The sequence below is a fragment of the Balearica regulorum genome, chromosome 26 (assembly GCF_011004875.1).
Source record: "Balearica regulorum gibbericeps isolate bBalReg1 chromosome 26, bBalReg1.pri, whole genome shotgun sequence".
Taxonomy (NCBI): domain Eukaryota; kingdom Metazoa; phylum Chordata; class Aves; order Gruiformes; family Gruidae; genus Balearica; species Balearica regulorum.
In genome coordinates, this window is record NC_046209.1 from 4109361 (window position 1) to 4587178 (window position 477818).

Consider the following 477818-nt stretch of genomic DNA (forward strand, 5'->3'; position numbering starts at 1 on the left):
GCCATAGCAAGATTCCCCTGCAGCCCGTGGTGAAGACCATGGTGAAGCAGGCTGTCCCCCTGCAGCCCATGGAGGGAGGATGAGGGGGTGTAGCGATTCCACCTGCAGCCCGTGGAGGACCCCACGCCGGAGCAGGTGGAGACACCTGAAGGAGGCTGTGACCCCGTGGGAAGCCCGCGCTGGAGCAAGCTCCTGGCAGGACCTGTGGATCCGTGGAGAGAGGAGCCCACGCCAGAGCAGGTTTGCTGACAGGACTTGTGACCCCGTGGGGGACCCACGCTGGAGCAGTCTGCTCCTGAAGGTCTGCACCCCGTGGAGGAGACTCACGTTGGAGAAGGCCGTGAAGGACTGTCTCCCATGAGAGGGACCCCACGCTGGAGCGGGGGAACAATGAGTCCTCCCCCTGAGGATGAAGAAGCAGCAGAAACACCGCGTGAGGAACTGACCGTAACCCCCACTCCCCGTCCCCCTGTGCCGCTGGGGGGGGCGGAGGTTGAAGCCGGGAGTGAAGTGGAGCCCGGGAAGATGGGAGGGGTGGGGGGAGGTGTTTTTAAGATTTGGTTTTATTTCTCATTCCTCTACTCTGTTTTGCTTAGTAATAAATAAGATGAATTCCCTCTCTAAGTTCCATCTGTTTTGCTCGTGATGGTAATTAGAGAATGATCTCTCCCTGTCCTTATCTCGACCCGTAAGGTTTTTTTTTTCATTGTACCTTTTCTCCCCTGTCTAATGAAAGAGGGGAGTGATAGAGCGGTTCTGGTGGGCACCTGGCCCTCAGCCAGGGTCAACCCACCACACTGAGCCATAGGTATGTTAAAAAATATAGAATAGTTTATTTACAGGGTGACCAGTTTTCAGACTTGAAAAGCAAGATGCTTTTTTCAGTAGCACAAAGGGGCCAGATGGGATCCAGGAGGTGAGCAACGGGTCCTGGGAGTTCAGTTGTTTCAGAAGCCATAACCAGTTTGGAGGGCTGTGGCAGTGCAAGGGGGGATGTACACTGTGCTCTGTGCTCAACAGGCACGTGGCAGTGCCTTGGGCTGTGAGCGCTGCGGCTGGCAGGGTGTGAGGAGGACAAAGCAGTGGCACTGTGCCTCCAGGAGTGAGCAGCACACCAGCTGCTTCCTGCCCTAAGCCAAGGGGAAGGGGACTGGATGGCTCCCTGTCCTGTGTCCCACCCCATGTAAAGCCTCACCAGAAATGTGTACTCGGCAGTTTCCAGCAAAAGAATTGTTTTGTAAGGGAACTGAAAAAATCTGGGTCTGCTGGAGCCAATGCAGTTCATCCTTAGTGCGTCTGGTAGGCATTAAGCTCTGAGGTCCTGGGATAGTTTTGGAAGTGGGTAAGAAGGAACTATAATACTGCCTGTACTGTCCTGTGCTGGGTCAGGCTGGAGGTGTAAATCATGGCAGGCTGTTTGGAGACACAAGGCACAGCTGAGTGCCCTTGTCTGCTGTGACAGCATCGTCTCCCAGGTTCTTAGTTCTGGAACTACTTGAGAAACCAGAGGTTTTAAGAGGTTAAAGCAAAAATTCACAAAGAGCCTTTCCAGGTCCCATGCAGGAAGGGTGTGTGTTCAGGATTAGAGAGGGAAACTCAGGGAAGAGTTTCTTTTGCCTTGTCCTCTGTCTCTGGTCCATTTTCTGTCTTGGTAGCAATACTGTAGTAGTAGGAGCGGATGATGTTTTCCACAGAAATAAATCCTGGACGCTCTTCCCATCTGCAAGGGCAGAAAGGAACAAATAGAGTCAACAGAAGGGACAAAAGTGGATTGATGCAACGAGAACATACCAAGCATAGAAAAACCTGGGGGAGAACAGCAGCCTGGTTGTACCAGGACTTATGAGGGCAGCTGAGACTTTTCTGGGATGGAGAGGTGGAAAGGCACAGAGGCTCTGATATCTTTCAGTGTTGGTACAGACAAATGGAGGAGTATGATAAAGAAATAGGTGCATCATTCATCATAGACTGGGGAATGAGACCAAGGCAGAAGACACCATTTGCTTTGTGTTGCCACCATCCAGACCATGTGTGCTGTTCTGATGGACCTGCCACCCAGCAAAGAGTCGAGCTAGTGAAAGCCTCACCTGTAAGTCCAGCATTTCTGCATGAGAGCATACATTTCTGCTGGGCAGTCCGTGGGGCACTCCATGCGCTTCCCTTGCTCTATGAAGCTGATGACCTCTGGGCCTTTCATTTTCTAGGATAGGATCAAGTGGGAAAATGCTTTAATGTTTTTGAAGCTGGAAACAGGGTTAGAAGAGACAGATTAGAGCTGAGCCTGGGGTAATTCTTTGGATCCATGCACCACACACCCCGTACAGTCACCGCTTTCAACCCCGGCACCCAGCAGCAACGTCTTGCATTGCACCAGCCCAGCCTGCAGACCCCATCCCAAGCCTGGGCAGAGCAGTGGCTGAGCAACTGATTTTTCAGCTCTGCAAGTAAACTGAAGGATCAAAGAGAAGAACTGCTTTGATTCAAACCCAAATGAATTTGTTTTGTTTTGTTTCTTCTCCCTTAAATGAAGCCAAAGCTGCAGAATCCAAACAGTCTAATTTGTGCCTTTTGTAAAGTGGAAGTAAGCCTGTCTCCTTTCCCCTTTGTTCAACAGTGCGAAGAGCACTCACTCAAGGAAACAGAAATTGTAGTTTCAGTGTGTGTCAGCCTGTTATAGAGTGGTAGACTAGACTGTGGCATCCATCTGTGATGGACCCAGCTCTGCCTTACCTTGTACGGTTTCTGCCCATAGCTGAAGGCCTCCCACATGGTCACGCCGTAGCTCCACACGTCGCTCTTGCTGGAGAACTTGTGATAGAGGATGCACTCTGGGGCATACCATTTCAAGGGCCACTTTCCTGCTGTCCTGGCCTGTAGCAAAGCAGAGAGGATCATTTCCACTCTGAGACACAGACTGCTCTGAGCTGAACCAGGGTTCTGCTTTGCTAAATTTTTTTGTCATATGCAATCCCACACTGCTGAAAAAAAAATCCCCTTGCCCTGGGCTAGGAGCTCCAGGTCCCAAGCCTTGAGCCCTAAGCCCTGAGCCCCATGGTGCCATCCTCCTCCTTGCACCCCAGTCCTGGGGCTCAGCACGGTCATGCACTGGCACACGCTGCTGGGAAGATCAGCCCTGGCTCACTCTTCATCACCTTCTCTTCCCTGCTCTCTGCTCTGGCTCCTCTCCTGTGTCCTCTCTCCTATCTTCCCACTGCAGTGCATCCCCCTCCCTGCCTCTGCATCTGTCTGAATTTCCTCCTTGCTGCCTGGACCTTTGCAAAGCCCCTTTTAATGTCACAGCATTGAGGTCAGCCAGGATGTGATGTGGTCATACAGCAGGGCTCCTGGGAAGACCCCAGGGCCTCTACACCTGGGGGTCTCAGTCCTCCAACCAGGAGGGCTCCTGCCCTATCTGGATCCTTTGCTGTACTTACAGCTACTTACCTTGTAGTAGCTGTCATCAGCTCCAAGAGCCTTGGAGAGTCCAAAGTCACTGATTTTGGCATAATGCTGGTTGACCAGCAGGACATTTCTGGCTGCCAGGTCTCTGTGGACAAAGTTTTTTTCCTCCAAGTACTTCATCCCCATGGATACTTGGTGCATCAGCTCCACAATATTGGGGACACTAATCTCGTCTCTGGGGAAAATGAAAGGACAATGCAATAATAAAGGACCTGCCATTACTCTGTAGACCACAGTCCCCTCCAAGCTTTCTAGCTGCAAGTGAGGATGACACCTCTGCTTCAGAAGCATCAGTCCCTCTAATCTCCCATGAAAAGACATCTCTTTCTGCTGTTATCAGCTTCCCTCTACCTACAAAGCCATGCTCCCCTAGCAGAAGAGAGTTTGATGAGAAGTGCAGAAAATCAACCAGCCACAATTTATTCAGTACTCACTTCTTGGAAGCCAAGAACTTGTTGAGTGGCCCTCCAGAAGCCATCTCCATCACAAGCATCAGGGACTCTGCCTCACAGACCCCAATCATGCGGACAATGTAGGGGTTGTCCAGCTGATGCATGATCTGGGCTTCCTTCATCATTTCATCCTTCACTGTTTTCTCATTGTTGTTCTTCAGCACCTTTATGGCCACATCAATCTGCTTCCTGCACAGGACGCAAGAGGAACACACATGGGATCAACTAAGCAGCTGGACTCATGTATCACAGCCAGGAATGAAAACCACTTCTCATGTGGTACTGTTTGCTCTCTCAATGGATATCTCAGTAGCCTGTTTTGGCAGACCCTTGCAAAAACACTGGCATCTCAGGCCTGCTAGAAGGACAAAGAGAAAAGGATCACCTCACCCTTGTAAGTGTAGACCAGTATTTGCCATCTATAGATCTGAAGGTGCATCACCTCACACACTGAGATCTGCATCATCATTGCTGTATTTCAAGGGGGAAATTCAGGCACAAAGTGGGCAAAGGCCATCTTTGTGGACTCACAGACAACCAGTGACAGAGCCAAGGATCACACATCTCCTCAAGTCTCACTCCTTTGCCCTGACGTGGACCAAGATGACCTCAGAAGCATTGACTTGCTCCTCTGAGCCCAGCAAATGCCTTCAGAAGTGGTAGTCTCATGCCCAGGAGTGTGCAGTGCAGATTACACTCTCAGGGCAATGAGGCTGTCACTGAAAGGTCATCACTGACTTTCCAGAGTATCTCTTATACCTCCACCCCATTATCACTTTAGGGTCCCTCTAGCTAGAAACAGGATAGCTGGGGACACCTCTGAGCTCAGCCTGGAGCACCTTCCTCCTGCTTGGTCAGCATCCGTCAGGGTAGCACTCACTTTCTCATTTTGTAGACTCCTTTCTTGACGCAGCCAAAGTTTCCTGCCCCCAGTTCCACTTCATCAATCATCAGGTGGTCCCTCTTCAGGAAAAGCTTCTTATCCTTCAGTTCTTCGGGGTCACTGTACGGGCTCTCGTAGACACTCGTGTCCATGGGTAGCAGGCGTGACTTTCCTGCACCTGCCCAAGAGATACAGGTTTTTATAGCTGTAACCAACATATCGTTCCCCATCCCTCTGTCCCTCACTGGTTGGGAAGTTTTTCTCTAGTCTCTTGGCCAATCCTCCTTCAAGCTCCAGCACTCAAGCCTCCCTCCTGGGCATCTCCCTTCCTTTCACAACCCATGGCTTCTCCTAGTTACAGCTGCTGGAGGAGCCAGGATGGGGAGAGGTGTTTGCGCATTCCCACTCCACGCATTAGACCCTGCGGGACCTGGGCACGTGCATGGCTTCACCCCACTGCAATGTAACTACACACACTGAGTATTTGGAAGGCAGGATGGAAGATGGGGAACAGGACAGGGCTTGATTTACTGGGTGCCAGGTGTGGGCAAACAGTTTTGCAATATTGTTGTCTCAGGGCCCTGAAATGAATGGGATGCTCCTTGGGTGCCTTTGTAAGAAAGAGGCTTTGTAGCACAGCTCTTTGACCAGAAGGTGATACAGATGTGTCAGGTGACCCCTGTGGTTCCTGTGGCATCCCCAGGTCCTGTTAGGGCTTTCAAAGATGCTCACCTACAGGCTCTGGTGTGTATCCGTCTGCATTGAGAGGCCCAAGGTTTCTCTGGAAAAGAAACGGGGATAAAGTGGATCCTGAGGTGGGCACAAGAGATTGGAGTGGCATCAAGATGACTTTTCCCTTCCAGTCCTGGCTGGCAGGTACCCCCACTGCAGCTGCACAGCAGGGATCAGACCCTGGGGGGATTCCCTGTGATGGCGCCTGAACGCAGCATCGCCCCTCAGTAATCCAGCCTGTGGGCTGTGCAGGGTGAGGTGCTGAGGGCTCTGGGTTTGCCTGAGCAGTGAGGGGCATGCACACGGGGCTACATTTTGCTCTCTGCTCCCTCTGCTTTCCCCATCCCAAAGTCTCCTGCAGCAGCAGGAGTCATCCCAGCCAAGTCTCTGCAGATTGTTTTGAGACACGGAGCGAAGGCAAGGCTGGAGGCAGCTCAGCTTGCAGCCAGCCTACCTACCTGCCCGAAGAGCGGCCTCCACAAGCACACATGGATGCTGTATACAGTCACCATCCCAAAAGCAGGCAGCGCCAAAGCAGTACGGTACACATTTTTCCAGCACAGCTTTGAACGCCAGTGCTGCTTGCAGCAGAGTTGCCACAACATGGAATCCTACCACAGCTTGTGAAAGCTCTCTGAGAAGATGGGTGAATGCTCAGGCCTTTATTTAGCCTCCGCTGGGCTCTGGGATGGGCTGCTCGTCTAGCCCAAACTAGCTGGTTTCAACACCGCTCGGCACACGGAGCAGTAACGGAGCGCAGACGTACCCCGAGGCCAGGGACTCAGAGGGAGCACAAAGACCTGGCTGGTGGCCAGTGACCAGCAGCAAGGCTGAGTGTTCCCAGAATCCGACCATGTCTTCCTCGCTCCTGCCTGGCAAGGAGGGCAGGGGGGAGAGGGCTCCCTGAGGACAGGCCCACATGTTGCGAGGAGCACAGTATGAATGGAAACCATTTTCAGCTCTAATGGTAGCTGTGCCCAGCTATTCCTTGTCGCCATCCAAGCTGGAAAGGGGACAACACTGCAGCTGGGCTTAATATATTCCATTTGAGTTATTGCCTTTTAGAGAACAGCAGAGTTTGATCAGCGAGCTTGAAATGCAATAACATTAAACCACTGAGGTACCAATAAAACAGACCCTCCCCAAAACTTACGCTCACGGAAGGGTGGGTTGGTGGAACCGGTGCTGCAGATGCTGTGAATCAGGAGAGAGAAGTTGTTATTAGGAGTCTGCCTATGCCCCAAGCAGGATCAGAGCACCAGTCCTTGAAGGACTGTGTGGATGCCTGGGTTTGATCCCCCCACCACCACCCCCAAAGGCCAGTTTCCACAGTTTTAGCCAAAAAAAGGTGTGGAAATGTGCCTGGATGTGGGCATTATTCCCAGAGCAGCCTTCAGAGGAGGTGCAGACCCACTGGAGAGACCTACAGTCTCCATCAGTCCCAGAGCAGGGACTACCTGAGCTGTACCCCAGAGCCCCCTGCCCCAGAGAAGGGGGGTCCCACGGGCAGGCTCTGAAGTGACATTTGTGATACTTGGGCCAGGACAAAGTCACCCATGGACCTGAACTGACCCACCAGGAGCCAGACTTGCAGGGCATGTTGTTTCCTGCTGCCTAAGAAGCAGGTCACTTTTCCAGAAGCCATTTGTTTGGCACCAGAAGTCCCTAATCCATTTGGAGCACTGATTCCCCAATCTGCTCCTGTCTATGGGCCACCCTGGGCCAGGCCTGGAGAGTGGCCACTTTCAGCAGGCAACGTGATGTGAGACTTGTCCAGTTTACCAGAGGAGTTCTCCATTCCCTCACCACCAGGGTCTGAGCAAGGTTGGAAGGCAGGTATGGCACTGAGAGATGTCGGCTCACCTGGCATGTTGGGGTTGGGGCAGGTTTCCTTCAGGTAGAAAATCAGCCCATCTGGTTTGAGTTTTAGGTACTCCACCAACTAGGAAAGGAAGCGGAGGAAAAAGAGATTATTGCAAGGAGAAGATAATCTTTTTTTGCAGCAGCTTGTGTGGCTTATGGTAATGATTTCTCTCAGATCTATGGCAGACAGGGACATAACTATTTCTTTCTCTCCTATCCTTGCACTCGGGGATCATCTAGAGCAAGCACTTGCATACCTAGATATCTGCCAGAGCTGGGAAGAACTTGGGAAGTTAGATAAGGACCAAAGAAAGACAAAAGAAAAATCTCCAGTAGGAGAGCTGGGTAAGGCATTTTCAGTGTAATGTTATTGTTGTCCCAGCCAGAAAGATTTTTAAGTCATGTTGTGTCTGATAAAGCCTGAGAGAAATCTTGTACTTTTCCAGAGGAACCTCAGGGTAAGCTCTGGGATCCCGAGCAGTTTTTCACTGCAGCAACCACCAGTTCGAGCACAGTGGGGACCTGACTCTGGCTGGAGACAACCAGCCCAGGCCCTGGCCATCGGACTGCAGGGGAGATGAAGCTTTCTCCTCCACTTCTGCCTGGCTCAGATTTCATCTGCAAGGGAGATGAAGCTTTCTCCTCCACTTCTGCCTGGCTCAGATTTCATCTGCAATTGGGAGCCTGGCACAGTTCTGTTTCCATAAAAATGCCCCAAAGCCTTTGTTTTCAATCAAATTCAGAGTGAAAACAGTCCTGAGAATTTGAGAAATTCAGCAAAACAGAGTTACCATCGCCCAGACAGTCCTGCCCAGGAGGAAGCGCTGGTATGCGTTCCCTAGACAGGTCCGAGGTGTGTGCCATGGGGCAGAGCCAGGTTCTGGGGGGGTCTGTGACTCCCCAGCAGTGCCAAGAGTTTGTGGACCATGTGTCACATTCCCTAAAACCTTGGTCCACCCTCGTGAGGACTGCTGGGACGTTACAGCTGTCTCCACTTCCCAAAGCCCCTGACTCTCAGGCGTGGTAGGATGCGTCTCCTGGCAGTTGGATCTTCAGTCATGTAAAGATTTTGGCAGCTGGATCAAGACTTCTGGCCTCCCCCTACTCTTTGCACAGAAATCAGTCGCTTGGAAAAGAAAGTGGCAATCTGCACACAACAGTTTTGCTGGTCCAGGAGCAGTGTGGGGGACGCAAGGGAGGAACAGCCTGGGATGAGCAATCTCATCGGGGCTTGCTGCAGGCAGAGGTCCAAGGCGCAGGCTGTGGCTGAATGTGTGAGGTTTGCTGATGGGGTGCAAGTGTAATTAATGTAACCATCTCAAGTATCCTGGCTTAAAGCTAGAAGTTAAAAGCACTAATCCTCCTGTTTCCTTGGAGAGGCACCAGACTGGTGTAAGGCATGAAGGCAGTGGTAAAGGCAGCACCATTTCAGAGCTGCCGTGATATCCCAGACTTAGATCTACTCAGCTAGGACTGCACAGAAATGAATGCAATGAGTTGAGCTGATAGACAGCCAGACCCAGGGAATGTAAGGGTTGTCTGGAAGGGGCTACAACCACCCACGAACAGTCTTAAAGCCTTTAAAGCTCCACATGGCCTTTCCTGTGCCTCAAGGCATCGGCAGCTATAACAAGGGAAAAGTGCCTTCACTTTATTAGGACACCAGTGATCAGCATCCCACAGTACGGTACCTGCCATAGCGTGTCGAACTTGGTCCCCTCGGGGATGGAGTACTTGCCGGACTTGTCCTGGTCTATCCGATAGTGATACACTGTTTTGCCATAGACGAGGGAGAGGGCGTAGGCACCGTTTTCCTTCCTTTCTCTCAGCCTGGTAGGGAGGAGAACTAGTAAAAGCAACTCTAGGTTTTGCCCTGCAAATTATCATGGCTGCAGCGGTGGTGGGACACTGGGTGGGCATTTGGTAAGGTGACCCTGCACCCCACTGCTGGAATTGCCACCTTCACGACACCCTTCTGCGGAGGGTGAGGAGGGACCCTTCACCTTTGCTCTCTTGCCCCTCTCCTCCGTCCTCTCCAGCCAATTCTTTCTTTCCCTAACTAATTCAGGATTTAATTAAATGAAGGGCTATCTCATCTCAGCAGAGATACAGACCAAATGCTTTCTCCTGTATTTTATGGGCCATACATTGTGTACATGTCCGTGTTAAATGTTTTCACCCACTGAACCCTATATCTCATATCATCCAGTCCATTAACTTCATAGAGATATCAAAACATGAGAAACAAATAAAGCTCAAGATTGGCTCTTCATGGAGGCCAGACACTGTCTGGACAATAATAGGTTTGGGGTGTCAGAGTCTGTCTTTGAAAGATCTGTAACCACAGACTGACCATATTCAGCTAAACCTCCTCTCAGGAACTATCATGTGAAACAAATAACTACAGGGTAGTGGAGATGGGGAACTGGTAAAACGTACAGGGATCACAGCATCTGCCAGGGTCTTGCATACTCACAGGAACTTCCCATCAGGTTGTGCCCCAGAGTACAGCCTCCGTTCAGCTTCATCCCGGGCGATGTTGCCATGGTACCAGGGCATCCTCTCATGGGCTGTGGTGGCAATGAGCTTCTCCACCTGTGGAGCCTGGCTTATGATGGCCTGTTCCAGTGCATCCCCCTGGAAGAGAGTGAGAAATAAGACCTCCTGCCCCTCTGCTGCATTGTTGCACGGCTTCAGCACAGTTTATTCTGTACCCTTTTGGGCAAACGACACGGGAAACTTGGAAGGTCTTTTAATTGAAGAGCTCATGGCCTTAATCATGCCTAGTGGATTGAATTCTGTTCTGCTGCAGAGCAGAATTACTTGCTTATCTAAATTGGTCCCAACCCTCGAATCCAGCTGAAGTCCATTGATTTGCTGGTGAGGGAAGAGAGAAGTCATCATGTTCGTATGGAAGATCTTGACGTCAGACTTGTGCGGTGTCTTTCAGCATCGCATTCCTGGGAGAGCAGGACCTCTTTGTGGTGCCTCTGCCTTCCTGGATGCTCACTGTCCCCAGGCACTACAACTTGTCAAGAGCAGTGCAGTCTGGAAATCTTGTGGGAGACCCTAAATTAATTTTACTGGCCTCACACATTTTATAAAGAACTGTAGTTTTTCTTTTGCCAGTAGGTGGCAATGTCCTTTGTGCTATCTACCAGTGTCCACAGAGCAGCTTCAAGGAGAAACCCTACAGATACTCATTCTGTTCAGGACCTTTGGTCTAAAACAGGCCAAATTTAGAGATCTTTCATAGAAAGGCTCCATAAAGAGAATGCCTGAGCCATCATTCTGCAAGGACTTGGAAGTGTCTGAGTAGCCACTCTTGAGGTGACAGCAGGTAGGAGGAAATCAATTATGTGGCTGCTAGTGTGAACATTTACAGAGTTTTGCCTTATACGTATATTATATATATTCCAGTCTGCAATAAAATGCAGGAACCTGTCTGTAGCTATTGTTAAATTTAAATAACAGCCAGACCTTATCCAGTACCCAGTACCTCAGTCTCACCTCCACTGATTTCAAAGCGCAAGGAAAACCTGAGCAAGAACTTAAGTCTGGTTTCATTACGTCTTCAGCACAATGTTACGGATGCACAGGCACCCCACATGGAGAGCAATGGTCTAACTGCAGCGAGCATCCCATGTGCTGCAGAGGAGCAAACAGCACATGGGGAAATGTTTGCAAAGTGGGCAGAGAGCTCCAATGCCCCGCAGAGCAGATGCAACATGAGCTGTTCAGAGGAAGAGTCTGAAGGCTTGGGAAGATGTTTAGACCTGCTTCTGAAGAAGAAACTGGAAGAGAGAGAGATTTAAGACTGCAGGCTCTGAGGACAAGGACCTTGCTTTACCATGCGGTAAGAGGGGGGTGACAGCAACAGAGGAGGTCAGGGCAGCAAGCGGCAGTAACCCCCGGGGAGCACTCTTTGCACAGTCCCACACCACCTTTGGCAATGGCCAGTACCTCTAGCTTCCACGTCTGCCGGACATATTCGCGCACCATATTATCCCTCATGCTGTCGAAGACGCCGGGCTGAGGCTCCACGCCACTAGGGCGGTTGCAAGGCTTGCGGAGGGTGCAGCAGAGCCCGTCAGCATCCTTGGAGTAAAACTCACAGAGCTCCTCTGGCCCACAGTGCGCTTTGCCCCCCGCAATGGCGTAGGTCCCGTTCATCTGGCGCTCAATGGCGTAATGGTAAAACTGCAGGTTGTAGACCATGGAGAGGACATATCCGCCCAGACTGCGCAGGCATTGCCGCAGTAGGAACAGGCCATCCGCCATCCCCGCCAGCTTGAGGTACTCCTCCGCTTCTGACCTGGCAATGCTGCCGTAGTAAAAGGGCAGGTGAGCAGCAGCATCGGGCATCTCTGCACGCTTATCGGGACGGCTTGGGCCAGCTCACACGCTGCTGGTGCTCGATCTGGAAGAAAGAAGCAAAATTCTTCACTGACACATAATTTTGTAAAAAGATTTGATTGGAATTCAGACTTGTCTGCCTAGAGGTTCTTCAGCCCACAGCTAACTATCTGTAGCATCATTTCAAACATCACATGGAGAGTAGCAGTGGGTGCACTCATATCCCCAGCTAGAGAATCCCACGGTGATTCCTCTATGCCATCCTGAATGCAGGTAGAGAGTGTAAGTAAAAATCCACCTGATCTTGATTTAAAGATTTCAAGCAATAGAGAATGCACCAAATCCTACAGTGAATTGTTCCAATGGTTAATTGCCTTCACTATTAAAAATGTGCTTCTTACACCCATCCCAAAGTTTTTAGCTTTGACTTCCTACCATTTTCTCTCCACCCCTCCTCACAATAAAAGGAAATTCTTTTTCCTCTCTGAATAGATTAGTTTTGCCGTGATGGTATGTAAGGCCAAAGTCTTAAATGGAATAAGATTAAAACATGAGATGGACATTAAAAGTCTAAAAAATATTTAGATACACAATTGCACCAAACACAGCAAAAGGAGATAAACCTAAGTGCTTCTGGGCAGACATTAACCGTCAGTTGAACAAAAAGAAACTTTCCTCTAACTGTATCTTGAAAAATGTTATGGATTTCTTCCCACAACACCTGACTCTGGCTGGTTTCTGAATCTGGCCGATACTCTGATCCCGTTTGGCCGCTCCTATTTCTACATCGTGCACACGCTCTAGAGAAAGCCAGAGCTCAGATGTAGTCAGCCATCACCGCACAGTGAGTTTAAGCCCGCTGTCGAGCTGCAACATGCAAGCATTACTGGAGCCCGCTGCTCAGAAAAGCCTAAAACCAGAAACGAACCTACCGCCGTGCTGCTGCAGCACCAGCTTGTGGTGGGAATCCAGCGAGAAATGGCGCTTTGTTGACTGAGTCACTGCAGAGCCCCTTCTGCCAAAGAGTTATAGGTCTTGTATAGAATCATCTAAAAATCCCACCCACAAACAGAAGCCAATTTCCGGTGATTAATGGAAACATTATCATATTTGAAGGGTCTCATTTGTTCCCTGGAGCCCGATCTTTGATTTCGTCATTGCGCACATGCTGACCCCGAAAAGATCAGAGTGTTTGTCTCCATCTGCGTTTCCCACAAAAGTGTCACTCGTGTTCAGAATAAAGAAAACACTTCGTCCAGCGTGCTGGGTATTTGCCCTGATTCTTCCCAACGTAACTCTCATTTCTGAACATGATGGGAGAAGTTGCCGCCCGACGCGTTGGGCCCACTGTGATCTTCCAGGAGTGGATGGAGCTGTGCCGGGGCTGGTGGTCAGTCCTGCTCTGTCTCACCCAGCAGCACAGCGACAGGGCTGCCTCCTGCCAGCCGCTGGGACCGCTGGAGCTGGGAAGGGCTTGGCTGGATGTGCGCTCGGCATCGGTAGGAATGGGATAGGGTTCAGGAGGAAACTGCTCAGGGGAAACCATTCTGCTGTGTGCACCCTGCTCTGCTCAGCCTACAGCAGCAAAGAGTCATGAGGAGAGCCTACAACAGCAAAGAGCCATGAGGAGATGGATTTATGGCAACCAGATTCTTCTCTACCTGTTTGTTTGTTGTGTTCATTAAGCCCAGAAATGGCCCTGATGAGAACAGGAAGGGAGAGCAGGCTCCGCCGAGGAGGCGTTTTAGCCGAGGCAGGAAACCACAACAGGAAGCCGTCAGTGGCGTTTGCAGCTTTGGGTGCGGGACTAGCGTAAACCGTATCAGACACAGCACAAATAAACCTGACTTGTGGAGCCCCTTTCATCAAATTCATCAAATGAAGCAAAGTGGGGTCTCAGCAGACCTGCCTGTCTGGGACACAGAAGGCAAATGAAAACACGCTAAAATGAAAGCTAAAACCCTAACTGGAGTCAATGCTGGAAACCAAAGCAAATGTCCTAATCCCTTGATGCCTCCAGGCATCAAAGCAGCCCAGACACTGGACAGATGCATCCCCCAGCTTCAGCTCCTGAGATGAGATGACTGCCAGGTCTTCCCGACCTCAGCCTGGTCCCAGGGGAGGGCAGGTCCCAGGAAGGTGGGTTGAAGGAAGTGAGAAGCGAGGATTGCAAGTCTTGGTTTTGACTGCAGAGTCAGGCTCATGAATCACGTTCACGAGTCAAGGATGAGGAAGTGCTGAGTGGGCAGTGGAAGGTCGGCCTTCTTCATGTGCTAGTAATTTCCACTACCTACCTGGGATAAATAGTGATTAGGTACAAGAACGCTGCATCCAAAAGTGCTGATTTCCTTTTCTGGAAAGTTCAGGACCAGAACATCACAGCAAGTGGAACACGTTTGACAATTGTTCAGACAGGTGAAAATGAGATGGCAGAAGCCATTGATCACCACTGAGCTCCCACAAAGTTTCCAGCTGCCTACACAGGCAATTCTGTTATAAACAGACTGTTTTTTCTCTCCGAGTGCAGGGCTGAGAGTCAAGAAAGCCTCACGGAGATACAAGAGTGAACCCAGGGATCAGAAGTTGGTTCAGGCCATGCCACCTATTTCACACAATCCTTGCTGCCACAAATGAACCCTATTAGCTGCTCTTGAAAAAAACTTCTAAGTCCCCAGGCATGAGGAAAAGTCACCCCCTGAAGCCTGAGAGTAGATTGGAACAGGATGATTTTCAGCCTCTCTAAAGCTCTTGCTTTAAGAAAGTTTGTCCTGCCATCCTGGTTTTTTCTATAGCCCAAATGCCAGCCCAGGGTCTTCTGGGCATAGCTATGCTCCTCTTCCAAACTACAACTCTGTTCCTTAGCACTGCCCCTGGGTGCACCTGAGCAACCCTGACTTAACCTCAACAGACCTGCACAAACCTCATACAACTTTGTCTTCCCACGCTGTAAAATGCAGAGGAGTATGAGAACCAATTTCATGAATTGCTTTTACAAACATAACAAACTAGCGTCTGGAAGAAGCTGTGCAAGGGACCCTCTGCCACTATTAATTTCAAGCAGCAGGATCTGATTTTTCCTTAATCTCTGTCCCTTGGGCTGCAGTGACCCAGATGCTGGATGTCTGGGTGTTCCCCCCAGGTTAGCAACAGCCCTCAGGGAGAACGGCGATAAAACCAGGGCTCCTGCGATAATGGTCATGTTTGCAAGTTGGCGTTATGACGTGAAGATGCACTGAAAAAAAGCAACACCCACGTAAAAAGTAGTCGGATTTGTGCACCATGACACACAGGAAAGCCAGGCAGGAAGCTATTGAGATGTCAGTCAATCAGATCTATATATAGCCGGCCACTTGCTCTTACTTAGATCAGACAAAAACCATCAGGAACTGGTTTGATTTTAGAATTTCTCAGAACAGCAGAACCACTTTGTGTGAACGCAGCGCCAGTCCCCGAGAGCAGCAGGGTGCACCGATGAAACCGGAGGAGGCACTGACAAACTTTAGCATCCTGTTAGGACCATATTCTCTGCATCATTGTCCTGGCAGCAATAATCCCTTGTAAAACAGCCCTGGCTGGCTGGACTGTCCCTTTAAGGTGACTGGGTCAGCCCGAGGTAGAGGAGGGACCTGCCTGGGACAGACCGGGGAGGCAGCAGAAAGGGCTGGAGGATGGCAACCAGCCTGGGGGGTATAAAAGGGGCTCACCGGAGGGGGGGGTGTGCTTTGGAGGTGGTGGAAGGAGTTGCTGCTGAGGTTTGTGCTGGCGATGTGGGGAGGGGTGTTTTTACCAGTTCTCTGAAAGGTGTTTACTCGGGAATGGGGGGAGGTAACTAAGAGCTGCCATGGTAAATGTGCCCGTGGCATTGCTGAAAGAGGAGGTCAGCCTGTTTGATGGGGGTTGGGGTGTCTGAGCTCTTCTGGGGGTCACTTCTGCTGCCTCCCAGGGCTGGGGGGGGTGAGCCGTGGTGTAGGCAGCTGGGTGGGTGCTGATGGGGGGGAGCAGCCCAGCCTTGGGGTCTGCCTGCCCTGCAGGCAGGAGTGCTGGGTGGGTGAAGGCAGGGGGGTGAGGGGCACTGGCTCTCTCCTGAGCTCCTCACTGGCCTGTGCTGCCTCCTTGTCTCCTCCTGGTGTGAACTGGCCTCTTTGGCCGCTTTATGGGAAGGAAAGATGCTTCTCATGGTGCTTTGCCTAAGCCCACCTGCAGCTAATGCAGGAATAAATGTGCTTTCTTATGGTGCTGTTTACAGCCCTCTCTTCAGTGCTTTAGGAGGGCACTGAGTAAGGGTTTGTACCCAAGGTTATCTCAACCTTCCTGTTGATGGAGCTCTGCTGGTCCCCATGCAGGGGCAGCTGGCTGGAGGAGCAGGGCTGAGCAGGGCTGTGGCACAGTGAAGGGGTAGGCAGGATTTAGAAGTTGAGCAGGGTGTGAGGTGCAGAGGGGGATGGCAGAAATCAGAGCAAGTCTCAATCAGCAGCTGGTTCCCTCTGTAGCTGGGCATGTACCAGGGACCTTCTGGTTTCCCCAGGGCTGTCCCCCATCCCATCCCCTGGATTGTTTTCTGTTGTTCCTGATTTGATCTGAGAACTAAATTTACAGTGGAGAGCCTGGTTGAAGATGTGAAGGGATGAAAAATGTCCACAGTGGAAGTTCCCTTTCCAAGTCATTCTTCCCAGGGGTAGCTGGCACTGTGCAAGAGGATGAACTGAAGAGCTCATCCATGGAGATCAGACACATGTGGTTTTGTTTAAATCTTGTAACAAAAGGCTTGAAATAAATTTGATTCAACTTGAAATGCTTCATAGTTCAAAGAAAAACCTGAAAAACTTAACTTTGGATTGGCCTGACTACATTCTTCTAATTGTTCTTGATTAATGTTTTATTTTTATTTATGTACTCCATGGCAGTTCTTCCCAAGATTTCCTCATGAGCACTTACATTCCTGGCTATAACTGCTTTCCTAATTTCCCTGCTGACTACTCATTAAAACCTCAGCTACCCAACCATTTATTAACACTTGAATTATGTGTGAGTGGGAGTTTATGAAAGTGTGAGCCCATTTATGTTTGTACTCATAAACAGTGTGCCTTCTGCTTGCATGTGAAGATAATAATCTTTTCTACTTCTCGGTGAGTATTACTAAGTCCTGCCTGAAATGGTTGTGCTTACAGAAACTCCACAGAAAAACCTACCTGATTTCACTAAGGACCTTGTCTGCTCTTGCTGTCCTTGAAGCGAGTAGGTAAGTGCAAGCTGCCCCTCTGCTGCCTGTGCATCCCAGGCCAGGTGCAGAAATGCTTCATACACCTTCTCCCCCTTTGAAGTGGAACATGGGAGCTGTTTGGCCCCAAGGACAGTCCACAGTCCTTTTTGAAGAAAAAAAATGTTAAATTCCACAGCAGCACTTGCAAAGCCCACAGAGGGACCTGGTGCTCCTGTGGTGCACTTGGTATGAAGACTCCGAACAGTGCCAGGACTGTACCAGACACAGCCTTTGAGAAAAGCTGGTCCTGTGGAGATCAGTACCCCTCTTCTAAGCCCTTGGCCAGAGACCTAGTGCCACCCCATCACAGTATTACTGGAGATCAAAATTAGAGGGGATGGTTCTGCTCAAATGCTTGTGGCCTTGGTCTTACGGTACGTGTATCCTAGAAGTAGCCATTGCTCACCCAGTGGCAGGGCTAATGGGTGACTGGTTTTCTGTGCCTCCTTCCACCCAGGGTCTGACCTAGCCAGGCTGCCTTGTGTCCCCACAGTTCTGGTAAAACACCTGGTTGCACAAGCCGGTGTGCTCTTGCTTGCTGTTAGTGTTTGAGGGGTCAATGATGCACGTTACTCACAGCCCTTCCTGCAGAGCCAGCCTGTGCCCAGAGGCTCAGGAGTTGCCATGTGTCACCTCTGCTCCCATCTTGCAGCTCTGATTATTCTTTCTTGCTGCTCTGCTTTGACTTGGCCACTCTGAACCTGCCTGGGTGGGTAAGGGTGCTCATCCTTCTCAAAAGGGAGAAATGGTGCAATAGAGCATGGAAAATTGATGACATGCTTGTTTGGTGCAGTCAGATGGCAATAAAGGCCTGAATTCATTCATATCCTGCTGGGGACTTGTTTTCCTTCTGTGGTTATTTGTCAAATGCTAATGAGCGGAAGCAATTTTCTCCTCTAGCTTTGAGAGCAGGAGACGGGGAGGGGGCTGGGGAGGGAGAAGGCCACCTGCGTGGGGGCCTGGTTGGTACAACTATCTGCCTTTTGTGCAAGCCGTTGTTTTAACGGCTGGGATTGCCTTCTTCCCAGAAAGCAGTTTTCTGGTGTTACCCTGCTTCCTCTAAGTTTTTCACTGATGCTTGTGAGCCTGCAATGCAGCTCCCGCAGGGGTAGTAGGAGAGGTCTTGGTCCTTTCCTGCAAGAGACTGGGCAGATATTTCTGCAGTGCCATAGCAGGGGAGTCAAATGGGCAGGGCACAGTCCCTTGAGGCAAAGCACAGTGAGAACACGGCAGTAGGAAGTACAAATGGGTCTCTGAAACATGCAGATGGTGCGTTACTACTTCTGGATTAACACAGGTGAATCGCTGTATGCACGGACTTGTTTCCTATTTACATGTGGTCATACCCATGGTGTATCACATGCTCTTTCTAGCAGAGTGCACTGTTTCTTTGTAAAACCTTATCGTCTGGTGGTACACTGCTTGGGGAGCGTGGATGGAAAAGATACAACCAACCACGCGATCTCAGTGTGCTCCTCCGCACCCAAGGAGTGTGGCACAGAGCAATGCGAGTGGCTGCTCTTTCTCTGCTTGGCGCTGGGTGATCGCTGGCCATGGAGCTGACTCTAGTTCTGTAGGAGTTTGGGTAAATACTTGGTTCTTTCCCTAAGGAAAGGGATATTAGTTATTTATCTAGTGCTTTTCTTCCATGAAAAGATCCCTGGGCAAGTGTTTATCCTAGGTAGGAGCCTGGCAAACCCTGATAAATCAGAATGTAAAGAACCATATTTTTCCTAAAATGCTGCAATGAGTGGCACAGAGCAGCGTCCGTTTCATGGCAGCTCTGGAATAGGTGGGCTGCTGGGGTCCACGAGCAGGGTGACGCTGCTGTGTGATGGGGTAAAGCAAAGTCGCTGTGCTATCCTAAGGGAGCGTGTGCTCATCTGTTGCATGTGGATTTAGTTTGGAAGGCTGTGAAAACACCCTGCTGATCCTTTGTAGAGCCACTGAAAACACTCCTGGCTCCGGACCCATTGATCCTGAACAGCTTTTAATTAGGGTCTAACGTACATAATTAAACACAGTAGGTGCTATTTCCTCCCTGGTATCCCTGAGTGCTCTTGTGGTCTGATAACTCAGCTATGGGTCATCGGTCTGAGCAAACATGCCAAGATGTTTGTCCTGGGGATGAGTGAGCACAGAGCTTGGCCCTGCCACCGAGGTGGAGCTGATCTTGACAACCAACCAGAGAGAAGGGTCAGTACTCCACCTGGATCCTCTGGGGTTTGGGTCTAGCAGATGGTTTTATGGAGCCAATGGCAGAAAACTGCAGTAACTTCTGTGTATCTCGAAGGGCTCTCTGTTTATGCTTGCTTCTACCTGGCTTCCCTGTATTATCTTGTGAAGGGCTTTTGCTGAAATAACAACTTAGCACACAACATCATGGATCTAGAGACCTGCCGGTACAGCGCGTTTGGGGGGGATTGGTGGTGAGACCATGGCTCGAGTCCTTTCCTTGGCACTACTAGGAGTAGTGCAGCCCTCACAGGGCGCAGTAAAGGTGGCACGAGGGCTTTAAGCCGCATCGGTGCGAGAGCATTGACTGTGATGAATCTTACTGGAAATAAGTTTGTGTCCTGCACTGGCTTGGGTTCTTGTGATGGTGCTGAGTGGGGACCTTCTCTGGAAGGATCGAAACCTGCTGAGCAGGTTCGATGCTGCTCTGAATGATGTGCCCTTCCCACCTCTGCCCCCCCCTCCCCTCCCTGCTCTGGGTGGTGAAGTGGCTGACAACTCTATTTCCAACCACAGAATGACAGTGTTTTTGTTACGTAAACATCTGCATTTATGGTTTGCCTTTGCCATTTAAAGATAAATTTAATAGCTGAGCTTAAAGTTTAGCAGCATGTATTTTTTGTGATGCCTAGAGACTCCCTGGAAGATCACAGCCAGTGTCTGCACTGCATAGGGGTGTGCAGGCTTTGTCCTGAAAAGCCCAGGAAGAAGAAAAGAGGAGGAGGAGGAAGAGATAGAGGCAAACTGAGGAGAGGAGGACTTTTGTGTGTGCAATTGCAATCAGGTCGGGTGCAGAGCTCCAAAATCTTGTTCCTTGGCTTCCCGGTGTGCCAGGGCTCTGCAGCCACTGAGGTGTGATGCCTTCCTGATGGGGCACTGACTTGTACTATACTTGGTAGGGTGCTGGGTTATCAGGTCTACTGGTGGGGGGAGACAAGCTCTCTGGAAGTAACACTGGGGGGTTGCCAACCTTCAGTTAAGAGTTCCTCTTAAAGGCCTCATACGAGTTAAAACCTGATTCAGTGAAAATACATTGCATTGGAGGTTTCAGCTAGTGCTGCTGGTCAGGTTTCAGTCCTTTAATCATTCTGCCTTAATTTAGCCTTGAGAGGAAACAGTTACTGTCTCTATCAGTAACATCTCTCTTCTCGGCATGGGCTCTCCTCTGCCTTGGTCATTGGGCCGTTTCATACGGTAGATACTGTCAAACATTGATTGGTCTGTCCCTACGTGGTTTCTCCTCTGTCTACTCTACCAGATGTATTTTTAAGGTATTCTCACTCTGGACAATATCTCTAGGCAGATGTGCCACTTCATAAGCTTATTCTGGTCTGTAGTCCTACTCTGAAGCCACCCCTGGAGCTCTGCAAGACCCTCTCAGAGAGGAGGAGGCCAGGGAGGATGGAGATGGGGAAGCAGACAGTTGCCCTTCAAGCCAGTACTGAGCTGGGTTGTACTGGTGTTGTGTCAGTGGCATGTGTTGGTCACCTGAGCTTCAGCCTGGACAGAGGATTCCACGTACCCTGAAGCTGCTCCATAACTGTACACAGCCCCTGGATAGGGGGTTCTGCTTGGGGGCATGTTGGGTGTATGTTACCGCTCACATGTACAGAGCTGGCATTGCTGCAGCAGCTTTCCCAACATCTCCGAAGCAGATGTTGGAGATGGTTCACCCTCATCTTCCAGTGCAGCTACCTCCAACATGGGACACAGCAGCTCTTGTGCCTGAAACAGTGCTGGAAAAGGTTGTCCCCTCACTAGAGGGGATGTAGGCAGGCCGAGTATAAATATCCAACTCGGAAGTTGGCTGAGACACCAAAGCAACCTCTCTGTGCTGGCAGTAAGTGCCGTGGGCTCTAACGGTCATGAGTCACAGGGTTTCTCAGTCTCACTTTGAAAGCCCAGGCAAAGGGGGCTAGCAGCAGATCCAAACATGACAAAATGAATGCATTGGGCATCTGGCATTCACCACCAGCACTGCAGCCGTAGTGCTGGCTTTTATAGACAAATATTACTGCAAGTAGAGCGGGTGAAAGCTGCTGCCAGGTGGGGAAGAGGCTGGCAGAGCGCTGGGTGCACTCTTTGCTCCTCAGACGTACGAAGATGAGTTTTGTTTACATGGGACAGATTAAAACAGTTCCTGCAGTTTAAAAAATAAAATAAATACCACCCACGTGGTTCAGTACCAGTGGCGAACGTGACCCCAGCACCTTGGTTTACTTATTTCAGTAGGTGATTTAATACTAGACGTGTTGGAAACTTTGCAAGTTCAGGAGAGAGCAATGAAAGTGATCAAGGGCCTGACGGGACCGATTAACAAGCACAGCTCTTAGGGATGGAGTATGCACACTAGTTGTTGATCAAGGGTGATGGGGGAAAATTTGAGAGCAAGGTAGAAGTATCTAAAGAGCATGATCATATTTGAGAGAGGAAAAGCTGTTTTGGATGTGCTAATAAGACGGTATGGGGATAAAGGAGAAGATATTAATCAGTGGAAAGTAAGTCTGGTTATCAAGAAACATCTTCTAACAAGAAGATCCATCAGGATGTGGAACAAGGGAAATAGTGGAAGCCACTTAACACTGGATCAGAAAATGTACTGTAGGGAACAATCCTAGAGGAAGAAATTGGGATGAGCTAATAGGAGTTTCCCATATCTAATTTCTGCAATTCTGAGTTCCATTAAGGAAAATAAACTTTCAAGTTCTTTCTCTGGCCAATGTAATTTCCAGTTCAGTCAATGTTCCGTGAAAAACACTGAATGCAGAAGCATTTTGCTTCTGCTGCTGATATTTTTGGTGGCGTTTTGTTGAACATCAGTGTCTGAAATGAGAATGAAGTCCTCTACTTGCTTGCAGACTAGGGTTACGTGCACAGCAGTAAATATTTTCCTGCACACTTTCATAATATGGCTCAGTGATCAGCTACGTGATGACTCGGGTGAAAAAATAGCTCATTCTCCATGGTCTGCTAAGTTCTTAGCTTTTGTCCTTTCTGTGCTTTCAATGGGAGGTTGCATTAATCAATGTCTACCTGTGCTCAGTCTGTTCTTACCATGGCCACAATGCACCAACCAGCTTCCTTAACTTTTCCACCAAGCAAAACTAACTTTGAACTAACCTTGCACCTGAACATCCTGTTGCAAGCACTCATCCTCTTTTTTTTTTTTTTTTTTTTTCCCTCTTGGATGCAAGACACTACAACAAGCAGCAGAGGGTTAACTCTGTCTTACAGAAAACCTTCTGGTCACTTAGCTTCTGCTTCACCCTCTTGCAACCTCCCTCTGTCAGCTGGATGTGTGGGATGCCAATAACCCATCACAACAAATTCTCCAAGGAAAACATTGTGGCCGAAGGAACAGAGCTTTGTGTTGCAGTGCCCTCAGGACTGCTGGATTGCATCCAGCCATGGTGGGACAAGCTGGATGTTTCCTCCTGGCAGTTGTTCCGGGCACTGCCAGCAGAATTGTTGCTTCATAGCGGGTGTGTCATGGCAGCAACAATTAGTTGCGAAGAGGGTTTTCTTCTGCGCTCACAGAGACGGAGTAGAAATCCTTCCACGTCCCAGGGAAGCCAGGGCACTGGCTGCTGTGCCGGGCATGTCCTGCCCTGCGTGAGCCCAGCTGAGTTCCCCAAAATGCCCAGTGCCGTTTAACCCCGCCCTGGTAATGTGATTTTGGGGAGATGCAGGCAATGCTGAACACCCCTGAAAATTTTGCCTCTGGCACCTACCACCACGTTTTGCTGTGGCTGTAGGGCTTTTCTCTAGATTATTGTCTGTTCCTGCATCAAAATTACATTCCTCAGGGCAGTGTCTGCTGGCTCCTTTCCCAGCTCAGACACAGCGCTGGAGTCTGTGCCGCCGTACCCATCTGCACAGTTTGACTCGGCAAGACCCATGCCGATACCCTCCCATCTCATCACTTGATGTGATAATGGCTACAGGACCTTGAACATCTGACGTAGATCTGAGGAAGATGCTTCTTCCACTGGTTTGTAGAAATGTGCGTAATCTCACACTCCTCCCTAGGCTGTATTAACTTAATAAAATAAGGCTCTAGTTGTCATATAATAGTTATGCTGGGTACTCTGCCACCTTAGCTCTGCAGGTGAAAGATTATAATCTTCTCAGATAAGAAGTGAGGGGCAAACCATATGCGTGTGTCTTCACAAGTAATCTTCAGGATCTGCACAAACATCTTACGGGAAAAGGTTCATGATTTTCACTCAAAAAAAGAAAAAAAAAAAAATTTTGCTAACTTTCCACCTGCTCTGTGGGTCTCAACAACTTCTTAGATTCCGGTGTGATCTGCTCCGGAGCCGCACACTGGGAGTTTTCTAATGAGATGGAGAAGAGGCAGGTAGGAGCGGGATAGCAGAGGAGCAAGGAAAAAACGGAGTAATTCTTCACTGTCCCAACCTATCAAACTTTATGACTTAATAGGCTTCTGCTGAGGAATTATTTAGAAGCTTTTCAGACGCACAAATAAGTTGTTTTTTTAAAAGATGACTTTAAGGGTTTAAAATACTCAGCTGGCTTCAGTCCCCTTTTTGGCCAAAATGAGAGAGAACCTGGCTAAATGCGGTTCTGTTAGGGAGCTCAGATGCAGAAGGACTTTCTCAGAGATTTGAGTCAATGACTGATAGATGATGGGTTTGGTATCTCGTCCAGCTTTGTCTCTGCCATCTGCTTTTCTGTCCCGTTAATTGTTGACAGGCAGCAACAACTCTAAGTGCTTGGGGAGAGTGACTTTTCTTGGTCAGATCCTCATAAAATAAGGCTTGAGACTTCACTAATATTATCCAGGTGCTTGAGTACTCGGTGGATAACGTAACCCCAAAAATGGCAGCTCGGTTGTTCTGTTGCTCAGCCGTTTCTGCTTTGCAGTTTTGCAGCTCATCGCGGCGCTGCCTGACCTGGGACCCTTCCAGCAGCCCCAGGCAGAATCCAGCGTGTCCCATCGACTCCATCCTGCTGCAGCGCTAGTGGAGCTCTGAGCATCCCTGCCAATGCTCCGGGCAGATGAACTGGAAGGCTCCGTGTTCTGCTTTGGGCTTTTAACTCTTGCGACAGATGATTTTTCTCAGTATGCGTCCGGGAAGGCTTTAAAATTGCTCGTCTGCTTTGTAACCTTGCTGCGCTTCGGTGCTCTCAGCTGGAAAACCTGGCAGGTAGCAAGGGATTCTCCTAAGAGCTGGGACTGTTCCCTGTCCCTTCAAAGGCTTTACGCCGCGTTTTGTCCAGGGTGAGGAGAACTTTAGTCGTTGAAAATGTGCTGATGGTGAATATGCTCTGCACCCATGTGCCACTTTTCAATTCCTCTCTATTTCTAGGCAGCTGAGGGATGACGTTGATGATCCCTCTCCTGCAGATGAGGAAGCTGAGGGAGGCAGAAGAGCTCACAGCACAGTAGTGCCTTGGGCTGGAGTTCTCCCAAGTGACGTGCTTGCTGTTGCATTATGCTGCTTATCACAGTAAGCACATTGCATCTCTAGATGATCTAGGATGGGTCTGGAAAAAATAGTCAGTTTGCCATCTTTATGCATGCTTTATTATGGCCAGTGGGGCTCAGAACTGAAGCTTCTTGTGCTGCTTTAAAATACTGTGGAATTTTCAGAAAAATACAGTGTTATCTAAAGCCTCTTCCCCCATTTATTGTGCCATGCCCCTAAACCTGTTTGAGTTATTAACTTGCTGCAACAATCGTGTGTTGCCTTGTCCTCTCAGGGGCACCCAGGAGATGAAGCGATTGCTTTCTGATGTACTTTAGGATCATCTTAATAAAAAGAGCTATGTACATGTCCCAAGGTGCAAGTGACGGGTCTTACCTACAGTTTCAACTTCTATAGCATTCATACCGTGCGGCTTATGTACATCTGTCCCTGCTAAAGTAATTCTGGCAGCTGAGAGAAGTTTATAAACCTTCCTGCCATCCCTTCAGGTCCGGAGTAGCTATGCGTTTGCTAAATAGCTTCAGTCTTGTGAGGCTGTGTTTTTTGCACGCTCAGGAGTAGCGTCCCAGTACTGGGTTGCCGCACAGGATCCCTGCGTTCTGCTGCATCTGCAGAAGGTCCGGGGTGAATCCGCTGCTCAGCTCATGCAGGGTCCCGCTAATGGCATGGAAAAGTGTTTAGTAGCTGTGGCTGCCTTTAACACCCATTGCCTGCAAACATGCTGCATTAATATCGCGCTGGCTGACCGCAGCCAGATGTTTCCAGTCCCTAAGCCAGCTCAGGTATCTGTGCGCAGTGAGCGTAGTGCAGAGGCAGCGCTCGTCAGCAGAACTGCAGAAAATCAGGCACCCGATCCTGTTGGAAGCCAAAGCCTGTTACACAGGCTGGTTTGGGGCTTCAGTCCTCTGTGACTTAGAAACTAGGTCTTTGGCTAAGCTGCCCTGGTATGAACTGGGAGATGATAGCAATTAGCAGCCCTGCTCCTTTGAAGAGTCAGAAGCAGTTCGAGGTCATGCTTTACTAGGGTCTTTGCTGTGTTAGGTGATGAATTTGAGGTCCTCACACTTGCTACTCCCTAAAATAGCCACAGGGAAGTGGGAGATGGTCCTCGTATTGCCCTGGGGCATGTTTAACATCCCAGGAAATATCTTCCCAGCTCCATGGAAAAGGGCCAGAGCACTATACTGTGCTACACTGTGTTTGATCGGAGCCAAGGGCGCTGCACGGGCAGACCCGGCAGCTCCTGGGCTTTAAGGTTATTATCTCGGCAAATAAAGTAGAAAGACAGCTCAGAGCCTAACAGGCATCTACAACGCGACAGGAAAGTTTCCTGAGCATCACTTGTTCTGTCTGGAGTTTTAAAAGACAGAAGGTGAATTTGGGCTTGAAATCTAATCTGTTACAGGGAGGGGAATTCTGCAAGGTCCAGCTGAGCTTCCAGAAATGCAGGTGTAAAATAGTGTCCTGATGGTTAGGGACAGTCTCGATAGGTCTTCATCAGAGTGGGAGCGCAAACGTTGCCTCATCACTGCTGTTCAGGATTTCTTTGAACGCTATTTCAAAGCAGAGTGAGACTGTTCCTTTACTGGTGTGTGTTATGAGGATTAAACGTTAACTTCAGACTGTGCAGGATTTACAGGGTGGTCGTAGGAAATTCCTGAAGAGAAAAATTAATACAGCTGAAGGCAGGGGAAGCTAAAGACTTGAACTTCACCAGCTCTGCTCTTCTTGCAAAAGCTTATTAGCTCTGAAAGGTAAGTATGTGTTTGCATGTGACCAGCATGCGTTTGGGCACAGCGTGCGACTTGCAAGTGGTAGTGGAAGTTTGCATTCACAATCAGTCATTTCCTATGCAAAAAGCTCTGTTCTGAGTGTTGAAATGTTCCACTAACAGGCAGCTTGCTATCTCTACTTTCCAAATATAAAACTGAGGCAGAGATAAATAATGGGCTAGATCTGCACAGGGCTTTTTGGTTTGGGTTTGTTTGGGGTTTTTTTTTTTTAAATAATAGCAGCAAAGGCTTTTTGTTCCAATTATTTGAATAGGATTTAGGGAAGTAGAGTTATCGAAGGCCTTAGTTCATGTTTATCCTTATAGCCTCCCTTACAGAGGCTGTAACTTTGCTGGCTCTGTATGGAGTTTGTAGAAAGCTGCCCATGTCCTTCATGGCCCCTGGTACCTGTCTTACGTTCTGGGCTCTCTCCAGCCTGGCCCCGGTCTCTGCTCTGCCCGTTCAATTCCAGACCCAGCAGGGCATCTCCTGGCACCTCTGGGGAATATTACGAGACTAATTAAGCACATTCAGTGATCAGCACTGTGTTTAAAAATGTATATTCCTGTAATGGTGAGGAAGGAACTAAACAGTTGTTATACTTTAATTCCTAACCTTGTCTGTTTGATACAGCCCATCTAATGCTACCGTGTGAGTTAGCAGAGATTCCTGGGAAAGCAAGTGCTAAACAAAGTGTGTGGGGCTTTAACTTGATAACACTACCTGTACTTTTGTGTATTTCCAACCCTCCAGATTAATTTTCTGCATTCCCCCGTGATAGTGCTGGCCCTATAACAGCTCCTTCATGCATCTTTATGTTCCCAGTCATGTTACTCAACTCAGACCCGCACAGTTGTTAGAAGTGGGAAAAAAAAAAAAAAAAAATCCCAGTAGCATCCTTTGCCACTGGCATCTCTACTTTGGTGCTGCCGGTCCCACCTGCCCGGGGTTCGTGCAAGTCAAAGCTTGGCTTAACTGACACGTCTGCCCTTTCTGACCACGTTGGCCCTCTCAGGCTTTCGCTGCTCAAGCCAAGTTTTATGAAGCTGGTTGCGTGGGCTCAGATCGCATGCAGAGCCTGGTGCTCCAAGGGTTTTCTGCTCTCTGTGAAGCCAGTTGCCTTGCAGGGCACTATAGAGGCTGGGGCATGATCCTCACTATCCAAGAATTCTCCAGAAACCCTCTTTCTGGTTAAGGTCTTAATGGGAATTAACTTTTTAAAAAGACAGTAAACACCCACATGCATATACATGTGGATTCTAAGTACTGCTGCAGAATCTTCCATTGTTTCTTTAGGAAATCCCATTCCCAGGAGCATCAGCAAGCTTTTCAGAGACTTGAGCCTCTTCTCAAGAGGAAAAAGGATGATGAAAAAGGTTGATGAAAAAGGTTGAAAATACAAAAATCATAAATATATTGGAAAGCATAACCTTGTAGATCAGTTTGTTCATCCCCCTGCCAGTGAAGGAGCCTTCTGCCTGATCCCTTCTCCAGTCCCCTCTCCAGTTCTGCCCATGTGATGGGTTTCCCTTGCATCCCTGCGGCGTTTGTTCCACAGTCTAATAGGTCTGCCCATTAGGAAATGTTTTCTGAGGTTTAATCTCAATTTTCCTTTGTTCTACTTTATTCCATAACACCACGGACTGTGCTTGAATTGATGGGACTTGGAACTGTGCCTGTTTTCACAGCAAAGTGCAGAGCAGTAACAGACGAGATGACAAAGAAAGGAGAGGAAGTAAATGTGAGTTTGCCAGAGGCCTCTGTTTTTGAGTTTTCTTGCTGCTATATTTGTCAGTAGGAAGTTTCTGAAGTCCTTCTTCAGTATTTGGAGCATTATTCAGCAGGTGCCAGGTATCCTACGTCTTCCCACATTGCCACTGAGGCTCGCAGGCAGTTTAAAGAGAAACTTCCAGAGGAGACAAATTTTGATGTCACGTCCAGAGGTGAAGGGAAGGGAATGGCTGGCCCTGAATATTGGACCACAGCCATCATTTCAGCATCTTCTGACCTATCTAATTCCCCCTCAACTTCAAAAAGAATATGATGCCCCCTAATTTACACCATTTTTTTTCCCAAAGCAACAGAGTAATTGGTAGAAAAGCCAGAGCGGTCACACAATTAACTAATCTGGGCCTATTAACACCAACATTTCACAGGATCTCCCCTGCTTCCACTAAACCCCCAGTGCTACCAGGGTGTGCAGAAAGGTACGAGACAAGGAACAAAGCAGCCATGTCGCGTAACAGCTACCGAAGATACCGACAGCAAAAAAAGTACCTCTTACCTGGTTTGCAGATGGGCAAGATGTCTTGTCAGGGCTTCGTTACAGCAATTTTGAAGAAAGGGAAAAAGGGGAAAAATATTTGTCGGCGAGTGAGAAATGTGTCGGTTTTTGGAAGATGGGAGGGGAACGGGCAACACCATCCAGTGAGCTGTCTGGCATTCGCTAACCTCCGTTTGCTGGTTTCTTTGAAATGTGACCTATTTCCTTGTTGCACAGGAAAGGAAAGAAGAGAAAATAAAAGCTGTGTAGCTCTGAAGAGTGAAAGAGCTCTGAGACCTGAGTGCCAGGGCATGGGTCTTCTATGGAAGAAAACAAATCAGAGGAAGGTGGTGAAGAGCTGTCATTTAAAGAAAGGTGTTGGGGGAAGACACTGCTTGGAGAGCAAAGCTCTCTTCTTGCCCATTGAACAGATGGGGAAGTGAGGCTTTTGGCACAAGTATCTCTGCCATGCCAGCGTACGTCCCCTGGAAGTCACAAGGGCGTAAGAAGAGCTTGGTTTCTTTGGATTTTCCACATCCAGGCCAGAGGCTGCTGAGAAGGGCCCTCTGCGTAGGGCTGCTTTGGAGTTGTGGTTTGTGATGGTCAAGACCTAGGCTCAGTAACCCAAGAAGCCTCTCCTAGCCTGTTTTTTCTGCCTAGCCTGCTTTCTGATTAGCTCTTCGTAGTGCCAAATGGCCATCAGACTAACAGCTAGGCTGGGAACCACCCAACACCAGTCCCACCACACGGTGCTTATTTTTGGCAGGATTTTCAGCTGCTCCTCAGGGTCACGTCTACCTTTCCAGAGGGGAAAAGTTTCCATGTTTCATCACCAGCCATGGTAAACAGCTCGCCGCAACCTGACAGCTCGTGATCTTGGAAGAGATGGGTAAAGGGTTAGCGTTCAGGGCCAGCTCTTGGTGACTGGGGAGAGGCTACCGCGCCATGACTTCTTTCTGCTGAATGCAAAGAGAGGTGCCCTAACAAGATGGGTGGGGAATCCTGAACCATCTTGCCGTTGCAGGCAGACTCTGCTGTGGAAGAAGTTGGGAGAAGAGCCCTGATTGTGGTAGGTTGAGCTTGCTGGTGTCCAAGACTGGAATGAGAACATGCGGTAATAAGGTTAGATACGCAAAATGCAAGCTATCCTTGAGCATTACTCGACTGTATGGCCTTTAATTGCCAAATCCACCTTGAGGAGCCCTTTGTTTACACTTTGACATGGAGCTGTACCTGGCGTTTACTCAGAAATCCATGTTAAAGGTTTTTCCAAGGACAACGTGAGATGCCAAGATAGATGGGATGAGTCACTTAGGCAGTTTACAACAGTGAAAATGCAGCATCCCAACGCACCCAACCTTGCAGTGCGAGCAGAGAGCTCTCAATCCTGAGCCCCCAGCAAGGCTCACCTGCATGTTTGTCCTTTGCCCAAAATCCCCACAAAGTTTAGGTGATGTACGATGATCTTAGTAATTGCTTTTTGATGGCTGTACTTTATAAGCTAGCGGTGGCTCCTTCAAGCTGGAGTTACAAGTTCAGGAGACACCAAGCCAATTTTGTCTAACACCTGGCATTAATTAAACTGAGTTTTACTGTTGGGCAATTAGTTTGCATGTCTCTAGCAGAAAAACAAAAACATTTGTTTACAGCTGGTTTCACTTGCAGGTTCTCAACCTGCAGTATTTGGGCTACAAAGAAAGTGGAGTAGTTTGTTTATTACAGCAGTAGCTAAAAGGCTGACTGGAGTGTTGTTGTGTTGGGTACTGTACAACCATAAAAAGGGTTAGTCTGTGGCCAAGTAGCTAGTCCCAACATGGACTTGGGGCCAGGCTGTGATGTAGAGCCAGAGCTGGGAACTTTGCCCAGGCCGTGCAGTTTAGACATAGCAAGAGAGAGAAATTTTTGTTTTATGTACAAAATGGTTATACAAAATTACCCCATCGGGCCTCAGCATCGCTCGCTATGTGTTTTAATGGCAACCAGGACAGAGTTTGCAGCCTTACAAGCCTTAAAATATGCGCTGGCCTCAGTGTCGTGCAAGCTGGAGCTGCAGCTGGGCACGCTGGATGCATTTGGGCCTTGGCCAGCACCGCCGAGAACTGACGGCACCAAGTTTGCCTGGAAACGTTGCTCTTTGTGCTTCCCCAGGGTTCCGTGCATCATCCCTGCAGGGTTTCTACCAGCCTGGTGCTGAGCCTGGACCTTGCAGGATCGGAGCGTGCAGCCTCTGCCATGTGTAGCCACAGGAGGGTGCAGTGTCACTGGGCTGCTGAGCGTCGGGGACTGGGTCCTGGTGCTGTGCTGAGCACCGGGCTCCCCTCCGTCCCAGGAGGGAGCGAGGGTGCGGGAGAGCTGGAGGGGAGAGGGTTTCAAGCATCTTCTGGAAATGCATCATCATCTCCTTATCCTAGAAAGAGAGGAAGCAACCGGTTGGCAGTGTTTGGTGTTGGAAATGAATCGTAGTGGCTGTCTGCCTGTGAAACGCCTTTTATTCAGGCAGAGTCCAATACCCTCTGCCTTTTTTCTGTGAGTATCTGGTCCCTTTACCTTTCTTCTTTTTCTGGGCTTTTGTGTACGTGATGGAAGTCTTGGCTTGGGAAGGTGTGTGCAGCTCCAAGGTGGCTGCATCATCCCTTCAGAGACAGGTCCAGGCTGGATTTAAGACTTGGGTTTTGAGCTGAGGAATTTGCATGGCCTGGTACGAGAGGGTCCTCAGAGCAGTTCTGCTTTTGGGTCCAGGGCTGGGGGCTTGGCCCCAAGCACACAGATTGTCTGTCCTTGTACGTCAGGAGTCTCGAACACTGTATTTACCATGCAGGAGGGACTGCAGACCCTGCACATCAGGGAAAAGCAAGTTTCCCTGAGAAAGGAGAGGGACAGGCAGCACCGAGCCGCTCACCGCTGAGCAAGGAAGATGGGCGTCTGCAGCCTCTTCGTTACGCACCGAGTGTGTTTGGAGACGAGCTTCAGCAGACAGAAAGCCCTTGGTATGGCACCGGGCCACGCTTTGAGCAATTAGTGTTTCCCTGGCCAGAAGCAGCACCATTCAATTAACCCCCAAATACTTTGTTTAGTTGCTCTTTTATGTATGTGCTGTGGGGGCTCAGACAATGGCTCGCACGGCCTGGGGAGGAAGGAAACCATTCCTTCCACCCAGCCAGGGAACCGGCCAAAAGTCCAGCCCAGCAGTTGCAATCCCTTTGAACTTAATTTTCAAACGGAGAGCCAGGCCGTTCCAGTCTGAATGCCCATAAGGAAGAGTGGCCCTTGTCCTTGTGTGGGGTGTCCCGGGGCAGCGCTGGGAGTGGGGGCTGTGAACTCCCACCGTCAGACATCTTCTGGGAGCAAAGGATGTTTTCCCTTGTTTTCTCAGGGCTGTTAGGATGAGCGTGCCTACCAGCCGGCACTGAATGCTTGGAGACCAGCAGAGGCTCAGGGGGTCCCTCCTGGGCATCTCCTGGCCAGGTCATGCTGCTGCACCACCCAAGGAGTGGAGTTCCAATAAGGGTTTACACAGATTCATGGAAGAAAATGAATTATGGCTGTTAAATGCAAAGATACAGCTTCTGGCTTAGGTTCAGCCCTGCACTTAGTTTACTGAGCACAGAGGATGTAGGAGGAGATACCGCGAAAAGTACCACAGCTTTTTCTGAATCCCTTTTCTTAGGCATCCCGTGGCCAGCATCCGATTAGGACATAGGGCTGGCCAGGCCTTTGGCTCTTCCTTTCTCCATTCCCATCTAATGGCCAGAAGGTTACGGACTAGGGCTGGGTCAGCCTGGGTGGCACCCAGGACCATCACCAAAAGCCCTGACTGCTCAGCCCTGCCCCAGGGCCGGATCCTGTGCATTGGACAATGTATGTCCCTAGAAGGGTCACAGCAGGATGCATAGCCCGGAGGGGCTGGCTGTCCTCCATGCCACGCTTCACAGGGCTGCGCACCCTCTAGCCCCCTCCCAGAGTCCCCCCTTGCAACCCGCACCTGGGCTCAGGGGTCTCGCGTTCAGGGAGCTTGGTCTAAGACTTAGCGTACATCTTTCCCCGGCAGCTTTTCACCCCCTTACGCTTCATTCGAATCCTCTTATACTAAAAGGCACCTTGGTGATGATTTTGGGGTCTCTCTGTCCCCATTGATGGGCTCAGGCTGGAGGTGCTGCCGTCCTTTCCCCGTCTCCTTCCCCAGGGCCCCTCTCTGTGACCAGAGAAAAGCAGGGCGGCGCGCGGCCATTTGGAAGGGCCTGGTTTTTTATAATATCTGCAGAATTGCCAGGTAATTCTCTCTTTACGAAGGCTCATGTATTCAGCTTTCTAATCTCAAAGACTACTTCAGAAGGAAGAAGGAAATGAGCTCCTGCCCTTTATTACTGCTTATTGTTTTATGTGTCCTGAGAGGGCTTTGTTTTTAAACAAGCAGTCTTTTATTATTTGCAATGTTTATTCTTTATTTTAGAAATGTATTGTCCTCTGTGGGACACTCCACAGTGGCAGCAGAACAAGAGAAATTACGGCATCACAAAAGCCAGCAGGGCGAAAATGATGTAACTCGGGAGGGAATGGACTTCTTAAAACATTAGCAAATTCTTGAGGGCTTTTTTTCAATTTAAAGCCAATACTTAACATTACTGTAGAGCACAGCTGCCTTTAAGGCCATTTCATCAGACGCACATTGGCTTTTTAAAAGCATTTTGAAAGCTACGGTTAAAATGAAGGATGAGAGTGTTGTTCGTTGTTGGGGGGGGGGGGGAACCCAAAAAACCCCAAACCAAAAATCCTGGCTCGCTTTATCTGTCTGCCGTCTGCCACCGTCAGCATGACCTCTTTGCTTTATCGCTTTTATTGGGATGTTTTATCGGCCAGGGAGCCGCCTGCATCGCCTGTGGGGCTCCGCGCAGAACCGGGGCTGCCCGCAGAAGGTTGCTGCCTGCTCCTTTGCAGAACGGCTTAGCCGATTAGTTTTATACTGTTGCAGGCAAGACCTGCCTTCTGCACTGATGTCAGCAGTCAGGGCGGGACTTTTTTACAGCCTTGTGGGTTTGGGGATTTTTTTTTTTTATTTTTTTTTGGATAATCCTGGCAAAATTCCTGAGCAAAGGGGTTTTTTTTTCTTTTTTTCTTTTTTTTTTTTTTTTTGAGCAGTCCCTATACATGCTGCCTCTGAGCCGCTCTCTTATTACTGCTCACTTCCTGAAAGGAGACTTTTTAGCAAAGCCTCTAGCTCCAGCGCTGCCTGGGTCTGACAGAAGAAGCTTATTGAGGAAGGCGACATAAACCCTCAGCCTGGAAACTTTCTGACACGCGCAGGACTGAGGGGGAGAGAGAAGCTTTTGGCTGCTGCTGGGAAAAAGGAAGAAAAAAAAAAAAAAGAAGCTCAAGGAATTAAAAGGGGAAAAAGAAGAAAGAAGGGAAAACACTAGAAAAGGTAAAACACTCTTTAAAATAATTTTTCCAGGGAAGACTCTTTGAGGTTGGAGTGGGGTGGTCTGGGGTGGAGGGAACGCAAATGTTCTTTGAAATCAGAACTGTCTCCCTGGAGAAGGAATGAGCCCGAAGAGCCTTGCACGCTGGAAAAACATTTATGAGAATGAAAACCATGTTCACCCTTCTCCAACATTCAGAGTTTCCATAAAAACGCAGGGTTGTGTTTCAAAGTGTCTGCAGACAGCAGGAGTCAGGCATCCGCGCTCGCGCGCTGTCTCCCTTGCCTCCCCCTATCCCCACACCACTTCACTTTTTTTTTTTTATTGCATCGAGCCATCTGATCGCATGTTTGCTGGACTAAAATATAATTCTCTTATGCAGAGCTGCTGTGGGTGAAACTCTCAATTACAGAAAGCAACAGCTATAATCCCCGTTGCAGAATTCTACGTTCTTTGCTGTCTCCATTCCTGAGAATAAACACATATTGTGCTCCCTCTTTCGCTGTCTCTCTCCATCTTCAGGAGCTGCCAATGCCTCTTTCTCTGCCGTACAATGCGGTCAGAGGATTGTAAACTGTCTGCCCTGAAAAAGTTGCAATGTCATTAGCTTCGTGTGCATCACCAGGCATTTGGCCCCGTTGCACTAATATATTTCTTTGCTTTGATTATGTTTTAAAGGTGTTTTTTTTTTAAAAAAAAAAAAAAGAACATGTTATTTTAAACATCAAAGTAAATATTAGTGATGGTGAAATGCCAGAAGATTATCTCATTAGAGCTGAAGGAGCTGTGCTATAAATAGAAGGGGATTTATAAAATAACGGTGGCAAATATCTTCCAGAGGGGAAGAACCAAACCAAGACGGAGGCTGGCCGGAGCTGCGCTCCAGGGCAGGTACCTGCTTCAGCGCCAGCCGCAGCTGTGCGGCAAAATTTAAAATTTCAAACGGAGGCTCGTTTTTTGGGGACTTTTCTGGTCTAGCGTATAGGGATGTAAACCTCAGTGCATTTGTTTTCCTGGTTTAGTCCACGCCAATACCCATATTGGCTGGAGATAGCTCGGCCCCACCAGAGATCTGTTTCTTATTCTGTTCATTAATATTCTCGTTAGCAGACCTCATGTGGTGACAGCATGCGATCTAGTGCATGATGGGTGATAGGAGGAAGATTTTTTGAAGTCTTTGTTCGCTTCTGGTCTCCCTGGCGCTGCAGACGGTAGAAGGGGAAACGCTTTGTCGGGCACCCAGGTAATGCCTCAGCTGGCGCAGAGGTGTTCCCTCTACTCTGCTCACCATAGCCTTGCCCGGGCTAGTCTGAAATGCCTTCGTCAGCGAGGCTTCCTCCGGTTCTTGGGAGGTTGTTCCAGTGTCACAAAGTTTCTCCATATATGGAACGTGCCGAGCGCTCCGGTTGCTCCATCCTCGGCTTCCCGTTGTTCCTGCTTCGCCCCACGGCAGCACCCTCTCCTTTCCATCTCCTCCTTAGCTCCCTAAAAGCGCTCGTCAGTGCATCTCCAGTTGCATTCCCCGAGCAGCTGCTTGTTGGGTGGAATGGGAAAGGTCCTGTCATCTCCTGTAAATCATGCTTTTCCCAGATAAGACTCGGGGGCTGAACTGTTTCATTTGGCAGAGGAAGACCCTGATAAGCCTCGACTGAGCGAGCAGTCGATGGGGTGAAGCGTAGCCCTAAGGGAAGGTATTGCCTGCTCAACATAAACAGTGTCTGCTCGTGATGCGAGAGGCCTTTTAAGTACCAGCACGCAAACCTGTAATGTGAGAGGCTCTCTTATCACCCGTGGCTCAAGGCCACCCAGACGCTGTTACGGGGAGGAGTGAGCGTGCTTATCACATGAAGCCCTGGTCCAGAGACGGCGTGGGCTCAGCTGCCGGGAGGAGCAGCTCCGCGGAGGGCTTTTCAGCACAGGTTGCATCAGGCCCACCCAGGGGATGACTCTGTTCGAGAGCTTATCTAAAGCTTATCTGAAACCCCCAACTCCAAAAACCACTTTTCTTGCCAAGTTTCCAGCAATTAGTTCATTCTAAGCCAGAAACACTGCAGGATGTGTTTGTCACGTCCTGTCCTGCCTAGATCTCAAGTTAACACAAATGAACTTAAACAGAATTTGGACCAAATTTGTCAAGTTTTCAGAAACAATTCACTAGTGACTCGGATGACGTCAGCTCAGATGTGCTGAAGATATGCCAGTCGAAAAGATCTTTGCTGGACCCCACCGCCGTACGAAGTGTTTGCAGGGCGAGTAGTTACAAACATTTCCTGGGAATCTGTAAGCAGGTCAGATCTCCCGCAGCGACTAGGGAGGGAGAAACATGGAAAACCACCAGCCTGGGTACAGATTCATTTTTCAACACTGAAGGAGGTTTTAAAGGGACACCATCAAAGCAAATCTTCCCACCTCCCTTACTGTGAGTGCCTTAAATTAAGTCTGCAACCAATTCAAGAATCGGGAGATTGTCCACCGAGAAGCTCTGCCAAAATATTTTAGTTCCATGTGACTTCAGCGGAGCGATGTCAGTGGCACGTGTTAAGTGCAGGGTCTCTCATCCGGCTGCTCCGTTGTTGCTACTCTCTTACCTTCTGCATTCTTCTAGAATGGGAAGAGAAATCCTTGGGGTATGCCATGGCTGTCCATTCGGTCTCTTTATGCTTCTTTTTATCATCCCAACTCACCGTGGTTGTTACTGTGTTTCCTACTCTTCCATTATAGCTTCATTTTTAAAGGAAAAATGGGTTAAAATGAATCTGTTTCTGTGCAGTTCTGCAAATTGTTCTGAACTCAAACATCCATAAACCTTGGTTCCTGCTGAGCTGAACTCACGGGTGAAATCCTGGCCCCTGCTGTGGGAGTTGTGCCACGACTTCGCCCTGAAGCGGTTTCAGTCAAAACCATAGTGCAAATGATGAGTTCGGTCTTATCGGGGTTAGCGTTCTCCATTCCCTGGCCATGAATGAAGGCAGCTCCTCTGTGGCCGGGCACAGATAAATAAATGTACTCGATGGCCTTTGGGCTGCAGCTTCCTCGTTAGGAAGCCACACGTGCTTGCGAGTCAGCGTATTTTCTGTTGCACCCTGCCATACCCCATCAAATCCAAACCATCTGGGCCATATGTTTCCCTGAAGAGAGAACCTGCGGGGAGGGGGAAAAGGGCCCATAAACTCTCTGCACAGCAGATCTCATGGAGCTCGCTTAAGGGAGCCGGAGGAGCCTGGAAACGATCTGCAGATCCTCCGGAACTGTAAGGGCTGGAGGGAATCCACAGCCCGATGCGGTCTGCAAGACTTCATCCCACTGCAGAGCTCCCCTAGCACATTCCTCCGTGGTAATGCGTCTTGGGGTCTGTGGGTGCTCGCTGTCGTGGTCACGCTGCCTTGCACGAGGGGGGCCCCCGTGCTGTCGCACAGACTGCCTGCTCGCCTGTGGCCAGATCACTTCTCCGTTTGCTTTGGTTTGGCCTGCTGTGAAGCAAAGCCAGCAGCATTCTCCTGTTCACGGGGAGGCTGCAGGGACGGCAGCAGCAGCCGTCGGTGTGGGAGAGAAGCGGGGCTGCGGGTTTGTGTTCTGGGGCTCTCGGTGCCCTGGCAGGCTGGGTGCTGCCTGCACGTCTGCGAGGGGGCGGGGGGTCTTGGTCCCGAGGCGCTGGAAGCGCACAGCCGAGCAGGCACCGAGGCAGCTAGATCAGATCAGGAAGAGCCACCTCTCTGGCCAAGCAGGGCTCCTCTCCCTTTTCCTGTGTCACCACGATGCAGCCGCTTCTCTGAAAGGATACCTTTATGGTTCTGATTTCCTGAAAGGACAGTGAGGTCCAAACTTTGCTGCTTTAGGGTCCCGCTCCCGAGCTCACTGCGTTTCCTCCGAGCCACTTCTGTACGTGACCTTGTGAGACAGCCTGGGTTTGTGACCCAAACCTGATCTAATGTGAAAGTTAACCCTGTTCTGATAGCGGGGTGGGATCACAGATCCCCTCAAATCCCTTACAACCTCAGTTATTCCTTGATTCCGTCCAGCAGGACCAAATCAGCAATGGGTGCTGGAGACAGGCCATGCTCTGGATCCCTTCCCCTGTCCAGGACTGTGCTATTGCCAGCTGCGGCGTTAGATGCTGCTGTGCCGCAGCCGTGCTGCGCCGTGGTGGTGGTAGAAGGCACTGCTGACCTCTGCTCACTGCAGGTCCCACGCAGTGCTTCTCGCAGCCCTTCTGGGTACCAGGAGTCACCTCAGATGCTCTCCTTGAGAAGCTCGGTGGGACTCTTGTCTCTCTAGCGTCAGCGTACAAGTCTGTGCTGTACCACGGATGCATGCGGTGGGGCGGGCGATGGGAGGGGGCTGTAGTGGGGTCCTGCCCTCTAGCACAGCGCTTCAGTCTGGTACCCGCACCCATCTTTGGTGGAGGGTCCCAGCACAGGTACAGCACTACAGATGTTTGGGGTATGGCCCCGCCCTAAGGCCGGGTTGAGGAAAAAGTGAGATTTCAGATGTCACGCTTGGTGTGTGAGCTGTGACAGGCCTTTGTAAGGTATAACGGCACAAAACGTGCTACCGCCTGAACTGGGACAAACAGCACGACTCTTCCTCACGCCAGATCCCTCCTGGAGAGAGCCGGTGGCGGTTATGCAGGTGAGCAGAGCTCAGTGTTGGCACAGGAGGGTGTTTGTCTTTATGCAACCCCAGGGCTCGGTGCCTTGCATTGCTGTGTTGTGTAAGCACAAAGACTGCTGAAGGGCTGCTGCAGGAGCCAGCTCTGCCAGGATGCAGATGGCTGCGCTGGGCTGCGTCTGCCTCTGCTTCCCTGCCTGCTCAGAGGTGTGAGTGCTTTCTGAGAGCCTGGGGCAGTTTTCTGGCGTCCCGAGTACAGCAGAAGAGCCGTGTTGGTCCACGCTGGTGCAGGGGGAGCAGGAGGAGCACAGGGAGGGAGCTGCTTGCATGGAGGCCCAGGAGATCTGGATTCTCTCCTGGCCGCACTGAACCCCACAGAGAGAAGGGGTATTTTTAGGAAGGCAGAAGGTAGTCATGCAGACAGGGAGATGCCAAATACAAAAATAGCATTTGCGCATGGCATATCCATGAGGTATCGGTGGGTGCACGATGGCACGCAGGCAGCGCGTGCAGAGGGGTGTGTGGGTACCAAACGTAGATATGCCATCAGGTAGCGTGTATCCTCGTACAGCTGGTGTGCGTCCTCGTGCACAGCAGCACACTAACAGCTGTAGTTATGGGCTGCATGCGTGTGGATGGCATGTGCATACCTACATACACGTGTATAGTTGGCAGGGGCGCTGTATGGTAGGTGACATGTACCTTCTTTTCCTGACTGCTCGGTCGTCTTTTTAATTCTGCTGTTTTGTGCATGGCTGAAGCCAGCAAGGAGAGTGGTGGCAGGGGGCCAGCAAGTCTGGGTCACATGGAGTGGCTCCAAACTATTGCATAAATCCCGTCTGAAAGTGGACCTGCATGAGAACTGGTGGAGTCATCTCCTTAAAGCAAAAGAAGTCCAAGGCTGGGAGCATTGGGTTGCTCGGTAGCCACCTTATAAGTCTGGCTGAAGTTGACTGGTCTAGCAGCTAGATTTGGGCTCAGCCCTGGGGCTCGCACTGCCCCATGCTGAACCACCCCTCCCTGATGATGATATGAGCTGGCATTTCTCTTGTGCTTTCCTGTTGAGGACCTCCAAGCATTTTACCACACTTAGAGAAACGCAGTGACCCCAGCTTTCCAGATAGGGCCAGATCCTTATGTAACAGAGAGATAGTATTTCCAGAAAGCAAAGCAGTCGGTGTCAGAGAGAGGTCGGTGCTCCCAGCTCTCCACTCGTATGCCCTCGCTTTGTCATGGGTTTCTTTTGCCCCTTTGCTGGTGAAATTACCCTCCTAGATTTTGGAGAGGAGCAAGGGGGGTAATTCAGTTCTTTCCTCACTAAGATTGCACTGAATAGACTTGACCGTAAAACAATTCTCGTGTTTTTTTTTTAAAAAAAATACTCCCACACAGTACTGGAGTGAGCCCAAACCCCTGTGAAGCTTGCTTGTACAAAGGGATCAAGGGTGTGCCCGGCTGGAGCACAGCAGGGCCCGGCGTGGAGCGCGGCAGTGAGCCTGTAGGAGGGAGCTGGTGGTCCGAAGGCAGCGGAGGGGTGTTCCCCTGTTCACCCAGACCGGTACCTGGTGCTGGCAGAGGGACGGAGACCCCGGCTCAGACCCCTCGCCTCTCGGGTTCAGACTGGCAGCGTCGGTCTGGATTTCCCACATTGCTGGGGAGCACCTTTGTATGGGGTTGGATCTTATTTTAACTGTGCAAAAGCAGCATTTCTTCTCTGGGCAAACTCTAAATTTGACCCCGCAGTTGCTGGGATGGGTGTCTGCAAAGAACTGCTCTTAGGGTGAGATGAAACAGCCTTTACCAGCAAAGCGGGCTGCAGGGAGCTTCGTAGGTCCCCTCGCAGCCAGGCGGACGTCAGCAAGAAAGGGAAGGGCAAAGCCCTTGTCCTTTACTCCAGCGTGGGCTTGATAACAGGAGCAACCAGAGAGGTGGCAAGGGGATCCTAAAGGGTTGCTGTGGAGCAGTGTAGGCAGAAACTATCCCATGGCTGGAGGCTGCTGTTTTCTGGTGAGCAGTGATAACTACGTGTTTCTAATTCTTTGCTTGCCATGCCCCCAGAGAGGCCAGGCTTGGAGCAGCAAAGCAGATTAAGGTTCAAGCTCTTGTTTTCAGTTCTGCAGACCTGTGACTTTAACCCATTTTTCGCGTTCTGCAGCCAACGCTCCTAGCAGTGAGCTGCTGATTAGTTAATGCTGATTTTTCTGGTTTTAACCCATAATGCTCATAACTCTAGAGCTGAGAAATGACTTCCCAGTGGAAGTCCTGTCATGCTGGCAGGATGACTGCAAAAAGGCTTCTGCCATCTGCAACTCAGCATGTTTTCAACTTAACAGTCCAGCCAAATATTTTGTCAGGAATATCAGGACGGTCTCTTGCTGAAAGCCGGGGAGGTCTCGGGAAGCTTTGCATCCACCCGCATGCTCACCGCCCGCCCAGCCTCTCACCCCGTGCCGCAGGAGGTGCAGCACAGCGGGGTGCGGGGGGGAGCAGTGCTGTTTACTCTGTCCTCGGGAACGTGTAGGAACCTGCCGGGACCTGGGGTGTTGACTGCGCACACATGAAACGCCCGCCACCCCAGGGGAGCGCAGCGGGCCAGCAGCCCCCGGCCAGCAGCAAGCGCACAGCTGCATCGGCAACCTGGCGCCCCGAGGGAGGGAGCTGCCTATTGCCGTAACCCGGGGTGCGCAGAGCCGAGGTGATGAGGAGGAGGGAGGCAGAAATGGTGAGAAGTGATTTGGGAATGGTTTCAAGGAAAGGAGGCAGGAGAGTTGTCAGTGGCTTTCCTCATCCCCCTCTGCCCTTCCCTTCCCCTCCTTATACTGCAAAAGGTGAGGAGAGGCCAGAGGTGCTGGTGGAGATGGGAGAGCTGGTGGTACAGAGAGCGGCTGGGTGCAGTGGGGGGGCGAGCAAGGAGGTGTCCCCTTTGGCCATGAACTGCAGACAGACCCTGTCCGTGCCTGGCTGTAAGGGCTGAGCTCTGATATTGCTTGCTATGGTAGTAACTGGTGAACATTGCCCGCTCCTCTGATCTGGACCAAGAAGCCCGCTAAATTAGGCGTGCAGATAGGCTACATGGAAGTTGATGTTTGATGGGCTTGGTTGAAAGTGCGAGAAAACAGCTAATTTTCTTTGAAGAGTCTGGTATGTGGGGTTTTTTATATCTGGCCGGAGCCATCTGACTGTGTTTTCTTATGCTGAAAAGGCTGGCCTGGGTCACTGCGGGTGGCTTTCTGCTAGCTGCCTTCAGATGAGTGCTGGAGACCCTGGTGCCAGAGGTGGCCACTGGCATGTGCAGCTCTCTGCGAGGCTGACCACACAAAGGTGCCATTGAGTTGTCTCTGCAGACCCGGGCAGAGCTACCTTTGGCCGCTGCATGGCACAGCTCACCAGGGCTTTTGCTTTTAAGCTGTTCCAGTCCCAATTAAATGATTTCCTCGTGCTTTTTGCGAGCCCCCTGTCCCATGTGCTCGCAGGGGGATGGAGATGGGGCCGGTGGTCTCGGTGTCCCCTTGCTCTGACAGCACTCATCTCTGCGGGTCGGGCAGCAACAGGCACGTGGCAGTTTTCTGTCTCCTGAGCAGAGCACCATAGGCTAAAACCAGTACAGTCCCTGGAGACCATGCGGAGGAGCTGGCCTTCTGCCTTGCAGCAGCATTTGGGAAGCAGATTTCAGCCGAGAGTTTACAGCCAAAACTTGTAGGCCTCCATGAAGCAGTGACAGCAGGTGAGAAGGGGGCTATTTTTTTCAGAAAACATGGTGATTTTAGGATCAGCATCCATAAGCTACAAGCACTGCCAGGTTTGCTGTGTGGCCACAGTGGGCAGCTGTGAGAATGGGCAGTAGGTAACAGCCCAATGCACAGAGCAGGGAGTCCATGCAGGTAGTGGGTGAGTGAGAAATCTGGTGATGCTACTGCCAAGTGTCCCACCATGGCACTGGCATGGCCCGGGAGCCACACATCCCAGCACCCTGCGGTCCCCACTGTATTTAGCTTGGTTTCCAAAGAAAATAAGGCCTGTAGAGCAAGCTGTGTGTTTGCAGCTCTTGCCCCCTCCCCAGTGAGAACTTTTGAACTGGTAGGACAATTTCAAGTTGGAGTGGATGGAGGAGCAGAAATCTCTACGACGCTGTGTTTGCTGTGGACAGTGGCCACGTAGCTGCCGTCCTGTGGGGTCTGAAGTCCCACTCAGCCCCTTGGTCAGGAGGAAGTTGGAGCCAAAGCTGGCTGAGTTGTGGGACATGGTGTTGCGATAACCACGGCGTGGCTGGAAAGTGCCAGCACCCAGTTTTACAGAAGAAAGAAGTGACCGTGAGGGCCGGTGACTTTCCTTCGTTAATGCCATTGCTAATTGTGCAGCCCAAAAACACAGTTCGGGGTGAAGTGGTGTGGCCGTGGGGTGCTGGTCTCGCTGCTCTCGCTGCTCGCAGGCGCTGCATGGCGGGAAGATGTCAGTGGAAGGGCCGGGGGCTGGAGGGGTACGCTGCAAGTATTTCCTCCCACCAGAGAAAGCTGGAAGCAGAAGTCTGTGTTTGTATTTATTTCTCTCTCAAAAAAGGGAAAAGGACACCTGAGCTCATAATTTGCAAAAGTTGGATGAGAAACCTGGAAGCCGCTGGGCCCTGCATCTTTAAAAGCAGTTAAATTCCTCTTCTCTGCACTAGGAGGCACCTTGAACCTTCCTCTTGGCCCCGAGCAGAGCCCATCTGCTTCCTATTACCTTCCCATAAAGCTGTCTCCCTGGCCAAAAAGCCGGGCTTTCAGGGAATTCTGTCTGCAGCCCCGATGTTGAAATTAGTAACAGTTGTCATCTGTTTTTCTTTTTTTCCTCTTCTCTTTGCTTTATTCCAGCTTGAATTTTAACCCCCCCTCCCCAACCTCTCCCCCTGCTTCTCGCGTGTTTTTGGTGTGGGAAGAGGCGACCTCGAAGCTGCCGGCAGCATCGGCCCCCACTCCCCTCGTCCCCGCCGCCGCCTCCTCGCGCAGGCGGCCCGGCCCACGGGTTCACGCGGCGAAAGCCACCTTGGCGCAGGGAGCGGGGAGCGTCAGCCACTCGCGGGGCGTCTGCCAAGGACAACGAATTCCTCGGGAAGGAGCAAATCAGAACCGGCCCAAGCGAGGGAGGCACGAGACTGGAGAGGTCACCTCGTGCCCCGGGTCTCCCTGCGGCCCCTCCATCCTGTCCCGCGAGACCCTGGCATCCCGCTGCCCCCCGCACAGGCCTGGGCTCTTCGGGCTTGTCGGTGCCTGCCGGTCTCTGCCGCTCAGAAAGCAAAATCTGAAAACTGAGGTTATGGAAAACTTTATACACGCTCCTCCAGCTCTCTCCTCCTTGTTACGGATCCTTCCTTGCAGGAGACGGGCTCCTCGGGGTCTCGGAAGTGAAGCGCCGCTGGGAAGGGGCCATGTTTTCCTTGCTGTGTGTGGGGAGGAATCAAAGCCGGGCCCTTCCCCCAGCCCAGTTTACGGGAATTTTGCAGCTGTAATTCCTGACATGTGCTGCTCCAAACGTGCCTCCTTCCCTGCCGAGGTCGGGGCTGTGGGGTCTGGGCGCCTGCAGCTCCCTCCCAGCCCCTGCTCTGGGGGAGGCCGAGGAGCCGGGACTGAGGGGAAGGGCAGAGGGGAGACGAGGGCACTGGCCGCGACTGCCGCAGCTCAGGGTCACGGGGAGGCGGAGGAAGTAATGACAACCTTGAGGAAGCGGGTTCAACAGCTGGAAAACAAGAAAAATTAGTAGTGCGAAGCTCAGGAGAAAATATACTTCAGCTGAGCGGCTTTCTCTCCGCAGACCTTGGAGCCGTGACAGGATTTAAAAGCTGGAATCCTGAGCTTTAATAGATGCTGAAAAATGCTGACTTAGGAGAGGGCCACAGCACGCCCGGCTTTCGTTTCGCCGTCTCCCTTTTCCCATTCACTTCCCGCAGGGAGCAGGCACAGAGCAGCTCACAGCTGCAGCAGCGCTTGGCCGTGCGTTGCCGCAGCCCCAGCTCTGCCCTCTCTGCACCGCAGCCAGGGGAGGTGACGCTACGAAGGACGCTGTCACCAGGTGGGCATGACCTCATGGACCCGCAGCGCTGAGCTCAGCATCCTTGTGTCGTGGTGGGAGAGGGCAGGAGTAGTCCCGCCAACCCTCTCGCCTCCACTGCCTGCTTCCCTTTACCTGTTGCTGGTGAGCGGAGCAGTCCAAGATGAGATTTAGACAGTTTTTCCCCAGTCAGGCAGTTTATTCTCACGCTGATGACGTGCGTAGTCTTTGAGGCCGCTGGCGTGGGTGTTGTGTCCAGGCTTTGCAGAAACCAACCTGGCAAGTGGCACCAGACGTGACTGGGAAGACCATCCCAAGGCCTTGCTGATGGTCTTTGGCCCTTTTTAACTGTAAATAAAACATAAAAAATATATGTAAATAAACAGTTAAAAATCTTAACATTTAAAATACGAAACTCCAAATTGTGATTTAAAGATGCACGATTAATCCTCCCAGCGGCTAAGGAAAAATCATTAACATATTTAGATTAATTATTAGGGCAGGAATCTCTGTAGTCTCTGGTGACGAGTGTTATTCCAAGCCCCTGCAGCACAAATGATATGAACTGCATAGTAAAGATGGGAAAACAGAAGTAGAAATAAATTGCAGACTCCCCTGGGGACGTGACGTGAAGGGGAGCACGGACTCTCCTGCCCTGCGCTCTTGCCAGTAGTTAGTCTTTGCTATTTAAAACACGCAAGAGCAGAGCGAGACAAGGGTTAAAGACGTTATTCCAAGTGCTTCCTTACTGGGATGAGGACCACACACATGCCATGGCTATTGACACCTTTGCAAAAAGCACCATCATCTTCCCAGCAGCTCAGGAGCATCCGTCCTGCCTTTCCCTGCTCCAGCACCGTCTGGTGCTGTGCGAGTCATTGCTGTATCACCGGTCTGAAGTCAGACTTCAGTATGTATTTATCTGTCACCTTTGCAGGAGCATTTGCGTTTTGCTGTGGGGCTGCTCTCAAGCAGAGCATCGCTGTTCAGATATTTGGGATTCTCCAGGCGGTAGTTAGGTATTCGTTGCATACGTCATCTAATCGCTGGATAGAAACAAAACCCACAGACTTTATGCAACTCTCCAGCGCTATGTGAGTTTTGTATAATTGCCTCAGACTGAGTGGAAATTATCTGCAAGCCAAAAATCTTTCACTGAAGCAATTAGCGAATCATTTTAAATAACAAATACAATTGGAATCTCACAATCCATTTGTGGATAGAGCTGAGGGTAAGGGTAAGTTCACTGAATGTGTCCTTTGTTTTCAATCACTTTTTTAAGTTTAGCCAATACACTCTGAGAGCAAGTGCGCTTCTCTCAGTGCAGTGACGGTCATTAAAGTGCATTTTAAAGCCAGGGGAAGTGGAGTCGAAAGGATTTCTAGGTTGCTGCTCACTACCACCCCACCAATGCTTTTATTTTGTGCTGTCCTTTAAGAGATCAGGTAACTGAGATCAGGTCACTGTTCAGTTTGCGCTTCCTCGTGGGCATTGCCGCAGGACAAAGGGTTCCCGTTCATTCTTTCCTCTGGTATAAGATATATATATACACACCAGACCTTTAGTGCTGCTGTCAGAGTGGTGCAGGGGCTGCGCTGGGAGCAGAGTTCACTCCCGGGAGAGCAGCTGGGGGTGCAGCGTCCCTGTAGCAGGATAACGCGGCTTTCTGATGCTGTGAGCTGAAGCGGTTGATTATGTTTGTGTTCACTTCCTGTCCTTTTCTCCCCTTTTTCCTTCTTTCTTTCCATCTCACTCTTCCCTTCTCTAAGATCAGGCTTACCTCATTCACCCTGCACACCGTTTTCTCCCTTGTGTCCTCCTCCATCCTTTGTTTCCCCTCTGCCGTTCACTCATCCCCGCTCTCTCCTCTGCAGGGGCGATGCCGCCGAGAGCCTGCGGTTCGAATTAGCCCATGCTGACCCCGCTGCGCTGGCCCGGGCACAGCACGCTGCAAAGACACCGTCAGCCTTGCTGCTTTGGGGAGAGCACGGAGCGGCTGAGGATGCCTGCGGAGGGACCGAGGACTCCTGTCTCTACATAAGGGGTGGCCGAGGGAGAGACATGTTGGGACAGTGCCCTTTCAGCTGGCACAATACTCCCTGCACTGAGACAAGCATCGCTAACCATGGCAATAGCTTGGAGGCTTCTCACATGGACTGTCATCTTCACTGCGGCTGTGTGCAACTTTCCTGGTTACACGTTCCAGTCACAAGGTAGGGATTGACGTGGGGATGGGAGTTTGATCCACCCACCTCCGCTGGCAGAAACCCTAATGCTGGCCCCGGGGGAGGTATTAGGGAAATGTTGTGCTAGGGAGTAGGTGGAGACACCCCAAACTCTGCTCTGCTTGCTGTACAGAGCTCCTCCTGCTGAATTTGCAGGTGTTTTCTGTTGACCTCTGAGGAAAGGATGTGTTTTGCTCTCAGATGTTACGCTCCTTGACTTTTTGCAGGATTCAGAGCGGTAGGGTCTGTGTAAAATGAGAGCCACGTACAGGCTTAGAAAGCAAAGGGGATATGGTAGCAATAGAGGAAGAAGGTCCCCTTCCACTCGGGTGGAGTGGCGCATCCTCGGATGAATAGAGGCTTTGTTAGGAGGAGGGTGGTGTGTGTGTGCAGCCAGCCGGTGTGCTTGTGAGCAGTCCTGTGCGTGTGCGGGGAGAGGTCTCTGCTGGAGCATAGAAATACAGCCGAGCCTGGACAGATGTGCGCTGCTGGAAGAGCAGTTTTAGTTTCTGCACACGTGTTTCTGTGCTACCATTAGTAAACGGTCAAACCTGCTCAGGCGTGAGCACTTTGTACCTGTTTTGTACGTCTGTGTGCTTCTAATGGGCTTGTGTTTAAATACAGAGCCGCACATGCAAGTGACTGCAAGGAAAGCAGAATGTGAGTCTCTTGTACATAGGTTTGTGCCTCTGTACATGATTTTATTCCAGTCCAATGGACTGGAAAGTGAGGTGGACTGCCTTGTACCCAGCCTAGAGTACAAATACAGCATGGGCAGGTAACACAGGGTAGTTAAATTGCTTAATACTAATTTGCTTTTGGGACCATTTCTTAAGAGGCAACATAAACGCTCCCATCAGGCACTAGAGGTAAGAAGAAAGGGTTAGAAAGGGCTCCAAAATTAGACATCTGTGCAAGGTGTTAAAACCTCAGCTACGTACTTACACAGCCATAATCCTGAAATATCACATGTGCCCCGATTAATTGCAATAGGACCAAAGCTGGCGATGTACCCGGACTGTCGAGTAGTGCAATGCCATCAAGCTGTAGTTACGATGGCTGTGAGTTGTCTTGCGAAGCAGAACTGAGAAGAGGAACAAAGGCAACCGAAAGCCACACGCCGTCCTGGGTCTGAATGCCGTCTCGTTGCTAAACGTGGGGCACTGCTGTACTGCAGCTTGCGCTGGGTGAAAGGAGAGGCAGTCAGACGCAGAGCAGCGTGCTGTGCAGGCGCTGTGCAATGTGCAAGGTTACACAGGCAGATTTTCTTGAATCTGAAACAAACACGGTTTCTGGTCCTTTTCGCCAAAGCCTCTGGCAATGCCTGGGGTGACTGTTCTGGGCCTCCCGCGTCCGTCAGTTCACACCTCTCTCCATCTGCAGCACCGCGTTCACAGCGCAGAGACGCTCTGACGAGGACTTCGCTGCCAGATCGCCTCCATCCTGACTCACAGCAGCTCAGATCCTCCCTCGCTCATGAGTCCCTGCACCGTTTGCTAATACACCTCGCTCTAAACCCGAGGGCTCACCAAAATTACGGTTAATGCATTTGTGCTCTCCCGGATACTGGCTTCCCCTGAGCAGGACTGGGGGATGAGTCTCAGGCCGTGATGTTGCTGGGAGCATGGTGCCGTGGGAGCACCAAGCCAGGGATTGCAGCCTGTCCCCTGTCCGTTCCCAAGGGTCAGGCTGCCCCATGGGCCCCTCTTGCTGTCAGAGCACTTTTTTAGGCTCCCTGCATCCGGAACGGTTGGCGTCAGGCTATTGATGTTACTCAACACTTCACCACGCTGCTGAGATAATAAGTACATAATCCTCACAACACCCTTTCAAGAGGGTGAAACGCTGTTATCTCCTCTTAGCAGTTGGAGGCACGGAGAATAAAGGCCAGTGTTTTCAACAAGCCACTGATTTTGACCAAGGGACTTGCTCCAGTTAGCAGTGGAGCAGGATCCACGTGCCCTATGTGCGCAGCTCCAGATCGGTGTATTTATTTTATGCAGGAAAAAGATTAAGGTATCATAGTCATAAGCTGTAATTATCTTTGTGGGAAATAGCAGCCCAGCGTTGAAGGGCTCTTCAAGCCAGCAGAGATGTAACGAGATTCAGATGTAACGTGTACACTCGGGCTGCAGTTTTTAACAGCGCAGGGAGCAGCAGCTGAAACAATTGACTGAGGATTCAGCACATGCCCACTATTGCTGACTGGTTTTTAATCAAAAGGAAATTTTCTGCTAGTGCGTTAGTTTAACCATAGTTTAAATAGATTAGATGTTCTCCATTTTATAGAACGTTAGATGAGGCTAATCTCACTGCTTCCAGCTCACATGTAAACCGATGGACCCTCGGAGGATGTAGTAGGACTGACACAATGACAGGGCAGCCTGAAGCTGTGGGATCCCGTAGTGTTTTCCACAGCCATCCCTTAGGAATCGTGTCTGGGCTGCAGCTGGGGTTCCTCTTTGCTCTGGTGACAAGACCAGACCAAACATCTGCTTCCTTTTCATCCTTTAAGCAGCTCTCTAATGAGAGAGGCAATGGGGACCATACAAGGAGGGAACAAAATCCTCCGTCCTCCATTTTCACCTTCCCTCTCTTCTTCTTTTTGTTCAGCTTAGCCCTCTACCTCCCCTGTGCCCTTTCCCTTCCTCTGCTGCCCCTGCCCCTGCCCCTGCAAACGTTGTTCCCTTTCCACCAAAAATGGGGCAGCGAGGAACCTCTCCCCACACCCCATCCTTCCTGGTTCCCAGCTTTCTCCCTTGCCCTCTCCTGGGAGGTCTGTGGTCTTCCAAGGGTGCCCAGTGTCCCGTAGAGCCATGGACAGGTTTTCCTGGAGAAAGGCTTTTTATAGCACCTCTTCTGAAGCAGTTTGACAGCTCTCTGGAAACACCAGGCTGCTTATCACTGGTGCAAACCCTTCTGATACAGTGGGTATGGTACCGCACACTTCAGGCCAAGATCTATTAATACAGCGTGAAGTGGCTGAGGGGGCCAAGGGAACGTGATGGCTTTTGAGGAAGGAAGGAAGGAAGGAAGGGCCAACAGTGCTGTTCTTGATGCTGAGAGCTCCTAGTATAGTCTGTAGTATGGGGAGCATGGCCAAGGCAGGGATGAGCAAATAAGGGAACATCTGTGATGTTGGGTGGAATACACAGGGTTAGGGAGATCTTAATCTCTTAGAGCCCAATCTAATCTTTCACATTTTTAGAGGAGAGGAAGGAGCCAGCTGTAACACTGGACCTCTTCCTTACGCTGAAAGTCTCTCTTCGTTATTTTTTCCCATTTTTGTGGCATCCCCACTCTAAAGCATCACCTCCTAAAACATTCATGTGATGCAGAGCACTGCTCTTAGATCTTTCTTCCTGTGCCTCAGTTTCCAGAGTGACATCTCTGAGGATGCACGGTGACTGGCCCTACGGCAAAAGCAGATTTTCACACACACTCTCACCCCCAGGCTCTGGACACATTTTTTTTCCTCCTGGACATACATTGCAGGTCAGGATCAGAGACCACAGCACAGGGTCCCAGGCCCTTTCTAGCCACTGCGTGCGCAAACCTCCTTCCGAGTCACTATTTTGCAAGACCACGTGGGCTGCAGAGAAGGAAAAACAAGACACTTCCGACAGCAATTTTTTCTAAGCCTGAGGTCATTGCTTAAGTGCAAATAGTCACTCTTGTTTGCCTGGCTGCATCACACGCAAGGCGGTGTGGTGCAGGGGAAGCTGGAGCACAGGAAGTTAGAAAACTAATAATTATTTCTGGCTTGTCGAGGCAAGGGAGAGATGCCAGAAGTGCTTATGGTTTGGAAGGATGGGAGCTAACCCCTAAACCCAGCTGGTGGGAAGGACTGTCCCATTACTGGTGGCCAAGGAAACCACTCTGTCAGGCTCCCACACTGGAAAACACACTAGAGGAAAAGGAAACTTTCCAGTGCTGCCATGTGGTAAGAGTGTAATTTGGAGTCCAAATTTATGATGGCTGGGAAGGCTTTGAAGATGGGTGCTGTGGAGCCAGGCGAAATGCAGCCACTGTGGAGCAGCCTGGCCTCTCCTGTTTGCTCAGGAAACAACTACAAATAGGATGCAGAAAGCATGCTAAGAATATTCCAGAGTGAAAAGAGGGCAAATCCTCTCCCACTCCATGAGCAAACCTCCAGCCACGAGGGGTTCGGAAGAACACGCTGTGATGGGGGGGGCTATCTTGTCCAGTGCGTGATTTTTTACATCTTCTGCTGAAGCCTCTGGTACTGACGGCTGTCAGACACAGCTAGACCTCCAGTCAGATCCAGTCTGGCAGTCCCTGGGACATTTTGCTTGGAAAATGAGAAATTCTGTTGAGTTTGCAGAGTGCCAATTTCTTTGACAGCCAAAAGTGTTGCTTTACCGTGTGAGTGCAGGCAGACGTTTTAGACAGTGACCTTGTCAGACCACATTTCCTCAGTGGTACAAGACAGGCTCAAAAATTCAAGTGCCCCAAGAGAAGGTGCTTAGCCAAGCTGAGGCAGTAAAAAGCACCAGGCTGGTGAGCTGGGAAAGCAGGATCATGTCATAGATAGAAACCTCCCTGGGGAATTGGGATGTCTGGCTTTTTTTTTTTTTTTCTTGCTGCCTTTTTAGCACAGCTGGGGAATTCTGGTTACCCTCTTTCTTATTCTGATTGCAAGATTGGCATTGCAAGGACATCATTGTCTTTGTGCCTCTTAGGAGGATGCCCAGTAGCTAATGCAGTAATGCAGCTGTGATCAGGGAGGCTGGTACAGTGCTGCTGCTTTGCAAGTTATCAAAGCAGAATTAGCAGCTCCACGTAGCAGCTGTAGATGTTCTGAAGAACCCCCTCAGTTCCTTAGCAAAACTGTCATCTCCTGAGACATTGTCACCTCAAGGTTTGTTCTGGCTGGTTTTGAAGAGACGTTATTTGTTAGCTTTGTTACTGAAAGGATCCAGGTTAAAATAACCCTCCAAACCATAGAGTGTGACTCTGCACAACCTGGAGTCCCTCTGTGCAGTGGAGATGGAGATATGGGGAATAGTCCGGGTATATAGTCAGAATCTGGGTGTCCTGAATAGCTCCTTGGACCAGTCTGTTCCTCTCCATCACCTGCAGAGGAAGAAGATTGCGCTCCATAGGCTCAAGGTCCATTGATACCCCAGGGCTCCATAGGCTGAGGGTCTTTGGGAATGTCCTCTGGATCCTGCAGCTTGGACAAGAGCAGTCCCTGCGTCAGGACCCTGTCCCTCTGCCTTGTGCTGGCTGCCGCTCAGTTGTGCTCAGGCGCAGCTGGGACCATGCTGAGGTCGCTGGGTGTTTTGCTCTGACTCTCTTTGCAGAATGTCATTCCTCCTGTGTTTGCTTTCCCTCCTCAGAGGAGTTCCTCTCCAGCCTCGATCACTATGAAATTGCATTCCCAATCCAAGTGGACCAAAACGGGGATTTCCTCACCTTTGACGTGAGAAGCCAGCTGAAGCAACGCCCTCGGCGCAGTCTGGGCTCCTTGCCCTACGAGCCATCTGAGCAGCAGGTTTTCTACAAAGTCTCTGCCCACCGAACCCAGTTCCTCCTCAACCTGACACTGCACTCCAACCTGCTGGCTGAGCACTTCACTGTCGAATACTGGAAGCGAGATGGTATGGACTGGCAACACGATTTCCATGAAGATTGCCACTATGCGGGCCACTTGCAGGATCGGTACCTGAACTCAAAAGTCGCCATCAGCAACTGCAATGGACTGGTGAGTCTCTGTTTTGCCCAGCCAAGGTCAATCTTAACAACTAGAGCTGCCCGTAAAGTAGAGCTGATTGCAGCCTCTTCGATCTTTGCTGTAGAAGCACAAGCTGGTTTGAGTTCCAGCAGGTGGGTCCATGGTGGTGGGAAAGGCATGGGGTTGGCGTCAAGCAAGAATATTGCACCCTGGCACTGAAAGTCAGCTGAGGGCGAAGGTGGCCGCATCTCTTTACATCTGTAAGGGTTCCTGGTCCGTGTTTGGCTTGTAGTCCAGTTTCTACAAAAGTCAGTGAGCATTTTTCCATTGATTTTAATTGGAATGGAATAATCCAGGCCCTAGACCATTATTCTGGCTCTCACAGAACTCTCCCCTCCACTTCCAACAGCAACAGCAAAAGGTATGTTTTGCATGTGCTAGTGAGAAAGAAATGCAGGAGGGCAGGAATTTCACAGCACAACTGGGAATGTCAAAAATGCATTCGGATCCTTACAATTGCATATACATTCCTGGGGCTCCCAGTCATTTCTGTCCAAATTTCGGGAGCTCAAAATGTGACTTTTAGGGGAAGTCAGTGAAATAATCAGTGTTTTTCGATATGAAAGAGAGAATGCCAAAAGGGGACAAGATGGCATTCCTCAAAACCAGCAAGGCTGCTGCAAGGAGGGTGGGAATGATTGATTTTGCATGTCCTCACAGCTAGGATTAGACATCATGGTCTTAAATATCGGCAAGAAAGCTTCATGGCAGACATAAGTGATAGGGATAGCTGAGCTCTGGACTAGATGGCTTGGAGAGTGCGTGGCCTCTGCATCGTTGGAGATCTTTAAGAACAGGCCAGACAAATGCCTCTCAAAAACACTCCAGGTATGATTCATTAGCTCTTCCAGCATTGGGAATAGACTAAGGACTTCCATCCTTATTTTTCTGTGAGTTTCTGATGTTTCTGGCTCACAGAGCACATTTCATGACCTGCCAGATGGAGGGATGGAGCAAACATACCCTGTTAGTGAATCCCAAGGATGATGGCTCCCTTGGAGGGGTAACATTTAGAAGACGACTCTGTAGGCCAGATTCATATTTATGATACGGCCCCACCTCTTAGCAGTATTCTGGCAGTGTGGAAGAGCTTCCAAATGGGAATGAATTCATGTTTGATTTATTGCTAAATTACACTGCCAGAACAGTGCTGTGGGTTATTAACAGAAATGAGAATCTGACTCGTTATATCATAGAGTCTAATGTTTCTATCTCACAGCCAAAAATCAGAGCTGCATAAACTTTCGGTTCCCTAGTTAGCCCTTTGTTTAGATATGGGAACTCTGCTGAAGTCCTGGATGGTTTAGTGGTGTTCACAAAAGCACTGAAGGGTGAACTGGATGCTGCTGGCTCAGAAGGGATTCAGCGTTAGCCACTTAGAGGGCAGCAAGTCCAGGGCAAGCAATGGCCCAGCAGCCCTCGCACCAGGATAATTTAGTCCACAAGCTGTGTGTAGCTCTGGAGAGATACCAGGGACTGTCTGGAGGAAAATGCAGCCAAGCACAAAGGGCTGGAGGATCATCCAACAACCTTTCCTTTTCCTGAATTCTGTCCTTCTGCCCTGGAGAGCTAGGACATCAGCAAGGAGGGGAGAGGAGGTCTCCTGGGTTAGTGAGCATGATAGGGTCAGGAATTTGGATGAGGAGACTGGTGGGTTTTAGCTGACAGAGTGGAGGCTGTACTTGCCACCGGAGAACATCTGTTGCAGAGCTCTGGCTGATCAGTGACAGCCAATGCACTCGTGCCATCCCTCAGCCGTGGACACTTCCAGGCAGGCATTGGTCTGCTTTGGGGGGGACAGAAAAGGGTCTCCCATTGCTGAGGTCTCAAGGTTCAGGTTTAAGCTGGCACGCGCCAAGGGGGGACTGCACACGATGACCCACGTTTGCACAGACCTGACTCACTGATGATGCAAAGGGGGTTGTGTGTTGTGATGTTGAATGGGCACAAGCAGGGACTGGTTGCTAATTATGGGGTGAGCTGTGCATGAGGAGGAGGGAAAGGCACAACTGCATCCACAGAAGTATCCAACACAAAGCTGTGAAAACAGGTAACAAGCCCCAAGCCATTCTCCTGTCCTCAAACTCCCACATCCCTGAGCAATTTCTGTGTCTGCGAGGTGTACTGCTGTAAACCGCTTTGTTATCAAACACCCATGACATAGCTCACACCTTACAGCACCCCAGCTTTGGACTGCCAATATCAGGCCATGCTCCCATAGACTTGTCTTCCCTGCCATGCATGCTGTCACCCCGGCCGGAGAGCAGGCAGGCAGCGTGGCTCACCCCACCACCTCCCGTGGAGGGCACGCTGTGCTGCGCTTCAGGCTGAGCCGGGGGGAAGTCACAGAGGTTTAAGTTGTCAGAAGCACAGAGCAGAATGGTCCATTTTCCAAAACACGCAGAGCTGTGAGCTGCCAGCAGGGCCAAGCACAAAGCAGCTGGAGCCCGCGGGGAGAAGCCCGGGCAGCTTTGCCTCAGCCTGGCCAGGAGCTGAAATCCCTGTTTTAAGCAAAGCCACGTTTCATCCCACTGGCTGCATGAGATCCCAAGGACCCGTGTGCTAACATAAAAAACAATCACAGCGAGGAGGAAACAACTTTAGGAGAGAAATGCCACTCTCTTACTTCTTGTGTCAGAGCTCATCAAAGGACAGTCTAAAGGCCAGATTTTCAGCCCTGTGTGTCTGTGCTGAAATCGTTCTTTCATCTGAAAAGCCCTCCGGAAGTCAGCGTGAACGTTAAGTGCTTGGAGCAAGGCAGATGGCCCCGCTGCTGAGGCTAACGTCGAGCTGCTCGTGTGTATGTACGAGGAGGTGGAAGAGCTGAATTGCAGTATGTGGCTGTGCTTTTCTGAAGTGTGATTATAAGCTAATAGCATAAACCATCCTTGCTCTGCAGATGACCTGGGTGAATCATAGACAGGATATCCAGTTTAGCTCCCCCACAAACCACAGGGATCTCTCTAAGGGCTTCTCGCCACCCCCTTTCAACAGGCTTGTGTCACGTCCAGTGCCCAGACCTCAGAGCTCGGTCTCTGGGGTCAGCAATGGAGCAGTTTTCAGACTCCTGTGATAGCCGAGCTTCGTTGCCGAAGGATGCCAGGCAGGCAGTGGAGCCTCCTGCCTCTTGCGCTCTGCGGAGGCTCCAGGTTTAAGTAGGAACAATCCTTTTCTAGTAGTACATGGATTTTGGGCAGGACATGCTCTGCCCTCCGCTGCTCTGCCCCAAGCCGGTGGTGACCTCCTTCTCCCCGTCCCACAAAGCCAGCAGCCAGCTGGCTTCGCAGGCCGACACTCGGCTTTCCGCCGAAGCCCTCGCCAGGCTAACCTTACAGTACCTCACTTGTGTTTGAAAAGGTGGAGTCAAGCCAAAAGCAACAGAGCCTGGTGCAGGAGGAAATCCCCCGGCACTCTGGAGATGGGGACTTCGCTGTGCACACACTGCCCCGATTCAGCTTTCCTGGCGGGGAGGGAGAGGGGGAGAAACCTATTTCGGAGGCAGCATCCACCCCAGAGAGGCTCTCCCCTACGAATGCCCAGCAATAACGCTGTTACGCTGGTGGTGCCTTCCATGCTCTGTGTGAGGACCTGAAGATGTTTTACAGAGACCTGATTCCCTGCTCCCCGTCCCGGCAGATCAGGGCTCCTCTCCCCATTGCATAGAGGGGAGCTGGTACAGTGCTGTGACATCCGAAGGACAACCCCGGTGCAGAGCTGATGGCAGGACCAGGGGTGTCTCTGCACCCAGAGCTATGCTTGCGCACAGGAAGTGGGAGGACAGCCAGGTAACGCAGGTCTTAAAATTTTGTGATGCTTCTTGTCCTGTTTGAGCAATGTCTGGCATGTTTCTGTGCCTCGGTAGCTTGCTGGTAAAGTTCAGCTGATAGCACACCCATGTTAGGTGAGATTCAATGCCAGGAGAGAGATGTTAAAGCAACAGAGCTTCTGCTCGTCTCGTGTTGGGCTGCCAGAAGCTTTGTAGGTTGCTCAGACCTTTTAGGTAGAGGGAAGGCTTTCTGTGAGGTAGGACTGGTTGCAGAGGAGAGATCTTGCAAGCACCTGGTGAGTTTGGCTGCTCATCCTGCTGGGTCTGCTGCTGCTGGGCATCGCTGTCACACGAGTGGGTCCACTTGCAGACAGCGAAGTCTAGGCTCACAGCTGAGATTCTTTCAGTCAAAGAATAAAATAAAAGTGAACAACAAAATGACCTGACTAGCTAAATAAACAAGTAAGGGAGCAGAAACAAGATCATCTGGCTGAGGTGTAAAAGGGGCAGCAATGCCTGCCGGGCACAACGCAGGTTTCAGGCTGCAGACAAAGGTCGTGGCTCCTGCTGGCTGCCTGACTGCCAATCGGACCGCAGAGTTTAAAGATTCAGTGTGTTTCTCAAAAGCCTCTGAACATCTACACTTCTCTGCAGCTCTGTACCTGGGTTTCCCAGTTGGTGGTAAGGGTCCTGAGCTGCTTTCAGAGGATCTTAGGTGAGGCTGAAAAGCACAGGAGGCAGATCTCGCTGCTGAGTTGTGCTGCTGTTTGAAGGTATGGTATTTAGGATCCCACAGACAGCTCTCAGTTAGACTGAGTGGGTGGAATAGGAAACAACTTATTCATAATTTTGCAAGGAAAGACTGATTTCCAGAGGACTTTAGTGAACACAGATGTCCCAAGGCATCCATGACCATCTGGCTTGGTTTTTTCTGGCCTGTAGGTTCACACAGTTCAGTGTTTGCGTGTAAATGAAGGATTCCTTCACATTCTCAAAAGTATTTGTCAGCCCCCAGAAATTCAGTGGTTAATCATCAGAAAGCTCATTACGAGAAGCCACCGGTATGTCACCCAGTTCTCTCCCTACCTCTTTTATTGTCTCTTTCCTTCTGCAGCATGGGGTGATCGTCGCAGATGAGGAGGAATATTTCATTGAACCGCTGAGCCCAGGAGCCAATGTCAGCACAGGGAGTGAGGGCAAGGGCAGCCCCCACGTCGTGTACAAGCGATCGTCTCTCCAGTACCCACACATGGATGCAGCCTGCGGCGTGCTAGGTATCTGTACCCACCAACACATCCTCAATCCATCCTGGGGCAGGCTGGGAAAGTCCAGGTAGACTGGGCTTTGAAGGTCCACACCGCCCTGTGTGGCAAAGAACCAAATTTATCTCTGGTGTTTAAGAAAGTTTTCTGTAGTTACTTTTACCCATGTTAAGGATTTCTTGTGGCCTGGTCTCTGGACAGCTCTTGTACTCTCTTCTTCTCAGCAGGGCTTTTAAATTGTAAATAGAGCGTGCAATAGAAGAGGAAAAAAAAAAAAACAAAAACAACCTCTTATTGTTCCTAAGAAAATCCTCCCAGATTTGGCCAATTTACAAGGTATTGAGAAATTGTAGCTTATGCATGCACAGCAGAGACTTGTCTTTGGATTTTAGTCACTGAAGATGGTGTCCACGTTGAGATACATCTGCTGCTGTTAGAGACCAAGTGCAAAGATGCCTTGTAGGGTGGGATGTGGGATCTGGTTAGTCACAGTGGGCTCTGGGAGATGTTGATTCAGAATGGCAATTGCACATCTACCTCATTTCTACACTTACAGGCCTTTGACTTCCTAAAGGATTCTCACAAGTCTGCCCTGGCCTGTCCCCACATGCCTGTGCCCTTGCTAGCAGTTGTTCTGTGTCCCAGAGACTCGCTGAAATCCCTGGCTCTGGTCAATGTGCAGTTCCTCCACCTACCCAAAATGCTGCATGCGCACAGGGTGCTGCTCCCTCGGTTTACAGAGCCTTCCCCTGGCTCTGTAGGGATGAGAGGAGATGCCATCCCTGCAGAGGGGCCAGCTCACATTTTATGGATTAGAGTTTGTAGATGCAGAAGCAGAGCTGTTCCCAGATGCTTCTGGCAGGTTTGTGTGTCACTTCAGGATGTTCATCCAGTGCCCTGCTGGTGACACTTGACCAGATGAGGAGTCACTACTGGAAGGGATGGAGCCTTTGGAGATACCGGGGCACTACCTGCCTGCTCTGAGCAGGCTCCGAGTGTCCCCAGACCTGCCAGCATCTCTGCAGACAACCTGTGCTTGTCTGGCCTAGGTCGTCCTGTCCCAGCTCCCAAAGTCATGGTGGCCGAAGCGCCAGCAGGCTGCCCTTCTGCTGACTCTTTGCCACATTCCCCGGCTTCCAGACGAAAGTTAGCCTGTTCCCAGTTGGTTCTTGGAAAGCAAAGACCAGGCACTGGGAGCCACCGGCCAAATACAGTTCAGAACAACCACAGTCCCTCGCTGTGGGGCTGCCTGTGATCTGCCCATCTTCCCCGTCTTGCTGGATGTTTGATGAGCCAGCATCAGAGCAGAGGAGGAGGATTCAGCTGGCTCTCCTGACAGGGTAGGAGAGTGGTTGTAATCCCCCCAGTCAGCTCTCCTGCCCTGTGGTGGTCTCCAGGCCGTGGGTTTGGAGCTCGTGGCTCTGCTGGGGACATCTTTAGGGTCGAGTCAGTAGCACTTGAAGCCTGGAGCAAAGTCCTACGATCCTGCTGCTGCCGCTTTGGAGGCTGCAGCCATTTCTGTGGAGGAAAAGCCAAGTCCTTAATTCAGGTCCTGGCAGGAAAAGGAAAGAGGAAATGATCTGCAATGGCTTTATTTTGAGAGTATGTCTGTGTAGTTTCTAAATCCACACCACTCTTCCCTGTGACAGAGCGGAGGTGATGAAGTGCATGGGGCTGCAGCAGCAGGACGGGTGCGTGCCTCCACCTGCGGTGTGTGGGCAGCAGGCAGGAGGGCAGGCAGGAGGGCAGGCAGGATGCCAGTGGGGCTGGCAGGAGCACGGGGCCAGCCCTGGGCTGCAGCAGGAAGAGCTCAGCAGATCCAGCTGATGGCAGTGGGGCATTTGCTGGGTCTGTGCGTAGTGCGTAAAGAGCCTCACGGTGGCCTTTTCTTCCCTGAAACCGAGCTCACGCTGCCTGCACCTCACCCCTGTGTGCTGCTGAATTGGCGCTGGAGGGCAACAGAAAAATCTCTTTCCCTCCTCAGATGAGAAGCCCTGGAAGGGGAGGCACTGGTGGCTGCGGACGCTGAAGCCCTCCCCTCTGAAGCCGTCGGGCAACCACAGCCAGCGAGGCCAGCTGCCCCTCAAGAGATCTGTCAGCACGGAGCGCTACGTGGAGACCCTGGTGGTGGCCGATAAAATGATGGTGGGGTACCATGGGCGGCGGGACATAGAGCAGTACATCTTGGCCATCATGAATATTGTAAGTGTTATAACCACATCATGAACCTTGGGGGACCCCAGGGGCTCACAGGCCCAGCAGCAGAGAGCAAGTAGGACTAAATCCTGTTCTTCACCCCGAATGTCTGGGTTTGGCAGAGGGTGCCATGTGCTTTTCCTGCAAGAAGACAAGCAGGATGGAGGGAATGCAGTGGGGAAATCGGATCTGTTCCAGGATGGCAGTGGCTTCTTCCCCAGCCCCAGAGCAAGATGTTTGGGTCAAAAATCCTGACATGCTGCCTCTGCTCCTGAGCAGCGATACTCCGGAGCCTGCAGGGACTCTGTTGTATAGTGGAGGCACTGTAGGAGAGGTAAACTCTGGCCCATCTGACCGTGCTAAAGGCCGGATCTGGTCTGGGGAAACAAAGCCCTTTCTTTGAACAGCATCTCTCATCTCAAATTAGCATTGCAAATAGAGCCAGCCAAGCTGAGAAACACATGGGAAAGCATAAGGACAGTGAGCTCTCACGCCTGGGGGGCTGATCAGCATGAGGGGTAGGAAGAAATACCCTTGCTCTTCCATACCATGCTGCTGCATCTCTGGGTTACTGCAGAGGAGCTTCCTCTGCAGCATCACATTTGGGTCATTGCTGGCAGCAGGATACCAGGCGAGATGCATTTACAGCCTGAATTGGCCGTGCTGAATCCTCCTGTGAGGTGAGATAGGCTTGGAAGTTATCCATCAAGCTGCTGAAAGCCCCTCTGTGATGGCTCTTTGTCCTGTCCTCTGCAGGATCTCTTTTCATGGCTTGCTCTGTTTGCATTTCTAAAGCAGATGCCAGATTTTAAAACAATACCATTTCTAACTGTTTCATCTGCTGTAAAACACCCATCGTGTGGCGGCAGATTTCTGAGAGATGCTGTGTCCTTCCCTGCCGATGGGCTGTCAGCAAAGCTGTGGCTGCGTAACGCCAGGACCGTGGGACTTCCCCACCTGAGGTCCAGGCAAGGAGCGGGTTCTGCAGGATGTCAGCTTCACTCCTTGAATCTCCCCAGAAGGACACAGCAAGGTCTGAAGATGGTTTAGGAGGCTCTGCAATCCAAGTGGTGATGTGGAGTCCCATATCCATTTCTGCTTTCTGAGAAAAAATTGTGTTCAGACCCTGCAGCCCACACAGACAAAGCAGCCCTGTTTCCCTCCACTGGGTGCCCAGCACGTACCAACCGATTGCGTCACTCAGCCAGTGAGCTCATTTTTAAGACTCGTCTTTTCTTGTTTCTTGGAGGTCAGGTTGCCAAACTTTTCCAGGACTCGAGTCTGGGCAATATAGTCAATATCCTGGTGACCCGGCTGATTCTCCTCACTGAGGATCAGGTAAGGTGGGCTTTGCCAAGCTGCTTCCGTCATGTGTCTGCACTGCCTTTGTGGGTCTGTGTGTCCCCTGGGAGGTCCCCCCAGTGCAGTCTGCTGGGTGCACCACATCCTCTCAATGGCAGCTGGGGACTAGGTTTAGGCTGAGGAGAGCTCTGGGACTCTGAGGACTGTTTCTAGTGGCTTTAGGGAGCTTTAAGTAGTTTCAGTACTCCTAAAATCTTGCTTCCCTATAGCCTCCGTGAAAAAGTGGGGTCATCTGGACTGGTGTCAGTGCTCTGCTGGTATGGGAATAGGCAGTAACTTCATATCAGAGCTTTTTTGGGAACACGTCATATTGCTTCCATTCCAGCCCACACTGGAGATTAACCACCACGCCGGGAAATCCCTGGACAGCTTCTGCAAGTGGCAGAAGTCCATTGTGAACAGGAATGGCAATGGGAATGCTATCCCCGAGAATGGCATAGCCAACCACGACACCGCAGTGCTGATCACCAGGTAAGGCTGATCCCGGCCCTGGCAACACTGTCCTCATGGGGGGTTGTCCTCGGTGCAGCTGTCCTCTGTCTCTATCCAAGTGGTTCATCCGAGGCTTCCTTCCCATACGTTCCCCCACGAGCTGCCTGGCAGCGGCTGTCCCTCAGGCTGGCAACTTGCCAGTTGGACTTGATGATCTTAAAGGTCTTTTCCAACCTAAACGATTCTATGATCCCCTTGCAGCGATGCAGATTATTGCAGTTCAGATAGTTATCGTCCTCCAGTGTCTTCCCTAAGGCTTTGTTGTGCTGTCAAGGAGCTTAGTTTGCAGCCACGGGTATTTGTGCACCAAAAGTCAATGGCACGGTGTGTACGGCGGTGTTGGATGTATGTGGGAACCCACCTTGGAGTCATGGAGCGTCGGGCATCCTACTGACAGCCCCATCTGCCCCCACTGTGAAAGATGGAGAAGATACAAGTGGGACCTGAGTGTCATGACAGTGACAGCGTGCCTCCAGCCAGTACGGGATCTGGCTCACTGCATTTTAGGTGCCTACACGTAGGGCTGACCTCTCTCCTTGGTAGCTGAGGGACACCCTTGAAGAAGTGACTTCATCCCAACTCCCTTAGGACAAGGGCAGTCCTGCCCCAGCTGGGTCTCTCTGCTCCTGTAACAACGGTCAACAGCTTAACCTGGATGCTGAATTAGACCTCCAGAGCTGGGTGAAGGGGTCTGAACCTTCACACACAGGACAAGTAACCCCCATCAGAATAGATGGAACAGCAGAGGGTACGGGAGGGATGGCTGGAAGGACAGACGGATAGTCGGAAGGAGAGCAGATGCAGACAGGACGACAGGGACAGTGGAAGGAACAGAGGGGCGGCTGGAAGGACAGAGGATGTTGGAGGGAGAGTTGAAAGGGCAGAGGGGATGGAGGGTGCTAAGAGGCAGCTCAGCTGCCAGCTGTGCCAACCCTGCTTGGGCAGAGGGGCAGCATCCTGGGGAGAAGCCAAAGGCAAACCCAAGATTTGTCTGCACCTTTTTTTTCTCCCTCTTGCGGAGCAGAAGAAAGTCCTAAAATGAAAGTCCTGAAATGAAAGGGGAGTCTCCAAGTGGGAGCCGGTTTCGTTGGCACCATGTGCCACTCTCCTGCTCCAGTTCCCAGCAGTGGCAGGAGCCGCACGCAGCCTGGCACATCCCTCCTGGGACACTCGGGAGATGAGACCCTGCAAGCACCAGGGGAGGAGAGAGTGAAAAGCCCCTCGGCCCCAGCTTCACCCTCCCGAGGCTGCAGCATCTACTTTTCCTCCTTTCCCACCACACGTGCCGCTGGCTGCGAGTTCTTCAGCCTCCCACCAGATGTTTGAGTTAACCCAAAGCGGCTCGCCGGGCCAGCCACGCCAGGCTTGGACAGCACCAGCGCATCCGGCCCCATCTCTAATAAATTCCTCGTCTCCCGATAACATCTTGCTGAGCTGCGGGCTTTTTTCTCTTGCAGGGACGTGTCAAACTAGAGCCTCCGAAGGCTTTAACGGTATTCACTCAAAACAAAGCAACAAATGTTTTTCACTCACTCAGTTTCCTGCCAGGGGTTTGGACACTTCCATAGAGCGCCAGGGGCCAAAAGGACAGGAGCCATCACCAGGAACACATTACACTTAACCCATCATGTGCTATCAGCTTGCTTCTTCCCTGCTCTCATCCCCATGGGGCCACCAGGGTGAGCGGCGTTGAATGGTCCTGCTCGCCGTGCGGGCGTTCCCCAAACCCGCACCATGGTCAGCATCCTCTGTGCTCTGAGCCCAGCTCGCACTCAGGTTGAAATGCACCTCGGGGCTCAGGAGCAACACCCTAGCCCAGCTCTGGGGCACCCCAGCCCAGCTGCTGCCGGTCCTCCCGCCTGCCCTACATGGATTTGAGTGTTAGCCTCACCTTTTTCAGCCCAGATTTTGCAAAGACCCAGATGTCTGGGGAGTCTCACCTTCTGGAGGAAGTATTTGAACAGAGGCAGGGAGGGCATGCAGCTCGTCTCCACAATTAATTGATAATATTCACTCTCTGACCCAAACTGGTCTCTTCTGGAGCTGCTACCGCATCCCAGTGAGAGGGTGCTGCATTTCAATTTGGAGGAGATTTTACTTTACTGTCCTCATTTAGCTTTTCCTTGTACGCGGCTAACGATGTGCGAACAGTCGATTCCTTGATGCAATGGCTGGAAGTTGAGGCCAGGAACGGAGGGAAGAGTCATCTTGAATCAACCCATATTGAATTTGTTTGGAAAATTCTCAGCAAAGAACTAAACTGAAAAAAATATATTAAAAAAATCACTTTAGCATTTTAGTGAAACCACAGTGGGTTTTGAAATAGAACAGGTTTTCAAACTGAAGGTTTTTTCCCTTGTTTTTAAAAAAAAGTAAATCAGAATTACATATTTGATTGATACGATATGCTGCAAGGGACCAGAGGTTGCAGACAGGAGGCTGGCCTTGTCCTCTTCCACCCTGCGCTGCTGGGGCAGATTCCTGAGCCCGCTGCCTCCCAGGAGAGAAGTGTCTGGCTCCTGGGAGTGCACCAGATGCTAGTGAGCAGAGCTGGACCACCAACCCAAACCTAAAGAGCTTCAGGGCTGGAACAGTGTTGTCCCTGCTGACTTACCACGTTTCATCAAAACCAAACCCCTGACCCTGCTCAGCACTGCCACGTAGTTAAGGGACAGGAGCTATCATTAAAATCCACTGGGAGTCTCAGCCTGGGGAAAGTGAGTGTTGTACAATATGGATCAAAGGCATTTTACCTGTTACAGTTGGTACTTTCCATTCTAGAAGTGTCGCATGAGCCATGTGGGTGGTTTTGAAGAAGTCTTTTGGATGTGAACGCATCGGTAAAATGGAGATGCACTTGTGAAAGATTTTGGAGCCGCCAAAATTGTAAGTGTTCTTAATGCTGCCTTCTCTTCTTTGCAGATATGACATTTGCATCTACAAGAATAAACCCTGCGGCACCCTGGGTAGGTAGGATTTTGCTGCCCCTTCGGCTGCACTTCTCACCAACACGCGCGTCCTGGGGAGCGTCGTGGGGGAGGGCTGCACGCGGGAAAGTGCTTGCCCAACACTACTGCAAGCACCGGCAGCAGAGCCAGGAACAGCCCCGTGGTTTCCAGCCTGCTCAACCATGTAGCCTCCTTACTTCTGTAAATACTAAAAGCAGCAACCCAGAGGACAGATGGGCTCTGGAACACTTCTCCATTATATCCCTGGGTTGGGTCCAGCCTGATGATTAAGAACCGTTCGCATCTAGGGCTGGTCCATAGCCTAGTGGAGTATTCCTGGCTTAGCAGAGAGAAATAAGACTTTTTTGTGATGACTATAAAGGGAGTTCTTTATTTAAACTGCTAGACGCAGACAGACCCTGCAGCCCTCTCTGGCTGTAGATCCTAATTTGTCTTGCCCTGGTCTAGACTAAGCAGTCAGGGAGGGATTACTGCTCTGAATCATTGCAGTTAAAAAGGGAAAGTTTGTGGATCTCCGACCTGATGCGGCTGCAGACGAGGTGCCTGGTTGGGAGGTTGAGGCTGGAGGTGCTGTGACAGCTCAACTCGTTCCTTTAACAGAGACTGTTCCTTCCCTGGCCCGGTGCAGTGGGCACAGCCCGTGGTGGTGGCACAGTGTCTGGGCAGAGGGTTGAGGGAATCCACTGCCACGATCCAAGGGGGATTTCTACATGATCCAGCCTTCCAGATGGAGTCAGGCTAGATTCCTGATCATGGTGGGTGTCAGCCAGAACCAAGTGTGGACAATGAGGTTGGATCTTGGCTCACTCAGTTTTCCTGGCTGTCCTGGCTGGGTTCGGATGCCCAAGTGCTGGTGAAGCTGATCTCAGGTTCCTCCACCAGCAGTGCCAGTGTCATGACAAGGACTGCTCCCCTCTGCACACAGTTTGGGGTTTGGATATGAAATTCCAAGGATTTTGATGCATTCATAGCATTTCTAAGACTGTCATTGTTGAATTCATTGACAGTGCTGAGTGACCACTTGCCCACAGCCCGTAAGAGCCCTGGGTCCATCCCAAAGCCCAGCAGGCTGTGCCCAGTGTTAGTGAGTGTGAAACACATCACTTAGTCCCCAGATACCACCCATGTCCCCTGCAAATGCTTTGTGCTGACCCTCTGTGACAGGTCTATCTGGCTTCCCTAGGCCTGGCCCCCGTCGGCGGGATGTGCGAACGAGAACGAAGCTGCAGCATCAACGAGGACATTGGCTTGGCCACAGCCTTCACCATTGCCCACGAGATCGGCCACACGTGAGTACTGTGCCAGAAGAGTCCCTGGGAGTGGCCATCACAGGGAAGGGCCCCTACACGGTTGTTCCTGCCAACAGGAGCTGAAAAACCCTTCCTACGGATGATCCAGATGTGTCAAAAGTGCTGCAGCTGATCATCTCTCTATTGACTTGGCGATGCTTTCTAGGTTTGGCATGAATCATGATGGGGTCGGCAACAGCTGCGGCTCCCGTGGGCAAGAAACGGCCAAGCTCATGGCTGCTCACATCACCATGAAGACCAACCCGTTTGTATGGTCCACATGCAGCAGGGATTACATCACCAGCTTCCTGGAGTAAGGAATCCATCTCACCTTGCCCTTCCTTCTACCTCGCAACCAGTACACACCTCCAACCTCTCACAGTCACTTGTGAGGAGTGGGTAAAGCCAAAGAAAAGCCCCCAAAGTATACAACCCATGCACCTTCTGTCTTGTCTCTCAGCACCTCATCCTATCCCAAGAGGCACGTGCTTTCCTTCCTTCCTTTTGACTTTCCCATGATTTGCTTGCCTGCTGAAGATACTAACCCCATTTACCTTGCAGCTGTGAGATGTTTATTTAGGTTCCCCACTTCCAGAAATTTCACAAATGTGTCAGTAGCTTCTGGTGGCATTTGGACATTTCTGAAGTTCAGCCAGGAATTGCAGGGAAGGGTTGGTGTGCTGGGGAAGGAGGATCTGGAGACAGGACAGGGTCTGCATGGTCTGGGCAGCTTCTCCAGACACTAAGGGGAGTTTTCAGTTGTGAACAGGCAATGTAAGAGAGAGGTTTTTGAATTTTTCCAAAGCATCTTTAGAATCCTAGAATCATAGAATCAGTTTGGTTGGAAAAGACCTTTAAGATCATCAAGTCCAACCATTAACCTCACACAGCCAGTCCAGCCACTAAACCACATTTCTAAGCACCACATCTACGCATCTTTTAAATCCCTCCAGGGATGGTGACCCACCACTGCCCTGGGCAGCCTGTTGCAGTGCTTGAAAACCCTTTGGGTGAAGGCATTGTTTCCTAATATCCAATCTAAACCTCCCCTGGCACAACTTGAGGCCGTTTCCATTTGTCCTATCACTTGTTGCCTGGGAGAAGAGACCGACCCCACCTGGCTCCAGCCTCCTTTCAGGCAGTTGTAGAGAGCGATCAGGTCTCCCCTCAGCCTCCTTCTCTCCAGGCTAATTAGGATTCAGGAGAAGGGATTTGGGCTCCGAAGTCCCAGAGTTTCGGTATTGTCACCTTGCCTGAGTCGTGCCTCTGCAGCATGAAGGAGCTTCTCATCCAGGGTTCAGACAGCCCTTAGGGATTTTATCACAAAACGAGCGGTCAGAATCAATTTAGGTGAGGTTTTTGGTAGGATGCAGACACTACCTAATAGAAGGACTGGGTAGGGCTTGAGTCACAACTGGAAGAAGCAAGTGTGCGGGGTCACTGTGGTGGGAAGTCCCTGGGGAGTCTGAATACCAGACCTCTACCGGAGACGCTGCTGTTGTAACGCTGCGAGAGGGCAGCCAAGGCAAGCCTTCGCGAGGGGCCACTGCCTGCCCCTCTGTCCTGCAACGCTTGGCCAAACCCCACAGCTGGCAGCTCACATTTGGCCGCAGCAAAACCTGTCCCCCTTGCTCTTGACCCCCGTTCGTGCACCGCAAGCGAGGCACGTTGCACGGACAGCGCCGGGAGAGCGCCGAGGCAGAGGCTGCCTTGTCTGTCCTCAGGTAACCCCGAGGTCTTGGCCAGGCTGGCAGAGGACGGCAAGTTGATGTCGGCCCTCTCCACGGTTTGTCCTGGCTGCCCCCGCCTGAGCGCAGCCCCGGGAATCTCTGCCGGGATGGGGCTGTGCAAGACCCAGGGACACAGGGCCAGGGGAGTGGTGACAGGGGCCGTGATTTAGGGAGAGCTTAGAGAGCAGCAAGGAAGGGGGAGGGAAAGGCGTGTTTCTTGCAAAATTTGGACGCTCCTACAAAGCTCTGGCATGCAGAAGGACAGGCTTGGAGAGCAGGAGCTCTCCGTGCTCAGCACCTCCGGTTGCTCTCAGCTGGGGCTCTGCAGTCGTGGGCTGGGAGGGCAGCTCCTCCACCTACCGACCGCCCTGGGCGTTCTGTCTGCTGGACCCAGGACCTGTTGGGACAATGAGGGGCTGGCCATAGCCTGCAAAACCCTCAGACTGAAACTCCTAGAGTTACCTAGGAACAAGCATGTGCTTCCCAGCCCCGAGAGCACAGATAGAAAGACTTCAGAGCACTTTCTCAGTACCGATTTTGCCCAGAGGAGGCTGGTAGAGTTATCTCCCCAAGCAGCCAAGCCTGTGTGGAGCTGGGAGTGCCTGCTGCTGGTCCTCCACCACAATGCTCTCCTGTGAGCCTTTCTGAGCTCTGATTCTCATCTCTTCTTTCCAGCTCCGGGATGGGATTATGCCTGAACAACGCCCCTCCCAAGCAAGACTTTATCTACCCAACGGTGGCTCCAGGACAGGCCTACGATGCAGACGAGCAGTGCCGTTTCCAGTACGGAGTTAAATCTCGCCAGTGTAAATACGGGGTAGAGAGCCTTCCTGCTTTACTATCGGTTCCCAGGGGGTGGAGGACAGGGGCTACAAGGGCAAAGGGGCCATGGGGCCGTTCCTCTGCTGCCCACATCGCTTTGCTGTCCTGCTTCAAATGAAGGGCACTGGTACCTTCCCTGTGAGTTTTTTGCCTTGCGTCCCTGTGCGAGGACAGAGGAGGTGGTTTCCCATCAACAAAGGTTGACCCCAGCTCAGTTTTGATCAGATTATTCCCATGGGAAGAGATCTCTTGCCCCTGTCTGATACCTTGGCTGCTGCTGGACCCCAAGGGTTGCAGCTGAAAGCCAAGCTGCAGTCCCCTCATCCAGACTCCTCTCTCAGCAGGGGTTTATACACAGACATGTTTTTCATAATCCTTACTAGAAGTCATTACACTGCTTGCACAAACTTAGGAGGACAAACTTTCTTCCAGGTGAGCTGGGTTGATGCGCTGTAGGTCCGTATGTGGGACAGCTGCGCACCTAAGTCCCTCTTGCCACCCCGCTGCCATCCCCAGATTTTTGAATGCAGGAAACCACTGAAAGGGAAGGTTGTTTCAGGAGAAAAGATCTCAGCCTGACGTTTTGTTGTTCTTAACGTACTGGATGTTGCCAGCTATCTGAGCATAGTGATGAGGGGGAAGTGTCTGCACTAAAGGGCTAATAGAACTCCTTAATGCATCCACTTTTGCCTAGAGAAAACAGAGGAGCCAGCAGTGAGCTCCACGGGCTGCCGTGTTGCCTGATGAACACACGTGCACGTGTACTCACCCCAGTCCAAGCCCTGGAAAGCTGTGAAGGAGGAAACACGTCAGATCGGGGTTCAATTTCTCTTGCAACCATGTAAATCCCAGCCCAATGCTGCCATTGAAGCGACCAGATGTGAACCAGTTTATCACCCTGAGTGTTCATCTATTTAGTATGGTTGAACACAAAAGCTGGTCTCACCAGCTCATCTTGGTGAACAAAAGGGCAAAGCTTGGCTTTCCCTGGTCTTGTGCTGTCTTTCGACATGGCCCGGGGCCCAGAGCCTGCTGGACATGGGGCAGATGTGGTCTCATGAGAAGCCCAGAGCCTCAGCAGGAGAAGTCTGGGTCCAAATACCGTGGTCGTGATATCTGATGTCAGGTGCTACCAACTGCGGTCTGGGTCCCTCAGCTGAGCCAGAGGCAGTGGAATGGAAACTTTCCACGTTTACATGCCTGTTTCCCAGCTAATTTTTAACTTAGGCAGACACTTCCTGTATATATAAAGTATCACAAAAGCACAAGATGTCTTTGTGATGAGCCTTCTAGCCCAGCCTGTCTCACATGGTGTTTGGGAGAAACCCAAAGTGCGTAAGGGCTCAAGTGCGTGCAGATAAATCTGGGTAAACGTGTGAGTCCACCCATCTGGTGCCCCGTATAAACAGAGTCCAGAGTGATGGCACAAACACGGCGGGATTCCTTCCCCGTGCCAGTACGGAGCAGATGATTAATAGATGTGATGAGGGCAGAGTGAGCAGATGTCACTGGTTGAGGCTGGGAAGTGCTCTCCCTTGGTGACAAAGAGAGAAGAGACTGTACAGGAGCTCCTGCTTCCCAATAGTTCTACTGACTCTCCAAGACCACTATGGAGGGTTAGATGCCTTTTGAAGATAGGAGAGAATTTCTCCTTTCACTGCTTAAAGCCAGCTGCAGCTGGACTTTGGCAAAGTAGTCGGGAACCGAAATCCCTTTGCATCTCAGAGCTGCGATCCTCGCTGCAGACTCCGCAGTATTTCCCTTTGCCAGCTCGCCCTGTATCTCTCTGCTATCGCAACCCTCGGAACAGGAGGGTAGCAGAGAAATCCCGGGCTCGTCTTTTCATCCCTCTTGGTATTCCCAGTTGGTGAATCAGTTTGTCCTGCGGGGGTATGGGTTACTGTTTAGAGCACAGCCCTTGGCGGGTGGAGGAATGCCTTGCTGGAAGGCTGAACCAAGCCCGGAGGTGTGACGAACAGGCTGATACCTAACCGGAGGCAGGCAGCCGCGGGACCTGTCTTGTGGGTCATGCTGCCGTAGAGGCAGGCAGGAGGCCAGGCCGTCGCTGTGCCGACACTGGAGCATGCAGCGCAGAGCGCACCGGGTCCTTCACCCATGCTGTGGCATTGATGCGCACCGACGGTGGCACCGGCGTGTGCAGGGAGCATGTTAGCAGGAGCCAGGAGCACTTTAACAGCAGCAGTGGCTGTTCGGGCTCTGCTCTCACATCTCGAGAGAGTTTCCTTCATTGACACTGTGAACCTGCTTAATACTTTCAAGTATGACCTAAGTCACAGCAAGCTGCTCTCTGAAAAGCAGCAAGGCCTGTTTCGGTGGGAATAGGAGCAGGATGATGACCTGACAGGAAACTCAGGTCTGGTTTTCAGGTGTTGCTTTGCAGTTTACAGGTGTTGAAGTCCAGCCTGGTTGATTTAGTGGCAGAGCAGGTTCAAAGGGCCTGGATTTAGCAGCTGTGACAACTGCAGAGTCTCTGTCACGGGCCTAACTTTTGGGTGGGCTCTGTAACAGCCAAGGGCAACTCTTTGTTTGCTGGTGCTCTGAGAGGTCAGGGGGGGTTGAAGCTTGGAATCTGCAGCTCAGGAAACCTCCTGGAAAGAGATCTGGAGTCCTCATCCCAGTATAACTCCACAGACCCAGCTGCAGCTAGCAGAGACAGAGAGCAGAAGTGGCACTTCTGGAGCTGCTCAAGGTCTAGCTCAGCATCTGTCGTTATTTGCATTATTCTGGAAACAGCTCTAAATCTTCCAGAGGAGTCTTCCCTTTAGGACCGTTAGGCTGGCTGGAGACTGCCAGTACACACAGTGGTCACCTGCAGTGAATTCCTGTAGCAGGAGATGACAGATGTGCTGTGTCGATGCTCCCGGGGAATCTCAGCTTCCCGCAGAGGCCGATCCGGACCCACGTGGTGTAGGGACGCTCATGGCAGGTGCTAGGAATGGACCCTTGTGCTCAGCCTCCGCTGCACAGACCCAAAAAAGAGAAGATCCCTCAGCCCTGGGGAGACGGGTCAGGTGGAGCGCAGCGGGATTGGCTCGGGGCTCCCCGGGATGTCCAAGGATATGTGTCCTCTGCGGCACAAAGACCAGGTTTGGCCGCGCAGGCTGGCGGGGCAGCCGGCTCCGGCACCTGAGCGCAGCGGAACCTTCAAATCCAGAGAACCCCTGCTGCAGGAGAAGTGCTTAGGCTTAGTCCAGAGACGGGGGTGAGCTGTCAGTGTCTTTGGGGTGACTGCAGCTGGTAACACCTTGCAAGATTTTGTCTCATTTTCCCCCCACCATGCTGCGAACACTCCTGTCCCTGTGTCCCAGCACAGCTGGTGCTTCTCAAGCACACCGGCGTGCTGCTGCCCCAGCCTCACAGGCCCTAGCACAAGCGAATCCTAATCTTGCCTTTATTTCTTTGTCTCTTTCTTCCTCCTCCCCCTCTCTCCCCCAAAACCTCTCTCTTTGCAGGAAGTCTGCAGTGAGTTATGGTGTCTGAGTAAAAGCAACCGCTGCATAACCAACAGCATCCCTGCTGCTGAGGGGACCATATGCCAAACCAACACCATTGAAAAGGGGGTAAGGAAGCCCGGGGCACCGTAGCGAGTTGACAGTGAGTGGTTCAACCCCTCTTCCAGCAATAACTGGGATTATTGTTTGCGTTGGTGAACACGGAGTTGATTTAAGAGCACCCACCAGCCTGTCCTCCCCTGCCTCCCAGAGCCACCCCTACCCTCCCCGCCAGCACGGAAGGAGGCTGGGATGTGCCAAGGAGCCCAGAGGCCCGTAATCACCCCGAAGTACAGATCATCTTGCTGGAAATGGAGACTGTGAAGTCCCTGCTCCAGTGAGCTGCTTGGTCTCGCCTAGGAGGCGCAGTAAGGTGACATCAAACTGTGGCGTATGCTTTAGATGAACTTCTTGTTCTCAGCTCTGCTGAGGTCTCCTGGCTGTCCTGAGAAAAGGGATTTTTTTGCCCCTGTTTCCCCAGGAGGGACAATGGGTTTGTAATATGCTTTCAGAGGAACTTGTGAAAAATTGCCTCGCAAGGCTAGATATGATGAAACCTTCATTTTTTAGACTCAGCTGAGAGACAAGGGTAGGATTTTTCATGACCACATATTTTGAAAGTGAATTTTGTCTTGATTGTTCATATCGCTTCATTCCCTGCACCTCCTACACACATTTGTGCCAATATAAAGTGAGTGTGTACCCCTGTTAAAACAAAGTGTCTTTGCAAACTGAATAATAATTGGGACAATGGAGAATCAGGGCTGGGACGTTCTCCATTAAATGGACATGTGGTTTTCCACTAGAGGAAAACTAATTCCCAAGAAATTCAGAATAATTTCAAATCCTTAAGAAGCTGGAGAAGCTGATGTGCAGGAAAGAGGGTGGCTTTGACAAATGCATTATTCTTTGCCAGTCATCTTAGTTCTGCTGGAAATTAGATTGAAAAGGAATAGGCAGCTCCTGGGGCTGAACATCTCTGCTGCTGGAGATTCACCATATACAATGGCAATTTTTTTCTACTAGTCATCTTTTTTTACCAGCTTTTCCCACTTCTAAATATCTCTTTTTTCCCCCACACTTCCTAGTTGTTTTTAAACCAGGGTTCTTCAAAAGTCCTAAGAGAAGTGAAGTGAGAAGCGGTCACAGCCCCCAGGACTCATGGGAACTATTCCCAGTGAAGATACTGACTCGATTTGAACCCCCAGTTACCTTCCTGTGCTTCTCTTCATCCCTCGGTACCAATTCATGCTTCAGAAGTGATTTGATACCCTTGGGTGAAAGAAGATCCACCTTTGTATTACGTTTCTACACCTTCCCTACCTGGCGGGCCCTGCGCTCGCCAGCCGGGTGAGCCCTCAGACCTCAACGCTTGGCTCGAGCGGCTCCCTGAGGTCTGCCCTGGCTTCTCCCTTTCTAACTGGGAAGGATCAGGGCGTAGAAGGTATTTAAGCTATGCGAGATTAAAGGAGAGAGAGATGGTGAGTTTTTGTGCTCTGCCACCCAGCTGGGGAAGCAGTCAGCGGGAAGAGTGAGCCAAGCTGTACTGGATGGTGGCCATGCCCGCATCCCAGACCTCTGGTTGTTTCCTCCTCCCAAATTCTCCATGATTTTTAACTGATCCCTCGTGGTTGTTACAGCTTCACCTGTGTTACCCTAAGAACCCACAGTGGGTGACTTCAGGTCCGGATCTGGTGATAGTTTCTGCTGCTCTAGGGGTGCCCCCAGCAGCCCGGCTGCTCAGACAGCAGATTCACTGTCTTGCTGGCTCCTTCCCTGTCAAAAATGATTTGTTTTGATTTTCTTTTATCTCTTTTTTTTTCTTTTCTTTATAATTTCCATTAATTAAGCACTTTTTACGCAGGTTGTGGTCAGCGCACCCTGTGAGGATGCCTTTCATTATGCATCCTCCCTCCCCACATGCCCCTGACTCGTATCTGATCTTGCAGCCGGCACCTGCCCATGCTTGCCGCAAGAAAGCGAGCTGGGCTGTGCTCCTCGCAGCCAGGGCACGAGGGCAGAGCCCATCACTGATGCTCTCGGGAGCCCTGAGCAAACGTGGAGGGGTTTGCAGGGGCTGGGCAAGCTCCTGGGTCCTTCCTGCAAAAGCACCAGCCCCGGTACCTCCAATCTGGAGCATCAGCAGCGACACCAGAAAGGCTGCGCCTGCAGAGCGTCTCCTCCGCATGGGATTGCACCTTTAGAAAGGCGCCGGTGTGCAAAGAGGTGGCTAGCTGAGTGTCCTGGGAGGCCGTGGTTCGTTTTTCCCTGCCGACTGTGCTGCCCATGGAGAGCCTGGCTCAGAAGGAGCCGGGAGAGGCCATACCAGCAGCTCCAGGGTGGGTTATCAGTCCCTGGAAGGAGCACACAGCAGTTTCTTCCTTCCTGGGATTATCTCAGCCCCCAAGGCACAGTGTCCGGCACCGTGCCCAGAGAACGGCAGCAGGTCTGGCAGTGTCCAACTCCTTGCATCACTGTTGACTCCAGGGGGTGCAGGATGCTTTCCAGGTCCAAGGGAAATATTTCGTAGGCAAGTTTCCATGAGCATCTGTCACCCAACAGGACGGGGACAGGCGGATTCTTTAAGGATCCTCAGCAGAACAATGACATGACAACGTTATTACAATCAAAACTTTAATTTAACCTGGACCCTTTGCAGATCGGGTCATCTTGACACATTAACCACAACCTGAGCTCCCAGTAAACATACAAAATTCACTCTGTCCGGGGAGGAATCAGCTGGTGGTGGAGGCCTCCACGTCCCCCAGGGATCCTGGCCCTACCACCCAGCAGCAGCAGCTCCTGTCCGAGTCCCACCTGGGACTTGCTGCTGTGTGCTTTTATAAGGCGGTGAGGTGTGTGTGCTCTTACATGTTCCCTGTTCACAATGTGTGTCACCCTGATTGACCCAGTCATCCGAGACCCCTGCACAGGAGAAGTGGGGAAGCGACCAACTTGTCCGTGGCCACCTGCCCCACAGGATTGGGGCACCAGGGGTTGGGAGCGGGGGGACTGGTCGCAGCATTCCTGAGAGCCCCAAGTACGCAGCATGCACAGGTGGTGACACTGTGACTCGGAGGAGAGGGTGCCTGGGGGGAGGCAAATGCCCTCTGCAAAAACTTGATTCCCAGGCCAGCGCAGCTCCGAGTTCAGGTTTCACAGGATCCAGCCAGCCCGGAACAGGCTACCGTGTCCGAAGGAGGCTGGGGAGCACTCTGAGAGGAGAACACCATGTGCTCAGGGTGTTTGAAGCTCTGTCTTTCCCCAGTGGTGCTACAAGAGGGAGTGTGTGCCTTTCGGCACCCGACCGGAGGGCGTGGACGGTGCCTGGGGAGCCTGGTCATCCTGGGGAGAGTGCAGCAGGACATGCGGCGGAGGCGTATCATCATCCATTCGCCACTGCGACAGCCCGCGGTAAGTCTACATGCACATGGCCATGTCAGCGTTGCCCTGCCTTGTCCTGGCTGCACGGTATCGCTGTTCGGGTCCGTGGGGAAGGCGGCAGCCAGGTGCCCGTGCAGCTCTGCGCTCAGTTCCTGGAAGGGTCTCGGCTCCTGCATGCAAATCCCATCTCCTGTTTTCACAACAGCTCGGTACTCTTGCCCTTGGTGTTGGGTCCGCAGCCATAGACCCAAAGTCACTTGGACAACTCCACTGTTGTGGAGCTGAGCATGTGAGGTCTGCTGGGGGGCTGCGCTTCTGCAGTAGCCTCTCCAGGCAGGATCCGTCCTTGCAGCGGGGCAGGGTTGGGAAGAGCCATGATGCTCCTGCAAACTTGGGCAGCCGCCTACCACAAATGCAGCTCACTGTCCCGAACTGGTTCTCCCATCTCGTTCCTGGTTTCGCAGGCCCACAATCGGAGGGAAGTACTGCCTGGGGGAGCGGAAGCGGTACCGGTCCTGCAACACCGACGTGAGTATCGCTGGGCTTGGGAGACGAGCGGCGGTGGGCTAGCAGGGCTTTGCCGGTGGGGCGGGCAGCGCTGTGTTGGGGATCAGCCCTCTCCCTGCAGCCGTGGGACCCACGGGAGAAGGAAGCAGGGTGGGATGGGGGCGAACCGTGCTGTGCCGGCCGCGATCCCACAGTAGGGAAAGTCAAGCAGGATGATGCACGTCTGCGCCGGCTGCGAGCTGGCTCCAAGGGCGGGTGGATGGCACATACCTGTGGGGCTTCGGCATCAAGAAGGAGCCCGAAAACATAACGAGGCAAAGGAGGAGAGATCAGAGGCTTCCAGCGCTGACATGACAGCGATTGCCTCTCGCACGTTGCAAGTGCAAGCCTGGTCAGGTGAGAGACACTCACAAAACATGCTGCAGCTTCCCAGGGCTGAGGGTTAAACGTCAAGGGGAGCAAAGAGAAGGGTGTGCTGCAGGGAAGCTCAGTGAAGCTTTGGACCTAGGAAATAGTAACTTTAACATCCACAGGCTGGTAGTGAGGAAATAGATGGCTCCTCACTGCTTCCCCTGGGCTTTGCACCCCGCTTTTAAAGGATTGCTCACAAGAGCAAGTGTTGCATCTACGGACAGACCAGCTGGGGCCCAATGTCTTATGCTGTATAGTCTTCAAAGTGTTTAGCTTTGCAGGAAGGATGGGCCTGCCGTACTGTAACAGTGTCCAGTTGTCAGGGCTGTTGTCCGTCTCCTCAAAGGGCAGGTGTCCTCCTCCCCGTAGCAGCTCCTGCCCTCCTAGCAGATAAGGCAAGCTGCTCTCGCCAACGCACTGATCGCTGGCTGTGTGGCTGCAGGACTGCCCGCCGGGCTCCCAGGACTTCCGAGAGCTGCAGTGTGCTGAATTCGATAACGTCCCCTTCCGAGGGAAGTACTACACCTGGAAGACGTACCGTGGAGGTGAGTGCTGGGTCTGGGCTGAGCATCCCTTGGCTCAGGCAGAACTGGAGCAGGGCCATGCAGGGCTTTGGTCTCCCCTGCTCTCTGCAGGGACAATTCTCATGGTCCAAGTGGCCTGGTGGGCACACTCTCTGTCCCGGGGGCATGCTGCCTCTCCCTCGCATGACTGCGGATTGGCGTGCATCGCTCCAGGCGGCTGCCCACAGTGCTGGCCCGTGACCATCCTGCTGTGCCCTGGGCCACTTACTTACCCCTGTGCAATTGCTCTTTAACTTCATCACTCTGCTAGAAAGAATTCCAGCAGCATCAGAGCTGCTCAACTTCTTTCCTCGAGTCTTAAGTGCTGAGTGAGCAAAGAGGAAGACAGACAAGAGAAGGGAGTCGCTAGTGCCTGGTACCACCTGATGGGGAGAAAACAGGGCAGCGCTCCCTGCGCAGGCAGGTAAAGCTTCCAGTTCCTGCACGTGCAAAAGGGAGGTGAACCTGTGGATCCTTCAAAGAGCTCCACTCTTCCCGAGGGCAGTCCTCCTGTGTCCTGCAGAAGTGTCTAGCGAGGAGAGGGGGCAGGAGGAGGCCTCTGTGGCAGAAATCTCTTAATAATGCGAAAGAACAGCACGTCTCCTTCATGTAGTTAATGAACTTGACTGGGGAAATCCTTCGCAGCTGTGTAAATAAGGACACCTCCCAGCGGGGCTCCTGCAGCTGGAGCAGATGTGCTGAGGCTGCAGGGGATGGATCAATAAAAATGTAATAAAATTGCAAAGCAGTAAGTCACACAAAGACCCCAAGGGATCCCAAGGTGGCTGACAGCCCCGCAGGCTGGATCTGCCCTCACTTGGACCTCTCTCTTCCCCAGGCATGGCCCAGTGGTTTGAGTCTAGAGGACGGTTGACCAGTTCTTGAATTGAAATCTGGCTCTGACACTGATTTTTGCTTTGGCTTTCAAAAAACCCCCTTCTCTCTCTGCTTCAGCTTCTTCTTCCATAAAATAAGGTGATGAAACCCATCCTGTACCCAGGAGGCTGTGAGCATTGGCACCTTTGATCATGTGAGCTCCCTGTCTCATCTCTCCAGGTTGGCCATGGGTAATGGTCATGACGAGCCGTGTTGTTTAGCAGTTATGGTTCATTTATTCAGTGTCACAGGGATTCACTGTCTTCCTTTGCGGTGGTCCAGGTAGGGAAACTGATGCACGTTCACACGAGTAGAGAGGTGCTGGAAGCTGCAGCTCCTCAGCCCGTTCTGGCAGCCAGGAGAGCGCCCATCTCCCAGCTCTCAAGAAATCGTGTGTGCTGACACCCGCCTGCTGGGGAGCTGTCAGCCAGTGACTCCTGATGGGATTAGCAGGATTAGCTCTTTGTGGCACAGGCTGTCCACACCAGACCCTCAGGTCAGCTGGGACCGTGGAGGTAGTAAGGCGTCATCACTGTTCCCCCCTCAGCTACAAACATATTTTCCTGAGTCTGGGCAATCTGGCAGGATTGGGGAGACGTGATTGCGGCCAGGTACATAAAGGGGACTTCTAAGAAAGATGGAGACAGACTTTTTACCAAGGCCTGTAGTGGCAGCACAAGGGACAACAGTCTCAAACTGAAAGAGGGTAGGTTTAGAGTGGATATAAGGAAGAAACGGTGTACGATGAGAGTGGTGAGGCACTGGCAGAGGTTGCCCAGAGAAGCTGTGGATGCCCCATCCCTGGCAGTGTTCAAGGCCAGGTTGGATGGGGCTTTGGGCAACCTGGGCTAGTGGAGGGTGTCCCTGCCCATGGCGGGGGAGCACGTTGGTCTTTGAAGGTCCCTTGCAACTCAAACCCCTCTGTGGTTCTATGACTGTGACTTTGGCAGCACAGGTACTCACCTCTTCGCTTGCCTGCAGGATTTTGTGATACTCGGTGTTGTTTGGGTGTCAGAGACACATCCCGGGGGGAGGCAGGGAACATTCCTCGCACCTCCACCCTCTCCTCCATGTCCTAGATCAGAATCCCAGGAAACGGCCTCTCTTGTCTTCCCCGTGCCACGGCTGTTTTGCTCTCAGGACCCATGTTTTCCCCTGCAGCCCCAGTGCCAGCAGTCCTGCCCTACCCCAGCACTGGGAAGGCAATGAGGGCTGGCCATCATCTCCCTCACTCCCTCCTGGGCTCTTCCAGTGGTGCCCAGAGAGCTCTGGGGTGACGTGTGTCAGTCCTTCCCTCCCTCCTGGCACAAGCAGCCCCCCCAGGATCCATCCTTGTTGGTGGCCTCGTCCTCAGGCAGTCTGCCCTCCGGCTGGTAGCAAATCTGCTCTTCAGATTGCTTTTGGGCATGTGTCCCCGCTCTGGGAGACATTCACCACCCTGACCCTCTGCTGAGCCTTGTCCCCCGCTCAGCTCCGCCACTGCCTTCGGCACCGCACCCTTGAGCCACCCCCCCCTTGCCGAAAGGTGCGGTGGTGCAGGGGTGCCTGTGCCATTTGCCCATCAGACATTCAGGGAAATATCCCAGGTATGGAGCACCCCCACCCTGAGGACAAGGAGTACCCCACTGGCTTGGATAGGGGAGGGCACTGATCCCACAGGGAATTTGGGAAGGGAAAGAGCCACTCGCTGAAAGCCTGATGCCGGCCGCTGGGTCAGTGGGTTTTGCGTGGGGCCAGTTTGGCGTGTTTTCCTGGCAGTGATTTATAACGGTCGCGGAGCCCAGACCCCAGGATCGCAAGACATAGGCCCAGCGAGAAGCGCTGAGCTCAGCCTTTCGGAGCTCAACAGTCAGCAGATACCTCATGAAATGCGGCTTTAATTGTTTGTTTATTTTGCTTTATTTGCTTAGTTATTCATTTAGCTCTTGGCGGATGCAAGACCCAGGGGAGAGTGGAAGCGGCTCACGGGGCTGGGAGAGGGATGGGGAGGAGCAGGGGCTTGCAGAAAACAGGAGATTGCTCATCATAAATTGTAATGGGCTTTAATTCCTCTATGGGACAGGGCAGGCAAGAGGAACAAAACATCCTCTGAGGCACCACGTAGCCAACTGAAAATATTCCATTCTATTTTAATAGCTATATTAAATATTAAAAGGAGTACCCGCAGCAGACTCAGCCCAAAGTGAAGGGCGGGCGGCTCTCTGTGGGCCGATGCGTGGCCGGGGGGTTCGCCTCTCTGGGGGTGGAGGGGCTAGGAACCGTGCCGTGTTTATGGCAGACCCTGTGCTCTTCCACGCTGTATGGTCTGATCTGCTGCTCGTTTCCCAGTCGATTAGTAACATCCACCAGGCAGTGGGCAGGCTGAGGAGGTCCAACTCATTCTGGGGAAGCAGGGTCTTCTCCCACGGTGGTGGCCCCACCGTGCGCAGGTGACAACGGGCACCGCAGAGCCTCTCCTGCCTCTCTGCTGCCAAATGTCCCACGGGGCTTGTGCTGAGGGTCCCGCTCATGCCCTGCGGATGCGGGTATCGCTGGGCAGCAGTGAGCCAGCCTGGGAGGATGCAGACCACTGCCTTGCTCTGCCGGGCTTAAGGCTCCCACCCCAAAAAGCACAGCTCCCACCAAACCGTTCCCACGCTGGGAGAGGAGAGGCTGGACCCTGGTTGCTGGTGAAAATATAGTCCTTAATTCCCATCTCCAGGAATGCCAAGGCATGTCGTGCTGTTTCTGGGGTCCAAAACTCACCCTGGCCATGTTGCTGCTGTGGGAACACGCAGTTGTCACTGGTCTAGGGCTTTAGAAAGGTGCCTTTTTAAGGAACCACCTTGCACTAGGGCTCTTGGGTAAAGCTCCAAACTGAGACTGCGTTTGCTGTTCAGTGTCTGTGCCCTGACATTTGTGATCCAGTCCATCCCCAGCTGGATACCAGTAAGGCCCAGCTGCCTCCAGTTCACCCTTTTTCTCCTCTCAGAGACACTTGCCTTCACAGCCTGCCTGGCCTGTGGCACCAAAAAGCTCCCCAGGATGCCGTGGGCAGGGCTGGAGGGATGCAGCAGAGAGCCTGGAGATGGGGCAGCCCTTCGCTCCCGGCCGGCTCTCCCACTGTAGCATCGCCCAGCACGACCCTCCATTGCTGAGATCCCAGGATTTCGGTCAGTGGAAGCATCACCTGAGGATTTCAGCTCTTCCTGGCCTGACTAAAACCTGTCTGTGCCATGGCCACCCCCAGGGGTGGGATGAGGCGATGCCCAGACTCCCCCTCCAGTACCTCTTGGCTGGCTGAGTACTGGGAAAAGTCCAGTTCCCGACAGACGCTGGGCAGTGATACCCGCCCCTCCTTTCCTCTGATCGCTGGGAGCGTGACCTGGCTGCCAGCGGCAAATCCTGCCTGGAAATTGTCACCAGGGAGGGAGTGTTGGGGACGTCCTGAGCTCAGGTAGCCCAGTGATGGGCTGCAACCAGGGCAACGTTCCCAGCATGGAGGGCTTGCTGTCTTCTACACACTTTCCTACATCTCTGCTGATCTCACTTTGAAAGAAGGTTTCTTTCTTTGAAAGAATTGTTAAGGATTTAAGTATATGTGCACACATGAATCCTGCTGGGCTCCAGCAAGGGAAGGGCAATGAGGAAACCCCCATGAACACCCCCGGGTCTGTGATGAGCTGAGGTCATGGACTTGCACCATTTTTGCAGCCCTTTAACAAAGTCAGGGCAAAGGAAGAAATTTGGCTTCCTGCCACCAATCCCCAATCTTTTATTTTCCCTCTTTTCTTTCTTTTTTTTTTTTTTTTTCTTCCTGCTTGTTATGTTTTTCATTCCAGTTTTCCCCACGGGCTCCTCTTTTGAGGCCGTGACGATTACACTCGGAACTACTGGAGGGTGCTGGGCGCCAGCCTGGGCATGGGACAGCAGTGGTGAGGAGTTATGATAGAAAGGAGGATCCCTGCAGCTGATTCAGAGCTGTTAAAATGGAGCCAAGGCTGGGAGAGAGGCAGAAACAGGCGGTGGCAGGGGATGGCTGCCCACCAGGGAACTGCAGTGGGTCTTGCTTTTCCCTGTAGCTGGAGACAAGGCAGGGAATAAGGAGCACGTGTAAATAGCTTAGCAAACCCATTTGAGAGCCCTGAAATGAAACCCCAAGTTTCTGGCTCTTTCTCGGCTCTGCTTCATTGCGTAGCCTGCCCTGCACTCCAGTGACGGCAGCGGAGAGCGCGGCCTTAGAGAGTTACACGCAGGCAGGGACAAAGGGTCCCGTGCAGCCGACGGAGCATACCGCTGTGCTGCCAGGGGCAAGGCCACCGCCAGGAGAGATGCTCCCGAACCAGCAAGCAAGCACTGGCTAAATCACAGATATGTCTTGGGAAGACCCGCACAAGCCCTTCTACCAGTCTGGTGGGACGGTTGCATGCATGCAGTTGCTGGTGGAGCTCGATGGCATGGCCTCTCCAAGCTGGGGTCACAGCTCACAGGCAGCATGGGTCCCTCGTGACTCAGGTTTTCTTACCTTGCTGGTGACATCTTGCACCTGAGGTCTGGCAGGACAGACCTGGGGCCCAGGCACGCAGTGGCAAGATGGCTGTGAATTTTCGAGGTCATGTTTGCGCTGTCACCCTCAGTGGCCCTGGTGCTCCGTCGCTGGGCTGGGGAGAGCCCGGGGTGCTGTGGACGGGGTTGTCTGTCCAGAAGGAGGGTTGATCAAACACCTTCTCCAGGGGCTTGCCCAGACATCCTGCTTGACAGCATGCCTTCAAGGAGCTGAATTCCCCTCTCGTGTCTCCTCCTGTTCCTCCCTCTCCTGGCTTTGCTCTTTCTTCTCTCCAGCTGCATTCAGGTGCTCCCAGGCACAGCTGGGCCACCCCTCCCCTCCATCTGCACCTTTGATGTGCTGTATCGAGTTGCAAGTTTTAAAGATTTCAGTTTCTCCTGACCTAGGTGCTTCCCAGCTCTGGCGTGCAGCTCGTGACTGTTGCTGGTGCCTGCAGGAGCAAACTGCCACAGCTCAGGCATGCATCTCTCTGCCAGGGTCATGTGGGCTGTTGGATCTCCTTAGGGTGCTCAGGAAAGGCAGAAAATGCCACAATCTGCACCAGCATTTGATAAAATCCAATGACAGGAGGCAGGAAACTGCTCTGCTCAGGTGTCCTCTTCCATAACCAGTCCCACGACCTGCTCCCAGGCACCGTAAGCCAATATGCTGATATCCAGTCTCTGTTCCTTAGATGGTGCTTTGGCAAGGGGTGTTGGGAAAGCAGGTATTTGAGCTATAACTTGGTCATCCTTCCCTTTCATCCTTGCACTGCTGTCATTGTCTTTGCTGTGAAGGACTCAGCATCTACCAGCCTTGAGCAGAAAGAAATGGTTGGTCTGGCCTAGTAACTGATCTAGGAGCTGAAAAACTTTGTTGCTCTGGTCTAGTAGCTGAAAAACCTTGGACAAGTCACTTAAGAGCTTCTGCCTCAGTTTGTCTGTCTGTAAAATGGGCACAAGGGTGTCAGCCCTTGTAAAGTGCCAAGTGACCCAGGAGTGACCGACACCAGGTAAGAACAAGTGAGTTTGTTTCCTTCCCTGTCACACACTGGCTGTGTTTCCCAGGCTGTGCAGAAGGGACAGTCGCTCACCATGTGTCAGTGTCTAGTTCAAGGGTCTTGACTCGATGCTGATCGATAAAGAGGGTTCCTGAGTCCCTCTGCTCAGCATGGACACCTGCCTGGGCCCCTGGAGCTGTGCGGTGGGCCAGGCGCAGGTTGGAGGTGTGGGGAGGCCAAGGGTAAAAGGCAGCCGTTATCCATCTCTGGCTCTGCACGTCTTTCCTCTCTCTCCTTGGTGGCATCGTTTGAACCTCCGCTTCTTTCCCAGGGGGTGTGAAAGCCTGTTCCCTCAACTGCCTGGCCGAGGGTTTCAACTTCTACACAGAGCGAGCCGCGGCCGTGGTGGACGGGACACCGTGCCGGCAGGACTCCAACGACATCTGTGTCAACGGGGAGTGCAAGGTGCTGCCGGGGTCTGGGACGGACTCGGGACAGGAAGGCAAGGGCAGACCCCCGGACAGAGGAGCACTGCCCTCCACGTGCCCACACGGACATGGGCATCCCTCTGCCCGGGCAACCGGTTCCCCCGTGGGAGCAGGAGCACATCCACCTCTTTGCCTGTGCCCATCCGCTCTCCATGCACTGGCTGCCACATTGGCCTGCGTTAGCGATGGGTCTCTGCATTTACAGCCCGTGTAGTTCCAGGCACTTGGTATTTCCCTTGAAATGGGACCTGGAGGGCTATAAAAGGTTTAATTCTAAGAAAGCGCCATGGGAGTGGCACATGTCCCCCAGCCCGCAGGCAGGCAGGCTCCCTCTGTCTGTCTCCCTTCCTGTGCCTGTGGGCTCTCGGTCTCTGTGGGGCTGTGGAACAAAAGGGGGATCGCACCACAGGTAGCCACAGCCACGCCGGTGTCCTGCTTGCTAGCCCGCATACTGTGGCAGCGGGGCAGAGCCAGAGGCTTCACGTGGGCTCGCTACCACACTGCAGGGACACGGGTCCCCTTGGGCTGCTGCAGCTCCCCCAGCTCAGTGCAAGCACCGTAACCTCTGCCTGTGCCCCCCAGCCTTGGAGAGAGACCCCCCCCCGCCAAGGCTGTCCCTGGAGAGGGGGGGCAGAAAGGTGGGGCTGGGCAGAGGAGATGTTACTGAGCACTGCCTGGTGTACAGTGCAACGGAGGGGAGTGAGGTGGAGCCCAGGGGAGTTCCCCGCTCCCCAAGATGCTGCAGGTCAGGTGTCGGGAGGACACAGCCCCACCAGGATGGCTAATTCCCTGCTGCTTCTTCCTCCAGCACGTGGGCTGCGACCGTGTCCTGGGCTCTGATTCAAAGGAGGACAAGTGTCGTGTGTGTGGGGGAGACGGCAGCTCCTGTGAGACCGTTGAGGGCATCTTCAACCAGTCCCTGCCGGAGGGAGGTAGGGAGCAAGCGGCCAGGCCAGCACAGCTGGTGTCACCCACCCTCGAGTCCTCGGCTTCACCTGCTCTTGGGGATGTGCAGGACAGGCAGGGACATTTCCCAGGGAAACACCCCAAAGGGTAGGACCAGGCTGCAAGCAGAGAGCAAATCGCTCCTGTTCACTGCCCGCGCCGTGACTCAGCCACCGCTGGCACCTGAGTCCCTGGCACAGAGCACCAAGCTCCTTCCCTGCTCCCCTGCCCTGACGCCAGGCTGTGGAGATGCCCATGGAGATCCCAGCTCCACAGCACCTCCCCAGCACAGCCAGTCCCATCACGACCAGTCCCATCGCAAGAGCCCGCGCTACCAAGTAAGCAAGCCACGGTCCTTGTGGGCCATAGCGCTTTTTCCGTTTAATTGCAGTGGGTGGCTGAACGAACACCTCTGCACTGCCAGCACCTTGTTCAGTGTTTAACCCACGGGTGACAGGGTGGCACACAGCCCCATCCAGGTCATGGCAGGGTTGGCTCCGGGCTCGGAGGCTGAGCATCACTGCTCACCAGCCCTGGGTTGTCTCACAGGTTACGAAGAGGTGATCCAGATTCCCAAGGGCTCTGTCCACATCGACATCCGGGAGCTGAACCTCTCCATCAACTACCTAGGTGAGATGGGGCTGGAGGACACTGAAATCCCAGCCAGACACCCCTTGGTCTGCCATTTCCCTGCGGTTAAATGGGGCGTGGGAAAGGCCCAGCATGGAAAACTCCCACCGCAGCAGAGGATGGGGTTGGGGGTCCCAGCGTGGGGTTGGGGGCCGAGGAAGGCAGCAGGGCCTGCTGGCAGGGCGGCGTGTCCTAGGCCAGCGTGGACCATGTCAGTGTGGCACACGCAGCCTGTCTTGCTGCGGCGTTGCCTTCATCCTGTGCTCACTGTTCAGCAGCGTAACCCTGAGCAAACCCCACACCCCGCTGTTCCTGGCACTGTCTGTGGCTCCTTGGCATTCCCCCCTCCGCCAGCATGTTGGGCTGGGGATTAAAAATAGACCTGCTCACATTTTCCTTGGGCTTAATTTTCCAGCCAGACTCTGGCTGGTTTTTATAACGGGCTTTTTTCTTTCCCCTTGTCTTCTCTTTCTGTCCTCCAAGCAATGGACATTGATTGTGGAGAGGTGGACAGGGGTGCTCACTGCTGGCTTGCTGCCCGGTGCCTCTGCACTGGCTCTCCAGGAGCTGGAGCCTTCCCAGATGCCGGCAGTGGTGGGAGGTGGCAGCCGGGCTCTCCTGGCAGCATCCCTCCAGGCCAGCTCCCTTTGCTGGGTTTGGGGATGCCGACATCCCTCTCTGCCTGGCCCAGGTATCCTGGGGACTCCTCAAGTCCATCCAAACTGGATTCCTGCGCACTGGAGGCACAGCCCAAGCTCGTATCTCTTATCGACTGCTGCCATCAGTCTCTCCCACTCCAGGATCTGTCCCTGCACCTCAGTGGGAGGGGAGGGAGCATCCTCCATCCTCATCAGTACCAAGCATCCTCCCTGCTCCAGAGCATCATGGCAATGAGGTCGTTGCCAGCAGCGAGGGCAGGAGTGACGCAGAGCCGGACGCCAGCGCGGTGCTGGTGGCAGGGAGCGAGCAGGGAGAGCGTGGGAATGGGAGCGGGAAGGAGCAAGCGAGCCGATCTCCCTCTAGCGACTCACTCGGGCAACCACAGCCAGGCTCCTGGGGACCAGCCTCCCCCAGTAGCCCCAGCAGCCAAGACCCAGTTTGCACAGCCGGAGTTGAACCTGGCTCCATGGCCACAGCTCCTCACGCTGCCAGGTGTCCCCATCAGCACCCTGGGCAGCTGGCAGAGCTCCCTGCAGGATCAGCCTTCCACCCTGAGGTGGCAGGCGGGCTGAGACGAGATGATGGGTGCATTAGTCCTTCCTCTGCTAGTGACTTTCTGTGGGACCCTGACCCAGGCACCCACCTATTCCCTCCCTGTAAAATGAGGCTGGTGATATTTACCCTCCGCTGTGGCAGTGCTCTGAGCCTGGCAGATGAGAAGCGCCCAGCCGAAGCCGGATCCGGGTGCCTTCAGCCTTTCTGCTAACCCTTGCTCCCCCGTTCTTACAGCGCTGAGAGGGGAGAGCGGCGAGTATTACATCAATGGGAAGCTCTCCATCGACCCCCCGCGGCGCTTTGACATCGCAGGCACAACATTCCACTACAGGAGATCCCCAGAGGAGCCTGAGTCCCTGGAGGCCTTGGGACCCACCAATGTCACCCTCTTTGTCATGGTTGGTAACACAGTTCCTTCAAAACCCCACCTAGGCTGGGCTAAAGAGACCTTGCTGTGACTACATAGGAATTGGAGCTAATCAGCCCCTGTCCTTGCTGTCTGGAGTAAAGGGGCACAGAGATCAGAGGTAAATTGGGCTAAATTCTCAGGTCTCCCTCCCTAATCTGCCAGGCTTTGGAACAATTCAATCTTTAAGTGCACGGGAGCTTGTCCTCTGATTGTGTCACCTTCATGCCTGCACCACTGTCATCACTGGTGGCTGCCATGTCAAAGCTGGAAGGGACTGGAACGGGAAAGGGGGGGGAAAATTTCAGCTGCCCTGGATTTTAGGGAGCACGCTGAGGTTGTGGGGTGCCATCTGGATGGTCACAACCATGCTGGACTTCGATGGCACTGATGCCTCGGTGGTGCCTTTCTCCGCAGGTCCTTGTGCGGACGGAGCTGCAGGGGATCCGGTACAAGTTCAACGCACCCATCGGCAGAGATGCCTCGAACCAGTATTCCTGGCACTACACCCCGTGGACCAAATGCTCAGTGCTGTGTGCAGGGGGTGAGGTTTGGCCCCGTGTTGCCTGGGGGACACACTCGTGTCTGCACTCCTGTGACTCTCACGCACTGCGTCTGGGCCACAGGAGTCGGCACACGGACATTTGCATCTGCTTTGCTCTGAAGGAGCTCTCAGATTTCTACATATTCCCACCCTGCACCCAGCCACATGCAAACTGGTGTCAGTCAGCACGTTCTTGTGGGCAGAGGGTCAGGGCAAACAGCCTGGATGCCGTTCTTCGGCTGGACCGCGGGTCTAGGCGGTCCAGGTGTTAGAAGGTGGCATGAGATGCTTGGAATTCATTTACTGGTGCGATGCAGGACAGGTTAGCTGACTGCAGCAGCCCCTCTGGCCTTCAGATCGACACATCTGTGAACTGAAACACCTCTGTCGCTTCCCTGAATCCCTTGGGCTGGTTCCCGTGGGGATTGACAGAAAGGTTTGTGCCGTGTCTCGTGGCTCTGGAGAACCTGGCTGCGAGTCACTGAGCTGGTATTCAGAAGAAGAGGTGGTTTCCAAAGCAAGGCTTAATCGTGTTCCCTGTTTCAAGCTAGGGGTGCTGACCCGGTCCTAGGCCTCAACAAAGCGTTGCCCCCTCTTGTTCCAGCTGTTCCCCCCAGTGCTGCCCAGTGTCACAAGGTCAAGGTTAGAACAGGTTTATCTGAGGATGAAATCCTTGGAACACTTCAATCCTCCATCCTCTGCAAACTCTGCCGGGTCCTGCCCTGGCTGGTGAGCCTTCACCCATTCCATTTTTATTCTGGAGATGTTAGAGGCAAAGGAGGCCTTGATAATGAATAGAGAAGTAGGTTCAGGTGTGACAAGGTGCAGTGGCAAGTGGTTGCCCCGTCGCATTGCCCACGCAGGAGCAGAGCTGTGGGGCTCGTCCCTGCAGCCTGGTTCAGGGCGAGCTCCAGGGTCCTCCTCTCTTCCCCCTTGCCTCTTTTTCTTGGCAGGCAGCCAGATCCAATCTGTGGTATGCAAGAAACTTGCCGATGGCTCAACTGTCTTCAACCATTTCTGTAGCCCTGAAACCAAAATGCCAGAGCGGCAGAGGCCGTGCAATACTGAACCGTGCCCCCCGGCGTGAGTACTGTGGCTTGGAGCGGATCAAAGGGAATGTGGGTGGAAAAGTCAGCGTGGAGGAGAGTGAAACTCCTCCCTCTCTGCCATTCCCAACTCAGCGTCCCCTGCCACAGTCCCCGGGGGTGACACTACCTGGCTGGAGCGGCTCTGCTGGGGAGGGGGAACATGTGCCGAGCGTATGGTGCGTTGGCCGAGGATGGCGTCCGTAGCGTGGCCTCCTCCCTGCGCTGCCGTGCTACTTACAGAAAGGAGCCCTGCCCATCTGGTCCTTTGGTGCAGAGCAGATACTCAGCGCAGTCCCTCAGAAATTGTCCCAGCCCCTCCCTGGCTGGCCCTTGCCCCTCTCTTGAAGGGAAAAGGGAGATGTGGAGGAACCCTGTGGTTCATCCTGAGCTGCCTGGGAGGCTGCGGGCAGAGTAGGAGTAGGGCTGTGTACAGGAGTATGGGGACGAGCATGGACCACCGTGCTCCTCGCAAGCTTTGCTCTTTTACCTGTCTGCAGCTGGGTGATTGGGAACTGGTCTGAATGCAGCCGAAGTTGCAACGAAGGCGTCCGCACACGCAGCGTCTTCTGCAAGCGTAAGATCTCTGCCACCGAGGAGAAGACCTTGGATGATGCTTCTTGCACCCATCCACGGCCAAAGATGCTCGAGCCTTGCAATAACCAGACGTGCCCTCCAGAGTGGGTCGCCCTGGACTGGTCTGAGGTAATTGCTTAACATCAGCGCTCACCTCTCCGATGGCACCGGTCCTTAGGAGGACAGTGTCAATGATTAGGCCAGAGCATCGGTGATGGCTGCTGGCCATGGAGAGCGTTACGTGGGAAATGGCCTTGCAGCTCAGGAGACAGGCAAGGTGGGAGCACTGGTGAGGAGGGCCAGAGCTGCCTCTCTCTGCTCTGCGCCGTGCATCCTGACCGTCTGTGTCCTCTCTTGGCAGTGCACCCCAAGCTGCGGGCCAGGTTTCCGCCACCGCATTGTCCTCTGCAAGAGCGGTGACCACAGCACAACGCTGCCCACCTCCCAGTGCTACGAAGGCTCCAAGCCCCCGACCAGCATGAGGTGCAACCTGCGGCGCTGCCCACCGCCGCGCTGGGTGACTGGCGAGTGGGGAGAGGTAGGGACAATCCTTTCCTTGGGGTTATTGAAGGAGAAGACTCTGCCTCCTCAGCCCCTCCAAGCCTAGTGCACACGAGGCTTTTACCTGCTAGCACAACCCAATGTGGCCACCACAACTATCTGGGGGGCGGCAGGACTCCATGACAGTGTTCTTTGCCCCCTCCTTGGCTCAGGAGAACATTGTGACGGTGGCCCGAGTGCACAGCTGACCCAGGGAATCTCCCAGGCTTAGCAGGGCCCCACAGAAGTTGTTGAAGGGACCCCATGGGTGTCTGGGGGGCAGCGGAGCCGTGAGGACGGGGAGCAGTGCTGTGCAGTGGGAGCGATGGGCTGCAGAGTTGGGCCGGGCCGGCTGCAAGCCACGCCATGGCTGGTCCACCTACCACAGCCCAGCCCGGCACCCGCAGCGAGGTGATGCTGACAGTCCTCCTTTCCCTCTGACACCCTCAAGCTGCAGGGTGACGTCGGGGTGCAGGCGGCCTGGGAAAGGCCGGTGATTTAGGGCTGGATGGAGGGACCCTCGCTGAGTCCTGGAGGTTCAGAAGCAGGGCTGCAGTGCTCAGCCATGCTGGCGAGGTCCCTGCAGCTGCTGGTGAGGGAAGGGACGGCTGCACCCAGCACATTTGCACCTCCTAAGAACCGGCCATGCCCTCTCCCCCCACATTATTAAAGCCATGGCGGCCGCTGCAGCTCTGTACTGTGCTGTTTCTCGGCAGTGCTCTGCGCAGTGTGGCCTTGGCCAGCAAAGAAGATCCGTCCAGTGCCTGGCTCACACCGGGCAGCTGTCCAGTGACTGCGTGGAGACCCTGCAGCCGCCCGGCATGCAGCAGTGCGAGACCAAGTGTGAATCGGGACCTACGGACAACCCTGATGGTGAGGGAGACGGGGTGGGGCTGAGGAGGGAAACGCGGAGCGCTGCCGGCCTCGGGGGCCGCGCGGTGCAGGGGCGCTGGAGCTCTAGGTGCTGTGCCGTGGGGTGAGGCTCTTGTGGGGAGACCTGGTGCTGTCCCCTCCGGTCCCAGGGCAAACTGGCACGCCGTGACCCTGAGAAATGGAGTAACTGCACCTTGGCAAAGAGAGGATTTCAGTAGCGAGGTTCTCAGTGGCTTCTTCAGCACGGCTGCATCTTGCTGCTTCCCGGCAAACAGCGCCCCAGAAGCTGTGCCCCCCCCCCAGGAGCTGTGGCCCCCCCTCCAGGAGCTGTGCCCCCCCCCAGGAGCTGTGCCCCCCCAGGAGCTGTGCATCAGGGTGCAAAAGGAGCTTGCAGAGGGCTGGTTAGAAGTCCCCCCTGGGGCTCCCCAGCCCTGAGGCAACTGTAACCCTCCTTCCCTCTGTCGCCCATCCAGAGTGCAAGGATGTGAACAAGGTGGCGTACTGCCCGCTCGTCCTGAAGTTCAAGTTCTGCAGCCGGACCTACTTCCGACAGATGTGCTGTAAAACATGCCAGGGGCACTAGGGACACAGCGTGACCCCCGTGGGAAAACTGGAAGGCAAAAGCTACGCCGGAGGGCCACTGAGACGTGCCCTTCCTCTCCGACCTGGGAATCTCCCCTGGGTCCAACACAGACACTGGTCGTGCTTCCGGTGGGAGCCGGCGTCACCCAAACCCGTCCCCCCAAAGACATGCACCCTTCGCCCCCGAGCTTCACAATGGCAGGTTCCCAGTTAAACCACTGCCAGCCGCTGCAGACACCACCACAGCCCAGTGCGACAGGAGCCGGTCGATGAGTGGTGGGAGAGGGAGAAGCTGGGCAGAGCGCGGCAGCAGGGACATTACTTGAAATTCTGACATTGTTATTTATTAGTAGCAGACCCAGGTCCTGCAGGCGCTGAGACAGCCACCGAAGCGGCACTGCTCGCCCTGCTCTTGCCTCGTCCTGTTCCATGCCCGTGTCCCGAGGGCATCGTGGGGCATCGTGGTCCGCAGTGGGGCATCCCCGGGGAGGCTGAGGGCACCGGGGGCTCCTGCCTTTCCCTTGGGGATCCCCGGGGAGACAGGGAGGAGGTTTCAGGTACCACAGGTGACAAGCGTGGCTTGTGGCTTCTGGGCGATGGATGAAGATGAGCAGCTGTTGGGAGTGGGGTTGGAGCAGGAATGTTGTTTTCTTGTTTGCATCCTGTCACCTGCAGGGACATGCAGCAGGGGACAGAGAGCAGGTCACTCAGTGAGCAGAGCGGTGACACCAGTTTAACTGGGAGAGGGGGTTATCCAAACTCTCTTAACAACCTACTTTGATTGGGGTGTCCCCCTATTTTTCCTTAAAGCCCTTGTCACTATTATGACCCTTTTTATTCCAGAGACACCACGAAGCACGAGCTGAGGTCAGGTCCGAGGCGTGCTCAGGGTTGCAGCCACTTATCGGGCATTGAGGACGTGCTGGACTGTAGGAAACAAAGCAAAGGAGGATGCAGAACGAGAACTGTCTTGGTCACAGTGTCCCCATTACCAAGGCATGACTCAGGACCAGTCTGCCTGGTCCTGGCACAGCCTTCCCCAGTGAACGCCACAGCCTCCGCGGCTGCTTTGCCTCCAGAGGTGCTTTACTTCCAAAGGTGCTTTGCCTCCAAAAGGTGCTTTGCCTCCAAAGGCAGCCTCACCACCTGCCGCTGTGGCCTCGGGGTGCCGGTCGCAGTGCCACCCACTCCTCTGCCCTCAGGGGACCTTCAGTGATGGGAAAAGAGCAAGCTTGAAATTCCTCCAGGTCACCTCCTGGCCAAATCTGGGCCGACACGTCTTCTCCATGGGCCACCACAGCCTGCGGAGGAGACCTGAATTTCCAATCTACAAAGCATGTGCTTTTTCTTATCGTCGTCGTTGTCGTCGTTGTTGTTGTTGTTATTTTCAGGCCTTTCTGCATCACGAAGGTGGGAAATCTTGTCCAAAGCCATGTTCTGTTCCCCTTGGGGGTCATCCCTAGGGTGCAGGGAGGCGGAGAGCCCTCATTCCCCAGAGCAGACCCCTCCGCCCTGCCAGCCCTCACGTCTCACTCTGCCATCTGTATCTTTACCCGCTCGTCAGCCGAGCGCAGCTTCTCTGGTGCTCAGCAAATCCCGTTTGGCTGTCGAGCGGGCACTCATTTGTCTTCCTTCCTGGTGCAATGCTCCGTTCTGACATTTTGGGGAGAGGAGGGGGTGTTTTCACCTTTTTATATAGAGATATATATAATGAAAAATGTTTAACGTACTAACTCTGAGGAGGAGCGACGTAACAGCATGATTCATAATAAAGGAGTAGCTACGATCCCGGGCGCAGCTTCTGGTCCCAGTCTTGTTTCTCGAGCAGCAAGCCTGGGCTCTGGGCAGCCCCACACCACGATGCTCCTTGTGCTTGTGCTGAAGGAGGGGTTTGGGCAGCAGGGGAATGTTTTTTCCTTGCAGCCTAGGTGACCGGAGTGGGTCAGAGAGGTGGAGATTTGCCCAGAGCTGCTGCGTGGCACATGGGACCAGGCTTGCCCTTGGCAGACCCCTTGTAGGTTGACTCCGCACCCCGGGGGCACCCAGATCCCGTATTGGTAATGCAGGGTTGGGATTTTAGGCGGGTAGGGGGGGCGGTTGGTTGAAGATCTACGGGTCTGTGAACTGAAACACCTCTGTCGCTTCCCTGAATCCCTTGGGCTGGTTCCCGTGGGGATTGACACAAAGGTTTGCGCCGTGTCGGTGGCTCTGGAGAACCAGAGGACAGACTCTTGAGCAGGGCCTGTAGCGATAGGACAAGGGGTCATGTTTTAAACTAAAAGAAGGGAGATTCAGACTATATATAAGGAAGAAATTTTTTTACGCTGAGGGTGGTGAAACACAGGTTGCCCAGAGAGGTGGGAGATGCTCCATCCCTGGAAATGTTCAAGGTCAGGTTGGATGGGGCTCCGAGCAACCTGCTCCAGCTGGAGATGTCCCTGCTCGTGGCAGAGGTTGCAGTACCATCGCAATGAGCCAGGGCTTGCACAGGTATGTTTGCACACCAGGGCTTTTGCATGAAGACTGGTTGGTGTGTGTGCAGCGTTTGCAGGAGAACTGGCTTTGCAGTCACGGTCGGGACACCACCACATGTGTCCCGCTCGCAGCTCCAGCGATGGTCTTTCTGAAATTACTTCAGCCCCTTTGTAGCCAAAATGTTTCCTCAAATGTGGCCTTCTATATTCAAGAGACCTGAAAAAAAAGCAGCAACCACAAGAATCTTGCTCCTAAAAGCACCTTAAAGCAGAGCATCCCCCAGCACTGACTGGCTGCCCCTGGAAGGGGGCACATCAAACTGTCACCTTGGGGTGGGGGGAAAGGCTTTGTGGAGGCTCTGAGCATCCCTGCTGGACTCTACCCAGCGTCCACCCACTTACCCAGGTTGGTGGCCCCCCACACCAGTAGCACCCATCTGCAGCAGGGGTGGGGTCACCCTGGGCAGGGCCATCCCAAGCCCCCCCCCCAGCCGCCGAGAGCCACCCTCATCCTCCCCACCCGCGGCAAACCGGCAGAAAATGAGGAAGTGGGAGGAGGAAAAAAAATTAGTTGCAATTTGTAGTCGCAGCAGAAACACAAAAGCAAAGTGCTTCAGGATGGCCCTGGGCCCTCGGTGACAGGAGCCCCCAGCGCCCCGTCCTTGGGGGCAAGACGCAGGGACACCATGGTGAGTGCAAGCGGGGCCCTCGCTGGGCTCCCCCCACCCTGTCTCCCTCGGGCACCCTGGGGATGTCACCCTCTCTTCCTGCCCCCTCAGGGCTCTCTCAGCCCTGTCCTCTCCAGCACCCATCGTGGGCCCTTGCTGCTTTCCGGGAGGTGCCAGGAACCAGCTTGATGTCCCCACCGGAGAGGGGACGGCTCTGCCCAGGCTTGGGGATGGGGAGCGGAGCTGGGGCTGGGTGAGGCACCGGTGCAGGGCACAGCGGGGATGGGTGCCGGGTGCTCGGTGCAGGGTCGGTGCCCCCAGGAGCGCTGACCCGAGCAGGATGGAGCGCAGCGGGCAGGGATGCCAGGCTGACACACAGTGTGTTTGATTTTGCCATCACTGGCGCGGTACCCACAGGAGAACCCTTGTGTTCCTCTTGGCCCAACTTCCCACCAGCGCTTCTGTTTTCAGCGCTCGTGGTGCCGGCAGGGTGTGGGCAGAGCGTGGTACAGGCAGAGTGCAGCGGGGTGGCAGGGCTGCGGGGTCAGCCGTACCCCCAGGCTAGCTCAAGCCAGGAAGGACCCTCTGGATGGTGGTGTCCAGGGTCGGACCTTGCACCCAGGCACGTACAGGGACCAGGGCCTGCTGAAAAGACAGTGGCCAGAGCTGGAAGTTGAGCTGGAGGCAGAAGAGGAAGATGAAAGCTCTGAAAATGAAGGAGATGCTTAGGCACGGAGTAAGGGTCTGCACGGTGTGGCCGCAGCCCATGGCTCTGCTCCCTCCATGCCTCGGAGTGATGCTGTCCCCAGACATTTCCGCTAAGTCAGGAAGGAGGTGGTGGCCAGGCTGAACCAGAGCCTTCTCCCACCCGCAGTCGCGGTTGCCATCTCTGAGAGGGTGCTGAGATGCTGTCCCCCACAAGATGCAAAGGCCGTCCCCTCCTCCGCCACTCAAGACCCAAAGACATTGTGGCTTCACGAAGGGTCATGGGGCCACGCAGCCACAACCCTGACCACTGCCAGGGCCCGGCCTCCACCCCCAAAACACCCGGGCAAACACCCCGGCCCCAAACCCTGCTTGTGCCTGGGAGCTGGCAGGGCTGTGAGAGCGATGCAACACCTCGCGCTGCTCTTCTCAGCTTCCGGTGGTTTAAGGTGTTGGCTGCATCTGGCCTTGCCCTGTCTCCAGAAAAAAGGTGCCCCCTTGGGCTACGTCCACTCCCCGCTCAGGGCCTGCAGGATGTTTTTGGCAGCTCAGACCAGAGCTTTGAAGAAAAACAGATGATGTTTTGCAAGCTGCAGGGCCGGTCCCCTCCCTGCCTCAGCGATCCTATCGTGAGCACCGGGTGCACGTGCAGCCCTGGGCACAGGCGGTGGCTGCGGCGGTGACGGTCTCCGTCCCACAGCCCTCAGCTGGGGCGTTCCTGGGGGTCCTGATGGGGCTCCCCACCGCACGCACCCGTCGTGCATGGGACCACCGGCAGAGCAAAGTCATTTGTGCGAAGTGGCTGCAAACTGCACCTGGCAGCTGGGCCAGGGGCTGCTGAAAGTTGCTCCCTGCTCGGCTTGAGGATGAAATGGTCTCACGGAGGCATTTGGTCCAGGCCACCCATCAGTCCCCTTCCTGGGGGACCCCCGCGGATGCGGCTGTCGAGCTGCTGCTCTCTGGCTTATCCCTCTCTTTGGCCTGGAACAGAGAAGGTGACTGAGGAACCACTGCCCTGAACCTCTGAAAGCAAATTCAGTTTGTGTCCCCCGTCCCGGCAGCAGTGCTGCCTGCAGCCCCCATTCCGCGAGGGTTTGCTGGGCGCTGAGCTCAGGCAATGCTGCGGTTTCGAGGAGGGTCATTCCTCCTCATCCTCCCTGCAAGGCTTTTACCCAGCTTAGTGAGCTGGGGCCCCGTGAACCCCACCGTGCCACCCCTTGGGATGTGCTGAGGAAAGCCGGGCAGAATTTCTGCTCCCAGAAACAGGGCAGATACAACCACGGCCCTGCAGATATCCGGCCAAAACCTTCATTTCGAGTAAGCCGGTGTTTTCCCTGCAGCTGTGCTGCATCAGGTGCCCTCGCTGGGCCAGGAAAGCACCTAACCTGTGCCCAGAGGAAGAGGAGGTGTCACGAAGGCACACGCTGTTGACAGTTCTGAGCAGTCGTTTGACTGAAGGAGAAACTCCGGGCGTCAGCTCAGTGGCGATGAGCTTGCAATACAGGAAATGTTCATATTTGCCTTAATTTGGTGCCATAACCAGCTTTGCAAGCCCAGGATGCCTGTGCTGGAGCGCTCGGGGCGATGGAGGCAGGGGATGGGGAACTGAGGTGGGGGGGTCCCCGCAGGCTCCTCCCAGCCCACTCCTCTCCACCTGAAGCACGAGGTTTTGGCCAGGTTGGGTTGAAGCTGGGAAGCTCCCAGAGTCACCGACAGCTCCCTGGGTGACAGCACGGTGACCGGGAGTGACTGACTGAGCGTTTTTCCAGGTGGCCTTTCTAGGGGCTTGTTAGGATGGAGGGGAGAAAGAGAAGGGGAAGGCAAGAAAAAGGCCCATAAGCAACAACCGAGAGGAAGAGGAGAAGCTCCCTGTGTGGTTTCAGGCTGCGTGAGCAGCCCCGATACCCCCTGGGCCCCCTGAGCCGACCCAGGTCCGTGCATCCCGAGGGAAGGTGGTGGGACAACGGAGCCAAAAGCCCCTCCGCCGGCTGGGGGGGCTTGAGTTGCACTTGGGGTTCAGAGGGGCATGGATGGTATTTTGATTTCAAAGCCCAGCAGCCCAGCGGGGAGGGAGGCAGCCGGAGGGGAGCAGCACGATGCTGCCAAGCTCCTCGGCACTCCATGGCGATCTCTCCGTCCCCCACCGTGACGGTGCTGGGTTGTGCCGAGCATCTGAGGGTGGGTGCAGGGGGCTGCGGGCAGCCTGTGAAAATCAGGGGCAGACGTGAGGGTGTGAAGACATCGAGGTCCGGAGGCCTGAAATCTTGAAAGCCAGCAGGAAAATGAAGCAAAAGGGGAAGAGAAGAAAAGGGAAATGGAAGGAGTAAGAGGCCAGGGGCGATGAGGGGGGAGGAGAAGTGAAATCGGTATCAGCGGCACCAGGGTGAAAGCGGAACCGCAGGGGCTGCAGGATGGGTGCAGAGGAGCTACGGACAGGTCTGGATGGGGCGTCCCCTCCTGGGCACTGTGCAGGGGCTGCAGGGGCACCACGGCTCTGTTCAGCAAGTTTCCTCTGCAGCGTGGACGACGGGGTCCTTCGAGTAGTTTTCCTTTTGTACGGTGAAATCTTACGCTCCCCTCCCAGCCCGGGGCTGGGTTTAGCCCCACAAGGGTTTAAATCACAGCCCACAGTTTTTCTGCTGCCCCACGGCCCCCGGAGGACAGAGTCGAGTGAGTGGGGGGGCGGCTGGAAAACGGGTGCTGACACCTCCCTGGGCAGAAAGGAAAGGGTGATGGGGGCACAGCCACACCTCTGCCCTGGTGCAAAGGGGATGCGAGGGCACAGAGGATGCTCAGTGCCGGGGATGCCCCCACCAGCTGCAGTTTTTGCCCTTTCCCTGAGTTATTTTTGCTGCTCCTTTGACTCATAAGCAGAGTCTGTGCAGCAATTGCTTCGTTAGTTCTTCGTTACCTCCGCAACAAGCAGGGGTGATGTTACAAACGTGCGCGCAGGCCGTCAGCACCCCGTCTGCTCCTCTCCGGGGTTCCAGACCTGCGGTGATGCAGGATCTGGCCAGAGGGATGGGGCAAGCGCAGGTGCAGCGGTGCTGGGATCAGCTCTCTGCACTACCAAAGGTCCCTGGTTTGGAGCCACAGCTCAGCGGGGGGAGCCAGGGCCAGATCCAGGCCTGGACCCGCTGGCAGCAGTGGTGGCCCCGGCGCAGTCGCTGTGGCCCTCTCCCCGCAGGGCAGCAAGGAGCGCTTCCACTGGCAGAGCCACAATGTCAAGCAGAGCGGCGTGGACGACATGGTCCTGCTCTCCAAGATCGCCGAGGAGGCCATCGTGGAGAATCTCAAGAAGCGTTTTATGGATGATTACATCTTTGTATCCTTGCCGGGGCAGCGGGACAGGGCCGGGGAGCGGCCAGGCTGTGCTCCAAGGCTTGGCCGGGGTGTGGGCCGAACCGGGGCTGCCCCAATGCTCACACCGTGTCCCATCTCCGCACTGTGGTGAGACAAGATTGGGATCGGCTGGGGGAATGCTGCCATTCCCGAGCTGAGTCGCGCTCAGCAGAGACACTGCAGCCGTGACCTCCATCCTGCCGTGCCCAGCACCTGCTTTGGTCCTTTGCAGCCACAAAGCCTTAAGCAAAGAGCACGGAGCAAAGCCCCTCATCTGCTGTCTCCCACTGCTCCTGCACTCTGTAGACCCGCCTGCCTCTGCCAAGGGGGCCGCACCCCAGTGGCACCAGTGGCCATCGGCCCCTGTTGCTGTCACCCAACCCCTCCGATGCCCACAGAGCACCCTGGCTGCTCTGCACCCGCGGCAAATCCAAGCAAACCCCGGAGGGAGCGGGAGCAGCCCTGCAGATGCAGAGAGGACGTGCCACCCCTTACTCTCCACCGGCATCAGGCCACGTGGGACACCACGAAGCCAGCACAGGGTGCAAAGCTCCCACCCTGCCCGGCATTGTCCCCACTGCGTCATCCCCCAGCCCAGAGGCTTTTGCAGTTGCTGGCTCCCAGCGCAGAGCTGACGCTGCCGAGCACCGTGCATGAAGCCGGGCGGCCCTCGGGCTCCGCGGTGCGGATGGGGAGGTGTCCCCGCGCCCACGATTCGAGGCGCCGAGCGTTGCTCACCCCACACCTGCTCGGGGACACAGCCAACTCAGTGCCCCGGCACCATCGCACACGTTTCGCCTGCGCCCTGGCTCCGGTGGGCGGCCAGGTCTGGCAGGGAGAGAACAAAAATCCCTCGAGCAGGGCACGGCGCGGGCTCGGGTGGCAGTGGGGCTGAGCCGGGGGTTGAGCCGCTCGCTCACACCGCTGTGAGAGGCTGTGGTTTCCCTGAAGATGCAGCTCTGTCCTTACAAGGCGATGCTCTGTCCCGGGCCGGCGGTGACGCAGCCATCCTCCCCACTCTTTCGGCAGCCCTGGGGCTTTAAATGTGTTTAGGTGTTAGGCTTGGGGTTGGCTTTTTTTTTTTTTTTTTTGAGGAAAAAAGTACCCCACGCAGACTCTTTCTTCCTTTTTTTTTATGCTGCTGTGTGCAGGGCCCCCCTCTAGCCATGACTCAACACCCTGCGCTTCTGCATTTCCCAGAAAAGCCCCTCTCTTCCTGCCCTTCGGCTGCTCTTCCCCCACCCCTGCTGTTAGTGGGCTGAAAATAGGACATCGAGGGCTCGGGGTAACCCCACTGGCACCGCTCCGTCCCCCACCTCCATCTCCCCAGGTGCCGGGGGCTCGTCCCCATCCTGCTGCTGCATTTCCAGGCGCAGAGCCCCACTTTTCCATTCCCCTGCCCACACCCGGGGTACTTGTGAATGCTGCAGGCAAGGGCCGAGGGAGGTGAAGTGGCCAGGTGGACGAGGAAAGGCAGGAGCCAGTGATTTCTCTCATCTCCATGCCTCAGTTTCCCTGGCCGTAACATGGAGATGGTCTCCTGCTGCAAAAGCCGTGGATGGAGCATGAACAGCTGAGCAGAAGGCGAATGCCGGGAGGCTGCGAGATGCTAGAAATGCAGGTTTTGGAGCCGATCCTCAGGCAGAGGCCAGGGAGCTGAGGGGATGCTCCTGCTGTACCCTGTGCCAGCCACACTGTGGGGGACACCCCAGAGTTGAGGGACCAAAGGACCGGGACCCATGGCCAGGAGAGCACCAAGTTGTGGCAGCAGCTCTGCCTGCACCCAAGCTGACGCAAGCTGCACCAGAGAGGCAGGGACCCCCCACCACCTTCCTGCCACCGCTCACGCTGACGCTGCCTCCTGACGCAGCAAGTGGGGCAAGGAAAGGGGGAGGGCACATGGAAAGGACACATGGACCTTAACCTGCCGCTCAGACCTACATCGGACCGGTGCTCATTTCCGTCAACCCCTTCAAGCAGATGCCATACTTCACTGACCGGGAGATCGAGCTGTACCAGGGGGCGGTGAGGCTGCTGTGCTGACCGGAGGGGTTGGCCAGGGGAGAAATGAACCCCTGGTTTAATTTGGTGTGCAACACCTCGGAGGGTGTCCCATGAGTGTCGCCATCCTCCCTAGCGCTTTGGGTGCTGCAGGGTTCAGCGCTCCCAAACGCATTGATGGAGAGTCAGTAACGAGACTCAGGAGCAGATCCACATTCCTGGGAAATTCAGCTCATAAATACACACCAAAGCCACCCAAACATGGTAAAATCCAGCCCGAGCGATTCGCTCTGCTACTACGAGCTTCCCAAGGAGGAGGGGAGAGTCAAAAAAACATCTGACGTGCTGCTGATTGTGGCAAGAGATTAATTCCCCATCCCTGCTGTGTGCCGCTGCCTTGTGCAATGCGTGGGCAGAGTTAAGGGGGCTTCGGGGAGGGGGCTTGGGGCGGGGGGCTGATGGCTGCTCTGTGCTCAGTGCTACTGTCCTTGTCCCCCGTTTAGGCTCAGTATGAAAATCCCCCCCACATCTACGCCCTGACCGATAACATGTACCGCAACATGATGATCGATGCGGAGAACCAGTGCGTCATCATCAGGTAGGGGTACGTGGGGTGCAGACAGGGACACCGTGCCACCGGTCTGGGGCCAGCTGCCCCCATCACCCCTTCTCTCCACACCCTGGGGCGTCCCAGCTAAACACAGTGGCCGGGCAGTGGAGGGAGGTGGCCGAAGCCCGATGGTGGGTCCTGAGGGACCCAGTGGGTCAGGGTGCCTGGGGGGAACCATGAGCACCAGCCGGGCTGCGACCGCATTGTCCCAGGCAGGGACTGAGCCTTGTGCAATGCATTTTTCCGGCTGAGTGTTGCAAGGGAAATGGTCAGGATGTGGGGCAAGGCCAGAGACTTCCCCTTGAGCTCCCACGTCTCCCTCCTCCCCTCCAAAATCCAGCAACAAGAAATCCAACGTCTCCTCCTGGAGCAGCTCCTCACCCACCTTTGGTCTGGCCCCAGTTACATCTGAGATCATCCCCAGAGCACCCGGGCAGCCCCGTCCCCTGCCATCGCCCCCCAGCCCTGTGCCACCATCCCACCCCAAAGGACCTCGGGACGGGTGTCTCCAGCAGGGCCGTTTCATGTCTCCTCTGCTCTCACATTTGCACAGCGGAGAAAGCGGGGCCGGGAAAACGGTGGCAGCAAAATACATCATGGGCTACATCTCCAAAGTGTCCGGGGGTGGCGAGAAAGTACAGGTATGGCTGCCCCCCTCCACCGCCACGCACCGCTTCACCTCCCAACCGCTCCCCACCGCCCCGGCCCCCCGCTCCCCTCATCTGATCATGGCACACGGAGCAGCCCTGGCTCCAGGGCTGGGGACACACCAAGTGCCAGGTCTGTCCTCAGCCCCGAGGCGGGTCTGCTGCAGCGGGACGTAGGCGTGCGGCCCCCCCTGCTCAGCCGCGTCCCCTCCTCTGCCCCCAGCACGTGAAGGACATCATCCTGCAGTCCAACCCGCTGCTGGAAGCCTTCGGGAATGCCAAAACTGTCCGGAACAACAACTCTAGCCGCTTTGTAAGTCACCGGGGCAGGCGCAGAGCGTCAGCGCCGTGGCCAGGATCCATCCCAGAAATGCTTCTAGCGTGGTGGGACAAGAGGGAGAGAAGCCAGGGCCAGGGAGAGCGAGGAGTCCTGCCGCCATGGCCACGGCTCTGAGCTGGAGATGTGCTGGCGCAGGGGAAGTACTTTGAGATCCAGTTCAGCCGGGGCGGTGAACCCGACGGGGGGAAGATTTCCAACTTTCTGCTGGAGAAGTCGCGGGTGGTGAGCCAGAACGAGTGTGAGAGGAATTTCCACATCTACTACCAGGTACGGGGCGGGGGGTGTGTGGGAGCCAACCAGGCTCCTGAGGGGCCCAGGGGCCACGTAACCACGTAACAGCCTCCATTTCTCTCCCAGCTCATCGAAGGGGCGTCCCAAGAGCAGCGGCAGAACCTGGGGATCATGAACCCAGATTATTACTATTACCTGAACCAGTCGGACACGTACCAGGTGGACGGCACAGATGACCGCAGCGACTTCCATGAGACCATGGTGAGTGCCTGGGAGGGGAAGTCCCCAAAGGCGGCTGTGGCCGCAGCAGGGGCTGACGGGCTTCCCGCACCCGCAGAATGCCATGCAGGTCATCGGCATCCGGGGCGAGGACCAGCAGCTGGTGCTGCAGATCGTGGCGGGGATCCTCCATCTGGGAAACATCAGCTTTCGGGAGGAAGGCAACTACGCCCGTGTGGAAAATGCTGACTGTGAGTAGCTGACCCTTCCCTGCTCCAGGGGGGCGAGTGGGGATGTTTGCAGAGACCCTTGGAAATGAATTGCAAACTCTCCGTAGCACAAATTCCTTGGCAGAGGAGATAGGCGGCATCAGCATCTTCCCCGCGTCAGACATGGGGAAACTGAGGCAATGAGCAAGTGACACAGCCAGAGCTAAATTCACAGGGGGACGGATGACAGGAGTCACTTGCTGTGATTTAGCAGAGGGAGGACCACGTCCCACATCCCCAGTCACTGCCCTGCTGCTATCCTTTTGCACTTGGCTGGGGTTAGGGGGTCTGGCAGTGGCTGCAGGCAGCGTGCTGGGGGCATACGGGGAGCAAGCAGCCCTGACTGTGCCCCCTGCCCTCTGCCCAGCCCTGGCCTTCCCTGCCTACCTGCTGGGGATCGACCAGGACCGCCTCAACGAGAAGGTCACCAGCAGGAAAATGGACAGCAAGTGGGGCGGCCGCTCCGAATCCATCACTGTCACCCTCAACGTGGAGCAGGCAGCTTACACCCGGGACGCCCTGGCTAAGGGGCTCTACTCACGCGTCTTCGACTTCCTCGTGGAGGTGCGTGGTCCTGGTGGGCTGGGCTGAGCGCGGCCACAGCACGGAGGGGATGCTCGCCATCCACGTCCTGCGTGCAGCCGGCTGCACCGCCGTACGCCCCGACGAAGGTGGCGAGCCCCGTCTCTCCCTGCAGTCTATCAACCGGGCTATGCAGAAGCCATACGAGGAGTACAGCATCGGGGTGCTGGACATCTACGGCTTTGAAATATTCCAGGTATGTGTGGCTTCGGTGCAGGAGCCCAGCTGGAGCAGCGGGCTGTGAGCAGTCAATGGCCCCAGGAAGGGTCCCAGGAGCAGAAGGCTCTGGTCTTTGGGGTCCCCCCCCGATGCAATGAGAGGAGCAGAAGCCAACTCAGCCCCATCTTCTCTTTCATGTTTTGTCCCTTTGCAGAAAAATGGCTTCGAGCAATTCTGCATTAACTTCGTGAACGAGAAGCTGCAGCAGATCTTCATAGAGCTGACCCTGAAGGCAGAGCAGGTACGAGGGGGCTGGGGGGGGGCTGCGCCAATTCCCCAATTCCCAACACCCTGTACACCCACCGCCAGCCAGTCCTGGCACCGCAGCCGGAGCCGGGGGGGGGGGCCGCGGCATATCCCACAGGTCATGGGCCCACCTGGCTCTCCCTGCGCTTCCCCAGGAGGAATACGTGCAGGAGGGGATCAAGTGGACCCAGATCCAGTATTTCAACAACAAGGTGGTGTGTGACCTGATAGAGAACAAGCTGGTGAGTGGGGTCCCCTCCTCTGGGGGAGGCTTTTCTGGGGAGCCGAGACACCCAGGGATGCAGGTGTTGGATGGGCTGGGTGCTGTCAGGGAAGGGGAGGGGCCGAAGCCGGTCCTGCCGGGGAGCATCCTTGGGAGAGCAGCAGCTCTGCATCCTTAACCTAAGCTGTGGTTCAGCATGAAGAAGCTTTGACCAGTGAAGGGAACTTGAGCGCAGCCAGATGCAGGATTGGAGCTTTGGACACCCATGGCTTCACTCTCCCTCTCCCAGAACCCCCCTGGGATCATGAGCGTTCTGGACGACGTCTGTGCCACCATGCACGCCACCGGCGAGGGAGCGGACCAGACCCTGCTGCAGAAGCTGCAGGCGGCCGTGGGCACCCACGAGCACTTCAACAGCTGGAACTCGGGTTTCATCATCCACCACTACGCAGGCAAGGTACGGCACCCCACACCCTGCACCCTGCACCCCACGGCCCTGGCTGCTGCCGCATGGGGCTGAGCTCCCCCCCATGCCCCCAGGTCTCCTACGACGTGAACGGCTTCTGCGAGCGCAACCGGGACGTGCTCTTCACCGACCTGATCGAGCTCATGCAGAGCAGCGAATAGTGAGTCCTGGCAGTGCTGTGGTCCTGGGAGCCACCCCAAAAAGGCTGGGGCAGAGGGCAGCGTCCTCAACACCTAGACCATAACGCTTTGCTGGTCCTGCCTCTGCTGCAGCCACAGCTCGGGGTGCTCAGCATCCTGCGTTGCCCCGCCAGCACCGGCGGCATCCCCCCGCCGAGCGCAGCAGCACCTGGGGCTGCAGGTGTGGGCAGAGGGGTGCTCACCCACCGGCACCGATCCTGCTCAGCCTGGGGCAGTCAAGGGGAGGGACGGGCTGAGCTGTGGTGCAGGATTTCCCAGCAGCAGAAAGCAGAGCTGGAGCTGGTTCCAGCTCAGCACGTGCTGAGCTTGGGGAGCCCGGCGGCTCTCACCCGGGGACTGTCACCTGCCTTTCAGTGGTTTCATCAGGATGCTTTTCCCAGAAAAACTTGATTCTGACAAAAAAGGACGACCAACCACTGCGGGCTCCAAAATCAAGGTACGTCCCGGAGGCTGCAGGACAGTAGCTGCCTGTGAGGCAGCAGCAGGGTGATGGGCTCCCACCAATGCTCTTAACACTACAGAGGTCAATCCTTGAAACAGAAACAGGCTAACGACCTGGTGAACACGCTAATGAAGTGCACGCCACACTACATCCGCTGCATCAAGCCCAATGAGACCAAGAAACCCCGGGACTGGGAGGAGAGCAGGTAGCAGAGTCCCCTCGGGATGTATCAGGGAGCCCACAGACCCTGGGGAACGGGACCCAGCTGTCCTCCAAAAACCGCACCCCTGGGCTGGTCCCTCTGTGCTGCCCACAGACCCAGGGGAGCACGAGGCCGGTGCTGAGGAGTGTGCGGACGCACACCCCACCACCACCTGCATCACCCAGAGGCTCCACCTGAGCCCCAACGAGCTCCCACGTGTGCACAAATGAGAGCATCCTCGTGCAAAGTGGCGGTTGAGGGGCCGGGGCAGGTCCCCCCACTGACCTGCCATCCCCCACCAAGCGTGTCCCTCCCGGCTCCGCAGGGTGAAGCACCAAGTCGAGTACCTGGGGCTGAAGGAGAACATTCGGGTGCGCCGGGCAGGTTTTGCCTATCGCCGCCTCTTCCACAAATTCCTGCAACGGTGAGCGACCACCGGGACGGGGCGGGGGGTGGTGGGTCCCCGCAGCCCGGCCACGACTCACCTTCCCTGCCCCGGCAGCTACGCCATCCTCACCCCCGAGACGTGGCCGTCCTGGCGCGGGGATGAGCGGCAAGGGGTGCAGCACTTGCTGCGCTCCGTCAACATGGACCCGGACCAGTACCAGATGGGTCGGAGCAAGGTGTTTGTCAAGAACCCCGAATCGGTATGTGGCCCAGCCCTGCCCCTCGCCCCGCAGCCCAGTGTGTCCCCCCCCCCCCAGGGGTGGTGTACACAGCCAAGCATCACTTTGGGCAACGGCAGGGAGGATTTGGGGTGCCAACGTCTGGGACAAGCGATGCAGCGCAGGGGCTGGGTGGCCTCTGGCCAGCTGGGCTCAGCACCCCATGTTTCCCCCAGCTTTTCCTCCTCGAAGAGATGCGGGAGCGGAAATTCGACGGCTTCGCCCGGGTGATCCAGAAGGCCTGGCGCCGGCACATCGCCATCCGGAAGTATGAGCAGATGCGAGAAGAGGGTAAGGACGGGGACACCGGCACCCCCGCACCCCTCGTAGGGTGCCCTTTGCTGGGGACAGCCCAGCTGCCAGAGCAGCAGGAGAGTGGCAGCCCAGCTCCTAATTGTGGCAGTAACGAGGAGAGGGGTGAGGAGGGACCAGAGCGTGAGATGCCCGGGGTCTTTTCCTACATCTTAAAGGAGGACATGGATTTCTCTGCCTCACTCTGCATTTCACTGCCTGCAAGGGGATGGAGAGGAGTAGCTGAGAGGCAGCGTTTGCAGAGGGATGGGAAAGGCCAGTGGTCACTGCCTGACCCCATCGCGGGTGTTTTCCCACCCTCCCAAGGGTGCAGTGAAAAATCAAGGGGGGAAAGCCAGAAAGCAGCCAGGTCTCTCCCTCCCTCCCACAGCACAAGGTTTTTTGAAGGCAATTAATGTGTTTCGAAGCCAGCCAAGCTTAAGCAGCTTGGATTCCTCCCATGACATAAAATGAGCCCCACTTCTTGCTGCCATGATCCGTGTGACGGTTCCCACGGCTCCCACAGCCAGTTTGGGAGGGCAGGCGCTGTCTGGGCAGGCTGAAGGCTGAGCCCTGTCCAACCGGCATCGCTTTGGGGTCCCACGCAGCCTCCAACATCCTCTACAACTTCAAAGAGCGGAGGAGGAACAGCATTAACAGGAATTTCGTGGGCGATTACCTGGGCATGGAGGAGCGGCCAGAGCTGCGCCAGTTCCTGGCCAAGAGGGAGCGGATAGACTTCGCGGACTCCATCACTAAGTACGACCGGAGGTTCAAGGTACGTGGACCCACCTGGGGCTTGGGACAGGCCAAGCCGTGACTTGTGGTGGCTGCCCTTGGGTGGGATGTGTGTGCGGGGCTTGTGCCCCCTAAAAACACCCCCTCATCCCCTGCTCCTGGCCTTTCCCAGCCCATCAAGCGGGACTTCATCCTCACCCCCAAGTACTTCTACCTGATCGGGCGGGAGAAGGTGAAGAAAGGTCCTGAGAAGGGGCAGATCAAGGAGGTGCTCAAGAAGAAGGTGGAGCTCCAGGCGGTGAGCGGCGTCTCGCTGAGGTGCGTCCCTTAGCACGGGTTCCACGGGGCCGGGCTTCGCCCATCAGCTCCACCAGCCGCAGACGGGGCTTTGGAGGCTTCCAGCTAAATCACCCTCCAAATTTACTCGGGGTGGACCCAGGCCCAGCGGGGTGTCCCGGTTCCCCCCGCCCCACGCCGGCTGGCAACAGCCCTGCCCCCGCTGACGCCCCCGCACCGGGGTTGCTCCCCCAGCACCAGGCAGGATGATTTCTTCATCCTCCACGAGAACGATGCCGACAATTTTCTTGAATCCATCTTCAAGACGGAGCTGATCAGCCTGCTGTGCAAACGCTACGAGGAGCTCACCCGCACCAAGCTGCGCCTCTCCTTCAAGGACACGTAAGGATGGAGGCCAGGAGAGGTGACAAAGCAGGACAGGCTCCTGTCCCCGTGGCCTCACGGCCTCTCTCTCCCCCCAGACTACAGTTTCGGGTGAAGAAGGAGGGCTGGGGCGGCGGCGGCACCCGCAACGTCACCTTCATCAGAGGACAGGGCGACGTGGCCACCCTCAAAGCCGGAGGCAAAACCCTTACGGTCAGCATCGGGGATGGGCTCCCCAGGAACGCCAGTGAGTGCCGGGGCACCGGGGGGGGGCGGGCATGGACACAGGAGCGCCAGGACCGCAGGGCACAGCCGGAGGCCTGGGGACATCGGGGTGAGGCAGCGTGCTCCCCAGCCCTGCGGGGTTTGCGTTTCACCCAGGAGGGACCGGCTTCTGTTTGGGTGATAGGGCGGCACTGGGCATTTTGGGGAAAAGGGCGGTCGGGTGCAGACTGTGGGGGTCAGCTCCAAGGACCGTCACCTAACGGGGGGCTTGTGTCCCCCCAGAGCCCACGAGGAAGGGTGTGACGCAGAGCAAAGGTGGCAGCAGGTGTCCGGCACCCTCCCGAAGCGCCCCACCGGCACCCAGAGGTGAGGAGGGCAGTGCTGAGGGGGTGCTGGGGAGGGGGGACCCCCAGCCTGTGTCCAGCCAGCGCTGCGCTCCCGGGGGGTGCAGGCTGAGCATAGGCCCCCTGTAATGCCGGGGGGGCTCTTCCAGGCGCCTGCAGGAACGGGGCACCCCAGTTCCCGCACGGTGACAGCCGGACTCAGCGGGACACCTACACGACACCCCAGAAGCGGGCGCGGGGGCCGCCGGCCGCAGCGTTGCCCGCCCGAAATGCCAGCCGCCAGCAGAAGACGCGGCCCCCGTCCGAGCAGAACATGGATTTCCTCAACGTGCCTGACCAGGGGGTGGCTGGGTAAGTCCCGGACTGGTGCCTGTGTGTCCCCTCCCGCCCCATCCTCCCCCCCACTGCCACCAGCCCCAGGAGATGCTCTTTCCCCTCCGAGCCGCTCAGCTGTCCGACCGAGCAACAGCCCGTCCAGGTTCGGGCAACCCAGCCTTGCTGGCAGGACAGCACCTCCCAGGCTCCTCACATCCCAGTTTTCCCAGTCCCCGCGCTGGGAGGACCCAAGCGGGCTGCGCCATTGATGGGGCAGAGCAGGATGGGAAGGAGGGTGCAGCGCATCCCACACCCTCCCGCTCGCCCCACTGTGAACACCGTTTCTCCGCCCCTCCCGTAGCATGCAGCGCCGGCGAAGCCTGAGCCAGCGGCCGCCACCGGCCAGGCATCCCAAGCCGCAGCCCAAGGCGGCGGTGCCGCGTTGCCAGGCACTCTACCAGTACGTTGGGCAGGACGTGGACGAGCTCAGCTTCAACGTTGGGGACATCATCGACGTCCTGCTGGAAGGTACTGCCGGGCTCCCGCCCTGCCCCCCTTCTCGCTGCTGTGCCCTGTGGCAGCACGACGATGACCCAGGTCTTTTTTTTTTCCCCCTTCCCAGATACCTCTGGCTGGTGGAAAGGCCGGCTGCACGGCAAGGAGGGGCTTTTCCCTGGGAATTACGTGCAGAAGATCTGAGCTGGGCGCAGCGGCCGCGTGGCCGGAGGCAAGGAAGTGGTTGCCATCCTCCCACTCCACCTCTGTCGAGGCCGTGCCAAAGGGGCCGGCGGCAGCTCCACGGCAGTTAGCCACGACACTGGCGTTGACCGAGCGCTTCCTTGCGAGCCCCCCTGGCCTGTGGTGGCTACCGGGCTGTGCCAGTGCCAGCCACCGAACCCTGCAGCTGCTTTAGCTGGTGGTCTGCCTGCAGCAAGGACCGGCTCTTTGCTGCTTGTTTGTACCCTGGGAATGGAACTGCTCCGGTGATTCTGCGTTATAAACAGGATTATTGTTAATAATTATAGCAAATAATCAGACTCAGCAAATCTGATTCTGACTCAAAAAAATGAACCCAGAGTTTGTATGTCACCCTGGTGCTGGCCCGTGGCTCCCGCTGGCCCTGTGACAAGAGCCCCGCACCCACGTGTCCCCAGGTGGGGACATGGGCAGACGCGCGTTGGAGGCAGCCCCGTCCCCCCCCACGTCGAACCCTCCAGAAGATGCTGAATCCAGAAACCCAACACCGCCAGGAACTCGGCTCAGCAGTCTGCACAGCCCGGCACGACTCTGGACCGCTCGGCACAGCCGGGAGCTGCCAGGGCAGCGGCGAGGCACAGCAGGGCAGCGGGGTGCAGCAGGACAGGGACGCCATCGCCGTTCCCGGATTTCCCACAGGAAAAGCTGTGAGGATCGCTTAGCCAAAGCCCACCGAGCTGTAGCACCTCTTTCTGAGGGTGGTCGGAAGGCTGCTGGGGGGTCCTCTGGTTTGCAGGGCGGGGGGGGGGGGGTGTCTCACCCATGGGGTGACAGGGATGGGGTGGAAACCGCCATCCTCGGCTGCACCGGCTCTGGGGTTCGGAGACCGTCTCTGCCCTGACCCCGGGACAACGGCGCAGCCAGGGCGGGGTGGGGGCTGAGTTTGTCCCGGGTTTGTCCCGGGAGGTTTGCAGCAGGGAGAGGGATGAACGATGCCGACATGTTGGGGCTCATCCTGCCTGCCGCCCCCCCCTGCCGCTCGCTTCCCCGCTGGGCCCTGCGCCGGGCAGCCGGAGGAAGTGACGACAGCCTGCTCCTGCCTCAGCCTCGCATCCCAGCCCTCCTCTTCCTCCCTCCCCCAGCCCCCAGCGGGGTTGCCCTCCCAGGCAGGCAGACGCCCCTGCTCCAGAGGCAGGGGGCTATAGAGGGGCGCGGGGCACCCCGTTTCCTCCAGGGTGGGGACAGCACAGGGCAGGAGGCTGCTGGGATGTGAAGCCCTCCACAGCCCCACGCTGCAAACCGTGACTGGGCCTCCCCATCACGGGTTTGTACAACCCCTGCGGTCCTTGGGGTGATTTTTCCTGTAAATCACAGGTTTTTAAGAGTCTTTGCATGGCAGAGATTTGGAGGGGGGGGGGGACGACAGATAGAGCCGCTGGTTTTATTTTAATGACAAGAATTGGCTTTGGAAACTGGGGATTAGGGAAACTCCTTTTCTTGGAGCTTGGGGGCATGGGGGGGCGGCGGGGGGGCAGCACCCCAGCAGTGGGTGCTGTGCAGGTGGGATGCTGCCGCTCAGCCCTGCCGGCAGGTGGGAGCTGCACCCACTCAGGCACTCACTGGGGTGCTCCGAGGGGCTCCGGGTGCTCCGAGGGGCTCCAGGGTCTCTGGGGGGCTTGGGGTTCTTCTGAGGGGCTTCGGTTGCTCCGAGGGTCCTGGGAGGCTCCAAGGGGCTTGGTCTGCTCTGAGGGGCCATGCGTGATCTGATGGGCTTGGGACGTTCCCAGGAGTCCAGGGTGCTCCAAGGAACTCGGGGTGTTCAGAGCACCCTGGGATGCTCTAAGGGGTCCAAGGCTTCCCAGGGGGCTCAGGCTGCTCTGAGGACCACAGGACGCTCAGAGGGCCCCAGGGTACTCTGAAGGCTCCCAGATTCTTCCAAGACCCCGAGATGCTCTGAAAACCCCCAGGATGCTCCAAGGGTCCACGATGCTCCAAGGGTCCAAGATGCTCCGAAGGCCCCGGGATGCTCCGAGGCCCCCGGGATGCTCCGAGGCCCCTGGGATGCTCCGAGGCCCCTGGGATGCTCCAAAGGCCCCGGGATGCTCCGAGGCCCCCGGGATGCTCCAGCCGCCCGCAGGCTCTGGGGTGCGGAGCGCTGCCCGCAGCCCGGGGGGGGGGGGGGGGGGGCCCGGGGGGGGCTGTGAAAACACCCGGGAAAACCCGCCGGTGACACCGGGGCAGGGCCGGGCCGGGTGGGCCAGCCCCCTCCTGCGGCCCCCGCCCCCTCTTCCGCACCGCTCCTTCCTCCTCCCCCCCCCCCCCTCCTCCTCCTCCTCCTCCTCCTCCTCCTCCTCCTCCTCCTCCCCGTCCTCCCCCTCCTCCCCCCCCCCGCTCTCGCGACAGCTCGCGCAGAAAATGGCCCCGCGGCCCCGCCGCCGCTGATGTTCGCTCCGGGCGGCGCCGGCCCCGCTGCAGCCCCGGTACGTGCGGGGGGACGGGACCGGATGGGACCGGGGGCAGCAGCACCGGGCACCGGGAGGGGGGGGGGGGGGATCGGGGCCAGCGGGGGACCTGGGGGGGGGGGGGGGTGTACGGGCACCGGGGGGTGTACCGGCACCGGGGGCAGCGGCCGTACCGGGGGGGGTACCGGGGCTTTGGAGGGCCCTGGGGCCTGCGGGGCGAGGGGGGGGGCTCCGGGCAAAGCCACCCTGCCCGTGGGGGGGGCACCAGCCGTGGGACTGCTGCCCGCGGGGGGGTCCAAGTTATGGGGGCCGCTACCCGTAGGGCGACTAGCCAGGGAGGGTGTTAGCCATGGCCGGTTATTACCCACAGGGGCTAGTAGCCATGCGTGTATTACCTATGGGGGTCTACTAGCCACGGAAAACCTTAGCCGTGGGGGTACTCCCCATGGGGGGCCGCTAGCCATGGGGGTTCCTGCCTATGGGGCTAGTAGCACAGGGACAGCTAGCCACGGGAGCTGTTAGCCCCCGGTCTTTGCGGGCGTGCGTGGCCCGTGAGAACGCTGGGACCCGCTTCAGCACCCCAAGCATCCCGGGGTTGCGCCCGCCGCCGGGGTCTCCCCACAGTCGCTCCATCTTCCCACACACGTGGGAGTCGCTTTGTTGCTGTCAGGGGCTGGGGGATGCGGCTGCTTGTCCGCTGCCGGAGCGAAAGGGCTCCCACGCCTCGGCCACGGTGGCCGCTTGGCAGGGCCACACGGTCACGGGCGGCTTCGTCCGGGCTCAGGGAGGAAGGTCCGTCCACCCCAGATGGCTCCCTAAAGGAAAAAGGGTTTTTTCCAGCTGAAGAGCTGATGTAGCTCGGCGGATCACGGCGTTATCTGACTGTCTAACCCGCTACCAGCTGTGGGCAGCCAGGTAAAGGTGGGCACCAGGACGGCGCGGGGACGTGGGGAAATGGCAGCCCGGCTCTTGCCCATTCGCGTGCCCCCCTTGGAGCAAGCTGGGGGATGGCAGGGAACCCCCCGGCCTGCCGAGGGTGGCTCTGCGGGGAAGGCCAAAAGAAGAGATGTTTCCCAAGGAACCGCCAAAGGGCCTCGCTTGAGCTGCCCCGAGTCCGCCCCGGGGACGCGGCACAGTGGCTGTGCGGGGGTCTGTGTGCTTGCCCCCTCGGATGCCCGTGCTGCCACCGGCAGCGACGAAGTTCTGGGTGGGCTCTGCGGGGCTCTCCGGGCAGGTTTTCTGAGCTGGAAAGCAAGGAGCCTGCCCTCGGAGTGAGGCGGGGGGGCAAAAACATTGAGGCAGCAGCTTTGCTCCGGCCCAAGTTGGGATTCGGGCACCCGCGTTGCAGTGGGCATTGCAAATCCCGGGGCTGCTGGGCGGCATCTTCCTCCCTTCCCCAGCTCCCGCAGGGCTCCCTGCGATGTCCGAAGGCACCGGGAGAATTCGCAACGTGTGTTTTAATTTACGACACGCATTTTAACCCCATGACCGGTGGCCGAAGCGCGTGTCAGGATGGACGGGGGGGGGGCTCGCCGCGCCAGCAGGAGCCCGTGCTGCTGTCACAGCCTGCGCTTCCTCCCTCCGCGCCGCTCGCGCTCGCCGGCTGAGCGATCACATGAGCCCCTTGTTCAGAGCCTTTGTCTCTCATCTCCTACGCCGAGGAGCTGCGTTTCAGGAAGCTTTTGCCAACCTCTGGCCATAGACCGCGCGGAAATGCTCCGATAGGATTATTTGTCCCGTTTATCCTCCCGGGGTGGGTTTGTAAAAAAGTCTTCTGTGCTTGGCGATATGAATAAACCCCCTGGTTCATTTGAGGGAGATGAGCTGTATTAATTATTAATTGAATCAGCACCAGAGGCTGCTCTGGGCGACCGGTAGCTGCAAACCCTCTTGCTCACCCCTGTCGCTGTCAGCCCCCCGAAAGGATTTTTCCGGGGTCCCTGTTGACTGCAGGGGCCGGAGTGAGGGAGTTTGGTGCCAGCAGGTTTTCAGGGAGACCGAACCTGTGACAGGAAAACCCTGCGGAAAGCGACACCAAATTTGCGGTGTCCGGGATTCGAGTTTCCAGGACAGGGTTTGCTCCGGTGCTGGGGTGGGGGGGGGGGGGGGTCACATCTCCGGTGGCCACGTGAGGTCACTGGGGTTGGGGACAGCGGCAGGTCAGTGGCACCTGGGTCAGAGCATCGTGCTCAGGGTTGCAGAACGGAGGGTCCTAGAGAATGAAAAGTGTCGGGCACCGTCCCAGAGGAGGTGACAAACGACAGCAAAGTGATGTGGGTGCCGCTGGCTCCCCAAAACCCGGGGCCTGGGCCGAGCATACGGTGATGCTGCGGTGCTGCCGTCATGTCCGCTGCCGAAAACGTGCCCACGTTGAACAGCTTTGCTCCGGCGGGCCGTTGGCGGGACGTCGGCGAGGCGGGCGCAGGCGTGTTGCAGGCACGCTGACTGCAGTGAGGCGCACCCACATCCATCCCTCCTGTACCCACCAGACCTGCCCCTTAGCATCTGCTCAAGAGGCATTTTCCCAGCTTTTCCGGAGAAAAATCAGGTTAAAACGCGTCTCTGGGGTACAGCCTACAACTGGGAAAGGGAGGACGGCATCAGACAGCGCATCCAAGAGGGAGGGGAGGGAGGTTTCAGCACGAGCTGTGACGTCTGAAGGTGCTGCCGGGTTTGACCCTGAAGCACCGGAGGTCCCTGCCCCAGGAGCCAACAGCCCTGCTGCGATGCTGCCAAGGAAGAATTGCCCAGTTTTTTTGAAAAATGGACTTGAAAACAATTGCCTGTGCTCCTGCTGAGCTCTTGGTGCGGCAGGCACAGGCATCCCGCTCCCCTACGGCCTCATCCGGATGCCGTCAGAGACCATCGGTCCCCTGGGGCCTCTCAGCAGCCCCCAGGGACCGGTGGTGGCATCGAGGATTGATCCGGAGTCGGCATTTCCAGCGGGGAAGCGGGGACCTGGGGAGGTTCGCTACAACCTCGAGGACTTGTGCTACCAGGAAATGCTCCGGCAGCACCGAAGCTCCGCGGCATTGGGGACGGCCACCGAAACGTGGCGGTGCCGCGCGGCTGCCGCACACGGGGCTGAGCAGGAAGCCGCAGCCCTGCCTCGACCCTTTTAGTGCCTTCTCCCTCAAGAGAAGATTCCTGAGACTTTTTTTGCCAGCAAAACTGCATTTCCCCCTCCTGATAAAACAAAAGTGCCATCAAAGCTGCCGTGAACTTTCGGCGCGGTGTTTACGCCTGTTCCCCTCACCGTGCCGCTTCGTGCAGGGCGAGTGAACCGACCCGTCCAGCCAGGGCTTGAATTTCCCCTCCTGGGACACGATCAGCCCTTGGCCCTGCCCCAAACCGCCCCCCAACTCTGAAGCCAACCCCCCCCCCCTCCAGCCAGTCCCAGTCTTGGCGCAGGTTGCATCCTGCGGCGCGGGCAGAAGCTGCCAGGCTGAGAAAACAACAAACACCCCCCCCACACACACACACACACACACAATGCAACCCCCAAACAAAGCCGTAAGCCTGGGGGCAGCTGGAGAAATAATCCTGCACGGATTTTCCCCCCCCCGCCTCGGCTGAGTTACTGCCCGCGGGGTTGCAATCCCAGTGCCGCCAGTTGGTGCAGTAAACCAAAGACCCCGCCGCGCACGGCCGGCCAGGAGCCGAGCCGGAGCAGAAAAGCTGGGAAAACACCTTCTGAGCAGATGCTAACGGGCAGGTGCGGTGAGGCCAGGCGGGACAGATGTGGCCGATCCCCAGGGCCATTTGTATCGGGAGCCACGGAGCTCCTGGGGACACATTAACCCTCTAACCAACTGCAGACGCGCGTGTTGCAGCCACTCCGCAGCCCCAGCGCTGATGGTGGTATTATTATTATTATTATTATTATTTATTGTTTTCTTTTTAACTTTGACATTAGGACACCATGGAGAACTCTCCCAAAGTGAGGGACTTTTGGGATGCTTTTTCCTGGGAGTTAGCGTTTGGCGTTTGCGTGGCAAAGCCAAGAGTCTCCATGAGGCCGAGCCATTTTAATTTTGGGGAACGGCTGATGTAGTTTGTGTGAAGGACCCATCCCCACACGCCCATCAGCTGGGCATCAGGCCCTGCTGCTGATGCTCCTGGTCGTGCAATGCTCCTCTTGGCTGGAAAACCCTTCGAAACTGAGGGGGGGGGGGTGTGGGGGGAGCATCCAGCGAGACCCCCAGCAGAGCCAGGAGCAGGAGAGGCTGGAAGAGCCCCTGCGGTCCCCGCTCCCGTGGCGCCTGGGCAGGGAGGGGGGGGGCCCTGTGGTTTTGGGGGTGATTTTTGGTGCTGGACCTTACCCCAACGTGGGAGCGTGGCGATGCGTGAGGCAGGCTGTGGCGGGTGGGGGTTTATGGAGCACCCCCGGGGCAGGAGCAGCGGGAAGGGCTGGCCATGGCTCTGGCTTCGAAGCCCGGCTGCTGGTCCCCATGGGGGGGGGGGGGCGCCACGCGCGAAGCCCCCAGCGCAAAGGGCTGCCGTCGCAGCGCGGACCCCCCCTGCAGAGATGCTGCAAAGCCCCTGTGAAGCTGGGACCTCCTGCCAGCATGTCCAGGGAGGTCCCCGGGCGGGAGGGTCTGTCCCGCTGCCACGGGGCACCGAGGAGGAGGAGGAGGAGGAGGAGGAGGAGGAGGAGGAGGAGGAGGAGGAGGAGGAGGAGGAGGAGGAGGAGGAGGAGGAGGCAGTCGACGTCATTCCGCACCGGGCTTTAACCTCTTGCCCTTGTGCTCGGTGTAGCATCACCAGGAGAAGACGCTGTCGACAGCGCACACCTCGCCCCTTGCCCACCGTCGGCCAGGCCATGAAGACGGAGAAGGACGAGGCCGTGTCCACCTTCTCCCTGGGGGGTAAATACGCTGGAGAGGGGGCAGGTGAGTCCCCTGTGCCACGGGGCGGGGGGGCAGCGAGAGGCATCGGGCAGGACGGGGGGGAGAAGCCTTTGCTCGGGGTGCCGTCAGGTCCCTTTGGCCAAATCCCACCCCAGAGGGGTGGCTGGGAACACCCTGAGGGTGCGCACAGGTGTGTGCACGGGTGCGCACGTGGCATCACGCAGCGTTCACGACACCAGCGGGCTTTGCCTTCCTACCAGCGGCTTTTTCTAGCGGAGCGACCCTCCCGTCTCTTAACACCCTGAGGGCTCCTGCCAGTCAGACACCCCCCGCCCCGTTGCCCGCACCCCAGTTTGTAAGGGGTAGGAAGGAGGGCGGAGAGGGACGTGGTTTAGGCAGGGGCTGAGCCTCGTCGCTGCCCACGCTGCCTGCTCTGCCCGCGACGGCTGGCGCCTGCTGCCTAACGGCCTCTCCCCGGCAGGTTGCAGCGAAGCGGCTCTGCCGGGCGGCCCGATGCCGGTGGCGGGGAGCGGAGGGACCCCAGCCCAGGACCTGCGGCCGCTGAAACGCAGACCTGTCCCAGGTGAGCCGAGCCCCAGCCCTACCCCGGGAAGGTGACAACGGGCAGGGATGAGGCCAACAGATCTGTCTCCTTCCAGGGAAGCACTACCAGTGCTCGAGCTACGGCTGCAAACAAGCCTTCCCCAGCATGCAGGAGCTGATGGACCACCTGAAGGTCCACTACAGACCCACGCAGTCCCTTGAGGGTAAGGCCCGGGACGCCCTGCATCGGTCCAGAGTGCCCTTTTTTGGCTGGGAGGTGGCAAAGCAGGGCTCGAAGCTGAGGCAGCACCGGTGGTGGTGCCTCTACCTCCAGGAGATGCTCCGTGGCGCCGGATGGGAGCGGGGAGAGCGTGGGAGGTGCTGGAGACCCACTGGTGGGGCTGCCCCCCAGCCCCAGGGGACGCAGCACAGCCGGGCTGCGGCTGAATCTCTGCCCTATTTCTTTGCTCAGGCAAAACCTTCCAGTGCCCCACGCTGGGCTGCACGGAGACCTTCCCCAGCATGCAGGACCTCATGGCCCACATGAAGGTGCACTACAAGCCAAACCGCTACTTCAAGTGAGTCCCGCTGGTCCCCGGCCCCATCCCGCACCTCCTGCAGACACCTCCTACGACACGGCCTATCTGGGGGCACGCGGCAGCTCCCAAACAGCCCCGAGCGCGTCGGCTCCCACCTTTGCAGACCCCCCCCCCCCCAATCTCAGTGGCAGACCCCCCCCCGGGCTGGGCTGGGGCGAGGGGGGGGGTGTGGGGGGTGATGCAGAGGGGAGCGCTGATGCTGACGCCGCTTCCCCGGCCCCGCAGGTGTGAGAACTGCATGCTGCGCTTCCGGACGCACCGCTCCCTCTTCAAGCACCTGCACGTCTGCTCCGACAGCGCCAGCAGCCCCGCGCCGCCCCCCAAAGCCGACAAGCCCGTCCTGCCTGCTACCTCTGCCCTGGAGAAGGAGCCCCCAGCCAAACCGCCCGAGGGGCTGCCCAAGCTCCCAAGCGTTATTCGGCCCCCGGAGAAGGAAGCCGTTCTCCCCGGTGTGGACACTGCCCCGGCGGCCCCCGCTGCGCTCCCCACCAGCCTCCCCGAGCTGCCCGGCTCGCTGGAGGCGCTGCCGCTGGTCTCGCCGGCCCCCCACCCCTTCCCGCTGCTGGAGCCCAGCCTTTTCGGGCCGTCGTCCTTGACTCGGTTCTCGGGGCCGCCCCCCTCCTCGGTGCCGGGGCCGTTCCTGTCCTACGTGCACCCTTCACCCTACAGCTTGCCCCAGCCCCCGGCGCAGCATCGCCTCCGGCCCTACGTGCCGGGCCACGGCCCCCCCGTCTCCAACGCCGTCTGGAAGAAAAGCCAAGGTGAGCACGCGGGGCCGTTCGGGCAAACCTTCTTCTGCTCCTGCCTTGACCAGCAGCTCCCAGAGGAGGACCCACCATCGGCCAGCCAAGGATCCCCCCTCCTCCCAGCCCCGCGCGGGGCCGCTCTGGCCCCCCCCCAGCCCCATCCCACCTCTGCCTCCCCCCCCCCCACTCCATCCCACGCGCAGGGATGCTCAATTGGAGAAAGCACCAGCAACCACCAAATACAAGTCTCCAAATTTTCCCGGCACTGCTGCTCCCCGACGTGCTGGGGGTGCGAGGCGGGGGGCCGGGCCAGGCCTGCCCCCCCTATGATGTGTCATTCCCCCCCCCCGAGGGAGGGGAAGACCTAATGCTTGTCTTGCCCCTCGATTCCCTCCGCAGGTGTGAGTGTCAGCCCACTCCTCCCATGCTTTGGCTCAGGAGTGACTGCAGGTTAGTTTGGCACCTACTGGTTGGGGCTGCTTTCTGTCACTGGGGGGGGGGGGGGCGGGGGGCGGCGGGGGGGGGCCGCAGGGAACGGGAGAGGCCCCATGTGGCGCCGCGATGCTCCCCGGGGAGCAGAGTTGGGAGGGCAGGCTCCCTCGTCGTCAGGAGCCGCGCGGAGAGGGGACGCTGCCCAGGTAGGCTCGGAGACGGGGGTTCACCAGCTGCACACACACACACACACCCCCCCCGCCCCCAGAACTGCCAAGCCTGGTTCCTCTGGCGTCCACGGGCGCAAACAGCAGGCGACGGAGCTGCAGCGGCTGCTTGGGCTCAAGGCCCCCCCCCCCAGTCCCCCCGGCCCCAAGGGGCCCCAAGGAGCCCTTTGCTCCATGGGGTGCAGAGAGGCGATGGGCAAAGGGGGCACAGCCTCACTCCCTGCTCCCGGATTTGGGGTCCTCCCCCCCCCCCGTGGGGAGGGGACCTCTGTGCATGTGGGGCTTGGAGCAGGGGTCTCCTGCCCCTCTAGCACCGGCCGATCTGAGCCCCGTGGCACCCAGCACGATGCAGCCGGCACCCGGGGCCAGCTGCCCTGCACCCTGTTGCTGCCGCTTCGCATGGCTCCCGTGGCCGGGGGGCCGGCGGGCGAGCGTTGTGCTTCCCTCCTCGCCCGTCCTTGCAGGGCACTCCTCCAACAGCCGCATCGTGTGGGAGCACACGCGGGGCCGTTACACCTGCATGCAGTGCCCCTACTCCACCGCCTCGCGGGAGGAGATGACCCTGCACATCGAGGACCACCGCAAGAACCCCCCGCCGCCCGGGCGCCTGGACACAGAGATCGGTACGGCCCAGGGGGGGTGTGTGCGGTGGGAGGGAGCCCGACTGCGGGGATACCCACGGGGAGCGGGCATGGACAACGCGTACCCCGCTGTCTCGGATGGGGGTGACCGGCTGCTGGGGTGGGCACCGGGCTCCAGCTCCTGGCTGCCCAGCCTGCAGCGATGCCCCGGGGGGGCGGGGGGGGTGTCTGTGTGTCCTCCCCACTGCCGGGAGCTGGTCCCCAGGGAGCCTCCTGCGGGAGCCGGGGTGCGAGGGGCTCGGCTGCAGTGCTGATGGCTCTCTTCCGTCTCCCTCCAGATTTTGGGGTGGGCCTCACCACCTTCCACACCAAGCTGACGTCGGAGATGGAGAACTCCCTGTACTCCCAGCTCTGATGTCCTCAGCTCCCACGGGACTGCTCCTGCGCCTCCCCATCCCTCCCCGCAGTCGGGCAGGGGGCACCGCACAGCCCCATGCCACCACGCTGGGACAGGGACCCCTTCCTGGGTAGCGGGTGCATCCCCCCAAGCCCCAGCACGGGCTGGCAGAGGGACGGATGTTTTGTTCTCTTGAATTTCTAGCCTCCCTTTTATTTTTGGAAATTCTAAGCACCCAGAACCCTGCGTCTCCCTCCCCCTTAAGGTTTCGTTGCTTCAGCTCCAGGGGCTCTCGGGGGAGCCCGGTAGGTTGCTCAGGAGTTAGTGGACTTCTCTGGAATGAGGTCTCAAACCAATAAATGGGAATTGTACAGGAGCAGCGGCTGGGAGAGCCTCTGTCTGTCCCTGCGGCAGCTGGGGGTGATGGGGTGCCTCAAAGCAGGGGGGGGGGTGTGTCAACACATCCCAACCATGAAGGGCTCCTGAGAAGCAAAGTCAGAGTCTCTGCCAGCTGCACCCTAGCACCCAGACTGGGCACCCAAACCAGGACCTCAGCCCCCTCCTGCAGCACCTGGATGGCCTCGCTGCCTGGGTGCCCCCCCCCCACCCCCCCCAATCACCAGAGGCTGGGATGCCAGGAGGCTACTCGGCAGCAAGTAGAGAATTGGGGCCCCTGCACCACCCCAATGGCTTCTCCATGGTCTGGTCTCCAGCCCTGGGGGGGGGGCTGCAAAACTCCCCCCACCACCACCACCACCCCCCGCACCCTCCGTGGGAGCCAAGCAGCCGTGCGTTCCCACCCCGGGGCTCCCCAGGGCCTGCTTCACCCGCGCAGGTGCCCGCCCCATCCCAGCAAGGTGAAAAGTTTGTTCCAAACTGGTTTGAGCGAAGGCGTGCTGCTACACGCCAGTGCCCACGCCGCCTCGCCGGCTGAGTGCCCGCTGCCGCCGGAGCGAGGGACAGGAGTGCCGGCACGCTGCTGCTCTGCACCCCAGGGCCGGGTGCTCCCGCCAGCCCCAGGAGGGGACGCACCCCAGGGGACCTTATTTTCCTCCCCCCGGCCAGCTCAGCCCTGGCTCTCGCCGCTGGAGCTGCCCCTTTCCCAGCCTCATTCACCCCAGAGCGCGGGTCCCGGCCCTGCACGCAGCCCCAGCGCGGGGATGCCAAGCAGGGTTTGGGGGGGGCACGGAGCAGAGCCCCAGCGCCCACAGCTCTGCCCCACGACGGCAGCTCCGGAGGGGCCGAGGGCAGCCTGGCCAGGGGCCACGTGCCTTCCTCCCGCTGCGGTCCCGCATCACGGGCGAGCAGCGTCGCCCACCACCACAGTTCATCCCCTCCTGCGTCTCTCCGCTGGGCAACCTCGCCGTGCTGCCTTCCCGTGCCGCGACGCCTGCCCCAGCCCACCGGCGGGGACTGTGTCCCAGGGGAGTCACCGGCCCCGGAAAAGGACAGTGAGAAATTGGGGGAAGTGGAGAGCCAGCCGGACGGACAGAGCGGGTCGGACAGACTGAGCTGCAGCTCCAGCACCGCTGCCTTCGTGCACGGGAGCAAGCGGGAGGGCTCCCCGCTGCAGCAGGGCGGCCCCGCAGCCACCCTCTGGGTGGGGAGGGGGTGGCCAGGCTGCATTTGAAAAGGGGGGGCCCCTCACCCGTGGGGATAGGGCTGCACAGGCAGCACCGGGGTGCAGCAGCTCCCCGAGCCGGATGGAGAGCAGCCGCAGCACTGCCTCTGCCTCTGGTCCACGGAGGGCTTGGGGGTGCCCCCCCCCCCCATCCAGCACAGACCCCCCCCCAACATCCCAGGCCCTGAGCAGAGGATAAACGCGCTGAAGTGAGAAGCCTGAGCTGAAGCCCCCGGCTGCTGAGACCCAATGGAGCAGCAACTCCGTACAGACCCAGAGCAGGACCGCGCAGCCCCAGCAAGGCAAGGGACCCCTCCAGCCGCCGGCGAGGCAGGGGCACCGTGGCATTAGGCACAGCCTGGACCCCTCCTGCCCAGCAGGCACAGGCACCTGCCCTCACCCCCCCTCCCCGCCTTGTGTTCGTACCCTGAACACCCAGCTTCCTCCTCCAGGGCAGGACGTAAGTGCCCACCCTAAAACCCAGCAGCGGGGCCCTTCCCCAGCCTCTCCCCGACCCCATGGAGCTGCGGTCACCTCCGAAGGCAGAGCGTGCAACACAGCCGGGGCTGCACCGTCCTGCGGCCACATTCGTGCCAGCGTTCCCCCACATCAGGATGGTCTGTGCCACCCCAGAGCCCCCGCTCTGTCCCCGTCCCCACAAGCAGCCCTGACGTTCCCCAAATGAGCCCCAGCAACTCATCCGCACTTACCGAGCGTCCACCCAGCTGGGGGCTCAGAGCCAGCCCCGGCCACGCTGGGGGCACAGGACAATCACCGCTCCCAGAAGAGATTCAAGATAAAAAACCGTCCCGAAACTTCCAGCCAGCATTCCTGCAGGCTGGCTGCAGCTCAGACATTCCTAGAGCAGAGGCAGCAAAGACAACGTTCATTGCAATGGATTTTTAAAAACTGAAGTCTTTATTAAAAGTTTTATCCAAATTTTGTAACAAAAGATACAAAAGGGCTGGAGATCCTTATTTCTGGGACTAGTCTGACCAATCAAAACCTGACAGTTACTAGGCTAATATAAAATCCATACAATCTGCTAAAAATGCAGGGAAAAATTAGAAGTAACTGCTGCTCTGAAACTTCTTTTAAAAATTCCTTTAACATTTATAAGTTACTCAGTTTGCATTTTACAGGACTAGTTCTTCTCCGAATGGTTACAGCTACTGTACAATGCAAGAGACAACAGCAAGAACAGAACAAAGCAACAGAAACTCGGATGTGCCGCAACGCACACCGCTCCTCCGAAGGAACCGCTGCCGAGTCTCGCCTCCGAGCGCCGGGTGCCGACAGATTGCCCAGAGCAACCACCGGGAACGCCACAAAGTGCCAGTGCGTCTACACCCGGGGAGAGCCTCAGCAGCAGGAGGAACAGCAGTTACTCCAGCCCCAGCACAGCTCTCTGGCACCGAGCAGTTACCATCCCTCGGATGCCACGGGGGCCGGTTCTCCGCACAAGCCAACGGATGCGCCGGCTGCACGGTAGAGGAAGGGTGGGCGAGGGGTCAGAAACCCTCCGGCAGAGAGCTACACCTGGCTGAACCCCCCCCTCTCCTCCTTCCAGCCACCGCAGGGTAGGGGGGACGCACGCTCTGCAGCACCGTCTGTGCTCCTGCAGAGCGTAAACACGAGTGGGAGAGAACTGGATTTCTGATCGATGCACTTCTCCACGCCGAAAAGGAAAGAGGAGGAGGACGCGTACACCAGGCTAGCGCTGAGGCAACTGTCCAGAGCTGGAACTGGCTAGCAGAAGGACCCTGAGAATATATAGGCTAACACGGTCTCCCGGGGAACGCCGAGTTAGGTGCATCACAGTGATACTGGTTGAACGTGTTCTGTACAGTGCGAAATGGAGTTTGACGGAAGTGCAGTATCCCTTAACCTGCTATTTCCTATCTCTTCCTAAAGGCAGAGGCTGCTGCGGGGTGACGAGAAGCCTCGTCACAGCAAAGACGCTCACAGCCGCAAAAACCAGACTTACTTGGGCTATCCAAGTGAAAGTTAACAGGTGGCCACCGGGAAAAATATTCCAGTTTATAAAAAAAAAAAAAAAAATAGGAAAGCAAATGCAGGGCTACTGCAAGGTGCATCGTCAGAGGGACCAAGGTCTCGCAAGCAGCTGACCCCCCCCTCCCCAAGACCCCAGGCACCCCACATCCCCAGCACTAAAGTATCTTCAAGCATCTCCAGAGATCACATCAGATTATTTCTGATCAGAGAGACCTCAGCGATCATTCGCTTCGAGTCCATTTAGCTGAACCAGATTCGCACCCACTGCTCAGGATGGCTCAAGCGTCTTCAGAAAGCTGGTCTGAGGGCATGCGGATAGCAAACACGCCTTCTTTGCTGTCAGGCGAGCGGGAGCTCTGGGTCCAGTGTGGCAAGGCTGATTTCAGACACGAAAGATACCCTAGGAGGAAAGTAATTTTTTTTTTTTTTTTTTTTTTTTTTTTTTTTTTTTTGCAAACTGCTGCACAAACCACAGAACGGAGAAAGCCTTTGGTCATGAGATACTTGTGAGAAAGTGAGCCTTGTATGGAAGATTCCCCTGAATGCCTACAGTATTCTACATCTTAAAAAAATATATTGTGGACGCTGCAGCCATACAAAGGGGGGAGGAGTGGGAGACGGGGATTTACAGTCTCACATAGACACAACGGGGAGGTTAAGACAAGCACAGTCATAGTCTGTAAAACTGATTGGCTCGCTCGGATCAGTCATCCTCATCATCCTCTTCGTCTTCTGGATCTTCCTCTCCTTCATCCTCTAGATTTCGTTTTCTCTTTTCCCCTCGCGGAAGGTCTGCAAAAAGAGGCGAAGCGTGAAGCTCTGTTCAGTCTTGCGGAACAGCATTTGAACTGTGGCTCCAAGCCGCGTCAGCCACAGTTTGCTGGTGAACAAGCACAGACTAGACTGGCACCATTACAGAGCGGAGATCCACCCTGCCCAGTTTCGTGTGGCACCCAGAAAAGCCTGGACTAGCAGGAGACATTAACTATTTTCTATGCCCTCCCAAGCATCCCACATTTCAACAGCCGCTTGAAACCAGGCTTTTTTTTGTTGAGCATGCCCAAAAACATAGTATCTGCAGAATTCAGTCGCTTCTAACCAAGCTCACAGAAGATCATTTGAGGTCATGGCACCAGCCACTATATTCTGTCAACGTTCATTCGGGTGTTTATAGTTTGTTATAACCGGAGAAGCCCGGACTCAGGACTACCCTCCCCTCGACAGCCGAGAGGAGAGGAACACGTCTCTCCAAAAGCAATTCCGCCTCTGCGACCGAAGCCCTGCTCCTGCACAGACCATCAGTTCAAGCTACTTAGAACTGGGTTTCTAGGCAATTTCTCTCTCTAATATTTGGCAGACTTACCCAGCTTGGTTGGTATTAGCAGGCACTGAAGCCTGTTTGCCCATCACCACCATGTGACCCCTCGTTTAACCACTATTCAATAATCAGCTCAGGCATAAGCAAGAGCTTCAGCGGTGCCCGTAAGAAGAAACGCTGCGCTTCTATCAGGGAAAAGCTGCAGGCAACAGCAGCACTGCACTGAAGCTTGGGAAGCTCTACAAAAACAGCAAACGCGTGAGACGTGAGGCAGCTTTGCAAAGCCTTAGTTTGTCAGGATTCCACTCACCATCATCAGCTTCGTCTTCTTCATCATCCTCACCGTCTTCCTCTTCATCTTCCTCCTGGAGTCAAAACAAGATGTTTTGTTGCAAAAACCACAATTCCATGAGCAAGGTGTAATTCCACAGCGATATTTTCCTTCCCCTCTGCTCCTGCCCCACACTCCAGCCTCAGGGCGGCAGGTACAAGCCGAGCAGGGAGAAGCCGTCTGTTCCTAAACAGCTTCTTGCACCCCTGCGAGGGGGGCTGTGCGGCGTTCTCACTTGAAGCCACGGGAAGTACCAGGCCAAGCAATAAACAAGTCTGAACTGGCAAAGCCTGCGGACCACGAGTCAAAAGGCGTACGGGCAAAGCCAGAGTGCGTGGCGGCACTCCTCAGATCTGCCGCCAAAGAGGCGCCTCTCACATCTGGTCAGATGGGTCACCAGGGACAAAGGCATCACCAAACAAGGCAACGTGGTGCTGCAGATTTATACCGATGCCAGAAAGCCTCACCTCATCATCTACTCCGTCCTCCTCCTCTTCACCTTCCAGATCATCATCTTCATCTTCCTCATCATCAATGACTTCTTCATCCAAATCATCTTCCTCGTCATCATCATCCTCTTCCTCACCTTCTACCAAAAGAAGAGGGAGCTAAGCGTTACGGTTCCCAAATACTACTCCCAGCCAGTACGGTCGCACCTCCAACGCCAGCGTAACGCGAGCAGCGGGCAGGAAATCACAGAGAACAAGGATGCGCAAGGAGCACCACCGAGTCTCATTTCTTACACAGCCTGCCAAAGGAGGGAGTGGGCTTATCCAGACAGCCCCTACTTTGGTGGCAAATTATAGTCGCCATTTATTTAGCAACATGACCACGCAGAAGGGGAAAAGGGGTTGTTCCCCAACAAAAAAAACCAAGAGGAGAAAATCCTTACCTTCCCCATTCTCGTACTCATCTTCCAGTCCGTCTCCATCTGCTTCAGGGTCCGAGTCAGGGGCTTCCCGGTCATCAGCATCAAATCCGTCTAGGTAGGTGAGCTGGGGCAGAAGGGTGAACACGCTCTCCCGGTAGTTGATGAGCATTGTCACCTCACAGTTGAAGAGGTCCAGACTATGGAGGTTTGGCAACTTTTTCTGCAAAGATCAATTCGTCAGATTATTTACAAGTTGCCAGTGTTTGAAGATCAGGCAGTCATCAGAGGACAGACGGTTTGCTGCCCAGATCTAGCACAGAAATGTCTTTGCATGCATTATTTGCACCACGTGCTCCTCAGACGGACAGGAGTTATTGCTCTTGCTAACTGCAGGCAAAGAAGATTTCTTTTCAGCTCCTCTGTCCTAGTTTTTCCCTCCTTGGAGTCAGCTCCCTGTGAAATCATTTGCAAATCTTACTCCCTTCTGAATGGGATGGGCAAGAAGCACAGAAAGCCCAGCTCCCTCAGCAGGGGGGATCACTCAGCCGGACTCATCCTGCCCAAAACATTAGGCAAAAAACCCGAGAGCACAAGGCAGGGAGAACCGCTGACTGCACGTGCGTGCCTTTCGGCACAGCCACAGCAGCTCTCCTGCTCAGGCCATCGCACCGTGCACCAGGTCGAGTGAAGGAGTAAAACAGTTTCAAGCTCTTTCGGGGATGGGGAGGGGCGGGGTATGGAGGGACCAAAGGCAACAGCTACTCAGGCGAATGCCCTAGATCAGACCTGTCAGCTACAGAGCCAGGACTACAAGGAAGAGCCTTCTTTGGGACAGTTCAGATGCAACAGGAACCCCCTGCAACGCATGCTGTGACAGCACCCAGGGCGAGAGGGTCCCAGCCCAGCACAACAGCACCTTTGGGCTGATGCAACCGACACCCTCGCTGGCGTCCAAGCAACTCGTCTCCATGACACCCCAGGTGCCACCTACCTCAAACTGCATCCGACCCATTAACGGTCCTTTCTCAGATGGACTCTGAGCACTGCATCCACAGTTTTACTCATCCAGCCCAATTTCATGCTTCTTTTAGCAACTGGCTGCTGGTTTTCCAGACAGAGGAGCCATTAACTATTAGCCCAGCCTCAAATTGGACCCACTCATCTGTTCCCATCAGAACCACGAAGTGCTGTTGGAACAGTTACCAAGACGTTGGACTTCTTCTGCACAGACACACTCCCCAAAAGGAACGACGTCATCCCTGAGATTCCAGCACAGCCTTCTACTCACCAAGGGCTCCAGAGTATTGATGTCTTTGATCTTGTTGCCACTTAGATTCAAGTGTGTCAGGTTAGGAGTTCTCTCTGCTAGAACTTCAAGGCCACCAGAAATCCTGTTATCACTCAGCTCCAGCTGCCAGGAGGGAATATCACATGGTCACAAAGTGTCTCTCAACTTATGACTTGGGGAATAAAACTACCCTGAGAACTGGACTACAACGGGCACCCAAGTTCCAGACCCGGTTCGTTAGACCACGCCACAGAGCAGCAGTACAAGTTTTCCTTTGAAACCCCTTTCCTGCGGTAACGCGGCACTCCCAGCCACCTCCGTACTGCAGCACAGAGGGGTACGTGCGCTAAAATCCAGAATATTTATGATGTTACTGAAGCTTCTGACAGTAGCACAAGAGCAAAAGCAAGAGAGAAAGGATGCTAAACATATAACGGGCTCAAGAACATTTTGTTGCCTACTAAAAAACAGTGTCACTTGCTCAGGTTGTAAGCTGCAGAGAAAAAAGCAAAATCAAATGGCCTTTTTCTGGCAAATGCAGGAAAAACAATCATCACCAGGGACAGGGGAACAGAAGTCTTAGAGCAAAAACTGCTGGAGATGGGACCACAGGACTGACTCACCTTCCGGAGTTTGTTAAGTTTGGGGAGATTGGAGACCGACAGCAAGTTGATGTTGATCATGCTGAGGAACTCCAGGTTCTCGAAATCTGAGGAGAGACCAACGACCTTCCCATCGTCCGAACGGCAGTTATCAAGAACCAGCTCCTTCACCTGCCAACAGAGACGCCCAGCAGCTGTCAGCACACCCGGCTAAGTCTCACCTCGAGTCTGTCAAGCTGCCATCAGGCAGAGTGACCAACGCTTCAAAGCGGCAGGCGTGTGTCAGACGGTCCTCCTTACTTGGATTCAAAATCTTAAAGCCAAGTAACTTTTGCGAGGGCACAAGCTGAGAATCCCTCGTGGTGGTGAAGGCTTCACCCATCAAGGGCAAGCCGCGCAACCCACGACCCTGTGGCTCCAACCAAGGTCTACCTTCTCCACTAAGAACCATTAAGCGGTTGAACCATGAGGTTGCATCAAAACATTTCATGCACAAGACACCAAAAAGCTTTCAGAAAGTCACGCTTCTTGTTCAAGAGGCCAAACAAGGTCATCTGGTCTGGTTTTGTCCCCTCCAACTTTCTCCCCCACGCCACTGGGGTGCTGGAAAACCTGCCTCCAGAGGATTTTTCCTTGTGACAGTCTCCACGAAGAGGTGACACATCTGCCTTGGCAGGTCTCTAGACAGATGAGCTCAACCTCAGGCTCATAGTGCAGGACCACTGATGGCATCTAATATTTTGCCCAGCACAGACTACGCACACAGAAGCCATCGCTACCCGGTAATTCAGCACAGAAATCAACCCCCTGTGGCAACAGGGCCGTGAAACATCAGCTCAGAACCGTCCGTCCCCCCCCCCGGCCAGGCAGCTGGAGGATAAGCATACCTGGCATTCCCCTCTCCCCTAAAACCAGGTGAGCCCTCAAGCCCCAGCTCTCACAGGCCACTTCCAAAACTTGCTTTTACCCCACACATAGTTCACAGCAAGACACAAAAAAAAAAAAAAAAAATCAGCCTTGGCCAGAAGGCTCGTGATGCTCTCCAAATTCCTCCTTCGCAGCACTCCCACTTCACCTCTCTCGCTCAGATCAGCCAACTATTAGGGAATCATTTTAAAATCACTTTGCTTTACCAGCAGCAGTTTCAGGGCCGCCACGCCACCTTGGCGGCACCAAGCTCCGAAGAAATTAACTCTCAAAAGAGGCATCGCTGGTCAGGCCTCTGAGTTGAGCAGCAAACAGGCTCAGCCAGGAGTTTTCTCGCTGAGATTTTGCTCCCAGCGCCCCAGACGAGCCTCAAGCACGCTCTGACCCTGCTCAGCTCTGCAGCGCGCCGGTCGCTCCAGTCCCTGGTGTCAAACTAGAGGAGCCCCGCAGCTCGCAGCCTCACACGGACGCTTCTGCTCCTCAAACCGCTCTCATCCTGCAAATCCCTTTGCCATCCGCAAAGCGTCTTTAATCTCTACCAAAAGCTCCACTTTAAACCCATTTCCCTCACGCTCCCCGCTTGGTTTTAAGCTGCCCACGGCAGCACGCTGCCACGACACGGCGACCCGTCCCCGAGGCGAGTGACAGTCACCAGCTATCTCCCTGCGCGGCGGGAGCGGGGCCGCCCGCCTGGCCCAGATAAGGGCCGCCCGCCTTTCCGAGGGGCAGCCCGCTCCGGGAGCGCAACCCTGAGGGAAGGTTCGAAGCCGCGGGCCCGGCCCCATGGCGGCCGGCTGAGGGGAGCAGGCGGCTCCGCTTCCCCCGCCGGGCCGGACGGCGAGTTGAGGGGAGACGGCAGCGGCGGGGCCCGGGGACCCTCAAGCCCCTTCCTCCGGCGAGGGGGTGCCGCAGCTCCGCTCTTCGTGCCCGCGCCCCGGTACCCTGTTCCCCGCCCCGGGGCTCCGGGGAAGGCGGGAGGCCCCGCTCGGCCTCGCACCGCCGGAACACCCGGTGCCCGCCCGGCGCTGAGCCGGCTCTGACAGCGCGGCAGCCGCAGTCCCCCGCGGCGGGGGCGAGCCCCGGGCCCGGCCCGTCGCCCCCGGCCCGAGCAGGCCCCGCGGGGAGCCCAGGCCCCCGGCGGGGCGGGGCGGGCCGGGGCAGGCCCGGGCGGCCGCTAACATGGCCGAACCGCCATGGCTGCGCGGGGCCGCACCGGCCTTGCTCGGCGGCCTCAGCGCGGGCCAGAGACGGCGCGGCGCGGCCCGGCCGCCCCCGCCCCTCCGCCCCCCGCCTTCTGCTTCGGGCCGGACCGGGCCCGGCCGCCGCCACCGCCCCGGGCCGGGCCCCGCCGCGCACGTGCGCGCCGCCATGCCGGGAGGGGGTGGGGGGAGGGCAGCCCCGCCGCCGTGCTCCGCCCCCCCCAACTGCCTCCCGCCTCCCCCCCCCCCCCGCCCCGCCTCAACCCGGCCACCCCCTCGCCGCTCAGGACCCCCGGGCGACCCCCTCTCCCCCTCTTCCCCCCCCCACCGCCGCCCCGGCAGCACGTGCCCGCCCGGTTCCCCCGGCCCCCGCCAACGCGCTCATAGGGCCGCGGTACCTCGCCCGGCTTCTTGTTGCGCAGCTCCAGCGTCAGCCGCTTTTTCATCTCCATCCTCCCGCCGCCGCCGCCGCTCCGAGCTCCCCGCTCCGCTCCGTCCCGCCGCCCCGCCCCGCTCCCGCTCCCGCCGCCTCCCGCCCGAGCCCGCGCGCGCCGCCGCCGCCGCCGCCCCGGCAGAGGAAGGCGCCAACGGCAACAAAGGCGGCGCGCGCCGCGACCCCTGCCGGCCGCGCGCAGCGCCGCGCCCCCCACCTCCCCCCCCCCGCCCCACCACCACCACCGGCAGCGCCCCCTGTCGGTCCCGCCGCGGCAGCGCTGAGCCCGGGGAGGCCGCGAGCTGGGGGGTCCCGCGGGGCAGAGCCCGGGGCCGGGGGTCAGACAGCACGGTCCCGTCCCCGGCACCACGGTCCCGTCCCAGGCACCACGTCCCCATCCCCAGCACCATGTCCCCATCCCCAGACACCACATCCCCATGCCCTGCACCACGTCCCCATCCCCAGCACCACGGTCCTATCCCCTGGCACCATGTTTGTCCCCATCCCCGACACCACAGTCCCATCCCCAGACACCACAGTCCCATCCCCAGACACCACGTCCCCATCCCCAGCACCACGGTCCCATCCCCAGCACCACGTCCCCGTCCCCAGACACCACGGTCCCATCCCCAGCACCACGGTCCTATCCCCTGGCACCATGTTTGTCCCCATCCCCAGCACCACGTCCCCATCCCCAGCACCACGGTCCCATCCCCAGTCACCATGTCCCCAGACACCACATCCCCATGCCCTGCACCATGTCCCCATCCCCAGCACAACAGTCCCATCCCCAGCACCACAGTCCTATCCCCTGGCACCATGTTTGTCCCCATCCCCAGACACCACGGTCCCATCCCCATGCCAGGCCTCCTCTTTCGGCTGCTGCCGACGCTACGCCTGCCAGCGGTGCCGCAGCCGGGGAGCCTGATAAAGCCGGGGTGTGGGTCAGGCTTTCTGCCGCAGGAAGGACGAGATAAGATAACCAGGGGAACTCCCTCACTACCACGAGGGTTACGACGATGTTTTTCCCTTCCCTCATCTGACGGGCAGCCCGCAGAGGCCAACGGCTCGCCCTGGCCGGGGCCACGCTCCGGGTGCCAACACCGTGAGCCGGGAATCCTGCCGTCATGAGATGGGGCGAGGTGAGGGTGAGATGGGCCAGGTGAGGGTGAGATGGGCCAGGTGAGGGTGAGATGGGCCAGGTGAGGGTGAGATGGGGCCAGGTGAGGGTGAGATGGGCCAGGTGAGGGTGAGCGGGGCCAGGTGAGGGTGAGATGGGCCAGGTGAGGGTGAGATGGGCCAGGTGAGGGTGAGATGGGCGAGGTGAGGGTGAGATGGGGCGAGGTGAGGGTGAGATGGGCCAGGTGAGGGTGAGATGGGCCAGGTGAGGGTAAGCGGGGCCAGGTGAGGGTGAGATGGGCGAGGTGAGGGTGAGATGGGGCGAGGTGAGGGTGAGATGGGCCAGGTGAGGGTGAGATGGGGCGAGGTGAGGGTGAGATGGGCCAGGTGAGGGTGAGATGGGCGAGGTGAGGGTGAGATGGGCCAGGTGAGGGTGAGATGGGCGAGGTGAGGGTGAGATGGGCGAGGTGAGGGTGAGATGGGCCAGGTGAGGGTGAGATGGGGCGAGGTGAGGGTGAGATGGGCCAGGTGAGGGTGAGATGGGGCGAGGTGAGGGTGAGATGGGGCGAGGTGAGGGTGAGCGGGGCCAGGTGAGGGTGAGATGGGGCGAGGTGAGGGTGAGATGGGCCAGGTGAGGGTGAGCGGGGCCAGGTGAGGGTGAGATGGGGCGAGGTGAGGGTGAGATGGGCCAGGTGAGGGTGAGATGGGCCAGGTGAGGGTGAGATGGGGCGAGGTGAGGGTGAGATGGGCCAGGTGAGGGTGAGATGGGCCAGGTGAGGGTGAGATGGGCGAGGTGAGGGTGAGCGGGGCCAGGTGAGGGTGAGATGGGCCAGGTGAGGGTGAGATGGGCCAGGTGAGGGTGAGATGGGCCAGGTGAGGGTGAGCGGGGCGGCCGCAGCCTGTGAGTTCGTGGCTGCGGGAGCGCCTGGCCCAGGAGGTGCTGTCAGACCCAGCTGCGTGTAAAGGGTGCGATGGAGCTGGCGGGACTCGCTGCACGGGGCTCCGGGAAGGTCCCCCACCATGACGCGGTGCCACCGTTCCCGAGGACCTCGCGCAGGAGGAGGATTCCTGCAGGATGGGGGTACTGCTGGCCATGACTTCATTAAAAATTATCTTAAAAAATATCCAGCGAAATCTCTCTGATCAATGAGCAAGCCTCCGAGTAAACAGGAACACGAGGGCTCGCAGGACCAGCCTCGCCGTCCCTCATTGTCCCCTCTGGCAGCAGGCCACCGCCTTGCCTTGTATGGGAGGAAATGGCTTTCTGGTACAGTGCTGGTAATTTTTGCCAGTTGGCTCTAACGTGAACCTTATTTGATTAGGAGAAGCAGCAGAGGGGTTTAAGCTCCAAAAGGGCCAAACCCAGGGTCTGTTTAGGGTTTGGGGGTTTTTTTTAAGAGCAGATAAGGGACATCTACATGAAGCAAAACTGCATTTAACATCGGTGCATTTTTTTTGCGTCTATGTGATCTCCTCCACTCCCTCCCTGATCCCGGCTCAGCTTCTGAAGCGCAGCTGCATGCCGGAGAGCTGCCGGTGTTCTGCCGTGGGGCGAGCAGGCCGCGGCGCACCTCGCCGGTCACCCCTCTCCTCCGTGTGCACATAAGGAGCTCCCCCCCCCCCCCAAAAAAAAAACCAGGCCCAGCAGGGAGGTTGTGTGGAGGTTGGGGGCACTAAGAGCAGCCCCGGGCTGGGACGGGTCCAGCCACAGGGCCCACAGCATCCTCTTACTGCCCTGTCTGGGTTAGTCACGTCCCCACGGGTGAAGCAGCGAGTGGGTCGTAGAATCACAGAATCATTTAGGTTGGAAAAGACTTTTAAGATCACGGGAGTCCGACCGTAGCAGGGTCCCTCCTTTGTGGGGTGAACCCAGGTTCATCTGGCCTTTTTCTGCTCCATCGAGACCTTCCCCAGGTGGTGACGAGCAGGTCCCAGCACCCCAGGGGGTCCCCGGATCTGCCCCCTCCGAGGCACCACGCACACCCACACCCCCACCCTCCCCCGGCTGGTTACAGCAGCAGGTTCTGCAGGGCAGAGCAGCTGGGAGATGAGCCGAGAGGTTCCCCGTCCCCCCCCCCTTGCTGATCTGCATTTGTTTTAAGGTCTCTTTCATGAGGCTCGTTTCCTGTTCTTTGTAGAAAACAATGCTCCCCCCCCTTCCCCGCCCGTCCCAGGGTGGTTTTATCTCCCCTCCCGTGGGCTGCAACTCCCTCGGGAACTGAGCTTCGTGTTTGTCCTAAAACACAAAACCCTGCTCTGATTTAACCGAATCGATTTTAAAGCTGCCTCTGGTATTTGATGTCTGCTAGATGCATTTAAACCGATCTAGATTTTCTATCTTCGGGCAGATTAACGCGAAGCTGGTAATTTACTGGGCGAGCGACGGCAACTGGAAGGCTGGACGGTAAATGCTGACATGGGTTGAAAAGCAGGGCTGCAGCTTTATCACGCAAGCTGGAGCACAGATGCTCGGAATAACGTATTATCTGTCCGTTATACAACACAATATTAGCCGCTTGCTTTTTGCGCTGCTTTAACTGCTTCGTTCCTCCTGAGAGCAAATCCCGTATAACGTCCGCCGCAAGGACCTTCTCACCACACTGTACTTTCCCCTCCTCAAAACAGGGACAAGCTTCCCCCCCCCCCCCCCGATCTCCTGGTGGCTGTAGATCCCCAGCAGCGGGTCCTGCTGGGACATACTGGGATGCGGTTGCAGGAGAGCGATGGGGTCACCAAATCAGCTGCACCAGCTTCTCCTGCGGGAGCCAGGAGCTGCACAACCCCGCAACGAGAGCTTGTCCCTGCACGGCTGAGCTGTCCCACCAAAGGTGACTTGCTCCAGAGAATTTCAGGGCGGTTTGGGGATATCCAGTGATCTCCTCAAGCTGGAAGATGCGGTCAGGCAATATCACTGAAGATTTACAAGCCAGTGAGGCATCGATTAGGAGACCAAAACAAACCAGTGCCCACCTGCACCTCAACAACCCCCCCAAGGAGGAGGCGCATGAGGTGAACACAGTCCTCGGTAGCCTTCAGAAGAAATTCCCGTGATTTCTGTTTGTTTGATTTCGCTGGTAGAAATCAGGAATCTAAAACTCGCAGGACCTGATGTGTTGGGGTCCCGGGCACCTCCTCTTCCTCCGGTTCCCCCACCGGGCCGGGCCGCTGCAGAACTGCTCCGGTGCCGGCAGAGGGAAGCATCCCCCCGGCGATGAGGGCAGCAGAGCCCCGGCAGCTCGGCCAGAGCCCCTGGGGGCGGGGGGGGGGGGGGGCTGGAACCGGGTCCTGAGGGGTCCTGGGGAGCACCCGGTGGGGGGCAAACACCTCTGCAGAAGGAGAGCTGGAGTTCTCGAGGTGAACCGAAGTGGTTCTGATCTGGGGTAAAGCCAGCGCTGGTGCCTCCCGCCTGGGCTTTGCAACCCGCGTTCACGTGACGGCCGAACAGCTTTCCGTATTTTTGGGGCAAGACGGAGGCGCCCAAAGGGTTTGGATGGCACCAACCTCCCTCCGAGCATCTAGCAGAAGTGTCTGAAACAGGAGTTGTTGTCTGGGGGCTCCCGAAAGGCAGGAGGGAGAAGGAGGCAGAGTTTGCCTCTGACCTGAACGGTCTTCCTGAGAGTCCGCAGGATTAGTACCCAAGCAGAGAAAGACGCATGGGGCTGGCACTCCAGTTTACGCACCGCGTTTCCCCAGCGTAGGATAAAGTCACGATTCTCTCATATTTGCAGTGGTGATCCTCTTCACGGTGCGGCGGGGATATCGGCCTGTCTCCCTTGAGGGCTCTGCACAGCTGGGTCCTTGCAAGCTGTGTAGTTTGCACCTTAATAATTTATCAGCCAGTCAGGGGTTGAAAAAGAAAATCCAGCCATTTGCCCTGGAACTTACCTGTCGTGTCCTGTCCTGGTTTAAAACACCCAGGCAGCAGTCAGGTTCCTTCGGACTCTCGGAATACGGCGTTCGTTATCCCAGTCCAGGGGCTCCTCAGCCCGGGATGGTTTGTTCTCCCTGCTCTGCAGTAATTAGCTTTGCCCTGCGGTAATTAGCTGTGGATACTGGCATCTTTACACAGCGTAGAACAACACCCAGCTCCTATCTCAAAGAGGATCTAGAGGCATCTTGCAGATCGCTATTCCAACTTTCCAGGAGGGGAGCTGAGCCGTGTAGCGGGGAAGGTATTTCTCCACCATCACACTGGAGAGATCCAGCGGCCTTCGGACCAACAAATACGCTCAGCATCGTTTCCATCGCAATCAGTGCCTTGGAAACGCAGGGTGGGAATGGGTCCAGCTACCGCCCCCAGGAGAAGAGAGAGAGGCAGGGGGGGGTTGTACCTGGGGTGGGATTTGGGGAGATGGGGCGGCCTTCGGCCAGGCGGGCACTGTCCGCGCCTCACCCCGCACGAGGAGTTAGCACCTCCAAGCTGCCCCAGCAGCTCCTGACTGTTTGCAGTACTTAGTTAAAAAAAAAAGAAGGAGCGCGGCGGATAATTACTGTTTTTCCCAACTCTGCAATGTCTCCCAGGTGGACCGAGCAATAACAACGCCAGGAACTACAATCACGGCTATTACTGCTTTGTGCTACCGCAGGATTTTGGATCCCCTATAAAGGAGCCAAGACCCAGAGAGACCACAGAGAAAACCTGTCCCAAAGAGCTTACAAAAGGCACGTGGCGCCGGCGGGAAACGGACTTCAGGTGCCTCAGGCCCCAAGATGCACCCCTGATGTTAGGGGTAATAACGCCGTGTCTGTTGGGACGGACACCGCCAGGGAACCCTGTGAAACACCCTTCATACCTCGCCAAGAGCTGCGGCGGATGCTTCAGTCCACAAGGACTTGCGAGACGCAAGCAAACGGGCTTGAGGTCTGCGTGTAGGATTCTCAAATGCCACCACTTTTTGGTTTCGATCTCAAAAATGCACGGTTGAAACAATACCCGCCTCCTCCTTTGGAATATCACCAAGGTCATGTCCTGTCCCTGCACCATTTTCCAGCCACCTGGATTATGCTTTTACTGCTTCAGGTCTCAGCCAGCTCATGATATTTCTGTGCAGCGTGGGCACCGATGGGTGAACCCTGAGGTCTTTCCCTTCCCTAGCCCAGGCTTACACACCTCGCTACCCACCCCCCAAACTCCGATGCTGCAAAACTTCCCGCCTCCAGGCTTAAAAATCCTGCCCCTCCACCTATTTGTCTTGTCTGGAGAATTTCTGTGAACGGGTAGGGGAAAAATCAGGATTTCCCAGTTTGTTATCACACTGTCGCTCAGTCAGAGCTGCACTTGCTCCTAATTTGCAAAGTTTGTGCTAATATTCTGGTTACTCGCAGGAGTGACATCGCAATAAGAGCATCCCCGGACAAACTGGAGTTCCTCCTCATCACCTCCGCGATGGCAGAGCATGAGGAGGGCTGCTGTGCTCCGCTCACTCTCTGCAGTGAGATTTCAGGACACGAAAGTAGGATTTGGGAAACACTGCTCTGGGAAACAGTCCCGCAGGTGCCACGGGGAGAGGCACACTGTGGGTGGGATGGCTCCGTCTCCCGGTTCCCATCCCAGTTTCCCAGTCTCAACAACGGGGCTGTGCTGGGGAGATAGGCAAGGACCCAGCCTGGAGGTCGGGTTCCCAGAGCAGCCGCCTCCTCCTCCATCCCTGACCGTTGTGCAACCCTCTCGCCCTCCCTGCGAAGGGTGTGAGCAGAAACCCTCGCAGACGGGTGCTGCTCGGGGTGCAGCCGAGCTTGGGAAACAGCTCCGCACCAGCACCGAAGCACCGGAGAGCCCTGCGGGCTCCCTGCTTCGCGCCATGCCGTGCAACGCGCGTGCTCCAGCCTCACGTGCCCCAGCCGCGGCTGAACGACGGCACGGCGTTGGGCCCTCGCACGCCCTGCGTGCTTTCCGAGATGGGATGGGGCAGCCGGATCAGGCCAGAGGGAGGCAGGGCTGATTTTACACCTCAGAGGCATTTCGGAACCAAACTCAGCCCTGATGTAAGCAGGAAGTCAAGTGAATTGCACCAACCCAGGGCAATTTTTGGGCCCTTCAGATTTACCTCCGAGTTGCCTGCAGACTCTTAAACTCTCAGGACTAGTTGGTGGTATTATTTAGAGATGGTTTTCAGTCCCTCTGTGTTCCCAGGAAAAGCTGGAAATTAAAAAAGCAAACAACATAGTCAAAAAACGGGGAGTTATTAAATGAATAAAGGAAATGTCCGTGCTGGTGAGGGCCAGCATGGGAAGGGATGGATGTTCAATGGAAGGTGCGTTCCCAACGAGCTTCTCCCCAGCGTTTGGCCTGTCGGTTGCCGGTGTTTGGTGACCGCCAGCAGTGTCCCTGTGGCAGCCACTTGCCAACAGATCAGCGCTGGCACAACCCACGGCACAACCCATGGCAAACGGCATCAGGAGCTTCCTACAGGACGTGCACGGAGCAGGAGCCATCTTCAGGGACGCATCCGGCTCTGCATTAAGGCCACCAAGAGCGGGATCTGCAGGACGGCGGCGTGGTCATGACGTGAACGTGTTTTATCGTGCAGGCAGCCGTGCTCACGCCATCGCCTGGGCACGGGCACAGGCAGAGGCTGTTAAATAGCTCGCGGGAAGACACAAGCATTGCTTGTTATCTGTCGGGGTTGAGTCTGAATCGCAAAGCGTGCTCTCTGCTATGGGGGGATCTCATTGCTTTTGGAAATAAGAGGGAGGTTTGTGCCAGGCGGTGGTTGCAGGGAGGGTGGAGAGGGTTTTCCTCGTGGTCTCGGAGCCCAGGCACCAATCTGAGAATGAGGAGAGTGGGACACGGCCCCTGCACGCACTCCTGACAGATCTGCTCCGTGGCGGCTAGTGGCATTTCTGTGCCCTTCGCAGGCTGTGCTATTTCAGGTCACAAACTCTTCCAAGAGGTTTTTAGTGGTGCTTCTAAGTGTCACCGTGTCCTCATTATAACAACCCCTCTTCTCTGCCCGTGAGGCACTCACATCAAATTTGTTTTCAAAATATTGTTAAATATTTGTCTCCCTTTATTTTTGTAGGCAAACAGAGGTTTCAAAGCATCTGGGATGGGATGTGCTTCTTCGAATAGAGATGGGAAACGAGACAAAGCAGGGGAATGTTCACCAGGAACAACTGGGGTGGGACAGGGAGGCTGTGGGAAGATGCAGCGAAGGGGCCTGGAGGATGGGAGCAGGGATTAACTACCTGGGATTTCCCACTCCAGAAGTGATCCAGCTGGAGGACACCCAATGCAGCCACCAGGCAGCAAATAGGCAAAAGGAGGTACTTTTTCACCGAGCACATAATTAAAGTGGACCTCATTGCCATAGGATATGACTTCAAGAAATAACCTTTAAAAGCTTGAGATAAGTGTATGCAGGATTGGTCTGTTCTGACCGGTTAAACGTGATGGTCCAGGACCTCCAGCTAAGGAAGTATTAAGTCACTGACCACCAGAAGATGGGGCAGGATTATTTCCTGTTTGCCTGCCGCCTTATATTCCTTCCAACAGACCGATACTGCCACGGACAGGGTCAGAGGCAAACCTGTGATCTGCCTTCTTAGGTGCTTACAGAGTTTTAACGAAGGCATTCGTTCCTCAGGCTTTACCCCATCCTTCACCATGGAGCTTCTCCCTTCCCAAAACAGAGACAGCAGCTCCTGCTTTCTGCCCAGTGGGGAGCGGAGAGTAAAGATGGGCCCGGGGGGGTTCCCCCTTGAGTACTCAGAGACAGCCCTGGATGAAGAAGCTTCTGGTTCCCAGGGCTTATCGCAGGCTCTGCTACTAAGTCTCTCGCAGACCTTGCACAAACCATCGCCGTTTCCTGCCAAAGCTTTGCGCCACTCTGAGAAAGGATTGCAACGGTAGATAAACACGTCTACCTGGGTGCAAAGCAGTGTCAGCTTCTGCCGGCTGTGATGTACAGCTGCAGGCTCAGCCCAAGCAAAGAGGAACTTTCTCTTCGTCTCCTTCCATTTTCACATCTCTTCGTAGTCAGGATTCCCGCAAGGAAGAAAGGGTGAAAAGCTGCGAGATGCAGGGGTTTGATTTGGCAAGAGGTGCCTCCCTGCTCTGCGTCTGCTGAATTCGAAACCCTCCGAGACTCGAGGCCGCCTTCGCTGTGCCTGTGGCCCGCACCTAAGTGCGACAGCACCGCTTGTGCTGTTACAGCCCTGCCAAGAATAAGGTGATTTTTCTCTCTCCTGATCTAGAGAGTTTATATTGTCATCTGCAAGAAGGGGAGAGTGAGCAAAGTCCCTGCACACCCAGCAGCTCCTGCTGAGTTACGTAAGCCAAAGTCTCTGCAGCGTATACACGACTGCACCGAGAAGCGCATGTGACAGATGACAGCACTGAGAGAACTTCCTTTAATTATTACTGTTACTGCTGTTACTATTAGCAATTAAGGCATTTGTTTTAAACCTGTCTGTATTTCAAAACAAGCATGGGGTGGTCAGATTGGCAAAGAATATTAGGTTGACTGGTATGGCGTCTTGCCTAGAGTAAAGATAACAGAGTGCCTGGGTGATTGCTCAATGATGATGGATTGGTGGGGAATTTCTCCTGGACCCTGAGACAAACCCTCTGGGGCCTGGCAAGGCTTGTGCTCTGCTCCTCTGGAGGCTGACTTGCACAAGTACCGGGGCCACGATGTTGTAAAGAGCAGGTGTTTCAGACATTTGAGGCTTTAAAGCCACACCTCGCGTGGGGTGCAATCTGTCTTTGCTGTTGCTACTGATGCTTTTTGGTTGCCTAGAGCCCCTGCCCTACCTGGTGAAGAAACGCAGATTTTTACAGCTCTGCAGACGTGAATAAGAACGGGTACATTGCTCCCGGTGGGCTATAGAGCAGCAACGGAGACGAATGCTTTCATCTGGCTGCGTAAAGCACATTCAGCTTTAACACGTCTCCTGCTGCTCTTATTATTTCTTCCAGACCGCAGTTTGCTAAACAGCTTCCAAACCAAGCAGAGGACACGATTCCTGCTCTGTGGAGCCACGAGTGACGGGGATTATCTAACTGTTCAGCGTTAGCAAGGCTCCCAGGTCATCTGCCTGTGGTTTTATACCTGGAAGCACGAAACTGCAGCCCTGGAGCTAAAGTCATGTACCAAAAGCAAAGCGCTGGGCAGCAGGATGGAGCCTGTCCGGGTTGCTCCAGGGCCTTCGTGGACACAGGCAGAGTGATGCAGAGGGCACTGGTGATCCAAAATGCCTAGGTTCCCTTCCCGACTCACTGTGAGAACGGAGCTAAGTCGTTTAGTGTCCTTCCACCCCAGGGCTCTGACTCACGCTTGCTGAGCAAACAGCAGCGGGGATGTGGGATGCCAGCTCTCCCACCTCACCCTCCCTGTCCGGCTGTTTGTTACTGCCCCTCTGCCGAGAGCCGCAGCCCCACGCCAGCCAAGGCAATAAATAAAGACACGTGCCTTTGAGCCACAGATTCTCCAAATGGGCTTCAAAAAAACCGACTCCCCCATCATCAGCAGTTCAGGTAAAGCCTCCGTCTGAGGTGCCATAGGACAAGGGAGGGTAGGACCAGCCTCAAGTTAAGCATCTGGCTTCTCCCACGTTTGCCTGCCAGGGTCCTCACTTCCCTGTTTTTGTGCTCCTCGCCACGGCGTGTGAGCACAAAACGCTTGCAGTTGGGTCCTGAGGCTGCGGGCTCAGCTCCTGTGAAAGCCCTTGCCCGTTCCACTGCCCGCTCTCAGCTGTCTCGGTGCAATACCCTCGGGCTCTGCTGCCCACCCGAGGGATGACAGAGGGGCAGAGGAGCCGGGATGAGGTTCTCCAGACTAAGCAAGTGCCATATCACAAAGCCTGGGATGTTGCCTGGGATGTGGGATAGTACAAGATGGCATCAGTCCCAGAGAGCGGGAAGGGAAGAGCTAAGGGAAGAGGATGAGGAACAAATCTGGTCCATGAGATTTCCCTGCAGATCCTGGTGCAGAAGTGACACAGCTGAACGAGCCAAGATGCCACGTGTTAGAAGAAAGGTGGAGGGCAGGCAGCAAGTCTCAGCGAGGAGATGAGGACTTTGGGTGAAACTTTGAGAGAAAGAAGTCTCAGTTCCGGGGAGGATTAGGGGAGTCTCTCTGTAACTTTCACATGAAGCCCAGAAAGCTTCACCCCTGGGCTGCCTGGGCACCCCCATCTCCCCAGCCCACCCCCAAGTCAGCATCCGCAGCATCCCAGGCCCTTCTGACCACAGGCAGGAGGATGTAACCATTAGGAGGAGCCAGGAAGGAGGACTCACCGGGAAATCAGCCTCTCTCTTCATGACCTGAATGCTACTTATTGATGAATCAGGGAAGATGCGGATTTGTGACATCCTCCCCAGTTATTCACTGCGTGGCACAGGATATACCAGTGATTCTTGGGTGCGCTGCTCATGTCAAGGATGCCAGAGGTTTTGGGATGGGAAAACTCATTCTTTTCAAAGATATTCATATATATTTCATATATGTGATTGCATCATGTGTCTGGGCAATGATCTGTCTTATTTTCAAATCCACCTCTGCCACCTTCCCTGGCTGACACTGTTCCTCACCTGCCTCTCTTTGCAGCGGGATGGGCAAGTCACCACTTGCTTCTCACTGAGATCCCCTGGGGAACCAGGCACGTTTTTTCAGCGTGTGAACTCAGCCTCCTATTCATACAGTCCGTTCAGGAGTTGTAAGCGAACAAGAAGCAAATTCACCCCAGACTTCCTCAACGCGGACACCGCAGTGCAGCCATTCGAGGAGCGAGAGCAGCTCGCTGGGGATCGCCTCTGAGCTTCTGCTTCAAGCCGCATCGTCTGTCCTCGAAAGACACCCAGCCTTGACTTAGTTGCACGTAACGGAGGCTCCGCCATGTTGTAATATAAGCAGCTTCAGTGGTTAATTACCCTCTCATTTCAAAATGCATGTGGATTTGTGAGGCTTTTGTAAGCCCTGATATCTTTAGGAGGTGTCACACAGCTCAGGTCACCCAGATATGCTCCTTTTTATAGAAGTATCAAAATAAATGGCTAAGCTTCCCAAAGAGCCAGTCCCCAGGGCAAATCTGAAGTGGCACGGCAAAGGCTGCTGTTTGATCCCTGCTCTTCAGGGACATGGACATGGGACAGGGACGCCTTGGATCTTGGTCTGACCCTGCCCTGTGATGCTGAATGTGGTGTCTCCCCTGCTCCAACAGGAAGAACTGACCAAATAATAAGCTTTTAGGTTTAAGAAAGCAACACATTTCTTCTTTTCCCGACCCTACGTGGAGGAAAAAATGTTGATTTTGAGGAAAAGTTTAATTGCTGCCAATGGGATTCAGGAGGAAAATGTTTGTAAAGCAGTCACCCTAAAGGGTCCTAATCAGCCAGTTCTTTAACTAAGTAACAAAGTAAACTAGCTAGAAGTGTGATTTGGTAATAAATTTATTTGTGATAATAAAACAGTAGTTGGGGAAGAGTTGAAAAGGGGCTCAAATTTAACCCCTGAAAACAAGGCGTTTTTTGGTGAAAACGGTTTTATTATATTTTAGCCACCTCTGCAAGGGAGGCTGTATGGATCAGTCCCTCCCCTGGGAAAAACAAGGTTAGGATTGGGGTGTGTGCGCCTGCGCAGGTGACCTGCCTAGGGGCACACTGATGATTTCAGACTGCATTTCTACCCACTCTTCCAACCTTTCCAGCTCACGCTTCTCTGCCCTCCCTCTCTGCCCCTGCCCATTTGGGTGCACAGATATAAACCCTCCGGCCAATATGTTTCCTTTGGGGGACTGGAAGATTTGCCTGGAGGGTTCGCATGGCTCTTGTCTCATCCCAACGCTTTCCCTAGAGACGGAGCAAGGGTATTTCCTGGCAGCTGCTCCCGGTGAGCTCACACCGTGGGCACTCCTTCGGAGCTAGAGCGGCAGGGCAGGTTACTGCTCCAGCTTTGCTAGAAACCTTGGAGCTCCCGACGCTTCGCCTCACCGCGTGGAAGTAGTGCTGGTCCGTCTCAAGGGAACACAGGTAAGCCAGGCTAGGATGAGAGGTGAGCAGCAAGTCAGCAGCCGCTGGGCGCTCTGGTCACTGCTTTGATTTTTCTGTTGCCGCCTTCTTCTTCTGTCTTGTGTCTCCTCCATCCCTTCACCATCTCTTGACTGAGGTCTGCTCAGCTAGGAGATGGGATTTACCACCTTGGGTCTGATTCTTTTTTTACCCTTCGCAACCACCTGCATCGCTGCAAAAGCATAATGCAGAGCACCAGGGATGAGGAGAGAATCCCTGTGGTGCGAATGAGCACATGGAAACCCAAGATCTTGAAGAGTCAGACCTCAAACCAATCTGCCTGCCATCTATTTTATTTTTCTTCTGTAGCTGTGATCTCACCTGCTCTGGGGAACCTGCTAGCCTGGATTAAAGGCAGGGCATCATTAACCTGCAACTGTAAAAGAATGGTGGAGGTTTATCCACAAGTCAGTTTATCTGGTTGGAGCAGGAGGTTACAGAAGAGCTGGTCTGTATTAGAGTTACACTCCTGTGTTTTCTCCCTTTGAACTTCTTCTTGGGAAGAGAAGCAGAGGAAGCTGTGGTAGCTTCACACCACTGCACACCTACAGTAACTGCTGACCTCGGCGGGGTTGCTCAGCTGACACTGTGTAGACAGGGACTTGACTCTCTCCGCAAGAACATGATCAACTGATGAGTGGCTTTAAGATAAACTTCCCTTCCTTGCGTTAGACAGCTGAAAGGATTTTCAAAGAAAAGCAAGGTCTGTTTTCCACCCCTTACTACCAGTGCCTCGGGAGCTCAGAGATGCTACTGAAGTGTTTGGTGTCACCTCGGTACCTGCTCATTCTGCAGAGCTAGAGAAGCACAGCCGGATGGGTTAGTTCAACACTGCAATAAAGTCCAGGGACTTAACTGCTTAGCTCCAGGGAATTTCTGTGGCTCTCGTGTACCAAATACTCAGCTGCTAGGGTCTGGATGGTGCTTCCAAACACCTCTAAAGTTGGCATCCATCTGTCAGCTTCTAAAATAGCTCCAAAGTCTTAAGGATCTGAAACAAAATATGCCCAACCGAAAACTTGATCAGAACTTTTACTTTTTCATGTGAATAAAAGCGGGCTGAGAAATGATGCTCACACTGAGGATAGGAAAGTCTTTAGCATGGGGAAGAAAAACAGGCAAAAGGTTAGATTGTTTTTAGATTCCCACCTGTAACTGCAGCTTCTGCCACTACCAGAGGCCAGGCTGGGGACCTGGCAATGAGGAGCCCACTCAAGGTGTGAAGCTCTGGTGCCTTTCGCTGGGAAACCAGGACAGAGCTTGCACGAGAGCACATTCAAAGTGAAATCACTGCCAGTGCCTTTGCTCTGTGCCCCCAGGACTCTGGTCTGTGCTGGTGCTCCAGGGCTGAGCTTGCATAAGGTGAGCTCCAGCCCTCAGGAAGATGCTGAGAAACGACTAAGGAGAACAGAGCCAATGAGCAGCAAACCCTGTGGAGTTGTCCACTCCCAAAAGGTAGCTCACAGCCCACAAAGTAGAGGGAAGTCCTCTTGACAGAAAGATCTGAGTCATAAAGAAAGTGAAGAGAAGGGAGAAGGCAGGGTGACAAGGACAGGGCTGAAATGGGGAAGCACCGCGTGGCAGCGACGACCCCCGATGAGAGGTGTTAATGCCATGGATGGGGCTGCGGCAACCATTCCCAGGCTTAGAGTTCAAGAACATTCCCTGGGGCGATTTGTCACTCCTGCGTCGTGGAGAGAGAGGAGGAAATATTCTGCAAGATGATGCATGCTGGGAAAAGGATGAGTCTTTCATAGGAGGGTAAGGATGCTGTGCTTGAGCAGGCTGGTGTAACGTGAGCGTGCGTGTGTGTGCAAGAGGCAGGCAGGCAGGGTGCGCTTTTCCGCTCTCCCTCGAGGTGTGCAGCACACTCCTTCCCCACGTGCAAAACTAACCCGCTCCTCTCCCTTTTGCAAAGGTGGCCCGACAATGCCGAGCATATTTTCCTACCAAAGCGCCGAAGTCGACTGGTGCGAAGGCAACTTTGAGCGCTCGACGATCATTGCGGAGTACTACAACACCGTGAGTGAGGGCGCATCCGAAGGGCAGGCTGGGGCACGAAGGCAGCCAGCTCCGGGCACCCAGGAGCTGCTTTTGGGAGACAAGATGGGACAACCTTATTTTCCTTCCTCCTGCTCCCTCCTTTGAACTTCCTGGTGTTGGATGGTGCTGGTATGGGGAACATTTTCTGAGTTTCAGGTAAATCACGGGACTTTTACTGCTTACAACAGCCAGTTGCTCACAAAGCGAGCTGGGGTCAGGGGTACTTCTGGCACGTGTGGGGCTGAGTTCCCAGTGAGAAAACTCTGGCGGTGCTCCTTAGCCCAGATTTGTGAGATCCTGTTATACCAGTCCTGCAGCTCTCCTGCCAACTGGGGTAAGTCCCACACAGGGCTCATATATTCCAGCTAAATGTACAGGAGTGGCAAAATAAGAGACAGCACTTGCATGAACCGTGTCAGGCAGGTTGGGAATCTGGAACTCAAGAGAGAGGAAAGCTGATGCATGAGCCAATTTCACCTCCTGTGATCCTTTATAATTCAGGCTCCATCCAGCGCCAGTCCCTTGACTGCAGCCTCCTGGCTTAAGCATGGCTGGAAGCATCCCTATCTGTCTGCAGAGGACTCGGTAGACAACCAGTCTTTGCAAGCGTGTCTGTCTACCTCAGTGCAATTACAGGCTAGCAGGGGTGTAAGGCATGTGGATTTACAACCTTCCAAAGGCCTTGTTTACAACTTTTGGCAATTACTGTCTAACACTAGAAGTTCTTGTTCTCATGGAAATGTCTCTTCCTCTTTTTTTTTAACAGCATTTCCTGCTTTTAATAAATTGCCTATAATAACGATAATTCTTTCACCCGAGTCCCACAGCTCCCCGGCTGTAATTGCCCCACCAGGGTCTCAGAGGAGGGATGCTCAGGCTGTATACAGTCACTCCTCTTTGAGACAGTGAACAAACAGAGCTCTGCCAGTCCAGACCAAATCCTGCTTCCCTCTGGCACCCAGCTGACTGTTGCCTGTTTACCGGCACTGCATCCCTGTCGGATGGGCTCAGAGCTGCGGAGCAAGGCATAATGAGCAAGGAGGTACAGAAATCACTTACAGTCAGATCAGCATTTCAAATGTAGCTGGAGATGCCAATGCCTCTGTGTTTTGAAGTGTCACTGGCAACGCTGGAGAAGGGTTGATTTTCACGAAGAGCAGGAAGTCTGAAAGTTATGTTTTTAATCAGAATTCATTCTGGGAGATAAATTTGCCTAACCTCCTCGTTTAGTACATAGGCAAAATTTTTCAAATGTGTTGTTGGAGCTGAGACCCCATTATCACCAGGATCCTGATTTACACCCAGACTGTCAAAGGCTCAGGATCCTTAACACACCAAGAAGTATCTCAGGAGCTCTCCAAAAGCACTTACGTGTCTAACTTCTCTGCGGCACACTGCTAGACCCCAGTTGGTGTGGCCAGATGCATAACTGTGTTTTTTAGGACCCAAAGCCCTCTAATTCCCATAAAATGTTAAGTCTTAGCTGCCTAGGTTGCTTTGTGGCACAGGTTTCTAAATTATGTGGCTATTCCTGAAAATCTTACCCAGGTGCCTAGTTCTGGGCTGAGGTCCCTGCTAGCCACAGCCATCTCCCATGTTTCCATACTACGCCACCTTCGAGGCACCGGGCTTGTCGGCATGAATTTTCACTGGGCAGGACTGAAACACAGCTTTCCTCCAGGAGAGGAAAACTCCAACGCATGTTTCAGCACAAATGGAAACTAGTGCAATACCAAGGAACTCGGAGAGATGTGGGCAGAGCAAACCCCGCAGGATTTTTTTCCCGTGATTAAACTAGCCCTTGTTTCCATATGTGAACACAGGGCACCTCTTTCCCGGCAGAGAAAGAGCTTTTTTTGGTCCCTGCACTGATCTCCTTCTTGTCAGGCTTGCTTTTACCAGTCCACGGGGCTCAGCAGAGTGCCTGTGCAGGTGGAGGGTACCGCTTACGCAGTTTCTGTCTTTAAGATGCAATTCCTGTTTAGAGAAAGCAGCAGAGATCTAAACCTGCCTTGGCAGCTGCCTGCATCAGTGCTGCATGTGATGTCCTGTCCAAAGAAGGGGAGACAAAAGAGCAAACCCTCCTAAGAAATGCTGCTATCTGAGCATCCGACAACAGCCCCAAAGGCTGCACCGTGCTCAGGGCCAGACCTCATAACCAAAACTGGGCAGGAGCATCACTTAGATGGGCATCACCCCCCCATCAGCCTGCACACGCTGGCTGGCATTGCCTGGCTCTCACCCCTTGCAGCAGCACCAGGGGACCCTCTTCATGCTCTGGGCTCTCCCGCAGGATCAGGCTCCTTGTGATGAGCCTTACAGCGGGGACTATAGAAATCGGACCAGACTGAGATCCCCTGCTTTCCCTCCTGGCTGGCAGGATGTTGCAGATCCAGCTGGGGCTCAGGGCACTATCTCAGATGTGATCCTAACAGCCTGGATCTCTTTCTCTTCTCTCCTCCATTCATTTGTTCCCCATATTCAGATTGCTTCCTCCCTGCGGCAAGCCTTATGGGCCTTATCTCTCAGGTCTGCCCTGAGATAATTATATCAATATTGACTTCAGTGTCAGTTTGCCAGAGTTTTAGACTAGCTGGGAATCCAGCCAGCTCCCACCCGAGACTCCTGCACCACTAAATCAGCAGGGCTTCCTAATGGAGCATCCTTTTCAACGTCTTCTTCCCAACACTGCCCGGGGCTCAAGCCAGGGTAGTTTTGTGCCAGGAGCAGCAATGCGCTGCTGAGAATTCCTCTGTGCCAGCCTCACTCTCTCTCAGGTCTGCTTGGGTTGGATGCTTTTTATTAGAAATAAGCACCAAGGGTATGAGCAAAGAATGTAAACAGTACCTTTAAGTACCTAATAATACGTGGTGACTCGTGATTGGATGCAGTTCAGCAGCAAAGCGCTAACTATTTATAGTGACTCAGTGACCCAGAAATTTATTGTCTTCTGGCTGTTCTTAGGATAAAAGTACTGTGCGGCATGAGGGTCATCAGTCAGGGACTTTTCTTTCTACCCTCAGTTCTTTCCTGAAATGACTGATCCAGGATGCTGGCAATGACACCCAAAGCCTCAGCAGTCTCTCTGGCAAAGCAGCAGGAGTTCTGACACTGCCGTATATCCAGAGCTCCCAGATCAGTGGAGATAAGCTCAACTGCATGTGCAAATTACCTAGATACGCCCAGAGAAGCACTCACTTTCAGAGTGTGTCAGAGCCGTGGCGTGCGCCCTGGCCCTCCGCACGGGCTCAGTAACCCTGCGGCATTGCAGACACATCGCTTTCTCGCCCGCCCGGAAAGTCCCGTGCAGGAGTACGGCAGCTCCTTGCCCCGCGCTCTGCAAACACTAGCCAAAAAGCTGTTTCCTACCTCAAAGCACTGGCGTGACATTGTGATGTCAGGACACAAAGCATCATCTTCTGCTACCCAGGTCTGGCTGTTAGGAACTTGCTATACGGGTCTGGAGAGCCTCCGAGGTATTCCGTTCTGTCTTTGACCCTGTGGGCTCTTCTGTCAGCTAAAGCTGGTTCGCTGGCCTTTAAGTGAATGAATGCATTCCAATGAGTCTTGCAGAAATCTCCTTTCACTGCAGAAAATGACTGTCTTGAGTAAAGACTAGCACATGCCTTGGCTGCTATTGCGCTGTTGCCGTGCTCACGGAGCCAGGCAGAGCTCTGCAAACCAGCATCTCCCCTCCCAGTTCGTATTGGGAGGCTTGTTCTCACCCTGTCATGGATGGAGATGAAACAAGTTCTCTGTAGGTCTCCATCTTAGGCTGCAAAGTGCCAAGCTGCAGAAGCCCTGGGGCCTTTCCCATGATCCTGCTAATGCACCAGGATTAGAGCCATGTCTCGCTTTTCTCCTAGTGAAAGAAGTAAATACCAGTATAGGTGGGCTTGGTGTAGGCACCTGGAGTGATAACTCACGCTTGTTAGGAAGCTGGACATTGCTGTGAGCTCACACAGTGGAAAACCACAGGGCTGAGTCACTCTCACAGGTCAAATCTCATCTCAGCTCCATCACCACTCTCTTATCTCCGGGCAGAGGGAGGTGGTGCCTCCTGGCCAGTACAACCCAGCTAGCTGTAAGTAGGAGCCATGCTGGGGGGACTCGGAGTGAGCAGAGACTCTGGAAAAAACTTCCTAATGGGAGTAGTGGGAGCAAAACCCTCCTAACCACATCTGAGATGGAGCTTACCACATCCTAGAGGGACGATGTAAGACAGCACTTACAAGTGAGGGCTTGGATCCAATGACTGATGAAGACCCTGTGTCCCCCACAGATGCGGTTTTGTAGCTGCTCTCCCCTAAGCTCTGAGTTTGGCTGCTCTGCAAGGAATCACTCTATCTTTTCGACCCTATTGGCACGGTTCCCCTGATTATCCCTCCCCTCTGATATCTCATCTTGCACATCTCATACTGAATTAATGAAGCGATAACATTGCTATCGTGTAATTAATGGCACTGTCGCAATGCCCACTGCAGCAGGGATTCAGACCTCTCCATAGGCAATCTCAGAGTCTTGCATTTCCTCACTTTGACGTGCATGCTGATGCTTGCATACTGTTGCCTTTTCTACGAGACTTTTCTCTCTTCTTGCTATCCCTGCTTGTCTTCCAAAAGCCTCTTTAACCATTTCACAGGAAAAGAAAAGTTTGCAAAACAGTTGTTACTTTAACACCGGGGTTGGTTTCTCGATCGTTTCCGAACAGTTTGACCTCAAGTGTGCAAGTGGGACCAGCACTTCTCTTTTCATAGCTGGAATGGCAGCAGGCCTGGATTTGGCTCTAAGCACCTATAGAAAACCAATACATTTGGCGTGAGAATTGCTGTTAACAGGAGCATCAACTTGTTTCATGAAAGCCTTAGTAAAATTCAAGATTAATCTCCAGGTGTTAAAGGGAATAGAGACCTTACCTTAAGCGTGAATCGTGTTTCCCTCTGCAATATGAGGGGGTGTGTTTCATACATATGACAACATCCCTGTGATTTGCAGCCCTGTTACCATAAGCTTGAATCCCATGGGACATCGCAAGCCAAGCGTCGATTTTGCAGTTTACCTGGTGCTGAGGGGTGAGACTCCAGCTGGGGAGGTCAGATTCCAGGCTTGGGGTCTGGGTCAGCATCTAGCTGGACGATGAAAGGAAAAGGATTGACAGGATGAGATAAAAGTCACCGTGGTGGCTTACCAAATGGCATATTAGCAGATGGCTCTGCCCTGCTCATCCAAAGCCCCAAAGAGCTGTCTGGCAGCTGTCTCTCTAATACGTAGCACCGCAGTCCCAACTTTTCATAAGCAAGAAAGACTTTCCCTGGGCAGGCTGTGCTTCCCCATGATAGCCCTTTACCGAGTTTGCAATATCAGGTGAAAAAGCCAGGGTAAGACCCATAGAGGGTGAGGATTATTTCAAACTTCCCTCCTCTGCAGCTGCAGGGTGGAGTGCGCTTGACCCAGCAGACACGTCCAGGCTTTGGGCGCTCGCTGCTCCTCCCCAGCACCCACATTTCACCCATCAGCATCTGCCATTTCCCGAAGCACTGGCACCTTCAACCGCTCCAGACAGCAGCAACAGGCTGAGCCCCAGTACCATCCCCTCCTCCCCAGGCAAATCAAAGTCTGTCAACGAAGCGATTTTGCAGAGTTGGAAATCAGGGCAGAATAATTTCACGGCATTCATTTGCCAGTCATGTTTAAAGGAAGTTTATGACTTCATTTAATTACTAGTGTCCAGAGTACCTTTCCCCCCCCAGGCCAGGTGGCTTCACACATGACTCTACAGGATGTCACCTCAATTCTGTTCCCACCTACCAACGTCCGTCCTGCTTGTCCTGCTGCTCTCCACCGCACCCACTCCCAGTTAACGATGGTTTTCCTGCCTGTGGCTCGCTGATGTAGCCCAGCTCCTCACACCCACCCAGCCCCTCACTGGTGCAGAACCCATCTGGGGAGTTTTTGGCAGGTCTGGGTTGACCTGAGAGGGAGACGGCTGCAAACAGAAGAGCTTTGGCAGCTTGCTTGAAGAAACTGGGCAACTGAAGCTAAACCATCACCCAAAAGGGGCACACCAGCTTACCCTGGGCTTGCTGGCCCAGATGTCTGCAGCCATTGCTGTCACAGCAATAGCTGCCCTTCCAGTTCCAGCCTCGCTTCTCGAGAAACGCCTCTGCCCTCTCCCTGTGCCAAGAGTGACACCTGCCTCCACGCAATGCTTTCCACTAGAGATCAGTATCCTCTTTGCACATGGAGATACTGAGGCACGTGTTGGGATGGGACTTGCCTGAAATCATGCAATAAGCTAAATGTGCCTCTTGTTTTTCAGATCAGCAATGTAAGCTTCTTTGTCCTTTCTCCTGCTCTGCTCTACCTGAACCGGCAGTACTGTCAGCAACGCGCCTTGCCCTTGTATTTTGTCTCTGGCCTGCTCTTCTGCGTAGGTGGGTGCCAAGGTTGTGAGAAGATCAGACAGGTTGCCAGAGCACCCAACTGTTCATTCATGATACCTTTGGCTTTAGAGGCTGGTTCTTAGTGGCCAAAGCACGGGGGCAAGCTGGGGTAGGAAACCAGCCACGTCTGTTTGAAGCCCTGCAGCTCGTGGTTCCTGCTGGCCGTGGAGGCACAGCTTCCAGCCCACTAAATCCCTGTGGTGCTGTGTGGACTGACTCACTGAAGTCTCCATTAACGCCAAGGTCCATGCCCTGCTCTTCAGGAACAGTGTGTCTTTAGGAATGGCCCCCAGGAACTTCCAAGGGCTTGTGCGAGGATGGAGCTTTGCTGACACAAGCTGTCCTCGGTCCTTGCAGGTATTTTCTCCATGTACTTTCACATGACCCTGAGCTATGTGGGACAACTCTTGGATGAGCTCTCCATCCTCTGGACGCTGGCTGTGGCATATTCCTTTTGGTACCCAAAGGTTTACTTCCCCAGGTGCATCAAGAGCAGGTATGACTCAGAGGGACATACGGTTGCAGGCTCTGAGGGGAGGGATGGGACATTGGCATCGATGCTCCCCTGCAAGGGGTCAGCATTGAAGTTACTGCAGTTTGCTTTGGGATCAGACCCTCCATCACTCAGCGGTGGATGTGCTGACAGAGGAAGAGTAAGAAACTCTCCCAGGGGAAAGGGTTGTGCTGGGCTCCTGTCGACTGGAGCTGTTTGTCTTTGCTAAACTGCGGAGGAAAATTTGCATGGAGAATTTCAGAATTAATTAGGAAATTAAATGTTCCTGAGCGCTGACATTCAATTACCCATGCTGTCAAACTGTCATAGCATCCCCTGCCATCCACAGAGAGCTTTCCCTGAAGGCTGATGGGGTTTCCCATAGGACAAGCTGGTGCATTTCAAAGGTTGTTTGCAGAAGGGCTGGGGGAGCTCAGCAGAAAGGATGGGGAGATGGGGTGAGCATGGATCAGCAGAAACAGGAACCCAGCAGGGCTTTGCTCAAAGGATGGTCCCACCCTGGCAGGTTTGCTGGAGCCCTCTGAGACAGCCCTGCTAGAAGCCTTGCAAAGGCTTGCTCCAAGTCTGCTCTTCCCATGCCAAAGACGAGGTCACCAGGAGTTCACTGCGGAGGCATGGTTGGGGGAGAGGGGAAGGGACTTGGGAAGGGATTTGCATGTGAAAGGCCCCTCAGCCCTATTGTTGTTCAGTCAGCCCAAATCTGCATGTTTGCACGGCTCAAGCCCCTGCCTGCCACTGCTGGGACTCCTGCTTTGCAGCCCTTCCCTGTGCAAAGCTCCTGATGCCTCTCCATGGCATCACCACCAAAGGCACAAGTTACCTTCCGGGCTGTGTTCCCCGCTCTGTCATGGACTAACTGGGGGACTTTTGGCAAATTACAGATGTAGAGTTACCTCAGCCTTCCTGCCAGGACCACTGCAGAGACTGAGGTCAGCCATGTGCAAACAGATTGGAGGTGCTGGAGAAAGATTCCCTCTCTCAGTCAATGAGCAGGACCTCTCCCATCCTTATCCTTCCATAGTGTGAACCTAGGGGGGAACTGACGCTCACTCCCAACTCCCTTTAGGAAGCATTTCTTCTGGTTGAGTGGTGTCACCACCGTGATCAGTACCTTGATGTCCTTCGTCAAACCAGCCTTCAATGCCTACGCGCTCAACTGCATCGCCTTCCACCTCCTGTACCTGACGTGGTGTGAGCTGAAAAAGTAAGAGAGGGGGCTGAGAGGAGTTATCTTCAGGTCCATTGCACGCTCCTGGCAGGTTCACACGTGGCAGAGTCTCTGTGCACAACAGTGAATGGAGCCCAAGACTTATCAGTCACATATTGGACCATCAGTTCTGCAAAGATTTGGGGGGGGGACCCAGGAAAAGGCACAGGCAGGACTGTGGGCACTGGGGTACAAGAAAGCCATCTGGCCCAGGTGCTATGCAGAATGGGGACAATCCATGGGACAAGTGTGCATCTTCTCCTCCCCAACTGCCATCTCTGCAGCTCTTTCCCCTTTGTGGGGGATTTGGGAAGCAGTGTGGCGTTGGGAGTACCCCCCCAGGATCTGGGGAGAAAGACAGGAATGCCCTTGCATCTCCTAGCATTATCCTCATCCACAGAAGGTCAGAAACCCCTCTACAGAGCCACACTTCTCCAGTTCTTGTGATCTGATGAATACTCTCCGGAAGAAACTTGCTGGGTTTTGCTCTGTTGCATTAGCACTTGCAAACAGGAACCGGCCCTCTTTAAAACTCTCTTTCCTTCCAACACAATACTCCGCTCCCTCTCCCTCACTGTGTCTTCCAGGTGCAATGACAAAAGGGTTCACCGGATGGCTGCAGCCATGGTCGTGTGGTGGGCCCTGGCCATCAGCAGCTGGATAAGCGACAGGTGGCTCTGCGGGCTCTGGCAGGCAATCAACTTCCCCTACTTCCACAGCTTCTGGTAAGGGCTCCAGCACGGAGGCAGGAACCCCAGCCCAAACATTTCAGGAGCTGAAGGGCCACAGCTAAGGGGAGATGGCAGCAGGGATGTGACACTCGTTGAGGGAGCAGTCACATCTCTGGCCAACCCTCTCCTCCTTTCCTCTGTCGTTATTGATGCTGCTCCTCACCCTGGCCCCAGCCCAAGGATTTGGTCCTACTCACTGCTTAATATCCCTTACCTCCTCTGTGCTAGCCAAACGGTGTTTTGCAAGTGAAATTGTTCTAAAAGTCCCTCCAGGTAAGCATCTTGCTTTCAAAGGGCTGCATCTGCTCCCAGGAAGCTGCATGAAGTGCTACGTTTTTTGAGTTAATAGCCAAATTGAAAGACAGCAATTTGCTTGGGCAAGACATTTAGTGCTTGCCCGAGTGTGGCTGTAAGTGCTGCACACAAGGCACATTCTCAGATTCATCCTCACAAATCGCTGGGATGACTGGGACAGATACCCAGTGCTGCTGGGCTAGGCCAGGCGGGGTGGAATGGGTGGTTTGGTTTGGGGCTTAAGTCCCCTATATCACCCCGTCCCCTCTGCGCAAGGAATTGCCCCCATGCCAGCTTACAGAGCTCCGCCAGGATTTCCCCACAGGCACAAACCCTGCAGGACCCGGCACTCCCTGCAGCCCTCGTGGATCACGGGATTGGGACCTTTGCCTGCCACTGCCGTACCCCTGGGCTCCAGCCTCACGGTGGCAATGCCAGCTGCACACTGCTACAAGGTGCAGGAGGAGCAGATGGAGTTACTCCTGTCCAACACACGTTGGCTTTTTTTGTTTCCTTCCCAGGCATGTGCTGATAGCCATGTCCCTCCTATACTGCTGCCCACTGGTCATCTACTTTGACGTCAACTACGAGATGCCGTCATTCAAGCCAAAGCTCGGATATTGGCCCAGCGACTCTTGGCCTGTTGTGGTGCCTTACATTGCTCTGGAGGAACCCCACAAGCAGTGCTAGAGCCGGTTGCCCTCAGGCATCCCTCGGGCACGGGGTGCGCGATGCACAAGTGTGCGTCTGTGTGGGGAACACCTCGGCTGCGCGCCTGTTCCTCGGACAAGGGCAATGTGGCTAGTGGAAGGGGCAGGGAGCAGCTGAGGCCTCGTGACGCCGGGCATGAAGCAGGGTGGGAGCCCACAGGTGCCTTGGAAGATTCTGCCCAGACTGGCGTCCAGGGAACCAAAGATCTCCTCCTCTAGCAGATCCCCACTGAGAAGGGGAGGGAGATGGTGCTTCTTCTGTGTCTTCTGCGTTAGTCAAGCGGCCGCACCCCTTGCTGACAAGGGCACAGCGGAGAACACAGAAGCCAAACTGGTGACAGATGGGTTTGTTGGGGCTGCTCTAATTATTATTATTAATTTTATTTATTGATGTATGTGGTCTTGCTCAGGAGAGCTGTGCATTAAAGCTATGGACACTGACTTACACTGAGCCCCTTTCTTTCCTCTGACTGTACCACATCCCCCATTATCTGCAGTCACTCCCGCAGACAGAATGGCCAAAGCTCTCTCTGACATGGAGAAACCTATTTATAAAGAGAAATCCTCCAGAGTGACAGCCCAAAAGAGTCTCTGCTGACCCTGGGGTAGAGCACCCCAGGACCTCCCCCTTCTTCAACCGCCAGCGGCCCTTGTTCCCCCCCCCCAGCTCTGACAGTCTCCAATGTGTAACTTGGAGACTCCTCTGCTTACTGAAAAGGCTGGCTGGTGGCAGAGAGTGAGGTAAGGAGTCCATACATTAGATAAACACGTCGGTACCTTTGCAAGAACAAAGAGAAGATGTAAAGCCTCAGAGAATGACCACTGCTGTGCCGCGGGTACAGAGCGATGCTTTCCAGGTTCTCCCCACAGTGTAACAGCAAAAAAGTTGCTCTCACGGCCACGGGACGTGTCTTGTTCTCAGAGTGATGAGTTGAACCATGTCGTGGGTCTGGGTCCTCACACAACCAGCGGGGACTGTCTCTGGAGAGCACCAAGAGGCTGGCAGAGCGGCTGAGGTCGGCTCCCTGCAACACAGCCAGTACAAGGTAATGTCACTCCAGGGACCGCGGGCTTTTGGGGCCCTGTGAGCAAAGCAAAAGCAGAAGCCCTCTGGGCTTAACCTCTGAGGCAGAAGATGCTGCACAGCGTGCCACGCAGAGCCCGTGCCGTGGCCCTCCCGTGGCCGCTGCTGCCTTGTGGGTCCCTCTGCAATGGTCCCCAGAGCCACTAGATGGCAAATTTGGCTCATGAACCCCGAGCAATATTTCATCTTGGGAAAGGGATGCCTTGCACAAGGACTGCACCCCCAGGCCGGGTCCCCCTGCCTTCTCCATCCCCCCTGCACCGGGGTCAGACGCCTCTCTGCCAGCATGGCCACCGATGAGACACCCGCGCAAGGTGCAGGACAAGGGGGACTCAGAGCTGCAGCCTTTGTACGCCCTTGTCTCCCCGTGCCGGTGGCCATCTCCTCCTCCGTTTGCCCCTTTGTCTCTCCCGCATGCCATCACTCTTGCCTCTCTCCCCATCACCCCTTCTCCCTTTTGCTGACCCTCCCCGTTTCACTCCCTCTTGCTCTCCCCCCCCCCCGCCTCACCCCTTCCCCGGCCCATCACATTCTTCTACAGCCTATTAATAACTTCTGGGCAATTGCACCGGGTCCCCGCTGGGCTCAGCCCCTCCGTCGGCACGGCCCTGCGCAGCCACTGAGCACGCCGGCAGCAAGTTCAAAAGTGCAGCGGGGCTTTCACAGCCCCTCTCCCCGTCAGGGGGTGGAGGAGGCCGCTCGCAAAGAAAAGGCCGCGTTGCCAGGGAGCCTGGCACAGGAAAAGGGGGTCACCTTCACCTCCGAGGGGACCGCCGGAGATGGACAGGCGCCAACAACCCTGCGGACCGGAGATGCCGAGAGAGTCGCGAAGGGATGGAGGCTGGGGCGTGGGCGAGGAGGGCTAATGGCCGCCTCCGATCGCGGAGATGGTGTGATGCTTGGTGGAGAAACTCAGCGGCAAAACCTCCCGTGCCGTATGGTAATAAGGGAGGTGTCGCGGGCGCCGCTGCCTTGAGAACAATGTTGCTGCAGTTGAGTGACTGTAACAGGCCCTGATGACAACCGGGGCCGCGTTAAAAATGCCTATTCAAGCAGATCAAGACACTGAGAGGCCTCGTGGGGATCTGAAACCCTCAGGGATTTCTGGACGAAGCCAGAAGCTGAATCCCCAGCCCTGGGAACCTGGGGGGAAAAAAAAGAAAAAGAAAGAGAGAAAAGAAAAGAAACCCACAAAGCCGCTTTAAAAGGACTGCAGCGCCCGAGGCAGGGCCTCCTGCTCCAAGCAGGGTTGTAGCCTGAGAGAGCGAAGCAGCCCTGACACCAGTGCGTGATTCTGCTCTGGGTGTCCCCGGGGCTGCACGGGGTTATATGAGCCTGGGGTCATATCTCTGAAAGGTCCCCGAGCTGCTGGGGATGGTCTTTCCTTCCTGCCAGCGAGCCATGGCTCCAGCTTGCGGGGTGCAGCCTGCACCGCAGGGCTGGCAAACAACCCCATAAAAACGAGCGGGGCCGTCAAAGGGACGAGCCAGGGCATTTTCACCTTGAGCTGGAAGGGGCACTGCAGGGATGACCAGCACGCTGAACTGGTAAAGCTGGGAGCCCTCAGAGGGCGAAAGGCAACAGTGGCCCCTTCTCGACTCCCCAGGCCATGGGGAGCTCTGACGGTACCTTCTGCACCGGGACCCCCGGCCGCGTGAGTGCCTCTGCGGGTCTAACCGGCCAGCTCGCCCTGCAGAGCAACACAGGAAAACAGGCAGGAAGAGCTGCAAACCCCACGCTCAGGGATCTGAGTTAGGCCTGGTCAAAATTAAACGTTTCCTTATTTTTGCCAGATGAGGCTTAACCCGGATCATTTCCCTGATTTGGTTCGCCATGTGGCTGCCTAAACCACAAGAAAAGAGGCAAGAGAAGGAGCTGGAATGAGGAAGAGGATAGAGGCTGCTGCTTTCAACTGATGCCAGATTAAAGAGGTTATGAAACAATGGCATCGGTTGACTCTATTTGGTGCGATTGCAACACAAATGAAATAATAATGTTGATAACGCACCAGTCCTGCAGCATCAAGGATTAACACTTACCTGTTCTGCTGCACCGAATTGCCTCCTTACAGATTTACACCGCAGGATTTGGCTCACAGACTGGAAACTTTTCAAGGCAGAGTGATTTATCTGTAAAGGACATTGCACATTCATAGACCTGCATAAATAATGCAAAAGTAATTAATAATAACCCGGTCTCTGCTCTTAACAATGCCAGGAGAAGAAATTGCTTCACTGGAGTGTCTCTTATGCCTTTTGCAAAAGATCTTTATTTGTTAACTGTCTCAAAGAGAAAGGAAGATAATAGTTTTGAACACAGAACGGATTTTGCTAGGTCCTGGGATTTTATTGCCAGCCTGGCAATCTTTACGATTGATTTAAAGACCCCTCTGCTGGAGTCATGTTAAAACAACATTGATTCAGCTTTGATTTTTTTTTTTTTTAGTTTTAATTTCCTAGCTCTGCAGTCAAAAGTTTGAAACCATGAACACAAAGGGCTAAGAAACCCAGGAAGGAAAGGGACAAGCTCCAAGAATTATTACCTCTAAAAGTCTTGCCCTTTCAACTCAAAGTGCTACTTCTGAGGTTTAACACAGCATTTCCAACTCAAGGGCTGGCAATTCTGTTACACCCACCTCACAACTGCTAGGAAAGCTGTTTCATCTTCCCCCCCCCTCCCCAACTCTTTTACCTACATCCTTGCTATCCACTTTTCATATAAGACAAAATTAGCTGTAGGGACATAAACAAATGCCAGGATTTTCCAGATATCGATGGCTGTTCTGGACAGATGAAAGGTTTCAGGTCCTGATTAGCTGAAAGTAGTATTTTGGCGAATACTCTGTCACCGTGTTTGCAGCAATCAGGGTCCTGAGGTCCCCTGCCTACGTCTTTCTGTGTTAGCTCACACGGTGGCTGCACACATAATCAGGGCCGGTTTTGGCCAGCGATCATAGCGGAGACGTGGGTAAAAGTCGCTTCTCAGTAAGGAGAAGCACGGCCGTTACAGGGCCAAATAAACCAGTTGACAAAAACCAATTTTTAATCAAAAGATCAACTGATCTCTTCAGCTGTTTCTATAAACCCCCATGATTTGGTTCCACTTCGTAAGACATTCTCACTGCTGTTTTCAGAAGAAAAACAAGGAGTTCGCATATGTCTGACAAAGTGGTTCAAATAACTTCAATTCTCCAGTAATGGCTGCTATCAAAATACCTAAAATGGAAGGATTAATTTTTCTGTGCCTTCACATTACAGCTCAGAACGTGGTTTCAATTAGGACTGTTCTCCACTTTTTACTTATTCACTTGCTATGAACATTCAGTCACTTGGATCCCAATTCATGAGCTCACTTAAGCACATGTTTTCTTATAAATGTGTTTAAACATAAAACTGAATCGTGTTGTTCTCCTGAAATAGCGCACTTAGTGTCTCAACCATTTAACAAAAGGCAAAGATTTATCTGAAATGCTGAAGTATTCACCAAAAGCAACATTCAGTTGTGCATCAGGTTATAAAATTCACAATCCGCAATCGATGCTGCATTGATTTAGATAGGCTTTCCGTAAGAGACCAGCTGTCTCAGTTCACTAAAATGCTTAAGCATATGTTTAATTTTAAGAATATGAATAATTCCATTTATATCAATGGCACTTGCTTACACTTAAGAATATACTTTGCTGGGCTGGAGCCAGAAATAGTGCCATGTAATGCCAATAAAGTGCAAACTGCAATATTTCTCTAAGTGCTTTCTGGGATCAATTTAAAAACTAATCAATGAAGAACTGTAATGTGAAAATGCAGAAATTAATATATGTGAGATTTTGCTGTTTACTATCCTAATATTGCCAAGTATTAACATCCACCAGAGCGCTGCCAAGTGAAATCAAAACCAAATCTGTGAAACAGAGCAAAAATGGCAACAAGTTGAATTTGTTATTCATCATGAATCATCCTATCAGACTTAAAGATTTACTCATGTAACATTGAATAACGTTTGCCATCCTTACAGAAAGACATACATATAGATTGAAGTCAGGGTCTGACCCCATTTGTACCATGCCCAGTGCATATGAACTCTGTTCAGCCCAGAGACCCAGTCCAGTCCGGAGTGGATGCTTGAAAGAGAGAACAGGATCCGGTGTGTAACAGCAGAACAGTGCCTTGAACGAGGATGATTTTAATGATCAAAATATCAGAGAGCCAGAGATCATTTAATGATCAAAATATCAGAGGGTCACTAAAAACATGATTTTGCTCTCCTGCTTACTGTGACTTACCTTCCACAAAACTCTGCGAATTGCTCTGTTACGAGCAATTTCCAGGCACCAACCACTTTAGCTATTTGTATTTGTTCTCCTAAATCTACTCATCACGAGTCTAACAGTACTGACGTTGCCAGTGACCTACATGGACCTGGGACATACCCCTTATTCCCCTACCATGGCATCATCATATAAACAGCTACATATCCATATGCAAATGATTGCTGTTTTCAAGCTGTTCATGAGCGACCTTATACACTGCCCATACGGTACAGGAATATGTTTTCCACATATGTCAGATGTTTCATGACACATTTCACGCATCTATTTAAAATAGATTTCGTAGCGTATAAAAATGCACAGGCAATGGAAGAAAATGGCCCGCATCTGCAATGTTTACATAATGCATTTCAAAATTTTATTAAATGTGTCCAAATTGATTGTATTCTTCATCTATCTAAGATATTGATGGCATATCAAATGGCTGTGTAATGAATTAACTCATGAGCATGTATTACACACCTTATTTTGATGCCTGAGTAACAAAGGGAAAGAATTTGTTACAGCTCTGCCTCCACAGTGACAATTCTCAATTCTCCCGGCGTCAGTCAAAACGGTATTTTTGTGTGTGTGTGCGTGTCGCTTTATATTCCAACCTGGTTCTCTTGAAACTGTCCTGGCTGGGCCTTTATGCAACAAAATCAAACTCCAAGGCATTTGAGACACGCCACAATGCTAAGATATGACTCTGCTGCAATCAGATGCATTTTTGTCTCACAGGTAGCGATATCGGCAATAACGATTAAGTTTCAGTGGGACAAATTTCAGCATGGTAGGGCCAGCCAAATTTCCTGAGTCACAGGCAAGTTTGCATAGCCCATACTGCAGCATGGGGGATTATCTGAACTGCTATCGTACCTGAGCGAGGTAGATTAGGGGTGGTTTGCATACATTTACATATGTGGCAACCCCGCCTTCAGTTGCTGTATAGACAGGTGAAAGCTCATTTCCTATCATCCCAGCAAAACAGCTTAGTTTTGCTGGAATCTGTCATGAGAATAGCCGACCCAGAATCCACAGAAAATCAGAAATTCACACTAATTTCAATGTTACAGGCTCTGAAACATTGCTCCGCCAGCTCTGGGATGTCTGACAATCTGCTCTGAGTAGGGAGAGGATCGAACCACCAGGTTGGGTATATGCTGATGTTGGAAACGGCCAGTTGCTCTGAAAACGACCAAGCTGACTTACTGGGGCTGGAAATAGCAGAAACATCAGTCCCAAGAGGAGAAGGCACCACATAATGTGAGCCAGAGCTCAGGATGCTCAGAAACACAGCAAGTATGAGTGTGCAGCCACCGGGCTGCTACATTAGAGCCCTAGGAAACTCCAAACACTGGGAATGCCCTGGAAGATGTTATATCTCACAGTATATTTATCTGGGATAGCAATTCCTGCTTGCTTTGTGGGCCCTTCTATCCAGAAAACAATTCAGAGCAGGCTTTATGGTGCTGGTCAGACTCCTCTACTGAACTCCTCCTGCCACGTCCTATTTTTCAAGCTATTTTTTTCCCCCATCTGGTATTTTTCAGTGGTCTAAAGCTTATCCTGTCTAGGGTGACAGTCACCAGTCGAAGGTGGCCTCTCTCTGAGCATGCAGATGAGCACCTTTCCGTGACTTTGGCATCAACCAAAAGAAGCCCCATGCAAAGTAGACACAAATTTCAGCAGTGAATCTCATTCCCTCCTATTATACCATGATTGTGTTTGCTCCAATGGGCACATAAGGTGCCTGGGCCCGTCTTCTCCAGCCTGCACTTCTGCCAGCAGCTCGTATTCAGTGTTGGACAAATCCAGCCTGTGAAACGCTCTTCGTGGCAGGTCCAGCCGGCTGGCGGGTTTGGCACGACACAGACCGTTACATCACTTGGCCAAACCTGACCTCTCTCTGTAGAGTACAAGAGAAAGGTACTGTCATCCGACGGCTGCTCAATAACCCGGCGAAACGAATTGATAGGTGTCAATTCAGCCTGCAGTGGACCAGTAGCTACATAATAATGCCAAGCTCACCTTTGGTGTTAATGAGGCCCCTTCATTAACAGCCTTGAGCAGAGGGGTCAGGGACTGAATAGAGACAGACTCCTTTCTCACCCAGAAAGCTGGTCCTTCTCATTCAGAATTGAAGCACGTTGGCGGGGCAGTTTGAGGACGCTTGTGCTGCCCATGTTGCATCTGCAAGGGACATGACGTATTTGTGACTATTCATCTAGCTCTTTTCACCAGCGCTAAATACACAGAAAGAATAAAATAAATTCTCATTGTGTTCCTGCTTACTAAGAAAATTTTCCCTCTTCCTTCTGGTTTGGAGGGTTATTGTACGTTAAAAGCCTTTTGCATTTTTCAGTAGCTATAGTACGCTGTAATTTAGATTTTCCTCAGGCACAAAAGAACTTAGTTAAGCTAAACTGTATTACAGTGTGGGTTGTTGTTTTTTTTTTTCTACTAAAAGTCCTTCATTAATAAGAGAACTAAAGAATTTCCAAGCTGTCTGTAATTTTTCCCAGATGCAGCTAGTAGTTGCTAGGAGTATCTTTTTGGCAATCGGTTTTTGGCTATTAACAATCTGGACTTTCGCTATACTACCCTGGTGTTAAATATACGCCACAAATACTGTAGCGTGGAGTGTGAATTGGAGAAGGAGGGGAAGGCAGAGAACAGGCAAAGCAAAATCATTCTTAGAAGAATAAATATTACTAGGATTAACAGCTGATTTGAACGAACCTGCTTCCCTGCAGAGAACCCAGTGCTGATTAGCAAACCAGGAGCACTGCTACACCAGAACAAGCATCGCTGCAGAACTAACTCTCTCCCTCTCACTCACAGCTTCTCTCTCCATCGCTACCTGTTCTGTTTTCTCCCTGGCAGCTGACACAGACAAGTCCTGCAGTGAGCTTGTGCCATGAACTAAAGACAACAAAGGCCACAGACAATAATACGCAAACCAAAGCAACACCCAGCTCCCCTCGGTGCCGCCAGAGAAACCAAATGCTGTCTTGACTTCAGGTTCAGGACATTTTCTGAGGCTGTACGTAAGGACTGTTGATTGCAAAGTTATGGGAAGTACCAGGAGAAACATACCTGCCCCTTATTATGTAAAATATCATCAGTTCTTTGTTTCAAGTGCAGGTATGTTCATCTTGGAAACACCACAGAGTATTTGGCTTATTGAATGTGCTTCATGAAAGTAGACAAAGATCACTATAACCATTTTGCAGCTGATAAGAGAAGGCGATGAAGTGATTTACACATGCCCAGGAGAGAACTTAGGGGTCTTTCCACTCAGTCAGGTTGCATACAGGCACAAAGTGGAGGCATATATTTTCTCAGAGAAACCCTGCTCAAATGCAAGATTTGTGTCTTAATCTTTAAGTCTGTGGGACTATTAAAAGATCATAATTTTTCTACACCGCCTGACCCTTTAAGTGCTGGAGACAGCCTTGCTTGTTGGCTGGCCGGTGTCCATGCCCCTCAAAGCACAGACTGACCCCAAAACTTGTGGGCAGTTCAGAGTGAAAAAAGAGAAGATGCAACTAAATCAGTAATGAGAAAATAATAACGAATGATGACAAACAGTGAAACAAACGTGTTTCTCCCGGGATAGGAAGGGCAAGCCACAAACACACAGGGGCGTGCATATAAACCGACGATAGGGCCTTACAGCGGACGTACAGCCAGCCATCCCGATGAGTGATGCTAAGGCTACAGGGAAGTACTTTTGCTGCAAAAGGCTGGCGAGGAAGCAATTTGGGCACCTTGGGTTGCACGGCAGTTGGGATTGTCACGGGGGGGGGCTGTGTGTGCTCGGGGCTCAATGTTGTCGTTCCCCCCAGAGAGGGGGAGCTGAGGAGGGAGGAGAGGTGCCTCAAGGAGCAGTTCTGACGGCTGTTGCCTGCTCCCCAGACGGAACCTCGGAGAAGCTGGAGGAGCCTCCGTGGCGGTTCAGTGCCTGCCGACCAGTCCTCTCCAAGGAGGGGTCTGTGGATGCCTGAGCGTGGGCTGCGCTGTCCCAACTCGCACATGATGTGACTTTCCCCACCAAAGCGCTGAGACTCATCTCCTCCCAAACACCCCAGTCATCACCTCCGTCGCTCACGCTCCCCAAGACCAGCCAGGTTTGGCCTGTGAAGCAGCCATGGTGGGTAAGGCAGGAAAGAGAAAGGTTGCGTTGTACCTTCCCAGGACTGTACCTTAGCCTGCGCTAGGGGAAACACCTCAGAAATCTTTCCCATCCCTGGGTTTACCTGGGCAAGGCAGGGTCAAGTGCAGTGCAAAGTCTTTTTTCCACTTTATTTTCCACCATCCCCAACTCTCAGGGGACAGAACCAGTCCTTGGCATAGTCCCCTACCGTGGGCCAAGCCAGATTAAACACACACCTTTCAGTCCAAGACAAGGATCTTGGAAACAAGGCGCTGGAAAGAAAAATAAAAAGCCCAAACAAAAATTAGGGAGAGCTGTCATGTTTCATTTGCATATTTGAATATGCAAATAAGATCTGTTTCTTATCCATTGGCACTGGCCCTACTGTAGATGGCAGCAACACAGCAGATCTCTGCCAGCATAGAGTGCCACAAAGAAAGACGCTAATTGGATTTGCAGACGCTTATTGCAAAACCCAGAAGTTGCTGGAATAGATATAAAGAAACAGGAGCTCAGCCCACGGCTGCCTTGGGTGCGAAGGCGCTCAGCTGACAGCTCGTTAGCTTGAGACGTCCCTACAAAATTAGAAGTTTGGAGGAGCCTGGATGGCTGCTGGCTCCACCATCCCCAGCGCTACCCGGCACCTGAAACGCCCCACGCGATCCCATAGAGCCTGGCAAATTTTCTACCCTTGGCTGCGGTGGGTTTTGGTGGTGGTTTTTTTTTTTGGAGCTTGAAAATAAAATCAGGGGAAAGCTTGATCAGTCGCTGGGCTGGAAACTGTTCAGAACCGGGAACTGCTAGTGGGGCAAAAGCTGGTTGTAGGAATTTCTGTCCTTGAGTATTTTCGCAGTTGGATGTAAAGAGCTACCCCAGCACATTTTAAATTAATCCATTCACGGTACTTGTCCCAGCGCAGAGCCCTGAAGTGCTGGCTTGGAGCAGGTGTCAATACAATGATGTGCTTACTCTGAACGCGGCACCTCAACTTCTTCAACGTAGTTTAATGGCCACGTCGGACTGCCCACCTGAGGTGCTGGGGAAGCTGAGGCAAAAATAAAGGCAGAGAAATACTGTCATCGATGGGAATTAAAATATAAAGCAAATTCTAATGATGTTTCAGAGGAAGTAACAAAGGGAACAGTTCAGCATCTTGTGTGTCTGAGCAACATCTCCAGCACAAGGAGGAAACTCAACAGAGCAAGAGTGGAGTCAAACTTGGGAAAGATGGAGACACTTCCAGAAAAGATTCAGGCCTGGGAGCGTGTAACCACCAAGGACTGTGATGAGGCTGTGAGTGAATGGCTAGGATTGGGAGTTAGAAAATAAAAGATTTAGACCTAAGAGTCACGTGCATGGGAATAATGTCCACAACTAAGGATACCAATGAGAACTCCCAGAGAAAGAGGCCCTGTCTCAAGGGAGAAGAAAGGGGACTGTCCAAGGAGATGTCTCTTGGGACTGCATCAGACAGAAACATGGAAAATTAAAACCGGAGCACCTAAAAGGATCCAAATCGGGCTCTTTTTTGTTGTTGTTGTTGTTAACTGAAGCGATTAAGCATTTCGCTTTACTAATATCCTCTATCAGGTTGATGAGGTAAACTGGCTCTTTAGAACGATTTGGGAACCGATTAATCCTTGCCTGTGGCTATCAGTTAGCGGCACACACAGCGTTATTGGCTAACACACATTTTTCTGCTGCCTTACAGAGATCAACAAACTATTTCAAACAAGAAACTTGCACGAAGAAAAATTCTGCCTCGCATCTAAAAGAAAATTCGCTCAGAAACAGTCACAAATTGCACTTTGTAACGGCAGTCCCGCGTTAATTTAAGGCTCACAAAATCGAGCGCAATAACTTGTCATTTAGAGCCTTAAGAAAAGGTAAACAAAACCCCGCTTTTCAGATGCAAATGTCACGCTCGGAGTCAGCAGCGGTGCTGAGAAAACCGCGTTTGCAGGGCGGGCGGCTTTTAATGATGCCTCCGCCGCAGCCAGCAGCTCCTTTCTCAGCCAGGACAGTGACCTCCGGGCTCGTCACCCAGCTGAGCCCGGGGCCGATAACCACCGAAGGAATCCCTGGGTGCATTTGCATTGTAAATACCGCACCCCCCCCCCCCCGCCGGTACAGACCAGAAAATGAGATATTGTTTCCCCTGCCGCGAACACCCCTCTCCCCCGTCGTCTCCATCGCGGCACGGAAGGCGCCGCTGGGCGGGCAGGGCGGGCGGCCCGCGGGGCCCGGGCCGGAGGGCGGCGGCGGAGGCGGGGGGGGAGAACCGGGCGGCGGGGGGAAGAAGGCGGGGGGGAACGCGGGATCGTGAGAGAAACAGCGGGAGAATGAGGGGAAGGTGAGGGACAAAGAGGGAAAATGAGAGAAACCGAGGAAATGGGAACTGAGAGAAAATGAGGGGGAAATGAGGGAAACAGAGGGAAAATTAGGGAGACTGGGGGGGGGGGGAAGGTGGGAGAATGAGGGGGGGAATTGAAAATGAGGGGAAAATGAGGGAAACAGAGGGGAAAATTAGGGAGACTGAGGGGGGGGGAAGGTGGGAGAATGAGGGGGGGAATTGAAAATGAGGGGGAAATGAGGGACACTGAAGGAAAAACGTGGGAGAATGACGGGGGGTAATCGAAAGTGGGGGAAAATGAGTGAGGCTTGAAGGGAAAAATTGAAAATGAGAGGAAAATGTAGGAGACTGAGGGGGGAATTGAAAATGAGGGGGAAATGAGGGAGACTGAGGGGGAAATGAGAGAAACAGAGGGAAAATGAGGGGGAAATTAGGGAAACCGAGGGCGAAAATTGAAACTGAGAGAAAATGAGGGCAAAATGAGGGAGAGCAAGGGAAAAATGACAGAGACAAGGGAGAATGAAGGAGAGGGAGGGAACGTGGGAGAAAATGGGAGAAACTGAGGAGAAATGAGGGATAAAGAGAAAAAAAAAGGAGAGGCATTGAGGGAAAATGGACAGCGAGGGGGAAAATGAGACCGAGGGGAAATGAAGGGGGAAGAGATGGAGGGAAATGAGAAGGAAGGAGAGGGGCTGAGGGAGAACAAGGAGAACCGAGGGCCAGCAGAGCCGCGGCTTCCTCCACAGCCAGGGCTCAGCCCTGCCCAGCCATTCTGGACTGTCCGCTGTATTGGGAGCTGTGGTTTCCCTTGTTCTCAGCTCATTTGTGTAGGAAATTAATAAACGGGTGAGATTCGCTGCCGCCAGCGGCGGGGAAGCGTGGGCCGAGGGAGGGAAAAGGGGCGGGTTGGTACAGCGGGGCGCACAACAAGGCCCAAGCGCTCGATGCCGGTGCCGGTTGGCGGCCGTGCTGGGAGGCTGGGGACGGGCCCGGGAAAGGCGCCCGGGAACGGAGCGCGGGCCCGGCCACGCCACAGGACACGAACGCGCCGCAGCGCCGCGCCCGCCGCGGGGAAAAGGGGGCGGGGGGGGGGGGACAAGGGGGGCAGCGAAGCCCCGCTCCCTCCCACTCCCCGCTTGACCCAGCGCGGGCCACGCCTCTAGCCCCGCCCCCTCGTCAGCTCGCCGCCGTCGATTGGACGTAGCGGCTGCCCATCAGACGGAGGCGGGGTAGGCCGGCGGCGCTCGGGCGGAAGCCCCGCCTCCAGGCGTGAGACGACGCAGCTATTGGCGGCGGGCGGGTGCCTCTCTGGTGGCGTCGGTTTCCGGTTCCGCGGGGCGGGCGCCGGGGGGTGGCGGGGCTGCTGCCTGTGAGTGACACACAATGAGGCGAGCGGCGGCGGCGGGGCCGTGAGGGGCCGCGACCGAGGAGGCGGCGGCCGAGGCGGCGGGGAGGGGGGTGGGGGGGACGGAGAGCGGCTGCGCTCGTAGAGGGGGGGAAGAGAAGGGGGAGAAGAGACCCCCCCCCGCCGACCGGTCAGCGAAACCGCCGCGGCGGGACCGAGCGGGCGAGCGGGGCCCGCGGCGCTGAGCCCAGCCATGGACAATCAGGTGAGGGGAACGGCGGCTCCCGCCCTGCCGCGCCGCCGTGGGGGTGGGGCCCCTCGGAGCTGCCGCCCCTCCCCCCCCGCGCGGGGGGCACGCGTGGGGAGGGGCCGGGGCCCCCCCCCCTGCACGGGGAGGGGGGGGGGGGGCTGCACTGGGTGGGCCCCCATCCTGGAGGAGGATGGGGGGGGGGGGGGGGGGTTGATTCCCCCCGGCGGGGTTGGGGGGCATCGCCCCCCCGCTCTGAGCAGGCACACCCCCCTTTTTTGGGGAGGGGTGATGCTCGGCTCTCGCCCCTTCATGGGCGGCCGCGCTGCAGCCTCGCCCGCGGCGGGGGGTGGCAGCAGCAGCAGCAGCATTTCCCGCAAATTCCTGCCCGGGCTCATTTACAGGGAGGGGTGGTGCCGGCGGTACTCCCCCCCCCCCCCCCCCCCCCCCCAGCCGCGGTGCAAGGGGTTAATGCCACCGAGAGAGTTATGACCGCTCCGGGGAGGCGGTGGGAAGCCGGCCGTTAGCGGACGGGTCGCTGCGGTGCTGCAGCGGGTGGGGATGGAGGCTGGAAGTTTACCTGAGGTGATCTGGAGCCGGCTGGCTCAGGCCTTTTGTGTGCCAGTGCATGCGAGCTGGGAACAGGTTACCTACGAGCCTGAGGTTCAGGAGGTGAGCCCCGCTATCCTTGGAATAATTATCCGAAGGAGAGCGAATGGAAACTCGTTATGGCTTTCAGGCAATTAGCACATCAAACAAAAAAACCAGAGCAGCCTTCAGAATGTTTATTGAGAAGTTGAAAAGCGGACTCCTTTGTATCATTACAAATTGTTTGAATAGGATCCTGGTTTCCCTTTGTTGAGAGACACGCTTGGGGGAAAAAAAAAAAAAGAAACCCTCCATTTTCAGTGGAGCAACTTTGGATGTTTGTTATGTTAGGAGATCTTATTTTCAAATGTGTTTCAACTTCTGTCTTAATTCATAGCGATTGTTAATTGGACCGATATGTGAGAAGTATAGCAAGTACAACTTTCACTCTCAGTTAAACAGTTCTCTTTTATGTTTAATTTCGTTCTCTTCCACATAGTCCCATCTGTTTCTCAGCTAAAACTCCTCAGCCGTTTCAAGTAGAATGGCAAATTTTGTAGACTGACAGTCATTTGCACCTCTCTGGAGAGGGGTAGTAACTGGCAACAGTAGCACGATTTAAAGGGTAATTATGGAATCGATAACGTGAAGCTGCAGAGCAGACTGGATCAGTTGATGTGAACACTGTGGGAAGGATCCCAGATAAAGCCGGCCTGCAAGCACCTTCCTCTGCAAACTTGGGATTTAGGCAGACAGTCTCCACAAAATGGTCTTCCACCGTAGGAGAGAGTGCTGTGCTTTGAGTGAAACACACCTTGCCTTTTTTCTTATTCCTTAATGTGACATGAAAGAACAGATGGCCGTGTAACTTCATTTTTAGTGCAGGAGGGAGATGGAGCCAGTGTAGATAAGCCCTACAGCACAGGACGAGAAAAAATGGCCTGCCAAGAGAACTTGCAGAGGAAGGTAACCTAAAGAAATGTTGTAGTGATACAGGTGAAGCAATTAATTAGATGAGTTTGTCCCTCAGTCTTGGAATTGATGTGTTGGATGGCAGCTGATGGTATTTTGCTATAAAGATAACCGCCTGAAAGACTGTGTTAAGGCTTATAGTTGAAATTAGAACTGGACTGCAATATGGGAGGTCGAGCTTTGATGTCTGGTACTCTGCAGACCTCCTGTGTGATCTTTTTACAAAGAAAAGAATACTGAGATTGAGTGACTTATGCTTTTTCAGAAAGTATTAACCATACTCTGAAAAATCACATTCCCATGAAATGTCAGGTTGGATATGCAAAATATTTTTTGAGCATTAATCATGGTTATACTCCTTGTTGCAGTTCCTTAATGGGAAAATGAGGATAATACTTCTAAATGTTTGTCTAGAGCTCAGGAAGCTTTCTCTTTCCATGTTCATTGTCTAACATCAGTTTGGCTCTGCGTCCACCTGTAATACAGGTAATGACAAATAATGTTGCCTCTCCCAGTGGTAATTGAGAACTGCCAGAAACAACAAGACGCTTATTTTCAAGTCTTAGGTGATGAAGGGGGCATAAGGACTAAAAACTACCCCGTTTTTAATGAGCTTCCAGTTGCCGAAGCTGGGTTTTGATGGGTGTAGTTTGAGATTGCTAATCTGGTTTGTATAACATATATTCACAAAACTAGTAAGTAGTTGGATAGCTTAGGTTTATTCCCTGTCTCTACAAATCTTGCCCTAAGATTTGCTTGCTTTAACTTGTGTCTGAACCGTGTTGGCCTTTCCTCTGTTACGTTTGTTTAATTCATTTGCTTTCTTCTGACTGTGAAGTCTGCGATAATATGTGGATCTTCACAATTAATTTAATCTGTTTTTTAAGGCATTTACTGGGATTTTTGTGCTTTGAGTGAGACACTGAATACACCTTCTCTGTTAGCCAGTGATTAGAGTAGGATTCGGGAGTGCAAATCAGAATTAAGTCATTTTAGTGTTGGATATTGTGCAGACATGCTACATGTTAACTTGGTCTTTCAAAGTGCGTTAATATATTTAAAAGAATGCAAGGAGCATCATAATTTTATTCTAATGGATTACGTATTCTAGAGAATATCATAAACCACCAATGATCTAATTTTTCCTGTTTTAAGATTAGTTTTCTGTCAGTGCTTTGAATTCTGTAAGCTGTGAACAGCAAGTTCTGTCTCTGACAATTCCTAGAAATAAAGATTCCACAATTAGGACTTTGCTGACAATTTAGTTGATAAGTGAAGCAGATAAACCTATCCCGCTTCTAAAGCTGTTTTCCCTGCATTGCTAATATTAGGAAGAAAATAGGTATGAAATGGGTGGTAGGAGCTATTTTTATGATACCTTTTCTGTTGACAACACTGTAGTTTGTGGAATTAGACTAATCTCTCTGTGGAAGCTGTTGTATTCCTCCCTGGCGGTGATCTAGCGTCTTCTGTCTGAGGGGCTCAGCGTTCTGCATAATGTGTAAGCTGTTTCATTTTGCTTATGGTCTTACCTCTGTCCTAAAACAGTGCACGGTTCAAGTAAAATTGGAGCTGGGGCACCGAGCCCAACTGCGGAAAAAGCCCACCACCGAAGGGTTTACTCATGACTGGATGGTGTTTGTCCGTGGCCCGGAGCAGTGCGACATCCAGCATTTTGTGGAAAGGGTGGTCTTTCGGCTACACGAGAGCTTCCCAAAACCTAAGCGAGGTGAGTGTCGTTTTGAAGGTGTGTTATTAGGTCTTCTCTGTATGAAAGAGCATTGTGCAAGTCAAGGTTGTCTTGGACTGTCACTTTTCTGTAAAATATCGTCTTAAAGAGGAGCAAAATGTACGTTGTGTGCACTTCAGCTTTAACCTTTACTGTCTTTGTTTGAGGAAGGTCAGGGAGAATGGGACCTTTCTTCCGATGAAAGGGCTGGCTCCTTTTATTTAAGCATTAGTACATGCAGGTTCGCAAGACACTTAGTGATAGCAGAAGATAATTCATGTTACAAAACGGGAAAGATGGGTTTGATTTGATACTATTCACCAACACAAGCTGGCAGTGTGTGATTGGTGAGAGATGCTCGTATACGTACTGGAGCATGTAGGCTTTTGCGTCGGTCATTAAGTAGCCATCAGGATTTTTGCAATTTCTAGTCTCTGGTGCCGGTTCAGGTAGCATTAAACCCAGCAGAAATCAATGGTGCCAAAGGTGTGGTGGTCTTTTTTGCCACTGGCTGTACGTTTCAGCTGCATGTATGTGCGCAAGCACTGTGCAGTCAGCGTGGTTGGCGAGAGTATACAAATTGTAGTGTTATTGTCTGCTGGATCTGTTCATCGCTCTTTCTGACTGTGCAGCAACATGAACCTTATTCTTGGCACGGGGCAGCAGGAATGCACAGTTGAGGTGGAGGAGCAGGAATTGCCCTTTTCAGCAGCAGCAAAGACTTAGATCTGCTTAAGATTGTGTGACTGCATCTGCAGTATTGTTACGGCGTGTTACGAGGGATGCTGGCTGCCTGAGAGTATTGCTGTAAATTACTTCCTAATGCGCGTTCTTTGAAATGTTTCTTTGGAAGTCTGCTGGTCACGCAGGATGTCTTAGGATTACCTGCTACGTTGGTTATTTGTGGGAGTCCACAGTGGAAAGTAACTCAAAGGTGTTCAGCTCATAAGGATGTAAGTCTAGTCTGTATGTTAATATCTCCTTCAAACTGATGTAGTAAAACTGATGTATGATAAGCAAGTGCAATACTGAGCTGAAAGCTAATTTATAGAATAAAAGTTACAATCCGCTGTGCTACAATTCTTGTCATCTGGTGTAATTACTTTATACAAACCACTGCATTGGGATAGTAAGTGGTCTTTGCCACTCAGTTGCCGTATTATCTGCCTTTAAAGAGAGTTTTTTCTGATCTCTGGGCTTTGCATGCTTTCCCTAAGCTTGCTCATAATGCCAGCTTGCTTTTGACCAAAGCGTGTCTGGGTTGTACAGAAACGGTGTGGCAGATGCATACTATTTCTAGATTTGTTTGAAGGGTTTCTTCGGATGGTTCGCTCTTAGTTGGAGCAAAATCTACTGGTGAAGGTAGGCTTGTGCTGCTAGCAGATTGCTTGTGTACTAATTTTAATTTGTTAGAATAGAGCGGCAAAGGAACAAAGGCTGCTTGGCAGATAGTCTTAAGATTCCTGCTGCCGTATCGACACTGTTCTTTGGTTTGGGGCTTTTTCACCTAAATGATAGGGTTCTTGGATGAAATTCAAGTGAAAGCAAGTCTAAAGATTTTTATTATTTTTAGATATGCTATTTTTCACAGTTGAATTTTGAGTACTGCTTGCTAGCACCTTAATGATGGTAAAAGTGCTTAGAGCTGGGGATAATATATCTACATTAAAGGAAAATAATTTGTGTGCTTTTTAGGTTTGAGGTACTGTTTCCTAATCATATTAATTACTTGGAATTCTTTAGAGAAAGTAAAAAGATTTGCACTGATTTTCCCTAATTACTTAATTGACTTTATTTATATATATTGTGCATAAATTTTATATGCAAGTGCATCCAGTTCCTGAGAGGAGAATATCTGCGTTGGTCTCACGTTTCTTCTGGCAGCTGTTACGTATAGCTATGTCGTGGCCAAATAAATGAGCCTAGAATCCTTCGAGTCGGCTGTCACCGTACTGAAACGCATTGGTAGATGACAGGAAGGATTCAGTAGCATGAAGATACAACGGGTAGCGGGACGGGGAAACTGAGGCAGGAAGCAGGTAGATTATTTTCTTAGAAGCGATTAACTTTTGTAATCGGTGTTTCTGCAGTAGGCAGCACCGTGACCTTAGCGGCAAACTGGTTAGGCTTTCTCCGTTTCCTTGTACGTGAAATAAATAGCAGTGCTTACCTGCCCTTCGGGTTTGTTATGAGGTTTGGATGAAGCAGCTTGTAGTATGGCTGTTATGTAATTATGAAGATCCAGCATTGCAGGAGTGCATTTCAAGGGAAAAAAAAACCCCAAAACCAAACCTGCTCGCATGGTACCATATTTTGATTAATAAATATAGGCATCAAAGTAAATGTTACTTTTTCTGTACTGTTCAAATTCCCACCTTTTGGGTCTTCGCCTTTTTTGGCAAGGCAGCTTTAATTGGCAGTTTGCATTGTTGTGGAACAGCGGAGAAATGTAATTGTATCTCACTGCAAAAGGGGGGGAAGAATCTCACAGAGACTCTGGCATGGAATGTTTTATGTTTCCTTTCCATGGGAGGAGCTAAGAACAGATTTTCATGTTCTTAACTAAGCCTGTGACCACCATCTTATTTTGTATGTTTTTTCCCCTCACAAAGGTCAGTTTTAAATGTGTCCTGAGGTTGTCAGAGGCCCATTTCTCATCTTGCAACTCCTTTTTTGGCTCAGATTAAGTTTCATTCTCCTCAAAGTTAACATTTCTCTGTTCTCTTTTTCAGTGTGCAAGGAGCCCCCTTACAAAGTGGAGGAGTCTGGCTATGCAGGCTTCATTATGCCCATTGAAGTGTACTTCAAAAATAAGGTAGAATCTGATTTCTGGTCTTCTAATTGTTTTGAGCTGTGCCAGAGCCTGAAACTGCCTGACATAAAGACTCTAAATTATGTGACTGTTTTATGTGTGTGTTTTTTATTAGTCTAATAAATAGAATTTAACTGGGAGTTGGAAGCTCCTACCGGACTTCAAAAGAAAGCTTTTGGCAGAAATGGAATTGTATAGAAAGGTAATATCAGGACAGTGTGGTGGTCCTAGAGATTGTGAACAGAGATTGTACCTCTTGTAACGAGCTTCTCTAGTGTGGATAATATTAAAGCAGTTTAAAGTATTGTATGCAAACAGAGAATTAAATAAACATAAAACACTGATTTTTGTAAACATTTGTAAATACCGTGTTGACTGGCAATATATTAAAAAATCCTTTTTTTTTTTTATTAATCTTATTAAATTAACTGTACAGGTATAAAATTTGTATAGGCCCAAGACAAATGTGAATATATACAGGTGTTTACAGCTATGTTAAAGATATTGTTGTTCTGATTCAGTACTCTTCCAAAAAGAAAATGGTAAATATTTTAAATCCTAAGATGCAATGCCAACAAGTGTATGAAAGTTAAAATTTGGGATTTATTGCTTGCTTTACCACAGAGATCACATGCTGCTTGAAGAATGTTATGACAATAGAGATTTGGGCATTTGCATTCATATTAACTCAGTTTCAGTTAAGTTGTTTTGTTAAACATAGATACTGAATCTTTCTGGTTTGGATTGCTACTTAAATTAAAAAAAAATCTGCTTATTATCCCTAAGAGGGAGCCTAGATAAACTAAAATTTGACCATTAAGCCACATCTCTCTAATATATACTCTTACCCTCCAAGCACAAGCCATTACCCAGGTTTTGTTGACAGCAGACCACATATAACCACCTAATTCTCTTTAGCTTCCCAGCATCCTTTCCGTTGTACCTCCCACAAACGTATCTGTCTATCGTTTCCTTCTTGCCCCAGCCTAGCACAGTATACTCTCCCGGCAGTGTCATTTGTGAATAATTAACGGTTTAGGTTGGTTTTTTGGCCTACCACATTGCTCTTACTCCAGTTTATGAGTCTGAGTAATAAGCCAAATAATGAGACTGAACCACACGAAGACTTGTCTTTTAAACCTGGGAACGTTTTGCCCACAACTTTCTTTTGGGTGGGTGGAGTAAGCCAAAAGGATGTGAAGAGAAATGGCAGTTAGAGGGTAAGGGATGAAAGTTGTTGATAGAAGCAGCTTTTTTGGCAAACACTGAAAACTACGACTTGAATGCAAAAAAAACCCCAAAACCTCAAAAGCTTAAAAGTAGTTTGACTTCTGGTGGCTTTTCTGAGGTTTTGGATGGAAATCAGGAAACTCTTCATCTGCGCTCTATGTTGGCTTAATTCAAGTTCAAAATCTACCTTTACATTCCTGACCAAAAAAAAAAGTCAACTTCTCCATGCCGATTTCTTGTAAGGGGAATCTCAAATTACTGTGATGGGTGAACTATGTTTTTCTTTCTGCTCTTACCTTTTGTCTTTCCTTCCTTTCTTCACCTAGTCTTTTCACACACTTGCCTTTTCCCTGCAGGTCTCTGATGGCTTTGTCTTTCACAAATCCTCTCAGATCTTTCTCTCTCATTTCTACCTCTCCTGTATTTTTTTTTTTGTTGGTGCACTTGTTTGCTCTGACCTCTGCATTCGTATGCTTTTTTTCCTCTCTGTCCCTTACAGTCGTATGCCCCTCACAGAATATGGAACTGACAGCTTTTCTGAATATAACTTGGTTTCACACCCACTGGGGTCATCACTTCTCATTGTTTATCTAGAAACACGTGACTGCATAGTTGTTCTTTCTAGCATTAGGGATAGGATGGCTTTTATAAATAAGGGAAATAGGTGGTCTCTGTTCTTAGTGGAAACAATGGAAGTAGCAGTTAATTTAGGAAAAGGCGGTTTGTTTTTGGCATTTTGGTCTTTAGAAACATGAAAAATTAATAGGGAAAAAGGTTTAGTTGCAGACTTGTTTTCAAAACTACAAATCTTCAAAATACACATCTCTGCCCTGTTTTTTTAGATGCATGCATTACGGAGAAGTTCTTTTCCACTTTTAAGCTGATTGAGAAATCGACTAATTAAGGAGTTTTGGGCAGCACCCCCCATTATTAAATTGGGGCAAGTGGTGGTTGGGGGAAAACACGATAGCTTCTGCCTTCCAGCATGTCATTTGAACGTGTTCCTAGGTTCAACCAGGAACTTCAAATACGTGAGCGATACTGAAGTTTTTTGAAATTTTCGTTTACTACTTAAAAGTAAATTTTCAGTCCTTATGTCAGGAAATGTTCTCTACACATTTGGAAGTTAAGCCTGCTACTTATGATTGCTGGAAGCTTAGAAGCTGCCTGAGGATGTGAAAAATTTGGCTCCTCTGACCACTCTTGCCTGGTGATAATGCCATCTTGAAATATTAAGAGCTTTGATTATTTTCAGTAAGTGGAGTTGGAGGAAATGTAAGAGGTAAATACTTCTGCAAAGATAGAAATGCAAACACAAAAGGTAAGCAAAAACTGGGATATAGTAGAAATTAAAAAGATTGGGAAAGAGGAGGAATGGCAGAGGCTTAGAACCCAGCCTATTTTCTCCTGCATTAAAGAATGTGACATTAAAGCACCAAATAAAAAAAAAAAGCCTTCGCTACTTTGAAGACCATATGTTCACTCTGAGCTCTGTAAACCTGTTGACTGTGGTGGGCATCAGCTGTTGTGTGTGGAGCATATATTGTTCTGAATTTGCCTGAATTGATTACAGCATTTGGGACTCATCCTTGAATAACTCTTTTCAAGTAGATGTTATGGATTGATTCTGGGATTGAGTAGAAAACGCTGTTTGGTAGGTGGCTGGGCAGGAGGAGTCGGGTGGGTCTTTCTGGCCATATGCTCCCTACATTCTAGCACGTTTTTGTTGATTTGTGTCCTCTCAGTTGAAACAAGAGTTGCAAAGGCTTTGGGATTTGTTTATCGATGCATATTTAGCTTTGTGAAGGTGAGAAGAGAAAGGATTTAAAGAGGGAGCGAGCTAATCTGTGGAGCTTGATCTTTGCCATGGTTGGCTGAATTTTTTTTTTCCACAGTTTAAGCCTCCTTTCTTAGTCGTTTCCTTTCCCTGTTCTAATTTGTTACTAGGATGATAAATAGTGGTTGTCAGAGCCAGTGTACTCTTTGCTTTGGCTAAAGAAACATGGGCCTGTTCACTGCTCAGGAACAGTTTTACTAAGAATGGTTTAAGAATGTTTTTAATGAACTTCATCAGGGATTTTTTTTAAGGCAACTTTACATATAACTGGCCGTTAACTCTTTGTGTTGGACCACTCTCTTTTTGTTGTCTGTTTGGAGTAGGAGAGTCAGTGCTCTTGGCCTCGCTGAAGCTTTTCGTGCCTTTCTGTCAGACAAGGAAGTGTCAACAGAGAATTAAAAAAGGTGCAAGGGCCCGTTCTTATCCTCTACGAACACAGTTATGCCTTGTTGGCATGTGCTTGTCCTTCCTGTGCTGTAATTCAGTTCCTCAATACATAGGTGCGTTGCCATGTCATTTGAGTTACAGAAGATTTATTCTGAATATTGCTGTGAGCCTGGACAGTTTGTGTATCAGCTTTCTAGAGAGCTGCAGTGATCTATACAGGCCACAGGACTTGCGGTCTCATTTGATATTGGTGGCCTGCTAGAGCCTTTGCCTCTGTAACTGAACCTGAAAAACAAACGGCGGGGTCTCAGCGGGTTGAATGATAAAGCTTTTGAAAGCACAGTTGACTAATGATAGCGGATCATTTGGGATTGTTGGACTGAAAATGTTAGTATGCTATTTTTGGTTTTAAATCCTTTGTGTTCCTTCCTGTAATGAGGGCTGCTGTTAGTGGCTTCTGGTGCTTGAATCAATACAAACTGGGTACAATAAATGTGTTGCTGTTTTTCTACTGCTCTTCCCCTTCCCTCTCCCCCACTCAATTTCAAAAGTCTTGAGGCTTTTTTCATGGCTTCATTGTTGTCTCCAAATACATCTCTCACAGTGGTATACATTGTAATCTGGAGGCTGTAAGACAGGTATGATTTTGGTACTCGTCCCCTGTTACCTTTTTTGCATCCTAATCGAATTGGATCAATGTGCTTCCCCCCCGCCCTCCCCCCAAAGCTAAAGGTCTGGTATACTTTCATGCTATGCCGATACAAGGCAGATGATGTTAATGCACCATGGATAAGATGCTGTACTGAAGTCTGTTTAAAAATACTACCTCCCAATTTCAGTGCTAGAGATAAAAGGCTTCCAGTATTTACATAATGGTTACATGTAACTTGGGCATTTTCTATTACTGAAAAGGGAGATAAGCAAAGAAGCGGAGAAATCAGTTCGATTTTTCCAGTTAGGTTCAAATTAAAAACATGTATCTTTTGCAGAAGGGGTAATATTTATAGGTGTGATGTATAAAATACATAGAAAAATATTGGAGAAGGGAAAAATTATTTGTGTTTCAAAGTAGGAACTCAGTGGAGATGTATGTGGGCTGCACATATGGCAGGGCAGGTGAAATGGGAGATCAGTTAGAACTACGTGTCAGGACTGTGTCGTCAGGAAGGTATCGGCTTGTGAAACACGCCTAAGGAAGGTTGCTGAAGAGCCCGTGTTTGTGTGAGACATTTGATTTTTTACTTAAGAAATGGCTTTGTTATTGGGCCAGGGTCTGCACAGGTTTGAGGAAAGGAAGAGTAGGTTTAGCCTGTTAATATTTACTCAGTGTTGGTGAAAGTTGTGGAAGGAGGAGTAAAACGTGTAGTTTTGTCTAGCTCTAAGTGGAAGCATTTCTGCTCACATTTTTTTAGGTCTGTTCTTGCATTGTCTTACCAAATCTGCATCACTTTTTGTGCTTCGGATGAGTGATGAATCTTCTTTTACATTTTTCTGTCATAAATGAATACATATTATCAGTTTACCCATTCTTCTATCGGAGCAGGCTGTTTTCCTGGCCAAAACACCCAGGCTGTGTGTTTCAGTAGCCGTTCAATGTGGCACAATAGATTGCAGTGCCTGGCAAGGAAACCCTGTTGAACGTAGCAGCTTTACTAGCCACGCCAGCATCATATCACATGTTTGTAAGAGCTAGTAGATGATTAAATGCTCGTCTTTGAGCTGTGGGTCTATTTTCCTAATTTTCAAAGTGATAGGCTTCAAACAGGGGAATGCTGTTCTCTGTTGTTTTACTTAACCCTGTAGAATCTCAAAAAAGCTAAGGGTGTTTCATGGACTTGTTAGCAGAGTGTAACATAAGGCTACTTGCTTCAAAAAAATGAATATTGGGCTATTCACTTTTAAACGTCCTGTCTGGAAGTGAGGTGGAAGACTAGTCAAACGGGTTGTGCAGGCCTGGAAAGGGGGTTTCATTTATACAGACGTTATGCACCGGTTACGGATAAATGACTCTGTCAGGCTGGATCTATGGCAAAAGGGAAGTAGTGTTAGATGTTGTAGTTATTGAATAACCATGAGTCTGCTTCCTTGGTGTGCTAGATTTTTGTAGATAATTTTGTTTTATGGCTTTCTAAAAGTGATTTATGAGCTTTATGCGCACGCTACCAGTGAAATTCTTCTGATTTGTGTTAAGTGGCAAAGGGCACACCCTGCCTTAAAAACAGGACAAGGAAATTTTAACAAAAGACTTTGAAAAATTCCTTCTCTTAAGAAAAGTGCCAGAAGAATTTTAACCCATTACTTCAGAACCCAGAAGAAAAATAAAGCAACTTCAGTGTTCGTAAGAGTGCAGTGGCAGTCAATGCAGACAGGAAGCTGGAAAACAGTAAAAATAAAGCGTAATGTCCTCAGTGTTGGAAACTGGAGGTGGAGTAGGGGGATTCACTGTATGGAGGGAAATTTACTGCGGCTGCAAATAAAAGCTTGGCCCCAGCTTTGTGGTACACGCTTCTAGTTTACTTCTCTGGCATCCTGAGATTTAAGGGGCAGATATAAACTGAGTTTCTAAGGTGACTTGCTGAGAGATCCCATACCAGGTTAACCATTGTGTGTCCAAACTGACAATTGGATTTTAATCTGAATAACCAAAATATCTACCTGTTAGAAATGGATGTGATCCATCCTTTCTAAAGCCTTTTGTGGAAGTAAAGCTCTTTAGAAAGTTTATGGTCTGGCAGAGCAACAAAATATCCACAAAGTAAGTCTCTCCCTTTTCAGTTTTACTTTTTGACATCAAGGGTTGAGTACCAGAAGGTGGAATCATCTCAGAGTTAAGCCTGGCTTGCACGTATAGTTGCTACTGAAGCAGGAGTACGTAAAGTGGTGGTACAGTATGAAAACAGAGTGCCCGGACCTAAGCTCAGAGGGTGAGAAAGCACCTACACTCTGTTGCAACGCCAGGCAGCGGGATGTGTAGATCCCAAGGTGGTGTTTAGAAAAGCTTTGAAGTGTGGCACTGTGGATTCAGAGTGGCTTTCCATTTAAAGCTAGATGATGTGTAGGTCCAGGCCCATTGAGAAAGATTTTCCTTAGTTTTCTTTTTTTTTTTTTCTTTTTTTCCTTCCCCCCCCCCCTTCCCCTTGATGGTTGTTTGGAGGGAAGAACCTTTTAGGGAGGACCGGATGGGTTAAGCTTTAGAGTGTCTTGAGCTGTAATCATTAGCTGTCAGTGAAGGCAGTAAAGGAAAGAATGTTTATTTGCAGCTTTTTGCTTTGAGACTTTTGTACTCTTTCTTTTAGGAGTGCTGTAATCTTAACTATTCACTTGGGGCAGGGGGCTTCTGATGGCCTGAGCTGATACAAAGGATATTTTAATGATCATGGTACTTGGCTAGGGCTCGGTTCCCAGGGTGGTTGTGATCTCTGAGTTGGAGAAAAGTCACATTGAAAAACTGTCTTAATTTTACAAAAAGTGGAAGCTCGTCAACAGAGGTACAATAATTATTTCGAGGTTCTCTGACGCTTTTAAGTCTGTATAAAAAAAAAAAAAGGGGGGGGATACCAAAGATAAAAGGGAAATGAATTTGCTGCCCCTTTCCTGCTCCGAAAGCAAACAGGCAAATGACAAAGCAGAGCTCTGATAATGTGATGGCATAACAGCTTTTGACTGAATCCTGCTTTGCTAATATATCCAAGATCAATTTATTCTGTGTTGTAAACCAGGAAAAGCATTTTTAGAAACAATTCTTAGGCCACATTTGGATTTCTATTCATCCTTCATTTAAGTTTATTAGACTTTGAGGGACCCTCTACAGCTGCTGTTTTAACTCTAGCGTAAGCACACCCATGCAGAGCTCACTAATGATTCAGTTAATGAGAATGGTTGTAGCAAAAGAGGAAAATGACGATGCAGTGTATTTTACAAGTACTTTTCTTCTTACCATTCATCTGTTTTAGTAGACATTGAACCCTTTCAAGTGTGCGTGGATTCTTCAGGACTTTTCCAAAAGAGGGTCTGAAGACCCTCATGTTGGTGGCATGTTCTTGGGAGACAATTCTATTGTATGTGTCTGCTTAGATGTCTGCCTTCCCCTGTTTAGGGAGTTAGGACCCAAGACCTCGACTCCCAGGTGAGCTTAGGGTACTGATTTTGTTGTAAACCAGGTGTGGTTACTACACTTTGTATTATTAGAGGTATAGTTTGTACAAGAAAAGGCTTCTTTAGCATTGTTAGTATCCACCAAGCAAACAGCAGGAATCAGTGTGGTCTGAAGTCGTTTGATGCTTCAACCTATTTTCAGCAAATCTAATGGCTTGGGCTGGAAGCCTGCGGCGTCTGTTCCCATACAACAGTGCAACTACACCAGGAAATCAAGCTGCTGGATATGAATTGTGGAAAAGACTGCTGTGCAGCTGCTTGATGTCGCACATTGAATGAGGCATGTGGGATGCATTCATGTAAATACTGAATGTACTGTAAGGCTCCGTGTGGTTTGCAGGAGCGTCTCTTTTGCCACATTTTGAATTTTCATCTTGAAATGCAGAATCCCAGATAATACCAGAAAATGTCACCTTGATATTTGTAATACATAAGTAGCATGCAATATCTGCAAAGAGATTTCTTCCATTCTGTACTGCAAATGCAGAATGTTCGCTGTGCTTCTGTAGCAGGTGGAACAAAACCAGTGAGGCGCAGATGATCCCCAACATGCATACAAACTCCGGATTTCTTCAGTCAAAGTGCCATTGGAAAGTTCAAAAGCCTAGGATATCTTCCCATTCAGCCCCTGCAATATGCATATTGAAAAGGATTTTACAAAACAAGTCATCCTTTTACCATTGCGTTTAATCTTTTCTCGGTACCCACAGAGATCCTGTGAGTTCAGAAGTTGTTCCTTCCCTAAATAAAGGATTATACTTTTCTTAATATTGATACTTATAGTTCAGTTGCTTCCCAAAGCAGATAGGATCTGAATTTCAGTGAAAACAGAATAGTGGGTAAAGCCTGTGAATTTGCTTTCCTAGGATGGCTTGAACGGCTTTAAATAGAGAATTGTCAGTCAGTATCCTTGTCCATGCGTTTCTTTTGCAGTGAAAAGCCATGCCTGAGTTTCTTCTGAACAGTATGTTAACTTCAGGCACTTTAGGCACAAATAATTTATTTCCGAGCTCTCTGATCTCATGATGAAAAACTCTGTGAATGCAGCACTTAGTGGTTTATTTGGGATTTTCAGGAATGACTATTTGAACCCCCTGCCTTAGTGTGCTTGCCGAACTTCTTCCGTTTTCCCAAAGTCTTTCTTGTTTTTAGGAGGAGCCGAAAAAGGTTTGTTTCACATACGACCTGTTCTTAAATTTGGAGGGAAATCCACCCGTGAACCACCTTCGATGTGAGAAACTGACTTTCAACAACCCCACCAAGGAATTCAGACGCAAACTCATTAGGGCTGGAGGGGTAAGTGCCAAAGGGATTGGAGATTTGAAGAGGTTCTGCTAAAATGGATAACGATCTCGTTTTGCTCTGGGGTTTCTTTTCAGCTGCAGCCCAGCAGGCTGCAGTTTTCCACGTTCATCTAAAGGATGACCCAGCCAATTTTTACTTCTGGTTATACGACTGCAGCACTTGAAGCAGAACTAAACCATTGCTGGTGTGATTGGTGGCACTTCATTTTCAATTTAAATGTGACTGTTAATATCAAAGCACTAAAACCCCTCTGGAAATGGAGATCATCTGTGGATGTTGCATGCTGTCCATCAGGCAGTTACAGATACCTGTGGCCTTCCTGTGTCAGTATAGAAAAGCTCAAGAAAAGGGAGAGGCTTCCAGTCTGTTCCTTACTCATTTTTGCTATAGGAAAGCTTAATACTGAAGCTTCCTTGTCAGTAAGCGTCCTCTAAACCTGCGGTTGGCTGCTTGTGGCTTAGATAATAAAAGATTAGGGAAAAGTTTTAGAATATAGAGTGAAAATGGGTGTGGGAGGAAAAAACAGATATACTCTTGAAGGCATGGTAAGATATGGGTGGCTACAGTGGATGAACTCTTACTTCTGGGAAGGTCATATGTGGTGATAGACTAAAGAAATTATCTTCAAATAGCTACAAGATGTAGGCAAACTAGTACAACCACAAAGTGCATGAAGTTTTTAGCCAGACAGAGCATGTCATGACTGTATTCTGAGACACCCCCATATATAGTAATGTATAATTATGTTCTGTTCAAGGACTTTATTCAAGATGGTCCTAATTGCTAGCAAAATTTTCTTCTGAAGAAGAAAAAATGTGTTTCTAGCCTGAAAAAGTGAAAAAGTTGTGGGTAAATCTCAGGAGTGACAAGTGGCTTTTCTGTATTGGGCACAAAGAGGAAGGTGCTTATTTCAGCCAAAGGATGGCTAGAACATAATTTGCTTTCTAGGATTTTCATAGTACATTATTGTATACCTTATGTATTGAGGCCTTTCATGTGTCAGTCACTTTTGATGCTGTTCATCTAGTGGAAATTTTCAACAGGATTATTCTGACAGAAAATATAGGGGAGGTAAGAAGGAAAGTGTTGCATGGAGCTTGGCGTTTCATGTTACGATCTTGTCAAGGGAGAGACCCAAGGCCTCCTTTTTTTTTTTTCCTTCCCTGAATGAGTGAATTCAGCTTTTCCTAAATTGAAGTCTTGCTCATTCCTTCCAGATTTGTCTTCCTACCCTTTTGCAGGATAAGAGCATTTGCAGCAGAACACTCAGTTCTTGTCCAGAGCTTTATTGCCTGCTTGTGCTCAGAATATTGGAGTTCCCTTTGGGAAAGATACTTGATATTGAATGTTGCCTTTCATTTTTTTGTGGTTTAAATGTTCTGTATTTGAGGGGTTGCCTTGAAACTAAGCACTACCTAGACAGTATCTTTTTATGGCCTTTAAGTAGGGGAAAAAACATCCAAAACATGAATAATAGGGTGTTAATTGAGCAAGTGACTTAACATAATCATGTGTTAATAGTCCGTGCAGCTTTAGTCATACATAATTTTTCTTCTCTTTATTACTAGGTGATGGTAATGCCAGAAGGAGCAGAAACTGTTTCAAGGCCAAGTCCTGATTATCCAATGTTACCCACAATACCACTCTCTGCCTTCTCTGATCCCAAGAAGACCAAACCATCCCATGGGTCAAAGGTCAGTGAGAAATGCTTTTGCGTCATCCTGAGGTGAAGAAGTTTTTTAGGGCTTGCTACTGAGAGCTTGTTTAGCAGCTGTTTCTGGCTTCTAATTCTGAAAACGTCATCCTTGTGCTCTGTAGTTCGCTAGTTAATGGTCTGGAACTTATCATAATGGATGAGGAGCTGACCGAGAGCCTATGGGTCAGGATTAAAGGGAGGGCGGGGGCAGGGGACATCATAGCGGGGGTCTGCTACAGGCCACTTGACCAGGGGAACTGAGCAGATGAAGCTCTCTACAGGCAGATAAGAGCAGCCTCACACTCACAAGCCCTGGTCCTTATGGGGGACTTCAGCCACCCCGACATCTGTTGGAGGGACAGCGCAGCAGAGTGCAAGCAATCCAGGAAGTTCTTGGAGTGTGTTGATGACAACTTTCTCCTCCAAGTGATAGAGGAGCCCGCGAGGAGAGGTGCCATGCTGGACTTTATTCTCACCGATAAGGAGGGCCTGGTAGGGGACGTCAAGCTCAAGGGCAGCCTTGGCTGCAGTGACCACAAAATGGTGGAATTCAGGATTCTCAGGGCAGCGAGGAGGGCGTGCAGCAAGCTCACTACCCTGGACTTCAGGAGAGCAGACTTTGGCCTCTTCAGGGATCTGCTTGGTAGAATACCATGAGACAAAGCCCTGGAAGGAAGAGGGGCCCAAGACAGCTGGCTAATATTCAAGGGTCACCTCCTCCAAGCTCAGGAGCGATGCATCCCAACAAAGAGGAAGTCAAGCAAAAACACCAAGAGGCCCCCATGGATGAACAAACAGCTCCTTGGCAAAGTCAAACAAAAAAAGGAAGCCTACAGAGGGTGGAAGCAAGGGCAGGTAGCCTGGGAGAAATACAGAGGAACTGTCCGAGCAGCCAGGGATCAGGTTAGGAGGAAAGCCAAAGTCCTGATAGAAATTAGTCTGGCCAGGGATGTCAAGGACAACAAGAAGAGCTTCTATAGGATAAAAGGAGGATGAGGGAAAATGTGGGTCCCCTCCAGAATGAAGCAGGTGACCTGGTTACCCAGGGTATGGAGAAGGCTGAGGTACTCAACAACTTCTTTGCCTCAGTCTTCAAAGCAAATGCTTGAGTCACACTGCCCAGGTCACAGAAGGCAGGGACTGGGAGAATGCAGAACCGCCCACTGCAGGAGAAGATCAGGTTCGAGAATATCTAAGGAACCTGAAGGTGCACAAGTTCATGGGACCTGATGAGTTGCATCCACGGGTCTTGAGGGAACTGACGGATGAAGTGGCCAGGCCACTCTCCATCATATTTGAGAAGTCCTGGCAGTTCGGCGAAGAGGGGAAACATAACCCCCGTTTTTAAGAAGGGAAAAAAGGAAGACCCAGGGAACTACAGGCCAGTCAGTCTCACCTCCATGCCTGGCAAGATTATGGAGCAGACCCTCCTGGAGACTATGCTCAGGCACATGGAAAATAAGGAGGTGATTGGTGACAGCCAACATGGTTTCACTAAGGGCAAATCGTGCCTGACAAATTTGGTGACCTTCTATCATGGGGTTACAGTGTTGGTTGATAAGGGAAGGACAACTGATGTCATCCACCTGGACTTGTGCAAGGCATTTGACACTGTCCCACATGACATACTTGTGTCTAAATTGGAGAGACACGGATTCGATGGATGGACCACTCGGTGGATAAGGAATTGGCTGGATGGTCGCACTCAAAGAGTTGTGGTCAACGGCTCAATGTCCAAGTGGAGAACGGTGACGAGTGGTGTTCCTCAGGGGTCAATACTGGGACCAGCACTGTTCAACATCTTTGTCAGCAACATGGACAATGGAAACGAATGCACCCTCAGCAGGTTTGCTGACGACACCAAGCTGTGTGGTGTGGTCGATACGCTGGAGGGAAGGGATGCCGTCCAGAGGGACCTTGACAGGCTGGAGAGGTGGGCCCATGTGAACCGCATGAAGTTCAACAAGGCCAAGTGTAAGGTCCTGCACGTGGGTCGGCGCAATCCCAAGCACGACTATAGGCTGGGCGAGGAATGGATTGAAAGCAGCCCCGAGGAGAAGGACTTGGGGATGTTGGTGGATGAGAAGCTCAACATGAGCTGGCAGTGTGCACTTGCAGCCCAGAAAGCCAACCATGTCCTGGGCTGCATCAAAAGAGGTGTGACCAGCAGGTCGAGGGAGGTGATCCTGCCCCTCTACTCGGCTCTTGTGAGACCCCACCTGGAGTACTGCATCCAGCTCTGGGGGCCCCAGTACAGGAGAGACATGGAGCTGTTGGAGCGAGTCCAGAGGAGGCCACGAAGCTGATCAGAGGGCTGGAGCACCTCTCCTGTGAGGACAGGCTGAGAGAGTTGGGATTGTTCAGCCTGGAGAAAAGGCGGCTCCGGGGAGATCTAACTGCGGCTGACCAGTACCTGAAGGGGCCTACAGGAAAGATGGGGAGGGCCTGTTTATCAGGGAGTGTAGTGACAGGACAAGGGGGAATGGGTTTAAGCTGAAGGAGGGTCGATTTAGATTAGATGTTAGAAAGAAATTCTTTACTGTTAGAGTGGTGAGGTACTGGAACAGGTTGCTCAGAGAGGTTGTGGATGCCCCATCCCTGGAAGTGTTTAAGACCAGGTTGGATGAGGCTTTGGGCAACGTGGTCTAGTGGAGGGTGTCCCTGCCCACAGCAGGGGGTTGGAACTAGATGATCTTTGAGGTCCCTTCCAACCCAAACCATTCTATGATTCTATAATTTAGGAGGCCTTTTTATGATTTGTTAGACTTCTCCACAGGGAAATTTTGAAAAGAAAATTAAATGTCCAAGACTGGGATTTCTTTGGTGAGCCATATCTTCCTCCTGATCTGCTATAGCACATAAAGTTGACTGAAATCCTCTCTGATTGTTCTGACTTGTATCGTTGATGCTGAGGATGAGTGAGGTGGATCTTTTGCTGCCTGTCATGTAAAGCTGTACTCTTAAGTCCTTGCATCTCTTTGCAACAAGGCTGAGTAGAGAGTCAGAACTTCCCCTATCATTAGGACTATGTAGGGTAGTGGTGTAAAGACCTTCTGGTAGAAGGTCCAGAACATTAAAATATGCTGGCCAAACTAGTGATTTCAAGATTTGATGTTTGCATCTAGCAGTATCTAGTTCTTGAGACTTCAGAAGAAGTTTAAGTTTTCTTTTTTTCACTTATCTGATGAAGCTATTTTTATGTAATTCTACATAGGAGAAACAATCCACAGGCAATGTGTTTTGAAGCAGATTACACGCGCTTTATCAGCCGGAACAGTCACAAATATTAACAGCAGTTCAATTTATGCTGTAATTCAGTTTTGATATCCATTTTGTTCAGGGCTCTGAACACTTCTGGCACTTTGGTCATGTCTTCTGATGTTGATGTTATGAAACAGAATAAAGATGACTTGTCTGTCAGTGGCTGATTTAATTTTGGTCAGGAATTAAGCATTAGAAAACAGAGACAGCAGAAGTAAAGGGCTCTGACACATGCACTGGTGAAAATTGCCAGTAGCTATAGAGACGATAGTCTCCTGCTTTTCCCTTTCTCAGGTTGCCATCAGAGATGCGTGTGTGTTTGCATGTCTGCCTGTCCAGGTCATACTCCGGTGTCTCCCAAGACCCGCTTCTCTAAAGTGTTTTGACTTCATGTATAATTTGCAAAGGGAAGTACTCCTTTGCTTTCACACATACCTGACTCTTGAGATAGGCAGGGTTCTAAGGAGTGGTGCCTTAAAGCTCTTATTAGAGGTGATAAAATGCCTGCTGATAGCAGAGAGTTTGGCGCTCTTATGGTTGTGGGGACATGCAGTATGTTTGTCAAGTTGCTGTGTTGTTGAGGTGGCGAGTTGGGGGCTAAGCTGCAAACATAACTTGCATTTGCCATGGGCGTGATTTAACCTTAAAACTTGCTTTAGTTGCTGGTTTGTTGGGGTTTTTTCCCCAAGATGTGGTATGAAGTATAACTTTGTGTAACACAGCCTGAGTAGGTTTCCTCTTATCTGGCTACAGATATTAACCTTGCAGATTAAATCAGAACTGAACACTGTGGATGTTTATAGACCTCCTTTTATTGATGATGGAAAGGAACAGGCATTTGTGAAACACATTTCATCCTGTCCTAATGTAGATGTTTAAGTGCCTACTGTCAATCTCTGTCCATCAGCTTTTGGGAAATCTAGATGTCTACCTCAGAGGTAGATAAGTACATTAGGCGTGTGTGGGTGGATGTCTACGTGAAACAAATGCTTCAATGTGATTTATGAAAATGTGTTTTATAATTCTGTGCAGAGCTTCAGTTTCATACCTAGCTTGCATGTTTCTGTTGCGGAATTTTAGGATGCAAACAAGGAAAGTAGCAAGGCATCTAAGCCGCACAAGGTAACCAAGGAGCACAGAGAGAGGCCAAGAAAAGACTCTGAGAGTAAAAACTCCTCCAAAGACCTTGAAAGAGAACAAAACAAGCCTTTGAAGGACTCCTCCAGAAAACCAACTGAGAACAAACTGCCTAAGGAGGAGAAGGCACCTCCAAAAGCTGCTTTCAAGGAACCAAAACTGGCCGTGAAGGAGACCAAACTGGAGAACACTTCTCCAAAGGGTGGGCCACAGCCGGAGTTAAAGTCTTCCAGCAAGAGGCCCTCCAACGTGGAGTCACCAAAGCCTAGTGCCAAAAAACAAAAAAAGAGTAGCTCCAAAGGGGTAAAGAATATCCTAGGGACATCTCCCAGAACCTCGTCTTCCTCATATCCAGAGAAGAAACAAACCAAGGAGAAGATGAATGCCAAAGTGGAAAAGGTAAAATCTGAAAGTGAGGCCAAGGAGATCAAAAAGCCTGTGGAAATGGAGGAGTCAAATTCGGAGGATGAAACTTCTTTCAAGTCAGAGGTGAGTAGGGATTTGTCCTTTACCAGAATTTTTAAGCATGCTGCTTAAATCCCTGCATGAAAAAGATGTTAAAAAATTGTCCCTTAAATAAGATAGAGAACCAGACTGGCAAATGCTTAGGCTGGGTTGTATCTCAAAACTATTTTTTGAAAATCCTGTCAGTATTAATTGTTACTGCTAACCTGGTTTGCCTCCTGTTTCAGATATGCAGTTCTATTTAGGTTTATCTGCTGGCAGAATTACCTAAAAGTCAGAGTTTAAGGTTATGATGTTCATCTCTTGCAATAACGTTTGTAGTCCTAGAGTATAGTGGGTGTAGATACACTTTGTACCTGCCTATAATAACATAATGGTTTTGAATGTCATCTTAATTCAGAAAAGGAAGAAATCATTTCCATTGTGTTTCTGAAAAACACAGTATTAAAATGTAAATAAAACCCCCTATTCCTGACATGGTCTGTAAGAAATGTGCCATTGGCTAAAGCTCAAAATAGAACCACACGCCACAAGACCTAAGTAAGTTGCGTTGTAAAACATAAAACAAGTGATGTTATTGTACTGCTATTTTTAAAAGCCATCTAAATATTTTTATCCTTTTTACAACTAAGAACATTTCTCATCCTCTGTCTTCTAAAAATTGTTTTCCAAAAGAAGGCAAAAAATAAAAAAAGGGAAAGATACAACTTAAATCCAAACTCTCACTGTGTTTTGCTTGCATATTTTGTATTTGCTATAAAGAAGCCATATCTCCTAATAGAATTCACAGGATATCAGGTGAACTTTTGAATTGCTTCCTACTGACCACTTTTAGAAAGATCTGCTTTACTAGAATAAATCTTCTAGGGACAATTCATATTATGATTTAATCACCACCATGATACAGTAAGTATTGATGTGTTCATTTCAGAAAGGATTTTTTTTTTGAAAGCTTCCCAGTAGAAGAGTTTATTGGGGAAGTGTTAATTCAAGTTACTCCACAAAGATGTTTTTTTTTCCAGACTGATTAAAGGTGTAGCTTGTGCATTAAAAAGAGGCAGCTCCTCTCCACTCTTCACCTTATACCTGAAGTGCGTCAGTGTGTAGCAAGCCCGTTGTTTCTGTACCAGATACGTGGCCCTCACTGCGAGCTTCTGTACTCTGCTGGTGTCTGTTAGGTCCTGAGTGTCTTGTACTTCATTCTTTCTTAGGTGTCATCCATCCCCTTGGGACTTGCCGTGCAGCTGATAGTGCTGTTTAGAGTGTTCCGTGAAACCACAAACTGTGGTTGTGGTTCCACAGCGGCTGCGGCAGTCCTGTCCTGCCACACACACCCCCCCCCCAGCTCTTTATGCTTCCGTGTCCTCTCTTGCACCAATTCTTGTGTCTGTTGGATGCTTGACAGAGGTATTTGAGTGCTAGCCCAGAAGGAGGGTAGGAATACTCAGTGCGATGGAGGGGGAACTGCGGCAGCCGCCAGTCACATCAGCTTAGGTTTCTGTGGAACTTGAAGCTTAAGGGTGTAACTGCATAATGCATTGACATCAGCAGAGGAGACCGAGTTCCTTTTCCACCCTGGGGGTTCTTTTTGCTCCCAGTGCTGCAGTTTGCTACTCCATCGTTCGTACTGGTACAGCTGTTTGTGGATCTGTGTGGTAAGCCACATCACTAAAGCGAATGAACAGCTGGAGGTGGACCGGGGCCCGGAAACTCTTAAATCAGCTTTGCTGCTGCAGCCAACGTTATTGTGCAACACGCTCTGAGGCTGCAACTCCACGATTGCTTTGAGTTGACATCTTTGCAGGCTGCTGTTGAAAGGAACAGTCCTGCTCTCATTTGTACTGCTGGCCTGAGAGCTCGTGTGACTTCGCAATGGGCTAGAGGAGTTTCTCCTTCCGTTTCAGCTCCTACTGAAAGTTAGTCATCCGTCCTTTTTTTTTTTTTTTTTTTTTGCCTCCTCCTTTTTTTCCTTTCCCCCATCGAGTCCAGATCCCTGAACTGGCCTCATGCTTGGCTGCCTAAATGCTAGTGCTGACAAAAGGGAGAGGCTGAGATGTGAGGGCAGGCTTGCTTTTTTCCATTGTCGGCATGTGCTTTTGTCATATCACGGTGACAGTAACTGTGCAGAGCGTATCCAGCTGTGTGCCTCCTGAACGGTTGAAATAGCTGATAGGGTTAATGGCAAAAGGAGAGACAGGGAGTCTGAACAACTTCCAACTTGTGCTTCTTAGGTCCTGTTAAGTCATTTTAAGGCAATACCTGCCAGATTATCAGGAGTAAAGGATGATGGGATTAAACTGTGGGTAAAATACAAGAGGTGTGCTCCCATATCTTGAGAATATTGCTCTTTGTTTTCTTGTTGTAATTTTTCTAAAAAAATTGGGCTGCTGCAATGTGCCAATACATTAGATATTGGCATTGTTAAATTATTCTCCTTTGCTGAATAATTTACAAGGGTCGTGATACCCCTTTTTGACATTTTTCCCTGCCTTCTTACAGATGAATAAATGAAAGTCTAACAATACTTGGGTGATTAAATTCTAGGGAAGGGTGGTATAGGGATGAAAGTCATGCCACTGCTTTCGCTTATTAATGTCGAAAGCTGCTGATGTGCCTCGTTCTACCTGTTTATAGTATTAACGCTTTCTGTAATAAAGTTTATTGATCAGTGGGAATGTGTGATTTTTCTAGCATTGGGATTTGGTAATGGAAGCAATAGGTGGATTCCCAGGGATGGTGCAAGGACATCGAAATGCTAAATTTCCAGAGAATTACTTTTAAAAAAGCAAGATAATATTACAGGACATCGAGAATCTCAAAACTAGATTCTACTGAATAACAAAAAAACCCCTTTAAGATACTGTAGAAGTCCCTGCTGCTCTTGGGGATGAAACAGTTGATTTAACCTTCGCTGCCACCTCGTGGTCCTTTAAGCTAAAGCATGTGATTGCTATACCACACCTGGATCTATATTTAAAAAAACCCCATACATAGCACAGAAGCTTTGTTTCTGGATGCTGTTATTCGCAGCAGTTTATTATATCTTTTTATTCACTCTTACTACAGCATCTCCTGGCATTTCTGCTGGATACTGACAGTCGGTGGAGTTGGTTTCACAAGAGTTTAGCTGGCTTCTGTTATGTTTTCACAGTAAGGTGGAGACAGCATGTGGATCACTCCAATTGGTGTAGAAACAGCTGATTTGAGGGTATAGTAATAAATTAGAAGTAATTTTGGAGTCAAGTGAGCTAGTTAGGATAGACATACTTTCCATGTTTAATGATCAGTACGAGGTGTTCAGGGGAATGTTTGTGGGTTACAATAAAAACACTTTTTAAGAGGGCTTTGCTAATTGTTCTAGGCTGTATGCTAGTCATCCTTCACATTTCAAAGTAAGGGTTTTTTCACTTTGACATTTTTCAGATGCTGCATTTCATCACTTGTGGCTATTTGAAACTAGTGGCGTGAAGGGTTTTGGTGGGAGCTGTTGATGTTGCTGCCCAGGAGTGCTGAGCTACAGCATGCCAAAGTTTTTCATAAACGTTGCTTTTATCCACCTTGCATTTTGTATGTTTTCTGTAGTTCCAAGGACTGCATTCAGTTATGTATGATGTTGTAGAGTGTTCAAATGCTTCTGTCTCACTGTGCTTTGTGCTCTGCGCTGGTTTTCTGGATTAGAAAGGTTAAGATTCTTTTTCTTTTTTCCCTTTTATGGGGGGTTAAGTCTGTCCAGTCCAGCCCTTCCAACTCCAGCTCCAGCTCCGACTCCAGCTCTGACTCTGATTTCGAGCCATCTCAGAACCACAGTCAAGGTGTGTTGCAAGAAATAAAAATTGTTAAACTCTTCCTTGCATAACCTGAAAGGCTCATTAGATCTGTTTTCCCAGCACCATATATAAGGTTAATGTGGTTTCTTGTGTGCAACCATGTGTTGAAGCTGTGACGCTTCAGCAAGAAAAGGCGATAATGTTATAGTGTAATCATGAACAAGTATTTTTCTTGTTTTGACAGTGAATTTATGAGTAGGGTATCTCTCTGGATTTGGTTCTTTCCCTGTTGACTTTGGTTTCTGCCTCGGTTTATAAGTGTGTTTGCTGCTGCTTGATCTATAGTGTCACCAGAATATTTCTTCTCCAATTTCATATATACTTTATTAAAAATTATAAATGTGACATTCATCACTTTGCCAGTGCATAACATAGCTTCTTTTTCAGCTTCATCCACTGATAATCCAAAGAGATACACTGTGGCAATAGTAAATATTCTAACCTCAGCAAATGCTGTGTTGCTACAAATACTGTCTCAAGAGATGTTTAAAATAGTCCCCAAATGTGTGAAAAATGTGTCCTTTTGTTTTCATTTCAGAAGAGAGTGGGAGGATTTGGGAGCGGGTAGGGGAACTTTACAGCAGTTATGGGGTTTGTCAACTCCGCTTGAGTTTTGAGGCTAGAATGCAGCATCTTTTAGCAATATCCTTGTGCAAAATTAAAATACCAGTGACATCTTAGTGAAGAATCTTGATGTATCTTAATGATAACTAATCCAGTTTGGATCAGATAGCTCAGATGGGGTTTTGCATGTGTCCTAGTGTTGAATTGCTTTCTCCCCTCTGATCCCAGGCCCGCTGCGCTCCATGGTGGAAGATCTGCAGTCAGAGGAGTCGGATGATGATGACAGCTCCTCTGGAGAAGAGGCAGCAGTCAAAGCAAACCCAGTCAGCCGGGATTCCAGGTGGTAACAAATCGGGAAGAAAGATGTTTGTTGTCTTTTTGTCCTCCACGTTTGGTATTTTTGTGTGCCTTCCGTTTGGAGGGAGGGATCAAAGTGATGGGGCTGCGCGGAGAGGAAAGTGTGAGACAAGGAGAGAAGGGGCAGATGTGTGGAGTACTTAGCACAGGGTAGGGACACAGAGTCCGTGAAAACAGCAGGGTGAGAACAGAATTAGATGAGTAGAGATCACCAGAGCTCAAAGAGAAGAAGCCACTGGGAAGTGTGTGTGTTGAGCTTGCAGGTGTTGGTGACTGAGCCCTGTAAAATAGTCACCTAATTGTCATCTTCAGATCTCTGCTGAGCTGAACGGTGTGTGGCACCTTTGATCTGCAGAGATTAGAGAAGTGTTCTGGAGGCTGTCAGCATGTGTGCTCTTCTTACTGCGTTTTACCGATACAAAACTGGGAAATCTTAGTCTTTGCTGTTAGTGTGTGCTGACAGTTGGTTACTTGACTCCTAAGGGACTTGGTTAACAGCTGTTTCCTGCTTTAGTCAATGGAAGTAGTTGAATTTCATTCTTCTGTCCTCAGGAAAGGCTGTTGTCTCAGGCTGAATATTTGAAACCAAATGCTTGGCCCAGATTGCAGCTGCAAATTTCAAATGGTGCTTGTGTTTACCAAAAACAAACAAAAAAAAAATCTGTTGTTGCACTCTGTCATTATCAACTAAACAGGAATGGAGACAGTTTGAAGGATGGGATTTTTTTATACCTTTAGGGGATAGGTAACAAACAGTTTTTTCAAGCTCATCAAAAGTAGGATACCTGCTATAATACATCTGTAGGGCCACAAGAAGAATGAGAATAAACAGGAAATCTCAAAGGTCACAAAATACATTTTTCTGCGTGTGTTCTCAGGGGAGGCGTTGGTAAGCGTCTTGCACAGGTACTCGGTGATCTTGGAATTAATCCTCAAAATGATCAGTTGCTTGTTTGTGAAAATCAGCTGTTGTTGTAGAACAACTCAGTTGTTCTAAGGGGACTTTTGTATGAAAGAGTTGAACTGCTAGCTGTAATGCATAAACTAAAACTTCCTACTCCACCTGCCCAGGGAATGGAAAATGGCAAAGGTGACATCAGCTGGGGAAAAAAGAGATTCTTGGAAACTACAGACCGAGAGTTTCTCCCAGACAATTTAGTAGTCTAGAATAAAGAAGAGAATTTCACTTAACTCTGTGTGGTTCAGGTGACAGCTAAGTAAGTTTCCTGTTACCTAGTGGTGCTAATTCTCTGCTGCTTGTTTTTCAGACTGAGCCTTAGTGACAGCGACAGCGATAACAGTGCAGATTCCTGCCTGCCAAGTCGAGAGCCACCTCCTGGTCAGAAACTGCCCCCAGCAAATAATAAGGTACAGCATCCTACATGCCCATACCATGCTACTTTCCGCCACTCCTGGTTCCTGCATTCTGTGCAGTCCGTGGCGTTAGTTCTGTTTTGCACCAAATTTCCCCTATTTCACCGTCTTCATCAGACGGGTAATTTCTCTCTGTTCGCTGCTCTGCATCCAAACCATTAAACCACCATGTTGTCTGAACTAATTTTGGTCCCTAATGTTGATTTGTTTTACCCTCAGGCATCTGGAAGAAAAAGCCCAGAGTCTTGTAACAAGCCAGAGAAGATCCTGAAGAAGGGAACATATGACAAGGTATGTTTGAGGATTTACGTATCGTAGAACTGTTGGATATTCACTAATGTTTCTGTGTGGAAAAGAATTTGAAGCAGCCTAGCTTGTTCACATTGTTCTGAGTATAGTGAAAAACAGATGTTGAAAGGACAGAATTTGGAGAGTGACACTGCAGAAATTGTGTATGTTAAATAGATGGACCCCCAGGTTGTCTCCATATGCAAAACGTTAAAAATTATTCTATTTGTTTGCCCTTTGTGTGAACCAATGATCTGGCCGCTGCTGCAGTGCTGACTGCCTCTTCATTAAAAGGCTGTTTTCGTCTGGTCTTTGATCTTACAAATGAAAGATTGTTGGATGCTCTGCTTTGCTGGTTTAGTTGAAACCTTTGTTCAATGAAATTCCCTTCTTTCTTGCCTCCGAGGAAAGCAGAGCAGTGTACATGGCCAACTCGCAAGCAAATAGCCAAACCCAAGTTGTCCAGCAAGATCTCCCACTGTGACTTTTTCATAAAGAATTCAATCAAGTGGGAACTTAATACTTCTCCTTAGCCTAATCATTGAGGGCTTTACAGTAATCAGAGAATCAGTCTGTAGCTCTCACTTGTGTGTGTTAATACTTTTTCAACAGAATACAGCACAGGTTTATGACGATCTAGGAGATACTCACATCCGAGTCTCCTACTAGCTACAAAATCTTCCACGGTTAGCCATAGCTGAGATGGCTTATCTGGGGCAAGGTCTGGAGGGAATAATATCTTTTATTAGATTCCTTAATATAGATAGAAGGGGACACCCTTGAGACCCATTGAAGAGAGGGCCTAAAATACCATCAGCTTTTCTGCCTGTCACAGGTTTTATAAAAGATGCTAGCTCTCACAGCAAGCACAGCATGCAGTACTGTTTGGGTGTTTTATTAGGAAAAAGGCTTTTTTCTGCATGAATGTGCTGGGGAGGGGGGTATATTTCCCAAATGTTTTGGGAGGAGTTTGGGATTTTTTTAATTTTTTTTTTTTGTCTTGGTACAATTACTTAAATGAGTTCGGTTCTCCTGAGACAGACATGAACAACTCTGGGACAGCTTTACACATTAAGAATCTGTCCCCTGTGAGCAATAGTGTGCCAACAAAAACTTGTCTTGTTGGCTGCTTAAATAAAAAATAAGAAAAGAAAAAAGCCATCCTGATATAAGAACAATTAAAATGTTGAGCTTGTAAACAATCCTGCATTTCCCATTGTGGTATATGTAAAACTAACTGGCAATAGACGGCATTCAAATAATTTTTTTTCCTTACCTTAACACAAATCGTTGTTCAGTAGATTGCTGGGGTGTTGGTCACTGAGCATTGATGCAGGTATTTTTAGGTAATTGAAGAACTCTCACTGAAGTTCAGTGAGCTGAATTTCATCTTGTTGAGGCCCTCTAAGCACAAAGGTTCTGACCTCTTCTTAAAGCTGGTTACATGTGTGTGTTTGATGGTGTCATGAAATAGTCTTGCTGACGATCTTCAGACCATCCGTATGTACATGAAGTCTTTAGTCCCCCAGTACTTGATAAGGACGGAGGAGGCAGTGAAAAATTTGGAATAGGAACATGTCTGAAAGGGCCTTGTGTTCCTCTGACATTCGCTAGGAGAATCACTTTGGCAGTCATACAAACAGGCCACATATGTCACTATTTCTGTTCATGCCTCCTTTACAGGCCTACACTGATGAATTAGTGGAGCTTCACAGGCGACTAATGGCACTACGAGAGCGCAATGTGCTACAGCAGGTAGAGATCATTTTGTCGGCTTTCTGGCAAGCTGTTGTCCTCTGGTAATGTTCGTGTCCAAGGATCTCAGCCAGACCCCTTTGATGCTTGACCTTTCGCTGCCTCTCCTTCGTTTGCTTTGAAAGCAAAGATACTTAGAAAAAACTAAAATCAGATGTGCATGCAGTGTTTGTGTTAGAAAAGTTGCAGAGGTGTGGTTTGTGCGTCCTTCCTCAGCCATCCTGGTAGTGGTCCCAAAGCTGGGCTCTTTCGGTCTAACCGAAAAGGAAAGAAATGTGCCCGCGTTGCTTTCTGGACTGAGCTAGTCAGGCGTGCGGGAGGAGCTGGTTTGCTTTTTTGGGAGAGGATTCCCTTCGTGTTGTGAGACATTCTCATCTCTGAGGCTGTTCCAAAGGGATGAGAAAAGGACTGGCTGGGTTGCTCTGTGTCTGCTGGCCTTTCTGCTGTACTTAATCTTTACAGGGTCTCTGTATACATCCTTGCTTGTCTCCTTTCTGTACAGATTGTAAATCTCATTGAGGAAACCGGGCATTTTAATGTTACCAACACAACCTTTGACTTTGACCTCTTCTCCTTGGATGAGACGACCGTCCGTAAGCTGCAGAGCTACTTGGAAGCAGTAGCGACATGACGCTTGGCCTTAGAAGCAGGCTGCTTTTGAAACCAGAAATCCCGTTTATTGGTACCAGGAAATGAACCCGTGGAACTAGGCCTTCTTATTCTCTTGATTCACCCGAAGCACTGCCTTAGAGAACAGCCATGCTCTATGAATGCACAGCCAGCTGCACTTTCTTGTAGGCTTCAAACAAGCACCCATATTGCTGAGTCTGTCCTCCCTAGCTTCATAAGTATGCTTGGGCACAGGTCCTGAGTAGAGCAAAAGACGTGCTGCACTTAGCTGCACAGTGTGACCTTTTTGGTTTTACTTTCAAGTAACTGTGTTTTAAGAGCACATTTTCAGGCGTCTCTGAGATCTGAAGAAGTGTGGATGATGTTTTCTTCACCAAATCTAGGGACCAGCCTGCCTGCGGAGAGCTCTAGCGAGTCCCGTTTCCTCCAGCTCTGTGAAGAAGCGTTCGTGCTGCGTAAGCGAGATTGGCTTTTACAAAGCTAGCCTAGAGACTGATGACCCAGGAGGCTTCCCAGGGGTCCTGCTGGTCCACTGCAGAGCAAAGCGGCCAGATTCCAGTTTTGATCACTTGCAAGTTAGTTCTGCCGCGGTTTGGTACAGAGCACTGCTGTAGTTTTGGCTCCTGATTCCTACAGGGCATCATTCCACACGCAGGACCTTCAGCTTCCTGCAGAGACAGTTTGTGCTCTTTGAAGAGGCCTCTAGAATCTGCTGTCTCCCGCTGGGGTTTTGAGATGTCGTGTTTGTTGATCTGAGCTCCTAAACAAAGTCTCACTCCTTTCAGTCTGCTTTAACTGTAATAGGACTACAAAACTGTAAGCTGTATATTTTATATATATATTATATATATGTATGTACTGTATGTATAAGAAGGGCCTAGTTGGGTCTTATGATCTTAAGGGTGTGTTTTTCTGTTATGTTTTTTAATGGCTATGGCAGGGGAAGGGCGCTTAATAAGATTTGACTTGTTTGTTAAAATGCCTCTTGCGGACAATTTTTAGTGTATGAAAGCTGAACAGCAATCTTCAAAGCATTTTGTGCTCTGGAAGGGACTCACCTGTCGTCTTTTCATTTGTCAGTGTTTAATAACTTTGCCAAAATACGTGATTGGTTTTTGTTCTATGTTCTCAAAGAGGAATCTCCTACAGTGGCCCCTATAGTAGTGGCTGTACTTTGGGAAAACCAAAACAAGGGAGAATTTTATCTTGGGACACACCTGGAAAACGCTGATGTAAAAACCAAGTGAGGTCTGGTTTGTTTCTTCTTCCTCCCTCTCCCGCCCCACTGCCTGCTCGAGAAATGGCAGGAAACAGTGAACACTAATCCAGAATCTTTTATATGTTTCTAGTTAAACTAGTATTGACTTCCAAGTGTTGTCTAGGTGGCTGTGAGGAAAGTCCTGTAGCTTTTGTCAAAACTGTATTACACTCCTGTTCCCTAAATTCAGGTGGTTTGGTTTTGGTTTTTTTTTGTTTTGTTGTGTTGTGTTTTTTTGTTTTTTGGGGTTTTTTTTTTAAGAATTGCTCGGTTTTTCCAATCAGTGTGTAAGCTTTTGCCAAATGTTAAGTGGGCTGCCAGCAGCAAGGAGGAGAGCAGCGGTCCAGAGGAGCCCTCTGCTCACGAGTGGACCTCCCGTATCTGTGAAAGCCCCGTGTGGGAGCTCTGGGGGGTGGTATCACTCCAGGGTTTGCCGTCCCTTCTCCATGATGAAATTGCAGTCCCTTGTTTTGGGTTACCCTTTTCTTTATCATGGAAATGTTGCAACTAATCAACTGAAGTGGCAATATGATGATAAGCTTGTTTGAGTTGGGTCATGTTGACCCGATTCCCGTTAATTTTGTCTTTGTACCATCTTTCATGTGTCGTGTGTGTGTGTGTGTGTATATATATATATATAAAAAAAAAAATCAAGCTCATGCCAGGTGCAAACCCTGTCACGACAGTGATCTCGGCTGTTTTCTTTCTTGATGGACAATGCCAAGCCTGGATAGAAACCCTGTGAGCAAATGTAGACTGAGAAGGCAGAGGACAGCAGGAAGAGGAGGAGCTGCAGTTCTGTCTTGGTTGGCAGTGGGATGCACCGCGGCGGAGGATGGCAGACGTAGTCCACGAGTGTCACAGATTCGCCCGCGTGCGGTGTTAGGCGCGGTGGGTACGTGCGAACTACTCGTGGTCTCTGTTGGGTCTGTGGCATGGAGGAGGCAAGCCTTGTGCGGTCACTACGGCCCCAAACTTGGCTCCCTGGGTGTGCGGAGTGGCCCTGGCACACGGTGCCTCCCGCACGTGGCCCCCAGTGACGGGTGGGGTTGGTGACATCGTCCCGTCCCTGAAGCAGTGGTGGTGGCCAGCCTGAGACCTCCCGAGGTCTTTGCCTCCTCTCTCCACCCGATTAACTTACTCCCGCAGCCATCGCATCCGTGTCGCCCATCCTGGCAGCGTTTCTCCTGGGACTGTGAGTAGCCTCCAGAGTTACCCCGTGAGGGATCGGAGGCGTTGCCTCCCTTCTGCCTCCTCCTCCTCCTCGTGCGAAGCTCTGACCGGTCACGCTGCTCCCAGCCAGTCCAAGAACACGTGTGGGACGGTGTTCCTGAACTTGGCTGGAAGTGTCCGGGGCTCCCGCCTGCGGCTGTGGCATCGTCCTGTCCTGGAACCGACTTTGTTCGTGAAGTCTAATGAGCATTGGTAGGAATTTTGTTTGGTTTTTATAATAAGTATTTTACACATGGATTTTTTTAGACTGTTTATAATCTCCTTGAAAACCTGAAATAGGATTGTTCCCCCAGCAATAGTTCTTTTCCATTGTGTGCACATGCTGATTTGTTACTAAAAGGTTTCTTGCAAGTACTTAGTTGTTCTACAGAGTTGTTGTTTTTTGGGGTATGTGGTAGCGTCGGGGACCACAGGAGGAATGACTCTGCAAACAAAGAATGGTCAAATTTGGGCCTCATCTTGTGTCCCCTTCTAGTTACATATGAACGAGTTCCCTGTGTAGATTCTCTATAGGCTGGCTGAATGCTGTTCTGAACATGCCGTGTACAGGTATTTGTGGATAAAGTGTTTTGTTCTTGTGTCACTCTTGAGAGCATGGATGGATTATTGTACTATAGGAAGGAGGTGGCAGTGCTGCCGTCGGCATTGCTTCAGGTCTTCGAGGATGTGTAGTAGCTTGCATTGTTTAAAAAAAAAAGGAAAAAAAAAATATCCAAAATTGACTTCTAGCCATAATGGTTTTTCCAAGGAAAATGGACAGAACTCTGTTACTTTTCAGTGTCCTTCATCTCGGTACTGAAGGCACGAACAAGTGCTGATCAGTCTGAAGGCTTTCAGAGTTGCTTTGAATTGAATCGTGTTGGAGGTGAGATCAGGACACAGCTTTTCCTTTGTCCTTGGCCTTCGTATTAAAGGGCAAAAGAGGGGTCAGGAATATTTTCCTGTTGTCTTGGTCTGCGTATGTATTAAGCCTTGAGGCTTTGATTACTGACATTTACTATTAAAAAAAAAATAAAAATGAAAAAAAAAAAAAAGGATAGTAAGGCTGGCTGGATCCCAAAACACCAGCTGAGGAATCTTGGACGGAGGTAACGAGACTGGCTGTGCTGTGGTCAGGCTGAATACATGGAAGTGCAATGATTTTGCCACCAGTTCTATTGCTCTGTGCGGTGGTAGCATCAGAACTAGCAAAGCGATTGATGCAACAATCCAGAAGCAGTTTTTTTGTCAGATCTTGACATGTATTTGATGGTGAGAGAGGTTTAAACTTCCCTTACGGAGCTTGCCCTGTCGCGGTCTCTGCTTGCGGAGACCCGAGTCACTCTGGTTCTGCACGTTTCAGCTGACGCGGTGGCGAAAGCACTGGAGCGTGGGCACCGTTCTCAGACGAAGCTTCTCTCTGCTAGCCCAGGTGCCCGGCACTCACTAGTTGGCACGCTCGTGTTGATGCTGTAGACAACCATTGTGCACCTTGTACGAGTATTACTCCTAAAAACGACAAAAATCCATCGGTATTGCTTTCCGGGGGGGGGGGGGGACGTGAAACAGCCATCAAAAACTGACAAGATGAGTTTGCACTCCTAAAGAAAAATGTAAGTACTTCAACTTCTAGATAATTTTTAATTGTATTTCTGCCTAGAGCCGAGGTATTAAATACCTTGTCACTTGAGGATTTTAAAAGTTGTGTTGGGAAATGAATTCTTCACTCAGCTGTAAGAAATTCAGCTGGCCCAAGACTAACTTCAAGATTAAAAAAAAAAAACATGTTTGTAATACGTTACAGGATTGTTTGTCCTGAATTTTAAACTTTTTGTTAAATTTGTGGAACCATGGAAGAATTTTCTAGAAAAAGTGAAATAAAGTAAGATGGAAAAGTAAAACTTCAAGCGTTTTTTTTTTTTGGTTGTTGTATTGCTTCTCCACGGACAGCAAGGAGGCTTTCCTGCAGCGCCTTGTTACGGAGAGTGTTTTCCCTTAGAACCGAGAAGCCAGCAAGGCAGTCGGCTGCTCGGCCGCTCTGCCAGCCCCCTGCCTGCAGGCAGCACAACATGAAGGAAAAGGAAACGTGTTTTTTTAGTGCGGTCAGTCTGGGGGATGACTCCGATAATACAATGGAGTTTTAAGTTGGTTGGTTAAATCCTGCTGCAGCTTCACCTTTGGGTCCCCTGCACCTACCAGCAGTGGCAGGAAAGAGCGGTGAGCGGTAGGTGGAGCAGAGGTTTGCCCGAGGTGGGTGCAAGTGTTCCCTCTGCTCCCCTGGGGGCTGAAGAAGATGGTTGGGACTTGTCCCAACCCAAGAAGAGCAAGGGCAGAGCCCTGGCCCAGGCATTCCTCAGCCGCCAGCTGTGAGCGTTGTTCCCTGCAGTGTTTTGTACACACAGGTCTCCTCCCTCAATGCCGATAATGATCAAGGAGTCTCTGGCTGCAGCTCTCCCCCGATAATGAACCTTTTTGCTGCTCACTGCCCTGTCGCCTTGGACCCTGACCCTTATTTTGCAGAAATTACTGGTGGTAAGAGACACAAACTGCAGAGTTTATTTATTAATTAGGCATTTCTCTGACCATTGGGGACACTTCCAATTCATACAGCTGAGAACACAGACACTTGCACGAGATCAGCAGCAGTTACAATAGTGCATCGCTCACCCTTCCATACGGGGCTGTAGGCACACGCGCAAGTGGAATTTCACTGCACCCAGAGCAAGTACAAAGGTTTAGGTTTAAACCCCGCCTAAGGTGCCCAGTTCCACGTTAACACCCACCACAGCGAGGTTCCAAGAGGGAGCAGTGCTGGAGATACAGAGCTGCTGCTGCACTAGTTGCATTATTAATGGCCCAGCTCCTGCTTCCCCTCACAGGCGCTGGCTGCTGCTCCTCCTTCGGCCATGGGCTGCTGCCCAGAACCACCGCTGTTCAGGGAACAATTTCTAGTTTGAGATTTTACGTTTCCAAGCACTCCTTCAGTTGCTGTTGGGAGGAGCAGTCCAGTCCCTCCAGGTGCTGGGCAGACCCATCTCACCCCTGCAGAACCATTTAGAGACTTCCAGGAGCAGCTGGTACCAGGAGAAGGCTCCTGCGTGTCCCACACTCCAGGAATTCAACATCAAGGGCCTTTACAGTTGCCGGAAGGGTCACAGACCTTCAAAAGAACCAACCTTTGAACAACTGGGTTCCTAAAGCCGTCTCCTCTCTACCAGTGCAGGTACAAAGCCTCAGCCCCCTGCTCCAGTGTCCCCCTCGGGAAGCTCCGGGCAACATTTCGATGATTGAACTACAGCCAGATGTCACGCAGCCTCAGAAATAATCCCTTTGCATAAAACACTTCTCACACCGCAGGCTGGGTATACTATTAATAACAATAAAATTTATGGCTTCATTATAACTCAAGAAGATAAAACACTCAAAAATATTGCACAAACCAACCCAGCAAACATGAGGTTCCACGCACACACGGAGCCAGGGTGTGCGGTCACGCAGCATTCGTTGTCGTTGACAGCAGACAGTTTGTGGGTAAAGAGATTTAAAATAATTCAGATGTCATCAGCATGCAGTTAAATGTGCATCGGGGGAGTGAAGTACACCGCTATAAAAAGAAAATCTGCCTTTCTCCCCTCAGCAGGAGAATTGCAGTTCCCAATTGTTTTACATTCAGCCCAGGAAAAGAAAACTTTGGTTAAAACATAACTTGTACAATGGATTTATGGTAAACATTGTATCGCCCTTATAAAAATGGAAAGACAAAAAACACGAAGCAGAGCTATTCAGGAATACCTCAGCATTACAACAGACACAGGAAGACACCGGGCACAAACATGCTCACCACGCTGCAGTACGAGGGCCGAGAACCGTACAGTTAAGCGATTCAGAAGGGCTGCGGGATGACCGAGCCTCATTTATTTCAGCAGAACCGGGGAATCATCCTCTAGGCTTGCTTCAGTCCACGGCACGAAGCCTCCGAGCTACTGCCGAAGAGCGTTCTCCGTTGCAGGAGGTGCGTCCGTGTTGGCGTAAAACTGAGCGATTTGGTCTTTGTACTTCTGTGCCACCACAGATCTCTTCAGTTTCATTGTTGGGCCTGCAGGAAAAACACAGCACGCTGTTTTAATGGTGGTGGTGCTACAGCTGGTGTCGGTTTTGAGACAGAAATCGGTGTTAGAGTGAAGCAGCCTGGAGGAGGAACATGAACAGACCCGGACTTCTAAATTACTCTGATGATTACTAAAACCTCCCCCCCCCGCCTTCCCCTGTGCATAGGAACAGCACAACCACCCTGCAAGAGACATCGCAGAACCGAGGGTGAGCGCTGCTCAGCTCAGCGGAAGTGGGAATTCATCCCACCCTCCCCAAAACTACAAGGTGGAAAAGCCACAGCGAGGAAGGGCCAGGGATAGCTCTGTGCGTCAGGGGCCCTGGGTGTGCTGGCTGGTCAACGTGCAGGGAAGGGGTGACGAGGTGACCCCCCCAAACACCCCACCCACCACTTACCAAGCTCCCCACCAACAAGAGAAAAGTCCTTCTCCAGAAGAACCCACTTCTGGACTTTCTGAGCATTTGAGACAGCTCGCTCATTGACCGCTGAAATTCCCTTCTGGATGGCTGCATAGACAGCCTTGTCTTTGCTGCTGAGGATTTCGGAGACTTTGGTCGCCTTGCTGCCCAGCTTTTGACAGTATTCGATAGCTTCTGCAGTGAGATCATCTCCTGGCTCACCAGTTTCCACATCCACGTTGCACTGGGAGACAAGTTCAAACAGGTAACTTCATATTGCTCAACACTCGACTCCTGTCATACTAACAAGCCTCACAGCCATGGGAAGCTGCCCCATCTCCTTCCCCACCCCAGTACCAATTGTCCAATTAATCAACCACTGCAATTTTCAGAGGCTTGATGCAACCACTGCTTCAAATGAAAACACCTGGAGGCAAAAAGCAGATGAAACCCCTCTGGATCCGCACACTCTGCAGCTGGGTCGATACCAAGGAACAAGCTGGGTACAGAGCTCATCCTCCACCATCCCCCTGTGCTATCCCAAGTAAGTCGATCACTTTTCTCTGGACCACAGTTTATTTCCTTACGTCCCAGAGCAGCAGAAGGGGCCTGTCGGAAGCCACCACACGTGGCACCCGTGACGAGCACAGCACCACCACCTCCAGGGCCTGGCTCCAGGGCGAGGAGGCTGGCAGTCAGTCTTGCTAACGAGCAATTACAGCAATTAATTACCACCATCGTGAAAAACCACCAGCCTGGGAGGTCTCTGGACAGAAGTCAGTGCAGGCCACCACAGATGCATCACTGTGGAGTTTAAAGCAGGTGTCTTAAAAAGAAATCACTGACAACCCCGTCCTCTCCAGACTGCTCTGGGAGCTACTAAATGGACAAGCAAAGCAGAAGGGTTTCTTTTGTCAATCATCTCCCTTGTAGCTCTTTTACTTTTTATTTCTGCCCTATGTGGTACAGAGAGAAACAGTTGCCCTGAACAGAAGAACCCAATTGTCTGATCAAGTGGCAGTGCTTGTTTTTCTGTAGTTCCAACTGCTGTTTGCAACTCAGCTACAACGAGTCATACTCCACGATGCCTCCCGTCTCTACAAGACACTGTAAAAACGCGTAACAATTATCTTCCCCACTGGAATTAAATACATTCAGCAATATCAGTGGGTCCCCATCCTGTTTTCCATTACCTTTAGTGTTAGAAGCATAGCAAGGAATTTTGCTTTGTCTCCAACCAACATTGCATTGCTGATGATGGGAACAGCTTCTTTCACAGCATCCTCGATTGGGACGGGAGGAACGTTCTCACCCCCTGCAGTGATGATGAGCTCTGGAAAACAGTCAAAGCTTGATTAATTCTTAGACCTTGCCCCACTTCCTTCACAAATAACTTCAGAGCTCCTTTGTGTCTACTGGATCAATACCGAGTCTGTCCGCCGAGAGCCAGAGAAGGCAGCAAACCAGGACGACTCCAGTCAGGCCAGGAAAGGCGGGACCGAGGTGTGCAGCAACCAGCAGTGCAAAAGCTGCTTTAACACTCTGGAGATGGCTGCAGCTTGGGAACACGGGGCGCGGCGTACGAGCGCCTCAGTACCCAGCCGCAGTCACCTCAGACTCTTTAAGGTGTGTGAGTTGGTACCCAAGTTGTTCAGAAACCGAAGTAAAAAATTTGCTGAGGCAAAGCAGAGTGTTTGAAGTTAGGCAGTGCGATGTGGAGCAGAGGAGAGCCTGCCTGGCTTGGCCATCTCTCATAGATTTCTTAGAGCAGCTCCTCTGCGTGACTGTTTATCTCTGTTTGATGATTGAAGTCTTGCATGAAATTGGGTTTGTTTGGGGTTGGTCAAAGCCGTGTCCCAAGAACCACATTGCTGCAAGGTGTTTGCACAACTGTGCTAAGCTGTTGTTTTCTCTTGGAGGTAACCAGCAAAGCTAGCTGGAACTGGAGGGAGCTGGTGGTACCCGCAGCTGGACCTGGACCAGCACCGTGAAACAAGCCAACAAAGCATTTACTGCTGAAATCAGAGGATTTCTTCCTTGCTCTGCAAACACACAGTGGTTTCAGAGGTCATTCCTCTCCTCCCATCACACAGCATGTCACACACTCAGTGGCAGGACACACTGCGGCTGTAGTCACATTCAAAACTTCAAGAGAAGCATTTTAAACCTCCTTCTGTGCAAGCCACAGCCACGTAACTAGCAGGGTGCAAAGACATCGTATCACAGTACTGCGTAACCTCAAGACAACAAAGTCAGGGGACGCGTTACCTTTAATCCTGCCAGTGATGTAGAGGAATCCATCTTTATCATGCTTGCCAAGGTCACCTGAATGCAGCCAGCCGTCTTCATCAATCGCCTCTTTGGTTTTTTCTTCCATGTTCAAGTAGCCCATGAAGATGTGCCTTCCCGAGAAGCAGATCTCCCCAGTGCCATCTCCATCTGGCTTATGAATCAGTGTCCGGCAGCCTGTGACTTCCTTTCCACAGCTTAAAGAAAACACAAACAAACCATGGCTTTTTTTTTTTTTAAATTCACCAGCTGAGCCGCAGTGACATTATAGCAGCACCCTCTCAAGCTAAAGTGTTTGAACAAAGCCAGGCAGCTTTTTATTACAACTGCTTCAGCAAGGAACTTACAAACTCAAAAGGCATGTGCTTATGTAAGGAGAACTACAGAAGTTGTTACTGCAGAGGGATCAGTGCTCACACAACCTGGTGTTTTCCACTCATTGTTCTCAAACACCTGAGCTTTGAATTAGAAGATTTATGTCCTTGGCAGCAAACTTCTACTGATGGTGGCATTCACTCTGCAGACTGAACCCATGGGGACTGAACGAGCCGTTCAAAGCAACGGCACGGTCTTACTGCGTTTATTCGTTTGACATTAAAGTGAACTGTAGGCTAGAGTTACTAATTCCTCCTTCTCCCTATCAATCCCTTGCTTCCTCCTCAGTTCCTAGAGAATCCAGGTCAAGTTAAATTTAACTAACACCGCTGTTGCCCTTGGCAGATCTCTTCATCTGCAAGATGTGGCCAAAGCCACCGGCTCCCTGGCGGCTTTTTTACTGGCAGCAGAACTCTGGGGATGAGGATGGAGATGCCAGATGCAAGAGAAACATTTAAGCAACTCTTCCTCCCAGAAAGATATTTACCTGGTAAGCTTGAAAGCGTGAGGTAGAGAGATTGTGTGAGGCCCAGAGCTCTCGCTCATGCCGTACAGCTCAAACACAGGAATGTTCAGACTTAAAAAAAATTCCAGCGTCTCTCTGGTAATGGGAGCAGCCCCCGTGTAGCACTTTGTGCACCGGTCCAGCCCAATGGCCTTTCGCACTTTCTTGTACACCAAGTGCTTGGCCAAGCAGAAGTTCACTGGGACTTCGGAATACCTGTAAGAGAAAAATGGTTACAAGCTCTCACTCACCAAGTAAAACTTTTCCCCCTTCCTCCTTTCATCTTCAACCTATTTTACTTTATTCAGTAAAAAAATAATGATTCCCCCTCCAGCCCTTGCTGCTCACCCTCTGGTCCAAGCCCTACGTTTGGCTTTTACTGTCCATAAGTCTGGCCTATTACATGGGACATAATTCCTGATCCAATAGTAAAGTTCTCCTAATATTTGTGGCATTCCTTACATGCAGTTCATAATTACCCATTCATCCGCTTCAGGTTTGTCTGCAGCCCGACTCCCTTGGCCCACGACGCCACTTTTCTTCTGAACGCTGACGACTTTGTGCCTATGGATTTCATTTTTTCTTCCATTTTTTCCCAAACACGAGGAACTCCCAGAAAAGCAGTTGGTCTCACTTCCCGCAGGGTGTCTACCAAGGTGCCCTGAGCGAAGCAGAATTTAATACAGCTTTTCAAACGTGCGTCACTATAGGCTTCACGTCAGCACTGGTCACTAGCCGAGGTTTAGGACTCTGCCATCAATTTTTGGGGAATTGCTCCTTTTCGACTGCCACCAAGAGAAAGGAACCCTGGGAGCATCGAAATGCCGCAGTGGTTTTGAGAAGACAGCAAGGGTCGATGCTTTCGGTGCCAACGCTGACACAGTGCCAAGAGAAGAATTGTTCTCAGGACACAGATTTAATGGTGGTGGCATTTTGCAACGTGGACAGAGCAAATACAAAGCCATTGCTCAACCAAGCTGTTGGGGCGGAGAACTGGTGTCAGGTGAGACACCAAGAAGCTCCTAGTTGTGAAGTGCTTGGTCAGCTCATCCCAGCTTGCAATACGGAGTCAAAAGGCAAAGGTCAGAGTGGCTATTCTCGTCAAACCAACAGACCCTTAAACAGGTCACTCCACAAATAAACCAAGTGAGCACAGCTTTCAGAATCATGAGATAAGTCAACCACCTTTGTTTTAAAGCACCCACCCCAGCTACAAGCAGGGGGATGGGTGTAGAATTGTTATTATCTTCTGGTTTTACCTTTAATGCATCTGGCTGAGCAAAGAAAACTTGCACACCGAATGTCATTGCCGACCAAATATCTGACATCTGTGCCGCGATATGACTGAGGGGCAGGTAGCTGACCACCAGTTCCTGCTTTACTTTAGCATCTGCCAGCATTATGAAACGCCCTGCTGCCGATGCCGTCCACGTCAACTGTAACGAGAACCCACACCAGTATGAAGCGACAGCTCTTCCGAGCAGGCTCAACACAGAACACGCAGCTCAAACAAGTCTCCAACCTCCCGTGATCCTACCAGGCATGTTTTTCAGCTGATCTCTACCCTCCCTCAGCACCCACCCAAGGTCATGGTTCTCAGAACGGGCATTTATACAAAAAGATACTTACGTTGTCATGACTGAGCATTACTCCCTTGGGCTGTCCAGTTGTCCCCGAGGTATATATTAGCGTACAGCACTGGTTAGGCTTCTGCGACTCAATGATTTCACGGAGCTGCATATCTGGGACGTCTCTGCCAAGGTCCATGAACTCACTCCACTGTATACAGAAGAGAAGAGCTCAGTCACTTTGTAGGCTATCACTCACATGCCAAATTAAACCCTTTCCATGAGGAGAAGGAAACCATCTCCTATGTCCAAACCTCTGGCAGAATCTGGAAGAGGTTGTAAACATGCCCTGTCAGCCCCGCACTGTTTTCTGGCTGCCACAGGAGGGATAGTGAGAAGCAGAAAAGGAGACTGATCCACCCCAAGAAGCTTACTAGCTCTGCAGCAACCCTGGTATTCGCTGGGAGCGCCAAGCTGGAGTAACTGTGGGACCCGAGGCTGCCTTGCAGAGGTTGGCACGCTAACACCCTCCCTTGCAACGTGGATTATCGAGGTCTGAACAACAGCAAACATCTACTGCTTCAGCAAGGCGAGCAATCCCTCACTAAAACCAACACAAGCTCACATGATGACCGTCCCATGGGAGGCGATGGTTGCTTGCAAACAATCAGCTGAACACAGCCAGTATTTACAAGCCACTAAGATGCCCAGTACTTACAGAGTACAGATTTGGTCTCTTCTCTTTTAGCTCTTCCCCATACAGGATAATAGCTTTCAGATGAGGTAGTTTATGCTGAATCTGTGTTAAGAAGGGAGATTCATGAGAAGGAGCAAATCCTGCTTGTCCCTTTTAAGCTAAAGGAACCCACCACTTAACATGCTACTGCTACTTGTCATATTAAGTAAAGCTGAGAGCATCTCATCTGTGTTACTGAAAGAGAACAGGGAAGCCTCGGTAGAGACAGTAATCATTTGGACTGGGACACTGCCAGACAACCTAGGGGATGCTCAATTGTTCGTTTTGGCTTCTTGTATTTTTAAGCTCGAGGCTTTGCTGAGCTGCAGAACCACCATTTAACCTCTCGTGAGATTCAGCACTAATGACTACTCATCTGGCTTGAGCAGGGAGCACGCCAAGGAGGCTCGATCAGTTCACCTCCGCTTTCAGATCCAGCATTTCCCTCAGGCATTGCCCTCCCACGGCATTTCCCCTCTCACATCTGTCAATAGGATGCTGTAGATTCCAGCCATTTAAAAAGTGTATTTACTTCTAAGATTTTCTGCAGCTGTTTATGGTTTTCCACAACCAGAACGTTAGCACTACAGTTCTCTGCTACATAATGACAGGCCTCGGGAGAGTTTGTAGTGTAGATACCAACAGCAAGTCCACTACAAAAGAAAAAGGGGAAAAAAAAAACAGAAAAGCAAAACACAGAATTAGAGGATAAGCAGAGTTGCTGGCACAAGTCAGACCATTGCAAACTTTAACAGAGGAAAAACTTTAGGAAGAATGTACCATAAAACAACAACAAAAAGCAGAGGGCTTAATTCCAAGAGCAAAGGCTCAGTTCTGGGGCATGGGAAATGTCAGAATGGTGTAAGGGACCAAAATGGCTCAGGTGGAAGAAGGCTATCAAAATCCAGTTCTGTGATTCGCTGGCATTTCCCATCATATTTTTAATCACAGTGTAAGAAAGCATGCTTTTGGATTAACCTACTGTTCATATTATTTTTAAGAGAACCACCTGGCTAAAAAAAAAATTGTCTCATTAATTCATCATGAATTAAAGAGAAGATTTAGCTTCTAGCTATCTTCATTAAATTCAAAATATAAGCAGGTGGTTTTGGTTTGGGTTTTTGTGGTTTTGTTGTGTTTTTTTAAATCAACAACTGCTTCTTACATGAATACTGATATTACTATCTGAACGCTAAAGCAAAGGGTACGTCAAGAGACAACACTCATTCTTACCCTGCAAGGATAGCGCCAATGTCAGCAATAAACCACTCTGCAGAATTAAATCCCAAGATGCACACTCCATGGAAACGCTCTAGTCCCAGCTGAAAACAAGAGATGAGATTACAGCAATCTTGTTTTTCCTTTGAAGAATGCTTAGAGTTAATTTACAGATCTCTGCCATGAGCACAATGTAAAGGGAAAAGTTCATGCTATTACATACAGTAATTCACATCAAAAAACTTCCCAAGACCTAATAAACCAGTTAAGTTTCACAGCAGACACTGTCTCAATTTATCAGTAGTCAGGGGAAAAAAAAAAAAGGATTTGCTTAGGTCTGCACTCGATATGACCAGCTCACTGATGCTAAGGGTATTATAAAACTGCAGTCCAGGGAGTTATCAGTTCCCTTTGGGCTGGGAATGAGAAGGTAAGAGGTGAAGTTAGACAACACCTACTGAGACATTTAGTAATTTAGTACAAGTTAGATATGTCAGATGTCAGTAATGACAAGAGCAACAAGCTCCAGTGACACTTTGCTATGAAATTCCAGCTGCTGAAGTCCCAGTTTTCACATCTCCTTCAGCCAGTCCCTGGTTTTTGTCGCAGAGTGGAAGGATGCAGACTGGAAGGTCCCACCGTAGGAATAAAAACCGAGTGGCCTTAACTTCAAGAAATAAGACTTTATAATTGTAACAGGAACTCCATGGAATGTTGGTTTCTCTCTCTGAGTACAGGCAAAAGGCTCAGCCACTTTGGACATTTAAGTCCAATTCAGAAGCATCCCCTCCAGTTTTTTCTTAAAAAGAGCAAAATTTACATGCCTCAGGAGGGGCCCTGTCCAGGTTTGCCACATACCTCAAACACCTTGCTTTAAGCATTTCCCTACGCGCTTTTTTCCAGTTGAAAGTGGAAGCAACTTGCAAGACATTCAAACAAAACCACTGTGGTAATTACCAAGCTGTTCACGGCACGCTCGGGTATTTCCCTGTCACTTTAAGACTCACCTACACTCAGAGAATTTGCAGGTTTGAGATAGAGTTGACCACAGCCATTTCAGCAGTTAAACTAAACATGAAAGAGGAGCAGAATTCAACAAAAACTTACCTTCAGAAAGCTTTTCGCTGCTTTCCAGCACTCATCATAGTACATCTTGTATGTTAGTTTTATCCACTGGCCACGCTTCTTGGATGCAAGGGCATAATAATCACCGTATTTTCTAACAGCTTCCTGGAATAGCTCATGAACTGTCTTCGGTGCCTCACTGCCTATGCCCTGTTCATCCATCCTCAGTCTGACTTCTCCATCGCGTCGTGTTGTCCACACACTGGAGGCAGCAGGTAAAGAGGCTGGTTTGAAAGAAAAGCATTCAGCATCATTGTTTAGAAATTGCTTGCTGCGGTAACAGAAATATAAACACAAATATCTACCATATGAAAGCAAATGCTATTATGCCCCTCTCCCATCCTCCTTTTTTTTTTTTTGACCCTTGGCAAGTTTGCCATACAACTCCCAGTATTTTAGAGCAGGACTAGATGAAGCCTCTAAAGCACTTTCAAAATTTTCCCATTTACATTGCCCTCTAACCTCCTTTGCTGCCCTCTTGTACTGGTAAGGTGACAGCTTCCTGCAACAATCATATATACCATGCTTTTTTTTTTCTTTTTCCCCCCCAAGGAGGACTGAAAGTAGCACATCATTACCTGGTAGGTAAGCACCAGGCAGTGACACTACCTATTCTACTCCTTGAAGCACACCCGTGCTTTAAAGTCTGATTTCAAGAGGCTTCTGGACAGACCAACCTGCAATTTGAGTTTCGTCTTCCATTGTTATGGTTTGATAAATTCCTCTCCAATTTCAATAATAATTCTATACACACCGCAGGAACTAAAGATTCTTTCCACTTACCTTTCAAACCAAGCGTGTCTATCTGACATCCCTCCGTCTTCGTATCTTCAACTGCCTCGACAGTTCTGCAAGGCAAAGGCGGTTAGCCCTGGATAGGTTTCGCACGCTGGCAGAAGAACGCCTTAGGCATTCTTGCTCCATCACCTAATTATATTAGTCCTTGGATGTCAAAATGGTTCCTGATGCTCTGCAAGCGACTTCATTTTACTAGCCTGCATGGCTATGGCAATGAAACAGGTCCCTCTCAGTGCGCAAGCTTTGCCTTTTAAACACGTGTACGTTGTCCTAATCGTAGCTATCATTTCAGATAAGCTGCAGAAGAATCCATGAATGCCGCATCCAGAAAAGAGCAATAATTTAATGCCACGGGTCTGCTCTAGATACCAGAGTCTATAGCGGTGAGAAAGAAGGGGCCGGAAGGGGCACACGGATCTGGTGCTTACCTCCTGTCTGTAAAATGTGAGCCTAAGTCAGGGGAGGCCGCAGCGAGCTCAGCCCACGCAGGGTAGCAGTCCCCCTGGCTAGTCACCCTGTGGGGAACCCACGGAGATTTCCTGCATGAGGCCAGGCCAGCTGAACAGCAGGAAATTGATTTAACAGGAAATCTTGTTCTTAGGTATTCCTAATAAGTTAGTGCATCAGGCTTCCACCAGATGTTTGTGGGGAAATGGAGACAGGCACCTCCCCCGTCTGCATCAGCCCCATCCTCACCAGGAACTCGTCCCGCGGTACCAGCTCAAAGTTGCCCCTTTGCAAGATCTGGTGAAATGCCACCTGCCCGCATTTGCAGAACAGTGTTCTTCATCCCTTTCCAAGACAGACTTTCTCACAGCCGTAAGTGATGACGATAAGGAATAACCAAGTCCCATCTCTCACTTCAGACCATGAGTTGGAAGCCAGACCCTGTGAGATTCAGTACTGAAGTCCCTGTGCTCTGCTCCCCAGAAGACATCCCACCCTCCAAACCACAGGCAGATGATGCTTGTTCCCCTACCCTGGGCGATACCCCACTGGTACCATCAGCAGAGGTTTTAGTCGACACACGATTATATTCCAGACAACCAAAATTTCCCTCTTGCCTTGCCAAGCAGCCCTCCCGGGGCCCTTCGCTGCAGGCCATCGCGAAGGTGTTTGTCTCTTCACGCCAGTGCTAGGTGTTTACCCTTCCCCACGGCCATGTTCGGTGCAAGGTTTCTCTCTAGCACCAGCTCCCGGGTCTTCTAGAAGGGTTGCGCACCCCTGACATCACAACGGCCCCAGCCGCTCCGCAGGGGCGGCTCTGGGGCAGAAATAAGCCCCGACAGCTCTGCCCATCACGGTCAGAGCTCACCTGCAGACAGGCTGGAGCTCTCCTGTCCCGCGCAAACTCCAGGCTGGCTCCCCCCAGCCCCATGTTTTCTTCCCTTCCTACCAGACCAAAGAGAAGAGAAGTCAGCACAAGGCACTGTGCTAATTCCAGTGTAAGGGGTAAATCGCTTCCCTCTGGTTTAAGTTTTGTCTGAATTTTTAGGGGATAGTCAACTATTACTGCTTTGAGCGTATGATACGGTTTGAGCATAAAGATGATTTGACACGGCTCCTCCTACATGCTGTCCAAAAGCAGAACGGCTTCTCCTAACAAGCCTGCAAGCCAGAAACCAGAGGGAAGTAAATAATATTTTTTTCTTTATTTCCCCCAAAGGGATTACAAGATATTCCCTACTACACATTTCCTCATTATTGAGAGCATTTTCAGCACAAATTTATCATCGGTTGCAATAGTTCTACACTATTTCTCCACCATCTTTTATGATCAAAGTATGCAAATGACCCAATAACATGAGCAAAAGAGCCCCAGCTACTTCCCTTCCAGTGAATCAAGTCATCTTTTTTCTCCCCCCCTTACTGAATTACTACACATAATTCAAACACAACCTGAGAAAAGTGAGGTAAAGGGGGTTTTGCCAGCTATATCCCATTACACTGTGGTGAGATACAGACCCTCAACCACTCATCTGGTCTTCAGTAAGAGGCTGCTCAGATTTACAGAGACTAACAGGAGTTTGATGAAATTCAAAGCGTAGGTACTGCACACAAAATATCCCCTACAGAGGCACGCCTCTGTTTACAGCAACACTTCACAAACAATATAGCACTTGCTAAGTATCCCAAGGATTTGATCAGTGCCCTCCCAGTTACACAGAATTAACAATTACACAAAGTTCCTTTATAAAGGGTGATCTTTCTGACTACGCAGAATATTCTACCATTCTTGCGCTTTAAATTTATATTAAATACACACTACTTCAGGCTCCGTATGCTGTGTGGTAGCTACATACAGCAAATTTAATTCTGTTTCATTTCTTTTGAGAGGGCGAGGTGGTAGATTCAGATTTTGGAAGTAGTAACAAATGTTTGAAATTTCTTCCAAAAAAAAATAATCTTAATTAATCTAAGTAAACATTAAAGAATAGAAACTATATCCTATGTACACAGGTCACCGCAGAGAAAATAAAATCTTAAATTAGACAAACCTAGTGGAAGAGTTGAGCAGTACATCATCCAGTGACACCTCGCAGTTCCCTTGAGGATCCGAATTAAAATAAGCCGCGGGGTCTGGTTCCGCAAGTGCCATACGTGCATCTGACTCACACAGCATTGTCCCTGTAAAAACAGGTTTTAAAAATTAAAATACTAGTTGAGCACTGCAGTAAAATCAGCTTCCATTGATGTAGCTATCTGAGCAAGGCAATCCCAAAGCAGGCATGACTCGGGACTGCTGTATTTGCATGAAATACAGTACATTTTCACAGCAGACGCAGCGCACGCCGCATCACGCTCAGGTCATTCAAAAAACCCGAATGGCAGTAGATGATACATCCATTCCTGCATCTGAAAAGGACCGTGACAATTACAGCTTTAAAAGAGCACCGCGAGCCTAACCATTCAAATTTTACACTCCCTTTGCCCCAAATGTTCCCGCTCGGCTCTCAGTCTCCCCCCAAACCCGTCACCGCAGGGCTCCGGGGTCCAGCCTTACAACGCATCGCCTCCGCCTTTGTGCAGCCTCTCCTCCCGCAGCCGCTCCAGACCAGCACGGAAGAGGACGCGTAATATCCTTTATTTTTAAACTAGCGCCCAGGAGGCAGATCTGGAGCATCTTATGTCATGTGCTGCCTGCCTTGCAATTGGAAGCGGCTCGTCACCCCACACCGCCGCCTCTTAAGGAAGCCCTGGTCCCGCGCCTGCCCACCAGCCTCCGCGCGCCGGGGCTTTGGGGTCCCCCTTGGGGGACGCAGCCCCAGGACACTCCAGAGATTTAACTTGTTCTCATAAAAAAAAAAAATCAGTGCTTTTGCAGCCGTTGTGTTCACGCCGCTTTCAGCACTTTTGTCGTTAAGGGATTTCGTCACCAAAACGACACATTTTCTAATGTGGAAAGCAGCCTTGGTTTTATTTAAGGGTTACACAGGTCAAAAGCCTTTGATGCTTATGACTTGGCAGGGTGAGCTTTAATTGTTTGAAGTTATTTCTAACTGATTGGAGACGAATCTCATTACCCTTGATCTTTTTTTAAAAAAGTGGATTTCAGCATCCCGTTTTGCACCTGCATTAGACAGACACATTTTAAAGCGGGGAACATGAAAAGCGTGTTTGTCTAAATGACGACAGACAGGAGCAAAAGGAAAGAGCCCTTTTATCTAATGAATCCGACACAGCTGAGCTGCAGCGAGAAAAGCCATGGCCAGCCACAACTCACAGCAGGCAGACCTGCCTCCAGCCCAGGAAAGCACGTGTCATGTCCTCATCCCCCCCCTTCCGCTTCCTCATCGACGCAAGGACACGTCGCTGCTCACACCACGCTCTGCTACAGGCTACAATTGACAGTGCAAAAATAGTTTAATTCACAAGCAGCTGAGAAAGCGATGTCTCCAAAAATCCGATCTCTGAAGCTCCAAGATAATCAGCAGACATCGCCCAATGCCCCATTCTAGGCTGAAGAGAGTGGTTTATTCTGTTGGGGTGTTTTGGTGGGTTTTTTTGGTTTTTTTTTTTTAAATAAGACAGCTGTGAGAAAAGAGGCATTATCTCTACAGAGCAGCCCAGTGCTGGGAGCAGCCGGCCAGACCTGCGAAACCTGGGTGTAGCTCCCTCCCCAGCCTGGAGGAACTCAAACCCACATCCAGAAGAGCATGCCGGTCACCAGACTGCACGGTGCCTGCTGGAGGCGTCACCACCGCCCCTCTTGCTCAAGGAGAGTCCTGGGCACGAGGCGAAGGGGAACGTACCGTAAAAGCTGACATCAGCCCCGACCCCCTTTCGCAAGACTGTCTGTACCCACGTTCCTTCCCGGCGCCCCACGATGAGGAGTTTAAGGCTTCCCTGCGACCCTGAAGGAAGCTTTTCTCTCTGCACTAGTTACAGCCTTTCTCTTGTCACCGGCGCCGCAATGCAGGGCGGAGGTGTCCTCCCACCAGCTACCTCACAGCACAGCCCAGCAAGCGGTGGAGGATGGTTGGAAACACGGTGGACAAAGAAAGGCACAAGCCTCACCGCCCAGACAAGCGTTTCGGCTGGTAGGCTGAGGGTTTGTGGCTCTTCACCGAGGTTCCCCCTGCACGGGGGCACAACCCTGACCACGGGCTCTCCTGCTGATGGGCGCTCGGTTCCCGAGTCTGGGCACACCAAGCATGGCGCAAAGATCAAGGACACGAGGCTGCACGGACTTGAAAGTCCAGGGAGACAAAGCAGGACACCGCTGTCACCATCACATCCAGCAGGATGGGGTTCTCAAGGGGAACAGAGGTGTTAACGCCACACGGGCCGCAACCTGGAGAGCGGCAGCACCTCCCTGCACAAGCAGCAGCAGAAGTCCTGGCGTGCCCAGGTACGCTTGCCCCGTGGAACAGACGCACGCAAGCAGAAAGCTGCAGTGCAGCCTGGTTGTGTCCTCGTGAACGCAGGCCACTGGAATCCCAAGTCAGTCGTGCATTTTATGTAACAAATTTAGGTTAGAATCAGAAATTTGACCAGATACCTACTGTCACCAGCTCTGCCAAGCACTGAGCCAGCCCCTTCCTTCTCTGGAGCTGTTACAAGCACAGCTACGCACACGAGCCACTGGAAAACGCGCACACACGCTCACCAGAGCCAGGCTTACGTTCCCGATAGCTCACCGGGGGCGAACGGGATCACCAGTGACCCGCTCCTGCCCCGCACTGTTTCCAGAGGAGTCACACACTGTGAGGCACCACAGTTGCTCGGGACCACGAAGAACACACAGCCAAACAAAAACCTGCTGAAAGAAACCTCCCTTGTAATTAAGCCTGCGTGACAGCGTAACTCATTTAAATACAAAGCGTCTCCTGCTTTGAGGGAGCGCCGTGCCCTGGAAGAACTGGAAGTGGGTGAGCGATTCCATCGAAACCCCTGCGGAGCTTCACCGACAAAACAGAACGGGAGTTCGGCTCCGTGCAAACTCCTGACAGTCAACGGGACAGGAGTGAAGGTTTCTGAAACCTGTTTTTTAGCTTAAAACACACGTAGCGCTTCAAAAACATCAGTTCGGATTCAAATCACTGACTGTGCTCACGAGCCAGCTTGACATTTCCAGCACAGCCCACTGATTCCTGTCACCGATTTATTTTTACCAGTAAAGACGCCGTGTCCGATCGGGTCCAGTTTTCACTCTGCTGATGGCTTTAGGCGGCTGCCACATTATCTCGCTGCCTTTCCACATTTCCACCAAAAGTGAAACTTGGCCTTTTTGTTCCTTTGTTTTCCTTGAAGATATATTAAGTGAGGAAACAGAAACCGAGTGACCCGCTCTTCCTCTTTTAGATAAATTCCTTTTTTAAAAGGGCGCTGATAAAAACTTCCTAAGCACTCAAGGTTTTCTCTTCAGCACGGGTCAGCCTACGGAAAATTATGTGATGCCATCCCGATGCAGGAGCAGAGAGAACACGAGGAAAAACCACCTCAACCCCCATCAGGATGACATCACACCAAAGATCTTGAAGGGACGGCGGATATTTGGCTCCGCCGCAGCCTTCAGAGCTGAGTTTTGGCGGAACAAAGCTGCCCACAGACCACCGCTGCCTGCTGGACCCACGGCTCGCCGCTCCCAGGCGTGGGCCGACGCCAGCGACACGGGCGCCGTTCCTCAGCCACGCAGGTCACCGCGTATCGCGTCGGATTCTGCGCGGATCGCCGGGGAATTCACCTCAAAAATCCCGGCGTCCTGGCGGAACGACGCGACTCACGGGGAGGTTGTTTCACCTTCTGCTCCGGGCTCACGTCACCTCAGGCCGAGGGGGAGCGCGGGGTGTTCTCAGGGACACCCCACCCGCGGTGCCACCGGCCCCCACACCGCACCGGCCTCTATCTTGAAGCCCACACGGCCGGTACCACAGCACCCCTGAGCGCCCGAATCGCCCCACGGCCGGGGTGGGGGGGCAGCTGCCCACGGGGCCGGGCCAGGCCGGCTGCCATCCCGGCGCTGCTCCCCTCAGGGCACGGGGCGACCCCCCCCCTCCCCCACGGTTTATTTCACCCCAAAGCCACCGGGCTGGGGTCAACACCCGCACCAGCCCCGCCGCCCTCCCACTCGGGACGCCCAGGGGCGGACGGGGACGCCGCGTGGGTACGGTCAGGGCCGGGGCTCGCGACGCGTGAGCGGGGCTGTCACGGCTCGCGTGGTCGCCGGTGGGTTTCCCGCGCTACGTTTCCCGCGTGGCGAGGGGCCGATGAACGTGAAACACCCACGCACATATATATACACACACACACACCCCCCCCACACACACACCCCCCCGCGAGGGGCAGGCGTGACTACACGCGTGAGCCGCCCCGCTTCCCCCGCGCGCACGCGCCGTTACCTCAGAACCAGGTGGCGCGGGGCAACCCCTCCCCCCCCCACGCAGCGCGACAGCAGCTGCCGCGCGCCGCCACGCGGGGCCCTTTAGAGCGCTCGCGGCGGGGGGGAGGGCGTGGCCACCGCCCAGAAAGGGCGGGTCTTTCCGCTCCGCTCCGCCCGCGTCTCCGCTCGAAAGACCCGCGCGGCCGCGCCATTGGACGAGGCGGCGGTCGGAAGGCGGTGAGGCTCCGCCCCCTCGTCTCGCCCCGCCTCCCCCGCCGGCGGAGGTCACCCGCGGTCGTTGCCCCGCCACCGGGTCGGGCCGGCTCCCGCTCCCGCTCATCGAGCCCCGGGCCGGGCACCGCGACCCCTCCGAGCACAACCTCACCTCCCGCGGGTCGAAGGCAGAACGGGCTGTGCCGGTACCGCGCCTGCGAGGGGCTGGGAAAAGCGTAGAGTCGCCTCACAATCACCCCGGAACCGGTGAGGGCGGCCGCGCCTCAGGAGTCGATGGGCCGCTGAGGAGCGTGAGGTGTTCTGCGTGCAGCGCCCTGCTCTGCCGCCTTCTCTGCCCAGCGCGGGGGGAGCCGGAGGAAGAGAAGTGCTGAGATGGCCGCTCAGAGCTGAGGTGCTGCAGCGCAGGAGGAAGCTTGTCCCGAAACTGCCGGCCCCGCCGCCCCGCGCTGGTGTTTTCCCGTCAGCGCAAGGGAAGGAAACGGGCTGGATGTGCCGAGCGGCCTTACGGGCACAGGCGTTGGGCGGTTCTGGTCGTTAGCAGGCCTGGGGCAGAGCCTGTGGTCTGGTGCCAGCCCCACCGTCTCCTGCCCTCCCCGCCTGTTGGTTGTTTCAACTGAAATCCAGCTGCACGTTTTTAAATTTACTTGTTGAAGGTTATGGCCGGTTAGATCATCTAACTGTTCTCAGTTGTTTCTAGCTGATAAAGTTCCAGAAAAGCCAGAATTTTGTTTATCCTCTTAGCAAAACAGCTGTTTCCGTCAAGTGAATTATTGCTGCTATTTTGCTATTGCAGACCAAGAATTCCTAAACATTGGGGTTTTCCCGCAAAGTCTTTTCTCCCTCCCTCACTGCCCAGAGATACTCCCCACTCACACGGGGTGGGGAGGCTATAGTTCACGCCAATTAGTTGATGAGCAAACCAAAGGAATATGTCACGAGAAAAGCTCCTGTCTGAAGGTCAGGGCCGCAGCTGGAGCAGCAGCAGGTCCAGGGACAGAACAGCACCGAGGGTATTGCAGCTGCAAAACAGCAACGGCACAGCGAGACGGTCGGTGACTGCCAAGTCAGCCCCCGGAGCCCTGCGCCGCGCCGTCTGCAGGTCCAGGCACCCACGAGTTCTTGCTTTGTCGGCTGTTTGCCAGCTCTTGCAGCTCCACTGCGCTCCCCGCCCTGACCCGGCTATCTCATCTGCTCCTCTCTGCAGCCTGCCAAATCCCTTGCGTGGCTCCATTTCGATTCAGATGGCAAATTTATTCTGAAGAGTGAGGATACAAACAGCATCTGGGAAGTCAGAGAGATCTCTAAACTTAGCAGACCACTAACCCTTTTACTCCAGTCATGCCGTGGTCGTTAGCCAGTACCTGCTGTGCTGACAAGGGAGACGTAATTCTCAGTGAACCAAGAAAAGGTTCAGTGGCACAACCCAAAGGTTCACTGAAGTGGCAGAACTAACCGGTTCTATTTTTGGCAATAACCTGAGCCAACAAGTTGCCTTGGGCAAGCTGCTTTTTTGTGCTCCCAGCGTCCTTGTCTATCAAACTGAGGTTGCATCAGTACAGAGGTAGATGTCACGGTGTTTGCAGAACTGGGACCAAAGGGGACCACGTTACTGGTGAAGGACCAGACAAGAGCAAAGGTAATTGCAGATGGACCTCGGGCAACTCTGCCACAGGCAGGAGAGGGAGATCAGCTTAATACCTTGGCCTAACTGCAAGAACCATTATTATTTGTTGGTGATAGCACAGCACAGCCCTTTATGAACAAATGTGGAGCAGTTAAGCTTGACCTAGCAAACGGACCAGAGCGACTGCACCCTGGGGTGAATTTTAGCAGCAGCTGGCTAGGCCAGGAAGGACTGGAAGAGCTTTGCAGGTATCAGTTGTTCCAATCACCAGCTTGTGATTGATCTTATTGAATTTTCATGCCATGAAAATTGCAGCCAGCATGAGTTATATACAGTGGCATGTGGGAAAAGAAAAAAGAAAAAAAAAAAGCATTAAATGCATGTCTTAGTCCTGCATTTGTTGGCTACAGGGAGGAGAGAGGCAAGTGAAATATAATAGTATCTACTGTCTGCATAGACATTTTTAGTCTCTGAGGGAAGAAAGGCCAGTTTCTCATCTGATACCAATCAACACCGACATCCAAAGCAAAGCCGTGTGTTTTACAGTAAAGGAGCAGATAAGTACAGTGTCTTGGTGTTCGGCTCTGTAAAGCAGACCTAACAGTTGAAATGTGGTGTCTAAATGATCAGCCCACATTAGAGTGTTAATAAAGATTATCCAAATAAAATAAGTTGTCAAATACTGGGGAAAAGTTATAATTTTAGTGTGAAAGAAGTTTGAAGAACTGTCACATCTGCTGCCCTTAGAAAAGGCAGGTCGTGAAGTGTGAGAGCTGGGGAATAGTTCTTGGTTAGAGTCTGACTGTGCACCAAGCTTCCAGAAGATACTGGGCAAATGTGGAACATTCAAGAAATGCCTAAAAAAACCTTCTCCTTTGAAGATACCTTTCCATTCTAGAGTCACTCTTAGCAATCAGAATTTGACATTACCTTTAAATTGCGCTTGTGACGCGAGATTGTGGGAGTGGGGTGATGGCTGCAGGTTAAACAAGCCTCGAGCTCTGTTGATAACACAGGCTCAACCTCGAAGGGAGGACCAAAAACTGTTCCCCTTGGTAAATTTTATGGTGAGGACACCCAGATATTGCAGCAAGTTGAAAATGCAGATACGTGCGTGATTTCGATAAAACCTCCAGTTAGCGGTCTGCTTGGATGACTTACAGTAGGACAGCAGCATCTTAGTTGTCCGTGCTTGGGACGTTGCAGCTTGTTGACTACTGCGATGTAAGTCGCCTTTTCCTGGAGGTATTTGAAAGACGTGTCAGACATGGCGCTTAGGGACGTGGTTTAGTGGTGGCCTTGGTAGCGTGAGGTTAATGGGCGGGCTCGATGATCTTAAGGGTCTTTTCCAACCTCAGTGATTCTCTGATTCCTTCATGTTTCTATCCTGCCTTGACATTTGCAGGTGTTTAACATGCTGCAGCAGAAGGCTAAGGTGGAGGGAGATGCCGTCAGGACAGAGGTGGCCCTCACAAGACAAGATAAGGGTGAGTGCCTTTACAAGGTCCAGGATAAATGCAGGTTGGGGCCCGGGGTACTTTGGGCTTGTACATGTCAAATCACCCAACTGTGGTTAGAAAGGCTGGTTTACAGACAGCATGCTTCTTCCTGAGAGGGATTAGTTTGTCAGGCTGGCTTCTGCCGAGAGCTGCATTCTTCATCTTGGCCACAGGTTTCCTGTGACCTACAGAACATTGCTCTGCTTTCTGGTGAAACAGAAACAGAAGAAATTCTGGTTGCAAGTTCTTTCCTATCTCAAGCAAAGAATCGTCTCTTCATACAGCTGTGGAGACAGTGGAAATAAGTTTCTTTTTCAGCTTCATCATTCCCCACATGGAACAGGTCATATCTGTCCACTTAAATGACCCAAGACAAAAGTTTACACAACTTTTCAAATTTATCATCCTTCCCTTCCAGCCCTGGCACTGGATCTGTAAGCTATTCTGGGCTAGCATTTCTCTGATAACACTCACAAATTTCCAACTGCAGAGTCACTGGGAGCAAGTGACTCAACCCGAGATGTAGTTGCACCTCAGGACATTGACTCGAAAGATAACGGGGTGAGGGGGGGACAATACGCTAGTTCAGAAATTTCACATGAATCACAACAAGAGGAGAATACACTGAGGAAATATGCTGGTAAACACGCGGTCACAAGGCAAAAAAGGAGACTAATGAGTCTGTTTATAGCATAGTCATTTCTAAACCTAAACAGGTCACGTTACCTTTCCCACCAGGGACTCGCAGCATCTTTCTGGTTGTGTGAAAGGGTCTACAGCAAACAGGTGTAGGGGTGTCTGGAAAAAAAAAAGAACCCAAAACAAACCCCCACACACACGCGCTATAAAAAAAGGTGCGCATACACACATTAAAATCCCACAGCAAATTAAGTTCTAGATTCATATCCGACTCTCAGCTGTCACAAACCAACACAGCTTCACCAAAGCCAAGGAATCTTCCCCAGAAGGTAACTGACCTTTATCTGCCTCAGTCTGTAATAACATGACTCTTAGGCAGTTTTGTTCTCATAAATAAACCTGGAGCAAACAGTATTTGCTCTGTCATAGGCACAAACACCTTTTTATTTTTTTTAATACTCATTAAAACCTGCACATTAGTGGATTTTGAAACAAGGCAAAGGCTGACCGTTGTTCTACACAACATGCAAAGTATAGTATGCGACATACACATTTATAAAGCATGAAAGGCAGTGGAGAATTAGAATTTCTAGCCTATATAATAATTTAGTTTGATGCTAGATATCACCTTTCTTTGTAGGTCTTGCCTATATCCTCTGAACATTAAAGCTAAAACCAAATCGCAGTGCTATTTATGCCCACAGGTAATTCCACTTTTGAAAAAGAATTTGATGGAAAGCCATTTGCTCCAAAATGAGATGCGTGCCAAAGTTACATGTAGAAGAGTTGTTTCCAGCAGCTCAGAAAAAAAAAACCCACCACCAATTGCATCTCTGGGACTTCAGTAAACAAAAGAATGCTATCTTTTCTCTCGCTGCTGTAGGACGAGAGCAGCGGGCTTGCTTCCCCGTTCCCAAGCCAAGTGACTTTGTTTACCATGTCACAATATTTGCCAGGCACATCTTGCTTTGAGAACAAGGTTGCGCCCTGTCTGTCCTCCCCATTGCAAATGTGTTGTAACCAGGAAAGGGATGAATGTGTAACCAGAGTAAGAGATAGCAACGTGGAAACATGCTCTATCACTTGATTGCACAGAGTCCAGATACCGTTTGTGTGCTGGGAGGCAGTACAAGCCGAGAAGTTGCTGATGATGGTTGACTGTAGTTGGAGTGCGGTGCCAGACCTAAGCACCTGTAATTCAGTCTGAAATGTTAATAATCCACAGGGCTACTTAATATTTTTCTGTGGTTTTTAAACATAAACTCACTGTAGTAAAAAAGTTACAGAACTTTAAAATGCTCACAGTCATGAGCATGTTGAACTTCCCCATAAGAACAAGCTGAACCTTTCTGTTTAATATTCAGGTTCCAAACTTCCATAAGACTTCAACTTTCTGTCCCAGTTCAGGATGGAAGAAGTGACCTGAAGCATTGAAAACATTCCCAAGGCAGGCAGATAGAAAGTGCTTGTCCTCCCACGGTCTGGTTTTCAGAATAATTCCTCCTCGGCTTTCCAGGTCAGCCTGCGAGTTACAGCCACGAGGTCTTTGCCCTCTTGCTCATCCTTCCCGCAGGACAGCGAGCTATCCCCATACAGCACAATCCCCAAAGCTGACTCTTATTTTTTTGGTAGAGGAAACTTGTCCCTCATCCGATAGCTCGAGGAAATCGTGCTATAGCAGTTGAAGTAGTTACTGCCTCTCATTGCCCTGCCCTTACCTTAGCTGCTGCAGTTCACAGTGTCGCAGCTCAGACTCGCTTTGCTGCTGGTTGAGGGTACAAAGCCAGGTTTTGCATGGAGGTGGCCAAAGCAAAATCACACATACCTTTCTCTGGGCACTGATGGCTTTTGGCAGAGAGTTGGCGTGGAAGGGTGAGGACAGACATGACATTTCACTACAGCCTGTGCATCAAAACCTTAAAAGACTCGGCTACACCTCCCCTAACTACAGCCCAAGCTGGTTGCTGCCATCCTTCGTCCAGCTGGCCACTGGTCCAGAAACCCAACAGCTCTTCCCACTTGCCTGAGTGCACGCTCAGGCGCCTTAAACAGCAGATCACACCGCTGGCAGATCCAGAAGATGAGGAATGAAGTTCTCATCCCACGCCACTACCCACACCTGCTGGTTATCAGCCCTGTAGATTTGCTGATGCACAAACATTTGCTAAATCATTGCAGGCAAAAGCACCCGATACGGCTTAAATCACGTAAAGAGCTTGTCTAAATTAGGGTAGCTGATTTCGCCTGATAGCAATTTCAGTGATCATTTCTCCGCTTCGCCGCTGGTAACATTCACCTCCAAAACGCGTGAGAAGTTGGTGCGAACTTAGGGCAGTGATCTTTCCATCAGTATATCTCTATCTGGGAGACAGTCAGCCTCAGCGTAGAGCACAGAAAGAGGTGGCTCGAGCTAGTGACTGGCTTTGCGTGGCTGCAGACTGAGCAGTGGTCACGCATGCTGCTCTGCCAGGACAAGCGTGGGGAAATAACCCTATTGATCAGGAAACAACAAACCGATGAAGGTGTAACTTCTTCAGCCAGTTGACTGTTGCTAATGTTAACTAGAAAGGAACTCTAAACCAGGACTTTTTTGCCAATGTAGTTGCATTCACACAGTGCGTTTTTGGAAGCAGTGATAGCGACGGCTTGGAGGTACGGGGTTTGTGTGTGGGGTTTCTTTTTCTGCACTACCAGAGAATGTTACTGCACTGACTAAACATGGAAATACAAACTTGGTCCTCCTTGGCCTTACCCCTAGCGGGTATCACTGATGGTCTCCAGGAACCTCCTGGATTGCTTGTGCCCTGCTGCGCTGTCCCTCCAGCAGCTCTCAGGACAGCTGAAGCCCCCCATGAGGACCAGGACCTGCGAACACAAGGCTGCTCCTACCTGTCTGTAGAGATCCTCAGCCACTTGTTCCTCCTGGTCAGGCAACCTGTAACAAACGCCTACTACAATGCCACCCTTACCTGTTTCCTCTTTATTCCTCACCATCTGCAGGTGAGATCCCTCCTGAAGGAAGGAGCTGTGTTCCCGTGCTGCAGCACTCTGGTCACGGGAGCCATCCCACCGCATCTCCATGATCCCGACCAGATGGCAGCCCTGCCGCTGCACGTGGGTCTCCACCTCCTCAAGGTCATTCCCTGCGCTGCTGGCACGAGTGCACAGGCAATTCAGAGAGGCACCACAGCGCGTTGTCTTCCTAGAAATGGTTTTGAGGATTTCTCCTTGATGGTGCCTTATAAGCAGTTTCGTTGATTTTGCGATCCCTTCCCGTCACATCACCCAAACCCTTTGCTTGTTGAGGGCTTGTTGAGGGAAGGAGAGCCTGTCCGTCACTCCTTTCCAGGCTGCTGGTTACTCTGTCCCTCCCCATCATTCTTAGTGCCTGTGGTTTTCTGGGAAACAGGGAGATTTATTTAAACTCACTGCGCTAGAAAAGAAATGCTGCGTTGTACAGAACTTCAGCTGAAGCCTTATGCCAGGGCTATTCAGTCTTTGAGAGCTGAATTACACAGATGTTGCCTCCATACGAAAGTTGTGTTGACATAAGCTATATTGATTTCCTTATATCAATATGACTAGCTTTGATTACATCCAAGTTGCGGACACATCCTCCTCTAGCTTCTGCGAGCTGAGAAGGCTACAGCTCCCTGCAGGGAGTGGCACACAAAAACCCACAAACACTGTTTTTTCCATGACCGTACCCAGTGGTTTTTGCAGAATTTCCAGACAGCTGCAGCCAAACCAAACAGATAACTCTCCAGATAAATGCCTGGTCCTTTAATTCTGCTGAAAGGAAGTTTCCAGGGTGGGGGGAAAGAGAGCATTTGAGTTTCAAGCTGCACTAAAAACCTGTTAGAGGGAAGACAAGAGGTTGAGAAGAGTAACCTCTTCAAAGTCCACGTCATCAAAACAGTGAGCTGGGAAGCTTTTGCCGGGAACCGTTGCGATACTTGCTGCCACCCAAGGGAGGCAGAAGAAGGGGCAAGGGAAGGGCTGAACGCCCCTTCTTCTTTCTCTGGTCTCCAGCACTCACCTGTTTGCTTTCAGGCTGGGTAAGGCTGGAAGGAAAGCAGTGCTGCGGTATGTCGTCAGTGCAGGACAGAGCACCCCGTAACACTGGGGCAGCGACAGCCTGGATTTCATTTTGCGTGGGCAGAGGAGAACATGTGCTACAATGCCACTGGGAAATTCCAGCATGGCCTTGGCACAACCACGCTCAACAGGTTTATCCTCTTAAGCCCAGCCAACAAGTACTGAAGAGGGCTGCTGTCTGACCAGCAGCAAATTCAGAAATTTATGATGCAGAAGACAAGACTCCTGGGGCCAAGGCTGGAGCAGGCTCTCACCCAGCGTTTTCGATACACTGCAGTGCTCGAGGGACGTGGCAGGAAAAACCATCGCTTCAGTTTTCTGTCCGTCCCTCCGACGAAGTTTCCTCCTGGTGTGGAGATTTTCGCTGTTCTCACGTGCTTCTCCTGAGCAACTACCTGCCTACAAACCCAGAACCTGTCCCATCTGCATCACAATTTAAAATGATTGCCAAGTTAAATTTTATCGCTGATATATTACAAGAAAATTTGTTGTTGCGGTTTAGACTATCTTCTTAGCGTGCATGGGATGATGCTGTTTATACTGTGGTAAAGTGGACGCCAAGAGCCGCCGGTTCAGGCTCCTTCTATTTTGCACCAGATGCACTGGGATCACTCGGCAGTAAACTACAGCACAGACAGGGGGAACCTACACAGAAAGCTTTCAGGGAGGAAAGTTCTGTGTGGGTTGGTACCTGTATAAAAATAGGGATTATCCCATTAAAACTGGCTGAACACAAGCAAACTTTTTTTTAAGCAAAAAACCCCAAAGGCAGGTTTTTTTTTGTTTGGTTTGGTTTTAATCATCTGGGAATTTTGTTCATTTTTTCAGTAAAACAGTTGAAGGGAATAGCTTCATTTAAGGTTTCGTTACCAGCAACCAATATTTTTCACAGATAAACATGACATTTCAAAGGATCCCGCTACCCTTACACGGCATTTGCTTCCATCAAAAGATTAGTTTTTGTCAAAATCTCCCTTTAGTAAAATCAAGTGAAACAGATCCTTCGGGCGGGATCGGATTTTAGCTGAATTCCAGTTTGCTTTGAGGAACATGCCCTCATGTGGGTATCTGTTACAGCTGCAGCAAATGTAATCCTTTGCGGGCAGGCTTAGTTTCTTCTCTTTCATTACCAGCAGCTTTCTTAATTAAGCCTGCTTCCCCCAGACCCGCCCAGGTATTGTACAGGCGGAGAGGGATGAGATCTGGTTTCTGCAACAGGTTGCAAGAAAGAAGGAAAAATTAATTCCAGTGATCAGCTTGACCCAAGAGGTGACAGAAATGTCCCTAATTAAAAATAACAGCCCGGTGATTACTCCCCAGGTTCCCAGGAGGGAACTGGCTAACTTCCAAGGTTTGTGGGACTTTTATCGAAGGTTTTGTGGTGGGCATTATCAAGAATTTCCGGATGTTGTTGGGTGCAACAAGACAGGGAACCTCGGCTTGGGGTTTCACACAATGATTGACACTTCGGAAAGAATAAGAGCTCATCCGAATGCGTTTTACGTTTCTTTTGCAGAGGTACAGATGCCGTGCAGGGGAGAATCTTGCCCTAAAAACTAACGTGGTAACAGATCTGCTACAACACGTTGCAGGTGATACTAAACTGGGAAGGACTGTAAGTACTTCTGAAGGATTTCATTAAGCTCTTAGTAAATTTGAGTGATGACTCAAAATAAACATGATGCAATTCAATATGGCCAAATGCAAAGTACGGTGCTTAAGCAGGAATAAGTGCCCACAGTATTGCAGGATCGAATGTAACTGTTTATGTAGCACTTCTGTAGGAAAGGTCTGGATTTTTCTTACAGAAAAAACATTTCATGTTTCATTTAGAAAAGCAAGAGATTGAGAACAATCTTCAAACACATCAGCAGGTGCTATTAAGAAAAAGACATGAATCTGGTCTCCGTTTCCCATGGTAAAGGTGAATGTTTATGTGCATTAGATGACTTCTCAAAAACTATTCCATCTCTATTTTCTATTTTCCTGTTTATTAAGCAATGAGACCCTCACATAAAAGTTGACCTCTTTAAATATTCTTGCCTTAAGCATCTACAAGCTGTGAAGAAAGCGACTCATTTTTCTTCGGAGCGTCTCAAAATCTCACCCGCCGTGTCCTTGGTGCTCAGACCCGCAACTGTGAATTTTTCCAGTCTCCCTCTCGTAGTAACCTATGGAAAGCAGGTATACTAACCCCAAATCTGCAGAGAGACCACGTGCCAACCGGCAAGTCCAGTCTCTCCAATTTATATTGCCTCACTCAGTCACTTTCTCTCCGTCTCTCCCTGTTCCAGTAACTCCTTTCCTGATACGTTAGGTAAGAAAACTAATAATCCTGCGGCGTTTGGAGCTGGCTGTGTTATTAGAGTCTCCATGGGTACAAATTCCACACACTTCCTTGGCTTAGGCCAGGACATACTTTTCATAAAACGTTACAGAAAAATACATCATAAAAGCTTTTTATTGCATGTCAATAAGGTGATTCTTGAAATGTCTGATGGGGATTTTTCAAAGCAATTGAAAAGTGCACGTGGTGATTCTGCTGGGTTTAACTGGAGGGGGGGGAAACCAAACAAAACCCCCACAAACAAAAATATTCCGTAAAGCTTTATAAAAAATGCAGCTTTTCTTGGCAGCACCTGTCTTCAAAAACCATAGAGAAGAACTGAGACTGAGCTGGAGCACGTACTGGTTTTCATTATGCAGCCCTTACTACTAGAATTAAAATAAACAGGGGAGGATGTGGGGAGAGGAGCACCTTCCGCTGCTGTGACTAAAGCGTCTGAGCCACCTCAGATCTTATCAGTCATTTGAAACTTAAGAGAAATGCCCAGGATATAGGACTGGGTTAACTCTGCACGAGCCAGGCCGGCTCCGAAGGAGCGAGGTTGACGTGCGTTGGTGGGAGATGTAATTAGCAGAGGAAGGACACATCCCCGCTTGTTTTTAAAGCTATCCCTCCATTCATAATTTCTTCTTTAGGAGCAAAACTGTATTTAACCTTCACCACAAAGCCACGACCGGGCTCATCGTCAGCATAATAATATCAAGACCCTTTGGTTGCAAAGAGAAACCTCTTAGAATTTAAACGACAGAACCGTCTTAACTTTCAAATATGTTTAAATTCTGTCACCTATTACAAATGCAAGGTAAAAAAGAGAAAAATCACATTAGTAGCAGTGTCAGTGTTTCCTTCACTGTCTCTTTCTTAGGGACAGACACAAAACTCAGCCTGTTTGTGAAATGCCAGCAAACAGGAATATTTGGCCGTTCTTTGCAAAAAGACCGGGACAAGATGGCTCAGCATGAGCTGGGATTTTTGCAGCTACTTAATGTTAATTTCTGAGGGAGTTGCTTTAGCTGCCTGGAAAGGTTGGTACATGCTGATTTGGTTTTATAGGAATCTGTATCCAGAGGAGCATCCCAACCCTGTAGGGGCAGAATTTGTGATGCCCACTACCAAAAAGCCTTCTTTTTCCCCCGAGAAAAGAAGGAATAAAGGTCAGCCTCAGGGACAGATTTTAGCCTGCATGCACTCAGGACACCTGCAGTCATGTCCAGAGTGGAAATGGAAGCCTCAGCCTACAAATGCCCTTCTCCATACAGCACAACCTTTGAGTCTCTTCTGGTCACTCAGGGAAGGGATTTCAAGGAAACTCCACCTGAAATCTGTGGAGTTTCCAGCCTGGACCGCTCGCAAGAGGGCAGAGAGGACATCCGTGCCGGATGACGCCGATTCTCACCACAGCGGGGATGCTCATTTAAGGGGAGAAAGAGCAGAGCCGAGGTAGCTGCTGCTTTGGCAGTTCTCCGCAACCAGAGACTTGAGGGTTCGTTTTTCTCTCCCCGCGGCAAGAAACCCCCACCGGTTACGTCTTCCCACCCACGGGCAGGCTCTCCGTGGGTCTCCCGGTGCAGTACCCCAAAGCCTTGTCTGTGCAAATACATCGGCGGGATGGCCGGATTCTGCACATTTTCCGGCCGAGCGCGAACGCTGGGAGCCGTTCCCGAATTGCCGGCAGCTGGCAGACGTCTCCCTCCGGATACGTTCAGAGCTCACTAAAAATCACACTTGCTGCTGCAGCCGTTTGGGGTTCGAGCCCAATAATTTTGTGGGCTTACCCCATTCTTTAAAACCCACGACGGATGCTCCGTCAGGAAGCGTTTGCTACGAGGTGGATACCTGCGCGTCGTGGGAGAACGATACCGCTCCGTCGTTTCCCCCGCGCTGGGGCGGGAAGCGGGAGCCCGTAACTGCGCGTAAGGATGCTGCGCGACAATTCGCTCGTGTTTCTAAAATTTGCGCTAAACCGGGGGCCCCCGGTTTTATCTTATCGGCTCCTATCCACGCGTGGGTCTCCCTTCGCTTTGCTGGTCGTGACTTCACAGCCGGTCGCTATGGGAACGGTTTGATGTCACGGGGAACTGAGAGCTCAGGTGGGGAGAAACAAGTGGCGACTCGGAGAAACCACGAGCCCGCCCGTGTGCGCACCGGATTTGTGCCGTTGCCCAGGAACCGACGGGAACTTTTTAATATTTAATATTCTATATTAATAGTGGAAAAATTAACTTTTTTTTCTTTTTTTTTTTTTCCCCCCCCTCAATATCAAAGCGCCGAGCTCACAGGATCGCTGTTTCGTGCCCAGCCGCGCCCCGTGTCACGCAGCCAGCCCTCCTCCGGCCCCCCCCCCCTCCCCGTGGCTCCCACGGCCGCCCCACCGCCCACCCGTGCCCGGGGCGGGCCCACGGCGGCCCCACGCCCCCCCCCCGCCCGCCCTGAAGCGCCAAAGCGCGCGCCAACTCTCCGCCCCGCCCCTTCCCCGCTTTCATTGGTCAATCCCCACCGCGTCCCGCCCCTCCGACGATCGACAGCCGTTGGGCCAACCGTCGGCGGCGCCCCGCGGCGGAGTGGGCGGGGTCGGGCGGTGACGTGCAGGGAGAGGGTAGCAACAGTTGCTTCGAGACCCGGCGCCAGGCGCCATAGTGACCGTAGCCCTGGAGACTGTTACTTGCCAACGGGAGCAACGCGCGGCCCCGGCGGCCGGAGCCCAGCGCAGCCCGCGGCGCCCGGCGGGGAGGGCAGGTGAGCGGGGGGGGCGCGGCGCCCCGCCGAGGTGGCGGGGGGGGGTGTGTGTGTGTGTGTGTGAGAGCAGCGGGGCCGGCCGCGGGGGTCCCGCCTGCTGAGGGGGCCCTCGCGCTGAGGGGGCCGGCGGCGGGGTGGATAAGGGGAGGGGGGGGGGGGAGCGGGCGAGGCGCTTCGCGGCCTCAGCGGGGGTCGGTGAGGCGGGGGGGGGGGGGGGGCGGCAGCGGACGCGGGGACACCCCCCCCCCCCAACCCCCCCGTCCCGGCTCTCCGCCCCGTCCCGGCCGCAGGTTTCGCGCCCCGGAATATTCCCCCGGGGTCCGCCGCCCCTCGGTGCCGGCCGGGGCTGAGGGCGCTCCCCGCGCCGCCCCCGGAAAGTTGGGAGCGGCGTCGCGGCCGGGCGGAGCGGGGGAGGCGACACCCTTCCCCCCCACACACACCCCCCACACCCCCCCCCCTACCCCGGTGCCGCTGCCCGGGGGCACCGCCCGGAGCGCCGCGGTCCCCGCTCCGCGCCCTGCCCGGGGAACGGGAATCCAAACCGCCCTCCGGCGTGGCGGGGCCGGGCCGGGGAACCGCATCCCTCCCGCCGCAACGAACTTCTCCCCGGCTCCTTTGGGTTTTTTTTTTTTTTTTTTTTATTTTCCTTTAACTCCGAGCATCAGGTTTGGTTCGGAAAGAAGCGTTCAGGAACAAACCTGGGCTGCTACGGACCCCGGCGGGCTCCGTGCCCCCCTCCCGCGGCGGTGTGGGCTTGCAAGTGCCCGGGGAGAGTTGGGAAGAGGGGCCAGGGGCCGGCCAAGCCCCTCTGCCTTCTTGCGAAGAAGCTTGTATACCTTTTGTGTTGTCTCCGTTTCCCCCCGGGCGCTCCTCCTCGTTTATTCTGGGGGGGGGTGTGTGTTTGATTTCAACTCCAGCTCATCCCTTCAGTTTGCCAGAGCTCTGAAATCCCAGCGCTTGCTTTCTTGTTGGCCTTAGAAAGGAGGGAAAATTACAATAAGACCTATTTTTAAGCATCTGCCGTCTATTCTTGACTCGGTTTCTCCTGTTTGTTTTGAATAAAGTGTGTTGTGAAACAAGACTCATCTCCTGTTAAAGCAGGATTTTGTGTGTGGGCCTATTTCAAGCGTGAGTTCCTGCAGTCTGATTAAATCTTTCCATTCTTTGACTTAGATACTACTCTGAAGTCTTTTTTTGGTTTTGCTATTGAAGGAAGCACATCTTACTAATTAACGAGCAAAGTGGAATAAATGATAATTTTTAAAAATTTACTTTATGTTTTCGGGCATGGAGTAACCTTAAACTGACCGTGCTGAGCTTCAGATCTATTTGTTAGTCAAGGCTTTTTTTTGGTCCGCTTCTGCCCAAACTTTTCAAATCTCCATCTCTGTTACAAATCATTTGAAAAGAGAGAGTAATTGCTGGCTTAAAAAAAAGAAAAAAAAAAAAAAATCAGTCTCAAAATATAAGCCTTAAGCTCCCAAAGACTGGGGTTTCTTCTGCGCCTCTGCCATTTGATTTTTCAGTGGGAGTTTGCCTCAGTCACTTTAAGATTAATTCAGTCTCATCTCAGGTTTTATTTTGAAATTACGCGGCTAGTGGAAGGCTGTCAGTACGGAAGGGAAGGCATCTCAGAAGGCACTCTCATGGTAACCTATTTCAAGATGAGTTGAATCAGCCTCTGAAGGTATTTTTTGAGGGGGTCTAGGATGAGCCGAGTTGGACGCTTGTCTTCTAGATGGCTGAAGTCAAGTGAGGAAAAAAAATCACACTTGTCCAAACTGTGGGTGTTGGATATCTGACGTCAGGACTGGGGTGTGGTGGCTCCGAAAGCGATGCTCATTGTTTCATTTTGAAAAGTCTTAGTTAATATTAAAAAAAGCCAACCAAACAAGCAACTCATCCATCTGGTTCTTTACCTCTCAATATTGCTGTCCCAAGGGACATGAAATTTATTTGAATTTTGTGAGATGTTTTGCATTTGCCTTTCAGTATATACAGATGTGGGCATGCTCCGTTTTTTTGTTTTAAGCCTTTTAGAGTCCCTGTTCTCAAAGCTGTTGCCATACCAGGGGAGGTTTGGAAATACTCATCTTTTCAAACTGGCTTCTCGAGTAACTGCAGGATCTTGGTCCTCAGGGTAAAAGCGCACACAAAAACAAACGAGGGGTTGACAACGGGAATTTCTTTGTCCCACTGGCTTTCTGCAATATGGGAAAGATCCCAATGCGCTCGTGGATGGTGATAAGAACGTCTGCTGCTACAGAGGAATGCGAGAGCCAGGTCCCTCAGACTTCACATGGGGCTCCCACAGACAGTTCCTGCTTTGCATTTCCCTGCTGTGCCATTTGCATCTCATGAATTCCTCTCGTAGTACCGTGTCCCTGTCGTGGGGCCCCGCGCGCCAGCTCTGTTCGCTGTGGAAGGGTCCGAGCGAGCGCAAAATCCCAACACTGTGCTACAGCAACCAGAGAGGGTGTAAGATGTGCAGGCAACTCACTGGGTGCTGTGGCCATGGCCCAGGGCAGCAAATTCTCCCTTAGCATCAGATCCACCCTCTCAAAGAGCATTTTGTAGGTCTGGCATATAAATTTGTAGGTTTGGCGTATAAATGGAGGCCCATCTTCATCGAGGGACTCAGCACCACGTGTCCCGTTGAGTCTCCCGCAGCAGAGGTAGGAGGGAGGGACGGGGTCACCCATCTCAAGGCTTAAGGCTGAGTGCGGTCTAGAGAGAGTAGCTGTTAAATCATGTGTTATGTTTGTGAAGGTCCGTTAAAAATACACTTTCTGTATATTTTTGCATGTGTAAATCTGCAATGGTGATTTAAGGCCATCATTGTTGAAGATGTGAGCAGTCAGTACCGCTGATGCCGTGTGTCCTGGCTATCTGTTGGGGTAAATTCTTCGGTTGAGAGCATTCATCGTCACTAAAAGTCACCTCCGTACAACTTCTTCAGGGCTGCCATAAATGTAAAGCCTCAGTCAGTGGTTAATAACTGTAGCTTTTCCTAGCTCGATCGCAGCAAAATAGATGGCGCCAGTCATTGTCTTTAAATAGTCTCACGCTTGTAACACCTCAGAGCATTGACAGCTGTTAGGTTTAATCACAACATGTTTTCGCTTTTAATACAGGCCTGTAAACATAGCTGGTTTAACGTATTCTAGCATATTTTCCTTGTTCAGTTTTAGTACTCTAGAGCTAAAAGCGTCCTGCGGCGTGCAGAGTCACAGCGCGGGGAGGGCAGTGCTGATTCAACAGGCATATCTTACCGCTCGGCTTCTCAGCCAAAGTTTCTGCTGGAGGCTGCCGAGTTATATTTAAACCCAAGTTTTCTCTTCTTTCCCTCCCTCGAAACAAATGCCAGCGCAGTTAAGGTCTGGACGCCCGCCAGCTGGAGCAAAGCGCTGCCCGGACCAGCGTGCCAGGGCTTGCCGTGGGTGCTGCGGAGAGGAGCGCCTAACCTCCCCCCCCGTGTCAGCACATGCAGCTCGGTGATCCGGGATTATGTTTCTGATATTTGAAACATATGCAAGGTTTCTTTCTGTAATCTGCGCTTTGAGGCTCGGTATTTTGTCTTATTTGTACTGGCAGTTCTTTATTCCTGTGTTCAAACATTCACAAATCCACCTTATTGTCTAAGAATGTGCTGGCTTTCTCACGTTAGGCTGTTTCTGTCTAAGTAGCATATGAACTAATTATGCCATAAATACATAAATAGATGACAAACCATTCTTCAATGCAAGCCATGTACCCCTTAATACACTGAACAAAGAGGAATCCTTTTGTATGGGGCACTATCTACAGACAATCACTTTTCTTAGCGCAGAAAGCACGGAGGAAATTATTTCAGGGCATACCAGTACACAAACTGTTTCCAGTTTGGGGGGGGGGGGGAACAAACCAAACCAAACCCACCTTTAGCTTTGGGTCATGTTTTTATGATAGATGGCCATGTCTGCATTTCACCCAGCTAAAACAGAAGGACTAGAAACGTTTAAATTTCCTCATTCAGCTGACTTGTTAAAACAATATGTAGTTCTGCATAGACGTGTGATTTCATGTCAATGAATGTGAAAACCTTCCTCTTCCGATGATATTCCTGCTTACTTACGACACTAGGGGGTCAGGCAGTATCTATCCAGCATTAAATTTACAAGGAGTATTTTAAATTGCAACAAGCAAGAGTCTTCCCAAACAGAACTTTATAAACTGTTTTGTTTTGTTGATCTGGTATTACATAGGAGTTAAGAGCTGTAGAAATGCCAAATGAAGGCATTTGAAAAGGAATTTAAAGGCAATTGATAAGCTTGCTTTTTTCCTTAAATTAGATTTTTAATAAGAATCTCTTTTTCTGAGCTTAATAAATGCTGAAGAAGTCTCAGCGTAGTGTAAACGTGCCGTAGCAGTGAAGCTTTGAAACAGATTAGCAGTTGAACATTGCAGTTGCTTTCAAAGAAACAGAGGTTACAGAATGCCGTCCCAATGATGACTTTTATAGAAAGCAAATGCAAGAAATACCAGATTCTCTGTTTTCTTGTCACAAATCAATTCTCTGCTGAAGGAAATCCTCAATGTCTCTAGCAAGAAGCTGACAGAAATAATAACTGCATTGACTGCAGCGATATTCCTGACGGATGCATCATTTAGTTCACTGATGTATATGACTATCCAGTCGTAACAAATTATTTTTTGTGTTTGAGGTGGTTCTTCTCTGGCTTTAAGCGTGGGAATGTCTGAATGCGTATGAGGACAAAAGACAGCAGGTACCTGTGTGTAGGCTATGGTGAAGACCAGCAGTTTGAGGCACGTCCCTGTCTTCCGTGGCAGAGTGGCTTCATGCTCAGACTTCTTCAGGGCATCTGTAGTTTTTACGAAGTCTGGTCCTTACAAAGAAAATGCAGAACACAACCAGAAACAAAGCAAAAGTGGGAGGCAAGAAGGCTTCTGTGGATGCCACCATCTCCAAGGTGTGTGTAGCAGCGTCTCTTTATGGAGTTGTCCTGTCGCATCTCTTGGGGCAGCCCACGCTGAGCTGACAAAAGCACTTTGCTGTTGCTTGCTGCATCTATGCCGTGAATTTTGCTACCGTAGCTACACGGTGCCGAGGGGGTGTGTTTCTTTTCTGCGCCCTTGTCTGCTGATGCCGTTCTGCTGTGAGAAATTCACAGTGTGGGTCAGGGTTTCCCGCTCAGCTGCCTTTGTAGGAAAGGACTTGGGTCACACCGTGGTATGTGGCAGCAAGCTCCAGGGTTTGGGGCAGGAGACCTGCCCGCAGTCCTGCCGCCCCCTCTCTTAGCTGCCCAGTGGCTCCTGGTGTTGTACACAGATGGAGGCGTTTGCATGTGGAATTATATTTTCCCCATCCCTTCTAGAGAAGAGGTTCATGGCTGGATTTACTGTTCTCCCATACAGCTTTAGAGTACTCATTTTGCTCTTCCCATCGGGAACTGAACCTGTGCTTGTACGCACCAGCAGCCGTGTGCTGCAAACACGTGCACGCCTCCTTGGCAGCGTGTTACGGACGAGTGAATCCCTGTAAAGTCCACGTGGTGTGAGTGAATCTGGCTGTGAAGAAAGATGGTTCTGTCTCCATAGCTGAGCTTTCTAAGTGCCCAACTCATTTGGAGGCGCTAGGGTGAAATCAATGCTGAATCTATGCAGTGATGAACCAGTTATTCAGGAGTTTGGGATTACGTGGTTGGTGGCTCTTCGAGGTTAATGCAAGAGGGCTCTGCTGAACTAAGCCCGCAATTAAGGATGCTCCTTCTTTTGGAGATGTCACTAGCTAAGACTGATGAGAAGCATCAGGGGAAGAAGAGAAAACGGAAAAGGCGCGGGTGGAATGATCATAAGCAAACAACCTAAGCATAATAAGCAATTTCCTTAGCTGCCACCTACTTAGTCATTGAGAGACTAATCTTTGGTATCAGCTTAAGATCCCATTGCCACCATGACAACCCTGCAACTATGCTGGATAATTTCTGGCTTAACGACAGCTGATCAAACATTCACCTTGTTTTGGGAATTATATTAGTTATCTTGTTTCTTCTAATCGCTGGTGGAGGGTATCTGGGATGCTGGGACCTCAGCGGGTTTTAGAAAAAGGAACCTCGTGCTGACATGTAAAAAACCCTTAGACTGGCCTGCCTTTGTGTAGCTGCGCAGGTAGACAGCGGGACACCTTACAAGGACTTCTTTTTTTTCCTAAAATGGTGCTGCAGCAATCAGAGAAACCAAGGCACCGAGCATTTAATTTTTATTATTATCACGTATAGATATCCAGCAGCCCGATGCTATGATGCAGTGATGGCCTGAACACAGCACTGGTTGAAGTTATTCTAGTCACTTGATTTGGAAAGGTTATTTATGGTGGATGCCTGTGCCTTCTAGAATGGCACACTCCAGATGATCTGAGCATGTTGCATCTGATGATAGCTTTTGCACACAGGATTTCCCATGTTTTGTTGCTCTGGATGCCGGTGTAGTGGAGCTCTAAAAGCTCATGTGAAAAGGCCTTTTTCTTTCTTTTCCCTTCTTGGCTTTCTCCAAGATCTGATCCTGAACTGAACCAGCACTTTATGATGTGTGGGTTGGATTAGTGCTTCTTGTGCCGAGGAGGGGTTTACTGGCTGGCGTTGGACAATTTCCCTAGTCTTAAGCATCCTCTACTCGGTGTGTAAAGCGAGTGGGACTTTAACAAGGCACAGGCAAATGGCATTCCTCTCTTCATCGCCCCATGGCCATGGTGGCAGAGGGTTTCACTAGTGCCCGAGGACAGAGCTGAGTCTTCACCTGGACAGAGCAGGGCTTTGCTGAGAAGGGTGGAGAAGACAGCCTGTCCTTACCAAGCGGCGTATCGAGTGTGCCTGTTCTTCACTGCTCAGCCAAATCTTTCCAATCTGCTGCAATTTGGGCTACAGCTGAAGAAGGGAGGGATTTGGAGAGGTGTGATTAGGTGGACAAATGGCTCGTCTCCATGCAGCTTGGGGATGCTCCTGGGAAATGAGGCTGACGGATGGATTCTGCACAGAGCTTGATATTCCAGCTGGTTCAGCCAGGTCTGGGACCTTTCTGGCAAACAGGCAGTAGTCTCGTATTTTCTCTTACCCAGACTGTGTTCTTGTTTGGGCAGTAAAGAGAATTTGTGCGTAGCCTCTGATAAGATGAAGCTTGCAGAAAGCTGGGAGGAAGCGAGTTCTGAGATAAGGCCAACCTCTCAGTGTGTTGTAGGTACGCTGTTTGTCAGCGTTGTCACCTCGCTGCTCTGTGCAAGGATATCTTTCTCCTTCCTCCCCCCTCCCCCAAGCTGTCTTGGGTGGTACAGTCAAAAAAAACAGCTTGAAATCCATCTCTGGGCTGTGAAACGTGGGGGTAGATGTGAATAAATGCACATGGACAAGTTCTGTCTAATTTCTATTCAGTTCTTGCATTTAAACAACATATTTTATGTGCTGTTTAAACCCCCACCCCTTCCCCCCAAAAGATGATGAAATGCAGATCTTTTCAAATATTCATGACCTTAAATGACCAGTCACGGGAGGAAATTTTTCTTTAATAGGTACAGATAATAGGAGAAATAATGGCTTCTGGTCATCAAGCTAATCTTCAGAGCTTCCTTCTTCCTAGCAAATATTTATTCTTCTTAATATGATAGACGCACAGCATTGTTCAGTAGACTTGCACCTGCCAGGAAAGTGAAATATCCCTCACCCAGGTCCTAAAACCCTTGAAGAAACAGGGGCTTGCCTGCAGGCTACCCATCCTCCACAACTGTTAGAAAAATCTGCATTCTGAGTTCAGTTTCAGTTACCTTCCCCCCCCAAACCATAAATATAAAATTCACCCTTCCTGTTTTAGGCACCAGCTCTGTTACATTCACCTCCTGAGGGTGACAACCCGCAGCGCTCCCACTCGAGCTGGGCATTGCAAAAGCAAAGGTTGTTGCTACTCATGGCTTAGCCTAGAGATCTGTTGGTGTCAACGTTTTCCTTTAGGAATAGCATTTACTATGATAGTTTCCATAAGATTGCTTCCAACACCGTCGTCAGATAATATTCACCAGATAGGAGCCACTGGCAGGCAGGAAGCACTTAGATGGTTACAAGTGCTGCTTGCTGTGCTAATAAATGGACTTATTTAAATTTCAGAGTATTGTCTTGTGTGCTGCAACCATTAGAGAAAAGTGTGTAAGGTAAGGAGTCATGGGCCAGATAATTTGTGTTTCAAATTATACTGAAGCAGCAAAAGTGCTTTTTGGTTCTTACTACTGCTGTTTTCCACGTTTTCATTCTTCCCAATCTAGATGCTGCTGAGAACTTAAAAATCTTTAAAAAAACCACAACAAACAACACTAAAAACCAACCAAACAACCCAACTTGGTTTTAGATAAAAAATGCAGTCAACATTTCTGTAACATTTAATAAGAAGGTTTACCTGGCTAGTGAAATTTTGAGTCCATTATTTAATCTTTCTTGAGGAAGAGGCACTGCGTAGAAATAGCTTCTTTCAACTTATTTTCTAATATGAGTTAAAAACCATGAATGTTTGAGCTGTTACAGTGCCGGGAAGCCCCATCGTACCCCGATACTCGGTTATCCTGGGTGCGGTACAGCAGTGCAGTGGGGGCTGATCTCTGCCCCGGAGTGCTCACGGTGGTTTCATGGGACAGGCAGAGCAAAGATTGTCTTACGACAAAGATGGGGGTTAATTATTTTGTGCTGGCAGCGTGTTTTATCCGTCATAGAAACCTCCTCTGCAGTCCCCTTCCAAGACATTCCAGTGTGGTGCCTCATCAGCTGCCGCTGCGTCATCTCCGTACTGTTGGGAAGGGCTGTAGCCACAGCTTGGCGTTACCAGGGAACAGCCCGATGTGCCTTCAAGTAAAGGATCTGTAGGCTATTTCAGATACATAACCCTTGTAGAGATCAGCTTCACTGAGACTAAAGACCCTCCCGTGCCTTCACAGAGGAAACGCGTGGCTTGCGAGCTGTTACGTTGGTGCTTAATAAACTACAAACTCCTGATTTTCAGAGTTGACTTTTGGGAGTCAGTATTCTGAGTCTTAGCAGGGCATGAGGACAGAGCACACACAAGTATGGGCCAGGCAATGCCTTTCTGTTTTATTCCCCTGTGTGTATTGTCATGGTGGATTACAGCTTAGCCGGGTGGTGGATTGCAGAGTAAGTCTCTCCTAAATACGAACTGTGGACCGGGTACTTTCGTGCATCTTTTTCACAGATGCAATTGCTTGTAAAAACAGGATTGTAACGCTCAGGAATTTTTAAGTCCCCTAGTGTTGCCGTGTAGGGAAATGTGCTTTGTCTTTACCTCCACAGGTACCATGCAAGCTCCGTCTTCATATCTCATTTGTAAAAAGCACTAATTATCATGTCCTTGATGGGGACTGAAAGGAGACGTTCTAATACCAAAACATCTGAAGGTGTGTCTGTCGCAGTAAAATCTCTCTGATTATGCAGGCCCTGGGGCTCTATAGGTATGTGGTGATACATGTGTATTTTTTTTAATATGTATAAAAATAGACCTGTATATGTACATATACATACATTATGCTAGAGTGTATTTCCAAGAGTACACCATCCCGAAGGATGTTTATTCCACATTTCTGATGCACCTCCTTGCCTCCAGACCCAGTCCTTGGGGTTTCCGTGCCACCTTAGACTCTCCTGTGGGACTGTGCTCTGAGGCATAAATTAGTCTCTGATCTAGCAAGTCCCATCTTTTTTTCTGATCCGGAATCCACATTTATTGGTACTTCTGAGTCTGTTTGCGAAACCCTGCTTTATTTGCTCTGTGCTTTCATTTCCATTTTCCATTAGGGAAAAATTCAATACCTGCCTCTTTTCCAGGAGCCAGAAAGTTGAGATGGGCAGACTTGCAAGGATTAATATTTGTAAAGTGCTTTGAAATCCTCCAGTGGTTGCTGCTTTACTCACTGATCAAAACCACATCTGCATTTTTGGGGAGCGTGTCATTATTAAAGGTCTTTTCCAACCTAACTGAATCTACAATTCTATGATTATCGCTCTGCTTCGTGCCCTCTTAGATCACTTTGTGCAGAGACACTTGCCTTTTACCCTCTGGACACTGAGAACAGGGGGGGTGTGCTGCACGGCTGTGGCTGCTCTGCGTCCTCTTCAGAGAAGCACTCGATGCAGTTGCTCCCTTCTCTTTGCTCCCCTGGACGTGCATGGGAAGGCTCCTCCAGGAGAAGCACCTCCTCGGTGGATTTTCCTCCCCCAGTTTGCTCTCCCTTCTTCAGAGGGCTGGTAAAGATGTGGAGACCGTGCTCAGAGCCATGTTTTGGTCCTAAAAATTGGGAGAGGGAGACCAACCCACCAACCCCTGGAGAAATTATTTAATTAGAGAAATGCTTTTGGGGAAAAGAGTGATTGTGGGATTTCTTGCTGAAGTGACTCCAGTATCATTCTTTGAACTGTTTTACAGTTCAAGTGAACACACATGTAGAGTGGTCTCAAAAAGTGAATTTTGGAACAAAACTATTTGGGAGCATGAACTATAGACGAGCTAAAACTCTGTTGCTCTGTGCTCCTCCGTTTGCAGTAATGACGAGAAGCACAAGATAGCTTCAGTGACACTCCCTCTCTTTGCACATTTCAAGAGACAATTTATGTTGTGGATTGAATTTTTCCAGCTCTATTCTAACCTCACGTCCTTAAAACTCAAGCTTTTTTCTTAAATGCCACCAAATAACTGAATTACTACATCATACATTGCAATTCTTATTCATGTTCCCTCAAGAATTACTTAATACTTTGGTGATGAGTCTCTTATTAGTCTATCATTAAGGAATTTTTGTGGTAGCTTTCATTTTGGCAACTATTCGGTTTAATTTATATTCTGATGTTGGACAACAAAACGTTCTGCAGTGAACATTTTGAATGCATCTCCTGATTTCTAACTGCTCTCTTCATATATGAGGGTTGAATTGCATGATTAGCCAGAACATTATGCAATATTTCTGCTGGAGAAAAGAAAATTGGCTATGGCTGAATGTCTACTTTACACTTCTGGCTTATAGCCATCCTAGGCTAATAGTGAATTGAAAGTTGGTAAGAACTGATAGCCTGTGGCCTCTATGCAATAGTCTTTATAACTTTTTCTCTATCAGGTTTATGAAAATTTTACTAATTTTGTTGCATCAGAAAATTAAGACGAGGGTTGAGCTACTGCCTGTTCCCTGGAAGGATGATTCCCCCCCAACCGGCAGTAACATATGCTGATCAGTTAAAGAAGTTATGCAGTAATATGGTCCAACAATGTAAATAACAGAGAATTTTCATTTTAAAAGTCTGCCCCCCTCCACCCCCCAGTAATCTTACTCAGCTGGGTACAGCGAGTTGACTGGGTTATTCCTTTGAGACAACAGTGTGTTGGAAACCTATTTTGGAAGGTAAACTAATCTCTGTACTGATGCCATTTTATGAGTTTATAACAACAGTGGGTGTTTTCCCACCGCAGAAGCACAAACACTGTTCTCCCTTGGCCACACGTGTACACACACTTGCAGAACTGAGGGTCAAGGCTGCAAACACAATTTTTTTTTTCTCTTTTTTTTTTCTTTTTTTTTTTCTTCCTTCTCTCTTTGCAGATGGCTTCTGGCTTCATTGCTGTAACTGCCTCTTTCCTAGAGACAGCAATGCCTCTTATGAACTTAATATAAACTGCTTGTAGTGCTACTCTGAGTCCATCTTTTTGAATTGTATCCTTGAAAGATCCCTCTGTAGCTTTGTGTCAGTGTTGGAAGGTGAGCTAGCTGACTTTTTTTTTAGCATATAGTGATTGTGGGAGAAAAAAAAAAATCTGATGTGAATGCCCAGCTGAACAATGTGCATTATTTCTACTGGAGTGCTTTTTGCCCGAACAACGTAAGTGCAGATGCAGAAGATGATGGTGTTTTCTTTCTTCTCTCCATCTGCAGAAAGTAGAACTTCTCCGCTAAGAAAATGAATGTCATACTTGATTTTTAAAAATCGCCGTTAATGTCTTGATTGTATGTACTCCTCGGACCTATACCACTGACCTCAACCCATTCACTTCTGATTTACAACCTGCTAAATAAGAACAGAAACTGACCCTTCTGTTTTGGAAGATTCAACTGGAAATTCAGGATTAACAAAATCTACTTTCTTGCCTTTGAAACAGCCAGATGGGATCATTTAACGTATCATTTGCTGAAGTTTATTTTGACTGAAGTCTAATGTCAAGTAGCATCCCAAGCAAATATTTAAGAATAAAATACCATATTGCTGACTTACAACTCTGTTGCTGTCGGTTTAAACTAACTATGGTTATAAAATCACTCATATTGGCAAAGGTTGTGTTAGCAGAACAGTAATTGTTTGTGTATAGTATTTTAAACCAGTTGTGTTTTCTGCTATTACGTTAATGGAAAGCATGTTTTGACATCTTCCCCTTAGCTCCCTGACTAAACTGTCTGGATTTGGAATTCAATCTGGCGGCACTGCAGAAACTCTTCCCTCTATTCCTCACCCGAATCCCTTCTCAGTACATAAAGGAGCCGCTGAAAAGGTTAACTGTTTTTTAAGGGAACAAATCATTCTGCTTTTAAAATTGGCAATGCAATGGCCTTTACTGGCTACTTGCTGAACTGAGGCTCTCCAGAGGTATTGGAAGCTTTTTTAAAATGTTTTGAGTTGTTTGAAGCACTATTGGCTCTTAAATACCTACAGATCATAGCCCATGAGAGAGCTGTGAGTCAGGGAGTAGGAAAGGGTCAAGTATGGATGTTGTGGAAACCCCAGCCCAATACTTCAAGCAACAGAATAAACTGATGTTTTGTTTGACAGTGCCAAAACCCATCTGTAATTAATGTTCCTGGACCTATCGTCTCTCCCCTTCATAAATGTCTGCTTTTCCTTCTTTGTCTTTTTGGGGAAGAATGCTGCAAATAGGGGATTTACCTGATGGAATGGTGAGATTAGTGTTAGCACGTCTCTTCTGGCTTTCTTTTTAAAGACTGGTTTATGCAATTCGGTCAAAGAAAGGAAAACTAACAGAGAGCAATAATGGATCAATAGCTAAACAATTCATAATTTAAAAAGAAAAAAGAAGTGAATCCCCAGCCCCACTGGAAGATACGAATGCTGACTGATTCCTCTGATGCTTTTGAAGCTGCACGGCTCAGACGGGAGAATCAGTTTGAGGTGATTTAATCAAGCCACCCGTGCAATCCCTCTTACAGAAAAAAATCCATTGAAAGCTTCACAGCCCTCGCTGAGGAGCAGGGTCTTGGCTCTTAATGTCTCAGACTGGTCTCCCTCTGCTTCATATAATGACAAATCTTGCTTTTCCTTTGCAGTAGAATAAGGGGGAAAGTTGCTGCTGACGGTTCAGAGCAATTCAGTGTTTCTTGCACTGTGCTTTTTGCAAAAAAACCAGAATGGGTCGACTTAAGGCAGTTCTGGAGGATGCTTAAAACCGCAGAATCCAGCTGGTGCTCTTGGAGACACGGTTGTCCAGGTGCTCCGGCTCAGACAATATCCCTGCATCTCTGTCGCTGTTCCAGAAATAAACCAGCCGTTCCTGGGCTTTGCAGCCTTGATAGAAACGTCTCAAGTCAGCTGTGGTGTCACTGGGAGGGAGGGTGACCTTGGTTCTAACACTGTGAATTTAGAAACGTCTGGGTCGAGGGAGTTCCACATTCCTCCAGGAACCGGGCAGAAGAGGCCCGATTCCTCCCCCACGACCACCGTCTCGTTCATCTCGTTCATATGATTTAGGAATTAAAAGCCGTGCAGCTCTGACTGATGAGGGCCCCAGAGCGTGCAGGTTATCGCCGTGGGATGAACACAAAAGCGCGGCGTGTGCTGGTTTGGGGATGGGGTGGCACAGGAGAGACCCTCTGGCCTGTCCGGGGAGGGGGGCTGTTACCATTTAAACTCAGCCTGAGGGAACAAGTGTGGAGGGCTGTTGCCATTTGAAATATCTATGGGAAAAAAAATATGGGGGGAAAAAAAAAAATAAGCAGGTGTCCCAACCGCTGAGCCTTGCGGTCTCTCGCTTTTCGTACCGGCGATTCAGTGTCCCCTGCAATCACCCAGGAGAAGGCGGTGGTGCCCAGGACACTGCTTCTCGCTCTGCCTTTTCTCCTTTGTTAAAATGCCGTCTAATATACAATGTGCTCTGTTTCAAAATACTTCTTGACTGCAAGAGTATTCCTAGAAAACTTTTCTCTTTGCTAATGGTGCTGTGCTTTTCTGCTAGTATTTGCTTTGCTGATTATTTGGCCTTAGGAGGTAGTTACTTTGTTCTCAGCAGCTGATGGCTTTCCTTTCTAGAGGAGATGGATTTGTTTTTTCCATCCCTGAATAATTTAGATACTATTGATAGCTTAAAAATATTATTTTGCAGAGTAACTAGGTACTTGTATGAGACTGCAAATGAATACTCTTCTGTATTTCCACCTGCAAATTAAAAACTGCTACATGAAGTTTACTGTTACAAAGCTTTAGGGACTCCAATTTAGTTTTCATTTAATCAATTTATTTTGTGGAGGAAAATTTATATCAGACCTAGCAATCCTTTTAACAGGTATGTTTCAGAAATGAAATGATGTCTGATTCTGGTTCCAAACGTGCTGTGAGATTAGTGTTAAAAAACAAACCAAACCAAACCTCCCCACAATTATTGCTTCTCTTAATTGTGAAATGGGCAGAGTCATTGTGTATTAAGAGATTTGTTTTAATTTTAAAAGGTTTTGTCATCCTCAGCTGTAGCCCAGTATTGTTGCTTATGAGTGCTGCCCCAACCCAGGAAATGTCTCATAATTTGAAAAACAAACGTTTTCTCACTGGCCTGTATTATAGAAAACGTTTAGCCTGAAAACTAATTAAGATGGTGGCATAAATTAATAGGATGCTCTCAGCTGAGGCAAATGCTAATTTCTTTGGAGCACGGCAGCGTGAGGTGCGATACAGAATGGTACCCTTCTAGTCCCCGATCCGATGGGAGGAGGCGGCTGTACAGATGTAAAATGAAGCGTGCCCGATGTTCTCATCGCTTGCTAGCTGGTGGCTCTGCTGAACGTTGCCATTGCTTGGCAGGTTGTATTTTGACTGCAGTGGAGCCTTCAGCACCTGAAGAGAGGTCTGATACCAGGACCTGCTCTGCACCTGGACTCCTTCCCAGGCTCTAGAGGTGTGTGGATGCTCCTCTCTGCTCCGGCTCCTGGTCTTCCTGCTGTTGCTCAGTTTGCAAGTGGAGGCATTCTTAGCATTCTTTCCAGTCTGCATCGTAGCTACACAACATCTAATTACACTTCTCCACAACAACTAGCCAGCAAATTAACATTATAATGGATCTGAAGGGTTTGTAATTACTCAAAATGCTGGGCTCTGCCTGTCAGCAGCCTTTCCTCCCAGGGCAGTGAGCGCAGCCACTTCCTTCTCCTACCTTCCTTCCCAGCCTTCCTGCAGGTGAAAAATTTGTCCTGAGGCTTTTCCGTCCTTAGCAGCACCTTCCTCCTCTATTGTAAAGGGTTGTTCTCCTAATTACTTTGGATACAGGAGTGTCACCAAAGTTTGGGACCAGGCTGTCAAGGGGAGCTCAATATGTTACTGAATTTCTTTGTGGAGCCCAAGTATCCCTGCCATTTCTAAACACTGGCAGCCGCTGCTTTCTTTTGTCCTGTCCCAATTTTGATTTTTGTTTCTTCAGGCAAAACGTCTCCTGAAATTGCTGGAAGAGTTGCCTTTGGCAAAGATGGGGATGCTACTTGCAGAACTGGCTCACGCAGAGGGAGGGGAGCAGAAAGCCTTGCACACAGTAGTCTCTCAAATTCTACCTTAGCTTGCCCTTGGGCAGGGCAACTAACTACATTCTTTCTGCTGTCCTTCTCCCTTGCTTTACAGATTTGTGGCCCATCCTGGCAAAATCGGGCTTTATTATGCTGGGAGAGTTTACAGCCTCCAAAGGAACACCTCTCACCGTTCCGGGGCTGGATGCAGCGGGAGCAGCGGGGATGTATGCATTGCTTCACTCTTGGCACTAAACTTCGATCAGGATTTTGGGCTCCCTGCATAGGCAGCGCAGAGGCAGTTACCTCCAGAGCTTGGCTCAGAGTAGCTGCATCTCCTGGGATACCAAAAATTAGGGATTCAGCCCCTAGTGAGGGTGCTTGGGGTAGGTGGCTAATGCTGGGTGCTGGAAATTCTATGCATCCCATAGCGCCTGCATCGAGAGCATCCTATAGGTAAATGGGCTATATTCAACCCTTACACAGCTTTAACTCTGTTTCCAGCTTAGTTCAGCCAGCGTTCGCTTTTGGGAAAAGATCCGTCTGCTATGAATTGAGGTTGCTGCCTTTTTTGTAGGAAGGGGGGGAAGGAATGAAATAATAGTTAATACTTAATGCATATGAGCAGCAATGCTGCTCAGGTTGCCTAGCAGCCAGTTAGACAAGCAAGAGAATAAAAAGAGCTGAGTGAATGTGGTTGGAGCTGGTTTCTCGGTTTGCGGGTGGAATCTGACCCATGCAGTCCTTTTTTTTGGGAGGGGGAGGAGATGGTGGAATTTACCACTAATGGATATTTTAGCTCTGTCAGATCATCTCTATCCGCTCCCCCGCCCCCATCTGTTTTTCCTTTTCAGTTTTTCAAGTTGAACTTGGAAAGCTTTAGCCAAAGGGAGGTGTTAAAGTTTTGTATGGTTTCTGGAGATGGAATGGGCAAAAAAATACCTCGCAAAGTGACTTTTCCCTTCTATTTAGGACTGTATCTCCAGCAGTCTGGAGATCATTAGCATTTCACGGTCTCCTCAATATACTGCTCAGCACATGCAGTAAATGCTGTATAGACTGGAAATAGCTCTTGCAGTCACACTTAACACTCCTAACATCCCTCTCATTCTTGCAAGAAAAGGATGTACGTTTCATTTTCTGGAAAGCAAAAGTAGAAAGATACTTTGGAAAAAAAAAAGGGGGGGGGGGCGCTTTCAGCTGCTATATGATTGCAAATAAACTGCCCTTTTCCCCATGAGGCCAGATATTTCCCAAAGTATAAGGTTGGATTAAAAACCCCTAGGAGATAAAAATAAGGCAGGCTAACTGTTTAAATAGTGACTTTCTGAAATTGTGTGGTTCTTTTTACTTTTTCAGTAAAAGTTGGAAAGCTGGAAGCTCTTTTTCTTGTCAGGCGTAGCTCTGTGGGAGTAACAGGACTCCAGCAACTGAAACCCTAAAACCCCCCCGCTAGCATCCTCACTCGAGATAAGAGAGGTGTCAGCTCTCAATTTTAATGTGTTTTCCTCATCCCAGCAGTAACTTTTTAGCATATTAAAGCAGGAATGAGGGCACTTAGCAGAAAGGAATGGAATGAGAATAATCTTGGACTTAATTTCCTCATCTTAATAGGGAATAAGAATAGTGGTTCTTTCAGGGCAGCCTAGCTTCTGTTACACTCTGAAATGAGTTGATAGGTCTTGGGTCAATGCCAGCAAAGATATCACTCCATAGTAATTTTGGTGAAAGGAGCAAGGGGGTCTAGATTGAGTTTTGGTTTGCTTTGCAGGCTGGCATTTGCGTGAGACCAGGGTTGTCAAGAGGTTGGTCATGGTCATCTTGTGCTTCTTTTGCTGTCATGGCAGAGATGTTCCCCTTAGCCAGAATTATCTCTTAAAGTCCTTTACTTGGCCAAATGTTGCAATGTTAAAGCGTCTTTTAACCATATTTCACACAGCTTGGAGGCTTCAATGCTGAAGTCAACCGTAAAGCAATAGGTAGGATATGCAGGGATACCGTTAAGTAAAGGAGCCTATTTTGAGTTTACATTTTTCTGTACTGAGTGCAGATGCTACCAGATCACCTCAAATAGCCTCAAATGATGCGTATTTTATCCCTTTGCTGGTCAGATTCTTCCAAGTTATGACATTTCTGAATTTTCAGTTGTCATTTTTAAGTTGCCAAGCTATGCCAAGCTTTTGGCTGTCTTGCATGAGTGTCTGCTCTCTGTTGAATGCCACTCTGAAAATCACAAGAAAAAGATCAGCTGCCTCCTTCAAAATGTTCCTGGGTCTACTGTTCTCATGCAAGAGGCATGTGACTCCCCCTGAGAAGGAGATAAATGGGATCAAATGCTAGAAGACCAAGACCAAGGAGTAGTTTGGGGGCTGAGGTCAGCAATAGTTTGGAAAAAAAATAATTAAAAAAAAAAAATCCTTAAAGAACAGAATTTTTGAAAGACTTTATTTAAAAAGCACCCAATACTGTGACTTTTTATTTTTTTAATAAATTTGAATGAGTGATTCCTGCTTTTCGTTGACATCTGCCTCAGAGAAGTGACTGCCTTAGTGCAATTCTGTTGCAGTGCCCTGGAGGACTATGGCATTAGCAGATGAACACCAGAAAGGACGCGCTGACAGCACCCCACACTTGGAAATCGGCAACTTTAGTTGGAGGGACAAACTCTACTCAAATTCTGCTCCTATTGAATTTGGGAGCCTGTGACAGCACTATGTGGCCTTAATGATGATTAGCAAGCACAGCAGAACTTTTATGTTTTAGATCGTATGGCTGTGCCCAGGACAATGATCCGTTTCCACCAGGCCAACAAAAACCTATCTCTATTCTTTATTTCCACAGAGAGCAAGCTCTCCCTTAAAATCCTCTGAGTCTTTATAAGTTTTTGCTTATGATTAGTTGTCTCAAATTTTAATGTAAAAAAAGCAAAGTAGAAAATTTAAATTAGTTTCCCGTGTTCATGGAACTAGAAGAAAACATCTTTCTATTGAGTTTCTACTCCTTGTTAAATCAGAGGACACTCAAAACCACACACACCCTCTCCCAAAAGCTTATTTCCTAGCCGGACTACGTTTCCCCAAACTTATATATACCACAAAGAAAAGCAAACCTGTTTTAAGTAAGCTAAATCATGCTTTACAGGGATCTAAATTCTGCTGGGAAACATCTAGGCATATACAAATAGGTGATGGGGAGGGGGGGGGGGAAGAAAAAATTGAAGGAGTACTTGCTGGGTTGTTTGTGTGTTTGCGGGTAGCTCTGGCCATGCGGTGCTGCTGCTCTGCTGGTGCCTGTGCGCCGCTTCACTGGGCAGCCAGCTGGGGACACGGGGGTTTGTGTAATGACTAGTTACTACCGTCTCCAAAAGTGATTAACTCCTTAATAATAATTTTTAAAAACAAAGATCTAAAAACAACAACAACAACAACAAAAAGTTCCTTTCCTGGGCATCTGCTTTGAAGAACGCTGTCCAGCCTGTTAATCTGTTTATTCTGAAATAACAATTAAATAAAATAAAACGAAAACAAAGCACCAAACCCCACAGTCCTTCCCCCCCCCTCCCCTCACAGTTACTATAGCAAAGAAATTATTTGTCAGTCCTCCGGGCTGCTGAAAATACCCGCTGACATATTTAGTGTGCGTTCGCGGCGGGGAGCGGGGATGGGGATGTTTGGTTTGGGAAGCGCTCCCCTCGTCACCTAGCAACGCGCCCTGGACACGGGAGTGGACCGCGTCACCCCTGGCAACCGCTGTTGCTCCCCAAACAGCGCGGGCCCCGCATCATCCTCCCCCAGCATCGGCCTCTTCCTCTGCCTGCACCGTGCTTCGGATGGGCTTGGGCTCGGCAGCTGCGGAGTGCGGGGGGTCCCGTCCCCCCCCGCCCCCAAAATCCCTCAAAGCAGTCACAAAATTAGAGCATTCCCCCTCCTCCCCCCCCCCCAATTAGTTTATGATTCAGAAGGAATTAAATCTTTCCCGCTCGGCGTGATAGACTCTAAGCACAATCCCGATCCAGCAGCACAGCGCTGGAGGATGAGGTTTTAAAACTGCAGCTTTGCCTTGCCCGCTTTATTGAACAGATAAAAAAATTGTTTTCTGGGTGTTATGTGAACCCGTCTCTGGCCAGGCTACGGACAGAAAGTTTAGCGGGCTGGGATGTCTGTCAGAAAGCCACCCACTCACGTCTCCGAGGCCAAAAATACTGCCTGCAGGAGTTTGTTGCCTGGATAAAAGATACGGCTCGGTTAATTCTAGTTTGATAACAGTCAATTCTCTTTCTTTGGGAGAGTGCGAACTATTAGAGCAGCGTGCAGTTGTTTTTGCAAGCCTTTATTGTCTCCCATTCATCTAGAATACACTCTGTATTCTAGATACAAACTAAAGTTTGTATTCTAGATACAAAAACTCAAGAAAAATACAGCACTGCCTTTCTCCAAGTGCAGAATATTCAAATACCTCTTCCCAAACTGCATTTCTAGGGCATCTAAAGCAGCCTTCTCATTTCTTTGCCTTTCCAAGAAGAATTGCATTTCTCTAGATAGTTTGTGTCTTCTGTCGGGGGTCTTGTTCATTCCTGGAGTCTGCGGTACCAGTCACCAATGGCTGCAGGAACCTTAAATTTCCACAGGAAAAAACCCAGCTCATTTTCCCCCTTCGCTGGTAGCAGTGCACTGGTCTGGAAAGCAATTTCTTCTGTCCCGTAACTTGCTGAAACACGCGCCGAGTACTGCGATGGAACAGATGAATAACGACTGTGAGTTCAGTTTTGGGACCCCCCCCCCACGCCAGCCTGCGGCTCTGATGAGCGCACTTGCAAATGCACTTAGGCAATGTGGATTTTGGACTCGGGGCAGTTTTACTGCACGCGTAGGAGCAGAATCATCAACAAGCAAATCCCAAACTCTCTTGAGAAAAGTTTGCACGTCCCCATGAGGATGTTTTGGTGTGGCAGCAGCACATACAGGGCGAGACTCCATTTTCTGTGGAGTGCAGGAGCAGAGCCCAGGCTGCCATGGCGGTTCCTCCCCAGTAACACCAGTCCCTGGTCAGGGCAGCGCTCCCTCGGAGCGTGCCGAGTTAGCACAGCCTGGAAGAGGATCTCGTGTGCAGGCGGAAGGATGGTGGAGTCAGAGCTCATGAGAGAAACAAAGAAACTAAACAAAGAAACTTGCCCTTAGTGTCAGGAGAAAGCAAACAAGCCCTCCTCCTCCTCATGCCCATCCAGGCACTATTTGCCTTTCAGAGGGAAAAGTGACCGTTTCTTGTTTCTCTCCTTGCTCCAACTCTCCAACTCTGGCTTCTCAAACTACCCAGTACAAACCCACAGCAACAGTGATGCTCGTGACCGCTTGTTTATCCCCTCGTGCCACGTTTCAGCCCACCCCATGGTGGAATCTCTCCTGGAGACCTCCAGAGCACTGACTCAGCTGCTCCTACAAATCCGAGATGAAGTTGTCTCTTCTCTGAACAGCCACAGTTTATGTTTGTGGCTTGTTCTGCTTAACTTTGTGAAGTACCACAACGCTTGTGAATGGTGCTGTATAAATAAATAACAATATACTGGCCTGTGTTGGCAGCGGTTACTTCTGTATTTGCTGCTCACCGGATAGGCATGATGGAAACAGCTGCTGCTGCCGCCCCACATCTTAAATGAAATACTGCAGCAAATCTCCTACTTCACACTTAAATTGTCAAAAGGCTGGCTAGTCTTACGACCATTGAAAGGATTGTCTAGTCTAAACGAGTAAAAAGCGAGGGCTGATGAACATACAGGTTTAGATTAAGCTGATCTCTTGGCAATAATTTAAAATAAGTGACATATTCCATAGTTTTCTGCCATAGGACAAGCTATAAAAGCGGGTCTTGCAAAAACCGCAGTCGAGTACCAAGGTTTGCAGTTCCTTGTTCCAAAAGGAGCCCAGTTCAGTCGGGGGAGGATTAGCTGTACCCGGGTACCTGGGATCGTCCTGGGAGCGTGCAGAAGCAGAGGTCAAGTAACCAGATGTTCTAGTTTGGTTGACAATTGAAACTTTAAGATTTATCCTAGAAAGGAACCTTCAAAGTGCTTTCGTGCCAGATTTTTGCTTGACGCGCTGTATTTCCCCTATTGAATCACAGCCCTGGGAAACCACTGCAGTGCATATTAAAAATACGGGAAAATGATTAATTTGAGCCGAGAGCTTGTGCTTGCTTTCACCACATAGCACCAATGCCTATGTTGCAGCCGGTATCTGAAACATGGAGTACAACGTAGTATGTGACCCTCATTCCTCCTTCCAGATGTGAAAGCTTACTTACAGCTCAGCAGATATCAAGACGTTGTTTCTTGGGTAGCGTTATTTGCTGTCATTGTAGCAAAACTTTTCTGAAATCAAGAATAAGGTAGTTAATAGGAAAGAAATAAGGAGTTCCGAGCACTTGTTGACAGGGTCGTGCTAGGCTAAAAATCTGGAAGCTGTTGGACTTTTTCTTAAGAACCAACAGCTGAGACTCGTGCACGTAAGTCTGTGGGAGACTGAGGGTGCAAATGCAGCGTGGCAGTAAATAGCCTGTATGCTGGGCCCTGTATTTCTGAGCCCCAGAAGGGATCATTCAGATCCGAAGGAATCTCATCCTGGCTGTTGACACTTGGAGAGTGTTAGTATTATTAACCCAGAAAGAAAACGGGACAGGTTTTTGTATGGGAGGGAGGTTCGCGACGTTACTTTGCCCGTGTTGAGGTCCGAGTTACGTGCACGTGGGATCTGTCCACAGGCTGGTGCCAGCAATGTTAAACCATCACAGCTTCTGCTATTCAGTCTCAGCTGGCTCTTAAGGAAACTCCAAATTATCCAGCCAGCACAGATACATTCCTCACTCGCTTCTGCCTCTCTGAAAGTTACTTTTAAAGAAACAGCAAAGATTAGTGAACTGCTGTTACACAACAATTATGTGTGTGTGTAGATATCTATTACTTGACTTGATTCCATGAAATCTAATTAAAGACTGAGTGTATATTTCTATTTCAGTATATTATTAACTACTGCTAATAAAAGCCATTTCCAAATTTGTATTTTTCCATGAGGACAGGGTTTCTGAAAAAAACCAGCTATACTGCCTGCTGCCCTTGAAACGCGTGTTTTGGGTTTATCTGTGTTTCCAGGTAACTAGAGCGCTTAGACAAGCAGCGTTTGCTTCTGTTTTAAATTAATTTAACCTAATCAGTGGAAGGCTCTGGTGCCTTCTCTGTTTATAACATTTTGAAGCAATGTAATAAGCAGCCTCTCCAGAATCAGCTTATTATCAAGTTCCTTGTCATGTTTGCTTCCCCTTCCATCCCCTCCACTTACCACTACTTATTAAAAGGCTAAAGGTTATGACGCGTGGTTCAGGACACTCTTTAGATGAGCCGGCTCAAGTGCTAGCTCCTGTTAGTCTAGCTGCGAACGGGATGCACGTTCACACCGCTCAGCGTACAGAGGTGGCCCGAACCTCTCCCCCATCCTCTGCTGGAAGGGGATACTGGTTTGGGAGCGGCTGGTTGTGAAAGGCGAATGCTGCTCCGACCCTCGGGCTGCGAACGGTACACGAGTGCTCGTTGCTGCTCGTGGGGATGCCGGGTACCATCCCACAGCATCCCAGGCTCTGTGGGGTGGCTCGGTGTCGCGTGGCTCCAGGCGTTGTGGACTGTCCTCGGCGTGGGATGAGAGGGTTTGGTGTGGAGGCCGAGGTTTGATGAGCCAAGACTCTGTCCGGTCTTAACCTGCTCCCGCATTTCCTGGCTCCCTCTGCAAGCCAGAATAGCAGGCTCTTCTCAGAGCAGTTAAAAAACCAGCGAACGCTCTAGTTCTCCACCGTGATTGCCAGTTGCACAACATTTTGGACAAGGATTAAGTTCAGGTGCTAAGCAGCCAGGCTTCCAAATGCTTTGAGCCGCACCCATTGCTAACAGCCATGTTGGGAGCTTTGTTCTCTGAGCATCCCTCCTGTGGTCTGAAGGAAAAGAGAACTAAATGTGGATGCTGGTAGAGCAGATTCTCTTTGGCTCAGCCATCCAAAAGCAAAGTTTCTTTTGGTTTCACAGATGGGTAGAGCTGGCATCATGTTTTTCCAAAGAGGGTGCAAAGATGGGGCCATACTTGGCCCTTGGTCTTGGTTCAGAGCCATGTGCAGGTGCCTGCTGCTGTGCTCCTCGGGCTTCTGAGTTTCCTGGGCAAGGGGGAAAAAAAAAAGAATATTTTCCTGATTGGAATTTCGGGGAAGTGCCTATTATTTCTTGCAAATATCATGCTTTGGAGATGGGGGATAAAGGATGCATGTGGAGGCAGGGAGCAGGCTGGGTTTGGTACAAGTATTTGCCTTAGTTCTGCTCTAAGGTGATATACTTCACTCGATCGCATTTTCACTCACATCAAATACAAAAGTTTCTTCTTCCAAAGAACGAAATACTTCCTCTCTATGCTCTGGTTAAAACATAACTAATGCCTTTTCAGGGCAAATTTTTAGATAGAGACTAAGCCAAAAATGTTGAATGAAATGGAAAATATTTAAGAAGGTTTTCTTTAGTAAAATAAATGTGGCATAGAGTGTGGTGGATAATGTTGATGGATAGTGTGCATCTGCTAGAATAGAAAGTCAAAATCTGCTATTCCCTGCATTCCTTTTATTTATTTCAGTCCCTTTTGGGAGCGTTGAGGATTCTCAGCAGTGAATCTATTAAATATAAAAAACATAGTTTCTTCTTCTGTAGTCAGGGAAGAAAATACCACTTAGAGCCCATATAGAATGTGATGGTTAAATAGCATTGTTATTTCTTCTAAATTCAGTTATTGCTGTTCTGGTTTTCCTATTTATCTAAGCTCCAAGCCAACTAATCCTGGATAAAAGTTCCAGAAACCAAATAAGCATTTTTAAATGTAAGCCTTCCTTTCAAAGTATGCAAAAAATGCACAAAACCAAACAAAACAAAAAAAGCAAAAACTTGGGTTTGAATTTTGATCCCAGCAGGTTGATGTTATGGATGAGAAATAATTCTTTTTTCTTTTTTTTTTTTTTTTAATTAAACTACACTCTCCCCATTATTTTCAGTAAAATATCAGATATCAGGAGATTTCTATAAAAAATTCATAGCTATATCATGAACAACATGTATATGGAAATGTAACCATATGTGATTCCCTGGTTATTTTACCCCCTGGTCCGCCCCAGATCCGTTCAACAGAAAGCAAACCTGGAGCACAAACTGTGCACAGCTGAGTGCCCTGGCTGTTGGATACACTAAATCTCATTAACTCGTGATAATATTAAAGATGTGCAAAGGTTACCTACTGCATTAATTTAGGGTAAAGTTTCCTATAAAATGCCATTAGCACTCACATCCAACTCCTGAGGTTTCGGGTGCACCTACCCATACCACCTTTTTAGCTATAAATCTTGGTGTAACTAAGCTCGTCTCTCTCCCCATGACTGTGTGCATCCTAGCTGCAGTTTTTATCTTCAGTTCATGCTATGGGATGTGTCTGACAACGTGTGCAGGTGATGATTAAAATTTCATGATACCTCCTTTTAGCTGGAGCTAATGCAGTTGGCGTTCGGTTCCTATTTGAAGAACAGGAGCCATCAGAAATAAGGCAAGCATAATTATAGCAGGTTCACCTGGAAAAAGAAACTTTTTCCGACTTTATATCGTAATTTGAAATGAAAGACGTGAAGTGCATCCTTCGGTCACCAAAAATCTGATTTGTCATTGAGTCTTGTACTTCAAGTCAGTCATTTTCCTGGTGGATTTTTATGCCCCACATTTAAATCCCCTTTGAGAAGAAGTTGTTAAGCCCATTTACAAATGGCAGATGGAGGGAATAACTTACCCAGTAGAGGTAATAACACCCACCAAGGTTTATTGGGATGCTTAAATATAAGTAGCTGTGAGAAACTTTGTCCCAGAGGTAGAATAATTGACTGTTGTTCTTCAACAACAACAACAACCAACTCATCAAAGACATTTTACTTTCCCTCACTTATGTCCCAATATTCTATTTCAAAAGTTCTGACAGAAAAAAAAGGATGCAATAAAAGAATTTAAAAAAGATTCAATAAAATCAAAGGATGACCAAGTAAGCTTTGAAAAGCAAATTAGATAAAATAGTTCATGATTTGTCTTCAAATGAGCAAGCGGTTCACTGGAACAGTAACAATTTTAGCATTTCGAAAGCAACACTAGTATGAGTGTTTGACTATTCAGGATTAAAAAAAGTCATTCACCGGTTGCTGGTGCAGGGTAGCTAATATGTTTTACTTCTTCACCTTAGAAAAATAACGATATGTAAATACACGACCTAAATACCGCACAGGAGCCAAGACTGTGCCAGTCCCACCCCTGCTTTGTGTAAGGCTGCTCTTAAAAAATAAAAATAAGGCAGGGAGGGAGAGTTATATTCACTTCAAATGGTGACATTTTCTTCTTGTATAAAAACACCGAGTAGGTCGGGCCCGAGGAAGGCAGGGACTTAAACCCTCTTTTATTTGAAGTCTCGGAGCTGCCTGGGACGGCTGCTGGTGCTCAGCTAGCCATGTGCTCGCACGGCCCGTGGAGCGAGGACCAGAGCACCAGAGAAAAATAAACGAAATATTTCCCCGGGGCAGATTCCCTGCTCTGGCTCTAATCAGCAGCAGTTATTAAGACGTTTGAGGTCTCGACGTTTAGCTCCCAACCGTTTTTTTGTTTGAGTGTTCAGGAGCTGATCGTTTATATTAAAACATTCTGTGGAAAAATACTTGCGGTTCCTCCTCGTCTCCTGGATGGCAGAGCTCGTGGGCTGTGGCACAGGCCGAGCACCCAGGGGCACCTTTCTCGCTACTGGGGGCTCTCGCATCAGCCCCCCCCTCTTTTCCCAAGCTCTTTTGGGGGAGCTTGGGAACCGGTGCAGAGGATGCCGCTGCTTTCTTTGTCTCTGTGTGATACATCCTTCTGCTGCCCCCTCCTTTACTCCCGCGTCTCGCTGCAAACTTGAATGTGAAAAATATTTTGAAATGCTCCTCTTATCTCTGTTTTCCCAGCATTTTGGAGCTGCTTTAGGCGGGAGAGATTAACAAAGGCAAGGCTATTTACATGAATTCAGCGTGGCTTATGAATGAAACAGTGACAATTGAAGTTTTTATCAACCCTCAAGGCTTGTAATATTACTACTTGTCTTTCTCAAATGCGTTCAGACTTTGACAGCTCTCTGAGACCAGTGCTCGAAAAATACCTTACCTAGGGGAGTATCGTGGCTTTTTTAGGGGTGGGAAAATTGAAGCAGAGGGAAGGGGAAGCATCCTGTTCAAGGTCACAGAGCAAGCTGGTGGCAGAACCAGAAATAGCACCCAGAAGTTATTAGCTTTTTCTGTATTTCCTTTCCTGTCACCGCTGTTTGCTTGGTTACCGAGGTAGCTGTGTGTAAACAGAAGGTTTCCAGAGCGCGGCAGCCTTGTTATCTGCCTGATTCATTCAGTGATGATGCAACCTGGAATCCAGATTTCTGCAATGCCTTCCACAGTCGTGATGCTGCACGTGACATCACCAGCCGCGTTGAGCAACTGGAGTTTTAAACTTGTCTCTACCTGAAACGCCAATGTCTGAGAAAGGCCCTTCTTGCCCCGGTTTTATTCCTTGTGCGTGGTCAGGTTCCGTCTGCTCATTCCCCTGGCAAAAATAATTGACTCGCCTTTTTGCTTTTCTTAACCCGGTAAGGAGCCGTGGAGCTGAGAAAGCCAACTGTGGATGTCGATCCTCTCTGTGACCCACCAGCGGCTTTGTTGACTACTAATTAAGTTCTCAGTTTGTGCAAACTTCCCCAGTACCAGGGGGGCTGTCAGGTTTTCACCGGCTGTCAGAAGCTACGAGACACCTTTTAATAGCTTCTGTCAGTCACTTCTGCTACGAGAGAGCTACAGCGTTCTACCCGTGCCAGGTGTGGGAAGCAAGCGTGGCTGGGGTGAAACTCTCTTTCTTAGACCAGATCTAAGAGAAAAGCAGCAAATCTTAGATCTTTGGGAAACAGGAGAGCTTGCTTTTGAGCCAGCTGAGTCTCTGTTAGGAGAGGATGATCAAGAACACTGTAAAACTTCCTCCTCTGTGGGAGGTGAAAAATGAGATCGATGGAGAGCAGTGAGTCCTTTCATGGGCATTTGCTTTAGGGATGTGGCAGAACTGCCAAAGAGCTGCACACACAGACGGCCGAGCTCCGGCAGCCGATGTCCGTTAAGGACCTACAAGAGTGTTCCTTGCTTTGCACACACAACTCACAAGAAGAGGGAAGAGCAAGACTTCGGATGCCACGTTTCCTCTCCTCCTTGAAAGACGATGCTTTATTCATCCTCTGGAGCCTTGGCTCGGGTGCTGGCTCTCTTGGTAGCTGTGCTCCCGGGATGTCGGCAGAGCTTTGTAGCACCTTGCGATGGTTTCTCAGAGCGTAGGAATTCTCTTTATGTTGTCAGCTTTTCATCAGTGCAAATTAATGTTAGCAGATGGCGTGCGCGTATCTGTCTCTCCAATTGTCAGGAAGCGCAGGATGGCTTTAATGGGGAATGAATTATTCTTTATCCAGGATGTTTCACTGATAAACAAAATAATAATAAGTCTTGTATGTGTGCCTTGGCGGTCCAGAACTTCTGTGTCTGTCTACCTTGTCTGGAAGTACCAGCCGCAGATTTCATCGCGGTCTTTGTGTCTGGCTTGGTTGTCATCATTAACAGAGCCTGTTTTGTAACCAATCTGAAAATAATGTTGATGATTTATTTTGGCAGCAGACAATTCATCTTCCACCGTGCCTGCCTCTTTTGGTCACTGAGAGAAACCAGAAGACAATATTTATCAGCAGAGATGAGTAGGTGGTAATTTTGAGATAGCATCGCTTCTGAGTGTCCTTTTCTGATTATAACTCCACTTGAAAAGAGACCTTTCTGTAGACCTGAATTGCCAAGATCTGACCCTGCCAGAACCATTCTCAAATAGATAGTTCAAATATATTTGCCAACTCACCCAGCTTTCTTCTGTAACTTCACCATGCCATATTTTGGCTAAAAACCATGCAGAGGCAGTGATGGGGAGAAGCAGGGGCTGCCTTTATATAGTGGAGCTGCAGGGAAAGGGCTTGGACATATCTGCTGTGGGTGGATTTGAGGGCTATGAAGGGACATGAATGGTGATAAATAGTGACTGAATTTCTTTACCTCGTTCCTGGCTTGTTAAATTAATCTGGTAGTTGTATTTGGAGCAGTGACTGTGTGGGTTCTGTATCTGCTCTTTCTCCTGGGTGTAGAAAGATGTGAAAGAGAAAATTACTTGCAAGCTGCGGGGTTTAGGGGAAGTCGGGAGAGTAATTGGTGTAATTTCTTAACGGGTAGCATGGGAATATGGGGTCAGCACTGACTGGAAAAAAAAAAATCATAAGAACCTGTTTTGTGAAGAACCTAAATATTTGGGGTTTTGTTTACAATATTGGATGGAGAACGGAAACAAAATGGAAAAACTTTCACGCCGTTATTTGCAGGCTACGTTACGCTCAGCAGTGAGGCTGACAAAGGAGAAATGACACTGCTCAAAATCTGGATGTTTCTGAATCTTCGGTTTATAAGCAACAGCAGAAACCCTCTTAAAATAGTTTATTAAACAGGAACTTTCACAAGAAACTGAGAAAAAAAGGCTCCCCCACCCCTCCATATTACATCAAAAACCCCAAAATGACATTTGTCTGCTCTCAGGAAGCACCGTCGCAGCAACCCTCGGCGTCCCTCGGGTGGCTGGGCTTTAACATGTGCCAAGCCCCGCGGGGGACAGACACGGGGTGCCGGGGCAGTGCCGTAAGGGAGCGAGGAGACCCAGGGCAGGAGCTCAGCCCTGCTTTTGTGCCACCTCTGCATCCCCAGGAGATTCCTGCACGGCCCTTGGGACGCTTCCCAAGGTGGCTGAGCGATGCTGGGTGAGTGCCGGGACAGGGGAACCTGGGTGGCTTGAAGATGCCGAGGGCATCCCAGCAGGACTGGAGGGTGATGGCGTGTCTGGGTTCGGGGACCTTGGTGAGGCTGATGGGATTTTGGGGCAAGGGCACGGATGGGAGAGCGGAGGTGGTTCTTTGTGGGGGTGATTTGAGGGTTTTATAATGATGGTCAGTCGCTGTTCTTCTGCTATTTGTGTTTGATTATCGGTTGTGATTCTAAACTCAAATTGACTGCCCCACTTTCCAAATGAAAGCATTAGCTAAGCTCCAGGCATGTACTTAGATTTGATTAATTTTATTTCTTTTGGCAGTAGTTAAACGTGATAAGGCAGAGGGGGAGAAAAAAACGATTTTTAAATATGGTCTTACTCTTCCAGATCTGAAGTTATCCTCACTATGACACAATAATTTTCCAACGCTGCTTTTCGGTTATACTTAGAAATGCATTTTCTGTTCCTTCCCTCTCCTTTCTGTGGAACAATTGTGCAACTTTCTTTTTTCTTAATATAATACTGTATTAAAATTAGCTCCAAGCCTAAAAAGAGTCCTCTGTGTAGGAAGGTAGCTGCCTTCCTTCCTAGCACTTCCCCTGGGTCTTCCACTGGGATTTTGTTCCTGTTAGCCGCGGGTTCCTCGGGCGCTTGCTGCGGTGCGTAGCTGTGCTTTCCCTGGCTGATCTCCCCTCTGCTCTCCCCAGCAGTGAGCATGCAGAGTTCAGAGGGTGGATCAGACTCAGCAGCTTCTGTGGCACTTCACACTTCTGCGTCAACCCAAGCTCCAGTAGTGCAGCCAGTGCCAGCGTCTCAGCAGGTAACGTATGCACAGCTGGGAATGCCGTTTCCATGGAGAAGAGACCTGTTTTATTGGCAGATGTATTTTAATCCAGGGGTTTTATATGGGGGATTGTTAATCAGCTCGTTAAGGTAGTGGGGAGAACCTGTTGCTGGACTTTGTGTTGATAAAGGCGGTAGATGTTTCATGTGTTAGCCCTACGAATATGCAAGCTTTAAAACATGAGATTTAGATTTTAATTTAGCTACCCAAGGAAGTAATTTAATGCTAGTTTGGTGTTTGCTTCAGTATAATATCCTGTTGTTGTTATTTGGTGTGTCAATAAGAGCAGGAGAAAATGAAACTGTCCTTAAAGGCATCACTGCGAATAGGGTACCAAGCCCAACAGAGAAGAGGTGGGGGGACTGCTAGTGTGGGGCGGGGGTGAAGGAGCCACATGCTGGTCTCTTCCTTTGGTAGGTGGATCTTGACATTTTAAATTGGGGAGCAGGGATTCATGATCCATGTTCACGAATACGATGCACCTGGGAGGTCTCCTGAGAGGAGAGAAATGATAGCTGCAGCTGATGAACAAAAACTATCCAATGCAAAACGGGAAGGGTTAAGTAAAACTGGTTTCTTTTTCTGCCATTTGGGGAACTATCAAAAGGAGTTTCTGTCACAGGAAGCTGGAGGGATAAGAGGATGGGTGGGTATAACTTAGCTACACCCTTCTACAACTCCCAAGTGAGCAGAAGTAGCTGCCATTGGATGCTGACGAAAAGAAACAATTAAAAATTGTGAATGGTAGGAGCATTCGATTCATCAGCCTTGGACATTCACATCGTGTGATTCAGTGTGCGGTTGGCCAGCCCTGTCATCTTTCAGCCTTCCCATCTTCGATTTGTCTGGGTGACGTTTCGTGTTCGTATTGTGATGATGTGGATACCCCTGATCAATAGTGTCAAGTATCTTAGAGATCATCGGTCATTAGTGTGAATCTGACTGTGACAACATGTTTAAGAAGTTTAGAAAACCTATCGGCTTTGGATTACGAAGTTACCAGCCTTTGCTGGTGCTGGCATCACGACACGTAGATGTGGAGTGGAACTCCATGGATTAAGGAAGACCCAGAGGATTGTGGAAGATTGCTGAAGAGGAGGAGCGTCCAGAGCCTTCCCTTCTCACCAGCAGCACAAAGCAAATCCTAGGAATGAATTACTGGCAGCATGACTGGTGTGAGGCTGAAGCCTTTGGTGATGTTGATCACTGGTCTACCTTTCAGTGTGAGCGAAGGCTGTATGAACAGGATGGCCTCATCTTACAGGTTGGGGATGATTAATTTTTTTGCTTGGAAGGTAGTATGGGCAACCGGACAGGCAGTGACAAATTACACAAGTAGCTGAGCTGGGCAGCTGTGCCAAAGGAGGAGATGTGTCGTTTGGTAAAAGCAATGACAGAGAATGGGTAAAATGTAGGAGAAAAGGAACGGATCTTTCTGAGCCTTTGATGGAGGTGGCATTGCAGAGGCCTGACTTGAAAAAGGGCTTTTAATGTTCCCATTGTGCACTGCTTACAGCCTCTTTTGGAGAGAAAATGGACTAAGTGATGGCTGGCGTAAGTGTGTGTGTGTCTTTATCACTAACTCAGCTGCAGGATCTCCAATGTATCCAGATTTACCGAAGGTTAGCCTGGGGACTGGTCAAGTAGAGGCTGCCTAGAAATCTGGGCAATTATCATATTCCTATAATTCTGCTAGAACAGAATTTCTGACTGGTTACAGAGGGCATGTTGGGAGGGCATCAGAGGGCTAAAAATCATGAATATATACGAATAAGGTAGCCAGTAATTGTCAAGGTCTCTTCTAGGATTCGTGTGGGATTGTTTTGCAGCTTTTTGTTCTGTTGGCCCAATCTGCTGGGTATTTGTAAAACCTCAAGCCACAGAGGATGACTGTCTCCTTGGAGAAGGTCCTCATCAGTTTAAAAGGCAATATTGATCTTTGGCTTGAACGTTTCCTTTCTTACTCTCATGCTGGTATCCCAGGCTCTGTTCCCACGGGCCTCACCGAATGTGTGGGGACTGGTTCTTGTTTAGCTGCGACTGAACCTCATAGAATCATCGAATGGTTTGGGTTGGAAGGGACCTCAACGGTCATCTAGTCCCAACCCCCTGCTGTGGGCAGGGACACCCTCCACTAGACCACGTTGACCGAAGCCTCATCCAACCTGGTCTTAAACACTTCCAGGGATGGGGCATCCACAGCCTCTCTGGGCAACCTGTTCCAGTACCTCACCACTCTAACAGTAAAGAATTTCTTTCTGACATCTAATCTAAATCCACCCTCCTTCAGCTTCATGTTGAGCTCCTCCCGTCGGCCAACTGCTGTTACTTCCTTGCATGGAGACTTAAAGATGGTCTGTGTCAGAAAATGTGGATCCAGCTCTCCGCTTTTCCCAAATTCAGGATACTGGGTTCAGGCTGGTGTCCGGTGCAGGTTACATTGGAAGGATGGGGACTGCAGGGATGCTAAGGGGTTCTGCTGCCTCTGGAGTAGGAGGCAAGCTTTCCATGAAAGTTTGAAAGAGAATACCTAACTCACCTCTGTTACAGACTGAAAGTAAGTGTTTGTTACTATATCTTCTTCTTTCAGAGGGTTTTGGTCCAAGCAGCAGGCTCCGCTCCCAAAGGAGCGCAGATGCAGCAAATCTCTGTTCCCAGAGTTCAGCAGGTTCCACAACAGGTAATACCTCCGGGGTGAGACACCACACAGGGACCCCCGTGTCAACAGGACCCCACGTCCCACACGACATTTGAAACTGTGCCCAAGAGCTGCTTAGAAAAACCTTTATTAAAGAATTGTGTGCAATTAGAGAACTGGAGATCACTGTGAGAGCAGCTTTCTCCATCTCTCTCTTCCTTTCTTAGACTGATGGCAAAAGGAACTCAAGATATGTAAAATTTAGAAAGAACCTTTACTGTAGCAGTTATCTTTCGTACATTTGAAGATTTGATGGATGCTTTTGATTGCCATTTAAAAGCAGTCCTCCTCTGTAAAGATTTTTTTATAGGCAAAGTGTTTGGGATTTTTTTTAATTACACAAATAAATGTACTGGCTGCATGTGGCTTCATAGAAAGATTAGGTGACAGAGAGCCAGGCAAGTGGTTTTATTTATCTGAACTTTGCCTTTTGCAGTCCTGGTTTCCTAAGAAACCAGGCATATGTGGTGCTGCTTCATGTGGACAGTGAGTCTGACTCTCTTGACTTTTTCCTCTAGCATTTTTTTATTTGGTTGCTGAGGTTCAGGAAAAAAAACTTGACAGAGGGCAACTGCGTCCCTCCCAGACCTGCATCTGGGGTGCAGATGGACACTGCCCATCTCCTCTCTGAAGGAAAGGCTGCAGCATGATCTCACCCTTATTAGCCCGCGGAGAACCAAGCCTGAGATGTGTGCAGAGGAAACCCAGCTCCATTGTTTCCACTGCTCATGGAGCACCTACTTATTTATTTATTTTTATTTGACCTTTTAAAATAAATACGTCCTTTGGGATCACTAAGCATGCAGGGGTTTTTGTTTGTTTTCTTTTCCTTTTTCTTTTAAAAAGAAAGCCTAAATGTCAAGGTAAGGTTGAAAGTTGTTTAAGGATGTAATATGCAATTTCTCCAGCTGTTCCTAGGCAATAACATATCTGTAACTCGATTTTATGACGCTTGTTTCAGGTGCAATCCGTGCAACACGTATATCCATCCCAGGTCCAGTATGTGGAAGGAGGAGAAGCTGTTTATACCAATGGAACCATGTAAGAGTCTCTCGTTGGCTGTAGCAGAGCTCTGTTCCCCTCCCAGCTGGTCTGAGCCCTTCAGTCCCCCCCAGGCTCCTTCCATCCCAGCGCTGCTGCTGGCACGGCCCTCTGTTAAGAGGAGGAAGAGGAGGAAGTGTTTCACATGCTACGTTGTGCACATAGGGGTAGTTTCAGCCAGACTCCAGCCTTGGAGGAGGCGTTGATCTCACGGAGGGGACTGTTCTCCCGGGAATCCTGCTCTTCCCCATATAAAAGGGTCCATCATTTTCCTCTGCTCAGCCCATTGTGTGGTGAAGTGGGGCAGCTTTAGGAGCCAGAGCAGAATGCTCTGCTAGAGGAAGAAGGGAATTTTGTAAGGGTTCCTCTTCCTCCTCTCTGCTGTGCCCCCCGCTTTGGCCCTGATGCCCCCACTGCCCTCCGGGATGTTCTCAGCCTTCGATGGCTGCAGAGCGACTCCTGGATGGCAGGGTTCAATTTCAACGGTACGAATCCCACACCGACAACACAGTCCTTCTAAAAGGTGGTCCACATTTTGGAAACCATTGTCCGTGAGATTAGATCTGCAAGCTCCTCTCCACCTCCTGACCCTATTGTTCCTTTGACAGACGAGCCGCCTACTCCTACAACACCGAAGCTCAGATTTACGCCCCCAGCAGCGCAGCATCCTATTTCGAACCGCAGGGAGGTGGAGCTCAGGTGACTACAGCGGCATCCTCTCCTACAGCCATTCCCTCTCACAACATGGTGGGCATCACCATGGACATTGGGGGAAGTCCGATCCTCTCCGGCTCGGGAGCCTATCTCATTCATGGGGGGATGGAAAACACTAGACATTCTCTGTCACATACTTCACGCTCCTCTCCAGCAACGGTATGTAGCCCTGCAGATGTTGCAGCTCGGGGGCCAGGAATTATTCCAAGGGAACTGAAAAGCCTTCAGAAAATAAAACTTCCTATAGTTATCATTGTGTATATGTCTGTATAACATGCCATGCAAATGCAAGCGAGAGAATAGACACTGGTGTACTACAGATATTTTTCACTGGGAGTTTGGGATGTCTCTCTTGCTGGTGGGCAGAAGCTTGTCAAACTTTCTGAGTGGATCGCTGAAATTACACAGCGTGGAGATAAGAGAAAATTCTCAGGGGGGTTGTTTTTTCCCCCTGAGCAAAATGTTTTGGCTTTCCAATTCAAAAGAATTATCTATATTTACATTTTCTAATAAATATAACATCTGAACATGGAGCTTGGCTTACCCAAAATAAAGAAATATAGAAATATATTTTTAATTATGAAGAGACCTGAAAAATCCATTATTAACGCAGTGGATAATTAGCACATAAGGTATGTCAAGCTGATCAAGCCAAACGCACAGTGATTGAAAAGCCTTTGTATATCTCCTACACCATTGTGTATTCTGTCCGTGCTGTATGTTGCAGAAAATGTATTTTAGGATTAATACTGATCAAACAGAAATGTTTTAAAGCTCTAATTTATTTTTGTTTTAATCATGTCCCTCCAACTGTCAATCGAGGCGCCAGGTTGCCCCACGCACATCTGTACAGTTGTGTGGGACTCAGGGGGATACAACTAGTAACCCCAAACAGCCTTGCTGCACCTAGAAGCTACCAGGGCTTTTATCTGAGACTCTACCAGCCCTTAGTAGCAGCCTCAGCCAGGAGTGGGTTGGAGCTCTGCTCACCTTCTCTTTTCAGACTGACTTACGTGTGTTTATACATTTGTATGTAAACATCATTACAAATGTAGGTGTAATTCAGTGTACGTGGCCAGATTTTAAAATGTGAACAGCAGCGCCCCGGGAGGAAACCAGGAGCCGTTTGCTACTGAGAACTCTTGAAGATCTGGCCGGTTAGGTTTTACTTTCTTTTCCCACTGAGTTTTAGAACATACACTTCATGTTTTTTGAATCTTTGTGCCTTGAAAGGTTGCCTTTGATCCTGAAGTAAATGTGCTCTGCCTTAGGTAGAAGTAGGGGAAAAGTCCGTAGCTTTGGGTGGAAGAGATGCATCTGGATTAGCTGGGGTTTATTTCTTGTGTGAGAATTGTGTGTGTGTGTATTTTAACAGTTCATAGTTAAAATCTAGCATTGGACCATCTTCTGATTTTTGCTCAAGCTTGTTATTTTGAAGGAAGTAGCTGCTGATCTTGTCACCTGCGTGGGACTGCATCTTGCAAAGCTGCACAACATTACTCTTGGCTTTTGGTGGTTTTTTTGGTTGTTTTTTTCTTTAATTACCATGGTGATGGGCACAATGTGAAAAGCCCGAGTAGAATACGTGTCAGTAGAAATGTCCCATGAACAGATTTAGTTTGTAGCTGTCTATCACAAAAGATAAATCACCAAAAAAAGAATTTAGGAAGTGACCTTTATGAAAATGCATCTGAAAAAAATTCACTCTGTTGCATGTAGGAATGAACTTTCTGAAGGTATTTTAACACAAAATGCCTGTGGCTCTTGTGGAGGGGCTCAAGAGGGTGAAATAGCAGATGGAAGACAGGATAAGGATGTGTCTATGTGTGGCTTTCAGTTCTTTCCGCACACACCAGAGCCGGAGGGGGACAGAGCAGAGCCGTGATAACTGCTTTGAATTTCACATAATAGTGGGTGGACAGGCTTAAGGAGAGCAATGACTAAATCAAATCAACGGGTAGGAATGTTATTTTTCATTGCAATGTCTTGCTTAAATAGAGAGTAGGAAAGGCTGGTGTTAAAGAGGCCAGAGAGCCCGTAGTTCTGACAAAATGTATTTGGGGCAGGATTAAGAGCTTTGTGGAGAGAGAGAAAAGTACAGCTCATGCAGGTGTAGACAAGGAAGCCGTAGCATTTGCATGTGGCCTTGGGGGTGTAGTGGAAAGGAGATGGATGTCAAAGTGGCCAGCAATGTGAGGGTCTGGCAACGTGAGAGGCAGCTGTAAGGAGGGTGTTGAATGCTTGAGGCAGAGCCGACACTGAGACCCCGGAGGGGACAGCAAGGAGAGTATCTTCAGAGGAGACCGGGAACAAGGTAGCGCTTCAGAATTAGCCATGATGTAAGAGGTGCTTCAGGAGATTGACAGTTCTTTGGTAAAGATTGTACACTAAAATAAAATCTTCAAATATTTAAAGAAACCCATCCTCCATATCTGCTGGAATAAGGATGTTCTGCTCTGCTGAAAGGGCTGAAACAGCACATGAAGCAGTCTCATTCAGTGTCTGTGCCCGTAGAGCACTATTAATCTTCCTTTAAACCTTCAGACCTCCCATAAGCGGGTGCTCAGAGCTCCTCACCTTCGTGCAGGGCTGTTTAAGAGCTTTGTAGTCGTTCCTCTGTAATCTTTTTTTTTCTGCGGATGGAAGGTGTCCATTTGTATGGGACACCGGAACGCCAAAAGGACAGGCAGTGTTTCTGTGCTTGCGTAAGAGGTGTTGCTCAACAGGCACCATGCTTCTCCTTGAACAGAGGAAGGAAACGGTGTCTCCCTCTAACACTGACTCATTTCCTGAAGGCTGCATCAGCAATCAGCCTTCGGTTCCTCATGGCACAGCACGGTGCACAAGACACTTTTCTCAGAAAACACTGACACATAGTCTTAGACTCACCCTTTTTTGAATTCAGTCATAACTTCTTGAGAAGTGCCACAGTGGTGGCACTTTTGGCTAGAAACCAAGGGAGATGTACTGGAGGTGCTTGGACAAAGTATCGCGTTTAGACATGGGTACAGCACGGGCTGTGTCTTCGCTTGTTGAACATTACTTCGGAAGTTAGATCTGTTCTGTTCTCTCACCTTGCTGACAGAGCTTGGTTTTGTAAATGGCTGGTTTTATCTCGACCTGTATCTTTGCTGTGCTATGAGCCAGTGCGAACTGGAGTCCAGGGAGCTAGCTGGTGTGTGAAGGAGGTCATTGACAGATCAGTGTGCGGATGTGATGCTCTGTGCACGTCCCTACAGCTGAGTGTGCGACCATGCGTGTTAAATCAGGGCAGATGCTAGCGATAGCTGCTGACTGCAAGTTTTACCAGCTGATGTGTGCCACCTTGGCCTGCCTACTCTAACAGGTCACAGATAACAGGGCTTTGAGAACATCTACTAGAGAGAAACTCTAGTTCTGGTTCTGCTCTTGCCAGTCACCTAATGTGGGCGGGTTTTTTGTTTATTTTGGTTTTTTTTTTTCCTCCTCACTTGCAAAAAGCCTGTGCTCAGGAGCACTGGAGCTCTGGGTCCAGCAGCCCTCTGTTAAGTAGTTTGCCAGACATTGCCAAGGGAGCCCCAGTAGCAGAAAGGAGAAGACAAGAAGGGTCCAGGAGAGGGTCGGGGCACAAGGCAGCAGCCGTAGCTGGGCTGAGCGTAGGACAGAAGCTAGGCAGAGGGAAGCAAGGTGACTCTTCAGGGGCCTGAACGCCTTGCCATGACTCCGCTTTGCAGAAGCTCTGAGGTCAATGGAAATGAGCACAAGCAGCATCGAGATGCACCAGCCTGTCTTTGCAGGAAGAAGATCACTTAACTGAAACTCTTCTTCTTCCTTCAGAGTCCCTTTGCAGGCTCTTCAGTAGCAAAGAGCTCTTACCCGTTCCAGCTTATGCATTCTGTGTGTCACCCCTCCTTGTGCCCCTGTACTATTTAGTTGCCGTTAGTTTTTTGTCAAAATGTTAAGAAGTAGTAATAACTGAAGTCATTGCTTCCAGTTTTCCTTGAAAGATCTGGGTAAAACGCACCTTCTCTGTAGCAAATCTCCTTTAACCTGCTGCAGCGTATCTGTCTGCTGGTGTTTTGGTGTAGGCATGAAGGGGAAAGGAGAAGGAAAACTTCTTCTCTTTTATAAATGGGCAATGCGTGTGGTGGAAGATCAAAAGCCCCCTGGTCTCGCTCTTTCACCCTGATAGGGGTTCCTGCTGTGGTGTTAGTTTGCATGCCATAAAATAACGTCTCTGCAACTTCATCCCGTAAGGACTGTGCCTCATCTGTTTGCCTCTTTTTCACAAGCCTGTGGTTATAAAGCATTAATCATTCAAATATTAATAAAGAAATATTAATCTTGGCTGTTGCTAACTATCTGATTTCCTTTCTTTTTCTTTTTTCCTTTTTTTTCTCCCCTGTGCACATTTTCTTTAGCTTGAAATGGCGATTGAAAACCTACAAAAAAATGAAGGGATTACATCACACAAAAGCAGTTTGCTCAACAGCCATGTAAGTTACAATCGGAATTTACAACCTCTTTCCCGCTTTGGTAGGAGCATTATTTGTAGCCCTTTGGTGTATTCAACAGCACGAGCCACTCAAAGCAGCCTGTGATTCAGCTGTGCTGCCCAACGCACCCCATTCCCAAGAAACAAGAATCTGCAAACAGTGCCATGATGTTAATGTTAGTTTATGAGATACTCCGGATTCTGTTAACTGCCTCTGCCCTGTGTTTATTTATTTCATCGGCCTTGCAATGGAAGTTGCTGGCAATTAGATAAACACTTTTGAGGAAGTTCTTTCCTTTCGCTGGAATTGAAAGATGGCTGGAAAGTAACTTGCAATTCTACAGCAATAATTGGCACGAATCATGACAGATATCCCTCAGATAGCGCGTACCAAAAGCCTGCTCCTGTGAATGCCTTTCCTGCCTCTCTCTGTACCTCAGGAAGACCGTTACTGTTACAATGCTATGCTAAATCCATTTGCTAGACCTCTCTCTTCTCACTATGCCAACAATTTCCCTGCTTTGTGTGAAGTTCCCACTATTCTACTGGGCCTTCTGCATCGTGGTTTATGGCTCCCATGCAGTAATGCTTAATGGTGAGTGCATGCTTGTGTGGGGTTTGAAGGGTCTAATTCAAGTCCTAATGATGTCATTGGACTTGCCTTGACTTCATTGTGTTTTGGATTAGGCTGAAGCATGTTCTGCACTGATAAGTCACAGTGCAAAAAGTGGTATTTCTTTATTCTAACAGGTTTCCTTTTGCTTTGTATTTGGGGGCAGATCTGTTGTCATTATTAGGTCCTGCAAAAAAAAATCTTTGCTCTCTTCACCCTAGAGAAACAGCCTGAGAAAATGAAAGGAATGTTAAACTTAACGGTCTGATTCTCTTAAGCCGATGCCCAACTCCGAGCCAAGGGTCTTGGATGAGCTCGATCCTTATTTCAGCTTCTACAAATTGAAAGTTGGGGAAACACAAACCTGCAGAATCAGGCTGGTAGTTCCTGTCCTGAGCATCTCTCTGCATCCTTCCTGTCCCAGGCTGTGGCCATGCTCACACGCCTGTGCTGTGCCCTGAGTGCCGCGCAGATTTGTCTGAGAATTTTTCTTGTGCATCCCAGTGTAGAGAGGGACAGAGTGGATAAGGACAGGATGGGTCATGGTGTGATACTGAAGGAGGTTTGGAAAAAAAAAAAGGCAGGAAAAGGGCAGAGGAAAGAAAGCAAAGATAGAGATTTTATCTGACTGCAAGCTGTGCAGGATGGCGTTGGGGCCCGATCCATCCTCTGATCAGATCTTCCCCACCCTTGCCTTACAGGGTAGAAATAAAGACCATAATGTCTCTCTTCTTAGGTCACAGTTCATGGTTTGACATAAGGCTTAAGTTCTCTTACAAATACTAAAGCAAATAAACTACTTCCTGAGCGTGTGTGTACACATCAGCTCTCCGTTCGTCCCCGCTGAAGATGTCGGTCCAGGCACAAGCGATGTGCTGCCCTGGGCAGCTCCAGGGCTGGGGTGGGTAATTCCCCCTGCCAAGGCGCAGAGCCTGAGCCGAGCAAACCTGGGGAACCTTTGCTGCCCCATGCACCTCCAGTGTCCTTACTCTGCCTTTCCGGAGCGCAGAGTGATGTCTGCAGACATGTGGGAATAAGGAGGAGAGGACGGTACGAGCAGTGCCCGTAGGAAATGCGGCACGTCCAACCCGACCGTGAATGTTTCCAGGGATGGGGCATCTCCCACCCGGAGACTGCCAGAGGTTGCTCCCAACCACAATGTGCGGGACAGCCCGGTGAACGTGCAGCGCTGAACCTCTCTGCACGTGTTCCCTGGCACGCGCTGTGTTACCAGGGTTTCTGCTATCTGGGATGTTGCAGTTCCCACCTCTTTATGTTAAAAAAAAAAACAAAACACCCCAGACAGAGGATTACCTATCCCAAATGCTTGTGTGACTGACACACGATATTGTCAGGCTTGCGCACGAGAACCAGAACGTGAAGCAGCAGGTGACTGGGATTTGTCGAGGCTGAAAGCAAAATATGAGCTTGACAAAAGCTTGTAGCCGGGGAAGTTGTTAGATAATGCTAATTGCACTATTAGTTGTCACTTAATTGCTTTTAGTCTTAAGGTCGCAGAGTTTTTCATTAAGTGTTCTGTTCCCTCGTTTTAAACTTCGCATTTTACAGATCTGTAAATTCTTGGGATAATGGTTTATTTCGTTGCCGTCAGCAGATGTTTCATGCTAGGAATCTTTGGGGTTTGGGGAGGGCTTTTCTGTTTTTTAAAAAAAAGGAAACCTAAAGGTATCTCAGTCAAGAGGGAATTTTTTACATAATGCTGTTTAAACAAAGTTAGTGTGAAATGGAGCCACACTTGATAACTTAATTTAGCTTCAAATACTCTCTGAGAGGTTATTTAAGTGCACTTGAAATATCAAATTTAGAAGCCAAAGCTAATGTTAATACCCGAGTGACACATGAAGTTTCTAATGAAATCACGTCAATCTATTACTGGTACTGAAAAACCTCCGCTCACAAGTGTGTTCCAGAGTCGCTGGGTCAGAGGATTACTTCTTTGCCAATTCTGAGCTTGCAGATGATGCGAAGAAATTTGAGAAGAAAACTACTACAATTTTCATACACGAGTGCCTAAAGCGAGGCGCATAAGGCAGTAGTTGGATGCTACAACCTGCCCCGAGGCCCTGCGGTTCCCCGATAGCCATAGTGCTCACAGGAGTAGGATATTTTACATATATACGTATAAAATGTCTATTTTCCTCACTGCCTATAAAACAAAAACTGCCAAAAACCCATTGGACTTCTTCCTTGTGGGTGAATGGCTCTTAGGTAAGTGCTGATGGAGTTTTTCCCATGAGGGAAAGATCTTATCCCCAAATAGCGTTTAGGTGGAAACACCTAAATTGAGACTGAGCAGAGCAATAGGAAAACTATTAACTGGAATAATTCTTCCTTGGCCAGGGGAGGAATGTAATGACTTAATGAAGGATGAATCTCCTGCTCGGTGGAGAAAGGCAGGCTAAAGATTATTATTATTTTTTTAAAATCAAAACAAACAGTCAATAGAAATATAAAGTAGAAAGGAGATGGAAATGATCCCCTGTAGTGCCTGTAACAAACAAAGCAGCATTCTGCTGCAGAGGGATTTTATTGGAACCTGATCGTCGTATAAACAACTGAAACTGGAGAATATCTTGTCGTTGTCACAACTGAGCAAAATTCAAAAGGTAAACAGAATGGAAAGAATCTTTAGTGTTCTCATTTTAAGTGCCTGGTCTGTTATTACTAATGCAGGAAGAGCAAAAATCATGTTTTGAAAATTATTGATGTTCTTACAGATTTCTTTTTTAAGCTCTTTTGTGCGTTTCGTAATAGATTTCTAATTCAATAGTGGGAGTTCATATTGTGAAACTCTGTAATGTTTAAAGGAATATAAAAAGACACTTGCAGAAAAAAGAAAGCTGGAAGATGAAGGGAATATTTTAGAAATATCTGGGATTAGACTAAAAATGTCTAGGATCAAACTTAAATGAGAGGATTTTACCTGTATCTGAATTTTCCATAGTAACATGTAACTATAAAGATTGCAATTGGAACAGGTTTAGAAAATAAATAGCTAACCCACGTTCAGTATCTTCCATAGGATAAATAAAATAAATGGTTTAAGGGAAAAAAAAAAAAAGCTTCTTAATCATTAATCTTTTAAATACAAGGGATGGGCCAAAATTAGCGCAGATGTGGACTACCTAAAATCTGAGCTCCTGCTGGTCTTTTATGACCAAAACACCGTGATTTGTTTTTGTTAGAGATAGCTTAATGGGTGGGGGAAGCTCAGAGGTCCAGAACAGCTTTTTGGGACTTCCCGGGGACGTTTCTTCTGCAGGTGAGGGCACGAAGGAATGTGGCTCATGAGCAACCACCACCCATTAGGACTGTAGGGTTTGGAGGTCAGAAAGATCTTCGTTGGTGGAAAAACACATCAAACAGCACCCTAGGTGATATGTCGCTGGAGGAAGGTGGGAAGGTGACAAGCAGCTCTGTGAAAAGAGGGGAAAATGGCCAAGAGGTTTTTCTTCTTCCAGCTGTGGCAGCCCATGTTCTGCTCCAAAAGCCACCAGAACTGATGGATCCAGTCATCTGAACTTGTGGTTGCTTTGGATCAAACCCAATGAATGAAATAGTTTTAATTGTACAGCTTTGGATGCAGCTCTGTTTATGTAGCAGAAGTTGAAATTTGGATATGTGAATGATAACCACAGAGCAGACATTCATAGGTGCTGAAAAGCCTTGGTGTGAGAGCACACTTGGAGATGAAATACGTAAACTGAAAATAACTCCGTGGAGTGAGGAGTCAGAGATTGCACATCTCAGGTTGTGTTTTCACAGAGTTATCGTTATAAAACTCGAGTAATATAATGGTGAGTTGGGACCCCAAAGATTCACCAAGAGAAAACAGTAGGAAAGAGCCAGATACTGGAGTAGGAGGAGAGGACTAAAGCATGGGACAGCTTGTACATCCATGTCCATGGTTAAATCCCGCTGATTTCTAGACTGAGTTCATAATTACAATATGTGCTTGAACTCTGTGTTGTAAGGAGATGACGTGGCCGATATTTTGGCATCCGTAGCCTGAGTCTGGTTTGCCATCGATCTGGTGCAAACGCAGCTGCTTCTGGTGGAGCTGTGCCTCCTAGGTGTGCAGGGATGGAGGTCTGGACGGAGAGGGAAGTCTTGAAAATGTTAATCCCAAATGTCCCTAATGACAATGAAAGGGTTCTTACCAAAGGCATGGAGTTTAATCCATTTGTACATCTAGTTCCCTCAAAAATTCACTTAATGTAACACGTATTTTATTGATGTTGAAGTCATTTAGCCAATTAAAGGAGACTGGGGTTTTTTGATCTTTTTGCATTTTAATTCCTGTGCTGGCATTGTGTCCTAGGCCTGCCCTTTCAGACCGGCTGGGTATAAAGAATTTCTATCTAATTGCAAGCTTTGATCAACAGAAATGTCAGAAGAAGTTCAGACAGGAAATTTTGAAAAATAGATGGAACTCCCTCAGATTTCTAAGGTTGCTTTGGTAAATACTAATTTTATTGTTAGGAGAAGAGTTGCAGACATGCCAATCTTCAAATTAGTAAAGACTTTGCAGCATATTTGTTTCCTCTAAAACTTACTTCTCTTAGACAATATCTTAACATCTTTATTCTTGGAAAACAGAACTTCTTATGGCTTTGTTTTGGCTCTGCAGGAATTCATCCAAATCCGAGGTGGACACAGAGATGGCAGGTGGACTGTGGTTTAATGCTCTTGCAAAATCTGACAGCGTTTTTGTTGGCTTTGGGTTGAGGGTCCTTTTACTTTTTTAAAAATGCAGCTGGCATAAGTACCGATTGTACGAATTAACTACCCGGCTTTAAGTTCTCTTTAACTCTTAATGCCAGATGGGCTCTCCTGACATTTAAGCGTTGACGTTGTTTTACGCAGCCCGTTCCAGCCCTCTTTAGACTTTCATGTGTTATTTATTTATTTATGTTTTCCATGCATAAAGCTCCAGTGGTTGTTGGACAACTACGAGACGGCGGAAGGCGTCAGCCTTCCCAGGAGCTCTCTCTACAACCATTACCTGCGGCACTGTCAGGAGCACAAATTGGATCCGGTGAACGCCGCTTCCTTCGGCAAACTGATCCGCTCGGTGTTCATGGGGCTGAGGACTCGCCGCCTGGGAACCAGGTTGGTATGAATCTACATTTTTTTAAAAAAAAAAAAAAAAGCTCCTACAACTTTAGCAGGTGCAAGTCTTTCTTCTGAGATCTACGGAAACAACCAGCCATGATGTTGTGGGGAAAAAAATTGCTGTTCTGAGGCACAGAAGTAATTTCCATGTGTCGTGAGGCAAAGCTGCTTTCTCACCGTGAATCAGCGGTGTGAGAGGCTTGACAATACAGTTAATTTCAGACACGCTCCAGGTCTCTGGTGACAGTGTCTCGTCCAGCTACACAGTGGAATTTGGTCTAAGTCCATTTCCTAAGAAGTCTGAGAGTATTTTATTTGAACCTAAGCTTCTTCTCTTTCCATGTCTCAAAAAGATGAAGTAACTTGGCTTCACCATTGCTGCTGTCAGCTGCAGAGCTTGAAATTCTGATGCAGTGAAACGGTTTCTCCCTTTGGGGCCAGTAAAGTTCCTCCATCGTGGATGACGACAGAACCTGTGCCCACATCTTCGATGCAGACAAGCTGTACAGATGTAAATGGTTTATTTCTTAAATTCCCAAAGTGGCAGGCTGAATCTTGTGACAGAATTTTTTCTTTTAAAACATCAAAGATCCGTATGATGTGACAACAAAAGCGTAACATAAGAAATTATACTTGCTGTAATTACATATGTGTCCTTCAAGGGAGCATCCAGACTATCTGCACACCTGAGTTTGCATTTTATCCCAGCTTCTAGTTAAAAAAAGTAGTTCATGCACTAGAGAAACAGTGATTGCTCTGATTGTGTAAGATTTTATAATAAAACTCAAGCTTAGATATTTGGGCTTCTAAACAAGAGCAAAACCAGATGTGTCTGGGGCATTCCACAGCTGGAATGTGATGGCAACAGTCGTAAGAAGAGCAGGCGCAAGTTTGAATTTCTGTGGATTGGTCCAAGTGCAAGAGCTCTGAAATTATTTCTTTAGAAGAGAGAAATTCTTTAATCCCATCACAGATTAAAGAAAAAACAAGCAAGCAAAAAACCCACCTAAAATTGCAAATGTGCAGGCTGGGAAGGACACAGTAAACCTCAATAAATATGGAAGTAGCTGTCCACCATTATTTTCTTATTCATTCTTTTAGATTATAAGTGCAGGTGTTATTTAATTTGCAGGCACTTAAAGTCCCTTAAGACATGGCCGAAACGTACTTCACACCTGAGCACTCAGTGTGTGTAAACCCCTTTGGCACGGTGACAAAGACTGAGCAATTCAACCATCCCCTTGAAAAGAGAAAATTCCCCCAACAAGGAAGAAGGGGTTAATTCTTTGACAAATATACCTCTCTTAAATTTCTCTGTGTAATTTTCCAACGGGAAGCATTGTTGGATTTAAGGTGCCTTCAGATCCGGGTCACAGTGACACAGCAAATTAATTTTAAGCAACCCCAGTAAGAAGGCTCTGGAGACACCGCTGCTGCTCCCCTGGCTCGGGCTCCTCTCCCACCGAGGACTCAGCTCAACCGTTGTCAGCAACAAATTGGCTAAAGCCAAGGTGGACGTTCTGTCATCATGTATCCATGGCTGCATAATTGTCCTTCTTGTTCCCAAAAGCAGACGCTTGGGGACTGAAAAATTCCAGTTTGGTGGAAAAATCTTTAACTGACACATCTGTCTAATGTGATGGAAAGACATTCTCCTAAGGAGCATCGCAGCAGCTTTACTGACCAGCAAAGGAAAAAGAATTACAGCCTCTTTTGCTTGCAAACAGCTTTTAGTTTTTACAAAACTACAAAAGTGAGCAACTCCAAGAACAAAGCCACATCAAAGCCCATTGCCGTTGCTGTGAAAGTGCTGGCAACGGAAAGACTTTTTTCTTATCGTAGTTGACCGTTCAGTCAGGCTTGTTTTATCCAAGTCTAGATAAAGATGGAAGTTTGTTTTTATGGAAAAAACAAATCCTTAAACCCTAATCAAATGGCAAAGTGTCCCTTGAGGTCTTTCTGTTATTCTGTTTAATAACACTTTGTATTGTAACTCTTGTCTCTTCTGCTCCAGTTACCATGGGTTACTTGGAACAAACCTTGCCGGGTTTTAAATGTGGATGTCACTGAACTTTGCGACATGTGGTTTTAAATTTTATAGGGGATGATGGCATTCATTAGTTCAGCCATTCAAATAGTGCTTGGCAGCAAACCAGCGTGTGCTGTAAGAAGTAGGGTGTATTGTCCAAACAAGCCTAAGAGTAAATTGCAGGGCTACGATGTCCCTTCCGTTCACTAGTTTACACTGAGCAATTTCAATGCTGATACTTCCAGGGGAAACTCCAAATATCATTATTATGGGATCCGTCTAAAACCAGAGTCTCCGCTGAACCGCTTGCAGGAGGACACTCAGTACATGGCAATGAGGCAGCAGCCCATCCACCAGAAGCAAAGGTAGGTGCTCCCAGCGTCTCGGAGCTCACCGGCGGTGCCCCCGATGCCACCGTGGGCATGGGTCCTTTCCCAAAGAACGCAGCAGACCCTGTCTTGGGACCTGGGTTTGCTTGGGAGCAAAGGGAGCACGTTGGGACGGTTCAAACCCAAGAGTTGCTGAAGTGCCAGAGCTGAGCTGTGGAAGAGGGGGCTGCAAGTCACTGGCCACTCCGAGTAGTGGACAGGTTCCAAAACCATTTCTGGTAGACGCCCCATCCCTGGAAACGTTCAAGGTTAGGTTGGACTGTGGTTAGTCTTGTGTCTGAGTAATTTTGAATATAAAACACAATGTGCAAAGGAATTTGGAATTGTCTCCTGGAAGCGCAGATGCTTCTAGTTCTTGCTGGAGTGAAGAAGGAGCAGAAGAATTTATTTCTTCAGCTCCCAAACAGACAGTAAGTGCAAAAGCCAATTCTCAAGCAAAGTCTGCACCCATTCCAGCTCTGCTGCTCTTTTTTTTTTTTTTTTTTTTTTTAATGTCACCCTGAGCAAACATCTTAACCCCTTTAATTCTGTCTTGGGGAATGCTTTTCAAAAGGAGGTTCTCATTTTCCCCCTCCACTTGAGTAGATGATATAAATGGTCAGCCCTCAAAATGCTGGCCTTGAATGTAACCTCATGTGTTATATGACGAACACGAAAGTCTGCATGACTGTGTTGCAGAAAACGTGTACATGTTTACTTGTGCCTGTGTAAATCCCAACCACACTTTAAATTTAGGTACAGACCAGCGCAGAAGATGGATGGCATGGCAGAGAGCGGGTCCAACAGTAACCTGCACACGACGCCAGAGCAGTCGGTTGCTGCTCAAAGTCAACATCATCAGCAATTCATAGGTGAGGAGACTGCTTTAATGTATTAGATATCTCATATCTAGGCTTACAACTTTAAGAGGAAGGAAGGTCTTGTCCAGCAAGGCTTTGTCCTCGTACTGTCAGGTCGCTCAGTTCCCTCTAACTATGGTTTTAATCCAGCTGATTTTATCCAAATTGGATGGAAGGAGTGGAGGTCCTGAAGAGCCTTGCTAAGACAGGCTGCCAGAGGGAGAAGAGCATTTCTCTTCATTGCAAAGGCTGCAATATATATCCGACTGCACAGATCCGTACGGACCTTCTCCTTGTGAGACAAGCTCTCTGGCTTTGCTGGTCGTGGATCTACGTGTCTCCATCATTCAAGCAGAGATACCAAACCCCGGCCAGCTCTGAAACACGATTGTTCCTGATACGTCTGCTGTCCAATTATATTTTCCATTGTAGTCTCAAAATACTAGAGAGACATTTTTCAGGCTTCAGAGAAAATCTAATGGGAAGCGTGGTAGATGAGGACAATGTATTCTTGTTTCTTTTATTACAGAGAGAAAGAAATCATTTTCCTTTCCATGCTGAATAAATGGGCTGTGGTGGTTTGCTTTTTTGCCCAGTACAACGGCATGAATCAGGGAAAGTACCAGATTATGGATCTCATTTCTCCTGTTTCATCCCAATTGAAACATGAAAGACAGCCACCAGCAACAGCAGCACCTTGCACTCATCTGTAGACCTGCGTAACTGAGTGCTCCTAACTCTCACCATCTTTCCCAATCTTTTTTTCCTTTTTTTTTTTTATCTTTTCCTAGATGTAACCCATGTCTTTCCTGAGTTCCCAGACCCCGATCTAGGTAACGTCCTCTTACAGGAAGGGGTCACCATGAATGATGTGAAAACTCTGCAGATTCTTTACAGGCGACACTGCGAGGTGATTATTTTGAATATTTTTAGTTGATTTAGTAATTGATGTGGGACGTAATTCATGGGCTCATCTCATATCCTGCTCTTTGGAAAAGCTAGAATGTAATAGGGACTGCTTCATTTGCTAGGTATTACAACTCAAATATTGCACTTTATGTTATTTTTTCATTGTTTGACCTGTTTTATGTTACGTTTATTAGTAAAACAATGCCCTTTTTGTTATTTTTCTTGTAAATGATTTAATCTCAATGGCTGCACATGAGATTTCTGCTTACGCTGTGTGACAAGATGCTAGCAGAGCAGCTAATGAGTTACGTTCTTTGTTGTTAGGTGACTTTGGATGTTGTAATGAATCTTCAGTTTCATTATATTGAGAAACTGTGGCAATCCTTCTGGAGTCCTAAAACACCATCTAGTGATGGCTCTGCTGCCCTGCCGTCCAGGTACACTGCTGTGCTTTGATTGTTTCCAAATGCTCCATTTTATAGTGGCATTTTATCTTTTAAAAATGCATAAAGCATTTTCAGCTTCATTAGGCATTTTGAGGGCTTCGTAGGACTTGAAAGTATTTACTTCCCTGCAGAATCCTTACAAAGAGTGTCAGAAGTGGTTAATGGCGTATTGACTGCACAAAGTTCAGACCTCCGAGGAAAGCATCTGCTCTGATTACATACATCTATGTGCCTTGTACCTCCTGTGACAAGTGCTAATCCAAAATACAGTCAGCATTTGGATGGATGAGAACGGGATGATGCTTTCGGAAATGGTCAGGAGGAGACAGTAACGATTCCATGTCATTAGGTATCAGGCTTGAGTGACATCTCAAGCTCTGAGGTTTTAGTGACATCTAGACCGACTTGCTTATTTGGATGGCTATCCAAATCTTTAAGTGCCTCGTGTTTTGAGGCAGATAATGGCAAATGAAGCTGCTCTGATCTTTGTACCCCTGCCTGACTCGTTGTTATTGCCTTTTCTTCATCCTTTATGCGTTGGTAGTCTGCTGCCAAGAGACAGGGGAATGGAAATAAGTGAAAATAGAGAAATCGAAAAGGTGAAGGTTTCTTGTTAAAATTTGTATTTAAAGTCTGTATTGTCCACTTCTACTGATTATATAAGGACTTTGGATACTGACATGTTATATTCAGAGGAAAAATGGTAACAGTTTGAGTAATAACCAAATACCCCATAATAATCTGTAGAATATGGCCCTGTTGTCCTCAGTAGATGTTACCCGATGGATATTTTCCCACAAAGAATCGCCGTAGCTTTCATCGTTTCAAAATCTCTTGTACTTAAGGGTATATCTCCAAGGCATATTGCAACACCGCAGAGAGCTGTGCTAGGTACAAATGGGCTCACTGGACACTGGAGGCAGCATTTCTGCAGGGCTCTGTCTAAACTAGTGTATCTTGCTAAGGCTTTGTGCTCTAGAACCTCTCCGTACCACTGCTAATAATCAAGATAAGGAAATAAAGCACTCCCTCGCCATGGTTTATATACAAATGTAAGCAAAAAGTATTATCAAAGTGGCAAACTGAAAGCATGATAAAATGCAGAATATGGTTCCACTTAACAGAAAGTTTAGGTACTTGATGGCCAGTTTCTCCATGTGAGTGTTCTAGGAGTATCCCTGTGGAGTTCAGTTACTCAAGCTGCTCAGGCAGAGGCTATAAGTACCTCGTTATAGTATGTCCAAGGCTTGGCTTTAACGGTTTTGATGTAATGCATGGGGAAAGTCCCTTGCAAATTCCCAGTTCCCAGTGTAGTGCCTTTGTAGCTCTGCTTTGATGCTCTGGCACTGCATTAAGGCTTCGGTTTTCTCTAATTGCTGTATAACTAACTATCTTACGCCTGAATCATGCAGAAAAAAATTCCGTACATCTATAAAGTGAAAATAATGCAGGCTTGATTGACCTCATTCAGTTAGAGACAATATGCTCTGTTCTCATCAACACACCAAATCTTTTTTCCTTCTGAAAACACGCAGCGTTTGCAGGTGTTAAACACCTTGAAGCCATTTGTAGAATCTGTCAATACCAGCTAATCTGCTCAAAAACCATTTGCTGCAAACATTTTGTCCCCACTGCCACAGCTGAGGAGGTTTAGAGCAGAGGAGAGAGGTGTGAAGGTTTTGGAAATAGCTGGGTCTGTAAGGAGACACCAGCGAAGCCTTCGCTTGCTGAAATAACCGTGCTGAAGTACAATTCCCACCAACGCACGAACATGGTTGTGTGAAAGGCAACTGAGGCTAAAGATGGAAGAAGTGAAGGCCAAGCACCGAGAGAGACGGATTTGAGGGAAAACTGTGGTCAGAGCTCTGGCCCCACGGACAGAGAGGCGCTTGCAGAGTCAGTGAAGACTTGTGCAAGTGATCAAACATTTCCTTTTGAAAGAAGCATGAATGGCTTTTTTTCTGCTGAAAACTGGGGTTAGAAATTGAGAGGGAGAGTGAATGCACTGAATGCAAACCTGCTGTTAACGCTGCCTCCCTCCTCCTCCCTGCTCCCACAGCGATGAAGAACAAGAAGGGACCCTCCCAAAAGATAAGCTGATCACTCTGTGCAAATACGAACCCATCCTCAAATGGATGAGAAGCTGCGATCACATCCTGTACCAGGCCCTGGTGGAGATTCTCATCCCAGACGTGCTCAGACCGGTGCCCAGTGAGTATCCTGCGGCGTGAGCAGGAGAGCACGAGTGGTCCCGACTCCTGCTCGGCTCCTGCTCCTCACCGGGCTGAGTCACGGGATGTTGTGTCTGACAGTGATCCGTGACTCACTCGGCCTGGCTACCACTTGCCACAAAGATTTCCATTGTAAAAGCTGATTTAGAGGGTTTTGTTTTGAATACAAGCTAAAATAGTATGGCAACAGCAATATTCCTCCTGCGGCATTGCTCTGCATCAACGGTACTTGTGGCCCCTGGAAATTCCCATGTTTTTTAAAACTGGTTTTATTGCATATCACATCTCCTGACTTTGGCTAGGAGTCAAGGTAAAAGCATAGGCTTAGTGCACAAGCAAGCACACGTAATCCTTGTGAGATGTTTCCTTGGAGATAGTATCTTTGTTTACATAGGACCATCCTGTCCCCTACTACACCTCCTGGAAATTTGGGGTCAACCTCTGTTTGGGAGATTAGTGATGCAATATTGAGGGTTTTCGCTCCGATTTGGCTCCTCAGTGAAGTGCGTGTGTCAGTCTCCCCGAGGCCTCGACTCGGACGTGGACTGGAGAAGTACTGGAAAGCCACGTCCCTCTGAGCTGTTGTCAGTCTACATGTTGGGGCACGTACGTGGCTTTAAAGAGCATATTTCAACATTTGGAAAATGCTCAGAAGGACCATGAATAAGAAAAGGATAAGGAATAAGAATAAGTTTGAGTAACGACATTAGAGAATAAGTTTGAGTGCATCTCAGGCCCCAGCTGATTCCCTTGATGCTGAATTGAGATCACAGCTAACCAGATCAGAGGCTGTGCTTTCCGCAGCAGTCCTCAGCTAGAAAGCGATGTCCAAGAGATGATACAGAGCAGCCTTTCTAACTCTGCGGATTTCTTTGCAGGCACGCTTACACAGGCGATTCGTAATTTTGCCAAGAGTTTGGAAGGGTGGCTCATGAATGCAATGAGTGAATTTCCCCCCCAGATTGTCCAGACTAAGGTAAGCAGAGGGAGCACGTCGCATGTCAAGGGTATGAACCCAGTGTGTGCATGCGTTGGCAGTTTTCCGCAGGGATTGGAAATCACTGGTGGGGTTTGGCCACGTGTACTCCAGACAAGCACGGTGTAATGAATAATTATGAACCAAAATCAGCAAGGAGTGGGAGGACAAGTAGGGCAATTCCTTCGTACCAGAAGCTGGTGATGCTCTGTCCATTGAGCCATTCCCGTGTCCTGAAATTGCAGATAAATCTTTGTGGAAGAAAAATCTCCGCGGTGGAATGAGGCTGTCCTACTAGAAAGCGCAGGGTGCCTCATGGATCGAATGGCATTGCAGAGTCTCCTACTCTCCCTCTCCCAAAGCCACGGATTCTTGCAGCTTGTTCTCACCTTGCTGGTCTCTGCTGGAGGCAGAGTGTGAAAACCTGTTAGTTTAAAGAAAACAAAGGCAGAGGCTGTTTGCAAGATGCAATAGATGCTGCAAAAGTGCTGCTCTGGAGCGCTCGTGTGTGCTTTGGCCAGCAGCATGGGTGGGACTGTGCAGGTTTACCCCTTGTGCTGCGTGCTTGAGCTCAGCATCGAGAAGAGTTTGCCTTCCAGCCCCGTGGCCTCCTGCTCGCGGTGCCCTGCGTGCTGTGTTGCAGGTCGGGGTAGTGAGTGCCTTTGCACAGACGTTACGGAGATACACGTCCCTGAACCACCTGGCTCAGGCGGCCCGTGCGGTGCTGCAGAACACTTCCCAGATAAACCAGATGCTCAGCGATCTCAATCGGGTCGACTTCGCCAATGTGCAGGTAACTTACGGTATCTTTTCCTAGGTCATGTTGTCTCAAACTGGGACTCTTTAATGAGGATGGTAACCAGAATCTTATTTCCAATACTAAAAAGCAATTAAATGAACAATTTAATGGTATTGGTGTTAATTCTCCAGGTAAGTCTGCCATCTCACTGTGAATAGTGGAGAATCATAAAATCGTAGAGTCTTAAGGTTGGAAAAGACCTCTAAGATCATCAAGTCCAACCGTCGACCCAACACCACCATGTCTACTAAACCATGTCCCAAAGTGCCACATCTACACGTTTTTTGAACACCTCCAGGGATGGTGACTCCACCACTTCTCTGGGCAGCCTGTTCCAACGCCTGAGAAGGTACTAAGGAACTTCTGTAAGAAGTAGTGCTGCCAACAATAATGTAGCTCTAATACTAATATTGTACTGTGGTCTGGACAGATCAGAGGAGACATGATTCAGAGCTGGTTTGGAGTCCTTGTCTACTTGAAATGAAGTTGAATTCCTGAGTTGGGATGCACCAACCATGCAGGCTTGGCATGAGTAACTGTCAGCCCTTCTTTCCGAGCAGGAGCAAGCCTCATGGGTGTGTCAGTGCGAGGAAGGCATGGTACAGAAGCTGGAGCAGGATTTCAAGCTCACTCTGCAGCAACAGAGTTCTCTGGACCAGTGGGCTAGTTGGCTGGATAATGTTGTTACTCAAGTCCTGAAGCATCACGAGGGCAGTCCCAGCTTCCCCAAGGCAGCCAGGCAGTTCCTGTTGAAATGGTCTTTCTACAGGTACATTTTCTTTCTCGTTTTGAAGATATTTCTGCGTCGGGCTTAGGGCATGTAAATAGCTCCTTGAAAAGCCAAGGCCAAGTTCTTTACTCCCCTGCAACTCTGGTTAACTGCTGTTCTGCCCTGGTACAGAAGGGAGCCTGGTGTCTCCTGTATCCTTTCAGGATGGGGATAGGATGCTCCACCAATTAATTTCTTAAAGCGCTTTGATACTCTTGGGTTAGAGGTAGAAACAAAGCACTGCGTCCCACAGTACCTTCAAGATGATGTCAAGAGTTCACATCAGCCTTGATGCAAGTGTAAACCACAACCCAAATATGTTGTTTCCCGGCCATTTTCCAGCTCCATGGTGATCCGTGACCTCACTTTGCGCAGTGCTGCCAGCTTTGGTTCCTTCCACCTGATTCGCCTGCTCTATGATGAATACATGTTTTATCTGGTAGAGCATCGTGTTGCCCAGGCAACAGGGGAGACGCCGATTGCTGTAATGGGAGAGGTGAGAATTGTTTATTCCCTAGAAACAAACCCAAACTAAGCAGCGCTTAAAGAGACACGAGTGGTTCACAAGCCGCACTGTGTCCTGAACGTGTTTTTAGAACCAGCTTTGCTAAAGGACCAAAGGGTTTACTGAGTTGTTTTGAGTGCCTTGGCCCAAGGATCCAGCTCCTCGAGCACCTTCCCTCCTGGCTCACTCATACCTGAGCTGGTGGGTTTTGGGGCAGCTGAGCATCAGCTGGGCATCGGAGGCCTGGAGGTGGGAGGAAAAGGATCTCCCCACTTCTCTCCATAACCTGTGGGTACCAACCCTGACTCTGGGGTTCCTGCCAGAGCAAAGTCTCATCAAACACAAAAACTAAACCAAGCAAAAAAAGGTCCAAAAGTTACTTTCCCTGCAGCTTTCAGTGGTACCATTCAGTGGACTTCTTCAGGCCTCTGCAGGCTCCAGAATTACATGTGCCGTCAGGCACTTCCTCCATTTCTGATTCAAAGAAGAGAAATGATGGGCTGTTTGTGTTGTTTGGGGGGGGGGTGTGGAATTTTTTTAACAAAACAGACAGCAAATCTGGTGCCTGGTTTGCAGGCAGGTCTTGTCCTGCCTAGCCGAAGCCACTTTCAATTTTTCACTCCAAAATGCCCAGATTTAAAAGGCCCCAATCAACCTGCGACAGCAATATAGAAACTGCCGTTAGATCAAAACTGATTTCATTTGCTTCTTGAAGCTCACGCTGTTTTCTTCCTTCCACAGAGCTCATGTAGGGAAGCCAGACAAATCAACTGCGTGCCTTTTGCTTTCCCATCCCCTCCCGTTAGACCCATGCTGTCGCCCCAAGTCAGCAGTGCTGCAAGTTCCCACTATTCCCTGCAAAACCTCAGTCTTTATTGATATTACAGGAAACATGAAAGGCAGCGAGTGGCTTCCAGCAAAACCTAGCTGTGGGAGGCTCTCAGCCTTCAGGTTTTGCCTTTCCTTCTTTAAACTCTTGCAATATTTCTGTCCTCCAGGAGGAGGCTGATTTTTTTACGGACGAGAGGATGAATCGTGTCCTTCCGTTTCCATTGCTCGCTTTATAACTCCTGCTCTCCTCACTTCCTTCTGCTGCCCGACTTTGCATGACTTTTCAGCGTTATCCTTGCACTAATTTACTGGTTTAGACCTTGTCACAGAGGGAGACAGCACATCTTCAGAACCCAGTATATCTCCAGCTCTCTGGTTACACTCGGCACCGTGGCGTTGCAAGCCAAAGCGCTTTCCTGACGTGAATGCAAAGGCTTTACAGAGAGTTGCAGAGTGGTAGGGTCCCGGGAGAGGTGAAGAGCCGGCAGTTGCCCGACAGATGCAGAGGGCTGGAGAAAAGGCACCATCCTTTGGTCTGTGGCAGCGCTTGGTCCGTGATCTGGGAGATGGAAAAATTTCTCCCTTCGTTCCAGAGCTCGATCCTGCCCTGGATGTTTGTTGTGTGTGATGTTTGCCTAGAGGTTTAAATGGCAGTGACAGACTTTTCCCCGAAACATGGGCTTGGTTTTACTTTCTGCTCTTCGCCGCCGGCACTGCTGATGCTTGTGGTTTCTCCTGAGCGCGTAAGCTGCTTGTTAGAATTGCGTGGAAATAGATGCCAACTTGCAGGTCTGGCACCTGGGGTCTCCAACAAGCCTCACTTACCTTGTAACTCCTTTTTCTTTCAGTTTGGTGACCTCACATCCCTGTCCCCAACACTGCTGGACAAAGGTACCTCCTCTCCCTCAAGGGAAGTCCTGCTGGGTCAGGGTTGAATCGCTGTGGGAGGGGGAAACCTCGTGCTGGCTCTTCTACCCTGCTCTGGTGGGAAAAAGAATCTCCTCCCCTCCAGTCGCCACTCTCATGCTGAGACCTGTCCTTTGCAGATGACATTAGTGACCTGGGCAGCGAGGTGGACACGGACTCCCGGAGTGTGGGGGAGCCGCTGGTGAAACGGGAACGCAGCGACCCCGGCCAGTCGCTGCAGGAGATCTGAAACGGGGACTCAGCTTTTCTCCAGCTGGACGAAGACATCTGGAGCCAGGTTTGACGGTCACAAGCCTGAGTCTCCCCGTATCTGCGTTATTAGTGCCTCGTAGTTTCTCTTTACGTTTACTTTTGTTTGAGGAAGGGCTCCAGGGGTAAGCCTGGGCGGACGGTGGGATGGGGCTGGTTTGCCTGCCCGCTTTCCTCCGGCACGGCTGCTGGCCAGAGGGCGAAGGTCCAAAGTCTACTACTGAGCGATGGAAGCCTCCGTGGTCAGCAGCGGATCGGATCTGCCTGGCTAGGAGAGACAGTCCTCTCCAGCCTGAGCGAGGCAGGCAAACGAGGCTTTCTCTTTCAGGGAAGGTGGTTTGGGTTTCTTCCCCACTTCTCAGACTTCACTGTGATACAAACTTGAACCAATCAGTGCCCAAGAAGAAGGAAAAATACCTGACCCTTCTCCTCCAGCCTTTCGAGACAAGCTGTCCTGGCCCTGACTTTGCCAAATCGTTGGTGCTGGGGAGCGCAGGACAGTGCAGCTCTCTTGTACCTGCCTGGGGACAGGGCTGCGGGCTGCGCATCCAGCTGGTCCCGGCGGAGTGGTGCACGTGCTCGCTCTGGGACGGACACGTACTCGCTCTGGGACTACGGGACGTGAGTTCCCACCCGCTCCCGCGTCTCGCCAGCTTGGCGTTTCATCGCTGATCCACGAACGCTCCCGGGATGCCGTCAGGCCAACTCAAGATACCAAAGGACTCTGAGGAAGCAGCAGCTGGTCGCAAAGCCTGTCCGTCGTCCCCTGCGCTCCGATGCCCACGGGCAATCCCACGGGCAGTCCCGTTGCCCGAGCAATCCCCAGCCTCGCCAGGGTACTCGGGCGGAGGGGAACTGGTGCCGCGTCCTGGGTTTTGTAAAATTCTCGCCTGATGTCCTGCTAACGCGTTGAAGGTAGGGTGCAGCTGCCTGCGGGGCTGCATCCGGAGCGTGGGCGAGGGTGTGCGACTGCAGTGCCTTAGGGTGGGCCGGCGTGCCCGCTTCCCCCCCCCCCGGCTCTGGGCGAGCCGGCGCAGCTCAAACTCGGATAAAACAGCCCGTCCCGCGTAGCAGCTGTCACGGGCCCGGTGGCATTTCCCCTTGCTGTATCGCTTCGCCTTCTCCTGCGGCGTCATTGCGGTGGTGGCTCCCGCGGGGCTGAGCTGGGGGAGCTTCTGCCCCGGGGGGGGGGTTTTTATTCTCCCTTTCTGTATCCCGGGGGATCTGGGCTGACATGGACTACAGGGCAGAGCGGGGGGGGAATCTGTTATCAAGCCAAACTGCAAAAAGAAAGCCCCGGGGCAAATCTTTCTGTGAATAAAGGCCGTGTCATAAATAGCTTTTATTATTATTATTTCTAATGATAAAGTATTTGATGTGAGCTTTTCCGGGGGTCTCGTGTACATTTGCGTATCAGAGTATATTCTATCCAAATATATTATTTACTCATTCCGAATGGTACTAAGGTAGCTGTGACACTTTAAAAAATATTCCTAATGGCAAGTAAAAAGGAAGTGAGTGTAGTGGCACATCTTTCCCTCTTACTGTCCCGTGCTGTTGTCTGTCAGGGTGATGTTTGTCTGTAAATGTCTCATATCAAAGTAGCAGGAGGCAAGCGAGAAAGGTGGATTTATTTGTAAATAACGACAAGGAATGCTCCCTGGGTCAGAGTCCGCACTTCAGATCCTGCTGATAAGATGGTCTAAAAAAACAACTGAGCAACCAACTCTTAAACTCCCCTGCTCCCACTGAGTGTGATATTAACTTTAGCTGGTGCGTTGGCTCTTCTTTGCAGCCGCTACCGACCGAACCCAGCCACCTTCTGCTTACCACGGACGTGCAAACGAGATGCTCTGGAGCTCCGCGGCACTGTGCGAGGAGTCTGGATAACCACCTAAACCCCATATGCACAAAATTCCCAGCTAAACCTGAATAGCAATAAACGTATATCGAATGCTCAGGCCTGTACAATAATTGTTGTGGTCCCATTTCTTCTTTAATCACTGAAAGGAGATGTCAGGCTCATGCTGCAGCCTTGCAGCGTCGGGGGGAGATGCAGGATCTGCCTGGTGCAGTCTAATTAAAGCAGTTTTTGCCAGGGAACCGGTGTCTGCAGGGAGGCAGAATCGCCACAAAACAGTGGCCGATACGTAGGGGTAAATATTGCCCGTTACACCAGAATTCACGGAGGGGAGAAGAGGCTGAAAGATCAGGCTGCCGCTAAGCACGGGACCACAAGAAGCATTTGCTAATTACGCTTCCAGTCTAATTATGGAGGATGGGAGCAGTGGGACAGGGACGTGATGAGTGACAGATCCTTCCTGCTCTCACCCCTCAGGAAGGGGAAGGTTTAGCTTCAGCCTCTCTCCCTGTGTCCTCCTTGCTCGCTTCGCTCTCCCTCTGGATTTTGCCTGGACCAGCCTGAGCCTCTTCCTCGGATACGGAGTCTCAGGGCTGGAGCACGGGGATTATTTCCCCCTGGGGAGCTGGGCGGCACCTCCTGACCCCGAGCGTACCCGCCTGCAAGCGGGAAGCAGAGCACAGCTCAAAATGCTCCTGGTAGGACCCCCCCCTGCCCCCAGCCTCGCCGCTGGCTCCATCGCCTCTCCTAGACGGGCAAGTCCCTGCAGGGATTTCGGTGCGAGCGTCGCTGCGGGGCTGGGCTGGCCGGCTGGGGAGCGGCCGGGCTCGGGCGATGGGACCCCCGACGAAGGACGGGGATGGCAGGACAGGGACAGGCAGCACCCGCACGTGGGCAAAGGGGTTTGCGGCAGCGTCACCACACGTGATTCCAGTTGAGAGACAACTGAGATGGGAGTGTTGGGGGGGGGGGGCGTTCAGCCTTGTAGCGTCCTCGCTGGCAGCGGATCTGCCTCCCGCCACAAATTCAGGTGAGGTGTGTCCTCCTTGTCACCTGCCACCAAGTGCCACCACCCTCCAGGGACCGTGGCTGTTCCCAGCTCCCCTGCCTGGCCGCTCTCGGCCACCTCTGTCACTCCAGGACTTTCTTTTCCCCCCACATCTCCCCATCGTGCAGTTCCACACGAGCAGAGAAAGCCGGGAGGCGGCAGGGGGGTGACACCAAGCGCACCAGGGAAACCAGGGGACTGCGACATCCCAAAAGCGGTTTGGCATCGGTGGTCCCTGTGACTCGTCCCAGGATGAGCTTTGAGCTGGACAGTGCGACCCAGCCCAGGGATTCATCGGGAGCAGCCCCGCGTGGCTGGGGCAAGGTGCTTAGCGGGGGGACAGGGCAGCTCTGGTTCTCGGCCGCCTCCGCAGCCCCCCCTGTGTCCTGGCATCGCCCCCAGCCTGGCACAGCCGCCCCCTCCTGCCCCCCCTGCTCTGACAGAAGCATCCCCATCTCCATCTCCTGCTGCTGCCCAACGCGGGGCTCAAGCAGCAGGGATGAGTTTCATCCCCCACCTCCTTCCCCGTCTCGCACTGAAGCCGTGGGCCGTCCTGCCCCGCAGCATCACCCCCTCCCGGGGCTTCCCTGGGCTTCACCCCGTTCTTGGGGCTCTTCCGCTCCCTCTCATTGGGGCGGAGGGTATTTCTGCAGCAAGAAGGACCTTTGCCTGCCACTCTGGCAGCACCAGGAGCCCAAACAGTGCCCGGGACTGAACCTTCCCTCCACCTCCACGTGCCTGTTACCGTCCCCGTGCAAGACAGAGAAACTGAGGCACAGACCGAGGTGCCTCATGGCAGCAGCTCACTGCCCCGCTGGGTACCGGTACCAGTATCGGTACCAGTATCGGTACCAGTACCTCTGTCCCTCCTGCCTGGCCTGGCTCTGCAGTGGTGGCAGGAGGAGCCCGGCTGCTCCCGGGGCTCAGCTGGGGCTGTTTAACCTGCAGAGAGGTTTCACCTGGAGCCTGGTGGGTCTCGGTGGGGGCAGGTCCATAACCACCCACTGGGGCTTTCTGGGTGGCTGCTCTTATAAACCAGCTGCCTTGCTTCTCTTAGGGGCTTTTTCTTTCTTTCTTTCTTTCCCCTTTTTTTTTTTTTCCCCTTTGTTTTTTTAGAAGAAGGGTTGGGGTTTCCTGCCTGCAGGTCTCTAGGATGTAGTGCCAGGACTTTCTACCCGCCCAGCGCTGCCAAGCAGGTAAGGGCACAGCAACGACCTGCCTCTGCTTCCCCCATCCCTGGGCTGGGGCTGGGGCCCAGAGCTGGGCTCTGCCCCGGGACTGGCTGTGGCCAGGAAGCGTCCCAGCACCGCCCTTCTCCTCTGTAACGTCCCAGATGAAGAATGATGTCATCTCGTAGCTCTGGGGTGGCCTTAGGGCTGGGTTCCCAGCCCAGCTGCAGCACCTCTCTGCCGGCGCAAAGAAATTCCTTCCCGGCGTCGCGTCTCCTTCCACCGCGGAGCCGCTCGCTCGCCCTGCTCCGTCAGGAAGACTTTGAGAGCTTCGATGGGTACGTGGCCGCTGGGACGCGTGTGGGGGCTGAGCCCCGATCTTGCCTTGTGTTTGTCCCCGATGGAACGTGTCCCTTGTCTGGGATGGGTTTAGGTTGGTGGTGTAGTGCTGGTGCTCCCAGCACCGGGAGGCTCGCAGCGTGCAGGCTGGCATTGCTCCCCTGGAGCCGGGGCAGAGCCGATGGCCCTGGGTCTGCCCAGGGTCTCACCGCTGTGGCTGAGACCAGGCGGTGCTGTGCATCCCAAAGGTCACCAACTCACACCTGTGTCCCTGCTGCTCTGCCAGGAGTTTCTGTGACATGAGCGATGCTCTGGAGGCTGATCCCCCAGGCAACTGCTCCATCCCTGACCCGCAGCTGGTCCAGAGGATCGTGTCCCAAGTGGAGTTCTACCTCTCTGATGAGAACCTGGCCAAGGACGCTTTCCTCCTGAAACACGTCCAGAAGAACAAGATGGGCTTTGTCAGCATCAAACTGCTGACGTCCTTCAAGAAGGTAGGCAGCCCGTGGGGCTGGCCAGCTGGGGTGGGAAGTGGCCCTTCACGTGGAGGATCTGCGGGTGTCTGGGTGTGCTCTGGCTGTCTCCGGTGGGGTGTAGGGGAGGTCCCGACTCTGCTCAAGCTGTCTGTGTCCTGGTGAAGTGCTGGTGGTGCAGGGCTCTGCTCTTTGCCTTCAGTGTTGCTGCAGTAGTTCCCCAGCCACCCTCCCTGGTTGGGGAAGCGGTGGACAGTCCTCAAACCACCCCCAGGGCTGGATTCACCTCTTTGGGATTCACCCACGGTCCCCCTGGGCTGCTTTGGGAGAGATCATCCCTTAACCAAAACACTGCAGGGAAGCACTGGTGATGTGACGTACGGGGAAGCCGTAGCTTGTTGCCACGGTCCAGGGGGCACCGGGGACCCCGAAGATGCTCACGTGAAAGGGGGATATTGCCTTGCCGTGACTTCAGGTTGATGGGGTGGCAGCCTGCCTGGATGATGGGTTTAGGGTGGCCCCTGCCTGGGGAGGCACACGGGGATGCAGCGGCCCCCTCTCTCCCGCAGGTGAAATACCTGACGCGCGACTGGCGGCTCACGCTCTATGCCCTGCAGTTCTCAGAGCTGCTGGAGGTGAACGAGGAGGGCACCAAAGTGCGGCGGCGGGTCCCAGTCCCTGAGTCCCTGCTGAGCATCCCCCCCAGCAAACTGCTGCTGGCCTGGGAGCTGCTGCCCCCGGAGCAGAACGTGCTGCCACCGCTCCAGAAGAACTTCCTTGAGACCATCACCAGGATGTTCAGCCCCTTCGGCGCCATCGCCTCCATCCGCATCCTGCGGCCGGGCCGCAAGCTGCCCTCGGATGTGCGGAAATACACGTCGCGCTTCCCCGAGCTGCTGAGCAAGTGCTGCGCGCTGGTGGAGTACGAGAGCCTGGAGAGCGCCCGCAGGGCCTTCGAGAACCTCGGCCGCCAAAGCCGCCCGGGCAGCGAGAGCATCATGGTGGTCCGGCTCTGCGGGAAGGGCTCCAAGAAGAAACCTGGGGCTGAGAGGGAGGCAGCGGAGGAGCTGGTGGACCAGACGGGTTGGAAGGCACAGGAGGCAGCCGTGACCTTCCCCTATGGCATCGGGGACTCCCTGCTCTGCAGCTCCCCGGAGTCAGACGGTGCCCCGGCGTCACCGCCCCTCTGCCTGAGGAAGGACCCCTTGGCATCCACCTGGCCCAGCGGCGACTTCAAGCCTGGCGACTTCGGCAATGCCTTCACCGGATCGCTCCTCACCAGCAAAGTCTTCCCTCCGCTCGGGGCTGCCTTGGGCACCGGCAGCTGCTACGGCTTCTGCTCCAGCACCGAGAGCTGCTGCGGCTGGGGGAGCAGGATGGGTGCCTGGGCGCCCTGGCGTAACAGCCCATCTCCTGATGCCAAACGTCCTCTCGGCAATCCCCCGGCAGCGAAGTGGGGGACCGAGCCCCTCAGCCTGCGGGACGGGGTGCTTCGCCTGCCCCACGGCCCCGATGGCACCAAGGGCTTCTGCAGCAGCATCGGGAGAGGAGAGCTCGTCCTCCGGCCCTGAGGCTCCTTTACATTTGGGTTTGGGGATTTTTCTTTTCTTTTGTTTTCCTTCTTCTCTCGAGCAGAATAATTCTCCGTGGCCCCCGAGAGCTGCAGGCGGTGGCGGTGCAGCTGCTCCAGGGGACGGGAGTTTTGGGGTGAGGATGATGCTCAGGGCAGGTCAGCGTGCGAGGTGGGACAGGACTGTGCCTGCCTCGGGTCCCAGAGCGGCTCCCGCTGCCCCAGCGGCATCACTGGGACTGCCCTGAGGAGGGGGCTCAGCCCCCCCCCCAGCCCCAGCGCTGGGGAACTGCCACTCTGTGCTTTCCACAAGCTGGACCCGGAAAGGTGACGCCGCTTCCCAAAGGTGCCGTTGGCTGCACTGGCCCCAGGTTGTGGAGCTCGGATGGGAAATGGGCAATAAAGAGAGATGAAGTTACCAGGCACTTTCTGGCCAGTGCAGTATTTTTTTTTTTTCTTATTACTTTCCCTCCTGCTCCCCCATTTCCTGGTCTTGCAGCTGCCCAAGGTACAGCCAGGCAAGGGGAGACGGGTCCCTGCCCAGCCTGCGGCACCCGCCTTGCCACGCTTGGGGTGCTTTGGGGTTATTTTGCTGCGGCAGTGAGGCAAAGCCAGGCTCTGGAGCTGAGCGTTGGCGAGACCGGAGGAAGGGGTGATTGTCTTGAGGCTGTGAAGGGCTTTGCACCGAGCCCTGGCGCTGGTGGTCATGGGCAAGGCGAAGGCGTTGCGGCCTTTGTGTTGTGTGTGTCTGTCCGTCCCTGGCCCCCAGGGTCTGTCCTGCAGGGACCCGTCTGTCCTGGCTGCTTCCCCTGGGGACGGGGCAGGTCTCGCCCTGGGGGGGGGGCTCAGTGCCCTTGGGGGCTCGCCAGCCCTGATCTGGGGCTCAGTGGGGCTTTGGCACCTCTTGGGTGCCGTTTCCCGGGGCCCCCTGTGCTCCCTCCCCCTCCCACGCAGGCACCGAGCGGTTTGGGAGAAACAGCTTTTAATGGGGAAAACAAAGAGAAAAGGCCCCAACAAAGCTACTTTAAGCCTCCCCCCTCCTTCCTACCACCCCTGCTCCCCCAGCCCCCCACCTCCATCCCATCCCTGCTGTGGGTCTGCTCCCCCCACCCCGGGGTGCTGCCTGCCAGAGCCCTGCGCTTGCCGGCTGTGCTGGGTGGCTTTGGCCAGGCGCTCTGCCCCCGCTTCTCGCAGGCAGCAGCCTGGGACGGTGGCAGGGCCATCCCCGTGTCCCCCCACGGCTCCTGGGGCTCCATCCCCATGGTGTTGAATTCCTGGAGGCTCAGGATGGCGTGGGTGATCTCGGGGACGCTGTAGTCGGGGGTGAGCAGCTCCCTGGGCAGCGAGAGCGAGGAGACGTCATGGGGGGGCTGGCTGTGCCGGTGCCACCAAGCTCCCCAGGCACGGGGCCGCTGCTGGGGCTGTCCTGGCTGACCCCCAGCGTGTCCGGGGAGACACCAAAGAGCCTCAGGGCCTCTTTGAGAAGCTCCTCCTCGGACACGGGGAGGTCGCCTGCCGGGTGCCCAAGGGCTTGGTTGTGGGGGGCAGCGGAGGGGAAGGGGGGGTCACGGCCGCCCCAGTGTTCCTGCGCAGGGGTGGCCGTGCCGCAGGTGTTGGCGTGGCCAGGCTGCCCCTCGACGTGCCGGTAGCCGGGGATGTTCGTTGGCAGTGCCGGGGGGGCTGGGGCCTCCGCTCTCCCCTGATGGTTGTAGGGTGCGAGGTGTGGGGGCTGTGCCTGGGGGGGCAGAGGGGCTGCCCAGGCCGGGAGGGTCATGCAGCCCCCAGGGCCCCACAGGGCAGCACCCGGCAGAGCAGCGGTGCCATGGCTGAGCGTGGAGCTGGCCGGGGGAGGCGGGTTGGTGACCGTCCACTGGAGGTGGAAGACGCGGGGGTGGAAGAAGCAGCCGCACGGAGCCCTCTGCAGACCTGTGTGGGTGAGAGGGAGCCGTGCTGGGCTGGGAGGACCCTCCAGGGACAGCCACCGAGCTGGCCCCGATGGCCGACGTCCCCCGGCTCTGGGCCGGGCACGTGGGGAGCTTGTGGCCGGGGCGCTCTGCACGGGGTGAGCTGGTGTGCTGGTGGGGCAGGGTTGCAAACCAGGGAGGAGACTGGCTTCTAGGAGGTGAAACGGGAGAGATGGCCCTCTCTGAAACTGGGGAAATTCTCTGGGAATTGGATTTCCTGGGCACGCATCAGGCAGGCGAGAGCAGGGCCGCTTGCCTGGGCTTGCTGAAGCCCTGTGCCAAAAGTGCCATGGGGCCAGGGCTGATGGGGATGCTGGGCGTGCCCGGGGGCCGGGGATGGCGAAGGCGCCGGGGTGCCAGAGCAGCCAGGGGTGCCGTACCTGGTGGTGGTAGTGCCTGGGGGCCCTGGGGTGCCACCCGCACTGAGGGTGCCCGGGCTGCCGGGAAGGGCTGCTGCTGGCGGGGCAGTGGGCAGAGGGTGGCTGAGCCTGGAGGAGAGACGGGAGCGATGGCCGGCGGTCAGCTCCGCTCCTGCCCCCAGGAGCATCCCCAGGGTGCAGGGGTCGGGGTGGGTGCCTACCTTGGGGGTAGAAGGTTTGGGGAAGGACAAAAGTCTGCGGGAGCCGGGGTGCTGGGGGGTCCCGGGGGCTGCGCGGTGGGAGCTGCAGCGGTGGCGGCGCCGTGTTGCGTTCTGGCTGTTGGCTGCTAAGGACTCTCTGGCGTCTCCCAGGAGGGAATGGGGGGTCTCCCCGTGTTCACCCCAACAGCCTCCCCAGCCCCTCCTGCCTGGGGAGGGAAAGGGTTCGGGGGGGCTGGGGTGCCCCTACAGGCAGCTCTCAGGGGTTGTGGGTGAAAAATGATTTTTGCTTTAGTGTTTTTCAGAGGGAAAAGAACAAGTTGATTCAGCACAGTGGTGTGGGGATCAAACGCCATCCGCGGCCTCCACGGCAAATCCATTTGAGTATCGCCTGTGCGTCTGCATGTGGTGTTGGCTGGGGTGATGCAGAGGTAGGAAAAAGGACCTCGGGGGAGCGAGGGAAGGTCGTGCAGCGTCACTCCGTGGCATGTTTTCCCCCAGCCCTCTCTCAAGTAGCGCTGTTGGGTCTTTTAGTCTCCTGATCAGGAAACAAGTTATGGGTCCCCCCGCCTCAGAGGGGGCCATGCTTTCCCCGGGTGTGTGATCCCCAGGAGGAGACTGTACCCGCTGCTGCGTGTCCCAAAAAAGGCCTGGATTCTGCACAACACCCAACAATGAGGTGCTGGGGCTGTTTGTGCTCTACAGGACCCCAGGGACTGCGTTTTAGTACGTCCCCTCCTCGTACCTGGGGGCTGTGGCACCACCAAGGACATCCTGGTAGGAAAAGAACAGAGGCTTCTCGCTACGTGAACAGTGTGTGGTACGGGGGAGGCGGGACAACTCCTGCCGCGAACTGGAGGCCAAAGATCTCTCCTGGCCCGTATGTTGTTAATTAAACTGATTGCGCTCTGTTAGCGAGGCACCTCTGGCTGGGAGATTGTGCGCGGCCATCTGCTGCGTAACTTGTGGCAGGGACCGATGCTGGGGGCGTGAAGGCAACCGCGTTTCTAGAAAGATAAAACTTTATTTCATTTCGGAGCGCAGCTGAGCAACCCCGCTCCTTGACACGCAGCACCCCAACGCCTCCTCTTGACTCGATGCCATGGGAAAGCGCCTCAGCGGCACTATCTGTAGGAATTTGCCTTGTGTTTAGGCAGGAAGGTGAAACTGGTAGGTACGGGTCCCAGAAGCAGCTCACTGAAAGAAAAAAAAAAAAAAAAAAGAACAAAACCAAAATAAACCCCCCCCCCCAAGAGGTTTGTATTCAGTACAACAGAGCCACCAAGCTGTCGCGTGGCCCTGTGGCTCTGCGGCGAGGGTGAGCGCAGTCAGATGCGTCAAACCAAGCCTGTACCCTGCCGAAAATTGAGGGCCGCTGCACAAACCCACCTCCGGTGCTGAGCTTTAACCCTGAACCACAGCACTGGGGGAATGCAGCCTCCAGGTAAAGGCAATGCTGCCCTTGCCGGGGACTCACCGAGAGTCGATGTCAAAATGGGTTCCTAAGTTTGGTGACCTGAATACCAGCCTCACCGCTGGCACCGATACGCCTAAAATCAACCCGAGCCTCTGAAAAGCTCCTCCCCACCTCTCACCATGCTTGTGCAGAGCCAAAACCCTGTTAGTGCCAAAAAACTATTAAGGTCAGATCCTAAAACGATGTAAGCCAGTTCTATTGCAATCAGATTTATCCTAGCCTAAGACTGTAACTATTTCACACTTTGAAACACAGATTGTACTTTCAGTGCAGAATAATTTTCTTGATAGTCAAGGAGGCTTAACTTATTTCCTGGATGCTGGTTCAATACAGCATCACAAAAACTTTCCATAGGACATGTCAGAGAGAATATCCCAGCAGGGCACAGAATTGCACAGCGAGAGCCTGAATCTACAGCGCAAACAAGAACTAGAGCGTGCCCGGAGAACCCCGCTTCTGGTTAGCGTCGCCTTAAAACGAGCTTTGAAGAATAACCCTAAATTGCTTTAGAATTTTGAGTTCTTATGGTGATAAATGTCTATTACGCAGCACTGTCAAGACCACAGGTTGCAAAGCTTCGTGCAGCCTAATGCGGGCAGGTTCCACCTGAAAAAAAATGGCATTTAAAAACGCTGATCAAAACTTGGCGTACTTGTAACGTGGGTTTAGGCAGCTGTTCAGAGTACCACCAAAATGGATGAGGATTAGCAAAACCAGAGAAGGCTGTAGCCGTGCTCTATTTTTGCTAATCTCTGTTTCCATGAGATGGGAAATAGCAGCTGGCTGCTCCAGCTCTGGTTTCAGCTGGCTTTGATCTTGCAAAAATCATTTCCAGCCAGTGCCTGAGGACTCATAGATGCGGGGAAAACCCGTTTCCTGCACTTTGTTGCACGAACTCAGAAATCTGATAATGAAAAAATGGGGAAAATGCTCAGCTCTCCTAACTTGGGGATGGGGACTGCTTTCCTGCTTGGGCCTGGCAGGGTGGGACCATCCGGGCAGAGCACGGAGGGATCTGATGCCAAAAGCCTGAGACATCCCATCATTTCGCCCTCCTCTGTTGGTTCCTACGAGTGTCCTGGGATGAGCAGCGTGTCATGAGAGAGGGCAGGTATCCTAGATCCGCAGCAGGTACTGCTCGAGCAGATACAGGGACTGAACGAGCTCTTTATGGGCCGCATCAAGCTCAGCTAAAACCTTGAAGTAAAGCCCTGTTTAACCCTTGCTGCCTTCTTACAGCCTCTTAAGCTGATGGGAAAGCGTCATCACCCCCTCTTTGGGGGGTGCACACAGGCACAGTGACTTTGTTGGGCTCTGTGATGTCCCTTCCTAGCAATTTAAATTAAATTCAATGCTTCATTACCTTATTTTAATCCAATCGTCCACGTTTTGGCTCGCCATCAGCGTCTCCAGATAGTCTCTGCCCATGTAGTAAGGCGGCCGCTCGTTAATTTTCTGAGGTAGGTGTTCTAATAAGCCAACTGGAATATACCTGCAATGAAATGCAACGGCATCGTGCGCCGTTCAAACGGCGCAGGTTTGCTGCGGTACAGATCATCTCAGGTGGGAAGAATTACCTGCAGAGGAAGGAGAGCCATTCCAGCAGGAACTTCCTGGTCTTCTCCACTCCCTGAGTATCTGATCCCCAGTGCTCAAGGCCGTAGTTGGTGAAGTCTTTGAGGATATCAAATCTCTCGCTGGAGGAGATATCCCAGTGTCTCTGTTCCTTAATTTCAGTGAAAAGCCACGGTTTGATGAGTGCCCCTCTGGAGCCAATTAAAAAAAAAAAAGGTGTGTTGTTACTCCCATGACTGATGCTTCTGAAGATGCCAACTAATTTAAGAGACTTTCCAGCATTTATTTGCCAGCCAACACGCCTTTTTTTTTTTTTCCCCCCACTTTCAACAGGAAGCTGCTGTATGTTCCCACAGATTTTACCAATTTTCAAAGAGTAGTTTCACCAATTGGAAACTTCTCATGTTTTGGGTTTGTTTAGGCATTTTTTTTTTTAATTCCTTGTCTTACGTTTGCACCAATAGAGCTCAGAAGTGAAGGGGAAACACAGGCACTTGCCTTGCAATCATAATTCCCGAAACACCCATCTGCATGGCTCGATTAGCATCTTCGTAAGACAAAATATCACCGTTTCCTGTCCAGAAGGAAGGGAGAAGCCAGAGGTCAAAGCGATACACGAGGGCAAGTCAAAATGAGTTAATCCAGGCATGGGATAAAATTAAAAACGGACACAGGATCCAAGAGCTAGATTGTCCAAAGAGGCTCTGGGGTGCATGTTTAGAGACTCCCAGGGATGTTTCTGATTAACGTTCCCTTTACAAGGAAAAAGAGAGCCTTCCCCTCTCCTCCACCCCCAACTCCCACCCCAAAGGTCTAGCTGGGTCTGGCTGTGCCACGGTGCCCAAGGCAGAAAGCACCTGCTAAAACCCAAGTGGTTTGTGTCCTGCCTGTCCCTTCTCCTCCTCCTCTGCTCAGCGCTCATCACGCCTGGCCCCACGCACACAGGCGGAGCCGGGCTGCACAAGAGCTCCTGGTAACTCACTCCATCGCGGCGGCAGCAGCAGCAGGGATACTCTAACCTTTCTCCCAGGCTGAACGTCCCTGGGAGCCTGATTTTTTTTTTTTTTCTTTTTTAAAGGTATTTCAAGTCATACATGCAGCACTTTCAGTCCACGTGACAAAACAACAGAAACACCTACCAAAAAGAGGCATGGGGCTTGCTATTTTAGCACATTCTGCTATGTAGTCCCAGTCAGCACCCCTCGTGTACCGCTGTTCCCTGGATCGACCGTGAAGCTGGGGGAAAAAAAGGGCAGAACGGGAGTGCTGGAGGAGTGTGGAAGGAAAATCTAGGAAACTGCTCTCTGCATCTGCATTTTTCTCTGTTATTAGCAGAAAACACTAAAAGGTAGTACGCAGCTGGTCAAAGGTGTTGGAAAGAGCTGCTCAGCTGCGGGGAAGGGGAAGGTCACCCCTGCATCGTGCTCTAGGCTGTCACGCAAGCAGAGTTCCCCAGGCACCGGCCAACAATCCCACGCCACAACAAATATCCCTGTACCGTGACCATGGACGCTCCCCACTCCCGGATCTTGGGGATTATTTTATGAGCCACGTTAATCTTTTCTTGCACCCCCGTCCGTATCTTCACAGTCAGTGGGACATCCAGCACCTGCAGAAACGGGAGAGTGAGGCCAGGCTGAGGCAGGAGTCGGCTCCATCAGCTCACCTCCCACTGCCGGCAGGTGCTTTGACTCACCAAATTCATCCCTCGGACGATCTGTTCAAACTTGTTGGACCGAGTCATGAGAGCACAGCCTCCTCCCTGAGGGACAAAAAGTGGCACAGTCAAGACTTTCTGCCTCCCTGCATAGCAAAGAGGGTCCTTGGAGCTGCTCAACAGCAGCCCTCTACTCAGGGAATGCAGGTAAGACTTGGAGAAAGGGGACTCTGCAACAAAAATAAACCCGCAGCCAGGCAGAGACGGCTAACCATTCCCTGCTCTTTCAACAGCTTATTTGACTTCTCGCTGAAGTCTACTGCCCATAAATGAACTGGGAGCTCTGGATCAGACTGGCAGGAGCAGAGCAGGTAGCGGGGGGATGAGGCAAAAGACAAGCAGCTATTGAAGGAAGCGAAATGTGCTGCAGAACATCTTCTTACCTTCTTGTAGACCAGGTCAATGGGACACCCGACATTGATGTCTACAAAGTCCACTTCAATTGTCTGGTTCAGGAGCTCTGCACATTTGGTCATCGTGTCTGGAAAAGCTCCCTCCAGCTATCAAAAGGGGACAGTTTGCATGAAGATAAAAAGCAGCTTTTCTCCCCAGAAATGAGTTATCATTTGTTTGGTTATCAAGATGACAGCACTCACCTGCACCCCAAAAATATCTTCGGTATGATGCCGTTTGAGGAGAGCCCACTCGGAGGACTGGCCCTGAAGCAGGTTTGTGCACACAGCCATCTCTCCACAGGTGACATCCGCCCCGAAGCGCTTGCATATCCTTCGGAAAGGGAGGTTACCACACTGAAAGAGACAGCAGAGAGGTGGTTTGTCAGGAAATTTGCTCTGTTCCAAATGTGGCAACAGCAAATTTCGACAAAAGGAGAGAATTATCTACCTACCGTGGTCAGTGGAGCCAGGTAGAGCTTGCCTTGGATTTCCAGCTGGAAAACAACAAGGATGGAGCAGCATGTAAGCATAGCTGAATCAGCAGTGGTTAAACAGAAAGATATTCCAGTTAGCAATTTTATCACGCACCTTGGGTAAAACTCAAGTGGGAAACCCAGGAAATCGCTGGTTTTGTTCGAGAACCTCAGCTATTCTAAGAGAACGTATCGTTTGGAACTGCTCAATTTGTTTTCACTGCTCAGCTTGGAGAAAACCCAAAGCAGTGGCAGATACAGAGGGATGCAAGACTGGCTAATGGATACAAGGATGGAGGTGACGAGGAGAGGAAGGAAGCAACGCTCTGACCCCAGGAGAGCACTGCGCAGTGCACACAGGCCAACCAGCCCAGCCTCGGCTCTCCTTGCAGATCATTTCCACGCTCACTGACGGCTCAGCCCCTGCTCTCCTTCACACGCAAGGGGCTGCAGCTTCTCTTGGTTCTCACCCCTCCAAGGACACCACCACAGCCCCAAGAGCTCACCTTCCTGCATCCTTCCCCTCATGACAGTAACGCGGTCCCCAGGCAGCTCTGTCCTCTGCCTGCCTCTCACCCAGCTAAGAGGTCTCTTCGGTCTTCCCAAGCACAATCTCAACCACTTGACAGGTACACGAGAGACGGCAGCACTTGACCAAACTCTCCCTGCTCACCTTCTTCTTCTCACACGACCGCAGCTTTATAATGTCCTCATCTGTCACCGGGCCCACTGTTTTGATGGGGCTGGGACTCTGTAAGGCGTCTGGTTTGGGATCTTCTCCCTGCTCTGGTAGCACGGGACATTCAGGGCTGTCTCCCAGGCCCTCCTGGGGTGTTGTGCAGTTGGACGCCTCTTGCTCCTCCGTAGAGCACCCTGTGGCTTTGCGTCCCTTCCCACCATCGCCATGGGGCTTGGCCAGACCACGGAGGTACTCATCAGCCTTCTTGAAGCTAAATTTCCTCTTGCGCAGCTGGTGCTGGAGGTCCTTGGAGAGGTTGTTCTTCACCGGCAACTTCCCTTCCCACTGCTTGGCCAAGTCCGCGTTGACGATGTTCTGGAAGCCGTCCCCGAGGTGGGCCCGGGCAAAGCGGCAGGTGACGCCGTAAATGCACTTGCCGAAGGTTTCAAAGAGCACGCAGCTGCGCCCCAGGTCCGTTGGCTTCGTGGCCATGTACTCGCTGACATCGTGAAGGAAGCGGCACCGCGGGCCAAAGTAGCACTTCTCTGCGCACCCCTTAAAACAACGAGGAGGAGGTGAAAACCTCTGCTTGCCTGCCCGGGCGCGCCTGGGCCTTCCAGCACAAGCGAGCTGAGCCTGGGTCTGCCCTGGCCCAGAACCGCTCCGAGCACCCAGCACTCCCCGAGGGCCGTCGGGTGCCCCGTGAAACGCTCCCAGGAAGCTGACTGCCGGAACGTGCCATAGAAGGGCAGTGATGTACCCACTTGAGGGGACATTTTAGCACTACCGCTTCACGGAAGCTGACACTTCACGTGTCCCACTTGGCTCATCCCGCTTCACCCTCTCCCAGCCAGGCGACGGAGGCGGTTTTGCCAGCACAGCCCCCTGCTACACCATCCCTGCCGGGAGTTCGCCCTGGTGCGGCTCTCTCTTCACTGTGCTTTCCTAGACTTAAAAATAAATGCAGCCCTTGAGCAGGAAGAGCCCACCGGGGTCCCAAACCCCCCCGCCCCGGCGCGGAGCAGGGCCCCTGCGCCCTACCTGCGTTACCGACGGGCACAGCCTGCTCTGCTCGTAGCGGGTGGGTTTCATACACGGCCTGCTCTTGTTCTGCCCCCGGGCCCGCTTCCGCTCCATGGGCTCCTTCTCCTCCGCTCCGGCATCCTCTCGATTTTCCCCATCCTGACTGAGGTTCTCCGACCTCACCCGTTTGGCGGGGGGCTCGCTCTGCCAGCTGCCAACCTCCTCCTCCTCCTCCTCCTTATCGACCTTCTCCTTCTCGACCTCCTCCTCGCCGCTGCCGCCCGCCTGGGCGCCGGGTTCGCCCCTGGCCCGCAGGTAGGCATGGAACTGCTCCTTGGAGGCGAGGAACCTGCGGAGCCGCAGCACCCCTGTGACCCCAGCGAGGGCGGGAGTGGGGTGCCGGGGGCGGGGGGAGAGGGGGCTGCCGGCGGGGTGGGGGGTGCCGGGGGACGGAGGGGCCGGGTACGTACCGGGGGTGTGGGGGGGGTGTAAGGTGGGGCCGGGCCCGTACCGGGGGGGTTATGGAGGGGCCGGGCCCGTACCGGGGGGGTTATGGAGGGGCCGGACACGCACTGGGGAGGGGTATGGCGGGGCTGGCACGTACCGAGGGGGTTATGGACAGGTCAGACATGTACCGGGGGGGGTTATGGAGGGGCCGGGCCCGTACCGGGGGGGTTATGGACAGGCCGGACATGTACCGCGGGTGTTATGGAGGGGCCGGGCCCGTACCGGGGGGGTTATGGACAGGCCGGACATGTACCGGGGGGGTTATGGAGGGGCCGGGCCCGTACCGGGGGGGGTTATGGACAGGCCGGACACGCACCGGGGGGTATGGCGGGGGGACACGTCCCGGGGGGCCGGAGGGGCGGGGCCGGGGCAGCCCCAGGCCCGCACTCACCGGGCGCGGACCGGCGCTACCCCCGCGGCCACAGCCGCCGCCATGCTGCCGCACGCGGTGATGACGCGGAGGCGGGGCGGGACCACGTGACGGGGGCGCGAGTGTCTCGGGGCGGCTATAAAAGGCCCGGCCGAGGCCAGGTCGCCTCACAGCGGTGGGAGGGCGGGCGAGAGGAGGGTGGGTTTGCTGCGCTGCGCTTCCCGGGCCGGGCTCTGTGAGGGGCAGAAGCGCCGCTGAGGGCCGTGTATGTCCGGCTGTGGGGGGCCCTGAGCCCGCTGGCTCGCTGGTGGGGGACCCGGGGCCTGTCTGCTGGGGGAGGCCCTCAGGAAGGGCCTGGCCGTGGGGTCAGGGCCGGCTGAGGGGCTGCCTGAGGCCCCCCCCCCCCCCCCCCCCCCCCCCCCCGTGTCGTGGCTGCTCGAGTGGGGAGGGGAGCCCGGCGTGTGGCCCTTGCACCCGGGAGAGGTGTCATCCCCTGTGGTGGCTCCTCTCTGTTGTGGAGCAATTCCTGGGTGGCATCCTGTGAGGGATCGGGGTTATTGGGGATTAACAGCCGCTGCTGTCCCAGGGCTCGTCGGGGCTGGAGGGCCGGGGACAGACACCCCACACCCCCCCGGGCTTTTGTCCGGTGACTCCTGAGGGGTTCCCTGATTTTGGGGAGAGGGTTTGGCTTTTCCGCCTCTTCATGGCTGTCAGCTGGAGAAGGTAGAGCTCCCTGCAGAGATGCAGAGCATTTGGTGTGGGGTTTTTTGGTATCTTTGGGATATTTTTAATCACTGAATGCAAGCCTAGTTGCTAGGCGCTCAGCCTAAACTGCGGGGATGAGCCATGTTGCACAGAGCTGTAAATCTGCCTCGGAGCTCTCCTGTGGGCATTGCGGTTGTTCCAGCAGTGGGCTTTTCCCTTTGGAAACATTTTCAAGCCTAACCCAGCCGAAGCACAGGAGGGCTTTGTCTTTCCATCACCGATGGCCCGTGGGAAGAGCTGGTCTGTGCTCGCAGTTAACGAGGCTGCCCCGCTAACGCAGCGAGCCAGGGCTGGTGCTCGTGGGGCTGGCTGGAGCACAAAGTCTGCCCTTGCGTTTGGTCTGTGGGTGGAAGTTGAGGCTGAAAAAAACAAACTGACGTGTCAAGCGTGGAGTGTATGGTGTGAGTCAGCACATGCCGACCTCTGCTCCTTCCTCTGTAGCTGCCACGTCTTCCCCGCGTGTTTGGGACGCTCGTTATAGTCTTTCCTGGTCCGTGGTCCCTGCGCCCCAAAAAAGAGCCGTCTGTGATCCTCCGAGCCCGTGCCTGCTGCGCGTGGGCATCAAGCGAGAAGGATCTTGTAGCGAGGGGGCTCGATGTCTCATGGGGTGACGTATTCGGAGCCCTCCTGGATGAGGCTTCCTTTCCAGCTTCGGCTCGCATCCCTTCCTCTGCAGTTATGCTCTGTCATCTGCCTTGTCGTTTGACTCGTGCTTGGCCTGGGCTACCTGTAAAGTCCCAATGAAGACAGACCCATGCTCCATCTTCTTTTGTGTCCCCCACCCTGCACTGACTCTGAGGGCTTTGCCAGCCCCTCGTATCCAAATAAAAAACCTGCCTCTCTGTTTGCAAGAGCCCAGGAAAGCAGGCTGGAGTGCGGTTTCAGCCCTGCACTGTAGTACGGGTACCGACAAGAGGAGGCGGAAGGTAACTTGTGGGGTTTTGCCTTTAGGGGCTGCTAGAAGCTGGCAAAGAGCAGCCGTGCTTATGGCGTCAGGGAATTACCGCAGCGTTTGTGGGCACGTAAGAGTTGTGTGTGCACGTGGGACAGAGGAAAGACTGCACGTGGGGCTTTAATTTCACTGTTTTCCTGTTTTCTGCTGCCTTAGTGCAGATCTCTCCAGATGCTCCACCAGAAGCATCTTTTGGGAGGAACTGGGAGCCTTTTGCTGTTGCCAAGGGTGGGCAGGTTGCACGATCAAGCCAGGCTGCTGTGAGGAGAGCTTTTGGCTGATTGGGTATTAATTAGTTTTGGAGTGAAATACGAGGAATGCAAAATACTATTTTAAGCTTCAGCTTGGTGGAGGGAAGGAAGGAAGGAAATGAGACCCTGGGGATTAATGAAATGATTTCACTGATGTTTTTGTGGGGCAATAAGCCTGAAGTCAGAGTGCTTTTGACTCCCTGTACTCAGTTGAGGTCATAGACTTTCACATCTAATCCCTTCTCAGGGCACTGGCTCGGCAATTTTATGAGGCTGAGCCTCGGGCAAGCTTCCCAACAGACCCTGGCAAAGGGTCTGAGAGCGGAGCACGAAGCCCCTGGGACTGTCAGCTCTGCCACGGTCTCTCGGGACACCAAATCGGAGCCTGCTGCAGTCTGTGTGGTGTGCCTCTGCGCAGCTGCCCCTGCCCGATGTGATGGGGGCTTTAACCGCACGCAGGCGAGCAGCTCGCTGCTCACCCGTGGTTGCTGGAGGATGTATATGAAGGAAGTCGGGGGGGGGGTTATGGAGAGATGCTGCTCTTGTGGGCTGCTTTGGATTTTTAGCTGTGATCAGGTCGTACTGAGGTTAGAAGCGGGGCCAGGGGAGCGAGGAGCTGTGAAGCCCGCATTGCGGCTGCCTGAGCTGGATGGCTTTAGCGGGTGAGTATAGTGCTTGGATTGCCAGAGCTGTCACTTCAACATCCTTCAGCAGCTTTGAAGAAAATCAATACCCAAGAACTCACTGGGAAAGGCCAAGTCAGGGGAAAAAAAGGAAAAGTTGATTACAGGAAAGTGTGAGATATAGAGAGAAGCGAGTCAGAAAAAGTTCAGCTACTTCAATGTCCAAGTTAAACAAGACACATGTATTAATGAAAATACCCCTTCCGCAGGCTCCTGCACAAACGTTGGATGTGTCAAGCCCCTGGTTCTGGCTACTGCACCCGGGTGTTAGCTGAAAAATGAGGTTCTGTACCAGCCCCAAGAGGTCATCTCCACAGCTGCAGCGGGGTGAGAGCAGGGATAGAAATTTGGGCTGGTCACATTTGTTTGGATGCCTTTCACAGCAGTGCAGTAATGTTCTGATGACCTTTGCTGGCTAATTGTGTAAATGGGCGAGTGCCGCAGAAGGCAGGTGTGAGATTTGCTGCTGATGTACGGGCAGGGTAGCTAGAGCTGGAAGTGAACTGTCGGGTCCTCTCCATCTTCTGGTCAAAGCAAAATCCCTCATGTCTATTGTCTAATCTTTTATCCGTTCTTGTTTTTTAAAGCCCTGTGCAACAGCAGTTCCAGCCTTCTGCGACAGAGACTATTCCCATTGCTCATAAATCTACTATCAGGAAGCCGTTTCCAAGATTAAAGCTTAAATGTTTCCCCTCTCTAGTTTCATGCCCCAGGTCTCAGTCTCCTCCCAGCAGCTGCCGGTTCATGTGGACACACGCTGGGGTCTCCATACCCCACACCAAGACCCTGAAAGCCACCGTTGCCATGTCTGCCCCAAGAAGACCTGTGGTGGGATGCTTTGGGAACGCGGTGTGCGCTCCTCAAAATGCTTGTAAATGGCTGAGCCAGGCTTTGGGCAGGCAGTTGTGTAATGGCGTTTAAAAAAATATCTCTTGCCGTAGTTCCCTCTTGGCTAGTTTAAAAGCTGCTCGGAGCACTGACTTAGCATTTGGCCCGTGGACGGAGTTGTTAAAGGTCAGTATTTGGGCAAAGTCTGCCTGCCTTTGGGACAAGCTGTCAGAGCCCTGGACGTAGACTGGAGTTCAGAATCTGTATCGTACCACCTATGGCAGGAGCGATCCGGAAAGTGTGAGAGCGAGCCATGGTGGTGAGCCCTTGGATCTGCAAAATCTACGTGGTGCGCGGGCAGGGATTTCTGATGGAGGAGGGAGCGAGGGAAGGAAACGAGCAGGACATCTGGGCTCGCGTGGGAGGGAGCAGTGCGGGATCCTGAGTCGCTTGGCTGTGGCACTCAGCCCTTCATTAGCAAAGTTTGGAGAAGACCCCAAGTCTTTTCATCAGACCCTAAAATAAGACAAAGCCAAGGCACTAACCATGGGAGAGGTTGAGTTCTTGGCAGAGGCCGCTCTGCGTGATGGAAGAGGCAGGATGTGGCCTTTCCCCAGCGCCCCTGGGCACGAGAGTGGGGGAAGGCCCCGGTTCTCCCATTCGGGGAGCTCTGGGGGGCATTTCACACCAGCCTTCATCGCCCTCCACCCTGCTGTCCCCAGGACCACTTTGGGGCAGCTCCTTGGGGTGGTAGGGGGAGATGCTCCTGAGTGGGACCCTCCTCCGACCTCCCCCCTCCCCGGAGGTCACCCCATCGCTTTGCCATGCGGGTTGGCTGATCCCCCCCACCTTGGCTGCATCCTCTGTCGGGACTTCAGAGGAGTCAAGGATCTGGACAGGAAAGGTGCTTGCCTTTAGCTAGCCTCTTCTAATGGCCTGTACCACCAGATAAAATCTTTTGTACGTTCTTATTTTTACATGAAAAAGCAACACTGAGATTTCCTCCTGACATTTAACTCAGTCGGTAAGTGACAAACCGAATAAACATTCCTGTTTGACTGGGACAAAGGCTCCAAGATCCTGCTGCGACTAAAATGTTTCATCATTTCCGAAGTGAAATGTTTTAGTTAGAAAAAAAAAATAAGAAAATTAAGAACTAAAAATGACATGTTTCAATGTTTTTCTAATTATTTTCTCAATTTTGGCTGAAGCTATTAGTCAAATTTGGCCCCACTTCACAAATAGTTTTGGAACCTTCCAAAACTTCTATTTTGGTAACTTTTCCTGTCACCGATGAATAATAGTTTGATCTCTGCCTTGCTCGCCAGCACGGTGCGTGTTCCCGTTCACCCCCAGGCGCTTTCCTTTCAGGTTTGCTGCTGGGACCCGCTTTGGCACCCCAGCGCCGTGACTCCCGCGGCTGCACAGCCGCCCGTCTTCCCCCAGGCAGACTGGGGCTGCCTCTACCCTTTCCCACACTGGATGTATGTCGAAATGCGCGTGTTGGGTGTTCTTGCATGCTCAGGCCATAAGGCTCTTGCTCCTCTGTCTCTCTCTCTCTTACAGGTGATGGAGCAGGATCTTTTTCAGAAGACAGCTCCCGTGCTATCCTAGCGGTTGCACCCCATGACATACCTGGGCTGATCCTCTGTGCCAAGTTCTTCCCAGTCACTGGCACAACATGTTTGTTGGATCCCAGGTGAGCAATGGTTTGGGTTTTTTTCCCCAAAACCTGGCTGCTATGAGCGTGTTGCCTCTGCAGCTCAGCAGCAGCCCTGGAGATGAGCTGGGGAGGTTGCAGACCAAGAAACGTTGAACGAGCTGAGATCTCCGCTGTTGCCTCTGTTTGTCCTCATGCCTGCTCTGCCTGCATGAGTCAGAGGAACAACATCTGTTGATTTTTAGGGTCACAGATGGCTTTGTTTAGCTTGTTGATCGTGATAGCGTGGCCTGTGACTGACACATGGCTGCTGTCAGCGGTGGGTACTGAGGCTCAGAAACAAAAGGCTAAAGCATGTTCTTCTGTTCAGTTTTGGACCTTACCTTACTTCAGCCATGGTTCACTCCACATAGCGGCCCAGAGAACTGCCCTGCTCAAGAATCATAGGATCTTTAAGGTTGGAAAAGACCTCTAAGATCATCAAGTCCAGCTGTCAGCCCACCACCACCATGTCTACTAAACCATGTCCCGAAGTGCCACATCTATGTGTTTTTTGAACACCTCTAGGGATGATGACTCCACCACCTCTCTGGGCAGCCTGTTCCAATACCTGACCACTCTTTCGGTGAAGAAATTTTTCCTAATATCCAATATAAACCTCCCTTGATGCAACTTGAAACCATTTCCTCTTGTCCTTTTGCTAGTTATTTGGGAGAAGAGACCAACACCCACCTCACTACAACCTCTTTTGAGGTAGTTGTAGAGCGATAAGGTCTCCCTTCAGCCTCCTCTTCTCCAGGCTAAACAACCCCGGTTCCCTCAGCTGGTCCTCATAAGACTTGTGCTCCAGACCCTTCACCAGCTTCGTTGCCCTTCTCCAGACGTGCTCCAGCGGCTCGATGGATGGATGTTGCTCCAGGACTAGTGGAGAGGTGGCAGAGCATCGTCTCTCTCTTCACGCTTGTGCGCTGCTCAGCCTCAGGAGGAGGGCTCTGCAGCACAGTCTAAAAACACAGTGCTTTTCAGAGCTCCCGTATGTTGAATTTTGGAGCCAATTGTTTCTTAGCGTCCTTCTGTACCCTTTTGTTCACCTTTCTTCCTGAGGCACCTGAATGCAGGGGCTGCTTTGAATTGCCTCTCTCCTGATCGTAGGAGTTTGTTGAGCCTGTAACTGCAGGACAAGCAGAGACTGCTAAAGATAAGCAGGGTGGGTCACTCGTGCCATTCCCTTTACTCACTCATTCCTCTTCAGCGTCCTGCTGGAAATACAAATTCACAAGAAAAAAAACCCTGCAATTTCATATAGTTTGGGCAAAATAAAATCTCAGCGCTAGTTTTACCCTAAGCCATTCCTAGCATCTGATTTTTTTGCAGACTAGAGCAGATGTATTTTTTTCTTCCTCCTCCTGACTAAAAGGTAGAGAGGACTGATGCAATGTCATCTAAACTTGGAGCAGCCTGCGCTGCAGCAACTGATGAGGTTTTGCAAAATTAGAACCATCCCCAGTTTTCCCCTGTCTCTTGGTATGATGGTATGCCAGTTTTTCATCCTGTCTTTGCTCTGGAAGAGTCACCGTATGCCTTAAAAAAAAAAAAAAAAACCCAAGTATTTGAGGCAGTTGCCCTTGCCTGCCTTGAGTGGGAGATAGTCCCGTGTGTGTCAAGGACCTTGCCCAGGTGATGTGGGTCCTCTTTGTCTTAAGGGATTTGTAGCCGGACGGTTTCGGTTCTGTGCCCCGCGTAGCTCTGCCGCTCCGGGCTGCTCAGAGGTGCCTCGGGGATCCCGCTAGCGCAGTGACTGCAGCGTTCCTGCACCGGTTGCTTCAACTCAACTGCAGAGCATGTGCTCGGCCAATATGGCTGTAACTTAAAGGCTAATTCAAGCCTTTGGTGTAAAAGAGGCAACCGGCCCTGTACTGTGAGCATGATCCCATGCCAATGAGTGGGAAAAGAGGCAACAGAGCAGGCAGTATTGTCCCCAGAAAATCTTATTGCTTTTGAGATGGAAAGATGTCACTTCACTCTTCCTTCTCACAGCACGAGGGAGAGCGAGTGAACCAGCCTTGGTTTAGCAGTCCTAATAAATATCATATGTGAGCTTTAGGGTGCTTATGCAGGACAAACCATCCTTTCTGGCTTTTTGCTGCACTTGAACAGCTGCTGGCGGCTCTGCACGTGCTGTTGGAGGGTGAAGGAATAGCAGCACTGAGAACAGCCATTAGCCTTTTCCAAGTAGACCTTGGCAATCCCTGGGATGTGAGAAGTCCAGAAGAAAGCAAATGGGCTTTGGCTGGGGTCTTGGAGCCGGAACGTGAGCTGCGCTACCAGAACTCCCTGTACTGGTAGGGAAGCAAGGAGATTGCAATGCTCGCGCTGAGCGTTGACACTCCCCTTCCTGAATTGGAAAACTTCCTGCCCATTTGTTTCTCCCCCTCTACCCCCATATCCCTTCTCAGCGGGGACTAATACACTCACTTTCTAGGCTGGCTTAGTACGGACACGAGATTGCATCTGCGTGTAGCCGTACGCATGCTCCCTCCCCTTGCAGCCTTCCCCCTACTAATGACAGTCGAATCCCTCGGCTAATTTCAGCAGCGTTTGGCAGAGAGGAAACGTCTCAAAAACACTGAATTCCTGCGAGTTTCATAGAGGCGGGTGGTTTGGTTTAGTACCCAAATTTGTGCCCCGTTTAAGGGTTGGCCAGCTGACAGAGTTGGAGCTCGGCGGCCAGACGGCACATACAGCTCCGAAACCAGCTGCAGCGTACGCAGTTCCTGCGGAGCAAGGTGGGGAGCAGATACAGGGTCGTGGGGTACACTGCAGGGAAGAGTAGGGGATACCTGGGAGCGTCTGAGTCTGCGCCTATGAGGTCTGGCATTACTGCAGCGCGGGGGCTATAACAGGTACGGGAAGGAACTGTGGTTATTGATGTGTGGGGAGAGATACGGGAGCTGTAAGGCATCAGTCCAATCCAGCCCATGCTCAGCAAAGCAGTAGAAGACAGGTTCCATGTTAAAATGTGCAAACAGCTCTGACAACACTAAGAATATAACCTTGTTTTGAATAAATCCCCGAAAGCCAGCCTAAAGTGAGTCAGGGGTAGGTAGCCAGAGCCTGTTCCTGCTGGTTTTGACCTAGAAGGCAGGATTGCTAACACAAGCACTCAAGCAATGCAAGTCTGTCCAGCTGTAAAACTGCCGTTCCATCGAGTCATTCAGTTTTAAGAACAGGTGAAGCTTTTTTCCAAAGCTTTAATTTAAGGAATGGGGTGCCCTTTCCTTAAAGAATAAAGGTAAGATCACAGTCCCCTAAACGCTATTGAAAAGCTCGATCTGTTTCTCCCCACAAAAGCTCCGTGTTTTCCCCTCCTTTTTCCTGCCCCAGGAGGTGTTCCACACCAGGCAGCTGAACTTGGCTCCAGAGGGTCTATCTCCCTGCAGCTGCTTTTTCTGCTGCATCTCTGCAAATCATCAATATTCATGTGCTTCATCAGCAGAGCCTCTGAAGGGCTCTGGAAATCCAGAGCAGGATCCAGTGCTGGAAAAGTCTTTCCTGTGTGGGGCCAGGGAGCAGCGGGCTATGCGTTTGCCACGAGAGGGGGTTATGAGCCCACGAGAGCCCAGGAGGAGTGGGTGCTGAGGGTGCTATGGCTCAGGGCAGGGTGCCCTGATGGTCCTGGCTGGAATGGGCATCACCTTCCAGCTGCACCGAGCAGCTTTGTCGTGTGTTTCGGTCTGCTGGGGCCACCCTGGTGTGCAGTCTCGCCCTGGGGATGGGTTGCAGAAGGTGCCTTTATCTCACTCTGCAGACGTTGCTGCAGCTTCATCCCATTTTCCCTGTGAAGGATGGGATGACAGTGGATTAAGATGCAATAAGGCTTGATAACTGCTGATGGATGGTTAAGCTGGGTGGTGTTCCGCAGGAGTTGTGGCACCTGCCGCAAGGCAAATGGTGAGACAGAAGCTGGGAGGAGCTCAGTCATCCTTGTTTGCCCACAGGGTCTTGCTCCCAGGTGACCTAGTGTGGGAGAGCTAAAGCAGAAGGTGATTTTTCTTGACTGCAATCTGGGTAAGGAATGCTCCGCACACCCTCCCTCCTCCTCTAGTCTGGTTAAGCACCACTTTCCTTGAACATATTTTCCCATGAGTTGCCTCCGCTGCCCTGTGCCGTTCTCTCCTTTGCACTGATGCAACTATTTGCGTGATTACAGAAAACCAATTTGAGGAATTGATCTGGCTCATCCTATTTATTTCCCTCCCCCTTTCCCAGGACAGGAATGTTTCCTTTGCCAGTGTTGCTCGAGCATGTTGTGTTCTGGAGTCTCAGCTAATCTGTCTGCAGCCAACAGAACTGAAACTAAATTATCCTAGCATATTCCCTTGTAGTACCTTTCTCTGCTGTAATATAACAAGGAGTAATTTCTCCTGCTAGGTGACCTCCAAGTCATTGAGGCTGATACAAAGAGCTTAGAGAAGTTGCTTGGTTTCAGCTTGAATACTGACTGGGAATTGAGAGGTCTGGGGTTTATTCTGTTGTTTTCTGGGTTTTCTCTGTTGCTTTCTTCCACTATTTTGCAGCCTTCATGCCCATGTGCAAACACTAAAATGCTTGAATGGTTGAATATCTTCCTGCATGGGATATTCTCCCACCATCAGAGAAGGTGGGATGGAGAACGTAGAAAAAGACACTAATTAGGAAACCCTCTTCTTTCTTTAGAGGGAAAATACTTCATATTCAGTGGACTTAAAATTTTGGACTCAGTTTTGTGATTTCCTGTGATCTACACCTGTTAGGTGCCTTTGTGAGCCCAAAGACTTTTCAGCCAACAAACCACCTCAAAGCAAGGGCTAGTCCAGGGAGGACTATCAACGGGATCAAAAAACCAGCCTAGCCCATGAACTTCTCATTCTGCGACAGCTCCCCTTTAAACCTCCTATTTCTTCCCGAGGCCACTGCCCATGGCCCCGCTGCAGCATTAAGTGTGCACGGTGAACCGGGCTGGTTCGGAAGAACAAGAAACTTGCCACCAGACAGGGATTATTAGCCCCGATAGTGCCCAGCCTCGGTCATCAGGCAGCAGCGCAGACGGTTGTACTGAGCGGGGGGAGCACAGGCATGAGATGCTCCATCAGGTGTGAAGAACCCATAGAGGCTTTTTGAGGATTCACAGTGGAACAGGAATTGGGCAGCCTTGGTTTTATTCAAAGACCTTTTTTTCCCTCCTCTGCTTCAGCCTCAGTTGTCTTAATTTGTTTAATTTGTGTTTAATTTGCTCCTGCTCCAACAATGCCTTACTCTGTGGCCAGGCAGTTCCTGCCACAGCAAGGTCCTGGTCTCATTTTGGAGGTCAGGACACTGATTTGATATTTTCCCTTCCCACTCCATGGCTTTTTGCTCAGGATTTGAAGCCTTGGGAACGGTAGAGGTTCTGGGTCTGTGGACTCAGGCCGGATACATGCTGTGCAGTTGCAGTATTTGCAGTTGAATTCTTCTGTGAAGTATCCTTTATGGTCCATCTGCTGCACAGAGATGAGTAATAGTCCCCAGTCCCCATCCATCAAACATAATTAGGTTCATTTCCTAACGAGCCCTTGGACTGCTCAAGTGGGAGCTGAGAGGAAGACGGAGTGCCTTGTCAACGGGTGTTACTTCCAGGAAAGAGAAGAACCAACAGCAGCATCTTCCTCGGTGCTGGGGCGGGTTGCAAAATCCCACTTGCTGGACCAACAAACATCAGGAGCTCAAATATCTGCTCAAAAAGAAGAGCCCCAAGTGATGTAAAACCTTCAGAATCGGGATGAAATCAGGTACTCGCTGACGCTTTGTGCTCTTCTGTGCCCGTGCGCTCAGTGTTGTGGTCCTGACGGTGAACTGGATTCCTGCCTCTGCCTCCCGTACACTGGGGGATCCTGGGCAACTCTTAGAATGTTTTTTTCCCTGAAGTGACTAGGGTTTATTTTTCCTAAGAAAGGATTTGTTTTTTAGAAGATATCAATTAAAATAGAATCTGGATCTTTTCCAGAGAGGGTGTTGGTTGGATGAGTGTCTCGATTTATTTCTTTTATTAGTTTTTGTTGGTTTTTACACTGTTGACACATCCATTAGGCCACATACCAAGGAAAATGGGGAGGGGAGGGGTTAGGCTAAAGCAACTGTGTCTTTTGAAATGTCCATTAATCTCCATTTATACAAGGAAATTTTTTTCCAAAGGTCGCAATTAAAACATGTTCCAGTTGACCTGGTAAGTTGTCCTCCACTCTCTGCACCTTGACAAAATGCCCTGAATTTTACTTTTCCTGTGATTTGGGGTTTGGTGAGTTGTTGGGTTGGTTTTTTTACATTAGAGACCTTGAAACATCTTGCAGGGTGACAATTGTGTCCCTTCACGAGTGGACATGTGGTAGCTCAGTACTGTTAAGGTCTCTGCGTGTTGTCTACGTGTGCTTCAGATCCTAAGTCTTTCGTCTCTCGTTCGTCACCATCGCGCCCTGGCCAAGGCTCGTCCCCTAATGCACATACCGTGTTCTCGCTGAGCAGGTCCATACAGGCTCTGCAGAATATACCCTTTTCGGAATAAAGTTTTTGCTGAACTGCACGGAAGCCAAAGGGAATTGTTTTGTTGGTTTAGCTTGCTGAAATGGTTCGGCACAGGGTGTGATGAGTGCGTGGGCCAGGACGGATGTTCAGCCAAGAGGGCAGGGCTGGGGCAGCCAGCGGTTGCGCTGGTTTAGGGTTCTGTGGAATCGATGCTGTAGCTGCTCAGGTTTGAGCACCCTGCTTTGACCTCCCTCGGTGCCCAAACAAGTCAATGCCGCATGTGGCATAAGAACCAAAGAGTCCTGGTCCTTCAGGTATTGCTTTTTTTCTTAGGACAAGTTATTAGTGAGCCTGACTTTCTTCTTTGGCTTTGCTGTCTTGGGACTCTGGCTGGCAAGCATAATTAACAAGGGCCGGGGTTTGTAATTCCTGGCACAGGAACGGCATTAATGGATTTGTTCAGTTCCCTTTTATCAGCCTTTCCAGCCTGCCTCTTATCTCATTACTTTGGGGAGGGCTGAGGTGGGATTAAAAGAATGTGAAGGCCTGATAAATGGAGGTAGAAACCTAAGAGCTGGGACAGATCAATACACGTCCATCGTGAAGACTTGCGGAGAGCTTGCAGGGCTGACTAATTGAATGGGCCCAAGCCCCGGGGAACGGTGGGGCCGTGGGACGGTGCTGGGGCCCAGGGACCCCAGAGGAATATGTCACAGCAGTCATGAAACCTGTTGGGCTGGGTGAAAGTGAAGCACATGTGAAGGCATCTGGCACTTCGCTTCCTGCAGATCAATCCTGTGCTTCTGTTTTCCTGACTCAGCACTTTGCTGTAGTGCTGATTAGCATCTTGGCTGGATGAAACTTTCCCAGGCTTCACAGCACTGCAAAGAGTTACTGGTGCCTCCTGCATCTAAAGAAACCACTTATGTTGTTTGTGCTCTTCTCCGCCCAGAGGTGAACAGTGATATGTGGAACATATTAGTCACTGTCTGTAGAGGGCTCTGGATGGAGCTGGGATGGGGAGGAGAGGGAGGCAAATGGACTGCCGCTGTTTGGTGTGGGGATAAGGATGCAGAGTTTGGAAACTCTAGCACACCAAGCCATCTCACACACCTGAGGTTGCCGAGGGAGTGGAGAACAGGTCTTGTGGGAGCAGGTTTCTCTGCACCTGGAGCAATACCATGAGAGTGACCTTCGTCCTGCAAGCCGGTGCCTCCTTAGGTATCCTTCTTTTTTCTTATCCTCACAGGCTGAAGGGGAGTATGTGCTTACGGTGGGGTCTGTAGACAGCCTTGTTGTCTTCCCGTTCAGAGGGAGGCCAGGAGGAGGTCTCCCTGTTCAGCACAGAGCCACCAGCCTGCCCGTGTTGTGGTTTTGGGAATTTTGCTTCAGCAGCCTGTTTTCTAGCCTGGCCACTGACATGAAAACTGGCTTGTCGTCTACGAGCAGGAGAGGGCTGGAGGGTCCTTTCCCTGCAGGACTGCTCTCTGTCTCGCCTTGCTGGGTTCGTGAGGCTCCTAGCCTGTAGGAAGGTGGGGAAGGGGGAGTTCTGTCCTCCCTCCATGCCTGCTGGGATCAGCGTGGCAAGGACTTTGTGGTGGATGTGGACACTGAGTAATTTCATGTGACGGTGCTACGTTCCAGCTGAGCTCTGACACAAACTCAGCCAGGAATCAAGACCCAGCTTCTGAAATTGGCTCCTGGGGCATAGCCCTTGTCCCTGTCTTCCTTTAAACCAGTTCTTTCACTTCTGCTTGGAAGCTCTGAAAAACATCCCAGAACTCTCCTGGGGACCCCTCTTTTTGACGCCAGCTCTGCCATCCCTCGCTCGTTTCACACACTTTCTCAGGCTTCAGCTCCCCGTGCATCTCCAGCAAGAACCTGGGAAGAGCTTTCTCTTCACCTGGCACTGATCACAGATCTCCGCTCAGTCTCTCTCTCCTCCCTGCTGTCTTTCCCTTCCCCTGATTCCCTCCTTTAATTTGCCTTTGCTTATTTTGAATACAAAGCTCCTCCATCACAGTGTTTATAGTTTGTAAAGCCTTGGGCCCATTGCTTATTCTCCTTCTTATATCCCTACTTAACCGCCTTGGCTCCCTGTGCCCTTTCTCTGCTTCCAAAGTATCCAGGATGAATCACAGTCCCTGTCCCCAGCTGTCTGCCGCATAGTTCCCATATCCCAGGAACCCAGTTCCCAGACACTGCAGCAGTTCAGTCACAAAGTCCTCCTCTTTCTCATCCCTTAAAAATTGCTTTCTCTGGAGTCAGCAGCAGACATCTTTGCCTCTCTCCCGAGCTAGGAGCAGCCTTGAGCGAGATCTTTGTCGTCTTCACGATGCCCAGGACATACCCAGCGTGGGCTGGATGAATGGTGCTGGCATCCCCTCGCCCAGCCGGTGCTCAGAGCATCCCCACCTGCCTTGGAAGCTGCAGAGTCGGTGCTGGCTGGCGCATGCTGGCAATGGGCTTATCTCCCTGGCACCGAGTAAATGTCATCAGCTTGCTTCGTATCCACTTTTCCATATCAGCTTTTGTCATGGTTTCCCTTCGTCTCTTCCCAAAATAGGCTGGTCAGCTCTAAAGCACAAATGCCCTGGTTCCCATCTTTGCAAGGGTGTGGTGAGGAATGAGCGTTGGCCGAATCCCAGCTCTGTTCCCCTCCAAGAGCTCCTGGATCAGGATTTTTTTGGTTTTTTTTTAAGTGAACTGAATTTTCAAGCCACGTTTTGTGTCCAAACAAGCAAAGTGAAGCCGATGTGGGGACCGAAGCAATTAGGGAGCAAGCGTACAGTGCCCGGAAGACGAGTGGGACAAGGATGTGGGACGCTTTGATCCGAGACTGAGCCAGAGCAAATCACGGAGCCTGGCGTCGGGCAGACAGACCCACGTCCTCGAGTGAGGGCTGGCGGAGAGGAGGAGCAGCAGAGCCGTGCGGTTAGCCCGTCGGAGCAGGGCTGGAGCTGCAAGGAGCCAGGGATGCAGATGTGCCAAGGCGACGCCGCGGAGCAGGGGTGAGGCCAGCCAAAGGGCAGGGAGCACTGAGCGTGCAAACGGCGAGGCGGGGGCCGGCGGGGGAGGCTCAGGGGGTGGCTCGCGGCGTCCAAGGCCTCCTTGGTCAGGGCACTGCGGTGGGACCCGAGCAGGTCCCGGTGGGTGAGGACAGCTCTGCTCTTGCTCTGGGTGGCCTCTGGATGAGGGAGCACCTCTGCCACCAAGGTGGAGCCTGGGAAGAGGGAGCTCAGGCCCGTTTGTTGCTCTCCGGAGCAGGATGCCCAGAGTTTATGTTTCCAGACTCTCATGCTTTTCCTGCCTGGGGCCTGGGTCCTCCTCCCCTTCCCCAGGCAAAAGCATCTGAACTGAAATAATTCTGCAGACGGAGACCAGGACACCGCACCACTTAAAGCCCATCCTGTCAGGCCAGGGTGACCCTGGGAACCTGGGACTCCAAGCAGCCTGCAGCGTGGGTGAAGGCTGCGAAGCCAGCGGTGCACGGCCGCGCACTGGCTCCGGATGCTTTTCCTTGGTGGAAATGTTCTCACGCACGTCAGAGCCCGCTGCTGCTGCCGTCGCTCGCCTCCGTCGAAGGGGACAGCTCGCTCCCCTGACATGTCCTCCAGAGACACGAGATCCAGCTCATCCCAGGCCTGAGCATGAGAAGCGGGGAGAGCAGCCGGCAGGAAAAGTGAGCCAGGCTGGCTCAAAATAGACTGCTTGTCGGAGTTTTCCACGAGACCTTTGAGACTCCTTATCTCCCTGCTGCCGTTCTGGCGCAGGACGAGTTGCAGATGGAGCAGCCTCCATGAGCAACGTTACCTCGGTCACCCCAAGGCTTCCTGCCGCCGGGGCAGGACACGAGGCCATTGTCCGACGGGATAACGGCTGCTGCAGGGTGCAGAGCGGTCTCTCGTTTAGCAGGACTAATTGGGTGGAAGCAAAACCTGCCTGGTGTCACAGGGACAGGGGATACTGAGAAGCCTGGCTTTGGTGACAGCAGCTTCAGCAGAGCTTGGTAAGCTGTTAAAAAGATGCCAGCGGTCGGAGCGTGGTCTCGTACCTCTCCTGCCGTAATATCTGCCCTGCCTTCAGCAATGCAAGAGGCAGCAGGGGCAGCCCGAGCCACCCTAAGGTCTGTGATCCTCCTTCTCTGTAAAAATACGTGTAGAGCTGCTGCTTTGCTTGGTGGGAGGTTGCTCCCACTTGCCAGGCTGCTCCCGCACGAGCCATGGCTTCGTGGTTCTGTGCTCAGGTGTCACCAAGCCCTGGGCTTGTTTGTAGCCGCAGGGAAGGTTTGGCAGGGTGACCTCCTGGTGCTTTCCACAAGTGCTTTCCTGACCCTGTAGGATTTTCTTGTGGCCTTAATGAGACATCTGGGGGCAATTAGTTTTCTGTTTTATGACATGCCTGGCTTTTCTCATTGAACGTGGCACGGTGGGGCTGTGCTGGTTCTCCAGCCACATCTGGGAAGAAGGGAGGGAAGGCAGGAGGTGCTGAGTCAAGCTTTGCATCCGTCCTTCTCCTTCCTGGTGCTGGCTGCTGCTCTGTGTCTGTACAGGGTCCGGGTTTAGCCATAATCCTGCACAAGCCCTGATGCACAGCGATGGAGGATCAGTCCTGCTGTGACCTGTTGCTCTCCTATAAGTCCTGAGATTAAGGTTGAGCCTGCTTCCCACCCGCAGTATCCTGGAGTTTCCTAGAGTAAGAGATTACAGAGAGGATTAGATATAAACCTTTGCTGCTGCAGTAAATCATGTTTTTCACTGCTGCCAACTATGCAGAGAGGAGAGACAGCGTAGACTGGCGTTTCCCATGGACCATGGCGGTATTGCTGACCCCAATTATTTCAAAGTGTGAAATCACCACCTGTCCCTGATCTATCATAAACTGCTATATTGTGTTGAAAACCAAGCAGGTTAAAGAGGAAATAACGAGCATCCTTTTTACTTTTAGGGCTTTTGGGGTGATGTTCCTGAGGTTTTTTCCTCTATGCCCTCAAGAGTGTATAAACTTCACCTAGAGGTGTGGGATCGCTCCAGGAACTGAGGCTTTGAGATTGGCACTAAAACTCCTCAGTCCTACAGAGGCTTGTAAGGGCTTCCGTCACCAGCGTGGACCGGCTAACGGGGACCCTCCGCTGCAGGGCTTGAATGATTACTTGGGACAGAGTTCCCATCATTTTTATTTTACAGAGCAGGGGGGAAACGGAGGCACAGAAAAGTGATGTTCCGTACCGCTAGAAGCGAGGATTTCTGGGGCTTCGTGTGATGTTTGGCCCATAAGGTCTCCCACCCTGACCAGTACCTATGCTGGAGAGGATGCTGGGGTTCCTGATGCAGGTGCTGGGTTTGTAGCAGAGGTGAGCCCATACTTGGCGCTAGGAAAAACCAAAAGGAGAAGCTGATTAAGTAGCTGGGCAGCTACTTAATTGTGATTTCAGAAAATGAGGTTCATTTTAGACAAGTTCTTATGATCCATCCCTTTAATAGACCAACACATGTGCAGACCTGCAGAAAACACTCTAAGAAATCTATTGGAAATCCTGCGTGGAGGAAAAGGCTATTGAGCAGTTCCACTGGGAATGGCAGGGCTTTTTTGTCTCTTATTTTCCCCTTGTAGTTCACTTAATCAGCTAATGGCTTTTGCTGACAGATATTTATCAGCCTGAACATGCTTTCCCTGCTCTTGGAAAAATAGAAGTCTTTACTCCTGACTCCAATAAAAAAAATCAGCCCAATATCCCTGAACGAGCAAGTCTGAATATCAATCCTTCTCTTGGCACCTCAGCTCTGGGAGTCGTTAAGAGGAGAATGGCAAAAGCAGAAAGCAAAGCCACCCAAGGTTAGAAACAGGCCTGACTTATTATTAATTTATTTTTTTTCAGCCAGAAATTTCGTATGCTTAATGTGCTAGCAGCTGTCCCCAGGGCTGGAACCAAAGCTGCCCCAGCACGGCTCGCTGCGACGTGTGAAACAGCCCCGCTCTGACGCGCGAGAGGATTTGTGGAGCAAGGACCCGGCTGTGCAATGTGGCACTGGCGCTGCCGCGTCCCCGCTAAACCAGTGCCGGGATCTGGCTCCAGCATCTCCTCATTCTGTTGCCTATCAGCAGTCGTTTCACTGAAAAAAGAGGTCTCAGCACCCTGTCACCTGCTGACTGCTCTTGCTCTGCGTGTCTCTATCTACAGAGCTAATCCTCCTCTCCTTTACACCCTGTTTGCCACCCTGTATTGATTTACTCCTTTCTTACACCACCTTAGGATGCTGAAATCTGCTTTCAGCCCTGTCTGCAGCAAGTGAAAATCGACGGAGGCACCTCTGTTTGGATTAACCAAGTCTGGCCTTACAAAAATATCTGTTAAGCACTGCTCAGCAAAGCAAAACACCCGAGATACGTTAGATCGTGATGTTAGATTTATTATCAAGGAAACAACCCGTAACTTGTGAGATGCTGCTCTCCATCATAAATGCAGTTAGACATTCTTTCCAGGGCTAATGGGAACCAAGATTGATGTTCTTGCCTGTCCTCTCTGGTGGTGCCGGCAAATGCCGGTGTCTTCCCTTTTTTTCTTCTTGAAGCACTTCACGGTTCTGAAAATTACTGAAGTGAATTTTTACAATGAGTGCCTGCTGGTTTGTGGCTTTTGTACATCTAGGGAGTCCGAACAGGTTTGCAAAAGCTCTCTTGCTCTCTGTATATATGAATGTATGTATATACGTATATATATATTTATATTTTATATATATATGTGCATATGTGTGTGTATAGACTAAAGGAGATCAGCTCCTATTCTGTTGCTCAGGGCTGGGATCTGCATATTCTCTTTTGAGTATTTCATGCCAGATATTAGCTGTGACTTATATTTTGGAAAAAAAATTTTAATTAAATTGGTGTTTGTGAGCTGCTGGGGGGCTTTGGCCACTATCTTCCTCAGGAAATAAAATGACCTCATTTGGGAGAGTTGCAAGGTGAAGGAAAGCAGCTTCCATCCCTGTTGGGTAGTGAGGAATACGTGGAAGAAGGCAGCATTCCCGCTGGAAAGGGAGGTTAACCAGGAAGAGGTAGCTCCAAAGCTCCTTTTCAGCGGGGATCGGAGGGATGCCCTGGACCAGGTACCGACCAGCACAAGGCTTTGCAGACACCTCCAGCGCACGGCGGGGCTTTGACCTCAAGTCTGGTGGTTCAGTTTATGGGAGGAAAACATCTCACGCACAGCCCCAGCGCAGCACTTAGGACCTTTTGCGTGGCTAATGTAATCCAAACCATAATGAGCCCAGTAGAGGAAGAGAGCTCTTGTGTTTTCAGCCAGCTCAGAGCCATTTGCCCAGGTGCTGGGCTGAGTCTGGCCGCCGCAGAGTCTCGTGAGCTGGGCAATGCTCGCCAACCCTCTGCCTGTTTGCAGAGCCGTCTGCTTCCCCTCGTGCATTCTCATTGCCTAAAACGTAACGCGCTTCATTTGTTTCTGTCCAGGCACGAGGTTTCAGGATGTGAGAAGATTTGAGGAAAGATTTATCCTGGCTGATTGGAAGCAGGAGAAAGTTTTCCAGTCCCAGATTTCCCCACTGCCGTCAGAGCCTGCTTGAGAGGTACCTCACCGTCACCGTGCTGCTGAAGATCATCTCTTGTGCTGTGCATAAGTGGGAAAAAACATTGGCCTCAGGTGACAGCCCTGTGACCCTGGTCTGGGAACAGGTAGGAATGACTGGAACCAAGAAGGATCTCCCTGGAGATGATGATAGTCCTCCAGTAACACCCAAGTCATCACTGTGCTGTGTTTGCTGTTACGGATGGGCAGTTGTAGCTGGACAGATAGCTCTAAGGCAGACGGTTCTGTCCTAGCAATGAAACCGGGCCCTCGGCGTGGGGTAAATCAGGGAATCTCATCCGGAGCTAAGCTCTGGCAATTTACACCTGCCGAGGATCTCCACTGATGTCCTGGGAGACGATAAAAATGATGCAGACCCTTCCAGCTCTGCTCTGCAGTGATTGCAGCCTGGCTGTAAATACGAAACAGTCCCGGCAGTGCTTCCACTTACCCAGCGTTTCTCTCTCACAGATCTCTGTGCGTTTCGCGCTGGCTTGGGAGTGTTATGAACTGGGAAACCTTTAGTGATGCGTTATTCAAAACACACTGGCTTTCCCTGAAAAGTTTCAATTGTGGTTTGTAGGGTTGGGCTGAGATTATTGCATTTAAATTCAAGGCAGATTTCATTCACTCATGGGGAATGAATGCTAGATCCTTACTTCCCTGCTAGGAAATAAGGTTCTGCCGAACAGATCTGCACAGAGGCCCCGGCTCCAGGTCACCTGGCTGCTCTTGCGCTGCTCAGATAATGGCTCTGCCCCTCGGCTGGGTGGCCACAGGCTCCAGAAACCTGCTGAGATGTTGACATGTTGCATTCATAGTAACTTCTGGATGTGGGAGAAGGACAAAAGGTGAGGGAACGCAGAGCTAAGGAGAGGTTTGTCCGTTGTGCAAGTAGCCTCTGGTTTTGGCAGGGTGACGAAGGTCCATCCCTCAACAGAGGGAACCACCACAAAGTCCTGTCCCCAGGGTCTACATGACCAACGTGAGGCTCTCATGGATATTTATCTGTGCACTTGGACTCAGGGCCCGCTGTGCAATCTAATCCTGACTTTTGTTTATTGTTTAAACTGCTTCAGCCTCAATGTATGGTGGAGGCTGAGCAAACCTCAGATCTTGTTTCAACTGAAACGGGAACCTCTGCACAGCCATTGACACCAGATGGCCTCAGCTGGGTTGAAGTCCAAGTGAATGAGGAAAAGCAGTATAAAATCTGTCACGTAGACGTGGCCTTAGAGTCTCCTAAAGGGAACAAGGGAACCTCAGGGCTTGAAGTGCTTAAAGTCAGACTAGACAAACTTTTGGGGAACTCGTGGAGCGAAACCTTGCTACTGTGGCCCTGGAGTTTGCTGTTTGGCAGCGATGGGGGAAGCGCTTCCCCAAGTTGCTCTGCAGTTACACCAGTAAAATGTCCAGGAGAGCTGATGTTTGCTCCTGACCTTCACAAACACACCAGGAGGTCTGTGCTCTCTCGTTCCTTATCTTTCCTGACGAGAGGAGAAAGTGGACCCATCTTTCACCGGGGGTGCGTGCAGCACTTTGCACGCTGTGGCTTTGAGCTCACTTGGGACCGTCATGCTGTGAAATGGAAGCAGAGAATGGGAGAGTCGCTGGGCACGCCTGGGCACAGGCGAGGAGCAATCCGGGTGCCAGGCTGCCTGCAATCTCATTGCCGCAGGACTGCAAGGCAGGAGCGGGGAAAGTAGCCGTGGGGCTGGAGGTGACAGAACGCTGAGACCCTGCCACCCCTGCCTGATCCCTCTGAGCAGCAGCCCCAGGCGGCAGCAGCAGGTCCGGAAACTCTGGCAGATGCTGTTCGTGACACCGATTAGCAAGGCTCTGAGCTGTTGTAATAGGACAGGCCCCTTGCCTGCAAGCCTTGGTGGTGATTTCTGCTTTGGTTTCTATTAACAAATCTCTGCGGTTATGTGCTCATGCTGTGCAGTGAGGGGCGGAGGGTTCAAAGCCAAGATAAATAGTCTTGGGGTCTGGCCGGGGCTCTAGGAAAACAGAGAGCGCAGCGAGTAATTTGGTTAATACGTTCAAACACAACCATTAGCCCGTCGGTGCTTCCTGCAAGGGAGGCTCAGCCGGAGAAAGCTGGACCACAGCGGGATGGGCACAACCAGCGCGGCTTTGACAAGCTGCCGTGCTGTGGTGCAAGGGCTGGCCTGGCACCGGGACGGCCGCGTGTCCCCGTGCTCTGTCCTGGAGCCAGCTGTGGTGGGGATGGGAATGCAAAATCCCTGCCCTGTCTTTGCTCCCGGGGACGCGGGTGATTCGCAGTGACCTGGCGTATCGTGGAGGACAGAGGCTGTGCCTGTCCCTCTTCCCAGCTTCCCGCTCGCCCGTGCGGGAGAGCAACCTTGGCCACTGGAACCCAGTGGGTGGGATGGGAGAGGTCTGTCCCACTCAGGGCTGCAACTGGGTCCCTTTCACCGGCAGTAATTTGTCTTTGGCTGTGAGGGGTCTGGATCAGGCTCGTTCAGCACATTGATATCTGCGAGATGTGATGGGGAGGGGAGCCCAGACCTCCCACAGACGTTCAAACCCTCTGCTGGGTTCTGCTTGGTGAAGGACGTTGGTTTTTCCATTGTGGCATTAATATTCCTCCTTCCTGCTTGATTTCCAGGCGTGCCAAGGTGTACTTACACTCCCCTGGCTACATATGTAGGTACAAAACTGGATGTGAGCAGGGTCTACAGCTAAGAGTGCTCGTAGCCTTTGGCCAAACAAGCCCTGGGGCAGTTCTGGAGGTCTGGCGTTGTGGGGCTCCACTCTGCACACAAGTTCGGCATTAAAGGTCCCAGGAAAGAGGCTGGTTTCTGTGTCCTGGTGCCCAGGCATTCTGCGAGGCTGTGTCTTTTAGTGTGGGTCTGAGAGAGTAACAGCTCTGTCAGTCCTTGGAGCGAGAGCTTGTGATAAGTAAGAAAGCCGGATAATCTGCCATCACCTTGAGAAGCACTGCTGAGGTCTTTGGTCCCTTTGATTATCTCCTTTTGGCAGAGGAGAGGGAATAATCGCAGAAACAACAGGCTTCTCTGAGAATCTAAATTAGAGTCCATCCATAACAGCACCTTTTCATTACTTATTTATGCTTCTTCTTCTCTTAGCAAATGTCTTCAGCCATCCTGGTCTGTCCCATTGACACCAGAAGAATGAGAGGGAGGGAAACCTCACAGGCAGAAGACCCTCCTGCCTGCTTGCTGCCTCTTCACTGGCTTCAGGAAGCAAGAGCAGCTGGGTGCCAGCCAGCAGCCAGCGCGGTAGGATTGGGTTCTTGGGAGGTTTCTGCAGTGGCAGCCGATTTTGAGGATGCCAAGACGAGTCCCTTCGACTCTGATTCCATAAAAACCAGCCAGCTGCAGAGCAACTCGCCCTGCAGGCGTCCGAACAGTTCAGCTCTGAACCTCTTGGCCCTCACCATACTGTCATCTCTCTGTCCATCAGCAGCTCCAAAATCTGTGTGCTGTGCTGCATCGCTACCTCACGTAAGGTTTATTGCATGCCAAAGGATGCCTTTTGCTTGTAGAGCGATGCAGCCTTGTCCGGTCTCTTTCTATAAGGTCCAACCCGCAGGTGCATGTTTGCAGCCTTGCAGGCTACCGGCGCTCGGAGGACCACACGTTGGGGAGCTGGGCTGTGTGTGCTGGAGGCCTGCTGGGCTACGGAGAGCACGGAGTGCAGCTTCAAAACACACAGAGGGAAGTATCCAGCTGGGAAAAGACAAACTCACACTGTTGAATGTTTTAGGTCCAATTCCCCAGCTAGTGTGAGCAAACAAGCATCTGCTCACTTTAATCCCCGTCTGTACTAAGCAAGGATGTTGCCGTGTGTTGTCCAAACAGGGTTTTTGCAAAGGAAGGAAAGTAAAACCCAAGATAAATCTATCACTAATGGTGAATCCTCTGAGAAAGCCAAACACCACTCCAGGAGCTGCAGTGGCAGTGAGATTTGGGGAGTGTCTCCCAGCTGCAGGCTCAGGAGCACCCTCAGCTCCAGCGTTACCGCATCCTGCCCGCACACGGCGTCTCCGAATTGGCCAAATACCGACTGCTGTGGATGTGTGAGCAGCCAGGTCCTACCCACGCTGCAGGCTTCCCCCAGCTGCACCCAGGGCTTTGCTTCTGCCCTTCTCATCTGCATCTTCCAGTCCCCGAGCCCTATCCCGGCATCCAGACCGCCACGCTCCAGGGTGGCTGCCAAAAGGGATAGAGAACAGAAGTAAAAAGGTAGTCTGGCTCATCGCAAACTGTAAGTAGCCAAGCCACCACCTGCGGCGGATCACGGACTTGTATTAGATCCATCTCCATGGAGATTAAACCCTGCTGCCACGCCAGAGGATCAGCGGGAGAGCTCTGCCGACGGCGGGGCGCACGAGGATAAGAGGAAGTTTTGCTCGTGCTGCCTGCCAAGTCTAATCGGGATCTTTCCACACCAGCTTCTATCTGTTGGCGTCTCTCCGGGAGCAGACAGACCTGTTCTTCCTCCTGTGCCCCAGGGAGCAAGAAACATTTCACCGAGTCTCCTACGCTGATTTTTAGAGAGTAGAGCAAACCTATGACAGTGAGTTCCAGTCCCCTGGAGAGGAGGAAGTGTTGGGAGCAGCTCGGTGCCCACCTGGAGCTCACAGAAGGGCTGTAGCACCGCTCGGCTTGGCTGTCTGCACCCGAAGCAGCGGGATGCAGCCACCCTCACATCTCCAGTCCAGCCTGGTGGTCCCTCCCCCCGTGTTTCTACCTTGCATGGTTTTCTCTGCTCTTTCCCTAGCCACAACAGCAGAGGATTTCCCTTGTATTTTGCCTGGTGAACTTGCCTGGGGTTGCAGCAGGTTTTCCAGCTGCAAAACACAGTAAATCACGGGCGAGCGAGGCTGCCTCCCAGCCGCACGGAGAGGGCTCTAAATCCGGGATCACTTAGCTGCTGCACGGTAGCTCCAGTAGAAGTGATATGTGGATTAAATTTCCAGGAACTGGTGGGGCCCGACTCAGTTTTGAGCCACCAATTCACCCTATTAAAAATAAACACAGAGTTATAGATGGGCTGTGCTCGGTCACAGCTGATTTTTATCGGCCCTGGCTGGGCGTTGGGATGGAAAGAGCGCTCGGCTGGAGTCACTCTCTTTCCATTCCCAATCCGTGCTGCCTCGGGAGGATTTGGGAAGCAGAAAGTTCGAGTCGGGGCCTCTGTGAAATTCTGGCTGCTCTGAGATTTTCCCACACGTTCATTAGACATACAGCTCATTCAAGTTTATTTCCAGAGGTTTTAAGGGCTGAAAGGCTCATTGTATCTATCTGGTGTGATAACCGGTTTCTGCGGGAGCTTGAACCTACGGCGTGCAAAGCAGACAGGCACTAAGGACCGTGTAGCTGCAGTGGCTAATGACTGGGCGAGGAGACTCTTTTCTGTCCCAGTTTAGAAGGTGCAGGAGCCAGCAGAAAGGTAGAGCTGCCATGGAGCTCCGTGGAGGGACACCTGCCCTGTGCTGCATCCCTTACGGATGCTTTTTAGCTGCGGTGTCCGTCCGGGCAGTCGGAGCCGTGAGATGCTACCGCAGCAGAGCTGGGCTGTGCCAGCAGCTCCCCGGGAGCAGGGTGTTCAGCTCCCCCCGGGCCCCTCGCCACGGTGGGAGCAGCGGGGTTATCGGAACGGGGTGGCTCCTCTCTAAGATGGAAATTTCTCCCCTGGCCAGAGGCAGCGATCTTGGCTTCAATCCCTGCTCCCTGTCACTGAGCCTTGCCACCTTCCAGGGTTCACTTTGTTCACAAAGAGCCTCAGATAAGCTTCTTGGCAGGGGTGCTCTGTTCTGCTGCTGCATTAGCATCGCTCAAGACAGGGTTTTTTTAATATTAACCTCTTGTGTCCCTTAGAAGATGCAGCTCAGACACAGACCCTGGGGCCGGGGCAGCAAGTTGAGGCTCTGCATCAGTGGGAAGCAGCGGCATCGCTGCAGGGGTTGGTTTCCTCTGACTGCCATCACGGTCTGAGACGGCGTCAGCCTGAGATGAGCAACACGGAGGTAATGGCAGTGCTCGCCTGTGGGCTGAGCCCGATGCCGGGAGCACCTGGTGAGACCCGGTGAGTAGAAGGAACCTTCTGCCTGGAGAAAACAGGCTTTGGACCCCCGTCCCGTCAGAGCCACGGGAAATCTTGCTGCGGTTATGGGCACGTGTGCCTGAGGTTGAGTCTGTGAAATGCCTAGGGAATGGTGGCAACTTTTTTTACTGAGTTGGAGCATTTTACGTGGAGATGTGTTTTTCCATGAGTGAAATTTTTGCCAGTCTGAGCAACCAGCTTAAAACCCCTGCTCACGCTCTTAAAACAAGCAGTCGGTGATTTGAGGGAGCCAGTCTAAGGCATCTCGTAAAGCACCTCCTGGGATTCTGTCATCCCTAACCAAAAGCGTGGCCCTGCAGCGTGCCCTGATTCACAGGGAAGGGCTGGCTGGCAGCCGCTGTGCTGCCTTCCCTTGCCACTCAGCCTCGTTTATCTTCGTTACTTGGGCTGTTTACGCAAGCAAGACTTGGCCAGAGGCGCCCGGGACCGCTGCGTGCCAAGGGAGGAAGCAGGCACCAGCACAAGCTCTTGTGGCTGGCACCCAATTGCCTGCACGCTCTCTTTGGAGAACAAAAGGACAGGATGCTGCCTCCGTGGCCCAGGGCGAGGGGCGGCTCTGACCCCTCGAACAGCTTGTGTCAGGGGTCCTGGCAAGGGGACTGGCCACCTCCTGCTCTGTGCTGGTGGCCCAAGGGCGTCCCGCAAGCAGAGATGCTCAGGCACCTCCACGCAAAGCTCCTGGGAGCAGAACTCCTGAGTACCTTTGCTCCCAAAGCTTGAGTGCTGTCCTTGGGTTTAGTCCTCGCTTAATCCTTTATGGTGTGGGAGCTGCTGCCGAGCTTGTGGCGGAGGAGAGATGTCTTACAAACAAAGCAGTGTCTCCCCTGGTTGCTGAGCTAGCGCAGCCTCCGGTGCTTTCCCACTTACTTGCTGCTTTTACTCAAGCAGCTCCTGGAAATCTCAGCTCACTCCGTGACCCTGCTGCAGGGAGAGGGGCATCTGGGCTGTCCACGGGGCCAGGGGGGGCCTGGGGCTGAGCCGGGGTTCAGCACCCCCGGCCAGGCTGTGCTCACCCGGAGAGCTGCTGCCTGGCTGCAGGGGCCGTTCACCAGCCTGGAGTGGCTTTCTGAGCTCAGGGTTGGAGATCAGATGAGTGCCAAGCTGCTGACAGCCAGCTGTCACTAAAAAGAGAATGTACACAATTTTCCAGAGTGTTTGACAGGGTTTCTGTGTTAAAAAAAAATAAAATAAAAAGCATATTTTTTTTTTCTGCTCCAGGAAACACCATTTGATGTAAAATTGCCGGCGGGAAAACCACTTGCTACAGTTCTGAAGAAAGGAATGAACGGGATGGTCCAGGAATGGTGTCATCTCAAAAGCTTCTCTAAGCCAGCAGCCGTGAAGAGAAGCCTAGGCATGGCAAACCCCCTTTGACTCCTGCCTCAAGGTAGCCCAGTCCCCTCCGCCAGCAGCATCCTGTGGTGGGCGGCCGTGCCAGCGCGCGCCCGGCGCCAAGAGGATGTGCGAGACAGAGCACGCTTTGTGTCACGCCTGGCCCGGGCTTGCCTGGCGAGAAGAAACACAGCAGAAATATGCTGGGGTCTGACAGACGACCTCAACGGTGGTGCTGGTCCTTTGGCCCATCCCGGGGTTTGGGGAGGAGCCCCGATGGAGCCTTAGGAGTGACGCTGGTGGGTCCTTCCGCTGTTTTGGTGTATTCCAGCATCTTTGTGTCTCGGCATCTCCACTCAAACAGTGGTCCTCTCCTGTCCGTACATCGTGCAGGGGAGAAGGTCGTGGTCCATCGCAGAATGGGGAAGCAGGAGGTGATAGCGGTGCCCGGGGTGGTTGCAGGTTCGGTTAGCGTGCCTAGATGCCTTCAGGGTACTTTGCTTCTGGCTCCTTCCAAAGCCACGGAGGTTGCCCACTCATGGCAAGATCGGCTGCAGAGTCACTTGGGGACACTGACTTTTCTTACACCTACTTCCAGGTGATGGGAAACAAAAGAACCCAAGATATTTAAAAGCAGGAAGCCAGATTCTGTAAACTGTCTAAAAATGTATCCTCCGGAGATGGGATTTCATTCTGGCTCCAAGCCCCAAGGAACGATCTGTGCTAATGAGAGCGAGAGAGCGAGGAAGGGATGGCTGTGGGGGGAGTGGGCTGTCCTGCCCGAGCATCCTCGCTGCGTCCCCCCGCCTGGGACACCCCGGACTGGACAGGCACAGAGAGACCTTGGGTCTTACGATGCCTCAGGATGAGGCTGCTGTCTGTGAGTCGAGATGAAATAATTTTGACTCGTTAACCCTGTACATTTTTGGCTTATAGCCCCAGGGAGCCAGTAAGTGCTGTGGGAGGGAACAAAATTCACAGAAGAGAAACAACTACCTGTGGATTTAGAGCTGCTGGTGGCACTTGGGACAAAAAATCCTCAAGGTACTTGGGCAGTCCAGGTCTTTTGTGGCAGGAATCCTCGCTTTCTAGCCTCGCCTTACGCAAATCCTTTTACAAACCAGCTCTATTGCTGCTGCTGGTGCCCTCTTGACTGGTTTCGGTAGCTGGGAATTGCAGCAATAATGAGCTCTGCTGGTTTATTTCCCGAACGTTGTTTCCTTGAGGCTGACACATAATCAATGAAACCAAAACCCTGGAGTGGCTCATCATGCGTGGTTCCTTTCTGCATCTCATCTGTAGGCATCTCATTCGCCCTCCGAGCCTGCCTCACCTGCACGCCGTCTGTCTCTGGGTGATTTATAACATCTCTGCAGTGTAAACAGCTTGTGAAACAAGTATTATTCCATGATTGATCTCTGCCAGCTATTTGGTAACTCCTGTTGGTCTCAAAGCCGCCTGACTGGGTGCTGGTCCATCTTTAGAGGTGGGATGAGCAGATCAGCGATGCACGGGCTATTGGCCAGGAAGGGTATCTCCTGGAGCAAAGAAGATGTTGCTGGAGAGGAAGGAGAAGTGGGATTTGGGAATGTCTTCCCTTAAAGCACAAATGATGTGACTTCTAGGCAAAACCATCCTCATCTTCCATGACCAGCCTCGGAGCAAATCGCCCTTACCAAGGTGGCTGCCAGGAGCCAGGCAAAGCCTGTCATCACCGTTTTGGACAGAGAACAGATCCCAGAGACCACGGGCTGAGCAGCTGGGAAGCCCAGACAAGTGCTCTCTTGAGGCAGGCACTCACAGACATCCTCTCCCCTGTGACCGGACTCTTCCTGCCTTGCTGATCCTATTTAAATCCCCAAAAACACCCTGGGAAAAATAATACCGCGAAAGTAGGAAAGCCAAAGAGCTCCTGGGATCCAGGGGAAGGGTGTGAAGGCAGCAGGGACCTGTCTCACTCTTTCGGCTCTGTGCCCTGGAGAGGTGTGGTGGGCAAACTTGCTTCCGAGATGGCAGAGGCAAGCGAGGAGAGTTTAGGATGGAGAGCAGAGCTGCTGCCAGTGGCTTTTTCAGCCTCCCACCTACTCTGTGCCTGAGCAGGGCTGCAGGACGAGGGGGTGATGCTGGAAGCGGTGCGGGTCTTCTAAGTCGCATAAGTAATTTGCAGTTAGCAGTGGGGAAGCGCTTAAAAAAAATCTGGAAATCCTGGGGAAGGGGAAGAAGAGAGAGGACTGAAGCGGTGGGCTTTGCCCTTCCCAGTAATAATGATTATTAGCCCAGACACAACCTCTGGGGATAGTCCATCTCCAGGCAGAACAGGGCAGCAGACACTCCAGGACAGGCAAGCTCCGACCAGCCTTGCAGCCTGGCGAAGGGAATAAATCCCTTTTGATTTTGACCAACGTAACCCCAGCACACACGACGTCTGGGCTCATGCAAACTTCTCCAGAAAAACAGCCAAGAGACCCGGCTGAGGCTGCTGGAGACCCGGCTCTGCCAGGGAAGGTGACGCTCCCCTCCCAGCACACGATGTCTTGACACCACACCATCCATCCCTGGCCTCCACGTGCTCCTAACTTTCATAGATCCACCAAAAACCTGATTAGTTTTCATCTGAAGAGGCAAGGGAAAGAATTGATTAGGATGAAGGTGTGCATAGCAGCAGTATAAAACCTCCAAACACAGCTGCTTTTTAAGAGTTCCCCAAATGCTTATCAAAGCACCTGATTTTAAAAACGAATTTTTTTAATTGCTGGCTTTATTCTCACGTATTGAATTTTGGAAGAGATCAAACAACTTGTGGAGGCTTCCTTTTTTTTTTTTTTTTTTTTTCCAACCAAGCCTTGAAAGCACAGAGGAAGCAAATGCAAATATTTTCATCCACAGTTTTTGCGGCTGAAGTTTTTCTTCCCTTGCCGCTGTCTTTGGCAGCCCTGAACTGAGTTCGCTCAAAAACCTGGGTCTTATTTAAAAAGCTCAAATGGGAACTGTTTTGAAAACCAACCTAATACTTACAGACTTTTCTTTGACTTCTCAGGAGTAAAGCCAAGTCAGCTTGCTTCAGGGAAGGAAGAAAATTCAGGAGATGAGCTTGAGTCTCTGGACCTTTTTTTTTTTTCCTTCAACCTGTCCTTAGTTGATGCCTCACGATGCTGCAGACACTCGAAAAGGTGAGTTTTGACCCTGCCCAAATGCCTGATCCAGCATAAAAATGTTTGGGCTTTATAGGTAGCAAGGAGGAAGCACAGGAGCGATTCCCCCACCGGTCTGTACAAACCCATTCATTGCTGGGATGGAGCTGGCTGGTAATTCACAACTAAAAGGTGCAGCGTAGCTGAACCGTGCCCTTTGACAGCGCCCGTAAGCACCACGGTGCTCCCAGCTTTCCCATCCAGCATCTCATCCAGAGGGGAACATGGGCCAAGTTGGTTGGGGGGGGGGCCCTCGCCCTCCTTCTCTCCTATTTTCCATTTCCCTGGACCTAGTGTCATGTTAATTTTTGCGCTCCCAAGGTTTGTCTTGGCAAGTGGCTCAGAGAGCAGGGGGGCCCAGAAGCCGAGCAAAGTGCTTCTTTATGTAAACGAGCGCTGATTATAATTACGCTGCTATAATTACTACTAAGCAAATAAACAATAAAGGGCAGCAGCATCCTGGAGGCATGCAGGGCTTATGCAACCTCTTCAAAACCCCGGGAGCAGATCGTGTGCGTTCCCCCCAGGGCTCACAGCCCAGGGAGACGGGGAATTGGGAAAGTGCAGCGTCTCTGTGTATTTTGCACGCTGAGGACACCCTTCCACTAGGCAAACGTCCTCCTTGCTCCCTATCTGGGCTACTTGGATCCAAGCGGATCTGCCAGGGGATCTCCAAGCCTGCTGGTGGAGCAGGCAGTGAGTTTCTCATCCCGTGAAAACCAGACAAGCAGCGAGCCACCCTTGCTCTTCCCCCGCGAGGTTCCCGGGGATGCTCCGGCAGCGCTGCCGGCTCTCGGAAGGCAGGGCATCGCCCAGGGATGCGGGACGGGACCTGGCCTCTCGCCTGCAGCCTGCACGTAGCCAGGTGGAGCAGCCCAGCCTGGTGCCCACCCAAGCCTCTCCTCCAGCAGCGTGCCCTCGCCGACAAAGGCCAGACCTTCGTACCTTAGAGAGAGAGACGCGGCTTACACGTTCAGTAACTTGTAAGTCTCACGCCTGGCACTGCGTTGGCGCTTGTGCTTCATTCCTGATTTTATTTGTGTGCTTTAAATGTGGGTAGTGCCCAGCAAAGCCACATTTTGGGAATGTCTGCAGTGCACGTAAAGCAATTACCTCCTCCAGAGCCATCGCCATGAGCTTCTTTTGATGCCCCTGCGGTGTGGTGGGGCTTAACACCAAGTCCAGGCAGGACTTGTGGACCCGGGTCTGGGGGCTAGGAGCCCTGGCTCTGGCTGCCCCCAGGATGCTGAGGTGGAGAAGGGATCTGGAGGGAGAGATCTGGGCAGCCAAAGGAGGCTAGCTGATGATGGGGGACGGGGAGGAGGTTTGGGGCTGAGCTGGGGAGGGCAGGGAGCCCCCTGAACCGAATGTGACCCTGAGGAGGGGTGTGCGGCAGGGCTTGCTGCAGCGGCCGCTCTTCTGTCTTCCCAAACCTATTTTTTTTTTTTCCAGCTGGGTTGGGACAACACCGTGCCAGAGACCAAGAGAAAGGCTGGAGCAAAGCCAGGGCGTGCTGGCTGCGGTGGGACAGCTTGGGTGCAGGTACTGCCACAGGGAAACACGTTGGGGCCAGGCTGTCTATGGGGGGATGCGCAGAGGAACCCACGGAGGGGAAAGGGCCCTTGTACAGAGGTCATACATCCATGGCCTTACCCCAAAGCAGCTAGGCTCTTGCCTAGCAAAGCTGTTTCTATCTCCTTCATGACTGGGAGCCGTCCTCCAGGTTTTTATGCAGCCAGCTACTGCCCGTTTACACCAGAGCAAATGTTCATCTTCTGCCTGAATTGCTCCCCTCTATCTCTGCAGTCTCCCCTGCCTGCAGGGGTGCTTACGGCGCTCCATCCTACCTCCTCGCTCCTTGGTTTCCCGCAGTAAAAAAAGACCAGCTCCTGTAGTCCTTGCCTGCAAGCTGGACACTCTATTTCTTTTGATTCCCAGTTCCTCGTCATCCATCCCAGTTTCCCCTTATTTTTCTTGAGCACGAGTGACCACAACCATTCCCCCTGAGCCTTCCCAAGGAGTCAGTCCCAGCTCTCCCACTGCTCTTTTCTCCCAACAAGTCTGTACCTGCCGCAGTCTACAATCCTCCCTGCCTGCCTGCCTGCCTGCACACCTGCCTCCATCGGCACGGGGGGCCGGCAGCTGGAGGTGGGAAGCAGCCGGCCCTGTGCAAGAGCAGGGTGTAAGCACTAAACCCTGCCCGTGACACATCGGCCAAGGTGGGAACATCTAACTTGGCCCTGAGTGACAGTCCAGTGCTCTGAGCTGCTGCTGCACCTCCGTTCGCTGCCTGCTGTGATGGCTTCCAGCCTTCGAATAACATTGCAGACGCAGCCGTTTGGTGGAAAATAGGTTTTTCCTCCTGGATTGCTGTGAATGCGCCACATCGTAATTAAAAGCCAGTGAGTTGTGGGTACTGGAATTAGCTCGGGCATTTGCAGCCTGGCGGGCTGCTCGCCGGCTGGAGGCACAGCGTTCGCATGAGGCTTCTGCTCTGCTTTGTTTCACACGGCTTTCTGTAATAAAATCAGACTTCTAGTGCTAAGTAAACCATCTGCTGCTTCCCAAAGGTCTGCAGGGGCATTAACTCCCTGTTTTACCCTCTGCAAAACCCCTGCCGTAGTCCCGGATGGTTTCGTGGTGGAGGGTTTGAGTCCTTCAGCTCTACAGCTAAAGGAGTTCTGGCTTTCGCAGGAGGTGAGTGTAGCTCCAGAGCCCCGGGGAGACGCTGGGGCAGGAGGAGGCTTGACCCCTGGGAGGGGAAAAGGAGAAAAGCATCAACAGGGAGAGGATATCTCCCTCCGTCCCCTCTCCCCACCAGCTTCTCTGCGCTGCTGAGGCTCTCTGCTCCTCTCCAGGGTTCCCCCCCACTTTGCGGCTGAGGAGCCGTCTCTGAGTGACAACGGTGAGCGGATTAATTAATCTGCCTGTCAGCCCTTGGCAGCAAGCAGCTCTGCCACGCCAGCTCTAATTAAACCAAACAAAACCTACCTTTATCTCCAAACCTCGCCGCAGGCCTGGGATGAGGCGGGAGCCCACCGGGAGCTGAACTCAGGCAGCTTCACGCACCCAAGAGCCTGGCACCCATCCCTGCTTCTCGCTGACCGCGGAGGGGCTGGGGAACGTGTATCCCGCGATGGCTGTGCCATCCTGAAAGGCAGGTCAGGAAAGGGAAAGGTGCGGGCTGGGCTGCTCCAGCCTCTCCCATGACACCAGACCTCACCGGGGCTGTCACCCCTCCGGCAAACCCTCGGACGGGCTCTGGGCATCGCTTGTCACAGGACCACTCATGGTCTGTCCGAAGGGTCTTGCGTGAAACCTGGTACCTGTTGATGCTGCAAACGGCTGGAAAGCAATATCTAAACCAGAATGAGATGTAACAAAAAAAAAAAAAAATAAATGCAGAGAGGAGACAACCTGCTGGGAGGGCACAGGCCGTGCGGGGCGCAGCTGCTCGGAGCCTGGCACCGGTGGGGCTGGAGCTGCCCGCGCTGGGGGTGACCCTGCCTGTCCGTGCCCTGGACCACCAGCCCTGGTTTCCCTGCAGCACTGCCTCCCTTCATTTCTGTTTCTCCTGGCAGAGGACGACTGATCTTACTTAGCTGAGGAAGGCTGATAAGAGCATTATCTGGAGGTACGGCCAGGATGAAGCACTTGTTTGCGAGGCAATTGCCTTCTCCCAGTTCCCTAACGAAGGGGAAAGGCAAGGCTAAGCCAGGGTGGGTGTTAGACAAATCCATGTACGCATGAGCCTTCAGCCGGTATTTTACCTGGGTGAGCATCGTTCACGACACATGCTGGTGGTCCTGTCCTTCTAGGGTTTTGGGTTTTTTTTTCCTGGCTACGCAGTTTGGGGAACTTTAATTGCTCTATGATTAAGTGACTTTTAATTTCCCTCTCGTCAAATGTAATCCCATTTGCTCCTTCTTCTTTTCCTTTCTTTCTTTTTCTTTCCCCCTCCTGGAAATTAAATTAACATTCCATCTAATTACTCAGCCACTTCTCTAATTGCTGAGGGGGGACTGTGGTTGTTGTGTTCATTTAATTAATTGAGACCCGCAATGTTTACTGCAGAAGAGGATTTATTGGCTGTGGAGCTGGTGTGCAGGGCTCATCTGGCAGGAGCAGTGAGCTCCACAGAGAGGGAGGTAGATCCCAGCCCAGAGGGCTAGGAAAGACTGGACTGAAATCTCTTTTTTTTTGGAGTATAGAGAAGGAGCAAATAGCTTTCCCTGCTGGCTCAGTCACCTTTCTGGGTGCATCCTTTTTAATGGTATTTTAAAACACATGTCCAGAGGCCTTCCGAGAGTCAACAGGGACTTGCCCTCTGAAGGTGACCCTTGGGATGCTCGGCTGTCCCTGCTACAGCACCAGCAATCCCAAGGGCTGCTGCCCATCTCCCGGCAGGAGCAGCGATGGCGAGAAGCCGAGGAGCAGGAGCAGAACGGACTTGCCCGTGTGCCAGGAGCGGGAAGCGGAGGGCTGGCCGCACGTTGGGGTTTGTGGGCCCTGGGGAAAGACTCTGCCGAGAACAGAGGCACATTCAGGAAGGGAGAGAACAGGCTCCCGCTGTGTTTGTCCTGGGGCGGGTTGCTTTGGCTGTGGTCTGTGCAGGGGATTTAAGCAAATCCATTGTATTTTGCATTGCTGTTGACTAGGAGCACCCGTGCAGCCTGCTCCTGTGTCTCTGCTAAGGGCGGGCAGGATCTCCCGGCATTGCATTTATGCTTGAGGGTTTTTTAAGTGCCTGCAACTCAGCTGCTAGAGATCTGTCTCAAGTCACTGCCTTTGTCTCCCCTCCAGCCCCTGGGACATGGCTAGGTTCAGCTCAAAGACTGGGTTATTCCTCCGTCCCGATGCACAAGGTCCATCTCTCTGATGGCTTCGCATCTCTTTGGGGCAAAACCTGCCTCTGAGCATGCAGTGCAAGGCTCTGCTCTAAGCTGATGCTTCCATATGTCACCATAATATCAATACTTAACCTCCCCCCCAAGCCAGCCAACTGATCTGAATGTTTTATTTGCAGACCTGCCAGGCATCTGTAAATTCCAGGCATCCCCACTTCCGTGGCAAGAGATTTTATAAGAGGCAGAACAGCTTTGAAGTGAACCCCCTCTGCCCCAGCAGCTCTCCCAGCACCGGCAGCAGAGTCGGAAGCCTGACTGCGCAGGCAGCTCCAGCTGCAAACCTTCAGCCGGAGCTGGCGTCGCACAGCGGGTCCGTAACGCAGGATGGCCGCAGGCTCAGACCAGCTACGTGCCTTTTAAGGGATTATACCCACCTGGAAGGTAAAGGAGAGGGAGGAATGAGCAGTGGTCCTGGCCTGAGCCCTCCTGGGCACGGCCACCAGCACCCAGGGGCGGGTGAGTCCTTCACGTGCTGCTTTGCCAGGAGGAATTAAACCAGTTCCCCAACACGCTCTCTTAGCGCTGGAGCGTGGATGTGACCTGAGAAGCTGCCAGGGCTGAGCCACGAGGATCTGTAGTGAGGATACAGGTGGATGTTGAATCTCTCTGGACCTGCAGGTCCCAAGCTGAGCTCCTCAAACTCACCGTGTCCCTTTGCTCTAAGCCCAAGCCGGGCTGAGGGCGGTTCGGAGGTGACTGCCTGCACGAGGGATGTCACCCGGGTACTTGGCAAAAGCAATTCTGCAGCAGAAGTGTTGGGTGGAGGGAGATAACTCTTTGCTCTGCACCACGGCAGCACCTGAACATTGGAGCATGTTTCTGTGATGCTCTGGCCTTCCTGACCTGTGTGAGAGCCCTGAACGGTGCCTGCTCCAGACCAAGCTCCCTCCCTCCTGCCACCAGCCACACGCCAGCACCGTGGCTCCTGGGCGCTGTTTCCTCTCCCCAGTCTGTGATTCTGAAAAGAACCGCGTTACTTTCCCCAAAGGAACCCAGTCATCTCTTGCTATGTCTGTCTAAACGGTCCGTCAGGCGCTGGCAGTAGCCCCCTGCTTCAGTGTTCAGCGAAAGCACCTTTTCTTTACACGCCAGCACAAAGCAACAGCTTTGGGATGAGACTTCTCTGCAAGGAGATAAAGACCCTGGAGCAACTCCTCGCGCTTTCTGTAACGGATCCCTCCTCTCTTGGTTTGTCTCGTAGTCAGTGACCGGGCTGTCTGATCAGGACACGGGTTATTTCTGTGCAGAGTGGAGGACGCAGGACCCAAACCACCTCCTGGGCTGGTTCAGCTGCCTTGGCTGAGCCTCGGGGCTGCTCTTTGAGATGTTTCCTGTTAGACTGGTGAGAGCGATACTAATGCAGCCCTCCTCGGAGGGCACGTGTCGTGGAGATTAGGCTATTGTGTTCGACAGCGTTAAGGGCATTAGATAAATCCTCCTGCGAGAGCAGGTTCCCCCCCCACCCCGCCGCCGCTTTCCCTGGGCAGTGCCAGGACAACGTCCTTACGCCGCTCCCTGCGCCGCCGGCACTGATCCTGTTGCGGACCGAATTCTGTTTCATGGCGGTTGACTTGCAGCTCCCAAGCCCGTGACTGCAAATGGGTCTGCGAGGCTGAGGTCTGCCGCTCGAAGCTCCCAACGGGATGTCCTGCTGGGAGCAGCGGCTGCTGGTGTCTGAAGGGATTTTATCTAAAGCTGTTCCTCTCCCCTGGATATGCCTGAGGGTCACAGACCCATCCTCTCCCCCTCTGGTTTGCTGTGGTTCCAGCACCAGGGATGAAGCTGGAAAACCAGATCCCAGGGTCCCCGTGGCTGTGGGTGGCCGGTGGCAGAACAAGGACCATCCCTGGTGGGGGCCCACGTGCAGCCGGGCCATTTCTTCTGGCACCGTGAGAGCTCAGCTCCCCGTCGGTGTGTTGGCAGCTGAACCTCTGAGCATCGCTGCTCTGCCAGGGTGGGCAATGAAACGAGTCTGCTCGCAGCACCCAGTACCCTGAGGTGTGCCGGCCAGTCAGGTCAGCGTCCTGGATGACAGCGTGCTCTTCCAGAGCCAGGCATCTCCGGCTGCCAGCAGTTACTTTGGAAGAGACCTCAGGGAGGCAGGCTCTGCTCTGTATCCCAAGGATCATGCTCCTTGTGCATCAGCGTTCATCCCCTTCCCCTCCCAGCCAAATACTGCTCCAAGAACGAATATCACTTGCCTCTGAGAAAATGAAGGCGATTTGACTGCAGGGCTTAAATCCGGTGTAAAATGTACTAGGATCTGACTGCTGATGGGGAACATCTGGTCTGTGACCTTCACGCCCGAGGAGGTGTGAAACAACTCTTTGGAGATAGCTCTGCAGCAGGCAGGATGCTTTACAGTGGCTCGTTATTGCTCCGGAGTAGAGCCATGGGCAAGGTCCTGGAGACCTTTGGGGATCGATGGGGGCCGCCCGCTGCGACTTCGCAATGGTCGAGGCGGTCGAAGTTCAGGTAGAGGTGGGAGAAATGCAGGCGTCTGGGACAGTCCTGCTGCCAGGCACCAAGACAGACCCTACGGGAGCACCAGCGACGTAATGGCACTTCTCTTCACGCTTCGCTTCTCAACGATGCTGCTCAGCCCCCGAGGAGCGACCCGCATGGCTTGTGATCCCCAGTAGCTCCGTACCGGGTCCCTTCCAAGCATCCCATCCGGACTGTCTTACAGGGAGAAGGTGAGGACACGTCGCAGGGTCCGTGCTGCTGGAAATCGCAGCTGTCCTTCTCCCTGCCCGTCGCTGCCCAGCCCGTGGCTACACCTCGCTTTTGGGGACTCGGTTTATTGCAGTTTGAATTTTTAATCTGTTAATAATCTGACCCGTCACTCAAAGAAGGAGATGGATATTGGAAAAAAAGCAAAGCCGCCACTCTTCTGCTGCACAGCATGTGCCCAGAGCTCAGCCCATGCAAGAGGAAAAGGGGCTCATAAAAATATGATTAGATTTACTCTGCCTCATTTCAAACCAGAGCATGCTCGTAATTCACGGTGACAGAGGAGGGTTCACCAGGCGGAGACCCCACCGATAGACATTTCAGTAACCACTTTCAATTAGGAATTTCTTGGCACGTTCCCAACTTTGTGTCAAACTCTTCTGGGCTGCGTTTTGGCCGGGTCAGCTTCATATGTGTAATTGAGTCCCTGCTGAGCAGCAAGCAGGAGGGTTGCCTTTGCTCATGGGGAAGGTGGAGGACTGTCTCTGACAGCCTGCGAAGAAGGAGCATTTCACACCCAGCACAGAAAACTGCCTTCTAGCTGAATTTTTCCATGTTAAAAAAAAAAAAAAAAAAAAAAAAAAAATTCTTTTGGAAACCACTGGATTTGGGTTTAAAAGAAAATAGTTTTTCAAGATGTATGCCAAACAAAAAAATAGGATTAATCCAAGGCGTCCCTCTCCCACCCTCTCCAGGCCAATACCAAAGATCCAGCCGTCCTTAGGCTGGTGCGGCCGGGATGAGACGGCTCCAGTGCAGGGGCCGGTGCGACCGCCGTGTCCGTGCCACCTCTCCCGGCGCTGCGGGAGGACTGGACAGCCCGTGCCCGTGGCTCCCCCAGCTCTCGGTCCCGGCAGGCTGGGATGTGGCTGAACTGGAGCAGGCTCTCGCCTTAGCTCTGCTTCAGCATCCGCTGAAAAATTTTAAAGCCTGTTTTATGGCAGGCAGATCTGGCCCGCAGCCTTTCTCCCTCCCTGGAGACTTCAATGAGAAAGTCATTATTTTGCTGATTTTTGTTGACACTCTGTGTAAGAGTTGCCATGGCTCTCGCCCGGCACACCTCTCCTGGCCGGGAAGTCGGGGGACTGGGATGGGGAAGGCTCAAGGCACGGCGGCTGCCACCGCCGGACAGGGCCAGGCAGGGACATGGGGACACGGCTGTGCCCAGGGACCTACCGGGGTGCTGGCATCTCTGCAGCTGTGGCCGGTCCCCTGCACTGTGGGCGAGCCCGGTGCCCCCAAATTCCTGTTTTACTCCTCTCTTCCTGTGATGCGTTTTGCCGTTTCCCGAGCTGTTTCACACCATTTTGCCACAAGCTGCACATTTTTTCCATATCTCTTCCCAGACAGGACTCCGGGTATCCTGACAGTGCTGAAGTTTCACGGCCCATTAGGATAAGGGAACGACGTTCCCATCGGCTGGGTTCACCGCTCCGGGCTGCCGAGCAGCGGAGAGTGAATTACGAGCAGGCTCGGAGCCGGGTTGCAGCCTCCGGGCAGGACGGGATTACTCGGGATACGGCCGGTGAGGAAGCGCAGGGGATGCGGGGTGGATGCGGGGACCCCGATCCCTGGTTGCTGCAGCTCTGTGGCCGCCTGTCCCGGGGGATTATCGCTGCGGAGCCGAAATGGGTGTCCGCTGCTCTCAGAGGGACTGTTCTCCTGCCCACGGGGGCAGCCCCTAAACCCCCCCTCTGCCCCTGGCACCGCTCAGCACCCTCCTTAGGTAATTTTTCAGACTACGCAGCCGTTTTTGATGAAAAACATCCCACAAAAAGCCAATGAGCAGTCACCGAGCAACACTGCGGCCTCTTTTAATGGTATTTTCTTTGTGGTTTTGGTTTGGAATATCTTTCTCTTAAATGAAGAAAGAAGCCCCCCTCTTGGACTGAAATGATTTGACTTTATCCCGTCATTTTCTTGCATTCCTAAATCCTCAGCTCCGGCACCTGGGGCTCAATAGGAGTTTTAAACTGGCCGTAGCAGGGCTAGGATGCCGACCTCTTCACCTGTTTCCTTCCTGCCATCTTCTGTGCTGCCCTTGCTTGTGCCACCACTCGTGCCGCCGCATCCTCAATTCCTTTGCCACGCGGCGCTCGGGTTTTATGCCCCGGCTTGTCTCGCGTACGGCTGTTTGCGACGAGCACGGGGGGAACTGCTGCTGTCAGCAAGAAGGATTTGTCCCATCTCAGGCTGGGACGTGGCGTTCGCGTTCACCAGCGCTTTCACCAGGCGTAATCTTTTAGTCGCATCTTCCAGGGAAGGTGTTTTATCCAGCACGATATATAGGAGCAAGCCCCAGGCACGCTCCCTCCCTGGACCGTTCCAGCTCCTTCCAGTATGGTTGTATTTTATCTGTGGAGCTCTGTAAGGATTTTGTTCCGTCATCCTGGAATTTTTATGACTCCTTTGTGTGTATATAATGCGATTGCCCTGGAACAGAGAGAAATTAATCATCGTTCCTTTGTTAGTTTTCAGGAATTTTTAATGTCTATGTTTTTGTTCATCTGTCATGTCCAAATGTGGGGTCCATGGGCTATTTGACATTTAAAATGACTTAATTGCTTAGATTTTCCCCCTCAGTGTTTATGGACACTTGTTCGTATTAGATTTTGAGTGTGACATTATGTACCACGTATTTTCCGGCTGGTTCCAATTTTTCACTCCATCCCTGTGGTTCACAACATCTCCTCTTGCTACAGATCATGTCTCTGGACTCCGTCGGCTCCCAACAGGTCGATGAGGTGAGCGAGGCTGCGAGAGGCAGCCCAGAGTAACACCAACCTGCAGCGCATCCCTCCCTGTGTCGAATGACCCGCGAATCCAGGGCCGTTGATGGCTCTCTGAAGCTGTCTGCGTAAGGAAGCTGTCTGAGATGTCATTGCACAGCGTCCGGTCCCCGTTCTCCAGCCAGGCCGTAGATGCCACGTGGGATCGGGGCGAGGTGCCCGTGGTATCTGGTGGCAGCTGGTTTTGGCCTCGAGCCTGGGAGCAGGCTCGCTCAGCAGCTCTCCTCTTCCAAATCTCTCATTTTGGGGGATTTCTGCCTCTTTCACAAGCCTTTGCGATGGGCAGCCCGGCCACCCGCTGCGTGAAGGACCGCTGTGGGTAACCCTGCTCGACGCGGCCCGGGTCTGCACTGGGAAGGTGCACGGCGCAGGCGTTGCCCTTTGCGGCTCTGAACTGCCCCTGGTTTGCCTGGGTCGCTGTCGGCAGGTTGCTTCACCGCGGCAGGCCTTCATCTCCGTAGGGCCACCGCGCCGGGGCTGGCTTCGGTCGGGACAGACTTGAGGTCACCGGTGATCCTTTCTCACCTTCTCGGGGATGGACAGCGGGATGGGAGGCCAAGCGCGTGTTGGAAATGGAGACAAGGCAGAGCTCAGGAGCTGCGAGGCCGGGACGGGATGGCTGCGCAGCCATTGCCCTGTGCTCCTGCTCACCCAGCTCAACGGCAGCGCTGAAAGCTTTCAAGTCCGTGCTGCTACAGCCAACGGTTTTATTCGCATCCCTCCTTGTCCGGGAACATCCCTGTGAGATGTCCAGGTGTGTGCATCCTTTTCAGGTACCCAGATGTGCGTCCCGCTCAGGTTCCTTCTGCAGCTGCACGCGGGAGATGCTGGAAGAGCGAAGGGACATCTCCGGGCTGTGCTCAGAGCTAGCTGTCAGCCTGCAGACATCAGCTCGGGGCTGGTCTAAACCCTGGTGGATCAAGGGCAGCTTGACTGGTCAAGAGGAGGCGGCCAAGCCGAACACGAGCAAGTCCCAAACCTCCTCTGTGAGCCAGGGTAATCCCTGTTAGACCCTGGATTTCTTTGCCTCGTCAATTTAGGGAGACGGTGCTGGTACCAAGGCTGTGAGATGGAGCAGGCTGAGGTGTGGGGACAGGCAGGCGCTGGTGGCAGGGACAACCGGACAGACTGACGTTTGGGCTCTTAGCAGGCACCTCAGGATGGGTGGAAACTATATATGACTAACCCTATTACACACGTCATTAGGAAAATGTCAGTTAAAACAAAAGATGCAAATTGTACCAGGCTGTGCTTCCTGAGCGCTCTGCAAAGCCTTTGCGACGTCATGTGCTTTTGCTGTGGCTCCGTAATGGTTTCGACGCTTTCTTGGGCACGTTTGCTCCTGCTCCGTTGAGGCTGTTTTGCATTAAATTGTTTGTTTAGCAGCTACTGGGGTTTTGGCAGGACAGCTGTTGCCTTCTGCGGGTTGCAGAGCGGGAGGGTGTCATGCAATTCTACTTTACAGAGCAGCCAGGCTCGTCAAGGTGGAGTCTTCTCGTTTCACTGCTGCTCACCCCACTGGTCCCACCACCTAGTAGCACCCTGTGGGTTCGGGCCAGATGGTCTTTGTGGGAGGGCCACCTCTGCTGGGGCCATGGGGACCTGGCGTGACCATGGGCCAGGGTCCACAGACGACTCCTGAGAAGGTCTTTTGATAGGGCAAGGTCACCCAGATCCCAGACCCCCAGCGAAACTCTCCAGACCCGACGTGCGCTAAAGAAAACAATCCCAGCATATTAATACTTGCAAAAACAAACACTAGGAAGACAGGAGAAGGAACGAGCCAGCCATTGAGGGAGAGCTTGAGCCTCTCTAGACCTCCAGTCCCTCCATTTCCTACGGCCGTTGCCTCCCTGAACACCCCATGCCAAGAGCAGTCTCCCTGGCAGGTCTATCTAGCATGGGTTGCTTTCAAAGGGGCACCTCCACCCCTCCCAGAGCCGGATTTGCTTCTTACTCAGGGGTTCTTCAACATCTCACTTTACAATGCAACATCCTGATTTCCAACAGGGCAAAGCTCTGCTTGGATGGGAGAGCGCAGAGAGGAACCACAACCAAGGGAGATGTGGCATGGCCACAGGAGACACTGCAGGGTCAGCAGCTCAATGTGCCTCCTGGGGCCTTGCAAGGGTTCTCACCTCTCCTTCTTAGCACTTCTCTTTTTTTTTTTTTTTTTTTTAAATTTTAGGGGAGGACAGCAACTGATTCTAGGTGGTTCCTGAGCCCAAGGAGTAAAATCAGGCTAACGTTGCATCCTGCGGTGGCTGGAAGAGGTTAGCCCCAGCACACACGTAGTGTTGCGTTCCTCCACGCAATGGAGGAAGAGGAGGACACGCCAAGGAGGTGTATTCAGCCCACTCGCCCTTGGAGCATTCGTGGACTGGGTCCTGCAGAGAGACACGTCTGAGGGTGGCCCTGGGTGTGTAACTCACCGTGGGACCTGCGCGGCAGGTCTGGAACGACAGCAGGGATGGCTGGGGAGGGAGTGAAGGATGGAGGAGAGGCTGAGGAAGGGCGAGTTAGCTGTGGCTCCAGCGGCTGCCTGGTCCCTGAGGGACACCCGGGCATGGAGGGAACCCAGGCACCCGAGGGTGCCTGCCCGCAGCTCTGCCTGCTGCTGAGGGTGAAGGACCTGAGGTCCAAGCAGGCAGGATTCGGGGGCTTCAGCCCCTCCACGCAGGAACCCGCGGGGTGAAAGCCGATGTTGAGCGTACCCCGAGCACGAGCCGCCAGCCCCAGCGCTGCCGGGGCTCCTGGTGCGGGTGTGATGATGGGGAGCACTGGGAGTGATGGGGAGCACTGGGATGCCACCTCCACCCCAGTTTGCATCGGCAGGTTTAAGGGTATTTAAAGGATACTTAAGGGTGTTTAGGTGTTTTTAAGAGCTCACCCTTTCCCTGGGACTAGAACAGGCAAAGCAGCCCACGTAGGAGAGGCCTGAAAATGCCTTCGAGCCCCAGTCCTGCAAGAGGGGTCCCGGAGACGCACAGCTGGATGAAAGCAAACACATCTGGGTTATATTCCCTGCTCGGCTCCGGCCCCGCTGCTGGGGCTGGGCTCCTTCCTCCCCTCCCTGGGCTGCTCCGTCCCCCGCGCTGCGGCCGGAGGACTTTTGGAGGCAGAGACGGGCTCTCTCCCCCCGCCTCGTATACCCAGAGCCACCCTGCAGCCCCAGCTGTCGGGGGTGGCCAGAGGATTTCTGTGGGGCCGTTTCACCCCATTTTGAGATTATCATTTTTTTCCTGTAGGTCGATTAAATCCAAACACAGCTAAGGTGCTCACAGCCCTCGCTTGCTGCTTGTTGCCCAAGAGCACCAGCGCTACTCAACGTGCCGGTCTCCTCCTTGAGCAATGGGCAGAGCCGGTGGGTCCGATACGGGCCGGGTCCAGCCCCAAAACTGTCCCAGGGGATGGGGGTGGATGTTCCTCCTGCTCCGCTCGGGTCTGGGTCAGACCCGCTACCCCCAGCACGGGACCCACCGGCAGACGGTGGCAGTTTAACTTGGCTTTGCTCTGTCCCCAAACTCGAGCGAGTCCCCCCCGTCCAAGCCACCTCCCCACCTGTCAGTCAAGTAGCTTTACTCTTTGTTTTCTTCCTGGTGCTTTTCCACAAATCTCTGTATAAACAGGATTTCTCTTCTGTAGTTTTCCAATCGGAACTATTCTGTTTCGGGTTCTTTGTTTGTTTGTTTGTTCTGTGAAATTTGTAATGGTTTCCAGGAAAGCTGAAACTTTTCCAGCCCGCAGCGAGGTGCCTGGGGTGCCCCAGCTGGGACGCACGTGCCTGCCTCCCCCGGCACCCCGGCCGGCACACGCCGCCTGCCCCGACCTGCACCCCTCCGACTTACACAACAGCGAACGGAAAACACGGATCGCGTTTCTTCCAAAACCTGCCACAAAACAAACCCGATGCCACTTTTGGGGAGCTGGAGAAAGGGAGGGTTTAAGTGAAACGTTTCTGTACGATGGAAAGAAATGATTAAGCCGAGTTTTGCAGTGATGTCTGTCTGCACCCATTGCCAGTCTCCCACATCAGCTTCACCCAACTCCCAGTCTGGGACTACGGCATCTGCCGGTGCTTGCAAAGAGGCTGCAAGAGCACAGAGAGGTAGGAGCTGTCTGTACCCACAAGCTGGCTGTTAACTCTGAAGAGTAATGATGCCAGGGCACGAACGAACTGTCTTGTTTCGAACCAAGCCCACGAGAAGGAGCGAAGATATTTTCCATTTCTTTTTTGTAAACTCAAGTGCCTTTCTGTGGCCATCCCCGAGGTGGCTGCCATCACCCACCTGCCAGGAGCCAGGGGAGCGGTGGGGACGTTTAAACCAGTCCCACCGGCCCCGGGGTGAGGATATGGGGATGAACGAGGCTGGGGGGAGTGTTTGTCCCATTGGGAGACGGCTGACAAGTGAAAGAGGTGAAGGGAGGGGGACGTCCCTGGCTCTTCTCCAGCATCCCCGCCAAGGCACCGAGGTGCACAAGCATCGGCTGTGGGTGCTGCCACGGCCCGTCCCACCAAGGGGTTCAGTCCCCCCCAGACAGGGCCACCACGGGGCAGCCAGAACAACCCCTCCCATCGTGGCTGGGCTGGGGGACGGCCGCACTTCAGAGTCACAGATTTGCCTTCAATTAAAAGCTGTTTCTTGTGGATTTAAATTCCTTGGCGTTGCTCTCTATAACTGACCTGGATTTATTTATTATTAGAAATAACTTCTCCCAACTTTGCCATATCAGAGCATCACTGCAGCCGGGGCCAGGGACTTGTAGCTTGATGTTTGTCACCCCGGTCCCTCATTGTCCCCAACCCTGTCCGAGCCCTGCGTGGCCAAGAGGAATCGTAGGGATCTGTTACATGTTTGTGTGCCAAGGTTGGGAAAGAGCAGCATCTCTGGGCTGCTCCAAGCTGTTTCTCTTCTGCAAACCAAGAAGTTGCCAGAGAAAAGAAACCTTTGGGATGAGATAAATTGATGCAACTGAAAAATAAAACACTTTGCACATGAAAAGCATTAGGTTTTAACTGAAAGTGTAATTTAATACACTTTGGGGAATGCGATGCGCTCCTGCAGTTTTTAGCTTTGCCCAACGTAAACCACAAAGCTTTAGTTTCCCTAAATGCACCTTTTTTTTTTTGGATCAGGATCGCAGCAAAGCGGGTGACTCGTGCCGAGAGGCTGGGAGCTGCGGAGCTGCGCAGCCAGGCTCATTTCTGTACCCCCCAACCCCCCGAGGTGGGCTGTTACCCGGCGAGGGGACCGCGTGTGCAACGTGGACGAACCCGGTCGAACGGTTTGGTTCTCACAGAGGAAGCGCAAGGACATCCCTCCGTTCCGGACAACTCGTTCCACGTGTTCTTCGGCCTGTCCCACGCCCGAGCGGTGATTCCTGCCGTGTCCTCGCTCTGCAAAGCCGATGCGGGAAAAGTCCTGGAGCCGGGATAAGAGTTTATCGTGCCACGAAGCCGTTGGCAGCCACGGCGTGTCCCTGCGGAGACCGGTGGCAGAGGAGGTGCCTCGAGTGATGCCCTCGGTCACCGCGGCAGGATGCCCCCGGGACCTCGGGGTACCGCTGCCGGGGGACGTCGGGGCCCCGGGGCCGGGCCGGTCGCTGCCTCCCCGGCGGGTCGAAGCCCCCGGCCCGCACGGCCCCGTCCCCGCCGCGGGGCCAGGGCTCGGGCACCGGCTCCAGGGGCAGCAGCGGGGATGCGGGGACGGGGAACCGGGGGAGCGGGGCGATGCGGGGAGCAGCACCGGGGCAGGACCGGGGAGTCTGGGCGGGGCGGGGAGGGGAGGGACCGGGCAGGCTCCGCTGCGAGCGGCGGCCGGTGCCTCCTCGGGGGGAGCCGCGGGGCGGGACCGGCACCGGGCGGGGCTGCGGCGGGACCGGCGGCGGCACCGGAGCGCGGCCCGGCTCGGGACCGGGCGGAGTCGGGGCCGGGCGGGGCGGGGGAACCGGCCCGCTCCAAACCCGCCCCCCGCCGCGGGGAGGAGGCGGTGGCCGAGCCCCTCCGCCGCGCCGAGCCGAGCCGAGCCGAGCCGTGCTCCAGCCGCGCCGTGCCGAGCCCGGCCGTGCCAGAGCCGAGCCGTGCCGTGCCGCGCCGCTCCGCCTCTCGTCCATGGCGGCCCCCGGCCCCACGCGTGTCCCGGCCCCGGCACGGAGCCGCCTCTGAGCGCTGAGCCCCGGCCCGGCGTCCAGGTAAGTCCCGCGGGCGGCCCCGAACCCCGGCTCGGAGCGGCGGCCCCGAGCACCTGCCCCCGCCCGGGACGGATCCTGCCCCTCGCCCGGCGGTGCGGGGCCGGGGGGGGGGGGGCGGCTGCGGGGGGTCCCGGCGGAGCCTCTTTACCCCGGGGGGGGTGTGGGGGGGGTGTGGGGTGTGTGTCCCAGCCCCACGGTGCCCGGTCCCGGGTTTCGTTGGGTTTTTATTTCCGTGCGTCCCGTCCGAGCCCGGTGGGGTCGGATGCTGTCACCCCCCAAACGGGGCAGAACCGGCTCCTCTGGGCTTCCGCGGAGGATGCGAGGGCTGGGGAGAGCCAGGATCCGGCCCCCGGTGTCGGGGCGGCCTTTGCGGCTGCCGAAGGAGTTTGTTTCATATTTGGAGACCGTCCCGCCACGCAGAAACACAAACACGGCTCAGGACGGCTCAGGGTGCAGTTTGTTCACGGGGGGGGTGGTGGGGGGGAAATGCGTGCTGTCTAAATATTAGTTTAAGAAACGGAAGGATCTGTGGCCGGGCTCTGCCTGCATCTGCAACCCCGTCACCTTCTCCTGGCTCCAGCCGCCAGCTTTCGGCCGCCGCCGAGTTGTGGTAATAATATATCCAGAGCTTAGCAGGGGCTGGGAGGCGAATTTCACCCCGGCGTCGAGGGAGGGAATTTCCCACTCTTGCTGCGGTCTGTATGAAGGCTTTAAAAAAAACAACCTAGACCTCGGATGTCTTTATTGCACATATATGGTAGCTTGTAGCCAGCACTGATTTAAATCCTATCGTTGCTTTGGGAGCCAATCCACAATTAGGCGCTGGGTCGAGGGCATGGTTTATCGGAGCGGGAGAAGGGACTGATGGCTGTCGGAAGCAGCGTGTGAGTCATGGATGTGTGCTCAAGTCCCAGGTCTGAAGCCAGGATCATCTGTGGATCCCAAATTTAGGTTCCCGCGTTCGCGGGTGCTCCTGGATTTAACGGCAGAAGCGGCTGAGATGCTGCGTGGCGGAGGGCAGAGGAGTCAAGCGGGGAAGGGGGGGGGAGGTGCCTCTGTGTAAGATTTTAGGAGGCTTGAGCACTTGTTTGTTTTTTAGCTGCTGGTTTTAACTGTGCCTCTGGTTCAGATGCAAATCTACCCTCTGCAGCACTGACCCCGGGTCACAAAGCAGAGCTAGCGATGCTGCGCCGGAGATGTGCTCCGGGCTGTGGCAGTGCCCTGGTGTGAGCATCCTCGGTGTCACCGCACAGGTGTCACCACGCAGCCGCCCGTCAGCCGGCGGCAAGCTGTGGGCTCATCCTGCGCCTCCGTCCCCAGCAGGTCCAGGGCTGGGGGGGGGGGGGGGGGTGGTGGAAACGAGACTTTCCTCCATTTCTCCATCTCAAGTTTATAAATAGCGATGGATCTCAAAGTGCTTGTTCAATCCTGGTCCAGCTCGTGTCTCTCCTGGAAGAAGGAGCAGAGAGGAGGTGCAGCGCATCCCCGTGCCAGCTGCAGGCACCCGGGGATGCCCGGCTCTCTCTCTCCTGCTTTGCAATCAGTCGGTGCAGCTACTTCGCAGCAGGATGTGGTGTCAGGGCCAGGCTCCTCCTGGGCTGCACAGCCACAGGATTTGCAAGGGCAAGGGGAGAGCCCAGCACCTCCCAGACCTCGTGGCATCCAGCCCCTGGGCTGTAAATAGGAACGGCTGGTCCAGTCTGCTGTGACACAGCTCGGGGGCCACACACGCAGGTCCCGGCACTGCTCCGGTGTCCCCTCTCCCTGGGAAGTGGGCACCCATGGGTGGGCTGGCCGGTGCTGGGTAACTGGGTAACGGAGCAGGCCTGGCTGCGGCTGCACTGGGTGCCCTCCCACGGTGCGGCCGTGAATCACAGCTCTCCGCTCGGCCGTCTCCCCGCTTCCCCGGCGCAAGGCTCCTCCTCAGGCTGCCGTTGGGCTGCTCTGCCACGGCCCTGCCAGGCTCGGCGGCTCCAGGCCATGCTTTTACGGTTGATTTCCACCCTTGGGGGACTGCAGGGGAGGATCTAAGATTCGCAATATCCACTTTTTTGAGGTCAAGGTACCTCTCACGTGGCCCTAAAAACAGCCCAGCTGGTAACGCGGCCAGAGCGGGCGTCACCTTGGCTGTCCCCGGTGCAGCGTGCCACGCGCGCGCCCGGTGCGGTGGCATTCGGCACGCGGGACAGGCGGCTTCCCATCCTGGAGAGCCCCATCCTGTGACACGCCGAGCCACGCCGTGCCCACTCAGGGGTGGCCTTGGGGGAGGTGGGGGGGGGGGGGTGTCACAAAGAGCCGGCAGCTGCCTGTTGATGTCAGCCCCTTCCTGCAGAGCATCTCGCGGTACCCGGCAGGGCTCAGCCTCGGCCGAGAGGGAGATGCTGAGAGGAGGGGGGCTCCGGGGGCCTCGCGTGGGTGCGCCTTGCAGGAGGTGCAGTAGCGGAGCTCAGGACTGGTGTGCGTTTTACTGGTGTGGTTTTATTTTTTTTTTCCCCCTGGTGCCGCAGGCAATTTCATTGCTGGTCTAAGCTAAAGCACATGTGCACAATCCCGCTTCCAGGACCCTTGCTAAGCCCAGCCGGGGCAGCAGGATGTGGTCCCGCTCCAGCGGCTCTTGGGGCTCGGTGTGCATAGGGAGGGGATGAGGAACCCGGGTACCAGCTGACCCCTCCGCTCCCGCCGTGCCGGGGATCACTTGGCATCCCAGGAGCGCTGCTGCAGCGATGCAGCCGTGGGGCAGAGCGGTCCCTCGGTCAGGGCAAGCCGTCTGCTTCAGCTCCATCGTTAGCCGGTTGGACTGGGTTGGACCCACCCGACCCAGCTTTTTCTGGGATTTGGCCAGTTTGGAGTAGTCTTTCCCCGTTAAACTTGAAGGAGAGGAAGGGAAACCCAAACTTGCTCCCTCCTGGTTGCGCCGGGCGTGGTGCAGAGATGCTCTCGTGTGAAGGAGCATCCTGAGAGCGTAGGAACGAAGCGACCCCCTCTGTGATCGCCCTGGGAAGGGAAATGCCACAAGCAGTTTCGTTCCCATTGCTTCTTCGTCACGAAACCCGAAACGGGCTCACTTTGTAACTCAACATCCAAAGAGCTAAATTGAAACAATCTATTTGCCACCGCGTTGTTCTCCGACGACGACAAAAAAGCATTTCTTTCCGCAGCCGTTCAAAGGCCGCGTCGCCGCCACGTCAGTCCCTTCATAAGAAATGTCAGTCGCATCAACGCTGGTTTTCCTGAAGTGTTTTGATTTTGATGGAACCACCATTATTTTTTTTTGTTTTTTTTTTTTTTTCCCCAGCAGAAAAGGTTTCTTTTGAACTTTGTCCAAAGCGAGTGTATAAGGGGATGAATGGTGGCTGCTGGGACGGAGGCAGGGCAGAGAAGGCAGCGCTCCGAGGGGCCAGTAGCCCCAGACTGCCCCGGCACAGCGGGAGACGTCCCGAGAGGGGAAGTTCTTCCTTTAGCATCGCTCCCAGGCTGCAATAATCCAGGGCAGGAATTGCATTTTCCTCGGTTTCAGCAGCTTTTTTGGAGTGCAGGGACCTGGCTGCATGGTGCTCGGGGCAGGGTGATAAATCCCATCCCTGAGCTCTCCGGGGTGATGCCCGACGCTGAGCAAAGCGTGAGCAGCGTCCGGGTTCGCTGTAACACGGCGCCAGGTTTTGGGGAGCCCCTCGATTTTATCTTGGCTTGGATTTTTTCCAGACAGCGGCAGAGGGGTGAGGTGGTTGCGAGTCCTTCCCAGGGGGAGAATCCTGTCCCCGAAGGAACCGAATGAACGTCCATTTTCGAAGCCTATTTAAAGCAAGCGAATAGGCCGGGATTTGGGGGATGGACAGAGCAAACAGGCGCCATCAGGGGCTGGGGAGGGCTGGCAGCCCACCACCCTTCCCGTCTCCAGGCCGTGGCAGCTTCGGGGGCAGCTGGGCATCGACAAATGCATTTTGGTCGAGACTCAGGGGTGAGAACCGCTTTCACCCCACCTTCGCCGTCTCTGGGCCTTGCTCGCGACGGCAGAGCTGTTTGCAAAAGCACCGAGCAGTCGCATCGCTGACCAGGCCACGGGCTTCCGCACGGCTCGCGGTGGCTTTTTTGCCTTTAATAACGTTGGTTTTGGCCGCGCTCTGGCGGGGCCGGCTGGGAGCACGGGGTGTATTTATTGCCGGCTGTTGTTGCTCCGTGACCCTCCCCTATAAAACACCGGGGCCGTTGGACTTGGTGATGGCTAACGGTGGCCGAGGATCTCCTGGCACCGTCAAACGGGGCAGACCCCCAGTCCGGGGAGCCTCGTGCTGCGCTCCCGGAGCAGAGCAGGGTCAGCTCGTCCCTGTGCCACCGATCGTGGGGCTGCAAGCCGAATCCTCCATTCCCGTGGGGTCCGTCCCAGCGGCCGTGGGCCCCGAGCAGCTCTGGGCTGCAACCGGCAGAGCCGTGCCGGGAGGAACGGGCAGGGAATGGTCCCAGCAAGGCGCTGGCGCGGCCTGTTGGGTTCTCCCTGGGCTTTTCCCTCTCTGCTGCCTTCCCCACGACAGCCAGGGATGCCACGTCCTTGTGCAACGTTGCGGGGGGGGGGCAACGCCGGCCAAAACCTCGGGTGTGAACCAAAACATCCTCATCCCCTCGAGCAGGTGCTGCATCCCACCTGGGGACACCAGTCCCGTCCCCCCCCCAGGGTGTCCCCAAGGAAAGGCTCGCCTCGGATTTAATAGGGCAGCTGCTGTCTTCGTTAAGTGGTGCTGGCTGATTAAGAGCACGTTTCTGAGGTTTAGCAGCTCCACGGAGCCGTCTGGGAGGGACGGTGCCAGCGGTGGAGCTGCCGCACGTGGCAGGAGGACGTGGGAGGCGGCCGCTGGCACCGGGTGCCGGTGACATCGCCCCGCTGCCCCGAATCAGGGGACACGCACGCGCGTGCGCGCGTGTGCCTGTTTAGTGCCCCCCAAGGGCAGTTTGGGGGGGGACAAAGGAGAGGCTGGAAGGACACAGCCAGGATTTGGGCGGCACGAGCCCCCTGAGCGCAGGCGGAGGGAGGACGCGTAGGCACGGAGGGACGGTGACGTCAGGCTGTGATGAAGCGTCGCTTGCGGTGGGATCTCGCCGGCAGAAGAAGGCGATCGCCCTCGCGCTGGCAGAGGACTGACGAGGGGGGGAGAGGGGGTCTGGCTCCCGCCTGCCTCCAAGAGCAGATCTGAGGCCCGTTGGTCTTTTTTAATCCCTGAACACGGACGGGACGGGCTGAGTGGGCCAGAGGCGATGGAGGAGAGGTGGCATCGGCATGCGGGCCCAGGGCTCCCTGCCGGGAGGGGGACGACGGCGCGATGTAGGGCCCTCGAGGAGATGCACAGCGATCCGTGCTCTTGCTGGAGCTCTTCCTCCAGCCACGCCATTACCTTCCAGCAGCGCTCCCTTTAATTTCCTGTTGCTCCGAGCAGAACCAGCGGGTCCTGCTGTAGCACCTGGGCTGGGAAAGGTGGAAAATTCACAGAAAAGGGGCAGATCGTCGCTGCCCGCATCGCCCCGCGATCCTGCCCTCACCACGCTGCCGGCGTCGGCTCCTCCGCAGGAGCATGGGCAGGATTTGGGCAGCCGCGCTCTGACTGAAAAGAACATTTCACAGCAGCGCAGCGTGCGCCACGCCGTCGGCCGGGGGCAGGAGAAACGATCCCGATCCCTTATCCAGAAGCTCATTTTGGATCCGATCCGGAATTGCGGGAGACGGACAGGAAAGGGCAGTGCCCCACGCCGGTGTCCTGAGGTCACTCGGGTGTGATCAGAGGGCTCAGAGGGCAAAACTTTGCTTTTTTGGAAGGTGCGCGGTTCTTCCATGCAGAAAGTCTCCGGTCCCTGACGAGCTCCCACGCGGGTTTTCCCCGCAGCGACAGGAAAGCCCAGGGGACTCGTCCGTCCATCGCCACGATGCCGCGCCGCCGTATCGGCATCTCCGCGTGCAAAGGCGCCGGTGACTCTGACCTGCTGCCTTTTGGAGACTCTCCAGCTAGTCCTGTCATCTCCAGCCCAAGCATCTCCCAGTTTTGAATTTCCTCCACCCAAAATCTGCGTTCCCAGTCCACTGCTGTCGCTGTCTCGGGAGGAATTTCTCATTTATTCGCTCTGGAGCAGCGCTAAGTGCTTCAATATGTCGGCAGTTGCTGCTGGAGTCGGACAGTAAATGCTAATGAGATATTAGTCTGTGCACCATCCAAAACCCACTGGAAGGGTTTAGTGCAAATTGGATTTGCAAACCTCTCGCGGGTCTCTCTGCCCTGAGCAAAGCGCTGTAATCCCCGGCGGGCGCCTCGACGAGCCGGCTCCTTCTGTGCAGAAAGAAATTAAATAGAGAGAAAAGGGGGGGGTGGAGGTACGGGGGGGGGGGGGGGGGTGTTGCCCACTGCCAGGCTGGAGGTGGCATCGGCATCACCCGCCTTTCTTTCCCGGGATGCCGATGGGTGCTCATCCCTCGCGGGGGCTGTAACTTCCCCGTCCTGCTCCCGACTTGTTTCTGGTTCAGCCTGTCCAGGGATGCTGGGTTAGGGCAGGATCTGACCCATATTGCTCTGGGGACGATGGCAGGAGTTATTAAGGTGGGAGCCGAAGGGACCGCACCGGAGACACGTGGAAGAGCCAGAGGTGGCCACTCTGCAAAAAACGGGGGATTAATACACGTCGTCCTTCAAGGGCTGTCGTGCTCCCAGGGCATTTTTTCAAAGGGGAAACTGAGGCACGCTGCAAGCACAGTGACACCCCCCCTGGGAATCTGGGGGGGGGCCGGAGCGCGCCGCCACGCCGGCCAAATCCGCAAAGAAGGAAAACCCCACGCGACAGGGAGGCGACAGTGGCCAAAGCCGCTGTGTGGGAGGAGGTGATGCTTTTACGGCAGCCCTCTTGCGCTCCTGCCTCTGTTGTGTTTTTCCCTCCTGGATCCCACCGAGGGCTTTTTCTTTCTTGGAAAAAAAGGAGATTTTTTGCCCCCAGCGAACCCATGGCAACTCACAGATACCAACGGTGTCGAAACCGGCCCAGAGGAAAGCACATCTGGGGCCTGGGCTCCATCTCGCTGCCAAAATTTAAGCTTTTAACCCTATTTCCCGAGGCGCTGGGATTGTTCAAACAAGCCACAGTAATTAGTTTCCTCTGACAAACCGCCCCTTTTTGGCATCGCGCGGTTATTTAGTGCACGTGGGGGGGGGTGGTTTGTCGCTCTGGGAAAAAAAAAAAATATTGACATTCGGACTTCAGGTTTCGGCACGAGGGGGAAATTTTGGGCTGGAGAAACAGTGCTGGGTGCTGGATGAGGCTGCGGGATGTGCAACGCCCTTTGCCAGCACACCAGCACCCATGGGTGCCCGGCGCTGCGGGAGGGATCTTGCTTTTGTGGGGGTTTTTTTTTTTGCTGGAATTATCCCTCATTTCCTGCAGGGCTACAGAAACCATCCTGGCTTTGGTGGGCTTTCAAACAATCTGTTTGATTTTCTCTGTCCATCAGCAAACGGCCCTTTTCACAGGGATCTGGCTACATCAGTGGGGTGGGGTTTTTTTTTTTTTGCAGTTTTTATTCCCACCTCGTTCCCCGCTATTGCATTATTTCATGCCACGAGCCACACTCTGCTCCAGCTGATGCACCGAGCGATACCATCCTGAAGCATTTTATTGTAATTTTATCTCTAATTACTCATCTCTTGTCAGAAAGGACGGCTCTTGCTGCTGCTTAGAACCGACTGAATCAGCCTATAAAGGTTTTTGGGTTGCTACAGCCCTGCCGAGCTTGGCGGAGCAGTGACACCGCGTCGGGGTCAGCAGGGACGTGCAGCCGCCGGGCTGGGCGCCACGCCGCCCGTTTCCGACCAGCTAGGATTTATAAATGCTTTGGCTTATTTTTTTACCTAGGAAGAGGAATGCAGGTTCCCCAAATGTGATGTTTTCAATTGTTGTTTGCAGAACCGGGGCGGGAGGTGAGGGGTGCTGGGGTGCAGGGTCTCGGCCGGGTGCCCCTGGACCCCCGTGCAGGCACCACCTGGGTGTCCCCGAGCCGGCCGGGCAGGGTGAACACCGCAGTGAGTCGTGCTGCATTTAAACCACCTTTTTTTTTTTTTTTAATTTTTTTTTTTTAATTTTTTTTTTTTTTAATTTTTTTTTTTAAATGCTGATTTATATTGCAGCCGCGTATCTGCCTCCGTTGTGCCCTGGCGAGCGATGGAGAGCGCAGCGAGGCCGGAATCGGCGGGGTGGGAGACGAGAGCAGCCGAGGCTGGAGGGAAAGCGGCGTCTGGCTTTGCCCTGGCAGGGATCAGCCAAGCCCAGCCGGGGCTGAGCCGGCCCCAACCGCGGGACCTGGCAGGACACCGCAGCAGAAATCACCGCGCCGCCACGCTCCGGTCCGCGTCTGCAGCGGGATTCCTCCCCGCCGGGCGCCCGCTGCATATCGCCTGTTAATTAATGACATGAAAGCCCACGCAGGACCTCCAGGGAAGGGATGAAAGGCTCCGGCGCTGCCTCCCAGGGCACGGATGTGTCCCACGGGGCCGCCCGCCTCCCCGCAGCCCCGCGTCGTGCTGGGGTGCACGCCGGCCGGTGAGAGCAGAAATCCCATGGGAGGGACGGGAGACGGTGAGATCGGCCGGCACCATCCCGGCATCCGGCTCCTGAGGACTCCTTGGGGGAGTCCAGCCCCAAAATGGGGCTGAGCGGAGCTGGCTCTGCTCCGGGGGGACGGCCAGGGGGGAGGCGAGTGCGTTGTGGCCCCGGGGATTCTGGTCTGGGCGCACTGGCGCGGAGCGGCGTCAGGTGTTGCACGGGGCGCTGCCGCTGGGTTTTCCATCCCGGCGATTTTGGCTTCTGTCCGTGCGAGCGGCATGGCTCGGGGGGGCAGGGTGCCGTCCCCCGCCACGCGCTTCAAGGTGCTCCTCGGCCGTGGCCCAAATTGGGCTTTTCCTCCCGGTGCTCCATCCCCTCCGGGGAGCGTTCCCCAGCCCCTGGCTGGCAGCACCTACTCGGTCCCCACCGGCGTCGAGGACTCCCCGGCTAAAGGACACGGGGCAGGGCACATCCTGCTCGGCGCGGGGCTCTGGCCGCACCGTGGGGGCTGCGGGGGTCCCGTCCCTCTTCGCTCCCAGCTCTGCGGCCCACGGGGAGGAGATGCCCTTTGGTGTGGCACGTCGCCGGAGGAGTCTGGGGATGTGGGACGCGCGTACGGTGGCGGCTGAGTTAACGTACCCGAAATTCCTGCCGCCGCCTGGCGCCATCTCTGCTGCTCAGCCTGGCTGCCTGGGAGCTGGTTTGGCTTCCCGACGTCCGGACCGAGGGAGATGGTGGGGATACGGATGGGGCCAAGAGCGGGGCTGCTCCGTCTGATGGCGACTGCCCGGGCTCCGCTCAGCAGGGCGGCTCGCACTGAGACGCCGCATCCCGGCTGCGGCAAAGCCGCGAAATCTTCCTTCTCCAGCCATGACCTGGAGCGTGGCGTGGCTGTCACCCCGGCATCGCCTGCAGCACCGCGGCGTGCCCGCGTCCCTCGCACACCCTTCAGCTGGGTCACGGGGGCTTGGTGAGGGCTTTTTTTTTTTTTTAATTATTATTTATATCATGATGATGGGGTTGTAGGGTTGGATTTGGGGTTGTTTTTTTTTTTTTCACCCTGCTGTTTGGAGAGATATGAACCAAACCCGCTGTAATTCAGCCCGAATGTAAATGTCATGTCAGCGTGGGAACGTCGGCGTGTTCAGCCGAGGGGCTCCCCGCACCACCGGGAACGCTGACGCTCCCCCCGCCCGCCCACGGCCCCTTCTCCCCCTCCACCATCCCGTGGGTCCGGGTCCGGCTCCGCCGCCGCCGTTTCCTCGCCGGGGCCGTGCCGAGCGGCCGCAGCCAGGAGCGGCTTCCATGGTCTCCCCAAAAAGTTTTCCCGGAGGAGCCGGGCTGCGGCGGGGAGCCCCGGGACGAGGGTCTGGCTCGTTTGCGGTCGGCCCCTTGGGAGGGGACGGCGGGAAGCTGGGGCTGCGGGAAGAGCTCTGGAGTTTCTCGCGTCGGGCTGGTTTTCACTTAGGCAAAGCAGAACCATGTGTCCCGCGCTCGGCTCTGGTTTTGCTTACGGGGGAGCTGGGGAGGGGAAGGCGGCGGCGCAGGGACGAGCCAACGCTGCGGGGCCGTGGGACGCGCCGGGGCCGTCACCGCTTTCGGCGTTCAAAGCGTGGAGCTGTGCCGTCGTGCCGGTGGAGCGAGGGGGGGGAGAGCCACCGGTGAGGACGTGGGTGCCGCTGCCCTGTGTCCCCAGCCAAGGGGAGGTCTGCGCTGAGACGGGGGCACTCCACGTCTCCAGAGCTGGAGATGGGGACGTTGTCCTTCTTCCTCTCCTTTATGCACCCACTTAATGTCAAAAGAGCAGGAAAATCCAACAGTTCAACTCAGATCAGGGTTTGGGGCTTTTTTCCTTTCAATGTTTCCCATTTTGGGGCCAGTTTTGCCATTTTGGGACCAGTTTTGTCACTTTGGGGCTGATTTGACCCCGGGGCGTTGGCCACCCCGCCGCAGGCTCTGGTACTCGGTGCAGCATCCGCCCTGGTCGGGGGTGTCAGACACACCGACGCTCTTCGACGGGGCGGGGTGGGGATTCAATTCCCAAAAAAGCACCTCAGGAGCTTGCCATAAGTTTTGGGGAAAGTCTGCCCGGACCAGCTCTCCGCCACCTCCGTCCCCTCCGGGACCGGCTGACCATTCTCCGAGCGGGACCAGGCGTTGAGCCGGAGGCTGCTGCTGGAGAAGCCGCTTTTCAGCAGCCCCTGGAGCTGCTTCACCGTGAGCCTGGATGGAAATATTTAATTCCTGCAGGGTGAGTCATGAGGAGCCGGGATTTCAAAGCAGCTTGGCTCCCATGTAAGGCACTAAAATAAACAGTGTATGGCAGGTGGAAGCTCTCTCTGATGTCCCGTCAAGGCTTTCGTCTTTCCAAGTGTTTCACGTTGCCAAAAAAACCTCGGCCACTCTGTGGCCTCATCCATTCTTGCGGCGTGGCTGAGGCTGAGCGCTTGAAAATAATGAATCAATGCCCGGAAGCATGAATCGACTGAAAATTTATGACACACTTATAATATAATGTCTTTTGGGTTCTCTGCTATCTGGGCTTCGAAACGTCAGGAGTGAACGTTTTTACGTGTCTTCCTTCCCCCTCCAGCAAGGAGGATTTAGGGGGAAAAAAATAAAAACCCAAACCAAAACCAAACCAAACTCTGCTTTTCCCCTCCCTTCATCTCGTGATTCCAGGAGCTGAGGCTTTAAGGAGTCAGCGAATATCAGAAACAAATCCTACGAGTCTGCCTGAAAAAGTGGATAGCGCTTAGAAAAAAAATTCCTATGAGAAAAAGCGAAAAGCGTGAAAAGTGAGGGAAGTCCAAGAAACCCCAACTGCTCTGGTTGTGTGAGCGAAGGTGATGCGGGAGGGGATCGCTGGGTTTCGGTTCAGCGGGGAAAAGGCAGCGGAAATGCCGACACTTGGGAGCTGAAGCGAAGAAAAATAGAGATGTGGCTCAGTTGATTTGCCTTTTTTTTGCTGAGCGGTGAAGGTAATCAAGCCTTGGAGAAGTTTACTTAGGGCCGTGGGGTGGATTTGTTGGATTCCCCCTTCGAAAATAAAGACGAGAGGCGCGAGGAGCTCGCGGAGGGTTTTTGGGGAGGATCTGCAGCGGCGGGGAGGGGGGGGGAGCCAAGATAATCAACTCGTTCCCTCCAGACTACGCGATGGGAGTTGGCTGTGCTGGTATTTGTTGGTTTTCCTTAAGATTTCCAATTCTACAGGACGCAAAGTGGGGTTTTCTTTTTTTTCCTCTGCCTGGAAAGCAGGAGCCGGTTGCAGCGGGGTGAGAGCGGGGCGGGCGATGGGCAGAGGAGGCTCCGGAGCAAAAGGCTTTGTGCCAGAGCGGTTTTAGTGTTGGGCTCCTGCAAAACGGGGCTGGTTTTTGGGGCCATCCGGTGGGGAATGGTCTTCTCCTGCAGGGCTGCGTTTCCCGCTTGGCAGCAGGCACGGCGTGGCTGGGCGGCTGCGATTGCGTTAATGGATTATCAGGAGAATGCAGGAAAAGAGGGAGTTTTCGGGCTGGTCTCCAGAAGAAAAGCCGAGCGCAAACTTTGCCTTTCATCAAGCCGAGGAGGATCCCCGGGATGTAACGTGGTCTCCAGCACCAAACCCCGCCAGGACTCGGCCCACAAGCCCCCTTCGCAGCAAAGCGGGGGCACGGCCCCACCGATGGCGGCGGGGGGGGGGTGGTGGCTTCGCTGGATGCACTTTGGGGCTGCGGCAAACGCAGAGCCCGTGGCAGGGGGTGACCCTTGAAGCTGCGATGGCTCCGTGCGGCTTTTGGCTCCCGGCGACGCACGGGAAGAGCCGAGCAGGGTGCCCGGGACGGTGGTACCTGCCCCTTTGCCCTGTGAAAAGATGGATTTTTGTGCTGGCAGAGGAGGCGGCGTGAGGGCCGGGCGTCCTCGGGTGAGACTGCGCCTCTGCCAGCCCCTACGCTCCCCGTCAGGCCCTTGGCACGCCCTCACACCCACGTTTCTGCACCTATAGCTCCTGTGGCACCCCAAAGCCGGGGGGTTGCTGGGTTTCTCCATCCCCTCCAGAAAGAGGGGGCGAAGCTGGAGCAACCTCGGCCCCCCCACCCCCCCCACCCGGCATTGCGGCCCCACCGCCCCATCCCCACCCGTGCAACGCACTCTCCTTCTTACGAAATTGCTTTGAGCAAGAGGGACGAGCCACCAGTGAGGATTTAATGGGTGATTTTCCAGGTCTGGCTGCCGGTCGGGATACCCTGAGCGGCACGGCTGCATCCCGGCCCTGGTGACACGGGATATCCATCCTGCCGTGCCCGGAGCCGGTGACGCAGGGAGATGGCTGCACCTTTGCTGTGTGGAGGAGCTGCCATGAGAGCGGAGCAAACAGCAGCAAGAGTCAGCAGCGGCCGTGCCCAGCGCTGCGTGGTCCGGGCTGGGAAGACCCCGGCGTTTCCTCGGTGGAGGGTCACTGTGCCAGCAGAAGCAAGACGCGGGCACATCAACGCTCAGACTCAGACTAGATATAAGGAAGAAATTCTTTACGATGAGAAACACTGGAGCAGGTTGCCCGGAGAGGTGGGAGATGCCCCATCCCTGGAAACGTTCACGGTCGGGTCGGACGGGGCTCTGAGCACCCTGCTCCGGTTGGAGACGTCCCTGCTCACGGCGGGGTGTTGGATGAGGTGACCTGGGAAGGTCCCTGCCAACCCGAACCGTTCTGTGACTCTGTGACCACTCGCCCCACCGGCTGCCGAGCAATAGCCACGCGCGGCTTCTCCGCAGCAGCCTGGCGTTGCCGGCAAACACTCGAGGTCTGGCCCCGGGTCCCCTTTCCCACGGGAGCCCGGCACCGCTCGGCACGGCCGGAGCTGTCATCAGGTCTCGCCGGCTGCCGCCTTCGCCCGTTTCAGCTCCTTGCAAATGCTTTGCACGCTCGTGTGCAAACCGCCGCCTCCGGGCAGCTCAGGGTGCACGGCGCATCCCGGGGCGCGGGCACCTTTGGGTGCGGGTCTGCGCCTGGGGAGGTTTTGGGGACGCGGGACGGGGCTGAGCCGGCGGGGCTGTACCCGACGTGTCTAAACAGAGCGGCGGGAGAGCCCAGCAGCGACGTCTGCAGCGACGGGTCCAGGGGAGCACGTCTCAAGCCCCTTGTGATCATTTATCGTTGCTGGGAGTGGGTTTAAAATACGTGGAAACCAGAAAGAAGGGAGGGCGCAGCTCAAACATCGTCCTGGCTGTGATTCCTGGGGCATGTGTGTTTTTCCTTTCCCCGCACCCCGAACTCCAGCTTTTCCCACACGTTGGCACATGTGATCCGTGGGTTTTTAGAGCAAGACAAACCAAAGGCAAAGCGTGGAATAATTTTTTTTTTTTTTTTGATTGTTTTGTACGTTGGAGCTGGGGGTTTTGTCTTTTGCAAGGTCACCGGCGAGCGGGTGGGGACCAAAAATCCTGGCTGCTGACGTGGGAGGCGTTTTTACGGGACGTGCAGCGAGGCTGAAACTGCTCTCCTAAAACTGTACGGGCTTGCAGTAAGCCAGAGGCCCTTTCGCAGGTGGACGGGTCGAGCGTCGTGGCCGTGCTCCGTCGCAGCCCTTTGCTCCCCGGCACGGGGCGACCGGGCCGAGCCCCCCCGGGAGCAGCTCGGGATGCGACGATGACGGTTGAGCTCTAGGTCGTGCGTGATCCCATCGCTGGGATCTCTCGAAATGCCCGAACGGCAGCTGCCGAAAGCCGCTTGTCCTGCCGGACAGCCAACCGCTGCCGTCCACCACGCCACCGGAGCGGGGACCCTTCCCCACCCCCAGACCCCCCCCCCCCCCCGCCGTGTGCTTCGCCTGAGGCTGCCGTTTCATCACGAGTCCTTTCGGTCCCCAAATTTTGCAAGCCGTCCAAGAACAAACCGCAATTTTTTTTCTCAATCCTTCACCATTTAGCGCTTATTCCCCCGCTGCCTTGCTGGGAACCATTTGATGCCGGTGAGCGGTTTCGGTGCCGCTTCCCTTGCCCCTGCTCTTACCTCGGCGGAGAAATCTGAATTTAAGGCACCTCATTCTGATGATGCGAACGCACCCGGCGGCTGCAGGACGGGGAGGAGAAGCGGCACCGTCCCCCTCCCGCCGCGCTTGCCGCTTCCCGCCAGCCGGCTGCAAAACCCTCGACCCGCCGCACGTTTTGCTGCCGGTGCTTATCGGCGCGGTGTCTCGGCCAGCTCCGCCGCTTCGTACCCCGGCGGGATTTCATGATCTTGCCTCCTTATATGGCGAAACTATTCTTTTTCTAGCTTGGCATTGTTTATAGCCCAGTTGAAAATATTTAGGCTCTGGCTGGGTTCTACAATTATCTTGTAACCTACAGGGCATGTAATTACTGTTAGTTAATGTGCAATTATGCGCATCGTGTAAAATAAAGGGTTGCTGGCGATGAGGCAGCGTTCACAGCCCTTCGTGGTGTTTTCTACAATAACAATAAAAGTGAACCTGTCAAATTCCATTTTTAAATAAACATTTTTCCCCCCTGGTAAATTCTATTTGGCAAATATTGCTAAACTGGGGTTGGGTGGTTTGGTTTTTTTTGTTGGGGTTTTTTTGGGGTTTTTTTTTTTTTTTTTTTCCCTTCTCTCCTTTTTTTTTTCCCCCCGTGGAAAATTTATTTAAAAAGGAGAAATGTTTGGAGTTTGCAAGGAGCTGAAATAAAAAAAGGGGCCAGGAGGCGGCTGCAAGTCCGTGCCGTTTTTCCAGAGCCTGTCTTTGATGGGGATTTAATGGCTGACAGCCCATTGACGGGAGCACGGACCCGATTCCCCGCCGCCCTGCCTGGCTGCGGGGTCAGTTGTAAAATCCCACCAGATCCAATCTGCTTCAGATGGAGAAAATTGACTGGCGTAAGGTAAGGGCCCAGCTCGTCTGCGAGGGAAATGCCAGCGGGGATTTTTCTTTTTTAATGCTTTGAGGAACTGCCGGGCTGCAACCTCGGATGCTCCGCGCGGCCGAGGTGCCCTCTCCCATCACAAGCCTTGCAGCCGCGCCGGCACGGTCCAGCCGCCCCGTTCATTTATTCCCGAGTTTTTTCATTATTTCGGCTGGTTTTGGTGGAGCTGCCGCGTCGCCGCGCCGGCGGGGAGGGACTCGGGCTGGGATTGAGCGGTGTGATCCTGCTGGCCGAGGCGGTCGGGGTGAGCGGAGGGCGGGAGCAGCCTCGCGGGGCTCCGTGCACCTCGCCGAAGGAGAGGACGTGGAACGGCACCGGGGCTCTGCGAGGGATGGGGGAGGACGGGGGAGCTGGGGGGGCCGGGGCTGGGGGGGGGGTTCCCTCCGCCGCTCATCCCGTCCCAAGGAGGGGGTGCGTCTGGCGAAGAGGTGTGCCAGGCTGGCACGGCATGAGTTTGTCCGTCCTTTGCTCACAGCCGCCCACTGCGATATCGGCCCCCGGTGCGAGGGGAGGCGGATACCCACCCACCCAGCCGGGCTGCGTGCTGTCGGGGACGGATGGGGTGAGGACACCGACTTGTCCCCATTGCCACCACCGGCCCCGAGCCGCCCTCGCCCGCCGTGGCCAATTTCCCCTTCGCAGCGCAGCCCTGGGCTGCACCGTGTCTCTGTGCCTCAGTTTCCCTATTGCAACACTGGACCGGTCTCGGGAGGGCAGAGGGGACGAGCCGGAGCCAAGGGGATGCCGGTGGTCCCGCGGGAGACGGACAGCCAGCCCGAGCCGCAGGGATGGGGGGAGGGAAGAGGGGGCCACGGGCGAAGGCCGCGTAATAAGGATATTTGTTTTGCCTGTTTTGCAGAGTTTCAATGTTCTGACTTGCTCTAAGATGAAGGTATGGAAGTTTGCAGCCATTGCATCGATGCTCCTCAGTTCCATGTTATCCATTTTAGTTTGTAGAGACATGTTCAACGGAAGCCGGAAATACAGCCCCTTGCCTTCCTCGCCGTCTTCCTCACGGGCATCCTCCTCCTCCTCCTCCTCCTCCTCCTCCTCCTCTTCGCTGCCGGCGGCTCGGCGGAGATCCCCACGGGCCCTGCAACGCCACAGCTCGCTGCTCTCCCAGTGTAAGCTGCTGCGCCTCTGCCCCGGGCCCGCCGTCCCTCCCGCGCCCGCAGGATCCGACCCCGACGCGCCGGCGGGGCACGTTTTCGGCTCGCAAGCGAAGCCCGCCGCAGCCCGGCGGGTTTATTCCCCGGTTGCTTTCCCCGCCGCCCTCTCCTGCTTCTGTGCACCCCCCTTTATGAGAGGTTAAAGGGGAGCTTGGGGCGCAGCGGGGAGGGCTCGGGGCGGCGAGCGGGGGGTCCTGCAAAAATGCAGCCGCTGGGCACCAAACCTTGGTGCAAGCACGTCAGCTCTCCACGTAGGGAAAGCGAATGCAAATGGCTCATCTTAATGCAAAGGAGCTGCTTTTTTAGCTCCAAATGGCTTTGGGTTTTTTAATTTTTTATTTTTTTTTTTAAATTTCCGCACTATTTTTATCAATGCAAAATGTCAAACAGGAGCTGAAAACGAGGGGGAACGGCTCCGCTCCGCGGGGAGGCAGCAGCTTCCCCCGCAGCGCCGCTCACCCCTTGGCGCTGGCAGCGTGCTGAAAAAAATCTCCGGCGTGTTTGTTTTCATTCCAAACCAGAAGAACTTCTTTTTGGGTTGAAATTTTGAAATTGATGACAAGCTGTCAAATTACACTTTCCTTCGTCTTTCCTGTGCCTCCCCCGGCGCTGAGCCGGACTAATCCCGGCTGTAGGGTTGGGACCACAGGATTCGGCCGTTGCCGGTGCCCAGTTTGCACGTTGGCCGCTGGCCTGGGGGGGTCTGGGGGTGCGGGGGGGCAGCCCTTCCTCCCAGGCCACAGGGAAATAGCGCAAATATTAAATTTATCGGTATTTCTCCCCAATCCCATCGCGGCTTTTCTGCAGCATCATCTCTTGGGTGGGATCAAGCGGTTTCCCACTTTTTTTTTTTTTTTTTTTTCTCTTTTTTGCACATCAGGGTGATGCCCGAGGAGCATCCTGCCGGGATGCTCTTTGCAGGCGCTTCGTCCTTTTGATATCCCACCCGCGGTGCCAGCGTCCAGCCGTGCCGGAGAAGCACGGCTGCCCAGTTCCCCGGCAGCAGCCATCCGGAAACCGTGCGCGTGGCAGGAGTTAATTGTGGGTTGGGGGTTTTTCCACACCCCCCCCCACTAAATAGTTGACTTTTAACTTGATGGTGTGCACTGGAAGGGGCTGCTTGGGGCAGCAACAGGCAGGGGAGGGCTGGTAGGGAGGAAAAAAGAAAATAAAGCAGAAGAGGGAAAGGGGAGGGAGGGGGTTGGGTTTGTTTTTTTTTTTGCCCCGCAGCCTTCCTGCCCTCGTGGGCACCCTGGGGCTCCCAAGGCCGCGGGGATCTCCGGCCTCGGGGTTTGGTTTTTAAAGCCTTCGGGCACCTCGTGCGCATCTCAAAGACGGCTTTTGGGATGTGCCGCGGTTCGGCCACGCGTTGTTGGGCTGCGGGGCTGAATTTTGCGGGTTTTTGCAATTGCTGCTGGGAGCGGAGGGAGCCGGGAACCAGCACCGGGGGACAGCCACCACCGCGGGGGACCTCTGTCCTGGGGGGCATCCACCCGCCCCGGGAGGGGATGTTCACCACCCCGGGGGACCCGTGCTAACGTCTGCCCCTTCTGTTGCAGACAGCAGCTTGCTGGAGAGCTACACGGAGGGGGAGATCCGGCAGCTGATTTCGGCGCTGGTGGAGCGCTACAGCCAGGCCATGAACTCGGGCGGCCACGAGCTGCCGCTTTTCCCCCGGACGGGCAGCCGCAGGAAGCGTGCCCGCGCTCGCCACAAACCCTGCGCCCTGAAGGAGCTGGAGGTGAGCGTCAGCGAGCTGGGCTTGGGCTACGAGTCGGACGAGACGGTGCTTTTCCGCTACTGCAGCGGCACCTGCGAGGCGGCCGTCCGGAGCTACGACCTCTCGCTGAAAAGCATGAGGAGCAGGAGGAGGATCAAGAAGGAGAAGGTCCGGGCTCGGCCCTGCTGCCGGCCGCTGGCCTACGACGACGACGTCTCCTTCCTGGACGCCTACAACCGCTACTACACCGTCAACGAGCTCTCGGCCAAGGAGTGCGGCTGCGTGTGAAGGGCCAGGGCCCCCCCCCGGGAGGAGCGGGCAGAAGAGGCGATGCCCCGGCCCCGAAACCCCGCTGGCCGCCAGGCAGAGGGACCGGGGGCTGCGGCGGGGGGAGAGGGACGGGCCCCGGACCTCTGGCTGGAGGAGGAGAGACTGAGCTGCTGGCGCGTCCCTCGGCGTTACCGTCCCGCTCGCTGCACGGGACTAGAGACGTGGCTGTCGGTGCCGGCAGAGGCTGCGGTTTGTGGAGCGGTGACGGCTGCTCGCGGCTGTTGTCGCCACCGAGGGTGGCCCAGGGGTCCCTGTCAGCCTCCCCGGAGGGTGACGGTGGGTGTGCAACACGCACAGGGCGTGTTCTACACGCTGGGTGCGTGGCGCGCACGGGGTGCGTTACGTGTCGCGCGTGCAGGTCGCGTTACCGGCAGAGGGGTGTTGCAAAGCGGGTGTCCCCTGCGCAGGGTGTGCCACACGCAGCAGAGGTGACGGGTCTGGGGTGCAGGCATTGCGTGTTGGGGGGGGGGTGTGTCGCACACCCCGGTGCGTTGCACAGGCGGTGTGTTGGTGCACAAGGGGTGTTGTGCAGGTGTTGCTGCATATGGCGTGGTGCCGGCGGTGTGTGTTACCGGACAGGGTGTGCTGCGTGCACGGTGTGCGTTACAGGGGGCATTACAGGTGCGGGGTGCGTGAGACGGCGGCGGGTGCCCTGTGCTGCCCCAGGACGGGGGCTGAGCCCTGCGGTCCGTAGCTGCCCTCTGCGGGGGTTTCCCAGGGTTTCGTGACCGCCGTGCTGGGGTCCCTGCGCTTTCGGGGGCAATCCGGCACCCCCAAATCCCTGTGTTTGGGAGCAGAGATGCACCGGCAGCGGTTTGTGCTCGGGGGACAGGCTCTGGCTCCGCTCCCCGTGCCCGCTCGTGCCCCTTTTGCCATCGTCTCGCTCCCCGCAGCCCCAGGCTTTTCTTCTTAAAACTCGGGATAATCTGAAGTAACTGGATTAACGTCCTGTCCTCCACCGCGGGCAGCTGGGCTGGAGACCTGCCACCGCCACGGAGGTGACAGAGCCTCACGAGGCCACCAGCGACGCCCCGGCACTCGCCGCCCTCCGCCGGGTTTGCAGCACGGGCAGGAGCATCCGCGGTTCGGCATCTCCCGAAAGCCGGACCATCTCTCCCGGCCACGGCACGCGAGTACTGGCCATCGCCTCTGCGGGGCTTGAATCGTGCGGGAGAGGGGGCTCAGGCCTGGGGTTTGGCTCCGGTTTGCATTTACAGCAGTGTCACTCTTGTTTACTCTGCAGAGAAATAAATGAGACCGCAGACTTTTGCATTCTCTGGGCAGGCTATATTTGTTGCCTGGGATTGATGGGTTTTCTCCCCTTGGCCCTCTTCCCAGAAAAAGCAAATCATAAACAGAAGGAGAATATTGGTGTCATGTCCTGGGCATTAACCAACGTGAGGGAAAATGCTCCGCTTGCCGCCCCCCGATCGCGACGGCGTCCCAGCAACTCGGTTCAGCTAAATGGAGGGGGGGGGAAATCCCATGCACCTCCGTCCCGGCGCGGTAGGAATGAGGGGGAGTGCTTGTGTAGGTGGCCAGAGGGATGCTGCTGCAGGATTTTGGGGAGCAGGTCGGCATCCCCTGGGCTGGGACAGCCCCATCCCACCACGGGCTGGGAGTCAGCTCTTCCCCCTGCATCTCCCGCGGGCGAGCAGCAGCATTCCCGCTCTCTGCAAAGGGCCACGCTGGTGGGGTTTGGGTTTTTTTGTTGGTTTTTTTTTTTTTTTTTCCCTTTTCATCCAAACGCCGCTCTTGGCTGAGCGGAGCCAGGATGTAGTGAAGCAATATAAACACCATCCTTCAGCAGGGCTGGCCGCGCAGCCGGCGTCCCCGGGAAAGCAGCCTGCACTCTGTAACGCAGCGGTTTCCCCTCGCCGTTGGGAAAGGGAGAAGGCAGCCACGGGCGCAGGGTGCGAAACCCGCCCGTGGGGCATCGCACGCGCTGGTGAACCCGCACGGGCTGGCGGACCTGCGGCAAACGCTGCTGGGACCAGGCAAGCTCAAGCCATCTTGCAGGTGCACGGAGTTCCCAAAAAACGGGCTTGCAAGGTGCTGCGGAACCTCGAGGGAGAGTTTGGATGGAAATTAAAAAAAAAAAAAAAAAAAAAAAAGGCCCAAAATAAGCAGCCGGGGGATGCGCAGCGGGAGCAGGATGGGGAGAGCAGATGGGCGGCCGTCAGCGTGATCCGTGCCGTGCTCACGGCAGATAAGCAGCTCACTCTTGACTTTAAAAAAAAAAAAAACCAAAACAAAACACCAAAACCGCACCCAAATCTAATAATAATAACTGCACTCTCAAGGGCTTGGGTGCTTTCCAGTTCTCACTACTATAAAACTAAAATTAGTTTTGTTGCAGAAGCCTCCAGTAAAAAAAAAAAAAAAAAACCCCAAAAAAAAAAACCCCAAAAACGGAACTAGAGCAATAAAGCAAGGTAAGGTGTTGCAGAAGCAGAGCAGGACCAGGCACCGTGGGAGGAGGGTTTGGAGCCGAGTTTCCCGGAGTTGCCTCCGTTTGTGTTACCCTGAGCCCAAGGAGGTGGCTGGGCGACGGCGGGGCTGTTGCGTTTCCCCAAGTGGCTGTTTGCACCCCGGTTTGGGAAAGGGGTTTTTTTTTTTTTTTGCAATATCTAGGGATTTAAGAGGCCTTGATTTGCAGGCACCTCGCGGGCTGAGGGCTCCCTCCTCTCACCAGCAGCAGGGACGTGACGGGGCGCAGGAGCAGGCTCAGGGTGCTCGGCCACCCCGGACCTCATCCAGCTGCAAAACACCCCCCAGGTGCACCCATGCGCAGCGCAAATCCAGTTTGCAAACCCCCCAAAAAAAAAAAACCAAACCAGGCCTACTGGGGAATAAAACCCCCGATGCAAGGCGCGTGTTACAAATCAACCTGAATAGCTCAATTCATTTTTTTTTCCTTTTTTTTTTTTTTTTTTTCCTTTCACCCCACCGGCAGCTGAGCACCGGCCCGTGCAGAGGTGTAGGGGAAGGGCCTGACATCTGCCGCTGCGGCGTGGTGGCCGAGTGCACTGCGCCTGCTTTTATTTTTTTTTTTATTATTATTTTTTTTATTTATTTTTTTTTTTGGGTGCAGCGGGGTTGCTTGCAGCCGGGATTTGCAGCCGCAAAACTCCCCGACCAGGTCTCAGGGTTAGCTGGGGCGTCACGGCCGGGGCCGAAGGATGGCTTTTCCTTGCGTGTCTTCTTCCCTGGGTCTCACTCGGCGTCCGTCTTCTACGTGAAGCTCCTCCGGCTCCGCCGCGGGAGCGTCGCTCGACCCGTGCCGTCCTGCGTCGCTTCGCTGCCGCCTGGGCATGGAAATGTGGTTCCAATAGAAAGGCTGGTAGTTCCCTAATGCCTTCCATTTCTACAGCCCTCTCCGCTGTAACAGGAGCCGGAGCTGTCCGGAAGAATGTCTACAATGCAGAAAGGGCAAAAAAAAAAAAAAAAAAAAAAAAAGGATGGAAAATTCCCTCCTCAAAGCTACAGCAAAATCTCATCTGGCTCCTTCCTCATCATCCCGTGCATTATTTATTGGTAATAATAATAAACAGCGTGCAACACCTATCGGGGGGGGTGTTTTGAGGTTGGGGGTTTTGCAGCTTGCCTGGCTGTCGCCGCAGCTTTGCTGGTCGCAGCGGCACGTCTCCCCGGGACAGGAGGGTGTTTCACGGCGTTTGAAAAATCGGGAGGTTTGGGAACGCGAGTTGATGTTTAAAACTATTCTGGCGGTTGTGACAGCGCAAAATATGAGTGTTATGTTATCCCGGCTCTCCGACAATGAGTTATGGGATGTTTCATTGTGCTTTACTATACACATCTCTATACGTACGCGCCTGTGTTTGTGTAACGCTGGCCGGTGCAGGAGGCGGCCGAAGCGCCGCGGCTCCGGCTCTGGCTCCGATCCACCCGTCACTCCCCTCGGTCGGGATCCCATTTGCTGACATGGTCTCACTCCCGATTTGGTATCTGTGAGGGGGAAATGGGTCTAACATCATTGTTTCCACTCGATGAAAGCACTGGCAAAGGGAGCGTTCCTTATTTAAACAGGTCCAGAAACTTGCTGGGGAGAAATCACTTTCCCAATTTATCAAGACAAATTATTTTTCGGCGGTATTCAAAACTTCAGCCTTCTCCCCTTCGTAAATAGGGCTACCACATGTTTTCGTTCTTGGTTAAACAAGGCGTAGCCTCAAACTTGAGGCCCAAGGGGCGGGGGGGAGGAAAAAAATAAAGGAAAAAAAGGGGAAAAAAAAAAAAAAGGAGAAAAAAAGGAGACTTGTTTCACCGCCGTCAGCGGGAGCAGGATGGGAGCGCACGGTCCGGCCCACGGCTCCGCTCGGCACCATCCGGATAAACCCGTTCCGGTATTGTCGGGTCTGACCGACCATCTGCAGAAGTTGATGCAATGCATCTATATTTTAGTACTCTCTATTTATTCGAAGTAACTTATGTTATTTATTTAGATACCATAGTGTGCCATCTACGTAATGCGTTCTTTCTCTCTTTTTTTTTTTTTTTTTAAATTTTATTTATTGATCCAAATGGTGCCAAGTGCAGTTTACATTTATTACATTTTTACCATTTATTCTGAACGTTGGGGGGAAAAAAAAAAAATGCAGTATGATATTATTTTTTTTTAAACAAATGTAAACTCGGGTGTGATGCTGTTACATACTCACGACAAAGTGAAATAAAAGGAGGATTATATTGATTTCTCTCTGGTTAGCTTCTTTCACTGCTGTCTACGGGTAAGCGATGGCAGAGTGACGTCATGTCCCCAGCCCGGGGATGGGGAATGGCCGGGGAAATGGGAAATTTGGCTTTTCTTTTGGGAGAGCAGAGACGGGCAAAGGATAGCAGGAGCTTGGCTTTATTTTCCAGTTTTCCGCAGAAATCTCCATGCACACCTGCAAACAGCCCCATTTCCTTCGTTTTAATCTGCTGAAAAACTATATTTATGCAAACCGACGATTTGAGACGTTACCGAGACCTGGGCCGTTGCCTGCTTGGGTCTGGGCTGGTTTAGCTAGAGAAATAATCATCTCTGCCCCTTTCTTGTAAAGGCGCTTCCAGTTGGGTTGGCTCAAAGGCATGCCAATTCTGGCAAAATCAAATTTAAAAAAAAATAAATAAATAAATAAAATACAAGGTTTTGATAAGGTCAGCCAGAAAAAAAAGTTTCAGTTGCTCATCTGGAAGCGGTGCTGAGGTTAGAAACATATTTTATTTTATAGGGAGAACGTCTCAGAGTCAGCAGCAGGCATTGGCTGCGGTTTTGTTGCTCTTCTTATTAGGATGATTATGGTGCTTAATATTTTGTTTTGGGTGAAATGTTGCAATTTGAAAGCCCGGCCAAGTTCAAGATGCAAATGCGTTTCAAAGCTGTGGAAAACGGAAGCGCTGGCACCAACGCCGCCAACGCCGCCGCCGCACACGCACCGGTCCCACCCCAGCTCCTTCTCCCTGCTCGCTGGTTCCCCGTAGCTCCGCGGGGGACGGAAGCCGGCGGTGAGGGGGGGGCTCATCCCGCCAGGACTGAGCTGGCTGCCCAGGGACCTGCTGGTTTAAGCCCCGTTTTATCCCATGTTAACCCCATTTAACAGACGTTGACCCCTTTAAACGCGCATTGCCCCCATTTAACGTGGGCTACGGCCCAGGTAACGCACCGTACCTCCGACTAACCCCCCCTAATTAACACATGTTAACCCCGCTGAATGCACATTATCCCCAATTAACACATATTATTCCATCTTAAGGCATATTGCCCCTATTTAACATGTTATGGTGTTTAACGTGTCCTGCGGAGCATCATGGAAATGCCTGCACCCGCGTCCTTTAAAACAGCCCTACTTCCCACCCCAGTCTGTCTAGAAAAATACAATTTTTAATTTTTTTTTTTTTTTTCCACTGAAAAATAGGCTGAAAATATCTACCGCCGATGGTGAGAGTGGGTACAAGCTCCTGCATTTCTTTGCAAAACACCCCATCTTGAGCAAAGCCAGCGAGCCGCCCCGCTGCTCTGCCAGGTTTGGCACCAGACAGCGGGGAACAACTTGGGGCGGGGGGGAAAGAAAAAAAAAGCAGCTAAAATGCTTTTGAACCACAAAGGTTTATAGCGGTTTTTTGGGAATGGAAAAAAAGGTCTGTTTATATTCCCCCCTTATGCCACCCAGAGGCCTGACAGCCGTGGCCGGCTCGTGGCCGAGTCAAACATTCACGCTCGAAGCTCCACTTTGTAAATATTTTATGAAGCATCTTTTGAGACTCATAAATCTTTGCGTGTGCTCACGCATGCGTACATGTGTGTACGTGTGCGCGTGCGCTCCAGAAACTAAGAAAAGCTGCGATCCTGCTGCCAGCCTGTCCAAAAAAAAAAAAAAAAAAAAGCACAAACTGTAGTTTTAATGACCAAATTGGAGAGGGCTGCTTGGAAAATCTGACTCTTCCAAGAGCACAACAACAAAAAAAATAATAAAAAATTAGAAAGAAAACAATGTTTGCAGGCAACAGCGTGAAGCCAAGATGCAGTGCCGGGCTGGGGCCGGGGATGATTTTGGGTGCAATTTCTTGGAGATTAGATGCATGTTGCCAACTTTCGTAGTGTAAGTGGAGATTTTCACTGGCTGGTGCTTGAAAGCCCCAGCTGAAAAATCCAGCTCTCAAATGACGTTCTGTATTCATGTGTTCATTTTTAAATGGAAATAAGTAACAGGCAGGAAATGGGATGCTGAGAGTGCTCAACCCCACCGCTCAGTTTGAGCTTCTCAAAATTACCTCCCAGTAAGAAAAAAAACATGGGAAAATAAACCCAGCCCCACTTCAAACTGGAAAACACGAAATAAAAGTGAAGACAAGAGTGTGGAGCTTGCAAGTCTCAAAAAAAAAAAAAACCCCACCCAAAAACCCCAAAAGAAAAGCCATATATATGGTGATTTCTGCCCCCCCCGCCAATATCTGGCCACAAATATGAAGCCCAGGAACGACAATATTCATTGCTTCAGCTGCTGCTGGGGATTCGCCACGAGGGACGGAGGAAGCTCGGTGGTGCTGGACAGCCGTGGAGAAAACAGAGTTTTCATGTTCCCCCCCCTCCCAGCCTCACTGGAGAAAACAAGGAACAGGTTTCCGAAGCACGGGGGGTATCTGCCTGCAGGCTCAGGAAAGACGGAAATAATCGAGTTTACAGGGTTGGTGCAGGCACCTTCACCCACCCAGGAGGACAAACCCACGCGTGATGAAGGTTGGGTGCTGGTAAGGCTCCAGCTGCTGTGTTTTCAGGGTTTTGGTGTATCTGAGCCTTTTCTCTTCCCTTCCCCAAACGCAAAGCTCCACTCAGCCAGCCTTGCTGAGGTTTTTTTTTCTCTTTCTCCCAAGCTCTGCCTCTCCTCTTGGCTTCCCTCCGGCCCTGGTGTCTCTGCAGAGCAGGTCAGACACTGCTCCTAAAACTCCGTTTTCAACATTATCTCCCTGGTTTCCCACGAGGAGCAGCCTCTTTCTCTCCTCTTGGGGAAAAACCCCTGTACAGCTCTTCCCTTCTCTGCTTTTTGCAACATCTCTGCCCAAAAGCATCATCTGGGAACACTTCACCCTGCCTCCTACCACCGTTGGGTAAAAAGGCAGGAGGTTTGGGGGTAAAGGGGGTCTTTTCACATCTTCTCTGCGAGGGACTGAAGCAGCCCCTCAGGCTGGTATCTCCCAACTGGGTGTGGAGGAGGAAACCCGTTTCGGCAAGGCGGCTGCAAACCCCAGCACCAGAGTTTTGGGAAAAGACGGACTGTGACTTCCCCGCGCCGTCTCCCAGCCCCGGGCCCCCGTGGCGCAGCCATCCAGATGTTTCCCTCGATGAAGTCCCCCCTTACAGAGTTTCCCAAGTGCGGTGTCAGCTTTCCCATCCCCTAACGAAATCAGCCTGCGTGCGGTTCCACATCGCCCACAGGCATCCCTTCCCCAGGCCATGGCAGCACCGAGCCGCGGCTCAGGGAAGGAGACGAATTAATGCGATATTTCGTCCTGCCAACCCCACGTCCCCTCCTCAAGGACCACGGCTTAATCCTGGCTGGGTGCAAGCTCCTAACACCCCATGGTCTGCCCAGCCCTGAATGCTTCAGCGGAACTAAAATTCATATTTTGGTTGCCCTCTCGCAGGCTGCAGCACAATGTGAGGGATGAGGGTGAGGACAACATTCGTAAATCTGCCCTCCCTGATTATTTATTTTGCCTTTGCTCCTGCAGCCTCACCGGCTGGCCAGCCGTGGGGTCAGCAAGACCAAGGCTCACCCAAGTCCCCAAGCAGCCCCTGGTTGCCCATCCTGGCTGGCCTTGACCTGCCACAATAACCCCAGGCTCAAGCACAAAAGGAGAGAGAGCTGATCCCCCTGGTGCTGCCATTCCCCAGTTAAGAGTCCAAAAAACCTACGGGACTCGTCTCTTTTTAATAGGTGATAAATGACTCCAGGTCTTGGAAGCAAAGGGGAGCTGGGGAGGTTGGCAAGAGAAACCGGGGGATTTCTTGCAGCTGTTTTGCTGAGCGGGTGCTCCCAAAATGCTCCCCGGCCGCAGCTGGAGAGCCTGCAGCAGCAGGAGGCATTAGCAGGGATGGATAAATTATGTTTGACTTTCCCTGTAGGTGGAAAAGCGGTTTTCCACAAGGGTAAATAGCTCAAATTTGGGACAACTGGCCCTCTCTGCATGCAAGATGTCTACGAAATGGATGTGTCACAAGCCCTGTCCCACTGGCCCCCTATGCCAAGGAGCCCAAGGATTTTTCAGGTGCTCTCCTGCCATTCAACATCCCCCTCCATCTGTGTCCCAGCCCCCTGCGTCACAGCACACGGCCACCTCGAGGTGTGCGCGCCTGCTGTCGGTGTGGAAATCCTTCTGCTTTGCAGAAACGCTCTTTGTTCTGCTCGAGAGAAAAACTCTCCCTAGCCTGGGGCTTCGCTTTGGCATTTCCATCAGGGAGATTTTTCAAGTTTGGCAACGCATTTATTTCCACTTTAAAACTACCCTGAGTTTCAATCTGGCTCTTCCCTGCCCCTCAGCACGTGAGTTACATGTTTCAGGTTGACCTCAACCGAAAACTTCCAAATTTAACTTTATTTTTGTGCTCCCCTGACAAACCCCTAGCATTCGCTTTGAGTCCAGTCCCTCCCCTTCCCCTCTTCCCCGCAGCCAGCTCCCTTCCCAGCCCGACGCCAGAGGGGCTTTCCCCATCCAGCCTCTTCCCAGCACTACGGTGCAAAGACATGGACGTTTCCTCCCTCCCGGAGCGCGTTGTCACCAAAGTGTGGCATTCCCAGAATTCTCAACCGGCGGCGGCTGGGCAAGCTTCGACTGTGCTTCATGCCTTCCTTCAATAGGCTTTGGAGAGGCTTCTTTTTACCTTTTTTTTTTTTTTTTTTGCAGCTCGGGGATGTCCTAGACCAGTGGGGATATTTTTCCATTGAATGGTTCTTAGTGAAATTTTCTTCTGGGAATTCGTCCTGTCGCTCTTTGAACTGGTGCAAACCTGTAATTTCAGCTGCTCGTGGTGCAACGTTGCCTCCCTGCCCTGAGCTCCTCTGCAAACCAACCTGAGCGAGGGCCGAAAGCGACCTGCTCCGTGCCGATCTGGGTGGGCTCCCCAAACCTCTGCTACTGCCTAAAGGTTCCTGCTGGATAGACACGTTACAGAAGACCTCTGAGGCAGCTGAAAGGAAGTTTAACCCACAGCCGTTCACAGTCTGTGCAGAACGGAGGGATGTAAAGCAGCAAAGGCTCTGGCTGTGCCCGGCCACGTCTCCTTCCTTGCTTGGCTGTGGCAGCAGTGGTGCTCCTGGATGAGAAAAGGGTCAGTCATTTCAGGAGTTGCTTCTCTCTCCTTTTTTGATATCTAATCTAGTGCCTTCCTCAGAAACAAGAGGGTTTCTTTCTTACCTTTGCAGATGAAATAATGTTGAAGTTAAGAGCACGAGGTACGTGAACTGCACGGCACACGTATACACATTACATATGCTCTAGTACTCAAAAAGGCTGTTGATAATATTTGCTTGTTGCTAGTGCGTCTATTAAGGAGCATTTCAGAGAGCCCAGGGTGTGTTTCCTTCCAGGGGACCGTGAGCAGTCTTGAGCCCAACTTAAGTGACACCAAACAGCCTCCTGCTCTGCCAGGTCAGTGACAGGACGAGACTGTTCATAGAGCTCACCTGCAGAACATTATTCATCTCTTATCCACATCAGCTCAATCAGTAATGTTAAAATCTTCAATTTCTCCAGCTGCTCTGAACTGAACTGGCTCTAAAGATGGGAAGAGCACCAGGGTCGGTTGATGAGATCCTAGGAGCTACATGCTCAAGGAGGAGATGTGTGCGTCTGCAGGCAGACAAGGCAGAGGCAGAAGCACGGACAATTATTTGGCAATAAAAATGGATGCCTCACAAGTTTATTGCTCTTTGAAGCAGCCAGCAAGCACATGGCTAAGGAAAATGTGGCAAATTTGTCCACCTGAATTTCCAAAGGGGTTTGCTAAGGTCCAGCAAGGGCTCTTCAAGAAACTAAGCAGCCTCAGGAAGGTCCCATCTAGACAGGTACTGTTAGGAGGACAGGAAAAAGATGGGAAGGAGAAAGGTTCAGATTTCAGGCTGAAGGATTTGTTTTTAGGCTGGTGCTGATCAGTGTATTCAACCAACCTGCAAAGCAGAGAAAAAAAGAAAGGTGGTAAAGGTTGCTAATCGAAATAAGGGACTCGCAGCGCTAAAGGCAAGGTCTTGCCGATGGTCCTTCTGCTACAGAATGACTGCGGGAGGAAATCCAGAGGGAATTCTTTGGAAATGTTTCCTAAACGCTGCTGATGGAGAAAACAATTGCATCTCTGTATGCATTGCTGGACTCTGAGCTGATTTTCCTCATGGAAACATCCTGGGGTCAGGACAGACCTTTGAAAAGCTCAGCTCAAGGATCAGCAGCAGTCAAGAAAACAAACCGAATGTCCAGAGGTATCGGCAGGGAGCCTGGGAGGGCACAGCTGTGTCTGCCAACTCCATGCAATGGGGCTCCTCTACCTGAAAAGGAAACAATATCCAGTGATACGACCTGGACAGCAGCAGGAAGCTCAATAAAGGCCAATTATTCACTGATTTTTTAAACATGTAGCCTAGAGACATCAGTCCATGCCAGAAGTTGCGATGGTCAAGGCAGACAGGAGGAAGTAGCTCATCACGCGCTGATCCCGAGCGTCTCCTTGCCACAGGGTGCTGCAGGCACTAAAACTTACGGTGCTTTCAGGGGCATCCTCGGCACCCCACGCCTTACCTGCACCAGTCTGCTGCAGTCAGACCTCTCCTCAAACCCACACTGTCTTGCCAGCCTGTCCAAAAAACAGCCTTGTAAAATCAATTGAGTAGTTTCTGTCTGTTTAGCATCCCGATGCAGCATCCCAACGGCGGTCAGGGAGAGCCCGAGGCAGAGCAAGGGCACGACTAGGGCTGCGGGGCTGGGAGAGAGGAGCGTGGCCAGTTCCTCCTGCAGCAGCAGGCACCCCCGTGGCGTGGCCACCCCTTCAAGTTGCAGCTTTGCAGAGTACAAAGTCCTTGAAACAGGTTTATGATTGGTATTGCTATTTCGCCTTCCCCCTTGGCTACTTGCTTTGGCTCTCCAGCCTGTGGAGCTGATCCAGAACTCTTTGCAGAGACTGGAGGTGAACTTCTCCAAAGACCAAGCTACAGCCAGCATAACAAGTTGTTCAGGTAACTAATAGATCAGCAAAAAAACCCCAATGTACTACTCTATCTGACAGTCTATTCTCCAGTAAGACAAAGACATACAAACACCTAATTGCTTCCTTGTCCTTGTTCGCTTCAAAGCTCCTCTTGTCCCTTCGCTTCCATCAAGTTCAATCATTCTGTGAAATTGCAGCCCGCCAGCGAGGACAAAAAGATTGCAGCGCAGCAGAGAGCTGAGCAAACAGCAGTTACACGAACCACTCAGACAGATCGGGTACAACCTGGTACCTGGCCTCTGTCGTCTGCAAGAAGTGACAAGCTCTACAGACATGCAGGGCCCAGCCGGCCCCCGCCACGGGTTTCAACCACTTGCGCCACTGGAAGTAGCGTTGGTATCTCTCAGCATCCTCGCTGAGCTCCCACAGGTACCGCGCCAGGTCCCCAGCACTGGCAAAGTCATCGACATGGATGAAGGAGTCAGGGGGCAAGAAGCGCTCGTAGTTTTCTCGAGGAGGCCCCAGCACGACAGGGACGGTTCCAGAGGACAAGGCGTTCCTCCAGAGCTTCTCGGTGATGTAGTCTTCATGCCGTGAGTTCTCGAAAGCCAGGTAGAAGCTGTACTGGGATATAGTGGGAAGGAGCTTGTCCCAGGGCAGAGGCAAGTGATGTCGCCCATAGACGTCTACAGCAATATGTTTCTTCAGCTCCTGGTAGTACTTTACCCGGTGGGAGCCTGCTCTCCAGTTGCTGACTACCCAGGCCACCAGCTTGGTCTTGGGTGGGATCCTGAGGGGCTGGGGCTGGCCAAGGAGCTGCAGCTCCCCATAAGGGGTGAAGATGTCTGAGTCTCTCCGGTAAGACATGGTCAGGTTGAAGAGGTTGTCCATGGCACCTAAGTTTGGAGAGTTAGTTGGTGACTCCAGGTTGAACCAGATCCAGCGCTGAGACGGGAGTCTGGGGAGCTGGGCCAGCCTCTCCGTGTCCCTGCACACATCCCTGTGATGCATAATCACAGCATCAGCCTTTTTGGAAAAGCTACGGTTGATGGTGAAGTGGCAGTCCGGGGTGCCGTAGAGCTCTGAGCAGTTTATGAAGTTGAAGTGGTGCCCAAAGGGCCACTTCCACAGCAGGATGGTCAGCCTGCGTTCACCCTTTGGTGGGGCACTGGTATTTCCAGCATGGGCTATTTGCGCAGAGGGACTGGAATCGTAATGCTCTGGCTCAGAAGTCCTGAACTGACGAAAAGAAGCAAAGAGACAGCAGCTGAAGATGAAAATGAAGAGCAGGAAGGTGTGGAGTTTCTTGCAGGAGATCTTTTTCCCCTCCACAAGCTCCATGAATGGATCTGCAAACACCACAGACAGGACAACGAGTGATGGGTGCACAATGACCCCAGCAGGGAGGTGGCTCTGGGTACACTGTTTGGCAGGGAGGTACGCACAGGCACTCACGTGACAGCACGAAGACCTGAAGTACATTTACCTCCAGCCGCCTCTTTGCAGAAAGAAAGGTCACCTCTAGAGTGCCTGGCACAAGGCGCTTACACACACACTCACCTGCAGGGCACAGCCACCCTTCTGCAGACCCCCTGCTTCCCTCCATCACCACCCACTGCCTTTCCTCCTCAGCCCCCTCTTCCCCCCCGTCATTTCCCAGAAGAGCCGCGAGCGGCCCGTCGCAGGTTCCTTGGGACGCGTGGTGGCCTGCTCTGTCACGGGGAGACCTGTGACCTCAGGGACCTGGGAAGGGGCTGAAGCGCCGCTGAGAGACACGCGGAGGCGTGACGGGTGCCCCGCCCACCAGCTCCCGCCAGAAATCCTGCCCCCTCCCAGCAGCCTTAGGGCCCAAAGTCACTCCTCCTCTCATGTGGTCTGCTGTGATTGGCTGCAGGACTGGCCACTCCTTCCAGTTCATCCAGAAGTACATCAGACCAGGAAGGCCTTTCCTCTACCTACAAGGGGCTGCCATTTTGGTTTGGCCACCATTTTGGTTTGGTTGCCATTTTAGGACAGGGAGCCACCATGTTATTAGCAGGGAGCTGCCCACTTTTTTAAACATCAGACTGCTCTGTGATTGGCTGACAGCCCTTTCTTGACACCATCATTCCCACATGTTCTCAGGCAGCCCTGTGATTGGCTGCCCACTTCCTTTGGACCAGGAAGCAGCCGTGTGATTGGCTGCCTGCCTCCTCCGGACCGGGAAATGCTCATATATTAAAAAAAATACATTTATATACAATATATAGAAGTATACATAAAGGAGTGTACAAATATGTATAAATATATTTATTTATATATAGATACACTGGTTTATATATTCTTCTATATATTTATAGCTGTGACTATATTTGGGGTTTTTTTTTAATATATATATATACACATACACACATACATTTATAAAGCTACAGAGATTAAAAACGTATAGATATAAAATGGCCAGGCTGGGGACCCCACTTTACCATGTCTGAGGTAGGGAAAAATTTCATGAGGGCAGAAAGGTACCAAAAGGGGGGTGGTCACGGAGAAGTCGGAACATACCCAAGGACTTCCCTCCAAGGAAGCCACCAAGGGAACCCCAGCAGAAATCCTGTCACATGCAAAGATGAGCCCCCACATCCAAGCCCAGCCCGGCAGGGTGACAGGAGCACTGGGACAGACTTTGAGCTTTGCATGGGGCTGCAAGACACAGGCAACGCTGCCTGCGCACATGGGAAACCAGAGCAAAATGCCAACTTCAGAAGAACACGTGTGTGGGCATAATAAAGAAAAGACATGAAAGGGATTTCCCCCCCGTCCCGAAAAAAAAAGACACAAACCAGGAGAATGGGCCAATGGGCCTGTGAACCACAAACTGGATTTTGAGGTCAGCGCCAGCAATGGTGGGTGGAGAGCTCCCTTTCCCACTGGTTGTGGGATCTGACAGCTACCTGTAAACCATTCTGGTGTGCAGGCTGGTGCTATATGTGTTTCCTTGTTTTTTGGTTGATGACCTCATTGAATGTTTCAAAACGGCTTATCTGTACTAATTAATGGCCTTGTTTGGGTGTTTTGCTTCTGTCCTGTGAACAGTAGCCACAGACTTCTCAGCACAGCTAGCTAGTATGACCACCACCCCCGACCCGAACTTCCGACAGTCTCTGCCATAGCATCACGATCAGCACTTTTGTTACCGGCATCCTGCTGTCTGCTCCTCTCTGCCAGTTAATAGTCATGGTCTTTCAGGTCTGCAACACACCGTTGCTTTTACTGATCCACTTGCTGTGGTCTCCATGAGCACGGGGCTGCTGTCTGTGTCCCAAAGCCCAGGTCTTGCTGCTTTTGCAGTAATCAGGACTGGCTAACAGAACAGTCTTGATTGCATGCCAGCATTGACCTAAGGACAAGGAAAACCATGTAGCACCAGCCTGCACTTCACCGTGGTCTTATAGGTAGCTGTAAGATCCCCCAAAACACCAGGACTTCCAGCAAAAGCTGGTGGATGTGGCACCTGCCACTTCTTACCTTGTATATCAGTGGTACCTATACTACTGACAGACACGATAAGAAAATAGAGAGGGAAGCAATACCTCCCTGCAAGCAGGGGGGGAAAACAGATGCCTGCAGACCCCCTCCCTCCTGTACCCGATGCCTCTCTCTCACAGCCCAAGTCAGCTTCCTCCTCCAATAAGCATTGAAAAAAATAAAGGACTGTTGCAACTCACCTCCGGGCTTGGTGAGAAAGTGCGCCGTGAAGGTGAGCACTGAAGTGGATGGCACAACCAGGAAAAGAGGAATAGAAAGGAGAGCGCAGACGCAGGGAGGGATCGGCAGTGTGTTCCAGGTGTACCTCTGTGTCTTGAGCTGTGCATGCCAGTTGCTGCCACCACAAACATGTCACCCAGAATAAAAGCTGTAATAAAGCCAGGACAGATTCCTCTTTGACAAATGAAGGAACGGTCAAATAAAACAGCCCAGTCGTTGCTTATGGTTAAAACATGCCTTACCATTGAAAGCACCTTTGCACATGCACTAGTCTGCTTCCTTTGCCAGCCTCAACCCACAGGATTTGCTTTCTTCATCTCGTGTCGCAGGAGGACAGCTCTTTTTTGGGAAGGACGGGTAAAGCTGGAATGGAGTGGACGTGTAGGCATCAGGTCTGCAAGTCTCCCTGCCAGCTAACGGACTTCATGGTACAGTTGCCTCCATCTCCACGCCAGACCACATCTCCTTGTCGCCTTTCCAGGATCTTGAGCTAACGCACATCTTGGGACTGGTGACTTTCAGCAATCACCATGAGCTTCAGAGCAGACAAGCACTTGAGCGAGACTGGGAGAATCCCTCCTGTGTCCAAGACCACAGACTGTGCTTTGGAGCATCTCCAGCCCAGGTTAATAAGCTGTACATCACGGTCTGTGAACGTGAAGAGGTTCTTTGTTTGCTATGGCCAGAGTGAATTGATCTTGTATTGAGCTTGGCTGCACTTAGCTGGGATATAAAAAAGCCATTATGTGTTATTATCAGGCTTAAATATATTCAGCTGTAAAAATGGATTGTTGGTCTGGAATTAAATTCACAGAAGGAGTTTTAATGCAGGTTTTGGGTGTTTTCGGTGGGCAAGGGGATTGTAAATGGGCAATAGGGGGTGGAAAATTTTATATTTCCAGGCCTTCTACCAGCAGGTGCGTGTTTCCTGGGACAAAACTGGGTCAACCTGAAGTGTATCCAGGTGCCTCCTGCAGACTTGGGAGCACTCCAGCACAGGTGAGAGCAAAAAAATATACCTTGGCATGCGGGATGGTGGCCATAATTCATGGTTTGCTCACCCCAGGATGACCCAGGCAGCCTGAGGTCTCACAGCCCCTCACCTGGGCCTGAGAAGGTACCAGCCATTCAACTGCTCTGCCTAGAAATTCCACACATGAGAAACTGTCACTTCTTACCCTTTCCCCATGGCACAGGCTACACCTATACAAGTAACTTAAACAATATGAGGGCACAGGATCTGGATTTAATTCACGTAGAGGCTGAAATTTGGAATGGTCCATGGCCCAGCTTTGGCATGATCCAGCTAGCGCTATGCCCAATGTGACCCAGGTGCAATTTGGGAGTTACCAGGGCAAACAACCATTTCCTGCAGGTAGTCTGCACGTGGCCACTCCTTGGTGGCAAAAGGATGCCTGGTTAGCCTCAGGAGAACCTTGTCCTACAAGGATAGATGCAGTCATGAAGTTCAGACGCTAGCCAGCTTTCTTGCTGAAGGTCCATGAGCTCTGCAGCCTGCAGCACAAATGAAGACCCTGCGTGCCCAAATGTCCCCAGATGCAATTTTACTCAAGGCTGTGGAGGAGAAAGAAGATTTGAGTTTCCCAGCACCATGGGAAGCCCTGAGTTGAAGGATCTTCTAGCACCAGGTAAGAGGCTTCAGAAAGGTGGAAAATTCAAGACTTTTGTACCCCTGAAAGCCAGGACCATAAGGAACTTAAGCTCAACAGGGGTAATTAATGTAAATTAAACAAATGAGCAAGTGTGGGGAAGCCATGGAAAACAGTCACAAAGCTGTGGACTGAGAATTGTCCTGAGTGGCACATGTGACATGAGGTGACAGATCACTTAGTCCAGAAGGTGATGTGAGATTGTAGCACAGACAGAACAAAGAAGCCGTTCAGGTAATGGGCTTGGCAGGACCAAACACGGCTGACATGAAGACTTATTGTTATATGATGAATAGTCTCAGTAATCCTTACATCTGAAGACAAATAATGCTATGTTTTGGAGAAGCTTCCTGGTTACTGCCCTTGCTGACCCAGCAAGTGACGGCGGAGCTTTGGATGCTGAGTTCTCACCCAGGTGAGCACAGGAAAATGTAGAGTTGAACTCCCTGCGTCAACAGGGCAAATGTCGCTCGCTCGGGGAGGCTAGCAGGTGAAAAGCGGAGACCATTTGCCTCCAAAGGGGTCACCAAGCACAGTCAGTCCACAACGGATAATCCACAACGATGGATTTGCAAACACACTGGATTCATCTCTATTACCTAATAAATGGGCCAGAGACTAGTTTCTGTCCCTGAGGCCAAGTGACCCATCCCCACTGCTTCTCAGTCAGCTGCAGCTGCATCCAGGCTTTCTGCTGGGAACGGCCCCTGCCCTGGGTTATCCTTGGGCCATGTCTAGATGCTGTTTGAAGAGCGCCATTTGGCATGGGCTAAAATTGTGCCAAGGTGCGTGCAGTACAGATGATAATAGGACAGTGTTTAGACCTGTGCCCTGGCTCCATTTAATTTCCCATTGCATATGTAACATGTGAGGAAAAGCCAGAGCCCAGGGTGCAGCTGAAGGGAGTTCTTGGAAGCATTTATCTAATCAGACACCTTGACCCAAGAAAAAACACGAGACTCTAAGAGGACAGGGCACGTATTTCACAGCCCCATCAGCAATATACCTCTGCTAGTATCCAGGCATTTAATGCTTGCAGTAAAATTAACTGGGAAGAGGTCTCTATGTACCTCCAAGTCCTTTGAAAAGCTTCTGCAGGGTCAACGAGGGAACAACACTACATTTCCCTGCTCCAGCACTTCAGGCTGACGGCAAAGAGTAAGAGCAGGACAAAGCAGTGGGAGGAATGCAGAATTCCTTTGCGAAGACTCACCAGGGAGCTCTGCCCGGGGCACTCACAGCTGCGGTCTCCAACTGCTCCCCGCTTATCTCCAGGTGCTCATCTCCTAGCTTTCCAGGAACAAAGATGTTTTGGGAGATGATCATCAATAGGCAAATACCAGCATGGATCCAGTGGTAGTCTTAAACATGCAGCTGAGCTTCAGCATGTAAGATGGGTAGGTCTTGTCCAAACATGATGACTCTTGATGCTCCCCTCCATCACCCTCAGCCTTTTTGCCTGCACAGACATAAAAGAAGAATCAATAGGCACTCTCATCCTGCCAAATTTCTCATGTGGGTTTCCAACATAAGGGAGGAAGATCAGGGAGACGCGAGGCGCCCAACTCCCAAATGTACAACAGGTCCTAAGATGCTGAGCATGTTGTTTGTGCCTCACCATACAATCACGTGCCCTGGTTGGCATACAGCTATGGTTTTCTGATCTTCTAGGCTAGACCCACCTCATGGCACAGCCCAGTAACAGCAGAGCAGAAAGATGCAGCCACCAAGAACAAAATTTAGCCATGCCTGATCTAGAGCCCTATAATGTCAGCAGTGAGACTGGGAAGGGAGCGTGGGGTTGGCAACTAGCCCTGAACAGCAGCAATCCCCCAGACCCTGCCTTCCCTTAGTCATCTGCCTCCATGGGTGAGCCAAATCTCACTACCACTGTCTCTCCCCACACTGCCCCATGATTTTGCTCTATCTATATTATATCACCAGTCCTGTGCATTGACCAGGACCAGAGCTCCTCCCAGAGGGCAACACCCCCCTTTGGCATGGGTCCGACTCCTTGGGGCAGCCCAGGCCAGGCAGCCCCACTGCTGCTCCCCACAGGCTCCAGCCTCTAGGAGAGTGGCAGGAAGTGAACTGTTTGTCTTACCAAGAATGTTTTATTTCCTTCTAGAGAAAAAAAAAAAAAACCAAACAACAAAAAACCCCAACAATTACTTGTGCTGCAGCCAGAGCTGAACCACACCAGAGGGATGCCAGCACTTATGGCTCCACTTGCTGAGGCCACCTTCACATACAGCTCTCAAAGGCTCCAGCGTTCTTCTGGGGAGGAATCAAGTTAATTGTTCCCCATCAGCTTTGGGAATCAGAGATGCTATGTGTCTTCAGCATGCCCAAGTGCATCCGTAAATTCAGCAAAAAAAATATGGTCCCTATGACAATTTTTGCTCCTTCCCTGATTCAGTAGCAGCCCAACACATGGTGTGCTGCTCCCCCTCAGCTGTCTCTGTCCTGCCCATTCCTTGAAATCATCAAGTGTCTTTCCCAGGTCAAGAGCCAAGATCCCACATTTCTCAGCATTTAGTAATCAGCATGTGATGGCGTCAGGGTAGGATTTCAGCAACTGCAAATAGTAACACCTCCAAAAGCCATCTTGGTACAAACAAATCCAAATAGACAAACCCATAAACTTGAATAGAACAAAAGCTACATGGGAACATAGAAGCGTCCCTGGTGGTCAGGGAGAGCCTGAGTTTTAAAAATGATCGTTCCTAGCGCACATGCAATCTCAATGCTGCCAACAGGCAGCTTTCTGGTTTAGAAACATTTCTTCTGTGTCACGCGAACCCATCCTGGGCTTGGAGAGAGGGGAGAAAAGAGGGAGCAAGCACACTCTGGGCTCTGGGAATTTGCTTTTCTCAGCCTTGCAGAACGAGGTGGTGAGGTCAATTTTTGCCCGCCCTTGAAGACTTTTCCAGCCTGTGCCTGGATATCCCTGATGGCTTTTGAACTAAGGGATGATAGCTGTGAGACTTGTTAGGGCTCATAGAGTCCCAACAGCTGCTTCAGCCCCACTCTTCTCCCCAGTCTATGCCCAGCATCTACAGGGTGCCCAGACTCTATATGCTGAATGCTACCACAAATCTGCTGACTGGAGGTCACCCAACTGCCCAAAGCCAACAGCTTCACTGCTTCCAGTGGCTTTCATTATGTCTATGCTTCTGTTCCCGCTCCCAGCCCAACCTGGACTCCCAGCATCTTATGAGGATATGAACTTGAAAAGGGTACTACAAAGTTACATCCACAGCTGCACTGCAGCCCGGGAGCAGAGGGCTCTTTTTGATGAATATGCTATGAATAAAACATCAGTGAGTTTGGAATCCCACTGCCTCATTCTTTTGTTTGGTTCTGGTTTGCTTTTTACCACATTTCCTAAAGAAATGCTGTCTGTGACAGTGCTGCAGTTCGATATTTTGCCTACGCAGCGTCCATGTACCTGCTGGTCCCCTCTCCCGTGTCCCTGCCTTCCAGGGTGCCACCACCTCTCCTCTCCTGTGAAAAGTCCTGCAGAGATCTCAGCACTGCTATATCTTCACTTCTTCCCTGCCTGTTTTTACATCCAACACAGAGGCTCTCCAAGACAATTTCCACTGGAGAAAACAACATTTGACCACCTCTGTGTTCAAAGCTATGCTCAACATCTGGGGAAGGCTCAGGGGAGCTCACAAGACAACAGCTATTTCATAGGTTTATACTTTTTAAGACCAGGAAAGACCACTCCATCCTCCAGCTGGGCCTGGAAGGACAGCATCCACACAAGGACCAGCTGGCTAAAACATACCATCCCAGGAGGTATCAAGGTGGACTTGGGAGCTTTTGTTTGGCTTTAAAATTCAGCAGGTGAGGATCTAAGCTCTTTTTTTTTTTTTTTTTCCCTCTCTGAAATCCTTCTGCATCCACTGCTCTCATCCCACAACTTTAAGAATGTGCTATATATCCCAACCCCAAGTGTGGATGGCAAAACAGAGCATGTCGGGGCATTTCAGAGGCAGCTCCAATGCTACCCATAGCCCTGCCATCACCCCAAGCCTCCACTTCAAAACAGAAGGTAGATAAGATATTGCCTGCTAATGGCTTTCCACATAAATATTAGGACCTTCCCTCTCAACCAGTTTACTCTGTGCACTGACCCCCTCGCCGGGGTCACAGGGAATGGGAAACTGTGGGAGGTCCCCAAGTTTTATAAATGAGAGGGTTTCCCTGCATAGACACGTACCATGAGGCACCCAGGAGCCAAAAACACTGATTAATGGTACCAAGAAGGTCTGTTGTAGGGGAGCAGCGTCGGAGCAGTGCTGGGGAGGGATTACCAAGAGATTTAGCAGTTCAGGTGGATTAAGGGTGATTTGTCAGTTGTCTGCAATGGGTCTCCACTGAAAAAAAAAAAAAAAAAAAAAAGCCAAGGGGTGAAAGTCATTTGGCATGAGAGCGGAGACAAAAACACAGTCATTCCTTTTGGGTTTGATGAAGTTGAGGTTCGAATGTGGGTCCAGGTACCTAATATGGGCTGATGAGTGGATGCACGGTTGGTCTGACGAGTGGATGAGGCAGAGGTTACCTCCAGCAGCAACTTGCCATCTCCTCCACTGCAGCACGTGCAGCTCCCATTGTTCCCCAAGCCCCTCCATGCCCGATGGCTCAGCTATAGCCACCGTGCAGGCAGGACCTTGGTGTCTTGGGGGCTGCAAAGACAAGTCGCAGCTCCCCACGCATGAGATACCGACCCACAACAGAGAAGAGGAAGATTGGGTCTTGCAAGACGCTGGCCACACCCTCACAAAGCATCCTTTGGAAAGGCTGAACTGCACCCCGGAGACAGCCCGCTTGTAGCTGACTCCAGGTCTCCAGCTGCACACTTTGGTTGCCAGAAGAGAGCAGATTTGGGCAGTGACCCCCTGTATGCACAGCATCTATTTTTTCCAAGAAAAGGCAAGGGGAGGGTCTAGAAGTAGACAAGTAACTGGAAATGTAAATAATAAAATTATAATGAAGACCATGCTAGCAACACATCTCTGGTTTCAGAGGAAATCTAGATAAACAAATAAAGGTGCAGTTGAAAGACCACAGGTCTCAGATTGCAGAGACTAACACAGGACACGCCACTCTATAATTTGAGTCTTGCAGAGAGGACCATTTTGGAGTTCCTTGAGCCTGCTTGACTCGAGTTATTTCCTTGAGCCTTCCCTAAGGATGGGGCAGACGTGGAAGAGCCAACAAGGCAGCGAACCGCCCTCCCCCAGCTAATGAAAACCAGCAACCCCAGCAAGGGTTTGTCAGGAAAGCACAAAGCAAACCCCGATGGAACAGGACTGACTGGGGGAGCTGGGGCTAGGCAGGTGTGCTCCCATGCCGGGACAGCTCCCAGCCATTTCTCTACAGGATTGACAAGTCCAGGGCAACTCCAGTTGAGCACCATGGACTCAGCCTCCAAAATCCTGCCCAAAACCAGCGGCAGAATCCACTGGGAGATGCCCTGGAAAGACTTTGGTAAAGCCAAGGATCATCCAAGGCGTCCATCCCACTTCTTGAGATCTCATTTGGGCCCAGTCAGGGAGCTCTGTTTCATTTATTTCAAAACACTTCATTTTTGGGTTGCAGCAAATTGGGCTGTTTTGCTGTTTATTTTCACATTGTACTATGCTGTCCTCAGGTTTCTAAACAGAAGTCACTTCCAACCCCAAAATGGAAAATGTTCCTCTTGCAAATGGAAAATGGAAACATTTCCATTGTGGCCACACAGGTCTTTTTTTCTCTTTTTCTTTTTTTTTTTTTTTTTTTTTGAGAGGGATGAATGGCCAAGAGGAAATCTGAAGCTGTTTTGACCATTAAAAATACATGGTGGCCACCTCACTTTTCTGCTTACAGGTTGACCAAACCACCCCACTTTTCGATGCTTCGACTGCCACCGTTGATCTGAACCAAGCTTCCCAGCCCAAGCGGGGCCCCATTTGCACACTTCCTCCCGAGAACCATGCTCAGACCTGGCAGCAGCGTGCAAGGAGGCTCAGCTGGTTCCCATCCGTGTCCTCCCAGCAGCTGCCCCCAATGAGCTCCAGATGCGGGACTGGGTGTGCAAGGGCGCGAGGCGCTGCGCTAGAGGGAGAAGGCGGAGGCAGCTGAGGCTGCTGCTTTTATCTCCTTTGCTTTGTTTATGAAAAGAGAATTAGCGCGTGGTTGCCAACAATTTACTCTGGCAAGGGCGCTCCTCCAGAAATACTTTTACTGCCGTCACAGCGAGCGGACATGGCTCGCCTTCCCTCAGCTTTCTCACCACCAGCCGGGGCTGCTGAGACCTGAGACCCAAGAGTGGCCATTAATTGCTGGGGAAGCTGCTGGTTGAGCCCATCCCGGCCTCTCACCATGGGTCCGCATGGGTGGGTGGCCAAGCAGCGAGGAGCAGTCGCAAGGAGAGCAAAGCCTGCTCTGCTCAACCATCTTCCCAGTGGTTTCTCCTCCTCAGGCACAGCGGGTCAAGCTGGCTTTGTCTCTGGGGTACCCCAAAGGCTGTAGCATCCGATGAGTCACATCCCAACTGGGATGTAAAGCCCTGCAATCCTCTAGGCAGGGAAGGTGGCTGTAAAATGAGCACGCTGGGCTGCAGGAGGCTCTTCCCCATGACCCTGCACCATAGAACTCAAGAAGCCACCACTGTGGCAGCCCTGGCGAAGAGGGATTCAAGATCTGGTATTCGAGAGCAAAACTTCCCCCTCTGAGTGCTTTGAACGATACAGAAGGCAGGCAAGAACCGGTGCTCTCAGGCTGCGGGGTGTGCCCTTGGACAGGGAACTCACCTGTGCTGCTGTGCCGCCCGTGGATATCACGTTTCTGGAGAGCTCTGCTGGATTTGGGGCAGGGTGGGACTCCAAAAACTGGAAGAAGCTGAAGCCCCATTTCCCAGCAAGATGGGGTCGGTGTGGTTTTCCTCCCAGCACTGCGTAGGCCTGCTGATAGATAATTGGATTAAGAGCAAGCCAGCATCTGCTCAAGGTTATTTATTGCTTTTAAAAGGCGAGCTTCATTTGGGATTATTTTTGTCTTATCTTATTTTTGGTGCCTGTGTTGTGTCTGAGTTATGGAAACATCCTGGATTCACCAGCATCCCCTCTGTGTGGCGTCAAACATTTGCCAGGCAAAGGCAGCCCCGCATTAGTCCTAGGGAGACTTTGGCAGGAGCCTCCCTGCTCTACAGCTGAGTGAGCATCCTCCTGCGCTTCCTGAGCTGGACCACCAAGCTCTTTGCCAGCATCACAATTTATCGCCCTCCCCAGAGAAGGTGGCGTGGGGTGAGGTGCCCCACGGAGGATGCTCTGCAGCCCTGCTAGCCACCCACCGTGCCTCCCTTCCTATGCCACCAAGGGTTTGCAGGAGGAATTCCTCTTGCTCCACACACCCATCCTATTGATGTTTCGGATGCTTTTGGCATTCTCCAAAGCTGCTGCTGCCACTGCTTTATGGGCTGATTTGAAAGCTGGTTTTGGACAGAATAATAATAAAAAAAAATCATAGCTGGATTGAGAGCAAATGCCAGGAGCTGTCAGCCAGGGCAGAGGGCTGTGCGCACCACAGCATTTGCCCCCAGCTCCTGCTATCATTTCCTTTCCACACAAGCTTGAAAACCCAGCACTGGCTGGAGGAAGACTGTGAGGGGTTCCTGTAGATGCCCCAGCACTTCCCCCGTGCCCATGGGACCATGGCATGGGGCTGGGGGGGTCAGGACTGTGGTTTAGGAGTGGGATTGGTGAAGGGCAATGCCTGTACCTGGGCTGGACAATTCTTGTGCCAGAGCCTCGGTGGGCAAATCCCAGCCCTCTGCCCTCCCATGGCAGCACAGCATCAGTGATGCCTGGATGCTGCTGGAGCTGGAAGTAAGAAAAGACCTACCCGTGGTCCCCCTCCTCCAGCCAACGCTCAGCTCTCACCACCAAAAAGGCCTTCCAATCTTATTTCCTCCAAATTTTCCTCTCCAGGACCCTCCAGTGGCAAAGGCTGGACCAAAGGAAGGGGCTCGGCAGCACTGGGGCTGGACCGGGGCTGCTCCCAGCCCAGTCAAAAGACGTGGTCACATCCGTGAAGTGCGGCCAGTCAAAGGGAAGGGGAAGAAAACACAACCGGGACCAGGCAAGGATGAGCAGGGCGGTTTGTGCCCACAGGGGCTGCTTTGTGGGTGTGCAGGTAGGCGTGCATTGTCAGCTGTGTTTGCGGCACACGTGTGCACGCACATGGTTGGAGCCGGGCTGTCCACGCTGGTGCGCACACATGTTCTGGTTGCACGCGTACATACGCGCTCCCCCAGACCTGACACCTGAAATCCTACCTGTGGCTCGCCAGCCCTCCTTCTCCCAGCCCTGCCCCGGCACTCACGCGTTTGGGATGTTTCCCTCCTCCATCAGCTCGGACAGGCCACGCTGCCTTGTGGCACTCCGTCTCTGCAGCGAAGCCTCCCTGTCTCATCTCAGCTGCTCTCCCACAGCTCGCGCTCAGCTTCTGATAACCCGGCTTCAATGGGGTGACCCACAACTTTGATTTTGCTGTGCATTTGTTTTCTGGAGGGGGGAATTTATCGGGTTCTTGACATGTTTAAAAAAAAAAAAAGAGAGAGATTTAATTAAAAGTGTCACTTTGCTGCCAGGCTCCTTAGTTAGAGTTTCAACTGTACCTGCACACGTGAGTCTGAATTGCCAGGAATGGGTGCTCTCTCCTGGGATGAGGCAGTACCCAGGCAGTTCTTTCGAACCATCACCCATCCACAAGCTGGGACAGGCCAGGTTTGTCCCTGTGTTCACATGGCCAAGCTGGCAACAAAGGTTTAACTCCGAGCCAGGGAGGTCTCCGGTGTCCCCCATGACGGACCATCGTGGTCCCTGCAGCTGAGGACTCACCCCGGGTCAGTCCCAGCACAACACAGGCAGCATTGGCCACATGGATGTTTATCTCTCCCGGCCGTCTTGCGATTTCTGGAGAAATGAGCTGTCCCGGCAGCCAGGGGACACTGACCCTGGGAGAGGAGAGCCCAGGCTGGATCCAGGCACTAGACACCTCAACCACCAGCAGAAACACATGCATGTAATTTCCCCGTGCACAGAAACAGCCTTTGGGGCCATTTTCCCCTTACTTCATCAATCTGAATATTGGGGGGGTTTTTTCTCCCCCAACTCAGCTGCAACCCCTTTTCCACAATGCTGCCGCAGCATGGCTGGGAATGAGCTGGGCCAGGAACCACCCCTTTCCCTAGGAGGCCAGGCCAATTTTTTTACTCACTCTTATTCACTGCAACTCTGCCAAGAAGGTGCTCAGTATTTTACAAGCCCCACAAGAGTCCGTCTGCCCAGAGATATGATTCAGGACAGCTTCTTGCACAGACTGGCATTAAACCAAACTTTTCTGATCTAAGCCTATCTGTTTGGAAAGGGATTAAGCAGAAATAAGCAGCTGTTTTGCAGAATAACAATGAGAGCACAGGATCTGGGCTCTTGCTTGGCTCAGTGAGAGCTTCCCAGGGAGACAAGTCCTAAATCACAGCGAGGGGAGCCCATCCCGCCAGGAAATCCTTCCCCAGCACTGGGGAGGTTGAGGCAGCCGTGGGAGGGGGACATTGCAGTGGGTTGGTTTGGATGGTTTTGGTTTCCCCTGCTCCAAGTGGATTTTAGTGGGAGTATTTTACAACCCTCTAAAACAGTGAAAGCAAACAGCCACCACTAAAGCACGGGTTTCGTCCTGGGGAGGAGGATGCCCTCTCCCTGGCAGGGAGGGCAGAAGGGGTGGGAGAGCGGAGCCGCTTTAGGACACTGCTCTCCGGGATGCTACAGGAAGGTCCTCCAGCTCCAAGCTGGGCTCTCCCTTTGGAAAGGGCTGCGTGGTGGTACCCGGGCTAACAAATTCCATGAGTGGGGTGTAACACTGTTACCCAGATTTAAAGCAGTTTCCATGCAGTTGTGGCACCTGGCTTGACAGGGATGAAGCAAACAAAGAGCAATTCAATGCTGGGTGGGTGCTCAGACACCCACAAACATCGCCAGGGTAAGTTGGGCTCCTTCGTGTCAGCCGAGCAAGGGTAATGGCTGCGGCTTCCCTGAGCTCAGAGAGGGGTTACGATAAATCCCATCACCCAAAACGGGCCAAGGACATTACATTTAGCGGTGTGGAGTTAAACCATGAGGGCTTGCCTGAGCATCTGCATCTGAGGAGCATCTCCAAAGGGGGTTCCTGCAGCGCCAGGAGCTGAATTTGTGTTGCCTGCTGAGAACTGGGGTGCTTTTTGCTTGAGCTATTCCTGAATAAACCAGCAGCAGATCAGCATGAAACTACAAAGAAAATAAATTGTTACTGCAAAAGCTGGAAAATGACACAATTCCCACTGAACGTGAAAAGGCACAAAGACCTGAGCAGCATCTTTCTTTAAATAGCTTCCTCCAACTGATAGTGCTTCGGTCTGCTCTGTATCGCTAGTGGGAAAAGCTCATGCCAATGCCAGACCATCGCCTGTACGTACATCTGTGGTATTTGAAGGCTGCAGCAAGGCTGAGCTGAAAGAATAAAAACCCTTTGGAGGGGAAAACATATTTTCAGATTGTCAGCTGCACTCGCTCAAAATCAATTATAACCCCATTCCACATGTGGCGGTGTTTTAATGAATTCCCCCCTCCTCCCCAGACCACGCTCTAACCTAATTCACACCAGCAAAGGGTGTTTCTAACTCTGCTCCAGCCACCTCCCCGGGCTCTCCCGCCTGACGTCAGCGGCAGCAGAGTGAGGTCCCAGCACCATCCCAGGCCTGATCCTGTGCAGCCTCTGCTGCCGTTTGCACTCCCAAAATGGGGCCAAGATGCTTCTCCTGCTGGCATCCACCACTGCTGGGTATGGGCTCTACAGGCTCAGGCCCTTGAGGAGTCAAGTTTTTCTGGGCTATAAAAATGTGGGTATTTTGAAGCAGAAGACATCACATGATGTCTTGCCTTTTCTACTTTTTTTTCCCCCTTTGAAAATGTCAAAGAGTGAACAGTTACGCACAGCCCTGCCTTCACAACGTGCTGCTCACAGGGCTGTCTCTTGGGGGTTTTCTCTTCCGGTGTGGGGATATGGCTATTTTGCAAAATGCGTCACCAGCCCGTGGACAAGGATGCTGATTTACCTCTTAAAAATGCCTTCTGGTTCAACGCCCACGTCTCCAGTGAACATAAAACAGCAACATGAGCTCTGCAGGCTGCAGAAACCTCCATCAGCAACCAAAAGCACTCAAGTCCTCCCCCAAAACCCGAAAGACCCTTTGCCATATCCCTCTCACCCTGAATTCATCAGCTGGCTTCTCCGGTAACACACTCTCTTGCATGTCATCAGGAAGGAATTTGTGCTCTGTTTGATAATCGGAGATGAATCGGTACAGCAGCGAAATCCTCAGACCACAAAGCATTTCAGCAGGTCTTTTAAGCCTCCTGCTCTCGTGTGTAGGCTGTCCAAGGACCCGCACATTCCCGGTCATCCCCGACCCCATTCATAAATCAAAGCATTCCAGTCCTGGTTTCCTCTATGCGTCCATGAACACTCACAGAGGTTTCTTCTTTAGCAAACTTAATCTGGGCAATTGTTCAAAAATGTTAAAATTACCTGCTCCTTTTATGATATAATGACAGCCTGTGGAGGCATAATTTAGCCCAGACCCGAAGACGTCTGTTTTAAGGTTAAAAAGTCCTCCAAGCTAAACTTTATCCAACAGCAGCAATGAAAAATCAACTTGCCTGGTGTTAATTTCTGTTCCTCTCATTAATGAAGCCATGCAGGATCACAGCCGGTGGGGTAGGATCCAGCTGTGCTTTATCCCAACTTCACATATTCAGTGCAAAGTTTAATCTGTTTCATGGCACCAAATCCCAGCAAGGACTTAAAATGATCTGGTTGCTCACCTAACGTAACTTCCCATTGCCACCACCTGCCCTTGTCCTCACGGAGACCCTCCAGCTTGGGTCTTCTATGCCAGGAGGCCCTCATAGGTTGTCCTCAAGGTCATGGTTCAGCCAAGGACTTGGACAACAGTTTAATTCCACCAAAACCCATCTGTCCCAACCATTGGCCATGCATCACCACAAGGTCCTTTAAAACCTTAAATGAAAAGGTCTCTGGGAGGCCAGATCAATGGGTAAACATTTAGTTAAGGGGATGCAAAGCTGTACTACTGAGACACAGCTTCTGTTGATACCCACCTACCTCAGAGATGTGCCCAGAAACCCCATCCCCACTCAGGTCCTGCTCCCCTGAAATGCAAGCCTTGCTTTACCCCTCAAAGCACTCAAAATACATGGTCAGGGCTGGAAATCTTGGCTGGGACTCCCACAGGGAGCCCCTTGAGACCCCATGGCAGCAATGAGTCCAAAGGGGAGGAGGAACCAGCCCCATGTTCTGGGGGACACTGAGTACTCCGGGGGGGTCATGTAGGTTTTTGGTTTGTTTAACCTGCACTTCTCTCCTCAGGTGGCTCTTGGCATCCCCCAGATCCTTGTGTGCCGCCAATGCGCAGTGACATCAGCCATTTCACGGCTCCTTCCCATCACCGTATTTCCAGGGAACGCCAGCGCTCCTGCGCAGGGCTGTCTCAGGGAGAGGCTCTGAACGAGAACACTGCTCTGAAACAAATGCAGGGCGAATAACTCTTTCCTACAGGGATAAAAAGGAAAGACCTGTTAATCCAGCCTGTAGGGGATAGAGACAGGTATTCCTGCGCTGTAGGTGCAGCTGATGGGTTTTGCATTAACGTCCCCCCTTTCCCAGGCTGGCCCTTGTGCCTCGCTTGCTCAGAGACCTGGGGGCAAGCGTACCAAAGGGACGTAATGACAACCATGAGGAGCAAACGGCATTTCCCAGTCATCTCGTAACATCCACTCGCAAAATCTCATCCAGGCAGCACGTCCTTTTCCCGGCTCGTGGTGCCGGTGAGCAGCAAAGGAAGCTCCCAGACGCGGGGAGCCATAAGCCCCTCTGGTGCCCGGTGTCCTGCGTGGCAGTGGCAGAAGGGAATCACTCGCCATCTGAGTGGGGCCCTACAAATAACCCCCGATCCCCTGAGATGTGGGATCCTGGCGCCTCGTCCACTGCCGGCAGCCTGCCCTGCACAAAATGCCTCAGATCTGCATCCAGCGTAGCAGGAAAGCCCTGCGGGAGGATATTTCACGCCGTCCTACTGTTTTGGATTAGACCCCAGCTGCCTCCTGAGCTGTTTAAATTTACAGGTCTGAGAAGTGAACTTTCCATTCAGGCGGGGGCTCGCCTAGACAAGGGGCTGAGCAGAGAGCATTGGGTTCAACGCCTCTCCGAAAACAGCCAAGGGCCCATTACAGATCTGATTCCAGCCAGCATCAATCAGAAAATGACCCTCTAGTTATCAACTGCCCTTCAGTTTACTCTCCTTTGCATCCTGGATGCACCAGAAACGTTTCAGAAATGCACGTTACCCACGGAAAAATGCCTCGCTGTGGTAAACAATCCCAAGCCAACATCCGTGTACCAGTCTGCCAGGAACCGAGGTGGGACATCCTTTGCAATTAGCTCTGCCAGGGTTTCATTTAAGATTTTTCTACCTCCCAGCAGGGAAATCCGTCAGGAGTCAGTGTTACATTGAGAAAACCTCACAGGTTTTTTTTTTTTCTCACATGGGAACCTGCAGGTCCTGCGCACAAAGCAGCCATAGCACGGGGATGGGGGTGGGGGGTGTTCAGCACTTAAAATATTTTCTATTAGTGAAACGGGAATGAACAAAGATCTTTTCTCCCGGTCTATTAATTTAGTTAAGGTGAGGGTTGCTTTCTTTTCCCTTACAGACACTGACTGCTGGATGCCAGGCTCGCAGAGCAGAGCTGCTGTTGGTACTGCTTTGCAGCACCCTCTGGCTCTGGGCAGGGAGCCAGGGAGACCCAGGGACAGGGACATCCTCAGGTCTCGATGCCATTTTTCCAACATCCTAGCAAACCAGCCTGTGAAGGGGGAACAGCCTTTCCAGCCAAACCACATCCACCTCTTTAACCCGATTTCCCCAATGACCTAAGTCAGAGATGTAACCTCTACCTGCAAATCCAGCATCATTTTACCCCTACCTGGACAGACACACACCTTCGCTGGGCTCACCCTGGCAGCACCCTGGGGAAGGCAGATTCTCATCCAGCACCAAGACCCAAAAAGCCTCAGCATCCACCCTACACCAGCACCACCACCACAGGCTGCCGTTGCGACATCTTCTACCCAGCAGAACCTCTCAGTAGGTTTTTGACAGTAACGTGCGTTTCTAGCACAGCCCAGTTGTCTGAAGGGAAAATTCCCAGGGAAAGAAGGATGTAGAGAGGCCAAGAATGTGGGTAGCTCCAAAACAGGATTAGACATTTCTGTGGATGTCAGGAATGGCTAGAGTTAGTACAATTAATGATAACCATCTTGGCCGAGATAGAAACCAAGTGCTGCAGGACTCCCAGCAGTATCCGTCTGCTGGAGACCAAGACAAGAGCATCTCCCTCTCAGCACATGACGGCTCTCTTCCACCTTCCCTTGAGGAAAGGTCCCGGTGGGACACGGGCTCTGCCCTGGCCAAGAAGCTGCTGTGGGGACCAGAGAGGGGAAGGGGCTGGCTGGGCAGGGGAAGCTGGGATGGGGCAAGGGCAGGGCGATATCCACATTGCCTGCCTTTCCCATCGAGCATGTGGCCTGGGCAACTCAAAAGTTCAAAGCAAAGAGACCAATGTGCCTCCACACCCAGGTAATTTATTCTAGTGGCCTCGTTGTGCTAGAAATCATGGGATTTCCACTCTCACAACTATTCAGTCATTACTCACTCCCCACTTGTGATGCTTTAGCAGGGAAAGGGGGGGCAGCATCCCCACCACCCCACAGCTGCCATGCAGTCACCAACCTCGCCGGCTCCGGCCCTGAGGGAGCACAGCCAGAACCACAGTGCTTCGCAGGCATCTCCCCAAACTGCTCCCATGTGGGTGCCACGGCTCCAGCAGCCACCCGGAGCCCTAAGTGCTTCCAGGCTGGAGAAGCCCCGGCTGCTGCTTGGCGTCACTCACACCAGGGAATGGGAGCCAGCGTCTCCCTGCTGCCTGTGCAAGCACACCGCAGATGTCCCAGAGGGAACATTACAGCCTTCAGTTACCCAATTAAAAACGTGTTTGAGGGGATTTGATTACTCAGTTTGACAGAGGGAAGAAAACCCTCCAGGGTCCTGGCAACAGTGAGGATTTACGAGCTGAGGCTTTGCTTCAGGTCGCTCTGTCTGATCATGATATGTAGCAAAGGAAAAAAAAAAAAAAAAAACCAAACACCCCACCAAAAAAACCCAGAGAGCGATGGTGTCTGCATTCCTGCTGCTTGAATCAGACATCTTTCCTGGCAGCTCCAGTCCCCCCTGGCTCCAGGGACTCAGGGAAGGTGCAGCAGTGGGCAGGACGCACTGGAGCAGGTCGTCTCTGTCATCCTGCACCTAAGACTGCCCGTGGCATCCCTGAGAGCCACATCCTAAGCCAGCTCCGCTCTCCCACCCCTCTTCCTCAGGCAGGAGCTGATCAGAGGTGTAAATGCTCCCTCACCACTTCCAAACACCTCCTAGGGATGCAGTGAATGCTTTCCCCCCACTTTGCCAAAGGGCAGAATCTGCCGCCCTTCCTGCTCCAGGGTAAACAGAAGCCTGGTGTGAACCCTGCGGCGTGGCTGGGACGCCTGCTCCTCGGTACTCCCCGGCTCCCTCCCCTTCACCTCCCCGTAGTAAAAGCATCACCCTCAGGTTGGGAAATGAGGAAAGACAAATCTCACAGCCGTCTGCCTTATTGCGGCGTGTGAACAGCATCCAGAAACGCCTCCAGACAAGATGATTACTAACAAGGGATTTGGGATCACGTATATTTATTGCCACAGCAGTGAATGGGAGACATGTGGCCACCAACCCCAGCACGGGCTCAAAGGAAGCCAGCCCAGGGCTGAGCATCTCCCTTAGGGCTCTGGGAGCATCCTCCTGCTCACCCTCCTCACCTGCTTCAGGCCACGGTCAAGGACAAGACGCCAAGTTAACTGCGCTCCCACCTCGTTCCTTGCTTGCCTTCGTGCATAGCACCAAAGTGTCTGGTGTTTCTCTTTAAGGCAATATTAAAATGAAAGGAGAAAAGTTCTAAGTTATTTCAAAGTACTTTGCTTCAAAAACATTCAAACCAAATTTACGCACCAAAGCCATAAATGTTCCTTTTATTGCACACACAAAATAACCCTCTGCAATATGATTCCTCTAAATTTATGGTTCTTCCAGAGCTATTAATTCAGCCCAGGTCTTTTCTTCTTTTTTTTTTTTTTCCCCCCCACCTTAAGTCAAATAATTCATAAATACTTCACACTGGAGTGTACTTTATGAGCATTATTATGATCACTTGAATGTGGAAATGCCTGTGAAGTTATTACAATTGTTTTAATACAGCACAGACTCCCCAGCGGTACGGAGAGTGAGATATAAAGAAACTTCATCACCCACTGGAGGGAAGAGCTCTCAAGAGGCTGTTTATTTGGCCAAATAATAAGGATCTTGTAGCCCATATATGTCTCTGAATTGAGTCAATGACAATGTCTGGAGTGAGTTTTAATTTGCCACACTCCAGCTCAGGAGAGTTAGGTGTATCGCTGGCCAGAGTGAGACGTGGCTTACGTCCCCAAGTCTCCATACAGTTTTCAGATGCAAACCCAGAAAAAAAGACATAAAAAATGGTCAGAGGTGCAACAACAGGGCCATGGTTAACACATTTAGAAGAGCAGATAACTTAATTAGAGTCCCCAGGCATGCAGGGAGGCACAGATAAGCCAAATTGCCCTTGTCAGGAGAAGGCAGACACTTTTTTCCTGTTATCTTTGAACACATCACAGGATGGCACGCTGTTGAAAGCCAGAAATTCAGAGCCATGGGACCGTATCCTCCCAAAGATATAGCTGAAAACTATTGCTTTCTTTAACAGAAAGAGGCAGAACAGCTATTAAACTACACCTAGATGGAAATAGGAACCCACCAAAATTAAATGTATTTTCTGGGATCGCTGAGCCATGCAGGACCTCTCCACAGGGTATCTCAAGAAAGGGGCTTTGCACGTGCTTCTGGAGTCTGCATTTCTCCTCCTCATTCTCCCATGTAAAATGGATCACTGGGGGCAGCCATGGCCCAGAAACCACAAAGCCCAAAGTCAGCGGGAGCATGTTTGAATTCCCTGAGAGGTGCCCTCCAGCACCCAAAACCAGCTGCCCCATGACCTTCCCCAAGACCACCCAGAAAGAGCCGCAAAAAGAGCCCACAAGTCCTGCCCGCCTCTGAACCACCACTGCTCCCCAGGAAATCAGTCTTTTTCTCTTGCGAAGAACTCCTACAGTAATTGCCTTCATATCTCAAAGGTGTCTTACAGCCACAGAGGTGCAAATATTTATCCATACTTGGAATTGCAGAGTGAAGCCTAACTAAGTGTTCCCAGACACTTCAGCAATTGTTGTTTTAAGACCTGAACCATAGACACCTGGCTGGAATTAATCAGCAGATGTGAACACGGGAGGCAGAGCAAAGCCCTTATTAACCCTTCACACATCAATGTCAAGGTCACGGGGTGGTTCACTGGGGCAGCCTGTACCTAGATGTCAGCTGTCAACAGCCTGGGGATCCCAAAGCAAGAACCATCCTACGCTGATCAGGGCATGAACTGGTAGCAAAATTTATCATGCTCCTGTCACCACTTGAAGACTTGCTGTGCTGAGGTGCTCACTTGTGAATAGCAGCAATAATAAATGTTTATTACTAGATAATAAAACACACGAGCAAACCACGTTCTGTATGGGCTCTGTCTAAAATCAATAGGAGTTTAAGCATCTCTTGAAGGGAAAGCATTCACTTTGCACCAGGTGGTTTCAAGTAGTTCACATCATCAACAGCTCCTCATCAAGATCAAAAAATCCAAGCCCTTCAGAAGTGATCAAGCACAGACCTGGGAAACACTCGCAGCCTCTCCCATTCCAGCTTCTCTGCAACGCACTGGCTGATCCCTCTCCCATGGTAGGCAATCAAGCTACATCATCCCAATCCCAAGCCTCCAAAAAACACACAGCATCAATGACTTCTCCAAAGCCACTGGTCTGGGAGGGCCAGAAGGCCATGCCCCCGTGACTCCGGCCAGGGCGAATTCCCCAGTACCCCCTATCTGAATGCCTTCACTCTCATCAGTTCCTTTCCAGGAAGGGACAAAAGCCAGTGAAGCTGAGAACAAACATCGGCACAATGTTCCTTCTCCCTTACACTGGGGGAAGGATTCGCCCACAATAAAATGCAACCTGAAATTAGAAGGCAGCTCCTCAATGGCTGTGGCATTGGGTCAAGCCCAGCTAAACCTGGCTAATACAGAGGTAGAGCAGAACGAGGTCCCAAGGTATGACTCACAAACCGTAACTGAACAGAAGGCACTTCCTTCACGGAGCAACAGGCTGTGCTTTTATGTCCAGCTAAACCTCCCAGCAAGACACCCAAGATGAGGCACTGTGGAGTTTATCTTACTGCTAACCCATACAAACCCCAGGTGGGGATGCGGTTGGAGCTGATGAACTACATCAAGATGAAAAGACAGACAACCCCTGCCCCATTCTGCCTGCCCTTTTCATTGTGAGATGTCTAGTGATGGAGACCTTGCCTACTTTGAAGTGGAGATGGATCCAAGAGCCAGGCAGGTGCAAAGCCTTCCTCGGCAGACAACGTGCCACAGAGCTCAACCTGCAAATCCATCATTTGCACCTTCTTTAGGGTGGGGGATATTCCTAAGAAGATTATAAAACTCTGCATGAATCCCACCGTCAATCCATTTGAATCATCTTCCGTCCTCCCCAAAACGCACAAGAGATATCTGTTTTCTCTGCTGCTGACCCATGACATCCAACTGCTGCTAAGCAATTCTGATTGTGGAACTTAATACAGAGGGGGAAAAAACAAACAAAACACACACACACCCCCCAAAAAAAAAAACAAAACACCTTTAAAAACTCATATTTTAAAGCAGAGGAGAAAACCCTTCCTGGATCTGTCACTGTAGATATTAGCCCATTGCCAGCTACAGAAAGCTGCATTCTTTACTGATGTTAGTTTTCATGGCCCATTTGCTTGTTTGCTTCAATTTTCCCTCCTCAACAACTCCAGGAATCGGCAAACTGTGGAGACTGTTTTTGTAGGCTTGCTGGCAAGCTGAGTGCTGTTTCATACAGAGGATGAGAATGGGGCAGGAGAAGTCTGGGAGGAGGATGCAGGGGACCAAAGGAAGGGGAAAAGCAGAAGAGCAAGGGCACTGTAGGGAGAGGGAAGGTCAGAATTTGAGTGCAAGGGAAGATTTGCAGAGAAATTAATGAGATGGAGGGGCTGAGTTGAGAAGAGGAAGTGGGTGGGATGGAGAAAGGGTCTGTCTCAGCCATCCATCTCCCTTTTCCCACCCTGCACATGAGCAGGATCAGGCCTTTCTTCTCTTCTCATTCAGTGCTGAGATGGAAACAGCATGGGCTTCCAGTTCATCTATAGGTCTAAAAAACAGCCTCACTGGTTCCCAGCTCAGCCAGCAGCAGAGTCCAGCATCAGCTCCCTGGAGAGGTAGCTTATGCCAAAGCAGCAGAAAACGATCCCGTAAACAAGAGTCAAGGGACAAGGTCCTCACGCAGACTGCCCCACTGGGCCAGGCCAAGAGCTCAGTTTCCCTCACAGATTCTCTTTAACAGTGACCGTAAGAGGATGCCCAGAGGCGTGTAAGAACAAGTCAAATGTATGTGATATTACTCCAAGTCCTCTCTCGGTCTCCAGCTGTTTCCAACTGAGGAACTCGTGAGCCAGATGTACTTAGTAACCCCTCAGCAATTTCTCCTACATGCAATTGCCCAGTGTCCTCTTAAACCCATATAAACTTCTAGCACCCACAGGCTCCTTTGACAACAAAGTCATGGGGCAGATCCAGCACTGTCTGTTGACATTGCTCCCTCCAGCTCTGGAGGACTCCTCTGCCCATCGGTGAGGTCAGAACGTATCACATCCTCTGTTCTTCAGACCACGCAACCTTTGAGCAGCTGCCCAGGCCGTCAGACGCTGCCTCCCTCTCCAGCCAGGGGCTGGGAAACGAACAAAGATCGCAAGAGCCGGACTCATCCTAGAGAAGCTAAAAAAAAAAACAAGGAACTTCCAAAATGTGCATCTTGCTGCACTTGAACAAAGAAAGTACCACTCAGCCAAGCAGGTGTGAATGCAGCCAAGGACCAGGATGCTTTTCACCACGGCTACCTCGACACTAAACAATCCACTCCCTGAGCCAGGTCCAACCACAATTCAGGGGAAAAAATAAAAATAAAGAAACCCAGGTCACTGGACAGCACTGTTTACACCTTTCTGTGTGGTTTTGTACCCAGGGAAGTCCAACAGTCAATCAGGGGAGGGAGGATTTGCTGCTGATCATCAGGGAGGAGGGGCTGGGTGAAATTTTCCTGTTTATGAGATGTAAACAAGGCATGTGGAGCAGGTCGGGCCACGCAATGCCCTCTTAGCACGAGCCATTTCGTTTGGCATAAACACCAGGCCCCAGGTCAGGGCCATAATCTCTCCCAGATGCTTTTGTCCACGGGCCTGATCTAAGGCTTCAAACCTAAAGTAGGGGGTGAAGTAATCCCAACTCACTGCCTTCTTTCTCTAGCATCTCTTTTCTAACCCAAAACATATTTCCCTGATGCAAGAGATTGGAGAATGGTTCCTACAGGAGGTGGCCATGGCTCTCCTGCACACACCACCACAGCCATCGCAGCAAGTGCGGAGCTGCCGTACGACGCAGAGCCTGGGAAGGGAAGGCTGGGCCAGGGGCTGCCCTGAAGAGCTTTTTGGGAGGTAGCCACAAGCCCTCAGCCTGTCAGGGAGTTTAACCTGACCTGTCAGTCAAGGTCTCCGTTTCCCAGGCTCCATCCCATCACAAATTAACTTGTCTCACAAAGCCCAGTCCAACATGACAAGTGTTTATACGGGACTAATGAGTGCCTCTGTCCCCAAGGACATCGTGGATCGCTCAGGCACTGGGGTCCAGGCACAGCATGCCGTTTCCCTTGCCACTTGCAGGCTTGCAAAGAGCTGCAGCCCTACTCCTGCCCCTCTGCGGGGAGCAGCCCGGCGTGCTTTGGGCTACGCTTCTTCGCACAGGGAACCCGCGCATGGCAGGAACTGCAGGTGCCTCTCCGGAGGGCACGGCTGGTCCAGCAGCGAGGTTCTCCGCTCCCACGCAAGGACCACGCACCATCCTCCCGGCCTGGCTCTCTGCAGATCAGCGCGCAGCCACGGGATGCTTGCCTTCATGGTTTAGCCACACGAACCATCTCCCGAGAAAGAAAAGCACCGTTTTCTCATTTAAGTGCCTTAAATATACCAGGATTTGAGTAGGAAAACGCCGGTCTCTCCCTCAGGCTTCTCTTTATGCTACACAACAAATATCTGGCCCAACTCTTTCCACCTCTCCGAGGATCCCTGACTTTGCTGGATTTGCCTCCCCGAGTCTCTCTGGAGAGGTTCGATAGCCACAGAAAGTGGCAGGGCCTGTCAGCAAAGGGCCACGCAGTCCTGACAGCCACCTCTGCCCACGCAGGGGCTCCTTCCAGCCGAGTCCTCGGGGCCCCAGAGCCTGGCAGCCGCCTCAAAGCAGACGTGTGTTACCCCCACCCCACACAGCCAGGCCGTGCTCCGCTACAGGGCGCTGCCTTCGGATGGCAAACCTGTGGCCAGGGAGGAACCGGCCTCCCCACTCTCGCCCTGCACATCCCTACTGCTGCGGTCAGAGGCTGGTGGCACCCACGGGTCATAGAATCATAGAATCATCGAATGGTTTGGGTTGGAAGGGACCTCAAAGATCATCTAGTTCCAACCCCCCTGCTGCGGGCAGGGACACCCTCCACTAGACCACGTTGCCCAAAGCCTCATCCAACCTGGTCTTAAACACTTCCAGGGATGGGGCATCCACAACCTCTCTGAGCAACCTGTTCCAGTACCTCACCACTCTAACAGTAAAGAACTTCTTTCTAACATCTAATCTAAATCAACCCTCCTTCAGCTTGAACCCATTACCCCTTGTCCTGTCACTACATTCCCTGTCCTCCCGCATCCCCAGCTTGGCCCCAGAAATGTCACTCAAAACGTCAGCTTTATAGGAGAGGAGGAAAGGTGCTGCCAGCATGGTCTCAGCTGGGAATCGTGCTGCCTTTGGTTTCCAGAAACATTTGGGCACTTACCTCCCTTATCCCTTGGCAGATGTGTAACCTTGTAAGTGCAGCTGGTGCCCACCTAAATGGATTCTCCCTTCTCCACACCGCTCTCCTTACGCCCTCGGCAGCTCCTGGGATTCACTCACTCATGCCTCTGGATTTCACGCAGCTCTGGGCTTTGCAAGAGCACGTGGCAGCACCGACATCCTGCAAAAGCGCAGGAGGCAGCAGTGAAGAGGAGGGGCTGAAGCTCCCGCTGCTGCAGAGCCTGCACCCAGCACACTCTGGTCCACCACAGGTCCCCTCCCTTTGAACCAAACCCTTAGCAGTACCTGGTCCTCCCACACCTGAAAAGCCCTGAGGCAAAGGGCCTGATGCTATGGGGATGGGCAACGATCCCCAGGGCAATGGGAAGTGCCTCACAGCACACCGACTTGTTTCACACCGGTGCCCAAACAGGTTTTTGCTGGTGACAACTTTCAGTGCTGCTGCCCCCAGACCAGGACCTGCAGCAGCTGTCCTATAAAAACCTCAGCTGGAGAAGATAAACCTCCCAGGAAGAACTCAAGGTGCTGCAAGGCGAGGGTGTAGGGGTTTCCACTTTTTTATTCCATGACCGAGCTGACCTCAATACCATCAAGCGCAGAGTACAGCCGTGCCCATAGAATCGTTTAGGTTGGAAAAGATCTTTAAGATCATCAGGTCCAACTGTTTGTTAGCCTCACACTGCCAGTCCAACCACTAAACCATGTCCCTAAGCACCACATCCACATACCTTTTAAATACCAGCAGGGACGGTGACTCCACCACTTTCCTGGGCAGCCTGTTCCATGTCAACATTGAGCTGCCCTGCATACGTAGGAGCAGCAAAGGAGAATTCAGATCTACAACAGCTACTGTCGTTCCACAGGAGTGAGTCCGATCCAATCCCACATTTCAAAGACCTACCAGGTCCCAACGTTGTCTCTCCTCCCTCAGCTGCTCTACTTGGATTCCTAGAGATGAAGCCTAGACCTGTGCAAATAGCTGGTCTATCCTTTAAAGATCAAATTAAAAAATTAGGAAGAGGAACATTTTTTTCTCTTTAGGTCAACCCAGAGTGAAACCTTCCTATCTGTCACAGCAAACCTCTTTTTTTCCCCCCCCCTTGAGTGGAGACAATGAAAACATTTCGTTCTACCCAAAATAAAACCTTTCTCTATTTTCAAATGCATGTTTGAAGGCACTCACAGTCCCCTGCTTTTTTAATTAAAGGCAGGCAAATTTCAAGTGGAGAATGTCACAGTGCAATAAAAAGTTAAAGCGTTTAATTTCAATCATATCTTAAACAAAGCCTGCAGTTTTTCATCCCCAAAATACTTTTTTTTTTTTTTTTTACACTTGAAACTTTGGTTCAAGTTGTAAATAATTTCAAAGGAACCAAAATAACTTTTATTTTCTCTACACACAAATGTTTCATCTTAATTTCAGCCAGGCTAGCTTGGAGTGATTGGAGCCAGACTCTTCTCAGTGGTGCTCAGTGGACAAGAGGCAAAGGCTGAAATACAGGAAATTTCCTTTATGCTGAATTTTTTTTTTTTTTTTTTACTGTAAGGGTGGTCAAACGCTGGAGCAGGTTGTGCAGAGTGGTTGTAGGGTCTCCATCATCCTTGGAGATAATCAAAACCCAACTGGACACAGCCCTGACCAACCCCCTCTGGCTGCTCCTGCTTTGAGCAGGGGGTTGGATTAGACGATCTCCAGAGGTGCCTTCCAACCTCAACCGTTACGTGCCATTTTATCAGGAACTCAGAAAGGAAGCATCCAGGCCCTGCTGTCTCCTCCCTGGGGACGCGCAGGGATACGCCAGCCCCGTTGAACCACCACGAGCTACGACATCACCAGCCATGCCGAGTCTGAGAGTTGCACAGACCTTTGTGATATTTTCAGGCTCTAGTTCCTGGGATTTTGCAATTGTTTAAAATCAAATGCGCGTTTCTTACCCTCATAAATGAAAACCTGTAACCTCTGCCTGAACTGTAAGGGGGGGAAACAGAAGGCAGATTTCTAAAAGAGAAACCCGCAGGCATTTAAAAAGGAGCCATCCTGCGAGCAGCCAGTCTGAACAAGCCGGATTTCTGCAGACCTTACACCTCCTGCTTGGATCCTCCAGTGTCCAGTAAGGTGTAAACTCTGAAAAGCGTCTCCCCGAGTTGGGTATTCAAAATGTCCTGTGCCTATCTGGATTCTCTGGAGTTTAGTAAGAGGTTTAGCTTGTGCTGGAGCATTGCACTCATTAGGGCACCCATTCCTGTCCTGGCCGTCTCGTTAGGCTTTGATAGCCCCACAAGCTTGAGCCCACTGTGAGCTTGCACTGAAACTGGCCACCATCAGCACCCAGCATTTGCTGGGCACCGTCAGCGGTGTCATTGCCACACAACAGGCTGAATAGAAATTACTTTGGGAAAATGCGGGAAATGCCCAAGTTTGTCACAAAGGGATGGAAAGAAGAGTAAATAGTCTACAGATGTTTTTTTGGGGGGGGGGCTTTTGGAGAGTCTGGATCATCTTCACCTAAAGACCTCTGATGGTCAGGAAACAGGAGCGTGAATGGAGAAAGAGGAGATCTTTGAGTCTGGATATGTCAGACCCCGTTCATCCCACAGACCTCCCTCTCTAGGATGCTTTGCCAGATGCAAACATTTTAACGCCCTGGCCAGGCAGAAAGACATTTAAAATTCCTTAAATTTCAACAAGACTCCTAAAAACCACAGAGCCATGCATGCAAACCTTGTAAATACGCACACACAGGAACAAGCTGCTGTCTTGCGGTGCACCTGCACATCGCGGTGAGCTCTCGGCTCCAGCAGCCTGTCCCGTGCAGCGTTTGGGGAAGGTTTGAGTTTGGCCGCCGGTAAAGTCCCACATCCCCAGTTTGCCCAGGGAACATCTCTTACCCCTTTCCTTTGCAAAGGTCCTTGGGCCAGCGGCAGGACGTATTCAATATTGGCCTTTGGAAAAAAGCATCTCAGCCCTTCTTTAAAAAGCCATCAGACTTAGGTCGGGACTAAACTTACCATTTCTGCTTTCCCCTCGGAGAAAGCCACCGGGACAGTTTGGGGGGGGGGTGTGTCTCAGTCCCAGCCATCTCCTGGTGCAAAGTGACATCTACAGCCCTTTCCGTGCATCTCCCGCCGGAGCCAGAAGCGACTCTTTCCATCAGGCTGGCGGGGGGGGGGGGATCCATCGCCCTCCCGTGGCAGACTCCAGAACAGGTTTCTGTCTCTGACTTCCATCCGTGCACAAGAAACAGCTGGATTTGATGTAGTAACAACATCAGCAGCATTTCTGAGCAAGCCAAGCATTTCTACCACGGGTTCATACAGGTAGAAAAGGAATCTAGAAACTCGGGGTTGCTGGTGACCTGCAGGATTGCAGAAAATCCCCATCAGCGCAAGCTCTCCCTGCCTAAAAAAAAAGCATCAAATTCAGGGAAATAAAAGGAAGATGCTCACATGACAGTCAGTGTCTTTCCAAGAGCGACATACCGTCCTTCCCTCCCCTCATGTGGGTATTTGGCTCACAGACTGAGAAAACATGCTATCAAGTGACATAAAAACACGCTATTCCACGTGAGAGGAACATGTGGAGATACGAGAGAGACTGGAACAGGGTAAAAAAAAAAAATTACTTGGGAAAACACCCAGCACCAAGAAGGACCTGATGCTGCACAACCCCTTCCCTCACCTTGCTATTGCTCCTCCGAATCAGCAGGATTCTGCAGGAGCTGGGCTCAGCAGAATTCCCGGAGGAATTGCAGTGCTGGAAAATCCACCTGGTGCAGCGTTCACTTTTTACATCCCAGCATACCTAAAGAAAGTGGAGTTGCAACAAAACCGTTCGGCCTGGCAAGCGGAGATGGGCTAACTCATCCTATCAGTATGTGCTCAATGAAATACCTCTGTGACCGGATTGATGGTGTTTGGAAAAAGCACGCTTGCTCCAAGTCCCGGGACTGCAGCCGGTAGATGGCATCCATATGCTATTGTACGCGTACGTATGCTCTCGTGCTGTCAGGCTTAAACTGCTTTGGAAAACATGAGAACGTTTCTCGTATATAAAAATGAAGGTAAAAGGCAAATATTCACCTGGTGATGACCCTGAGGACTTTGCAATGAACTTTAGAGCTGGCAAGTCTTACAGACTTCTTGGCATCTCTTTCTGTCCCCATGGATCTTCTTTCTGCTTCTGATATAGAAATAGATAATATACATAAAGAAATATAACACATCCCTGAAGCATCCAGAAGTATCTTGTGAATCCTGGACCACAGGCATGCCCAAAACGTGCGATGTGAGCAAGGGATACCCCACCATCTCGCTGAGGGGCTGACCCAGGACCTACCAGGCTGACCACACCTGTGGCTAGGGGCTGCTGGCGTTTGGCTAGCACGTTTGGCTAGTGTGTTTTCTTTACGGTGACATCCACTGGACCGAGGAAATACTGCCCCGGTTATCAATACACAGGACACATGATCGTCCAGCGGGGACACACGGTTACAGGAGAAGGATGGGATGGGTGAAGTGATGGGAGAGGCGTGGTGTGTCCTGGGTGGGCAGCCAGGGAGCATGCCGGAGCAGGGCCTGTGACTTTACCTGCAGCACAGCCCTTCTCCTGAGCCTGCAGACCTCAGCTGGCACCACTGGAGAGCCCCAGCACCATGCTGAGACCGCACGAGAGTGCTGCACGAGAGCCAGGACCAAGACAGGACTCTTCTCACCGTAACAGAAAGTGCAATAAGTAGACTCCTGCTTCCACCACCCAGGACTCCTCCATCTCCCCGCCATGCCCTGATCTCCAGGTCACCGCAGCCCCTCTGCCCACTGAACAGCCCTGGCAAAAACCCCCACGTGCATCGTTAGCAGGTGGTAACTGGAAAATCCCAGGGCAGCAGACACAGGTAAGACTTCCCAGTCCTGCTCTGTCGGTTAATGTAACAGGAGACACCTCCTCTCTCAGACCATTTCTGCTACGGCTCAGAAGACAAACCCTTGCACTTCACTGGGGGGTCACTACTAAAGCTGGAGCTACCTTCATCTTTGTACAGCACCAGCACGGCGGCTGCATCACGCAAACACGAGGGGGATTTTTGACAGCAGACGGCATCAAATTAACCCTGCCGCTACCAGCAGCTGGGCTGCGGCCTTGGGCTGAGCTGGAGGGAAGGCTGTTTGCTGAAACCCAGGAACCAGAAGGCAGAGATGTGAGCCCAGGTCTGGAGCAGGTGAAAATCACTTGCTGCTTCATTCACCCTTAGATTTCCAAAGGAACCAGCAAAGGTCTCGGGCTGTAATGCAGTAACAGACATCCTGGAAGCAAGGAACAGGAGCTGCTTCCCCCCGCGCACCAGAAGTGAGACCAGTACCTGAGGATTTGGTACAGATCCGCTCTGCATGTGCAAGGCAAGATGGACCATTAAAACCTGCATCCCCACCACACGCTGAGGCCACTTTTTACTTTCTCAGCGAACGATGCACCGTATTAAAAAGCCCCCCCCGCTTCCACCTCCCCTCCCCAGCTCCCACGCCTCCTCTAGGACCAGATCCCGCTGGATGACGGGCATCCCTTGCTCCCACTGAAAGCAGCAAGGAGACGGTGTGCTCAGCCCCTGGCAGCATCATTCATCCGGAGGAAGAGTGTAGGGAGATATTTGGTACCTCTCAGCCAATTGGAAGAGAGGTGACACTGAAAGGGGGGTGCTTCCAGCTCCTCTCTCCACCCATCCTCCATAACGCCCCCCTCCCTGTCACCACCACCACCGCCATCCTCCTCACGCACAAAAGCACTGCAATTAGTTGACTTAAGAGAGCTGAGGCTTAGCCAGCTGCAAGCAGAAAATAATAAAATACCTTGGAGGGGAGAGAGGCAGCAGAGGAAACAGCAGCCATGGAAGAATACAAATAACTGCCCTCAATTTCCCCTCCTCCCCCCCAACAAAACCCAAATCAAAGCCACGACTGCTGTGAGAAAGGCCGACCTAGATGCATCCCCACACTCCTCCGCTGAGAAAGCCGCACACGCCTGCATCTGGATCCAGGCGCTGGAGCTCCTGAGCAGCCCGTCTCCGTCGGGAGGAATGCATAGCTGGGATACAGGCAGGATCTTCTTTGTTCCGCATTAGCCGCAAGCATCGGTGAGTACAGCATCATCTGGGCGTCCATACTGCTGGGCAACGTTTGATATTAAGAAACATCAGGCTCCAGCCTGAGAGTTGCTTCAATTTCTTTCCCTTCCCTTCCTCCCTCCATGATGCCTTCAGGGTTAGCAGAAAGCAGACGACGGCAGTGGGGAGGAGGGGGGGAAGGTGGGGTCTCTCTGAGCCCCAAGGTGTAGGGAAATCAAAAATGGAGACACGCGTGACCGTGTCATGGGCATCGCATGCAGCCAGGCGTGGGGGTGAGGACAGAATACAGAATGTGCGTGCTGGGAGGACAGGCTGAGACACACCGGGCAGGGAGAGAGCCCTGCAACGCTCACAGCCAGCTCTCTGCTCCGATTCCTCTCGCTGCCAGTGCCTGTCATAAAGACGGACACCGGATTTACTCAGGCCTCTACGTAGCTTCATTACTTTCAAGCAGATACGCACAGACAGATTTGTCTCCCTCCAGATCATCACCCAGCGACACCCTCTGTAAAGACAAGCCTCCAAAGGAAGCAGGAAAAGCGCTGGCTCTCTAGAAGAGCCTTATAGCAACGGGTCAAACTCTGCCAGGTGCCCATTTCCCTGGGGACAGGCAGAGTAGCCCCATCCACTTGGGAAATCACCCCAGGTCCCTTATCCTAAAAAACCCGTTTCTGCCACTACCTAGGTACATTTACAGCGTAAAGGATGAGCTCAGGAAGAACATTCCAAACTGTCCTGCAGTGGATGGGTTAATGCACATGCCCAACATATGAGGTGATTTCACTTGAACACGTTCTATGTGAGATAAAGCCTGACTTTGTCCCCTCCGGGCTCAGGTGCTACTAAGCTTCAGCTGCAGCAGCATCCAGCCAAGAGCAGCGTATCTGCCATCTCCGACCAGGGCTGGTCCTGCAAGGACCGGTCCTGAGCCCTCCGCCAGACTGTGTTAGGATTTGCAGATGCAGTCCCTGGGAAATAGGTACAAAGGGTTGATTTTTGCTGGCTGGCAGCGTAGGAACCTTCCAGTGAAGTCAAAAGAATATATATGGTCTTAAGGGCCCCTCGTTCTGCTGGGGGGTTAGCATGACTGAGAACAAGGCTCGCTGGATCTGAATTTCTCCTGTTCATACCAGTGCAGGAGAAAGCCCAAACTGGGAGCAGCACACCCACCTTGCCTCCATTTGAGGCGCTCCAGGTTTTGGCATCTGCTGCGGTTTACCTGGGAGCAAGGCAGAAACGTGAATTCTTCAGGGGCGTGGAAGGACATTCAACATCCCTGTGAAGGCCTCCTCGCCCTCCTCCGTTTCCCTCTGGGTGCGGGGACAAGCGTGGGGATGGAGCACGGACCAGGCAGCAGCAGTCAGGAATTCCTCTGCAAAATCAAAGCCATTAACTTCTGCCCAGGCCAACAAAATGGAAACTGGTGCTACTGCCAACCCAACCTGAAACCAGCCTGGGAGGAGCATTTTCTTCTCATTTCCCTCAGGAGAGGTGCTCATTTATGTTGAGATTAGTATTGGAAGAGAAGTAGCAAGGGAAAAACAGGTGGGCATCAGCCCAGACAGTGTCGATCCTCAGGGAAAAGCGCTAAGGTCACAACAGAGCAGAGAGAAACCTGCTGCTTTGATCCAGAGCCAACCTCACCTCCTCTTTCTCACTCAACACGTGTCGAGTCACCACAAAACCCCGTGTCCTTGCCTTGCTGTTTTTGCGAAACGAGCAGCCATCACGCTGCTTCTCCGTAGAGCGAGGTTTCGGCATGCCCGCTCCGAACGGTTCAGATTAGACGCTCCCTGGTAGCGATGCTCGATGCCAACCTCTCCCCCTTCCACCTTCCAGCCTGAGCCCTTCCCCGAGGGAACCGCTGTGCAGCCAGCCCTCTCTGAGCACGATGGGAACCACAGAAGCCACTTTGCGGATGGAAAATGTGGATGTGAAGGAGGAGTGGCAAGACGAAGACTTCCCCAGGTTTGTTCCCTGCAAAAAAAAAAAAAAGCCAGGGACAATTTTATTTCTTCCTGTAAGAAACCAGCAGGCCACGGAGCAAGCAGGTCCCTCCCACCAGGCATCTTAACTCCAACAGGGCAATTCTGGCCAGAGAACAGAGCTTTTGTAGCAAGGCTGCTCTGAAAGCTTAAAAATTTTTGAGAGGCTTCTGGCAGCCCTCTGTGAGCATGCCAAGGAGAGGGCAAGGGGCTGGGTGCGGAGGACAGGGAGATTAGCATGGATGGATGGATGTGTACAGGGATGGATGGATGCATACAGGGATGGATGGATGGACGGACTCCTTCCCAGGCTGTGAATCAAGCAGCGTCTCCCCAGACAGAGCAGTGCTGCTTTCCCAGGGATTCGCCACAGGAAGCGGAGTCGTTGGGATGCAGTGACTGCTGGCACTGACATGCAGGATCTGAACGGTTGCAAACCTTGTAAGGAATGACGTGTGGGTGACAGCAGGCGCCGAAGTGGCAGCTCTCACCTTCGCAGACACTTTATTAGCTGCCCAGAGTGCCAAAAAAACCCCCAAACCCCCATAAGCCCAGTATGTGCTGAACTCCCCGCAGCCACCCAAAGGGTGCACCTACCCGCACCCCATCCAGGCGTTGCCCCACACCCCCAGCACTGCAGCCCCCGGCGCAGCAGCAGCTCGCTGGGGCACACGCAGCACGGCCACCACCAAGCCTTGCTGCAGCTGGGGTCTGGGCTGCTGAGGGGCTTTTCAGGGCTGCATCACCCTGTCCCAGCTGCAGCTGAATTCCCCTGGGCAGCCCACAGAGCCCCTGTATTCGCAGACAGTGGCGCAGTGTGCTGTGCAGGTGGGCGTGCACGGCCCCCACCGTGCTAGAAAGGATCTCCTGTTTCCCTCGGCACCGGCGGATGAGCTTAGCTCTGTTTAGCCCGGGTCCAGCTGCATCGCTAATCTAAGCACCTCTGTCTGCCAGCCCAGCGCCCGGCTCACAGGACGTGGCTTGTCCTTCCGCTGGCCCCAGAGGTGGGCTCAGCCAAGCCCAGACGAGTTTCTAGGATGGATTTTTTTTCTTTCCACTGAAAGCAGAGCCGGACAGAGTTTTGGGCTGATGCCCAACCAACTTAACACCCCCCACCCCGAGCCCTGTGCTGACGAGCTTTTAATTGAGCAGAAAACGAGGCATAGAGAGGAAAGCGCATTGACCCAAGGGTCCCTAGAAAATCTGGGGACAAAGCTGGACTAACACCCGGGCGCTACCCCACAGCATCACGCTGGAGCAGGAGCCGCCAGGCTCTGTTTCACACCTGCCATGCAAGCTGCAGACTTAGCCCAGCCACAGCTGAGCCTCCAAGGGGCATTTCTTCCGCAGAGCCCTCAGCGCCACCCAACACGGGCATCGTCGCTCCTGCCCAGCAAACGAAGCACAGGGAGAGGCAAGGGGATATGACCGTGGCCGGGTGGGAAGTCAGTGGCAGGGACAAGGCCAAACACACTCCCCAGCCTGCTGACAGACTGCTGCAGAAGGATTAAATCAGGAATGATGCGAGTGAAATTGAGCCCAAACAGCCACTAGGCAAATGAGTGAGTGCCAGCTGTGTTTAACTAGCATTAAAAATAAATAAATAATGGTTATCGAGACACTTCCCCCTAGAAGCATTAAAATAATAGGGCAGAAGCTGCTGCATGTGGGACAGTAGCTCTCTAGCAGATGATTTGCTGCATAGCTATTTTTGCTTAGCTGTGATTAACCAATCTTGCCAGGAAAAAAAAAAAAAAAAAAAAAGAACCCCACATAGCCTAGACAAAGATCTGGGCTGGGGAAACTGAATTCAGCTTCTCATTAAGGACGCAGGGCAACATTCCCATCCTTCCCCGAGAAGCTGATGTGCAGAACAAGCTCCTGCCTTGCAGGTTGCAAAGCTCCGACGCCAAGGCACTGAGCAAGCGGGGAGGAAAGGGTCCCCCCCTCCTGCTGCTCCCTGAAGGCTTAGCCTCCTCCCGACTGTCTGTCTCAGCTGTTTGTGCAAGTGCCGTCCCGCAATGATGCTGTAGCGGTGCCGCGGGGCGGATGCAGGAGCATGCTCACTCCATCACGCATCCATCGGATCATGGTCGGTGAAGGCTCGGGCTGGCTGGGGCCCGAGAGAAGGTGCTTATAGAGGGAAACCGGGCAGCAGGCTGGCAGCAGAAAGCAAAATGGTGGTACCTGACCCTTAGAAAACCTGCTTCATTCAGAAAATTTGGCATCTGGGGCTAGCTGCATTTGGGAAGGAAGATTGACACGGGAGACTGGGAGGGAACGGTTCAAGCATCCTCTGGGAAGGTAAGAAAGACCTTTTCTTCACCTCTGGCTTTTGAATTGCTTTTCTTAAATGAATCCCAGCATCAGAGAGCGGAGTGCCTGACTGCAGCACGTACCCTGGTACAGCTGGGCCTTCCCCCCCTCCCCTTTTGACACTGTCTCACCGAGTTGTGCCAGGCGCCTGCTCAGAGTCAGAAAAACAACCAGCCGGGCCTCGTCCGAGACAAAAGCAAAGAGGAGAGGAGAAGCTGGAAGGGGGGCAGAGGGATCTTTCTGACTGCTCAGGGATATTGTGGCAGCCCACAGGGTCCGGGTGCCGCACAAGCGAGCAAGGAGCAAGCGTCTTTGATCAGGTCTCCAGCTCTCATAAATATACAACAGCCAGCTAGGAGAGGATTATCCCTTAATCTAAATATTTATAGGGTTTAATTTGGCTGGTGGCTCTGGTGTCACGGCAGCATGAAGAGGAGCCTTTGTAGGGCAGCGCTAGGCTGCATCCTGCAGACTCAGAGGTATCGGTCCCCACCATCCCCCTCCCTGCCGTCGCTGGACACCAGCCCTGCGCACAGTCCCATCCCCCTTCTCACAGCACAGCCTTAAAACTGGTGGGTTTCCCCCACATTTCCCCCCAGGGCTGTCCCAGCACCCAGGATTTTACACCTGGAGACGTGATTTCTTCCCCCTATTGAGAGGGAGCTTCCAGCAAGGGGCGGGTGAAATGAGCACGGCTCAGAAGGTCCCTTTGAAACAGACCTTCAACATCAAGAACTTGTCATGGGCTTGGTGGGGTTTGGTCATGCTGCACAAGAAGTTTCAAACCCAGCTAATGCCAAGGGACAGGCACAAATCCCAGCTCGACTTAAGGGGGAAAAGCGTCCAGAAAGCAGCTCAGGGTGGGCGGTGTGCTGCTCAGCCACCAGCGAGGGTCCCTCACCGCAGTCCTGGGGACGCTGACTTCACTGACCCCCAAATGGGTCAGGAGCAACTCCAGCAACTTCCAAAGGGCAACAGCCACACTATGAGATTTGGCATTAGCATCTGTTCGGGAAAGTCAACTTTTAAATCAATTGATGCTTCTAGCCTCCGGCTGGAGGCACGGTGATTTATACCAGGAGGGCGCAGGAGCCAAGCATGAGAAGCTGCAAATCCTGACCTCTGCCGTGGAGCCCCAGGAAAGGAGCAGTGGGTCAGCCTTTGGCTCCAAAATACGGGTTTGAGTGCTGGTGCCTGGATATTAGCTCAGAATGAACCTGCTTCCAGACCTCAGCAGGGTTTGGGTATTGCTGTCAGCTTTTGTCAAACAGAGGTTGAGGTAAGGATGGGGTGACGATTCTGGGATCACACCTAAGGTTTGATCCTTGCCTCGAACACCAGCTGCCTTAGAGCAAAGTCACTACAGACCAAGGAGGCAGCTGCCTCCCGGGAGAGGTGGTTGTGGCGGGCGCTTATGGATAAAGATTTGCTCTGCTGCAGCCAGGGCCTGTGGCAAAAGGCAACTGCAGAAGATGCTCCCTGGTACCCTTGATGAGGAGCCCTAGAGCTTGGCACTGCCTCTCAAACTTCTGACGGAGGTAAAGAGGGGGATAATATGGAGAAAGCAAGGATGCTACCAGGGTCTTCTGGGGATAGGATTTGTTCCCGTGTCCCTAGATGGATTTTCCAGCCTCTTGGCTGAACAGCAGTATGAGGGATGTATTTGGGCGGGTGGGGGGTAAATGCAGGGAGTGTTTGGAGGTTACTAGGGATTGCACAGTGCTCCACTAAGAAAGCACAGCTGCTGGGATGCTCACAGGCAAAAGGAAAAGGGCAGAGCACACGTGGGGTTGTATGTTTTTCCCTGATGTCCCCAGTTCTCTCCACTGTCTGCCATGGAGTGACTGTGTCCTAAACATCACCTGTTGTCTCCTGTCTTTTTACCTCCGCACCTCGGCTTGCCTGCAGACCTCTCCCAGAAGAGACAGGGATGGAGTCACTGGGCAGCCCTACAGAAGACGAGAATACATCCTGTAAGTACCAGCCTGCCTTCTCAGGAGTTCAAAGGAAAACAAGGCTATGGGAATGGCAGCTTGCAGTTAGGGCAAAAGCCAGTTCCCTTGGAGTATCCGCAAAAAATTCCCATGTGGGAGAGGAAACCAGCAGAGATCTGAATTTGCTAATCTTTCACAAGAAGCTGGGGGGAGGAAATAGGTGTCTCAGAAGCGTGGGGACTTTTATCCAGCCATACCTGCTGATCATACGTCCCAGCTATGATCCACCACCCTTGTGGACTCCCAAGACCATAGCCTGAAATATGCATAATGAAAGCACCATGTCTTGCACTCAGGATACAGAACAAGGACAACCTGTCAGTTATTTTCCTTTTAACTCCAGCTCCCCCAAATACGTTAAACTTTAATGGGGCGCATCGTAAGCGGAAGACACTTGTTGCACCTGAAATCAACATTTCCCTGGACCAGAGTGAAGGCTCCATTCTCTCCGATGACTTCCTGGACACACCAGATGACCTGGACATTAACGTGGACGATATCGAAACCCCTGACGAGACAGATTCCCTCGAATTCCTGGGGAACGGGAACGAGCTGGAATGGGAAGGTAAAAGGCGGTATGGGGTGGATGTCTGCAGGGGTTGTGGCTTTTTTTAGCCTCATTCTAACCACTTTTGACACCACTCACCATCAGCAGCTGAGAACAGACTTCCTCAGCAGTGAAGCACAGCACACACAACCAAGCCTCATCTTCCAGACAACATCTGCCCCACCAGGACCCCAGCCAGAGCCCAGAAGCCTCAGTGCTGTTATCTCAGCACTTCCATCTGGGGATAGCGTGGGCAGAAGTAGTTCAGGGACTTGCAAACACCAGTCTAGCCAAAATTCAGGGTAAGGCATAAGGCTGTGGACACACATGCCCTTCCTGCTGCAGCTGGGCCACCAGGCCAGGCTGGAAGGTGCTGCCTGCCAGGCTCTGCCAGTAGAGCTGTCACATGAACGTTCAAACATCTTGAATAACGTGGGCTTGGCTAACCTGGCTGATTTGGGGTCAGGCTAAGGAGTACTTGTGCAAGCAGCTCTGCTAGCAGATGAGAAGACAACCCCTCTGGCACAGGCAGTGCCCTCTTCAGCCAGTATAGGTGGATCTGAAGGAAGATCCAGCAAAAAGTCCAGTGCCTGACCTGCGACTGCAGGTTCTATAAGCAAGATGAGATGTTAAGTTTATTTCTATTACAATTTGGCAATGGAGCAAGATTATCAAGAACCACAAACTTACACAGATCAAAGTTGCAGATGAAACAGGTCATCCTCAGTCTGTGGTTGTTACTGTCTCTTACTGCACACCAAAGCTCTCACAGAGCCTCTTTATACGTTATATTAAAGGCAGAAGTGTTTGTCCCTTTTCCAGATGACACTCCTGTAGCCACAGCCAAGAACATGCCTGGGGACAGTGCAGACCTGTTTGGGGATGGTGGGACAGAAGATGGGAGTGCTGCTAATGGACGGCTCTGGAGGACTGTCATCATCGGAGAGCAGGAGCACCGCATCGACCTCCAGATGATCAAACCCTACATGAGAGTGGTGACACACGGAGGTGAGGGAGAGGGCAGACTAATCCTGGCTTGGTGGATTTCTTTCAGTCCATCTTTGTCAAAGTGGAGCGGATGCCATGACTGATCGTTCTGACTGTCTTTAAGGAAAAATTGCTATCTGCTTTGTACCACTACATGGCAGATAAGCACAAAAGCACCCAGCTCATGCTAAAAAACATATAGCCACTGCAGCAATGTTTCGGTAAACAAGGTAGAGATAACACCAGCTCTGAGCGAGACAGAGTATATACCCCGACCCTCAGCCCTGGGTGCGGGTAGCATCACCGGTGATGGAGTGCAGATATCTCTGGAGGCACAGGTCAAGGTCGTTACATCCACAGTTAGTGGCCATTTCTGAAATCTGAACAAAGCCAGGCAGCAACCGAGGGCAAAGCCCTCAGCTCTGTGCTCTGACACACACACATTCCTTCCTTGAACCCCACATGCACATTATAGCCAAAACCAGGATCAGAGGCACATCTGACCTTGAAAGAGGTCAGTAAGAGACACAAACATTTAGCCAGAGCTGAAGAGAGGCACAAAAAGCAGCACAGGCTCACATTTGGCAATACATCTTCACTGCTATTTTTCCTTCAACTCTTGCATCTCCCCCCCGGAAAGAATCGTTGATACTACCTGTGTCTTTCTTTCCCAGGATACTATGGAGAAGGTCTCAATGCCATCATTGTCTTCGCTGCCTGCTACCTCCCGGACAGTAACCTGGCTGATTACCACTACATCATGGAGAATCTCTTCTTGTAAGTGGCTGGTCAAGGTCTATGAGGGAGAGGAGGGCAAGGAAGGTTATTCGGGCTCTGGGGAAACAGTTTCCCTGTATTCATTGCATCAGGAACCTCAGGTGGAAATAGCTTGAATCCAGGCCAAATGTACCCAGTCTGCAGCTGCAGACTGGAGCGAGCATCACTGGGTGAGACACTGCCCACAGCATTCGCATCCAAGTCCAGTAAGTCAAAGCATTCAAACACTCAGTGTTAATTATGCCAGTGATGGACTCACAACCAGGCTAGGACATACGTATACAATGCTGAACAGCTGGGAGATGCTGCTGCCAGGCAGAAGAATGGCACAGGGATGTCCATCACTGTATGCGCTATGCTAACATGTACCAGTGACCCCTTACCCCTGGGCTTCCTGCGGAGGTGCCAGGAGAATCTGAAACCTATCCCAAGAAAGGGTCTGGAGGCCTTTTGGGATGCACACAGGCACTTGAAGAAACCTCAAGGGACCTTTTTTGAGTCTGATGTCCCCATTGCTTTTGATCACCACCTGACAGATACGTGATCAGTAGTCTGGAGCTGCTGGTGGCTGAGGACTATATGATTGTGTACCTAAATGGAGCAACGCCCCGGAGGAGGATGCCAGGCCTTGGCTGGCTCAAGAAATGCTATCAGATGATAGACAGAAGGTGAGAAGCCTGCTGGTGTCTTCATCCTTCCCTGTCCTCTTCCCACATCTCTTCCTTGCAGCCTTCCCCAGCCACCCCTCCCTTCCTCACTCTTCAGATTCTGTAATTCCTTCCTCTATCACAGCTTTCTTGACTTACTCCAGGCTCTCTTCATCTCCTCTTTTCCCTCACAAACACCTTCCCAAAGATCAGGCTAACACAGGACCCAAGCCTGCCAGGTCTGAGCTTAAATAGGGTTCCTAAGGCCATGGGCAGGGCTTTTGTCTGGAGACACCCAGCTGAGGCTGGTGAGCATCATAATGCTTATTAGTGCCCTAACATGTTACAGATGACTTTAAGAAAAGGTATTTTGAATGTGACTTTCTGTTCCATGGCTTTTCCACAGGCTGCGTAAGAACCTCAAAGCATTGATAATCGTGCATCCTTCATGGTTCATCCGGACAGTGCTGGCTATATCCAGACCCTTCATCAGGTAAATATAACATGTTCCCAAGCTCAGCTGGTTTTGGAGTGGAAATTTAATCTCCTGAATCAGATCTTAAGCTCACCTTTAACTAGTAGTGACCAAGGTAGGTGAAGCTGTTTGTCCTACAGCTCTCTGATACTTCCAAGGACAACTCTAGGGGTGGTTTTAGGAGACACTGTGGTGGTCTGGATCCAGACCAAAGTTTGTCCCAGTGGGTAGCACATAAAGATTTACTGGGAAGCGCAGGAATGGTGGTCCTTTTTTTCTTTCCTACAGATATTGAGAGGTGGGGTCAAAGTGAGGTACAGTAATGTGACATCTCACCACAATTTTTAGTCACCAGCATATTAGTGCTGGGAGGAGATGGGTACACTCAGACTACAGAGGATACAGAGATGCAGAACTCCCCATTTCCATCAGGAAAATTCTGACTTCCTATGGAGAGAACATCAAAACAAGCCCTCAAGCACGTGCTCTCTCTCTCTCTTTGCCAGTGTAAAGTTTATCAATAAGATCCAGTATGTTCACAGCCTGGAGGAACTGGAGCAACTTATCCCAATGGAGCACGTACAGATTCCAGACTGTGTCTTACAGTGAGTATCAGAGGGACCCTGGGGCACGCGTAGCTCTGAGGAGGCCCAGGACAAAAATCCTGTGTAGCGGGATATTGTGTTGAGTCAAAACCCACGTACTGGAAACACAGAGCCTCGGGCAAACCTTATCTCACTCGTACCCTGGTGCCAAGCAAGAGCCCGCACGCTGCGCTAGTCTGCAGTTTCTGTCGCCTTCAGAGCGATCACTGCATTTTACTAAAAAGCAAACGGTCCCAACTGAGTAACATTTAAAGAACATCTCCTGTTTGTTGCAGATATGAAGAAGAGAGGATCAAGGCCAGAAAAGAAAGGTAAAATTAATTTCAAGGGGGAATGGAGGGTGGGTTCATTTTCTCAGGATGTTGCTGCACTTTTGCTTTCTCTCGTCATTATTTCTGTTATAACCAGTCAATTCTGTGTTCATCTTAGCCTGATAGCCCACACAGCCTATGCTTATTTTCTACTGATTCTCTTAAAATAAGCGAAAGCTGCAGGAGGGAGGAGAAGCTTGATTGCAAGTTTATTTGTCCATAGAACTGTTCCTATTAACCCCACAAGTGCACACATCCTGAACGTGCACCGTATGTGCTCACAAAGATCATCCGAAATCACTCCATGTATAAAGATGGCACGATTTTCCCCGTGTGACCATACAAACTGACCTTAAAGTGGAAGCTAGTGCTTATTTTAAAAGCCACATCATTCTGCTAGAGTGGCACAAAGAGGACCATTAGTTTACAGGTTGGTTTGGTTCATTTTCTAGACCCGTTCTATCACTGGTGATTTAGGTCAGAAGCGCTGGCCATAAACAGTGATAACAGTCAGCTCCGCTAAAAGCAAAAGGCAATCGTGGACAAAGGGAAGCCCAGCTGGGTCAACACGAGAGCGACGTGCTGTAATAACACCTCCTCGTGCACGTGAACGGAATGGGAGATGCCGGTTTGAGAGGCTTCAGTTCAGCGTTGGCTGCTGAAACGCAAGTTGCCCAGCCCAAATTAAGCAGCTACCTCCCTCTAGGGCATCCTGCAAGCATTAGGATTATCAGGGTTGCATATCACAGGGACTAATAGTCATTTCTGATCAGACCTGTAACCTCTGAGGTCCAGCTATCTCTCTAGAAAAGCCTTAGATACTCTTATCTTTCACACTGCCTGCTCCTGGATGATAGATTTCAAATGCAATTTGTGTTTACAGGGCAGAAGAGAAACAAGACATGGCTGAGAAGGAAAGGTAACTATTCTTTCTTATTTATCCTTTGCTTATAAGATAACTTAATCAGTCTTTGGTGCGGAGAATGGCCCTATTGCTTGGTAGCACCCCCTGGGGAGCCAGGCTCTGCACTCTCAGGAGATGTTTGGACCCAAGAGGACATTTCTCAAGTGTCTGGGAACTGATAAAGCCTCTCCTTTCCCTAACAGCTCCCTGTGCCGTCGCTTTTGTGACGTTACTGACCGTCACCTATAGCAATGGATTCCTGATGCTGTCAAGCTAGTGGCCCCATGGTCATGGACCAGAGCCAGAGGCACCAGGGAACGTTCTCCTGACATTCAGTTGCAGCATTTGCACGCTGGCGCAATGCAGGGGGACAAATACTGCGGTCAGGCACATCTTGGGTGTGCATAAAGGCAAGATGCGAGGCTGTAACATTAGATGGGAAGGAAAATTCTAGGGAGGTTTGGAAGACAGTGCAACATCCTATGCCAGGATAATTTGGCCTGGTTTTGGCTCTGCTTCAGAGTGACATAGCCTCTTTTTTTTTTTTTTTTTTTTTTTTATTCTATCTAACTAGCTCCTGAGGGGGAACAGTGCATATTTCTGCTATTCTCTTCCCAGAGCAGAAGGAGCTTTGATCAAAATTCCCAAGGTCCATTGGATGAGTCTGAATTGTTCCAAGAAACAAATGGAACTTCAGGGCCAAAAGGATGATTAGTTTGTGGTGGAGATTCACTTATTGTTTTGCTGGTTCTCTTCCAAGCAGGCCTGTGCCCCCAGCAGAGGATCAAGAAACCAGGTTTGATTTGTACCTCGCTCTTGCGTGTGTCTCTCTCTGTGCGACGGATTTCATTGCGTTTGTAAATCCACTAACGGGAAAGGCAAGACTGGGTTAGACCCAGGACCTCTTTAGCCCAGCGCCACTCACCAACACGAAAGAGGCATCAGCCAATCTGCAGCAGCGGGGTACAGAACCGGGAGGCTGCTGACGCCCTCACCCCACCGCGGACCGTTCACAACTGCAGCTGCTACGGAGGCACCTGCGAAAAGCTGCGCCTCTCTAAATTCCCTGGCATTTGCCGTATGGTAAAGGTGTGCACATGGGCGTTTACTGCAGGGCTGCCTGCTTTACCCTACCGGGACTTTTTCACGGTCCTATGCACTCGGGAAAAATCCTTAGAGAAGAAGAAAGCCCGTTAACGCTGGGAATGACATCATTATCTTTGGCCCTGATACACTTTTGTAGAGGATTACACCCAAACACACTCATATTTTTTGACACAGTGGGAATAACAACATTTATACTTTGCTTTCTAAAAATAACTCTGTCTTTCTGTTCCTTCCCAGCATGTCATGAATCGAAGTAGAGTGGAATGAATGGAGCAGAAGAATGACGCAGCCTGGCAGTCACCCACGTAAATGACCTTTTGGTGTAAGACCTTGCCGCCATCTTATTCCGAGTTCTGTAAGATCACGGAGCCTGCCTCCCCTGTCTCCAAGATGCAAAGTCCTTTAAACATTTTGGAAACATTTTACTTAAAAAAACCCAAAAAAACCCCACAACCAACCAAACAAAAAGCCACCACAAAACAAAACAAGCCAAGAATAGCACTTTTCAGGACAGGTTCCAGTGTGTTTCAATAATGGTCTGTGGAGAGCTTTTAAGTAGTGCAAATAGATGCCATGTTTCCTCTTAGTAAGTTAAGAGCTTTGTAGTCCATTAGTCACCAGCCCAGAAAGAGATATATTTTTTGTTTAAATTATAAACCCTTCCCCTAACTTGCTGCTGGCCAGCACTGCGACATTTTGCTTTAAACCGCACACCCAGTTTCTCTCATACAGACACTACGACAGCCATTGCCCCAGGGAATAACTAATACAGGCAATGAAAAGAGCGCATTTTCGTCCTTTCTATAGCCAGTGTATGTTTTTTCCTGAAAATACCAAGTGCCCACCGGCCTAGGCACCTCTTCCAGCCTTGACTGCCTCAGTTATTTCATTGCCAGTTCCTCTTATTAACTCACACCGAACCGTTCCTATGAGTAAACGCCATGGGGTTTTTTTCCTGATTTGTTCTGTCTCGGTTTGTAAGGCACTCTGATAACTTTGAAAGAGAGTTCCATGCGGCATGGCAGCCTCCACAGAACCTTCTTGTGAGCATCTTCTCATAGCAACGCACACACACCAAAAAGGTCTGGTTTTAAGAAGGAGCCTTACGGATGGGAAAGTTTTTCACGCCTTGTCTTTGTATTGATTTCATGACACTGGACAATCATTCACTATTAATACCTCCTGTCGCGGAGACAAGCTGCTAAATGTTTGACATTTCCTACTCGCTGTCCCTGGGCAATGAAGGTCTCATCTGTAATCATACCTGGAGGTGGAGGATGCTGCAGATGTGGAGGCAGGACACCATGTCCGAGTTCAGCTCCTCAGTTAGCCGAGGGATGCAGACGTGATATTGAAACTCTGAAATTCGTATTTTGGATTCATGAGGATTCTGTGAGCAAAGGAGGGAAGAAAATTTAAGAAATGAATCTGGCCAAAATCATTTGGGAACTCCTCATTTCACCAGGCCAGCTTACATAAACTGTCTCAAATGCATCAGGTAAAGCCCCTTGCAGACAACTGCAGGTGAAGAGTTGCTGGCGTATCTCACCACTGAAGGAATATTTCAAACCTGGCAACCCTAGCCCACGGCTATTTGAAATCGCCACCGCTTCGCTGGGCTCTGAAATCCCCTGGAGGACAATTCTGGCAAAGCAAGATTTTCCTCAAGACAGGGACATCTCTGTATACGTAACGCTTCTCTTTTTTTTTTTTCCTTTCAGTGAAGGAAACTGCTACAGATGAGATCTTTATTTCCCTGAACGCTACAAGGGAGCACCAAATATGCTTTCTAACGTTATTTCTCATTTGGTATATGCTTTTCTCGTGCACTTCTGTCATGGATGTATTTACTGATTTACCGAACAGACCTTTGCATGAAACACAGAGCACTGTATCCACAGAAGCACCAACCTCCATGGCTTTCTAGAAATTTCATTACGAGTCAGCTATTGACAAAGTGAATTCTACGCTACAAGGGACAAACGGCACTTCAGGTTTTCTGGAGTTGAGGTTTTATGCCAATAACACCTCTCCGCAAAAGGCGTTCTGTCCTGAGCTTTCCAAACAGCCAGCAGACATCTGTTTCAAGGCAGAAGCGGCAGTCAGAAATTTTCAAACATTAATGCGTTAACCCGATGTGCAACGCTGGGCATCCTTTTTCACACACCGTCTGTCGGATGGACAAAAGGAACCCACTGAAATTAAGAAAGGACTCTTCTGACAAAATTAATTTTAGCTCAGACTATAAACAATCGCAAATCTCCCTGTAGTGTTAGAATTCACTGTCTCCCACCGATACTACTTAAACCTAGATTTTCCTTTTTTCTTTTGAGACCAGTTTTGTGCGTTTAGATAAAAAAATCATCTGCTATGCTTTCCACAAAAGAATGCAATGCGGTTGGACACCGAAAGGCAAGTTTACAATTATATAATGAACAAAATTGAGAGAATGTTTAATAATGTTTAAAAGTACAACTCTAGAAACCTTTTATGCCTCTGTAGTTGCTAAACGGTTCAGTGAAAAATGTTCACAACATCATGGGAAATACTGCTGTTATGGAACACCTGGGCACGGAAGATAAGAAACCTCGAAAATGTTGTCTCAGGACCTGAAGAAATGGATTCCTCCTCGGTCCTCAGCAGTAACCATACCAGAAGAATGTTTTTTCGGTTGGTTTGTTGTTGGGGTTTTGTTCTCCAAAGAAGACGCTCTGTCTACGTTTTCAGAAAGAACTACAGAATGAGGCAACCTGAAGATGAAACTTCGTATTTTTTCAAGTAATTCCTTCAGGGCGAGGTTAAGAGTTCAGCTGTGAAAAGGGCAGATTACCAGTTTCATTTCAAGATAGGAAGGAAGTTGTTTGTTTGAATACAAAAGTCAATTTGTAACTTCTTTGAAACAATTTTTCAAAAAGTGCACTTTCTGATAGAGCACTCTAAGTAGTATGCACTATATTTTAATTTTTAACAAAATTTTATGAGTGTAACATAAATTTTATGTTCATGGATGGATGGATGGATGGATGTCTATATGTCTTTTCAACATAGAAAAGAACCTGCAACCCATAATGGAGAACTATAGCTAAATGTAAATGTGCATTTTTATAGCAACAACAACAAAGTATCATTGACTTCTTTCAGTTATTTTTAGATGCTACTTGAAACCAAAGTAGCTACAAATTCTTTGACAGAAACACGGAACCAATCGAGCTGGCAACGTCCCTTCACCAAATACGGAGCAACGTACCTAAGTTGGATGGGAACAGACCTGCACGGGCTTCAAACAAAATCAGATCCACGTGCCGTAACAAACACACCACCAAATACGCTGCATTCGTCGTTAGAAGATCTTTAGAAATTTGGATCCTCCTCGCAGAGGAGGCGAGAGATTGCCAGAGGCTCTCAAGGAAGCTGATGAAAGTTTCGGAGGCTGCAGACAGAATATAATCGCTTTGGCGGGGAGTTGTCAACCAGTGGCTTAAACCCGAGGACTTGCCTCGCACAAAAGTCAAGCGGTGACAATAGACGAAATGGAAATCTGAGGTGGCCGAAGCCATTTTACATATTTCTTTGCCAGTTCCTTAAAGAGGGCTGCTCGCGAAGCCTGTTTGCAAAAGGGTTTACCCACCGAGCTCTACGTTTCCACTGGAGATGCAGATTACAACAGAAATACGCTATACCGGGAAAAAAAATATGTTGCTAGTAAAAGTGCATTTACATTAGGACTTCTGCCAGTATATATAGATATGTTTAAAAAATAAAACGAAATAAACTGCATCATTTTAGCAATACTGCTATACTGGTCAATGTTCCAAATGTACGCCAGGCCTTGTTTCAGCCTCATAAAAACATCTCCGAAGGATAAATATTTTGACTTCTGAATGCACTGTATTATATCAAACAGCAGGTATTGCCAACAACATTTTTCTAATCTTGGATTCTACCTTTCATGAGATTTTCTAATGGTGAATCCATGTAGAGCCACATTTTAGCTGCAGAAAAAAATTATTTTACACCCACGATAGCGTATTCGCGAAAGTCATGGTATTCTTACTCACAGTCTAATTAATGGCTGAATTGCAACGTTCACCGAGCATCAGCCTGCAAACTGAAAAATCAGATCCCTTCCTGATGGCAGACTAGGAAATACCTTCCCATCCCTTTAAGGTAGCCACAGGACTTGACCTGGCCTTTGGAAATGCTGGCACTTGTCACCGCATCGCGCAGCAACCGTCAGATTTATACAGTTAAACTACTTTGCTTTAGCACATATAGGAATCACCCAGATTTGGGACTTGTCCAGTAATTTTCTTTCCAATTCACAAGGCAGACACGGGAAATAAAACCGCGATGCTGCTGTATATTCAAGTTGGATGATTAGTACAATTTCTTCTGTACAGTGCCGTGTAAATGTGAGTGGATATTTAGAGCATACCTCATTGCAGTTTTTCCATCTATTTTTTCCAAAGATGATTTGCTTACAGATGTGCATTACACACGTATGAGAAAACCTAAGCGGTAAAAGTTTTAAAAGCAACGCATCTTCTATTTTACATACCTAGGGATGAAAAAACAAAAGAGTTAATGAAACACTGGTGGCAATAAGCTCAGATTGGCCTGACCACAGGTGAAACGTACAGGCAAAATTGCTATAAATACAAAAGCACACGTTTTCTCTTTTGTATTTCCATATTTACTGGCAGTCGAAAATACAGCATGCTACTGGTAAAGTGAATTTTAAAAAGTCACCACGACAATATAACATAATCTATCTCGGGTTTTTTTTTCCTTCGTAGTGGGCCCTTTTAACCCAAACCTACATGTAAAAATGTGTGACCTGTCATTTTTCTAAAGTGTTTGTAATTAGGTGGTTTATGCTAGAAGACATAGATTGCTGTTAAGTATGTATTATTATTTTTGCTTTGTATTATTCCATAAAAATCTGTGGATATTCAATTAAAATGAGACTAATCCTTAAGCAAAAATGCATACCCCTCTTTTCGTCAGTATCTTTTATTTAGACTTTGGCTCCATATGGAAAAAATGATGCAAATTTTTGTTTGGACGCTATTCTCTTGACTAAAGCAAGTCAAAGGCCTCCCTGGCGATTATGATACTGCAAAATGAACCTCTCAGGATGTTTTTACTAAAATAATTTCTACCAATACAGCGTCTGAGCTTTCCAAGTTTCCCTCAGTGTTACGCTTTAGAAAAGAGCCAGGGAAAAAATTGCTTCCCTTGGATTTCTATCAACCTGTACAGAACCATACATGTCTCAAGTTTTTTAATCTCACATGCTTTTGACTTATTATTTATACTCAAATTGATAAAATGATTGGGAATTAAATCGCAAAAACAAACACACTCAAAAAACCCCCAAACCACAACCAAAAAACCCACAAAGCTGCTTAAACAGGAAAAAAACCCCCAAACCCTTATAAATAACTATTTACAGGGAAATGGCTGAGATGATGTCTAATCTGCGTGGGTTTTAGATAGGTTATTAACATATTTCAGTTAATGAATTGGCAGTATGAATACGTACAAGTCTAATCCTATAACGAGCATTACTACATTCATGCTGTGAAATAACTCATTCAGGAAATGCATATTTGTTTCATTGAGTATATATTCGTGGGGTTACACTTTTGCAGCATGTATGTATGAAAGCAGGTTTTTCACTAAGATTCTATTTTCACCAAAAAAAACCCTTCTACCCCAATCATATTAATACCGTATTTTTTTTCTGCTCCTCCTCCCTGATTTTTTTGTGAAATGTACGTACAAAAGTTTGTAGAAGGAATTGCAATGCTATGTGTCAAATATGCCATTTTTAACCTTGGATTAAGTCTGGGCGGGCAATAACGACGCAGGAACCTGTTCTTGCAGGGGTGTAACAGTAGTATGCTGCTAACCCCAGGCAGCGCACTAGAAAATCCTGTAGTTACGTGCTTTTGCAGCACCTCTGATGTAGGCAGATGTTTTTTAGGTTAGGAAAGAAACACTTCTAAAATATTTCAAGTAGCTTTGCAGCGAAAGGCCCGTAGCATCACCGGTGTGTCAGGAAGGAATCTGGTCAGTGCTGACAAAAAAGGGAGACAGAGAGTCTTGGTTGAGGTGTGCCAAACCCCAGCTCTAAGCACAAAGAACGCAACCAACACGGCAGACAAAGTTCAAAAGCTCATTGTGTTATGACTACACCATGCCACAAGAAATAAGGATTAGCTGCTACCCTACCAAAGCAACAAAGTTTCCCAATCAGGAGACAAGATGTCTTTCTTCAAAAGAAAACATACCCTTTAATCAGCCTTTGCTGTAGTTTTCCATCAGCCACATTATATTCCTCTATTTGACTGATGGCAATTTTATATTATTATTTTTATTTCGCGCTCTTTAAAAGCTACAAACACTCTCTAGAACAGACATTTTACAAGACCTCTGCAGCAAACTGGCTGCCATTTAAAAGATACAGAAGAGAGGCATTTGAAAAAAAACCCCAGAATCTTTTACACATACTAAGATCCCATTGTTGGTTTGAGGGTTTTTGGCAGAACGGGAGAGAAAAGTGAAAGATTAACTGTTTGCTGCTCTTGTCACCCCTTAATTTACCCATGCTACATTTTTCTTAAGCGCATATCTGCCGACCTTTGCTGCAGCAGTCTGCGTTAGATGCACGGCTAGTTCCCCGTAACGACTCTTGCGGTGGATGTAAGAGTTGGGACATTTACTTCACTTTTCTCGATTGGACCTGCACTCCAGGTATATTTATATTCCTTTTCACCAAGGTGGTGGCACCTGTGGTTAAGATCAATAGCAGAATGTCAGGTAAGTTTTCTGAAGTCTTTCTAATGAAAACTCAGACGCTATAAACTCTCCATCAACTGCACAGTTAGTTTGCATGGCTCATTTTTTTTTAATTAGGTGCCTGCAACCCACCTAAATTGCATGCTGCCTTTATGAATCTCACATTTACTCCACCATCAGCTCTGATTTTAAGGCAGAAAAAAACATTATAACATCAGCATATTGTGTGATTTTAAACTATATACCCCCTTGTCTTTCCTGCAAAACATAAAATCACGTTCCACCTCGTCCTCGCTTTTGCAGTTTGAATGAAAAGTCAGTGTTTTCCCACTCCTCCTCAGTACTGACACCCCTTCTGTCGCAAGAGTTGTCAACTAAACTGTCACCCAAGGGGAAATCTCTTCTCCCACATGTGCATTATGCGACTGTTCTTCCTTCCAAAATGACTGAGGTTCCTGAATGAAGCAATATTCAAGAACATGCTAATTACGGCATAGACTATTTTGAGGCATTTGCCATCACTGCTAATCACAATGCACCACAGACAGCAACCAAGATTCTCAGCTTAAAACAGTGAGAATCTTCTCCAAAGAATTAACCTCAACACTAGGGATGAGATTCATCTCACCTAATTTTATCAATCTAAAAATCAGATACTGAGTCTAAATTAGTTTTAGGTTCTCTCTACAGTGGATGAAAAGATGATTTCACCTGTCTCGGGATGGGATGAATCACTCTGTGGCGAGGCCTCTCTCTCTCTCCTCCGATAAGAGATGTAGCAAAGTATCTCGCTTCACACTACGCACGTATCTTTTAGACTGCCAGTAAAGTGAATCACAACCTAGGGGAGGACAATGAAGCAATAACGCAAGTGAAAAAGAGAGCAAGCGATAGAACATTCTTTCCCTTTTTAGCGCACGGGAGTTTAGTACTTTGATCATTCAACTTGTCACCTTGGGTTAACTTTTCAGGATGTTTGAGGCTTTTTGTTTACTTGACCTTTTGTTTAACAATCTAACATGATCCGTAGAGGTCAGCTTCCCTGAGTAACATAAGACTGGAGATTAACAAGGGAATGCTAGCTGAAGAGCTGAGCTTTGAGAAGAGATTTGAAGCAGGAGAGAAAGCCAATACGTTCCAGTTAAAATTCAGTTTAGATTGGTTGTATTTTTTTCAGTCCATCAGGAACAGCCACAGTGGGAAACTCAGCCTCTACAGAAAAGTTAATAACACCCAAGTGAGAGTTGTAAGAATAAGGTTTCTTACCGGGAATGGAAAGAAAAAAGAAATGACGGCTAGGGGTTGGCCAATATTGCTAATACGTGCTCAGAACATAGCTTTGAGAAAAAAACAATTGTGAGAGCACTTGAGACTGACAGGGCTTGAATGTAAAGACATCGACTCCTCCCGTTGTAAGCAAGCAGCACTGCATCAAAATAAACTTGATTCTGTTCTCAGCATCCCCCATCCCGCCCCAAACTACCTACAGTCTCCCAGATCTGGCTAACTCCTCCCATCAGCCAAAGGACAGTCAGTATTCTCGCATCGTATTACTCCATTTTGACATTTTTACCATTCTTTAGATGCCAAAACATGTCTATTCCCTTATTTCTCGTGTTTTGATTGTTATTAGTACGTCATAGTGCAGTCAAATAAATCAAGGTTAACAATTAATAATTCTTCCTCCGTGAACTATATCCAAAATTCCAAATACAGCCTCTTTGAAAAGATTGCAGCCACAAAAATCCATTTGAAGGAACATTTATTAAAATCCATTTTACAAATGTAAAGGCTATCAACCTTTCTGTTTGTGTGTTACAACACAGTCATTAATTGCATGACAAATGAAAAATATTCTTTTACACAGGGCACCGAGCTCATAGGTATGTTAGTTTTGCAGCATTAAAATTCTTTTAATGTAGATTGTTGTGTATGTCTATTTTTCGTGGATTTTTTTTCCAAAGCAAACTATAAAGAAATGAATTGCATAGATCTATAATCAAAACAGTGAATTTTTGCTACGCTCATTATATCAAGCACCCAAGTTATTTTAGCAATAACTTATCAAAACCACTAGCCTGAGGCAGTCACTCAGCATGGGAAATTTCCACAGTGTGTGTGACCAAGTTTTCACCTACTAAAAAATAAACAACAAATCAAATAACCAAAATAAAACTGATAATGAAAGTAACTTGTATGGTGTTGCTGTCACAAGTTTTGACTAAAATTGAAGATCGATATCCTTTTCCTGTCTGTTTGTCTTTAACAACAAAAATAGTCTTGCAAAATGTTAGTTACATCAGTAAATCTACCAAGAGAACTAGTTTTTTGTATAAAATGCCTCCGCAGCAACTTAATTTATTCAGTGAAGATCATCTCCCTGCGCAGGATCTCTCTCCCCGACTCTTTTTGTTACACAGTCTAAGTTTGTGCGGTCACTGTAGTGGCCCAGGGTCAATCTGGATGACATCAGTCCCTGAACTGAGACGGCTGAGCAGAATGAATCCCATCCTCAGGTTGACCTGTGTGGATGTAAGAAATGTTCTTCTTATCACTGGGACTAGAGTCTCTCTGGGGGTAGAACTGGTCTGTAAGCTCCTCCTGGCATCTCGCAGCTGTGGCAGACGCAGCCCAGCCCCAGGCACCTCCGTGCCCCTGAAATGAGATCAAATCAAGGACTAACACAGAGTACACTGATTCCAGAAAACGGGAGGTAATTTTTCTGCCATCTGATTTGGATCCCACGCCCACAGGACTACAAAGGCAGGCAGTTTGCTCCTAGTGAAGGGAGCATTTTGTTCTTTGTTTCAGCTACCTCTAGGCAAGGCAGACGAGGGGAACGCAAAAAGGCAGCATGGGCTCTGTTCTCAGCACAGCGCTGAACATGTTTAGCATGGCTGTAAGTGAAGAATAGCAACACAGGTATGAACGGCATCAAACAGGAGAGGACCACGAAGAACAGGAGAAATGTGCATTCCTTAACTTGCTTTCTATTTACAGCATTTCCCTTCTTAAATACATTCAGTGTTAGCCCTGCACACCCTGCTGAGTGCACTCAATTGTTTTTTACCCCAGGATTATATCGGGATAAACAACTACAACACAGTGCAGCACCCCAATTTTGCTTAAGTGTTATCAGAAGAAAGAGTGTATACTAGAGTATACAGCGTATACGTATCCTATATGAGGACCAGAACTGATCTGCTCTGTTTCGTTAAAACAGAACTCAAAATAACCCAACACCAGGGTAGCAAGGGACAGAGCATAGGGAAACCTCAAAACCTGCCCCAAAACCTGAGAGCTGGCTTAGCCCTACCGACCTCAGAATGAAGCAGCATGGGCAAGGATGAGCTTTTAACAGCAAGAAAAGGAAAACTTCCCTCTCTTGCCTCTATATTACCTATTCAGACTGATTTTGAAGAGTCTGTCAAACGTATACCTGAAAAACCGTCAGAATATTTTGGAGCGCTGGAGGAATCATCACACGTTAACAACATGCCTTATAGCTCAGCTTCTTTACTGCATGTTTGCTGTGAAAAGCTTATCTCATGCCTTATTCTTCATCCTCCATTTTCCAAACTACCTTCAAGTTTCGCTTACTTCCTCTCCTCTCATCCATCAGTACGATCTACATTGGCCAAAAGATTCAACTGAGTGGGGAGCAAGATTAGACATTATCTCTCCTAGAATATAAACCAGAGATTTAAAAACTGGGATTTTATTACTTTTTTTAAAAGCTTCTAATTCATTGCTACTGACTATACAATTTATAGCAACACTATCAGGACTAAGTTAACAATGTCACACATCTACAAACATATGCCAGCTGTCAAATGACATTAGAAATGCCTGGCATCTGTTTAAAAATTTATTCCTGGAATTACTGCAATTGTTACCTGGCACCACAGAGATACAAAATAGAAGCATTTCTTGCATATCTTACTCCTTTTTGCTTCTATGTCCACTAATCCCGTGAAACAAATTCCTGAAATCCAAAGAGGATCCTTTCTGGCAGCATTGTGGTCGACAGATCCAAAGGGCTCCAGTCAGGAAATGTTTGGGAAGCGCAGCGTGGGGAGCGAAACAACTGCAGAACCTGATACTTTGGGAATCGAGAATTTAGAAGAATTTCTCCACCTCTGACTGGACTTCTTCAGTAACGAGCTGGCTGCCTTTGGGCTCCAGTTTTCCCTTCCCTCACAGAGTCTTCACTTCAGATTACCTCTTAATCTGTTCCTTTTACACTTACCCTCTCATCCTTTCATTCATGCCCCATCACTTTTCCTTCCCTCTAGAATATTTTTTCCGGGTTAATCCCATATCCCTGAAGTAATGATAAACGGAAATATTTTCATCTGTATTTTTCTTAAATGCACAGCTGCTTCTCCCCAATCCCATTCTGTCTAAATTCTCAGTATGACCCGTCTGCCACTCCGTCCCTGCCTCCTTCACAGGACTACAGACCTCCTGCCGCCAACAGCGGCCGTGGGATCAGCAGCAGCAGTGGCAGAAAATATCACCACTGAGGGTGGCAGATCTGGCTGCGAGCCACTCTGCCTGTCACTGTGACAAGATGCCAGCTAGTTAAGCATTACACTATTTAAGCTTGTTATTCTACTAGCCTAATTTTCCTTACTATTAGCTGTTCTAGTTACTGGCAGTTAACACTGAATACTGTTCTGTTGGTGTTCTCTCCCTCATTTTTGTTTAAAATAAAAGCCTACTTTCCTCCAGAAGGGGTATGACAAGTTTTTGCAGTGGTGAGCAGCCTTGGAGAAGGACTCTCAGCAACCCAACTAACACAGCTTTCTGGAAAGAATAAATAAACCCACGATTTAAAAATTCACAAGTGAAAATGAGTCTCATCCCATTCTTTTACCAGCTGGTATGCAGTCTCATCCAGCTCCCTCCCCCGGGTCTCTAGCGGAAGGAACCTTGGCATAACCTTGCTCATACCATAAACAATGTCTTATGATTAGTGAAGGATTTAAATTCTGAATTAAACCTTTAGAATAAATGAGTCATATTCTGCAACAGAAAGGTCACTGGACACACAGAAACTAAACTATCCCAGGGAAATTATACCATGATGGCTCCATGAATATTAAACTGGCTTCTGCCAAATTTATCTTAGTTTTAACAAAGATGATTAACATGAAACTTTTAGTAAACGTTAGTATTCTAAAAATAATGTAAAGAGAGGGAACATTTTCTATCTTTGATTGAAGCACGCTGTTGAATGGTATTTGTATTAGTCAAGTGTCAAGTAGATAACGTATCTGCAGGATAAACAAGCCCCAAAAAAAGGAAGTTTCAAATGATTGAAACATAACTCACTGAGAAACGCAGCTAACATAACTTGCTAAATAAAGCATTTATGAACACTTGGCATTTGCATAGGCATATTTTTACAGGTTGGGTAAAGTTTGTTGTAGCTGGTAAGTGTAACTGTCACCATTCATTTCAGACAGTTTTTTCTAAGAGGTTTTTTTGTTCTTAGGGAAGCAGACAGCTGAAATGCCAGAGATCTCCAAATACAGGCAGGCACATGCCACCACCTAAAGGAACAGCAAGTCTGAGGCCATTCAGGAATCTGAGAATTTGAGCTATGTGGGTGAATATGATTTCACTGCATGTTTGGTGCATGAGCATGAACACGGGTGACAGAAAAATCATGACAAGGAGCTCAAAAGCAAACTCAGGAAAAGCCAGACGAATCCACAAGAGCACAGAGGGACCATGAAGAAAAGGTTTAAAAAAATGAGCTTTTACACTGAGGGCTCCATGAATGAGATTTGCAACTGTGAGCTTGAAAATAAAATCACAAACCAACAGCAAAACAACATGCCTTCTGTCCTTCATTCCTCTGGTTTTCAGAGGAAACTGAGTTTTAACATTCTTTATAGAGATAGTGGGACTTCACTGTTCTGGAATGCACTGATCCCAAACAACTCAGGCAAATACTCTGGTATTTGGAACTGGAGCTGCTACTGCCACAGTTGTTTTTTGTTTGCTATCTATATTAGAAATGTATTGTTTCTTTCGATACATCTTAGGCCAAATACTCATTCTTTCAATGCAAAAACCCAACCTGTATGAATATACACATAATATGAAGCACATTCATATTAGTAAATCCACAGGGCAGAATACAATTTTCCCTCACCTCAAGGATGGCACGTTCCAAAAATACTTGGATTAGCATGACTCCAACATAAAGAGGACTGGATCAGGATAGCCGAGACCAGCGTCCCCTCCTAAATTTTATACAACTTCCAAGACTCCCAGGTTTTTTCCCTAGCATGTAAGGTCAAATGTAGTAAAACAAACACTGAAGTAACGCACTGTTTGCTTTCTTAACCAAGACACCTTCCTAGCTCATGAGCAGAAGAGAAACATAATGAAGGGCATGAAAAATCTGAGCAGAGAGCTAATCTTGGGTCAAATTTTCTGTTGGTGTAAATTACCATTGCCCCACTTTGGTGCACAATGACAATTTACACCAGCTGAGAGGCTGACTCGGTGACTCTCCACTGCAAATGCTGCACTTAAAGTGAGGGGCAGCTGCTGGAGATGTAACTTTTCTTTGAGTCATGTCTCCTTTATGTTCAAGAATTTGAGCTCCCAATTTCTCTGGAGCAATGATTTTACGTAGCTACCTTGGAAATGATGATGAAAGTATAATTTGCAAGTGATGTCTCAGGAAACAATCAAATAGTGTACTAATGTTGACCATAAATAACAATTACAGTGGAAATACTATGTAACTATTCATTAAACACACAGAATTAAGACAGCATAATAGACTGGGAAAGATCATTCGCTATAATCCCATTCATAAATTTACAAGGTTCTATCTTAAAACCAATTTTCTTGCCTCCACTGTCTTCACTGCAAGGCTTCCAGAATCTTACACCTCTGATGGTTAATAATCTTCTAATTTGCAGCCCATATTTAGTCATGATCAGCTCATTTTATCAAAGCACTGGGCCTTGACCTTGTGGCTGATCAGCATAAAACAGCTTTGTAGGGAAAAGTAACATCACAGACATAACTGGGGTGAGACAAACAAGGTTGTAGGCCACAAAATCCTTCTTCAGGCCTGAAACAGAAGCAGAAAATTTCAAGTTAAATACAGCTTGGGAACAGTCGTTCTGAATAAAACTTAATGATGTCAAACAATTACCCAATTTGAGGAAAAGGTATCCACAAAATACTGGGGATATTAAGAAGGGGTGAGACGATTAAGCCACAGGATACCACGTGGGTCAAAAGAGATGCCGTTAACTGCCAGAACAAAAATGTTCTATAGGCTCCTATAGATGTCGTGTTACTTATGGAACATCCTGCCCAGAGAGCCCCCAAACCTCTGCATATGGGAGAGCTCCACAAATGTACCCCTGCCCACGCAGCAGCTGTGAGCCCTGAGGTGCAGCCCGATTGCCTGGAGTAGCGACTGCCCGTGATGCTGGAGCTGCGCCCCACCCTGCCCTCCAGAGTGATTTTGAGGAATACTCCTCCAAAAACAGTTTCCTCAGATTCTCAGTCATTAAATTCTGGCTATGTGGATTGTACAGTGTAACAGCTGAAAGCTCAAGGGACAGTAATATTTTGTAGCCAGTGAGCAAATGATGGAGGCAATACAAAAAAACTAGAATAGAAACAACGTCTGTCTACTCCTTAGAGCAAAACCAGCTTCTGTATTCTCCTTCAGCCAGGGACCAAGCCCTGCACCAGCACTCACTGTATGCTGCACATACATCTATCAGTCCGAGATCCTAAGGTAAGAATCACTCTGCAGACTCCAAAGCTGTAAGGAAAATGAACGAGACACCACACACGTAGATATCTGTGTCACTAAGGTTGTTTATGATTACTTTACAAATCACTGTAGGACAAAGAATCTTTAAGTATGCCTTTTTACGCTTCCATAGGCTGATTTCATAAAAAGGAAGAACAAAGGCACACAATGGTTTGATGATTTAAGTTCTATTAGACAAGATACTATTTAAAAATGTGTACTATATACTTCACATTGTGTACATCTGAAAAAACATTCAGAACTGTTGCTAACTCTACCTTCACCTAACATCTCTCAAGACAGCCCTGATTTTAGGAGCATCTGAAACAATTGAAATTAAAGCACAGGTTCCCCAACACGTACTCATGGTCTGAGGTGTTTACTTGAGGAAGCAGTCCAGCTTCCTGGACTTCCAGAGTTAACTTACCTTAAAAAGCATTACTTTTCATAAGTAAACTGGAGCTGGAAAGCTAGTATCATTTTCTGACTTTGTGTCTATTTATGAGGGATAAGCTGTTCAAAAAGTTCCTCCTAAAGGTTCAAAAGATAATGGTCCAAATGGATTCACTCATCAGCCTCTGCATATTCCATTCTCTGAACAGCTTCACTAAAAGGAGTAAAAAAATAAATAAATAAATTTAGTTCCCTTGCCTTCCTTATCAGAAGTTTGGAGAAACAAAAAAATTCCTTCTCATGACATTCCTGGATGCATTTCAGATAATCAAACAGGAATTGGGGAAAAGAAGAGGAAGGCAAAGAGCTCGTGTGCCTTCAAGGAAAAAAAAAAAAAAAAAGACTTTTAATTATATCCTCGCGCAACTCTGTGCCTTCCCCAGGACTCCCAAAGGAAATGTAAAAAGGGGTGACATTTCCACCTACCCCATTACTAATTTAGGCAAAGGAAGAGCCTGCCAAAAAGCTATTTATAGCAAAGCCGGGGGAGCGGGGGTCCACGAGGGGTGCAGAAACAGGTGCAGCAGCAGCGCGCATGACCCGGTCCGCCGAGGTGAGGATTGGCTAATCCCGGCTCAAAAATATGACATCTTTGGCTCATGATAGTCACAGGGCTTTTCCATCAGCAGGCGGGGCGGGGAGATGGCGGGGAGGGAAGGGCACTGCCGTGGGACCCTATAAATTAGAGGCAAAACCCGCCTTTTCCTTCAATGAAATAGTTAAGGCAAGGCAGAGCTGAGTGGGGGGAAGTTTGTTCTGCTGAAAGTAGTTTCAGCATTTCTAAATTTTTTTTCCTCACTGCATTCCTGCTAAGGAGGCACGTCGACAAAGATGAAATACATCATAGGCATCGGAGGGTGAGTTCCTGTTATTATTGCATATTTATATATACACACTGCTTTTTTTTTTTCCCCCATTTAATTGTTCTATGTATAGAGGATTGAAGACTTAGAGATTATATATCTGACTATAAAATAATATTACAGGATTTGAGAAAAGATGCAACTTGCTAGGTCTTAATTCATGCTGCTTTTACTTAATGCAGGGAGCTCTGCAGGATGGCACACACCAAACTTTTATTGTGTTAACAGGAGGTATGCTGAAGTAGAAAAAAGTATTTCAAGTCACTTTTATAAGTCAGATGAAGGGAGTGGTGCGCCTCAACTATGAAACAGGATGTTTTCAACATTAGGTTAGACTTTTAAAATCTTCCCTGAAAGGCAAAGAGGAAAAAATCCTGCTTCAAATAAGGTGGAAGGTGTACTTATTTCCTCCAGCAAAGTAGGATTTAGAAGGAAGCCTGTGTGCCTGCTGAGGACAGGGAGACAGCTCCGCACTTCCCCGCCGACTGCACAAGTTCTTGCAAAACCAACACCGGGCAAGAGCTGGATTTGCTTACAATGTGGGTTAAAGACAGCATGATTTTTATAGCCTTTGAATAAAAAACTAGAAATAAACGCATTCAGATTTGACAGCGCTTTCTTTTGCGGAGGAAGATTATTCAGGCCTTTTATATTAAAGCGGACTTTGCAGGTATAAGGAAGCCTGAATCGTTCGCTGAGTTTCCCTCTTTCATAATTCATTTAAGGCATTTTTAAAAAGCACTTTTTACAAGCCTGACTTTCACGGGGTGGCTTCTTAAGCTGATGAGCACCGGCCCCCTAACGAGCAAGGGTGTTTTAAGGCAATAAATGCCAGCAAAGGCGCGTTTAAAGTCTACCTCGGAAGCTGCCGGGTCCCTGCGCGGAGGCAGCTCAGCCGGGTCCCAGCGGGGAAAAGCGCCAGCGCTTACCGGAGCCTCCGCGGGGGCTGCGAGGGCGCCCAGAGGGAGGGCAGCTCGGCGGCTGGAGCCGCGCAGCCTCCTCCATCTCCAGGAGGCGCCAGCTGGGCTTCCCCCAGCTCGGGCAGGTTCGCGGAGAGCAAGGGAGGGGGGAGCCCCGCCGGGGAACCGCTCTGAGGGGAGCGGAGATGGCGGCGCTGCCCCGCGCTCCCTCACCGCGGCCGTTGAGCGCGCGGGAAGCGGCGCGGCCGTTGAGAACGGCGCGGAACCCGCGCGCGCGCCGGACACAGCCAGTTGCCGGCGGGGAAGGGGCGGGGCGAGGAGCGGTCACAACCAATGAGCGGCCAGGGCGAGCCGAGACGGCGGCGAGGCGGGAAATTCAAACGGGCGGGGCGCGAGGCCCTGCGGGGGTTGGTCTCTCCTCAGAGGGTCCCGCTGAGGGCTGGGGGGGTCCCAGCGGCTCTAACCCGGTTCTTTCTCCTCTGTCTCGCCTCTCCGTGCAGTGTCACCAACGGGGGTAAAACCACCTTGACCAACAGGATCATCAAGGTGCTCCCCAACTGCTGTGTGGTCCATCAGGATGACTTCTTCAAGGTAAGCTGAGCTCCTCCCCTTGATTAAAATATCAAACGCTGCTTGCGTGTGTAGTGATAGTTGTAGTAGGTCCCCCCGTAAGTTTTATATACCTGTGCATGTTTTCCAAGTAAGTTTTGACAGCTCAGCAGTAATATTTTCTGGTTTTCTTTTTTTTAAATATATGCCATTTTTTAAGTAACTTTGGGCAGCTAAGGAGATACTGACCTTTACAAATGTTGGTACCTGCCAGTTTCCACAGAAGCAGAGCTTGGCACCGCTGAGCACAGAGCAGTTGCAGCAAAAGCTTCCTTTAGTTTTAACAACAGGTCTAACTTTGGGTCAAACTACTGATTGAAGTTAGAAGTTATTTACTGTATTCTGCACAGATAATTTTCTCTGTGCTGGGTTTTCCTCCTTATTTTATTTAAATAAGAATGTTGCTTCTAAATCATACTCCAGGATTTAAGCACCCCTACACTGCTTTAAGTACAGAAAGACAGTTGTATTGGGGAGCTTTGACAGCTCTGTATCAGAAACCCAATTAAAAGATTGCTAAAGATGAATACAGAAGACTTGTGCTGACTTGGGTCCCCGCAGCAGGGGAAGTGGTCACGTCAGAACCGCGTTACTTAAACCCTGTGGGCTGCAGCCATTTCACAGGAATTACAACATAGCTGGACCTCGCCATACGCCGAAGTCCAAGAGATGTGGCGACGTGCTGGCAGGATGTTGTATGGCATGCCCTGACACGCGAGGTGCTCCAGCATTGGCAGCTGTGGGGTTGGTTTGTCCTGCACGTGCCGTACAAAAGTCTCATTTGGAAGCGCTTCTTTGCCAGAAGCCTCATGCACAAATTTGGTCAGATATGAGTCCTTAAAGTAGAGGAGGAATTTTCCATAAAGATATGTAACTCCTCACTAGTGTGTTTAGCTTGCAAATGCTAGAGCAAATAAAGCTGTTATTAAGTGATCAAAGGTCGTGCTATGCTAACCTGCATTTTTATTAGAGCCATTAGGAGTTAAAATAGCTATTACTGAACATGTATCTTCATCTGTAGTGGCTTGACTGAGCCAAGAAAACTTTTCAAAGTTCTTGGGGCTGGTGAAAGATGGGAACTTAAATTTTATTGTAGTCCAAATAAGGTCTGTCATTGTTTTAAGTGAACACTTGCTTTGTTGTGTATTGCAGTAGTGTCCAGGTTGTGATCGGATCTTAGGTAACTGATCACGCTGAGTTTGCAGCAATGTTTTATTGCTCACTATATTTCAGCCACAAGATCAAATAGAAGTCGGGGAAGACGGCTTTAAACAATGGGATGGTAAGAGCAGTGTTCGCTATAGGATGCAGTAATGTATATCTTTCCTAAGTATTTCTTTTTAATTATTAAAGATTTAATAGTAAATTTATGTAATTTCAATTTTACAAGTTCATTCTACATTATACTTTCAAACCGATGTGGTTCATGGTATTTGATTATATACCTTTTTCCTACCCACCCCCTTTCTTCTAACTAGTGTTGGACTCCTTGGATATGGAGGCAATGGTGAGCACTGTGCGTGCGTGGATTGAGAACCCAGTGAAGTTTGCCCGTTCCCACGGGGTGAATGTTACGCCTGGCTCTAAAGAGCCAGCCTCCAAAGATATCCATATTTTGGTCATTGAAGGCTTCCTGCTTTATAATTACAAGTAAGGTTTGGGGAACTATTAACGGTTTGCCAGGGAAGAACACTAGATCTCTGGTGCCAGGGCTAAAACCTCCTTTGTACTAATATACCCTTCCTGCCTTGTTCTGAAGTATCATGTGTAAGAATTTTTCTCATGTAAAATGTAACATTTACCAGTAAATGCTGGTAAAAGTGAGGTGTGCAAGGTGACTTTCTCAAGGTAACGTAGGAAGTTCTCATTTAGGGCACACCTTGAACTCTAGGGCGTGGAGAACTTTAGCCCAGAACTTGTAAATACTGAGCGCGCAGTGAAGGCTCAGGCTTCCGTCTGGCCTTCCTCCACGGTGCCTAAACCTTGACCTGAAAAGGTTGTTGATGAGAACAAGAACATAATCTGTTCTGCATTCACTACTTGGAATCTCTCCTGGAATTTAGAAATAGTTATCTCATGTGGTACACGTGCTTGTTTAACACTGACTAAATCGAGCATAGTAATTAATTGTACATTGGAGCAAAGATCAACTCCTTTTGCTTTTTTTATATCGGGAGAAAAATGCTTGGCAGGAAGATAAGGAGACTAGCAGCGAGGAGACAGAAAACTTTCAATAGCTAAATCTATAAACTTCAGGAAATTGTGTGCTAGAAACATGACGAGCAAAAGATTCTTGGCTCCAAACTGCAGTTTTGTTTACAAAACTCTTTCAAGAGAACAAGCTGTGCATGACACTTCGCAAAACCAGAGTTGTTTAAGCTGTACCATAAGACAAGCAGCACCGTTCTGGCTTTCCAGACTGAATGGAAAATGTAAAATGGCAATCATCTCGGACAACCCATACTGAGAACAGCCAACTGGAACTGGCAAACTGCCGGGTGTTCTTGGCCTGTCCCCAGGGAGGTAACTCTCCGTATCTCTCCTGAAGGTTACAAATACCTCTGAAGCGCTCAGTCTTGTGAACAGGAGCCTTTCCTTCGTCCAGAGGGAGTATTTCATCCCCAGACATGGAGCTTGCTCAGTTCATACTATATTAAGCATTTATGCAACGCTCAGTAGGCTTTTAGAACTCTGTCAGTCCCCCCAGGCTCAGACTACATTTGCTTTAAGGATTTTTCTGGGTTTACTTTCTTCAGCCTAGTAGAAGCACAACGCAGTACACCACAGTAGAGCAACTCCCTGATTTCTGGAAAAGAACACGAGCTGATGAATTGCCTTGTACCAAATCTGTCTGCCCGTGCACGTTTTGACAGCTTGCTTCAGCACACCAGGCTGGGTGGTTTGATAAGTCAGTTCACATCAGAGTGATGAATCGCAGCTTTGGTCTACTGCAAGCAGAATTGGAAACGATCTAGAAACAGTCAGGGTTCACACCTTCCCAGCCCAGTGCCTGATCCTCCACAGCAAACAGTAGCGGGTATCTGGGTGGAAAAAGTACCTGGCGTTGCATTCTGCCCTTTGGAAAACAGCATCCTCCAGGATTATAGCTACTAACAAACCTTAGCTTGTGTCTGAATGAAAACACTTACACTTCTGTTGTCTACAATAGACAAAAATAGGAGGGAGGCAGAAAGATTTTTAAGGCTTTCAGGGGTGATTTAACACTTTGTCAGAAAAAAAAAAAATAGACATAGACACATTCTCTCTTTCTACCCTACCCTAGACCACTGATAGACCTCTTTGACATACGCTACTACCTGGCAGTGCCATACGATGAATGCAAAAGGAGGAGAAGGTAAGAAGATCCTTTCACGTAAGTCTAATCCTTCCTTCCAATAAAGACTCCACGAGAGGTGAGCCTTCAGGCTGCCTTTCTGTTCCATTAATGGGAGATATTGGTGTCACAAATTGGAATTACAGTTGAAAATCTTAATTCAGTTGGAGAAAGACTTTCACATGGTGTTTTCTGAAACCTTAGCTCTAGCTGTCCCCTTTGCAGGGGGGTTGTGGAGATGATGGGTGCAAAAGGAACAAAGTCATTGCATGCTTCCCCCGTGAGCATCAGTAAACCCTCAGAGCCTGCCTGCTCTGCCTTCATCGGCCACCTCCAGCTTCTGTATTCACTCTGGGTGCTTAACTAAACTTGTTGCAAAACACGGACAAATATTGATGAGAAGTTGGACTGTGACATTCACCTTTTACATAAATGCAACTGAGCAGCTGTCAGATTACCTTCAGGCTTCGGGGGGGTGCAAGAGGCAGCCTGGCAGTCCTCATGTTCTCTTCCGTTTGGGTATTTGCAGTACTCGTAACTACACTGTTCCCGACCCACCGGGTCTCTTTGATGGACACGTCTGGCCCATGTACTTAAAGCACAGGAAAGAAATGGAGGACAGCGGCGTTGATGTTGGTAAGCGTCCCTGAGTACAAATCCTTCGGCATTGTACTTTGGATTTTAAGTCAGTCGGTAATTTAATTAAGAACAACTTCCCTTTGATTCATATTATCGGGGGGAAGAAAAACCTATTCTTTATAATGGGATAAGAGATTTTGTGGGCCGTAGCTTTTTGAGGATGGTTCTGTTTTTCCAGTTGTCCTTTGGGTCAACAGTGTGAAATATTTTAAAACTCATCTACATAAATTTTATTCTGATCAAAAACCTCTGGCCTGACTCCATCTTTTTTTCTTTCAGTTTATTTAGATGGCCTGAAGTCTAGAGATGAACTTTACAATCAAGTGCTTGAAGATATCCACAACAAGATTTTAAATTGCTTATAGGTAAATACATCCCTGCTTCCGAGGGGGTGAAACACGAGGGATGGGCTGCTGGAAACGACCGCTCTTAAGCTCAGATAGTCACACTTTCCCTTCTTGCTTTTCAGGGTCTCGGAACACCTGAAAGACCCATGTACAGAATGATGTAAATAGTACTTAGAAGTCGGAATGAGGGTTTATTTGTGTAAACTCTTCTTATACTGTCCTTCGGAAAGTATCTTTTGTATATAATTGAAAAAATGAAGATAACTTATTCACAACTCCATGAGGGACAGGATTTTTTTTTTTTTAAATTTTCTTATTTTATATTCCACTGGCTTAAACATAAGTTGAAAATGCATTTTTATAATGGAACAAGTAGAGCTGCATTGGGAAAACAACTGACTTCTGCTTCTGTGCTTCTGCAGATATTAAGTCTTTATGTAATGGCTTGTTTGTAATGTCATCTCTTAAATTCAGTAAAAATCCACTTAAAATATCTTTTTGTTGTTGTTGTTGAAGTCCTGTTTTAATACGTCAGTCACCTTTACTGTAGTAGAAATAGGTGCAAAACTCCCCAAAACAGACCACCAGCCCCTGCTTTTTCCTACAGCATCTGAAATTTCATACCAGTGCAGCCACAAACCTCCTTTTGTGTGTTGCTGCTTTGGTTTAGGTGATGACACTGGCCTGGAAACCTAGTTCAGACGTCACAACAAGCGAGATTCTTGGAGGTGAACAGCGCTTCAGATGTCTTTAAAGTGCTGGTACGGAACGAGACTTCTCGGCCTTTCTCGCTTCACGCTCAAAACAAATTAGCATGTAAAGATACTATAGTCAAGTGCTCCAAGTATGGACAGGAGCCGCTATTTCTGCCTTTTGCAACCCAAACAAGAATGTTATTTGGTCCTAAATCCTCCAGCTACCTGAACCTCAAGAGGTGGAAATGGCAGTATTTCTGAACTTATACTCCAGAAGGCAAATCAATGGGATTTCTCAGGAAATATGAGTAGCAGCCTTGTATTAAAACTGCTACCTGAGGGAACTTTTCAGGAATTAGCCCTGCAAGTGCCATCCTCATTTTGGTTTGAAACAAACAGCATTTAAATGTTCACTTTGTACATGTGCAGTCTATTTACCAATAAGATTTTTTTTTTTGTGAACTCACTGTGAAGGTGTCCTAAGGAATCTATGTCCTTTTACACCCCTGTGGAGGAGCTCACACCCAACTAGGTTATGTACTTTTGGTAAAATCCTACTTGAAAGTGCCCGACGGCACATTACAACAACTCTGTACAACGTATGTACAAGAGGTTCTGGTTTTTCAAATGCTTCTGGGACGTTGGTTTGAAGTCCTCAGATTTCTTACGTATCCATGCCCTCCCTTTCCATTAAAACCATAAATAAAGTATCAGTGGAAATAGTTTTAGTGCTTTTTCTGTTGATAGGCTTTTTCTCAGTATTTCAGTGAGAGAAAAAAAGCCCCCGCTCCAAGTGAGATAGCACCAAAGAAGTAATTAGGCAAACACAATTGTAATATTGAAATAAATCATAACATGCTAGAGAAAGGAATGTGGGTGTTGCTCCTGATGCAAAACTGAGGGGTAGCCCTTTATCTTCCTACTTATGTACTTTCTTTGAGAACAACATTCTGCCCGAATTTCCTCCTGTACGAATAGCACAGCTCCTGTTCCTCACCAGGCGTTTAGGCAGAACCAGAACTGAGGGAAGTGCGAGTAGTGCAGTGGTGGGTGCCATGAAAAATGTCATCTCCCCTTTACCCCGTCTGCAATTTCAGTGGGAAGGGACCTACAACGACCATCTGGTCCAACTGCCTGACCAGAAGTTAAAGCCTGTTGTTAAGGGCATTGTCCAAACGCCTCTTACGCACCGACAGGCTTGGGGCATCGACCGCCTCTCCAGGAAGCCTGTCCCAGGGTCTGACCACCCTCTCGGGAAAGAAACGGTCCCTCGTGTCCAGTCCGAATCTCCCTTGACTCAGCGCTGGGACCGTTCCCAGGCATCCTGTCCCTGGATCCCAGGGAGAAGAGCTCAGACCTCCCTCTCTACGTCCCCTCCTCGGAAAGCTGCAGAGAGCCATGAGGTTGCCCCTCAGCCTCCTCCTCTCCAAGCGAGAAGACCCCGAGCGCTCAGCCGTCCCTCAGAGGACATGCCTGCCAGCCCTTCGTCCCTCTGCACCCACCCGAGGACCTTCACACCCTTCTCAAACGGTGGGGCCTAGCACTGCAGCTCTGCACACACGAAGCCTGGTCACAGCACTGTCCTTAGCTCGTGGCTAACTCCAATAATAAACTCTCCACACCACTCCATGCCTGGTAACTAATTGAGCTTAAATACTGTGGTGAGATAGGTGAGCGTGTTGAGATCTGTCAACCCGCTATCGAAATACACCAGCTAAAGATAGGAAGTGCCATTAAACTGATGTACTCAAGCACATGCGGCGCACCACGCATAAAAGGTTCACCACGTTAAAAGTACAAAACCTCTCACGTGGGATGAGTGTGGTGATCTTTTGGGCACTAAAATAACTTGGCTGTGGTGTCAGCACAGCTCACTTCAGAAGATTTTCGGGCATGCCTCAATTAGAAACATTGCTCCGGAAAAGCAGCTGCCATAGATTAGTGAGAAGTCACCCCAAAACCACCCTGCCTGTTTCGAGGGATGTTTTAAACAGCCCGGTGAAGCAGCCAGAAGGATGCCTGATCCACCACCTTCCCCTCATGTCGCACCGGTTATTTTCCAATTGTCTGGCCGGAACTGGGATGCCGCAGCCAGAAATGAGACGCGAATATTGATGACCACCCACACTTCCACAAGCTATAAAAAGGCATATTTCCTTGTGAGCAACCCGCGCGTGCCTGGAGAGACCCACAAAAACTATAATTACACCGTTACACGGCTGGGCGCTCATCAATGGCAAAGCTGAGGAACGCCTGGGCCAGGGACAGTGTGCTGCGACTTGTCACTGATACCTTGTAAGTCCATTTGACATCGTTAGATGGAGCGTTTCCCGTAGATTAACTGCAGCTCTGCTTACTGGCAGGGTGGGGAAAAAAAAAAAAAAAAAAAAAGCAGCCTCAGCTCCCCAGCAGGATCTGACACAGGAGAATTTCCATCAGGGTTTCCCCCGAGTTAATGGATAGGTTTAACCCTCACCTGATAAACCAGACAAAACCATTTTGCTTTTATAAAGACATTTACGGGAAAAGACATGGCGCTCGCTTCAAGTCAGCCTCTAGGAAGCAAAAACCAAAGCCTAAAAAAGGTGTTTCGATATTCTCTGGCCACAGAGAACACAAAACGCCCTAGAGCACCGTTAGCTGTGGTTGCAAAGAGGGGAACCAAGGCGAGACCATCCCAGTACATCCCATCACCAAAACCCCCTGGGGACCAGCACCACCCCCTGGTTTCTGAGCACCGCTCCAGCTCCTACAGCATTTAGCATTAGCTGAGTTCCTGTAACATTTACCTCCTGGACACCTTCTCTCCAGTCAATCCTCCTCCATGAGGAGCAGTAGGTATCTCCCCCCCTTCTTTGCAGCTGTGGGTGGGACAGCATGCGGCCTGCTGAACTCATGCCAGTACTCTGCAACTTAAAACCCTCTAAAGCAAGTCACCCTGAGCACAGCAGCAACGAAAAACACCCCAAATTCTGCTTTTAAAGAAATATTTTGGTGTTATCCACCAGGACGAGATGTCCTGCTACCACCCCCTCCGGAGCAGCGTACTTGCCGGGTGGCTGAGGAGGAGACGGCCGTGTCGGCCAGGGTGAATGGCCAGTGACTTCCAAGAGACGAAACAGAAACCCACGGCACGAGGAGCATCTGGGAAGCCTTAGCACTATGTGAACTTTGCACAGCTTGGGAACAACTGTTGCTATAGGATTCCCATACATCCTTTCACACGCTGGCTCTGGTGACAAATCGGCTCTGTGAGAGCAGATCAAATGCCCCAGGACTCCAGCTGAATCTGCACCTCAAAGCCTCCCCCGCAAACCTCAGCCCCCCAAGATGCAGTGCCCAGGAGGAGGACAACGGCCCCAAGCCCCTCCGGCCAGGCTCCGGCAGCCCCCCCATGGTGAGAGCCCCCCTCCAGTACGCTGAGGTCACGGCACGGATCCTGCTCTGCCCTGGGACGATGCCACCAGCCAGGCAGTCACGCCATCACCCTCCGATGCCGAGCACTTTGGCCTGGAAAAACGGGGCAGACTAAAATTATCCCTGGGCCCGCGTTCCCCGAGGGTTGGGATGAAACCTACACCCTGCGGGACGTCAGCGGGCAGCGACCGGCACATGGGGCTGCCTGACAGGGGCACGGGGCATGTCCCCTCCACGCGGGCTGTGCCCATCTCACCACCACCCCAGCCCTGCAGGGAGCTGGCAGGGGGGACACTGGAGCGACAAATAAAGCCCGAATTGAGCAAATCCCCTCGGCCAGAGGAAAACAGGCCACTGCCCGCCCTGCCATGGGTGCTGGCGAACCAGAGGGCCGCCTGCCATCCGCTGGGATTTGGCCGGTGATTCCCCCAGATCAAATTCAGCTGGATCTCGGCTCCATCGCCACAGGGCCGTGGGCAGATGAAAACCCCTCGGCACTCCCGGCGGAAACCTAGCCCCGGGCTCTCGCGCATGCTCTGCGGAAAGCTGGCGATTTGGGAACATCGTGCCCTTGTTCCCGGGAGGCCAGGGGCGAGGGGAGCGGGTCCAGCCCATGCTGGCCACCAGCTGCTCTGCCACGCTGGCCAGTGATGCCAGAGCCCAGCAACTCTTCCTGGCCCCGATTGGAATTGGCTCCCATTGGGGCCAATTCCTTGTCCTCTCTGTTCGCATCTAGCTGGTTCCCTGCAAAAGCAGAATCCCTGGGAAAAACAGTAGGGACCCCACAGACCTTCCCCAAACCCTGGGGCCCTCCCTGCACCCAAGGGTCTTCCCCAAGCCCCAGGGACCTCCCCAAATCCCACAGACCTTCTTCACTTCCCAGGACCACCTCCCAACCCTCCCTGAGCCCCCCAGACCTCCCCCGGGGTCTGAGGCAAGAGGGGCCGAGGGGTCACCCAGCACCATCCCCAAAGCTCCCTCCAAGCCCGCAAGGAGCTCACCTGCCAGCGTTGGGGCTGATAAGGAAAAAAAAAAAAAGCCTTTCTCTTCCCAAATGAAGGAAATCCCTCTGGGATGGGAGCACAAACACCATTTGGGGGCACAGCAGAGGAGCTGTCACCCCACAGTGTCCTTGCCCCTTTCCCACCACCCGTCCTCCCATGGCAGGAGCCAAGGCGGCCACCCCAGTGTAGGGAAACCTTTATTTTGTTAAAAGGGGGAATGCCCAGCGGGACCGAGGGCTGGGGCGGGCGGACAAGGGGGAATGCGATGCCCCGGGGGGAATGGGGAACAGCTGGGGTCATGTGTTGGACCGCGCAGGAATCAGTCCTCGGTCATGGCTCACGCGTGGCAGACACTGAGCTGCTGCAAGGGTTTAGAGGAGGGGGTCTCCCCACCAACACCCCCCCCAGGCAGGGCGCTGTGGCACCTCCGAGCCCCAGACCCCAGGTGGGACGGGGAGGGGAGAAGTGGCCCCCCAGCCCTGTGGCAGCGAGGGGAGGAGCAGCCGGGACTGCAGGGAGCACACAGATGGCAAGCCAAACAAGAGCCACACACGGGAAGCCAAAACCCAAGCGAGCAGAACTCGAGCTCCCTGAGGCAGGGGTCTCCAGGGAGGCACAAGCCCCCGGGACACCACCGTGAGCCCAGCAGAGCCTGGGAACATTTACCGAAGGCTGTCGGTGGTCCAGCTCCTGGGGCGAGCAAGGGGCAGAGCCACCAAGGTCCCTTCGGCGCTGCCTGCCACTGCGGGTCAGCGGCGGGGGGGGGGGATCCGGGAAGGACGACCCAACCTCAGCCCGAGGGCAGCCGACCCCAGCACCAGCTGAGCTAGCGGATGCTGCCGTCTCCCTCACCGCTCTGCAGCTTCTCCCGCTCAATGGACCACACCAGCTCCTGGACGAACTTCATCTCCGAGGCCACCTGCTTGGCCAACGCTTCATAGTGGTTCTCCAGCTTTCGGTAACGCCTCTTGAGGCCGTTGGTCGCCTGCACCACATTCCTGGTCTCCTCCTGTGCCTGCTTCTTCAGGGCCTCCGTCTTCTGCAGCTCCTGCTGGATCTGGCGAAGGTCCTGGCTGATGCTCTCGTTTTCCTCCTTGTACCACGACTCTTTCTCCTCATAGATGGACAGCAGGGCCTCGATGTCCTCCTGGAAGGACTTCTTGTTCCTCTCCAGTTCTCGGAGGCTCTCCTCGGCTGCAGCCACCTCCTCCATGACCTTGGAGAAGCGCTCAAAGTTGATGTACGTGTTGTTTGGCGGCATGCTGGAGTGGGACTTGATGGTGTACTCCTTCAGGCGCGTGGTCTTCAACCGGCGGCGCTCGGGTTTCTTGCAGTTGTCTTCATTGCGGACATTCCTCCTCTTGATCACCTGCGGAGAGGGACAGCCGCAGGCGTGGGGCACAGCCGGGGCAGCGGGAGCCGGACAGCACCCACCCACGGTCCCCCAGCAGCACCAAACCAGCCCCAACGGGGGGCTGGAAGAGCAGTGGAGAGCTGCCGGTGTGTCAACACCCACCCCCGACCTCTTGGATGTTTGATACCCATAAAGTGCCAATTCTTTAACTTCTCACCTTAATCCAAGGGTGTTCCAGGCTTTGAGCAATGGTCATCCGCTTCCTGCAACGACAGCAAGGCTGCGACTGAGGGACAGAGGCTTTGCTGCCCCTTTCCCTGTTAAAGTCCTGGAGAAGCAGCTCGGATCCCATCGCCTTTGGAGCACAGACGAGCCCAAACCCGCTGTACTCAGGGGCCACCCCAGACAGGGGCCGCATCCAGCTCCCATGCCCTCAGCCAGCCTCCCACGAGGAAATACCCACGGAAGAGCCTGCAGGAACCTCCCGACTGATGTCTGATCACGCAGCACCACTCCTCCCACCTCAGCCCAGGGTCCTGGGTGCTCAGGTCAGCCCTTGATCCCTTCCAAACTCTGTTCTCTACTTTTCAGCCGAGCTGCTACACCCTCAGGGTGATCCTAGAATTCACCCCATGCCTGACACGGCAGGAGAGACTTTGTTTTTAAGATGTTTTGCAACACCAAATCCTACAAGCAGCAGGGATAAATGGGATTTATAAACCACCAGCACAACAGGGATGGGCAAAGGCCTCTGGGCTGGCAGCAGGCAGGCTCAGAGCTAAACCCTCATGTGGGCAGGAGACATGGGAGCTGCCTGTACGCAGAGGGTCAGGGCAGAAGGGACTGTCCCCTCTCCCAGGGTAATCCCTAGCTCTGCTCCCCAGCTCTCACTTGGGGTCCTTGACAAGCAGGCGGCGGATGAAGTCCTTGGCCAGCTCACTGGTGTTGCTGAAATACTCCTCGTCGAAGTCGTAGTTGACGGCAGATATGTTGGTCAGGGTCTCTTGCTTCGTTTCCCCCAGGAAGGGGGAGGCTCCGCTCAGCCTGCGGCAAGAGCAGGTTGTGACACCCCAAAAAGGCGACAGCCCAAGGCGGGGGGACTCACCCTGCAGCGCCTGTCTCCCCCAGACACCCCTTATACTCACAGGATGTAAGTGATGACCCCAATGCTCCTGGAAGAGAGAGGAAGATGAGGCTGAAGCCCCGCAGAGTGCCGTTGGTCCCCTCTCCCTGCGCTTTCAGCAAAAAGGGAGATACGCCGGCACAAGCGGCTGGTGCCACCGGGGCTGGTGCTGGAAGGTGCTCGGGAGGGGACTCACTCACCACATGTCGGCCTCCAGCCCCAGGGGTTCGTAGTTCACAATTTCCGGAGCTTTAGAAGGAAAGAGAGAAGAAAACAGGCTTATTCTGGGGGAAGGAAGCCCGTCCCCATGGACATATCCCAGCAAGCGCCCAGCTGGCCACACCAGGGCTTTGGACATCTCTCCGAGATTAACCCAAAGCTTCCAGAGCCCAGAGGAGCCCCAAAGAACACCGCCAGCTGGGTCTCACCTACAAACTCCGGGGTCCCAAATATATTCTTGAATTCATTCCCAGCTTCAATCTTGTGGGCGATCCCAAAGTCGATGAGTTTGATGCGAGGGTTTGGCACATTCTTGTCCAGCAGCATGATGTTCTCCGGCTGCAGGGGGAGAGGAGCCGTCGTTTACCCCACACGCGCCTGTGGGAGCCTTGTGCTGCCCTGGCTCCTCCCCTGGAGGAGAGGACACACACCTCAAGTAGGGAGAGATCCCAGAGCCAGCCCCACTGCTCCGCAGGAGCCTGGATGCTCGTCCCCGCTCCCCAGCTGCCGAGCACGAGGCGTTTGCACCTCCCAGACCTCACCTTCAAGTCAAAGTGGGCGATGCGCTTGGAGTGCAGGTAGTGCACCCCGTCCAGGATCTGCTTGAGGAACTGGGTGGCCTCCTCCTCCGTCAGAGACTCCTTCTCAGCCAGGAAATCAAAGAGCTCGCCACCCGAGACCAGCTCCAGGATCAGCACCACGTCCGTCTTGTTCTCGAAGATGTCATGCAGCGTGATGATGTTGGGGTGCTGGATCTCCCGCAGGATGTCCACCTCCCTCTCAATCTCCTCCCGGCTCACGCCCCGACGGCTGGACGACAGCCGACGCTTCTTGATGAATTTGGCCGCGTATTCCAGACCTGTTTTCCTCTCCCGGCATTTTCGTACAATGGCAAACTGGCCGCTGCGGGATGCAGGGAGGAGGTGAGGAGAGGATCTCCTGCATCGCACGTGCCAGCGTGTGCTTGGCAGTGGGGTCAGCACTGGCACAAGGATGGGGGGTGCTGCGTGCAGGGATGCTGCACCGCACAAGAGGATGCACGGTTTCCCCGGGATCTGTCAGGAATCGAGGTCCTCCCAGCACATAGCCAACAATGCCTGCCTGCTTCCAGCACACTCCTGGGATTTACACACCCTGGCACCGCCAGAGCAGGCGTGTAAACCCCAGTGCTGCCCGGACAGAAGAAGGGAATTCTTCCCAGGGGTGCGGCAGCTGCTGACCCTCCCCGGGCTGTTGGGGTGCTGCTGTGATCACCCGGGGTGGGAGATGCCCGTCGGCCCATTTCCAGCCAGGAACCCCCAGGCTGCTCCCAGAAGTGAACCTCAGAGCCCGGCGGTCCCAGGGGACCATAAAGCTCCCAGGGGGAAGGTGGGTGGGGGAAAATGTCTGAAATAAAAGTAACCAACAGTTCAAAGCACCCTGTGGTCAGGGGCTGGGGGGAGGCAGGGCTCTGGGCATTGACAGGCGCTTCGAGGAGTCGGGTCCTACCAACACCAGCATCACTGCTACAGCAGGATCCCGACCCTTGTCCCTCCCAGCCCTGGCTGAGCCTCCTGCAGCTGGGGCGCTGGGATGCACAAGGGCCCCTCAACACCTTTCCCTGAGGATGGGATCCGTGCCACGCCCCCAGGCTGCTCCCTCCCCTCCCCGCTGCCCCGGCCATTGGCCATCCCCACCAGCACACGGTGACGTGCGGTCCCAGTCACCAGCCTCTGCACGCTCCCAGACCCAACACTCCTTTCCACGTCCCTGGATGGTGGCCAGGGCCACCCAGAGCCCCCTCCCTGCCCCGTGCAGGGACCAGCCTCGCCCAGATGGGATCCAGCCCCCAGGCACCGCATCCATCCCCACAGCTCACACTACAGTGCAGCCCCGCCCCCCTTTGCAAAAAAAATGCTAAAGCTACTCAAAATGTTTCCACTGCACAATTATTTCCCAGTGCCCGAGAAGCGCCATGCCCAGGCTGCGGCAGACCCCGAGTCCCAGCGGTGCTGGTGTGGCCGAGGCAGTGGTGGAGGATCCAAACCCAGCCCACCCTCCCCCGCCACCGCCTTTGCATCTCGGATGATTAAATCCCATTTGCATGCGGTGATTCACCCCCAAATCTGTCCCGCGGGCGCAGAGCCAGGCAGCAGCGACAGAGAAGGGCCGGAAGCCGCCAGCACGGGCCCAGCAGCCCTGGCCAAACCCAGACAGGACAGGAGCTCTGCAGGGAGCTGCTATGCTTGCCTAGATATAGGAGCCAGTTTAACATTAATTAATGCCTTTATCTTTAATAGAGAGCTGCTAGATGTGCCTGTCTCTCAGCACAGTCCCCGGCCCCTAGACCCACTCCCTGCAGGTAGCACGGAGGCGGCACAGGGGATGCCACCGGCACGGGGACACCACAAAGGCTGCAGCAGCCAGGCGAAGCTCCTGGTCCGGTGCTCGGGCAGGGGTTGCAGCCACAGAAGCCCCGCTCTGAGCGCGGCAGGATGTCACTCACCTGCCCAGCTCTTCCCCCATCTCATAGAAGTCCTCCACGCTCTCCTGCCGGAAGGTGGACATGGCTGCGGGGCCCTCGCGGAGCTGAAGCCGCCCCAACCCTGTGAGCGGAGGATGCTGGGGAATAGCTGGGGATCAGCACCTGCGGCACCGGAAAAGGGGGTTTATGTCCCAGGAGGCACACACCGACGCCAGCAAGAGACCTGCTGTGGCAGCTCGGGACCAGGACTCAGCACAGGGGGACAGAGGGCCGGGAGCCTCGAAGCAGCACAGCCCTACGCCATGCCGCGCCGTGGGGCGGCTGGGGCCAAGCCACAGATTAGTCCCGGGGATGTCCCCCAGCCTCATCACGCCCCAAGGCCCGGGGGAAACCCCTGCCCACCCCGGCCCTGAGGGGATGCCCTGGGGGGAGAAAGGAGGGAACGGGGGGTGGTGGCTGCGTGGGGTCCATGGTCTCCCTGGGCCCAACCTCTTGTCACCGCAGCCAGTGACACCCAGCTGTGGTGGAGGGACCCCCAAACCCAGCCAGCGGCACCCCGCTGCCCCCAGCCAGCAGCACTCCAGCCCCCACAGCCCCTTCCTCCTCCGCAGGCCCCACCCGCCCCGATCTACCACAGCCCCTTCCTGCCCCATAACCCCAATTCCACACACCCCCGCTCCCCCACAGCCCATTCCCGCCCCACAGGCCTCAACCCCCCCATCTCCCACTGCCCCCCTCCGTCCTATAGCCTCCAAACCCACCCCCCACATCCTTCCCCACAGGCCTCAAACACGCTCCCCCCCCCCCATCCCGACCCCTCACAGCCCCCATCCTTCCCCACAGGCCTCAAACACACTCCTCCCCCCCCCATCCCGACCCCTCACAGCCCCCATCCTTCCCCACAGGCCTCAAACACACTCCCCCCCCCCATCCCGACCCCTCACAGCCCCCTCCCCGCCTCACAGCACCCCCCTTTCATCCCTCACAGCCCCACCCACCAAACTCAAGCCGTCGCCCCTTTCCCGTCTCCACAGCCCCCCCCCAATTCCCCTCACCCCGTAACCCCAACCCCACAGCCCCCTTTCCCGCCTCACAGCCCCCCCCCCACATTCTTCCCCCCCCCCGCCCTACCTGAGCCGCCACCGCCCGCGTCGCCGCATTCCAACACTGTTACAGGCTCCGCCCACCCCTTGGCTCCGCCCCTCGCTCCGCGCGCAAAGCGCGCGGAGCGAGGGGCGGAGCCAAGGGGTGGGTGCTGCCCCCCTCCCACCCACGGCACCCAAAAGTCCTCCCGCCCGCAAGGGGGCGCCCTATTTCCGGCTGGAAAATCACCCCGCACTCACCACGGATCACCATTATCCAATTTTATTAATTCCAGTGGCACTAACACAGGCGGCGATGGTCACGAAGGACAGTCACACTGCAGACGGGCATTTCCCACCCCCTCCCTTTTGCCTTATTTTGTATCGATTTACCCCATGACAGAGCACATTTCCTTCCCCCCCGCCCCCCCCGTCCTTTGAGTCAAATAAATACAGAATTGGGCAAATCTAGTGGAAATGTTTTAGTTACAATGGCAATGAATCATGTGCAACACAGAAACCTATAAGGCTTTCTTTTTTTTTTTTTTTCCCTCCTCATTTAAAGTCTCAAATTGCTATGAAACCGATTAATTAACAATGCAAAGAGATGGTGGTCACGGGCGTCTACCCCTTCACACGGGCGTTAACGCTAATTAATTAATTTCCCCCCCCCCCTTTCCCCCCAAGAGTCCGACGAGTTTAATTAGAGTTTGTCGAGGAAGTTGTCGAGGGCGGGGATGCCTTCCTTCAGCCCTTTGCGTTTGCGGGTCTCGGCCACCACCTGGCAGGGACGGCTGGCGCTGTCGAAGGGATCCCCGGGCAGGATCTGCCAGTGGTCGAAAACGCACTGGGGGAACGCCTGGCCCCCCGTGTTGGACCTCAGATCCGCTGTGAAACCTGCGAGGAAATAAAATAAAATAAAAAATAATAAAAAAAAAAAACCAACAAACCACACAGCCATGAGGGGGAAGGAGAAACGGAGGGGTCACTGCCAGCAGGAAGCCAAAGCTGCACCCCAGAGCCGACGAGCACGGTCGTGCTTCAAGGGGGCTCCGAAGAAAGATGGAGACCGACTTCAGCAGGGCCCGTGGCGCCAGGACAAGGGGGAAGGGGTTTCAACTGAAGAGGGGAGACTCAGACGAGAGCTGAAGGAGAAATGATTTACCCTGAGGGTGGTGAGACACTGGCACACGTTGCCCAGAGAGGTGGGAGATGCCCCATCCCTGGAAACGTTTGAGGTCGGGTCGGACGGGGCTCTGGAGCACCCTGCTCCGGTTGGAGATGTCCCTGCCCGTGGTTGGACTAGGTGACCTGGAAAGGTCCTGCCAACCCAAACTGTTCTGTGGCATCGGTCTCTTCTCCCACGTAACAAGTGATGGGATGAGAGGAAACAGCCTCAGGTTGGGTATTGGGAACAGGTTCTTCACCAAAAGGGTTGTCAGAAAGGGGGACAGGCTGCCCAGGGAAGTGGTGGTCACCATCCCTGGAGAGATCTAAAAGATGTGCAGACATGGTGGTTATGGACATGGTTTAGTGGTGGCCCTGGCAGCGTTAACAGTTGGATTCAATGATCTTATGGGTCTTATCCAACCTAAACGATTCCACAATTTTACAACGGTTGCCATCAGAAAGCGGGACACAAAGGATCTCCTTCCCTGGTTGGGATCAAGCTCCCGGGAGCTGCCGCAGACCCAGGGGAGTGCCAGGACCAGCACACTCACCAAAGGACTCGTTGACGGGCAGGTAGGCCTTGACCACGAACATGGGGGTGCCGGCAACCTGGGTCTCCTCAAACACGTGGCCACGCTTCCTGTTCAGCACACCATAGATGCCACCGACCACCTGCTCCGGGCACTGCGAGAGAGAGGTGTGAGGACCACGAACCGCCTGCTTGCATTTTTGCCCAAGATTTTCTGGGCCAAGTAGATGTTCCTCACCTGGATTTCCACAAGGTAGATGGGCTCCATGAGCCTGGGCTGAGCGGTGAGCACGCAGGCGTACAAGCATCTCCTGGCAGTGGGAATGATCTGCCCGCCTCCGCGGTGGATGGCATCGGCGTGCAGGGTGACATCGTGCACATCAAAACGCACGGCACGCATGTTCTCCTCGCACAGGACCCCCTGGAAAAAGCAGAGCAGGGGGTCAAGCGACACCACGTCAGGGGGACGGCGGATGTTCCTCTACCAGAAGGCTCCGGTTCCTCAGCTTGCGGGCGCTCCTTGGAAGCGGGTTCTAGAGCAGGAAGCACAAGAACCCGCTCGGCACAGCAAGGAGCCATTCAGCACGTCACCTTCCTTGCCTAGGAGCTCAGACCAGCTCCTCCAAGAAGGCTTCAGGCACCGACACCATTTACCAGTATCTCCACACAACAGCTCCAAGGCTGACATCAGAAGTGCTGACACACATTTATGATGCCACAAACCCAAGTATTTGGCCAGGAAGAAGTAGTTTTTCATATTACTGGGACAAAAAACGTTGTTGCCACAGTATCTTCTTCTTCAGACTAACTTTAAAAAAAAGTCAACAGGGAAAAACCCTCTCCTGTTCCCAGTCTACCTGTCAACTTAGTATTTTGGAGTCATCTCCTCTCTATTCTTAAAAAAAAATAATAAAAAATTGGTAAACAAGGGAGATCTTTGCCGAGGCTCTCAGAGCACCTTTCATTTTCTTTTGATTCTTTTGTGTTATTCACCTTAATAGTTTCCGTCCCTGCTGTGGCATTTTGCTCTCTGAACAGCTTTTTAAAATTTTAAGTACGTGCTGCCACGATGATTTGCTTCTGCAGTCCTAGGAGGAAGCTTTTTGTCTCAAGGTGGTGTGTTTTGTGTGTCTAAACCGACATGACATCATCATTCCAGCTGTCACCAGATTTGATTTATCCTAAAAGATACTTTTGAATTACAAATACCTTGCACTCTATGTGGCAGTGTTTCCACAATCCCTTTGAAAGGACGTGCAGTAACCGTTTACGACACTGCAGACTGCCCGTCCCGGAGCGATCCCAGCCCTGGGCTGCCCTTACCTCCTTTGTCGCCCACTGGAAGCCGGCCACCACGCTGTCCTTGATCTCGTTCAGGTACTGCACTCCCTTGGTGATGTCGGTCAGGATGTTGGGGCCAGTGCCGTCAGGACCGAAGCACCAGATTTTCCTGGCTTCGGTGACATCCCACTCGTACTTCTCAGCCAGGTAACGAGCTCGTTGCTTCAGCTCCTGACGAGCAGAGACCTCACCCTTGTCGATGTCTTCGGCCAAGCCATCTGGGAAGGGCCGGGCCTTCATGTACAGCCTGTTGTGTTTGTTGGGGGACTTGGAAAGGCACATCACGTTGGACTCCTCGCTGACCGTCTCACGGTAGGACACAACAGGATCCGATTTCTGCAGTGACGAAGAGCAACGAGCAGTGAGCCATCAACCAAACCGCAGCTCACCAGATACCCCATCGGAGCTCAGCAGGAGCTCTGCCACTGCAGCCCCCTACCTTGATAGGAATGCAGGCATGGTCCTCTTCCAGGTCCTTCAGGCAGATCTCCAAGTGCAGCTCCCCTGCACCAGCGATGATGTGCTCTCCAGATTCCTCAATGATGCACTGAAAAGACCATTTATACAGCTGGTGAGGCTTCCAACTGCAATGCAACAAAAGCTCTCGCACATTAAATACTAGTGACTGCCTCCAATTTTTGTCTTTGATTCAACAAGCTACTTTTAGATGCTCTTTCCGCTCCTCTGGGGATGACTCAGCACCAGCCCCCCAAGGTGAAACGCAGCATTCCTGCCCACTCTGGTGGGACCAATACTCAAGACTTTTCCGCTGGCACCCCCAGCGTGATCACGATTATAGGCAGAACAGGAATTCTCCCGTCCCAAAAACCATTTCAGATATTCACCTGCACCATAGGGTCAGACTTGGCAAGACGCTTCAGTCCCTCCACCAGCTTGGGCAGGTCGGCTGGGTTCTTGGCTTCCACAGCCACACGCACGACAGGGCTGACACTGAACTTCATGACTCTCATGTTGTGAGCGTGCTCGAAGGTGGTGATGGTTCCAGTCTTCACAAGGAACTGGTCGACACCAACCAGACCAACAATGTTTCCACAAGGCACATCCTCGATGGGTTCAACGTAGCGGCCCATCATAAGAATGGTCCTGGCGAAAGACAAAGTCGTTTTACTCAAGTTTGAAAGAGGAGGCCCAACCAGGCAGCGTCCTGGAGTTGCAGCAGCAGGCTTTAAGTCGACGGCCAAGCATCTTGCCTGGCCTCAGAGAGGAGAGGCCCAAGACGGTTCTAGAACCACAAACCTGAGCTATGGCTCCACGCACACTCCACCCAGCCAGGACTGACCTTTGAATTGGCTTCAGGTACAGATCCTCCTTCTTGCCAGGTGTGTAGTTTGGCCCCATGATTCTGACTTTCAAGCCAGTCGAGACAAGACCGGAGAAGACACGTCCAAAAGCGTAGAAACGTCCCTTGTCAGAGGTTGGCACCATTTTAGAGATGTACATCATCAGGGGGCCTTTGGGGTCACAGTTCTTGATACCTGGGAGGAGAGGGAGAGATCAACTTAATTCAGTACCGTTTCTCACATTTGGTGTTTTGGAGCATTTACACGAAGAGACGCCCAGTGGCAAAGCTCATCGTACCTATGGCAGCCTCATCATCGGGGGGTCCCTCGTAGAGCAGCTCACAGCGGTACTTCTGGGCTGTGACAGGAGAAGGCAGGTGAATGGTGATCATCTGCAGCAGGGCATCTCCAGCAGGCAGCCACCGCCTCATCACGGCCTGAGCAGAGATCAGAGGAGTGTCACGTTATTCACAACCTGGCAGTTAACCCTCCTCTTCCTCCCCAACCTCCAAGCTGCCAACAGCACCTTCCTACCCAAACAGGGTTTGTAGCTGCTTAGTAAGCTGCCATAGTTGGAGCAGCACAACGACTCATCTCCTCCCCGCAGACGATGCGGACCAATCTCACCTTCAGCAGGGGTTTGCCCTCCTTGTCCTTATCTTCGCTGTCAAGCTTAATGTCCAGTTTCTCGATCAGTTTAGCCGCCTCCTCTTTCTTGAAGTTCATGATTGCATCGAAAACCTGGAACAGCAGCAGCAGTAATGAAGGTGACCCAGTTTGAAGCAGCGGTGCAAGCACCTCTAAAGAGAATCTCTGGTTTTGCTCATCACCCAGCTGAATTTATTTGGAGGCTAAGACACATATTCGCCTGCGCAGTATCTACCACCAGCCTCCCTGCCCGCACAGAGTAACGACTTTGTCAGATATTTAAATTTCTTCAATCAGACAAGTCAGGTCAAAGTGAAGAAATTTTCCATCATCACGCACTGCCACTCAGCCAAAGAAAACAAGGCACCAGCAAGGACTGAACGCTAAGGGACTCGCCTTGAAGATGGGGTCAAGGATGAGCTGGCAGAAGGTCCTGGGCAGTTTCTTTCCATCAGGGCTGGTAGCAGACTTGCTGAACTTGCCAGTAGCAGGATCAAAATATCTGGCGAAAGAATCAAGTCAGACAACAATCAACGCTCAGTTCAGCTAGGGAGAGGTGGTTTGTTCTGCTTCCTCAGGCCAGAGGAAAGAGCTGCTGAGTAAGAACCATCTTCATACTTTCCCTCATCACTCCCAGGCTTTCAGCTAGTCAAAACGCATTTAACCCACCTTGCCAACGCCCCATCCTCTCCCCATTTACCCATGTGTTTCCTACTCTGCAAAGATTTCAGTTCTTGTGCTAGCACACGCACCAAGCCACTGAAACAGGGCTGTAAGCAGGCACGACCGCATCCTCCCTCCTTATCAATCTTCCGCAGTGTCAGGTTGCAGCCACGCAGAGCTGATCCGGAATTAAAATCAACAGCCGCGCTTCCTCACCTGTCTCCCCACAGCTTCTTCATCATGTCTTCTACTTTCTTGGCACGCTCAGATGGATTCAGCTGGGCATCACCCTTGGCAGCGAACTTTGCAACATACATTTCAGCAAACTGTTTCAGAGTGAAAGCCCAGCCATGCAGGCCAGAACCAAAGCCGACGGTACCAAGCACTGGATCGATCTGAAAGGGAACAGAGAGGACAGTTGGGTTACAAAGGAACGGCCACAGCTCTTGCAACCACGGAGCGTTACAGCAGTCAGCACACTCCATCCCAAATGACACTCAAGTACAAAAAGAGTTTTAAGATGGAGCTTCAGGACTATTCTGTGACAGCAGCCATCTCCAAGGTCCAGGGACAGCCTGACCCCCACCCACAATTTTATCTTTGTACCACAAAACTAGATTGTTTTTCCCTTCACTTCAACCAGCTACATACTCAAGACAGCTCAGCAGCTGCTTAGATTTGTGCGCAGGTAAGATTCCTGTCCTCGGGGAGGATCAGCAATACACGAAAACCTGCAGCATGCAGGATAGAGTGCTCAATGGGAACAAAGCGCAAGCTTTTTCTCAGAGCCGACAGCCCTGCTCGCTACCCAGGAACCCAGCGGGGAGCAGTGCTCGGAGCGCAGGGACTGGCGAACACCTACTGGCCTTCCATTTCAGAAGACGGCCGGGGGAGGGATGCTGCGTAGGAGCCTAGGATCTCGCATCACCTGACATCACAGATGTGATGTGGGCAAGGAGGTGTCCTACAAAACAAGGGCACCCTCGGTAAAGAGAGAAAATACTTTCCTGTATTTATAATCTTTATTTGCTCAAGCTTTGAGCTAACACAATATTTGGAAGGAAAGCTAGCGAGAGCTCCAAACCAGGGCAAGCCCAGGTAGTACAGGCATCTTCCTTGTCCTGCTCTCGCTTCTCCACTCGAGATAGCAAAGGGCCACAACCGCTCCCCCTCACCAGTTTCAAACACAGCCTCCCACTTACCATAATATTTCCCATGGGGCCGCTTTCTCCTTCTCCATACGTGGAGATAATGACGTTCACGTTTTCCACGATGCGCTGGAAGGTCTGGTACAGCTCTTCTGGCTCTAGCTGCAGCTCCAGCAGCGCTCGGTCCATCTTGTTCATCATCAGGACAGGCTTAATCCTCTCGGCAATGGCCTGACGCAGCACAGTCTCTGTCTGCACGCACACGCCTGCCAAACACAGGGGAATTAGTTATCCTCATCTTCAAACTCGCCCAATATAGGCTCCAGTGGCACATGGCTGCAGAAAACCTTACCAGAGACACAATCTACAACAACCAGGGCACCATCAGTGACACGAAGGGCAGCGGTGACCTCTGAAGAGAAATCCACGTGCCCAGGAGAGTCAATCAGGTTGATCAAGAAACCAGAACCATCCTTGCTCTGCTTGATGAAGGCCAAATCGTTTTCAGAGAGCTCATAAAATAGAGAAATAGCTCTGAAATAAAAGAAAAACCATTACAACTATAATCTACGCATTACCCCTCCCCCAATGCTTAGAAACAGCCTTTTATCCCACACATCAGCTCTGCCTGTCCTGAAGCATACTCCTGGGAGGCCAGTGGGGAGATAATCAGGAGTGCAGGCTAAAATCTGCCCTTCCTACACTTTTCTGAGATCGTAACCGCTTCTGAAATCATAACCTCTTCTGACTCTGTGCAATCTGACTAGCCCAAAGAGGGCTCAATTTCTTTCAATCGAGGATTTACGGTTTTTTTCTACTAGGCCCTTTTTGATCCCCTTTCAGACACCAGGTACATTATCAGCGATGCTCCCAAGACAGTCTCCGCACCGTGCCCACGGGACTCCAGCAGACATCAGCCACATCCAACAGTCCCAGCACTAAAATGGAAGGCTGAAGCTTCCAAGGTACATCTATTTCCCAGTGGCCACCGAGGTAATGCTCTATGATTCACCAGAAGCCAATCAACACTTGCTCTTTCATTTAAGCAATCCTTACGAGCAAGAGATGAGCTTCTGAACTAGACTAGAGAAAGCCCGACGCCGTCTTCTTTCATCTCACGATTAAACCAGTTGAGGACTCAAAGCCCCCCCCTCGAGTTCACACCACGCAGCTGGATCATCGAGGCACCTAAAGGGAGGGAACTCACGTTGATTTGATGGTAATGCACCGTTCCTGCTCATCTTTCCTTGTGTCGGTGAAACGGGTCTCCCCCGCACGGGCAGAGGCGATGATACCAGCTTTGCATACCAGAGAATCAGTCAATGTTGATTTGCCGTGATCAACGTGGGCGATCACAGACATGTTTCTGATGTTGGCCTTTTTGTCCATGATGGCCCGTATCTGGTCTACTGTGAAGTTCACCTTGAAGAATGAAAGAAGGGGAGGAAGAGAAAAATGCAGGGTATATAGAAATGGCTTTGACAATTCTAGGAAACCCAACCAACACCAGAAATACCTGCCACAGCCACAGTGACATCCATTCTGCCAGTGCAGCCTGCGTTTTACAAGACAACCCACAGGGAGAAGAGCAAGGGCACTGCAGACACCAGCATTAGAAGCAGAGGGGCCTGGGCCTGCAGCGCAAGCACCCAGCGCGTTCCTTCACTGACTCGTGTCCTACAGACTGCGGCAATGTCAACGTTTTCTCGAGGCAAACCCCCCCGCTAAAACCGACCCCTCGTTCGGTCGCTGCTCCGCGGAGGGCGGGTGACAGCCCGGTGCGCCGGTATGACTGCCCCCCCGCCCGGGCCGCAGCGTTACATAAGGCAGTCGCCAACCATCGCAAAGGCCCGTCCCCGGCGTCAACACCGTCCCGGTGCCACATCACCGCCGCCGCTCCCCCTCCTCGCAGGGCAAGCACGGCACTACCGGGCCCCACCGCCACGGCAGCCCCGGCACCGGGAAAGAAGAGCCCTACGGGGGCTGGCACAGACCCCCAGGGACACCGAGCCCCACCCGCCGGACAAGAGCCCCGGGTCTCCCCGGGGACAGTCCCCTCCCCCCCGCCCCGGGACGCTGTCCAGCCCCACCCCTCTCCCCTCAGCAGCGGCCCAGCCCGGCACGACAGGCCGCTACCGCCACCGCAGGCCCTCGGGCCGTCCCGGGAGGGCCATCCCCACCGCCGGAGGGAGCACGGTGCCCGCTCGGCCCCTCGGGGCGGTGGCAGGTCGCAGGGCCTCACCATGGTGGCGGATGGCGGCGGATTCTCCGGGGCGGGGGGGTTACAGCAATGGCGGCGGCGACAGCCCTGTCTCGCTGGCGAGCGCAGAGCGGGCGGAAGAGAACGCTGACGTCAACCGCCCCCTTCTTATACGACGGCGCCGGCCGGGGGGCGGAACCTGCGCACCCGGCACCCAGAGCGCATGCGCTGCCGCGCCTCTCTGGCCCGCAGGAGCCGGCAAGCTCTATGGTTGAGGAGGGCTGTTCCGCCGGGGCGGGACCACGTGGCCGCTCACCGGGGCGTGCGGGGGAGCTGGGACCGGCGGCTCCCGCCCCGCTCTGCCGTGGCTCTGCCCGGGCCCCGCGGCGGGGGGGGTGGGGTGGGGGGGAGGAGAGGGGGAAAGCTCTCCCCACGCGCTGCCGGTAGCTCGGGTGGAAACCAGCCCGAGGGACCGGAGCCGGTACGGCTACCGCGGGTGGTGACCCCCGGGGCGGAGCCGGAGCGGGCAGCGGCACCGCCGCAGCTGTTGGAGCGGTGAGGGCCGCCAGCCCCACCAGAGCGACAGGCGAACGCGGGGTCTCTGTTCCCAGGAGGAGGCGGTAGGGCAGAGCCCGGTGTCGGCCCAGGCACCGGCGGAGGTTGAGCCCCGCCCGGCCCCTCCCGCCAACGCCGGTCGGGCCCCCCGCCCGCTCCGGCCCCGCAGGGTCCCCGCAATGCGCATGCGCCGGCCAGCGGGGGTGGGCGGGGAGGGCAGCGGGCAGCAGCGCCCCCTGTGGGCGGGGAGGAGCGCGGGGCCGGGGGGAACCCGGCTGGGCTGCACACCCCCCCCCCCCTCCCCGCGGGCTTCGGGCAGCCACAGGGACACCGAGGCCCCGTACGTGCCCTGACCGTGCCTCGGCACCCCGCACCACGTCCCGGGGGTCCCACGGTGCTGCACCAGGGACGTGACTTCACCCCGCAACGCCGGGCCGTGCTGCCGGGCGCGATACCGGGGCTGTGCCCGCGGCCATCGGGCTCCCCGCGGCCATCGAGGTCCCTCTGGGGATCCCAGCGGCCTTGCTCCTCCTTGGGCTGTGGCATGATTCCTCGTGTGGAGTCCGGGACCATCCCACCGAGGGATGCGGAACAGCCGGGCAGCGCCTGGGAAGACCCCGCCGGCAGTTTGGGGAGGATGCCTTCCAACCCAGCGCAGGCAGGAAGGGCCAAACTCCCCTCGTTTTGTCCCAACGAGTTGGGAAGCTGAAGCTCTACCCGGTGAAGAGCATCACCTGAGTTAGGGACAGGTTAAAGGGAGATAACACGTGCGGGTGAGAAAGAGGGACCCCAGGCAGGGGGAAATGTAACCCTCCACGGCATAAATATTTTGCTGCTTTTTTCCTTCTCTTCAGCACCGTGGGAGGCCATCGCTCCACCTCCCTCAGCTTCAGCGTAGGAAAGCTCACACAAATCAAGCCGCTCTGTCCCCACACCACCTCGCCTGGCAGCTACGGTTGCTGCCAAATTCCCGGCGCATCCCCAGCTCGTCTGTCCCCTCCGTCAGTCGCAGGCAGGGACAGGCAGGACGGCGGCAGAGCTAGACCCTGGATGGATTTGGCCCCCCGTGTTCCTGGTGTGACAGGATGAGTTATCAGCTGTTGGGGTTTCCATAGCAATCGTTTCAATTTTTAGCACCAATACTGGCTTTTGCCAGACTGGAAGGGAACACTGGGGAGCCTGATTAACATATTGGCTTGCCTAGGAAACTGGCTTATTGCTTTTTTTGCTTAATTAGCTTATGGGGTTGATAACAAGGAGGGGAAAGTGCTGGAAAACCTCTCCCAATGCAGCCTTTCACCCCAACTACTAGGGTTACCTCCTGGAGCTGGAGAGGGCACTGCTGTGCGCTCGCTTCTTAGAGCAACCAGATCCTGGGGAACTGTCTCAGGCTTAGGAGAAATTATTTCCATCCACAGAGAAGGTAATTTCAGTAAGCGATGGGTTATCAGAGTGATTGCCTCCTCCCCAAGCACCCATGGGGGTCACAGATGCTGACCTGTGCAGGAGGCCTGGGGGGATCTCCAGGACGCCGCGGCCATGGAGCAGGTTGGTTTTGGCCCCAAGGTGCCCCGTGTGCCTCGGCAGAGGGGACGGCATGGCGGGAGGCTGCGGAGGTCCGTGCGGCAGACACACAGGGGTGAGCGGCATCCCTCGCTAATGGAGGACGCCAGAGGGTCTGGCAGCTCCGAGGTCTGAGATCCAACAGGAAAATTTGAGGTTTGCAAGTTCAAGTGGAGGCTGCTGCAGAGCGAGGAGGAGGATGGTTAGGCCGGTATCTTTTGGGTTTCTCTGAAGACACAGATCTCTCTTTTCTTGGGTTTTTCTCCAGAGCGTTTTTCTCTTCAGAAAAGCTCACGTCAGTGATCTGCTCTTCCCAAGCATCTCCCAACAAAAACACGAGTGATCGGATCTGGTGCTCTCCAGTTTCAGTACAAAACCACACCCAGGCCTCAGCGCCGAAGCCTCCCCAGGCCAAAACGAAGCACCCGGCGTTCAGCCAGGAGCAGGGTGCAGGGGAAGCCCCCTCCCCAGCCCCACAGTCTGGGCCAGCTTCCTCAGCAGGAAGGGT

The 477818-nt window shown here is 51.7% G+C and overlaps 17 protein-coding genes, 5 long non-coding RNA genes and 1 other non-coding gene across 54 annotated transcripts; 11 read left to right on the forward strand and 12 right to left on the reverse strand.

The window, feature by feature from the left end:
• Positions 1-811: 811 nt before the first annotated feature.
• On the reverse strand, positions 812-28946 carry ZAP70 (zeta chain of T cell receptor associated protein kinase 70). The gene is made up of 13 exons (XM_075736338.1): positions 28753-28946; positions 11356-11812; positions 9869-10029; positions 9084-9222; positions 7393-7471; positions 6683-6723; positions 5530-5578; positions 4795-4975; positions 3897-4103; positions 3445-3637; positions 2731-2871; positions 2088-2200; positions 812-1720 (listed from the first exon to the last, which is right to left on the reverse strand). The coding sequence occupies exons 2-13, from the start codon at positions 11755-11757 to the stop codon at positions 1597-1599; spliced, it is 1830 nt and encodes a 609-aa protein (XP_075592453.1). The 5' UTR covers positions 11758-11812; positions 28753-28946; the 3' UTR covers positions 812-1596.
• Positions 28947-33678: 4732 nt separating this feature from the next.
• ADAMTS10 (ADAM metallopeptidase with thrombospondin type 1 motif 10) lies at positions 33679-93099 on the forward strand. Its single transcript, XM_075736336.1, has 25 exons — positions 33679-34150; positions 46655-46993; positions 52369-52733; positions 57644-57803; positions 59776-59993; positions 61242-61325; positions 61675-61820; positions 64764-64807; positions 65994-66099; positions 66266-66412; positions 68505-68646; positions 72125-72232; positions 75432-75577; positions 76012-76075; positions 76908-77010; positions 83761-83894; positions 84726-84849; positions 85412-85492; positions 86942-87105; positions 87531-87657; positions 88611-88740; positions 89243-89447; positions 89680-89856; positions 90575-90731; positions 91205-93099. The coding sequence occupies exons 2-25, from the start codon at positions 46906-46908 to the stop codon at positions 91312-91314; spliced, it is 3330 nt and encodes a 1109-aa protein (XP_075592451.1). The 5' UTR covers positions 33679-34150; positions 46655-46905; the 3' UTR covers positions 91315-93099.
• LOC142605270 (uncharacterized) lies at positions 43326-45733 on the reverse strand. The gene is made up of 3 exons (XR_012838986.1): positions 45530-45733; positions 44916-45128; positions 43326-44468 (listed from the first exon to the last, which is right to left on the reverse strand). It is a non-coding gene; the product is annotated as an uncharacterized LOC142605270 (long non-coding RNA).
• A 1255-nt stretch (positions 93100-94354) lies between the features above and the next one.
• Positions 94355-109656, forward strand: MYO1F (myosin IF). Of its 2 annotated transcripts, XM_075736337.1 has the most exons (28): positions 94355-94476; positions 98348-98485; positions 100438-100527; positions 101007-101101; positions 101667-101754; positions 101984-102073; positions 102236-102367; positions 102458-102592; positions 102669-102801; positions 103187-103383; positions 103517-103597; positions 103775-103861; positions 104022-104108; positions 104379-104546; positions 104630-104715; positions 105110-105191; positions 105296-105402; positions 105725-105823; positions 105902-106046; positions 106241-106355; positions 106964-107133; positions 107266-107411; positions 107625-107771; positions 107852-108000; positions 108261-108344; positions 108472-108673; positions 108999-109165; positions 109260-109656. In XM_075736337.1, exons 1-28 carry the CDS (start codon positions 94474-94476, stop codon positions 109334-109336), a joined length of 3300 nt encoding a protein of 1099 aa, XP_075592452.1. In that variant the 5' UTR covers positions 94355-94473; the 3' UTR covers positions 109337-109656. The 2 variants fall into 2 exon arrangements, 1 of the variants encoding a protein (XP_075592452.1); XR_012832548.1 differs by lacking the exons at positions 108999-109165; positions 109260-109656 and having other exon boundaries at positions 107852-107966; positions 108472-108609.
• Positions 109657-111700: 2044 nt separating this feature from the next.
• ZNF414 (zinc finger protein 414) lies at positions 111701-120546 on the forward strand. Of its 3 annotated transcripts, XM_075776584.1 has the most exons (10): positions 111705-111813; positions 112636-112710; positions 116554-116687; positions 117127-117228; positions 117305-117412; positions 117661-117766; positions 118013-118548; positions 118933-118983; positions 119657-119815; positions 120112-120546. In XM_075776584.1, exons 3-10 carry the CDS (start codon positions 116618-116620, stop codon positions 120186-120188), a joined length of 1209 nt encoding a protein of 402 aa, XP_075632699.1. In that variant the 5' UTR covers positions 111705-111813; positions 112636-112710; positions 116554-116617; the 3' UTR covers positions 120189-120546. The 3 variants fall into 3 exon arrangements, with proteins under 3 accessions (XP_075632698.1, XP_075632700.1, XP_075632699.1); XM_075776583.1 differs by lacking the exon at positions 112636-112710 and having other exon boundaries at positions 111701-111813; XM_075776585.1 differs by lacking the exons at positions 112636-112710; positions 118933-118983 and having other exon boundaries at positions 111701-111813.
• A 2140-nt stretch (positions 120547-122686) lies between these two features.
• Positions 122687-356026, reverse strand: LOC104638121 (acidic leucine-rich nuclear phosphoprotein 32 family member B). 3 transcript variants are annotated; one of them, XM_075776466.1, is made up of 8 exons: positions 356022-356026; positions 130742-130807; positions 128239-128388; positions 127616-127738; positions 126349-126547; positions 125924-126045; positions 125436-125490; positions 122687-124599 (listed from the first exon to the last, which is right to left on the reverse strand). In XM_075776466.1, the coding sequence occupies exons 2-8, from the start codon at positions 130793-130795 to the stop codon at positions 124511-124513; spliced, it is 792 nt and encodes a 263-aa protein (XP_075632581.1). In that variant the 5' UTR covers positions 130796-130807; positions 356022-356026; the 3' UTR covers positions 122687-124510. The 3 variants fall into 3 exon arrangements, with proteins under 3 accessions (XP_075632581.1, XP_075632582.1, XP_075632580.1); XM_075776467.1 differs by lacking the exon at positions 356022-356026 and adding an exon at positions 356017-356021 and having other exon boundaries at positions 125924-126042; XM_075776465.1 differs by lacking the exon at positions 356022-356026 and adding an exon at positions 356017-356021.
• On the forward strand, positions 143444-155827 carry ACER1 (alkaline ceramidase 1). The gene is made up of 7 exons (XM_010305989.2): positions 143444-143866; positions 145824-145927; positions 152268-152382; positions 152749-152887; positions 153972-154109; positions 154700-154837; positions 155659-155827. Exons 2-7 carry the CDS (start codon positions 145835-145837, stop codon positions 155825-155827), a joined length of 792 nt encoding a protein of 263 aa, XP_010304291.2. The 5' UTR covers positions 143444-143866; positions 145824-145834.
• Positions 151012-167314, reverse strand: LOC142605304 (uncharacterized). Of its 5 annotated transcripts, none has more exons than XR_012839002.1 (5): positions 163266-164959; positions 158971-159088; positions 157685-158074; positions 156625-156872; positions 151012-151077 (listed from the first exon to the last, which is right to left on the reverse strand). It is a non-coding gene; the product is annotated as an uncharacterized LOC142605304 (long non-coding RNA). The 5 variants fall into 5 exon arrangements; XR_012839000.1 differs by lacking the exon at positions 151012-151077 and adding an exon at positions 166363-167314 and having other exon boundaries at positions 155563-156872; positions 163266-163427; XR_012838999.1 differs by lacking the exon at positions 151012-151077 and having other exon boundaries at positions 155563-156872; positions 157691-158074.
• On the forward strand, positions 169196-204078 carry MLLT1 (MLLT1 super elongation complex subunit). 2 transcript variants are annotated; one of them, XM_075776261.1, is made up of 12 exons: positions 169196-169356; positions 172447-172627; positions 175360-175442; positions 184201-184344; positions 185922-186047; positions 190391-190936; positions 194637-194724; positions 195532-195643; positions 196929-197028; positions 197254-197325; positions 199006-199077; positions 199580-204078. In XM_075776261.1, the coding sequence occupies exons 1-12, from the start codon at positions 169345-169347 to the stop codon at positions 199706-199708; spliced, it is 1665 nt and encodes a 554-aa protein (XP_075632376.1). In that variant the 5' UTR covers positions 169196-169344; the 3' UTR covers positions 199709-204078. The 2 variants fall into 2 exon arrangements, with proteins under 2 accessions (XP_075632376.1, XP_075632375.1); XM_075776260.1 differs by having other exon boundaries at positions 190391-190935; positions 194627-194724.
• ACSBG2 (acyl-CoA synthetase bubblegum family member 2) lies at positions 204711-222789 on the reverse strand. 2 transcript variants are annotated; one of them, XM_075736200.1, is made up of 15 exons: positions 222509-222789; positions 217799-217928; positions 215286-215350; positions 214485-214726; positions 213393-213481; positions 212692-212812; positions 212142-212222; positions 211485-211634; positions 211115-211291; positions 210335-210516; positions 209838-210071; positions 208955-209172; positions 207880-208019; positions 206684-206930; positions 204711-206273 (listed from the first exon to the last, which is right to left on the reverse strand). In XM_075736200.1, exons 2-15 carry the CDS (start codon positions 217921-217923, stop codon positions 206158-206160), a joined length of 2187 nt encoding a protein of 728 aa, XP_075592315.1. In that variant the 5' UTR covers positions 217924-217928; positions 222509-222789; the 3' UTR covers positions 204711-206157. The 2 variants fall into 2 exon arrangements, with proteins under 2 accessions (XP_075592315.1, XP_010310760.2); XM_010312458.2 differs by lacking the exon at positions 222509-222789 and adding an exon at positions 218305-218667.
• On the forward strand, positions 223501-233800 carry LOC142598241 (uncharacterized). Its single transcript, XR_012832537.1, has 3 exons — positions 223501-223993; positions 225387-225468; positions 231734-233800. It is a non-coding gene; the product is annotated as an uncharacterized LOC142598241 (long non-coding RNA).
• RFX2 (regulatory factor X2) lies at positions 235169-294437 on the forward strand. Of its 8 annotated transcripts, XM_075736203.1 has the most exons (19): positions 235183-235300; positions 265752-265864; positions 268479-268568; positions 269548-269627; positions 270236-270500; positions 274742-274816; positions 280380-280561; positions 282839-282958; positions 283718-283833; positions 284613-284731; positions 285055-285167; positions 287236-287387; positions 288286-288383; positions 289027-289176; positions 289743-289951; positions 290294-290447; positions 292136-292178; positions 292334-292491; positions 294259-294437. In XM_075736203.1, the coding sequence occupies exons 2-18, from the start codon at positions 265760-265762 to the stop codon at positions 292441-292443; spliced, it is 2181 nt and encodes a 726-aa protein (XP_075592318.1). In that variant the 5' UTR covers positions 235183-235300; positions 265752-265759; the 3' UTR covers positions 292444-292491; positions 294259-294437. The 8 variants fall into 8 exon arrangements, with proteins under 8 accessions (XP_075592319.1, XP_075592318.1, XP_075592316.1 ...); XM_075736201.1 differs by having other exon boundaries at positions 292334-294437; XM_075736205.1 differs by having other exon boundaries at positions 270236-270326; positions 292334-294437.
• On the forward strand, positions 296716-299151 carry LOC104637067 (la-related protein 6). Its single transcript, XM_075736199.1, has 3 exons — positions 296716-296879; positions 297167-297374; positions 297923-299151. Exons 1-3 carry the CDS (start codon positions 296716-296718, stop codon positions 298922-298924), a joined length of 1374 nt encoding a protein of 457 aa, XP_075592314.1. The 3' UTR covers positions 298925-299151.
• DUS3L (dihydrouridine synthase 3 like) lies at positions 302469-309768 on the reverse strand. The gene is made up of 13 exons (XM_075776532.1): positions 309702-309768; positions 308822-309152; positions 307775-308335; positions 307081-307122; positions 306830-306982; positions 306617-306733; positions 306213-306278; positions 306015-306125; positions 305656-305752; positions 305015-305090; positions 304519-304707; positions 304305-304433; positions 302469-302661 (listed from the first exon to the last, which is right to left on the reverse strand). The coding sequence occupies exons 1-13, from the start codon at positions 309743-309745 to the stop codon at positions 302589-302591; spliced, it is 1989 nt and encodes a 662-aa protein (XP_075632647.1). The 5' UTR covers positions 309746-309768; the 3' UTR covers positions 302469-302588.
• NRTN (neurturin) lies at positions 355830-376147 on the forward strand. 2 transcript variants are annotated; one of them, XM_075776469.1, is made up of 3 exons: positions 355830-356196; positions 372518-372782; positions 374387-376147. In XM_075776469.1, the coding sequence occupies exons 2-3, from the start codon at positions 372545-372547 to the stop codon at positions 374833-374835; spliced, it is 687 nt and encodes a 228-aa protein (XP_075632584.1). In that variant the 5' UTR covers positions 355830-356196; positions 372518-372544; the 3' UTR covers positions 374836-376147. The 2 variants fall into 2 exon arrangements, with proteins under 2 accessions (XP_075632584.1, XP_075632583.1); XM_075776468.1 differs by having other exon boundaries at positions 356088-356196; positions 372609-372782.
• A 9301-nt stretch (positions 376148-385448) lies between these two features.
• Positions 385449-388048, reverse strand: LOC104641470 (4-galactosyl-N-acetylglucosaminide 3-alpha-L-fucosyltransferase FUT6-like). The gene has a single exon (XM_010310130.2). The coding sequence runs from the start codon at positions 387914-387916 to the stop codon at positions 386828-386830; it is 1089 nt and encodes a 362-aa protein (XP_010308432.1). The 5' UTR covers positions 387917-388048; the 3' UTR covers positions 385449-386827.
• A 2241-nt stretch (positions 388049-390289) lies between these two features.
• LOC142605257 (uncharacterized) lies at positions 390290-418086 on the reverse strand. Of its 6 annotated transcripts, XR_012838984.1 has the most exons (10): positions 417973-418086; positions 417303-417693; positions 414274-414453; positions 408007-408107; positions 400366-404649; positions 398796-398945; positions 393203-393448; positions 391670-391894; positions 390562-390967; positions 390290-390467 (listed from the first exon to the last, which is right to left on the reverse strand). It is a non-coding gene; the product is annotated as an uncharacterized LOC142605257 (long non-coding RNA). The 6 variants fall into 6 exon arrangements; XR_012838985.1 differs by lacking the exon at positions 391670-391894; XR_012838980.1 differs by having other exon boundaries at positions 390562-391894.
• Positions 418087-420012: 1926 nt separating this feature from the next.
• On the forward strand, positions 420013-438049 carry ATCAY (ATCAY kinesin light chain interacting caytaxin). Of its 7 annotated transcripts, none has more exons than XR_012839009.1 (13): positions 420013-420418; positions 422249-422377; positions 426619-426683; positions 427048-427269; positions 428074-428259; positions 428913-429015; positions 429552-429683; positions 430069-430155; positions 430644-430742; positions 431018-431053; positions 431937-431972; positions 432576-432753; positions 433302-438049. XR_012839009.1 is itself a non-coding variant. In XM_075776732.1 (13 exons), the coding sequence occupies exons 2-13, from the start codon at positions 422301-422303 to the stop codon at positions 433309-433311; spliced, it is 1089 nt and encodes a 362-aa protein (XP_075632847.1). In that variant the 5' UTR covers positions 420014-420418; positions 422249-422300; the 3' UTR covers positions 433312-438049. The 7 variants fall into 7 exon arrangements, 5 of the variants coding, with proteins under 5 accessions (XP_075632847.1, XP_075632849.1, XP_075632852.1 ...); XM_075776732.1 differs by having other exon boundaries at positions 420014-420418; positions 432718-432753; XM_075776734.1 differs by having other exon boundaries at positions 420014-420418; positions 432721-432753.
• On the reverse strand, positions 435845-448765 carry LOC142605316 (uncharacterized). The gene is made up of 5 exons (XR_012839011.1): positions 448097-448765; positions 442684-446970; positions 440580-442523; positions 439710-439859; positions 435845-439146 (listed from the first exon to the last, which is right to left on the reverse strand). It is a non-coding gene; the product is annotated as an uncharacterized LOC142605316 (long non-coding RNA).
• An 18-nt stretch (positions 448766-448783) lies between these two features.
• On the forward strand, positions 448784-456252 carry NMRK2 (nicotinamide riboside kinase 2). 2 transcript variants are annotated; one of them, XM_075776740.1, is made up of 8 exons: positions 448784-448979; positions 450406-450496; positions 451748-451796; positions 451993-452164; positions 453798-453869; positions 454378-454484; positions 454767-454852; positions 455505-456252. In XM_075776740.1, the coding sequence occupies exons 1-7, from the start codon at positions 448954-448956 to the stop codon at positions 454850-454852; spliced, it is 603 nt and encodes a 200-aa protein (XP_075632855.1). In that variant the 5' UTR covers positions 448784-448953; the 3' UTR covers positions 455505-456252. The 2 variants fall into 2 exon arrangements, with proteins under 2 accessions (XP_075632855.1, XP_075632854.1); XM_075776739.1 differs by lacking the exon at positions 455505-456252 and adding an exon at positions 454957-455329.
• A 3877-nt stretch (positions 456253-460129) lies between these two features.
• DAPK3 (death associated protein kinase 3) lies at positions 460130-466312 on the reverse strand. Its single transcript, XM_075776741.1, has 9 exons — positions 466242-466312; positions 465132-465272; positions 463189-463549; positions 462856-462985; positions 462628-462676; positions 462450-462476; positions 462196-462348; positions 461522-461567; positions 460130-461319 (listed from the first exon to the last, which is right to left on the reverse strand). The coding sequence occupies exons 2-9, from the start codon at positions 465191-465193 to the stop codon at positions 460777-460779; spliced, it is 1371 nt and encodes a 456-aa protein (XP_075632856.1). The 5' UTR covers positions 465194-465272; positions 466242-466312; the 3' UTR covers positions 460130-460776.
• Positions 466313-466459: 147 nt separating this feature from the next.
• Positions 466460-475380, reverse strand: EEF2 (eukaryotic translation elongation factor 2). The gene is made up of 15 exons (XM_075776463.1): positions 475235-475380; positions 474200-474414; positions 473345-473526; positions 473047-473258; positions 472061-472239; positions 471578-471683; positions 471161-471274; positions 470832-470970; positions 470533-470728; positions 470078-470336; positions 469672-469779; positions 469215-469568; positions 468130-468312; positions 467914-468046; positions 466460-467089 (listed from the first exon to the last, which is right to left on the reverse strand). The coding sequence occupies exons 1-15, from the start codon at positions 475235-475237 to the stop codon at positions 466896-466898; spliced, it is 2577 nt and encodes an 858-aa protein (XP_075632578.1). The 5' UTR covers positions 475238-475380; the 3' UTR covers positions 466460-466895.
• LOC142598261 (small nucleolar RNA SNORD37) lies at positions 471451-471519 on the reverse strand. The gene has a single exon (XR_012832553.1). It is a non-coding gene; the product is annotated as a small nucleolar RNA SNORD37 (small nucleolar RNA).
• Positions 475381-477818: the final 2438 nt, after the last annotated feature.

Excerpts from the sequence above, each read along its gene's own strand:
- ZAP70 (XM_075736338.1), bottom strand. The coding sequence starts at position 11,757 with ATGCCCGATGCTGCTGCTCACCTGCCCTTTTACTACGGCAGCATTGCC. Across the intron at positions 10,030-11,355 it reads GGCAGACGTGGAAGCTAGAG|GGGGATGCACTGGAACAGGC; the intron begins GTACTGGCCATT and ends ACTCTCTTCCAG. Across the intron at positions 1,721-2,087 it reads CAGAAATGCTGGACTTACAG|ATGGGAAGAGCGTCCAGGAT; the intron begins GTGAGGCTTTCA and ends CTGCCCTTGCAG.
- ADAMTS10 (XM_075736336.1), top strand. The coding sequence starts at position 46,906 with ATGGCAATAGCTTGGAGGCTTCTCACATGGACTGTCATCTTCACTGCG. Across the intron at positions 57,804-59,775 it reads TGCAGCCTGCGGCGTGCTAG|ATGAGAAGCCCTGGAAGGGG; the intron begins GTATCTGTACCC and ends TTCCCTCCTCAG. Across the intron at positions 87,106-87,530 it reads ATGTCACCCTCTTTGTCATG|GTCCTTGTGCGGACGGAGCT; the intron begins GTTGGTAACACA and ends CTTTCTCCGCAG.
- MYO1F (XM_075736337.1), top strand. Across the intron at positions 101,102-101,666 it reads AACCAGTGCGTCATCATCAG|CGGAGAAAGCGGGGCCGGGA; the intron begins GTAGGGGTACGT and ends ACATTTGCACAG. Across the intron at positions 104,716-105,109 it reads CTCATGCAGAGCAGCGAATA|TGGTTTCATCAGGATGCTTT; the intron begins GTGAGTCCTGGC and ends CCTGCCTTTCAG.
- ZNF414 (XM_075776583.1), top strand. The coding sequence starts at position 116,618 with ATGAAGACGGAGAAGGACGAGGCCGTGTCCACCTTCTCCCTGGGGGGT. Across the intron at positions 117,413-117,660 it reads ACCCACGCAGTCCCTTGAGG|GCAAAACCTTCCAGTGCCCC; the intron begins GTAAGGCCCGGG and ends TTCTTTGCTCAG. Across the intron at positions 118,984-119,656 it reads TGGCTCAGGAGTGACTGCAG|GGCACTCCTCCAACAGCCGC; the intron begins GTTAGTTTGGCA and ends CCGTCCTTGCAG.
- LOC104638121 (XM_075776466.1), bottom strand. The coding sequence starts at position 130,795 with ATGGAGATGAAAAAGCGGCTGACGCTGGAGCTGCGCAACAAGAAGCCG. Across the intron at positions 127,739-128,238 it reads AACTTAACAAACTCCGGAAG|CTGGAGCTGAGTGATAACAG; the intron begins GTGAGTCAGTCC and ends CCCTCCTGGCAG. Across the intron at positions 124,600-125,435 it reads AGAAGACGAAGCTGATGATG|ACCTTCCGCGAGGGGAAAAG; the intron begins GTGAGTGGAATC and ends CTCTTTTTGCAG.
- ACER1 (XM_010305989.2), top strand. The coding sequence starts at position 145,835 with ATGCCGAGCATATTTTCCTACCAAAGCGCCGAAGTCGACTGGTGCGAA. Across the intron at positions 145,928-152,267 it reads TTGCGGAGTACTACAACACC|ATCAGCAATGTAAGCTTCTT; the intron begins GTGAGTGAGGGC and ends CTTGTTTTTCAG. Across the intron at positions 154,110-154,699 it reads ACGTGGTGTGAGCTGAAAAA|GTGCAATGACAAAAGGGTTC; the intron begins GTAAGAGAGGGG and ends TGTGTCTTCCAG.
- MLLT1 (XM_075776260.1), top strand. Across the intron at positions 184,345-185,921 it reads AACTCATTAGGGCTGGAGGG|GTGATGGTAATGCCAGAAGG; the intron begins GTAAGTGCCAAA and ends CTTTATTACTAG. Across the intron at positions 199,078-199,579 it reads AGCGCAATGTGCTACAGCAG|ATTGTAAATCTCATTGAGGA; the intron begins GTAGAGATCATT and ends CTTTCTGTACAG.
- ACSBG2 (XM_010312458.2), bottom strand. Across the intron at positions 214,727-215,285 it reads AGACACGCTTGGTTTGAAAG|CCTCTTTACCTGCTGCCTCC; the intron begins GTAAGTGGAAAG and ends CTTTCAAACCAG. Across the intron at positions 210,072-210,334 it reads AACCTGAAGCGGATGAATGG|GTATTCCGAAGTCCCAGTGA; the intron begins GTAATTATGAAC and ends TTTCTCTTACAG.
- RFX2 (XM_075736209.1), top strand. The coding sequence starts at position 267,039 with ATGAATTACTGGCAGCATGACTGGTGTGAGGCTGAAGCCTTTGGTGAT. Across the intron at positions 282,959-283,717 it reads CCCATCCACCAGAAGCAAAG|GTACAGACCAGCGCAGAAGA; the intron begins GTAGGTGCTCCC and ends CTTTAAATTTAG. Across the intron at positions 289,952-290,293 it reads TTGAAATGGTCTTTCTACAG|CTCCATGGTGATCCGTGACC; the intron begins GTACATTTTCTT and ends GCCATTTTCCAG.
- LOC104637067 (XM_075736199.1), top strand. The coding sequence starts at position 296,716 with ATGTCATCTCGTAGCTCTGGGGTGGCCTTAGGGCTGGGTTCCCAGCCC. Across the intron at positions 296,880-297,166 it reads GACTTTGAGAGCTTCGATGG|GAGTTTCTGTGACATGAGCG; the intron begins GTACGTGGCCGC and ends CTGCTCTGCCAG. Across the intron at positions 297,375-297,922 it reads TGCTGACGTCCTTCAAGAAG|GTGAAATACCTGACGCGCGA; the intron begins GTAGGCAGCCCG and ends TCTCTCCCGCAG.
- DUS3L (XM_075776532.1), bottom strand. The coding sequence starts at position 309,745 with ATGGCGGCGGCTGTGGCCGCGGGGGTAGCGCCGGTCCGCGCCCG. Across the intron at positions 306,734-306,829 it reads AAGATATTTTTGGGGTGCAG|CTGGAGGGAGCTTTTCCAGA; the intron begins GTGAGTGCTGTC and ends CCCTTTTGATAG. Across the intron at positions 304,434-304,518 it reads TGGCTCTCCTTCCTCTGCAG|GTATATTCCAGTTGGCTTAT; the intron begins GTAATTCTTCCC and ends ATTTCATTGCAG.
- NRTN (XM_075776469.1), top strand. The coding sequence starts at position 372,545 with ATGAAGGTATGGAAGTTTGCAGCCATTGCATCGATGCTCCTCAGTTCC. Across the intron at positions 372,783-374,386 it reads CAGCTCGCTGCTCTCCCAGT|ACAGCAGCTTGCTGGAGAGC; the intron begins GTAAGCTGCTGC and ends CTTCTGTTGCAG.
- LOC104641470 (XM_010310130.2), bottom strand. The coding sequence starts at position 387,916 with ATGGAGCTTGTGGAGGGGAAAAAGATCTCCTGCAAGAAACTCCACACC.
- ATCAY (XM_075776732.1), top strand. The coding sequence starts at position 422,301 with ATGGGAACCACAGAAGCCACTTTGCGGATGGAAAATGTGGATGTGAAG. Across the intron at positions 428,260-428,912 it reads GAGAGTGGTGACACACGGAG|GATACTATGGAGAAGGTCTC; the intron begins GTGAGGGAGAGG and ends TTTCTTTCCCAG. Across the intron at positions 430,156-430,643 it reads ATATCCAGACCCTTCATCAG|TGTAAAGTTTATCAATAAGA; the intron begins GTAAATATAACA and ends TCTCTTTGCCAG.
- NMRK2 (XM_075776740.1), top strand. The coding sequence starts at position 448,954 with ATGAAATACATCATAGGCATCGGAGG. Across the intron at positions 453,870-454,377 it reads GAATGCAAAAGGAGGAGAAG|TACTCGTAACTACACTGTTC; the intron begins GTAAGAAGATCC and ends GGGTATTTGCAG. Across the intron at positions 454,485-454,766 it reads GGACAGCGGCGTTGATGTTG|TTTATTTAGATGGCCTGAAG; the intron begins GTAAGCGTCCCT and ends TTTTTCTTTCAG.
- DAPK3 (XM_075776741.1), bottom strand. The coding sequence starts at position 465,193 with ATGTCCACCTTCCGGCAGGAGAGCGTGGAGGACTTCTATGAGATGGGG. Across the intron at positions 462,986-463,188 it reads TCGCCCACTTTGACTTGAAG|CCGGAGAACATCATGCTGCT; the intron begins GTGAGGTCTGGG and ends CTCCCCCTGCAG. Across the intron at positions 462,349-462,449 it reads GGGGTCATCACTTACATCCT|GCTGAGCGGAGCCTCCCCCT; the intron begins GTGAGTATAAGG and ends CTCTTGCCGCAG.
- EEF2 (XM_075776463.1), bottom strand. Across the intron at positions 473,259-473,344 it reads TGTTGTAGATTGTGTCTCTG|GCGTGTGCGTGCAGACAGAG; the intron begins GTAAGGTTTTCT and ends TGTGTTTGGCAG. Across the intron at positions 470,337-470,532 it reads TACCTGAAGCCAATTCAAAG|GACCATTCTTATGATGGGCC; the intron begins GTCAGTCCTGGC and ends GTCTTTCGCCAG.